This window comes from Watersipora subatra, chromosome 4 (genome assembly GCF_963576615.1).
Source record: "Watersipora subatra chromosome 4, tzWatSuba1.1, whole genome shotgun sequence".
Taxonomy (NCBI): Eukaryota; Metazoa; Bryozoa; class Gymnolaemata; order Cheilostomatida; family Watersiporidae; genus Watersipora; species Watersipora subatra.
In genome coordinates this window covers 20,887,073-21,463,788 of record NC_088711.1, presented here as the reverse complement: position 1 = coordinate 21,463,788, position 576,716 = coordinate 20,887,073, and the positions used below count along the sequence as shown (strand labels likewise).

The following is a 576,716-nucleotide window of genomic DNA, read 5'->3' as shown; positions in this document are numbered from 1 at the left end:
ACAACAGCCTAAAGAGGGGAAAATATTAAGTGTGTGTATGCTCAAACACCTATGCGCTAATCAATCTGTTAAGCACCGATGCGCTGTGGAAATGAGTTCCATTTGAACCGAAATCTGGACTTATCTCTAGAACTATTTTAATACAACCCAATGTATTGCTGTTTTTAGTTTAAAACTTTAAAAGTTCAATTTTCTTTGAAAATAGTTATTTTCAATGTGACCTTTTAAGATAACAGCTCACTACGGGAATGTGTGCCTGATACTGAGTATCAGTTGAAGGTACTTTCAGCTTTTCTATGCATACCTTGGAGGGATATGTGTGAGAAAATATTGAAAAAGTATCTTTTGTATATGAAGATGACATATACAAAAGAGTGACTGTATACATACATTCACTCTGTATGTATACAGTGTATGCAATAAACAGGTATGTTTTCGTAGGCAAATTCACAAACTTGGAGATTTCCTCTACACTCCTTTTTCAGTGAAATGAAACCGAAAAGTATTGGTTCTATCTATGACCCGCTGACGAATCCAATAAAACGTTTAGTGCGTACACTGTCGCCTTTGTTATAAGGCAACAGTTCAGCTATCATAGCTTACAAATGTTGAACTATTTATAAAGATTTCAACCATGCCGTTTACTGCTGCACCACCACCTCTGTGCTTATCCATTCTCAACAGGCGCTATGTGACTCAGTTATCGCATACCATCACATACCCGATCAAAGCTGAAACTGCTATCCTTTTTGTGAAATTATGAGAGGTACGCCAATGGACTCAAAGTGTCTCATGTGCGCTCTAGTTGCATGCCTAGTTGCATGTCATTTTACTCCTGAAAACCCGAAAACGCCCAACACTAAGTCAGTAATCCATTTAGCACATAAACAAGTTTTATGCCAAAATAGTTATAGACCATAATAATATAACAAGTTTTATGAAGGTGTTATAGAATTTGTTTCATCAACTGTCATGTCAGTGAGTACTTTGGTTGACCTTTAGTGTATACTACAATGTCACCAAAAGGCAAGATATGCACCCCGTAAATTCTCATCCTTTGAGCTGGGTTAGCAGCCGTCTGTGACGTTTTTATGTATGCTTGTATCCATAGTTATTTTTGTGTCTTCTTTTGAATTATTTTACTTATAAGATATTAGCTCTTAAAATACCATCATTCAGAGAGCACCCAAATGGAATCTTGCCAATGTGCTCAATTTATGTGGTCATTTTATTAAGGTCGTAAGATATGAGATGAATAGGTCAAATGCTGTGAAAATTAAACTCAAAACTGGTGTTTCTGAATTTTCAAGCATTGTTATTTTTCCAATCACCTTTCTTTCCTTTTGCTTTCAGAGAGTAAATCGCATATTTTTACTACCCTGCCACTCGAAATTCAGTTCCTACAGTTTTAAAAAAACATCGTTCTGTTTTATTAAATAACAAAAAACATTTATAAAATTATTTAGTGTGTTGTAGTTTTTGAATTTATAAATTTTTGTGTTTGTCCGTCTGTCGTTCGTCTGTCCAGCTCTAGCGATAAAACTTTAAGAACGAAAAATCTGTCATACACTAGATTTGACCTTGGAACCTTCAGCTCTGCAAACCAGTAAGCTAACCCAATACACTATGCTCTCTATTTGCCATACTGTGGAATAATAGAGCACATACTTGATCACTTGCGAACATACTAGCAGCTTCAAGTTCATGATTGCATTAGAGATCATTACTCGTAACGCAAGCTGGCTTCAGCTGAAGAATACACTCTTATTATAGTTTACTAGCTTAAGTTACTAGCTTGAGTCACTCAAATTCATTGGGTAATTATTTCCTGCCACCTCAAGCATTCAGCTAGTATATTTATAAATTTTGTGAACTTATTATTTATCATCATAGATGTCAAATCGTATACCAACAATTTTGTTGAAAAGCGTATCTCACCTTCGCGAGTAATATATGAAAACAGCTTTAACGCAAGTGTGTTGTACCTTTGATAATCATGTTGAAGGCGGTAAAAAAATTTTATTAACTGTTCACACACAACTGTGTTGTGATTGTAGGTGTCTTGATCAAATGTAAGCCCAGAAAAAAATCATTACCTTATTTAATTAGTTTTTATTAAACGGAAATGCTTTTTGTTCTATTAACAGTTGACAAAAATTCAAAATAAAAGTCTGTCATTTACTCTGTACAAGGATTCTGAACATTCGAGCTGTTTCTTGACTTTATAATGTTAGCTGTAAGCAAAGGTTGACATAAGATTCACTTTCTTTTTTTAGCTAATAAGGCTGATAAAAAAATTTTCTTGCTCAAAAATCATGTTTTATATAAAAAAAACATCACAAACCCCATAATACTTGTTAAGCTCTAGGTTTTTTTTCAAGGGAAATGCTGGTTCATAATTTTAATGCTGACCGTTGTAAAACCCTTATAAAAAATTGCTTGCCTATATATTTGGCAAAACACTGATGAATGGTATGCCAACACGTGCATACTTGTATATTCCGAAATGGGCTTTAGGGATGTTCATAAAAATTTATCACAAACTTGGACTTACTAAACGTATCATAGCACCACAGCTAAAATCAAATGTTGAAAAGCTCATGCGATTTCTTTTTACGTGTTGTCTCTGACTTGGACTACCTTCTTGAAGCATTGGCCGGAAATTTTAGCAACAAGCAAGCTAAGCGTCTTCAATAAGAAAAAAAAACATTCACTTGTTGTTCTTATTGTTTGTATATTCATTGGAAATATTTGAAACTATCTCATCTACTTAAATTTTTTTCGTAAAAAGTTATCTGTGCTATACTCTAAAACCTTGGCTTTTCAGGGAGAGATAACTCATTTAAAAAATCATTTGCCTTTATATACTATTACATTTATGCACTATCATGTTTATGCGCTATCATATTTATGCGCTATCATGTTTATGCGCTATAATATATTACACTAGTACATTCTCTAGTACATACCATAATGAATAGTATGACACCCAAACTCCAAATATCAGATTTAAATGGATCATATGGTGTCCCTGTCAAGACTTCAGGCGCTGCATAGGAATAACTACCACAGTAGGTTCTGCTCAGCACCCGAGTGCCATCTGGCTTGGTCAAATTAGCTCTAGCAAATCCAAAGTCTGTGATCTTGACATTATTGTGTTTGTCTAGAAGAACATTTTCGCACTTCAAATCTCGATGAACTACGCCCTTGCTGTGACAATATCCGATTCCGTCAACCATCTGATGAAACCAGAGACCTGTTCATAGGCGCAAAGCGATGTTTAATTAGCGTATCATTTAACAAAATATAAGACATGAAGCTATGAGCCCGCTGAGCCCGTGGTCCTCTACCTACAATATGAACTAAGACATAAAGCTATGAGCCCGCTGAGCCCGTGGGTCCTCTACCTACAATATGAACTAAGACATAAAGCTATGAGCCCGCTGAGCCCGTGGGTCCTCTACCTACAATATGAACTAAGACATAAAGCTATGAGCCCGCTGAGCCCGTGGGTCCTCTACCTACAATATGAACTAAGACATAAAGCTATGAGCCCGCTGGTCCTCTACCTACAATATGAACTAAGACATGAAGCTATGAGCCCGCTGGTCCTCTACCTACAATATGAACTAAGACATGAAGCTATGAGCCCGCTGAGCCCGTGGGTCCTCTACCTACAATATGAACTAAGAAGTATTTTAAATGCTCACGCAGTAGAACTTTTACGTACGATTCCCTTAACATACAAGTTTGTCCGAAACAATGAAAATACAAGAAATCTATGATTACACCCAAAGTAGTTTTTAATATTTTTCTTTCGCAGTTTTTTTTGTGTAACAGAAAATAGAAAGCAAATGTTAAAAAACAATGTCGAAAAATTAATCAAAGCAATAATAAATGTGAGAATGCTAAGTTAGTAAATAAGGCTTAGCTAGTCTAAGTTAGAGTAAGTTGTGCTGCATATCTGTATCACCACTTCTACATCTGTACCATCTGCCTCTTGCATTTACCAACCATGTGTTTCCCTTTAGTTGTCTCCTGGTAAACTAGACACAAAAACCTTTTTATGATTAGTCTTTTTTCATTAGTTATTTATTTTGTTACGTTTCTTGTACACTGCATTTTATATACATATGTAGTTCCACTGTTTTATTGTATTTGTTCTTACCTGCAGCATTTAATAGGAATATTCGGGCTAGACAACGAAGTAAAGGAATTACAGTGTATTCGTATGGAAAAATTTGATCCAGCATATAATAGTTTTAACATGTGAACTAAGACCCGATACGAATTAAGTTCATTTGGTAAGGTTTCGCTGGATGTATTTTTTCATATTCACATGTTTATTGCTGTTTTATATTAAAAAAAAACCTAAACATTTTTAAAGTATCATGGGCTTAAAGAATGTATCACAGTGATGATCTCCAAAAAATAGCTACACATCTTCAATTGGTAAAAGTAACATTGTAATATATATTAACATTTATAATTAAAAGATTTGACTGTCAACAATATAATATACATAATTTAGAACATTTTAGCTGCCAGTTTTCGAATAATGGTTCAAATCGGATAAATTGGTACTACTATGCTATTGTTTTGTGCTAATAAATTTTTTTACTCGGTGCTAGAAATACATTATATAGGATATTAGAGTATGCTTATTGTTTGCATAATTTTACATATACTGCGCTTATATTTAATTTTTCAACCATACCTGCTTGGGGTTCTTTTACATAACGCTGTCTATTCATCACATCTAAGAGATCACCGCCCTCAGCCAATTCCATGACTAGGTACACACGATTGGTTGTTTCGATGGATTGCAGAAAGCACACCAAGTTTGGATGTCGTAAAACCTTTATAAGCTCAATTTCTCGAGGCAAAAACTTGTCGATATAATCTCTTGGTGCCTTGTTTTTTTGAACAATTTTCACAGCTATTTTGCTTTTGTGTTTTGTCGAGTATGCAGCTTTGACGACGGCGTAAGAACCATTACCAACTGTATGACTGACTTGGTAGCCATATGCTTCTAAAACCGACTGCTTGTCCGATCCTGGTACCGGTGGTGGGTTACCTGATGCATCCTTGTCTTTACCATCCTTCTCACCTTTGCCGTCCTTATCACCTGGTGGCATTATATACCACTGCTGTTTCTATTTACTCAATCATTCCTACTAGGCATCTTTTGAGATAAATTCCAAAGATTCCATGATGTCACTAACAATGCTGCATTTGAGTTTCCTTTTTTCTTTCAGTTATCTAGTATTTTGTTAACTATTCATAATTTAATTTGTAAAATGGCCCAGTCCTTCTCATGATCTAAGTTAGTATGGCCAATGTTGTCATGACTGCCAGCAAAGCGCTATTTTGCCGGGTGTTTATTTTAGTTGTTTTTTCTATGAAAACTGAACAAGCCTTAAATATATTGGCAGTGACAAGCAAGAAGCTGATATTCATTTTGGAATTTCAGTTTCTTGCTGATATTCCAAAACAAATCCATCGTTTTTTTGACGTCATAAATCCATTTGCACATGCGCTCGTTCACGAAAAAGCTGCCATATTTGTAGAAAACGATCGTCATTCTCTTATTTAATAGTATTTTTTTGTGTTGTTTTGATATATAATAAAGAAATTGTAAACAAAAGCATCATTCGCAAAAATTAATTGCAAAAGCTTCCTTTTTCAACGATTAAAGATGTCTACAAAAATGGCGGCCAACAATAGAATGGCGTCACGAAACAATGAAGGATACTGATGAAATAATTCCTGTAGACATGATATCAATGTAAATAGAATTTATCAAATTGGAAGCACAAGGTATCACATAGTTTATCAACCTTATCAACAATACCTGAATAGCAACGCAATATGAAATTGTAGATGTGTGTATTACAATAGCTATTTTTTGAAATACAATTTTCTAGATTCAAATTTCGACTGTTTTCTGTCCAAATAAGAACTTGAAGCATCGTTGTAGTGCCAATGCAGGAAGTTACGCTATGCATTTTTGCAAGTGGTTTTATAGATTCAAATCACATCCTTCACAATGTGTTTTTTAAAAATGTGAAATTGGCAAGTGTGCCCACTGCCCTTTTGCCAATCTAAAGTATTTCTTCTATGCTTGGTTAAAGTAATTGTTCACGACCAAATGTCTAAGAGCCATTTTACAGGATTGACCCATTTTCACTTGACATCGTTAGCAATTTTAACGCTACAGAAAAATAAATCATGCACTGTATGTTGCACTACACTTTCTTACTGTTATAGTCCTTACTTACTACTAACTTATGTTTATCAATAAAAATCAGACACACATAGCGAAGCCCAGGTTAAAAATACAGCCTGAATTTATCATTTTTAATTTATTTTTAGTAATCTTCAAATGAATGCAATGAACAAATAAACAAAACAAAGAAATGGATAAGATAAACAAAAAGATTTTCTAGTCTACCAACATTTTGTAATAAAACTAAACAAAATTAAGAATTATAAATACTTTGTTATTCATGCATCAAATATTCAGGATAAAACTTCTTTGTATACTAATAAAAAGAAAAGTGTATGGACGGTGTGTGACTCCCCATTGCATAGAAATATTTAGGCGTAATCAATTTTTGTCAAATTAAATTCTTGCTCAGCGAATATACAGTATGTATAAATATACTTTTTGTCTATTCTCAGCAGTCCATACCATTACAAAATCGTATTTAGTGTCATCTTTATTCACAAAAATATATTTTTCTGCCCTAACGCCTCATACGGGCAGCAACCCCAAAATCTTTCTATGGCCTAAAACCTGACGGAGTATCAAAGGAAACCAACCACATGCAAAATTTCCAAGCATTCTGTTATCAGAAAGTTGGTTTTTTTGGTCTAACTCTTTGGGAGTATCAAGGAAAACCACATGCAAATTTTATGACAGATTGTTTAATTAGAAGTTAGTTTCTATAGAGGGCATACTCACGGACTAAAGAAGTCGAATATATACACCTACATAGTTACATCAATAATAGAATAGCTTCATGGCCCATAACGATGCCTTGAAGGTACAAATTCAATTGATGCATATTAAGCTTGGCCCCCCTCAAGGTACGTAAATAGTGTTGAATGATAGCACGCTATAAATCATTTGTCGCCCTAGATAGTAGTATGCTATGCAATGAATCGTATCGCGAGTGAATGCCAACTAGTTAGTAAGGCACTATCGGAGCGCATTGAAGAACATGGTGAGTATAAACTGGTTTATCCTTTTCAGCCTAGAGCTCAGAACCATTTAACGTGAAAACAGCAAATAGAGCGTCAATTACCAATATTTCAGATAGTTTTCTTTATCTCCGCATCTTGATTAACAAAATGCAGGGTCATATAGCATTAGTCCTGCTCAGCTGAATGCAATATTACATTGCTCTGCCTGGTTGGCTGACACATATAGTCATAGTATATACTCATATACATGTATTTCTGTTTCATAGTAGCCCTTTATAGCAAAGCTTTGTGTAAGGTTTCCTCAGATAGTTTTATTGATCTTGTTGTTGGGTTGTATAACCTTTTTGTCCTGTACACAAGGGTCATAGAGTCTGGTTCAGTTATTTTTTAATCAGGTAGTTTTCATCAATTTAGTACAAAGGTGCATGTGTTCTTGTTTTGCTAGTTGAAAGTTCCAAAGCCACACCACCCTGTCAAACTAGTTTGATTGCTATGGTGCAGTATATATATATATTACTCCAATGAGAGTGTCTTTGTTGGAACAGAGTTGTATGTAATGTGTTCCTCAACCTTATACAAGCAAACTGGCAGCACAAGTCCCACTTAGAGTCACACACGTACAAGTGTATCTATAAATACATTTAAAATTAGTTGAATATCTTTTCTCATTCAAATTTATGACTGATGGTGAAAGGAACTCTAGGTGGTGTCTTATGTATTTTGCAAGACAGTTGTGACTACACTCAAATGTTTTAAAAGATGTGATTGATTACATTGAAACCCTTACTTGTGAACTCTGTGAGCCTATGCGTCGCAGAGCCTACACTTCCTCTCACATGTCTTAAAAGATCTACGACAAGTTGGAAGTAAGTGAGCAAATTGATGGCGGCCACCACCATTAATATCGCACCGCCCAAAGGAGAGTGCAAAATATAGGTGACATTCAATTAATCCGTGAATGGAAAAAATACAATGCCACTCTTTATTTGAAAGCCACCTCTAATAAAGCGCCACTCGAAGGGAAGGGTTGAAAAATAGAGTGCTATGGCGTTCAAATAAAGGTTTGCAATATATATGTACATATAAACGTATATATATTCCTGCGGGAGGTGCGACACTGTTAGTCTTCGTGCCCAGCTTATCATTTTTGTGATTTGAACACTCTTGTGTCAGGCCATTGACTTTCTTACTCTATGATCAACCTGGTTGTTTTACGACAGGAATTCAATTCTCATTGGCAATGAGATTTATCTTCCTTGCCTGCTCTGAGCTGTACTGATGAGGCTTCAATAGCCTAAACAGTACTGTCTGTAGCATGAGTATATATATATACATATATATATATATTATATAGAGTTTATTAAAAGCTACAAAGCTACGGGTTAAAATCATTACTACTAATAGTTTCATGCCACCATGCCAGAATGATTTTAACCTGTAGTTTTTAATAAACATCATACACAGCTCTAGTTGACTCGAATATTGAGCACTTTACAGTGTAAACTACATATACTAGATATCTATAAATATATTTCTCAAAGTTTGTCATCTGTTTTCTACCATCTGTATGTCCGGCTACAGCTATTAGTAGAATCTTGGAATTAAAAAATTCGTATCGAAGAAGATTTGATCATGGACCCTCCAGTTCACCAGCTCGACGCCGTACCAATAGACCTTTTTCCTCACATAAATTTCCCCCATTGCTATATTGGAGTTGTCTTCTTTAAAAGGGTAAACTTTGTTAGCAATGAATTGAAGAATATGATATAACAGCTTGTAAACCATCAGTCTAGTATTCAGATGATCTTAATGCTGCAACAGACCGTATAGCTTTTGGTTGTGGAAAATATGCACAAATAATATTGAACGCTAGATTTTGCATTGTTAGAATATTCAACAAAATATTTGCAAAAATGCCCTGGCCTAGCTGCACATATCAACTGAAAGAAAATCAACAACTTAGCCATCAAAGAAAACACATCAGGCTCACAAGTTCTTCTAGTATCGATAGTTCGTCAATGGGTGCGCTGCACTGGGTAACCAACTAAGAAATAACCACTATGTGGTATCTGGTACTATCGTTCAGACATCCAACATCGTCAGCACTTGCTAATTCAGCCTGTTATGTGATTATTGTCTCTTGATGTACCACATACCAATTGAAAGAAAAGTTGAAAAATTAACTTTTGGCCGAAATGCACCAATTCTATGGCGCCTTACAGTGCCTCGCGTTGCGCGTTCACAACTCGAGTTGATCAACTCGAGTTGCACAACTCGAGTTGTGAACACGCAACGCGACTTTTCAAAAGTAAGGTGCAATATACTGGTATTACGGTAGCATAACCGTAGATCTGGTTATATTAACAATGGTATATTATTAGGCACCCGTTAGCTAATAGAAATTAAACTATGTATGTACTGTAAAACTAAAACTAATAGCGAATTATTAGAATTATACTGTGCCGAGTTTGCAACTCGAGTTGTACAACTCGAGTTGCACAACTCGAGTTGTACAACTCGAGTTTGTAAATATAACTCGAGTTGTTCAACTCGAGTTGCACAACTCGAGTTCATCAAAACCCAAGCCGAGTTCTTTCAACAGCAACTCGAGTTCAACAACTTGGCTTGAGAACATCTCATCATTTTATTTTCTCTAGCTATATGGAATTTTTTTGTGCATCATTAAACGCCGTTGAAATAATTTCTATGTTCATTTTCGGTGTTCATTCAGTTTCTTGTCAGATTCTAGAGAGATGACTCTTTTTTCATTTGAAAAAGAAGTTGCCCGGCTGGCTGCGAATCTCTTTTTCCCAAACAGGTTTACATACGGCAGTAAAATTCTGGCTCATGATTGGCTTTAGTAATTGAGTTTTAGTAACCAAAACTTACATCATTAAAATAGAAATCAATAGTTATAATTAGAAAGAAACACAAAATTCTAAATGACGTAGCAAAACTGATGTTATCATTCAAAAAGTGCTGTTTAAACGTAAGAGACGCTCACTTAAAACTCATTAATTTAAGCCATTTTGAATAATATTTTGGAATTTTGTGTTCCTCTCTAATTATAACTATTGACTTTCAATGTAATGATGTAGGTTTTGATTACTAAAACTCGATTTCTAAAGCCAATCATGAGCCAAAATTTTACTGCCGTATGTAAACCTGTTTGGGAAAAAAATTAGCTGCTCGGTTCTCATATAGATTGTTTCTAGTTTGCTTTTTACATTCTACAATTGTTTTTGTCTCTTTATATTTATAGAAATGAATATGCGCAAATCTCGCCAATATATAATTTAAATATGTATACATATTTAAATCATTATTATTATTATTAAATTTCTGTAAATGAGACACCCCAATTACTCACTTTGCTTTCTTTACGAACCCGTGTTAGTTTTGCGTATAGGTAACACAACTCGAGGTCATAAACCCAGGCCGAGTTGTACAATTCGGCAACTCGAGTTGGACAACACGGCAACTCGAGTTGTACAACTCGAGTTGTGAACGCGCAACGCGAGGCACTGTAAGGCGCCATACCAATTCACTATCTCTTTCAGTACTAGTTTACCTTGTTTATATGTGGTTAATGAGGTAAACTTAGCCATTAGCTGTAGAAAACTTGAAACTACTGCTACTGCAAGAAGGGCACAAAAATGTAAAAATTAATTCTTGTGGTCTTTTTATTCATAAAAAACTGCAATTTATCGGAGCTAGTCCAGATGGCAGTTGTTCCTGCGATTGCTGTGAGACTAGACTTGTGGAAATAAAATGTGCAGCTAGAGACGTTGATTGCCTCCCTTACCTGCACATAGTTAATGGAGCTGCAAGGCTAAACACAAAAGTGCATAATATGGCCAGGTTCAGGGACAAATGATGGTGACAGACATAAAAAAATCACACTTTTTTGTTTTTAAAGAAGATGGCTCAAGTATGTTTGAAACCATAGATTTTGATGAAAAGTTTTGTTTGGATATGCTTTCGAATATTCAGCTGTTTTTTGAACATTACATGGCACCTCAGATGATCATTAGCTCAGCAAAAAAACGAAAACATTCCGATTAGAAACTTTGTGCTATGTGAATAGCCATTGGACTATTGAAGACAGTTGGAACATTAAACACAGTAACTATTTATATTCTAGGTATACATTGTATATATTAGTATATTTTCATCTAATGCATATACGATGTGTACTGCATGGTTTCGTATACCGTACATGTCTGACACATGTTTCAAATACAAAATGCTTGAAAGAAAACTATTTCCCAAGATACTTCTAATATATATATATATATATATATATATATATATATATATATATATATGCATGTACGTATGTATGTGTATATAATTTTACTTGTGACAGCAAATGATCAGTAAAACAGGGATAAATCATGGCTAGTTAACAGCTTCCCATACTGATGTTTCTCTCAGCAGCAACTTTATTCCAAGACTTAACAATGGGGCCGGTCATGTTAGTGATTTTACAACACACAGTTACAGTGTCATTACACATTGGAAGAAGATTTATGGGTATAGTTTGAGCAAGGATTCGAAGTTGTTTCACCTTCCTTATCACTCGCTCTACATGTATGCGTACATTTGCAATCTTTTTTGTCTTTGCAACATTATCAAATGACATCTGTGATTTTCCTCGTGCACCAGGTGGCATCACCAACTCCGCTCCACGCATCATCAGCAACTCCTTAATGGTAAACCCTCTATCAGCCTTAATGGTAAACTCTCTATCAGCCATGACCTGATCTCCTGGCACAAGGTATTGTAAAAATGAGCTACTTGCTACCACATGCCGGTCACTTGCTCTCTCACCCCACCCCAAAGTTCTGAAATGTACATGATTGATCCTTGTGGAGCAATAGCAATCAGCAGTTATATAGTATTGCGGTGCTTGTAACTACTCCATGTGGCCAGCTGGCACCGCAAATCTGATGGAGTTTGTATAAACATTTCTGTGCCGTCTACTATACAACGTAAATGTTTGAAATGACCGTATTCATTAGGTAGAGTCATGCCAATCTCTTGCCTACTGTAGAAAACTATTAGAGGCCTGAGAATTGCTGCCAATAGACCTACCATGCTGCCAAATGTGCGAGTAACTTCCTTTGGTGAGATTTCAAACCTAAAAGTATAAAGAGGAGTAACTTCCTTTGGTGAGATTTCAAACCTAAAAGTATAAAGAGGTGGAGCTAGGTATATACTAAATATATATTAAAACAGTTAGGTTAGAATAGTTTTGGCAGCTCCACTGTGGCCATTTAGCTATAATGAAACAGGTCATTGTTGACATTGGCAAATCACACCCACCCTCTCTCTTCCCGTACACCAAAGGAAACTGCCAGAGATATATCTACCTGTCAACTAGGTCCTTATGTAGGAGGCCCAGTCGTAGTTTCATTAATGTGAGCAGAATGTCATCAGCAATACACAACTTTGTTTGGTGACAGCGCATGGAAGTAAAAGTAGTAAAGCCTTTATACTTTGCCCTCAACAGTGCAGCTACAGCATTTCTAGATGGAGTGTTTGAACCTTTTTTTCTCGTTTTTGCAGCACATTCACATAAGCTATGAAAAAGTTCCAATTTTGGAATCCCAGTATCGAAAACACTGTCCTTACCATATTTCAGAATTTGTTTATATTTGGGCTGGGTGTAAAGTTTTAGCTGATTCATCTATCTTCTTAACTCATTCGCACCCAGGCGCGAGTTAACTCGCATATTTGTAACGTTGCTATGCACCCAACGCGAGTTAACTCGCGTCTGAAATTTGCCAACTCCTTGCATCGTTATTTTTCAACTATTAAAGAATATTTTAGATTAGTTAGAAAGAAAAATTTCTGGCCAATCAGACAAACTTTAAAATATGCCTCTATGACGTCTCCGGCGACAGTTATAACCAAATTAGTACACCCATCTCAGTTTCTACCCAAACCGGAAATCATCATGCCGACTTGAAATTTTATCGTTCGTGATAATTTTTTTTCAATTCAAGAAGTAAATATGCAGATTCAGAAGAGGTAAGACATTGAAAGACTGCGCAAATCAAATCAAAACATTATTTTTAGTGTTTCAAAGTTTTTATTAGCTTTTACTTTTGCCAATTTGAATCGTTATGCTCGAATAAAAATGCACTCTTCACGCTGCCAGCCGTAGTCGGACTAACGTTATCTTTCAGTTTCGATAGGATCATATTGATTCTTAGAGCTGTCTATAAAGTCTGAAAGTCAAGAACAGAGTTATTGAACATGTTTTTATTATTTGAAACATTTTCATGATGTTTTATTTGAGTTATATTGGCATATAGATTTGCTATGATTTTGTTTGAAGGATGATGCTCGAGAGGAAAAGTTCGAAGTTAGAGGTTCATGATTTTCATGTTCATGACTAACTGCATATGTACAAATAATAATCATAAAAATGTATTGTCTGTAATAAATGAGTAATTTCAGTCGAACTTTGTATATTTTGTAATTTTTATGGTGCAAATCTAACTTTGTTTCAGCAAATGACAATTTTTTCAAAATTGGAAATGTCCTGAAACTACGTTCTTTGAGGCACGGATCTACATAAAAGGGATACAAGGTGTCTATATGAATGTAATATATTTAGAAAAAGGAGACTTGGTTGGTTCTTTTGAAATTTGATTGAATAAATTATCTCAAGTCTGTCTCCTGTAGTAGTAATTTGAATTACGACAATTTTCTGAAAAATTAGCGGTATCTGGGGCTAATCGCCTAGAAATTCGTCGGGTGCGAATGAGTTAAAGCAAGTGTTTGATTAAAGTATCGCCCTTGCAGAGATTTCAACTTTTTACTCAAACATCTTGAGATGAAAGGTGTCGTAAATTCAGGTTCAGCTGGTGCTATTTCAATCGGCGAGTCTTGTCTATCACAATGGGAAGCGCTTCCAGTTACTTCTAGCCAGTCTTCACCAGAGGCATCCGACTTATTGCCATCATCAATTATAGGAAAATGTTTATCTGTAGCCACTAATGCATTTTGGACTCTGCCTTGCGGTGGAATACTGCACAGAGAATAGCCCATGTGTAACGTAGGTAATGGATTCATTATTGTTGGGGCACCATCAATGAAATGTTTGCTGCAGATAACAGAATATTTTGAAGGAGACCAGACTTTTTAGAAGATGTATTTCGATTGACTAAGGATTTCCATTGTGCTCGTCTTTTACAGTCGACAGGAAATTTAAAATGAGTAAATGGTAAAGGGCACCCACATGAACCTGTATAAAAGAAAAAGAAAAATATATGATAAACATAAAGTACAGAGTAAGCAAAATATGCACAATATGCAATAAGTACTGACTTATACAGCATATGCGAACCTAATATCAGAGAAGAATTTTTACTTACTGCACAACAAGCATCCCAAAACACTCAAAACTTATCAGTTTAATTTTAAATGTTTTTTCAAATAATTATATGTCAACCTATTTTATTTCATTGTTTCGGTGACCAAAAAGGTAAACTAACTCTAACGAATTAAAAATATAGACCGTTTTCATAACATCGTTAGTTAATATCATAACTGCAAATGCTAAAGAGATAAATTATTATGAAGACTTGACAGTGAGCGAGATTTAAACTTTTACTGAAGATGAAACTATACAAATTATCTGTTATGCATAACTTTTGGCTAGGTCCCGCAGCATTAGGTATAAGAATTAACAAGGTTAAGTACATTCACCTATTCTAGTTCTTTTAAAAGAGCTTTTCGCCACAACAACTTGTCAAACAATGATGACATCCGCTGCCAAAAGGTTTGAAGTAGTTATTTTTTATTATAGTTGTTTCGTTTGATACTCTAAATAAAAAAGGTCAACCATATGCTATGTGTCGAAATTCCATGCTAGTCATGACAATGCTACATCGATGGAATGTAAAAAATACACATATATTAACTCTAAAGGCTGAACAGCTTAATGACAAAAAGGCTTAACATGCTAGAATGGCACCTTTACAGGGCACTGTCACACTCTCATATGCACTAACTAATCAACAAAAGATAAGGAATATTTCATAACTCTGGCACTATCTATTTATCGAAATTAAATTTAAAATTAAGCTAAAAAGTTGACAATTAATAATATAGAAATATAAAAATATATAGCATATTATGTAAACGATTTCTAGACAATATTGAAATTTTGATTACAAGTAGAATATTAAAAAATAGCTGGAAATACTACATACACACCTTGCAATGTTTGATGAACTCTACAGATTTCTTTCTTGTGTTGCAATAGCTTCGTCGTGTTGTTTGTACATTTGTGCACAGCACAAGATTCTTTTGGCATTATTTTTGTTGTTGCACTAATGGTACATGGAGTGACAATGATCACAAACAAACTAACTAGCAAGTGCTAATAATTTTGGATGACTGGCAGATAACAAAATACTATAGCAGCTGCCAAACATAGATTGCACTGTACAAAATTGAATCGATATTATAGCCAAGTTTCAACGAGAAATTGGTTTAGGTTTATTAGTGCACTTATGTAATAAATGTTTACCTCATTAACCACATATAAACAAGGTAAACTAGTACTGAAAGAAATAGTGAATTGGTGCATCTCGGCCAGAAGTTAATTTTTCAACTTTTCTTTCAATTGGTATGTGGTACATCAAGAGACAATAATCACATAACAGGCTGAATTAGCAAGTGCTAACAATACTGAACGATAGTACCAGATACCACATAGTGGTTATTTCTTAATTAGTTACCCAGTGCAGCGTGCCCATTGATGAACTATTTATACTAGAAGAACTTGTGAGCCTGATGTGTTTTCTTTGATGGCTAAGTTGTTGATTTTTCTTTCAGCTGATATATGCAGCTAGGCCAGGGCATTTTTGCAAATATTTTGCTGAATATTTTAACGATGCAAAATCTAGCGTTCAATATTATGTGTGCATATTTTCCACAACCAAAAGCTCTATGGTCTGCTGCAGCATTAAGAGCATCTGAATACTAGACTGATGGTTACAAGCTGTTATATCATATTCTTCAATTCATTGCTAACAAAGTTTACCCTTTTAAAGAAGACAACTCCAATATAGCAATGGGGGAAATTTATGTGAGGAAAAAGGTCTATTAGGCCACAAAGATTGATTTGTTTGTTAGCCAATATACATGTATACATATACATGTATGTTACTATATGGGAGCAAATACCCAACGGCTTTGCGTACTACGCAGGGTGAATGCGTAACATCACAGAAATGAATAGCTCTCATTAGTAAGCTTACTCAGAATTTCTAGTGGCAATATGCCAGGCTATTAGCAAGTGGTAAGTAACTCTTATTACTTCTCATTGTTTATAAGCTGATTTTTAATACCCGGGCAACGCCGAGAAACACAGCTAGTATCTATAACTCTCTCTCTTAACTGGGACCATGCAGCGTCTTCGTAAATGAAGAAAGCTGTCTGTGCTCAGTGAGCCTTTAGGTTGCTGGCCTTTAGATTGCCAGTGACCTATGCTTAATGGGCCTCTTGGTTGCTGGGTTTTTGATTGCTGGTGGCCATGAGGGGACTAGAAGCATAGGCCTTAACCTCGCTTCATCGCGCAGAGAGACTCGTACGGATCCGTTTGCTTGGGGAGCACTGTTCGCCACCCGGTTGAGGGAATGGCCCGTACTACCAATGCAAACCCATCTACCCTGAAGTGTAGACGTTTAACTTGCATGGCCTTTGTTAAGATTCCTCATGAGATGGCTGACATCTATCTTATGATGCCCAATCCCACTTGTTCCAAATCCTAATGTAGCATTAAGTCACCGGTCAACTGGCGGTGCCCAGTCAGCGCTGCTAGGAACAAGCATAGTTGGTGCAGGGCTCGGCCACCTGGGCCGGTGTGATGAGTGCGATACTGTGGCTGAAGGGGCCGGCTCCTCTACAGGTGTGGCTGTCCAGGCATTCCCTGGCATTTTCTCTTTGCCGGGTGTGACCAGCAGTTTGGCACTCAGGGTGGGTGCTCGGGACATCAGCGACGTGTCCATGATGCCCGGTACCACGAAACTGTCGGGCACGAGTATGACAGAGAACAGGCGGCCAAGAACCGCACCTACTGGGATCGTAGTGAACTTGTTTTGCTCGCCTGTGACTGGGCTGCTCTAGAGGGAAACTTTACGCGGAAGGTTGACCTCTATGATGGGCTGGCCAAGGGGTATCCTGGAAGGAGTGCTGAGTCGATCCGTGGCGTAATCGAACATGCTCAACGACATCGGGGTACTGAGGCTGCGAGTGTGAGCGCAGCAAAAGGAGAGGAATTGTTGGCCGACCCTACGGAAAGTAGGTTGAAGAGTGAGAGGCTCGGGTCGTTAGACCTCCAATTTCTAGCCCAGTGGTCAAATAGAGTGCTTGATGCCGATGCGGTCAGGCGGGGCCTAAAAGATAATTCACAGACAACTGTGGACAGGGTACAGGAAGTGTTGTTTCCTGCTAAGGCAACATCATGCAGTTCCAGAGTAAGGAAAATGGTGCGACTGGCGGGGATAAAGGAAAAGCTGCTTAAACGCAAGCTGTACTGGAAACTCCAAAAGGAGTACCATAAGAACAGCAGCACGGCTGCTAGATCCATGTTAGAGGACACCTGGAGGAACGACGCAAGTGATGCACCATCTCTTGAAGAAGTGCTTCCTTTCTGGCGGGATCAACTGGGCAAAGAAAGCATTCAGGATACCAGGGAGTACCCTCCCCTTGAGTGCAGTCATTGAGGTCTACTCGAGGGTATAACATCGGATGATGTGACTCGAGCTCTCTGCGGTGTTATAGGGGTAGCTGGGCCGGATGGCCTGACTTTGAGGGTTTTGAGAAGGGCGAATCTTGAGCGGATTGGGAGGCTGATAAGTGTGTGGCAGGCAGTTGCTAGGTGCCCTTCTTCTTGTAAGGAGTGTATCACCACTCTCATCCTCAAAGTATTGGGGACGCGTGACCTTTCTAAGTTCAGACCTATCAGGGTGACTAGCTGCCTGGTGAGACTCTTCCACCACATCTTGGTGAGAAGGTTTGACGCGATCATTCCTATCTCTGAGATGCAGCGAGGCTTCAGACCAGGGAACGGCTTGGGTAACAACATTTCTCTCCTCCAAGCAATTGCTAAAGAGCGTACATTTCCAGAATCAGTGTGTCCCCTGAGCATTTGCTATGTGGAAGTTAAAAAGGCCTTTGACTCGGTGAGTCATAGTTCCAACTTGAAGGTCTTGCCTAGTGTCGGCGTTCCTGCTCCCCTGTGCGACTACGAGGTGGACCTCTATGCAGGTTCGACCGCAAGGCTCCAAATTCCTAACCATCTAAGGGACCGGCTGCCTATCAAATAGGGGGTAAAGCAAGAGAATCCTACGAGCTGCTTCTAATTTCTAGTTTAATCTGGTCAACGACTAGTGCGTCAAGAAGTTTGACGGATCTTTCGGAGTAGCGCTCTCCGATGAGTCAACTACACAGCCTTTGCAGATGACGTGGTTCTCCTTGTGGAGAGCCCTGAGAATCTAGAAAGGCTATTCATTTGGTATGCAGGGGAATCAGGAAAAGTTGGCCTGAAGGAGAACCCAGCCAAATGCGCCTCTGTGAACATAAGAGTTCAAAAGCGGAAAGCCGGTAGGAGATGGGTTATCAATCATGACCCCATCGTGCAATACGGAGGTTCGCATATTCCACCTTTAACTGCGGGCAAAACACATAAATATTTCGGTGTGCATATTGATGTGTCTCCTCGGGCTGAAAGAGAGCATTTGTACACCCAGACCATCGGCTCTCCTACTGAGCAGGTGCAAATGGTAACCGATGCACCACTCAAACCTCAGCAGCGAATGCAGATTCTCCATGTTCACCTACTGTTTAAGCTCCATCACAGCTTAATGCTGGGTGATCATGCGAAGGGCTTCCTTGTGAGATTGGATGTTCTGCTGCGCCATACTGTATCTATGTAGTTACACCTACCCCATAGTACTGCCACAGGGTGCTTTCATGCCCGAATTAGAAAAGGAGGTTTGGGGGTGGCCTCATTCAGTGAATCACGAGAGGCGGGAGAGAAGAGGCTCTCTAAGCTTCTTGGATTTGAGGCCCGGGTATCTCACTGGCTCCTCGATGAAAGCCGGTGGGAGAAAAGCATTTGCGTTTCCTGCGCCCAGTTCTATCTATACCTCCCAGACTCTCCCTTCCGACAGTCAAGCACAGGTGTCTCAGAGGGGCCGTTCTTCAGTTGGCCCCAATACTGGGATGCCTCGCAGGCCTATGCAGCCTGTCAAAGGCTTCAAGGAAAAGCTATATTAGTCAGCGGATGGTAGTGGGTTGCATTACCACGATTTAATACCACAGGCTCACCAATGGCTGACGTTAAACAGTGTGGTTAGCCGGAGTGGTGCACAATTTATTAGGGGAATCCTTTTGAGGATGAACCTAGTGCCCACTCCGGCCAGGCGGTGTCGCATTGGCCTTCTTCCTTCTGACACCTGCCCACACTGCGGCCCCAGTCATCGGGCCACTTTAGGTCATGTAATGCAAAGCTGCGCTCTCACACATGGGTTATGAGTGAAAAGACACAATCTCGAGACTAAGTGCCTTGCTTGGAGATTTTGCTATTTGGGCTACCTGTGCAGAAAGGAGCCCATCATCCCCTTTGCCTAAACTTTCTGTAAACCTGACTTAGTAGCCTGGCAGGATGGACAGGCATTTGTGTTGGATACAGCCGTCACAGGGGATGGATCGGATTCTGATAAGGCTCATGAGGCAAAGGTCGGGAAGTATGACTGCCCGGAGGTCACCCGATGGACAAGGAGTGAAAACGAGGAGGCCACTATCTCTTTTGGCAGTGCAACCCTCAACTGGATAAAGGTAAAGGTGGTTATTCCAGCTAGCGCAGGCTTTCTGCGCGCTATGGGATTCACCAATCATGATTTCAAGATCTTATCATGCTGCACGCTTGATGGTGGTTTGCCAATATGGCGCATGTTCTGAGACTATGGTGGGTGCAATTCGGTCGGTCCACCTGTGCGAGGCGATGTCGGAGGGGGCCTCGGGGGTGCTCCTGTGGTGGGGCTTGGCGCGAGTTAGGCGTTACCTTTCCCTAAGGTGAGTTGCAAAACTCTCATACCGCGCACCCAACGTTCAATGACGGGTGTATTAACTGTCCACCCTGACTGCGCCTGCCGAGCATCGAGAAGCCTACTGCCAAGCAGAAGCGGGAGATGCGCAATTGTTGTGGGTCCACTCTGCCCATCCAGCTAGATCGGGTAGTGGGAACGTGCATCCGGCACACCGTTCAACCCCGGTGCAAGCACCTGCTAGGTGATGACTGGGTCTTACCATCCGGGCTCAAGAGTGCCGTGGAACAAGGAGCTTGTGGTAGTGACACCTTTTACCACAACTTAAGGTCGTTAATCCATAATATCTGCAAATAAGCGCGCTGCAAAAAAATCTCTCAATGTTGGTCGTATGTCTGTAGGTGCGCCCAGCTATAGTTATTGAAGTCTTGGATTAATGAATCCGTATCGCAGAAGATTTGATCTCTAACCCTCCTGTTAGTTAGTCCAATGCCTTACTAACTAAGCCACAGAGCTTGATTGATTAGGGAGTCGGTACATGTCAGAAAATAGACTAGCATTTTTGGTCATGACTTAAAGTAATGACGTAGCTCTGTAGAAGCCGCACCTCTTATTAGCAAGCTTACTCAAATTTTCTCTTGACATTGTGCCAGGCTAATAGCAAGTGGCAGGCAACTCTGATTACCTCTCAATGTTTATAAGCTTAATTTAATACCCAGGCAACGCTGGGTAGCACAGCAAGTATATATATATATTGGAAGCTTTTTACCAAAATTTGTTTTTCTGAGCAGACTATTTTGGTGAAATTACCAAATAGATCTTCTACATTATATGGCAGGATACTACGAACATGCAAATGTCAGGAAAAGCTCAGCAAGCTTAAAACTAGTAGAGCTTTGAAATCAGTAGTTCTCCTCTCCTGGCTTTAGGACCAGTTAATGCAGCCATCAGAAAAAGCGTTAGCGCGAGTTGAGAGATGCCTGTGCCAAAATTACTCAACATCATAGGGAAGTTAGTTACACGGAGGAGTGCCAATTTACACTTGCTGCCACATTTTTGAGTTATTCAAATGAAATTTGTATTATTGTTTTACTTTTATATAGAATTTATAAAGTATTCTAGCGTTAATGATATTTTTTTAGTCTGTGCTGTTGTTCATCGATTTGGTTATTCATTTGCACTAACTCAAATACAAATAGATCATTATTGTTATGCTCCCATTGCAAAGTCAACAGCCACAACCTAGAGTTTCTCGTGGACACACTAAGCTGAAGTTAATGGTTCAGTATGCTTGGTCTGACCAGTGGCTATAAACAAGTTGAATTTGACCAGAATATCAAAGAGAAAACATTGTAGTCACCTTAGAACTATAGATGGAGATTGATATGAAATATTTCTCATTTGTGACAGTATATTATTCCCATTTGGGTTTGAGAGTTTCCGCAAGCTTTTAGAAAAATGTTTTATCGATATAGACAAGACAAAGCAAGCTGGAAAAAGTCAACTATTCACGTAGAAAGTGAATTACATTGGCCACCCTGCGACGGTTAGGGAGCAAAGATGAACACCACAGAGGTAAAAGCCGTCAAAATGTGGCTGCTTGAAACAAAAGACTAATATTTATATTAATATAATTCTGATCAATTAAAAGGTGTATATTGTCATTGCACTTAATTAGGAAGCTGATACATTAGGAAGCTGATACATGTCTCTACTAGTTGCTATCTGTTGTTTGTGATTAGCCTATAATAGCCTGCACTGCAATTTGTTGAAGCTTTCAAGTTTTTTATTTCAATCTCAATTTAAAGGCACATTTTCATTTTATAACTGTATTTAATAAAGTTGCATAAAAGCTCATTTCACTAACAGAAATGTTTGCTGCGGTTTGCAGCCAAAACTGGCTTTTTATGTGCAATGGAAGAGGAGTTACGAGTGTTGATCAATTGTAACCCTAGTTCATATTACCGCAATGAAGCTATCAAATAATATGCTATAAATCTGCAAATTTGTAAGTTATATAATAATCATCTATCAAATGCTATAAATGTATATTCAAAAACAAGTGACATAAACAAACTACATTCATAGTACATTCAGAAACTAACATTAACATTTTAAAACCAAAATTAACCTTTTTACTACAAAAATGTTAGCATCGTTTGCTCAACCAGTTGCATTCTGATTGCTGTTTTTACTTGGAACTATTCTATATTACTCTGGCTGTTCAATACTCCCACAGTGTCTTTTCATCTCAATTCCTCTTCTGCACAGCTGAGCTAGTCGATATTAGCGTACTAACAATTTTTAACAGAGCAAAACCTTTACACGATGCGCTTCATAATATATTTATACGCTTCTCTTGCGAGTAAAGAGAAACCGTGTGTAGTCAAAATAGCCTCAGTTTGTAGTCTCAAAGTACGTCGTAGCACATATTTCATCGTAAATGTGCAGAGCTTTGTTTAAATACATCGAAGTATATAAACCGTGTTAAAACCCGGAACTACTATTAACCTGATACAGTTACTAATTCTTTCTGTGGTGTTGCATTCAAAGTTTTAACAAAAAAATTGGAAGGACTTGAAAACAGTTTAAAACCAGACTTCGATATGAACAGAAACAAGGAAAGAATTAATTGTTATTGATGTATTCGAGTCATTATTAGTACGAAACTTTTCTACTGATCACTTGCTATTGTGGGTTCGTAAAGGTCATGAAGGTCAAATAGAAGGGGCATTCAAATAGAAGTGACATTCAATTAAAGGGAGGTGATCTACCTTTCAACCCTTTTCCCCATGGTGGCGCTCAAATAGAGGTGGTGTTCAAATAAAGGTGGCGTTCAAATAAGGGTGGTGTTCAAACACAGGGTTTACGGTATATATATATACTGTATATATATACTGTATATATATACTATATATATACTATATATATACTGTATATATATATACTGTATATATACTGTATATATATATATTAACCCACTCTATGATTTACAGGCAGAAAACGCAGAAGGTCCACAGGCTGCTGCAAAGGTTAGCACATACATGTCTGGCTCACTTGATCCATTTGCTGATGACATGAAGGATATGGTAAACAACAGCAACTTCAGGTACCTAAAAGCAAAGCAATCATTGTCGCTGCATGAAAAAAGTTATGCTTTCCTTTATTTTTTGATCGAAAAATAGATCAATCTTGTATTTTTCTTCTTGACTGTATTTAACCCATACAGCTTGGACTTGTTGACTTGCAACAAAATTCACATTACAGTTATTTGGTATCAAAATACAGCTTAATGCATATACTTACTTATATGCAGTGGTAATCGAATTTATAAAATGTGTTATGATAATGTTGGTAGCAGTTAACATGTCAGAAGTATGACATTGAATAGCAGTTGAGGTGATTTCATTCCATATCTAGTGAGAGTTATCTTTTCATATCTAGTGGGAGTTATCTTTCCATATCTAGTGGGAGTTATCTTTTGGTATACGGGTATCTTGTGTAATGGGAATGAGTTCATTTTACAAATTTGATCAAGTAGGGAAGTTCATCACTTGTTTGTCAATCTTAAACCTGAAGAGCGGGTAAATTATTGGTTTTAAGCACAAGTTCACTGTAAGTTTGGTGAATAGCAAACCCCTTTGTTCTAGTCCAGTGTCAATAAGTAAAAATCAAAAGCCAGGTGCAGGTTTATAGTTTATCTTAGCATCAAGGCTACAGCAACTGATGAGAGGGTGCAAGTTGTTAATGAAGTCAATCAGATTTCTGTGTAGTATTAAATTCACATTTAAAATAGGTTTTAAAATTTTAAATTGAGAATTTGTAAGAAGCAACTCTGGCCCGTTGTCTCTCTTACTAGCAACCCTCTTACTAGAGCCATAGTCAGAAGGAAAGGTTTGCAAATTGTAGGTGTTAATAGCGAATTAAGCCACTGTAAGTTTAATAAGCAGCAATAAATTCAACTGATCTATTATACTAAGAGTTTTCTGCTCTTCACCTAATGCTTGAAATAAAAATCAAACTAATTCATGGTTTCGTATTTCATAGCCTATCTTTTAGATGAAGGAGCTGTTAGGTTCTCTACATGGATGGTTTACCCATCCTTTGACATCATTGACTGTGTGTAGACACATGTGCACCAATGCATCATTAAAGGCCGCGGTACCGAGGTTTCTATAAATAGTTTAATGATTGTAGACTCTGATAAGTCTGGTTTCCATATGATAGCGCAATGATCGTGCGCGGCCAGTGATCGTGCGCAATACATTTCTTGGGCTGCGACGCGGTGTTTCCATAGCGTGCGTAGGTACCATGCTTGCATTGGACAGGGTGGGTAATTTCCTTACTTTTTCGTACCGGAGACAGATTTTCTTCGGAAAACAGCTTTCCGTTGCTACCTTGCGCTGTCATATGGAAACCAGGCTATAACCAATTCATTCACTAATGCTCATAATTTTTCTATTGGGTTCATTTATGATGATCGATGGAGTGATTGTGTTGAGCACATATCTCTGATCACGGCAACGGCATAAAACTAAGCAAGTGCTTGTTATGTGCTCCATTCATTGATACATAATGTGTCTGCGTTTAAATCAGTACCTCTGAATAAACTGGCCATGGTCTTTGCAGTAATATTGTCCAAGCCAAAACAAACTGTAAAGTAGCGAGCACCTATATTTGATACGGGCTTTTCGGTAAAATCCCGAAGTGTTTATCATAAACTAGCGCTACAAGAAGTTTTATATTGAGCCTTTTGTTGGCCTTTCAATTCACGTGAGAATTAGAACGAGAATTCACGGTGCCATAGATCAACATTACATTATTTCTACAATTTATTTGCTATCTCAGGGCCTCAGAGAATTGAAAGCAGTGCACATTCACAGTTTTAGTTTGTTTGGAGTAAACTAATGTTTCCTGTCCACTTGAAGCCGGTAACTTTTGCTCTTGAACTGGCGTCAAAGGCACCTCCAGTCGTTTTGTTCGTCACCATCAAATATGGTCAGCACAATCTTACTCTTTTCACTCTCTTGGTCGTTCTGCCTGGTTATTTCAATCTCCGTGTAGACTTGGTCATCATTCTGATTCATCATGTTTGATCTTCATCTTTGATTTTATTTCACAGGCCAATGTCTATCAAATCAGTAATAACATTAAAAAGAATAATAACATGTAAAATCGATGCTATGTGAAAAATAAATTCTTGTGATATAGGGATGCTCTAGATAAAGGACGAGCAAGATGTTCATGTTGGGCGTGCTTATTATGTAGGTCGTTGTGCTTATTATGTGAGTCGTTGTGATTATTATGTGGGTCATTGTGCTTATTACGTGGGTCGTCGTGCTTATTATGTGGGTCGATGTGCTTATTATGTGGGTCGTTGTGATTATTATGTGGGTCATTGTGCTTATTATGTGGGTCATTGTGCTTATTATGTGGGTCATTGTGCTTATTATGTGGGTCGTCGTGCTTATTATGTGGGTCGTCGTGCTTATTATGTGGGTCGTTGTGATTATTATGGGGGTCATTGTGCTTATTATGTGGGTCGTTGTGCTTATTATGTGGGTCATTGTGCTTATTATGTGGGTCATTGTGCTTATTACGTGGGTCGTCGTGCTTATTATGTGGGTCGTTGTGCTTATTATGTGGGTTGTTGTGCTTATTATGTGGGTTGTCGTGCTTATTATGTGGGTTGTCGTGCTTATTATGTGGGTCGTTGTGCTTATTATGTATGTCATTGTGCCTATTATGTGGGTTGTCGTTAGAGGTGGAACGAGACAGGTTTTTTAAGTTCGAGACGAGACTCGAGACACTGTCTTGTGAAAATTCGAGACTCGAGACACGAGACAGTAAAATAATGAGCATTTGGTGATGATTTCACTACACAAGTACTAGCTACTCGGTATATATAAATTAATAAATCTATTTTTAAATTGAATTTTCACCTGGTGTAAACGATTTAAATACAACATTTTAATTATTATAGTGATATGCATGTAGTTTTTGTAAACAAAAGTGACACAAACAGCTCTAAAATACCGAAGTTATATATTCTAAGAATTTTGAGCTTGATTGATCATAATTATTATAAACATATTGCTTTGTACATGTATATTTTTACCATCTATTGAATAGTTCTTACTTTTTAATGTAATGTGTAATGAAACCGATAGCCGTCGCTCTACAAAGAAATACCGCAACTAAAAGAACACACGATAACACTTTCATTCTTATCGTTTCATTTATGTTAAGTTTTGTTTATGTATTAACTGTAGTATGTGAATTATATTTAAACTGTACTCATGAAATTATATTAATTACTGTATACATGAACATGTATATTCTTATATTGAGTTAACAAAACGTCATTGTTAACCGAACACGGACTATGGTCGACACGGCCTTTCGTTCGTTTCTCCGTGTCCGGGCAAGTTTTACCCGCGATTGGTAGTATATACGTAAAAGAGGCCCGAATTTTATGAAGGGCAGTTGGTGTTTAGACACGTTACGATAAAATACAGACATTTTACCCGCAAAAGTTATCCAATTTATTAAATTGGATTATCCGAAGAGTAATTAGATACGACCCGGTATCTGTTTTAAGAACACAGAACCGAACCAAAATATAACAGGGCCGTTGTCCGGGGTCAGATCTAAAAAAGATAACGATTTGTGAGTTTCTAGCCGCAATTCCTAAATCGGTTGCGGAATGTACACGTAAATTAATTTCGGCGCCTACAATATAACTGCGCGTTAATAAGGTCGTTTCTACCCCGTTTCTACGCAACTACAAAACTGCTAATGCTAGTTGCACTGAGTAGTTGTAGTAGGCTGTTGTTGTAAATGGTTTTTAGTATACTTTTGAATAGAGCTTGTACATTGATAATATTATTACGAACTATTACGTATGTACTACATTGCAAAACGGTTATTTTGTATGACTACAGCAGGTTTTGGCTTGCCCACAAAACCGTTTTACTTTTTCTTCTAATTACGATACAAATTTGAACCTGACTTTTCAGCAATCATTAGCCTAGCTACAAAACAGTTATATTTCTATTAAATACATATTGAAACCTGACTTTTCAGCAAATATTAGTCTAGCTACAAAACAGTTATATTTCTATTAAATAAATCCATTACGTCCATGGTACTACTGATTACATATAATCGCCAACACAGTTACACAGTTTTCAAACCGAGTTAGGAACTGCGGGCTAGAAACTCACAAATCGTTATCTTTTTTAGATCTGACCGTTGTCCGGACTACATGATTGGACTCAGTGGCCAACATAATCAATAGCAACAGGTAGTAACGGACCGGGTATACCTTTAAAGGCAGCTGCCCGCAATCCGTTACAATATATGGAGTTGTTGCTACCGCAAGAAGCCATGTTTTAACGACCGTGCGCAGGCGCTTTAGTTCCATTTCCTGTCTCGAGTTTGGCAATAGTTAACTCGAGACGAGACCGATACGAGACGAGACAGGTCGATACTCGAGACGTCTCGTGTCTCGTTCCACCTCTAGTTGTCGTGCTTATTATGTGGGTTGTTGTGCTTATTATGTGAGTCGTTGTGCTTATTATGTGGGTAGTCGTGCTTATTATGTGGGTTGTTGTGCTTATTATGTGGGTAGTCATGCTTATTATGTGGGTCGCTTTGCTTATTATGTGGGTAGTCATGCTTATTATGTGGGTCGTTGTGCTTATTATGTGGGTCGTTGTGCTTATTATGTGGGTTGTCGTGCTTATTATGTGGGTCGTTGTGCTTATTATGTGGGTAGTCATGCTTATTATGTGGGTCGCTTTGCTTATTATGTGGGTAGTCATGCTTATTATGTGGGTCGTTGTGCTTATTATGTGGGTCGTTGTGCTTATTATGTGGGTAGTCGTGCTTATTATGTGGGTTGTTGTGCTTATTATGTGAGTCGTTGTGCTTATTATGCGGATCATTGTGCCTATTATGTGGGTCGTCGTGCTTATTGTGTGGGTCGTTGTGCTTATTATGTGGGTTGTCGTGCTTATTATGTGGGTCGTTGTGCTTATTATGCGGATCATTGTGCCTATTATGTGGGTCGTCGTGCTCATTGTGTGGGTCGTTGTGCTTATTATTATTGTGCATAGCGGATCGTCTGTTGAAGTTCTTTAGACAGCAGAGAGTCCGAAATACCACAAGCTCATCAAGCTGAAGGCTTCCCCCCCCCCCCCCCCCCCCCGCCATCATTAGCTTTATATATCTCTGTAAAGCATCATTACTCTAAGACAAAGTTCTATAGTCTTGCTAGTTTCTCTATATCTTTGTTGATAAATAAGTAAACTAGCAAGGAGCTGCATACGACCAGGTTGATAGTTTATTATTGCGGGAATTTGCAAAGCGTCAAAAATACCTTTTGGTGTGCATCTTTAGAAATTATTTGGGAAACTTTGTTTATTTTATGCAGCTTTGCAATTAATATGCAGCTTTGCCAATTAAATCACTATTCACGGTGAATATCACATTGTCGCTTAAAGTAAACACCATATTTGTTTTAACTTTTTTGCTCATTTTGTCATGGGCTTCAAACAAGTAATAATTATGTTGATAGCACCCTGAAAGGTCTTATCCACATAATTATTACTTGTGGTCAACTATTATAGCAACAGAATTATAATTAAAGCATCTGCTTCAATTACTAAGCTATTTCATTAGTAATTGAAGCAGATTCTGTTAGCAAATGACCAGCCTCTCAATAGTTATCCCATTATTACATCATTCCTACTCATTATTAGTAATGAATTGGGCAGTGCAAAATAATTGGTGAACTTGCTAAAAACGTTCATGAGAAACTTCATAGGAAACAGTCAACAAAATGTATGTCTTGACTCACTAAAAATATATCAGCTAAAGCTATTTGACCTTGCAAATAAAAATAGCAAAATGGCGCACTGTCGGTCCAAACCCGGCCTGTTGTGAACAGAAAAGATTGGGCTGATAACTCCCATAAAGTCATTCAGAGATCGGGCACAAAAACTTGGTTTGCAAATTGGCTGATGTAAACACAGCTATAGGTGCACAGTAGATGCTCCTACAACATAAATAATCCATTCCAGGAAAGTTTACGTTATGGTGGTTTTACATTATACGAACAGTAAAATACATGTAAATCGCCTAATCCATTCCAAGATCTTTCCAAACTCACCCCTTTTGCCATACGAAAAGAAAAAACTAGACTTCACTTTTTAATTTGTGTGCTCTACGTAACTGTAATATTTTTAGTTTGCATCGACAACTTCTCTCATTTGTCTGATTAATTTCATTGATTTTATAGACTATGATTGCGGTAATTATGCAATAAGTTGATGGGAAACGCACATCCACGACGTCTATTTACAGCGATTTGTTTATTTTTTCTGACAGCAAAGTCTATTCTGCAAAGTAAAACTAATAATAAATATTTTCTATGTTTACAATAAAGTGAAAAAAACCAAAATATTTTTACTATGAAAAGAGCAGTGTCTACCTGTTCGTCATCTATCTGAATCCAGGGGTCAAGGTTAAGATAAAAAATAAGTTTCGACTATACTCCAGCTAAAGACATTCAAAATAAATCAAGCGCTAATCGATCTGTTTGCGCCAAAGCGATCAAAGCGCCCAGCTAACTGTTTTTAGTTTCGTCGACACATCTGATGATCTATCATGGCAAACAAAAAGTTCCATGGATAAAATGCTAAACGCGCGTTGTTTTTTCTCTGACTAGTGTGGCAGAATATGTTACCATTCAACTTGAATTTGAGAACTTGCCCTGGCTTATCAAGTTCTCAAATTCAAGAACTAATCAAGCCGAATTTTTGACAATATAATGCTTGACATATAACATAAAAAAACTTTACGCTGTATGGAGTTTTTTACATTTATGCAAAGTTTTTGCGAAGCAAAAACTTTGCATAAATGTAAAGTTTGGCTGATGTAAAGCTGATGTAAAGTTTGGCTGATGTAAACGCACCTATTATAGCTGTGTTTACATCAGCCAATTTGCAAACCGAGTGTTTATGCCCGATCTCTGAATGACTTTATGGGAGTTATCAGCCCAATCTTTTCTGTTCACAACGGGCCGAGTTTGCACCGACAGTGCGCCATTTTGCCATTTTTATTTGCAAGGTCAAATAGCTTTAGCTGATATATTTTTAGTGAGTCAAGACATACATTTTGTTGACTGTTTCCTATGAAGTTTCTCATGAACGTTTTTAGCAAGTTTACCAATTATTTTGCACTGCCCAATTCATTACTAATAATGGGTAGGATGATGTAATTATAGAATAACTATTGAGAGGCCCAGTCATTTGTTAACAGAATCTGCTTCAATTACTATAGAAACAGCTTAAATTTTACGTTATCCGGAATTTACGTTATAGTAGGTATACATTATAGGAGCATCTACTGTACAGTATACTGAGTGCTCTATTTGATGTATACTGTACATCTTACTTGGCCGCTTTTAATAAGCTGCAGTATATTTCACCTGCTCTCATTGGCTTTTTGTTTCACTATCTGCTCTATTACAGCGATTTGACTTTTGGAGTCGGAAAGTCTCGTGAAGTTATGTATGGACACAAAGTCATCATATCACCAAGGTGTAATGTTTTACTCAATTCTCAGAGGAGTGAAGAAAGCTCAACGATCTGTCTGCCCGATACTTCAAAGCAATCGTTCTACGCTCTTTTAGAATTCATATACACCAATCGCGTTCTTTTGGCCGATGCAACGGTAAGTGTTTGCACCATAGTCTTCGATTTGGGATTGTGGATATTACAACCTATTATTCACTAGCATGTAGCTCAAAAGAGTACCTTTGAAAAATCGCCGATGGTGTAAGGATGAATACCATCTTGTATCTAATCATTAATCTCATTGCCTTATACAGCTGAAGCCAAGCTAGAATTATGTTCAACATAGTGTTATCTGGCTCTTTTCAGCAAACACGCTGCTCTTAAAACTGAAAGAGGTGACAAACTCAAATCGGTCACACTTGGATTGGATGAATGCTAGAATTCATAGCTACAGACCTTAAGACATTTATTAATGCAGTGGTAGGCCAATATGCAGCATGTTATTATAGAAGGTCTTGAGGCTATAGGATTGAGTTGGAGGCATTTTAATCTTCCCTCCTATGTGCAGCAGTGCACCTTTTTTGTTCGTATGAATTTGTGCACGCTTGCATTTGTGTGAGCATGTGTATTTGGGTTTGTGAGCACGCGTGTGTGATAATTATTTTACAATCTTTTTGAGTTTGTTGTATTTCACGTGTTTTGCTCAAAAAGATGCCACAAGAACGATATTGCCTTTTTACTGTAGCTTTCATGAAGCTTATTCATAAAATGAAAAATATCCAGAAGGCTTGAAAAATTTGTAAAAACAGTTGTAAAAATTGTAAAAAAAACTTAGTTGAACATTAGTCATTGTATAGGTATATAGTGTCTGAAAATACCAACTAGCACCTTTGTTCACATATGCTAATAGTTTATGTCAATATGTGTAAAGATATTAAAATGGTTTTCTGCTGTTCATCTTATGGGTTTTTCTGTTGCTGTTGCAGCATGCGATAGAAGTCTTGGAACTCTCCACTAAATACAAGCTAGCGGAGCTCCATCAGGTTTGAACGATCATTTGTGTATAAGAAGTTCTCCAGGATTATTAAATTAGCTATATATGGATACTCAAATTGTCTTTTTTAACATTCTAGTCATAAAGTATGAGCCTATTATTGGCCATGCTGCCGGTAATAACACCTGATGCCAGTCTATGGCCCGTAAAGATGGCAGCAAATTGCAACTAGTTTATGGATAGCTTTAGTGTGTAAACGGCTTAGGCAGAATTCAGTCTACCAAGTCTACCAGCAGTAAAAGTTGGTTTATGTCGTGTGGCTGTATGAAGATGGGCACATTATTCATGTGACAACATACATGTAGAGCTAAAGAAGAAAAGCCCTGGTTTTGCTTGTAATTTTTTAGTACGCTATATTTTCCATGCGACATATGACCTTTATATGACTTTTCATGCATATTATTGCATTGTGCATATTTTATTAACTCTTGTTAAATATCAGATGTGTATGTCGATCAGACATTCTTATGAGATAGGTAATAAAAAACATACACTTGTGAACTTTTATATTTATATTACTAATTATTTATCATTAAGTCTCCATTTTTCTAGTTTCTCCTACATACTGTTCCTATCAATTCAATGCAATTTTAATCCAATTAGAATTTAAAACTGAAATTGCAAAACACTTTTATCAGTCAACTGCCAGTAATTAAATATATATATGTATATATATATATTATCACTAAAACACTAGTTTTGTAAAGAATAATAAAAAAGCACTTGATACACTTTGTGCAAAGTGAATTATAGTATAACTTATAATTATACATTATACTATATACATATACCGTAAAACCTGTATTTGAACACCACCTCTAATTGAATGCCACTTTTATTTGAACGCTACTTCTGTTTGACCGCCTTCAGAAGGCGGTCAAACAGAAGTAGCGTTCTGTTTGACATGTGAACATTCTTGATATTTATGAACCCATAATAGCAAGTGATCAGTAGAAAACTGGCCACAAAATTGCACTAATGATTACTCATTTACATCAATAACAATTGATTCATTTGTTGTTTCTGTTCGTATCGAAATCCCTTTTCCACATTTAAGTCATTATGACTTCTTTTTTTTAAACTTTGAATGCAACTACACAGAAATAGTTAGTAACTGTATCAGGCTAATAGCGGTTTCTTGTTTAACTCGGTCTTGATTCTTCGATGTATGTGAAAAAATTGTTGTACCTTTTTTGATCGAATGTGTGCTACTATGCAATCTGAGGCTAAAGTTTGGAGGTTATTTTGATTAAACGTGGTTTTTCTTTATTTGCGCAAAAATAGTAAATTGCACCATTTCCAATAAACAAGTTTTTTTTGCTAAAAATTCTAAGTCATTGCTCTGCTAAAAATTGTTGGATGCTAATATCAACTAGCTCAGCTGTGCAGAAAAGAAGTTGAGGTCAGAATACACTGTAAAAGGTCTTGAACAGCCAGAACAACTGCTTGTAAATGGTTTCAAACCAAGGCAACAATCAGAACTCAACTGGCCGAGCAATATTTGTGCTTTAAAAATGTTAACTTTTGTTTCTGAATGGCTTATAAATATGGTTTGTTTTTGTCGCTTGTTCTTGAATATATATTTGTAGCATTTAATAGATTATTATTATGCAACTTATAAACTTGTAAGTTTATAGCATATTATTTGATAGCATCATTGCGGCTATATAAACTCAACTTACAATGGATCGTCGCTCATAACTTCTCTTCTATTGTGCATAAAAAAACAATTTCCTTTGCAAACTGTAGCAAACATATCAATGAGATTTTATGCAACCTTGTTAGCTTTAGTTATAAAATGAAAATTTACCTTCAAATTTAGAATAAAATAAAAAACTTGAGAGCTTCAACAAATTGCAATGCAGGCTATAAGATCATCATAGGTAAATTGCAAGCAAAAGATATCAACTGGTAGAGACATGTATCAGGTTTCCTGTGCATTTTTATTTAGAGATCTACGACAAATTAGAAGTAAGTTAGCAAATTTGCATCCAAAATGATTAATGCCACTCTGCCTGAAGGATACTGCTAAATATAAACGACATTCATTTCATCATTGAAAAGGCTGAATTTATCTTCCGAAAATTCTGACAAGGTGTTTTAAGAATACTACGCCACCCTTTATTTGAACGTCACCTCTAATAAATCGCCACTATAAGGAGGGGTTGAAAAATAGAGAGTCATGGTTTTCAAATAAAAGTTTTACAGTATATATCTAACATGAACGTTTAGTAATGACTCATGAATTTTTATAACGTCATGTTCCACTGGTTTACTGGAACTAAAAGACGAACATAGCTCATCTCGGGCATCAGCTTCTCAAGGTTTCACAAATATTTGTAAATCACTGTTTAATTATTTTTTAGTCTAGTTACACGCAACATGTGGGTGCTTCAATGATGCCTAAAGACTACACAATTATTGACTTTCAATGTCATGCACTATTTTGCTGTAATTCACCATTTTATGCATAGAACGTGCTTTTTGTAACAAACCTATCAATTTCACCTTTTCTATTTACAGCTATGTGTTGAGTACCTACTTGTTAACATGAATGTTACTACTGCCGCTGATATTATGCATGCAGCTGTTAAACAATCAGAAAAAGAACTGAAAGCTGCTGCATTAGCATATATAGAAGAAAACACAATCGTGAGTTTGAAAAATATTCAATTAGAAGTTCAAATCAATTGTAGCTATCAATTTAATGGCTGCCAGCTCTATATCTACCAGCTCTATATCTACCAGCTCTATATCTACCAGCTCTGTATCTACCAGCTCTATATCTACCAGCTCCATATCTACCAGCTCTATATCTACCAGCTCTATATCTACCAGCTCTATATCTACCAGTTCTATATCTACCAGCTCTATATCTACCAGCTCTATATCTACCAGTTCTATATCTACCAGCTCTATATCTACCAGCTCTATATCTATCAGCTTCATATCTACCAGCTCCATATCTACCAGCTCTATATCTACCAGCTCTATATCTACCAGTTCTATATCTACCAGCTCTATATCTACCAGCTCCATATCTACCAGCTCTATATCTACTAGCTCTATATCTACCAGCTCTATATCTACCAGCTCTATATCTGCCAGCTCTATATCTACCAGCTCTATATCTACCAGCTCCATATCTACCAGCTCTATATCTACCAGCTCCATATCTACCAGCTCTATATCTACTAGCTCTATATCTACCAGCTCTATATCTACCAGCTCTATATCTGCCAGCTCTATATCTACCAGCTCTATATCTACCAGCTCCATATCTACCAGCTCTATATCTACCAGCTCTATATCTACCAGCTCTATATCTACCAGCTCTATATCTACCAGCTCTGTATCTACCAGCTCTATATCTACCAGCTCCATATCTACCAGCTCTATATCTACCAGCTCTATATCTACCAGCTCTATATCTACCAGCTCTATATCTACCAGCTCTATATCTACCAGCTCTATATCTACCAGTTCTATATCTACCAGCTCTATATCTACCAGCTCTATATCTATCAGCTCCATATCTACCAGCTCCATATCTACCAGCTCTATATCTACCAGCTCTATATCTACCAGCTCTATATCTACTAGCTCTATATCTACCAGCTTTATATCTACCAGCTCTATATCTACCAGCTCTATATCTACCAGCTTTATATCTACCAGCTCTATATCTACCAGCTCTATATCTACCAGCTCTATATCTACCAGCTCTATATCTACTAGCTCTATATCTACCAGCTTTATATCTACCAGCTCTATATCTACCAGCTCCATATCTACCAGCTCTATATCTACTAGCTCTATATCTACCAGCTCTATATCTACCAGCTCTATATCTGCCAGCTCTATATCTACCAGCTCTATATCTACCAGCTCCATATCTACCAGCTCTATATCTACCAGCTCTATATCTACCAGCTCTATATCTACCAGCTCTATATCTACCAGCTCTGTATCTACCAGCTCTATATCTACCAGCTCCATATCTACCAGCTCTATATCTACCAGCTCTATATCTACCAGCTCTATATCTACCAGCTCTATATCTACCAGCTCTATATCTACCAGCTCTATATCTACCAGTTCTATATCTACCAGCTCTATATCTACCAGCTCTATATCTATCAGCTCCATATCTACCAGCTCCATATCTACCAGCTCTATATCTACCAGCTCTATATCTACCAGCTCTATATCTACTAGCTCTATATCTACCAGCTTTATATCTACCAGCTCTATATCTACCAGCTCTATATCTACCAGCTTTATATCTACCAGCTCTATATCTACCAGCTCTATATCTACCAGCTCTATATCTACCAGCTCTATATCTACTAGCTCTATATCTACCAGCTTTATATCTACCAGCTCTATATCTATCAGCTCTCTATCTGCCAGCTCTATATCTACCAGCTCTGTATCTACCAGCTCCATATCTACCAGCTCTATATCTACTAGCTCTACATCTACCAGCTCTATATCTACCAGCTCTGTATCTGCCAGTTCTATATCTACCTATGATATATTTAGTTTTTGTAGATGATACAATTACTTCAAGTGTTACCTGGTACATCTGTAGGTGTGTTATGTAAATAAAGAAATTTTCAAGGAAAGCTTGTGAATCTACTAGTTTTAACTATTGCTTATATTGCCACTTGATAGTCAGACTGCTGGCATGTGATTGACCAGAATCTTCACCAGCATTAATTTTATGTAATGTTGAAACCCATTGTAATAGCAATACAGATTTGTAAACTATTTTATTTGTTCTAAAATAAATAAGAGGGAATTTTTGCTATGGATAGCAGGCAAGAAGCCTATTTGTATAATGGAAATGTTTCTATTAGACATACAATTGTAGTACTATATTATTATTTCATGAGCATAAATTGGGCTGTTTGTAATTTCATGTTGCAAGTTGGTGTTAAACCTTTGATGGTCTGTGCTCTATCTGCTATTCACTTGACCAAACAGCTACTTGAAAGTGTTGTTGACACACATACACGTTACCTGGCTCAGCAGCCGAATTCTTAAAGGATGCACTATTTGACCATCAAATTTCGACTCAAAACGTTATCTGAGGTGATAATTTCATCACTTATAGCCTGTTTACCATCACCTCCCAGCCCATTCACCCTCATGTCTCAGCCCATCCACCCTCATGTCTCAGCCTATCCACCCTCATGTCTCAGCCCATCCACCCTCATGTCTCAGCCCAACACCCTCGCCCACTCTTCCCACCTCCCATTGCTTGTACTATGCAACTTGTCATGCAATATACATGCATTTTACTGCATACCCGACGCTTTACCACTGTTTACTTTGCATAAATTGCTATGCATCTTTTTTAGACCTACATACTTTGTCACTCATTTTCAGAAAATTTTCGAAACCAGTCAATTTCACTTGTGGACAGAAGAAACAATGTGTGAGGTGTTAAAAAGTGATGCTTTAGATATTGATGAGTTGGTTTTAATTGACAAAGTTGGAGAATGGGCTGATATGTCCATTTTGGTGAGTAGTCTTACATGGTAGCGTTTGCTATGTCACTGTATGGGCATGTAAAGCTGATTTGCTATATATCTTTCATCAACAAGTTGAAGGTTGAACAATAAAAGATATTGTCAAGTCCAGTAGCTTATATAGAATTGCTTGTGCGTCAATATGTTCAATTCTCAGTCAGCTTGATAGTTTGATGTTGGGCTTTCATCCTTTTTGCTTACCCTTGTTTCTCACCATACCTCTCATTGTCTTGGCCTAGTTGTACTGCTTTCATCTAAGAGAATTAGATGATTATGAGTTCACCCACCTTAAACCATGATATGGCTATTGGCCAACCTCAAGTTGACCAGTAGCAATAGTTATTGGCCATTAAGAACACCCAGCGATGTAAAAATAAAATAGGACAACATAAAAGTAATATTGTTATTGATGGGGAGGGAGGGTGAGAGAGAGGGGCGAGAGAGAGAGAGAGGGAGGGCGAGAGAAAGAGGGAGAGCGAGAGAAAGAGGGAGGGCGAGAGAAAGAGGGAGGGCGAGAGAAAGAGGGAGGGCGAGAGAAAGAGTTAGGGCGAGAGAGAGTTAGGGCGAGAGAGAGAGAGGGAGGGCGAGAGAGGGAGAGGGAGGGCGAGAGAGAGGGAGGGCGAGAGAGAGAGAGAGAGGGAGGGCGAGAGAGAGAGAGGGAGGGCGAGAGAGAGGGAGGGCGAGAGAGAGAGAGAGAGAGAGGGAGGGCGAGAGAGAGGGAGAGAGAGAGAGATGTGGGGAGAAAGATGTGGGGAGAAAGATGTGGGGAGAAAGATGTAGAGAGACTGAGATGTGGAGATTTATGAATGTTTATTCATAGTCCACTTAATTTACTTTATACGCTTATATTCTCAGAGTTCTCATTTCACATAGAAAAGCATTGTATCAAAACCTTGTTTTGCTTCATGGTTGCCCATTTGTTTAATTGCATTAGTTTTATTGCTATGACATGTATTTCTGAGGTTAAAAGGCGTTTTTGTCAAGCTTTATTTAAGTTTTTCCCCTGTTCCAGCAGAACTCCACACCTTTGCCGTTAAACAGCCGTTGATTTCTGCCTATTTATTATTACAAACTGTAGGATGTGCCTGTCTGCCTCTTCGTGCCCATCTTTGTTCAATGACTCTTTTTAGGGTTGTGCTCCTTTTAGTCCCATGTATTCTGGGACATCCAGTTTTAAACTACTTTGAAAAATATATTTCATTTCTAGATACTGGTTATTCCAAAACTTAACTGTTTGATAAGATTAATTGTATCGCAGCAGTGTTTGCCAGCTTAATTGTTAAGTCTTTTTGCGTGATTTTTATGTACAGTTGAGTCGATATTTTTTTTAACCATATGCAGTCAAATCTCGATACGTAAAGTTAATCTCTTCCAATACCTGTTTTGTATGTCGAAATGTTCTTATAAGAATACGCTGTACTGGATTTAATTCGTTTCAAAACACAAACACTACAGTAAATACTTCATTTAATTTTATATAGCAAATAATTTTAATTTTATAAAACAAATACATTATATAAAACTACTAGGTGAATGCTTGACATTGCATGGGTAATAACAAAGTTATTACACAGAAAAGTTATTTTTAATCAACATATACAACATTTACATGTACCATTCTAACTTTTAAATGAAAATGTTTGTTTTATTTCTCTGCTATAAGTTTGACTAAGTTTATGCTATATACACATATGTTAACGGCGTTTTGTGCAAGTCTGGGCACATATTCTTTTAGTACATTGGCAGTCATGTGTACCTTTAGGTATTGGCTGGTGTAATAAGTATGTCCACATTTATGCCATTATATGGCAATGTGTTCGCGGGGCGTAGTGGTTACAATACCAACGTTTGTGAGTTCAAGTCCTATGCCAAGTAGTTTTTTTTTCCTAACGCTAGCAAGCGCCGCAAGCATGTGTAATTTATCGTTATTACTGGACATACCACAGACCAACAAACCAGCACTTAGATTTTTATAAGTAGAAGTGAAACACTAAATATAAAAACTTAAATTACATGTATATGTACAAACTGAATTATTAGGCTTTCATTATTTACGGGTAGCTCAGTACTGCATAAGTCTGGCAATAGAATGAGTGATAAAAATGCGTTGTGTAACTTTTATAACTTAAACTAAATATAATTTAACCTAATTCAAATTGGTTTTAGTATTTTTACATATTATTTTTATTTTTTATCAGCCATTTTACTTTTACTCAAAAAGATGTCTTGAAAATTTCTGTAATCTAGAAAATTGCTTCGTGTGTTGAGACAAATAGTTACTCAAATTTTACATAGTATGCCAAAAGATTTCTAGAAGTAATTGTAAGTCAAGGTTCGACTGTATCTAATTCTTATCAGTTTTTTTTTGTACTTAATCCAAAGGGAAATCTTATCTTAAATGACAATACAGACCTTACAAACCTGCCAAACTAGTATCATGTTAATAGCAGACTCGTCATACATTGGAGAGTTGCACTACAGTGGGGCTCTACATATTGTTTACTTCATAATGCCAGCTAATCATTCCAGCGCTGATGTTTTTTCAGGTTCAAAACCAAGCTCAGCAGGTACAGCATATTAAGCTGAAATAATAACCTAGTTACGTCTGGTATTTATAGGTCATACCAGGCAAAACAAAAGTAGATTTTGCTGGACTAGCGGTTAGACACATTCGACTGCCTCTACTTACCAAGGAAGAGCTTGCCGCTGTAGATGATGAAAATGAGAAAAACAGACTTTTTTCGGTAGGTTGAAATAAACCTGCTCACATTTTGTAAACTTTTGTTTTAAAGGTTGGCTTGCAACAATATTCGCATTATAGTTATTTGGTATCAAAAGATTTACCATGTCGTACTCTGCTGTGTTGCAGGTGCAAAATATGTGGAAATGTGATTACAAGCTCCTAAAGCTCAAAAACGAACAGTTAACCGCCGTCATCACGAGACCACCGTAGGTTAGAATCTCTTTCCAAAACGGCTCAAATGGGACGTAGTTGTACAAAATGGCTTCTGTTTACGCTTTCACGCAACCTCATTCGTCGAAATGTTTTCACAAATAATTATATTTCACGCATTCAATAAAACCATGTCTATTGTTCTTACGGGTCTATTTCATCATCATTGTTTGCTGTCATTTTGAGCACTGATATCTCAAACCCCACTGTAAAAATTCGTTTAATTTTTTAACCTTAGCTCGAAGGAGTGCAAATCATCCTCTGATAAACATGACGTGCATGTTGGTCACCTGTGCTAAACGAAAAATGCTGTAGAAATTGTTCACGACATTTGGCGGGAACTGTAAGTCACCTGATCAGATTTTTTGTCTCAACAACTACCCCTATCGTTTTCAATTGCACTGTCATAATTTAGAGTGGTTGCCAGAGTCGATCACAAAATTAAAATCGCTGGCACAGTAAGTCCCTCAGAGTGACACTCCTACTTAGCCTACTAATATTATATGTATAAATAACATAATTAACATCATTAAAAGCATATATATATATATATAATGATATTCGTTCTAACACTCTCTAGCTCTAACTATTACTACTAGTTAGCTTGGCACATATGAGCTGGTTTGTGGCGGTGCTTACTTGCTAGGAAATTTGATTCTGTTGAGGAGCTTCTTCAGAAAGAGTGTCAGGCTTGAAACATCAGGGTCTTAACTCTTCAGAATTTGACATTTTTTATGATCGCAAGTCGGACATGTACATGTACTTCGAATTGTCGGACGGAATGGCCAAACTAAAACTAAACTGTAAACTGGTGAGCATCTATATTTGGTAAGGGCTTTTCGGTAAAACCTGAAGTGTTTGTCATAAACTAGTGTTACGAGACGTTTTATATTGAGCCTTTTATTGGCTTTTCAATTTACGTGAGAACATCACGTGACAAGACAATAACCAACTGTAATGACTACGTCAGAGAAATAAACTGATTTCAATCTACGGCGGTTTTGTGGTAGCGGCGATTGACTGTTCGTTTTTTAGCTTTTAAGTGCTTGTAATCACATTTCCACATATTTTGCACCTACAACACAGCAGAGTAAGACATGGTGAATCTTTTAATACCAAATAACTGTAACGTGAATTTTGTTGCAAGTCAACCTTTAACATTACATATTCAATGTCAAATTCTAGGCCGACCCTTATGATATATCGTAAGTTAATTCTTTGAACATATTTCAATAGTGAATACTTAAATTGTAATGATGTAAGTTCCGTGTCTTGTTCTGTATTTATGTATGTACTTTATGATTCAGAAACTTGGAGCATCAGTGAGTCCCTGATGACTTTGTTATGTTCGGCATACATCTCAAAGCATTAAGCACATGCTCACAGGCTTACCAAAATATCTGTTACATGTATTACTTCTGATAGTGTAATGGGATAACCAGGAACATGATAATTTGTGTGTCACATTGTACATTTATGATTTATGATTAATCATCATGATGGTGTTGCAGCAGAATAATTAATAGACTATTAATAAGTCATTGAATTATTCTTTTCAGTGTTGTACTGTAGGTCATTTTATGCTTACCAGATTGACATTTTCCGAGCTGCATATAGAACTATGTTGGAGCAAAAAGCAGGACCATATAACCCACAGACCAAACCAAGAAAAGGTACAAAGGAAAGACCACATCATAAGAATTTTCAGTAGAGTCATTTTCTTATGCTTTAGCAAGTTACGAATTCATGGCTGTTCAGTTTGGGAATCAATTGGATTTGTTTAAACATCTGTATTCAACTATTTCCTTAGTTCTGTATAATATTTCCTTAGTTCTGTATAATGTTTCCTTAGTTCTGTATAATGTTTCCTTAGTTCTGTATAATGTTTCCTTAGTTCTGTATAATGTTTCCTTAGTCGTATAATGTTTCCTTAGTCGTATAATTTTTCCTTAGTCGTATAATTTTTCCTTAGTGTATAATGTTTCCTTAGTGCATAATGTTTGCTTAGTTCTGTATGATGTTTTCTTAGTTCTGTATAATGCCAGTTGTAGTTATACAGCTGATGCATGCTTATATATATTTGCTTCACATACGCTCTGTCCTACATATATCTCATGATATTAGCCAAGCTAATAACCGCTCATCTGTTTATCTTTCTTCCTTTAACAGATTGAATATTCCTATTTTTTTATGTTTCTATATATTTTTATAATCCAAAGCTCAGGCTATAGCTTCAAGGACCTATTGCTGATTCGGGCCTAGTTTAATAGTGCTTGATTAAATACTATAAAGTGTATGTTGCAAGCATTGTTTCAGGATTTAGCTAAAATTGTTTTATAAAAGAATACAGTAATAGCCAATGAAACCTTATTCTTTGATGAGACTGAATGTGTTTTTAAAAACTGTCTCTAAAATTCTTAGACTAGAATTTCAGGCTTTGCTTCGCTCAGATTAAATTCGTTTTATTCTTTCGACCATGAAACTTTAGATTCTAATATATTGTTTTTTATTCTTCAAGCTCTTTTGTTTATTTACTAACATATCTTTCGATGTTTCTTTGATGCTGCTCCTGTAAGTTTTCACAAATCTCATCTGTTTGCAAGCTTTCAGACAAAGAATGGGTGTGAAACCTGAGTGTACTATCAAAAACTACATGCTGGACCTCTAAACATTCTTCAAGTTTCTGATCTTCAGCTCCTACCTCATCTTTCGGTGATACCTTATTGCCAGCCCTTGATGTAAATATAGTTTCAGTAGTCTGTAATCGCATGCGGTGGTAGCAAACTTCACCGACAGGATGTTAGCAGATGAACCTGTATCTAGTTAAAATTTTATGTGCTTGTGATTGTCAAGTATAGATACAGCAGCGTAAATCTTTCCATTCATCTTTGTTGTTATCTGTTTGACTGACTCGGCCGCACTTCTGCTGTTCACTTGATGTGTTGTCTCAGATTTAGATTTGCAAATGAATGCAATGTAGTTTAGGCAACTGCATTTATTACATCTTTTACCAAACGCGGAGTATTATTTCTTTGCTCTTTCACGGCTGCCACTGTAATACTGGCACTTTTGTCCTCACCTCCTCATGATACTGAAAGCTTTTATCCAGTTTTTACCTCAATCTCCTAACTTTTACAGATTTTCAATGCCTCATTTAGTGTAGCGTATTTCTGTCAGCAATCAGCTTGTAGCACGTGCCACTTGATCTAATACGCCACACAGTCTATTCCTGAGCAATTGATCTTTTAAATAAGTGTAGTCACACCATCTGTCTCAATTTCGCCAGGGATGTATCAAAATACTTGTCTGCTAACGAGTTTTTAGTGTGGAACGAATAATGCTTGTAAATAACATTAGTGTCACAAACACTATACCTTTTCAGTGTTTCAAATATCTTCCGCAGTGATCTTGTCTTCCATGCAGGTATCATCAATGACTTTAGCGCATTCATCTCCCACGGCATACTGAACTAATGCCACTTTGTTGTGAACAGGCTCATTAGCTAGCTTAGGTAACACAGAATAAGTCTCTCACCTACTCGGGAACTTCTGAAAGTTCTCCTTTCCGTCGGTTGAAACATGAAACGCGCAAGGTTGGTCAATTATAAGTAGCTGTCCACTTCTAGCAGCTCCATTCTGATCATCTCCAGGCATTATGATATTGCTTGTATGACACACTTTACTCACCAGCACTGAGGGTCCATTTTTGTGCACTGAAATAACTGCTAAAATATGCAGTTGAAAAAAGACTTCGTACTCAGTTACATGTGAATGCACGGGCATTTTTGTTTTTTATTAAATATTATGCTGAGTATTTATCTGTTGTATTTTGTTAAATGTAGTAAATTGCACAAAACAAATAGGGTAAAAGTTGGCCTTCATCAGTAAATTGTGTTCGGTTTTCCTTTAATATATGACATAGGTAACGATTTTCTTGTTGTTTTTATTCATGTTATGCTTAGGAGAACACTCAGCATTCATCTATAAGATAAATTTGTGACAGAGAGTAGCAATAGTAACTTCACTATCTCGAACATTTCAAGTGAGTGGACACTTTTAACACGCTTGGTCGCGAAATGGTTTAGCCGTAATGCAATCTATGACCTTAGCTGTCAAATAATAGATAATATCTCCATTGAGATAGTGTCATTTATGGGCTTTTCTCTTCACTAGTTTTCGTTAGCTACTTCCTTGTAGAGGCTGCCAACCAGCTAGTAATCATTGTTATAGAAAGGCTATCAGTTTGCATGGCAATGGTAAGTAGACTTCTGCTTACCTACTATTAGCAGATGTCTCTATTGTTATTGTTTGCTAGCAATACAAGAAAACTTAATTGAGCTTAGTGCGAAAGGCAACACATTTCCTATTTTCGATGATTAACGCCGTAAAGCGCATGAGCATCAATAATCCTGTAATCCTTGTATAGAGTACTCATTGCACGTCTTAGCAAAGGTTTCAATGTATCAAACTGCTAACAAAGATATTATTATATGAATGTCGATAAGTTGCTAACTTCTCGACCTCTTTATCTTTGAACGTGTACATGAACGTATCACTAGAATCAATTTGCATTGCTCTTCTTTGAAAAAACACTCAAAATTAAAGGTTTTTAAAGTTGTGTTTACAAGCTACACACATTCTCAGGAGTAGAAACTACGGTGGCAGAAATGTCAGTTGAAATGTCTGGTAGGCTTAGTTCTAATACATTCAAGCAAAACTCAATGTAGGTATTCTGATTAGCTTACATTGTAGCGCTTGGTGTGTGGCCTCTTGTAGTCATAAACTAAAATGCATACGTATCAGCTATTAGATGGCTCAAAATGCAAATCAAACTGTGCAAAAAGTTGGTTCTTCCCAACAAAGCAGCCTTTTAGCTCACAAGCGAAGACTCTGACTGGTGATGTTAAATTGATCAACAAAAGTAATTATTTACAAGTTTAAATAATGAGAAATCACTCCTTTGTGACTAATTGATAAATTATGGGAAAACCTGTGTATTCGGTATTACAAGCTTTTACTGCATTTACGTATGAAATATTTGCAGAGTGACTCTGAGCAGCCAGAACTTTTACCAGAAGAACTTGACACCAAGATTATACTAAGAGGTCCAATAGATCCATTTGCTCATGACATGCTAAGGATGATGGACGACTGTGAGAGCAGGTATCCTGGTTTGATTACATTTAGCATTTGGCATTTTTAACAAGTGAGGAGATTGACTATCTCATCCTTTAGATGACAACTAGCTGGATGACAACTAGCTGGATGACAACTAGCTGGAAGACAACTAGCTGGATGACAACTAGCTGGAAGACAACTAGCTGGAAGACAACTAGCTGGATGACAACTAGCTGGAAGACAACTAGCTGGATGACAACTAGCTGGATGACAACTAGCTGAAAGACAACTAGCTGAAAGACAACTAGCTGGAAGACAACTAGCTGGATGACAACTAGCTGGAAGACAACTAGCTGGATGACAACTAGCTGGATGACAACTAGCTGAAAGACAACTAGCTGGAAGACAACTAGCTGGATGACAACTAGCTGGAAGACAACTAGCTGGATGACAACTAGCTGGATGACAGCTAGCTGAAAGACAACTAGCTGGAAGACAACTAGCTGGAAGACAACTAGCTGGAAGACAACTAGCTGGATGACAACTAGCTGGAAGACAACTAGCTGGATGACAACTAGCTGGATGACAACTAGCTGGATGACAACTAGCTGGATGACAACTAGCTGGATGACTACTAGCTGGATGACAACTAGCTGGATGACAACTAGCTGGATGACAACTAGCTGGATGACAACTAGCTGGATGACAACTAGCTGGATGACAACTAGCTGAAAGACAACTAGCTGGAAGACAACTAGCTGGATGACAACTAGCTGGAAGACAACTAGCTGGAAGACAACTAGCTGGATGACAACTAGCTGGATGACAACTAGCTGGATGACAACTAGCTGGATGACAACTAGCTGGATGACAACTAGCTGGAAGACAACTAGCTGGATGACAACTAGCTGGATGACAACTAGCTGGATGACAACTAGCTGGATGACTACTAGCTGGATGACAACTAGCTAGATGACAACTAGCTGAAAGACAACTAGCTGGAAGACAACTAGCTGGATGACAACTAGCTGGAAGACAACTAGCTGGAAGACAACTAGCTGGATGACAACTAGCTGGATGACAACTAGCTGGATGACAACTAGCTAGAAGACAACTAGCTGGATGACAACTAGCTGGATGACAACTAGCTGGAAGACAACTAGCTGGAAGACAACTAGCTGGATGACAACTAGCTGGAAGACAACTAGCTGGAAGACAACTAGCTGGATGACAACTAGCTGGAAGACAACTAGCTGGAAGACAACTAGCTGGCTGACAACTAGCTGGATGACAACTAGCTGAAAGACAACTAGCTGGAAGACAACTAGCTGGATGAATACTAGCTGGATGACAACTAGCTGGAAGACAACTAGCTGGATGACAACTAGCTGGATGACAACTAGCTGAAAGACAACTAGCTGGAAGACAACTAGCTGGATGACAACTAGCTGGAAGACAACTAGCTGGAAGACAACTAGCTGGAAGACAACTAGCTGGAAGACAACTAGCTGGATGACAACTAGCTGGATGACAACTAGCTGGAAGACAACTAGCTGGAAGACAACTAGCTGGATGACAACTAGCTGGATGACAACTAGCTGGATGACAACTAGCTGGATGACAACTAGCTGGATGACTACTAGCTGGATGACAACTAGCTGGATGACAACTAGCTGGATGACAACTAGCTGGATGACAACTAGCTGGATGACAACTAGCTGGATGACAACTAGCTGAAAGACAACTAGCTGGAAGACAACTAGCTGGATGACAACTAGCTGGAAGACAACTAGCTGGAAGACAACTAGCTGGATGACAACTAGCTGGATGACAACTAGCTGGATGACAACTAGCTGGATGACAACTAGCTGGATGACAACTAGCTGGATGACAACTAGCTGGAAGACAACTAGCTGGATGACAACTAGCTGGATGACAACTAGCTGGATGACAACTAGCTGGATGACTACTAGCTGGATGACAACTAGCTGGATGACAACTAGCTGAAAGACAACTAGCTGGAAGACAACTAGCTGGATGACAACTAGCTGGAAGACAACTAGCTGGAAGACAACTAGCTGGATGACAACTAGCTGGATGACAACTAGCTGGATGACAACTAGCTGGAAGACAACTAGCTGGATGACAACTAGCTGGAAGACAACTAGCTGGAAGACAACTAGCTGGATGACAACTAGCTGGAAGACAACTAGCTGGAAGACAACTAGCTGGATGACAACTAGCTGGAAGACAACTAGCTGGAAGACAACTAGCTGGCTGACAACTAGCTGGATGACAACTAGCTGAAAGACAACTAGCTGGAAGACAACTAGCTGGATGACAACTAGCTGGATGACAACTAGCTGGAAGACAACTAGCTGGATGACAACTAGCTGGATGACAACTAGCTGAAAGACAACTAGCTGGAAGACAACTAGCTGGATGACAACTAGCTGGAAGACAACTAGCTGGAAGACAACTAGCTGGAAGACAACTAGCTGGAAGACAACTAGCTGGATGACAACTAGCTGGATGACAACTAGCTGGAAGACAACTAGCTGGAAGACAACTAGCTGGATGACAACTAGCTGGATGACAACTAGCTGGATGACAACTAGCTGGATGACAACTAGCTGGAAGACAACTAGCTGGATGACAACTAGCTGGATGACAACTAGCTGAAAGACAACTAGCTGGAAGACAACTAGCTGGATGACAACTAGCTGGATGACAACTAGCTGAAAGACAACTAGCTGGAAGACAACTAGCTGGATGACAACTAGCTGGATGACAACTAGCTGGAAGACAACTAGCTGGAAGACAACTAGCTGGAAGACAACTAGCTGGATGACAACTAGCTGGATGACAACTAGCTGGAAGACAACTAGCTGGAAGACAACTAGCTGGATGACAACTAGCTGGATGACAACTAGCTGGAAGACAACTAGCTGGATGACAACTAGCTGGATGACAACTAGCTGAAAGACAACTAGCTGGAAGACAACTAGCTAGATGACAACTAGCTGGAAGACAACTAGCTGGAAGACAACTAGCTGGAAGACAACTAGCTGGAAGACAACTAGCTGGATGACAACTAGCTGGATGACAACTAGCTGGAAGACAACTAGCTGGAAGACAACTAGCTGGAAGACAACTAGCTGGAAGACAACTAGCTGGATGACAACTAGCTGGATGACAACTAGCTGAAAGACAACTAGCTGGAAGACAACTAGCTGGATGACAACTAGCTGGATGACAACTAGCTGGAAGACAACTAGCTGGAAGACAACTAGCTGGATGACAACTAGCTGGAAGACAACTAGCTGGAAGACAACTAGCTGGAAGACAACTAGCTGGAAGACAACTAGCTGGATGACAACTAGCTGGAAGACAACTAGCTGGATGACAACTAGCTGGATGACTACTAGCTGGATGACAACTAGCTGGATGACAACTAGCTGGAAGACTACTAGCTGGATGACAACTAGCTGGATGACAACTAGCTGGAAGACAACTAGCTGGATGACAACTAGCTGGATGACAACTAGCTGGATGACAACTAGCTGGATGACAACTAGCTGGATGACAACTAGCTGGATGACAACTAGCCGGAAGACAACTAGCCGGATGACAACTAGCCGGATGACTACTAGCCGGATGACAACTAGCTGGATGACAACTAGCTGGATGACTACTAGCTGGATGACAACTAGCTGGATGACAACTAGCTGGATGACAACTAGCTGGATGACAACTAGCTGGATGACTACTAGCTGGATGACAACTAGCTGGATGACAACTAGCTGGATGACAACTAGCTGGATGACAACTAGCTGGATGACAACTAGCTGGATGACAACTAGCTGAAAGACAACTAGCTGGAAGACAACTAGCTGGATGACAACTAGCTGGAAGACAACTAGCTGGAAGACAACTAGCTGGAAGACAACTAGCTGGAAGACAACTAGCTGGATGACAACTAGCTGGATGACAACTAGCTGGAAGACAACTAGCTGGAAGACAACTAGCTGGATGACAACTAGCTGGATGACAACTAGCTGGATGACAACTAGCTGGATGACAACTAGCTGGATGACAACTAGCTGGAAGACAACTAGCTGGATGACAACTAGCTGGATGACAACTAGCTGAAAGACAACTAGCTGGAAGACAACTAGCTGGATGACAACTAGCTGGATGACAACTAGCTGAAAGACAACTAGCTGGAAGACAACTAGCTGGATGACAACTAGCTGGAAGACAACTAGCTGGAAGACAACTAGCTGGAAGACAACTAGCTGGAAGACAACTAGCTGGATGACAACTAGCTGGATGACAACTAGCTGGAAGACAACTAGCTGGAAGACAACTAGCTGGATGACAACTAGCTGGATGACAACTAGCTGGATGACAACTAGCTGGAAGACAACTAGCTGGATGACAACTAGCTGGATGACAACTAGCTGAAAGACAACTAGCTGGAAGAAAACTAGCTAGATGACAACTAGCTGGAAGACAACTAGCTGGAAGACAACTAGCTGGAAGACAACTAGCTGGAAGACAACTAGCTGGATGACAACTAGCTGGATGACAACTAGCTGGAAGACAACTAGCTGGAAGACAACTAGCTGGAAGACAACTAGCTGGAAGACAACTAGCTGGATGACAACTAGCTGGATGACAACTAGCTGAAAGACAACTAGCTGGAAGACAACTAGCTGGATGACAACTAGCTGGATGACAACTAGCTGGAAGACAACTAGCTGGATGACAACTAGCTGGATGACAACTAGCTGGAAGACAACTAGCTGGAAGACAACTAGCTGGAAGACAACTAGCTGGAAGACAACTAGCTGGATGACAACTAGCTGGAAGACAACTAGCTGGATGACAACTAGCTGGATGACTACTAGCTGGATGACAACTAGCTGGATGACAACTAGCTGGAAGACTACTAGCTGGATGACAACTAGCTGGATGACAACTAGCTGGATGACAACTAGCTGGATGACAACTAGCTGGATGACAACTAGCTGGAAGACTACTAGCTGGATGACAACTAGCTGGATGACAACTAGCTGGATGACAACTAGCTGGATGACAACTAGCTGGATGACAACTAGCTGGAAGACAACTAGCTGGATGACAACTAGCTGGATGACTACTAGCTGGATGACAACTAGCTGGATGACTACTAGCTGGATGACTACTAGCTGGATGACAACTAGCTGGATGACAACTAGCTGGATGACAACTAACTGGATGACAACTAGCTGGAAGACAACTAGCTGGCTGACAAGTAGCTGGATGACAACTAGCCGGATGACTACTAGCCGGATGACAACTAGCCGGATGACAACTAGCCGGATGACAACTAGCCGGATGACAACTAGCCGGATGACAACTAGCCGGATGACAACTAGCTGGATGACAACTAGCTGGAAGACTGGCGTTGCCCAGGATTCCCTTCATTTTCAATCAAATAGCCTGCAACATGCGTGTAGATTTTTCTCATGAATGTTTTCTCTCATAAAAGTGTGAATTTGTGTGTCGAAGGTTTTTACCCATTAATAACAGATTTTGTTTCGATTGATAAGAATATAATTAGGATAAACTTATTTATGAGTCGCAGATCATAGTTTCATTTAGAAATCGAACGAATCCGTTTGAGCTGTAAGCAGAAAAATAGTAAGTAATATGCATTCATAAATCTAGAATTGCCCCACATAACAAATAACTAGCTACTACAGGGTAAATGCGTAACAGATAGGATAACAGAGTCTAGATGAGCGACTGTGAACCTCTTATTTCTCTTATTATTGCTATTATTATTCTAACCAGACATTGTTTGAATAAATCGGCTACGATTTTTAGGCTCTAGTTATCTCTCTTCATCCTGATGATATGGGTGTGCAACTCGTTATTTTTTCCTGTTTTTATCACAGCTCGCTAATTGTACTTTTGGTGTTCACCATTTTGCAAAGATGCTCTTTCCATTTTCAACCTTTGCTGGAAGTAATGCCATATCATATGACATGATATGATATGGCAATATGACATAATGACATATCAAACATGAAATATTGGAAAAATGGCACGTCACTGTGCTTGGCAAGTGTTGGCTGGCTTTTTATCGCAAAATGTTTATGCGTGTCAACTGTAACTGTACTGTGTGGAAGACCAAGCTGTAGGCCCAGAGGTCAGAGTAAGGATTCCAGGTTGAATATTGCATTGTGAGAGAGAGTAACAACATTAACTTTACTTTCCAGAGAATTTCTAGCGAGTTAACACTCGCAACGAGTTATCTCGGAAAATGTTTAAGCCATCATGCAATCTACGACCTTTGCTATAAACTTGGTGAATAGAAACAGTTACAAACAAATCATTTCTAGCATCAGCCTAAAATCGAAGGAGCTCTGAACTCTGGATATAGCACAACGGCATAGCGCAAGGTCATGAAAAAAATAACTTACAAGCACAACAAAAACCCTCATGTATCACAATACCACAGTAATGGAATGTCGGTTCAATACATGCTCAGTTTATAGAGGTAAAGCTGTTTGCTATCTTTAGCAGGTTCAAACCTCTTGTATGCACTAAGATAAAAGCCTACAAGCCTTCAAGCCTACACATTTTGTGACTCATTCTGCCAATATTGTTTTTTATTGCCATCACAATGGCCTTCAACAAAGTTTTTTCTAACTAAAGGCTGGTTCCCGCTATATCGTTGTATGTCAGAGTTTTTCTTTCGGCGCTCATCGTCGATTATGTGAACCGTAAACCGATGGCATCGACGAAACAGCGTCGACACATCGGAAAAGTCTGCAGCTGTCAAACGTTCCTGATTTTTTGCTGAGCACCGACGACAGCCTTTCGCGGTCGCCGATAGCGTGATTCATTTATTTTTGTTTATGATAGTTGCTGTGGGACTAGTATTTGATTCAACAGTATTTGAAAACGAAGAGGTTTCTTCGCAAAAATTTAAAAAGAAAAATGAGAACATTACGTCACGCAGTATTTGCTGATGCAAACACGGATGGGTTTGTGATAGTGTAAACATTGTTATCATCGACGATCGCCGAAGTATTGTGGCATCAACTCTGAGATACGGCGATATAGTGTGAACTAGCCTTAAGGAGCTTTCACAGTTGCGGACGAAAGGCAGCTGTATGAAATAGACTCCTCTAGACATATAAGCTTTTCACTTTCCAGGAAAGGCTTCATTGGATCATGTTTACAAGGCCTGATAAGAGACTAATTTGTAGGTCACACTCACAAGGATGAAGCTTGATAAGGGGCTAAGCTGGAAAATAATAGCTAGATAATGCAGCACCTAGCAAACAACTCTATACACAACTCCCTTGTTTATCTTCTTGTCAGCCTTAAGTAGTATATAGTTATATACATTTATCAAAGTTTGTCGTCTGTTTGTCATCGTCTGTTTGGATGTCTGTTGGTTTTTCACAAAGTTTTTTTTTCAAATTTCACATTCTGCTGGACTTGAACTCACAAAGATTGCAACCCCAGGTTTTCAATCCAATTCTCTATTCACGAGACTACACAAGCTCTTACGCTCTTACATACAATTATATTATTTCGAGTAGGAATAGCCTCTGCATTCTCTCGCCGTTCGGTCAGACAAAGACAGCTTGATATCTCATTTTTACATTTGTACCAGTATCGAAAGGTACCAGTATCGTCGTATTCAAATGTTTGCTGGATAGCTTCTGCTGGAACAGTAACATTTCTATGCAACGAGTTGTTATTAATATTTCAACATATTCAGGATTTTTATTGTTTTCTCATTTTTTTCATTACCAAATCATCTCTTATTGTAATCGTAGCAAAACAGACTTAATTGAACTGTTACTTGTTAATTATTTTACGTTTACATCTAAACCCTTTCATAATTGTTTTATTTTTTAATTTAGTTGTCCTGCGCAAAAGATTTTCCTCATGATATGAAGTTTGAACGTTACAGTTGTTCGACAAAGTTTCAAAACCTTTACAGTTGTTTTTATTTTTTCTCTTAATTTAGTTAAACTGCACAAAACACTTTGCTCATGATACGAAGTTTGAAAATTAGAATGTTAACTGCTGTTATATGTTAAATAAAAATAAATTTTCTGTGCAAAGACTTTTACTACCTGGGCATCGCCGGGCATTCACCTAGTAGTTATGTGTAGTTTTATGTATATATACTGTAAAACCTTTAATTGAACGCCATGGTGCTCTATTTTTCAACCATTCATCTATAGTAGCAGTCAATTAGAGGTGGCGTTCAAATAAATGCTGGTGTTTTATTTTTCAAATGGCTCGTTAGAATTATGAGAAAATAAATTTAGCCCTTTTACGGACGAAGTGAATGTCGCCTATATTTTGCCCTTTTTTTCGATGGAGCGATATTAAACCTTTTGGATGCAATAAATCTGCTAACTTGCCTCCAACTTCAAAGATCTCTTAATAAATATGCATCGAAAAACTGAGAAATATCTCTACCAGTTGATATCTGTTGTTTGCAATTAACCTGATGATATTATAGCCTGTGTACTGCTTTGCAACTTGTTGGAGCTTTCAATTTTTATTTCATTATAAATTTGAAGACATCTTTTTATTTTATATCTACGTTTACCAATGTAGCATAAAAGCTCTTTGCACTCATTGTTATGTTGGCTGCAGTTTGCAGCCAAAACTAGCTTTTTATGTGCAATAGAAGAGGAGTTACGAGCGTCGATCAATTGTAAGATCAGACTACCGCAATGATGCTATCAAATAATATGCTATAAATCTGCAAATTTATAAGTTATATAATGATAATTTATCCAATGCTACAAAGATATATTCATGAACAAGTGACATGAATGAACCATACTTATATTACATGCAGAAACATAAATTAACGTTTTTAAAACAAAAATATTTGCATCGTTTGCTTGGAAAGCTGCGTTCTGATTGTTGCTTTCGATCAAATGAACATCTGCTGGTTGTTCAGTACCTTCTACAACGTCTTTTGACCTCAAATTTTTTCCTGCACTGCTGAACTACCTACTTGGTAGTCGATATTAGCATCTGAACAACTTTTTTGCTTGGTAAATCTTTCAAGCGTTGCATTTAGCACGAATGCAACACGTAAACGTTTTGCTCACTAAATGTAACCTTGGGCCTAAAACCTTACCATCATAAATGTAAACCGTTTTTTATATACATATATCCTGAAGTATCAAGACCACGTTAACTCTTTGGCTGGGGAAATGACCAAAATGTCGTTTATCAGTGTCGTAAGGAAACAAATTTTTTGTCGCTTTCGGTAGACGTTTATAAAGCTGTCGCCTAGTAACAATAAATAAAAGATATAAACGCTAGTAAGACTTAAAAATTATTGACAAGATGTTAGTCGATGAATTACAATATAAAACAATCATCTGAGAGGTGTTGCTTTGTGCTAAAAGCTAAAGAAATCGCGACTCCTTTGAAAAAAGGGAAGTTGGAAAAACCAGTCAACATACGGCTCGACTTTCAAAACGAAAAATTAGTAATTTATTGGATCCTGCGATCGTTAGTAATCTTTTGTCTCATCAGTATGATAATAATTCAGATGATGGTAGTGATGTAAACTCTGAAAACTTTGAATAATTATACTGAGAAAAGTGATCATTGTGGTAGCTCGGACAATGACGATGCTGCTGGCGTTGGCTACGCTGTTGCATTGGACTTTGCCGAAAGGAATGCTTCCAAACACTTCCTACATAGACAACTGTACATAGTCGTAGCTCTTTTGTAGTAGTACACATGTAAATGTATGTTTATGTACAAAAAGTTTATATTAACAGAAATAAATTTCAGTTTGGGCAATGTATGTTCATAGAATACTGATTTAATTGAATTTTCAAAAATATATTATGCGATTTGCGGTTGTTTTGCGTTGCTTTTAGCCAGCCAAAGGGTTAAGCAAAAAACTGCTATTAGCCTGAGACAGTTATTAATTGTTTCTATGGTGATGCTTTCAAAGTTTTAACGAGAAAAAAGCGAAAAGCTTTGTAGTAGGAATACGAGAGAATTGATTGTTATTGATGTAAACAATTCATTATTAATACGACTTTGTGGACACTTTTCTACAGATCACTTGATATTATGGGTTCATCAAGATCAAAGATTGTCAGAGTGGCAGTCAAATGGAGGTGGCGTTTAAATAGAGGGTGGTGCTCTATTTTTCAATCCTTCTCATAGCGTCAGTCGAATAGAGGTGGCGCTGAAATAGAAGTGGCGTTCAAATGGAGGTGGCGTTCAATTAGAGGAATTTATATAAGTTCTATATATAATATATATAGAACGTATATATATATAGAACGTATATATATATAGAATATATATATGTATAAATAATGTCTCTATATGCAGACCACCGTTACTCACAACAAAGGTAAAAACTGTTAAAACTCCATACAGTAGTGTACATAGTGATCTTACATTTTATTGATGATCATAACAACTAAGTAGGTAGTTATTACTTTGTTAGCATAGGTACTGAATCGCAACAATTAAAAACCCATTGTTCTATCACAATATTTTGTTTAGGTGCTGTTTTTATAGTAAGATAATGGATTAATTTGTTCTTAGTAATTTTATATAGGAAATAACGCATTGAGACTCAAGTAAATTAATTTATGAGCTCAGTCCTATAACATATTTTTTTCAGTGATTTGCATTACTACTCCAAACCATATTACTCAGCGTTTCATTCCCCAGAGTAATGTCCATCAACTCTTTCTATTCATCTCTCTTTATCTGATTCGTCGGGACATCTGTGTTCAACTTATCTATATTTGTTTATCTATATATAAATATAGATACATATATGCATACATTATATATATATTCACATTAAGATTTGAAAGTACTGCTTAACACATAGGCTCTAATACTTTTGCGTTAAAATTCAACAACTGATTTATACTGTTGCATCATGCTAAAACATTAATTGTAGTGATGTGCATTTTCTTGTTGGAAAGAATCGGAAAACGATATACGGTCACAAAGTGTTGATATCTAAAAGGTGTCAGATTTTGAAGACCCTGTTTTTGAATGCAACTACAACTGATGGCATAGCATCTGTGGTCCTCCCAGAGACTGATCCTGAAATACTCCTTTCAGTTCTGGAGTTTATATACACCAATCGTGTCTCCATTTCAAATCCAGAGGTATATGTAATGTAATTGTTGATTAATATCCAGTTCTAAACTGTAAACACAAGTTATGTTACAGCGTTTTGTATCTAAACGTTATAAACAATTTCAACATATCATATGAACCAACTAATTCTGCAGCTCAAATACCTGTGATAACCCTCTAACATAAAACCACTTCAGATTATTAACTACACACAACAATGACACGAATACATTAAATCATTCGTAACTGTAAAAAATTAACAATAAAAGTAAAAAAAAATTGTAATCACATAAATGTAAAAAGGTAAAGTAATAATAATGTAATAATCAATAAAATGAGATTTTTGTGGTTTGGCAGAATCAAAGATCTGCATAAATTTTACATTGCATTTTAGAAAAATTCATAAATGAATGTTTTACTGTATTATATTTATATTCTAATGTAAACAAAATATCATTTTTATGCCAAACGCTCATGTTCATGATAATATTAGTGATGCACAGCTACTTTTATGTCACTTTACGCGCTGAAAAATAGCAAGACTGATGTTGAATGATTGATGTCTAATACTTTTCAGCAAGGAATACAAGTTCTGCATCTTGCACTTGAGTATGGGTTGGAAGAGCTGAGCTATGTAAGTAGATAACTGTAAATCTAGTTTTATGCATCTACCTCATACAGTCGGTTATTTCAACTATGACTGTCTAATGGCTTCTGGGTTTGTACTGACTTTCATACACCTCTGTTTATGGCCATTTTTTGTTGTTCACCTGTATCTACCTGTATTCACCTGTATTTACCTGTATCTACTTGCATTTACTTTAACCTGTTTGGCCCAAACTAGGTTCTATTTTGGTTTCATTTGCTATCAGAGAATTGTGAATATATTACCTGTCTCGAGAATCCATCCTGTCCACGTGTCCCAACCGCTCGAAGCTTTTTATCAGAGTATCGTTCATAGATGGGAGGCCTGTCCATCTTAAGATTTCTTGTTATCAATTTTATCTATTAATCTTTTTAGGTGAGGATTCATAGCATTGCCCATTTGCCCGTTGTCTGATTGTGAATGCATATTTTATATATATAAAGTATATATATAAGGTATATATATAAAGTATATATAAAGGATATATATAAAATATATATATAAAGTATATATATAAAGTATATATATATAAATCTTTTTTTTATAAAAAGATTTTTGTCTGTTGTTCGGTGTCTGTTCAGTTATAGTGATTAAAATCTATAAAAAAAATTGTGAATCACGTGTGAACGGGGTTGAACTCACGTAGATAACAACCACATACGTGTAAACAAGCACACTTAACCACAAGGCTACACCCTTCTTTCTATTCCTGATGCTCTTTCCATATACTGTATACCCTTTTCGGGGTTGCATACACTAAATTAATAATTAATACGGTGCTCCCAGAGGTTATGATGACCCTGTTATAAAATTTCTTCGCCTTAGTCTATAAAATGAGATGCTTTTTTGTGTTAGGGCGAGTTTGTCTTCCATCATACGATATCAACCAAAAATTTCTTCCGCAATTAAAATTTGGCAGTTGGTGTACTGATTATGACGAAATTACAAAAATGTTGATATGCTATTCGCCGAAATTCGTCTCACAACACCTGAAAGAGACACTTTTCTCATAATATGAAGTTTGAAAGTTAAAATGGTAACTGTTGTTATATGTTGAATAAAAATTAATTTCCTGTGCAAAGACTTTTTTATTACTTGGGCAACACTGGGTATTTATTTAGTTTATATATATACACGTATATATCCGAATATGTAACTGTATACATATGTATATATATATTTATATATCTATATACAGCTGAATGCCCAGCGTTGCACGTATAATAAAAATGTTTGGACAACAAATTAATTTTAATTTAATATATAGAACATTGACCATTATAACTTTTAAACTGTACATTAAGAAAAAAGTGTTTTGTACAGTTTAAATAAATTAAGAGAAAATTCAAACAACTGTAAAGGTGTTTAAATGTGAAATAATTAGCAAGTAATAGTAGATGGTCTGTTTTGTTACAATTACTACTATGAAAAAACAAAATTAATACTGATACAATTATTACGAACTCATAAAACAAAATAAAAATCCTTAATATGTTGAGCTAATAATAGCAATGACTGCATAGAAGTGTGTGTATAAAAAAGGTTACTATTCCAGCAGAAGCTATCCATCAAAGCTTTGAATGCGACAATACTGGTACTTTTCGATACAAATGGAAAAATGAGATATCGGACTGTTTTTGTCTGATACTTGGTCTGACTGAACGAAAAGAAAATGTAAATGCAATTCCTACTTAAAATAATGCAACAGTCCATGTATGAAAGTTTTAAATTTTGTAGTTTTTAGCGATAGTTTTTTTTTAGAAAGAACCAAAAATTGAAGCTTGTAATAAGACATTTGAAATTGAAACGCTGTATTTGATATTTACCAATTAAAAAATTAGGTAATCAATTTTAAAATAGTTTTTGAAAAATTTTCAAAATCAAAACAATTGCGAAAAGTTATATTAATTCATAATAGAAAGTACATCCCCATTTAGGGATAAAGATACCGTAGATAAAATTGCTAAGAATGATAAGAACAGCCTCGTGGGTTAGGTGCGGGTTTTTCATTGTTAGATTTTAATGACTATACCTAGAAAATATACCTGTACAGCATACGGGTGTACGAGGAGATAAATGTAAAATGTGAGTAAATGTACACATAAACAGGCATCCCAAACTTGTAAAGAAAAATTAAATTATATAACTAGAAATTCCACTGTCATACAGCCCACGACCAAAGTGATATTGGAAAAAAGAAAGGGTACTGATGGTTGAGAAATGCAATATTAGCAGTCAAATAGGATAACTGCAATGGTAGCTGTAATGTACTGGGTGTGGGTGTTATTATATACAACAAATAGCAATAATGAAAGGAAAATATTATATGTTTATATCTCTCCTCCTGCAAAAAGAGAAATGCAATATTGGCCAATATTAGAAGTAAAATGCACTGATATTATTAGAATAACCAATATTATTAATATAGCATTTTCACCAATGCACATTTTTGTTTACATTTCAAAACGTCATAGCTAACAATATTATGAAGTTGTGATATTTAAATAGATTTTTAGAAAATTTGTACTACGTAATCATTGTTCTGTAGTCATCCAAACTTACAATTGATTATTGTAATAATCTCATTAGAACCGTTAGAAAAAATATCATCGTCATTCCCTTTACTTAAACTGCGTTAGATTTTTAGAAAATCTGTACTACGTAGTCATTGTTCTGTATTCATCCAAACTTATAATTAATTATTGTAATAATCTCATAAGAACCGTTAAAAACATCATCGTCATTTCCTTTGCGTTGGACATCAGTTAGAATACGAAACTACTCAAATGTTTCGGCAAATGAAAATGAAAAAATTGAAATCGGCAAAAATGAAACGATTTCTGTACTCCTATGTTAATTGCCGATACTTTCGGCAATTCGACAATGCTATAGGCTGGTGAAAAGTGCACGTTATTTTTTCTTGAAATGCGCAAGACTTCATCGTTCTATTCTCTGTCGCTCGGCGTTTCAATTTTTGGTCTAACTTTTATTAAACCAAGCTTTTCAAGCGTTTTGTGGCGATTTTCGTCCAACTTAATCTGCCTATTTGTGTATAATCCGATCAGATGGGTTAGTTTTAAGAATTTGCAGTAACCTTTCAAAGGCTTGGTAACATATTTAAATAGGTTTATATGCGTTTTGTATCATTATTATACTTAAACGACTTTACTGAAAAATAGTTAAATTGGTTGATAGGATTTCGTTCCAAGGGTTTGGTGACGGCCGTTAACGGATAATTTTTCGGGAGTTGTGTGCACATGTGCATTTATCATAAATCTCCCAATCAATCGCTTCGTTCTTGTTTGGTCGTGGGAAAACCTCCAATAGAGTTAATGTACATTTTCAGTTGTGCAACAAGTACCTCGCAGACCACTTGGGTGTTGCTACAGCCTCTGACATCATGCAAGCTGCTGTTAGCCTGGCACAAGGAGACCTCAAAGAAACTGCGCTAAAATATATAGAGGTCAACACAGTCGTGAGTTTATCTTAGAGCTTGTGTTAGCTTATATTTAAGTTATGTTTCTCTATCAAGAAAAATGTTATACCTCTTGTAATTATCTTTTCGTTTGTTATGCTGTTATTATTATGAATGAGATAACACAGCGAAAAGTAGATATTACACTTTCTCTCTTTCTACGTAATTTAATAAAAGTAAAGATAATAGCAAAGCTAATTTTTTTTGTATTAAGTTTGCAATTACAACATTATTTTGTGTTAATATTAAAAAATAATGATGCCAATACAGAGTCAGTGAAATAAAAGTCCGTAAAAAGAATGATTACTAAATTTAACTTTTCAAGTTTACTTCGTTAGGTCTGATTCATCAGACTTTATCATCTGATTCATCAAACTTCGTCATCTGGTTCGTCAGGACATTTTTGTTATCTTTATCTGATTGGTCAGGACATCTGTGTTCAAAGTTCATGGTAGTCTCATACCGGTTCTGTTTTGTGCTAGTCTTTAAGTTGGTCATCAGCTAAGATTTTAACAACATATGGCATTTTTCACAGTATGCTCCTCTCATCCCTCTTATATCCATCTCCTCTACACCTCTATGTCTAGCAATGACAGAATTCAACAAGCATCATTGTTTAGATTCTGGATGCATCAATATATACCTTTGTGCATCTCCTTGCGCTTGAAAAGGGCATCGGCTATCATAAGGTTGTACTTGGAAGAGAAAGCCAGGAGGGAGCGATGTTCTGTTAGCTCGACGCTTTTTTTTCCATGCTTGCAAGTACATATTTGCACTTTTCAGCTGTCGAGTCTAGCATCCAAATCACTAATCAGAATATATTTATCATTAGCTGATGCTCATTTGATAGTATCTTTCAGATAATCGTAGAACCATAGAACTGTTCCTTTGTCTCGTGGTTGGTCGTATTGTGTTTATGCATGCTAAGGAAAGTAGGGCAAAACTTAAACTAGAGTGGGAGGTGCATTGCCATGGTGCTCTAGTTGACGGGTGTTGGTTTGTCATCCAAGGTAGTTGCTATCCCACTTTTGATGGCAAAAGCTACAGTAGGCAACTGTAGCTTTTGTCAACAAAAAAGCTGTCAACTTCTTGTCAACTGAAAAAAAGCTATCCTAGCAATGGATGATTTGGATGCTAGCACTCTACTCCAAAGAGATATATGATCTTCTAAGTTGCTACACTGTGGTTGTTTAGTTACACTAAAGTACCACAACATCTGCTATATCATATCCAACCATTTTCACACCAATAAGTTTAACAAACTTGACTATCTGCATGTGGACAGTCCATTCTTTAATACATGGCGCTACTTCTTTCTGCCTTTTAATATACTGTTTGTTGTCTGTTAGACTGGGAACAAATCAGCTTGAGCCTTATGTTTTCAGGTGACACCCAAGCCCACATTCAATGTACTTTTTGGTTGTTCACATTACGAATACTCCTTGCAGTAAAGTTAAGGTATTACTAGCTTCTATGATTACTAGCAGCACCCTTAATAGATAAAGGATTGGTGACAAGGGCAGGTCAAGGCAGACTGCATCTCCTTCCTGCCTATCGAATTCCTTGTGTTGATTATATGCTGATTATTTCCTGCAGGAAGTTTTCAAGGATCATGGCTTCCACAATCTGACAGTGGAGGCCATGTGTGAAATATTGGAAAGCGATGCCTTAAATATTGATGAACTAGACATCATTGGAAAAGTTGAAGAGTGGGTAGCGCAGAAACACAAAGTATGTCTCCCATTAATTCACAATTACAATAGACGCTTCTACAATAGGCGTGGGTGCGTATCTCACTTCTGACACCATCTAACATACTTGGCTCTTAGTTCCTGGTTATTGCTTCCCTTCCTTCCGGTCACTCGCATTCAAGATGCCGTAATCCTCTCCCAGCTGTCGTAAACCGGACATCCGGTCTCCCGCATCACACATGTAATATGTAAACCTCCTTTCACGTAAAATCTACTTAACGTGAAGAATTTATGTAAAGTTTTTGCTTCGTATTATATAAGAAATTCCTGGTAACATAAAGCATCAAGTCAGTGAAAGTTCTCAAATTTGATCGGAATAATGAGAGTATTCTAGTTAGCCTTAAAAATATCCCTTACTCTCTCGTCACACTGAGGCTTCGGAAAAATGAATGGACAAACAGACACTCCTCTTACTATAGTAAATATATATATTTGTTTTATTTTAGACATAAACTATTCTCTTTGCAGCATAGACCTTGCTATCAAGATAAAACAAGAAAAATTGATTTTAATTGAAGGCATGCGTTCCCCTTACCTTAAAGTAAAATTACCATAATCATGAGCTCCAAATAAGGTTGAGTGATAAAAGATGGAGATAAGTTGTCAATTCAAACCATTAACACTACAGTTACTGTCCTGTCATCAAATTAAAATATTAAATTTAATGTTTTTCTATGTGAATGGTCAGAGGAGTGAGTTTGGAAAAATCTTGAATTGGATTAGGTAATTTACATGTATTTTATGGTGCATATAACGTAAAATCCCTATCACGTAAAAGTTCTCATAAGGTATAGGAGTGCCTACAGTAAAACAAAAGGAAGAACACAACTCATGCTTATATCTATGCAATTAGCACAGTAATTCAGACTTTTTTATATGTTTTATTGCGTTTGACATGCAAGTATTAACTCATGCAGTTTAAAATAGGCAGGCAAATTTACAATTAAAATGTTTTGCTTGTGTGGTAGAAATCAAATAATTTATCATCTTAACAAGCAGATGTTTTTATACTTCATTTTTCATAACGATACAGGCGAGCTTAGATAAACTTTGTTTACCCAATCGATATGTTCAACTAGAATGCTTTCTGCAACACTGTCTATGTCTATGTAGCTATTATTCAGCTTGTGACATATTATTTAGACTTTGTTAGTGTACATAAACTCTGGCTGCTGAGAGCGCTGTTCTTATAAGCCGAATGGGATGGGTCCGAGCCTCACATAAAGCAATTTTTCTTCTGATTTGTTCAATTATTCTAAGGCTTTGGAAGATGTCAGCGTAAAAGCTTAGTGTCATTGGATAGAAATTGAAAACATTTTAGTCATTTCATTAATTATATGGACACAATTTGGTTATTGTATGATAGTTGGCGCATTTAAAACAACTGCTATTGTAAAACAAATAAAAATAAGGCTTTGACATTCGTACTGCACGCTATCATTCTGTCAATTCAGCATTGATTCAAAAGTCACCTTTTATTAACGGCGAATCTGTTTTTCTGTTTTTCCTCTCAAAGGAATATATAATATACAGTACAGTAATGGTATGCATCTGTCATGTAGTGACAATGCTTGGTAGTGATCTCATGTTCTCTAATAGGGAAACTCTAAACTAGTTTTTTATATGCTACCTTGGATGGTCCTAATACTTATTAAGGGCTTCATCTGGAACTGTTAGATTAATCTGAAGAGATGCATTTTTGTAACACGTTCAGTCTGATAGAGCCAGGTAGCCATTTCACTTGCCCAATGTGCAAAGGACAGACGTGGATCTTTAATGTGCCAGTGTGGTACACGGGCCTCCCAAGTTATGGTATAGATCTGAAAGACCCAGTAATTTATTATTGAAAGCTCAGTGAGAGCTTTTTGCCAGATCGGCATTAAGCAGGACTCGAACCACCAACTCCATGGTTGATAGTCAAAGACACTACCACTAGGCCACCCTGATACCCTCAATATATATATATATAAGTAATTCTTAAAGTTTGTGTGTGTGTACTTCAGTTTGACCAGCTATAGCTATTTAAATATTGGAATACAGAATCCGTATCGCAGAAGATTTGATCTCGGAACCTCCTATTCACCAAGCAAATATCTTACCAATTAAGCAACACGAGATTGATGGATTCGCTGGGCGATATGTGGCTATGTGGGTGAAAATACGCGCATCATTCCGCGTATGGTGTAACATCATTTTATGCTTGCTCTGACGGCTCTTATTAGTAAGTTTAACAATACGGATAGTACCGTACTCAAATTGATAGCAAGTGGTAGGGGCAACTACATTACCTGTCACTGTTTATAAGCTGATTTTTAACACCCGTGCAACACGGATAATTCCGCTAATCTTATAAAAAGCTCATTTCAGATAGAAGGAATTACAATAAAAATTGTAATTCGCCCAATGTGGGCCACTCATTTCAATGAATTAAATATACATAAATTATTTGTTATTCGTCAATTATTAAGGCATATGAATAGAGAGAGCAGTAGCTAGCATTTAAAATGGCCTATTATAATAAAGAAAAATACTTGAGATAATCCTTTTTGTTTCAATTTTATTAATTAAGCTAAATGATGGTGGTTCAGCTTGTATCATATCATTTTGGAAGTTTGTGCTCACCTGTGATTTGTTGTTTATTTGGTTGGTTTATATTCATGTGAATTAAAGCAGTGAAATTTATTGGTTTGAGTAACTTGTTTTATTACTTTATTATTTATTACTTCAATGGATATAATTTCATTTCAAACAGAATTTCAGTTCTTTTTTCAAATTGCGGCATACCAAAATCATAAAACAGACAGGGTAACTAAAATCAGTAATATCTCTAATCACTAATCAGTAATAATCACTAATCAGTAATAATCACTAATCAGTAATAATCACTAATATCATATGAATGGTTTAAAATACATTTTTCTGCTAATACTTAATTTCTATTTAATATTTTGAGATGACGCCTGGCAATAGCAAAGTTGACATAGCTCGACCAGTTGTAAAACATCTCCGGCTGCCACTACTGACGACAGCTGAGCTCAAGACTGTGGATGAGGCAAACAAGAAAAACCGAATTATTTCTGTAAGAATATATCAATTAAGTATTATATACGTAATTATCTATGTAACATTAAGTATTGTATACGTAATTATGTATATAACATTAAGTATTATATATGTAATTATGTATATAACATTAAGTATTATACATGCAATTATCTATGTAACATTAAGTATTATATACGTAATTATGTATGTAACATTAAGTATTATATACGCAATTATGTATATAACATTAGGTATTATACATGCAATTATCTATGTAACATTAAGTATTATTTTTATAAATATGTTTGTAACATTAAGTACTATATACATAGTTATGTATGTGGCATTAAGCATTATAGGCCTATATGTAATTATGTATGTAACATTTTATATATAATTATTTACATAACTCAACACTATATTCAGAATTCAAAAACAAAATTACTAACATTTTTGTTGTTTATAGCTTGTAATAGAAGCACCATGGTATTAAATGTTGCTGAATAGTCTTGTACATTGAAACAACAGATTACATTTTTAACAAATCAAAATCATTAGTCGAGTGCTTAGCGCCTTTCAGTAGTTTGGTCACTTTTTATCGCTCGATTAATCCACCATTGATTAATTAAACTGTCAAAAGGCATAAAACCTAAAGGTTGACACATACAATAAAATTATAACAATAAATAGATGCAGTTATTGATCCATTTTATCCTGATATCACTAAGCATGTACTAGTGAAATAGGAGGCAATGACATTGGGTTCCATAGATAGTTTTAATGTATCATGAAAACCCACAGAATTTAATATACAAATATATCTAATTGTATTTCTTGCACAAAATGTTGTTTTAGAGTTAAAATAATCCCTTAAATAAAATGTAATCTGTAGGACAAAGTGTTCTCTTCTGCTTGGAGAACCCTGTCGTTGAAAGAAGCTGAGGAACCTAAAAGTCCGCTGGTGAAACCAAGGGCTGGTACAAAAGAAAGAGATCATCATAAAGATTTTCAATAAATGATGATTGATGTCACTCAGGCTATAGCCCTTTTGAAAGTCAAGTGTTTGACCCTGGCACTCTCTCTTGTGTAAAGATATGAGAGTTTATAGACAGACTTGGTCTTGTTATTATTGTATGACCTCTTCACTATCCCTTACGAAATTATTGACACTTGACCCCAAAGGATCCCAAATAAATAGTTTAACCATTTATATGCGGTAACACGTTGTTACAGAGATTCTAAAAGCATGTATCAAAATTTGTTTTTTGATAAAAGTTTGATTGTTTGGAAAAAAGTTGTAGTATGTTTATGTTATATTTGCTTGTAATTTGCAATAAATAAATTATCATTAGAGTTTGGCGTAGTCTACAGACAACAACAATCATTACTCTTTTTATAGCCTTCTGTAAATCAGGAAGTGTAGAATCATCCATCTAAAAGACGCCTTATCTGTAAACAGCAAGTTGGGTTCCAATTATCAAAAAAGGCCATTGGTGGTAAAAAGAATTACCTCCAACTTTAAATATTGCTTTTTTGCAACTGGGCATATCTCCAGTCGTCGAAGTTGCCTTACCACTGGACTCAGACATGTCTCTAGTCATCGAGGTTCCCTTACCACTAGACTCAGACATGTCTCTAGTCATCGAGGTTCCCTTACCACTAGACTCAGACATGTCTCCAGTCATCGAGGTTCCCTTACCACTAGACTCAGACATGTCTCCAGTCATCGAGGTTCCCTTACCACTGGACTCAGACATATCTCCAGTCATTGAGGTTCCCTTACCACTAGACTCAGACATGTCTCCAGTCATCGAGGTTCCCTTACCACTAGACTCAGACATGTCTCCAGTCATCGAGGTTCCCTTACCACTGGACTCAGACATATCTCCAGTCATTGAGGTTCCCTTACCACTGGACTCAGACATGTCTCCAGTCATTGAGGTTCCCTTACCACTGGACTCAGACATGTCTCCAGTCATTGAGGTTCCCTTACCACTGGACTCAGACATGTCTCCAGTCATTGAGGTTCCCTTACCACTGGACTCAGACATGTCTCCAGTCATTGAGGTTCCCTTACCACTGGACTCAGACATGTCTCCAGTCATCGAGGTTCCCTTACCACTGAACTCAGACGTGTCCATCTAAGATTACAGAGCCATTGTTTGTTCAGCAGCCATTCTTAAAAACACTCACAGCTTCTGCTTAGAATAAGCTAAGCAAACGTCACACTTAATCTTGGAGGGATTGTTTCCACATACCAGTAGACTAAAAATACCTTTTTAAAATGGCTGAAATTCAATATAGTGCTACCATTTCACATTCAATCATGATGTTCAGTAAGGAATTTGACAAGCCATCAGTAACTGTTAAGGCGTGGTCACACGGGCACCGAACCAAACTAAATGACGCAAAACGACGTCGCTCTCAGCTGTAAAAAGTTCGGCCGAGGAAATTTCTGGCCGAAACGAACCATTTTGGTCCTCGAAATTTTGTAGCTGAACCCTTGCTCTTATTGGCTGGTTAAAATTCTAGAATTCTAGCGAGCACGCATCACATTTCTCCTTACGTGCGTGTGAGTAAAGTTAAAGATTGACTTGCAATAAAATTCACATTACAGTTATTTGATATGAAAAGATTCACCATGTCTTACTCTGTTGTGTTGTAGGTGTAAAATATGTGGGAATGTGATTACAAGCCCTTAAAAGCTAAACAACGAACAGTTAATCGCAGCCACACGAGACCGCTGTAGTTTGGATTCTCTTTCCAAAACGGCTCAAATGGGACGTACTTGTTACGGGATGGTTTCGGTTTACACTTTCATGCAATCTCATTCGTCAAAATATTTTCACAAATATACTTCACGCATGCAATAAAACCATGTCTATTGTTATTACGCGTCTGTTTTATCGTCATTGTAATGCTGCCACTTTTAGCACTGATATCTTATAACTTACCGTACAAAATCATTAAACTTTTCAACCTTAGCTCGAATGAGTACATATCATTGTCTGATAATCATGATGAGCCTGTTGGTTACCTGTGATAATCGAAAAGTGCTGCAAAAATTATTTTCGAAGTATTGGGTCACATGATCAGATTACGACTTGACGATTAGTCCAAGCCGAAACAAACTGTAAAGTAGCGAGCATCTATATTTGATACGGGTCTTCGGTAAAACCCAAAGTGTTTGTCATAAACTAGTGCTACGATAAGTTTTATATTGAGCTTTTTATTGGCCTTTCAATTGACGTGAGGACATCACGTGACAAGACGATAACCAAACTGTAATGAGTACGTCAAATAAATAAAGAGATTCCAATCTATGGCGGCTTTTCGTTTTTGAGCTTTTAAGAGCTTGTAATCCCATTTCCCTGTATTTGGCACCTACAACACAACAGAATAAGACATGGTGAATCTTTTGATACCAAATAACTGTAATGTGAATTTTGTTGCAAGTCAACCTTTAAAAAAGAAATAGGACGATACTTTTATTTCGTTAAATAAACAACATGAAGCAATTTACAACAAGGTTCACCCGGACTTGTGATTGGGTTGCATAAATGTAAAATGTTGCACTTAAGTTTTGCATAAATGTAAGAGAATGGTTGTGATTTTTTTTCGTGTAGAATATAAGTAATGTGTCATATTCATCCTGATGAAGTATCGTTGACTGAATTATTTATGTAAAACCACAGTACTATGATCAAGACTTTTTTTGTTTGTTATGTACTCAGCATAGAAAAACATTCAAACGTTAATAAAAAAATATAATTATGTTGATGGGAAGGGTTAGCAAAATCTTTGTATTGAGCGATTTATTTTGAGCAGCTAAACGATCTTCTGATAAATCTGCTGTGTAATTATAATTTATAATTGTTCCTCAAAGTTTTTTGTGTACAGTAGAAATATTTAACTCAAATACATAAAAACTACTAATGAAACCGTGTCCTGTCTCTATACATATGGTATCTAGGAAGCGAAGCGACTTCGGATGCCGTGTGACATGTGCCACAAACCGAACCAGCCTCCGAACCGATCCTACGTCGGTTCGGTGCTCGTGTGACTACGTCTTTAGGCGGGCGCTTCCTTGATTGCTACAATATTATGCAATATCAATTAGCTACGCTCTTTACCAGAGTATAGAGTCAAACGGGCCTTTTTTCATTAAACATTATCTGATTTAAGGGGTTTAAGTATTTTATACATCTAAGAAGCTACAAATTAGCCCATTATACACTGATTCTGTGCAGCGTGGCTGCCTATGCATCACCTATTATACACGAGTCTGTGCAGCACAACAGCTGCCTACGCCTCATATAAGATAAGTTAATAGATCAGCGCATAGAAAGGAAAAAAGATACAGAGACAATCTATTAAACGCAAAACTCACTTTTTCGTTGCCGAGTATTTCAGCTGGTGCTTTCTAAGTTTTATACATAGCACTTTGTTGTTTTTAAAACATATTAAAATTAGCAAATCAGTCCTAAATCTCCTTGCACGAAACTTGGTGTGTGAATAGATGCCAGCTGAATAAATAAAGACGAAAAATTTGCTCTGCTTTTTGTTATATGACAACAACAAATCTAATGATGATATTCTATCTTAAGTAGGTAAATCAGAATTAGCAAATTAACATATATACCTATATATGGACATCTGATCCCTCCAATAAATGCATATGCAAACTATTTTTGTTGTAAAATTAACTATCAAGTCAATTTTACAATCAGTATGATATCATATCTACTTAGCTTAACACCATCATAATTGTAATCATAAATATTTTAATATTTATTAAATAATTTTATTAGTGAAACATTGCTTTCATCTAATATATTACACAAGGTTATGCTCACCTTTAACTATTTACCAATTTATTGTGCTAATTCTTACACAATAATTAAACTATTTAATTACAGCACATGCTATAGTGTTACAGCGTAATTCATTGACTAAGTATAGTCTAAAAACCTACAATTATTTTGATTAGTTTACGCCTTAGTTTATAATTAAGAGTTGTTTGCTACCTTGTTAGAATACTAGTACACTAACCAGCCAATAGGGCATTACGCGTATTTACTGCGCGTCTATTGTTTCCATGTTAGCAACTAGACAACTACCGTGACCGCGAGCGTCTCTGGAATTAATTGTGGTCAACATTGATTTATCTGCTTAGTAACATCTTATCAAGAGACATTCTTATCATCACAAAAGCATGTCCGGTGGAGGAGGTGAAACTGTTATGAAAGGGCCAATTGAGCCGTTTGCCTTTGATATGAAGAAGATGATCAATAACAAAGATATGAAGTAAGGCACCTTGTTTCATTACGCCATAGAAAACTGGGCTTATAGGATATTGCAGCGTTCGTCTTTAACGTTGTTTTAACCTGCAGTTTCTAAAATTGTATATAAACTACTTTTCAAATACTAATTATCAATTATTATTGTCATTTTTACTTTACTATTAAGAAAACCAATCATATTTAATAACAATTTGTTTTATTCCTACGTTTGTTTTTGTCGGTACGATGTTGTTAAACTAAGCATAGCTACTTTATTAAGTTATTACTCATATTGCAACAAAGATTATGCAGATAAGCTTAACTGTTTTATTAAATTTGTTTTAAAACTTTTTATCGTAAAGATAATTTGAAATACTTTATCTGACTTGAATCCAATTAACTTATTGTAAGTTGTGTTGTTTTGTTTATTTGCTAGCGACATAAAATTTTTGATTGGACCAAACCGCAAAGCAATTTACGGCCACAGGATATTGCTCTCAGCAAGATGTGATGTATTCAGAGCAATGTTCTTAGACCAGGGTAGTATGCAGCATGCCGACAAGGAAGTGCCATTTGTTCTTTCTGATATAACACCGGATATATTTCTAGCCGTACTGGAATTTATCTACACTAACTGTGTTACCCTCAGCAGCAAAAACGTGAGTTAGAAAACAACAGAAACTCTTTAATGAAAATCTGTTGTACAAAGGAGCTTAATTGTACCATCAGTTTAGATGTATTGTTTCTTTGCTTTTCACAACCAATAGCAGTGCTAAAATTAATTTATTCCAAGCTTGCATGCTTCAAGTTTTAAACAGTTTCAATGTTATGGTTTTAAAACCTATCGTCAATAGTACATGTATATTTTATACAATTAGTTTTTTCAAAATTATTTTTAAAAGTGCAGAAACTAGGTTGCAAGTTTACAAGTTTGAATAGCCTGAAATATTTTTTAAAAATGCAAACAGATTTGAACACCAAACAGTTCTCAACAAATTCACACTGTTTTTGGTAGTCATGTTCATTTTATAACAATATAATACTTCTAAAATATTAGCCTAGTGAATTATAAATAAAATTTTGTTTTATCTGGCTTAAAAATTGACATGCTACACAGCTTTTACTTCAAGTTTATCTTCTTTTGTTCTGCCAGGCAGTTTATTATAGCACAAAATTTTCATCGTGCTACTAATGACAACATTCAAAGCAGTTCAATAGAATACTACAAAAACATCTTTTTGCATGTACATGCGATTAGCAAGCAAAACTGCTGCGCTGGGTCTGGCTTATTTTTGGCATGATGGCATGGTGAGCTGTATGGCATGTTTTAACCTGTCTTTTAGTATATGATAGCGTATAGCACAGTGTGTGTTAACATGTAGTATAGTGTGTGTGTTAACATTCGGTATATTATAAGTTAACCTGTTATATGGCATATGGTAATGTATAGTGTATTGTATGTTATCATGTAGAATAGGGATAGTTAATATATAGTAAAGTGTATGTTTTAAAGTTTACATAATGTATGTGAACGTATACTGTAATATAGTGTATGTTAACATGTAGTATAATACATGTTAATGTGTAGCATATTGTGTGTGTTAAAGTCTGTATAGCATATGTTAAGCTATTATACTGTAGTATAGTGTATGTTAACGTATACTGTAGTATAGCATATGTTATCATGCAGTATAGTGTATGTTAATGTGTGGTATACTTGTATAACTCTTAACTGTTTCACTGAGCTGTTAGCTCAGAGGCAGATACATAAGAAAATGGTGTAGCTCACATAATCCATAAACCCAAGCAAAATCAGTTTCAAATAGATCTATCAACATTGAAAGAGTCAGCGAACTCTCCTACTATTGTAGGCAATTGATGTTCTTGGCAGCTCTATCGAGTTTGGACTTGAGGAACTGCGAAAGGTTTGTATAATTTTTTAATTTATACACTTATGCTTTCACTGACAAAACTGCTACAGTTTTCTGTGAGACTGTTTAGTGGATGCTTACGTGATAACATTAACTTCAAAACATCAAAATAAACTTGATTTAAATGGTGAGTTGTTATCAGTTAATAGCAAAAAGTAGACAGGTTGATAGATAGGTTTACCAATAGATAGACAGATAGATTGGTAGATAAATAGATAGATGATGAAATAGAAGGATAAGTTAATAGGTAGATAGATAAATATATAGATGGATAGACAGAAGGATAGATAAATAGACAGATAGATATTGATATATAGATGAATAAATATATAGATACTGTGTCTAGATAATACACTATAATAGATATAGATAAATGGACTGATATATAAATAAATAGATAGACAGAAGAATAGATATATAGATAGATGGATAGATAGACAGATACATAAGTAGACAGATAGACAAATAGCTAGATCTAATTTGTTTTTTCGTTAAAGAGTTCTTTTTATACTTCAACCCACCAACTAGTCAACAAAACTCTAATTATGGTCAGTGCTCCTGCCAGTGAGAAAGAACTCAGTATACTTGAATAGTCTTTATTAAAGTGGATAGAGCTTTAGATATACTATACAGCTCTCAGCCTACATGGTCTGTAGCCTTTACTTACAGCTATGCAATCAATACCTGATAGACAACATGAGCATAAACAATGCCTGCGATGTCATGCAAGCAGCTGTCACTTTCCAGCAGGAAGACTTGAAAGAGACGGCCATGAGATATATTCAAGAAAATACAGCGGTGAGATTTCTTTGTTTACCGTTGCTAAGTAACAAGTGCTTATTGTCAATAAATATGTTTTCAATAAGATTACCTTGAGAACGGATTTGTACAATAGAGGAGCATGCTAATTCAAATAGACTAAAAAATAGTTATCAAATCAAAGTTTTATTCATACACTCTTTGGTGAGAAGCTGTGATAGAAATATGTTTGTATGATTGTTACTGTTACTTCAGTTCATGTATACTTGTACTTGAGATTTGTCTTGTTCTTTAGAAGATAATGGACTGATAACTTCATTCTAAAAAACTTCTTATTTATTGATTTGTGATGATGACTTTCAATTGTTCAGAGAGGTGGGAAAGATGGGCGGGTAACTATTAATTAACTACATTCATTCAGCACTAATCATATCACTGTTTAACAGCACTAACCCGACAAGTTGGCTACCTATTAGCTCTTCACCACAACCAACTGTTAAACCAGCTACCTGTTTGTGTGTTCACTGTTTCTCTTTGCGCACACCTGCCTACTGCTGCCTAAATTAGAAATTCTTTGAAGCATTGTATTACTATATTGTCATCTATATAGCCTCCTATATTACTATTATACTATACTAGCTGAATGCTTTTATATTGCTCTCAATACTACTATACTAGCTGGATGCCCGGCGTTGCTCGAGTATTAAAAATCAGCCTATAAACAATGAGGGGTAATGTAGTGGCCTGCCACTTGCTCTTAGCCTGGCACATTGTCAATGCATAATTTGAGTAAGCTTACTAATAAGAGCTAACTACTTGCTCTCACGATTGAGCTAAAAGTAAAATTGTGCTATCGCCCTTTATGACGTTGCGCGCTATCATGTTGCGCCGTCCATCCATTCATCTTTGCGCTATCCATGCGTCGTAACAGAGAGCGGTAGTGTATTTGCACCCATATAATGACATATATTGCCTAATGAATCCATCAAGCTCATGTGGCTGAATTGGTGTGGCTTAATTGGTAAAGCTATGGACTGGCAATTGGGAGGGTCCAAGATCAAATCTTCTGCGATACGGATTCTTTATTCCAAGATTTTATTAGCTATATCTAGACATACACAGAGACAGATACACTAATACACAGAAACGCAGACCAACTTTGAGAAACATATATATAGATTATTATTATACTATACTAGGTGAATGCCCAGTGTTGCACGGGTAATAAAACAAATTTTTGCATAAAAAATTTATTTTCAATTGGCTAAGTTTTTTTACCCAATGAATTTGAGTAGCTTGAGCTAGTTAATCTTACTATAATATGAGTCATTATTATAACGTAAGCCAGCATAAGGAAAAAAGATTGTGTCATGCTCTTCAAGCGTGCTAGCTGAAGCCTTAGTATTTTAACCAATCGGTATCAAAGATTGGCAGGTGTAGTAAGTATGATGTGCACAATTATTCCATTGTATAGCAATGTAGCCTTAGGTCCTAGTGGTTTAGCATGCTTACCTTTTAGACCTGTAGGTTTCAGGTTCAAATCCCATGCTTTTGTCGTTCCTAAAACTTAATCACTATAACTGAACACAGGAATGACCATCAGACAAACGAACGACAGACAAACAATGAGATTTATATATACATGTATATAGATCATCATCTGGCGAATATGTCCGATAGTGTATACAATTTAGTCATACATACATAAGCTCGAAAGTACAATATAATCGTAGACACACCAATTCTAAAGTACAATTTAATCATAGATATACATGTATCAACTCTGAAATACAATTTAGTCATAAATAGATCAACTCTGGTGTATGTTTTACTTATAGATGCAAAGGTATATAAACTCTAAAATGCAAATCAATCAAAGATACATTGTTCAGTGTTTTAAAATTTTTGGCAATTAACATTGGCTACTCCGCAATACTTATTCATTTATTGTTTATGCAGGAGGTACTCGCATTCATTGAAAAGTTGATTGCAAAAGAAAGATTTTGCAAGAGTTGCGAAAGATTTAGTAGACTGATTGATTGCTTTGCAGGGTATTTTTAAAACAAAGGGTTTCCATGAGATGACAGATGAGGCCATGTCTGTCGTACTACAGAGCAACCACCTGAATATCGATGAAATAGAAATAATAGAGGCTGTGAGAGAGTGGGCAACAGTCAACTCAGTAAGTACTTATTATACTGTATGTATGTAGTAACTAACTAATTCAAGGCTCATTCAATCTCACTATGTTACTTGCCCCTTTGTAATCTTATATCGCAAACTGTCAGGAAGTATGATTCCAGCTCGAGAAGGTCTGGTCATTTCAAAGGTAAACTCAAAAAGTTTTACCTTTGGAATGTCACACTTGTTGTTTGTTTCAGCTACATGCGTGACTGCCATGCCTAATTTATATGTAAATATCACTGAAATAATCATCTGTCTCCAAAACTTGTATTGACTATAAATCTGTTTGCAGTTATCATCTGGCATCAATCATAATTAAAATTGCAAAATGTAAAATTTTACAAAATAGGTTTGCAGCAAATTTGTTTTAAGTTGTAGTTTCAGGTAGAGTAATTTCTATATTAAACTTTATAAAATACAATGTTGAACCATGTACGTAGAATACAATGTTGAACCATGTACGTAGAATACAATATGAACCATGCACATAGAATACAATGTTGAGCCATGCAGGTAGAATACAATGTGAACCATGCGCGTAAAATACAATGTTGAACCATGCACGTAGAATACAATGTTGAACCATGCACGTAGAATACAATGTTGAACCATGCACGTAGAATACAATGTTGAACCATGCACGTAGAATACAATGTTGAACCATACAAGTAGAATACAATGTTGAACCATACAGGTAGAATACAATGTTGAACCATGCAGGTAAAATACAATATTGAATCATGCAGGTAGAATACAATGTTGAACCATGCAGGTAAAATACAATATTGAACCATGCAGGTAAAATACAAACTTAAATGAATTAATTTTTTCAAGCAGACATTTTATGTCTGTCTAGGCAACACCTTTAACTTATGCAATCCATGGATTATTTAACAGGTCGTACTAGGAAAGCCAATTTCAGAAATAGCAAAAAGGGTTGTGGAACATATTCGGCTACCACTGTTAGCTCCTGATGAGCTCAAGGAAGTAGACGAAGAGTGTCAGCGAGACAGGCTCATTGCAGTAAGTACAACGACCCAGTAAAACCAAACAATGCATGAGGAGACAAATCTAAAAAATACTATACTGACTGGCTCTACGAGATCCTGGCTCCTTATGTATAAGTCTGAGAAATTTGATTATTTTTCTTTTTACTTTTTATATTGTTCTTTTGTATTTTCTTATTCAATATGACAAAATTAAAAAATGCATTATTTTTACAGTTTTATGTTATGGTTTCAGGTGGACCACATCTCCTATGCTTGGAGGTGTCATGCGCTAAAGAAGTCTTCTCCAGACAATTCACTAACATGGCCACGAAAAGGAACAAAGCCGCGCGAGCATCACAAAAATTTCCGCTAAATAGAATCAGTGGAGACACTTTCTAGTAGTTGTATGCGTGGTGACTTTTACTTTTTCTGATGTAACATTTCTTGTTGACGATGGCTGCAAACAGGTCTATTTCAAGTGTTTTTATATAGCAAGTTTGAGTTATTCCTAAGCGCAAATTGTTTTAATAATTAAATAACTTTAGATATACTATTATTTATTTAGCCTAGTAATATTTTCCAGACATTTTCAATATTTTTGTTTCACCGATCTCTCAATATAAGACAGTGGATTAAAATTTGACTTTGTAAACATTGTATTGAGCAATCAAAGAAAAGTGGGTAAGATTGTGCATGACATGGTGAGATGCGATCGAGAAGAAAATATCTCTAAAACAATAATAAAAAATGGGTATAGTACTGCACAGTCTTTGTAAGGTCTAGTAAGCTATTGCAACTAGAAGGTCACATCTAAAACAGTGCTTGAGCGAGTGTGTATTGCCTTGAAAACACAGAGTGAGCATCTTATTGCTACTATCATCTAAACACTGCAAAACTATTTTACTATTTCCTATACTTAGAGATTTATCTCCATCCTTCCACAGCGGCATCAACTGAATATTGAGGATGAGTGTCTCTGTACCTTGCACTGCAATAAAAGAATGACTATTTGTAAGAGAATGTCTTAAGTTGAGTGGCATCTTTAAAAATGACCAGTAGCATGTTCTAAAACACGTTTTAAAAATGCAAATTTTCATGTTTCGCTACAAAGTGCAGTTTTTCAAAATCTTTTTGCATGTCTCATTTTTAGACTCATTTCAGCTTGTTTTTTCAAGCATTCAATTTACTGATACAAGTCTTGCATTTTTGCCATATATATTCCAAAGGTACACAAAACAAGAACAGGGGCTAGTAAAGCTATTACAAACAAAGCATATTACTGAAACATTCGTTTATGAGCGGCCAGCTTACTACCAGTATGCTAAAAATCAGTAGAAAATGTTTTATGTCTGAGACAAACTCCTGATTGGTATGTGCAATCCCTCAAAGAGCGATTGTAATGTCTGTTTAGTTTACTGCAAGCAGAAGCTGTGCATGTTTTTAAAAGCATTGTAGAACAAAAATTGGCTCAGCGATCTTGGCTAGACATGTCGGAGTCCAGTGGCAAGAAAACCTCGAAAGCTAAAAACATGACTAGTTGCAGAGAGCAATTAAAGGATGGAGGTTATTCCTGTCACCACTGGCGGCCTCTTGATTCCCAAGCTGCTGTTTGGAGGTCAGGCGTTCTAAACCACACAGCCTCTCAGATTACTAATTGCTGAGCTCCTGATTACTTACAAAATGTTAGCTGGAACTGGTCTTTGTCCATGCTGGTCAAGTCTGGGCTTCTGTTGTAAGGTGTACTGCCAAGAAGAAGTGATTTCTGGCCTCAAGTATCTAACAGCGTATCCGGTAAATGTAGGACCTTTAGAAGGAACATAAGTTTGTTTTACTTGTTTAGTGTAATGACCATTAACCCTTTCTTGCATGACGTCCTCATATGAGGACAAAATACTACATCCAATTTTTAAACTTAAAAATTAGAAGTTGTTTTTCCTTGTATCATTCAATCAATATTCTACAAATTGTTCTCTCCTGTTGTACTGTTATTGAGGTCATAAGAAGTAGGTCAAGGTCTGGAGGGAAATCTGAAGTCAGGCAGCTGTGCAAAAGGTGAGTTTGCTAATTATCAGTGATTCTTTTGCTATTTCTTCAGTTCCTCTTCTTATTAGAAAAGTGTCTTTTTTTTCTGAGCTTGATCAGTCTTTCAAGTAAATGATTGAAACATAACAATGTTGTTCACAAGCTTGTAAAACTTTCAAAGTGGCTTAAATGAATTGTCCTCATTTGAGGACATCATGCAATAACTGAATGAAAATTCCATTATGCATAAAGTCTTCACTAGAAATTTTGTTGATAATAACACTGTCTACATTGTTTTAGTCTTGCTGAAGTTTCTGCATCTCTCAACTATGAGTAGTCAGCGCTCCAGAAAAGCAGCCTCTGAGGCACTGCAGGCTATTTTATGCTCAGACTCTGAAGATGGCTACATTTCATCATCAGGTGACTGCAGTGATTTTGACGCAGACTACAATGTGAATGCTCCAGAGGAACAGGTTAGTGATGACTCTGACTGGGAATACTCCGCAAACACTTTTAGTTTGAGCAGTGAAAAATTCTATGGCAACAGCAGTTTGAGTTCTGTCTGTTCTCCGCCTTCTCAACCTTCTACTTCAGCCGTCGCAACAACTCCTTTGCCACAGAAGAGAAGAAAAGTGGCCGTTGGGTCGACTTCTGGTTCTTCAGCATCTACTTCAGCTGCAGCTTCACAGGAGCAAATGTGTAAGACACCACCAGTTGCTAACTCTACACCTTCAACATTTGGTCGAAACGAAGCAATACCATCAACCATTATCAAAGCATCAACTAGTTGGACAATCAACAATGACAACGACTATGCGTATAACGAACCTGTCTTTACTGGTAAACGTCAAGTAAACCTTGCAAATACTGAAACACCAGTCAATATATTCAAGCATTTTTTTGACAATGACTTGCTAGATGACATTGTGTATAACACAAATCTGTACGCCTCGCAAGTAAACATCAACTCTGCATTCAATCTTACAAGAGGGGAACTTATGGTTTTTTTGGGGATAAACATTGTGATCACCTACATAAGATATCCAAGATTACGGATGTATTGGTCCAGCAACCAAGGAACTCGATGTGGATTGATTGCTGATGCAATGAGTGTCAATAGATTTGAAGCCATACGCCGTCACCTTCACTTTGTAGATAATGAAAAGCATGATGCAAACTCTACTGATAAAGTATGGAAGCTGCGCCCTGTGATGGAAGCTCTTCGGAAAAGGTTTCTTACAAGTGTAGATGCTGAAGAATGTCATAGTATTGATGAGCAGATGGTTCCTTTCACTGGCCAGAGTGGTCTAAAGCAATATATCAAGAGTAAACCAAAGAAATGGGGTTACAAAATATGGGTGAGATCAGGTGTGTCAGGCTACGTTTATGACTTTGAATTGTATCAAGGAGCAAGCGGTAATAGACCTGAAAAAGTCCTAGGACTGAGCCCAGATGTTGTGATGCGGTTATCAGACCGTTTGGCTGGCAAGAACCATAAGGTTTACTTTGACAACTTGTTTACAACGCTGGAGCTGTTGACCGAGCTAAAGAAGAAGAAGATATATGCTGTTGGTACTCTCCGCAAAAACCGGCTATGCGGCGCAGATGAGGTTTTGATTTGTGATAAAGGTATGAGAACAAGAGGAAGTGCTACCTATGCTACCAACAAAGACAACATCACCATTGTGAAGTGGAATGATAACAATTTTGTCTACACTGCAAGCACATTTGTTGGCATGCAACCAACCAGCGTAGTACAACGATGGGACAAAAAAGCAAAGAAGCATGTAGATGTTATCAGGCCTCGTGCTATTGAAGTCTATAACAAACATATGGGAGGAGTAGATTTAACAGATTTTCTGATTTCATGTTACAGGCACAGCCTGAAGCACAAGCGTTGGTATTTACGTCTGTTTTTTCACTTTGTAAATGTCACAATTGTGAATGGATGGCTGATCCATCGCTGGGAACATGGAGACAGTGTTGACTTGCTTGAGTTCCGCAGCTCTGTGGCACAAGCGCTAATTACACAAGGCTGGACAATGTCAAATCAAAGAAAAGGGAGGCCATCAAGCTCATATGTACACCCTCCTTGTCTAACAAACATCAGAACAAGGGTACCAGATGAGATCAGGTAAGCAAAGTGATCATTATGAAATTTTCAATTACTGAATAGTTTTGAGTTTACTAATAATTTTGGTAAAAGTTTACTCATTTATTTTAAAATTTTTGCTTGTAAAATGTTTATTTAGTCAACATGTGCATATTGCTACCCTGCAACTTAAAAGCTCACAATTTTCACATCACTGGTTGAATCACTTTAGATACAACCTTGATGCTGGACACTGGCCAGAAAAGTCAGTTATGAAATATGCAAGCCGATGTGTTGCTCCAACCTGCCACAGCAAAACAAGATACTTGTGCAGAATTTGCAAAAAAGCTCTCTGCCCAGAATGCTTTGGAGCATATCATACCAAATGACTTTGTCTGATTACAGCCTATAATGCAACCAACCAACTGTTGTTTGTCCTCATATGAGGACAAAGCGCATTGTTTCATAAATGCATGGCGTCCCCATATGAGGACATTAATTTTTACATATGTATAAGATGGGGTGGAAGTAAAATAATAAATGTTCTGTGTATTTTGTGTGTAAATGTGCAGTTTTTGCTTGCTTATTCTCCTCTAGCTCAATGGCAACTATATTCATGCAAGAAAGGGTTAATAACAACAAATATAAACGCGTTTTAATCTAAAGGTGCTCACCACTAGATGGCTGGCTCTCTCGCATTTCTACTGTGAACTTGCTTGGAGTTCTCACCACATCCTCTTGCCATTGCTCTCTCTGACGACTAATTTAACAAAATATAACAATGCGTAAATCACAAAATAATACATAAAAATCAATGCTTGTAGTCTTAGAATCTCTTTGACTTGTAAACATTTCCCAATAAACTTGATTTATCTGCGAATGCTCTGAAGCCTACAACTTCTTAAATGTAAAGCTATCACCAGACGACATACTAAAACATTGTAATATGTATATACTATATTTATGTATTATATTAGTATATACAGTATACACTATATTTACTGCTAACTCTCAACTTACTCTAAAGATGTTTTTGAGCGCTCAGTTCTCTGGTCTGGACCATATTTTAGTAGAGCCCTTCCCTGCGCTGTGATTGGCTACAAGTTGATGGTCATAGTATTAATCATATTAGTTATATATTATTCATTAATTACATTAACATTTTAACTAAACATAAAACTTAATATGCAATCGAATTTTGTACTTTCAGGGTTTGCTTCGCTTTGACAAACTTATGCGAAGCTATGAAAATGGCAATCATGCTATCAGCAGTTAAATATATATCAGTTTGTAAAATATACATACATTTACAGTAAAATAGTTGTCAATCTATTCTTGTTTGTATAGTATAAAACAAATCTCTTTGGGTTTGCAATTTTGTGTGTGTTTATTTAGTTCAATGAAACAAAAGCTAACAGTTATCTTATGAAGCCAGTTTAAAATAGCAAATATGAACAAACTATGGAAGATGTGTTCATATAGATGTGCCAATAATAGCATATGACTAAGTTCTTACCAGATGATGAAGTTTTATTGCTCCAGGACGAAACACAGAACTGTTGGCTCTCAAAAAGTCATCTAAAATTGATCATCAATATTGATGAGTATTAAAATTTCAATGGTTTTCAAACTAAAAAAAATAACTACATTTTGTTGAGCAGTTTTATAAGTATTCCTCTGCATATAGCCAACGGAAAACTTTATCTAAAAACTAATGCGTAAGTTTAATGAATTAGATGATAATGCCCCAGGGCTGATACTCCCTCCTAAAAGGCCCATTAGGTTCGGCCCAAAATCACGTTTTAGGGGGGGGGGGGGTTTCAGACCATGGGGCACTGTCAGTGAATTTGCTACTTTAGGGGGGGTTTCCACAGCCAAGCCAGTAAAAGGGCCCATGATCATTAAGGTTTTATTCAGTCAAAGTAATACCGAGAAATTGCACCGAAAATCCAGTCTTAATTTTAATGCAGATTGCTGTTGCTTGCTTGCTGACGGGAAAGGAAGGTAAAGAGACAGTCGACACTGCATTATCTTAGCAACCCTTTAGCAAAATACTCAGAATGGATGATAAACTTATTTCATTGTTATTCATTCTGTTTTCCTTTGTAAATGAAAATGATATTCTGATGGTTGATGCTTGGAATAAGTTTTATTAACCCTTTTGCAGGCATAGCGACATTTTGCCGTTTTGCGATTACTGGCGTTAGTGGGCAGAGCGACTATTATGCCGCCACACGAACGGTTTTTATAAATACATGTAGATTTATGGTTAGCTAATTGCCTTTTTTGTTTAATTTTTTTACCAATAGTAAATTAAAATATATTGGTCTCTGTTAGCAACAAAAAAGTAATCCGTTCGCAGAAGAAAAAAAAAACGATCGTTTTTGCAACACTGAACAAACGAAAAATCCGAAATAAAAACGTATTTAAATAAAATTGGGAATTTGGTTTGTAGCTTTTTTCTGCTTTATTAATGCATGAATCATATTGGATGTTTAGTGAGGCGTGAAACCTGGGTGCCCTCTAGGGAACTCCCAGTGTTTAGGGGGTGTATTTCAAATTGGCCAACCAGGTGATTGGGGGTACAATATCCAAATTCAAATTGGCCAACAAGGTGATTGGGGGTACAATATCCAAGTCTGGGCCTATCCAGGTGGGTGTTTCTTTCAGAGTATCAGCCCTGGGGATAATGCTGTAAGCAAAACAAAAATGTCCTTGGCAAAACTGAAGAGCTCATTGAATGAGTAAACACGAGAGTAACAGTCTTAAGCTGCACAAGGTTTTGGCAAAACGACCTTTATTTTAGCCACACCATACCAATAATTAAAATTAACTTTTTCATTAGTTTTTTTTGGTATTAATGTACGTGAATAAAGTTTAGTTACTCATTCTAGTTCTACTCACTTTCACCCAGTGTAGTTGAAGTGCGGCAATGCTCATCTGGCAAACGATGCATGTTTGTATCTCTGTCCATCTGACGTATTTTGGGAAGTCGAGGGTTAAATATGCCATTTTTTACAGAAGCAAGTCTTAAACTCCGTGAAGAGTAGTCGATGGCATATCCGGGCGTTGCCCCAGTGCCTTGCATTGCCAAAGACATCTTGATTTCTTTACTTGTAGCACAAGAATTTGATTTGTGCCAAGGAGCAGCCAAATTATTCGTAAGATGTCGCTAGGTATAGTTATAATTCTACAGTATTGCTTGTTAAGTTTTGAAAATCATATACGTTGATGGTCTTGCGCTCTTCAATCTGGTGTATCTTTATATTTATCTAACCAAACAAAAAGGCAAAATGCTCGCGCTGAACGGTGTTTCCGTAACTATGGATACAATAGGATATTACCACGACATAATGTAACTTAGTTTCGTAGCCATACATTTTTTATGAAATGTATAGAAAATTTAAGTTATATTAATTATTGCTAATAAAATAATAAATTTTAAAGTTTTAAATTTATTTACAAAAATGCAAACAAAAACCTATTCCATTAAAAAAGTGTTATACAATAAAGCTCAGTTACGCATTTCACAATATTTGAACGCGAGCTAACCAATAGCAGCACTGTCCAGCACTCGATAAAAATGAATTCAACTGTTATACTAATTGCGTTAATCTTGAGCATGAAGCTGGAACTGGTAGAATAAAAACTTTTTACTTAACGGACGATTTAGCACTATGCTGCTCAACCTGTAGATTATCTCGGATAAATATAATAGTTACAATGAGGAGGAATGGACTGACAACATTACTAATATCAATCCTTCAGCTTTGGAATATTATCAGCATTCTTTCGGTGTCCTCGGAAAGGCTACCAGCAATCCACAGCACAAACACGTTAGCACCAAATTCCGAGGATTTGTATCCAAAGCCACTGGGTAATGTTTTAAAACATCAACTATTCCATTTATTCGATAGTTAGCTTGTACAAAGCATGGTTAGAATGCGCTGCTGCTAGTTCTAGATGGATGCATGGTATTGTAGAAGCAGCTTAGGGTTTGACGACTATGTAGTTTTAGTAAATGACATTCTACCAGGTATGCACTCGCTGATGTCTCTTCTAACCTATAACTTTTTCCGTAAAGCCAGGCAGGCAGTGAGTTATTAGGTTAGTTTGGAGAATATTGTATGAGAAAACATTTATCGCTCACGTCACTTCAAAATTTGATGTAGGGCTTAATTGAATTTATAAGATTATCTGTTACATCAATACTCATGACATGCTAGAAGTGAAATGAAAGAATGACCATGAATGATAACTGAATTGGGCGTAAGGTAAAGCAAACACTAGCTTTAACAACACTCTGCTGTGCCGTTAAAGGGCTAAACTTCTAGATATAGTAAACCCTACTATGGTTTACTATATCTATGGCTAGACCTTAAAAATAATATAACGTGTCATGCTGTCTGACGTTATGCTCCGGCTGTAACAACAGGTCTACATTTTTATGGAATGGTATAAAGAAGTACCCAACACACAACTGATAGTAGGCTGCATGCTGGGCCCGCTGTCAGTGAGCCCCTAATCTTGACATATGATCTTCATCTTTTGTTTCTGCCAATTTACTACGATGCAAGCATCCTGTAAAAGGCTGCAGATGGTCTTGCAGCCTTCACAGGTGTTTATATACATCGTAAAGCATTCAAGGCCAGATACTGAAGGATTTGATGGGCAGTGAACCTGTCTGTCCGCCTATCCCTAGTTGTTCCATGACCTTAAAGAATTTGGCAAGAGGTTTCCTAGCCTTCTTCTAGTAATGTGGACATGACCTCCCTTTTGGTGACTAATTAAAAGAAATATCAATGGAAATTAGAAAAAAATTACTAGATGTGTAACTGAAGGCATCGTAAATTGCTCAATTGATGTCATGAATGGCAGACTAGAAAACCAACTCGCCTCTTGCTTATGAAATCAAGATACTTGAGAGTAGCTCTAACAAAGTCTTTTTGTTCTCGCTCCACTTGCCCTCTGATAGCCACAACTAGTTAATCCCCTTTGCTGCTCTATGTTCTGTTGCAGTTATTGCGGTTATTATAGTTATTATATATAAAAGTTGAGTCATGATCATAAGTATTATTCTTATACCAAACCATATTTGGTTGTCAACCCTTGTGCCTATTGAATACCTTCCACCCATTAGCCGATCACAGACCTACTTCTTGAGGATTTAGACGTGTATTGCTAAGGAATTTATTGTTCGTTTATTCAGGCTCGTGAACTTTCATGCACGAGATAAAAATTATTACATAACTATTTGATCATAAACTCATCCTGTCTCAGAGCTAAGTTTAAGCAGATGTTCATGTTGAAAGCGTTGCTTGAGTCCCTTTGACCGTCTCCATGGCTGTCCTTGCTTTGATAGCGTCTCTCCATTGATCTGTGTTGTGCTCAGTCCTTTGTTACTGAGAACAAACTGGCAAAGCTATTGTATGTACCTATTCTGATATGTATTTATTTGTTATTGAATCGTCTTCCCTCGTCATTGATCACTCCGGTGACAAGCCATATTCACGCAGGTGCTAATCTAACATTCATCTAGCTACATAGGGCAAGCCAACCGTCCCATCCATTGATCCAAAATATGATTATTCACAATAATACTGTAGGTTGTCCGGTAAAATTTATTATGAATTGTTTTACAACCTGATTAGTTTTTATTTTAAAAGGTTTCTTTAGAATTTTAAAGCAAAACCAAAGATCTTCGTAGAGTGTGCCTGGCTGTGTGCCTAGGGAGTTGAGAAACTTGTGTAATTTTTATCAAGAATCAGTAGAAATTATCAAATGGTATCGTTAGTTAAACTAGTCAAAAGAAAAGGCCAAGGAATGTGGCAATTTGCCTCTTTTTAATAATGTTTTGTTGTTAATAATATGATTTGAATAATATGTTGTTGTGTCTCATGAACTGTGAGGTTATAGATATTCATTTGGTCTCTTCAGATAAAATGGCCGACCTTAGTCTCTCCGAGTGTGAGAATATGGAGTTTACAGGGGAGTTGGAGGAAGGTGTAGATGTTATCTACCCAATGATGTCTCGAAGGGAACGACTCGGCTCCATAAAGACATTCAGTACAGAGACCCAGGTGGGTAGATCTATGTTCTAATATAATGCTTTCTGCTAAAAATATTCATACAAGTCATAAAGAATCACACCTTTTCTTTCATATGTCAAGCCTCTATACCACTGTCTGTTACCGTGATTTGTCATTTGTATTGTCATAGCAACTTGACAGTCTGTTTCTTGTCTCGCAGATGCACAGGCGACGCATTGGCATACGATTCTCTTACAAAGGCCAGAAGCACAGGCTGAAGCTAGAACACAACAGGTAGATAGACTCAATATGATTGATTTTGTGACTGTCACGCGCATTTACTGATTACTCGGGCCTCACTAAGTCTGTCTATATTCTCTGCTTCCTTTCCTTCAACAACCACTTCCCATTTATAGCCTCGCGATCGCTTCAAAGGAACACTCGCATGCGTGTAATCTCTCTGAATTGGAACGAGCTACATCTCTGACGATTAAAAGTGGCTCGTGAACATTCCTAAAATTTGAAAGAAATCAAAGATAATTTTATTCATATTCAACGCTGCTGGCTGACTGACTAGAGAGGAACAGTTAGGAATAATTTTAACTACTCCATTAGTAACATATTCAACTTCAATCTAGTTCATGTATGAGTGAAACATTCTCAGACGCTGTTTGATCATTCAGATACAATAGAGTTGCAGTGCATTTGCTTTCTTTTTATGTTAAACATACAATTTTTTCAATTGTCTTGTAGGATTTGTTATGGAAGTAAAACTGTGAATAGAGCTTATGAAAAAAACTAAAGCGTTGGGTAGAGTTGATGAAAGAATATAATAGCATTGATTAAACACACAGCGCTAATAGATGCTGTGGGTTTAGTACATTTACACACATTAATTTCAATAACGTGTTTAACAGGTAAGTCAATGTTATGTATTGTTGGGCCTCGTAAGAAATTACATTCATGCTGTTTATTGCTTCTCTTTTCTGCACCTAAAAGATTGAAGTTGATGAGATATCAACAGGAGTCGGATTGTAGTAGCCACTATCTCCCCACCTGTGGCCTGGCTCCGCATACCTGCTCTGTTTTCACTAATTCTATGTCTGTGTTTCCGCTCAGACACACGGTTGCATGCGGTTTATGAGACTAGATCGCTAGTGGCAGGTCGTGTAATTACGTGTATTGCTGGTCGGGCAAGACTGGAGAATGTATTGTTTGGCTTTCATTTTAGAAACCTGATGCTCTTTAGAAATACAAATGCTGGAAAAGATTTTGAACAGGTATGTTTTGATCTGGGAGTGGAGAGGGGAGTTTAGGCAAAGAGAAGTGGGGAGTGGTTGTGTCGCTGTATACGCAATTTCAATCACTGACTATACCCTGATTTTGGTAGTTACGTTCGGGTCTTGCTAATAGCTATATATCCTATTCCGTTTCTCATGATCCTCTGTTTGCTGAACATGTCATGACCGTCAAAGTTAGTCACGCCGTTTGCTCTTGCTATTACATAAAATGTCTTCTCAATGCTTTCAGCTCTTCTCATTGATAGTAGCATTCTGGTCTTGTTAATAGCTTTACTGGGGTTTTGAAAATATCCCTAGTTTTTTACCACATTCTGTTATATAAGGTGAGTTTATCATTGAGATGCAGTTAACGAGCGGAGGTTCCTTTCATTTCCACATGCTCAAATTGTCAGCAGCCTTTTCTGTTGGCTTCTTATTTGTTTCCAAAACTAATAACAATGGTTAAATGTGGGGAATCATACTCCACCTGCGCTAGTCAAATATGAGCTCTGATGTCTCTACAGTGATGAACACTGCTAATGCTTCTTTTGTAATGTTTTGTATAAAATCACAGTTTTCTTGCGAGACCAACATGATTTGTATACTGTTGATGATTTGTATATAAGTATATGCAAATCATGATGCTTTGTATATACTTATATACAAATCATATATACCTATATAATCGTATATATAATCATGATTTGTATAGAAGTTGATGATATTATTTGGTCCAAGCCTTTTTTTAGAGGTGGTTTCAAAGTTTTAGGTGATATTTCACTTTATCGTAAAGGTGACAACAGCAATCTCACGCATTTTCACCCCGAACTCAAGCTAAACCATTAATTAGTAGAGTTTAGTCAATCTAACCGAATACCAACGGCTTCTAGTTCCAGTCCTACAGAAAATTCCTGTCTGTCACATTACTGATTTGCATTAGAATGAGAGAGAGACCTTCCCCTTCGTTCCACCTTTGGGCCTTTGCACGAGTTCTCAGTTACTAATTATTATGCTGTTTACTACCACCAGGGCTGTGTGGTTTGTAAGCTTTCAGGAGGTGGCTCTCTGGTTTGTAAGTTGGTCAGCCAGCGGTATAGATTGTGGGAGAGACTCGTCGTTCCTTTCGATGAGCCGTCTATTATTCTGAGTATTATATTGGGTCAATTTAGATCGTAGATAAAGTGATGCAGAGCTGAAAGTCTAGACTATCATTTAGACTGCGGCTCTAGTTCAATTTGCGTTGTCATGACTTCCCTTGTGGAAAGTATTGTTCATGTTTAACTACAAGGCCCCAGTAATTGCAAATTCTCGTTATTTCATCCTCCATTTGCTTTTTCTTTCATTACTGTTACTCTGCTATAGTTACTAAACCAACTCCTTTCTAGCGCGGCTGTCGGCTTTTTAACAGCGATTGATTTTCTATATGTTTAATATTTTAGTTCAATTCTAATTACTAGTTATGCATTCGGCCATGTTTAGTCGCAGTCATTGTGGACATTAATAGATACTATGAATGTGGGACGGTTTCAGACAGTTCCATTGTTCTCACTACAGCAATGATCTTTTATAATATGTTCTTACTGCTGTCTTATTTCGATGTAACATAGTCTGAGGTCCTAGGAAGAACCCTGAGTAGGGCAATGCCTGAAACACCTCTGTGTATATACTCGAATGTCCTGTTGTGCTTAATTCTCAGAACCAATAGGCTTTGTTGGAAACCTCATATTTGCGACTATCTTTTCACTAGATACAGCTCCCAACCACAACCAGAGAAAAGTACTTTAATAGATGTTACAGTAGCTCTATTGTGATCATGTGGCATCACATTATGTAATCACGTTGCATCACATATTGTGATCATGTGGCATAACATGTTATGTCCATGTGGCATCACACATTGTGATCATGTGGCATCACATATTGTGATCATGTGGCATCACATATTGTGATCGTGCGGCATCACATATTGTGATCGTGCGGCATAACGCTTGCCACTGACAAGTTAACGTTGTCAATTGGTTACTTTTCAGTAACTTTTCATATCTTGTTACCAGTATTAACTTCACTCAGTCACTTTCAGAGTTGAAGATTTTACTATTTGGTATAAGACCCAACTTTGCGTTGTAGATAGACTCCAGTAGGAATTACTGTATATGCTCTGTATAATGGCATTGTGTGCTGCCTTATCTGCATTATCCATGAGTGCTGCCGTTATCCATGAGTGCTGTCGTTATCCATGAGTGCTGTCGGTGCACTGATACCAGTAGAAGCTATCACTGGTAGGTCACTTCACTCTCCTCGCTTTCTTCTTACAGGCAGATGACTGTTACTATCAGGGCTACTGCTCCAAACGAAATCACACCCTCAAGGAGAATCTTATCTCTCTTTCCACTTGTGATGGCCTGAGGTAGGCTATCTTACCACGCTTCTTAGAACTAAGGCTATGTTAGTTTGACAGTAGGACTTTGTCATTTGTAGTAGGACTTGTAGCACAGTAGGACTTGAGCTATTTGTCAGTTTGAGAAGTTTCAGTATATAAAAACACAAAAAAGGCCTTTATTTAGTTCGTTCTCCCAGAGCTTTTACGAGATGGATTCTGGAGCCAAAACTCAGTGTTGGCTACAGAATCCATGTTGCTCTCTGACAAGAACACTGGTGTGTTTAGCATGGGCTTTGGTAGCAACGGCATGTCCGGTGCGTTGCTTTTTCCTTAAATAGCTTTTGTAATGCTTACGTATTGGTTAACTTGGTTGACATTAAGTATACATGCATTTTGCACAATTAAGAGTTTGGGGGAAATTATATTCTTGTATTTAGAATTAATTTATTAGCATGAAACTCGTAAAATTGTAAACTATATTATAAAATGGAAAGGATTATTGAGAATACTTGAGAATATCCTTTGGCATATGCATTAACATCGCTGTTTAATACTTAATGATTATTAATGTTTAATAATGGGGTGTTATAAAAATAGCGATTCCGATTCCGTACTACACATTGTGATGAGAACATCAAGGTGTTCAATTATGTAGCCTTGATTCATAGCATTAGCTCTTTGTTATTGAAGGTAATAAATAGGATCAATAGGTACAACTATAAATAAACAAACAGAACTTTCAAACTTTCTGTTATATTTAAAATATTTATTAGAGGTTTATCGTAGCCTGCAATCTAATAAACAAGAAATAATACTCGTAATAGTCGAAGGTTGATCCGCAGGGGTTGGAAAGTGAACTGGGATGTTTTAGAATTCATGTGAGCCGTAAGCAGTGAATATATTATTATTAAAATGGCCTTGTGCTCTTCAGTCAATCCATTGCTGTTAGAATACTGCTCAAACTGTAAAAAAAGTTAATTATATATACCTATTATTAGGAGATTTGATAAAGTTTCAAGTGCATCAAAACTGTTACTCACAAGGCATGACTCTGAATAGGCCTGTGAACTTACCGACCTTAATACACACCCTTACACTTGATATAGTTTATAAAACTGGTCACGCGGCTTGCAGGGAAAGACTGGCTGCTCTGAAGAGTACACAAGAAACAACAGCTCATAAAATATTCAATTTCGCAGTAATTATTAATATTTTGCAAGTAAACAGTTTTTAGAGGAAGAAATATTTGCCAATCGAGGTTGCTTCTTTTATACTCAAGCTGGTCTAATTCACACTCCTGCAAGACGAAGTTAGACTGTTATTATTTAGACTGTGTATGTTAAATAAATAAACGCTTGGCTGCCTAGAACGCTGTCTTTTGTGTAACGCAGACAGCGGGTTGAGTACAGGTACAGACCTACGTAACTCGAATACACACTGATCTAATCCCTTCTCTTAAAGTACAGCCTCAGTTTGTGAGCTCATCAGACGTCTAGCGTTTATATGTAAATTCTCTTTGAACACGAACACGCTTCGATGGATCGATACGCCCTGACACACTCTCATATTTACTGTTTGTAATCCAATGCAGTTATTTTAAACAGAATTATATCAGTATAATGTCCCTTTCATGGCTAGTCTTGCATTATAGATCAAATATTTGCCTTTGATAAGTTTCTCTGATGATACGGATAGAAAGAGAGACCTTAGCAGAACAGTTTGATCTCATCCTCACAGTCGTAGTAGCGCCTCCTTCTCAACACTAATTTCCTCTTTGGTATTTCTCAGTCGAAAATAGGCTGCCTAATCGCTGTTTTTAAGACAGGGAAAACATGTCTAATGGCCTTTTAGTTAGCTTTCTCTGCTCATTTGGTCCTGGAAGGGTTTCTGCTTATTGCCCCTAGTCTCCAGCTGACAGCTTTGATGACTTGCTGGGATGAATGAGCTTCCCATCCTTATCAAACTAAGTTTAACTAGTGCACTGAGTGAACCAGGTCGACGTGAAACATAGCGATATTCCTGAGCGTACACTGCTGATAAATAAAGGATGACGCGAGTCTCTATAGGCTTTAGTAATAGTATAGCTTTGTTTATCTCTCTATTAATTGCTTTGAGTGCCATTTCTTATCATGTTTGATAGTAACTCCGTCAGTAAGTTGACCAGTAAGGTACGCTCATCAGCCCTCATCTCATTTTCTTACCAAAGAGTGTCAATAAATTGTCTGAATTAAATATATTTTTTGCTCGGAGTGTCTATCATATGATGTAACAGTTGGTAAAACATAAAAAGTGGCATTTTATAATGTCAAAGTTTTTTTTGTAAGTTTTATGTTTTTAGATATTCACTGTTTTAAACACTCAAATTGTATCTCCAATTTGCCATTTGAGATAGGACCATTCATTTATTACATCCCAACTTCACCAAAAAAGCCCACTATACCTTATACCAGACAACTACACCTTACCAATCTCTATATATATATATATATATATATATATATATATATATATATATATATATATATATAGATTGGTGCATTCAATGGTTATGATCTGCAATAAAATGTAACATTACAATGTACTACGTGCAGTACGTACCGTAGGGAGTTCTTACTTTCGAGGCAGACTCATAAGTTTTAGTATGTATTTTACTAAACTTCAACTTTGTCATTCGATAAAATTTTATCACTTATCTGTTTTCGGTTTCATTTTGACTATAATTTAGACCGAATAACGCTGAAATGGAGAGCGAGCATCGTATCTTTTTCAGGCATTGTGGGAGGGATTTTGGTGAATAGCATATGTGTATATATATGTATATATATATATATATATAAATCTCCATTTTTGTCTGTCGTCTGTCTGTCTAGTTATAGCGATAGAGTTTTAACAATGAAAAATCACTTTCATACCGGATTTGAACTCGCAACATTCAAATCAAAATTTTGCTAACAAGTGCATTCGCAATCACAAGGCTAAGCAGTGCTTATCGCAACCATCACTTTTACCATATACTCTATATCCTTTTCGTGATAGAACCCAATGTTTTTTCATGCTCCTCTTTCGAGTACAAAATATTTTTGACTTTTTCAGCCATGCAATATTAACAAACAATGTTCTCAAAGTTAAAATTTGGCAGTCGGTGTACTGATTCTGACGAAATAACGAAAATACGCATATGCTATTCACCAAAATCCCTCCCACAATGCCTGAAAAAGATACGATGCTCGCTCTCCATTTCAGCGTTATTCGTTCTAAATTATAGTCAAAATGAAACCGAAAACAGATAAGTGATAAAATTTTACCCATGACAAAGTTGAAGTTTAGTAAAATACATACTAAAACTTATGAGTCTGCCTCGAAAGTAAGAACTCCCTACGGTATGTACTGCACGTAGTACATTGTAATGTTAAATTTTATTGCAGATCATAACCATTGAATGGTAACTATAGTTACTAAGGCTAACATATTATTAACTAACTTTTAATATGTACAGCGTGTATATAAAATTTTGATGGTTTTTACTAGGAGTGTTTGCATTAGATAGTTACTATGGGTTTCTATATCCCTCTATACGACATTTTCGCCTTTCGATGCCAATACTGGAACGAATTAAAATCGTCCACTGTACTTTACTGTTGTTGTTTGTCTCGTATGGTCTAATTTGTTATAAAAGGCATCGACTGGTGTAAGTGAAGTTAATATCTATCTACATTTATAGATAGATATACATCTATCTATGTATTTGCTAGATATACATTTATCTAGTCTAGCATTTTGATTGTCATTCAAATCTAACTGTACAGTTTTCTGTTATTCATAGAATGCTACAACTTGCCTTTACATTGTGAACTTAGTTGAATATAATTTTTTAAACCTAAAGCAACACACAAAGCTTTGGATTAACCTTTATTTACGTTGTTCGAGCACACTGTATAGCAAGTACATTGTGTAGCAAGTACATTGTGTAGCAAGTACACTGTATAGCAAGTACACTGTATAGTAAGTACATTGTGTAGCAAGTGCATTGTATAGCAAGTACACTGTATAGCAAGTACACTATATAGCAAGTCAACTGTATAGCAAGTACATTGTGTAGCCAGTACACCGTATAGCAAGTACACCGTATAGCAAGTACATTGTATAGCAAGTACACTGTATAGCAAGTACACTATATAGCAAGTCAACTGTATAGCAGGTACATTGTGTAGCAAGTACACAATGTACCTGCTATACAATGTACATATGCTACACAATGTACTTGCTATACAATGTACGTATAGCAAGTACATTGTATAGCAAGTACACCATATAGCAAGTACACTGTATAGCAAGTACATCGTATAGCCAGTACATCGTATAGCAAGTACATCGTATAGCAAGTACATTGTATAGCAAGTACACCATATAGCAAGCACACTGTATAGCAAGTCAACTGTATAGCCAGTACATTGTATAGCAAGTACACCGTGTAGCAAGTACATTGTATAGCAAGTACACCATATAGCAAGTACACCATATAGCAAGTACACTATATAGCAAGTACACTGTATAGCAAGTACACTGTATAGCAAGTACACCGTATAGCAAGTACACCATATAGCAAGTACACCATATAGCAAGTACACTGTATAGCAAGTGCATTGTATAGCAAGTACACCATATAGCAAGTACACCATATAGCAAGTACACTGTATAGCAAGTACACTGTATAGCAAGTACACTGTATAGCAAGTACACCGTATAGCAAGTACACCATATAGCAAGTACACCGTATAGCAAGTACACCATATAGCAAGTACACCATATAGCAAGTACACTGTATAGCAAGTACATTGTATAGCAAGTACATCATATAGCAAGTACACCATATAGCAAGTAGACTGTATAGCAAGTAAACTGTATAGCAAGTATACAAAGAGAAGAATCACGATTTAAATGTGATTAATTGAGTCTGAACACGATATATTCCTGAACTTGTAAAACTCCTAAACTATACCCCTAAACAAACATTCAATAGGTAGGTTTACATCAGAAAACACAAACACAGCTTTTAAAGCAATTCCAATCTGCAAACAAAAGAAACACCACTTAATAAATAGGGGTTCTTTTATTTTCATGTTACATGTAGGTGAAAATTGCCCTAACCAGACAGTTTTAACATGACAGCTCTAACAGTTGCTGTTCTTGTTATGCAGGGGTGTGATTGAGATAGAGGGTGAGCCCTATGCCATCTACCCATACAAGGACAGTCATGAAGGAATGGTTTGTATACGCTAGTTAATCAAGTACTTGCCTACATCTCATATGAGTGTTTGCCCCTCCTGCTTTGAGTAGCCATAATGGAGCCTTTATCCTTGACTTAAATGGGCAGCTAGCTATGGCTATTGTTTCAATTCTATGGCATTCGGGCACTCATCGAGTATTGTTCTAGATTCTATAGAGCTTTCCTATCTCTAATTGAGTCTTATGGAATTATTTTATCCATGATTTGATGCAGCGCTGTCGCCCTCACCTTATCTATAAATTGGCCCCAGCTAAAGACAGGCCTTGCGGAAACCAGAGTGGTCAGTGGACATCCTTTGAAAAGCTCCACCAAACTGCCTATGTTGAGCAACTGCACAAACACCCAACAGTTCGTCACAGAGTGAGTTGAACATCTTTTTTGTGGAATTTATGCATCGACTATGGCAGCACTCAAAGTGACTCTTTAGCATCTTCACGGCAATAGATATAACTCGCTGTCCGGAGTGATCAGTATATATATTCTGAGAGCCAAGTATATATCAAGTACCTTAGTTCGATTGTCACACGATATGATGTGTCAGTTCCAATTAATATTATTTGCCCAAATAGGATGAGAAGCCAAGCTCCGAGGTAAGGAATTGCATCTTCTGCTATCATTTCTACTCCTTGCTAGGGATGTAAGCATTTCGCTGAGTCGGGGTGGCGTGTCTCAGCGGCAACTTTGCATAACATTTTGCTGCACAAATAGAATGCATATATTTCAGCACATCAGGTCATTCTAAATGTGTCACAGAATGAGTGTGTAAATATAGATTCTGCATGTGCAGGTTTGTAATATTGGGACATGTTTGTTGAACATGGAAAAAATGTTTACCAAATTTACCCGATTTTTTACCAAAAAATTGCAATATATAATATTGTTTGTATGATAGAAAATAGCGCTCGATATTCTTAAATTCCTTAGCGACACGCTCCAAAAATTTGCCATATTTGAAGAAAATAACATTATGCTGAGATTATTTTTGGGATGAATAATAAGCCATCTTAAACAAAATTTTATAAAAAAATTTAATTAAGATTTTTTTGTTAGCCAAGTACGTAATCGTCTACATAACTTTAACACAAAACTGTGTGTTTGCCATTGACCTGCACGCCGTTAGTGCGCAGTCATGCTGAATGGTTATAAATGGTTACGTTAGGAGATTACTCCGAACAACCAAAGTTGTCTTTGTTCTTATTTTCATTACCAAAGACTGGAACTATACCGCTTGCATTCCTAATTTAAATGCAAAAATCGATTTGACCTTCAAATCAGTTATTTTCTCACGTTTGTTGAGAAAAAACAACAATATCTCAAATAAGAATACTGGTTGATGCGACTGCACTCTGGAAATATTAGCTTGGGAATTAGTTCATGCCCGGTAATTGATTAGCTCTTCCCATACCTTCCTATCCTTCCGTAAGACGCATATCCTGCTCAAAGTCGTGTCTAAACCGGTATAACCTCAAATTAATCAGTCTTTCTACAGAAACTAGTCCTGAGTCAAGAGAACAATCCATCTAACTTTACAATATGCTACTTGAAATGTCTGCTGATCTGTTAGCAGTGGAACCAACCCGGTGTTATTCACCAAGTTTGTCCGTGTTCGTGCATCTCTGTGATGTCCCGTCATAACTGCATGTATGTAAGCTGAGCTCAGTTTATTTTGCAAGTTTTTGTTTAAAATACCCGTGCATGTTCAACGCATGTTTAAATTGTCTATGCGAATGCTGAAGAACTGTACTGTTGCGAAGGATGGACAGGGAAGACATTGACAGTAGTTACTGGTCATTAAACCTTCGCTAATGCGCTTGCCTATGCCTTTAGACTGCCTATAATTATTAAATCTATAATGCCCTTTTGCCATTTCTGTTTGCGTTAGATCCGTGATTGATGCGGGCTGTTTGTTCTCTTATCAGATGAGAAGGAGCGCAGAAACCAAGTACCTGGCGCTGGCTGTTGTGGTTGATACAGCACTGGTAAGCTATGAATGAGTGATAAAGGCCAGTTACTTGACCTATTCCCTTTTCATTATTATTCTAATTAGTAAATGTCTTCTCCTATAATAGGCAATCATATCTAGCGACAACAGATATTAATAATCCTTGCTATTTACTTTTTATTAACTCTAACCTATTCATAGTTGTAGCTTTTCTTCTGCAACTGGAACGCTGCCAATGGTGCTGACTATGTTTAAGTTGACTCTGAGTAGAGCCCATATCGTTATGCCAAGAAATATTTATTTCGCTGTAATCATTGTGTTGTTAACATTATTGTATTACCAAATGCAAGCAAAGTTTTTGCTTTTGTAATAACTCAGGAGCTGAAAATAAACCTTTTTGCATTTGAGCTTTCATTATGTTATAAACTGCTGATTTCAGTACGAGATATTTGGCAACAGTGAGGATGAGATGCTCAAGTTTGTCTTACAAGTTACCAACATAATAGACATGGTAAGTTATGGTATGAAATGTTATAAAGTTGAATAGATATACCAACATAATAGACATGGTAAGTGTTGGTATGAAATGGTATTTAGCAACATTTTTTCAGGTACAGTAGTCTGGTTTGTAATTAATTTTGCAATGCCACAAACGATCATAATCCAACCTAGATGAATTTTAATGGCCTGCTCTACAGATACTGGAAGTTTGTAATTGTTCAACTTCTAACCAGAAGCGAAACTGATGTAAAGAGCTGTCAGCGTTTGTGAATCCTTGTTGTTTGTAAGAGGCTGGATAATCATGTATTCATCATTGCCGGGCCAGGGATCATTTATTACTCGCTGCCAATTCAAGTATACTGAAAATCTCTCTCTCGGCCGACAGGCGCGTGTTTATAACTGGCAAACTTTTGATGGCTCCAGTGGAAATTTGTTTCTATAATTATATAGTATCGTTATATTATTAGATTCGCTATTTTGTTCAAGAAAAAGAAACCTCTGATATTAGAAAGGGGTATGTTAATAGCGCACATCAATCGCATAGTTTGTCAGCCTTGTTGATAAATGACTCCATAGCAATAACAGTCCTAATATTTACTATAATAATAGTCACGTCCGTCTAAAGTCAGACTCGGAGCGTTAGGAAAAAGAATTCCTTTCATCAGGACTCGAACTTATGACTTTCAGTTTCATAGCTTTGTACTCTACCATCTGAACCAATCAATCACTTTAATGCATTTGGAAATAGTTGTGCAGTTATTATTATCTCACGATCTCTCATGGACACCGGACTGCTAGGGTACTAGTAATAATAATAATACACAATTCTATCTTCATCTTATGTTAGGATTTGTTTTTATTCTAAACAAAGTTCTACATTTCTAAATGTATTAAACCTTCAGCTCTCTTAGCTAATTGTTTGGTTACATAGCACTGACAATATGTCATTCATCTGAGCTGGATCTCTGAATTACAAATAAAGTGCCTGTACCATAGCTGTTTTCACAAAATGTATAGACTTTACTAAACGCACACCTGTGTATGGAAGACCTCACAAGGATTGAAACTAAATGATACGGTTCCTTACTTTTCTTCTTCAGTTCTATCAAAGCCTCAGCATAAGAGTTGGTCTGGTTAATACCGAGTTCTGGACAGCTGATAAATCTGTTATCTCTCGCAATGAGAAGGAGACTTTGCAGAACTTTCTCGTCTACACAGAGTCAAATCTTAATGACGTTCAGTACGACCTTGTGCACCTCATTACGTAAGTGATACACCTTGCAGATGCTCTAGTTCGGGCTGCATTGCACACCGGGTAAAATTCTTAAATTTGGTCCACACTGGGCATCACTTAAGGCAGCATAGACAGAGAACAGGGGTCTGTTTTGTGTTGCAAATGAGAATATTTGGTTCGGTCAAGATCTTCTACCCTATGTGGTATGTAGCCAGAATAAACATTGACAGCATGCTACCAGCAACTCTCTGAGCAAAGTTATATTGTATTCGCTTTATTGAAATGTGTGTTAAACATTCTAAGTAGTTTATATTATGTGTTAATAATAGTTACAGTTAACAGTTACCGATATGTTAGCAATTTCATCTGTTTTACATTTTATAATCTAGCAGGCTATGTAAACAGTGTAACAGGTTTGATATTTATGTAGATGTCACAAGTCCACATGAAAACGTTTCCTGCCATTAAATCTAACAGCTGAGTACACCTATGTAACAATATTGTTCCTGGAGCTGTCTGTATTTTACTACCAAAGCTGCACTCACCATCTATACAAGGTACATGTATAGATGGTGGATGATTAACATGTTAACATTTTTGTTAACTTGTTAATGTTAACAAAAATGTTAGTTGTAAAAATAAGTCGCAATGATCCTCAAACATATGAATTTTGCTTTAAACCTACAGGCATAGTCTAGATTATTAATTAAACAGCCATAAACTACACCCTAAACATGGCTATGGGAAGATAACTTTTCAAAGGAAGAGATACAATTTGAATGGCATGTAGTGTGAAACAGGCTTTACCATACAAAGTGATTCTTTTTATTAAAACAAATAGTAATATTTTCAGAATTATAATCAAATTTTAGTTGTTTTCCAAAAAGCCTTGGATATGTTTGAATGATATGTTACGCTAGCGCAGAATAATTATGTCCCCCTACATGAAAATGATCAGCTTGGTGCCCTTGATCGCTTTTAATAGACGCACCATTTATTACTCGTCTCTACTGTAGTCGCGTGACACGGTTCACCGATACATTCTAGATGCTATCTATCCTGTACTGTATCCTAGTGTCTTGTACCCACGCGCAGTTAAATCTTATTGGCTTGATTGAGTTTATGTCAAGCACTTGAACTTGATGTCTATTAAACATATTACATTTTATATGCGTATATTAAGTATATTGTTATAGGCTTGGTTTATGAGGGAAGCTAGATTTTAAAGGTTTGAACAGGCATTACATTAGACAAATAAGATAAATGGGTGGTTAAAACCACACGAGGGGCTTGTGTTGTGGTGCTCTGGGAGGGACCTACTACCAGCTCGGTATTTATAGCTGCGAGACATAAATTCCTAAGTGTTTACTAATCTCTATGGACTATTCTAGGGGTCAGTTATTTGAGGAGAATTCAACTGGGATCGCTATACCAGATTCGATATGTACGGGACGAGGCATATCCGTCGTTTCAAGTCAGTCGCGGGACAACTCCAGACACTTGGCCAGTGTTATGTCTCATATGATTGGCCATTCTATTGGCTTACTCCATGACACACCAGGTAAACTTAATATTGCTTGTGTTTCACACTTCTGCTGCCACCAAGATTTTAACGTGGCAGCAGATGTAACCATCACCGAAAATCTTTTCTACTTCTAAATGTCTGATATCTGTAGATTCATTCAGCTTATTCTGCTCACACCACTCTATCAGCAACAATAGTAGTCCTCAGACTACCCTCGGACACTTATTTATTTGCCTCATCTAACTTTCACGTTTTCGCGAAGTCATCTCTCGCGAAAATTTCATGTGCGAAACTAAACTATCATAACGAACGAGCGAAAACGCGAAATTGAATAGCTTAATTCATTGATAGTCAAAGAAGCAAATGGCAGCAAGCGATCAAATTGCATTATCGATCTCACCCACACCATTCTACCTGCGGTTCACAATTACAAACTAGTCCCAAATTGAAATTTTTTCCTTATTGGTGAACTGAACCTGAAGAATCTAATTATGTTTGTTCCACTGCATTTATTTTCACATCGCTATATTTTCATACTCATCAGAGCTGCGAAATTAAGTTGCAGTGAAATTTTACTCTGTGTGCTACTCACGAAACTAAATACTAGCGAAATATAAGTGTCCTAGGGTAACTGTCAAATTGAATGACATCACACCGATTCAACTATATTAAATATATCAAATATAGTAGCGTAATGAAATAATTCTTATAAATAAGAACTTTAGGTATTTTCTGACCCACTCTTTCTTTCATAATTGCTTGTTTTAACAAACCAACTTTAGATTTTCGAGAAATTAAACTTTGGTACATATTGCAGAAATTTTCAACCTAGCTTTCATTTACAAAGCCATTAATTTAGCAATTCTTTTCATGAATGTTAATATGTGTCGGGCTGATGTGTAACAAAAGTAATGTCCTGATCAGGGAGAGCAATAGGCACTACCATTCAAAAACTACCAGCTGTCACTTTTAAACAGTTCAACTATTGTGTAAGTCACACATTTTTTGTAGACTGTGAATGTGAAGATAAGAACTTTGGATGCATCATGGATCGTAGCATGTGAGTATGTGAAGGTGTATGGATGACAAGACTGTGAAATTAAAATCAGTCTTGTTGATAGCATACAATTGCCATTGGTTACTAGCTCCTTGCAACGTGTTTTGAAATTTTGGTTGTCAAGGGCAATCAGATCCTTTGTTAGAATGTTGACAGTGAATGGTTAGGCTACAGGAAATGTACAATTACCAAACTATAAATCACAAAGTACCGCGTTAAACTGCTGTTGCCTGATATATCTTATGTCTTGCAGAAGCAGCAATTCTCCCACAAAGTTTTCAAGTTGCAGCCGATCTCGCTTGGAAATGCTGACGCAAGTCGGATTAGGAGCCTGCCTGTTAGACGAACCAGCTCTCAACCCATTCCCACAGTTCTGTGGCAACGGCTTCGTAGAACGGGGGGAACAGTGTGACTGCGGACCAGCAGCGGTTAGTCCCCATTCTTCGCTTTTTATTGTGTTTAGTAACTTAATTTCTGATGACAAGCTTGGCTTCATCGGTCATGTAGATGTATGCGATACCATGAATGTTTCCTGGAAGGCAAACAATTTCAAAGTGAAAGAGTTGAAGATTTTGTGATTGCACTACAAAATCTTATTCATTAGCGCAATAAGTAAATATTATTTATTGCTGCCGCATGCTTCTATGGTCTTAATTTAGCTTTCCATTTATCAACAAGAAATAATTTGCTAAATAAACAATTATTATACTTTTAAAATTCTAATTTTAATCACTAATAGGTTTTCAAATTAAAAGTGCTATTAATCTATGATGGCCATCATGAGACACGTTTCATATGTATTACTCAGGCCTGACAGATTATTTGCACACTATTGGAGGTCTTACTATCGGAGGTCTGTAATACAATTATAGACTTTTAACGGTTGTTTAGGATATTTTATTCTAGAAGTTCCACTTGCAAGGACCTTTTTGAAGCTTTCAAGATAAAAAGCACGATAGAAATGCAACTGTGAACTCTTTGATTCATCTGGTAAATTAGTTCTGCCGTCTCACTAAACCTTTTCAATTAGCGTTTTAGTCTTTGCATGACATCTTACCTTCCATTTCGCCGGTAGCCTCGTCATTTTTACTTACGGTTTAATGAGTAATTTCCATATACATTGTCTAGAGAACTTTGCAAATTTAGAGAACAATCAGTCATTACCACACGATATCGTAACTAGCAACTGGTCGCTATGACAACCCGACACTCATTTACCCAGATACAAGTCCGTAATAGCGCAACCACTAGAACTTACTAATGTGAAATATGAGCATATTTTAATACTCACTGCAACACAGCATTTGATTTTAAATAGAAATAAAATTTGCACAGAAACGCCATACATGGAAACACTCTTACTGTAGGCTGTTCAAAGTAAATCACTTTATATGATCATATTGCGTTAAGTGCAGTATAGTGGTCACTTTGAAACTATGTGTTGTAGCTAACCTGTGTGTTGTAGAACTGCGAGAAGGTTGACCCTTGTTGCGACCCCAATACTTGTCTGCTGAAATTCTGGGCTAAATGTAGTAGTGGGCCCTGCTGCCATCAGTGTCTCCCCAAACAATCTAATGACGTCTGCAGAGAAGCTAAAGGGGAGTGCGATGCTGCGGAATACTGTGATGGAGTTATTGGAGAGGTTAGTAGTTTTAAAGTGATGTATTTCAAATAGGGACTGGCTTAAAATGCTGCAACTTTTGATGCATGGCTTCTCAAAACATTCAATAGATTGTCGTGTGAACTCAGCGGAATTCATGCCAATGGCTGACAGCAATAACGATCGCCTAGATGTCAGTATCGAGAGATTCTATCAATTTGCTGTGACTGGTAAGAGCTCTGACAGCCAATCAGTACATGGATAAGAACTATTGCAGCCAATCACCACACTGGTTTTAGCTATTGCATTTCATGTTCAATTGTCACAAATGTTAGGCTTTCTTTTTATCAAACCTGTTTTCTTGGGAATTGTTGTCATGAATATCAACCCACCCAGTAATTGGTGTAATGTAAAGCTATACATAGAATTTTTTTACCATTAACAACGTTTTAAAATATACATTTATAAAGCTGTTTTGCTAGGTTTTATTGGTAGACTGATATTTACAAAGAAGTGATAAACTACTACCTGTAGCTGAATTTAATGAGATGTTGAATGATCTGGTTTTCTTACCTTCCAACAACGTGGATGATTTGTTACTACCAAAGTATTGTTTGTAGGCAGTATGAAAAAAATCTATTGCAATATTTCGCATACGAAGCATCACTTTGGTATAGCAGGCGTGTTGCCAGATTTCTATAAGCCAAAGATTACATGAACTTCCGTTTCAGCGCACTGCTCAAAAAGGCTGCATTAGCAGAGTGTAAACACCTACATCTAATTCATTTATTGGCACTTATCGTATATGTATATATCCCTTGGACCAGACACCTCATTCATTTGGTGAGGAGCTTTCAACCCGCTTACCTGGTTGTGAGGTGTTAAGTAGCCTATAGTTATGAAACTGCAGAGGTGCACACTTAGCTGCTGTCTACTCCTGTTTAATAAAAGTCTTGATGCTCTGTAAACTAGGAAAACTAGAATGTTCATCACTGCACACTACTGAACGGCCGAGGCATGATACAAGCAGTCAAATGGTACTTACAATTTGTAAACGTAATGCTAATAATAACAGTATAAATCTCTTATATACTTGATGGTACCGACCGAAGCCCTAATTTATTGTAAACCAGGTAATTCTTATTAGGGAGAAGTGTAAAACCTGGTCTGCAAATCAGCATCGTTAAATGCCACAGCTCACTAGCATTGTAATGTGTGGCCAGAGCATGATTAGTGACATAAAAAGGTATAGACAACTCCTACTCGATCACACTTGGTCAACCAACTCTGAATAGTCAGCTGATGAATGAACTACTAGTCAAAAGCAGCTGCTAATATTCTCTGAAATTTTCTGGTAGTGTACTAGTATGTGCGACAATAAAGTATGCTGTATCTAGTAGACAAATAAACATAGTGTCTAATGCATACTGCACTGACAGTGTGTACATGCTGCTCTGACAGTGGGTACATGCTGCACTGACAGTGTGTACATGCTGCACTGACAATGTGTACATGCGGCATTTGAAATGGAAATTTATGGACTATATATTAGTTTCTGATCACGGCAGTAAACTTATAAAGACCTGTTTGCACTTACCAGAATCCCCGTTATTTAAGAATTATAATGCCGTGGTGGGTTTCTGATTTTAAAAATGGGTTTTTAAAGTTGACAAAACTACAGAGTAAGGAGTGCGAGAGTGTAAGAGGGGGGAATCTCGGGGTGAGTGAGATCCTGGGTGGGTGTAAGATTATGCACATTGTTTGTGTAAACAAAAATCTGTAGAATTTTTTATGTCTCTGATTTTTTATTTGTTTAAAGCTGGTAATTTTTAAGTTTAATGCGAAATACAAATGCATGTTTCACCAATAATATTTGTGACTGGACTGGTAATTAACAACAGGATTATATCAGAAATAAACACCACAATGTGTCAGAAGTTTAACTTTATGTACTTGACCTTTTGGAAATGGCAACAGATACTTCGACTTTAGCTTTTGACTATTCAACTTTAGACAATTACAATACTGGCTACAGTTGAATAGGAGTATAGTTGGATTTTTAATCTTGGTAACGATTGTGTTAGTGAAGTTGTAAAGTTCTTATAGCATCTTTTTTGTTATGATTCACTCGCAACATCTGAGAAGCTACAATAATAGTTGCTATAATGATACACAGAATAACATGATCACTGATGTTTCTAGACCTAAAGTTTACCCCTTAAAAGCTGGAAGTTATAGTCTTTGTGAATCTTTGTAGACTCAGTGCTGATGCATTTTTGCAACTATTCTGTATACATGGGAATATGGCGAATGATGAGGTTATTATGTTTTAGTGCCCTGCAGACGCATTTATAGCAGACGGCGAGCCATGTCCTGAGGGCTATTGCTATCAGGGATACTGTCCCTCTCATGAGTCACTGTGTCAGCAGTATTGGGGTGACAGCGCCTCTGTTGCTGACAGGCAATGCTATGAGAAAAACAATGTAGATGGCACAATGTTTGGGCACTGCGGCCTTGACCCAAATGATTCACCTATCAAGTGTGACATTCAGTGAGTTCTTATTAAATATGTCAAGGATTTTGTTTCATGCAGACTAAATTTTACCCTGACTAAAATATCATTCTCAGAGTCAATGTCACATAATATCGCAGTGAACAGTGAAATGTCTTTATTATGATTGTTTTCATTGGTAACACATCGGCAGCTTACACTGTTATTTCAGAAATAACAATAACAGAAACAAAAAACAAATAAATATGGGTAAACAATTTTTAATCTCATCCACAATTTTAGTGTTTTATATATAGTCAAACATGGATAACTCGAACTTCATGGGACCGGCGAAAGTGTTTGAGTTATCAGAGCGTTCAAGTTATCAGAGCACTGTCACAAGTCCATGTATTTATTTATTAGTAGATGCATGTACATATACAAACTATAATATAAATCAAAAGCATAAATTCAAATTAAATGCTTCTAATGTAAAGTTTAAAACTTATCAAAAAGTATAGAGATTTTTCTATCATTTGAGATTGGTTTGTTGTTTGAGGTGATGTTATTGCCAGGACGTTTTTTAGATTAAAATTGGCAAAACTTGATCGTTGTTGAAATGCTCAGAAAAAAAGACATCTTTTTCTTTTGAGCGTTTTAACCAAGATCAACTTTGCCGATTTTTCTTGAAGTTTATGCGAAGGTTACCTCACTTTTTCTTGCTTCCGAAGGGCGATCCTAAGCGGATGTTTGGTAAAAATCAAATTTCACCAAACCTTTAGAAAAGTCGTTGACAAAAATATTTTGTCGATGGTGGTAATAACGACGCCTATGAATTACGAAAAGTTGAGGTTTACCTCTATGGCTTGGAAAAAAGTGATTTTTTAAAGCGATAAACAACCTTCTTGGTAGCCGTTGGGCAAAAAACTGTTCGAGTTAACAGAGTTGAGGTCGAGTTATTTAAAGCAATTTATCATTACTTGGGAACGGACCAAAGAAACCGTTCGAGTTAACCATGTGTTCGAGCTATCCGAGGGCTAGTTATTCATGTTTGACTGTACTGAGCTAAAAAGCCATTTCACCTGAAGAGTTGTCTTCACATATATTTTCATGCCATGAATGCTAGCAGAGCGTACTTTAGCCTTGTATTCAATTGACTTGCATCACTTTAATTGATTTGCGTTATATAATGTTAGATATCAAAATGCGTTTATCCGGATGTAGTTTTTGTAAGCATGTCTTCTTTTGCTCGCTGGTCATTTGAAAATTTAGGATGTGATTGAATTCAACTAAGTTTGGTATTTGTAAGCTTACAAAAGTCAGCGAGTACGCTCAAAATGATGAAAAAGTATTGAATCTATAAAGGCTGTCACTAATTCAACATATTTCGAGACTCTGGAATTAACCTGTACCTTCTGTTGATTGGCCAACTTTATTTAACATTGCGTTTAATGCTTGCAGAGATGCATTCTGTGGGCTGCTTCAATGCGAAGGGGGTGCCTCACGACCAATTCACTCAGAGTTAGGATACTCGTCTACCATGGCTGGTGGCAATGGAAATGCTGAACTCACATGCAAGTGAGTCGGAGTATAATACTTTGTACACATTAACTGTTCTCATGTCTCACAGACCAGGAAGAGTGGGATTGGTCCAATTTACTCTCTGTCAATCAGTCGAGCTAGTGTGATGCTGTGTAACGAGTGTGATGCTCGCAAACTAGAGGCAGTGCTATATATTTCACTTTCTTAAATTGTTCTTTAAAAACACACGTCACGCTTTATGTTGAGATGCTATTGTGTTTACATTATGTTACATATACATATTTACATTTACATATCTACATAAATATATCATCTGCGTCCCCTCTTGTAAGGTCTATCACTACTCCAAATGAAGGGGACTTAACCAGTTTGGGAATGGCAGCGGATGGGACAAAGTGTGGGGATCGGAAAATATGCCTCGCCCACAAGTGTGTCGATTCTCCACCATTGACTAATGATTGTCCGCTGGGTAATGACAACAGGACCTGCTCAGGCTACGGGGTAGGTGACTTATCCACACCTTTAAGAGTTGTGTTTCCATGGCACGGCTAATCCGCAAGTTTGTCATCTGCAAGATGGAATGACAAGATGAATTTTTCTGAATGTTTTATACCTACGAAAGATACAAACGGCACCTGTGAATGATGCGCAGGAAAATGCTGTGCAAGCTATTCCATTTTAAACACTTTCCACACTTTAGTTGGTCTTATTTTAAACAATTTCCATGCATCATTCGTTCTTATTTCGATTTGAGCAGTTCCTCTGGCATAGAAATCTATATCTTTTTTAACAAAGAGCTTCATTGAATGTTCATTGAAACACCTATCGCACAGCAACTCAACATGTGCACACAACTCAGTGATTACCGACGACTTAGCAATTCTGGCACTATACGCTTTGCTAACATTGCACAACAAAGTATATCCATGCAATCTGTTGCAGCTGCGAGTAGTCTAAAGGCGTAGTCTAAGTAGTTTAAAGGTGTTTATTTTGAGTGACACGAGTCAAAACTCTCTATTACGGAGAGGGATTACAAATAGGTAGTGGATTATATTTAGGTAATACACAATTCTGTTGCGAGGAGGTAAAAGGCTCTGATGTGATCTATGGTTGGTTGTGGTCAGCATAAGTACGTATGATGCAATGCCTACTTGTCAGTTGTCAGAGACAGTCTAGTCATGATTGATGTTCAGTTGGATTCCAGCTGATTATTCTGGATAATCGGATCTATTGACAATAGGGGACAATGTCTAGCCTGGTATACTCTGTTTTTTTACTTGATTCTCAGCTTATATCAATCCTGTGTCACCTTCGTTCATTGTTCATAAGATTTGTGGCAAATAATCTCATTTTCATACCACGCGCGCTCATACCTTATCCATAGCGCTGCAGACTCATACCTTATCCATAGCGCTGCAGACTCAACCTATTGTATAACCAACACTGAAGTATTTTTCAAATTATAAATTTTTTAAACCGTTCAAAACAAAACAATTTGTATTTGGTAACCACATTCTCAAATCATCAGTAACAACGGATGTAATCCGATTTCAGCGCTGTACAACCATCCAAACCTGTTCATGTTACGATGGCTACCGGGGAAGGGTATGCGATGAGATTGTTCCTACCTCCTCCTCCAAAGATATTACAGATGTTGATTCAGCCACCACGAAAGCCAGTGCTACTTTAAGTACACTCTGGCTTATCGTCATCATATGTCTGGTGGCTGCATCTGTTGTACTTACTCTTGTTCTAACCTGCCTTTGCTGTAGGTAAGTTGACCTAATTATTAAAAAAAGGTTATCGCATTCTGACATGTTTTTAGTATTTTACATTCTTATCAACGCATATTTCAAATTACGATAGCTTGTTTCATTCAAATAGTTATTTTAAAGATACCATGCGCTCAAGATTGTCGAGAAAAAGCTCCTGAAATACTGCAAAAATAGTATTTCTGTTTCATGCTTTTGTCTTAACTTTTGATGCCACGTATTTGCCTAGACTGGTATTTTCACAGCATGTAAAAATACCTGATTAAATGGTTAGATTGAATGATTTTTAATGGGTGTTCTGTGAGAACCTCTGGTGCAAGCATGGCCTACCAAGAACATAACATAGAGTTAAAGCTATAGATGATATCCAGCGATATGCATGCTGCTCTGATTAAACCTTGCTAAACCACCAATATGACTGTTGAAGCAAAGTGGAGGTCATATTTTTGTCAAAGTTGTGATTACAAATTTCAATTATTCTTCGAAAATATGAACTAGTTTTCTGTTTTGTTGTTAAAATACTTTGGTAAATATTTTTTCAAAGAATAGGAAAGTAGAGTTCTCAGTAATCAGTGATGTTCCAAGGCTGTAATATTTTTCTTAAAACTTCTCAGTTGTTAAAGCTTCCTCCATATTTTCTTATTTCAATTGTTTTTTTTCATGCCATAAATTTAGACTATAATCAATATACAATAAAATCCCAGTATTTAAGGACTAAATATGGAACACATTTGTTTGAATTCGAAGGCAAAATTAAATCTATTGAGAAAGACTTAGGTAAAACTGAGAAACGTTTAATCACTTGAATGTGTGGTCACAGATTGACAATCTATGCTTCTTTAAAGATGAACATGCACAAAACTCGTAGTAAATTTAATCAAATGTATCGGTATTTTTCTATCATTTGCGGTGATCTGATTCCCAAGATGTTTCAATATGAAAACGATAAAACTTATCGCGATTAAAACGCAAAAATTCGTTTTGAAGCTTGAAGTGACCTGACTTCCATGATGTTAATAGATGAAAATCGACAAAACCTGATCGCAGTTCAAACACTCAGATCAAACAAAAGTGTGATTATGATGTTTATAATTGCAAAGAGACAGAAAGAATAGAGACGCGTAACACTGCCACTTGAACGCAATACCTGATATGTGCCAACACCAATACGCAATACCTGGTACCATGGTGTGTGAACGCAATACCTAGTATCAACTATCGCAACGATAACAACTAATGATGTCGCACGTATTTTTATTCTGAATGTTTTAATTGTGATTAAGCTTTATCACTTTTAATCTTGAAACACCCTGACAGTCAGATCTCCTCAAACAAAAAAGCGATCGCAAATGATAAGAAAACACCGATATTTTCTGGTAAAATCTACTAAAATTTTGTGTAATTTGATCTTTAAAAATGGCAGTTTTAATTTGAAGCACATAAATTACATAATTTTTTTAATCATATATTTCAATATATCAGAGTCTTGGCTTTCGAATGAACCATTGTTTGACATGGTGAGACAGATGTTGGTTGGTGTTTATAGGATTTCCCCAGAGCTCTACCTCAGAAATGTTCAATGGTATAGACTCGAAAATTGTGATGTCACAATTTTTATATTCGATGTTGTATGCTCTTACTGCTTATTTTGTTGCTTACCGCTTTTATTTATCAACTACGATAATGACGCCAGTGGCAGACGAAGGTAGGACAACTCTAGAGAACCAATGAAGATGGCAAAGGAATCAGTGTCATTAGCTCTCCATGTACAGTACAGATTATTTCTATGATAAATAACTCAGATTCCAAGCACCATACTACGTTTTCCGATGATATTATGTACTAGCCCTCTCTTTTTATTGTGATGTTGAGGGGCACGACTGAGACTAATTAATTTCAAGCATTGCATGATCTCTCGAAAGTGCGATTAACATATAGTCCTATGGCCACGCAACCGCAGGTCACAATTTAATTGATTTGATTTCATTACCTGTATCAACGACAGTATATTTATTGAAGCATAATTAATTAACCCAGAACATGTGTTTGTATTGGTCGGCGTTAGCACGATCCCGGGCATTGTTGATTATCTAGAATCCTAGTTTATTATTAGCTCTCTCTAGGTTGGTGAAATTTATAAACAATCTATTTCGGCATAAATGACGCTTGGACCGCCTATTGTTAAACCAAAAACAGTCATGTTTTGAGCTTGTTACTGGTGGTAACGGGTCCCAATATGATTTTCTGATTTAATTGCTTCTCATTCCTTTGGTGTTGTGAAATAAAAAAGTTACAGAAAGGATAATACAATTGCAATAATGAAAAACAGTGTTGATTTTTGTAGCAAGTAATACTAAAATTAAAGTTGCCCCGATTTTGGTATCGGAATCGGTATCGGTGCTGATATGAGTGTCAAGTATCTGAATCGGTATCGGCCGATCTTTTCTTAAAAAATCTGAACCTTCCGATACTTTTTACAGATCAACCATTTAGCAGAAAACTGTATTTTAGCCTGCTATACTAATAAAAAATCATCAGCTGTAAGCTTCTTACTTTTACTTAATGAATTTCAGGCCTGCCACACAATTTATTTCATGTCTATAGCCTGATCAACACAGCGAAGGAAACTTTTTAGCCAGCACGTAAACAAAAAGTGTGGTATTTCCCAATTACAACGATAGGTTTTATTGCAAGCAATCACGAACAAGATAACAAAAATGGGAAACAAGAACGCAGTGTAATATTTCTATTTACTAGCATTACGAAAGTAATTTAAACAGTCGACGCATAAAGTTATTTATCACTCTCTTGATCCGGACGATACAATCGATCGTTTGTATTGTACAAAAAACGGTAACCCCAGTGGCGTATCGGTATGTAGCCTGTCCTCCAACATCTGTTGCAAGGGAATCCCCCTTCAGTACGCTCGGCTACATTGATAATGATGGAAGAAAAGAGACGTCTTACTGAGATAATTGAATCACTAACGGTTTTTAAAAAAAACATTGATTTGCTCTAAACTTGTACAGGCACAGCAGTTCATCCAACAATAGAAGAGGGACTTCGTTATCACAGATAGAACTGTACCACTAACAGTAATTACCTTTATTTACAAATTACAAGAAACATGGACTGTTTTGTTACTACATGCACGGTATGTCAGTATGTGAATATGTATATATTTTTTTCCATAAATGCAAACAAATAAATACAATAATAATCATGTTTTCTTTGCATTATGTTTGTATTTGCATAATAAAATGAGCTACTATCTATGCAACACAAAAGATCTGAATCGGTATCTGAATCGGATTATTTTTCAATTAGGATCGGTATATCGGATCGGTATCTGAATCGGCTGGTGAATTTAGAATCGGGGCATCTCTAACTCTAATGCAATATTATAAATTGAATGTTTGATCATGTTTACTGATTAATCCACATATTATTATATATTATGTTACCATATTATTGATTATCAGTTGTAACAGTGATGTCAGACTTTTGGCCCTACATCCCATGAGATCGGGTCGTTTGTTGTTAGGATGACAAATGACATTGACTAAAGTTGTGGTAATCTGAAATTGGCTGCGAAATTGATAACACCCTGTGATTGGCTGCTGAAATAGATTGTTTATAAAGTTCACCCTCTGGGTTTAACAGCACCGATTGTCACAAAAAAGCGCAGCCTCAATGGCAGTGAAAGGGATCGACTACGTAAGGCTAAATAATAATTATGACATCACATTGAGGGAACCGCAACCAAGTGTTTTTTTTATTGCAGGACATACTTTTGACACCCTGTTTTTCATAGTTCTATTATTCTTTGTGTATTGAATATAGGCTCATTCGACAGCCAAGACTCTGATGTATTGAACTATATAATAAAATAAATTATATAATTTATGAGCTTTAACTAGTGAACCACAAATTTTCCAACAGTGTTTGCATCACCTGTAGTTGTTGGGCTGTAGTTGTTGTTATATATAATTAAGGAATATAAGTATTTAACACAATAACAACTAAGCGCAGGGGTGTTATTCGACTTCAAGAAAAGGCTTGAAAACTGTTAATATTACTTGTATTGTATGCAAATATTACATCATTTTTGCAAGAGCTATGTCTTATATTCAGGAGGCAGATAGTCTCACCCTCCCGAAAGCGAATAAAAAAGAAGACCTCCCACCTGAACGAAAGTATGCGCACTGACAAAGACACAACAATCAGCTTTGGACAAACTCCATCTTACAGGTAGATCATTCATCCTTCATAGATGTAAATGTTGTCATTTAATAATTACAACTCTGTATTATCAATAATAATGTTATACTAGGAGTGAGAAAGATGGCAAAAGGAAGAAAAGACGAAAGCGAAGGCCATCTTCTTCTAGCGGTGAAGATGACACAGACAGTGATGAGAGGAACTTGGGACATCTAAGATCGGAGATAACTATTCCTGAAGAGCTATCGAGGCAACCAGAAAGAGGTATGGCTAATGCACATACTATAACTTGTTTATCTTTTGGACACAAATCTACTATTGGACTATTATATGATAGAACAACTGTAATAAAATGGTAATTTCTGAGGTGAGACATTGGGCTAGGTTTTGAGCCTTTCAAAATTGGATATCTTAATATAACGATTCACATTTGTCACCAACAAGCAAGTGTTGCTTACAGTTTTATTCAACAATTAATAATAAATTAACACTAGTGAACTTAGAATCTACCATAAGGATGTCTCTATAATGTTAGTACTAACATTACGTAGGTACTTACATTACGTAAGTACTTACATTATGTAAGTACTTACATAATATAAGTACTTATATTATGTAAGTACTAACATAATTTAAAGAATAGAGAAAGCATAATATTATTATGCTTTATTATTCATCTTGAGGTGTTGACTGATGTTCTAAAAAAAGAATCAAGGAGATTGACCAACCAGAAGCTGAGATATAGCCAGCCAAACACAGGTCTACCAAAAAACAAAAGTGTTTTGGTAATCATCAATATATGACGTATGAAATCGACTTGTGTGTCATTGGTCAATTAAGCCAACTAATGCGCTCTCCTATAACAATCACGGCGTTTTAATTGGTTTAATCCCTGGAAGTATAGAACAATCAAATTGGGCCTAACAATCATCGCTCCTAGAATTCCGAACCAGTCCCTCTGACGTGTAGATTAGTTTTAGCATAAAATAATTACACGCATCTATTATTTCGCAACATTTCGCTTTCTTGCTAGTTCAGCTCAGTTTTGTTGTTCTCCTACTTAGCTTCCCTATTCAGACTCATCTTTAGCGTTGTTCAGATTTTTTAACTATAGCTAATAAATAGAATCAATTAAATCAATCATCAATCTCGGTTATCATTTGGAATTTTCTACAAATTATATTAGTTACATCATTTATTCTATATGCAGTTATATTATTATTTTGTATAATATGCATTATGAATATTATATAAATCATAAAAAATAATCATAGATAATAGATCAATAGAAAAATCAAAGCAAAAGTTATCGTTTTCTTTTCTTGTAGCAAGAGCAGCACGGTCAAGTTAGTCTTTTTAAGATTATGGCTGTAGTGAACTTCCAGTCTGTTAATAGTGACGATAATCATGAAAATCAACTGAATGCTGCAGTAGATACACAGTAGAAAAATGATGAAGGAACAAAAAGTCCCATTCCTATTTCGTATTCTAAACAAACTGCAATCGCGGATATCGCATATAGACTATACACGCGCCGTTCGTTGAACAGATGATCTTCGGAGCATATCCGTGGAGATCGAGTTAAAATTTGAAGCACAATAGTCAAAATCTGCTCTTCTGCTTTAAAAAATCATGGCGAGGGGTTGTGGGCAAATGCCTTTACCACACAATGTTTGGATGATTTTCCTGAGAAACCAGAGCTAGTATGTAAATTATTTACTATCGCGAGAAGCGTTTCACATCTCGTAGCCAAAACAATCATTATAAGTAACGGCGGTAAGGGTGCGCAACTCCGGCACATGACCATTAAGTCGATTTTATACGTCATAGTTTTCGGGATTTTCGAAGGGTTTTCCTCTGATTCTTTATTAGGTAGACCTGTGTTTGGCTGTCTATATCTCAGCTTCTAGGGGGTCAATCTCCTTGATTCTTTTTTTAGAACATCAGTCAACACCTCAAGATAACTAATAAAGCATAATAATATTATGCTTTCTCTATTCTTTAAGTACTAACATAATTTAAGTACTTATATTATGTTAGTACTTATATTATGTTAGTACTTATGTTAGTACTTATATTATGTTAGTACTTATATTGTGAAAAAGTGCCATAGTTCTTAGTAAAATTAGTGCCTGCTTTCAGCAATGTGAAATCTATGCAATTATAACACATGATACGGCTTCTGTTTGTTTGTAGCATTGCTAGTTTCATATGCTCCAACTTGCTGGGTTAATTTATGATGTTGTTTACGTAAAAGTAAATTTGTGTGACTACCTGACTACAGACTATACCGTGTACCATTTCATAACGTGTCATATTTAGCATAGCCTATTTAGCTTATGTTCCAGAACCTTCTTGAAGATAATGTGCAAACCTACATAGGACGATGCAATATACTGTTGATATGCTTGTAAATACTGTAAGCTTCCCTGCAACACAATTAGCTATACATCTACAGAATGCTAAGATTAACTCAGAAACATACCGTATGGTTTCACCAATGTTAAGGCTGTCATCGACTTGATGATGCCAGGTATATGCATATCAACGACATACGTAGGCCACACCTGCAGTTTTTCATGCATTTGATACAATTAATTTACCCTAACTACATGTGTCTTTCGCCAAGTCTACCATCTCTGTCGGTCGTAGTTCATGTCGGCTGGTGAGGTGGCAATCGACCAATGAGTGCTCTCACCTTTGGGGGAAGTGTTATGCCTTCGAACCACAGGAAACGTGTATTGAATCAGTGTGCATGTTATCGAGAAGGCTAAATATGACGCCGCTTTCAAATTGAAAGTGGTGGATGTAGCTTGAAAACTACCAACCGAAATGCTGCTGCATTTTTTTGGCATCAACAAAAAGCAACCCGCCAACTGGAATCAAACGCTGGAAATGTTGCATGACATTAACCACGACTAATGACCTCATTACGCGAGTGCAAGTACTGGATATTTCCTTGCGTCTTATTGTTGAATAAATTATTTTTAGCATTTGCGCATCCTGAAAGGTATCTGAACATGGCGAACAGTTTACAGATATAATTTTTAGACAGCATATGTAAGCCACACCCAAAACCTTTATACAGCATTTTAGGTTTACAGGTGCGGCTTATACTCAAGGATTTACGGTATTTAATAATTCCATGAGTGAAATTACTCCAAACAAAACATAGTTTTCATCAATGCACACCATTCGCTGCTGAGACATCTTTAATGCGTTCATAATGTTGACAATGTGGTTAAACTTGTCCTATTTGGTGTAATTTTCAGTCGTTCAGGACCTGTTAATAAAATTTGTCAGACTAAGAAAGCAAGTTGTATTGCAGGTATCCTCAAGAAGTCAACATCATCAGCGTTTGAGGGAATTGAGGAGGATGAAAACTGTTGCAACTCACAGTGCTCCTGCTCAGACTCAGGTTCTTGTAGCTGTAGTGACCACGAGCAGGAATCACCTACAAACAGCATTCCTGCATCTACGGGCCAAGAGATGCAAGAAATACCACCACCGGTAGAGTTTGACACAAACAAATACGCAACAAGATTTCAGACTAATGTGACTGTCGAAGTAAATCCGGGACAGGAAGTATCGCCTACTAACTCTGAAGACATGAAATATTGCGCAACAGAAGTTGACCAATTTTATAACAACTTTGCACAGCAGTACGACAGGCCAAACATAGTACAACCGCAGCATCTGGGAGGCGGTGACTCGGCAACAGACAGCGCCATAGATATGCCAGCAGACGGCAGCGTCAGCACAATCAACGAAATCCCGCCACACCACAGCACTGCAATACTCACTAGTAGCTATTATAAGCCAACAGTTGCTGACTACTCTGACATGCAGCTAGACATAACTCCAAATGACCGGCGTTTTTATGATGCCAAAATAAATAAGCATCACAGACCTCCAGCACCCAATTACTTAAAAAAGGATGCTAAACGGTTGACGAGTCCAATACTACACGAGTATAGCCAAACTCTTATGCAGGCTACACAAGGTTCTTTAGCGGAGAGGACAGATGGAATGAGTCTAGACACATTCAAGGTTGACCGAAGTAAGTTGTCACCTCAGCACAAACACGAGGCCAGTAGAAACAGTGACGAGTCCATCACAGTATAATCCATAAGTCTGCTGCTATCAGCTTCTTAATGATCTCATGAGTTTAATCAAGTCTATAGATTGATACAATGATATTGTTTTTGTATGTAAATACTTTATTATTTATATTATTTTTAAAATCTCTCAAGAAGTAGAATGTAGTTAATTGTTAATGAATGCGCTTAGCTTCAATTGGAGAGCTGCCGTGATATTTTTGACGTTTTGTCTGCCTAACAATTAGGTTTGTACATAGTGTACAAGTTTTATTTTTAATTGAGGCTCTTAGTTTTGAAATTTGGATGACTGTTTTAAAGTCTATATAGTTAGTTGTACATGTATGAAGCATACATTTGTAAATATCAAATGAATGAGATTGATTTCTACACAGAATTGCTGTATGCCAATATTTTTAGTGGTTTGAAAACAAATGGCACAGAAAAAGAAAAAAATCACTTCTCCATCACATGAAAAGATTCAACACAAATCTATAACTTTCACATGATCTACTCTTACTTTCTCTCTAATGTCTTCTCTTCTCTCTAGCATTTGATTATATCAATTCTCTTGCTGTCAGACGGTCGCTAGCAGCTTCTGCTACATCGCCGCAATAGCTTTTGGTTTTCGCAATACAAAAAAGTATTGTTGGTTCAAGTTTCATAGCAAACAAATTACTGTTTCAATATTTTGACTATCAAATAGGAAATTTAATAATTGCTCTTCACACACTCTTGCTGATTTGGCCAATGACCGAGCAAATTCCAAAGCCTACAGTATGTCATAAGTTATCGATAATGGTAACAAGAATGTTAATAATGAATGACATGGCAGATTCATTGCAAAATAATTTAAAAAATCAATGAGAATGAAGCACTTGATTGCATGATATTAAAAATGACATCAAATAATTTATGCCAAAGACATCTAAATTTTTAACAATAAATGAGAATACGTTTTATCGGAGTTGCATTTCCTAATAGAGAAACGACTCCGAGTTCTTTACAAAACATCTATCGCCGCATACACCTCTTTGACCATATCTTTTGCAATAACATGCTTGTCATTACACACATTCTAGTTTATATACCTGTCAGCTGTTGGTATGACACCTGATGCCATCCATGTATTTGACCACGCTTGTTTTCTTTTGGAGACGGAATCACTATAGCAACTCTTGGAGGTCATCAGGGCAAATATGATTAATTATGAGTCGTTATAAAATTTCTATTCAGCCAATGAAAAGAGCTTTATTCACCCAATGAAAGAAGCAGAATTTGAAAGTCATACGCATCTTTAGATGCGCCTCACCATTAAAGTGCAGATGCATATTCTTTGGCGATAAAAACATTTGATAACATACCTAGCTTATATAAAAAACTAATTGATTTACTTAAGCGTAAGAGATTGTCTTCTTGTGACTCCACTAACAATAGTAGACTGCACTTAACTAACCACTGTTACTATTTGAGTCAACAGTGCTTGAGATGAATAAATTAAAAGCATACATTCATTGTCTCTTATCTTCAGCAAATATTCACGCAGTCAGACATTCACTAGCTCTTATCACCTCTTTGTGTCACGAGGTGCGTCTAGTTATCTTTTCTTCCCGCTCTCACTGGTTTTCTCCCTGTGTAGACAAAAGCACATTATGACTTTTAGTGATTCCATTTACTCACTTTATGAATTTTAAAAATTCGCAGCCAGTGCTTGAGATGTCCAAATAGTTGAAGGTTTTTAAAGAAATTTTGCAGGGTGAAGCGTCTTATGCATGGACATCTTTAAGCATTCGTCTCAGCAGTTCACTACGCTTGTGTGTGTCACTGCTACATGGCTGCTAGATTCCAGTGTTTACACGAAAGGTGTGTATGCTAAAATATAGCTATGCAAAATTTGAGACACTGGCAAGACTTGTTAGTAAGATCTTAAAACCTTTCAACAAAATTAATTGAATAAACTTTTACAAATCTAAAAGTTTGCAAAATGTGAAATGAGAATGATGGTTGAAACTCACCCCATATTTTATTAGTAAGAGCTTCTCCCGCCTTGTAGACAATAACAAAGAGAACCCAGTTTGCGAGGAAAAAGGCAATTTTTGCCGGCCAGTCAAGAACAGCGAGTACTGGGTATACCCAAACTTGATGTTGCAGGGCGAGATACATTACCCTGCAAACAGCGAGCTTAATCAAGAGAAACCTTAAAAAACTCAACTCATAGAATTGACTCTGTGTGTGCTTAGAGCAATGATACGCTGTGTTATTACTCTAAGCACACATCATTATAATCATGTTTAACAAATTTTTTGTCAATATAAAATGTGTTCGAACCAACAACACCAACAAAGGAAGTCTTACCACAATTTGAAAAAGGCTGTGATTAAGTATAAATGTTGAGGTGATGAAAGCACAAGCTATTAATTAAACCAAGACTGAATGACGAAACACATTAACTTCTAATAAATACTATGGTCAACAGATACACAAGCATCTACTTATGATAGCCACAGCAGCCAACATGCTGTTTAATAGATGCATCACAACTTGAACTGTAACAGGTATATATTTCGTTGAAACATCTAATTCACAAAATAATATATTTAAATTTATGTTATAGCTCCAGATATAATAGGAGCTGTCAAATATGTACAAACACCACATATAACAAACAACTTGGTGCGGAAAGTAGCTGGACTCACCAAACTTGATAAAAAAAGGGAATGACCAAACATAGGAGGAGACCATCAGAAGACTTGGGATATCTGTGTAAGACCAAGTACTTATCCAGCGCCAAACAGGGCACATATATAGTGTGCTACAAATATTTTAGCATGAATATCTCCTCAGTAAGTGGATTAGTCAGACGACTCTGTATGGTTACACCTAACACCTACACACTTACACTGTTTCATATTGTAACACAGCTTAACACCTGCAGCTCCGCACAAGTTTACACATTTTGCACTAAAAGCAACAAGACTTTGTAATGAAAAGATACTTATCAAGTACATCAAATAAATATAACAGAAAAATGAGAATATTAAAAAGCAGAAAAGTATGGCTCACCATAACATGATTGAGCCAGGTAGGAATAATAGCATCGAGTCTTTTAGGATACACCAGCTCTCTGTCAATACCATAGAGTGTCCAGAACATAATACACACCATCTGTTAATCATAAAACAGGGTCAGCTGGCCCGCTTTTATATCCTGGACAGTTGGGTCTGATATGATAAAACAAAACGTATGCAAAGTAGGCTACTAGAACTGACATAACTTAGCAATAAATGATAGATTATAAACAGCTGCAAGTGAGGAATATTGTTAGGGAAAAGCTATCGATTTAAAGATAACAAAACGGAAGAGCAGCCAATAAGGTATAACACAATGTACTTTGCATTGTTTGCATAAAAGCATAAACATTTGGACTAAATAGGTATATTTCAGCATTTAATAATTATGGCCTGCCTACTTTTGGAGTTCGTGCCAAAATAACAAGACATTTTGATGAAGATCATTTGTGACAAATTTCAAGAGAGATCTGGCTTGCTGTCTGTTGAAAATCGACAATGACTTTGTATCTTAGCGATGCATGCTTGGATTAAGCAGTATGGTAGAGAAGAGGTGACCCAGTTCTCAGTAGCTACCACTTCCGGAACTGTCAGATTACTGTCAGGAACTGTCGGGATGCCTTTGCAACACGTCCAGTCTGACAGAGCTAGGTAGCCATTTCAATTGCCCAATGTAAGAGAAATCAAAGACCTTGTAAACTGAAGTACTGAGTGAAGGCAGCCCTGACTGGATCTCTTTATATTAGCAACTATTAAAATTCTCAGGTTAAACCTTGAATGCTACTCTATTTTGCACAATAAAAAGTATAAATTAAGTGCTATGAAAACAAATTAACAAATACGTACAAAGAGATAACCACTTACATTATGCCCTCTAACTAAATAATGTAATGTACTTCATTAAGCAAGATCCTATATTTAGTGACCAGAAAATATATGCCATAAACCAAGTGATATCAACCAGCATAAAAGTCTAATATATCAGGCCTGAAATATGTAAACATCAGCAATAAAATGAGCAAAAATGTAATAGTTATATATAACTTTGTTAGCAATTGAAATAAGACTATAACGCGCATCACCCATTAGCCTATTAGCGGTCGACTATCACTGCATAGAACCTTTTAGTTTTTGATTGTAACTGAATGTGAAAATAAAATAAGGACATACTTTGAGCAGCAGCTGACAAAGCTCTGCTCGAAATTTTATGTATTACAACAGGATGTGCATTCTTTGCACATCCTAACAGCATGTTGCTTGAACAAAATGAATCTTTTAAAATTGGATTCGTGCAAAAAACTTTAGTGCCTTGTTTGAATCTAATTTTTCCTACCGTTTTGCTGCTCTAATAACAAGCCTCTGGTCCAAGAGTTTTAACCTCCGTGTTAACGTCAATATACACTTAGCCATATATAATTGAAGGCTCCATGAGAACAAACTGTATCAATATAATATTAGGATTATTATAGATGGATAATTAAAAAAATTATACAAGGGCCATTCAATAACTAATGTGAATTGATTATAAAGAGTTCTATCATAAGTAAGAGCTTACAAATTTTGTTATTTTGCAACATAATCTCCATGCAATGACACTCATTTTTGCCATCAAGGTACTACCTTTTGAACATGTTCAGCATAAAGGTCTATCTGACCTTTCTTCATCATCAAATCTTGTTCTGCCTTGCCTTAACAATTTTGCACATTTTTTGGCTAAAATTATGTTTTGCGTAAACCTTCACCATTCTACTGTAAACCTCACTAGGTTTACACCCTTCACCTACCAAAAATGGTATCTGTACAATTCTGGAGCCTGCGTGTTACTTGGCCAATAAATCTCAATCTCCAAGAAAAGTTTTGCGAGTCATCAGTAGAGATTATATAAACTTTCAAAAAGATAATTAGGCTTCTCCTTATAATAGAACTCTTTTTATAAATAAATTCACCTTATTTATTGAGTGGCCCATGCAGAATGATTAATGGAAAATAAATTGCGTGAAATCAACTCACCATCCCAATAGGAAAAGCAACTGATGCATGCAGGTAATCTACGATTCGATGGAGAAGTCCATTTCTTTGAACATAACAGCGATTTGATAATCCCGCTAGGACGACAGTCCACCAATAGAATGCTTCTATATACTGCAATGTAAAAAGCAATATCCTAATTCAACATGGTCCTGATCAGTTGGTGTGATCTTGGTAGCTTCAAAAAAGCCAATTAGAAGTAGAAGCAATACATTGGTTGGTTGAGTGACGTAAAAGAAGCTTACCAGAGTCCAATGGGTTAGAAATTGCCACTTGCCGGCAAAGGTATATTTCTTTTCTGTGTCATGAATGTATAGCTCATCGTACACAATACTACAGGTGATCACTACAGCAGTGACTAGATAAACTAAGAAAGTAGGAATGAATTTGGAGAGGGGGCTCGTCATTACGCCAGAAATCTGTAATTGAACATATGTGATCATCTGGCAACAGTGCCGTTTAATGCTGTGAACAGTACTAACCTTAGAACCTATGTACTGACCGTGGTGTAACAAATTTTAGCAACATGAAAAGCTAACATTTAGGTTGCAATACTCTCCACTATCAATTTTCCTGTATTGCTGTCTCTTTGTCTTGTGGTTGTGCGTAATGTCATCACATTATCTCTATTTACATATATGTTCTGATAATATAGGTTTATCTTTAAGAGCAGCTGTCATTTGCAGTCAGCACAATATAGGGAGTGAAACTGAGCAAATGTAAACAAAACCTCAAAAGAATAAAGATGTTTTTCTGTACACTAACTGTAGGCTTTCTCTACAGAAGCTTGAAAGATTATTAAAAAACTTCAGTTATCATTAAGTTTGGCTTGACCATTAGTATGACACTGCCAGAAACACTGACCAGTAATTAACAATCTTTATCAAAAATCTGATATTTAGTGCGCAGTCATCATTAGTTCGGCTTAATGTCAAATGATGATTATCTGCGCATGGAATGACAGCAGGGCCAATTTTGGTTAGCTCTGTTCTTATATTATTACAAGCTATTTAGAAACCATAAAGCATCATGAACTTTATTAGAAAAAAACGCCTACAATAGTGTAACGTAAATACTACTTTATCGTGTGCGTGGATGTTGCACGTCTCGTTAGCAATAAACTGCTTAGTTTTGTAAAACCGTTTTTCGCAAAAGATTCAATATTTAGCAATAGTTGGCAACATAAAAATTGCATTCGTTGGTACAGAATAATCCACAATTAAACTGGAGTGTTCGTGTCGACAACCGATCTCATTGTTTGCAAAAGACAAGAAACAAAATCTAATTGATGCCGCATATAAATCGCAACAATTCGGGCTATAGTAAAACTGCCTCAACTTCACTAAGACAAGTTCAATTAAAACTAATGTAATAACTATTATCCGATAATGATCTAAGCATACCTGAAACTACCTGCTTGTATATAGGAGGCAAAGTAAACTCAATTCGAACCGGCAGAATTACAAAAAGTTGATTCACTAATAAAAAATTTGTTTTGGAAACGCCCCTTTTTCTCAAGTATGGGGTCACGTCAATGAACTGTCGATCGTCAGGCTATTAATTACGGTAACCTTGTCGTTATTAACCCTGCCATTTACCTTGGTAATACGGTGCATACTGTATCAATGTCTGCGAATAATTGTTGCGACATGGATCAGAAGTTACAGTCATGTGCAAGAGTATAGAGCCCGCCATGTGAATTTGCGTGAACTCAAAGTTCAATTTCAAATAGAATAAAGAGAACAATTTCAAATATAATAAAGCAAGGTAGCATTTTAATCCTCACAGCCTCCTCTACAAGATGGTGCTACTTAAAGCATAATTATAAAATTTACTTCATTTGTGTAATCTCCTAAAAGACATGACACTCTCACTCGAATAAGTTTTGTATTTAATAATAATAGGAAGCGAGTACAAGTAATTATCATAATTCAATCTCTTGAAGCCGTGGTTTCAAAATCTTTGAAGTTTTGCAATTTATGTGTACCTCAGGATATAAAAGTAAGAATTTTTACCATTCTGTGCATTCTCTGTACAATATTTTCATTAGTAACATCTTCACTATGAAAACTACCGCAGAACAGCGAGCAACCATTATTTGCCATCATAAAGAAGGAATTTCTATGCGAGAAATTGCCAAAAGAGTTGGTTGTTGAAAAAAAAGGCTGGTATCTTCCAGAGATTCAACGAGACTGGCAGTACTGAAAATAAACCACGATGTGGTCGCCAAAGAAAGCACTTGTAAAAAGGACAGAACTCCAGTGCGGATTTCCTTGACAGACCGTAAAAGGTCTAGCAGAGAACTAATCAGTGACTGGCAGGACACAAGCAATATTAAAGTGCAACCATCTACCGTTAGAAAACGCTTAATTGCTGCAAGGTTGAAGGGGTGCAAAGCAAGAAAGAAGCCACTGGTGACAGAGAAACAATGGCGCAATTGATTAAAGTGGGCACGCCAGCACAAGACGTGGAATGTGGACCAGTGAATGAGAGTGCTTCTCTCTGATGAATCTATCTTTTCTGTTACTAACCACTCTGGTTTGCAGTATATTAGAAGAAAACCAGGAAAAGCTTTCAAGCCATGGTGTGTTACACCCACGGTAAAGCATTCTGCATCAGTGATGGTTTGGGGCTGTACGACGGCAACAGGGGTTGGGCGACTAGACTTTGTACTTGGCATGATGAACGGAGAAAAATATATCAAAACCATGCAAAGTAAGGTGTTATCAAGTTCTGCGGCGTTGTTTGGTGAAGGTTCAACTGACTGGTGGTTCCAAGATGACAATGCCACCGTGCCAAGAAAGTCAAAAAATGAATGCAACAAGAGAGAGTCGGCTCAGTACCATGGCCAGCTCAGATTGGAATCTCTTGGAAACTGTGTGGCAGCATATAACAGCTATATACTAAACAAGACTTAGCCTAAGACTAAAAAAGAGCTGATGGAGGGCCTTGTGAGAGCTTGGCACAGAGAAATTGAGCCAAAAGAACCTGAAAAGTTGGCTGCATCAATGCCCAACCGCTGTCGTCTTGTCATAGAGAACAATGGCTGACCAATCAAGTACTGAGACTACCAGACTTCAGAAATCACTCTCCAATCAATCTTCCACTCTCTGATAGAGAATATTTATACAAGCAACGGCCTTTTCAGGGCAACCAACTTGTTCAAAAAGTTGTTCCCCTTCAAAAATAATTTAGTAGATTGCATAAATGCATGCATTAAACATTAAAGGGCAGTCTGTTGTTTTAATTATTAATTTAGCAAGTTAATAATTAAAATAATCAGCTAGAGGACACTCTCAGCATTAAAATAATACTAATATATTTGCTGTAGCCACAATGTAAGCTGTATAACAGCAGCTTGAAGTTTGAAATTGTAAATACTTTAGGGGCGGCTCCATACTTTTGCGCATGACCGTATGTAGAGGAGACAACTCTTCAAATGAAAATCCAACACTTGAAGAATAACAGCTCTTGAGGAAGGTTTTTATCAACCAAATTGCGCATGGCATCTGTCCACGGAAGCGTAGAGCATCGGTCTATTCAGTTTCAGCTCTCTTCTAATAAACTAATTTAAAATTCTGACTGAAGAACGTTTTGCTGAAGTTTTAAACTGTAATATACATGTAGATCCAAGCAAACTAAGCAAGCTGAAATGATAATGTACTAATAAACTAACCCAAAGAAAATTCTTTTTTAGCGACTGCTTCCTAAACGTCACCATCTATAATTGACACTAAGTTGAAATAAAATTAAAACAAGGTTTTACTATTTCAAAACTTTCAGCAAGCATATTTTGTACGATATTTAAATTTTTTTCAGTTAACAAGTATTCTAAGCTTCTGAATGTCAACTAAGTGTCACTTCATACTATTTGAGGCTACAACTTAACATTAATTACACGTGATGTTTGCTGAAGAAAATCAACATAAGGTTTTGAAATTACTTGACCTTGTATTATTAGCAAATACTTTAGTTATCACGGATATTATACCGGTAACAATTCCAACATTTACCATAGATTTATGGTGTATATATTTATTGATTATTTACATATATTCGATATACAAGATAAATGTACAAAGTAGAGAGTTTGGTATCCCAACATCAACGTCTTCTTCTCCTGAAAAAAAAAGAATATTCAATATTATAAGTTGAAATGTTAAATACAAAATAATTCTCGCAAAAATAATTCACCAATGTTTTAAAAATGTGGACAAATTATTTGGAACTGACAAAATATTTTACTCCATCAAACTCCTCTTAATGTGCAAAGGCAATATTTGGAATAATGCCTATTGCATAGCTATAACATGCAGTAATTTTATGTGAATGCTCTGCAGATTAGACAGAAGAGAGGTGCAGATCATTCAGGTTTGTAAACAAAAATCAAAAGTGTCAGGTCAATGGAGCTAATCAGACCAAGGACTGAATGACTTGAGCCATGTAAGCACAATTGTAAGCACATTGCTACATGTATAAGGCAGGTTCACTGGCACTTTCTGATACATAATCATACTGAAAAAGAAAATTCCTCTTTCGGCAAAATGTAATAACATCACCAATTTACGGACTTTGGATCCTCTGGTCATACCACAAAACCAACTAAAGATTGTCAATGACATCATTCGAATACTGTGTTTTTAAAAGCAACAATTGTTTAAAACATTCTCAAGCCAAAAGGTGGCACTAAAGACATCATCACACCATGTGATTATTAAAATAGTACTAGTTGGTAGGAGATCCGTAAAGTGCATGTAACAACTATTATCGCTGCCACTAGAATTACCAGCTTATACACAGCCACAAAATCTAATTGCTCTTCAAACAAAAGTCATCAGCAGATCTCGCCCTCTTAAATCAAGTATGTGCTTATATTGTTAACTCCATGGTATGACGTGCTTATATTGTCAACTCTATGGTATGATGTGCTCATATTGTTAACTCTATGGCATGATGTGCTTATATTTTTAACTCCATGGTATGATGTGCTTATATTTTTAACTCTATGGTATGATGTGCTTATATCGTTAACTCTATTTTATGATGTGCTTATATTGTTAACTCTATGGTATGATGTTTTAGCTTTTCTGCAAATGCTCATTTTAGTGCCTCTAATGCCGTATTGACATGCTGTAAGTATTTACTAAGCAAGTTTTCTCTCAAGTATGTTTTATAAAACCACTAATACTGTAATCGTGTCACGAGTGGAAAATACATAACTGCATCCCAATCATTGTGATATCACGCCTGCTCATATGACGTAAGCCGTACTACATGCAGAGGCCAATAGGGAAGCTGTAATAATCCTTTATTCCGATAGAGGACAAGCTCAAGCATATCGGTTGCAATGTGTGACATTTATAGTAAAAATATTTATTTTGAATGTCATTTGCGAAGGCCACTTAAAAGTTAAAGGTTGCTTACATCGCATTAATTTTTCTCATAAATGGCTCAGCAAAGGATCAACTAGTTGACCCCGGAGCTTTTCATGTAACAATGATATATTCAACATCTTCTCTTTGCTTTTCACACTCTTCAACGTATTGGTACAACAATGTCTGGTGCAGAGTGAATAAATTAACAACTTATGGCTTCGTTCCTCAGTTGATAGAGGGTAAATGTAAAACAAGTAAAAATTGTATTATTAGCTGGTTAGTGTATGTCCCTCAATAAGAGCAGGACTTTTACAACACTTAAAAACAGTAGCAGAAGGCGTCAAAAGATCTACTAGCGATTATGAAGTTCACCTTTTTGGCTCACTTCCCATTGACAGCAGTACTTGGTTATCATATTTGGTTATATACAACATCACACTTATGGATAAATTTCTCACAAACAATAACATTCCAAGCCAGTTTAAAAGATTAACTTTATCTCTCTTACGATTGCTGTAACCTGAATTCAGCTTTATCAGGCTTGCAAGAGCAGATGTACCATACCTGCTAGTCTTTCCTGTAGCTGCACCCCTCACAAAAGCCCAGTCTACATGGATGGCCTGTCCGAGCAGGTCTGTTCCATTTAAGTTTTTCATGGCAGCTTCTGCTTCCTTGAAGGTTTCATATTCGACGAGAGCATAACCCTGTAGACAGGACACCTTAGGTTATTTACAGTGACATAGAAACTGCATATGATGTCTTACTACATGTAAGTGACAGCCAGAAGATGACTGTATGAAAGGTATGAGAGTTCATGCAATTTGTGGAACCGCTTACCGCAAAAACAACTTCCTTTTAATTCAAATAATCTGACTATCGAGCAGTTTTTAACCATTCAAGCAGTAGTGCAGGTCAAAAACAAACACAGAGTATGCTGTAATAGCTGGATCAGTGTTATGAATGAAGCAGTATTACTGTGGTGTCATTTTTTATTCATAGTCCTTGCAGAACTGTATTAAAAGTAGCCCAACATTAGTCAAGGAACTAAGTTCATTACATCAGCATTGAACCTTATAGTTTTATGTATGGATTAGTAAATAATTTGAGTCAATTAAGCACCACCATCTATCATTATAAGTCATATTATACCACTATTGCAATATTGTAAGTCAACAAATTAATTGGCAGTATTAAAATTGGAGTACTGTCTCGCAAGGTTAGGAGGGAAGTTTAAATTTGCCTTTGATAGAAATTAAAACCTAAATGGCATTACTACATACTATTAAACATGGATGTCCGATCTCCTGTGGATCGTGAATAGATTTAAGCCATTAAGTTCACAAAACTTTTTTTTACAGAAAGTATCCAGCTCTGCATGTAGAATACACACCAACAACTCAACCCCTTCTTTGAATAAAGGTAATGGTTTCTGTAACTATAGTCAGCCCTAATGTATTGCTTAAAACTTCAAAGTTCTGTCTGGAGCAAATTTAATGCTTGGAAATGTTTGAAGTCATTACTGCCCTATTACAAGTTGTAAATTAAAAACACAAAACCATCTATAATAACCATATTACCGACAACATTCTCGATAAATTTTATGGAATTTGCATTCTCCTTACAGCAAGAAAATTCATTATCAAGTTACTTATGCAAAACTACACCTATGTTGAGAAATCACAAGTCTAAAGGCTTAAGAATCGGGTTACATTATGCTAAAATCATACAAAAAAAATTCAATTTTGACGTTATAAATCTATCTCACTATTCACAAACTGTTTTAATGGCAAAAATTCATGCAACTAACAGCCGTAGTGACCTACCTACACGTAGTACGACTAACAGCCGTAGTGGCCCACCTACATGTAGTACAACTAACAACTGTAGTGACCTTCCTACACGTAGTACAACTAACAGCTGTAGTGACCTTCCTACATGTAGTACAACTAACAACTGTAGTGACCTTCCTACATGTAGTACAACTAACAGCTGTAGTGACGTTCCTACATGTAGTACAACTAACAGCTGTAGTGACCAACTTACATGTAGTACAACTAACAGCTGTAGTGACATACCTACACATAATAAAACTAACAGGCGTAGTGACCTACCTACATGCAGTACAACTAACAGCCGTAGTGACCTACATACACGTAGTACAATTAAAAAATACAAAAGATGACAAATCTGAACTATAATATAATAAGAATATAATAAGTATTCAAGGTTTGTACAATTTGGCAATAACTATAGGTGATCATTGATTTTTTGATTTACCAACACCCACCAAGGTGATCAATAATTGAAATACTTTATCTCAGACAATGTTTTAGTAGGTTCACTACAATCATTAACACCGACTACAGTCAAACCTCGATTCACAATCAACTTCGTACATCAAGCTTCGACTGTATTGATTTGACAACTAAATACTGTGCGAATTCAAAGTTACATGAATTTGCACCAAAAATATTTTTCTGGGCTTAATTTTGCAAAAAACTCTGATGACAAAATACATTTTCGACCATTCCATTTACTGTGTTGTTTACTTTTCATAAAATTAATCATTTATTTGTCTGAAAATCGGAGAAGCTGCTTAAACATTCTAGAGCCTTCAGAACAGAATGTAGAACACGCGTAGATAATAGACGGTACCTTGATAAACCCTGTGCGTCGGTCGAGATTGAGATGCAGATTTTTTATCTCTCCATACTCAGCAAAGGCATCATAAACATTGTCTTCTTGAGCTTCCTCGTGCACCCCAGTCACAAACAGAATCCATCCTTCTACCGCTGCATTATATCATATAAGGTTATATATCCTTCTACTGCTGCATCATATCATATAAAGCTATATAACACCAAGTAGGGGAAAGCAGGCAAGTTGGGCCAGGCCAAGCATGTGAAGTTGCCTGTTGTGTTTGTTTTCTTTAGTCGGGTAACTGAAAACATATTAGGCCCAGGTCATTTCCACTGTTACTTAGTAAGAAACGTTTAACAGGTGAGCGTTTTATTAGACAGTTACTGCTATTTTATATAAAATGTAAACTTTCCCAGCTATATTGTACCTTGACTTTGTTAAAAAAACAGCGGTATATTCAAGTAATTTAGAATGACAAAGGGTTAGAATATCACCTTCAATTTAGTAAATAAATATTTGCAGCCGCTAGAACCAATATTGAGAATAAGTTCATTTTGTGAAAAAAAGACAGTTTAGGCAAACTGGGTCAACCTTGGCAGGGCAAGATGGGTCACTGGCCCGACTTGCCCGAAAAGCTTTTATTGATCTTGTAATTTTGATGACATCTCTAAAAGGTAGTCTTAACAAATATCAGCTAAATAGACAAAAAGTTTTAATACAGTCAATATAGGCTTTACATTCAGCAGTTGAGGTCTTTGAAACCACTACCAAAGGCGCCACAGAAAAGCTACTGTAAAAATAAGAAAGAAAACTAGGATTGTGATACCAACTGATACTCCAGAAAAACAGCAACTGACAAAATCCCGAGTAAATAGAAAAAATTGTATTGTTTCATCTTCAAGCTCAGGTGAAAAAAACCATCTTGATGGACAACTTGATTGGTTCAGACTAGTGATTTATCAGCGGCAGAGACTGATAATGAAGGTGAGAAATCGGTTCAGACAGAAAAGTTTTTTTTAGTAAAGTTTCCTAGAAAATGGATAGTTTTTGTTTATGCTGAAATGGTAACAGGATGTGAGGGATTGGATTGGCTGGTAGATTTTTTTACAAAAGGATCCCTCAAGGAGTGTGCAACAAAAATGAATCGGAAGAAGTGTGACCAGTATATCCCAACTAGATGATTAAAGTACTAGGTGTCCCACTATCAATTGTAACAACTACCAGAATGCTAGGAAGTGTCAGCTCTGGTAACAAGATACATGTAGATATGAAGGACATTTGTGTAGAATTACGCTAATAATGCTTTTTACACTTACTAACGATACGCTATAATGTTTCATGTTAATAACAGTACTATTACTATATTACATATTTATGTACATGCACATAATAATTATAAGTGTGAAATAAATTTACGTGTAAATCCAAAATACACAGTAGTCGTAAAGCTTTGGGTAATAAAACTATTCTACTGAATAAATTCTACATTGACCCAACTTGCTCCTCCGACTGACCCAACTTGCCTAAAAGTGAAGTAAGTTAGGTTACACAACAAGTTTTCAAACAAGTAATTTGTCAGTTTGCCCAAGGATTCACCATCGTGCAGTTTCAGCTGAATAGAACACACACCGGCTTATTTATCGCAAGATTTACAATCTTAGAGCTACTTTGGTCAGTGTCCCTATATTTTCCCCTACACTACATATAACACCATGTACCCTACATACTGTAACACCATGTACACTACATAACACCTTGTACACTACATAACACCATGTAAACTACATAACACCATGTACATTACATAACACCATGTACACTACATAACACCATGTACATTACATAACACCATGTACACTACATAACACCATGTACACTACATAACACCATGTACATTACATAACACCATGTACACTACATAACACCATGTACACTACAAACACCATGTACATTACATAACACCATGTACACTACATAACACCATGTACACTACATAACACCATGTACATTACATAACACCATGTACACTACATAACACCATGTACATTACATAACACCATGTACACTACATAACACCATGTACACTACATAACACCATGTACATTACATAACACCATGTACACTACATAACACCATGTACACTACATAACACCATGTACACTACATAACACACCATGTACACTACATAACACCATGTACACTACATAACACACCATGTACATTACATAACACCATGTACACTACATAAGCAGACCATGTACACTATATAAGAACACCATGTACAACTTATACACAAAAACATACACAGATTATCAGGGAAGTTACACAAACTTAGCAAGAAAAATGAAACATACATCTCTGTGGTCCTGTAGCTGATGTGAGCTGATCTGATTCATCTTCTTCCATTACCTCAAACTTTTCCACATCGATCTTCGTCACACCCTCTGCACATAACATATTTTTATTACACAAAAAATTGAACTGTTAGACATTTATGAGAAAATAGCATATTTTGGTTAGTAAATTAATTTACTAGTCTTTTAATAAAGTAGGAGAATTATGAAACATGGTACAGTGTGATGAAATACATATCACATTTTGACTTACCAATTCAAATAGCCATATTCAGATCATTGTAACGTTTAGCAAGTATTTGAAAACTACCGCCTATACCTTGTAGGTATAAGTACAACTATCCTCCTCATGGCTCTATACATGCTGCACATGTCATAGATGTCTTAAGAAAATGTAGCAATACCAATGGTTAACTAATATATGTTTATACAACACGTCAAATGCATGTAAGTTTACATGATTTACTAAATTTTGTAAGTAGAGCAAGTGTGAAATAGCCCAGATGTGAAATGCTTACCAAAGCGCGCAATGTACATTATCAGTATGTTAGCAAGGAACGTGATTTGTGAAAAACATAAAAAACCCTTCATAGTGAGCGTGCATGCTAAGAAATATCGAAATTGTAAAGCTGTGTATATACAGCAACAAAGCTCTGTTATTTTTTGTTTTGTGATTAAGTGATACAACCAATCAAAGATAGAGTCCGTATTTGACAATCACAGACTAAGCCTAATGATAATTAGGAAATAAAAATGAGCAAAACATTTCTTCTTAAACAAAAATAATTAAAAGAACTTTCATTCAAAAGAAACATAAGCCTAATATAAAATTGAACGAAACATCAACTGATAATAAAGTAGCATATGTTACCATTTATATCATACCATGTGATCTATTTGATGCTGTTATAAAAGATCTCATTTACCAAGAATAGTAATAAACAGGTGCCTTTTTGTGAAAATTCCAATCTTGATCCTATTTTGCTCCATTGTCATTAGTTAAAAATTTTAATTTGTTAAAAAATATCTCTGAAAAATATTGAACGCAGTGAATAACAATAGCAACATGAGAACCTTCGACGAAGCACCATTTGCTTGTAAGTTTACTAACGTAACAGACAAGAATATTAAAGTTCAACTTTTGTCCTTTTCTAAAAAACAAAGGATTTTAGGATATCTTTGACTCTAACATGCTAATGACTTGATGACGGAAGATGTTGAATTGGTATTACATCAAATCTTGATTTAGTTTACACAAACCTTGGATAACTAAAGTATTTAATACCATAATTCAATCTTTGATGATATAATCGTATGTGAAGCAGCAATTAACTATAATCTCATGTAAACATATCAATGATTATCAATTTTGTAAAATAGGTTATACTTGAGTGAGCGCATGTGTGATGTTTTACATGTAGGTGATCTTCCTACTAGTACTTCTATAATATAGCTCGAGACATTGTTGCTACCCTTGAATTTATTAGCTGTATAGATCATAACACAAGACATGCATGAAGTTGTGTAGTTTGTAATTTCTAAATGAGATAATATATTTTAGACAACAACTTTGGACTTGAAACTCATCACAATAACTAAACAGACAACTGCTATGTATTACTGTCTGTTGCAACCAATAAATAGAATTCTCTCAACAGCGTGTCACAGTACAAAAGCTTTATATGACAAGTATGTCTAAAAACTACACAATTGAGATGAGACACAAATATTTAAATATGGGAAAATATTTTTTAACATGTAGGCTATAATGTTCCCTGTATCATCTATCACTGTTTAAAATTGACACTTGAGGCAATGAGATCATTGACAACTAGCAAAACATAACACCGATTGAAAATCTAAACCAATCTTTTTATGTATTAGGCTACTTATCACGTAAAACTTGCAGAATTGAGATAATTAGACCTACAATTCTTTAACTGAGTGTTACTATATTATAATTGTATTTATTTTCTTCAATTAGTTTTATTTACAAAAAATGACAACAACTTCATGAAGGCTGCTAAAAATTTCTTGATTTTCATTTGCAAACCAGGAATAGTATTTACATCTATTTCCGCAGCTATGACAACAACTAATCAATGATGGAGTCCAAATGTTATAATATGACTGAGTGTGTTCTTGAATGAGCCACAGTTAATACAAATATGGTATACTGTATATGGAATTGTTATTCCGGCTCACTTCATTAAAATAGTTATAAGATAAGACAACTCAAAAGTATGAAATACTTGGTAACAAATCAATGTTTATCTTACCTGCACCGAAACCACGGCCTTTTCTTTTTTGAGCACTGCTTTTAAGTTTCAGTAAACTATCTGTAAAAAAAGTGTAGCAGCTTAAGACAAAATTACAATAAGAAACTTGGCATATATACCGTAAAACCTCTAATTGAACGCCATGGCGCTCTATTTTTCAACCCTTTCTTGAGAGTGGCGCTTTATTAGAGGCGACTTTCAAACAAAGGGCGACGTTGTATTTTTCAAACGCCTCGTCAGAATATTGAGAAGACAAATTTAACCCTATAATGGGCGAATCAAACATCACCTATACTTTGCACTCTCCTTCGGGCGGTGCGACATTAACGCTTTTGGACGCAAGAAATTTCTAATTTACTTCCGACTTATCATAAATGTTAAAATAAATATGCATGGAGAAGCTGATACATGTCTCTATCAGTTGATATTTATTGCTTGCAATTCACTTACAATGATCTTATAGCCTGCGTTGCAATTTGTTGGAGCTTTTAGGATTTTATTTCACTTTAACTTTGAAGGCATATTTTTATTTTATAATTATATATTTAACAAAATTGTATTAAATATCATTGCACTTATTGATATTTTGCTACAGTTTGTAGCCAAAACTGGCTTTTCATGTGTAATAGAAGAGGAGTTACGAGCGTCGATACATTGTAAAACAAGTTGATATTACGGCAATGAAGCTATCAAATATTACGCTATAAATCTGAAAATTTATAAGTTATATAACAATATTATAATGATCATCAAATGCTACAGACATATAGTCAAGAACAAGTGACATAAACAAACCACATTTATCATATGTTCAAAAACAAAAATAAATATTTTTTAAAACCAAAATATCAGCATCATTTGCTCAGCCGGTTGTGTTCTGATTGTCATTTTCATTTGGAACAATTCCACTTTGTTCTGCTTGTTCAATACCTCCCTCAGTGCCTTCTCGTCAGCGAATCCGTTATGGTAAAAACGGATTCGCAAATAAAAAAGTGATAAAATCTTAGTTATAAGTTTGAAGTTTACCAAAATACATAGTAAAACTCCCTCTAAGTATGCGTTTAGTAAGCTAAATTCATTCACTGCAAGTTAGATTTAGCGTTTATGTTACACATCTGTCTCGAAGGTAAAAACTCTCCATAGTGCATTCTGTGAGTAGTACATCGTAATGTTACATTTTCTTACAAAACATAACCACAAAATGCACTAAAGTTATTGCAGGTAACTATAGTTATTAAGGTTAACATACTGTTTTGTTAATATTGTTTAATGATGACGATTCTGATGATTTTTACCAGGTGTTTGCATTAGATAATTACTAGGGGTTTCTATAATACTATTCTATATGATACTTTCGCCTTGTGATGCCAACACTAGAACAAACTAAAATCATATAATTGTATACCAAATAATTTTTCACTGTAATCGTAGCAAAACAGACTACATTTAGCCATTACTTGATAATGATTTTACATGTACATTTAAACACCTTTACGGTTTCATTTTTCCTCCTAATTCATTTCACCAAAACACTTCTTTCATTATTTGAAAGTCAAAGTTTGAAATAGTTTAAAAACCTTTACAGCTGTTTCAATTTTTCTCTTAATTCACTTGAACTGCACAAAAACACTTTTCTCAAGACACTTTTCTCACTTTCCTCGACTAGCTACGCTATTGTGCACGTGGGCCCTCATCATTAAATATAGATTGATTTTTCTATTATGTTTTTTTTATTATTCTTTGATGAAAATACAAACAAAGATATGATGGTTAAAAGTCAGAATGGTAAATGTTGTGTATATTAAATGAAAACAAATGTTCTGTCCAAAAACTTGTTTATTACCAGGACAACGCCAGGCATTGATCTAGTATATATATATCTATATCCTATTTCTCAAAATATGTCCGTATGTCTGTCTGCATTCCAGCTATAAATATTATTAGAATAACTGTAGCTGGACAACAATGCTCACGCAACGTCATGGAGTACTGTCATTAGAAGCCCAGCAGCTTACTGGAATTTTCCATTGGCAATGTGCCGGGCTAATAGCTTGAAAGTTACAGTTGTTTGACAAAGTTTTAAAACCTTTACAGTTGTTTTTATTTTTCTCTTAAATTATTTCAACTACACAAAACACTTCTCTCTCTTCCAGCAGCTTACTGGAATTTTCCATTGGCAATGTGCCGGGCTAATAGCTTGAAAGTTACAGTTTGACAAAGTCTTAAAACCTTTACAGTTGTTTTTATTTTTCTCTTAAATTATTTCAACTACACAAAACACTTCTCTCATGATATGTAGTTTGAAAGTTATAATGGAAATGTTCTTATATGTTAAATACAAATCAATTTTTTGTCCAGACTTTTATATTACTCGGGCAACGCCGGGTAGCACAGCTAGTATAGTATATATGTATATACAGTCAAACATGGATAACTCGCCCTCGGATAGCTCGAAAATATGGTTAACTCGAACGGTTTCTTTGGTCCGTTCCCACGTAATGGTAAATCGCTTTAGATAACTCGACCTCAACTTTGTTAACTCGAACAGTTTTTTGCCCAATGGCAACCGAAACGGTTATCGCTTTAGAAAATCACTTTATTCCAAGCCATAGAGGTAAACCGCAATTTTTCGTAGTTTATAGGCGTCGTTATTACGACTATCGGCAAAGTAATTTTGTCAATTTTAATCTAAAAAACATCCTGGCAATAACATCATCTCAAACAACAAACCAATCTCAAGTGATAGAAAAATCTTTATACTTTTTATTGAAAAAGTTTTTAAATTTTACATTAGAAGCATTTAATTTGAAACAAGCCATTTATGCTTTTGATTTATATTATAGTTTGTATATGTACATGTATCTACTAATAAATAAATAAATGGACTTGTGACAGTGCTCTGATAACTTGAACACTCTGATAACTCGAATACTTTCGCTCGGTTCCGTGAAGTTTGAGTTATCCATGTTTGACTGTTTATACATGTATGTATACGAGATCTTCCAAAAGTAATTTCTACTCAATAAAACATTGTCATTTGAATGTATTTATTCAGTACTCAACAGAACTAAATATGCTAGTAAACTTATAAATATGTTGGTAAAATATGCCCATTTAATGGTCCTGAGGATGGTAGTCCAACGGCTATTATAAAGAAGAAATAGTTTGATTTGAAAAATCAAAGCATCCTTTAGGACTATTAAATACTCGATATTTATAAATTACATGTTGAGATAGCTTAGAACTATAAATAAGGCATTTAAATTAAATAATTCGAGGTTGACCCGACAAATAATTTTTCTTCTGAAATCTTTGTTGTTCCTGACTTGACTAAGATAAAAATTTTCTACCAAGACCACACAATGTGCATTGGAAAGCATGGAAGTACAATTTCAACTTGAAAATTTATTTATTTTATATTTTTCTGTTATTTAGTCGTCTAAAGTAAGTATATTCCTAATATCTCAGTTCTTTTATAGTTCTAGGCCAAAAGAACTGATAGAATTGACAAGTTTTAATAAAAGGAATACAATGTATAAGTGCCTTTTATCTGTCGCGTGTCGAGAGTTTTATTAATATCTACAACGAATGATGGTTCAATTTATTCAGTACAACATTTGACATATAGTTTGTTTTTAGCAATTCTTTCCTCTCTATTAAAAATTGAAAACCAATGTTTTCTCTCATTTTTGTAAAGCTAACATGACCCTTCAATTTGAATATAAAATGTAAAACTTGATTTTGAACTTTCTCTAGTTTGTAACATGCTCTTGACATGCTCTTTTGATCCTATGATTGAGAAGCCAATTCAATACAAGATCTAACAATAGAGAAACACACTACATTCCTTGTTTGCGTATTTGCATCTTTTAAAACTCTGCGATGCATAGCCAACTGTCTGGTGGCTTTACTAACAATAGCATCAACATGGAGTCCCATTTCATATCCTCTTGCAGAGTAATTCCAAATAAGGGTGAACGGTAACTTTCTTAACTTGAACATTTAGCATAAGAAAAATTGAGGATCTGCCAGATTTTCACCACCGACTTTAATAAAAAATAATATAATGATGACATTAAAGTTCACTTGTCATTAATCAACCCATTCACTAAGCTCTTTAAAATATTACTGCAATTTATTACTATCTATCTATCTATCTATCTCTGTAAAATATCTCAAGTGGCCGCTAGGCCTGTAGAAATAAAATGGTGCATTAGGCATAAAAATAAGATCACAAATAAGCATAGACTTATTTATCTAAGTCTGAAGGATAAAAGTATAAGATCGCTTGGTCTAGTTATAAGAGAATCAGATGTTAAAATTTCATCGCACGGTTAAAAAAAGAGTGTTTCATTGCACTTGTATTGATTGTGTGTCTGATATTGGAGCCTCGAGTAAAATAGGATGAGTTCTTAATTACAAATCTATTAAAATCGACCATTAGGTCTTGGCTTAAACTATCCTTGCTATAAACGAAAGCATTATCAGCAAACAGACGATACTGCGAAGAAACTCGTGATGGTGACTCTTCAATGTGTAAAACTTTGTTTTATTAGAGTTTTTCAGCTATTATGCAAAACAGTATAATAGCTAATATATAAAACCGACAATTAGGCCTACAATTCGAGCGTAAAACCGTGTTTTTATCGTACGTTTGATCAAGTGTGGGCATTTCTACCAACGCGAGATCAGAATAAGTTCATCAATGTTTATGAACTCACTCTGATGTTTATGATACAAACGAATTGTCGTCAACCAATGACCAGTTACATAAATCTAAGATAACGCCAGTACATTGTCACATCAATTTTGGTTTTCTGTTTTGTTTTCTTCAGAAAAGAGGCATTTTGTTTCTCAACACAAAACGCTAAATGTCTACGTACAATATATTAATTAACTTACTATCTCCTTCTTCGTCCGCTTGAAACTCGTCATCGCCCTCATGAATATCTAATATGTCGTCCATTGCAAGCAGTTTTTTATTCAATGTGTGATGAATCAAATACTGGTGGATGCGCAAAGCGGAAATTGCGCAGTGGTTAAAATCAGAAACGGAGTCGATACAAAGCTCAACTGATATGCTCTCGAGGTCGTTGTTAAATAGCGATAACAGTTTTGTAATATCGACGTCAATTTAGTCACAATCCTCACAGCAGCAAATAAGCGTAGCGTATAAACCGTTCTGCACTTAGGACTTGGGTAACTTCTGGTTGTCGCAAATCGCAAAGGTCCGTTCGGAGGCAAACAAATTGATTGGGAACCCGCGCCCGCTGTACATGTACCGTAGGCTCGTCAACATGGTTAATGTTATTATTGATACCCAAGTAAGATAATATATTTTGTACTTAAGTTTTATTAAGTTATTATTTTGTTTATTTTTCTGCCAAAGTACAAACTATTTCGTAAAACTTCTGAATGTTTAATGAAACTTGCTTCCATTATGCTAGAAAATAGAAACAAAAATCCACTTGTTTCCTAAATATGTGTGGCTGGATTGCACTGTTCAAAGTTTTTTTTGCAAATGAAAATTACTACATTTAACGTTTATATAATTGTTAAATAAATTTGAATTGTTATTTATATTATATGCAAGTGCGTATATCAGTTCTTTGTATCAGTACTGAAGTTTTACTTCACTATAGTACCTAGCCCAAGCTTTTTTTGGTATATTTTTGCTTATAAGCTGTTTTAAATTTTGGTTATTGCTTATAAATACGTAGTATAGTGCTTATTTATTTCTAGTGTGTTACCTGCTTATGTTCTTAACACACAAACTGGTTTTATTGTTTAGACTTCTAAAAATTGCTTGAAACCAGTTTGCATTCATATTCCATTTTAAATGATGTAGGTGAACAATCAATGAACTAGAATATAATGTAAGTGATAATGAAAGTAATCTATTTTATATTTATGTGTAATCATTGCATTCTAGCAAATTCTGCTGATCAATACTGTGTAGGTTTTAACATTGATTTCGTTCTAAAATTGTTCTCAATCAATTTTCTATAAATCTTACAAATATTACGAAAGCTTTTTTGTAAAAATCTTAAAACATGTTTTATTAATTGAGAAACATTTCCATCATGTGAGAATCTTTTGCTTTACGTTCAAATTGTTCACATTTTTTATCTTTACATCACATAGCCCAATGCACAAAACTTGCTAACACATAATATTTTTTTAGAGTGATGTATAACCTTTAGTAAATCGCTGCCATGCCCAGAGAGAAAATGCGTCAATACATGCAATGGCCAGAAAAACACGGATTCAGTATTGGAGGCATGGGACCATCCTATGTACTGAAAGTGGTGAAAGGTTCGGCAGCAGACAAACAAGGTCTAAAAGTTGGAGATCAAATTTTGGAACTCGACAACCATAAAGTTGGAACAACGTCTGCACCAGCACTTGAAACCTTTGCCAAGCGTCTTAACCATAGGATGCCAATTATAAAAGTAACCAATGAGATCCAATATGTTAAATTAACTGCAACAAGATTGCACCGCTTTGGGCTGATGCTGCAATATTCACAGAGAAATGGATTTCTTGTTGACAGTATTCAACATAGAGGACCAGCTGACCGGGCTGGGCTGAAACAAGGTTAGTTGCTATGCTAGTTGAGGTATGACTTTGAGAGTCGCCTTTGAATGGTATGCAATCATTCATATGATTTTTAGGTGATTTAGTGACGGAGGTCAATGGAGAGCTTATATATGAGAAGTCAAACTCTTTGGCGATTGTGAAAAAAGTCTTGGAGGCCCATAAGGGAAGTGTTAATCTCGGCGTGTTGCCTTGTCGAAGACGTCCATCAGTCGTAAATTCCCACTCAGATGGCCACTATCGTCAGCACTCTAAAACTGCTCGAGATTTGTATAGCAAGGTAATATATATATTAAGTTGGTCTATTTAAACGTTACATGCTCAAAATCATTTCTTTGTTGGTCTTATCTAGACTGGTTATGTTCGGCTATCAGTCATCACACATTAAATAAAAAAGTGCTTTGGGTGAGTTAAGTTTGTTCACCATAATCTACTAAGCGACTTAAAATAACTGCTAGTTGTGAGTGTTATTAGTGACTGGATGCCTGGTGGTTAGCAATCAATATTGAATCGTATTGATCAACAATTGAGCTATTGTCATTAAGACAAAAACTAGCATCATTACACATGCGGACATTGATTCCTTCTAACAGGTTCTAATTCACCACACAGGATAAGTTTAGCTGACCCTCAGCTCTCTGTGAACTAGTGACAGTTTCTAATAATATCAAAGACTATATATTATGTATATCTGTCACAGATAAACAACACATTCGTTGAAAACTATGAGAAAAAGCAGGCCCTTATTGGAGTCCTCAAGTCTTACAGCAAAAATGAAAATGTTGAAAAACTCTCTAGAGCCCTAGTCCTGGTTCTACAGACTCCTGCTCAACGCAAAATCTTACCCTACATCAGGTGTGTCTTGCCCCCTTACTTCAAGTTATATTAATATTTTATCTCTACACTTACCATTGCATTACTATGACTTACTTCTGTAGATTTAGTGGATTTATAGCCTTTTACTCGATTTCAGCCATCAAGTGCTTGTGATGAATAGGGGTACTGATAATTAGAACTGTAAGGGTGCCGTCTGATCTTGTAGCAATATTATTAGCTACACGGAGGTCTGTGAGGTGAATCTTTTTGAAGATTTTGATGTTTGGAAAGTTCCATGACTTTAGCATCTATCTCTCTCATTTGCTAATATACTTGTCAGGCATCAAGCATTGCCTCATTCTCATGATTCTAAGACATGACATTGCAAGTGTCACCAGGTGACACGGCATTTACAAGTGTCACTAGGTGACATGGTATTTGCAAGTGCCACCAGGTGGCATAGCAGTTGCAAGTGTTACCAGGTGACATGATATTTGCAACTGTCACTGGGTGACATGGCATTTGCAAATGTCACTAATTGACACTAAACGATATCTTTGTAGCTGTCACCAGGTGACATGGTATTTGCAAGTGTCATGATATTTGTTAGTCATTAGTAAAGTATTTTTGTAATGTAACTTAGTGTATGCTTATAGAGTGAATAGTTAGGTTTGACATGCATTATTCCCAAAAGTTTCACTCTATGATTTGGCTGCTGTAGGTTGCACATACCCACACATGACCGAGCTGCCTTTGATGAGATCATACAGCGGAGTCTAGGGAAGAGCTACTCTGACGATAGAGTTATACAACCTGCGCATACATCTCTTTATGACTACACGTCTCAGAGTATTAACCCTAGTACCTCCAATCTCCAGCCTTCAACATCAGGCTCTCAGTCTAGGTCAGACTTGGTTTAAAATTTGTTCTATTCTATATTTCTATTTTTTCCTAAAATACTTTTCCATTGCAATGTTAAATGTTAGCTATATTGTATGGTCTATTTTTGGTGTGCCATGATTAGGTACTTAGTGGACTCAGTTGTAAATAGAGTTAATGAATACGTGATTTGTCAATCAGTTGAGTGCAGTCCCCCGCCGCTTATTTTAACACATGGCTAAACTCATCAAGGCAGCTATTTGCTTTTTCTATTGTGTTTACCAGAACACATCTCAAATTTAACGCTTGACTGTGTGTCTGCATACCAAAACACCGGATAAGGCTACTTGAATGGTACTGTTTTAAATTTCTTTATATTGCAATTGGGTATTCACGTGGAAACAACTCCAGCATTTAACTGTACAGTTTTTGTTTAGAGTCAATAACTTTTAATTTGATTGATAGCTTGCTTGTTTTTCACATTCTTTGAGAGGCAATGAGAACAACTTGCGCAATAATATCAAGAATAAGGTAGCAGGCAATCTAGTAATTGTTACCATGAGCTGATATCTCTTCTAGTTGTAGTCTAAAATGTCGACTGTATATCAGCAATGGAATGCTCTCATTTGATTGATCCAATTTGTCTATTTTTAAGATAATGCTGATTGTGGTCATTGTTGCATGTTGTACGCTTCTGGTTCCCTACATGTATGTTCTTATGATTTTTCAGTCTACTCTACCTGCGGTCACTTTCAATTCTAAAAGGGGATGGTGACCTTGGAGTTGTAATGAAAGGTCGAAGTCCTGTCGTCATAGCAACAGTGTTAGCCAACTCGGCGGCAGACAAAGGGGGTGTGCTTAAAGGGGATTGTGTTCTGAGGATAAACCAGCAATCTGTTGTGTGAGTAAGGATAGGCTGGTGCCTCCGCCCTCAAATACTAGGCCCTTACTAGGCTTTTGAGTACATCTATCGCATGCATCAAAGATTTACATACATGTTCGATTGTATTATCTGCATGCATCTATGATTCACAGGCATGTTCTATGTAATGAGTCATGAAGTCTTATCTATCATAGTTATCTGAGTCATAGATATATTGTTATAGTCATAGGTATACCAAACTGTTCATTTGTATATACAAAACAAAATGCTTAGCTCGAGATCTAAGATGTCATGCTTGCTTTAGGGATGCGTCCCACTATGAGATTCAGCAGTTGATGAAGAATGCTGGGCCTCTGGTTGAGCTTGAGGTCATGCAGCAGGTGCACATGTCTCAGCAGTCTGAATTCCGGCCGTCCAATGGTAATAAATTTTATAAAACCCCCACCCAATCATATTTTAATTTTATTTCTTCATTACAAATCATTATTTAATGCATGTTAAACTTTCTTGTGATACACTGGTGTCCTTATAAATGTGTGTCATGTTTCTTGTGTCAAGCCTATTTTTCAAGTTGACACTGTAATCTGTTTGACTTCAGATATAGTATAACTCCTGTGGCTATACCCAGCGTTATTCACTTCTATTTTTCCCGCGTCTAGCCTCAAATAGTTTTTGTACTAAATTGTTTTACTAGTTTATGGCCTGCATTTACTATTGCTGGATAGTTTGTGTAGCTGAATGCAGTTATTTGCCACAACAGCAGGTACTCACGATTGGAGCTTTGTACGTTTATGAATATAGATTTCATAAGTCTAGATTTCATAGCCGCAGTGCTAGGTTTTTCTTATATAAAATTAGCTGTATTTTTCTACAACAGGTTACACTAATCCTCAAGGATTACATCCGCTGCCCAACTCACGAATATCTGATAGTTATGATGACTCAACCCTTGATAGTCAGCGCAGTAGTTCTTCCTCCACGGAGTGGGCTTTTAAGAACAGCCTCCGACCTCAAGATAGCGACCCGGGCTCCTTCAAGACACAGGTGGCTGTGACTATATAGAATAGCATTATATTATATGTGATAACATATATATGTTATATTATATAGGACAGCATGCAAAAGATTGTTCTTTTGTCTATTTCACTAGAGTAATAGCTTACAGGCTGGTCAACTGTGTAGTTTGTAGTTTTTCGTAATTCTTTCGCTACAGAATTTTTTGCTCATTCCGATGGAATTAATTCATGCCAAAAAATACTTGCTGACGTACTTTCGGTATTTCTGCTGTAAAGCTAGAGTTTCTATTATTTCCGTTTCAATCTAAAGTTTTTTGAATCAACAGAAAACCCTGTGCAAGAATCAATACATTTGACAAATAAAAATTTGTTTTATATATTTTTTAGTTTAGTAAAACCAGCTGCAAAAATAGAACGCTATCCTTTTCACAGTTTTACCAAAATTCAGAACCCAAAACTCATTTTTATTGGATATAAAAATATGGTTATATATTTATTATATTATATTATATTATTATATTATTATTTATTATAATATGGTTAGTTTAGCAATACGGATACTACCTTACTCAAATTAGCTAGTGGCATTGTGCCAGGCTAATGGCGAGTGGCAGGCAACTACACTATCTGCCACCGTTTATAAGCTGTTTTTTAATACCCGTGCAACGCTGATCATTCAGCTTACTATTTAATAAAGTGAGAAGAATGTTTAGAATGCTTGTCTTCCTTGGGTCACTCAGAATAGTCAGTTGCTTTTGTACCTGATTGACTCTCATCATTCCTTTCACTCACTGTTATAAGCTATTGTCTTTTTGTCTCTTTGTCTTTTTCCACTGAGCTAACCGTTCTCTTTCAGGTGAATTATTTATTAGAACAAAGAGGCAAGCGCGCATTGAAGCAGCTTCTTTATGACTACAACAGGGACCAGTGAGTAGAACAATTCTATGCTTCTCTCAGTGATGCTGTCTACCTGACACAAATATTTAAATATGGGAAAATCTTTTTTAACATGTCTAGTGTTCCATGTATCATCTATAACTGTTTAAAATTGACACTTGAGGCAATGAAATCATTGACAATGACTAAAATCTTTCACAGATTGCAAATCTAAACCAGCCGTTTCACATATTACTTAACATGCATAACTTGCAGAACTCGGGTAATTATAATTATTTAACTCAGAGTTACTAATTGCATTACATAATTGTATTTATTTTACTGATTGGTTTTAGTTGCAATACAAAAATAACTAACTTTATAGAGGAGACGAAACATTCTTTGATCTTCATCTGCCAGCCGTAAAGAGTATTTACTTAGTATAATATGTCTGCAGCTATAACAACAACTAATAGATTATGCAACCCAAATATTATGATACTACTGAGTGCGCACTTGAATTAGTAGTTGATTGTACTTTAGTGATGTAATTATATTTTACCTGATTATAGGTTACTAGGTAATCTCCAAAAACTTAGTGATGTAATTGCACTTTACCTGATTACAGGTTACTAGGTGATCTCCAAAAACTTAGTGATATAACTGTACTTTACCTGATTATAGGTTACTAGGTGATCTCTAAAAACTTAGTGATGTGATTGTACTTTACCTGATTATAGGTTACTAGGTGATCTCCAAAAACTTAGTGATGTTATTGTACTTTACCTGATTATAGGTTACTAAGTAATCTCCAAAAACTTAGTGATTCGAGAATAGTTTGCTAAATCTTGAAATAGCTTTCAAGCAGGCAAATGTTCATCTCGGCTGTCTGTTCATGTTCTAGAGATATAACAAAGTTTATAAGCCAAACTGCAGCGCTACTAGATACACCAGCCAAAATGACTCTTTGGAGCTTCATTCTTCCTCTCTTGTCTCCTGCCCACAAAGAGTACACACTTCAAAGAGTTCAGCTGTCTGACAGCATCGTTAGCAGTAGCCTAAACCGTCCCAGCGCTAATCTTCTTCATGCTGGTAAGCTTAGGAACGCTTGTTGATTGTTTGTGATTGCTTAAAATGCTGCAAGATGTTCGATTGATGCAGGAAGTAAAGTTCTGGTTTATGAAGCTGAATATTATGAGTTTGAGTCCCATTATAAGCGATCGTTTATACTAACCTCAAACCCTGTCGTTGACGGACAGGCGCAGCTCTTATCATAGTAAATTTTGGAAGCTTTTTCAGTTAGAAGATTATTTTTGGAAATCAACTGAAAAGTTTTTATTTAACACAGAAAATGGCTCTTTTGATAATGGTGTGAAGTTCTAGATACAGCTAGTCGGTCCATGATTAGGAAGCTAAAATTGCTCTCTGCACTTTAGAAGTACAAAAATAGACTGACAAACAACTTTGTGACGTTTTGATTCATTTCATAGATTTTAAAACAGTTGGTACGCTAACATGCACTCAGTTGTGTAGCTGACTTTTCACTCTTTAGCTTCGGAGGGAGAAATGATCGATCTCACTATTGACACTCAGGAGCCCGATTCGTCCTCAATGGCAGCATTCAAGAGTCAGCTAGAGTATCTTCTTACTTCTCAGGAACGGAAAGGTGTCAAGCGCTGTCTCCGGCAGTACAGAGAAGACAAGTACGCTCCATTCATGTTTATGGTGTTACATGTGGTTTCACATCTGTTGAATTTGGGCATAGGTTATTTTGAGATATTGCATAGGTTGAATCTTGTGTTCTGTACCCAGTGTACACTGCTCGCCGTCCACTCCTAGATTACTCTAGACGGAGTATGCAAGCACTTTTTTGTTTTTCAAATATATCTCTCCGAGCAACGTCATCAATTTCTAACCTCAACTCTTTGCATACCATAAGCTGTGTAGTGCGGTTCAGCACTGTGTTTGCGTATGGCCAAGAGCCACGTGTGGCTTTAGTAGGCTTTGTACAAAACGTTTCTGATTGGTGTGTAGTTAATCAATTAGCATGCTGTGTTTGTATTGAAACGAAAGGAAACAAACATCTGCCTATGATGAGCCAATAGAAAATATGTTTACAGCCCTCCCTGAGCTTAGTTTCGCTTTGCATAGACTTCATGTTTTATCGAAATTTCTTCACAACAACAACCAGTCGCATCAGACACGGAGATAAGTGAAATGGAGATTATTGTGTTGTCACTATTGTTTAATTAGTGAGATGGAGGTCTCACTAATTGAACAATAATACTAGTGATAGCGATTATTATATTTGTAGCAGTAACAATAGTACTATAACCAATAATAATATTGATAACTCGTCCGACTCGGAACGCGCTTACAGTAGTAGCCAAATTGGCTGGAAAGGTTCCGTACTCGTTCTGCAACATATTTGTAGTCTTTTTATGGCATCAGCTGATGTCCAATTTTATGTGATTAATTTATTATCTAAATAATTTTTATAGACTGTGGTTTAAAATTTATGACATTTTAAATGCGCCTTCATCAAATTTCAGGTTTTACAAAATATTTAATTATGTCCCGGTAAAAAAATTGATATTGTAGCGAATGAGTTAAACTATTTAATAAAACCTTTAGATACAATGTAGTGCTTTATAGCTATGGTCGATCGATGAGCATGCATATGGCTGTTTGTTAGTTAGAGATCTCTGACTGACAATTGTTTTCTAGAAACATTGAAAAGCTGGTAGAGGAGTTGGGATCAATTCTTGACACCCAGTCTAAGAAGTCTCTGTGGATTCATATCTTAGCCTTGCTTCCAAACAGTCACCAAAATTATGCTAGGAGAAAGATAAGTCTACCAAATGGATTCGTAAGAGGTCCGAGCAGTTTATTAATTTATCTGATTATATTTTTGTTATTAAAGCCTGCCTGATGATATCACATGTTGAATGAGTCTAGCTTGTCATTGGTCGTACAGCGTTGTATGCGTTGAGTACAGCTGAAAAATATATAGCTCTGAATTGCTACTCAAAGAGTAGCGTGTAACGATATAATTCATCTACAACAACACGCCGGACGATATTATGCAAAGTTAACTAAGTGGATTTTTTTACAACTAGTTTTTTGAGCTTTATATTACTACTAGGGAGAAGTGCACTTACTGAATAGCAACTTTAATTAGCAGTAAAAGGTGAAAATGGCTTCAAGCCCGGGTTAAGGTGACAGCTATTAGATTATGAACCTTATAGGTGGTTCAATGACTGTTTCACTTGAGTTTGATAACTCTTCCATAAAATCATCTTATTAGCTTGCATTCTCCGGAATAGTACAGTTGTAATGGAAAAATTCATCCAATTCCCACTTGTTATGTACCTCAACTTACGACATTCATCCATTTTTAAGATGCGATGTAACTTGAATTTCGGTGTAATTCGGAACATCCTGAATAAATTACTCTGTACTCATATTAATATCTAGTTTTACTAAATGGTGATGGCCTTTCCTTTTGTTGATGCATTGCCATAAGAAAAAACTGTCTTGCCCTTTTGAGTCATACAAGAGAACAAAGATTTTTAAAAAAATCAAAGAGGGAGAGAGGGAAAACCTGAAGGCTCAACAGAAACGGTGTATCACTAACACTCAGTGATGTACTGATGTCATTTTCCTCTCCCACAAGTGCAATAAACAAATTCATTTCCTGCGCGCTGAAAACCAGTTTGTAATTGTTTGCGTCGCTTGATATTTGCGTCGTAAATGATGTTAAGACGGAACTACATTGAATATTATTTTAAATTTTTCGTTGGCCCCTTTCGTAACAAAACAGCTTACGTAAAGATCGTCACAATGGAGGACTCCCTGTACAACTTGTTCAGCATTGACCAAAGTATTATCGAAAATATGCGTTTTGACTCAGGTCTAAAGTTAGGTGGTAATATTTTTGTGACGCATCTATTGCACATATTTCTCTTATTACGCAGATAACCGTAGCAAAGATCCTGTCCAGCCACTTAGCGCTAGGTCTCGCAGAAATCGAATTGTCTCAACCTCGGAAGATGAGTTCTTTGTTGGTGAGTTTTATCTTTCAGCTTCATCTTCAAGTGGGCTGGTAGTGTTACTAGCAGTGGGCTAGTAGTGGACTAGTAATGTTACTAGTAATAGCTAGTAGTGCTACTACTAGTAATAGCTAGTAGTGTTACTATTAGTAGCTAGTTGTGTTACTAGTAGTAGCTAGTCATGTTACTAGTAGTATCTAATTGTGTTACTAGTCGTACTGTCGTAGCTAGTCGTGTTACTATTAATAGCTAGTTGCGTTGCCAATAGTAGCTAGTAGTGTTACTACTAGGTAATAATATTATTATTAGTGAATAATAGCGTTACTCATCTTAAGGTTCGACTTAGCAGTAGAATTTCTTATCTATTCCACTTATGTTGATCTGAGTAAGCCTTTGCTGTTTCAGTTAAATATATGTCTCTCTGTAAAAGGCTTTTGCTAACCGTTTTTTTTTGTAACTGACACACAGATACTTATGGTAACTTAGTCAAAATTATAGAAACATGATGGCTTGTTCCGCATTTGCTGTGTACAATTGATCCTAATAAATTACTGTTAACTATCACTATTAAATTCATGGCACTCGATGTGAGATGCCTTTTAAAGTTCTACCAAAACATCATTTACTGTCACCACTTTACAGTTTCCATTTAAAGTAACTATGAGGCACTTCCGTTTACAATCACCATTATATCTTGCTATTTACTGTCACTATTAAACACTTTCACATCTACAGTCACCAATAAACACTTGTCTTTTGCTGTCATCATTACATACCCGCTTCTCATTAGAATTATTTTAAAACATAATTCATCTAACGATCTTTTTAAAGACTTCTCTAAATAGAAAACAGATGTACACTAGTTAGACATGTGTGTTTAACTAGTTAACTTAAAGTACTGTAAGTAGTGGGATCAGTGTAGTCAGAAATAGATGACAATCGCATCTTTGATTATGGGTTTGCTTCAAGTTGAGAAGAGGCTTCATCCAGCACACACAGTAAACTGTTAGAAGCAGCTGATGCAAACAACAGAGTTGTGATTGGAGTTAGACATTCTAGACAAGAATTGACAGTCATTCAACTGGAGAGCGCTGTTCTCTTACTAATACCTTACCAACACTTCAAGTTAATTATAATAGGAATGAATGTCTCTACAAATATAATATTATGTAAGCCATATTGAGCTGACCAGTATGTATACTAAATACATATGTAATCAGTACTCAAAAGCCTAGTAAGATGAAAACAAGAAACTTCAAACAGAACTAGTTGAGGGAGGAGGCACAAGCCCATCCTCACCCACTCAACAGATTGCTGGCTGATCCTTAGAGTACAATCCCCTTTAAGTGCATCACCTTTGTCTGCAGCTGATATGTAAAGTGGAGCAGCGTATCTATCTCATCTTGTTACTCTGAATATTTGTTAACTTTTGGTTCAATTTTAATCTGCATTCTCTTAACTTTTCATGTCTGATTTTTATTTACAAGCACTAGTATCTATAATCCCGGTTTTTACAAATCATGCATTTTGACACAATAATTTTCCTTGCGGGAGAACTAGATGTCCTTTTTCTCATTTGGTCTATGGGTAATTTTATTATCCTTTATGTAAATTCATGACTGAGATGGTTTTGTGTGTCCAGTGCCGCAGGAACAGGATGTAACTGACAACGGCGCACGAGACGAAGAGGATGAAGCAACAAGTGTAGAGATTCTCAAATACATGCGAAAGGGAAGCTACTCACGGCAGCCCAAGCTGCCAGGAGCTGAACACTTTATGGAAAATCCGTTATATGGTATGTACCAGGATGACAGCGGATTCTTTTTCAACCTCATTGATAGTTGAAGTTAATTTGTGTCTTCATTGCCAACAGTGCATGATATTTGTAAGAGTATGACTGTTTTCACGTCTTGGTATGGTTTTACTCTATTTATTATCAAATTACATATCAATGTTTATTGAACTATAAGTTGAACTATTATATTAATTTGTTTGTAATTTAGTTGCGGTATTTGTGTTATAGTATTGCTGCTATACTAATCATATTAATTATATTTAAATATTTATTTTCACTTTAATTTGTTTCGCTGATTACTCACTCATTTTTTGAACACCGTAGATCATTGTTACTTACGTGACTATGTGTAAGTCATTGTTCCATCATCTCGTGTTTTGTCAAATGATTATGCAGAAATGTGTTATATAACAAAAAATTGCGTGCAATAAATTATTTGGCATGTTTGCAACCCTGTGAAGCAATTACATTTTTATTCTGCTTTGATTCGAGATGGGGTCTATCCCCTTACCTACAAAACATATAAGGTAAAGTCTATTGGCTTTTTGCTATCATTCAAATTTTTCTTCGCTGCAGGAACCAGTCACTATTTTATAATTCACAGAGTTGCAACGCATGCTTATATTTATTCACGCTTCTCTCTGCGGGGATGATGCAACATTTTTCTTTTGGTGATTTCGGTAACTCCAAAATTTAAATTTTGGAGCTACCGAAAATTTAAAATTAGCTCCAACCCTTTAAATTTTATAGCTCTACAGAAGTAGATGTTGCCTCCTCTCCTGTTAAATTTGCTAAATTTTTTGCATAGTGATTTGGTTTTTTTTAATTTAATACGTTATAATTTGAATCTATTTTAATAGTTAGCTTACTTTGTGTTTATTTTGTTGATACATAATTGCTTAAATGTTGTTTTATGTTTAGACTGCGATCCTACGATAGTTAGACGGCGTTTTTACTGTTATAGGTAAGTATGATTCCATATCAATCTCACAAGAAGTTGACTATCCATTGGATGGAGCGTTAGAAGATCCTGGAATATATGGCTATGATGCCATTTCATTTCCTCTTGATAAAAGTGGCAGCTATAGGAGAGGTCGATCAAACACCGCTTTTGTTGCTCAACTGAATTCAAGACCTGATCTGGACAATCGTGTATTACCTATGGCAAATGGTGGTAGTCGTACCAACGATTACGATCACGAACAACGTTCTGTATCATCTAGCCATAGGCATCGCTACAATGGTCTACGTAATGGCCATGCGCGTATAGATTTCAATGGAGACAGGTCGGATAGTGACAGTTTGGGAAGTTCCAGGGGAAGCAGCCAGTTGCATGTGTCACAAGGGTGAGATAACTTCTATAAAATGTTATAACTTTTTATGAATCACTGTTAATATTATGAAAAAAATGCCAAATTGGTGAATTGAAGTCAATATTTGTTTTTTTTTGGCATAAAACATGTTTGCATTTTATTTATTTTCATATCAAATATCCAGTTGTATCAATTTGAAGTTGTCCTCTCTAGATCTGACAACTCTTACAAGCGTCAAGTGAAGCAAGCTTTACAGACAATGGATGATGCTGTCGCTGGCTTTAGTGGAGGAGAAACTCAAAGATCTGAACAGTCAGATGCAGGAAAAATTCTTTTTGCATCGCAAAACCACACGTCATCTATTCCTCCTCTAACGACAGCTGTCGCTAAAGCGTCTGTAGCAACATTTGAACCCGCTAATCTGAGAGAGCCTGAAGCAGTCCTTTCAGCAGGACCTGTTGCGTCATCAGTTCCTGTTGTACAAGAAGCCACAGTGGCTCACGAGATTCTTCCCCAAGTGGCCAATGCTGCTGACTTGGCCTCACCTCCTCCACCACCACCTCCTCCTCTCCCACCTCCTCCCAAAGGTGAGAGCTTGCAATATGCTTCTTGGGTCGCTGCCAGCTGGTAACAACGCAAAAATATTATTCAGAACTTAGTTGAGTATCTCAGCTCGGCCATCTGCAGATTGTTTAGATGGGCTGCTCTCATGAATTGTCTGATGAGCGACTGCTGATTTCCTACAATATTGATACAACAAACCTTGCGAACATAGCATGCATTAATTTTCACATGAAATGGTTTACAGTTTTAACAGTATGTTTTCACAGTATACCAAATGGTTTCAGCTAGCCTCACTAGTCTTATGCTAGCTGAAACTATTAACTATAATATTTATACGCTATTCTAACTAGTCATTGTTTTTGTTCTTCATGGTAATAAATATGGAGAGAGTGCAATTTGAATAGACGCCTTCTCAAACATACTATAGTACAGTAGATGTTCTTACAACATAAATAAACCGCTCTGGAAACATTTATAAGGATTTTATGTTATACGAACAGTAGATTACATGTAAATTGTCTAATCCGATCCGAGATCTTTTCAAACTCACCCCTTTGGCCTTTGAAAAAGGTAAAAAACCAGACCCAACTTCTTAATTTAATGGCTGTACCTTAACCGTAGTATTATTGATTTGTATTGGCAACTTTTCTCCTTTCTCTGATCTTTTTCACTTGTTTTATGGTCCATGATTACGGTAATTTTACAATAAGTTAAAGAAGCACACACATCCAATGTCAATTCATAATGATTTATCTATTTTTCTTTTCTAGACAGCAAGGTCTATTCTGCGAAAGAAAAATAAAAGATATTTTATACGTCTACAATAAAGCAAAACAAAAATATATTTTTGCCATAGTAAAAGCGGTATCTATGTGCCCCTCCGTCTATTCACCTCCAGAGTTCAAGGTTATTATAAAATTTAGCTTTCAACGATGCTCCAACTCGTGACGTTCATATTAGTAGACCAATACTCTAACACCTGCATCAATCGATGGTCTTTTAAGTATTTTTGAATAATTGCGTGGCTACAGATCCTCTGTGCTTTATCGACACATCTGACAATCTCTCACAACGAACTAGACTGCTAGGGTACGAGCGTATATAGTAGAGTAATCGTAAACGTCGTTTTCTCTCTCAAGTTCAGCAAGAGATAAAATGATATTTTTAAGGCTATTTACGAGATTCTTGTTATTCAAATAGAATTCGAGAACCTGCACTGGCTTGACGCTTTATGTTACATAGAATTTTGTACGTAGCACGACGCAAAGACTTTACATAAAGTCTTGGGTCGTGCTACGTACAAAATTCTACGTAACGTAAAGCGTCAAGCAAAGACTTTACATAAGTCTTTATGCAAATACTTTACATAAAGTCTTTTCATTATGTGGAATTCACATTTTAGGAGGTATATATTTTAGGAGTGTCTACTGTACCTACTTTGAAAGTATTCAAATTAGAAAAAATTATGACCTATTGTTATGTTTCTGCACAGAAGCAATTAAATAGAGTATTAAATTAGAGAAATGGTTTATTGCACACTCCAGAGACAACTGATTTGATAACAGAAAACCCAAGTATTTATATGTTTGGTCATAGAAAAGCTTTGTAAAAAGCTACAAGCATTATTAATAGCTATAATGAGACAGTACTATATAATATTAGCTTGTATAAAGCTTTAGCTAAAAAGCATAATGTTTGTTGGCAAAGTACCAATAATACTTGGCACTTGCATGACACCTCCTCACTAAGCTAAAGGTTCTTTCTGGTTCTCTTAGACCTTCGGGGTTTGTCTCTGCTATACTCATCTCCATCAGGTAGACGAGGGTTGCGTGGTCTTCTTCTAGACGGAGGTTGCTCTGTTACAGTTGTAGGGGCTGGTAGTTGCAGTTTTGTCTCCTCTGTTATATCAGGTTTATCTCCAGGGTCTTGATCTTCTTCTGTTGAGTATCTTGGTCTGAGTTGTTCAACATGTCTTCTCCAAGTAGGTCCCTTTGGTACCACTTTGACATTGAGACTACGAGTTCCATATATCTTAGTAACAATGGCTGGAACCCATCTAGGTTGTCTGTTGCGTCTAGGTCCATGATACAAGGCATAGCATGGTGCTCCAAGATTGTAGCTGTGTATCTTGCTAACTGTCTTTTCTGCCGATCGGTTGACTTCTCTGGATTGATGAAACTGTGATTTAGTACCAGTGCCCATCTTGCTAGTCTGTTGGCTGCTAGAGCTGGAACTCCTTTGGTAGGTCCTAGAAGTGTGAGAAGAGGTCTGTGGTCAGTTACCAAGATAAACCGTCGACCATACAGGTACTGGTGATACTTCTTTAGAGCAAATATGATTGAGAGAGCTTCTTTTTGTATTTGTCCATATTTCCTCTGTGTGCTGGTCAGTGTTTTTGAAACATTGGCTATTGGTCTCTCACTTCCATCAGGGTAACGATGAAATAGTACAGCTCCCAGTCCAGTTTCTGAAGCATCACATGAGATTCCAATGTCAAGATCTGGGTTGAAGTGTGCTAAGACACTATCAGTTGATAGCATATCTTTCAGTTTGTTGAAGCTCTTTTCTTGTTCAGTGCCCCACTTCCAGGTCTCTCCTTTGCGTGTCAGTTTGTGCAATGGTCCTGTGAGTTGTGACAGATTGGGTATGAACTTGCTGTAGAATTGTGTAGCTCCTAAGAAAGATCTTAGCTGAGTTAAGTCTGTTGGGACTGGCATCTGTTGTACTGCATCTGCCTTCTTTCCTTTAGTGATTCCCTTTGAAGTGAGTTTGTGTCCCAGATACTCTACTGTAGGTTGAGCAAAACAGCACTTGTCTTTTCTACATCTGAGCCCTCTTTCTTCTAATCTTTGAAGAAGTCGACGTAAGTTTTGTAGATGTCTCTCTGCATTGGCTCCACTCACTAGTATATCATCTAGGTATACTGCTACTCCTGGGAGGTCTTGTGTCAGTTGCTCCATGATTTCTTGAAAATACCCTGGTGCTGAGCTTATGCCAAAGGGCAACCTCTTCTGTAGCAGTACTCCTCGGTGTGTTGATAGTGCTAGTCGTCGTTGACTTTCTGGTGCCAACAATATTTGATTGTAGGCATCTGCTAAATCAATCTTTGTGTAGCAATAGCCTCCACCTAGTTTTCTGATTAGATCTTCTGGTAGTGGGATAGGTTTCCTATGTGTTTCTAGCTGATTATTGATAGTCTTGGAGTAGTCTCCACATACTCTGATCTTCCCTGCAGCTTGACCTGTTGTAGATTTGCGTACAGGTACAACTGGTGTTCCATACTGGTTGAATTGAGTTGGTTCCCATATGCCTTTAGCTACACCTGCTTCGTATGCTTGGTTGAGCTCTTCTGTCAAGGCAATAGGAACTGGTCTGGGTCGGCAGAAGACTGGCTTTGTTGAAGGTTTGAAGTTTATCTCTAGTTCAAAGTTCTTGAGACTTCCTAGCTCGTCTTTGAATATTTCTGGAAATTCTTTGCACATCTCCTTACACTTGATTTGTAACCTCCCATCTGGCTGGTTCTCTGTGATTGTTGATACAAGGTTCTGTTGTAGCTTGTCATCAATAGAGATGCCTAGTTGCTGTATAGCAGTTCTTCCTAGTAGGTTGAGATCTTGTACAGCACTAATCACAAATGGTAGTCTGACTTCTTTCTGTGCATCCAATTGGGCAGTTAGCTCACATCTGCCAAGCGTCTCTATGAGATGTCCTGAGGCTGATTTGTAGTTAACTGTAGTAGGTTTTAGGTTTGGCTTTCCTAGCTTCTCCCATATTGATTTACAGATGAAGTTGTCACATGCTCCAGTGTCCAGTTCAAGTGTGAAGTTGTCTCCCTCCAGTTTGATGTTTTCAGCAAGTTTCACCATCTTGGTTGATGTGCATTCTATCATCTTTACTGGTTTTTCTGCTGCAGATGATTTCTTTTTCTTACATACTCTTTCTATGTGACCTTGTTTAGAACAAAAGTTGCAGGTGGCTGCCTTGAATCTGCAGTCATCCGCTGTATGGTTAGTTCGGTCACATCTGTAGCATAGCTGTCCTTCCTTCTGCTTGTCAGGTGTAGAGTTGTTTTTCTGGATTGGTTTGTATCTTGATTTCTGTTGAGCAACCTTGTTGACTTTAGACGAGTTTCCATAAACTGTCTCTTTGGCAACTTTAGCTGCTTCTTCTGTTTCCTGTGCTACCTGTATAGCTTTGTTGAAGTTGAGTTCATTGTCCTTGACCTTGAAGAGAGATTTGAGAACTGCTTCATTGTTTACAGAGCAGATAAATCTGGTTCTGAGAGCCTCATCTAATGGATCTGTAATGTCTATGAAGGCACATGTAGTTGCATCTTGACGAATTCTGGCAGCTAACTCTTGAATAGTTTCTCCAGGTTTCCTCTGCATGTCACTCCAATACTTGTCTCAATACTCCAATACTCCAATACTTGTCCAATACTTAGGGTCATACTGGTCTTTGAGAAATTCCAGTATTTCATCCATGTTGAGGTCGTTGATCTGCTTGGGTGTTGAAAGCTGAGCTGCCCTATTACTAAGCTGCTTGTAGAGTGTAGGCTGTTGGTTGGTGAGAAAAGTGCCAGCAATCTTGTCTTGATGAATAGAATTTGCTGCAATGAATGTGTTGAATCTGTCTATGTAATCTGTTAGTAGCTCTGCTGTTGGGTCAAAACCTGGGAAGGCTGGAACAGCGGTTGCAGCTGTTTCTTGTTTCCGTTGTAGGTTTTGTAGTAGTAGCTCCATCAGTTTCTTGAAGTTTCTCCATCCCATCCTTGTCGCCAATTAGCTTCTGTTATGTTTCTGCACAGAAGCAATTAAATAGAGTATTAAATTAGAGAAATGGTTTATTGCACACTCCAGAGACAACTGATTTGATAACAGAAAACCCAAGTATTTATATGTTTGGTCATAGAAAAGCTTTGTAAAAAGCTACAAGCATTATTAATAGCTATAATGAGACAGTACTATATAATATTAGCTTGTATAAAGCTTTAGCTAAAAAGCATAATGTTTGTTGGCAAAGTACCAATAATACTTGGCACTTGCATGACACCTATTTATATCATTTATTTTTAGATACAATGATTCAAATATTACTGCCTTGAATAGTGTGTTGGAGTTATGCCAAAGCCTCTTTCTGGCAATGAAAACCACATAATTATTTTACATCCAGTTCTGTATCAAATCATGTTAAATAAAAGGTTTTAGCTATTTCGTGCTTCTTTGTTTTCTTCTTACCATATTTTCTTACATAGCATATTATATATAATATTTAAATAAGATTTTATATTATTAAAATGATATATGGTGATGCTTTTTTGTTTTGATTTTCTTGATCTATTAAGTCTGTGGCTTCAAACTATAAAAAGTCCATATAGTCTTCTTTTCCTTGAGTCAGATTTGAACTGAGCTGCTAGGTTAGTTGTTGATTACCATGGTTACTGTTTAGCTCCACCTCTTCCTGATTGGTCAGCTCCATTGTTGGTCAAGCGTCTCAACTGGGAGACTCATCATCCCGAGCAGATAGACCAGACGGTATGGGGTCAAGTCAATTCAGATGACACGCTGGACATTGGCGTCATGGTGGAGTACCTCGAACTTCCGCAACAGTTCTCAACCACGAAGAAAAAATCTCGTATGTTTTTTTTGAAACCTATTGAGGCTGTTATGGTTAGAGGCTGTGCAATTTCTTTCTTTTGTAGTGGGTTTGCATAAGCCAGTTTTTTCCTAGCATAAAAAGAAATGAAAGCGCATGGCTTATCTTGAATATATACATTATTCTAATAGAGTTTCCACTTCTCTAGTTTGGTCCATCCAAAGGAATATTATTTTTAAATTTGAAAGGTTTTGGAAAGGTTCAATTTGAAATGTTATTCCAAATTAAATTGGTACATATAGAGGATATTTAACAATTAGGCTATTCTATATGATACTCATGTTAAGTTTTCTTAGATTGCCGGAGTTTGTTGACATTGTACATTTCATTTAATAGAGTCGTGTTGTGACCCACCAGATTAATCGCATTGACGCTGTAGCATTAGGTGGGGCAGAAAACTCCAATTCTGTCAACATTGAGGTATTACTATTCCTATTTGTATGGAAACAAGCCGATGTCAAAAACTCATGTAACGCTACAAGACGTTTTAGCTCGTGGAAACTTGGTGTTAAAGGGTGTTCTTCCAAACTTTATGGTGCTATTGCAGTCGAACTTCCCCAGCTGATCTCAAAATATTTATGTCACTGATGATAGCCTAATTTTGACAGACAATGTGATTAAGTCCTTAATTTTAGAGCCATTTTTGTTTACTAACTTTGAAAGGTTTTTTGAATGTACAAAGGATATATCAAATGCCATATCGTCTTTTGTCTGCAAATCATCACCACCTATACGATTTCAAATTATTCTGTTGGCTCGAAAGGCCATTTTTCTATTATCCATCTTTTAAAATTTTAAATAATAGCTTATGCTTTATTTGCAGCTTCATCAAAACGTGAGAAAAAAATTTCTAAAAGAAAAATTTTACATGAGAAAAAAGCTTTTAACATTTCCATAATACTCGCATCTGTGAACATACCTGAAGTAAAATCAAGGGCTGAGCGAGATGAGCACATAGAACAGGCGCTGCTGCGGGTGGAGATGCATTCAGAGGAGGGAGGAGGAGTCCTTACTCATCACCTCATGAGACAGCTTCTTCAGTACGCTCCGAGTAAAGAGGAGGTCTGTGAACAACACTATTTATTATTTTATTTACCCGAGACTATTATTAGTCCTTGAAACCAAACTACGGTCAAACCTCTGCTTATCTCTCCTACTGGCCTCAAATAAATTTTTCAAGATACAACGAAAATTACAGCAAACATTTGACTCTAAATTCAACTTAATTTTCACCATGTATAACAATATTATACATGGTGAAAATTAAGTTGAGTTTAGAGTCAAATGTTAGCTGTAATTTTCGTTGTATCTTGAAAATTAATATTATATATATAGTGATATATATATATATAATATCATATCATAACAATCATATTAGTATAATATTGTATAACAATATTATATAACATGTACAACTACTGTATAATATTCATAGTTTCCCAAGTATCAGTTTTGTAAGTAGCAGTTAAAAAGTAAAATTGAAAATATGCACTGTGTAAACATATTACCAATTTTTTTGCGGTACAGGCTAATTTGTGCATTATTACACTTTTATGGTGTATGCACCAACTGGTTAAAACTGCACTGCATAAGGAGTTGTGTTGTTACATGTATCATCATCAAGAGATACATACAGCATGTTATATTGTTTTATCATGTCTTCTAATCAATCCATAACTTCCTTACGTTTGTGTACAACCAAAATTGCTATTGTGCAGATCGTATGTACTTAGCGACTGCCGCTATTTTTTCACTAGCATGTAGAGAGAACTTCTCTCAGTACACAGGCTCTGGATATATTATAATCTCAACTGTTAGGACTGTTGCATAGGTCATCCAGTACAAAGAGTTCAGCGGAGATCTTAGCGAACTGAGTGAAGTTGACAGATTCTGCTATAGAATGGTTAGGATTCCAGGCTATGAGAATAGATTAAAATCTATGCTCTTCAAAGCAACATTTGATGAAAAGTGTACAGACGTGAATGAGGTAATAGATGCAATATTATACTGCTTTCCCACATCTATCCTGAAGCCTGCCTGTTATAAGTTATTAACGGATATACCGAGAGAAACACCTGGGTTATGTTGCTAAAGATTAGATGCTAGTTTTGATGCTTCAAGATTAGATGCTGCCTTAAAGCACATAAATTACATAATTCTTTTTTTATATATTTCAATACATCAGAGTCTTGGCTTTCGAATGAGCTTATATTCAATACACAAAGAATAATAGAACTATGAAAAACGGGGTGTCAAAAGTACGTCCTGCAAAAAAAAACACTTGGTTCAGGTACTCAAAATGTGACGTCTTAATTCTCATTTAGCCTTAGGTCGTCGATCCTTTTCGCTGCCATTGAGGCTGCGTTTTTCTGTGACAATCGGTGCTGTTAAACTCGGGAAAGCGCTAATAATAAACTAAGATTCTAGATAATCAACAATGCCCACGATCATGCTAATGCCCGACCAATACAAACACATGTTCTGGGTTAATTAATTATGCTTCAATAAATGTACTGCCGTTGATAAAGGTAATGAAATCACATCGATTAAATTATGACCTGCGGTTGCGTGGCCCTAGGACTAAATGTCAATCGCACTTTCGCGAGATCACGCAATGCTTGAAATTAATTAGTCTCAGTCGTCACCCTCAATATCACTTTAAAAATAAAGAGCTAGTGCATAATATCATCGGGAAAATATAGTATGGTTCTTGGAGTCTGCGGTACTTATCATAGAAATAATATGTACTTGGAGAACTAATGACACTGATTCCTTTGTAATCTTCATTCGTTCTCTGGAGTTGTCCTACCTTCGCCTGCCACTAGCATCATTATCATCATTATCGTAGTTGATAAATAAGCGGTAAGAGCACACAACAACGAATATGAGAATTGTGACGTCACAATTTTCGAGATTATGCCAGTAAACTTTTTCGTAGTAGAGCTCTGGGGAAATCTTATAAACCCCAACCAATGTCTGTCTCACCATGGCAAACAATAGCTCATTCGAAAGCCAAGACTCTGATGTATTAAAATATACAATAAAAAATTATGTAATTTATGTGCTTTAAGGATCTTACTCTCTTACTGTGGTTAGTTTCCATCAATTATGTGTATAACAGGGGGGCGGGCTATCTCTAGTGACTCAAATATTGATATCTGTACATAAAACTAAATTCACAACTATATCATTGCTAACTACTTGCATTCCGTTAACCTATGGAGAAATAAACTCTATCTACTTATTGCCAGCAGAAGTCTTGTGTTTGTGAAAGGCTCAATTACCATGTCTTATGAACTTGTTCAGGTGTCTTCGAGCCCAATGGCTAATGAGCCTTGATGTTGTAGAACAAAAAAAAATGCTACTGAGTTTAAACCTTGAATCGTCTGCATGAGAGCTTGATGTTTTATCTAAAACTTCGCATAATGCCTGCTTTTCTCTATAGCTGTGGTTCTTAACCTTGTTGAAAGTGCTAAACACCACCAGTTTCATACGGGCTTCCACCAAAGCCTTCTCAAGCTCTCATGCTGACGATTCAAGGTTTAAACTCAGTAGCATTTTTTTTTGTTCTACAACATCAAGGCTCATTAGCCATTGGCTCGAAGACACCTGAACAAGTTCATAAGACATGGTAATTGAGCCTTTCACAAACACGAGACTTCTGCTGGCAATGAGTAGATAGAGTTTATTTCTCCATAGGTTAGGGTGTCAGGTTGGCCTAGTGGTAGCGCCTTTGATTATCAACCATGGGGTTGGTGGTTTGAGTCCTACTTAATACCAGTCTGACAAAAAGCTCTCAGCAAGCTTTCAACCCTAAATTGCTGGGTCTTTTGGATCTAGACCATAACTTGGAGGCCCCGTGTACCACATTGACAATGTCGGCACGTTAAAGATCCACCTCTGTCCTTCACACATTGGGCAAGTGAAATGGCTACCTGGCTCTGTCAGACTGGACGTGTTGCAAAAAGGCATCCCTTTGGGTTAATCTGACAGTTTCAGAAGAAGCCCTTGATTAGTGTTAGGACCACCCAAGGTAGCTTATAAAAAAACTAGTCCTGGTGATGTGTTTCTCTGCTTCATGAGAACACTACCAAGCATTATCACTACATGACAGAAGCATGCCATTATTTTTTTATTTTTCCACCAAATCCTTCTATATTGAAAAATGAAATATGATTTTTCACATTCAAGACGTAAAGTACTTATATGTTTTACTGGTGTGCAAAATGAACTATGCATTAACATCACTGTTTATAGAACGAAACTAATACAATGCATGAACTCACAGCAAATTTTCATAAAGACAGGACCTTACAAATCAGCGTAACTTCTGCTGTTGCCTTTGAGAGGCCAGTTCTGTATCTTGAACTGGAAACTGACTCACCGAACCCCTAGGGTTCGGTGAGTCAGAACTGGGTGGACGAGTGAGTGAACTGAGTCAGGTGACTGAGTCACCTGACCCTATAGTCAGGTGACTCATAGGGTGATTGAGTCAGTCACCGAACACCGGTTAAAAGCTACTGCTCTAGAATCACTCTCTGCATTTTATAAACAGAGCAATCACAGCGTCGGTTGACTCATTTTTATGAGTTTATCTCATTTGCTGATGATGAAAATGCATGTCACTGAGCTGTGCATGAGATTACTCTCCTCTTCTATAGAGACTACATGTTATCAAAGAGGCATCTGAGCAAATTCGTCAAAGTAAATCCTTTGCGAAAATACTCGAGCTGGTGTTGGCCATGGGAAATCAGCTAAACAAGGCAACAAATGCTCCACCTGCTGCAGCCTTCAAGGTTTCCTCTCTTGCGCAGGTGAGAGCTGTCATAGCTTTTTTTGTTATGTTACCTTGCTTGTAATGTTGTACCTGTTATGAGTTTAGACTATTTTTTGCTACGAAAAACCTGATAATATAGGTACTGCAAAACTTCTATTTGAGCGTCAGCCTTATTTGAATGTCACCTCTAATAAAATGCAACTACAGGGGAGAGGTTAAAAAATACAGCGCCGCCCTTTTATAGAATGCCACCTCTATGACACCGTCACTTTCACATTCATTATGCTTGATCTTTATGAACCTATAATAGAAAGTGATCAGTGAACAGCCCACAAAATCTTAATAAAAATGACTCAGTTACATCAATAACAATTAGTTCTTTTGTTGTTGCTGTAGTGGTTGCCATGGTTTTAGTGATGGTGTACCTGAGAAGATCGATCGTCACAATCATCAGAACTGCACTGCGATTTGAAGACACTATGGTCTAAATCCGATTCACTGTTTTCAGATTCATTCATAAGTTGGTTTACAATCTGAGGACTTGAAAACATTTTGATGAATGATGAGAATAGTGCTCTTCAGTAACACTGTATAACATAATAGCCGCCATTGTTACGGTGTATTGAAGTTCGTTTTTAACTCCAAAGCTTTTTAGTGTTCTCCTTAAAACTTACAAGCGACATCTTCGAAATACTAATAGCTGTATCCATCTAATGTTTTACTCAAAGTAGCTCCTTTTTAATTTGGTCTTATACTTTGACGTATGTGAAAAAATGTTTAGCAAAAATTCGAAAAGGCCGGCAGCATTAATGTCACTCTTCCTGAAGTAAAGTGCAAAATATAGGCGACATTAGTATTGTTTTACCCATAAGTGGGTTAAATTTCGCTTGACAAAATTCTGACCAGCTAGTCGAAATCCTTAGACCAGTTAAATCCTAGTCGACCAGCTAGCTCTCCTATCCTTAGAGCTCACCAACTAGTTCAACTTTATAGACTTATAAGGTGAATTACCATGCTATGAGTATGCCTAGTTTAACTGGTGTAATGACTATGTGCGCTATTATTAACCGCTATGGCAAGTTGGACACGCAGCCTAATGGGTTGGTTCGCCTGTCTGCAGACCTACAGGTTTCGAGTTCAAATCCACTCTGTAGTAGATTTTTTGTACCTAAAACTATCGCACACGAATCACAGATGACAGACAATCACTGAGATTTATATATATACTGGCTGTGCTACCCGGCGTTGCCCGGGTATTAAAAATCAGCTTATAAACAATGAGAGGTAATTAGAGCTGCCTGCCACTTGCTATTACCTTGGCACATGGCCAATGGATAATTTGAGTAAGCTTACTAATAAGAGTTACCTCATGACATTAGGCCATGACTTTGCGTCGTGACCGAAAGCTGCAGCCTATTTGCTCCCATATAGCGACATATATTGCCTAGCGAACTTATCAAGCTCCTGTGGTTTAGCTAGTAAGGTGTTGGACTGGCGAATGGGAGTTATAGAGATCAAATTTTCTGCTTTACAGATTCTTTATTTCAAGATTTCAATAGCTATAGCTGGACATATACAACAATGGATGGACAACCAGCTTTGAGAAATATATACGTGTATATATATATATATATATAAGATCTAAGGCAGCGATATGTGGACAAGCACAAGATTAGCATCAATAACCTTGATGCGCTTATAGACATCACAGTGTATTTATCGCTTGGTGAACTTATACTCAGTGATTCTTGTGAGAAAAAAACCAGTTATTGTGAAAGCCTAGAGATATCTTGACTTGTCTTTAAGTTAGTGATCAAATAGGCTAAATAAAGATTATCTCCTTGGTAAAGATTCACAGCTGGCCAGCCATAATGTTGCAGGTTCAATCATAGTTTTAATCTGTCTGTCTGTAAAGGTGAACTCTTCACACTTGCACCAGCTCTTGATGCTTATATGAACAGTACTTCAGACATCATTCCAACTGGATTCGAACAGGAAACAGCGAATCCAATCAATAACAGAATATAGAGCTCACTGCATCAACTATTATAATAGTTGGGGAATTGATAATTGCAGCTGGACTCTACAAAGACTATGGATAAAAAGAAGAGTTTCCTGGATGTTCTGGTTCAGGCAGTATATGAGAAGTTTCCTCATCTTTTCTCCACCTCAGAAGAGCTTTCTCAAGTTTTACTCGCTGAAAAAGGTGAGACAGTTATTCTAGTTCCATGAGACAATCATTAGTCCTTCAAACCAAACTATGGTCATACCTCTGCGTACCTTTGCCTTAAATAGATTTTTTAAGATACAACAAAAAAGTTCAGCAAATGTTTGACTCTAAACTCCAAGTAAATTCCAACATACAACGTTCCAACATACAATGTTTCAACATACAACGTTCGAAGTTTTTCTAAGCATCACGGTTTTGTAGGTAAACATGAAAAGGCTGATTGTTTAAAACGTAAAGAAAACTTTGAAAATATAAACAATAAAACATAACAACATGTTTAAGCGAACTTAGTTTAAACTTTAAGTTAAAGTAAGTTACCTTCAGCTCTGAACCTACACATTGTTGAGCCTCCATTCACTTTACTACTTTCAAAGTACAGTCAAACATGGATAACTCGAACTTCACGGGACCGAGCAAAAGTGTTCGAATTATCAGAGCATTCAAGTTATCAGAGCGCTGTCACAAGTCCATGTATTTACTTATTTATTAGTAGATACATGTACATATACAAACTATAATATAAATCAAAAGCACAAATGGCTTGTTTCAAATTAAATGCTTCTAATGTAAAGTTTAAAAAATATCTACCAAAAGTATAGAGATTTTTCTATCACTTGAGATTGGTTTGTTGTTTGAGGTGATGTTATTGCCAGGACGTTTTTTAGATTGACATTGGCAAAACTTGATCGTTGTTGAAATGCTCAAAAGAAAAGACATCTTACTCTTTTGAGCGTTTTTCCCACGATCAATTTTGCCGATTTTTCTTGAAGTTTATGCAAAGATTACCTCACTTTACCTTGCTTCCGAAGGGCGATCGAGCGGATGTTTGGTATAAATCAAATTTCACCAAACCTTTAGAAAAGTCGTTGACAAAAATATTTTGCCGATGGTGGTAATAACGACGCTTATGAATTACGAAAAGTTGAGGTTTACCTCTATGGCTTGGAATAAAGTGATTTTCTAAAGCGATAACAACCGTCTTGGTAGCCGTTGGGCAAAAAACAGTTCGAGTTAACAGTGTTGAGTTCGAGTTATCTATAGCAATTTATCATTACGTGGGAACGGACCAAAGAAACCGTTCGAGTTAACCATGTGTTCGAGCTATCCGTGGGCGAGTTATCCATGTTTGACTGTAGTTGCAATAGAAGTCTTTTTGTTGGTTATCACATTATTGATTTATTTTTTACATATAATTTAGATTGTTGTTTCCTTTTGGAGTAGTTTTATATAATGGCATTTAACGGCATGTCTAATCACCTCTAGTGTTTATTAAGCAGTTATAGTAGGTTCTTGAGCTATGGAATAAATTGCAGTCTATTATGAAATATCAGATCCGTAGTTGAACAGCTGTAACAAACGAAACAGATCTCAGAACAGATTAACTGTATGTAGAAGCTTGACAGTAGTCAATATTTTAAACATGACATCATGCGTAGATCTCTTAAGGCTGGTACACACTTTATCGTCATATAATGGAGTTGTCCTCTCGGCAATTATTCGTCAACTATGTGCACTGTAAACCGAAGGCATCGTCGAGGCAATGTGGATATTTTGAGAAAGGTTGCAGATGTCAAACTTTTCCTATGGTTTGCTAAGCATCCACACCAGCTTGTGCACCACTTCAATGATGCTGATTGGCTGAAATAGATTGTTCCATTCATATTTTATTTTATGATAGTTGCTGCGGGACTAGTATTTTGTTGTTTCCGCGAACACATTATAAACAGAAAGCACTATGTCGTTTCATTTCGCTGTGTAAACGCGGATGGGTTTAAATGAATTTACAGATGATTACGATGAAATATGTCCTTAAGTTAACAAGCATCGTGCCATTAGTAGGTATGAAGCGCTGTATAATCTATAGACTTATGTAAGGCCGGTTATTATACAAGATGAGTAGAGATAATAAAGCATTATTCAGTTAAGGCTGGTTGACACTGTCTCCATACGTTGAAGTTGTCCTCTCGGCAACTATTTGTCAACTATCCGCACTGTAAACCGAAGGCATCGTCGAGGCAATGTGGATATTTTGAGAAAGGTTGCAGCTGTCAAACTTTCCTAATAGTTCGCCAAACATACACAACAGCCTGTGCAATGTGCACCACTTCGGTGATGGTGATTAGCCGTTGTAGATTTCATGATTATATTTGTTTTAATGACAGTTACTGCAGGACTAGTATGACCTCATTTCCTCGAGCGCATTGTATAATGAGAACACCATGCTGCGGACTACTGGCTGATGTAAACGCAGATAGGTTTGTGAGGGTGTGATCAATGTTATCGCAGACGATCACCAAAGTATTGTGGAATTAACGCCTACATACGGCGATATAGTGTGAACCAGCTTTCAGCCTATTGCAAGGTGTAATCCTGGTATCAGTTCTGAACTACGTCATCAATCTTGTTTTAGCCGCCCATTATATATATATATATATATATATATATATATATATATATATATATATATATATATATATATATATATATATATATATATATATATATATATATATATATATACTACTACTACTACTATGACAGTGTTATATAATATATAATACCATGACAGTGTTATATAATATTGATGATTTGTGTTTCAGTCTTTCTATCAGGTCAGCTGGTATGAGTGAGCCTGACTAGCTTAGTTCTAATCTCTTTGCTGTCTGCACTGTCCCATGAGGGCATCAACTGTTGTGACTAATATTTGCACATACCCTAGGACACTTATATTTCGCTAGTATTTAGTTTCGTGAGTAGCATACAGAGTAAAATTTCGCTGCAACTTAATTTCGCAGCTCTGATGAGTGCGAAAATATAGTGATGTGAAAATAAATGCAGTGGAACAAACATAATTAGATTCCTCAGGTCCAGTTCACTGGTACGAGTTTCTTCTCAATTTGGGACTAGTTTGTATTTGTAAACCGCAGGTAGAAATGTGTGGGCGAGATCGATAATGCAATTTGATCGCTTGCTGCCATTTGTTTCTTGGACTATCAATGGCGTCAAGGTCCCTCCTGCCATGACTGATGCGGTACCAATATGAGATCTCAAGTATTTATAGCACGCGGTGGCCATGGCTCCGGGTTGTTATTGATTTTGGTTGGTAATAAAATTCATCACTACAATAATTATTATTCATTTTTATGACTTTCCCTACCAGACTTTCATCCTCATCAGTTACAAATTCAGTGACTAAACTAATATCATCATCTTCCTCATTTGTCTTGGCTTTTCCAACAAAACCTGTTGTCTTAATTCGCTTTGCCATGCTGCTCAGTCGGTGTATTAGCTATAATGAGTTTAGCAGAAATTGCCCAATGAGCCAACCACACACGAAAATTGCCTGCAATTCTAATATAGCGATTTTATTGTGAATATCAATGACCAAAGCTATTTAATTTCGCATTTTCGCTCGTTCGTTATGATAGTTTAGTTTCGCTCATGAATTTTTCGCGAGTGGATGACTCCGCGAAAACGTGAAAGTTAGATGACGCGAATACATAAGTGTCCTAAGGTAGCCATAAATTTTTGTAGTGCTTTAATAACTAGTTGTTGTGTGATTGAGTAGTTGTGTTCTCATTAGCACATGCCTATTGGTGGACTAGCATTGCTGAAATGTTATACTCATCAGTTTCACTTTGCTAATGATAATCCAATGATCGCTCAATATCTTGTAGTAACTTTTGATGACCTCTCAAGGGAGATCTCCAGCCTACAGGAGGTTTTACAGGTAAATGATCTTTGATTTCTTCTAAAATTGAAATGTTTATTCTCTTAAGGCTGTTTAAAGTTGCGCAGAATTCCGTTTGCATAAACCCAGTTTGTCTAAATAGATAAGCAGAACTTGTTCACTTTGTCTCATTTAGACATTTAATCAGAGCTTGCAATTTATACTTGCTCGTTCTGAAGCTCTTTTTACAAAGTAAATATCTTGGTTGCAAAGATTGAGGCTGGTAGTTGTCTGCTTCCAGCTTACTTGGCTAGACAGCAAACTGAACTATGTAAAATCGCTTATGCGATCATGCAATTTGGTCTAGGCGTAGCTTTGTTTTAATTGGCTGTTTGGATTAAACCTGCCAAAAATCTCAAATGAGTTTTTCACTGACCCATCAATCTACCTCTGCACTGTAGAGTCTACAGTCATACCTCAACAAGCGAGTACCTGTTTTTATCCTGTGTATGTGGTTTTTCCAGAAGGCGGGAATGGAATAATTTGTATTCAGCCATTTTATATAGAACATATTTGCTTTAAGATACAAGAAAATTGACATATAAGCCATGGAATGCATTAAGCTCGTATGTTGAGGCATGATTGTAATTAATTAAAATGTGTCAACAAGTCATTAGTTGGTAAATTGACCCGTTAAATCATCTCAAAGTAGTTGGACGTCAAAATGCAAATGTTCTTGTCTACCTGCAAACAATCCCATTTTAGCAAATAACTGAGACGATGAGTCACCTGTCTACAGATGCCAAGCATTACACAGCGGAAGATCAGTTTCAGGAGGTGATGGAACATTTTGTGGGCTCAGCCGAAGATCGAGTGCAGCGTCTAGTTCGACTGCAGAGTGATACCATGGAGGAGTTTGAGAAAATGCTTGTGTATTTGGGAGAGAAACCAAGTAGTCCGGAGAGCAAAACCGTATTTAGCACAATTACTCACTTTCTCAACAAGTTTGACAACTGTCGCAGGTTGTTTGTGCAAAGAGCTGAACCCAATTCCAAGTCACCCAGGGTTTCTTATAGTGAGACCAGTCAAGTTATCGGTACACTCTAGATACAAGCAAACACACAAGATCTGAATCAGAGTATCTGGTGAGCTTGCTTAACCTTTGAAAATGATAACCTATGCACATTTCTATCAGCCACAAAACTCACATTTTATTTTTGCTATTTCTTTTTTTAAAATTTTAATTCAACTTGGCAATTTTCCAAGTCTAGTCACCAAGTTTTTATATACATATATATCCGTCCTTTTGCCTCTCAATTTTAAGCTTTATCTTGTGAATGCTGTTTCCATTTACTGCATGCCTAACTTTTCCTTTTAATGTGCATGACTATAATTATAGCTTGCTGTCATTTTATTGGAAATATTTGAATGCCTTATGAAAGTTCGACCAACTGAAGACAACTAAATTGCCTTAATATACAGACAATGTTTTTTATTTCTTTGATTAAGACCTTTTGCCATCAACCTTTTCATACTGTTTGTTTTTTTCTACCCGGCTTATTACGAGTATTTAACATCACAGAATCTCTCTACTTCACAGGCTTCAACCTCTCATCGCATAATAAAGATAAACAAATACTATTCCTATAGTACTGCCCCTTTTATTAAACATGGATACTCACACAAATGACATACACAAACAGCAGAGGAATACCTGTTTTTCTACAAAAATAGTGGAAATGAAGCCCAAATAACCTATTAAATAAAAAAGTTGGTCATCACAAGGCCACACAACTCCACAAACAGCTGATGAGTGTAGAGAGCTTGTCAGCCTTCACAACTTGCCGGCTGCTTTCATCGCCTGCAATATTAAAGGCAGCCTGTTAAGGTTCAGACCAAGATCAGCCATAATACATCCTCATCAAGTGCAAGCTGAGAATTAGCTCGAGCAGCTTTTACAATACAAGCTCATAGCCACACATCTCTTTTCCAAAATGATATTCACACGGAAATAGAATTGGCAAAATATTTATAAAAATGGACGGCAAATTTTACCAGTAGTCAAATATATATTTTAATACGACCAAAATAATCTGTGCAGCAGCTATGGGTATCGTTAGTTTTCAAACAGATTTTTGAAAAAGGTTATCATCAAGTTTTCATTAAATTACAAGTTTATATAATATTTGTTTTTAAATTCGCTGCTTCTTTTATTACAATTTTAAGCGTATGAACCATCAGCTATCTTTATGGTATTTTCGCACCTGAAGCATGGTTGTGCCCATCTCAGCGGGATTTCTCGTTACATGCACTCCAGCACTCTCCAGTGATTCTATCTTTTCCGTAGCACCTCCTTTGCCACCCGCAATGATGGCTCCAGCATGGCCCATCCTCCTGCCAGGCGGAGCTGTTATACCTGCTATGAAGGCTGCTACGGGTTTAGCATTTGGTCCCTAAAAAATGCACATCCACCGGTTCAGGTAAAAAGACGTGTAAACTGCTAGAGCAACCAGTAAACGAACCCTCCATAACAGCCATTACAATTCTTTACAATACTGAAGGAGGGAAGATAAATCTGAAGGTCTAAGCCTTGTTGAAAATATTTTGTATATAGCATGTATATCACACTTATGTATATTGTAATATATTGTAATACATTAGATACAATATAATGCTGAAAGTTTTACATCACCAATTAGTTCATCACGAAAGAGAAAAATAGGCAAACACATGTATTTCGTCTCTCTTAGGACAGCAATTCAGAAAATTCTTGAAAAGACTGCTGGAGTAGCCATTGCAGCTCGTTACCGTCAATATTACAATTGTTTTCTTGTTTCAGAAAATAAATTGTCAACACACTAGAACCTAGATTATGAGCCAATAGTCAATGCATGCACCACAACAAGATATATATTAGCTAGATCCACTAATATATATAATGTATTAAGTCAGCTAATTTGACTTACAGAATTATGTTTAATGAGATACTCAGCTGCCCGTTCCTCGGCCTGCCCACCAATCTCTCCGATAAGCACGATTCCTTCAACAAACATCAAAGCACTATAGAGACAAGCAAATGTTGGCTCAAGTCTCAACTAAACTTCTCTTTCCAGCAGCAGACACTGAAAACTTAAAACTAAAAATAATGCGAGAGGCAACATCAAAGGTAAAACAAGAGGTGATACCAGAGATAACATAATATTTGTAATACTAAAGACTCCACAAAGGCTATGTACTCCAAAAAATAAATGGGAGGTACAAGAGAGGAATTATATGGGATTAAAATAGAAATTAAACATAATTAAATGGGCGTACTAAAAGCACTCCAAAGGAAAAAGGTAAGATTTGAGGAACTCCACGGAGATGTGAGACTAGCAGTACTCCAAAGGGGAACTAGTCATAGTACCAATGGTAGTGCAGAGGTGAGAGAGGACACGGAACTAAAGGTGATACAGAAGGAGCATCCTCGATATAATGTGCAGTGCTCTGGAAGAAAAGTAAAAGATCTTGCAAAAAAACATCTCTCACCTTCTGTCTGAGAATCAGCGAGGAACACCTCCAAACAGTCAATAAAGTTGGTGCCATTAAATGGGTCTCCACCGATTCCTACACACAATGTCTGCCCTAAATTTGCTCGCGTAGTTTGAAAAACTGCCTCGTAGGTAAGAGTGCCTGACCTTGAAACTATGCCAATTCTACCAGGCTGATGGATATGTCCGGGCATGATACCAATCTTGCATGCTCCAGGCTAAAAAATCGGACAAGCTAGTTTAACAGCAAAAACCACACATTACACTCAGTTGAGTGAAATATTTCCGCCCAAATTTTGCTCATAGCAACTTGAAATTGATAAAAACGAGATGAGAAAATGCAAGAGAGTACAAACCCTGATGATTCCTGGGCAGTTTGGACCGACCAGTCTTGTCTTGTTCTGGCGTAAAAGTTTATGTTTTACTCTAACCATATCTTGTTGAGGAATTCCTTCAGTAATGGCCACGACTAATCCTATCTCTGCCTCGATTGCTTCTATTATTGCAGCAGCTGCAAATCTTGGAGGTACGTATATAACAGAAGCATCACACCCTGTAGAATCTTTAGCCTGAAAACAATTGATTACAATAAATTATCAAGTAGTTTGAATCAGGAACATACTCTACCGATACATAGAGTTATTTGTATAGATACATAGAGTTATCTGTATAGATACATAGAGTTATCTGTATAGATACACAGAGTTATCTGTATAGATACATAGAATTATCTGTATAGATACATAGAGTTATCTGTATAGATACACAGAGTTATCTGTATAGATACATAGAGTTATCTGTATAGATACATAATGTTATCTGTATAGATACATAGAGTTATCTGTATAGATACACAGAGTTATCTGTATAGATACATAGAGTTATCTGTATAGATACATAGAGTTATCTGTATAGATACATAGAGTTATCTGTATAGATACATAGAGTTATCTGTATAGATACATAGAGTTATCTGTATAGATACACAAAGTTATCTGTATAGATACATAGAGTTATCTGTATAGATACATAGAGTTATCTGTATAGATACATAGAGTTATCTGTATAGATACACAGAGTTATCTGTATAGATACATAGAGTTATCTGTATAGATACATAGAGTTATCTGTATAGATACACAGAGTTATCTGTATAGATACATAGAGTTATCTGTATAGATACATAAAGTTATGCCTTAAATACTTGTGTTATTATTACCGATGCAAATTGATAGCTACTCCACACTCCAGTTTATAAGTAAACATTAGACGATAAAAAAGATTTGCAATATAATCGACCGATCAGCCATTTAGTGGCGAGTGTTAAAAGTGACTTTATAAAAATGATTTCAGCCTGATCTATGAGTTACCAACACAAATATCGGTAGTAAAAGGTTGGCACGTAAAAAACAAATGATTTACATCGTTGATTTAAATCACGATTTTTTTACGAAGAATGAAATCATGATTAGTTTCATTTTTAACAAATTTATAAAAATCAGTGTTTCTTGACAAACAATCTGGTTTAGATGTCTGTATAACAAAACTTCAAGTACGCCTCTATCATGATGTTTCAAGTTTGATGAAGATAATTAACTGCATCTGTAGTACTGTGCTCTAGAAAGACTTGAAATTCGAACCTATGAGCTTATTTAACAAACCTAAAAGAAAGATTAATTGTGAAGTATGAACTGTGACTGGCACAGTTCTCCCTCACTACCTCACACTGCCTGTTTGTCTGATACTCTCATTTAGGTGAAACTGATAGCAGCTCTACTCCACTAACTTATATGTAGTTTGCACATTATAACTTTATAAGACTGTTGAATGTGAAAAATATAAGAATTTGTTAAATTATAGCATTTAAGTTACAAATTCTAAAAAGTGGGTGCACCAGCATTCTAATGTGCAATGCACTAAATAGACAAACTAAATGCGCCAAAATAAGCGAAAAAATCAAATTATATCAACAGCAAAAAAGCAGATCCGAAAAAAATCATAATTTTTCCCAACCCTATATAGTACATAATTCTACAATGAATTTCATTAACTGGACAATCCAGTCTGTGAGTGTAGAAACATTAATCTTATATTTTTTAAATAATTTATAGAGGTTTTCATTCAATTACAAATAATAAATGAAATACGATACGCAATAAAAAATATGTGAGTAAACAATGTTCAAATCTACTGAGACAACCGGAAAGATTTTAGATAAATTAGATACATCGACATACCGACAACTGCCAAAATTAGCAAAAAGGTGTTCCACAGAACGACAGTAACCTCTTTCATAAAAATGACCCACGCAAAACAAGGAAAGTTCATAAGTGCATAAACTGTACATTATTGGTGTTTATTATGACATTACAGTTTGCAAGACCAAGACCGGTTGAGAAATACTGAAAGTCATATTTCAACACGATAGGCTAATATTTAAAAGACATCACCTCCTGAACTGTGTCGAAAACAGGTAGTCCCAGATGAGATGTACCGCCTTTTCCTGGAGTTGTTCCTCCCACCATGTTTGTACCATATAACATGGCTTGTTCGCTGTGAAAAGTGCCTTGTTTCCCTGTGAAGCCCTGGCATATCACCTTTGTTTCTTTTGTAATGTTAAGGTTGGACCTGCTATCCGTGTACATAGTTCGTAGGCATGTCTGCATAGACTTACCTGAAAAACACCGTTACATCGATAGTAAGCATAATACGAGTGAATATTATTCAACGTTATCCTCTTCGCTACAACTGCAGACTGTAAGTCAAGTTACAAAATAGTTTAGTTCTCTTTGTAGGCCTACGCTTATTGTGTCTTATAGCCCGCATGGCACGGTACAAAGCAGATTTTTTTAAATCCTGCAACTGCCCTCTCTGTATTATACTGATTGATAAAATACCACAAACATACCAAGAAAATTTATTACAAACTTCAATTTTCCCTTATGCTGACGTTAATTTACAAGTAGGCCTATAATACTCCCCCAACCTTAAGGGTTGAAATTTGGGAGAGAAAGGGAGCATCATACTTGGGTTATTACGGTAATTGCCTTATTTCTGATTGTAATATAAAATTCAGTGTGATGGCCTTGTGAAGATGTAGCTTATGTCAACTAACCAGGATCTACAATTAATTTATAAAGTCTCAGCAGCTTCACCCAAGCAACTTCCAAGTCTCTTACTAGGGAATGTATAACTTTCATTTCTAACGTCCAACGTAAAGCTTCAAAAACAAAATATCTATATGCAATAAAAACTATTAAATACGCTTAGTAAAATTCGCTAAAATTTATTGAAGCTTTGAAAACCCCCAAGATCATAGAACCCTATAAAACATCAGCAATGTAAAATGGAGTGGGTATACGAGTTATGATTGAGACAAAATGTAAAACATATATTCAGCATATTGCTGTAGTAATCATCCTTGTTACATGGTCCAATTCTCATATCACATACAATACGTGGAAGAAAACTGTCAAAATAATATGGGGCTACTTGCACACATTGTGGGTGGTTCGTCACTCACATCAGAGCAAGTGATCATACTTGTGTTGCTTCGATCAATTAAAAGATTTTTACAAGTAGATGAAAAGGTAAAAAGTAGATCTTTTTCGAAGAGTAGTCAATAGCGTTCGCTGTCATCAGAGGCTTGCAGACTATGATTAGTCTTCATAAGATTGCCATTTGTAGCGAAGTTGAAAAATTAACGACATAATAATATATGTGTCTAAAATAAGTTATCTTCTATTTATTTTGAGCTCCATCATTCATGTGTACCAGTTAGGTTTGCAAGTTGTAATGATTTATTTGTTCATTTACCTGAATACCGAAAAGCCGACCGGATAGCTGCCATGTTGCTCTTAGAGTGGTTATATTTGTCCAATGAGATGAGTATATTACATCGGGGTCAAGGTAGCAACGCAATGTTAGACCGTGATTCAACTTTCTTTTGCAGTGGTTGGGCTGTTTTATATGGTATCAAATAATAGATCGAGTGCCGATATAACTGTCGGTTTAAATCTCAGGCGCATCTTCCATCTTCGATGTTTCCTGTGTTTTTGTGGTAGAAACCAAAGGTGATAACTATATAATATAATAGATTCATTTATTGAATACGATTACAATCAATGGGGATAGGTTACGTCAAAGCAGCTATTTAGTGTTTTATTTGGTTTAGTTCATGTAATATTATACTTCGATAACACAAATACAAACAAGCTCTGTTTATGAATAATTACTGAAGTTATTGACGTTTGTTATTTGTTAGAATCAGTGGGAGTTACAGCTCAACCTTTTTCAGATGTTGGTAATTAGCTGACTTGGTGTAAAAGAAGGAAAAATTGAAACACTTTTATTCCTTCGTACATACATGTATTTTGTAGATATAGCATCACCATTGATATAGCGCCATAATGACTGCACATGTCTTAGTTTTTCCACGTTGGCTATGTTCATTATTTCGATTAAGCTTTTCATTGTAAAGATGAGACATATGCTAATATGTAAGAATTTAACTATGTGTTATACTTTTAATGCTTCAAAACACTTCACTGCTTTCTAAAGTTTTGAAATTTGAAAGTTTGAAATTACAACTCATCATATATGGGCTTGTTATAACTATTATACATGTAACTTTGAATTAATAGTGAGTAATACATTTATGTTCTTTTTTTACCAGGCATTCAACGGATTAGCCTGCACAGTGATAATTAACCTAGGAGCAACCATTCTGATTACTTTATTCTTGTGCTAGTATTGATAAGATGGATGGGATACCAGCTGGCTCCATCAAGGCATTTGTGCAGAGAGACTATAGCGATGGCATGGCTGTAAAATTTGAAAAGATCTTCCCGAGAGAGCTTGAGGGAAAAGTATGTGAAATAGCCTAGGGTTCCCCACCCTGATAACCGGTTTTTTATTTTATCAGATATTGTTATTTTTTATTAAACTTATTATGATAGCTCAAGCCACTGTTGGTCAGCAGGCAGCAATTGTTATGGTCAAGAGTCTCCACTGAGTTTTAATTCTTTCATTACAAAATTCATTTTTACTATCTAGGCATTATTACATGCTCAGGAAAACCTAATACAGTGGACGCTCTTTTAGTGTACACTTCCTATAACGTAAATTTCACATAACGCAAATAATTGATGTAAAGTTTTTGTTTTGTGCTACATAAAAATTACATATAACGTAAAGGGTGAGGTTGATGCAAGTTCTCAAATTTGATTTGAATAACGCCCATATTGTGGTTATCCTTAAAAAGGTCGCTTTTTCTTTTGCCACCCTTGAGAGATGTCGTGTGGAGTTACCTCAATTATATATACTATTATACACCCTGGCAGTGTAGTTCGCCATCAGAAATCGTCAGTTGTGTTGATAAAGCACAGGTAATAAGTAGCTGCGCAATAATTCGGTGAAGTGTTAGACTATCGGTTTACCGATGTGAATATCACGAGATGGAGTATCGTCAAAAGCTATACAGTCATACGTCGACATACGAGCTTGATGCGTTCTGGGACTGAGCTCGTATGTCCATGCGTTTGTATGTCAAAGCAATGTAAATACAAATTAATCCGTTCTCACACTATGAAAACCCGCCTAAAAACAGGACATTACAATGCAAAAATCCTTTTTTAATTGTTGTAATTCAGTACCTACACTCACAAAATGAAACAATTACCTATTCAGTGGCTATGATCTGCTATAAAATGTAACATTACTATGTACTATTATTATGTATAAAGTGTATTATTACTATGTACAGTACTGTATGAAGTTCTTACCTTTGTAACAGACGTAGTGACTAATGGTGGTGTTAGAGACTCCAGCAGCGCGTTCGGTACACTCAATTTTTGTGACACTACGTAACATAACATAAACTTTGAATTTAAAGATGTGGTTGCGTCAAATTTAAGTTGATCTTAAAAGAAAGCATTTTTTTTCTCTATCAGTTAATATGTTGTTTGTTGTGTTACGCGATTGCATTGCCAAGATATTTGAAGATTAAAACCAAAAAAATCTGATTGCCGTAAAAACGCTCAGGCCACAAAAACGTGCCCAGACTTGCCCAAAATGATGTCACGCGTTAGGCAACCTGTCTCTATCTCTCGTATTCACATCGGCTATTTGCGATAAAAGTCTAGTCTTACGCGGCTCTATTGGCATATATCTTATTTTGTATTTGCTCATGTTGGCTAGAATAAAATTTTAAATCCTGCTACAGATGCATTATTATGAATGTTTCAAAGGCCTCAAATAACGAAAATTGAAAATTTGTTCTACTCACTTTCTCCAAATGTTGTGTAAACACTTGGGTACCGACTACCAATTCTACCGGTCTACGGTAATTCTGTCAAGTCAACTATGTAGAACGCTGTCTTTGTATCAGCACAGTTCTGCAGCTACCCATACTAACGATATACAGCTTCCCATAAACCCCGCCCACATTATGTCTGTCGCCTATCCTTGGGGCGGGGCTGTATATCATTGCCTACACCGTCTACGTACTAGTTTCTTACTATTAGTATTCTTACCGAATACTACCAAAGTGAAATAAGCAAGCCACGTCTTTGGAAAGAATATAGACAGGGATAAAGTTTTAAGGATGAGAAGTCTGCTGCAAACTGGATTTGAACTCACATTCTCCAGTTCTGCGGACATCCATATCCAATTCACTACAATATTCTGCAAATCATGTTTTGCATTATCTTCAACAATATTATTTTATTATATAATTTTTACAAGCAAAAATATTTTCATCTCGGCATAAAGCTTTTATTAAAAATATTCATCAAGTCGTGGCCACTCACATAGTATTAGCCGATACAATAAGACAAATTCATCTACTGCAACAAACTCAAACAAAACATCATGGCTTATGCAGCACGCATTCAAGTCTCTCTTTCCCCTTTATGGCAGTTTCCACACTGACAAAGCTTCTTCGGCTGGTGGGACGACATAAACATTCTGTAATCAGTAAAACAAATGCAATAAATATATGTCATTCATACATATGTCATTCTAAAGCGTATCTATTGACAGCTTCCAAATTGGGAGTTAAATAGATTGCGAGTGTAATTTTAAAAACGAATAAACATTTAATAAAGGCACAAGTACGCCAAGCCAACGATTCGAAGCTTTGGTTCTGGAAATTAAAGATTTGCAATGATCAATCGATTTTACCCACTTCCTAGGAGTGAAAATAATTTGTAATCATGACTCTAATTTACCAAAGAAAGTTCGAAAAAAATATTATAGCTAGGTAAAACGGCAGATAAGCTATGAAACGATGATTGGAGATAGCAAAGAATTATCATTTTATTAATTAGTATATGTATTTATGACTATAAAAATATTACATTTACTAAAGTATAGAAGACTCTAAGTTAATTTACCTCCATTCTGTCTTCCTCTGCAGCAAAACGCTGCTGACGCCTGTCAGCTTTGACCATAGGCTGTCTACTCCAATCTTTTACTAAAAGTTGCTCAGATAACTCTGAGTTGCAGTCGCTCGAACTTGAAGCCATTTTAAAACTATGTATAACTTAGTAATTGTTGAAACGCGTTGAATCAGTAACGATGAGAATTCTCTAACGGATGAGAATCTTCGAGATCACAGACAACGCGTTTTACGAGTAATAACATTTATTACGGCCTATATAAAAATTTCGCGCTCATGATTGGCTAACGAAGCGACCTCATATTTATCGCTCGTGGTTTCGTTTCAGATATCTTGCTTGTGACGTCACGAAAGAAGCACCCGCTGGAACGTGAGCTTTTTAAAAGAGGGCCTCATTCAAACGCATATATCTCTGGACAGGTCTACAAAGACAAAAATGGCATCAAATTGTAGCTGATGTTTTAGCCTTTTATGGGTCTTAATTTCATTAAATTGAATTTTTTGACGCAACCACATCTTTAACTTATACTAATTTAACTTACTAAACACGCACTTAAAACTAAGTTTTAATATTTTACAAAACTTGATTTCAATTTTATCATTGTCTTAATTTTTTATCCGTTTCTGGCTTGAGGCTTTTTGCCTCACTTTCACTATAACTTTTAGCCGACATTGTGAAAACTTTTTTAAACTGATGCGACGGAAAGACCAATCGATGCTGCTCTTGGAAGCAGCTTCCCGCACACTTGGCCATATAGTGGCATTCGAGAACTGGCTCATTTGCTCGCATCTCAAAGATTTCCCGTATCTCAAGGCAGTGACTTGCTCAAAATTCTGCTCCTGTCTTGGTTTTCTCATATGTTGGGGCACTCGTATGTCAAGGTATAACTGCATTTCATCATAACCTGGAACCTTTTTGACTGATAGACAGACAGACACCGCGCTTATCATAGTAAAGTTATTTGTTTTACTCTCTATTAGACGTATGAAGCATTTTATTGTTTTCCTTTTGCAAAATAGACCGTGCTGTCTAGAATAAATGAATAACTCAAGGTAAATTGACATTGAAGGTGGGCGTTCTCCTTACTTCATTGTAGAATCACCGCAATCGTGACAGTGATGAAAAAAAGAGAAAGATTGTCAATATAAACCAATATTACCACAGTTATCAGACTGCCTTCAAATTAAAAAGTTAAGTCTCGTCTTTTTTTCTGGTGGACCAAAGGGGTGGGTTTGAAAAGACCTTGGAAAAGATTAAACAATTTACTTACTGTTCGTATAACTTAAATTCCCTATAACGTAAACGTACCTGGAATGGATTGTTTACATTGTAGTAGCATATGCTGTATTTGACAATGGCGCATAGAACTTGTCATTACTTTTGAATCACACAGTCTATGGAAAATATTTTGATACCAAGTTAATAAGCATAAAATTTTACATCGGCTGATGCCATCGAAAAGGCTGGAAATGTTTTGCAGAATAAGCTCGGACACTTTTTCAGCTATTTTCGCTGCTGCTGCCGTGAGCATGTTCGGATCAGATGAGTTATCAATATTATTACAGCTTAGGGAATTATTATTGGGCCCAATGTTAAAAATGAAATAATCACTCTCAATAATACTATCGTTCACTAAAAAATCACCCAAAGTCCTTTGATCTAGATTTAGTGAAACCTGTGTAGCAGTAATACGTTTGATGCGACTGGTCATTATGAAGAAGAAATTGTGATGGAAAAATTAAGTTTTCGCAAAGCAAAACTAAGCTCAAGTTGGGTTGTAAACATATTTTCTATTGACTCAACACATGCAGAAAATTGTTTCCTTTTGTTAAGTACATATATGATAGGCTAATTAATTAATTACTAACTAATCAAAAATGTTTTAGACGGAGCCTACTAAAGCCACACGACGTGACTCTTGGCCATACGCAAACGTTATGTGGTGTCGTAAATGCGCAATAAGCTAATAAACGCAGATGCACCATTCACAGCTGAGGTCCAACATTTTTATAAATAGTTTAATAATTGTTGGGTAGTAAAACCGAGTGTTCACTTTGTAATAGAGACGTTCAGTGTATCTAAAAATATTGTATTAGATTCATTCGCGAGTCATCAACAGGTTACATATTACTGACGGTGGCATGTGACAAAAACTCCGTCTTTCTGGATATATATATTACTAAACTAAGTCATATCTCATTGCTCATTTAATGATAAATATTTTTCAATATTTTGTTGCTCTCTGTAGTGTATACATCAGGCACTTGAAAGTTTCCTTAACATTTTGAAGCCCGAGATTGTGGGAGTTGTTCTCTCATCAGATCCTGTGCCCAAATAAACTTAATTGCATAGTTTCCCTTTGTTTTCTTCTACATCTGGTTTAGCTAGGATTACAAAATTTTGGTCGCTTTGTGCGTGAAAATTTTTCGGCATTAAGTAGATTGGACGACTAATTCTCGAGACATCATCGAAATACTGAGGGTATTTCAAACTGACCGAGAAATGAAAAATGGCTGTCGACAGGACATAGTTTCTAGTGACAGACTGGTAATGAAGGATCAGAAATAGACAAAACTAGAACGCTACTCATCAGCAACAAGAGCATGACAATAAAACTAGTTGCTTTTATGTTCATAAAAACATGCGCCAACTCTCAGATCTGTTTGCTGCAATAATGGTGTTTCTTCAGCTATTTTTAAAACATCATTTTTGTGAAATAGTGAAATAAAAACTGTTCGATTTATTTGATTTCCATTTCTTTCTACATGCTTGAAGCTTCAAAATGATACTCAGTTCTCCTCCTCAAAACCAAAAGCTTTACAATAAAACTATTTGTTCTTGTATTCATAACAAATATAAACTCAGACTGTGTAGTGCAATCATTGCCCTGTAGTTACGTCTAAAACATCACTTATTTAATTGAGTGGGAAAAAACTATTTACTTTATTTTATTTATGTTTTATTTCATAGAGTCCACAAGCATAGAGCTTCAAAATGATACTCAGTTAAAAAGGAGTTGTGCTATTCTATGCACCTTATAGTCGATAGAAAGTTGTTAATCTTATCTGGGATCAGGGGACCTGCTTGTGTATACAATACTAGGCCTTATAGTGTTAAAGTTTATGTGGAGAAAAATGCATTCTCATGGATTATGGATATGTTTCTCTCAGATCTGTTCAGCGGTATTGCAACACGCAATAAATCTGCAGGTAAAACTGGTCCTTGTGGTCTATAATACGTAAAGCTTCAAGCTTTTTCTAAGCTCTTAAATTATCCTGCAAATCTCACCTATATCCCTAATGATTACTCTTTATAGGCTTTTAATACGCAGAAAAAGCATGATATTATTTAAGTACTGTTTTAAGTATGTAGTTTTTGCGTACTATTTCAGCTAGTACTGTCATTGGCCAGCCATATTGAGGAAGTTTTTTTTTCAGAACTGTACACAGACATTACAGTGATATGTTTTATGTTTGTCACTTATAGGTTAGCCGAGAGAACTTTGAGCAGACGGTTGATTACATTAACCGTTTGTACGCTGAAGCAGAGAAGCTCAGTTGTGCATCATGCTGTGAGGGTTGCGTTGCATGCCTGACTTCCTATCTATTTCTCTGCTGTGTGACCACTGGCTATGAAAAGGTAATCTCTGAAATAAATTTTTGTCTTATGCTGTTTTAATGTATAAGCAAAGATCTATGTTATCACAGACCACTATCTATGCCACACAAAAAATTTTTGTTGCCCAACTCCATTAAAACATTGGAAAAATGTGTTGTTTTTGCATGGAAAGTGATAGGCTTGTATGAGTTTCTGAATATTTTTAGCCTGTGGTACTAGCGAATAGTTTGGTGTTGAAGATGAACTTGGACAAAATTCTAGTAGATTTTATCTGGAAGTATCGGCATTTTTCTATCATTTGTAATTGTTTTTGACTGCCAAAATGTTTCAGGATTAATATCCCCAAAACGTGATCGCGGTTAAAATGGTCAGAAAAAAATACATGCCGAAACGACTCACTAGTTTCTATCGTTGCTATGATAATCACACTTTCGCTTGATCTGAGCGTTTAATTACGATGAAGCTATGTAGATTTTAATCTTAAAACATTCTGGCAGTCAGATCACCTCAAACATCAACAACAATCACAGATGATAGAAAAATACCAATACTTCCTGATAAAATCTACTAGAATTTTGTGTAAGCTCATCTTTAATACAAAAATGTTTAATAAACTCGACTGGTTTCAAGATGGTGCCGACCTTTCACAACACGGACACACCAGCATCCCAATTGTTCACATTAGCAAAAGTATAACCGCTAGATCAATATCTCTGCATGCAGATATCTTATATCTGATTATTTGCTTCCATTTTTATAGAAAGTTGCAGATGCGGCTGCATTTATCGCTGAGCAGAACAGAAGTATATATATACCCAAGGGTGTTTACGTCGTGGATCCCATGCTACGTGGACTCAGAGTCTTGGAGTTCATTCTAATAGACTCAGTTAGCGAATCAGCTCAGTTAACTTTATGAGACAACCGTCGCTATTGTGATGCATATTTATTTGCTTGACTCGTCTGCGAAAGATAGTTGATTATTTTTCAGCGTAGAACATTTAGATTATCTCTAGGCACGTTTCTGACATGGTCCTTGTCTGTTTGAAAGTTACGAGTTCTAGCATGGATTTGATATTACTGTTGGGCCTGATCAATGTTTCTAAATAAGTCTCTCAATGTATTTGCTCAGCACAACTTTTCGTATATACCAACGTTATGCTGGATTGCTTCTATATCTCTAGTGTCAGGTGTGATAAAACACAAGTTTTGGAAGGTCTAGTGGTGGTAAATACAAGCCTCATCACATAAGTTGACTTGGTCGTCTTAATACAATTTGATCAAAAATGATATGTTCACTCGAGCATTTGTGTATAGTTCATTCTGAAATTTTTTTCCTTAGTCTATTTCCTGCTAAACATCTGTGTAAAACTAGTTATGAGCTGACTATTTTTTTGTTATTATTATATAAGTATAATTGTATGTGTATATATTAGAAAAGATTATCAAACATTTTATCATAATAAAATACAATGAATGTAACATCTACAAATGTAGCAGAGATCTATGGAGATAAAATGGTAATCCAAAAATACAGCAAACTGAATGCACACTCTGATGTCAATGACCAAAATTAACCCGTGGCATCAACTTCAGACCTGGAAAATGTAAAAATGAGACAATGTGAAACCGATTGTCGGAGTGGATAATAGTTCACTAAGTTCTAAGCTTCCAGTATCCCATGTAAGGCACAGCACGCATGTTTCTTCCCAATGAGCCTTCATCGTCATCCTGCACAGCCGTTGGCACTCTGGCATATTTCAAGTCTTTCCTGTGGTGTTTTGTGCGCCGAGAGTCATGTGATCTAGAACCGGCTGACCGATTGCTATCTTTGCGCGAAGAACTTTGCCGTCTGCTACCACTCACTTCTGGTAAAATCAATTGTTCAGTCCATAGATGTTTTGCAGATGCTTCTTCCACATTCTGAGTTTTATGTCGACCACTTTTGTTAATGCGATTGCTTTGGTTACTAAGGGCAGTGTGGGTGCTATGGTCGCTTCGTCTGGTATGGCCACGTTCTTTGCTATGGTCACTTCGTCTGGTATGGCTATGTTCTTTACTATGGTCACTTCGTCTGGTATGTCCACGTTCTTTGCTGTGGCCACGTTCTTTGCTGTGGCCACGTTCTTTGCTGTGGCCACGTTCTTTGCTGTGGCCACGTTCTTTGCTGTGGCCACGTTCTTTGCTGTGGCCACGTTCTTTGCTGTGGCCACGTTCTTTGCTGTGGCCACGTTCTTTGCTGTGGCCACGTTCTTTGCTGTGGCCACGTTCTTTGCTGTGGCCACGTTCTTTGCTATGGCTACTCCAGTTGTTATGGCCACTTCGTTTATTATGGCAACTCTCATTGCTATGACGACTGTGGTTGCTATGGGCACTATGGTCGCTATGGGCACTGTGGCTGCTATGGGCACTTTCTTTGCTATGGCCACTGTGATTGCAATGGGCATTGTGGTTGCTATGCAAATTGCCTTCGGCTTCATTTGATTGCGTTGTAGTATCATCTGAGTGTGTCTTTGAAGACTCATGCTAAAATGAAATTTCTGAACCTTGCATCATAGGAACCAAAAAGCAATTCATTTACTTTAATAAGTTACAAATAAATTTAAAACTGACGCGTTCCGGCAGACTGCAAAAGAGAAAATACCAACATTTGAGCCAGCCACAATAATGGTAGACTTTGAATTGGCCATACTTGAAGCGATAGAGCATGAATTGCCAAGGACAGAATGTTATGGCTGTTTTTTGCATTTTAGTAAAATTATTAGGCGAATGCCAGACGTTGAACGAGTCATGTCCGTCCTTTCATACAATTCAGCATTAAGGTTACCGCAGCTTGAAATAATTGTATTTATAATCATGATCTTTCACACAATCATGATTTTCAAGCATGCTAGGCTATTAGCATGCTTAGATAAGCACCATTATTCCATAGGATCACAAGTAGGCTGTGTAGCTGAGTAGATACTGTCTGAAGAACTTGGGTGTTTTTAAGTACAATTCTAGTGCGAAGCAATTTTTTTTCATTTCTAAAACTTTACTGGATAACTGGGCATATGTATGACAAACAAATGACAAACATTAACACTGAGATTTATATACGTAAATTTATCAAAATATTCAAGAAAATGGTATCAACGTGTAGCGCCACGGTGTAGCACTGAATTAGCTATTAAGGTTAACCTGTTATCTGCTTTAGCATTGTTACCAGTTTTCAAGGTCGAAGAAAAGTTTTAAATTTAATTGAAAGTGACGCGTTTGCTGTTGAAATGCATCATGTGGTTGAATTTTTTGTAAATACATTTTTACCATTAGTGTTGTCAACCCATAAAGATATATTTTTCCTTAAAACACATGAAAATTTTCCAATCAGTTTTATTGCCAAACTAGATACCGGATTCGAAAAATTATAGTTTGAGGAAATGGTTTTTAAGCAATCGAGTTGAAGAATTTGACATTCAAAAAACTGCATTCGAGAAATTTACCGAAAGTTGTGTGATCTACATCATCAGCAACTTCAAGAAGATACAAATAAACAATACAAACTACGGATGAGCCCTATCCTTGCTGCCCTGTACAAAACAAACATGTCGATCCACAATACTGTAGCTGTTTTGGATTAAACTACTATGGGTACGTTCTGTATCTTTTTTTACTAAACTTTACTACAATAAAAGCCGTGTGTGTCCGACTGCCGAAGCCAAGCTAAGAGTGTTAAAAAAAGTATTCCAACACATGGGAATCAAACCCTTATATTCAGATTCCCAGCCAATCGCACTATCATCTTTGCCACTCCACCACCTAAGAATAACTGTGCACATAGTTATTACACATGATGATCCCTCACAGAGTACGGGTCTGCCAGTATCCCTGGGTCTGCCAGTATCCCTAGGTCTGCCAGTGTACTAGTCTTAGTAAACTGCACCTCAACAACAGATCTGTTGCGCTACTCTCCTTTATTGCGCAAGCACTTCTAGCTCACTGACTCAAGCTAAACAAGCTTACTATCATGACAAGCAAGAACACCGTATTATGAAAACTAAAGCATAATTTCTTTATAATAACAAACCTGAGAACGGAACAAGTTATAAAACATATCATGATTACAGATTGACAGATGAACGAATATGAGTGAGCGCTAAAACTTACAGATGACATGCATCTATGAGAGGCATAATTCTAAAAAGGTGATAAGATATAATTCAAGGGATCACTATGGTTCAAACAAAGCTAGAAAACCAGCTTTTTAATGTGATGGCATAATGGCATATTACGCTGCATATGCAGTAAATATAGGAACAGTAGCCTGAGTACACTTTGCATTTGATGTGGTGGCCAGTAGGGAAGCTAGCCTAGCGACTCTAACTTTATTATTACCGCACACAAGCAATGCAGGAACATCAGTCTAACAAAAAATCTTTAATGTCTCACAAAAACTCTGTAATGATTTTCTTGAGTACGATTGGGCGTGAAAAGAATAAGAGAATTAGAATAAAAAGAGAAAAAGTAAGTTATGTACAGCATACAGAAAAACCGATAGCAGAAAAACCAATGCACTTTCTGAAGTTACTAAGGCTATTAATAAGTATGAAGTTCTAATCCCGCTATTGTTTGTTAGATCGCCATCCACGCTGACACAAAAACTGAAAATGCCTTGTAAGTATACATTATTTGAATTAAACTTAGAAATAAACTGATTGCTCTAGTTATATAGTATATAGTTATATAACTATATAGTCGGTATATGTAGGCCCTATTTGACTAGTTACAATAGAAACTGGTGCCATTATATAGAAGGTGAGTTAAGTACAAACCTGGGCAAAAATGGTTTTATGGTTAATAAGGCTCGGTGATGAGACTTTCCTACCATTCAAGTCAGAATTCGTCGGAATCTCGCCTTCACCGGGACTGACAGCTACACTATGGCGATTCCAACATTCACTCCTTTTTTTCTTTCGGCGTGAACCTTGTGACATTGAGAAGCCACTGAACTCTGACAGAGTATCACTAAAGTCGCTGTCTCCACATAACGTCTGCCAAAGATTATACGCATCACCGTTAGATAAAACTCATAGATGTTGAAAGCTTTTTATAATAAAATACATTTAACAATCAAAATAGCGTACGCTGACAGCAGAAAATGGCACATTTTATATAGCCACTCTACAATAATTAGTGATAGAATTGGAATTGTCAGTAAGAAATACAGAGATCGAACTGAAGCTATCAAAGTGGGTATATCTCAACTGAAGTAACAAAAGTTTGCACACACAGATCAGAAGGTAAATCAGAGACTTAACATCATTCCTGCTACTTCCTGTCCTATGGTGGCACAATGTCATTTGTTGCATTCTGAATCATAAATGACTCAAGTGTTGTGAAAAAAAAAACAAATATTGCATTCGCTATAAAAACCTGTCCAATCAAACGCGAGCTCCAGTTGCGCATGAGCAAACCAGGTTGAGCCGCCAAAGCCATTTAGTTGCAAACTTTTAAGCATTGAATAATATAGTTACTTCTTTTCTATCAAAACTTCCAACATCGGAACTTTGCTTCGAATTACGTTTGTCGACCCCCTTACCAGTCATGACTTCATCAAACATACTGCTACTAAAACATACTTGCAGGATGCTTTCATCAAAGGCTAATAGATCATCTGCACTACAAATGCTGTCCTCGTGCTGCTGCAAGGTAATAGGTACAGTCAGCAGATCGCTTTCATCCACAGGTATCGAACATTGCGCTAAGAGCTCATCCTCCGCTGATTCAAACCTTGTTATCTTTAGATACTTTTCAAATATGGAAAAGGGCTGTGGGCTTTCAGCGTTTCTGTTTTCATGAGCCCAAATATCAGTAGAAGCAGCCATGGTCTGAAGAAGGAAATGATAGTCTTATTATTACTTGGATGTCAACAAGAAAACAGTCGATGATAGACTGAACAGCTGGGAGCATAACAGTCCGCATAATTTTGTTAGCGAGCAATCAACTTTATACTAGTACAGATTGATCAGAAGAACCCCATTGCCAAGCTGCTCCAAAAACCTCGGCTGTATTCTCAAACTCGTTATCCTTTAAAAATCTACATAAAGTGTTATTGAAGCAAGAAGTTAGCTCTGTACCTCACATTCTCATGTTTAATAAATTATATATGAATTAAAACTCCAAAAGGTAAACTTTTTCTTTAAACAAAATACAAATATAAACACCTATTCACAAAGTTAAATGTCACAAATCTAGCAATTCAGAGGAACGACGACTCTAGAAACAGTGGAACAGACTTAACATGGGCTAACAAATAACAAAAGAGCACAAATCAATACAATATATGCCGCTATATGGGAGCAAATATGCCACCGCTTTCGGTAACGACGCAAAGTGATGGTTTAACGGAGAGAGGTAGCTTTTATTAATAAGCTTACACAAATTATCCATTGACAAAGTGCCAGGCTAATAGCAAGTGGCAGGCAACTTTTCATACCTCTCATTGTTTATAAGCTGATTATTAATACCCGTGCAACGCTGGTTAGCACAGCTAGCCTATCTATATGTTTCAGTGTTTTTCGTTTGTCTGTGTGTTGGTCTGTCGTTTGTGTGTCCAGGTATAGCAATGAAGTTTTAGGAATAAAAAATTCACTTGGCTAGCTTTACGGCTCATATTATAGTAAAGATTTAGGCAAGCATAAACTTATTAGCTCAAGTTTCTCAAATTAGCCAATTTGCTATTTTTGCCATTGTCTAATTAGTCAACTTAGTCAATGGCAATTACATTGCCTGTCACTGTTTATGAGCTCTTATTTATTACCCATGCAACGCTGGACATTCTGTAGTAACAGATATAGAGAAGGCATTTACAAAGCGCCACCAACGTACATGCAGAAATGAACTTTGATTAGTGTATTAGTCAGCTAGATAGTTTTATGAGCTGCTGCACACTTCAACTAATGCTTATATAAAAGTTGTCTACAAAACAAAACGTAACAGAGAGTCAGCGATTGACACCATTATCTCTTGATTCACTTTGATTATATATAAAATTTATCTCACATAAAGTAAACTTGCGTGTAAATCTGGCTTTATACATGGTACACCAAAGGTGTAGGAATGAGATATCGAGATATCTCATTCCTCAAGATATTCCTCGAGATATGTCAAGATATAGAGATAAAATTTAACAGTCTGTTGATGTTTTCCAACAAAACTTAGTGATGAAACTGTATAACTGAATGGTATTACATTTGCGATATGTGATCTGCAATACTTGAAGCAGAAGCTAAGGTGAAACATTTCACATACATTCGCACAAGCACTTCAATAAAAAAGTGAATTTGAAAAAACTCCAACGTACAATGAAATCTGTTTGACAAGGATGTCTGTGAATAAAATCAAGCGATAGCACACAAATATGAACAAGCAAATTTATCGATAAACCTGCAAGTGGAGGATTTTCTGACAAAAGTCAAGGTCCTATTTTGAAAATTTCTAATAACTTCCTCTGGCAATGGTTACCTCAGTCTACAATTGTGATCCAAAAAGCTTGGACAACCATGTCCCATCGACTAGTAGAGATCAGTTGATAACATGGCACACTCGCCAATAAAATTCCATGCGAGTTTCATCGGCGAGGGTGCCAATAAAACTCGCCATGTACTGGATTTTGTTCACATCCTCACTTCAAACTGTAAAGTCAGTGAGTGAGTTTTTAAATGATGAATTTCAAATCGCTCTTATGATCAGATTCTAAATAAAGTTTTAATAAAATTTTGTAATTAATCCTAGTCCTAATTATTTTGATACTAAATCTGGCTCCTGTTTAGGAAAGCATCCAGTTTCCTGGATTAAAAAACATCTATATGACTAGTATAATACAAGCAATAGCTAAAAATTTATATGGCTAGTATAAAACCTGCAATATGATATAGCAGGTTTTATTTCAGGATTTAAAATTTTAGATATTACCAATATTTTAAAATACGAGTGTAGCCACAAATTCAACACTAATATTGTACTACATTTGAGGTTGAGTTGCCTCAAATTTAACAACCTACTTTGGGTAGGTCAAGGTAGGTGGACGCCTTTTTGAATTCAGGTTTGACAAAATCACTTCTACATTTATGAGTAAAAATTACAACGCCTTCATTACCTACGGTAAGTTTATTGAGCATTTGATCAGCTTTAAATGACTACGCCCGTATGTGCTTAAAAATACTAAGTGCTCCTCGAGGACTGTCATAGAGGTGCAAGAATTTTTAATAAACTATGCATAAAGTAACTTGTACTGCTATGCCATGACAAACTCCAGCAATACGCAAGGTACGAGTTATATGATTCATATCAGCATAGGCCCCAGGTGCCCAAATGGAGGCCCGCGGGCCTGATCAGGCCCTCTAGCTGTTTTTATCAGGCCCCCAGTTTTTGTCATTTTTTTAAATGTTTTGCAAATTTTAAAGAGTTTGTTTGGCAATGCATTATCGTTATTGTATCAGTAGTAATTGTTACCATACTTTTCGGACTATTAACCGCACCGCTATATAGGCCGCATCTGCTTTATTTTCAAAAAACGGTAATAAAACAATACATAGGCCCCACCTTTTGTATATGCCGCAGAACTCATGACGGTGCTTTTAACACGGCAGCAACTTTGCTAGTTAAAACGGAACAGTGCCGTTAGGCACTGTTTCGTATTAACCGACGCTTTTTAACCCAGTACCTAACGAAACAGTACCGCAGTAGGCATTGTTTCGTTTTTTATTTCACTGCTAGAGCCGCACTAACCGCAGATTCCAGTTAATGCGCTCTAGCGGTAAAAGGAAATACTGAAAAATAGGCGCAGCCTCTAAATCAGTCGCATGGCTCATGAAACATCGGAAAAAGTAGCGGCTAATAGTCCAAAATGCATGGTAGTTATCTGAAATCGCCTGACCAGCATTATTGACAATACTAGAGTTTAGTTTAGAGTTAGTGTGGGGGATTTCTCAGCATAAATTGTTTTATTGTATGCCTAATGACTTAAAAAAAAATTCGTAAGCAATCATGGCTCAGAGATTGGTAGATAGAGAAAACTGACGTTTTAATCCAGACTGGACTACAACATTTTTTTTTCATGAAGTAAAAGGGAAACCTGTATGTTTGATATGCAATAATTCAGTTGCTATAAACAAGGTGGAAAATGTCAAAAGGCATTACACTCAAAACCATCCTGACCATGACAGAAGATTTCCTCCAGGTACAGCTAGGAGGCAGGAACAGCTTGATAGATTAGCAAGGTAGGCTAATGAACAAATGTCTATGATGACGGGAGCTACAAGCTTGCAACAAAGAGCTGCTACTGTTGATTACGAGGTTTGTTATAAAATTGCCAAAGCGATGGCTCCATACAGCCACAGTGAACTGTTCAAAGAATGCATGGTTTCAGCCGTTCAAGTGCTCTACCCTGAAAAGCTAGATATTCAGCAAACTTTTCAGTCAGTACTGCTATCTATGAATACGTGGGCACGAGGGATAGAAGCTACTGTCAATCATGTGACTGAAGGTGTCATATATAACTTGAACAGTTTTGAATCATTTTCAGTTGCAGTAGATGAAAGTACTGACATAAACAATGTTGCCCAGCTGAGTGTGTTTGTTCGGTATTATCTCAACAAGTTTAGTGAGGACCTTGCAGCAGTTATTCTACTGACAGAACGTACGACTGGAGAAAATATACATCAGGCATTCAAGGCTTACAATAGAGTCCCATAAAGTGTAAATGCATAAGATAATTTCTGTAGCAACAAATGGCGCCCCAGCTATGGTGGGTGTATATTCTGGTTTTGTTAATCGCCTGAAAGATAACAATCCTCAGATGATTCCATTTCATTGTATCATACACGAAAGCGTTCTCTGTGCACAACTGAAAGATGAATATGGAAGTCTTATGCTGGACATAATGAAACTAATAAACTTTCTCAGATCAAAATCATCTCTACGACACCGCCAGCTTAGAAAATTTCTACCGGAGTCTGATTCTCAGTATGATGAATTGTTAGAACACAACAATGTTAGGTTAGTACCATGTTGCTATCTTTGAATTATATTTGACATACGTATTTTCATTATATTATGATGAGGTAAAAAAGCACAGCAATATTGTGAATATTGTCAATTATTTTTAACATACAATGTACTTTAACGCATGACTTTATGTATAGCAGTTTCTTAGTGAAATTGGAGGAGATACAGCAGAACGATTTTAGAGATTCTCAGATTGGAGCATTCACTGAGAGACATGGCTTTTCTGACAGACATTTTGGCTCATCTGAAAGACCTAAATTTGAAATTGCAGGGTGAAGGTCGTAACGTGGTAGAACACAGGCAGGCAGTAACATCTTTTAAACACAAACTCCACTGCTTCTAAGAGGACATAAACAGTGATATGAACCACTTTCCAATCATCAGGGAATTTGTGAATGGTTGTGATGATGTCGTGGACCTTACAGCAGCACGTGCTTTTCTCATTGATATTTCTTCAGAGATGGAGCGTCGCTTTGCTGCCTTCGATAGTATCAATGGCATTATTGAGCTGGTTGCGTGCCCATTTCAGGTACATCAGCTTTGGAAAGCCCAAGCTGATAACGTTCCTCATGTTCAGACAGGTGAGGCATGTTCAGACAGGTTCAGACAGGTGAGGCATGTTCAGACAGGTGAGTCATGTTCAGACAGGTGAGGCAGAATTAGAGCTGTATGATTTAAAGGAAGATATACTGGCTAAAGCTCAATTTGCTGAGCAAACTATTGTAGGGTTCTGAACGCAACCTGCCGTACAGGAGAAGTATCCTATGCTATGCAATATGACAGTGCACTTACTTACTTTCTTTGGAACAACCTACTTGTGTGAATCAATGTTTTCAAAGCTAACATTTATAAAAAGTAGGTATCAGAGTGTACTGACAGAGGAACATACTCAACAGTTCTTAGCCGTAGCAGTAACCAAAGATAAACCAGACATTGCAGCAATAGCTGCAAAGCAAACTCGCTTTTATGTGTCTCATTAACATTACAGATACTTTTTCTGCACAGTATACATGTATTTTGTTGAAAATAAACTTACATATTTTGTTATGTTACACCTTGTTACTTTCATGTTTATGTTCATGTATATATGTTTATTTACACATTACTTAAAAATACACATACATTTACATATATACAGCTGTATTCATGCCTGGCCCTCCTGATAAGGCCTGGTTACCTGTTTGGCCCTCCAGCAAAAGTATTTGGGCACCCCTGGCATAGGCTCTACTAATACGTCTAATCTTTTATTAGGCTAGAAAACAGAATACAAACTCAGTTATGACATAGGAGTCCCACTTTAGCATGATTCAGACTGAACTAGTCTCTTTGAATATTCAAGTCTGTACTGCAAGATATTCTATTGTAAAAAAAATCAGGGAAGGATATTTTTACTACGTTCGACATCTTCGTTACGAGGCCAGAACATGAAAGACACAATTTTTTTTTCATTCAAATATGCATCTATGATCCAATAACACAGCTACAAACTTGCGTACTAAAACAGGATTGATCGTAAAAAATAAAAACCTTTTTATTGTATTGCATAGCGCGTAGTTATGTTATATTACTAAAGCATGAATAACTTAAATCGTTTCCTGGGTTTGTCACGAAAACTTGGCTAATTCGTCCAAAAATCGAGTTGCAATAATTTTTGCACTTTTTTCATAGATTGCATAATTTTATGAATAATGCAAAACGATAAACGTGACTATAGACGATAGACGTGATAAACGCTAACAATTTAACACTCGCACTTTTATATTCACAGTTTAAATATGGTTTAATCGTCGTCTATTACTTCCTAATAATTGCTCTCTTACCTTGGATGTTTTATACCTTTATAAGCAAAGTAAATGAGTTTATCGTGGTTTACAATTTTAGCAACCAGTCAAGTCGCTGGAATGAACAAGGGATATTATTTAATCCACCATGACGGCCACAGCGTGTAAGGAAGAAGCCTGTTGCTCCGCAACCACAGCGAGCCCAACTAAAATATCAAAAGTACATTATGTGTAACCTATAGCGTTAATTGGAGGCAGAGCCATCGAGTGTACTGTGATGGATTTACTAAGCTGAGTTGTTTTAATTGCCATAAGCATTCAGCTATTCTCAGATTAGCCCTATAATTTAAAAGCCAGCTTGCGTGGAAAGCCCGTTGATTAACACTCAGCCCTTGCTATATAAGCAATGGTGCTTCAGTGTTAAGACGGGAAAACAAAGAGCACAGAGCTAGTGATACGGACTCCAAACAACGGAACTAAAGACTGAGAGTTACGTCCTTAACCTGCATTAAGAACAGTGTGGTAACATTAACCTACCTTTGTGCAGCTTTGTATATCTTTGGTAACATATATATTGCTTAACATTCTTACATTTACAAGTGTAACTGTTTTGGGTATTTATTATTGTAACTCATTTCAGCATTACGCTTGATTGTAGTGAATTGTTCTAATTGTTCTATCTTCTCATGTTTATAGAGCTTGTGTGAATAAAAGCCATTATTCACCAGACACTTTGTTGCAACAATTACAGTTGTGCATGAGAGCTATTACTCGTTCAGTATAAAACAACTTGTACGCAGAACCCACTTGCTAGTGGTTAGTCAGCGCTGACTTCCACAACATTGGTGGCAGCAGTGGGATATCTGTAATCCTGTTGCTACTGAAAGTTTAGCTGTACGCACAACCTAGTGATTGTTGAACAGCTCTCTGGAAAGAGATGGCTCAAGGCGGAGACTCCAGAATGTTTACTAATCCATTTCTGCCGATAAGTAAGCCATTCTTGGACGCGACTAATCCATTTACTGATGAGAAACAGCCCAAGCAAGTCATGCACTCCGATACATCAGTACACGTCGATGGGATGACCTTCATTGACGATATGTACCGGAAATATGTGTTGGAACTGCAGGACAGACAGGCTGCCAGCAGTCGCATATCTTCTTCAGCAGCAGAAGGACTCCACAATTTGGCACATCTTCCTGTTTCCACTCCCCGACCAACGGAGCAGCTACAGTCAACCAGGTTGGTCGAGCCTACTTCAAAGAAGGATGAGGTTCCTAACTCTACACTCAGTGGTCGAGTGGATCTCAGGTTACCACACTTTGATGGGCATGGAGATGTAAACTTATTTATACAACAATTTACTGAAATTTGTGACGTAAGCCGATGGGATGACCGAGTCGCACTAATACAACTAAGATCCTGCTTAGAGCAAACAGCCAAAGACTGTGGAAGAGCTGAAACGGTTGCTGAGGTAAATAGGAAGCTGCTACAGATGTTCGGACTGTCTGCATCCGAAGCAAGAGAACAGCTGCACTATTTACACCTGCGAGCAGGAGAAGATTACCTATCATTGGGTAACAGAGTAGAGAGGCTGTCAAAGTTAGCCTATGGTGGTCTTGGGTGTGCTGTCGAGAATGAGATGGCCTTAGAACACTTCCAGCGAGCCGTGAATGACCCTGCACTTCGGCGGCACCTGCTGCTGGTCAAGGCTTCAAATCTGGAGGAAGCCATTACCGCAGCAAAACATTATGAAATAGCTGGACGTCAACCCGTACCCTCAAGAACTAGAAATCCTCCAAGAGTTACCCAAATAGATAATCCAAGCGGTACTAGTGGCAAAGCTGCAGAAGACAACTCTGAAACGGATCTGGCTGAGGTTCTGTTCTCCATGTCATTAGAACTGGAAAAACAGACAAAGCTGATAAAAGATCAGTCTGCCCGGATTGCCGCTCTAGAGCAAAGAAGTGTTGACACAACCAATGTCAAGTCTCATAGAGCCAGACGTTGCTTCATATGTGGAGACTCTTCCCATCTGATGCGGAGTTGTACAGTACGGAAGAAAAGACCACCACCATCCACAAATCCTAATCAGGAAAACTAGCAAGGTTCACTCCTAAGATTACGGGTAAAGTGGGTGGACCGGTGACAGATACCCGTTACAGAAAGCCAAATAGGCAGGGCAGGAGAGAAACAAGGGTGAGCCAAGCAGACAGTCCTGGTGAGTTGTCACAATTAAAACCAATCATTAGGAAACCTGATTTGCTTCCCTTGCCTCTTCAATGCTCTGGAGATGCTGCGAACCCTCCGGTAGGTCAATCTAATTGCAGTACTAGGGTTGATGCAGAGCATCCTTGTATAAATTTTGCAGCCACTGCTTCTGCACTCTATATTCCAGGAAAAGTTGAGGGCTGTTCAGTACACTATTTAGTAGACAGTGGATGTACCCTCAACTTGCTGGCAAGGAGAATGTTTGATAGGCTGCCATGGAAGTTTCTTGGTGGATTGCTAGCATTTGAACACACTACAGGCACTCTGGCAGATGGATCTGGTTTGAAATTTTATGGACAGATAAAATTAGCTGGCAGATTAAGGTCAGAACCAATCGAATTAGACTTTGTTGTTGCAGATATTGAACCAGATGCTATACTTGGAATGCCCTTTCTAGTAAGCCATAATTGCTTAGTTAGTTGTTTAGACTCTACTGTTGTGATGAATGGTAAACACCTTAGATGCACCAACCAGCTTGGTATAGATTTTGTTAGTAGGGTACAGGTAATCGCTAATGAATCTATTCCCGCTAGATCTGAACAGTTGGTCCGGTGTCGGTTGTTAAATAACATTTGTACCCCTGTTGGCATAGTAGAAGACACAGGGGTTGCGGCTAAGCATGGCATAGCTATTGCTGCTAGTGTGAGTACATGGAGTGAAGAAAGGAAATTTTTTGTTAGATGCATTAATCCTGCAATGCAAGTATGTCACCTTAATGCTGGATCTATTATAGGGCAGTGTGTCAGCTTGGAGAAGGGACAGATTGTCAATTCATCTGTTCATATGATGGATGGGAACCACAGGAAGCGTGTCTCAGATGAAAATATCCCTGCTATTCCATCTCACTTGGAGAGCCTATATGAAGAGGCAACTGAGGCATGTTCTCAGCTTTCGCAACGCAAAGCGATTGCCAAGTTGTTGCATAGCTTCCGTGATGTCTTTTCAAAAGGTGACTCTGATCAAGGACTGACTTCTTTGATGAAACATTCTATCCCTGTTAAGGCGATGTCACAGCCAATTAAACAGGCTCCAAGACGTTTAGGGGTGGAAAAAGAAGCCGAGGTCAGCAAGCAAGTTCACGAGTTGTCAAAGCAAGGTCTTATTGAGCCTGCAAATGGAGCATGGAGCTCTCCTGTTGTACTCGTGAAAAAGAAAGATGGCAGCTGGAGGTTTTGCATTGACTATCGCAGATTAAATGCTATTACAGTCCATGATGCTCACCCCCTGCCTCGTATAGATGAAAGTCTGGAGGCCTTGGCTGGCAGCAAACTTTTCTCCACACTGGATCTCATGAGCGGCTATTGGCAAATTCCACTAGATGAAGATGCTAAAGATAAGTCGGCATTTTGCACTAGAGAAGGCCTGTGGAGATGGAAAGTCTTGCCATTTGGTTTGACGGCAGCTCCGGCAACATTTCAACGAATGATGGAGCAAGTGCTACATGGACTGCATTGGAAGACTTTGCTGCTATATCTAGACGATGTTATAGTCATGGGTAACAGCTTCGAAGAACATTACCTCAACCTTGAAGATGTCCTATCTCGGTTTCGATCGGCCAAGCTCAAGCTTAAGCCCTCCAAATGCCATCTCTTTCAAGAAGAAGTGGCATATTTGGGACATATAGTTAGTAGTAATGGTGTAGCAACTGATCCAAAGAAAATATCTGCTGTTGCTACTTGGCCATCTCCGAAGAATGTGACCGAGCTACAATCTTTTCTTGGGACTGTTGGTTACTATCGTCAGTATGTCCAGGACTTTGCCAACAAAGCCCGACCACTGACAAAGCTAACCAGTAAAACAGCCAAGTTCGAATGGACTGAGGAGTGCCATGCAGCTTTTAACATACTGAAGCAGTCGCTACTGACGGCCCCAGTTCTGGGTTATCCAAACCCGACCCTTGACTATATCCTGGACACAGATGCTTCTCTTAATGGGGTTGGTGCAGTTTTGTCTCAAATCCAAGATGGCCAGGAACGGGTAATATCCTATTATAGTCGTGCTTTGTCACGTGCTCAGCAAAACTATTGTGTGACTAGAAGAGAACTGTTAGCTGTTGTTAAAGCTGTTGCTCATTTTCGTCCATATTTGTATGGTAAAGAGTTCAAAATTCGTACTGATCATGCTTCACTTTTATGGTTATGCAGGAGGACTACGCCTTCTGCCCAAGTTGCAAGATGGTTAGAGATCTTGAGCGAATTCACCTTTGCCATAGAGCATCGACCAGGGAGCAAACATGGGAACGCTGATGGGTTATCAAGGAGGCCATGCCACGACTGCACCAAATGCGACAGAGTCACGAAACAATGTGGAGGACCAAGCATGGGCCAAATTCGACATGAACTATCAATGCGGGCACAAAATGAAGACCCTGTGTGTACTAGGATTGCTGGAGAGAAGTTGATGGCACAAGAGTGTGCTGATGACTTATTGGATGAAAACCACATTCATGAAGTGATTGGTACAGACTGTAAAGCATCAGCTAGGAGTGGACCAGAGTCCTCACAAACTGCCAGCTTAATCGTAACTAACGGTGATGGTTGTTGCATGGTAGAAGATTCCAGCACTAGTGATGACTGCCAGAATGATGAGGAGCAGACAACTTTAGATTATTCTCCTAATCAACAAGGGGGTCGCAACCAACCTTCACCAACCCCACAGTCGGATACACCCAGCTCTGATGAACTGTGTCAGGCTCAGTTGCTCCCAAGTGATATTGCGACTATCTACAATGCTATCAAGAATCAACAATCTCTGGATCCAGCTATAGTCAACCTTGGCAGTACAGAATTACGAAAGCTTAGCACCATGCTCTCTTTAATGCGAATAAGAGAGGATCAAGTGCTGGTAACTCGTATACTTGTTGGGAAAAGATCTCGGGAGGTGATACTTTGTCCTATGAACATGCGGAAGCAGGTGGTGTGGAACACACATACCCTTTCTCATGCCGGGATAATGAGGACCCTCCGGAGACTTAGACTAACATGGTACTGGCCTGGAATGACGTCTGATGTTCGACGTATAGTGAACAGCTGCGAAATATGCCAGCGAGCAAAGTCTGGAGGTTTGCATCATTCTTCAAGTCATAGACCTCTCTGGGTTGGCCGTCCTTGGCAAAAGGTTGCGATTGACTTAGTTGGACCGCTGCCTTTGACACCTCGAGGAAAACGATGGATTTTAGTGCTGACAGATCATTTCACCCGTTGGCAGGATGCTGTACCTCTACCTGATGCCACAGCTCCTATAATTGCTGAAGCTTTAGATAGCCGCATCTTTTGCTATTTCGGATTACCCGAAGAGCTCCATAGTGACCGAGGAACACAGTTCGAAGGTGACCTTATGGCAGAACTTTGCGCCATGTGGAGAATCACTAAAACTCGGACAACTGCCTATCATCCCCAATCTAACGGGGTGGTGGAACGTGGAAATAGAACCTTGGGCGATTCCCTTCGCTGTCTTCTACTTAGTCAGATGGAAGCGCAAGAAAACTGGGACATTGTGCTACCACAGATCATGAGGGCCTTTAGGGCAACCCCACATGCAGCAACAGAGGAAACTGCAAACTATTTGATGCTAGGACGGGAATGTAGGCTACCTGACCAGCTAATAGGCGGGACACATGATGTCAATGAGACTACACGAAGTGAATACGCCTCCCATATGCAAGACCAGTTAGATACTGCTTACCAGTTGATTCGCACTCAACAAATGCTACCTCCTAGATTACCTGAACAGAAAGTTGCAATCTTCAAAGAAGGAGATCTGGTGTTAGTGCAAAACAAACGGAGACGTAAAGGAATTCACCCAAAATTACTACCAAAGTTTAATGGGCCATTCATTATAAAGAAGGTCTTTGACAACGGCACTTATAAAGTTGCTGGTCAAGGAACCATCAATGAATGCCGTCTCAAACTGTTCACGCCGGCATCTGATCTAGCTGGACAACTGAGAAGCCCAAGGACCAGCTCGGATGTTGACCAGTCAAGAAATGATTCTCCCAGTGATATAGAAGAGCATGTCGGGCTTGAAGAGAATCCAGCATCACCAGATGCTGCACTCGATCAGCATTTTGATGATCTCAACATGTCCTGGGAAGAACAAGTTCCGCTTCCTGAACGGCCAAGGCGAGCCTTGAGAAAACCTCCCTGGTTGAAGGATCATGTGTTATATTGAGCTTCGAGGCCTTAAAAGAAGATATTGGTATGTCCGATGACACTAAGTTTGGAAACTCACTTGGGGAGTCTCGGATGCCTTTATCTACGGTCTCGAGCCTTGCTATAGCATCAACCATCACTCAAAACATTCAACTCACTCGAACCAGCTGTATTATTAGGATAACTAAGCATTGTAACCTAAGGTTACAACACGGTTGTCAACATTATAGCTGGATCCCTAATCCATCCTTTATCGACGCTTGTGAGCCAATATTAAAATACCGGCACTGCATCTAGGGGTGGAGAATGTGATGGATTTACTAAGCTGAGTTGTTTTAATTGCCATAAGCATTCAGCTATTCTCAGATTAGCCCTATAATTTAAAAGCCAGCTTGCGTGGAAAGCCCGTTGATTAACACTCAGCCCTTGCTATATAAGCAATGGTGCTTCAGTGTTAAGACGGGAAAACAAAGAGCACAGAGCTAGTGATACGGACTCCAAACAACGGAACTAAAGACTGAGAGTTACGTCCTTAACCTGCATTAAGAACAGTGTGGTAACATTAACCTACCTTTGTGCAGCTTTGTATATCTTTGGTAACATATATATTGCTTAACATTCTTACATTTACAAGTGTAACTGTTTTGGGTATTTATTATTGTAACTCATTTCAGCATTACGCTTGATTGTAGTGAATTGTTCTAATTGTTCTATCTTCTCATGTTTATAGAGCTTGTGTGAATAAAAGCCATTATTCACCAGACACTTTGTTGCAACAATTACAGTTGTGCATGAGAGCTATTACTCGTTCAGTATAAAACAACTTGTACGCAGAACCCACTTGCTAGTGGTTAGTCAGCGCTGACTTCCACAACAGTACACTCGATGGCTCTGATTGGAGGTCCATAAGTATGGGTACTAAGCACATAGTACCGCAGTAGCCACGCAAAGATGTTATACATATACATATTACGACTGTATGTTAGAGAAACATTGAAAAATTTTCCTTATCAGTTCGAGAAGTCTTGTTGAACGAACAGAAAGTTTTCTTTCAGCGACGTTATGAACTTATGCATCATCGATTGAGGACAACGATTGTTATAGGCCGTGGGCCAAGGCAGTTTTTCTTGCATTTTCGTTGGCACCTTTTTCAGTGGCAATTTCTGCAGTGATTCAGACTAATTTTGGTATGAAGAATTCAAAACTGAAGAGTTACCGCAGCTGCCATTCCCATTTCTATGAGAAATATAATAAAAATGATATTTTAGGATTTATCTCCCCTGTAAATAAGATCCCTTCCATAGAAGCATCCGATTTGTAACTTTTAGCATAATTATTTTAAAACGATTTAGAATGTCAGTGGTGAAGTCAAAATTCATCTTTCATATATACTTTCGAACATTCCATATCCTACGATTGTTACACGCACATGTAAACTATAATTTATACATGTATATACGTACAAGTACATGCGTATATAAATATATGGCTTGATAGCTTTATTTTACAAAACAATTCAAAATAATATAATCATGTTTTTAACCTGACACTGATGAGTCATAGAAAATAGAAAGAACGATGCAAGCACTGTGAACCTGGTGATTATTATTACCATTACCATTAGTAGTATTATTAGTAGCTAATATCAACAGTCTTACAAATCGAGCTGGGATGTTTCAAAATATCGCGTATCCTAACTATTAGTTCAATATTTTGAGTTCTTAGTCATTGTCCTCACCATCGGCATCTGCTACTCTCGCTTCAGTTTTGTCTTAGTGCAAAGCTCTGTGTAAGGCAGCTTTGCTATGATACTGGCACATCAGTTCACTCAGCACCTGGATTTTTGACACTGCAATAGAACTGCTTGTAGAATATTAAGTGGGGCGATGATTCTGGTATGACACTTGACTGCATACTTATCGTTTTTCTTGCCCTGAATTTACCGATGTAAAGAAGGAAATAGTGCATTGGCGAGTTGTGTTGCTGCCTTTTTCCATATACACGTATGTAGCTGCTACATAATTGCCACAATGCACATGTTTTTTCATCGATTGAAGAGAGGGAACGACTGACCGCCTAGACTTAACCACAAAAAGCCTGTCCCGTAGTCAGTTTGAGTCTGAGCCTTTTTCCTGGGTGCTATCTTCTTGGCCATAGTCTGCATGAGGAAGTGTCATAGAGAGAATAAAGTTGTCCCAAAACTTAAATGATTTTGAGAGTCTTTTGATTGCCTGCTGAAAGTCAACTTCTAGCTTGATGAGTTTCCTATGACTCTTTTCTCCCTTTGCCTGCAAAGGATGAAACTGCAACGCAGCTCGAAAAACCGTGCACGCCTATGAGATTTCCACATTGGAAGTTTATCTCCGAGCTTAGTAGCCTTAGTAGCTCTGTTCTTGCAATAGTGTTCGATCACAAAATCCACACAAGCAGCGTTGTACTCTTTAGTATGAGCGATAAGCACATCAAGAATTGTATCAGTAAGTTGACGAAATGTTGAAGAAATGGCACTGGCAGGCAAGCTTTGGATAACCGCCAAGGCATCCACAAGGATGGCCCCTCATCCTCAATAGCTTGGAGTCACTGCATTTATGGTAGTTTGATCATATCCGCTATAGATATGAACTAGTCTTCTGAGAAGGTTTCTAACTCAGTTGCCCTCTGGGAACCTGGGCTGTAATATCCACAAACTGCAGTTAGAGGCACAGCTCTCTGCTTGTCCTCTTACATAGAAACTCTAAGATACCATAGGTAAGTAGTGAACAATTTTAATTTATTCTGTTGAGCCAAGATTAATCAACATTTTCATCAATTACGCAGTTGTGTATCGAGCATTACACACATATACTCGTCATAACAATTGTTATGAGAGGTCATCTCTAAAGCAACCATATTTTGATCAAAGTTCTATAAACTATGCGTTCTTCCTGTTTGATGGTAGCAGCATTCTTCAATCCATCTGCATATGTAGACAGGTGCACCGCTCCTACAATTAGTAAAATGTTTACACAAAACCATGCTTGAAGATGTCAATAGGAGTTCAAATCCGTTGTGAGGGCCATAGTTGCTTGTAGGGTGATATGATGCCAATCATTGGTGCCATACCCATACAAGTTGGTCTGCAAAACAATACAATGCACTGCTTATCAATTACTTAGCATAGTCAAAGCAGCGGAAAAAAATCATATCTTAGTTAATTTACAGGGTAGATGGACATACCAGCAGACACAGTTTTGGCCATATGAAGGACAGCTTTGCGAGTAGTTGATTTGTGTGAGTAGTGCCGCACCTTTTTTCACAAATCATGCATATGTTTAAATGTAGGTCTTGATGCATATAAGTGGACAGCAGAATTGGATCTTGTGATTTTCTTTGTTGGCTTGTCTTCATCTTCACAAGGCGTATCATGAGTAGTAGGTTTCCGGCTCATTTTCAGGTTGCTAAATGAATGTCAGCCAACATTGACTGAGGAAATCACAGCCACTTAGTCAGCTTACACCAATAAACTGGACTGAATACATGCATGATTTGTCCATTTGATTAATGAGAGCAAGACTAATGGTTGATGTCTGGCTGGATTGAAATTAAGTTATTTTTCAAACTGAATACAAGCATCTTGATCAGTAGCCACCACTACTGGTTTGTACAGATTACAATGTTAGCATTCCTTCCATCTTAATAATGATTATTAATTATGTAATTAAATTACATAATAATTATTATGTAATTAAATTACATAATAATTATTTTATAGAATAATTATAAGTCCCGTTATCTCACCTTAAAGGTTTGAGTGGTAAAGTATCACAAATCTAAAAAATATTCATTCACCTCACTGTGTTTTTTTTTAACAAGCTCCATTTTGCTGCCGTTAGTCAGTATCTGATAGCATGTTCTGTGAATCTGGAAGTCTTGCAGACAAATTGAAGGCATACACCATTGGAAACAGACTTTTCAGGCTTTTTACAAAGTGTTTTTCCAGCTTTCTAAACAGTGACTAAGCGTTTGACCTGTGTGCTTAGTGAATGTTTATTAAATTAATTTCTTGAGAGCCATGTATGTGGTCTACACAAGTCATGTCAAAGCTCTGAATGTACTTATCTTGTATCTTATTATTTTTTTTGATTCATCAGTTTCAGGTTCTAAATCATAATTATGGTGTTTTGAATTTTTTTGTAAAATAAAGCTATTAAACCATACAATTATATACCCATGTACAAATATGTATATACATGTATGTAGCTTACATGTGGGGGTAATGATCGTAGGATATGGAATGTTCGAAAATAGATAGAAGAGGAATTTTGACTCTACCACTGACATTATAAATCACTGCAAAATAATTATGATAAAAAGTTGCAAATCTGATGCTTCTATAGAAGGAATCTTATTTACAGAGGGGATAAATCCTAAAATACCATTTTTATTAAATTTCATATAGAAGTGGGAATGGCAGCTGCAGCAACTCTTCAGTTTTGAATTCTTCATACTGAAATTAGTCTGAATCACTGCAGAAGTTGCCACTGAAAGGGGGTGCCGACGAAACATCATTTCTAAAGCTCTTTTGCCTGCTTGGCCCACACCCTATTATATGAATGGTTTTGCACATGCTAGCAATAGATCCTTACATCGTACCACATCTACAGGTATGTAAAATTATGACAGGGTTCAGGGTTGTAATGCAGGAGAACTGCCCTGCATCTTCGTGATGCAATACGCCCGCAGTATATACGGTAAGAATTATGCAGTAGCGCAGAACTTTCTAATGCACAATAGACATTTACTGCAACTGCCTCCTACTGAAAATTGCCCTTTGTGATCTACTACGCATTTCCTTTCATGAGCATTACCTGAAGCCCAGCAATTCATGCATACTGTGAAGGCACCTTCTTCAAAGGGAAACTTGTGTGTGTACTGCAACTGTGCAATGATATGAAGTTGGTACTGTGGACGGACTGTGGACCAACTAACAGTGCTGACTTTCCAAACATCTATACTGAATTGCATAAAATTGTTGGATATTATGTTAAGCAAGTTGATGAACTTATGCTCTAACTCAGATATCATTTCAAAATAGAGAGTCAGGCATTATCACGCTTAGGGTTTTGTCATATGTTATATTGTCATTGTTATTATTTATTAAAACCATAGTAGATTTTCATTTTAACATATACAGCACACTAATTATGATCAATTCGTTTGCCCGCTAATTATGACCAATTCGTTTGCCCACTCGTACTCAAGCTTGAGCAACATTGTCATCTTACCGTTGTATTGGGTCAAAGTCATATCAAGTCAAAAATGGGCTGTGCATGTATGTACAGCGTAATGAAAATCTTTCTACTGCATTTAGCACTGCAAAATGTATAGTAGCAACATTCCTACTGTTTTTTTGTAATGGTCACAACTTCAAATTATGTGCATCATTTGAACTCAGTGCTTTTACCCGATGCTTCAAAATATGCAAACTGGTCTATAACCTTTAGCATAATCTTCTGCACTGATATCTGCTGTCTGACGGTGGATATCAGTCTAACACTGCTGCGCCCACTGGTATAACACCAGCTCATCAACCATTTATGAAATCTTTTCAGCGTTGGCCATGCTTCAAATTGATCATTTTACGAGGTAGTAGTAAAATGATCAAATAATTTTTTTAAAGATGAGAGCCATGTCCATCTGAAGCCACGCTAAAAGCGTTCGAATAAAAAATATCAGTACCGGAATTGAGCCTGGATAATCAGATTCCCAGCCAACTACGCTACTACTACTAAATTTCACATTTAAGAATAATTGTGGACATGGTTACACATGCAAATCTCTCACGGAGCAGGGCACTGTTAGTGTGTTAGTATATAAAAGTGAGGGGTGCGAATAAAGTGATAGGAAATTGCTAATAGAAGTGGCTGAATCATTACAAACTATAAATTTGTAAAACAGGATAGGGAGAAAAGGCAGTTAAACTGGACAAATGATGCAAGGATGTCATTTGTGAGAGAAACATGTTAAAGAATAAGCATCTCAGCTCATATCCCATGTCAGTGATCTGCCACATTTGTAAGATGGCTGCCATGTAGGGTTTGTAGGTATTGGGGGAACGCAGTTCCTTTCACAGCACTTGTATGAATAATGACTAGCTAAGACAAATATTTGCTTGCTTTTTGTAGAAGTATACAGCATAACTGAGGCAGTCTCAAAATACATTTGCATTTTGATGTCCAAGCTTATGATGTAGGCAAGCAATTCTATGCACTCCAGTATTGGGGGACAATTCCGTAATGCATATCACAATGCTTTAGAATCAAGATAGCTGTCCAAGATACAAAGTTTGAGCATTGCAGAAGGTTGTAACAGGCAGACTACCGCCTTGACAGATCCTCTGTTAGTACTTGCAACAACATCTCACATTGTGACTGTCAACAAAATGAACACTGTCTTGTTCGGGTATGTTTACCGGGTGTCAAATGCAGTAGACAATTATAGCATATCCACAAATTAGTTTCGCTACTAGCATAGATTAACCAAATTTGGCTAATGAACACATAATTGAGGAAAAAATTTAAGAAAAGATAAAAGATTTTCAGTAACAGGTATGCCTAGCTCAGCGCGTATACCTGCCAAGATGGTTATTAACGTATCCATAACTCTTCATGTGGCGTGGACCTTCTGAAACGGATTAAATACTGAATGTATTTACTTTCATTTTGTAAGTAAATCATTTCAAATAAATCACATCAAACAAATAAGTCTGGTACAGTTGGCTTTAGAACTTGACTCAGAGCAATTCTATAACTTGAGTGATATTTTGATAGAGATCAACTTATTATTTGGGGAATTATGCATAACCATCTAAATAAAATACAGAAATAAATCTTAAAACTGAACCATTGAAAATCAAAATATTTCAACTATGATATCAACAAGAAATGAATCTATAAAGCCAAAAATAATTACTGCAAATCAACATTACATCTGGAAGAACAATAAGAGTGGAATAGGTATAACGTATGGCAACAAGAAACAGATACCTAACTGCTTTCTGCCAACGAAATGACTAAAAAAATTGATAATGTACTGACATTAAACGCTGCTAAATATAAAAAATAGAAAGAAAAGGTAGTTACTGTTACTGGTAAAGTAGAGATTAATTCAAAGGTAAATCTTGACTTCTCTATTACTAACAATGGATAACCCAAGTTGAGTTAGACCAACCAAGCTGAAGAAACAATTAATTTTAAAAGGGATATTGAATAAATATTATGTCCGTGCTGTAGACCTATGAGGCATCCCATGCATTCTAATTAGTACATACAAAAATATATTCATGCGAGTTAAATTCATTGAGCACATAAGACAGCCTGTTGGGAGATGCCAATGAGATTTCTTCTAGTTGTCAGTAGAATAGGAGTATTGCTAGAATATTATAGACAGGTGTTTTTATGATTTTATACGCTGGTAATAAGAATAGCAGGGCCTTGAGGTGGTTGAGATGGTTCAAAAAGATATCGAGGCATGTCACTCTTATTGTAAACAGCAGTGAATATGAAGTAGCAAGAGATTGTCGACAATATGGCTGCCGTGACTAGGTACATAGATGCGCTGCCTGTGAGGTGCACGATATAGCCCATGAAGGTAAGCAACAGAACCTGGGAGCAGAAATACGAAGTGTCCAAAGTGGCCATATCCATGCCCAACCCTCGGAATGACTGGGAATCTGGGAAAAATACCTGTAAACAAAAGAAAACATTGAAATGAAAAGTTTCCAGACTCAAGAGTTATTTTTTTGTTCAGAGTATCAGTGAACTTATATGCTTTTAAAATTATTAAGGGAGATTCCCCTTGGTGGCCATCCACCTCTAAAACTGATAAATGTGCATGTGAGCATTGGCATAAAAACTTAGAAGGTATAGAAATGTTTGACTTTAAATCTTTTTTGCACTACCTAAAGGCTGGTTCACACTATATCTGCGCTTTGCTTTCGGCAGGCGTTGCCGATTACGTGAATCGTAAACCAATGGCATTGACGGAGCAACGCGGACACGTCGGGAAAGTTTGCAGCCGTCAAACTTTCCTGATATTTCTTCGAGCATCGACGACCGCCTTGGCGAATGAGAACCATTTCGGCGATAGTAATTTGCGGTCGCGGATAACGTGATTGATATATTGCCGCTTACGATAGTTACTGCAGGACTAGTATTTGATTCATGTATGCCAAAAGTTAAAAAAAAACACTGCCTCACGGAGTATTTGCTGATGCAAACGCGGATGGGTTTGTGATAATGTAAACATTGTTATTATCAATGATCATCAAAAATTGTGGCTTCAACACCGAGATATGGCGATATAGGGTGAACCAGCCTCAATCAACATGAATGATCACTGAGCGTAGGTTGAGCTAGAGATCGATTAAAACAACGTTCGGGATTTTGCATACGCAAATAAACATATAACAACAATATCAACAGAATAAAATTATTAATCTATCCTGGTTACCCTGAATGAAGACACTATACGAAAGCAATTTTAGTATGAAAGAATGTTACAAAAGTCGATGGCAAAGAAGTATTCATATAACACAGAATTTAGAATGCTTTTGGATTTACTAGACAAATTCCTCTCTGGTATGAATGAAAATATAACTAGCGGTGATAGAGGACACAAGATGAGCGATTATAATTATAAACCTAAAGTTCTGCTTTACATACTACGGCCAGCAACGCTCAATTAGAAGACAATCGTTTTTAAACTCACTGAACAGTTATTACACAGCAAATAATAGTCAGCTAATAATATTGGCCCGATCTCAGGCCAAATGTTTAATAACTTACATACTAGCTGAATGCCTGGCGTTGCCAGAGTAATAAGTTTGCACAGAAATTAAATTTTTATTTAACATATAACAACAGTTACCATTCTAACTTTCAAACTTCATATCATGAGAAAAGTGTTTTGTGCGGGTCAAATAAATTAAAAAACAAAATAAAACAACTATATAAGGGTTTAGATGTAAATGTGAAATAATTAGCAAGTAATAGCTAAATTAAGTCTGTTTCGCTATAATTACAATAAAGATGATTTGGTAATGATACAACTAATACGAACTGAGAAGACAAAATAAACATCCTGAATACGTTGAATTAATAATGAAAATTCGTGCATATAATAAGTGTGTGTATGAAATAGGTTACTGTTCCAGCAGAAGGCTATCCATCAAAACTTTGAATACGACGATATGGTGCCTCTCGATTCTGGTACAAATGTAAAAATGAGATATCGGTCTGTCTTTGTCTGACCGAACGGAGAGAATGTAGATGCTTTTCCTACTCGATAATACAATTGTTAAAAGTATTGACCTTGACGTTATTCTTACTCGAGATAATACAATTGTCCGCTTGAAAATATTAGCCTTTACTAATAATCGAAGCTTACGAAAAACCAGAAATAGAAGTGTAATGCACAATTGAAAAGACACATTTAAAAATTAAAAAAATAGGTACAATTAGCAAAAAGTTAGTTTCTAAACAATTTCAAAAAATAACAAATTGACGAGATAATATTAGTTAATAATCATAAGTGTACATTTAGCGTGCACTTTTGCACCATATGCGTATAGGATAAGAGCAATTGGATGCTAAAGACTGTATAGCTCAGTAGTTAAACGAGTGGTTTGAAACTTGCGGTTGCAATCTTGTGAGTTTGAACCCAGCACCTTGCGAGCTTTCAATTCCAAGATATTAATTGCTATAGCTGGAAAGTCGAAACTACAGACTTTCAGATATACAGTCAAACATGGATAACTCGCCCACGGATAGCTCGAACACATGGTTAACTCGAACGGTTTCTTTGGTTTGTTCCCACGTAATGATAAATTGCTATAGATAACTCGACCTCAACTCTGTTAACTCGAACAGTTTTTTGCCCAACGGCTACCGAGACGGTTGTTATCGCTTTAGAAAATCACTTTATTCCAAGTCATAGAGGTAAACCTCAGCTTTTCGTAAATCATAGGCGTCGTTATTACCACCGTCGGCAAAATATTTTTGTCAACGACTTTTCTAAAGGTTTGGTGAATTTTGATTTTTTACCAAACATCCGCTTAGCGATTGCCTTCCGGAAGCATGGAAAAGTGAGGTGACCTTTGCATGAACTTCAAGAAAAATCGGCAAAATTGATCTCGGTTAAAACGCTCAAAAGAAAAAGATGTCTTTTCTTCTGAGCATTTCAACAACGATCAAGTTTTGCCAATTTTAATCTAAAAAACGTCCTGGCAATAACATCACCTCAAACAACAAAACAATCTCAAGTGATAGAAAAATCTATACTTTTTGATTAAAAAGTTTTAAACTTTACATTAGAAGCATTTAATTTGAAACAAGCCATTTATGCTTTTGATTTCTATTATAGTTTGTATATGTGCATGTATCTACTAAGAAATAAATAAATACATGGACTTGTGACAGTGCTCTGATAACTTGAACGCTCTGATAACTTGAACACTTTTGCTCGGTCCCGTGAAGTTCAAGTTATCCATGTTTGACTGTATATATCTACATGTATATGATAGACATCTTCGATGCTTCAGATATAGTGAGAAATTTAAATGGTTTCAATGACTTTGAGATTTTAAACATCAAAATCAGAATGAAATTTTCTTCGTTACCGATATGCACTGTACCAGTTTCTAATTTTCTTGTGGCAGTTGCACCACAAATGACTTGCAGATGCTGTTTATGTACATTTGACAAAATCTAACACAAAGCATTTTTATGATAACATAGTAACATATGCTGGTGATAGCGCTTGATTATCAGACGCTGACTGTGAGGTCAGCAAAATTAGATGCATTACTTTTCCAACACACCACCAGATGAGCATATGCTCAATGAACACACAGAATTTTTCAGATGTGCTCAGTGACTACCCATGACCCGCAAACTACATGCATACCTAATTCCACATAACATGCTTAACCTTGCTCTGAAGTCTAAACCAACCACATGAAACTTTGAGTACACTAAAATGCCGTTAAATAAGGAGTCTAATTTCTTAAAGGTGAGATAAATGTTTCTTTTGCTGCCCTCAGCTACCATTCGCAACTTGCTATGCATATCTGCCTATAATCTCCATATTATTATTCCCTCCTGTTTGCTAAGGATTATGCAAATCAAAGCAGTGCAAACAATATCACATGATCGATCGAATGGGTGGGTCAGCATGATACTATTGGTCAAACCCCAAACATTGCCAGCGGAGAGTTTGATTTATGACAGATCAAGCCCTATATTTATCAACAAGTTGGAAACCCTTAAGTTTTATCTAGCCGCATAAGGGCACTTCTGTTAGAGATGTTTGGGATGGTCAACTACCATAGTTAGCGGCTGTTTTATTTGATAGCATACCTCTTGTAGACACAAATGTTGAAATGAGAGGTGATAACACCAACACGCCTTATGGTAGAATTCCTAGAGACATTCCTCTTTTACGAACAGTAAGGATGATACCAATTACTAACAGAAATAGCAATTTAAATGTACATATCGAGTAGCCTTAGCAGACTCACCTCTTTGTCTTCGTGATACATTCCAACAAGCGAAAAAGGAATTGTGGTCATAGAAGCGAAGGCTATTCCAGTAGCCATGGAAAGTGTGTGCATAACAACGAGGTTGCTTGTCAGTAGAATGAGGATGATGCTAAAGGTGAATATCAGAAGGCTCGTGAAGTGAATGGCTTTCATGCCGTAAATATTTTGTAGCTTCTCAATGGCAGTCGCTGTTATTGATGACATAACAGCATGGAGAAACAGTCCAAAGCTGCCCATTCTCACGCCATCATCATACTGATGACGAAGAACGGTTCCGACTGCTGCGCTAGGTTTGCCTCCATAAACCACCTCACCCATGTAGTCTGTGTAGAACAACAGGAAGGCCATAACTGCGGCCCATGAAAAAAAATTAGCGTATACAAGACGACGCAGTGCATATGGTATAGTGAAAAGGGAGACAATTCCCTGTGGTATGATAGATAGAACGAAACGAGAGAGGCAACTGCAGTTATTGTTGCGCTTCAATTCAGCCAGCGAATGATCAGAGAGTTTAGGAACGGCCTGCAGCATCTGCATATCAGCAAAACTCTTATTGTTGCGAATATTCTGCCTGTTGCGGATCTTGGAAGCAGTTTGCAGATTGACGACCATGAGAACGAGAAAAATGACAAACAGAAGAGAAAAAACACAATATTCCTGGTCACCAAAGATAGTGCCAAGAATAGTTTTTTCCCAGTTGATAGCTAGGATGAGATAACCGGCACAACTGCCGACACTACACATGAGAGAGTAGAGGCTGAACGCTCGATCCCGTATTGGAAGACCTTTGGTGATGTCCTGCAGAAAGACCTCGCACGGAGTGAGACCAGCTTGAGTGCTGAAGTCTATGAGGACAACGGTCATGGCTAGTAGATAGACATGGACGGAATAGCCAGACGTAGACTCTGTGCGTTCTGGTAGCATATGGTCAGCATAGGGAATGAGGACAAGGGCGAGTAGCACCATGAGACTTAGTATAAACATAAACGGAATCCTTCGGCCAAACCTGCTAGTGCAAGTGTCCATCCAGCGGCCTAGCACTGGCACGATGAACAGACAGAGACCTGGTCCTAATCCGAGGACCCAACTCATGTACTTGTCTTCGACCCCTGCCTCGAGCAGCATGGGTGGGAGATATACTAGCGCTGCGCTGGCTACAAGCTCGAGGCCACACACTATGCAGTTGAGAAGGATGAGGTTGCATACTGTAAGGGTGTGTGCTTGGCTTATACCCTCTCCCTTATCACCCATTTAGTGCCTACAACCACGCAATTAGCATAATAGTCTTGTCATTTCAGAGTCTCGTAGTTAGGTGCCTCATATAACTTCTTTTAGGGCGTTACCAAAAATCAATACTAAACAGTAGTGATAAATATTTATAGTAAACCAAAACATTTGCTCTAACCCAACAACAATTTCAGCATTGGTCTGTTACATCAGTCAACAAATATACATGTACAAGTATTCCGATTTCTAAGTGCTTAAAACTTATGTTGGGGTATTTTAACATATATGCCAACAACAAGGAAACAGTAATCTACCACTGTATAAAAATCACAGCATACACTGTATTGTGTTAAAATACTTAATTCATCACCGTGAGAAAATTATTAAGACGATTTCAGCACAAAAAAGGCTGCATGTAACACTCTTATAGAAATCATTCGGAGAATACTTGAACGTAATTTAATGGTTATCGCAGATGATATGACTAACTGTGAGGTCAGGAAAAAAATGTAATCCATTTCAAATGGCTTTCAGCAAATGTGATCTGCTTATAACGGCTATAACGGTTGCTAAGGAAGCAGGAAATGGTCTCTGTAAAATTCCCTCTACCGACAGATATCTCTTGACTGATTCTTGTCCGTACGTAATTGTAGCCCAAACTGAACGTCTGTTATAAAAAAGCAAGTTCTGTTTTTTGTTTAAAAAAAATATGGTTTCGCTAGTTTTTATCATAACAACAAAGCATTACTTGTAGTATTTACTTCAGTTAACAAAAATGGCAATTAAAAATTAAAATGTTGATCATTCGTCAAAAATACACTGCCTATATAAACTTAAATGTAACGACGCAGCACTATCATTTTCTCACTAGCAGTAGACCGGTTCTGGCATGAACTAGATAGCTTGCATGCTATGAGATCATTTTAGAAAAAATGTATTTTCAACGCCACATACGGCAGGCTGGCTTGCTACTGAGTTGTTCAGATAACAATGGTTAGCGAACAATTGGCTTCAGCTTATAGGATGAGAGGATCGTAAAGAACACACTGTTAACAAATGCTACTCAAAAATTTACAAACTATTGACTGTTTTAATAACTTATTACACCAGCTACGTAGTGACAAAGTTTACCTAACAATTTCAATATATAGGTTCAAAGGAAGGCTTTGCATATATACCGGATCGGGTTAACGTGGCTTTGAGAACCTAGGGAAGGTAATATACAGCTATTTTCAAATAACTCAATCGATTGTTCATTTGAAAATGTAGCTGATCGAAAGTCTAGCTGCATAAATCATTTTAAGAGAATAATTTATACCAGTATAATAGTTTAGAAGATAATTCACGAATACAAATCCCTTTTGCCTATTAAAGCGATGGGAACCCATGTGTCCTTCAAAATAACACTTGAAGCTAATCCAAATAATGTTGGAGAACTGGCATTTTAAGCTGATGATACTCCATGCTTGTTGTTGCAGTGAGTTTGATGGCCAAGTTTGGTATTACGAATTCTCAATTTTTCAATGACTTCACAATGGATATTTTTGTGAACATTTGATCAATTGAGTGTTAGGAAAAGGATCTGATCATAGTGGACGGTGCCTAAAGGCTGGCTCACACTATATTGTCAAATATCGAAGTTGTCCTCTCAGCAATTATGCGTTGACTATGTTCACTGTAAATGATATCATCGTCGAGGCAATGCGGATACATCATGAAAGTTCGCAGCTGTCAAACTACCGATATTTCGCTGAGAATCCACGACGGCCTGTGCAATGTACACCACTTCGGCGATGATGATTAGCCATTGTAAATTGCTCGATCTAGATTTTCTTTCATGACAGTTGCTGCGGGACTAGTATTTTATTGTTTCCATGATTGCATTGTATAAGACTGCTATGCCATAGACAATTCGCTAATGTAAACGCGGATTGGTTTGTGATAGTGTGTACAATGTTACTACAAACGATCACTAAGGTATTTTGTGATTAACATCGACATATATGGCAACATAGTGCGAACCAGTCTTTAGGATTCCCTATGAGCAATTCTCTGGTTTAAGTATGAAAAATATCCATTTTGGATACAGGAGTATACATAACCAGCGATCACTAAGGTCTACTCATACTCGTAAACTTGGGAGTTATCTACATCTTGATCAAAGCAATGATCGAGCAACATGGAAATCACTTTATCAAGAAACATTTTTAACAATCGCCGAACATGTTTGTTATATAGCGATTAGCCGGGCAAGCACTTACTTACAAACATGTGTCAATATGTAGGTTCATCTTGACAGGCAGTAGTTATATAGACAAATATACACCCCTTTAATACTCACTCTATGAAATGTAGGAATGTGGGGCTGTACTAGCTTCTGTTCATCCCAAATACATTAAGTCCTTCTACAATCAATAGAATACTAGTTAGCTTTCACAAGCAGCGTGTCAAATCATTTTAACAAATAGACAAAACCCGGCAAATGTAGGTAATCACCCATTACAATCAGAGTGAATATAGACTGCCTAATGCTTTTGTGTTGTAATACGCAAATAAGCACATCAATATTAGTGACATTGCCGGATTTTATGGATATACGTCATAATCTAAAAGTAACACCCATAGAATGAGAAAAAAGTTAGCAACATAATTATTAGACAGTTTTATGCCTACCTTTTCTCATAGAACTGCACAATGTTACAGAAGTTTCAGTTATGAGGTTTTGCAAGAATGATATACAAACACTACAAATTTTATAAAAATTTATTCGGACTAATAAATCCAATGATAAACATGAGCAAATAATTATACTTAACAGTTTATTATTTTTTCTACATTTATCCTAAATGCATATCCATAGAATATACTAAAAAATTTGAGTTGCAAACTCAAGACTCTAAACTCAAATGATCTCAGTAATTTGGTTGAGTTCTGTTAAAATTTAGAACATGTTCAGGTGAAACGGTGAGGTGAAACTGCGTTGCTAGGGAAAGTGATATACATATGTCAAATCTCCAAATTTCAGATTATTTGAAGCATAAGTTTTCTTGCAATAAGGTAAAATGCAAATGCATATTTGGCCACAATTGAAAAACTCACTACAGTATTAACAATTGTTTGATGGTATATAAAAATAATTGAGCATTATTGTTTACAAAATGTTAGCCCCAGTTCTTAATTGACCCAACTAATAACAATTGATTTCCAGAGTAAAGATCTCTTGCTAGCAGAGTGTGCTAGTTTAGTGAAACAGAGTTTCACTAAACAGTGAAACTCTGTTTCACTATTTAGTGAAACTAGCGCTAAATTTGACCTTTAACGACATCACTAGAAAATATTTTACTTTTTGGAGGTCTACAAACTCATTGAAAGGTCTTAAAACTCATTGATATTATTAAAAATAATCAAAAAAGATGCATTTGAAAATTGTCTTTTAATGGCCTTGATAATGGGTTAGCTTTTTCAATAGAATAACTGAGGAATTCGACTATAAGTCATTCTTCTTTAATATCTAACCTTGGGTATAACGTCATTCTTTCATTGGTCAGCTGCCCTAGACAAGTCTTTTTACAAATCAAATCACCAATGGAAACTGTAATTGTTTTTTTTAGTTGTAGTCAAATATATACGAAGCCTAAACTTGAGCTAGTTACAAAGAAATTGAAGTTTCAATGACATAAATTTGGTGATCACACATAAAAGACTCAGCTTAGCAACATAGAATTAACAGACTTTTTCACCTACAAAACAACAGGACCTTTAAAAGTTAACAGTAGTTATGAACTAACAGCGCAATCCCAAAAATCTAGCAGTAGATTTAGCAGCAGATCTAACTTGAACTAAATGCCTTTTTCCCTACAATGAATGTTTTAGGTGTGTTTTGCTCATACCCTTTGATAACCAAAATACTTATGCATCTATATTCAAAGCAAGCTACTTCACATATTTATGTTAAAAATATACCTCAAACGGTTGATATGTGGTAAAACCCAAATTAACTTTAGTACAAATTGTTAGCAAATATAGGCTACTATTTGCACAAGACGTTATTTAGAAGTAAAACATTCAAAAGACGTCAAGATTAATGCCACAGCATTTTTAGATATACCGTAGCTAATTCGTAAATTTTCGCACAATTTAGAATGCTATTTTCTGAGATGCATCTGCATAATCAAAATGACAACGTAAATAGGTAGCCAAGCCTTGGTAAGGTTCATGGAGTCAAGAATGACTACATCTAGTAAGAGCATAATCCTAAACTTAATTTTTTCTATGTAACCAAATTCAGACTGAAAACAAACAAACGTGCAACATTCTCTATTATCTCAACATTTGTAGTCAGTAGGCCCTGTGTATATTTAAAACATGTATATATCTTATTAATTGGTCTGGCAGGTGAACTACAAATTAGAAATTTTGGTAGTTCCTACTTGTGTAAGGAATCTTCTCACAAGTTTAAAACCTCTTCTCAACCATGAACCCACAAAATTCCACACAACCAGCATTTCGCAAATCTTGAGAATAAAATAATGTTGTGAACAATATTTTACCTAATGTTAAAGTCAGGAAAAAAATATATTTATGTGTCGCATTAAGCTAAACACATTTAAATTTTAGACACACTAAAATTTAGACATCACTGCTTTTACAAAAACCTAAACTATGAAATTTGAATAAAAATGAGAGTTACACTCACCGGTGAATTCATATGAAGTACCGCCATACTAGCTTTCAATGGGCTTTCAATAACCTATCGAGGAGAAATGGTTTCGTACATGGTTTTGTTATAAAACGGGATGGCGATAACCTGCGAGCAGCAATTAAGCCTGGTAACCACACATGTAATATCAAAACCGTGATGAGCACTATTTGGTTGAAAAAGAGCGCTAACAAATTATTGCTTACGTTTGGATCGAAGTCTTAAACAAACAACCAACCTTGTAACTGATTGGCTAATTCTAAACAAATGTTCTAGTACCGCCAGCTCAACTCTGACGGCAATTTTTTCATACGGTCAGGTGAAGATCTAAATTGTCAGTAAAATGGTGTATACAGGGTTTAAGCGTCGGATAACGCATCATAATATAGAGCGTGTGCTATTACAAAAAAGAATTTAAGCATGGTAATACATCGTGCTCAAATAGAAATAATATTTCTAATTAGAAACTGCAAAAATGGGTTTATAGTCCGAACCTCTACTGGTTTGAAACTCGACGAGTTTGTATATCGACAACGGTTGGCCCAATCTCGACAGCAGTTTTACTATTTTACCATCTACTATTTTCATAGTAAATGAGCGATTTATATGTAAAAGATTTATTTGCGCAAAAATATCTTGTGATCCATTTGATGCAGCACTCCCCAGCTTATGTAGGCCTAACAATATTTTGCCCAATCTAACTATAGAACGAATGCTAAAACAAGTAGATTGCTTGTTTTAAAGTTTATTACTTGTTTTAAACAAAACTCGGCAGATTGCTTATTTTTCTTTGGTGAGGCCACTTTTAGAGTACGGTTGCACGGTATGGGACCCGTTTATGAAAAAGATATCAAAATATTTGAGAAAATACAGAACACCGCTTTAAGGTTCATTTTTAAACTAAAGGGGCAAGTCAGTTTTACAGAAATAAGAGCAAATACAGGGATCGAGAGTTTAGCTAAACGGCGAAAAGATATTAGGTGTGCATTTTATTTAAAAGCAGTGGAAAGGAACTTTACGGTCCCTGATTTTAAAAAATACTATCAAGCACCACAACACTCGACAGAAAGCAGGTTCGTTTGTGCCACAGGTGTCCTTTAGCGAAGATATTGCCGAGACCGGGCCGTAGTCTACACACACAAAAAACAACAAAGGTCCACGTAGTTATGAGCCAAACAAAAGTATCTACCCAAATATCTCACCAATCCGATGAGCAGCACACACAAAAACTAAACCAATCGACTGAGCCACCCATCAGCTCAAAATATTCCAAGTTTCAAGTCATGTCTTGCACACTCATCTTATGGTTTGTCAAAACTTGTCCCAAAGTCCCTATTAATTTGATACTGTCCAATATCTGTTTTAGAAATGATCGCCCCTAGCCTAACGTCCTGATTCGACATCTTAGTAACTATCGGGGCATTGCTGAGTGCTCCCGATCCTTTTGAGTCTCTCTTGAGCATGCAAGAACCTATCAAAATCGGGTTAACACTATTGTAAACAAAACTTAAGAGGGATTCAAAAGGATCGGGAGCACTCAGCAATGCCCCGATAGTTACTAAGATGTTGAATCAGGACGTTAGGCTAGGCTAGCGGCGACCATTTGTAAACAGATATTGGACAGTCTCAAATTAATAGGGACTTTGGGACAAGTTTTGACAAACCATAAGATGAGTTGTGCAAGACATGACTTGAAACTTGGAATATTTTGACATGATGGGTGGCTCAGTCGAATGGTTTAGTTTTTGTGTGTGCTGCTCATCGGATTGGTGAGATATTTGGGTGGATACTTTTGTTTTGCTCATAACTACCTGGACCTTTGTTGTTTTTTGTGTGTAAAGACTAAGGCCCGGTCTCGGCTTCGGCAATATCTCCGCTAAAGGACACCTGTGGTTTGTGCCAACAATCCGGACAAATGCGTTTTTTAATTCTTTTTGGCCGAGAACAACTCGAGACCTGAGAGGTTTTTAGTAAAGAATTTTTGTAATAAAAGAGTTCCCACACCTTTCCTTCATTCTAGAAGGGTGTAGTGGGAAAATTTTAGATTAGATTAGAAGTAACAATCATAAATATGGTTGACTGTTATGCTAGCAAAATGTTTTATTTGAAATCTAAACTTCAGTGAGTAGCTTTGATTTTTATTCTTTGAAGTGAGGATATAACTGCAAAAAGACATTTATTATTTGTTGAAGATTAAATTATTGTAAAACTGCATCAGCCTTTGTCGATGTTCGGACCAACCTTTGTCTAGATTTGGACCAACCTCTGTCGAGATTGGGACTTGTCTAGGTTCGGACTTGTCGATGTTGGGACTGTTTCCCAAATAGACAGCTATCACAAAGTAATCATTAAAAGTGCTCAATGTCATAGAATCTGGTTGTTGCAAATAGGTTTTCACGCTTTAATAATTTTTATGCTTCAACTTAGTTTACATGTGTTGTGGAATTTACATGGAAATACAGTATTTTTCATTTTAGAAAATAATGTGATTATACATATATACACCAAGCATACAAAGCGACAAAGTTTGTGTGTTTTTACCATCATTCTACAAATTTTTGACACAAAATATATTCTAGTATTCACCGCTAAGGCATCGAGTTATATGTATAAACTTGCAGTTAATGAGGAATGCACTTTGCCAATGAAAGATTGGAGCTTAGGATCACAGTAAGCAATCAATGTTACACACACGCTAGCTAAGGGACTTGATTGAAGAGTTACAAGCCCATCACTATAAATCGGGCATAAAATAGAAGAAATTTGGCTAAGGATTTTGTCATTGATATGTCGTAATAAAATTATTGGAAAATTTTACCACTACTGCTGCTACCTTTTTCGGGTCTCATATGTGCCATTATTTATAAGGCTGCTGGATCCAGCCCTTTGTTGCAAATGAGAATCAGTGAGAAAAGTGTGGCACTAGAACTGTATACCTTTAAACCATAACGCTGAATGTATTTTTCTTGTTCAACATACTCACATATACATCGATCTCATATTTAAGCCAAAAGGTATTTTAAGACAAATTATTACATAGTTGAAAGTTTTTTTTTCGGGAATAAGTCAATTTCGATATTCTGGAATATTTATATCAAATCTGAATTTATTATGCTTTCACGTAATAAAAACAACTTTCAAAACTTTATTTTTTTTACTCTATACAATAATTAGAGCTCTTCAACATGTTTAAATCAATATCTGGAAGACACGCTTTTGGCATTATTTGTGCAATGACTGCACACTACACAGTTAAGCATTGCCTGTTTTCAATCACATGATTCTGGTGCATGACAAGTGAAGTCATAATGTAATAAGAACCGCACAATATTAATGAATGCCGGAATGAAAGTTTACAAAGCATTTTATATACGCAGTATAAATTTACATGCATAATACTTAATTCGAAATTTAAAACCGACTGTAGCAGTGCATCACAACAATGGTGGCTGCCATGTTATAACTGAGCGGTAATAAGCTTATTTACTGGAATATAAACCAATAATAATATATAAATTATAATATGCTGTAAAACCTGTAATTGAACGCCACCTCTATTTGAATGCCACCTCTATTTGAACGCTACCTCTATTTGAACGCTGCCTTTATTTGACAGCCACTATGAAAAAAGGGTTGAAAAATAGAGTGCCACTCTCTATTTGAACGCCATTTCTATCATGCCGCCACTTTGATTATCTTTGGTCATTATGAACCCATAATACCAAGTGATCAGGAGAGAAGTGTCCACAAAATTCTATTAATAATGAATCGTTTACATTAACCACCAATTTTATTGTTGTCCAACTCGAAAGCTGTTCGCTTTTTTTTTGTTAAAACTTTATAAGCAACACTATAGAAACAATCAATAATGGTCTCAGGCTAATAGTAGTTTCTGTACTGGTACATCCAGAAAACCATATAGTAATAGATCAACTGGTCCTCTCATAAAGTGTGCTACCTCTTTTATTATTAAGAGAACCGTGCTGTAAGAAAGCAGTATTGAATTGTTATACAAACGGAAACAAACTTTTTACATTATGGATTGCAGCAAATAAATGAATTATGGTTTTACTTTATGACTCAAGTTAAAAGTTCACAAATTAAAACATTAATCTTACTTACAAAAAATTACTGGTCTTTTGGAGTGTTTACACAAAACAAGTGCCCACTGACACAGTTGGAATAAAGAGGTTCTAAAATAAAAGTATTAAAAGTAATGAAAGTTGAGCTAACATTTCACAGCAATCTTATCAGAATTGTATACAAAGAGCAATTACACAGTATACTAAAGCATTTATCAAGAAAAAGACAAATTACTGATAGAATTTGACATTATTTCAGTACTTACAGCTTTTGATGCTACATAATTGTATATGATTCTTTGCAATCCAAGTTAAGATAGGTATTAGAAAAATGGCTGACTTATTGGTTCAGTTACAGCTGAAAAACTGAGGAAGAAACAAACAACCACTTGGCATAATAAAAACTGGCTGTTTGTGGTCACACAAAAAATGCATTAGTAGCGATGACACATATATGATACACACTACGCTACCTACGTGTATACTAACTATGTTTTCTTATGTTTGGCCAACTCAAACTGTACCCATTAATTACTTCCAATACATCGGAGGGGTAGGGGTTGGTCAAACACGGGTTAACATATATTGTATAATGAGATAAAATGGTTGAAGACTAAATGTACTTGGTGCTACACAATACTAGTACTTGATTAATTGTACTATCTAAGAGATGCCTCAGCGATATACAAGCTCGATTTACGTTGTAACAAAATAGTTCGCCTACAAATGGTTTTGTAGATAGAGTGTTAGATATAATGCATATATATGTCAGAGAAAGGGTGTATGCTGAGTGATAGAAGTGAGTATGTGAAGACTAAATGTAAGTAGCTGATGGCTATATATGATAGTGATGAGATATAATAAGATGTATATATGTCACTTACTGTTCCTCAACTGGAACAACCAAAGCCAGCCTATGCACACTTCTTGTGATAACTACCGACGCACCACCTGTATATGTTTTCATAGACTTACCTGTACTATAACTGCGGTACCGAAGGTCTGCACGGCGTACTAGCCCCTTTTTGTCAGGGTATGTTTTGATTACTTCTGCAAGATGATATTGGGATCGCAAGGCATTTGAGTCGCTCACTAATACAATATCCCCTACCTGTAGGTTCCTTTGGTTTTTCAGCCACTTGGTATGAACTGCCATTGTTGGTGCAAGAAGTTGTAGCCAGTGCTTCCAGAATCTATCACTTACCTGTTCTACTAGATCTGCTCTCATAGAACTGGAGTCTGCCAGTTGAGTGGCATGACCCAGACTGTTTGAAAAACATCTTCCGAGTAGAAGACTGTTGGGTGTGAGCATGTTTATTTCTCCATCATCTGATGGGATTCGACCAAGAGGTCTCTCGTTCATCACGTTCGCCGCTTCTGTGCAGACTGTCAGAAACTCTGCGGCTGAAAGTCTCTGACCGCTCATACAAAAGCGGAGGCACTTTTTGATTGATTTGATTAGCGCTTCTGCGCCACCTTGATACCAAGGAGCATCAGCGGGTCCAAAGATCCACTCCATGCCACTATCGGTGCCAGCCTTGTACAGAGCATCTCTGTCAATGTTACGCCAAATAGACTTGAGTTCTTTGTCTGCATGTGTCAACTGTGACCCAGGGTCTGAATACAACACTTTAGGCCATCCTCTGATGTTGGTGAAACGTCGCAGGGCCATAAGGAATGAGCTGGTATCATATGAAAACACAGGTTCGATATGTACCGCCCTTGAGTAAAGATCCATGAAGATCACACCCCATGCTTTGCCAGTAGATCGCTTTTGAACCTCTCCTCTGATGGGGAAAGGTCCAAACAAATCTAGAACTGTGTTGGTGAATGGGGCTGATTGCTGCAACTTGCCCAGTGGAAGACATCCCATCTGTTGGCTGAGCAGTTTGGGTTCCCGGATGCGACACATCCTGCAACTGTTCTTTACCCACTTGGCCAAGCTGGTTCCTTGTGGTACCCAGTAGTCATGACGAAACCGTGCAAGCGTTGCATCTCGGCCCCTGTGTCCTCCTTGTCTATGAGACTCTTCCATCAAAAGCCTGGATAGTGGGTGCATACTAGGCAGTAGTCTTTGAGGAGGGTCTGTTGGTGTGTGTTTCAGAGGATTACTCTCCACCATTCTTTCACCTATCACCCATATCCCTTCACTGTCCTTAGTCGGTTTAAGCCGGGCATACCTACCACGTTTTGATTTAGTAAGTTCATCTGTCATAGTTAGTTGCACATCTTTTATGAGTAGCTTTTTGCTTTGCTCGATGTGTCTTGGGGTGATGTTACTGGTTCTTCCTGCCTTGAATGATTTGGCTTCAGCCATGGCGACTAGGCGTGCAACTGTCCATATCAGTTTCTTAGCTGACCCGAAGCGTCCATAATTCAGGTCTAATGTTGGTGCTTTTGTTGCCCTCGAGTGGTGGGTTGAGACAGACTTTTCACCAGGCAGTGGCCCTTTTTGACCAACGTCAGCTACGGTTTTCGTGGGCCACTCGCCCTCCGCTAGATAGAGAAATGAAGGACCTCTCCACCACTCCGTCTTGGGGCCGATCTCACAAGGTTTGCAACCACGCGAGACCCAGTCTGCTGTATTGCTGTTACCATCTACCCACTTCCACTCATCGCTGTTGGTGCCAGCTTGTACTTCACCCACTCGGACACCCTCATAAAGCTTGAATCGAGTGGAAGTCTTTGCCAGCATACACAGCACAGTCTCTGAATCTGTGAGATGGACAACTTTATCAAAGTTGTACCTCATCTCTTTCAGAATTGTTTCACGACCTCTCTTGGCGAGGACTGCACCATTCAACTCAAGTTGAGGCGTTGATAGTTTCTTGAGTGGAGCGATTCGAGACTTTGCCAAGATCAGGCGACAGAAGTAGCTGTTGTCCTCCAACTTCCAGCGGACATAGGCTGCAAAGCCATATGCTTTATCGCTAGCATCACAAAGGATGATCAGAGTAGGTTTTCCCTTTGCTTTAAGAGGCATGAGACACCTGTCATATTTCATTTGTTCCAGGTCTCCCATCTGAAGCAGGAACTCGACCCACTTTTGTTTCATGCGAGGAGGTAGGGGGTCATCCCATCCCAATCCCAAATCCCAGGTTTCCCTGAGATAGATTTTACCAACTATGATGAATGGGGATAAGATCCCGAGTGGGTCATAGAGCCTCATAATTTGGCACAAAACAATGCGCTTGGTCAGCGGAGGCTCCAGTGTTACTGGGATATCTTTAGGTCGGATATCTGGTCCAGAGTGTTTACCTCTTCTCTTGGTTGAGAAATTGAGGCGGGGTGTGAACCGAATCTCATCTTGAGACTGGCTCCATTCTACACCTAAGACGTGAGTTGTCTCCATATTTTCTCCATTTCCCTTGAAAACCCAACCTTTGATGTTAAATCCTCCTTCCTTTAGCACTTGGGTAGCATCATCTGCGAGTGATTTAGCTTCTGCCTCACTGTCTACTGACTCAACAATATCATCCACATACATGGATTGTTGAAACAGTTGATTGACTCGAGGGTATTTGTCTTTCATAAGTTCCCCTGTTTTAAGAATAGCCTCCGCACTTATGGCAGGGGCCGGTCGATCCCCCATGTTGACCCTTGTGATGACATATATCTCTGGGTCCCTGTTGGCATCCATATCTCGCCACAAAAACCTGTGGCAGTGCTGTTCTTCTTTAGTGATTTTGATTGAGTTGAACATCTTTCTAACATCACCAATCATAACAGCGGGCTTCTCTCGCCAGCGTAGTAAGATGCCCATGAGATTTGTCAGATAACAATCTGGACCTTTCGCCAGTGCATCATTCAAGGACTGACCCTGGAATTTCTGGCTGCTGTTAAAGACGATTCTCACTGGTGTGGATAAAGATTTCTGATTCTCAACTGCAAGGTGGCTGATGTAGAATTTTGGTCCAGCCCACTTCTCTATCTCATCCGCTGTAAGCTTACGTGCCACATCTCTGCATATCATATCTTCAATCTGTTCTTGATACACTTTGACCCATTGTTCCCCCCTTTTACGTAGGTTTTGTTCCGTGCTTCTCATTGTGGCAAAGACAGCATTGTAGTTGTCCGGGAGTGTGCTCGGTTCTTTGATCCAAGGGTATGCCGTTACCCACACTTTCTGTTGACTGTCATAGGACAGATTGTTTCGTATCAGTTCCAGCTCTTGCTGTTCCTGAAAAGAAAAGTCATGGCCCCTGATGGGGCATTTACCACATTTACATCCACCACAACGGGGGTGCACCTCTGTGGCCATTTCCTCAGCCTCGATGAACATTTCAACCTTTTTTATGTCAGCTTTTGTCAGAAATGAGTCAACAGATGATTTTTCATCTTCTTCTGTGCAAGAAGACCCTATCAGATTACTCATTACACCTTGCTTGAGGGACGGATGACTACCTTGAAGGCACCTTCCAAAGGCTCCACTCATAAGACTTAAGTGGGTTCCTGCAGTGTCTATTTCCACTTTGGGATGAAATCCATAGTAGTCGTTGCCCAAAAGGATATCTACCCGACACCTTTGCCGCACCAAGTCAGACAAGTCATTCCTATGTGGAAAGAGTGTCTTGAGGACATCAATGTCGAGACCCGGTACTTCTGTGGTGATCTCCTCCATTCCATATGCGATAACCGGTACTACTTTACCAGTGGTGGTCACTAATCTGATTCGGTATACATTAGCCCGTTGTTCTGATGTGGTATTGCCGACCCGAGTAATTCGGAGTAGGGTGGTTCCCATCTTTTTCCCATTGAGCTTTCTCACTGAACTGGTGGCGACGTATGTAGCATTGGAACCCCCATCAGAGAACACTACAGCCTTGTGTGTAGATCCTGCAACAGGAACAAGTTGAATCGGGAACACTGAGTCTGTCATGTCCCGCTTTGCATGGTTCGTTGTTTTGTCATCTTGGGTTTGAGGGGCTTGGTGATCAGAAGATGGTTTGGGGCATTTTGCTCCTTGGCCGTCTCCACCATTGCCTTTGCAAAGTAGAGTGTGGTGGTCCTCTTTGCGGCATATTGAGCACTTGTCAGTACTCTTACAGTTCTCCCTCTTGTGCAATCCAGCACAGCGGAAGCAGGCCTTGTGCTTGATTAACAAGCCTACCCTCTCCTTCCTTCCCATCTTTCTGAATTGACGACACTCCATTGTATTGTGTATGACTTTTGGATTAGTATGTACCAAGCATGATGAAGTTTGTCTGTTTGGTGCATCTGCAGTGGAGGCAGCATGTGTCCTCACTGCTGAAGCTTTCTTGTCTTTCTCTGGATGCTTGGTTGATTTTAAAACATCCTCTGACAATTCTCGTATGCAAAAGTCTCGCTCACTTTCCAAGAATTTCATGAAACTTGTAAAAGGATGTATCTTCTCCTCTGTGGGGAGTGTGGAGTAAACTCTCATCCATTCGCGTCTGATTATCGGTGGCAGCTTCGACCTCAGCACATCAACCTGTGTTGGTGTGACTGCTAGGAGTTGTCGTACCTCACCCAATTGACTGTAACACAGCTCAATTGTGTTGACAAAACTCACAAGACCTTTGTTATCTCCTTCAGTGAGCTGTTTAAGCCTTTCAAGCTCCAGGAACGTACTTTTAACCGCTACACTGGCATCAGAGTAAAGATCTTCCAGGCGCTTCCACATCCTCTCATGTGCATTTGGCTGATTGGCCAAAATCGCTCTGACATGCGATAGAGCTTCTCCTTTAAGACACTGTTTCAGTGCCCAAGCTCGTTCTTCTTCAGAGTCTATTTCATGGTATGCATAAGATAACCACACAGCCCTGAATTCTGCCCACTCTCTTCTGTTTCCCCCGAACGTTGGAAGGGGGGCTTTTTGGAATCGACTATTTTCTCTCCTTGTGGAGGTATTGTTCGACACAATCCCTGTCCCTGTCCTCAAACTACTATCATATGCGGCAGTAATACTGAGATTTAGAGGTCTTACCTGTGACTCACTGTTTAGTGGAGTGCTAGTTAGGTAACGAGAGTTACGATTTGTCAGCCTAAAACTTGAAACATCTTGGGCTTCTGGGATGGTGGCTAATCCACTATTTACTAATGGGCTTGGTGTTCTCGAAGAAAAGACTACCCGATCTGCCTTCATATTTTGTCTTACCTGACTAGTACTCGGTGCACATGCACCTGGTAGCATTTGTGTGTTGCTCAATGATGCTGACACACTTGTGTCAGTCACTGACACACTTGTGTCAGTCATCACGGGCGTACTTAGACTGCTTACCTGAATTGTACTAGGTGCACTTGCACCGATCTGTGTTTGAGTGTCGCTCAATGACGCTGACACACCTGTGTCAGTCACTGACACACTTGTGTCAGTCATCACGGGCGTACTTAGACTGCTTACCTGAATTGTACTAGGTGCACTTGCACCGATCTGTGTTTGAGTGTCGCTCAATGACGCTGACACACCTGTGTCAGTTACTGACACACTGGTGTCAGTTGTCAATAGCATACTGTTAGCAGAGGTAACATTGACAGAATCAGAAGGGCTGGTGAGAGTATTTGAGTTGTCTCCACTGAGACCAGAAGTGCTAGGATTGAAGGCAGATGATTGATGTGTTTGAGGGCTGGTAATGATATTCTCTACAAGTTTGTTTACTGCTTTAGTTTGATGCTGATTTGCCTGTGGCGTCACTGCCTGTTTTTGGCTTGCAAGAAGATGAGGCATCTGCTTAGATACTACTACTTTGTGTTCTAAGTTAGTAATGCACTTATCTACACTAGAAAATAAATCACTATTATCTCCGCTTGCATCAGCAGCCTTTAGGCTTCGTACACTATTGCGTAGCTTGTTTAGAAAAATATCCACTTCCCCAAAAACAACAGCTGCCTGTGATTGGCTAGCACTATTACTTGAGATGCCATCTAATTGCCCTAGCATAAAATCATTACTATAAAGCAATGACTCAATCTCTTGCTTCAAGTTGGTCGCCGACTGACATTTGATTGACATCTCATAATCTACTATTAAAGTCACAGTACTGTCATACACTGTCTGGGCACTATGCAAAAATTCAGAAACGGATTTCCCTGCAGTCAGTTTATAGGCAGAAAAATTTCCCTCTACATCATGATTCAGCAATGCATCATAAAGAGTGTTTGCAGATGTTAAATCAGCCATCATCTCGGTCAGACTTTCTAAGAAGCTGTCCAGGACATCAACTGGTTTGTGTCTCTTTATTGCCAAAGCAATCTTGTTTGAAATAGAGTTCACCTGAGTGATGCCGTTGACACGTTGCTCCCTGAGCTTCTGCAACTGTTTCTCCATGATGTGCTAAGTGTGTCGGTCTCCGGTTATGCGGTAGTAATTTTTTCACTGTACTGGTACATCCAGAAAACCATATAGTAATAGATCAACTGGTCCTCTCATAAAGTGTGCTACCTCTTTTATTATTAAGAGAACCGTGCTGTAAGAAAGCAGTATTGAATTGTTATACAAACGGAAACAAACTTTTTACATTATGGATTGCAGCAAATAAATGAATTATGGTTTTACTTTATGACTCAAGTTAAAAGTTCACAAATTAAAACATTAATCTTACTTACAAAAAATTACTGGTCTTTTGGAGTGTTTACACAAAACAAGTGCCCACTGACACAGTTGGAATAAAGAGGTTCTAAAATAAAAGTATTAAAGTAATGAAAGTTGAGCTAACATTTCACAGCAATCTTATCAGAATTGTATACAAAGAGCAATTACACAGTATACTAAAGCATTTATCAAGAAAAAGACAAATTACTGATAGAATTTGACATTATTTCAGTACTTACAGCTTTTGATGCTACATAATTGTATATGATTCTTTGCAATCCAAGTTAAGATAGGTATTAGAAAAATGGCTGACTTATTGGTTCAGTTACAGCTGAAAAACTGAGGAAGAAACAAACAACCACTTGGCATAATAAAAACTGGCTGTTTGTGGTCACACAAAAAATGCATTAGTAGCGATGACACATATATGATACACACTACGCTACCTACGTGTATACTAACTATGTTTTCTTATGTTTGGCCAACTCAAACTGTACCCATTAATTACTTCCAATACAGTTTCCTGTTTTACAGTCTTGATACTTCGAAACACGTGTACATATATACAAACAGTTTAAATTTACGATGGTAGATGAACTTTGAAAGCAACACCAAAGAAATAATTACTAAATGTCTCACGCTAATATTAGTTTTTTGTTTAACGCGTTCTTAATACTTTTAAGAACAGGCGTATAAAAAACTTTTTGCAAGTTTTGGGTCAAAGGTGACGTCTAGCGAGCCAACCTTTACGCGCTGATTTTGTGCTAAATGCAGCGCGTCAAAGTTTTGCTCTGCCAAAAAATTGTTTGACCGCTAATGTCGACTAGTTTACCAGGTATTGGAAAATGTTCGTTCCATCGAAAGCAACAATCAAAACGCAGCTATCCGAGCAAACGATAGAAATATTTTTGTTTTATAAACGTTAATTTTTGTTTCTGCATGTAATATAAGTATGGTTCGTTTATGTCACTTGTTCATAAATATATATTTGTAGCATTCGGTAGATAACCATATAATTTTTAAATTTTCAAATTTATAACATATTATTTGAACCCGTATCTCCTCTTTTATTGCACATAAAAAGCTAGTTTTTGTGGCAAACTGTAGCAAACATATCAATGAGTGCAATAAGCTTTTATGCAACATTGGTAAATATAGATATAAAATAAAAATATGTCTTCAAATTTAGAATGACATAAAAATTGAAAGTGCCAACAAATTGCCTCTATAATATCTTCGCAGGTCAATTTCAAGCAATAGATATCAACTGGTAAAGATATTTCTCGGTTTCTAGATGCGTATTTTTTAAGAGATCTTTGACAAGTTAGAGGTAAGTTAGCAGATTTATTGCATCTAAAAGGTTGAAGGTTGACTATCAAAAGTCACATTACAGTTATTTGGTATCAAAACATTCACCATGTCTTACTCTGTTGTGTTGTAGGTGCAAAATATGTGAGAATATGATTACAAGCACTTGAAAGCTCAAAAACAAACATTTGATTGCAGCCACACGAGACCGCCATAGTTTGGATTTTCTTCCGAAACGGCTCAAATGGGACGTAGTTGTTACAAGATGGTTTCTGTTTACACTTTCATGCAACCTCATTCGTCGAAATATTCTCACAAATATACTTCACGCATTCAATAAAACCATGTCTATTGTTCTTACGCGTCTGTTTTATCGTCATTGTAATGCTGTCACTTTTAGCACTGATATCTTATAACTTACCGTAAAAATTCGTTTAATTTTTTAACCTTGGATCGAAGGAGTACATATTATTGTCTGATAATCATGACGAGCCTGATGGTCACCTGTGATAATCGAAAAGTGCTGCAGAAATTATTTGCAAAGTATTGGGTCACATGATCAGATTACGACTTGACGATTAGATCAAGCCAAAACAAAACTGTAAAGTAGCGAGCATCTATATTTGATGTGGGGGTCTTCAGTAAAACCCGAAGTGTTTGTCGTAAACTAGTGCTACGATAAGTTTTATATTGAGCTTTTTATTGGCCTTTCAATTCACGTGAGAACCTCACGTGACAAGACAATAACCAACTGTAATGATTACGTCGGAGAAATAAACTGATTCCATTCTATGGCGGCTTTTCGTTTTTTAGCTTTTAAAAGCTTGTAATCACATTTCCACATATTTTGCACCTACAACACAACAGAGTAAGACATGGTGAATCTTTTGATACCAAATAACTGTAATGTGAATTTTGTTGCAAGTCAACATTTAAATATCGCTCCACCGGAAAAAGAGCAAAATATAGGCAACATTCGCTTCGCCCGTAATAGAGCTAAATTTATCTTCTAAAAATTCTGATGAGCCATTTGAAAATACACATCCAGCCTCTATCTGAACGTCGCCTCCAATTGACCGCCACTATAGAGGAAGGCTTGGAAAATAGAGCTCCATGACGTTCGATTAGAGGTTTTACGGTATGCCATATTTTTAACGTTTATATGATGAAGCATTATTATTATGAGTATTTTTTAAGGCTTCGTATCATGGTGTATAAATCGCTTATATAATAACGGAAATTTTTCATATTAAATTCTATTCGACTTATCAGCAGCATGACCATAAACATTACTTGTGTATAAGTCAACCCCAAAATTTTATTAACACCTTAAAATCATCTTTAAAATTCTACTTGTATATGACTATATGCGGTGTTTTACAAATTTTGTGTGACTATTAATTTTCTCAATCCCGTGTTATATAATTCTAAATAAAGGATAACTAGATACAGAAATTATCAGACTAGTCAGGTAAAAATTGAAACATTTTAGAAAGAAACCTAATTTAGCAGTGTTATGTGAATAGATACCTGATTATTTTATTGTATCTTTGTAAAAGTGTTCTTCTTCGTAGATTGTGACTATTATTTTAGATTCAGGATGGACCATCTTGCAAAAGATTAGTTTGTCAAGGCAAGCAAAAGCTTCTTCCTTTTAAAGATGCTTTGCACTAGGGTTCTTTCAGTTCGCTGTCTGAAGCTACAACATTTCCGCACAGTGACAAATTCCGTTTTCCTGCATCAAGTTGGTCTTCAGCGATTGACAGCACTAGCAGCTGTCCAGAAACATGGTGCTCAAGTATTTTCTACCAGGGTTGGCAGCAATGCTGCTGATCAGCAAGATTCTGTCATGGTCAGAGTTTTTGAACAAGGCAGAACTCTGCCCCATCAACAATGGGTTAGTTTGAAATTTATTGGTATTACATGTATATAAGTCTACATAATGTCATTATTATATTTATATTCCTTGAAATGTTTCCATCTTATTCTACCCTGAAATTTGTAAGTTTAAAGGTTGACTTGCAACAAAATTCACATTACAGTTATTTGATATCAAAAGATTCACCATGTCTTACTCTGTTGTGTTGTAGGTGCAAAATATGTGGGAATGTGATTACAAGCTCTTAAAAGCTAAAAAACGAACAGTTAATCGCAGCCACACGAGACCACCGTAGTTTGGATTCTCTTTCCAAAACGGCTCAAATGTGATGTAGTTGTGGGAGATGGTTTCTGTTTACACTTTCATGCAACCTTATTCGTTGAAATACTTTCACAAATATACTTCACGCGTTCAATAAAACCATGTCTATTGTTCTTGCGCGTCGGATTTATCGTCATGGTAATGCTGTCACTTTTAGCAGTGATATCTTATAATTTGCCATAAAAATTCATTTAATTTTTTAACCTTAGCTCGAAGAAGTACATATCATTGTCTAATAATCAAGACGAGCCTGTTGGTCATCTGTGATCATTGAAAAGTGCTGCAAAAATTATTTGCGAAGTATTGGGGTCACATGATCAGATTACGACTTGACGATTAGATCAAGCCGAAACAAAACTGTAAAGTAGCGAGCATCTATATTTGATTCGGGGTCTTTGGTAAAACCCGAAGTGTTTGTCATGAACTAGTGCTACGATAAGTTTTACATTGAGCTTTTTATTGGCCTTTCAATTCACACGAGAACATCACGTGACAAGACAATAACCAAACTGTAATGACAATGTCAGAGAAATAAACGGATTCCAATCTACAGCTTTTCGTTTTTGAGCTTTTAAGAGCTTGTAATCACATTTCCACATATTTTGCCCTTACAACACAACAGAGTAAGACATGGTGAATCTTTTGATACCAAATAAACTGTAATGTGAATTTTGTTGCAAGTCAACCTTTAAGTAATTGTAGCTGGTCTGTTTAGAAATCTTGCATCATCTTCCATACTTGCAGAACTTGAAATGTCATACTGCTTTTTTATATTCATTTAAAAGACCAGGTCTAGCAGTAAAATATTCAAGCCTACAGCGGTTTAGGATCATGTGTGTGGCCAGTAACATTTTCTTTTTTATTTCATGAATTACAAAACAATTTGATAGTTTTATTTTATATCATTGAGCCAGATTGATCTATTATACCAGCCTGTGGACCTAAGTGTATGTTTGTTGACTAGCCCTTAGGCTTACTTGATTGTAGGTTATGAGAATGAACTTGCAGAATGGTGAGTGCGATAGCTTCAACTAATAGCAGCCAAACCTCTACATACCAACCTGATGTGTTTCGTTCATCTCGTCCCTTTTATATGTTAAAACCATCATATGTTACATCAAACATTTCCCTTGGATTACGCTATAATTGTTTTTAAATTTGCTCCACAGTTCTATAAGCTTACTATAGCTAGTCAAGAAATGCTGCACATGCTTATACACAGCATTCAAAGAACTGCACTTTAAAAATTAAAGATAAAAAGCTGAATTAACAAACTAATAATTAATTTAAAGAAGTTTTCATTGTCATTTATCTGAAAGATGGGGACCGTGTTGTATAAGCTGCGCTATCTCAGAGCATGGCCAACATGTCAATTTATCTAAAATGTTAAAATACAGTATATATATTTATTGAGTGTCCTAAATAGACTATATAAATTAAGGACGAAAGAAATAGAGGATTGAAGGTGTAGCCTTGGTAATGCAGAAAATAGGCAGTGCTAAGGTAGAAGTGGTGATAGAGAGCTGTCTAATTTATTCTCTAACTTAGAATTCATGAAATGTATATTATTATAGCTGACATATTTAACTTTTACTGTTGAGATTTTTTGTGTTGTCTGTTGATTTTTAACATCACTATCTTCATTTTCACTTACAAAAGCTGTGATGTTTCAATAAACTTTGTGCAGTGAAAATTGTTTTAGGCGTAAGGTCAACTATCTGCTCAAATTTCACATGGTACATGTATGATGGAATATTTGTATGTTGAGGCATACATAAGTAGAGATTTGTCTGTCATTCAAGTAAACCACTGGCACTGAAGCCGTTCTTCTCGCCCTTTGTCAAGGTCAATTCCTTTATCCATGCTGTTCAAGTACTTTAAAAATCGAATGAACACGAAACTACAGCGGTTCATAAATCTTTCTCTGTGTAATTATGCATGATAGACGAGGGTGAAAAATATCTGTTGTTGATCTCACCAAAAGTTATAAAGTTCATCCCATCAAATCAGTGTACGCTTTTTGTTAATTCGGTCAGCTATAGCACTAAAATATTTGATCTGTCTTGAGTTTATTTTTAAAATATTTTTAGACTCTAGCTTTAGCCACATTCTTTGCTGCACTCTTTCAAATGCTCATGAATTTTAATATTATCCTATTTGTGCTTTACTAGTCTCCTGTGAGAATCCTTCGATTTGTTAAGATTTGTTGTCGATTCAAGTCTATCTTTTTAGTGACCATAGCATTGTCTTGTTACATAGTCATGCTGCATCCCCAATCACCAAGGCTGTCGGCTAAAGTGCTATACAGTCATACCTTGACATATATGAGGGCCCAACATTCGAGATAAGAGCAGAGTTTCAAACAAGCTTCCCTAAGATATGAATAATCTTTGAGACAAGAGCCGGATCTCCATGGCCACTATATGGTCAAGTAGGCATCAGGCCGCTTTCAAAAACTGCATCAATAGGTCTTGTTCCTCGACTCAGTTTGGAAAAGGTTTTTTTAAAAATGGCTGAAAGTTATAGCGAACGTGAGTCAAAGACCATCAAACCGTAAACAGATAATAAAAAATTAAGACGATTAAACTAAAGTAATCTTTGTAAAATATTTAAGCAGCTTCAGGTGTGTGTTTAGTAAGCTGAATTCAAGTAACTAAGTTAAATTCAAAGTTTCTGTTACATAACATCACAAAAGTTGTGAACCGAATGTGTTGCTGTCAAGTCTCTCACCATCGTTAGCTACTGCATTTGTCTCAAAGGTAGAAACTCAGTAGTGTATGTAATAATGCTACATTTTATAGCAGATTTTAACAACTAAATAGGTATTTGTTACTTTATTAAGGTAGGTACTGAATTAGAACAATTAAAAACACCTTTTCTACCGTAACATCCTGTTTTAAGCAGTTTTTTCATAATATGGTAATGGATTAATTTGTAGTTAATTATTTTATGTAGGAAATACTGCCCTGAGACACTAGTAAATCGACATAGGAGCTCAGTCCCAGACCGCATTAAGCTCGCATGTCGAGGTATGACTGTATTGAGAAGTCTGGTTGCCCTTGTAGTACTCAACGTATTTGTTTTATAGAAATACTGTAATTCCTTCCTGTACGGAAGCTAAAACATCTATTTTGCTATCAGGATATCTATCCTGGTGCAGGAACTCATACCTCTGCCTGAGTGTGGCCATAGCCGTCTCAGTAGCTCCCTTGTTTCTCACAAGTGTTGGCTCAAGTAACTTAGCGGAAGTCGGAGATGAACTTTCATACGTTTTCAATGGTGGGTGCTGCTTTTTCGTTTCTATTTAGGTTCTAGTCTTGTGGTCAGTATGTCAGCATCAATGTTTAAGTTATTTCAATATACTCGACATACCAGTACGTGTGAATATTTTGTATGGTTACTACACTGAGCATACTAGTGGTGTGTCTCGTGTAAATAGATCAGATTTGTATGATTAACAGAGATCTAATTCTTTGCTATAAGACACAACAAATGAAGAGACTAGTTCATTTCTTAACTAATTCTATTTAGTCATTGTGAATGGTCAGTAAAAACAGCAATTATTATAGATAAACACACTTGATAACTTTATTGTAAAAGATTGTTGACACAAGAAGAATACTAATCTGCCTTTATTGGGAATATTAAACAATTAACAATAACTTTACATTCTATAATCTGACCTATAAAAATTATGAGTTTCCGTTCTGCAAATGTTACTGTGAATTGTAGCTCGTCACAACTCTGTTTTTGTGTATACCAATAGCCTTCTCCAGTCATACAATGCTATATCTTCATATACCCGCTCACATGGCATTATAAAGCTGTTAACAAAACCTACTTTCGCTGTATGAATACTCTTCAAACAATATACAGTATATTAGTATATATGATCATATTCTAGTGTCACGTCACAAAATCACAGCGCAGAAGTATATAATGATGCACTATATAATTGCCCCTGCAGAACAATTATAATTATTTCATTCAGCGTTTCGTCAATCCTCAAATTACATGTATGATCAGTTCAGCATACGACTTCTTCGACATACATGTAGATGTAAAATTTGAGCAGTCGTTATGTTGCTAGTGATGAATCGCGATAGGACGTTATTTTAAAGCTCAACCAGCATATCGATATCTACATAAATTTGCAGATATAATAAACTTGTTGATTTAAGTAGAATACTGTACACTCTTACCAATGGAATGCTCTAGTGGTTAGAATTGTTATAAAAACCATCGCAGCAAACCATCGTGAGATGATTGTGGTAGGGTCAAAGAGTTCTTTGGTTGCTCATCAATGCACTATAGTATACAATTACCTATATTGTCTTCACAGGACTTGGAGCATTGAGTATATGTAATATGGTCTTCGGTTCCTGTGAGTTTCTCTATCAACTCTTCAAGACCAGGTCACTGACTCAGGTATTGGTTGGTAATTGCCGTGTGCAGTTTTGATTGATTCATGTTGTGAGTCACTCAGCCATTCATGTTCTGAGTGGCTTTATTGCAGTACTGAGTGACTCATGTTGAGTCATGTCTTCATGAGTTATGTCACTTCATTCAGGTCTATAGCCCATTTTGCACATTAGAAGGGAGAAAATTTGATTTGTTACAAAGCTGTTTTAATAGCTGTCTAGTTTTAATTTTGTAGTCAAACAAAATGACTTCTTTCAGTAGGATTCTAATTATGTTTTATGTAATTAATTCATTATGTAATTCTTTTAACTCATTCGCACTCGACTAATTTTCAGGCGATTAGCCCCAAATACCGCTCATTTTTCAGAAAGTTGCCATAATTCAAATTAATACTGCAAGAGACAGACTTGAGATAATATACTCATTTTAGTTTCACAAGAGCCAGCCAAGTCTCCTCTTTCAAATGATATTACATTTATATGGACAACTCATATCTCTTTCATGTAGATCTGCCTCTCAAAGAAGGTAGTTTCAAGAAATTTCTGATTTTGAAAAACTTGTTATTTGCTGAAACAAAGTTAGACTTGCACCATAAAAATTGCAAAATATACAAAGTTTGACTTAAGTTACTTATTTATTACATACAATACACAGTTATGAATATTATTTATACAAATACAGTTAGTCATGAACATGAAAATCATAAAACTCTAATTTCGAACTTTTCCTCACGAGTATCATCCTTCAAACCAAAACATAGCTATTCTACATGCCAATATAACTCAAACTCATAAATATGTTTCAAATAATAAAAATACGTTCAATAAATCTGTTCTTGACTTTTTCAGATTTCATATACAGTTCTAAGAATCAATATGATCCTATCCAAAGTGAATAATAACTTTAGGCTGACTATGACTGACTGCCTAAAGAGTGCATTTTTATTCAAGCATACGATTCAAATTGGCAAAATTAAAAAATAATAAAAACTTTGAAACGCTATCAATAGTGTTTTAATTTAATTTATGCAATTTTTCAATGTCTTATTACTTCTGAATTTGCATATTTCTGGAGTAGAAAAAATTGATCGTGAACGATAAAAGTCACCGCGATGATTTCCGGTTTAGGCAGATGTTGATATGGGTCTAGTATTTTGGTTATAACTTTTGTCAGAGATATAAATGAGGCATATTTGTAAATTTTTCTGATTGGTCAGAAATTTTTCTTCTTAACTATTCAAAATTGACTTATAATTTAAAAATAACGATACAAGGAGTAGGTAAAGTTCAGATATGAGATAACTCGCGTTGTGTTCCTAGCAACATTATAAATACACGAGTTAACTCGCGTCGGGTCTGAATGGGTTAGTGCGTAGTATTGGTACACAGATACAGTGCACCCTCCAGATATGATTACCCTGATAAACAATTTTTTCACCTCGCTAACTGGAACATGATTTTTTCACCTCACCGTGTGAATCTTATTTTACCATACGAATTTAACAAAACTTTTGCTCGAGTTCAAATTTGGCAGTCTGTATGCTTATTATGTTTGTCAAACTAACAAAGACACCAAAATTCTGTTCGCCAAAAATATTTTTACAACGCCTGAAAGAAACAATGGCCGATTTCTCTCAGTTCAGCAATTCTCATGTGCAAAACGTTAATTATTTCCTTTTAAAACCGGGTCGCAAAGTTTAAGTTGCAATCCCTTCTAACAGAAGGTCAGTGGTCAGACAACTTCCCTTAACTTACTAGCAAAAGTCCACTTCATTATAAAAACAGGATCGTTCAAGTTTTTTGCCGAATTAGGTTGAAAGAGGTTTTAAACAGGTCCGCTGAAAGTTATAATGACGGCAAAGACAGAGACAGATAAATGATAAATTTTAATGATAAAAATTTGAAATTCAGTTAAGTAGTTAGAAATACATACTAAACTTAGCTTTAAAGGTTTCTTTGCAACAAAATTCACATTACAGTTATTTGGTATTAAAAGGTTCACCATGTCTTACTCTGCTGTCTTGTAGGTGCAAAATATGTAGAAATGTGATTACAAGCTCTTAAAAGCTCCAAAACGAACAGCTAATCGCAGCCATCACGAAGACGCCGTTTGGAATCAATTTATTTCGATGACGTACTCAAACAATGTGGTTATTGTTTTGACACGTGATGTCATCTTGTGAAATGGAAGGCCAGTAAAAGGCTCAATATAAAGCTTCTTGCAGCACTAGTTTATGACAAACACTTCGGGTTCTACCGTAAAGCCTGTATTAAATATAGATGCTCGCTACTTTACAGTTTTGTTTCAGCTTGGTCTAATCATCAAATCGTAATCTGATCATGTGACCCATGTTTCCTGCCAAATGGTGAGAACAATTTCTGCAGCATTTTGCGACTATCACAGGTGACCAACAGGCTCCTCATGTTTATCAAAGAATTATATGCACTTCTTCGAGCTAAGGTTAAAAAATTAAACAAACTTTTACGGTAGGTTTTGAGGTATCAGTGCTCAAAGTGACAGCATTACAATGATGATAAAAAAGACGCGTAAGGACAATAGACATGGTTTTATTGAATGTGTGAAGTATATTTGTGAAAATATTTCGATGAATTAGTAGGTTGCATGAAATAGTAAACAAGAGCCATCATGCTCAACTACATCCCATTTGAGCCGCTTTGGAAAGGGATTCTAATCTACTGCGTTTTCGTGATGGCTGCGATTAACTGTTGATTTTTGAGCTTTTAAGAGCTTGTAATCACATTTCCACATATTTTGCACTTACAACACAGCAGAGTAAGACATGGTGACCCTTTTGATGCCAAATAGCTGTAATGTGAACCTTGTTGCAAGTCAGCCGTCAAGTGTGTGTTTAGTTAGCTAAACTTATTTGAGGTTAATCCAAAGTTTATGCTATATGTACGCCTGTTTTGAAGGTAAGAACTCCCTACGGTATGTAATGCACATGGTGCATTATAATGTTACATTTTATTGCAGATCATAACCACTAAATACAATAGAGTTGCTATAGGTAACTATAGTTATTAAGGTTAACAACTATTTTGTTACTAATTTTTAATATTTAGGGCACTTGTATAAAATTTTGACTACTTTTACCAGGAAATGTTTGCATTATATAATTACTATGGTTACTATACTCCTACATGCGATTTTTTCACCATACGGTGTCAATCCTGGAACTGATCAAAATCGTATCCTGAGGGTGCACTGTATATTGCTTATCGACGTATCTGGGCAAAACAATTCGCATCGGGTTTCGTATTTAGTATGCTTTGATTTTAGTTAATCCTTATCTTGAAGTTGAATTCATTCAGTCTAGCTGACCTCATCAATAAAAACTTGTTTCGATTCGAATATTTTTGAGATTAGAAAAAGGTGAATATTACAATTAGCTGTAAACATGCATGTTTTATTGTTAGCAGTTGGGGGTGATGACTGCGACAAAGCCTTTAAATTTTGTAAAAAAATTTACATGATTTGGAATAATCTCCAATCGTTTGGCACACTCGCACCTGTCACGAGTCAATGACAAATATAAGTTATTCTTATTGATACGTAGGTTACCATCGATCAAGCAGGCTAAATCAAGTTGATTCAATTGCCAGTTTACTATTACTAGACTCTCTCCCTTTTTTAATATCGGATGTTCGGGGAGAATCTTTTCAAGATATACGTTATACCGGTTTAAAAATATTAGCTCATGCTGTTGATACATTGTAAGAGCTTTGATTTCACCGAATACTCTTAGGTACACTGTATGTGCTGCTTAGAAATCTCATGTCATACTTGTCCATCATTGTGAACTACATATTATCGCCACTGCAGAAAGTCAGCAAAGTGTTTCGCTGCTCAAGTTTTAAGTTTTATTAAACTCTCATAAATATAATAAAAATTAGAATCGAAAAAGATCTCTCGTAGCTGCTTTGGTCATGGGGAAGCTGCTGGATTTTAGCCAGACTAAGTGATGACAATGCAAAGTTAGCAGCATTTTAATGTACCATCATGGAGATAGCAAACCAAGAGGCGAATAAAAATTTAGTTGTAACAATCACAAAATATAATACAAGTTATTACTGCTTGAAGTTCCTTGAAATGATTTCTCTGTTATCTTTTAGATTAGTTTGGATGGAAAAACATGGTAATAGTGATGTTTGGTTGCTCCTCAATAAACTAGTTACCGTTAACGGTAAACTTTTCTCATGAAACCTTTGTGTCTACGTCTATGTTCATTATTTATTACAGATATCGATGCTGGCGGCTGCCATCTATTCTATATTTGTTATACTTCATGCTATCCTTTTCTGCGATGTTTCTCGCTCATTCATACAATGTTACTCGAATGATGATGCTGACTGAATGAGAAGATACAATCATGCGTTTAACCTTTATTGGTGCTCCTCAGGTCCTTGTCTGCCAACTTGTCAGCACTCCCTTTCTCATTTCTACCGGACGTTGTGTAATACCGCAACAATTGGTAGCTGAGCTATGCTTTTTTACTCACCTGTTTTCTGGCAGCTCGAGCAACACAACTATTTGTCTGTCCTAGCGTTGTCTATTTAGATGGAACTATATCATGAGATATAAATAGTTTTATTAATCACTGTATAATAAATCTGTTACTTATTTGAGTTGTCCTATTTCTGTTTGCTGCCTGACAGTGCATGGTGTTTAACTTGTTACTGTAATTCGTAAACAACCGGTTGATCCTCAATATATATATCATTTCAGTACATTCAGCTGCGAGTTACCAGGCTTGTACTGTCAAAGCATAGTTCACTGGTATATTCTCAAAATGTCTGTAGAAATATGTTGTGACAGCTGGAGAGTTAGCATAGCATTGATAGGGACACTTGGTAGATGGTAAGTTATCAAGTACATGAGATAAACAAGTAAATTTAATGTGCATAAAAATAGAAATTATTGCCGACTTTTTCTTTATCACTGATGTAATTGTTCCCTAGGCCATGTGTACGCATATCACAGATCCGTGCATTGCAAGACTGTCAACAACATAGCAATGGTTTTAACGATGCATCATAAATGCAGAGTGTACTCCATTTCTTCTGGTTTCATTGAAGAGATCTAGCTCCGGCGGTCAATCGCTCCTAAAGGTGAAAAAGTTTGATAATAATCCGCTGAGATAGCATGTTTGATATGTTTGGTTACATGCCGCCTATCCAATGCACCTAATTGAGTAGTGGCCTATGTAGATAGATCATTGGCCCAAAGTGTTACTGTTCACCAAACCACCATAAAATTGTACAAAAAACATCCTAGAAACAATTACTAGTATTCGTATTGTGATTTCTGGAAAGCTTGCTGTGTGTAACAAACAAGAAGCAGTAGCAAGTGAACAGAAATGTCCGCCATCTCGTCTGAGAGCCTCCTTTAAAACACTCAAATAATTTTCTTTTTGTCAAATGCTTAGTTTTTTTCGCAATGAGCAATTATGCTGCTTGATTGGCTAAACCTACTTATGTTTTCAAACCTTCAGTTCTACAACTAAGATTTTACAAATCTAATCAAAAAACTTGTTTATAGGCAACCTAGTTTTCCAGTTCTCAGCTGCACTTCTTGTGATGTCATCTAGCCAGAATAATTTTTGGTTTTTTAGAAACAACTCACTTGAATGTGTCAATATTATTTTTATGTTCGATTATTCATCCATGAATCTGAGAATAGATTAAGGTAGCAATGCCATAGACGTCAAATGCCACAAACCTTAAATGCCACAGGTGTTAAAGTCCAAAGATGTTAAATGCCACAGACGTCAAACACCACATACAACAATTGCCACATACGTTAAATGCCACAGACGTTAAATGCCACAGATGTCAAACACCACATACGACAAATGCCACATACGTTAAATGCTCGGAATGTTAAATGCCACAGATGTTAAATGTCACAGACGTCAAATGCCACAAACATCAAATGCCACCAAAATGTTTTTTACTGTAATTTTGTTTGTTAGATCCTTGCAAGCTAACTCCTAAAATTCGTGTCTTCAGCATCAAACTATTCGGTTCTTAGAAAGAAGCTGACCTCTTTCTTTGACTGATGTTACTAACAATGCCTTTCATATGCAGAATTAAATGAAATGTTCTGGAATCATTTGCATGCACGTTTTTATTCTAATTTATTTAATAAGGCCAAATTTCTCTGCAAACATGGCTATCTTTGAACACCGCCGCCATAAAATCTTATTATACTGGCTACCCAATCACAGAAATCTTTGTTTCTTTGCAGTTGTCGGACGACCAGCAAAGTATTTTGAACATTTTAGCAAATAGATAATTCAATGTAAGACACTACTTCATACTTTTTAATAAAATAGTATTATCTTATATACTCATGAAAGGCAATGGTGTACTTACCAGAGGCGTTAACTGGGCTAGAGCCTTCCTTTTAGCTTTAGGAGCTTCTGCACGAGCCACCCTTACCACTGGCTCTTCTGGTATGTCTATCTCTTCAATATCATTATCTGACGCTTCCACAGGATTTGGAGGTTGTTTGCTTGAGGTCTCTGGTGCTTGAGTTTGTATAGGTGTTGGCTCATGAACTTGTATGGGAGGTGGCGACACTTGATGTTTTTTATCAATTGGGCTATACGGTGGTGGACTAGGAGTCGTAGGTTTACGGGCTAAGGTTTGGTCTCTTGATATTGGTCGCCCTTGGGTAGGCAAATTTGTTGCTACCAAAAGTGCAGCAGGTTTAGCAATTTCCCTAGACCGCAGGCTACGAGGTCGACTGGTTTCTCGAATTATAGTTTCTTTTATTACAACTGGTGTCTTTCTAGTACTTGGCCTTGGCGTTACTATGGTTACTTGCGGGCTCGAAAGTAACTCTTTGCGTACAATTTGGGATGTAGCTGGTTGTAACGGTTCCTCGATAAATGTGGGCGTCAGTGATTTACTCGAATGCGCAACAACTGCAGGAGTAGGAGTATTTCTTAACTCAGGTGTAACTGAAAGCTGTGAAGAAGCCATTGGCTCTTCAACAGCTTTAGGTGTCTGTTTGTTGGGTGTTGGTGGCTGATGTTGCTGGAGGATGGGCATTAGGACAGGTGTAGGAGACGCAGGGATTGGTGAGGTTGCCATGTCTACTAGAATTGGGCGTTCTTCCTTTGACTGGAAGTCGATAGATTGAACAGTTCTAGCAGGGCTTATATTGTTCTGTTCTTTAGAGTTTGGAAGTTTTCCTGTCCATGATATTCCTGCAATCGCGATGCCTCCTGCCGTTCGTAAGGCTTCGCCTACGGTGTACTCTTTTATCTGGTTATGCTGACTTGCCACCTTTGACGATTCCCGGGCAGCACGGCTCACTTTATTCGGGTTATTTTGTGGTACCCATAAACTTGAGGCAATAGTAACACCACCAGCAATGCGTAATCCTTCCGCAACTGAATACTGTTTTGCTTTCTTTGTTTGTTTGTTCTCTGCTGAGATAGAGCTTTGTAAACTTTGGTATGGTTCGCTGTTGTTCTGTACAGTAGATATTTTTTTGAGTTTAATTGTGGGAGTCCAAGCAGCGGCTGCAATAGCTATCCCACCAGCTATTTCTAGAGCCATCGCTACAGTCTTTTTTTTCCCTCGTTTACTAGCTTTGGTTTTGGAACCTGTAGTCTCGAAACCATTCTCAGATTTAGTTCTCTCTGAAACTTTTGCAGGCTCCCAGGCTGTACCCGCGATAGCTACTCCTCCGAATGATTTTAGAGCATAAGCTAAATTATATTCATGTTTATTATTTGTCCGCTGCTGCTTGTCAGAACTAGTGCGTCCCAAAGATTGTTTGGGTGGTCGGTGCTGCCCGATTTTATTTTCTTTCCTCCTACGCTCTTTCTCCAAATCAATTTCTTCCTCGTCTAAAGAAGAATGGGTCGAGAGCTGACTCTCGCTGGTTACTCGTCTCAACTCGGCCATTTTGCGACAGCTCCCGTGGGCGCTGCCTGCTGACGATAAATGTCGTGCCTTCAAAAACTTTTCTCTTTCCCTCTATTGAGTTCATACCAAGCGAAATAACATTCAACTGAACTGCTGCAATAGCTTTATTGTGTTTTGTTGTAGCGTGTTTACATTTCTATTATTCTATTATTCATTTCAATTGAAAAGTTCAGATGCTATTGGTGAGATTTAAGTCAGCTAATACTAGTCATCACTCGCGCGACATGTAAATATTTGTAAGCTGATTACATAACGTGATTGGCTGTAACTACGGGCGGATCAATGACTCTGTATGGTGAAGTATTGAGTTACAGATAGAATAATAAGAATGGGTCAGCAGTTTACACCTGTTGCGTCATGCTGTCAGTCAGAATGTTCCGCCCAGCAATAAATTACGCCAATAGAATTAGAACAAAAAAGTTAAAAAGATCTAAACTCTCCTTGTATAATAGAATCCCGACTAACCCAGATCTAAATGTTCGTGCTTATTTATTAAATGCTGACTGGCATCTAAGCTTCAAATGGCACCTATATTGCAATAGATCTTGCTCAATAAATGAACACCCCTGATTAGAACCCAACAGGTTTTACAAGTTGTTTCAAATTTGATTACAAAAAAGAGATACTATTTTGGAAGTTATGTTCCTATTCCACTATCTACATCGTTTTGTATCTTCACAGGCCCATCGTCAAATACCCAGAGCAATGCAAGCGATCTCTCAAGGAGCAAGTCTGATGTCTCCTATCGAAGACCGGTGCGCCATTTGCCATTTGTGATTTGCCAGTGACAAGGGAGATGATGGCAATGATGTTACAAAGGATTAATGCTGATGTTAAAAATGATAAATCCCATAAAGTTCAACCTTGATGTGTAAACCTTTCGATATACAAAAAACATTTGAACGAGCATTTGTTTCAACATAAGAAGTAATTTTCAACGTATGACGTCCAAAATTTATTGAAACATTAAAACTAAAAACAGAAAAGCTAGTAGCAATTAAAATAAGGCATAAAACTTATATCTTAAGTTAATATAAACTATATCACGAGTAAAAAATGGAGTAATTTGTAGCACATATTTCTTTCACTCATTTGAAAGACTGGTGCGCAAATGGCAAATGGTGCACCGGTCTTCGATAGTCTGTTTAACTTCTAGCAAGAAGAGGCTGTGCATGTTTTTAAAAGCATTGTTGAACAAACAATGGCTCTCTGATCTTGGCTAGTCATGTCGGAGTCCAATGGCAAGGGAGACATACCCAGTTGTCTGAGAGCAATTCAAGGTTGGATGTCATTCCTGGCACCACTAGCGAACTTTTGTGGGATTTGAACTCCAACCTGTTGTTTGTAAGTTAACAACACGCATACAACACATGCGCAACGTATATATAAGGCACTTGCAACGCACAAACATTGTGGATACAACGCGCATACACTATCATCACAACGCACATACAACGGTCAATAGAAAATAAATAGAATACTTTGTGTAATGTTTTAGACCTGTTTTATTAACAGGCTATAAATATAAATAGAATATTGAATAATAATATAATATTATTACTACTATTATTATTATACATTAATGTTATTAATAATATTAATGTGTTAACAGTGTCACATTGTGGCGCATGCATTGTTAATTACTTGTGGCGGCGTTGTATCCACAATTTTTGTGCCTTGTATGTGTATTGTGCATGCGTTAGCCTATATGCGCGTTGTACCGACCTAAGATGCACCGTTACCGTTAGGGGCTCTAGCGAACTAGACTATTCCTGAGCAATATCATAGGAATGACTAGGTTGCAGCTAAGTAGTACGCATAATCCAGGTGTGTTCGTTCACATGTTTGATGCAGGATCAATGCATTAAATGTACAAAACTCAAAGTTCATCGAAATTACACTGGTCTTTTAGTACAATATGCCTAGTTGGGTACCTTTGATTAAAGGTTGACTTGCAACAAAATTCACATTACAGTTATTTGGTATCGAAAGATTCACCATGTCTTACTCTGTTGTGTTGTAGGTGCAAAATATGTCTTGAAAGCTAAAAAACGAACAGTTAATTGCAGCCACACGAGACCGCCGTAGTTTGGATTCTCTTTCCAAAAACGGCTCAAATATGACGTAGTTGTAGGAGATGGCTTCTGTTTACACATGCAAGCAACCTCATTCGTCGAAATATTTTGACAAATATACTTCACGCATTCGATAAAACCATGTCTATTGTTCTTACGCGTCTATTTTATCGTCATTGTAATGCTGTCACTTTTAGCACTGATATCTTATAACTTACCGTAAAAATTCGTTTAACTTTTTAACCTTAGCTCGAAGGAGTACATATCATTGTCTGATAATCATGACGAGCCTGTTGGTCACCTGTGGTAATCAAAAAGTGCTGCAGAAATTATTTGCGAAGTATTGGGTCACATGATCAGATTACGACTTGACGATTAGTTCAAGCCAAAATAAAACTGTAAAGTAGCGAGCATCTATATTTGATACGGGGTCTTAGGTAAAACCCGAAGTGTTTGTCATAAACTAGTGCTACAATAAGTTTTATGTTGAGCTTTTTATTGGCTTTTCAATTCACGTGAGAACATCACGTGACAAGACAATAACCAAATCTAATGACTACGTCAGAGAAATAAAGAGATTCCAATCTACGGCGGCTTTTCGCTTTTGAGCTTTTAAGAGCTTGTAATCACATTTCCACATATTTTGCACCTACAGCACAACAGAGTTAAGACATTGTGAATCTTTTGATACCAAATAACTGTAATGTGAATTTTGTTGCAAGTCAACCTTTAATAATTAGCGTGGTGAATGCCAAGTGTCGCTCAAATAAAGGTGGCCTTCAAATAAAGGGTGGCGCCCTATTTTTCAACCATTTTCTTAGAGTGGCTTCAATAGAGGCGGCCTTCAAATAAAGGTAGGGTTCAAATACAGGTTTTACAGTAGTTTTTTTGTGTTTTTAAGCTATAGAAGAAATGGAGATACAAAGTATATGTATTGCCTAATGAATGATTTGGTGATGTTTGATGAATCAAGGCAGTTAGTTTGGTGAATAATACGTATGTAAAAGGTTCTGTTGAAGTTGCACAAAGACTTTCATTTAATACCTTATTCGAAATTTAACTTTTTTATTGCTACTTCAGATTGTCGAAAACGTGCAATAGGAAGGGTCAAAACACTGCTAGAATTCTTTGATGCTCAAATCTATCATACAGTAGCTCAAATACAAATTACAAAGTAACACTGCAAAATTATTAGTAAAACATAATTAGCAATACACATAAATACTTTTTAGTCTCTAGTATCTGTGCAGCATGTAAGCAGTTTCTTTTGCTGACGGTAACAAAAATAATGTTTTACTAATACATAATTTGCTCAAATATGGGTGTCAACTCTAAAATCTAAAACAAATGTAGTGTTAGAAGTTTCAGAATATACTACAAACAAAGCAGTGAGATTTTTATGGCATATGACTTGCATTAAAAGTTCTTTGAAAATGCGACTGATATAGAACATAGGTTACATTTCTTAAAGTCTAGTCATAGATATAATAAACTTCTTTTTTATATCTATGGTTCTAGTCAAGGTTTTGAAGCCGCCCAGGCCATTGCTTTTCAAGATGTCTGCGACATTTTTATTAATTATTTTGACTTTGGTGTTTGTAGCAAAAATCTTTGTAGTACCGCTTACATACATCAGTAAAGTTATTATTACTAGTTACAGAAGGCATCTGGAGTAAAATAATGATTTATGTGCAAACAAACATTTTTTTGCTGAATGCTTACCGAAAACAGAATAAAATTTTTTTATAGTTTACATTTTAATTAAACACTACATTCTGTTCTGTTATTGCTGTCAGCGCTCTTAGTGTATTCATGGTTTGTTAAACATTCAATGCATTGACTCTCTAAAAAATTAAACCAGCCAAGTAAGGTTGCATAACAAGAAATTTTGCTACTGGTTAGTTTGTACAGATCTCTTGCAGTCTGGTTGCAAAAAATTGGTCATTTTTTATATAAAACTCAGAGCTTGGCAGGTGGTTTTGTAAGGTGAACAAGTTGAGCAAGTTGTAAGGTGCAGTGAGCAAGGTGCCATCTGGCAGCGTAAATACAAGTACCAGTCGCCAGTTTCTAGACAACTTTCTGGCAGCTTTGTACATTGATCAAATCGCAACAGCAGTTGATACCAAGATAATGAAGCATGACCTTACAAATCATCAGCGAATTGTTTGGACAGCGAATTCCAGTCTACTCTAAATGCTCTGTAATCTGGAGCATAAGTATTTTTTGTGCTTGACACTCATTAGTCCTTTATTTATGCATAATTAAACCATCAATTGCTGCTGTAGTAGATACTGGATGCATGTTTGATGCTGTGCGCAATATTGTGACGCTACAATAATGTATACGGGTGTATACTCGTTGTAAATCAGTGTGTATATCATAACCAGCTTTCTTGAATAAATTTAATCAGACACTGTCCTCGACAGTTTAAAAACTTCTCTATGGAATTAAAAAATTTGCATTTTGGAAGTGCAACTGTGTAATACGGAAAAAACACAATAGATCTGTTCTTCGGCAGATCGCCTTCAATTGTCCTGGAGGATATGATCTACGATGGATGATACAATATCTCAGCAGTGATCTGTGATTAAATCAAAAACTATAACGTAGTGCATATTATTTATTTTAGCCAGCAGAAAACGGTGCAGCCTAAAATAAATTGGAGACTTCGAAAAGCACTGATCAGAAGATTTAGGCAAACTACCACCAAGATCTGAGTTGGATGCCATTCAACAAATGCTGCTTAATAAAATTATAATAGTAGTTTGCATCCGAGCCAACAACTTGCTCAAGGAAGCTGCGAGAAAGACTGGCAGCAAACTTTTCATGTTTTTGATGTTTTTGTAATATCTCATCATACTTGATGTCTGAATAAATATACTCTGCTTGGTGATTAAGCAACACCAATTCTATGGTACTTGACTATAATTTAATTCTTTAGTATCAAGCATAGTCATAGTTATTGTTTTATGTGCACATTCTTTGAACTTATCTATTGTACAATTTAACATATTATACAATAGATAGTTTTAACAACAATTAAAACATTTTGGAAAAAAAACAAAAATACCCGAAAATGTGCAGTAGAGGCCGATCTGCCCACAACTTATGATCGTACCGATAGGCAAAAAATATATAGTACCTTGTATTGTATTGCAAAATATAGTACCTTGTATTGTATTGTAAAATATAGTACATTGTATTGTAAAATATAGTACTTTGTATTGTAAAATATAGTACCTTGTATTGTAAAATATAGTACCTTGTATTGTATTGTAAAATATAGTACTTTGTATTGTATTGTAAAATATAGTACTTTGTATTGTAAAATATAGTACTTTGTATTGTATTGTAAAATATAATACTTTGTATTGCAAAATATAATACCTTGTATTGTAAAATATAGTATATTGTATTGTAAAATATAGTACCTTGTATTGTATTGCAAAATATAGTACTTTGTATTGTATTGTAAAATGTTATAACTGCTTTTAGATGATTTTGTTACTTTTCTGACAAACCTGTAAGAATAGCAAAGCTATCTGAACTGCTAATTGCATGTAGGAATCAGTCTACAATGTACCGCTGTAAACTATAGTATTAATAATATGAATAGTTTTATGGCTAATTGTAAGGACAACTCTTATTATAAATGAGGGACACTCTAAGTAATAGTTTACTAAATTGGTAGATAGACTGAAGTCTACTTAAGATTGAATAATACATGTAGCAATGGAATATGCTATACTTTTCAGTTGATTTATAACGATTGCTTTTCTTGACAATCAGATGGATTTCATTAGCATATTTATAAAACTTGTAATTTAGGGCTAGTATGTAGTAGGTATGCCTCATGTCTGTCATGGTAAAGTAGGGCTAGTATACAAGAAAGCATAAACTTTCTACTTTTAGGTGTCAAGAGTGAATAACTCCAACTATATAAACAATCTTTACTACGATCTAGCACACCTGTATCAAATTCCTTTATCCAATTCTATTAATAGGTTTATGCATTCCATCACAGGGCTACCAAACCTTCTTTCATCATTACCAACATCTAAATTGTTTCACCGCCCGTCACATTGAGCAACGTTGTTAATGTAAAGATATGGTGGAATAACGGGGATTAGACCCCATCGACTATGTCACTGTAGTGAGTTCAAGACAGATATTTTGTGGGCCAAGGTCACCACAATCAGTCATGTTTTGAAATCAATTTTGCTTGCAATTAGAACTTCATTCTCGTCGTGTATACAGTAGGAAAAACCTTCAAAACTGAACAGACAGCTGAATGGACAGTAGTATTTGATTATCTAATTTGGGGATTGAAAGAAAACGATTCTGGTATATTAGTAACACCAACAGGCTTATTAATTTTTTAAGCGCACTACTTTATGGATAGTATTCTGGATTTTACCTGCTTGCATACTCAGTTAACTTTCAATGAACAATGAAATGCAAAATGACTCAAGTATTGTGAAATATCACTTCTTTTAACATGTACATGTATATTGAAATGTGTAAAAGAAATTTAAAACTAGCAAAAATAATGCAGCTTTGCCTATGGACAGGTTATTAGAAGTTATTAATCGTTCAACAAAACAGAGTCGTTAGACCAAGCTAAATGTTTTCTGTTGCTACGCTTGTCAAAACACTACAGGTGTATGTCCACTGCATCAATGCTTACATCAAAGCCCATCATTTTACTGACAGTGAAGCACTCCAACGGCATCGAGAATGAATCGGACCTAAAGATGCTCAGGTACATAAAGACATTCCACATTCAAATTCCTGTATAGAGAGGCTACTGAAAGGGGATAACATACATTGCTCCAATACTCCTCAATGCTTCCTAATACTGTACCTGATGACAAGATGTAGTGATTGCCTAATGTATAAAGGAACCGCCATTGACAAATATTTATACTAAAAGTGCATTGTGGGAAAAGTAAACGGGCCTTGCATAAACTGAATATGTTCTTTTGTGAAATTTAAGATGGATAGCTTTTTATCAGATTAAGTTGTTAATTAAGAACTATGCATTGAACAATATGTTCAAGGTGAAAATAGGGTGAGCTAGTGACAACTGCAGCAGGTACTCGCTAATACATATGAGATCAATCAACGACATGGTAGGTAACAAACTTTCAACCATAATCGCTTACACAATAATATTTATGGTATTACCATAGACTGTAAATTCATGTATGTAACAAAAACTACAAGTATAAAATAGCTTTTACTGTGGTATGTAATAGCATTATGATATGGCTATATGCTGAGATTTTAAGTGGGCACAAAGTTCAAAAGTTTTTGAGTAAATACGTTCTACAAAATTATATTGGTTAATTTTCAAAATTAAAGATTATCTTCTTATTCAAGTCTTCACTCCCTTCTTTATATACTTCTTCAAATTGATAGCACTAATGTTCTATATATAGCCTTTTCTGTTTGATAGTACTAATGTTCTATATATAGCCTTTTCTGTTTGGTAGTGCTAATGTTCTATATCTATTCCTTTCCCTTTTATAGTACTAATGTTCAATATACATGTATATCCTTTTCTGTTTGATAGAGCAAATGTTTTGTTTCATATTTTTCCTTTGATTTTGCAACTGCTCCAGTCTTCACTTTTGCTTAGCAGCAGAAAGCACTTCCTCAATTGTCTAGTCAACCTGAGAAGACAACTACACGCAGACTTTTCAACCTTAATTTATACTCTGTAGTAGTTTGTAGTTTATACTCTTTACTCCTCACTAACATCAGGTCCATTGTCTCATATAGCCTCTAAACCTTTGAGTTCACGCAAGTGCTTTATTATGGGCAGTTTTGGTTTGTTATACTCCTATATAGTGTTAGCTTACTAACAGTTTGTATAGCAAGCGACTGACAAGATGACAGCTTTATTATTATGGAAAATCTTTAAGATGATAAGAAAGGTTTGCTTTTGTTTCTAAACGACTTGCGATTATATTTTATTTATCAGTTTTCATATTTCATCAACGTCTATAAACTTTCACAAAAACACGGCTTACCAAGTTGCACTATAAAGTTTAGTAATGTGACACATAACAAACCATAATACTATTTTATTGATAATAATAATATATTCGGATGAATTGTCTAGACCACTCACCCTTCGTAATAGAAATGTGAAGATGCAGCATAAAACTGCCCATAAATACAATGCCCAGACTCTCTTAGTAAATAATCAGTGATACCCCACAAGTAGTTTAGTCTACATTAGCTAAAACACTGCAGTTATCGCATTTTAGGCTTTTTAGGCATGTTATAACTTATTCTTGATGTTTCACAGGTAGAAGGTTCAAGTTTTTTAACTATTTAAAAAAGAAAAGACAATAGGTCACTTAGACTGTCTGCAATTTTGCTATTTTAATTTCTCTGAAACTTAGCTAAAGATATAGAGATTGTAATTTATTGTATAATTACCAATAAAATTGCACTGGAAGTTTAATTCTTAATATTTGATATTTAATCTATTGATACATTAGAACCAAAATTGTCAGATAGTGTGGGTTAACCTAGCAGTGTGTCTAAGAATACATTATATAGCTACGTCAATCTCTGTTACAGCTCATTACAATACGGACAACTACTTCTTTGTCAATTGTACTGGAGGTTGCTCTACACTTGAGACAACTCCATACAACATTAGTAACATTATTATAATACAAAGTGTAGCTGTCTTCATCCCATTATATTAATTTAAACATGATTTTCATTGACATGTTCACACAAACTTCTTCAAACTTGCATTTTAGGAGTTTTATGTCCGTTTTATACATAGAGACAGCTGATCACTCTTTTTATTTTCAGATGGTAGTTCTTGTTGTTCTGCTGATATCTTCAATCCTTGCTCTCTGTCAAGGACAACTAGAGCCCCTGATTCTCTGCCCATCCAGCCCATACATTCAAAGAATTCAGGCAAAGAATACTGGAATCATCCAACACACAATGGTTGAAGGAGGTGACGATGTAGACTGTGAACTGAGACTTGAGAGTTCTAGCTCCGATATGTTACTCGCGTTTAGCAACATCGTGAGGAACCAAAGCTGCTACAGTTATGAGACAGCCAGAATATATGTGAATGATGAAGAATATTGCATTAGAGAATCAAACATTTCTCTTGAAGTGGTCTCATTCAATGTATCACGGCAGATTGATATATCTATAATCAAACAAGAGCGTGAATTTACAATACAATACTACATCGGTAAGTAGGATATTAGAGCGAACACTACCTGGTGAGTAACTACTAGCAAAAATTACAGTGTGACCAACTGTAAAGGACCTTAGGCTACTTTTTTCTCAGCCACACTAAAAACACCAGCACTTGTAGAGATTTATTATATATTTTATACCCAAAATATTGTGTTATAACTTATAATAAACAGTAGTAGTACAATTAAAAGCACTGATGGTTAGCTGTATTTCTCTGTCACTGTTTTCTCTCTCTTATGTCTCCCTGAGCCAAGGTGCAGCTGCCTTTTATACCTTGCTTGCTGCGCCCCTTCTTAGGGCTAGCTGCAATTTGCTCCACGGCTTGGCAGTGTTCCAGTAGCTACTGGAACACGGCCAAGCCATGGAGCCGTGGCCCTGGAACACGGCCACGGCCAACCAGTTGACCAACAGGAGCCAACTGGTTGGCCGTCTACAAGAGCAGTATGTCAACTGGTTCCTCTGTGGGCTACCTGGCTTCCTCTTCACAACAGCATTATTTGAAAGTGAAAACTCACAGTTTTTCATAGTGTGAGACCCTGTATTGCATTTCACTCTGTTGACATGCAGAGTTGTAATGAGATATATGTTGATACGGTAACTAGCTAAGAAGTGCTCACTCTGAGATACAGCCTTGTTCGAGCTAAAAGCTGCAAGTATCTTTTACAATCTTGCAGCTTATTATTTGGAGTAAATGCTAAAACATTGCAAACAAAAATCAATGAACATTGCGATAGCATATTGATTTGTGCTTAGCAAAGATTTAAAGCAAAATCAGTTAAATGAATTTATATAGAATCTACTAGGAGCAGAATTATTAGCAGAATTTCTTCTATGTAACAAAATCTGCCGATATTCTTCAAATTAATCCAACGTACATACAATTGTTACAATAAAGTTGCTTGCAAGAACAAAAAAAACTGAAACTTACAAAACAAGTCTGTTTGACTTGAGCTAATAAACATTTTTATTCAAGAATATTTAAAAGCTCATTCAGAAATATTTATTTGAAAAACAATACAAAATATCCATTTAGCTGTAGAGTCGAGAAAATCCTTATTGACATAACAAATTTAAATAGCACTGAAAGCTGATATTATTGCTATGTGATTGTGAAATGCTCTTTGGCTCAACAGTCGGACACATGAAACTGAAAATTCTTATGTTCATCAAAATCTCTAGTTTTACTAAAAATCTGCTAAGCAATGCAGCAATTAGAATGTTCTAAGAAGAATGAATAAGAGAAGATTTTTATCTTGTTCTTAAATGGAAACTTAACAGCCTTTTTCTGCTTTAATTTGATGAATTTATATTTCAAATTAAATGGCATATTAGAGCTTTTTCATATCCATGTTTATTGATAGCTTTTACATGACTCCTTAATTAGTCAATATAATTGTATAGTACTAAATCATCTCCATGTGTATCTTCATGAATTTAAATACTTTGATCTATAGACATTTGGTGCCATTTTTGGACATTTCGTTTAATTTCATATCACATAACCATGCTTGGAGTTGTCTCACCTTTTTCTTTCTTTGTTATATGAAAAACAATTAGCTTCTCTAATTTATGTATCTCATCAATATCAATCATTCTAAAATGACAATTATTGTAGCTAATGTGATGTGCCAAAACAACAGTCAAGAAAAAATAGATTTCAGGACAGACTCAGCAGAAAACCTGACCAGCCTTTACGTCTCACCAGGATATCTTTCGGTTCTAACTTCTCATTCTCCTGTGTGTAGCTTGCAGATTTATTACTCACCTTATTATGCTATACTCAGTGAGTTAGTGTTAATAGACTGGAAGTATTGGAAAAATGAGACAATGATTCATCAACATTTATATCCGCCTATTCAAGAATATAATAACATCATCTCAATGGCAAAAAAAACGCATATTGACTTTAATATGTGGAAACGGGACTACCAAAGAAGAATTTTCTTTAGACACACAGGTAAGTGTTTTCTATTTGAATGTTTGTTATTCGTCAGTATTATCATAAAAACTCAGTGAACTGAGCTGGATTTATTTTTGCGACTAATCCTTCTATCAAACCCTATAAAGGTTGCTGAACTCTATTTATAGAATACAGAGTTACTGTGTTATACTAGAACAGGCTGCGGTTAGACTTATACTTGCATGAACAAATGGAACTTATTAAAGAAATCAGATAATCATCAATGGATAGCACAAACCTTTTTTAGAGTCACAAAAGGTACACGTTTAAATTGTTTGTTACAAGTAAATAAGTTTTTTACATCTTTCTTCTTGTTTTAAAAGGATTTATTTTTAACTCATTCATTGTTGGGATAAAATCAAATCTACCAAATCAATTTTTAATATTCTTTAGTTATTCAAAACTTAATTTTGTTTCTTACAATGCTTCTGGATTTATCTAAGACATTTTGAACAGGCGAAGTGAATGCGAAGTAACTGAGATAATTTTTTAATATGCTTACTTTACTTTTGCACAGAATAGTTAAATAATTAAAATAATTAATAATTAATAGTTAAAATAATTAAATAAGTTACTATTAGCCACAAAAATCTTTGATATCCCCTGGCTAGTTTTACAAACAGTTTATTGACTCCAAAAAATCTTAAGCAGCCTTCAGAAATGAAATGAGACTAGCTTGGTGTGTTGAGAGAGATTTAAGTGTGTCTCTATTTTTTTCTTGGTGGTTACTTTAAAAACTTTGTTTCTATGTATATGTTATAACTTAACAACTTTACCTGCCTTAACCAAAAAGTTTATTTTGGTTAATAATAAACTAGAGTTAATACATAAAAATTCTCTGTAAAGTATTTAAAAATCAAAATACATGTATAAAAAACCTTTAAAAACCCCATTTACAAGCAGCTATGACAATTTATAGGTTTGCAGAATGAGTATTGTCTGAAACTATGACAAACTTAAATAAAATATTGATTAAAATATTTATTATCTTGCTACTGCTGGGTCCACATTTTATTAGTCTAAGTTTTCCTATCATTTAAGAAATTCATATCAAATTTAATTTTTCTCATGTAAGAAAGGCCAAAGCCCAAAATCAAAAATAGTCTGGCTCATTGATAAATAATGTGAAACACTAATTTATTATCAATTGGTCAATTATTAAAAACTAACATTATAGATATGAAAATACTTTTAAAGCATTTTACTTGCAAACAGATAACTCTTGTTACAAAACACGTTCAAGGCTTTTACCTTTAAAAGTGCATTTCCTGTTCACCTGTAGCAAGGTAATGCCTACTGTTGTACCTGTGCCATCAATTAGCTCAAACTAATAAGCAAAAATAAAGCCAAAGTTGTGACATAACTTTGACCTAATTATTATGATATTGAAGAACACACATTCAACCCTCTCCACCATGAACTGCTTAGCTAACTGGCTATGCAAGCTTTGTACTTCATTGCACAATGCTTTACAATTGTATGAGTTTTTTTTTGTTTTTTTTTTCATGTGGTTATTGACTTATAGTAAAGTAACCATATAAATAGAGGGTTCAGATGTGTAGTTGTCAATCTGCACTGGTGGCTCTAAAATAAAGACTTCTACACCACACCACGCTTTATTTCTACAACTTATATGAACACAGCAGCAATTATATATAGAGTGAAGCTTCCTTACTCAATAACCTGCGTATTGACAGATTGATAAGTAGAGACTGAATTGCTTAATACTTAACTGGTTAACAAGAGCAGGAAACTTCTTGCACCCGATGTAAGAACCAGAGCTAAAGCGGCTACAAGCATTAAACTAAACGAGTTCTTATCTGCCTTGTTTCTGGTCAGAGTGCTAACTATTTACTCCCACTATTTTGCATACGGTATTGCAAGATAATAAGGTCCATTTAGCCAGTAAATATAAATTATTTAAGATTAAAAATGGCACTAGTATAGCTACCCTCCAATCAACCTCCTTACTAACTCCCATCACTGATTGGGTAGTTTGAGCTCTAGCAGAACAAGGTTTTCATCACTCTTTTGGCTTCGTGATGCTCTTCAGTTATTGTATTTCACAATGGCTCTTGGTGACTGTCCACCATACTCTCCTATACTAACCTTTCATATCAAACTTATCTATACACCTGACATCTAATGACATACGAATGGGTCCTCAAAGTTGGTAACACGCTAGGAAAATGCAATACGTATTACTTCTCCATCTACCTCTCACAGGTAGATGGAGGTAGTCTTCTAGTGTATATCGGAATATCACTACTTTTCTCGACTTTTGTTCAGTACTTGAACTCAAAAAATTTCTAGATTTTGTGGATTCTGATGCGGTACACGAGATTTTCAAGGACATTCTTTAGTAAGCGCTTTCCAGTAGTTCTTAACACTTTCGCTGCCTTAGCAACCTTTCCCATCCTATCTTTTACTTCTTCGTGAGGTGGTTTTATTTGCCCCTACAATGGTTATAGACTCATTATTGGGCACTCAGGCTTAGCTAGCTAGCTAGCTGTCTAGCATTTACCAATTTTTTAAAGATTTTATTTGTCCTTTTTCTAATTCTTTTCCTGTAGGGGGTTTAAGTGGCTTCCTTCATGGTGTTTAGTGGCCATTACTGGAGCATCTTGTTTGGTACATACATGTATATAGAATGTGGTCTAAGTGTATGAGATAATGTGAAACGCGAAACGCAATCTTCAAAGCCTCTGAGCTAAAGCACAAGAGAATTGGCCTCTCTCATTGCTTGACTTACTCAGGCTTTGATTACTTGTAATTTGAAGTTACTTTTGTCAGAAAAGGGATCACTCAGCGTACTGACATAACCTAGCCTAACTTGCTTTAGTTATCAATTGGAAAATTTTGAGTTAACAGCTTGGTGAGTAATGAACCCTATTGCTTCGTTTGCTAATAAAGTCGCAACAGAGGTAACAGAGGTAACAGAGGTTTGTTTGAACTTTTTTAATTGGTCAAAAGTTGTAGAGCTGCTCCAAAAGCCTGTTTTCAAATTAAACTTTAGTCATCTCAAGTGAGAAAACACTTTTTGATCGGTTTGACCAAGGTAGGACTTGAGGTATCAAATAAGGGCAACTATTATTTGACTACTATGTATACTCGATGTGTTTCTGTTTTGATTTGGCTGACATAAAAAATCAAGATAGAGCTTTTCCAACTCACCCCAATTTTTGACAACTCAATGTATCTCCATATCCTTAGACAACGCCATCAAAACAGTGTTGTTATGCTTTTCCTATAAAGCTAACCAATGATTGATAGTCCTGACAAGCTACAGTGCTTGAAAATTATATAATATTTGAGAATTATACAAAAAGTTCTAATTTATGAAATACTAAACAGGAAAACAATTCTACACTGTACTTTTATCTCTAGGGTGGTATAAAGTAACTAATTGATTGCTTTTCTCCTTTAACTTGTTTCTTAAATTTCTCTACAACCTGAATTGTTTTTGGTTGTTGAATAGTTATGTGGTTTTTTACAGTTGCTTTTAGGAAACCGTTTAGAAGAGCTGCAACAAACACAAAAAAGTATTCTCATAAAAATCCATCATGGAATCATTTTGTTTATAAATGAAAACTTACTAAAGCTTTTCTCTTAATGAATTATTTTCTCTCCTTAAGCTCAAGATAAAATGAAGTATTCAATAGACATGACTGCTTTAAAGAAAGTGATTCTACAATTATTATGTACTACGTAAGTTGGCAAGTATGGCCCTTGATTTCAGGTCTTTTATAAATCACTGTTAGAAGTCTAACAAGAGAAGACTAACGCAGACCTACTGTTTCTATATATAACTTATATAATATTGCAGTTCTGTCGTGCGAGCATCCAACAAAAGTAAGAAATGGATACTATGTAGATATGCCAGATTATCCATGGCCTACAGGTACAGTAGTTGAGATAGCGTGTAATGACGGATATGAGTTCCTAAATATTGACCAATCAAATACTACGGAGTGCGTATTAATTGGAGAAGCAGTTGACTGGAGTTTGGATGCTGAGAACTTAGTCTGTGTTCCAGGTAGGTGTGTTGTAAGAAAGTAGCTTAGCCGATCAAATTGAGAAAATTAACACAAATTATTGTTAATACTACGCTTAAGACTATGAACAATAGCCCGTAGCTATACTTATTAACGGCTACCGGTTTTAACACAAGTTTTAACAAGTTAACACAGTTTTTAACGCAGTTTGGTCCGATGTTAAAAGAGGTGTGGCTTTAGAAGTTTTATAACTTTAAACAGTAATGATTTTTATATCGCATTTGCACATAAATGTAAGTATATATAGATGCAAGCTCTGACAGCTACCCACTTACTGCTGACTATGCCATACTTTATATGAGTGCATGCTGTGAAGATTTAAACCTTTTGTTGCTTCCATATTTTTATTCCACTTGAAGATGGAATTATTTGCAATTTATTTGTCTTAAAATTAAAAATTAAAAAAAAAATCGAAATTAAAAATCAAGTAGTACAGCCATGGTAATACTAATATAATGCAGGTTGATACACAGCAGCACACAAACATCCTTACCATTTTCATCCGATGTTGTTTTTAATAATATTGTAGTGCCTGACTGTTTTTGTATATATTTATGTATTTAACAGCTGTTTTTGTTAGACAAATTTTTATGACTACTGTCCAGGATTTTAGTTAGTAATAACTTTTAATGTTTTTTTGAGCTTCTTATTTGTTAATTAATGTTCAGTAAGTGCTATGACTCATATGTATTTGGAATCCTAATATCTGTTGAATCATACGTATCAGCCGAATTAGCCGGCATCAGCTGATATCGGCAGCATTGGCTGATGCTGGTTTTATCACATGCAAGGAGCCTCCAAATTTAGAAAAAGATGGGATTGATAGTAGAGTCAGTCAGAGATGCAAAGTCTGATTTATATAATGGTACTCCCAGTTTGGAGACTGTTTTATTTTAAATTATCAATAAATGAACTTGTTCAAGCGCACAGTTGAATAGTAGAAGACAAGCAGTGCCAACTTCAGTATTGATATGAACAAATGCCAGTACCTTTTCACTGTAACACAAGTTTGATAACAAAGCAACAAAAATTATATGATTGTAAAAGTTTTGCTTTTTGACTAGCCCAAAGATTATTCTTAAAACAGATAAAGCAAATATTGAGTAAGGATACAATAACAGGTAAAAACTTTTAGCTGTTTGAACTGATTGTCCTTTCAATAGCTACAGTCACACTTTGTTGGATTGTATTAAACAATTCCTAAGTAAGTGTCTTTCAGTTAAAATAAAATGTCTCCTTTTATAAATAAAGAGTATTTGCTGCTGTCACACACTCTTAATAACAAGAATGTGATTGATACTTCAACTGTCAGCATTGCTTGTAACTGCTTTGAATCTGACTCAAACGTACTATTTTACTCTAGTAAGGAAATGTTTGGACCCTCTACCCAGAATTCCTAAAACATCACACTTGCTGAGTAATGACAGCTTCACAGTGACTTATCTTTGCGTTGCTGGCACAATTAGTTCTACTGGAAAGGAGAGTGAACAGTGGGAATGCAACTCTTCGGATGTTATGGATATTCCTTGGAGCTGGAAGAGAATAGGAAAAGAGCTCAATTGTTCAGGTTTGAAAAAGAACAAGTATTTATATAAACTTGAGCAATTACCTAAAGCGGGCAATAGTGAAATTTTGAACATAATACATAATAAAGTTTATTTCTACTAGTTATGGTTTAATACATGTTGCAAATGAATTAAAGTTCTGATCCTTTCAATTTGCTTAAATTAAGGGTGGCTCTATTAGTACTGCAGTCAAAGAAAATCTGACATTATTAATAACATTGATAATTGACATATTCAGGATGAAATATAATAGATAGTCTGACAACAGGATGTCCTGTTGCCTGTTGAAGCAACCTTCCGGTAGCTTTCAGTCTTTGGACTGAGTAAAAATGATGAACAATTAGCAAGATTTTGTTAATTAAAGTTTATCAGCACTTGACAAACACTTTCCATAAACATCTTCATTTTGATAGCAGATATGGGTTATCCACATGTAGTTTTGTATTAATGGGAGTAGTCTTTCCTAATCAACAAATTCATGTGTAAAGCTGCTTTATGGACTAATAAAAACTGACCTAGGTAATTAATTACAAGTACTTCTACTAATCCTGAAATCTGATGAATGGCCAGACAAATAAGCTAATTGTGATAACTGAGGGTGGAAACACTTTAAGATAAAAGATGTCTTATTAAAAAATGTTTTATATTTTACAGTAGTTACATGCCATCTTCCTCCAAAAATCAACAATGGATATGTCCTCTTTCACAACAAGAATAAAACCTATTTTTATCTCGACACACTCAACTACAAATGTGATGATGGATTCACTATATTTAGAGAGACGATAACTTGTCAAACTGATGGTCAATGGTCAGCTGCTCCTTTCTGTCTTTCATCAGGTACTACATTCTCCGGGTATAAGCTTTCACATAATCAGCTTGAAATTCTCCAACAGATGTAAGGTTCATTGGATAGTACCATCTGAGTTTCACCTACGATGTTTGATACGAGATTAGTCATTAGATACTGTTATGTATGCATACATTCAAAAAGTTCAAACTAGTGCGGAATCATTGTGGTTCCCATTTGACTTGTTTAAACTAACTTGCACCATGGTAATTTATTCCTTATGTATTGTGATTACTGCTGGCAGTCCAGTAATTCAAGTCGATCGCACTCATAACATATCTATGACTATTCTTGGCAGTCAGTAAATGTTGTAATAATACTTTATATCACTTTCATAACTACTGCTTACAAGGGAATTATTACTCTTATAACTACTGGTTATTAGGGATATATTACTCACGTAACTACCGGCTAGTAGCAATATCTTGCTCTTGTAACTACTGCTTCCTAGGGATTTGTTTTTTATTGTTATCACTAATATAATTCTTTTGTATTTGAGTGGTCAGCGATTAGTTTTAGCTAGCTGACTATTTATTTGAACACAAAAGAAGAAGACATGTTAGCAAAACTGAAGAAAGGCTCTGACCGTTTCCACTTAAAGCTTTGGAGACAAAACAAGCACCTGTTTTTAAATATCTAAATAATGCCTAAAAGACTAACAAGTATATTGAGACTATCTACTTCAGTGACTCTATCACTATTAACTTGCTCAGTGAGTTCAGCGATATCTGGATCGCAATTAGATGATGAACATCAAGTGTTAAATTTACTAGTCATGTTTCTAGTGACTCACTGTTAATGTGTTCAGTTACTCTCTACTCACGTTTTCAGTGATTTCCTAAATATCCAGAAGATGATCACATGATGAAAATCAAGTGTTAAACAGGCTTAGAATAAACATTGAGTTGGCATAGAGTGATAATTAGTGTGAAAGAGCTATAGAAACTCAACATATTACTGTCTAATTAGCCAAATAAAATGTGTTCAACTGTTCAATCGTAGCTATAACTTTTAACATGTAGTTCTAAATATGAGAAGGCCCAGCTTCTTCTTTAAATATGTTTATGCATTTACAGATAAACTGTCTCAAACATCATATATGGAAGTGAAGAGTTCTGCTGTGGCTGGCTTGTCTGGATTTCTCAGCTGTATACTATTAGCTTTGGTTGGAGCTACTGTGGCCATCTTGATTACATGGAAAAGAAAGATGTGGACATGGTATGATACTAGAAATTCCACTGTCATACAGCCCACGACCAAAGTGATAATGGAAAAAAGAAAGGGTACTGTTGGTTGTTGAAAAAGTAGTTCTCAGCAGGAATTGACAGAGTATAGGGTAAATGAGACTTGTCTGAAATAGAAATATAAATGTTCTAGAAATAGCTTGAAAAGCTTGGTTTAATACAATAATAAATCACACCTAATCACACAACAAATCACACCTAATCTACTACTATCTCAAACCTGTTTTACAACGATAAAAAAATATTAATTTAAGCTGTAGGCTTTACCTACTGTAATGTATGTATTTTACCAACAACGATAAGGAAATATGTTTATTATAACTCACGTGTCTGGAAGATTTCTGCAAACTGCAGCAAAATAAAAGCTGTTATAAAAGTGTTATAAATCTGTAAGCCTAATCTACTCTAATGTATGTAATTCAACAACAATAAGGAAATATGTTTATTATAACTCTGACATGCAAAAGTAGAAGTAAAATGGCAAGCTACTGTGTACTATACACAGTTTGAAAGTTGGTTGTGTTGAATGTAGAATGGTATTGATAGCCATCTTTAACAGAAAGCAAGTATGAGCGTTCACGCGTCTGTAAAAATTTCTGCAAACTGCAGCAAAATAAAAAATGTTCTCGTCATAAAGGGGCGTTGTAGTTCATTTTCTTCATTTTATCATTTAGTATAGTTTTTTTTGTTATTTTCTACATGCAAGAAATTCAACAGCCACCTTAAACTTTAGCTGATTGGATGTTACCGCTTATCAAATACTATGAATTCTATCTCTGTGTTTCATTCCTTAGGAACCAACACAATGGTAACTCACCTGAAATTCAGCTGTCAGATGTTGGCTCAAGTAGCCAGGATGGAGAAATCAGACAAATAGAAACTTGCAAACAGTCATCAAGCCAAGGAGCCATTTATGAAAATACGAACACCTTAATGGGGTAAGAACACATGTGGCACTTCATGTTATCTATTAATGTACAAGAGATAATTAGTAGATTCATAATATAATAGTACACATGCAACTGACTCTCAATGTAGTTTTATACATTGTATTGTTTAGTCTAATCATACAAGCAGCTGTACAGTATTGTTTAGTCTAAACATACAAGCAGCTGTACAGTATTGTTTAGTCTAAACATACATGTAACTGTACAGTATTGTTTAATCTAAACATACAGGCAGCTGTACAGTATTGTTTAGTCTAAACATACAAGCAGCTGTACAGTATTGTTTAGTCTAAACATACAAGTAGCTGTACAGTATTGTTTAGTCTAAACATACAAGTAGCTGTACAGTATTGTTTAGTCTAAACATACATGTAGCTGTACAGTATTGTTTAGTCTAAACATACAAGTAGCTGTACAGTATTGTTTAGTCTAAACATACAAGTAACTGTACAGTATTGTTTAGTCTAAACATGGAAGTAGCTACACGGTATCACTTGGTCAAAGCAGCAGTATTTAAGAGCGTTCTAGCTTTTTCAGAACAATTAAAAACTAAAAAATTAGAATGAAAATTAATCTTTGGTTAAAATTCTTTGTAAAATATTAGTGATGCTCTTTGACTTTGCCATGGGACAATTCTATAAATGGGGCAATTCTAATAAGAAGACATTTTAAAACTGAAATAAAACATTTGGGATTATTTTGTATGTTAGTTATGCTCGTCATAGATGCCTTACTGTTCATCAGTTATACTGGTAAATAGAATATCTGCCACTTTGAACAGCGTTCATTGTTTTCTCATAGGTTAATCAGGCACGCTGATTCCGATTTTGTACTCAAAACAAAGATTGGTTCATTAACTTTCAAAATCATTTTTGTTTTTGAAGGCTTTGTCACAGCGATTCAATATCTGTATCGCAAACGACAATCAACGCAACAAGCCCCGCCCATAAATATGTGACGTAGCTTAGCTTTTTAGGGACAGAAGTTGGGGATGTTTAGTTCGATCTAGAATTTTAGAGATGGGTATCTTAAAACCCATTATTCTCTAAATTCAGCCTTCAAAATAATCTCAGTCTTTTCTGAAAGGTAGATAAGCTATTTAACATTGCTTGTAGCTTGTTACAGGATGTTTAATAGGATGAACGCCGAGAAAAATGAGCTCTAAAAAGCGCGATAACAGCACTAGCTTGTGATAAAATCGTGCTTTTTTGAGCTCATTTTTCAAATGAGATCAAAAAAGCAAATGTTGTCTCAAATGTTGTCAATGATTTTGAAAGCAAAATCAGAGACAGTTTATTATTTTAATGACCTTTTTATTATATCTTTGTGATTGCTTGATCGAATACTTGCAGCCAATCATATGCAATATTTGAAGACAAGTAGCAACACTTTGATACCAGGTAACTGATGAGTTGATATAATCACGCAGAGCGTGAATTAGCTAAAACAACTAAAATAGAACAACCTGTACTCCAATGAAAGATATGGAGTGCATTTGTTGATTATAAAGTAGATTTTTAACTCACCAACACAAAATATCTATTAAAAGCTATTAAATGTTGTAGTTTAAAGTTTATTAAAGTTTATTAAAGTTGTAACAATGGTAGCAATTGTAACAACAGTAGAGATAGCTAGTAACGGATGATGTGTAAACATATTGGTGAGTGAATACTGAGCAATTTTTGGTGCATGATTCTGACCGACTGTGGCAGAAGCTTGATGAAAGGAATCAGCACATCCTTGCTGACCAACCCAACCAAACACCAACCCTGTGTTTTATTGCTTTAGATACATCCGGTATTTACGCACCATCCAAGCTTGGCAGTGCACCTTCTGAACTCAAGTCATCAACACATAGCTTACGATTGATAAACAATTTTTGTGATCAGAACATCTTGGCATTTACTGTGTTATTTGATTTCACTGGACTATTTGAACAAACTCTGCAAGCGGTTTTAATAAAATGGCAAAATGTTTGGATCAGTACTGTTTCATGAAAGTGTTATTTTTATAATGTAATGGACACAGATATTGTAAACCTGTCGATCACATCGCAGGGTTAATGATTTTTATGATAAAATACAAGAGTGGCAATCGTTCTTATGATACTGATTTCATTCCATCCTTTGAAACTTACAAACTTCAAACCTAGTCAAAGGTGCTATAATATTATTTATACGAAAACTTATTGAATTCCAAATAAATCAAACCGGAAAATGTGTAACATCCGCAAACAAAAATCTGTTTCAAAATATCAATGTTGATTGAGGCTACATTTTCTCATGACTGGAACATTAACTGGTAACATTTCATTAACTGGTAACATAACACTTACTTTATGTAAGTTACTTACATAAAGTAACTTACAGTTACTTTATGTAAGTAACTGTTAAGTAATCTTAACCTACTTAGATTTCTGTTTAAGTTACTTACAGTTACATAAACAGAAATCTTTACAACGATAAAAGTCGTGACTGTCTGTCTGTTCGAAGCCATAGTTGGAGGTTAGAGACAAAAGGTCACATCATGCAGGATTCAAACCCATGATTTTCAGCATTGTAAAAACAACACCCTAGTAGCCACTCCAATTGACTGCCATATGGATTTAAAGAGCAATTGTACGTATAGTTATTACACCTGATGATCTCTCATGGCACACTAGGCTGTCAGGGTACTAGTATCCTTACAGTGGTAGGGTGAAATGAAACTTTGTGTGTTACCTGAAGGTACAGTTTATAGTTGTCTACTCATACAGGCACAGTGTAGCTCAAGAGAATCCTTATGAAGCAATTACCAGAGCACAGGAGGAGCATATGTATCAGAGTATGCCAGCTAAGTGACTAAGGCTAAGTGACTCAACTTCAGACCACCAGCTAGTAGGGCGCAATTTCCATCTATTCTTCTCACAAGTCTTCCTACCAGAACAAGAGCCTGTTTGTAATTCTGCTAAAAACTGGACAGAGCCTATATCTTGCTTTACATTTCCTCTATATCTGTCTTTTGTATTAGCATTCATTATAAGTGGCGCTTGTCTCAGGTCACATAAATGTGTTTACAAAGCAATGTTTTAGCAGTTAACATGCTAACAAGCTAATATGATGTTACATAATGCTATGTACAATAATCTGCTTTTTATTGTTCCTGAGATTACAAAATTTTTTTTTAACTGAAATTAATATGAAAGAACTGCATGGACTTTTACGTATAACAGCTAATTAGTAATACTGGTTTCTATCGCGTTGCTGCTTTACAATGTGATGCTGCTTTACCAGCTTGCATTTATCAACAAATATACACTCATACAACATTCACATGCGCAGAGTATGTGTGTAGGGTAAGTGTATGGAGTACGTGTCTGTGGTATGTGTGTAGGGTAGGTATATGGAGTATGTGTCACCTTTGCGTGCGGATACGGGTAGAGGCATGCGCATGAATTGTGCATAAAGCTTTCAGATTTTCAATTGTGTCTGCCCGCTGGTCAGCAAGGCGAGTGACCTTTTGTGGATCACAATGTTGGCTATTTTGCAATTACAGTTAAGTGCTACTCGAGATTCGTAATCGGTGGCTATCTGTCACTCCTAGTTGGCAGCTCTCTGAAGCTCAAAAAATATGGCAAACTGCAAAACTATTGTCAGCGATCTATGAATGCGTATATGGAATTTTTTTCGTAGTTTGTTTACCTGGAAAGTTTAAAACATATTTCAATAGAAAGACGCTCACAATAGCTGCCCTCTATTTTAACAATATTACACCTGTGTTAACAAAAGCAAATAACTTTGTCTTGCGTAGAAGCCAACTGTTGTAGATGCTATGGTCAAACAGCAATTATGTAATTGTTTATCAGTTATAAAAGAGCTTAAAGACAATAATTAAGGTTATATCACTAAATAACAAAGTATAATTGAGGCAGAGTATTCTTTGAACAAAAAATAAATAAGGAAAAGAAGGAGTTCAGAGAGAAAGCTTAAAAAGTTTAGACAGGTTTGCGCAGCTTCGAGGTGAGTTAAAGATGAACTTACACAGAATATTAGTAGATTTTATCAGGAAGTATCAGTATTTTTCTATTATTTGTGATTGTTTTTGATGTTTGAGGTGATCTGACTGCCAGGATGTTTTAAGATTAAAATTGAAAAAACTTGATTTTTGTTAAAACGCTCAGAAGAAAAATACTTATCGAAATGACATCACTAGTTGTTATCATTACTATAGTTGATATCGGCTATTGCATTCAAGTTGCAGCATTACGTGTCTCTATTCTGTCAGTCTCTTTGCCATAGTGCAACTATAGACATTAAATTCGCACTTTCACTTGAATCTAAGCGTTTTAACTTTAATCAAGTTAACACATCAAATAAAAGTGAAAAAAATACATAAACATAAGTCAAAAATAGAGTAAACAACAAAAGTAATCGCAAATAGTAAAAAATAAAATATTCTTTGATGGAATTGATGAGAATTTCGTGTAAGTTCATTTTTAATACTCATAAACGATATGAAAAGCAAAAAATGCAAAACGTCACTTTTAGGTAAACAACGATTTAACGGGTCTCACAAGTAAATCAATCTTTAAAACAAATGAAGCTATTATATTTCGTTTTAAAACCAAAAAGAAGGATTAGTTACAAGTCAATAAATAAATAAAAATAAATCCAATAGACACACTGTGACAGAATGCAAAAGATAACATAGAAGAGTCTATTGAGTGAAAAATGGGAGAGTTCAACTTGTATTATAAAGGAACATAAAGTCAAGGTCATGGATTATGGGCTGATAAACATGTATTATAAAGGGAACATAAAGTCAAGGTCATGGATTATGGGCTGATAAACATGTATTATAAAGGAAACATAAAGTCATAGTCATGGATTATGGGCTGATAAACAGGAAGCTAAACTTGAGGGTAATGAGGAACCTGACTGGCACACCAAACCTGTTTATGGTGCCTAGCACCAATAAGCATCTCAGGTTGAAGACCTCCACCAGACATATAAGTATAAAGTGACTAAGCAGAGTTGATGAAATACAGAGTTGCTAATCCAGGCAGCACAAAAGCAAGTGCTACACCTAAGCAATCTAGACCTAAGCAAACACAGATCTATCAAACTTGAAATGATCCGAGATGAAGACTACAAGGATGCGCCAGAGACCATCCCACACAGCAGTGGATGCAAGCAGCTAGCTGAACATGCATACACTGAGCGGCATAATCATGTGGCAGAAGTAGTGTGCAGAAGTCTGTGCAATGAGTACGGCCTCAATAAACCACAAATTTAGTGGGAAGCTCTTGATAAGGTCAAAAAGACCGACTGTGTTAAGCTCTTCTGAGACTTCTTCATTCAGACTGATTAGCATGTTCTGGCATATCAGCCAGATATTGTAGCGGCAACCAAGGTGAGCAAGAGAGCTACTATAATAGATACAGCAGTACTAAATGACTACAGCATGGCCAGCAAATAAAAGGAATAAGTTGAAGGATATTTCCATTTTCCTCTTCAGAGAGGAGATTGAAAAGTGCTGCATGTAAGACCAACTGTAATTACAGTAGCCATTGGAGCATCGGGTGCAATAACACCTGCACATCTGATGTGGCTTGGCCAAATACTGGCAACAATCAACACAAGTGAGTTGCAGAAAATTGTGTTATCGGAGCTGCTGAGATCTTGAGACAAGTGCTCTTACTCTCAGGTTGTTTTGTAGAAGAGCCCGGCTTAAGTAGATAGCACCGAATATTATATATATATATATATATATATATACGTATATATATTTATACGTATATATATTTATACGTATATATATTTATATGCATGTATTTATATTTATATATATTATATATATAAATAAATAAAAAATTTTGTAATATCTACTTAAGGCTGATAAATAGATGTAGATATTATATAGATATAAATATATATACACATATATCTACATATATAAGTCTCCAAGTCTGTTGTTGGGTGTGTCCAGTTATAGCTATTAATAACTAGAATAAAAGACACAGTTCGTATTGGATTTGGTCGTGGAACTTCCTGCTAACCTCCTGACTAGGCGATGACCTGGTCATCGCTTCATCGCCTGGTTGTAACTAACTATAAGCTATATGGCCTACACAAAGCTACACACAAATTTATGCAAAAATCCTCTTCCGATGCAAGCCCACCATTTACATAATAGTCAGTACAATAGTCAATTGATTAAACGCAAGCCTCAAAGCAGATGGCAAGCTGCTATAAAAAGATGTCTTTATTTAAGGGTGAACATTAATACATTATTATGAAAATTTGCTTTGCGTGCTTAAACAATACTGAGCAAGCTAGTTCCAAAAGCAGTATTTGTTAGTATATTATTAAAAATCTTGTGCGAAATGAATAATCAAAGACTCAAACATCTAGAAACCTCAGGGTTGATACTCTGAAACAAACACCCACCTGGCTAGGCCCAGACTTGGATATTGTACCCCCAATCACCTGGTTGGTCAATTTGAAATACATCTCCAAACACTGGGAGTTTCCTATAGGGCGCCCAGGTTCCATGCTCCGCTAAACATCCAATATGATTCAGAAGCTACAGTGTGAATAAAGCTTTGAGAAACAAGGGCATCTTTCACTGGCTTGGCTGTGGAAACTCTCCCTAAAGTAGCAAATTCACTGGCAGTGTCCCATGGTCTATAAACCCTCCTAAAATGTGATTTTGGGACAAGCCTAATGGGCCTTTTTGGGAGAGTATCAACCCTGGGCTATAAACATTGCTTTATTTGTAAGAAAATCAGCATCGATTTATACTGGAAGCAGGAAATTGCTCCCAAACTAAAATCTATGAAGTTAACTGCAGCAAACTAACAATTAAACTGATTAGTGTATCGTTGTCATTCATTAATTGTGGGCACGGAATTGGTATATTGTTGTTGCCCTAAAGGGTGCATACTTGTCCTCACCCCGTTCTCACAACCATACTACATGTAGTTAAAAGTTGAGTAAAAATTTATTCTTAAAGTTAATGGCTGTGCTTAAAACAGCAGCAAGACCAACTACTCCAACGCTGGGTATTTTTAACCATTTTTTGACCTACCAGTGAGTTAGTAACACAAGTACATGTAATGTAGACTGTTCACCAGAAACCTTTGTGTAGTTATCTTCTCTATTTTTAGTAACGCATGGAGCGGCTTTCTATCGGTTAAGTTACTAGCGGTTTAGATTGAATTCGTTATTTTTTCTAGAACGCTTAGGCTATTATATTTGGCCAAACATGTTATTTGCACGTACTCGATTGCCGTAACGGGGCGCTATGTATTTCCCGTTTTCGTGGTGCAAATACCGTAATTAATCTTATATTAGGGTTATTGGAAAGTAAGCAATGGCCGGTGTTTCACGGAAAATTTACTCTAAAAAACCTACAGGTTTTGTACTTCGGCGTTTGTTAACTCAACAAACCAATATTCGACCAGACTGCTTTTACTTTATTACGGTATCTATATATTTGTTTTTATGTAAACAGGGTTAGCTCTGTAACTTTGGTAGTTCTCTTGAGAAGTTGCTAGGTTAAAGCAAAGGTTTGAAAACAATTAACATCGATCACAAGCTTACATAAATACTTATCTGTTTTGTTGCTGGTTTTTAAAGCAAACCGCTAATTTTTTGGGTTGGACCGAATGTTTAGCTCAATTGAAATTCAAATAAGATTGACACACGGCCTAGACTAAACACGTTTATATCAAAGCTATTGTTTTAGACTCCAAGATTTTGCTCCACTAGATTTTACAATGACAGCCATGACGTGATACCTGTAAAACCTACAGAAAACCGCAATTTAGTAAAACAGACAGATAAGCTGTATCGGTATGTATAAATTGACTTCAATCCTTTAATCTTGTTATTTATTGCACGTAGGCCTACTTTTGTGTTTGTGTAGGCATGCAGTTCACCTAAACTTAAAACAGGATGTGACATGAAAGAATAGTGTTTTGGACATTCTGCTTTTATTGTTTTTAGGGAGCGATTTATTCCTCTGACGAGACGGACAACTGTTGCTTATCTGCTTCAAGATGAACAAAAATTAACTGCGTCAGAAAAAAAAGAGTTTGAAAGGTTTGCGCTGCAGTTAGATGCAGTTATCACTAACAAGTATGCATCCACCCTGGAAGAGGTTAAGGTAAGATGACTCCGTTTATATTTTACATTTTATATTATTCAGCATTTCAAGTGTAGTTAGATATTTACATATTTGTTATTATTTTTAAATTGTATTTTTTCAATCGCCCATTTAATTTTCACCTAAAAAGCTTCAACACTTCGACAAATTTATGAATTCAAATGTTTTAAGTTACTTCGTATGTCAAAACAAATATTTGCACAAATTTTTTTATTGTTCATCAAGAGATTTTATGTAGAGTTGATCAAAAGTTACTGTTTAATTATAATAGCATGATAAAAGTGTGATTATATGATGAATCTTTTACTGATGTTCACCGATATAATAACCCTGCATAACATGCTGATGTAATAACCCTGCATAACATGCTGATGTAATAACCCTGCATAACATACTGAGTCATTATTTCGTACTTTCAGCAACTTTTTGACCCATTGAGTCCTGACAAAGACACAGTGAGCACACGAATGTTGACCAATCAGGAGAGGCTTGACAATGAGTTTTGGTTACTGCAGCGGCTGAGCCAAATAATGGAGAAAGCAAATTTTTATGAGCTGACAGAAGCTGAGATTAATAATAAGATGTCGGAGCACGAACATCATGAGGGGGTCAAGGTGAGACTTTGGTGATTTGAAAGAAGTGAGTGGACAGTCCCTGTCGTTTGGCGACATTTGTCTATTGTAATTCCTCAGCTTTGCCTCGCGTTACCTTTGAAAGTGAGTTGCGTTAACATTGACGGAGCCTCAGATCAGGGCAAACCTTTTAACAGGAAAGTGTTTTGCTTTAGCGCCAGATTTTCTTTTTAGATACAGAATGGGCTTTAGGGCAGGGTCTACTCCTAAAGTTTTTAGATACAGAATGGGCTTTAGGGCGGCGTCTACTCATAGAGATTTTAGAAAACAGAATGGGCTTTAGGGCAGGGTCTACTCGTAGCGTTTTTGGATATAGAATGGGCTTTAGGGCAGGGTCTACTCGTAGAGTTTTTGGATACAGAATGGGCTTTAGGGCAGGTCTACTCGTAGAGTTCTTAGATGAAGAAAATGTTTTTAAGAACTAGTTTGATTTTTAGATGCAGTGCCTCCTCCGAGGCGGCGACTTTACTATGAGAAAGGTTTGCTATTTATCAAATAGCATATAAATTCCAAAATATATAAATAGCATATATAATTGTTTAGACATGGTAGTATGTGGTATTGAATAGCCTTGATTGTGCTCATGTAAAAAGCTCGTGACATCATTCTTAGTTGGCTGTTTGCTGCCACTTGACAGTCTGATCTGGATTACTTCAAAGATGCATGGTAGTTCTGGAGAAAAATGAGTTAGTTATGCATGTGACGACTATTATAAAATATGGTCTTTATAACATTCAAGCAACTATTCTAACTGAATCTGAAAAGTGTACTGATCTCTTATTTTTATTGTACTGTCCCTCTTCTTCTATTGTACTGTCCCTCTCCTTCTATTGTCCTGCCCCTTTCCTTCTATCATATTGCCCCTTTCCTTCTATCGTACTGCCCCTTTCCTTCTATCGTACTGTCACTTTCCTTCTATTGTACTGTCCCTTTCCTTCTATCGTACTGCCCCTTTCCTTCTATCGTAATGCCCCGTTCCTTCTATTGTACTGTCCTTTTCCTTCTATCGTACTGTCCCTTTCCTTTTATTGCATTGTCCCGCTCCTTCTATTGTACTGTCCTTTTCCTTCTATCGTACTGTCCCTTTCCTTCTATCGTACTGCCCCTTTCCTTCTATTGTACTGTCCTTTTCCTTCTATCGTACTGTCCCTTTCCTTTTATTGCATTGTCCAGCTCCTTCTATTGTACGATCCCATTTTTTCTTCATATCAACCCCATGAAATAAGGAAATGCTGTTCTTCGTACCACAATCAGTAGCCCTTTATACTCATGAAAATACAAACATTGCTGAATGATACTTGTCATGGCCTGATGTGCAACATTCTATATCTGGCACCATTTTAATACTAATTTATCAGTGAACTTGTAGTACATGTACTTGCAGGTGTCAGTAGATGTTGACAACTACAGTATTCTCAAATTTTGGGTGCTCGGCAAAGAAGCAGTGAAGTTAGATCAGAGTCTGTATAGCAGATTAGTTAGGTTATTGCGTCGCCAGTCTGCCAACCAATCAGAGAGCATGTATAAGAGAGTCATCTCGGCCGCACGACTTAAGAAAGAAGATAAACTAACGCTGAAGGCCTTCAAAGATATCTCCGTAGATGACCTTGAGAAAGTTCTTCCACTCGGTTCTATAAAGATAGGAAAATTTGACAGATACATGATAATAACGGCGATTGGGCTCACGGGTTTAGCGTTTTTGTCAAAACTTGTAACAGTTCTCGCTAAGATATCTGTGAGTTGGCCTCTTGTAATGGCTGGTTTTACTAGCTTACTCGGTGTGAAAGGCTACTGGGCGTACCGCTCCCGTTGTAACAATTACATGGCAGCCTTGAATAAGACACTTTACTATAAAAATATAGCCAATAACAGGGGTCTCCTCACCCTTGTCATCGATCGAGCTCAAGATGAAACATTTAAAGAAACACTTCTTACCTACACCTTTGTGCAGGCACTTAGCAGGGGAGATAACCACGGTTACTTGCCTTCAGGTATTTGATGCTTACTTATTCTGTTTTCTGCGTGGGTGATTTAGGAGGTCAAATAAATTACTATAGCTACCTGTTCGCTGAGCCTATAAAGATTAATGAAAAGCAAGTTAGAATTTGATATCATTTTGTTGATTTATGATAAATTCACGTCTCATGTGGTAATTTTAAAACATTTAAAAAAATTGAAAAAGTGCTGTCTTGGAGCTGCCAAGTTGGGTAGATTTGTTATCTTACATTTACTCACATCTGTTTAGGAAGTCAAAAGTTAGCTTAGTTTCTTGTGACTTAATATTTCTAATGCCTACTTACCAATTCTTTATATACATGTATATATAGTTTTGAAATTTTAGTTGTTAGTTGTCTTTTCTTGGATGCCCATATCAGAGTATGAACAGACAATTCCGGTATTTTATGACGAGTTTTGTAACAGTTCAACCTTCATGATAATAACAGATATTTTGAAACAATCACTGCATGGTATTTCTTATTAGAAGTGACTAGCATCTCCTTGGAGAATGCCATTGAACAGTGGGTTCACGATCGTACTGGAGCTGCCATAGAATTTGACTCCGCTGAGGCCATCTCTATCCTAGAGAAGGTCTGTGTATCTTTACATATAAATTTGCCATATAGGCTATAAGTTATTTGATGAACAAATATTTGGTGACTGGTTTTTAACTATATACTGAAAACATGTAGAAACTAGTGAAATGTAAGGGGAGACAATCTCTAGTTTATATTGTTTGATTATTTGGTCATTTTCTACCTAGTAATATGATTAGGCTTGAAGATACTGTTTAGTGCTGATGGATGTTTGACAGGAAATCACATTAGCCAATCACACGAGTGTTTTATTCAACTATTTTAGCTCAGTTGATTTTAAAGAGAATTTGTAGATGTGTAATAATATAAACTTTTTAAAAACACTTTCTGTGTATTTTCAATTTTCTGTAAAAATGCAGTAATGCATTTTTGCATTACTTAGTTATACGTGGTGAAAACGAAACTGGAACCAGATTGGTGATAAAATTTTGGTCGATGAAAAAGTTGAAGCTCAGCAAAATGTATTAAAACTTAGTTTCAAGTAGGTGTTTAACAAACAGTCGTATAACAGATGTGTTTAACAAACATCTGTGTGTTTAACAAACAGATGTTTGTTAAACACATAACAAACATTTGTTTAAGAAAACATTTGGTTAAAACAAATAAAGCTTATGATGTGGTAAATTACGATATGCCATTACGTAATGCCTCCGACAAAAAGTAAAATTTGAAGCTCAGTAAAGTATACTAAAACTTAGTTTCAAGTATGTGTTTAACAAGCGAAATTCATTTAAAGGTTTACTTGCAACAAAATTCACATTACAGTTATTTGAAATCAAAAGATTCACCATGTCTTACTCTGTCCTGTTGAAGGTGCCAAATATGTGGAAATGTGATTACAAACTCTTGAAAGCTCAAAAACGAACAGTTAATCGCAGCCACAGGAGACTGCCGTAGTTTGGATTCTCTCTATTTCGATGATGTACTCAAACATTGTGGTTATTGTTTTGTCACATGATGTTTTTATGTGAATTGAAAGGCCAATAAACGGCTCAATATAAAACTTTTCGTAGCACTAGTTTATTACAAACACTTCGGGTTTTATGGAAGAGCCTTTACCAAATATAGATACTTGCTAGCTTACAGTTTTGTTTCGGCTTGGTCTAATCATCTAGTCGTAATCTGATCATGTGACCCATACTTCCTGCCAAACAGCGCAAATAATTTCTGCAGCATTTTTCTACTATCATAGGTGACAAACGGGCGCATCATGTTTATCAGAGGATGAAATGCATTCCTTCGAGCTAAGGTTTAAAAACTAAACAAATTTGCACGGTAGGTTTTGATATATCACTGCTCAAAATGACAGCATTACAATGATGATTAAATAGATGCTTAAGAACAATAGACATGGTTTTATTGAATGCTTGAAGTATTTTTGTGAAAATGTTTAGATGAATTTGGATGGATAAACAGAAGCAATCTTGTTCAGTTACGTCCCATTTGAGCCGTTTTGGAAAGAGATTCTAATCTACGACAGTTTCGTGATTGCGGCGATTAATTGATCGTTTTTGAGCTTTTAAGAGCTTGTTATCACATTTCCATATATTTTGCACCTACTACACAGCAGAGTAAGACATGGTGAATCTTTTGATACCAAATAACTGTAATGTGAATTTTGTTGCAAGTAAACCTTTAATATATTGTTTTGTTACTAATTTTGAATATGTACAGTACATATATATAATTTTGATGATTTTTGCTTGGGGGTGTTTGCATTAGATAATTAGTAAGGGTTTCTATACACATCTATATAAGATTTTTGCCTTAGGATGCTTTCACTAAAAAAGATCCACTGTAATGGAGGTCCACTGTACATGACGATCTGTGCTTAAGACTGCTTATTGCTAATAATGTTGGTATTAGTCAGGTGGCACTTCACGTCTCGTACAAATGCTCAGAAGCGTATGAAACACAGGCTATAACCTCACCGCACTAACATGTGGCTTGCAATTTTACTTGTTCGCTGAGGAGTCAGAGTTTGCTTTTTCTGATATCCACTAGTAACAATATTTACTAATAAACAACCTTATGACTAGACTAAAATTTCATTGGAATGACATAGTGTTACCACACATGTTACAGGTTGGAATTCTCTCCCTGACGAACACTGGTGTCTCTCAGACATTGTCCGTGCTGCCTCTAGAGCAAGCTCATAGGTTGCTGCCGCAGACTCCTCTCTCTGTGCTAACTAGAGTTGATGATGCCGATGTCACTGAAGGATATGATAGGTTTAGATACGAGGCATCTAGTGATTCAAAGACTAATAATTCCTTTATGAAGATCTTCTCATCTTCTAAATAGCTGACTGTTGTTTCTATTGGTGTCTATAAGTTGTGTATATACTTTGTAGAAGTGGATAGAAAATAAGCACTTTTATATTGTTCTATTTCTCCCCATTTGCCTCAGTATGACATTTATATAATAGCATGTTATCGTGCTATTATTTGTACATATATACAATATTCATTATAATTGACAAATGTTTATCCCACGACCAAACGAGCGGAGCAAGTGTGGGAGTTTTTATGATAAATGCATGTGCACACAACTTACGAAAATTATTCATCAACAATGAGACGAACCCTCGTCAAGAAATTTCATCAACAAATTTAAGCATCGTTATGTAAAGTCGTTAAAGTATAATAACGTTACAAAACACATTTAAACCTATTTAAATATGTTACCAAGTCTTTGTAAACCTTCGATAATATCTTAAAACTTACCCATCTGATCGGATTATACACAAATAGACAGATTAATTTCAACGAAAATCGCCACAAAACACTTGAAAAGCTTGATTTAATGAAAGTTAAGACTGAAAATTGAAACGCCGAGGGACAGATAATAGAACGATGAAGTCTTGCGCAGTTCACGAAAAAATAACGTGCACTTTTCACCAGTCTATAGCATTGTCGAACTACCGAAGGTTTTGGCAATTAACATAGGAGTACAGAAATCGTTTCATTTTTGCCGATTTCAATTTTTTCATTTTCATTTGCCGACACATTTGAATACTTTCCCATTCTAACTGATGTCCAACGCAGTATTAGTAAAGCAAATGACGATGATATTTTTAACGTTTCTTATGAGATTATTACAATAAGTAATTATAAGTTTGGATGACTACAGAACAATGACTACGTAGTACAGACTTTCTAAAAATCTAACGCACTGTAAGTAAAGGCATGATGATGATATTTTTGCTAACGGTTCTAATGAGACTATTGCAATAATTAATTATAAGTTTGGATGACTACAGGACAATGACGACGTAGTACAGATTTTCTAAAAATCTATATAAATATCGCAACTTCGTGATATTGTTAGCTATGCCGCTTTGAAATGTAAACAAAAATGTGCATTGGTTTTTTATTATTACGATATAAATAATATTGGTTATTCTAATAATATCAGTGCATTTTACTTCTAATATTGGCCAATATTGCATTTCTTTTTTTTGCAGGAGAAGAGATATAAACATATAATCTTTTCCTTTCATTATTGCTATTTGTTGTATATAATAACAGCCAGTACATTACAGCTACCATTGCAGTTATCCTATTTGACTGCTAATATTGCATTTCTCAACCATCAGTACCCTTTCTTTTTTCCAATATCACTTTGGTCGTGGGCTGTATGACAGTGGAATTTCTAGTAAATATAAAAAGAAATACAACCTTATTCACATGATGAGTATTTAAAATGATATATTATAAAGCGAACCACAGTTCTGTAGTCTACAGAGAGTGATTGAGTTATTAACAGAAGTCTGTTAGTAAGGAAGCAGTTATAGTTCATAAACAAGTATTAAATATCACACCTGATGCAGTAGACAGCTATTATATGCCTATGCTAACACACTCATTAACTGTATTCATGCAAGTGATATTATATTACTTGCATGAATACAGTGAATGAGAGAGTCTGTCTCATTCACTCCGCCTTTCTATACAAATGCTATATTAGACATTTGTATATAGAGTCGGAGTTAGCTGTAAAGGCGGGGCTTATATACAGCTGATGTCTCTTGGTAGCTAGCTACAATATCTAGTTGATATCAAATATCCAAGTGAGAGACACTCATATACAGTGTGCAATCTAGCTTATGGAGTAGCTATGTATGTGGCCTGGACTATTGTTTACTGTCTGGGTTTGACTCTCATTGACAAAACGTTGAAAAAGACAGGTTTGGAGATAAGATTTCTGTAGCCAAATCTGATAAAATTGCGATGGAAGCTGGCACGTGACTCACTTGTCTACAACCTGTTTATTTGTGTCATGAACCTACAAATTTCTAATACCTTAGCCAATAGTAATAATAAATGCTTCTTTGAAATATTCATATGATTACAGAAAAGACATGGAGACAAGATACTTTCATAATAGTGTTTTTGTATTCAGGGTTTTCTGAACTGCCTTCATATGAATATCTTCCTATCGCATATTTAGATGCCTATAATTATATGACACTGATGTATATTATACACTGGCACATCAACATCTGCCTCAAGTTATACAGCAGTTATCATTCCTTGAACAAGTCCTCACCTTATCACTGCATGCTTTAGTCAAATGTGGAGTTATCTCTCATCTCATTTCCATACCGTATTAGTAGAGTAGTATTAGTATTAGTAGTCCTCCCATGTTTTGTGACGATTCTGACGACCCGACGACAGGGATATTTAAAAAGTGACAGACGAGACGACCATTTATCAATGTAGGTGACGATAATTGCTTAAGTAGGAATACTAAAGGTACGGCTACACGAAACGAATTTTTCGTTGATTCTGTGTTCTGGCCGAAATCACGAAAAACGCAGAATTAATCGGTCAAAATTCACAGAATTTTTTGAGCTGTGCATGCCCACCGAGTTCGTCGACGAAACGCTTTTAACAGATTAAACAAATCATTAGCGAGCACGATTCTAGCAGCTTTAGCAATTAGTATAGTCCAGGACATGTATCGCGACACACAATAAATGTACGAAAGCAATTCAACATAGAACACACGATGTAACCGTTTAAAGTTGCGCTATTGTTGGTTAGCGAGCACGACTCTAGCAATTTTTAAGATATATGTAGTCCGAGAACATAATGCGACGCGCAAGAAAAATATTAGGAAAATTCACCATAGTAAATACGATGCAACCGACTTGATTGCGCTAAAGATGGCAACATTTTTTACCACAAAACGGTTGCTGATAAAAAGGAAATATAATCAAAAAATAAACAATTTGTAGCTATAGCGTCCAAACAATAAATACATACAATAACGCAATCTAAGCAGTTGCATCGTGTGTACTATGTTGAATTGCACTTATATACTTTTATTGTGTGTAATTATACGTCTCTTGGACTATACTAATTGCAAAAGCTGCTAGAATCGTGCTCGCTAGCACGATTCTAGCAGCGAGTATAATTCTGTGTGTATCAATCAGTTCGTGATTTCAGTTAGAACCAGCGAAAAATGTGCTACGTGTAGCATAAATCAACACGTTCAACCGAAATTTCACTAGTTTTGGTTTGAAGCATCTGGCCCAGCATTTATAGACTGCCAAATATTTAAAGTAAACAGCAATGTAATGCCACGACATTGACAGCAAATCCGTTTCCAAGTCTGTAACTGAAGTGATTGTTAAAGACAATCTCGGTCTATTTTCAGTACAAGAAATGTAGCCCTAAAAACCTAAGACGGCTGTCACTTTTCGCGGAGTAATCAGCAACGCTCCCAAAAATCACTAATAAGTTTGTGAAGGTCGCTGGTTGAGCCAAGTTTTTGGTTAGCAAAAGTTCGAACTGAGCAAGTTTCAGGTTTTTAACGCAACCCAGTACCACCAGAATAGATATTTGTATTAAAATAACGAATGTGAAGAAAGAGGTTGTTTTGGTTACCAACTTGAAAAAGGTGACAGTGATTTTAAAAGTGACGACAGTGATTTTAAAAGTGACTATTCTGACGACGACTTTGTGTGGTAGGACCCCCAGTAGACAGGAGTACTGGAGATAATGAGCTCATGAAGGACAACATGAGGATGATAACGGAAATAGTACCTCTATTAATAGCAATAGTATTTCTATGTTTTCTATTTATACTAATATACTTTACCTGACATTAACTGTACGGAGTGTTTACATCTACTACTACTTCTTATATATAATAACATATAATAATCGTGTAGATAAGGATGAGTTACTAAAGGATCAAAGGCTCTATTGAAACAATTATTGACACTCGTACAAATCAGTGTGCCAGTCAATCAAATCACACATCAATTTAACAGCCTCATTATTAAGAGAGGTTATTACTGCGTTAATATGATTGGTTGGCTCTATTGTATTTTCTTAGCTAGTGCTTTGTTTTAGCGCCCGTTACAACCAACATGTCATTTACTTTTTCCCACATCTATCGAAGTATCTATGTTCTTGCATTCAAAGTTTTTAAGGAAAAATCTTAAAGAGTTAGAAAACGGACTACGATACGAACAGAAACAACAACGAAATAATTGTTATTGATGTAATCGACTCATTGTTAGTACGGGTTTGTAGACACTTTTCTATTGATCACTTGTTATTATTGGTTCATAAATATCAAGAATGTCCAACAGTCAAATAAAAGTGGCGTTTAGATCAAAGTGGCGTTTAATTAATGGGTGGCATTCATATAAAGACTGTGTTCAAATATGACCTTGACATTTCTTATTAATCTGCTCATAAACACATCCAAGGCGATCTTTTGTTGAATTTTTGTTGATCAAAGAGCTTTAAACTTTCTATATTAAGAAAACATATCTAGAGTTCCACACTCTCAATATGGCTCGTGTAACAAACTTTAAGTTATGTACATGAAGTAGAAATAAAAATGTGGGACTCTCTATATTGATATGCTTCAGTTGTCTTTCTATCACATTAAAATAACATCATTATATCTATTATTCATCTTATGAAACTCATAAGGAATCATGTCTCTCCAAACTTTATATGCACTTTTTTAAAGATAAAACTAGTTCAGTACTAATTGTCAGAATGCTTTCTATACTTAGTAATAAAGTTGTGATATGCCATTACACAATCCCTACTTGTTATGCTACTCCAACATGCTACCTGATAATGTGCATGGCTATACAAAACATCTCCGATGATGTATACAGCTGGTTCAATGGAAAATTCCAAACATCTAATAATGAATGGTGTTCCCATCTGAGTTTGCTATTTAAAACAGGCCAAACTCCACCTACAGACCCTTGACATTGGTGACACTTGTGTGACACTGTAACTAAAAAAACTTTTCCAGGGTAAATTATGATATGCCATTACGCAATGCCTCCTCGCAGCCTTTTAAGGTTCTATTAATCATATTGTTAGATAACACATATATCTTCAGGAAAGGTACGCGTGTTATCTAACGAATCAATGTGTCTCGATCAATGACTTCCAGCAACCAACAATTATTGATATAAAAAGCATTATTATGTGGTGTCCCCGACAGTTTTTGTTGCAAAAAGTGTGACTTGTACTAGATGTCTACAAATGCGATGACCAGCAGCTGCTAGTTATACATTGGCTACGGTACATATTGGCAGCTTGCCATAGTAGGCCTACCCATTCATTACGCTCGCTGGTGGCCTGCTGTCAAGTATCTAGAATATTTTGGATTAACCAGTTATTTTTGGGAACTGTCAGATACAAGACAGCTCCTCTCCTCAGACTGAATAGCCAAGTAAATACTGCATACAAAGCCTTATTAACTCTCCATTTTATTTACTTGGTACGATAGTTCTACTGAACTAGTCGGTACTCTCTAACATGTGATGCTTGTATTTAGATTTAAGCCAATCGAGCTTTCAACTAATACTATTTAGAGAAAACCAATGAGAAGGTTGTCATAGAAGAGCTTAAACAAGGAACAGTATACCCAGCTTCTGTACTATGGTTCAATTAACCAGGAAATCAAATGTGTAGTATAATATTGAAATGTAGACATAAATGCTTAAATAGTTGTTAGAAATGAGATCAGACAAGATGAAGTAAGATAGAGACATAGATACCAAAGAATCAGGGTGGATGTATGGAAGGGTTGACAATACAGGCCCATGTGTCGGAGTAAACATTGTGAAACTAAAGCTATATTATTACCTTATATGGCTATGCTGAATAATAAATTTTGCAGAAGTCTTTTTCCTGATTTTCTGAAGCAAAACTACTATTTTATGTAACAATTTTAATCGAGTTAATACTTGCAAATAAAGTTCATTTGTTGATTACCCTGAGACATTTTTTCTTTTTTATGTTAACATATAAAAGGATCATCACAATATTTGTTGTACTGTTTATTATAACTTTTCAAAACACAACAAGTTGACGTGTCTCTAATTAATTTAACAATTGAAATAAGATCAATATGAAAAATTTACAAAAAATAACAACACACTAGTCTCATGCCATCAGAACCAGACGAAACAAAACAGTAGCTAAGTCTTAGTCTGACATTCCATTCTATCATCTACTGAGGTAGATGATAGAGTGGGATGTCAGACTAAGACTGAGGTAATTGACTCAATGGAAAAACCAAAAACTCTTATCAATCAATATATATGCCTGCCAAGGCGCGCTGTTCCACCCGTGCTAGCTCTGCCTGCTAAGACACCAGTAACACTTTACAATTTTAGTCTTGTGGCCAAAGGGCATTATTTCACGTGCGTTGGGAACTCAGAATTTAGCTGAGCTACTCGCTTTTCCTTTGAGTCTTATTATGGAAACGTGTGCTAGAGACAGGCAGTACTAGCTCTACCATACAACACTGAACAAACTGACTTTATTTCTACAGTCAGCAGTTGACTATTACCTATAGCCTGTGGAACTTCAACCAGTCTCTACATACTAATAAAGGATCCTAGTAGAGGATAGCAAACACTAGAGGCATGCCAGAGAGTGACAGAATACAGCAAGCATGCGATGACTCTAGCAGTGATGAAGAAACAACCGAGGTAGGTAATACCACACACAGGAGAAATCAAATACATGTAAGTTATGTTATATCTATGAATAGAGTTATCATGATAGTGAAGTTATCAGCTACTGGTTTAGTATTAGTTACTTGTTGGTTTAACTAGATCTCTATATATCCAGTTAAAATGTCCAGCATTAAGTCTAATAGAACTATATAGACTTAATGAATATAATTTACATGTAAAACTAAAGTATATCATGCATCTTACATGTATAGCCATAGTAGGAACTTACAACTAATAACTCATACAACTTTCTGAAGTCACCTGAATGTGTCTCTTTAACTTTTTCTACCAATGCAGGTACAGGATTTACACCGATATAACAACAACCAACAGCATCCTACAGATTACGACAGCGATGAGGATGATTGACTTCCATAAAGTATTCTCCGTCACAGCATTGCAGACGGCAATAATACTAGGTAACACTGCAGAAAACCATGGCAGACAATCAAAACTGAAGCAAAATGATGATACCAGTATATACAGACAAGGGAGATGGGCAAATCATGGTAGTTCAAACATTAGGAACAAGTACATGTAAGCAGCAGTTATTTATAATTACAAACATTTATTTCTGAGAGGAGACAATTTCAAAAAAAGAAAGCATTGCCAATGAAAAGACACAACTCCAATAAAGAAGACACAACTCCAATAAAGAAGACAACCTTGAAAAAATAAAAACTTGGTAAAGTGCCAACTCCTAATAAAAGCCGTCATCAGAATAACTACTAATAAAATGTTCTGAAATTCTACATATGAACAGACCTTCAGACAACTTAATCAGGTCCCCTTAAGCTAATGATGGTCACAAACAGTATAAAGTCATTTCAGTATTCCAATAATGAAATATATTCCAGTATTTCTCATAATCATAAGGGCTGCTTTTACCTGTCATCTACTGCGATTGAACTTATCAAATTCCACTCGCTGTATTTTATTATCATTCTTAATTGATACAATCAACACAATCTTACAAGTATTCACTGCATATTGTTTTATTTTTGTTATTAACATTTTATGAATCTATTTTTATACACGACTGAATAAAACTAAAAAATTGTCATATTTCTTTCTGCCTGGTTTGCATACATCTCTTGAGCCAATGCTTGACAGGTTGAGGAGCATGAAAAACACAAAAAAATATGTGACAATGAGGAGGAAACCCTAAACACAACTTATGACATAATGCTATAAGATTGTGTCACTTCTGTCTGTGTTAGTATGAGTGCTATAATAGGCTATGTTCATATAAAGAGATGCACATATCATACACTTATAATTTGTTTCTACCTCTACCTATAAATTCAATAAAGTATTTATTAACATTCTTCATAGAATTTCATCATTTCATAAAATAACAACAAGCTTGTTCAAGACTCATCACTAAAGACAGCTATTATGTTTAGAAAGTAAGATATTGTAAAATTACATATCACCTAGGACAGCCAACAGCGCCTTATCATTAATACTGATATTAGCTAATGATCTGAGGACATTCACTAATCATATGGAAAATTTAACCATCTTTTGACCTAAAACAAACCTATGTGATATGATAGATAAACTATAATAGTTTGTTCCTTGATTAGGGTATAGGAAGCTACAGAGTTGTAGTAAGGTCTGTTGCTAGTAGCTGACTGCATGAGTGTTGGAGGTTGGTTTTAGGTACTAGAGAAACCTGTTGTTAGTAGTATGTACCTTGGTTCATGTTTGGTCAAACATTTCTGTTTGTATCATATGTATTTTACATGTGAACTACTACTGGTGTGACTCAGGCTTTGAAAAAATTAGGGAACTTGGCTAATATTAAATCAAAAAATTCAACTAGTTTCTTTGCATATAACGGCAATGCTGTCAGCTGTCACTAGAACTGGTACTTTGGGAGTTCTGTGCACCGTGAAAGATTGTTATGTGTAACTAGCTGAAAAATTATCCTTAGATGTGAGAAAATTATACAAAATCTAATGAATTGAACAATAGTTTATACTTACTAAAGAGTTGTAGTGCATATCCATACCTTAACATTCCAAAACTTTTATATGTTCAACGATGTACACAAAGTTGTGCAATGTGTTTGATTAGAAGGTTTGTGTTTTTTAACGAATGTTAACAACAGAAACAGCTTCAAGGTGAGTATCAATTGTTAAACCAAACTTTATAGCTGTATCATTATATGTCAACATTGAAATTTATTTTAGTTATAACATAGCTAGCCATAACAGTTGTATTTCAGACGTACCAACTCTGTGCCCACACTTGTAGATTTAATGTATCAGGCTGTACAGTGCATATCAATATATCTTCTGACAATGATAACATAAGTTCCTTGATGGGGCTCACTTTTCTTTGTGATCAACTGATAAACCGTTGAAGTTACACCTTCAAGCTTGACTGACTCACTCACAGTGTGAGTATGTTAGATGCGCAAACGCATACGATAACTGAGTTTTACCCATAGAACAAGCGCGCATATGCACAATCTTCAATCAATATGAGTGACGATCTTATTTTTAATAGAAATGAAATTTTATCGCTGCATCTCCATATTGTTCAAACAATCACATCTCTTATGAATGTGAAGGACCAATCGCTATCAACCACTTGCTTTGCACTGAGCCAAAGACAACTAATCATACAGACAGACCTCACATGCACTTACAGTTAAACTGAGCAACTGACAAGACCTGTGAATAGGAGTCCTGCTCTGTGATAAACTCAACTATAGTTAAACTGTATCTACCTCAAGAGGTTCAACATATCAGCTGCCTGTGGAACACTAACTGCTGCCAGTCATGTCAGGAGACGAAACAAATGAGGTAAGAACTAGGATTTATTTTTTTATTTCTTCTTCTGTTCTTCGAACATCATATTTTAGACAGTTTTAATTTTCAACAGTTTCTCCATTTTTGGTCAAGCTTGTCTACCTGACACCATCAGAATTTTCTTCTATGATAGCAATATTGGCAGCAGTACTCTATATCAATGCATGAAACACAGCAGCAATTTCACAGACAGTTACTCTTTCCAGCAGCACAAACACAATCATTACTGACATTAGCTGACCTAAATAGGTTTAGTTAGATGATGAGGCAGGAAGGTACTGACACCACTCAAAGATCTCTGTACCTTCCAGAATCATCCTCTCTTGTAGATCCTTTCACCCTGACACAACTTTCTTTTTACCACCTTGAACTCTCCGCTCTCACTCTCTGGGTCATTTCATGTCTACCACCTGATCAACTCTCATCTGCTCCATATAGTAGAGCAGGAGGGCATCAAAAAGCTGTCAAAAAAAGTGATTTATTCCTTTTGGAGGTGGGCTATGTGATAAGAGTGGCATCTAGATCAGAATTTTGAGCTGATTTCAAATATCTGGTTTCTACACCTCTCAGATTGTTCATTTTTGAGCAATTTAATTAATATATTATTTAAATTAAATAAATATCTGTAATGTTTCATGTGCTTCTACCAACAATGTAATAATGAAAATGGCATATAAATACTAAATAATTAGCAATAACCTAAGTTGGAATCAATTCTGATAACATTAAAATATTTATTCTTCAAATATTATAATATTAGAATTGTATTATATAATATTATGTGTTCTCAATTTGGTTGATATTGTGGCAGCTTTACAGTTTGTCCTTGTTATTCCGCAACTCATATATCATTACAGATCTGCAAAACAAAATTAAAAGTATTTTTAAAGACTCAGACCATGTATATATAACATTTTAGTATACATATATTCATCATTAATGCTTATTATGTTGAACCGTTTACTTTATCATGCAAGTGAAATCGCAATAAGTCAGTCTTTTATACGGTGTGACACATATGTATTCTAATCAAACATGAAGCGCACCTTTGGTTACAATACCACTCAAATACTAACCTTCTAATTCACAGTCATCTGAGTCTTCTGCATCACTACTTTCATCTTCATCCTCTTTATTTCTATTGCTACAGCAGCTGCTTCTGCACATGTCCGTACATTTGAGATCTGTATTGTTGCACTGACAGCGACGAGACTGGCACCCAGTTTTGCACCGACAAAACATGCCCACGAGCACATCAGGAGGTGCTGGTTGTTGTGTTATCTATCTAGCTTTAAGCTCTCCATCTTCCATAAACCATCCATGTTGCTGGGGGATGGGACATTGATGATGATTTGCTTGGCTCTTCTCCATATCGCGGCCTGATAGGCAGCCTTAGATATATGGAGATTTAACTCATCTAGTGTGGGTGGTAGGTTTGGTTGTGATGTGCGAGACGGTGAGCAGAAGATCTTATACCTTGCTTCATTGATGGAATTTGTCTCCTCACCGTATAATCTGCATATGAATGTCTCAATAGATTATCTTATTGCACCATCAACTTCAAAACCTGTTCCCAATGATTTCAGTGTGTTACAGAATTCAAGGTTGTTCTTTAGCAGCTTGAAGAAAGTTATCTTCCCGTTGAAATAGAATGCGCTTACACTGTCATATCCACTTAGAGCATGGAGCCTGAGCAGTGCTTTGCATCGTTCGGATGTGAGGACAGTAGACAGACAGCCTGTTTACATACATTATCTCAACTGCTTCTTACCACAGCAGTAAATGAGTTTTTGTGATGGCAGCACATTCACTAGAAATAGACAGCTTAGGAAAACATCTGTGTCCTGGCACTTGACTAGAACTTTTGAGCTGGGTTTGTCTTTCATTATCTTTGCAATATGTGATAACATGCGCGTATCTGCTTCCTCGTGGTTTGGTGTCAAACTATTTATTTGGTTTACAGCGATTGATCCATCAAGGTCATAGCTGATCATGTGCCATTCTTGAGAAAAAGCTGTTACAAGATCTAGTTTCTGCTTCACAGTTGACTTCCTCCATGTATCCTTTAAAAATTTCACTAAAGCAGTCTTGTTTGAGCCATCTGCTGAAAATTCAGAAGTTTGGACTAAACACAGCAACCTTCTGCCTTCCTTCCACACTTCTATGACTTCTCTCACCTCCTTTAATGCTGATATCAGGGTATGTGTCACAAACAAAATCCACACGACATGTGTGATATACGTTTGCAATACTAACTATCCGTTGCAAAAGCTGACTTGCAACCATGCCAAAAGTTGGAGGAGCTTTCAGGGTCTGAATTTTGGCCATAGCATCAACCACAACAGCGTCAAAGACTGGTAGCTGATCCTGGTTAACATAGATTGATGGTTGATCATCAGCATCTTCCTCAACAGCAGCCATCAGAGCCGACTTGGCAGTCTTCAATATAGAGCCATCAGAGTTAGCCAGGGACCAGCTGATGTTGCCAAGAGAGAATGATAACACTTTTCTCAAATCCAAGTTACGCTGTTGGCTGATCACTAACAAATTCTCAAACAGTCTGTGCGAACACGCTAGGACTTTTTCTTTTGATTTTTTCTCAGCTGATGGTAATGTGGGGAAGGTTTTGACCTTGTTTGACTTGATGGATGCATTGAAATCAATCTCTTGGGTGCTTAACCTCCTCTAGACAAATTCTGAAAGCTGTTTCTCTCCTATCACATTTGTCATTTCAAGATCCTGCTTCACTTCAATGGAGACTTTTGCACCACTGGTAATATGTACGAGCTTGGTGGTTTGAAACGCAAACGGATTTATTCTTGCTGTTATGAGTCTTTCATGACTTCCCTCATTTCCTCATCAGCCTTCCATGCCTTTTCACGCATCTCATAACTTGCTGCTTCCGAATCACCAGGTACTAGCATCTTCTTCATGTCTGTATGTACAGCTTTTCGTTCTGGGTGATATAGAGTCCAGCATTGAGAGGCCGATGATTCTTGTTAAACCCTATGATTCTACTGTGAGACTTTGAGTCTCTTTTAACTGTTTGCTCAATAGATTGATCACAAGCGATAGAGCTGAACGGACAGTGATGTCGTGATTAATTAATAAGTAAAATACCCCTTTTTCATAAGAGCCTCATACACCTTGCTACGCCATACTTTCAGATTAGTCATCTCTGCATAGTACAGCATGCAATATCTAGCGTAGTTTGTGTGGTCATATGCAAAAAACCAAGAAAGGATCATACATGTAATTTATCTATAAATTTATGTCCAAATTGTAGACTATAACAAGTCATGTAAACTGCAAAGAGTTAGTTTTGCTGCTCACAAAATGTGCAGACAAAATGAACATGTTTTCTTTTTCTCCCACCAAAGTACCATCATCATGAAGTAATCATCATGAATTTGTAAAGCTATAAATATCTGATCTCACCTCTTCTGCTGTATCACATTCTTTCTGTCTCTTCTCATGTCTTTTCTCAGCTCTTTCCATAACGAGTTTGTTACAATACTTTTTATAACAGGCATAATGACAAGAAGTCTGAACTCTCATCGAAGTTCTCAATGATTAGCAATTTTTGAGCAATTTCACATTGAATGCTCTCTTCTTCCAATATCAACCATCTGTTTGAATACTGTTTGGCTGTCTCATATTGAAGTTTAGTCACTCTGACTAGGGTTTCATTCACAGACTAATCAAGACAGTGAAACAAGCGGTCTTGCTGCATCCTTGGCATGGGTTAAGGAATGCTGAGAATTGACTCACTTAATCTCAAATAAAAGCATTTATTAATTTTTGAGATTATAAAATAGTTTTCTTTGTCTGATATGTAAGGTTTTCCAACCAAACTTGGAGTTGCCCCCTCCCATTTCGAAAATGCTCTCTAGCTCAGAAATGTGCAAACGCATAGGTGTAGAAACATTATAATTGAATTCAGCATAAATTTCTGATTATAAAACATCTTAGTTTGAGTAGCCCACCCTCCGAAGGAAAAGGCTGAAAGATAAGCTTATGTTCCTGCTCTACTAATATAAGTGTATGACCATTAATTGTAAGACAATCAAGGTCTGCTTATGGCTACTGTGTATGAGTTCTAATATTTTTAACAAGTAAAAAGTTGTTTCGCTATTGAAAACTGCTACTCTTCCCTCAATAGTTTTTCCAAACAAACAATATACTGTAAAACCTCTATTGAAACACCACCTCTATTTGAACGCCCCTTCTATTTGACCGCTTCTATTTAACATTCTTGATATTTACGAACTCATAATATCAAGCGATCAGTAGAATGGTGTCTACAAAACTGTACTAACAAAGACTTGATTACACCAAGAACGATTCATGTGTTTGTTGTTTCTGTTTGTAGCGAAAACTGTTTTCAAACTCAAAGTCTTCATGGTTTCTGTTAAAACTTTTAATGCAAGAAGCTAGAAATAATTAATAACTATATCAGGCTAATAGCAGTTCTTTTTTTAATGCCGTGTTGATACTTCAATGTATGCGAAAACATTTTAGCAATTACGATGTTTTGGACAATTTGTGCTTAGCGTGCATTTAGTTGAATTAAGATTTATCATTAGTTTCGCGAAGTATTTTTCAAATAGCAACGTATAAAACGCTTGCTCTGCTAAAAATTTGTTTGAATGCTAATATCAACTCGTTCAGCAGTGCAGAACAAAATTTGATGCCAGCAGATCCTTTGGAAGGTATGGAACAGCTAGAAGATGATGAAATGGTTCCATATGAAAGCAACAATCATAATGCAACCTGCCGAGCAAACGATGCAAATAATTTTGTTTCAAAAATACTAATTTTTGTTTCTGCATGATTATAATTATAGTTTACTTATGTTACTTTTTATTAAATACATATTTGCAGCATTTAATAAATTATTATTATTATTATAAAACTTATAAGTTTGCAGATTTATACCATAATATTTGATAGCCCCATAGCGGTTATCTAAATTCGGCTTATACAATGGATCAACGCTCATAATTTTTCATTTGCACATGAAATGCCAGTTTTGGCTGCAAACTGTAGCAAACATGTCAATGAGTGCAATGAGCTTATATGCAACATTTTTAAATATAGTTATAAAGTAAAAATAATCCTACAAATGTGGAATAAAATAAAAAATTGAAAACACCAGCAAATTGAAATTTAGGCTACAAGATCATCATAAGTTAATTGCAGCAGTAAACATCAACTGGTAAAGATATCACTCTGCTTCCTAATGTATATTTATTTAGAAATCGTTGTCATGATAGTTACTACAAGTTAGAGGTGAGGTATAATAGGTCTATTGCATTCATAAGGGTTAATGTCGCTCACCCGAAGGAGAATACAATGTAAAGGTGAAATTTGCTTAAGCCATAAAAACTTTAAATTTATCTTCTCAAAATGCTTGCAAAATATTTGAAAAATACAACGCCACCCTTTATTTAAACATCACCTGTAATAGAGCTCCATTTTAAGAAGAGGGTTAAACAATAGAGTGCCTTGATGTTCAACTAGGGATTTTATGGTTTATTTAATATGTCAACATTGTAATTATAACAATCTAACTATCTAATCTTGTAACTATACAATCTCTAACTACAGACTTTGTGGCTAATCTTTTACAAATATATATTTTGGAGAAAGTTGAGTTTTCTTTAGTCATTGTTCCCTGTGAAAATCAGCATAAAGATGAAGTTCCTCTATCAATAGCCTGTGTACCCAAACTTTTAAAATCATTTGACGAATAATAACATCATGATAAGCCCTAAAACTGTATCAGCTCTATAGTGGAATAATATCAGATAGTGGTTTTTACGTATACAGGTAGAAGCCCTGGAAAGATACGATGCTTGTCAACAACACCCTGCTGACCTCTCCAGTGATGAGGATGAAGAACTTGACAGAAATGACAGTCGAGAAAGTGATGTGAACAATAGCCTTAGTGTGAGTGATGCTGAGTCAGCCATTAGAAAAGATAGTGTAGATGCTGCCAGAGCTGATGTCAGAGAAGAAATGTCAGAAGTAGATGATACATATGAACAGATTAATGAGTTATAAGTATGACTAGATGTCAAACATTATCATCCATATACCCCTCTCTTTTATATTACATTAGGTTTTATATAGAACTTCTCTCACTATTATATATTTATACTGACTATTTTGCCTTGTACAGTTCAGTACAACTATTCCAGAACTTCCTCCAAGAATCAACTGATTGGTGAGAAAAGATATAACTACTTCATATATAATGTATATATGATTAACATATAGATACAATTTATTTTGTAAGGTTAACTGGTGAAAGAGTACACATACATGTGTAACTTGATATTTATATATATAATACTAGCTGCATTACCCACCTACAGTAACAGATTCACGTGCAGCATAAGGTTTATTGAGAGTTGGCTTTCATACTGTAAAACAACTCCAAATATGCAGTCTACTGAAATTGTTGCCCTGAATATGCACACACATATTATGATGTCAATAATGATTGGGGAAAACAATAAAAATCTACAATGTGTTTTACAGCTAGATGCGTGTAAAATCTAGTAAATATTCTAGATTCATGTGTCTAGATTCATGCATCCGTTCATACCCGTCTATGGCCTGGCCCGTCATACCCGTCCATGGTCCATCTAACCGCCTTGGCTGACCAGTCTATACCCGCCTCGCAGTTGACTATCGTGCTTTTGCATTCGCCTCGCCATCAATCGCCTCGCAATCATCCGGCCCGCATCCGCCTCGCAATCAATAGCCTCGCACTCAATCGCTTTGCAGTCAATCGCTTCGCACTCAATCGCTTCGCAATTAATCGCCTCGCACTCGCAACTAATCGCCTCGCAATCAATCGCCTCGCGCTCGCAATCAATCGCCTCGCAATCAATCACCTCGCAATCAATTGCCTAGCACTCAATCGCTTCGCAATCAATCGCTTCGCAATCAATCGCTTCGCAATCAATCGCTTCGCAATCAATCGCCTCGCACTCGCCAACTCATCTGGAAAGCCACGCCTGGATACACTCGCTGCACTCGGGGCGAAAAAGGTCTCCCGCGCATCCCCGAGTGACGCCACGGCCCCAAACCGCTAGCTGCATAACCCATCCACGGGAACAGATTCATGTACAGCAAGAGGTTTATTGAGAGTTGTCTTTTATACTGTAAAACAACTCCAAATATGCAGTTTACTGAACTTTTTTGCCCTGATAACACTATGCATACACCTATGCAGTCATATAGGTCAATAATGTAGGGGAGAACAATGTAAATCTGCTGTTTTACAGCTAGTCTACAATGCATCAGTCTCAAACCACTCAAATCGGAGTTGCCCTATTTGTGTACAGAGAACTGATAATGAAATTGACATTGCTAGGCAAACTGAAGTTCTTCAAACTGGCAGTATTGAAAAGTTTTGCTTCTTTTAAAAAATTATACAAAATATTTTGCTATCGCCAGCATTTATTGAATGGAGACTTCTACATTCTTAAAACACTAATCATAGCTCACCAGTTTTTTGTCTATAGCCTGTGTTTTGACATGGTATATACAAACAGTAATGAGGTTGTGTCAATAAAACTTATAAGTATAACAGCACAGACAGTATGATGTCAAGGCAGATACAGCATTAGCACCTTACAATAATAAAACAAAGCGCCAACATGATAGCCTTTGTATGAGATACAATAAGGAAAACAAATGCATGAAAAGATATATATATATACTGAAAAATATGTTAGAAAATGCTGCATGTGGTATAGCAGAACATGAAGAACATAAAACAATAACACAATGTTAGTTCAACGCAACACTTGCGGATAGACAACATTTTTGGTTTTTCTGTCGGGCGTATGAAGAAACAGTTTTCGGAGTGTGCCTACTTTTGAGCAGGCGAGGTATAGCTGGTCATGGCTGATGCAGGGTGACAGTAAGTCGATAGCAGCTGCTCTCTTTCTTTTCACAATAGCGTATCGCAACCCTCGGAGTACTCGTGCAAGTTCTGTAATAGTAAGTTACAGTAGGCCTACTCGTAGCTAGAAAAAAATTAGTAACTCGGCTGTTGAAGGAAATGAACATGACCCACTATCACGAACAGCGGCAAATTCAATGTTATTAAGTAGTGGAGATGTGGCAATTCATAGACAATACAACATCGTATAAGAAACACTTACCTTTTTGATGTGGAAATTTAGTAGGTGAGAAATGCGTTTTTCCAGTGGCTCCAAGAAACAAATGTTTACGTGACCTTCTCGGTACACGTTGGCAGTAAATATTAATTGCATGTAAATAACTACTCATTAATTTATTTAATTTAATGAATAGTACATTTGTATAGCTGTATAGACACCTTTGTATGCCGCAGGCATACAAAGGTATGCCTTGGTATGCCGCAGGCATACCTTTGTAGGCCGCAGTACTCAGGAAGGTGCTTTTTAACACGGCAGAAAATTTGCTGTTTAAAAAGCGTGCTAACCGGGGAGTTCGGTTAATGCGCCCGAGCGGTGAAAGAAAGACAACAGAATCGCCACACCTTTATATAAGCCGCTTGGCTCAAATCGTCAGAGAAAAGTAGCGGCTAATAGTCCATATTACGATATTTAGTACTCATATTAATTCGGTTGGCTTCGTTCGACCGAATGGAAAAAGAAAGACCGCTCTATAATTTATTTACCGTTACTACACATATTAATTCAGTTTGCTTCGTACGACCGAAATTCGTACGACGATAAAAGAAAAGACCGCTCTATAAGGCGGACAATCAATCACACAGATACACAGACAACGACTGCCATTTATATATAATATAAACCGATAAAGTTAGAGAGCTCACTATCAAGAACATATTGTAGTCGTATCAGGAAGTGAGTTCTTCATCAGATCAATTGATGAGATTCACCAGACTAACATCAAGGTAGATAGAGTGTTAGACTGACCACATATCAGTGTATAACATCAATAAGTACAGTGTGTATTTAGTTGTAAATAAACATAGGCTATTAGATACACATTTTTACTATTCAACTTGATTTAGTATGAAGAGCCACCAATATAAAGACCAGCTGTTTCTCTGCCAATATGATTAGTTGGAGATAAACATTCTACTTGTGCCATATTCCTATAATTACTGTTGTACCTATAAATTATCTAACAACAAATACATTTATTCATTATCAACATGATTGTTGGAATTGTTGATTGGAAAGTAAAGACTTAGGATCCTAGAAGTCTGCATTCATGGGACAGGCCTATATTCCTTTACAACATAGCTTGAGTGCAAGCTCTACTAAATAGAGACAAGCAAGCAAGATTGCTCCAATCAATGTTGAAAAAATGTGATCTGACTTGTAATAATTATACTATATAGTGTGATGCGACAATTATGCTATAGTGTGATAAATTCAATAATGAACCATAGTGTTGCTAACTCCAGTATATATCAGAGTATGCGAAGAACTTTCCTGAATGTTGCCTTATAAGCAGCAAATTGATTTCAGAGTGTATGGAACACACTTTTTAATTATTACAAGTAGCGAGTACTTTGGTATTCATCAGACACCATTGTGCAGTAGTTATTTATTTTAGTCAACCAGATATTTGTTAAAGCATTTATTATATGTATTATAGCATATATTTTTATTTTTATAAGCTTATATCATGAAAATATTTATTTGAACCTTTGTTTTAAAACTTTTTCTTTTCATTTGCTCTTCATCCATTAATATTCAGTGTGCTATTTCATGTGCCACCTTCTACATGAAGGCTTTGCTGGTTGTAAACCATTACTTATTACCTACTTATATCAGTATTCCATTATTACTAACATTTGAACTCACAACTGTCAGTAAAATAATCCAACACACTAACAAGTGCACCAATCAACCGGCTTCAGAATAACTGTACACATTGGTGTTACACCAGACAATCTCTTACGGTGCACAAAAAAGTGCTAATTAAATAATCAAACTTAAAATTTGGTTTAAAGACCGTTTCAATTTACTTAGTTTTAATTTCAATTTTATATTTCTCACCTTTACACTCAGCCTTATCAATGCTTTTGATCTGAATAATTTCCTTGACCTCTTCAATCTTTTCGACATCTTCTATTGGAGATAATAAAGATGCTTGATGACACTAATGATAATAATAATACTTGATGATAAAATAATACTTGATGCAAGCGGAGTTGTCTGTAGTAAATTCTAACCTTCCTTTTCTTATCATAGTTGTATCTAAATAACACAATAAAATACTAAGTCATTGTCACAACTATACAAGCTGTATTAGCTATGTGAGAGCAACAAGGAGTTATCCTCACTTTGTTGTAATCAGTTAATTTTACCAGTTCGTTAAAAACCATCATTTCATTGTTACTTAACCAAAATACTATTATTTGCTTAATCCAACAATAAAGATTTTTTCTCTCGTGTAACATATATTAATATTGCACAGCATGGTGTTCCTTTGATATGATGTAGTGGCAATGATGTCATAGAGAAGGTCAGCCTACACTGGCTACTGATATGTAGGCAGCTGCTCTTTTTGATTTTTGTGCAAGCGTTACATTTTCAGTAAGTTTAGACATTTAATTTAATGTAATTTAAATTACACAGAACAAGCTTAAGAAACTTATGATCCTTGTCAGCATCACATCCTGCAAAACATAACTAGTGTTACACCCAAACCACTGACATATTTAATCAGATAATTGTAAGCTAATATTAACTTCCTGTTTGATGACATCGTCAATGTAGTGAATGGTAGATCTATACAGCAACATGCCCTATTCTATCACAGCTGTTACAGGAGTGTTCAATGTTTTAGAAAGTTTTTTGCTTTTGAATAGTACGTTGCGTAATAATTGTTTTTGGAAAAAACAACAAGAATGAAATATTAGCCTCATTCCTACTAGATACACACAGTGTATCTAGTAGGTGTATTTTAGTACCTAGACCACTATAAAATAACTTTTTATCTAAGAACTCAGGCTATCACATAAATATCTACGAACATATTCAAACAGTGGAAGCCTAAGTAATGCTCTACTCACCTCAATATGAATATTATGAGAGAGCAGACAACTCCGAATAGAATAAGTTGCCTTATCATCCTGAGAGCAATAGTGAAGATAGAGAAAGGCATGAATAATGCAAAGAGAGGAGAGAAATACAGATGATAATGTCTGCCAGAGCTATGAATGAGCACATCTTGCTTATCGCCTGCTAGAATCTCGAGTGAGTTTGATTATTGGAGAAAAGTCATTATGTCAGAGTCGATTGTTGAACAATTCAAGTTCATGTTTTATGTACTCCAGCTTTCAGTGTTGTAGCTGGTGATATGTTTTACTGTATACTACTAATATATAGTTTTTAATGTTGGTTAGAGCATTCAGTATTAAAAACAAACGAAAACAGTTATTCAAATTTGGATATGGTGTACAGGAACATGCAGTGTCACATAGACTGATTTACACTATTTGATATTTGTTAAAAAATGGAACACAAGTAAATGGTTTGGTAATAATTTTATGTATGTTTTGCATGAGCCAAATTTTATTCTATGTCTTAACAATAAACAAGAAAAAAGTCCACTCCATTTTTCAGTAACCAAAATGGCTAATTATACCTGTAAGTACATGTTGACATCTGTCATTCTAAATCTAGTGAGACATCTATTCTTTCCTCTGGCACCCATGCTGCTGAACCTTAAGTCTATTAAGAAATGCCAGCTATAATGAGAGTTGATACTCAATATGTCCTTGATTAGTCTATCATGGTCTTATATATACTTAGTACAGGTCTGTTCGGCATTTAATATATTCTTTAAAATTATTTAAATTAATTCTTTAGTTTCTTATAAATCATCTATAAAATATTATTTATACTTCATAATATAAATCACGTACATTGCATATTATGTACATGTAATAGATAGTTATTTTTATTACAGTAATATTCATCTATTGTTATTAGGTAGCATCTACAACCACTTATGACATTAAATATCTCAATATATTCAAAGTATCCCTAATGTTCATACATACAATCTTTCCTCTATGTTTTATACCTACTAATCTACAAAGTCTATGAAACCTTCTTTAGCTGTTTTTATAAACTCTTGTCAAACCTCTTACCTTAAAGGTCTCTCTAGTTCTTGAATAACTGAAGACATTAATGTTGAGAGGACTTCAACTCCCTTGTACAAACCGCAATCAGCACTAAGAATTGAGAACAATTGTGTGAACAAGGCAAATAAATAACACATTTTTGTTTTATGAACAATTATAAGCTATTATAAAACTTGCCACAGTAACATAGAATAAGCAAGTGCATAGTACATATACATTAGTACATATGTACATTAGTACATATACACATTATTTAGTATTATATACTAATTTCTTTCAGTATCAAAAAATTGGGATAAAATTGTCTTCCAAGCGTTCATTTTATACCTCAAGTGATATAAACGAAAAGGCTTATTTCAATCATGAGCAGACAACTTCTTAATTTCAATGCAAGATTAAATATAACCTGAAACCTAATTTTCAAGGATAAGTAGTTTTTATGAACTAATGTATTCTATCACTTGTCTTAACACAGACATTTGTGGGGAGTCCTTAAAAGCATTCATTGGTAGGTAAAATTCTGCGCCACAGCATAATTACAGTTTCAATCCAATCTTAGTGAAAGCACTGTGTAAAGAAGATGACTCCAAGTTTATGAGTACACGCAGGCTTTAATGGTTCTTCATCACAAACCACTGCCAGTGACAGATAGTTTTCATGTACCCTTCAATCTTCATTCACCAAATGACAAATTATTAATCAAAGAAGAAAAAGATTTAAAAATATTTTTGAAAAACTAGCTATGAAATGATGAAATGCTCAGAAGTCATTAAAGAATGTTGGAAATCACAAATTTTATCAATGAAATATTGGTTTGCTGCCTGAAATCAGTAAGAGAATTCAATAAAATCTGAATAGTTTTACAGTAATACTTATCAACTCTAGCATAATATTTATAATTTAAAACTGAGTTAACCATTCACTTTTCTAGACTATATTAGTAGAATTACTCCAATTGTAGTAGAGTGCTCTGATTTGCAGAAGCCATAACCTGCATAACCTGTAATAGTTCCTGATTAGGAACTAGGAGTTGGTCCCCCTATAAAAGAACCTGAACTCATAGAATTATCTTGAGTTTACTAATCCTTGTAAAGAGCTAACACACCCACAGAACTACTCAGTCAAACTGGTTCAAATGGCAATTTAATAGTGTCTAATTTGTTTTATAACATTTACAATACATTCTTGTTTTAGCTATTATAAGTAAGAAACACTTTTATTTGATTTAAATTTCAGAAAACATCATGCAATTACCTGACATATTTGATACATTTTTGCATCAATAAATAAAAAGTACACCAACTATATCATAAATAGAAATGTTACTATGAACTCAAATTATCTTTTTAACTGAAATAAAAATGTTATTCACTGAAAAATGCTACAAACTGAAAGTAAACTTATCAACATGTTGTAAAGGTTTCCCATTGAAGAAGATAACTCCAAAACTTTACATTAATGCCAAGAGTATTGTTCCTTGATCCATGTGATTCACTTAAAGGGAAAGTAAACACAATTTACTGATGAAGACCAACTTTTACCCTAATTGTTTTGTGTAATTTACAACGTTTAGCAAAATATAAATTAATTTTTGCAACAGATAAATACTCAGAATAATATTTTAAAAACAAAAAATGTCCATGCCTTCACATATAACTGAGTATGGAGTCTTTTTACAATTGCACATTTTGCAAAAATCGGATAGATAACGTCATTGCGAAAATGAGTATGAAACGGACTCGCCACTAGGAACACTGACACTTTATCAATCATCCAATCACGAAACACGTAGCGTTTGACTTGGATCGTGATCTAATGTGAGGAATATTGCATGTCTCTCGTAATTGTGACAATCCGGAAACAAATGCACATTTAGAACATGTCTTGGATAGTCGTTGCTCATACGTGTATCGCTAAAATCTTTCAGCTTTAATTTATTTCTGTCCTTGTTCTATTACGTTCACAATACAATGGCTAAAAGACTCACAACTAAAACAACCACTCCTTATAGAAGCTACCCAATTGATGACGAAGTTGAAGATGGGCAAAGATATAAATATATCAGGGGTGAACTATTCAATCAGGGCAAGCGAAACAGACAGTCAGATCATCATAGTCATGTTCAACAACGATTAGTATAGCAACGACCACGAGCACTTCTATTACTACCACTACTTCAACTACAATTGCTTCGCCTACAACTACCTCCACTGACGTCTTACCAATTCCAGATAAATTTTACAAGTGTGGCAATTGTTCTGACTTGCCGACAGCTATTGAAAAAGTATGTTGCTACACTGAAAATTTGGCTAATACAAACTTTCAGGATGATCAGTATATTCCCGGTATAAATAGCTGCATCCTGCAGTCTAATTTACTAATACATCAGATATTGGGGAAAGTTGCCATACAACTCTCATGGTTCAAGCATCAAAAGTATCTTGGCTTCAGAGGGGATGCTCTTCTGTTTACTAACATGACTAATTTAAACTACAGACACCATGCTTATAGAAACTATATAAATTTTGTCTATGGTACCTTGGATTAAGTTATTAATCCAAGGTAGGATTAATATTAATCCTACCTTGGATTAAGTTATTAATCCAAGGTAGGATTAATAACTTCCAAACAATGCATGAAGGAAAGATATTCCTTCATGCGTTGTTTCCTACATAATTTTGCCTGATCCAAATGGGAGTTATGTAGGCTTCAAAAATGTAGAATCAGAAGATGATGATCCGAACGACGCAGATGAAGTAGAGCTTTTTATTATGGATGAAAGAAATTAACATAAGTTCAGTTGTGAGTTGAGAAAAATATAGTTTTCAGAAATATTTTAACTGAATCTGAATCTTTACTTAGCTGAGGTTCATGTTTTGTACAGCGAATAGGTGATTTTAACAAAATAATACAATCATAATGTATGGTTTGATGAATAATTATATTACAATCATTTAACTTGTGCCATGACATAAACATACTACATTTAACAGCTTACGTTACATAAATCTAAATCATGTTATACAAAGAACAGCATAATATTTATAATTTGAATAGCTGTTATATTAGTTTTATCAAAACGATACCTCATATAAAACTACTAAGGATTGGGTATAACTTTCATGTGAATCTTGGCCTGTGCATTTTTATTGCTGTTCTACTATCTGGTATTGTAAGATGTTTTGAAAGTGGAGCTGCTCTGTCCTGCAATTCTTATATTTATATTTATTCACAATATAACTATTATCTACATGTAGAGCAATTAAAAGTATAACAAACTGGTTGAAATTTTTTGTGTGTTACACCCTCATCGTACTAATTTCAGAATGTCGCACAGTACAGTGTTAGGAAAATTTAAGACTGCATGGTGACTGTATGTTCATGCATTATTCTGCAGACTGTGTGACAGTGACTAATTGAACCAATATCTTGGCTCAAAAATGTGCTTTTAATACATTGCAGTTTAGGTATGACTTACTGCGGGTACTTTTGGAGTTGGTCCCATAGATTTTTTACAGATAATCTTTAAAAGCTCTCTTTGAAATTCAAACGACTTTCCAACATATACATGTACATTTCTTGTGCGAAAGCTTTTAGCTTCTTTAGAGTAATATACTGTCATCTTCAGTTCCCCATCGCTATCTTTAATTGATAATTTATAATAATTAAAATTTAATGCCAGTTATCAATTGTGTTAATAAAATTTTTGCATAAAATTATCTTTAATGTTGTTCAAGCTGTAAAAGTGGTATCCCTGCTGAAGAGTAGTATAATCCATATATATATAATTTTATTGTAGATACAGCTTACCAGTCAGAACTTCTCTTCCCACATTCGCGTTGTGATCTGTCACTGCTAGTTTGATTCTCGTAATATATCCTGGGGGATCCAAGTCCATTCGCTTTAGCGCATAACTTAATATGAGGCTGTGGAGGTTTTCTAAAGCACCAGTGTGTTGACCATGGTTCAACAAACGCAATGTGTTTAGCAGTCTCGCTTGTCCTAATGCATCACAAAGGACTTTGTACTCTGCACTTCCTGGAATTAACCATTTCACCTTTCTTTCCATTTCTCTGTAAACGTATCAAATTATTCGTTGTTATTTTTCAATATATTATAAATCTGCAAAGTATTTGTTTATTCAAATGTCAACCAGCTGCAGAATATTTACCATTTGTACAACCTCGGTTTAGTATTATGCAACAAATGACTACATCTTCTTATATCACAAACCAAAGGCATTGTAAGTGATATATAAAATATTATATCACATACCCATTTACCCGAGCTTTGTTCTTTCTGAATATATTATTAGATTCAACATACAGCTTTCATCCCAACATTGGGTGCAAATAATATATTTTTTCATCACTCACGGATCAATTGGTTCATGAGAGCAGTGGATGAACTTGTCGTGTCCTGAAAAGTTTCTATGAATATTAACGACATGGTATCTTATGCTAAGTACTATCTTAACCAATAGCTCAACATCGCCTTTACATTGAACCGCGGAATACCAGACATGGCTCTTTATTTCCTTTATCCAAGGGAGCAACTCTTTTTGATCTTTGCGCACACATGCTCTAGTCAGATTTTTGGCCAGATTCTTGGTCCAATACCATACATCCTATCAAAAAATTACAAATAAATACCACTAAAGTTAATACGTTTGAATTGCTTCTAAACCATTACCTACCGTGTCACCACCACTACCACAAATACTATTACCATAACCGCTATCTACCACCATCACCAACACACACTAACACTACACATAGTTAAATAGTTATACCTGATTGTAAGTATTGTCTAATCACTTCAAGCGATCTGTAAAGCCTATATTAGTGATGGTAGCATGAATATAAAAATAGTAATGCAATCCAAATTTTATGATTATATTAGTCATATACTTTATGAACAATTAAGGCTTTCTGACAATCCAGATCAAACAAAAAATTTAAATTCCCTGACTAACTTTTACTCAGTTAACCAAGTTAATTCAAGTGAATCAGGTTAAAATCAAACGTGTGAAACTCAGCCTGAGTCTCATTGTCACCCAGTCATATTAAATCATTGCTTTATACTTGTGTTGGTTCCCGTGACCAACACATAGAGGCGACTAGGTCGGCTTACTCTACCGGTCAAACATTAACCACTTCACAGGAGGTTGTGTACTGGTTCCTCGTGACCAACACGTAGAGGCGACTAGGTCGGCTTACTATACCGGTCAACATTAACCACTTCACACAAGGGATTGCACAAAAAGGTTTGCACTAGGTCGACAGGGTCGACAGGGGTCGACAGGGGTCGACAGTGTTTTTAAGAGTTTTTTCCAACAGCACAGTCCTTAGACCAAGTCTTTGGAGATAGCTATATGCCGTGGTGATCCTTATGTTGCTAAGATAGCAGAAGGAGTGTGATTCAATCGCAATGACTGTATTGAATGAACAAAAAGGGCCGAGACCCTATCTTATATACACGAAGTTATGCAAATTAGGTATAATAAGCCAGACTCCCTTAGGGCGTGGCTAACAATTATAAAAGAAAGAGAGCATAACCATTTTAGAAAAGTATCACAACTATTCAAGAGAGGTGGAAGTTACGTTTTCCACCACACACGCCGCCCCTATAGACGGCAAACGGCTATAAATAAAAGATAAACAAGCCGGACTATTACTGTGATGCAAGACAACAAGGTGAATAAATAATATGTTTATATGAATAGTCAATGTTTAGCAGCATCCTTGGTGTAATCCTTTTACTTGGTTAGCATCTGGTTGGCCAATTCTTCCAGGTGGCCGGCCGTTCTTCTGAGGTTGGAGGGCGTAGGTGTGCGTGTGCGTCAAGTTGATAGCAAACGGAAAGATGGCTCCCTCTATTTTCCAATATGGCCGAACTTTAGCCTTGACTCTTTTTAACCTTTCCTGATTGGACTATATTCGTGTCGTAATCCGCTAGATACGAGGGGGGCTTTTTAATTCGCGGGAGCCGAGCTGAGGGTCCCCTATCTGTAGTACTTGTCTCTGGCTCCTCCGGAAGGGAAGTACTCATTTTTTTTCCACCACCTGGATTAAGGTCGGGAGTGTGCTCAAGGTCAAGTTGGCTACGGGTTTGGGGTGTAGTTATATTTCCTTCGGGACTGGTATGCCGATGACTTTCTGGATGATTGTAGCGAGGCTGTGTATCCACTTTCGACCTTGTCATAGGTGGGACAAGAGGTAGTGACCCCATATATACATCTGGGAGTGCTGGCGACTGGTTGTTTATGTGTCTTCTCCGAGGGTACCCTCTCATGTTTGGCCTTCTGGTCGGCTCGATCTGAGCTGGGGCCCTCCCTTGTTGTACTTCGCTCGGTCGGCAAAATCTCAACCTTCCTTCTGCTTGCACTGACCTTTGCCCATACCTTTCAACTTCGTAAGTGTGGTTGTCATGACTCTTTAGTACTCGGTAGGGGCCAACGTATTTTGCGGCTAGTTTTGGATTCTCTCCTTTTAGACGTCGCTTGCTGACTAACCACACCAAGTCACCTTCGTTAAAGAGAGGAGGTTCTGTGGCATCCGTAGTCACAATTTCTCTCTGTTTTTCTCGCAAGAGGGTGTGTGCTTGCACGAGTCTTTCATGCATGATTTGTACATACTCATGTGTACTGGTAAATGAATCCACCAATCTTCCATAGTACAATTGATCGGGGAGGCGTAGCTCTCGCCCAAGCATTAGGAAATTCGGAGTTTCCCTGGTGGCTGAGTGGGGCAACCCTCAAAGCATACGCATGAGCTGTGGTAACAGGAGGTCCCAATCTTCTTGCTCTCGGCCGAGCAGCAATGCTCGCAATGAGTCCCCTAGCACCCGGTTGTTCCTCTCGACAACTCCATTTCCTTCTGGGTGGTATGGGGTTGTCCTCATTTTGTCTACCCCCCAGAGCCCGCACAGTTCCTGAAACAAGGTAGACTTGAACTGAGCTCCTTGATCCGTGTGTATTATTTCTGGCAATCCAAAATAACAAAACACACGCTCATCTAAAGTATTGGCGACTGTGGGGGCGGTAGCATCAGGAATGGCGAGGGCGTCTGACCATAGGGTGAAGTGGTCCGTCAACACCAAGGCCCAGCTATTTCCTCGCGCTGTCTGTGGAAGGGGGCCCACCAGGTCCACTGCCAGCCGCTGCCAGGGCCTCCCAGCATACAACCGTTGGCGGTTACCAGAGTGTCGAGAGGCGCCGGGTTTAGCTCGCTGGCAGATTTCGCAGGACAACACAGCCCGCCTTACATCGCCGGCCATTCCCGGCCAATACCAGTCCATCTGCACCCTCTTCAGGGTTCGTTCCACTCCACTGTGGGCTTGTTCATGGGTCCTCCATGAAATCTCTTGGCGTAGGCTCTGGGGGCACACAATTACAACCTTTTCCCGTCCATTCTGTACTAGGTAGAGAGTCAGGACCCCAGAATCGTCGATCTGTAGCTGATGGTACATTTGAGCGAGTCTACGTAGCTCGGGGCTCCCCAGGCATACCACCGCTTTCTCGACTTTTCGTCGCTCTCTTATAGCTTGATAGATCTGTCCCAGATTGGTTCTAGACTTCTGCTGGAGAGCCCGGATCTCGTCCAGGGGTGTCTGGATGGCGGCCAGAGATGACTGTTGCACAGGCAGGGGTCCCGCTTCCTCCGTGCTTAGTGATGGCCACACTGTAATTTGGCCATCCTCCACGAGAAGACCAGGCTCCATTGCTGCCAGAGGACCATCGGGTCCAGTCCTTGCCCTAGAGGGTTGGAGAGGTTTCTCTGACACTCGAGGGACCTCAACACCGCATGGCGGCCGTACTGAGACTTGGCCGGCTGGTGTAGGGTTTTGGAGACCGGGTCCTGGTGGGTGACTGCTGTGATTTAGTTGGAGCCAATCATCCTCATTTAATTCAAGGGGTCTGGACGTAGGGGGAGTAGTGCGAACCTCGTCGGGAGTCCCTGTACCTTGTGGCAGCCATACTGAAAGTTGGCCGGCTAGCACAGGGCTCCATGGCCTTGGTTCCTATCCACTCCTTCCAGACAACCGTAGGCCCGGCTCCTCTTTTCCTACAGCAAGCAATCTTGAGAGTGAGGGTGGGGTGACTGGCTGAGAAAGATTCAGCGAGTCATAGACCTCAGACCTTGTGGGCCCACCATCACGCTTTTCTATCGTGGCACACTGGCGACAGTCTGTGCATTGCTGCCGGCTCAGTCCATCCGCATTGCCATGTCGAGCCCCCTTCCGATAGATAATCTTGTACTTGTATTCTGCCAGGCCCTCTAACCAACGGGCTATCTGGCAGGACGTTTCCTTGCGCCGGTGCAACCATACCAGGGAGGCATGGTCCGTGCGGATCGTAAACTCACTTCCATACAAATAAGGTCGGAAGTGTTTCACTGCAAGGACCACTGCTAAGAGCTCCCTCCTGGTCACACAATAATTTTGCTCGGGTGGGGAGAGTGTCTTGCTTTGATAGGCGATGGGTTGCTCCTTTCCCTGTTGGATCTGTGATAGTACCGCCCCCATTCCCACGTTACTCGCATCCGTGTCGAGTATGTACGGCAGGGTAGGGTCTGGGTATGCCAACACGGGGGCGTGAGTCAGTGCCCATTTCAACATCTCAAAGGCTTCTCGTTCCACGTCTCCCCAGCTCCAGTTGGTCCCTTCTCCGGTCAACAGGGTCAAGGGTTTAGCAATAGATGCGTAGTCGGGGACATACCGATGGTAGTACCCGGTAGTCCCAAGGTATGCCCTCAACTGAGTGACATCCCGTGGCTCTGCCCACTCGCCAATAGCCTTAATTTTTTCTGGATCCGTGGCAACCCCTGCCTCAGTGACTATGTGTCCCAAATATTTGACTTGGGTCTGTAGCAGGCTGCACTTAGAGGGCTTTAGCTTAAGTCCAGCCTCTCAGAGCCTCTCCAAAACTTCGCCGAGTCGTGAAAGGTGACTAGGGAGGTAAGCAGACATAACAATAATGTCATTCAAGTACAAAAGTAGGGTCTTCCAATGAAGTCCTTGGAGTACCCGCTCCATCAGGCGTTGGAAGGTGGCTGGGGCGGAGGTCAGCCCAAAGGGTAGCACTTTTCATCGCCACAGCTTGCTACGAGTGGCAAAGGCGGATTTTTCTTGTGCCTCGGCTGACAGTGATACTTGCCAATAGCCACTCATCATATCGAGAGCGCTGAAGAATTTGCTGCCTGACAGGGCATCTAGGCTGTCGTCGATCCGGGGTAAGGGGTAAGCATCCTGCTTAGTGATTGCATTCAACTTCCGGTAGTCGACGCACAACCGCCAGGCCCCATCCTTCTTTCTCACTAGCACTACCGGCGAACTCCAAGCCCCATGGGCAGGCTCTATCATTCCTTGCTTGGCTAAGGCCGCCACTTGGCGTTCTATTTCAGCCTCTTTTTTAGGGCCCACTCTGTACGGTGGCTGGCGAATAGGCTGGGCATCAGTGGAGACTGGAATCTCATGTCGCACTAGGGTGGTGCGTCCCATGTCTTTGCTCCCACGGCTAAAAACATCTGCAAACCGACAGAGGAGTACTTCCACTTTCTGACGTTCCATCTGGCCTGAACAGTACGTCACAGCTTGTTGGTACAAGTCATGTAAGTGGGTAGGTAACCTGGGGCCTTCTGTGACTTTTGGTGGATGGGGACTCCCTACGGGGTCAGTGTCCGTCCAGGGAGTCCCGATATCATCCTGCTTTACCCCGGTGTAATGGCCTAGGATAGATCCAGCTGTCACGTCCACAGGGTGATCCGTAGAGTTCATACAGCATACTGCCACCCTTCCCCGCTCATCCGGCTGGAGCAGGCTGGCTGCCACCATGTATTTCTGGTTGGCACCTTCTATGAGTCCTACGGGTTGGTAGGATGTGGTGGTCAACCGTCCTTCCACCAAGATCTCTGATTGTGGGAGAAGTGTTGTAGTTCTTAGTATCTGCACTTTGCTCACTAAGGGTTGACCCTCTCGGTCAGTGCATACTAGGCGTTGGCCATTCACCACCAGGGTTGGCTGCTGAAAGTCCATCTCGCAGTGATGGTCTACAAGGAAAGGCATGCCCAAAATAGCATCTTCTTTCAGTGCACATACCACCAAGGATGTGGTGACCTGTACCCTCCGGACTCGCAGGGGGAGGGTGATTAATCCATGGAAGCAGAGTCTTGTTCCATCGGCCATCCGTCCATAATCTTCCCTTGTTTCCAGCCTTGCTCTGACTTCCTTGGGGAGGCGGTCAAATACATGATGGCTCAAGAGGTTTGATGTGCACCCGGTGTCTATTAAGAACTGGACTGGCTGTCCACTTATACGGCCAGGCGAAAAATAGCTGCTGTTATGTGGCTTCCAGAGGTTGTCTACCTCGATCTCATCCGTCACTTTTGGCTTGACTAGCGTTCTCCGGTTGTGCCTTCGTCTTTTTGGCCAAGTATACAACTTCCCATTTTCCTCTAGTTCTGGGGTTGTGATTGGGTCAGTTAATGTCTCAAAGGCATTCTGCAAGGGGACTGGAGTCGACCAGGGGGGGCCTGGGTCGACCGGTCCGTCGTGGCTGTCGCCAAACATCTTGCTTGAACGCTTGTGATCCACAGTCAGTACCTTCTTCTACTGCTGTGGATGATGGCCGTTTCTCGGCATCTGCTGCCGAGGATTGGCTCGTCTAGAAGGAAGAGGCTGGGTGCATTGGCGGTGAGTATGTCCACTTTGTCTACACCCCCAGCAACTGAGTTCCTTCGCTAGAAGTGTGTGGGTGGCTCGTCTGCCTTCTACCTTAGAGGTGCCTTGCAGCTCTTCTGCCAGCCCTTTTATGGCGGCTAGGACATCGTTTAATGTGACGGATGGAGGTTCAAGAGTCACTGGAGCGGCTGTGTGATCGAGTTTTGGTTCCTCCTCCAGGGTCATGATCAGAGGTCGAAGGTTAGACTGTTGGAAAGTAGGCTGAATTTGAAGGAATTCATTTCCCGCCTGGACAGCCTCTTCCAATGTCTGTGCCTTGACGGCTAATAGATGCCTCTGCAAATAGGTGTTTCCCAATGTCATAGAAAATGCATCCATAGCCATGGTAGCCTGGTAATTCTCCGGTAGTTCTCTGTAGGCAATCTTCACCAACCGCTGAATTTCGGTGGCATGGTCTTGTAAACTGACCTTGCCATCACGTTTAGCGTTGAGTCGAGCCTTCGCCTCCCTAGGGGACAGCCCATATTTGGTCCTTAGTGACAAGAATATGGCTTCAGGGGAGTCTCCTTGGCTACATGTTTTCACTCTATCCTTCAGTATTTCACGAAGGTGTAAGAGTGTAGCCTTTTGATTCTATTCGTTAGCATCAGCAACTTCTGGGAATTGGGTAATGAAAAGTTCGACATCTTCTCCTCCGTCGAACTTTGGGGGCTTAAAATTCTCTTCTCGATGAGGTATTCGTAGTGCCTGTGTAATGGCCTCGATCAGTCGACTCATTTGGTCAACTTGCTGCAGTTCAGCTCCTGCCAGCTCTCTGGTAGCTGATCACCGACTGCCAAGCATAGTCGCGTAATTGTCCGAGTGGCGCCCCTTTTTCGGCAGATCCCACCGCTGCCACCAATGTGTTGGTTCCCGTGACCAACACGTAGAGGCGACTAGGTCGGCTTACTCTACCGGTCAACATTAACCACTTCACACAAGGGATTGCACAAAAGGGTTTGCACTAGGTCGACAGGGTCGACAGGGGTCGACAGGGGTCGACAGGGGTCGACAGGGGTCGACAGGGGTCGACAGGGGTCGACAGGGGTCGACAGGGGTCGACAGGGGTCGACCGTGTTTTTAAGAGTCTTTTCCAACAGCACAGTCCATAGACCAAGTCTTTGGAGATAGCTATATGCCGTGGTGATTCTTATGTTGCTAAGATAGCAGGAGTGTGATTCAATCGCAATGACTGTATTGAATGAACAAAAAGGGCCGAGACCCTATCTTATATACACGAAGTTATGCGAATTAGGTATAATAAGCCAGCCTCCCTCAGGGCGTGGCTAACAATTATAAAAGAAAGAGAGCATAACCCTTTTAGAAAAGTATCACAACTATTCAAGAGAGGTGGAAGTTGCGTTTTCCACCACATACTCATGTACAGTACTAAATATTTCTAATTATTATATTTATTAATTTATATCATAAAATAACTATATATTTGTGATTAATATTTATTTAAAATTTTTCATAAATTACTTACAGTTGAGGTTTTCCTGTTTGACGATGCTCTCTTGCTGTATGGTACAACACTATTAAGGAAGGAACTTCTCCCTCTTAATCTTGTAGTTGTCCCAAATTGCTCCGAATAAAGCTGGCTTTTATGGAAGTGCCTAATGCACACGACCACACTAGCAGGTAGTCTGCAAAAAGTTAAGTCGGAACGCTTGGCCTTAGACAGCCATAGTTTTGCTAAATTTGGCGACTGAGAGACAGGAACTCTAGAAAAAGGTTATGCTACAACTTCTAGTGTCAGATTCACACGTAACAAAGAGACATCTACCCATCGTAATTAACTGACTGTGGTTAAAAGAAAATAAAATGCGTTGAGTTACTAACGAATAAGTAATGAACTCGTTACTGGAAACGGCTTTATTAGGATTCAGCGGTGGTCCGTCGTAAATGCACCAAAATATATTTTCAACTTTGAACTTGCTAAACTAGTAGAAATATCTGCTAAAATTTTGTTTTCTCGTTCAATTAACATAGTATCATGCATTACCAATCACATAAAACAATGTTAAAATTATGTGTTTATTTTCACTTTAGTACCAAATACAACTGTAATGTGAATTTTGTTGCAAGTAAACCTTTAACATATTGTTTTGCTACTAATTTTTAATATGTACAGTACATATATATAATTTTGATGATTTTTACTTGGGGGTGTTTGCATTAGATAATTAGTAAGGGTTTCTATTAGTGCTGGGCACGAGTACTTCTTGGTCAACGGGTTTAGACCCGCCCCTTTCTGTTCGGGTTTTTCGAGTATCGGGTAGCTAGTAGTGCTAGGCTCGGGTATTTCTTTGCCTACGGGTTTTTCGGGTATCGGGTTTGTTGATATGGATTTTATGTTTAAATTTTCTAAACAGATATATCTTCAAATTTACAAAGCAATTAGATTTCTTTTCAATTTATTTATTATTTTTCAGTTTTTATCGACCGACATTCGTACTCGCAGCGTTAACAGGTGGATTGTTAAACAGTCACGATAGTCTGGGGCTACAGGGCATTTTCATGTCAACAGGGGGCAGAAGATAGGGTCTATGGTAGCTTAATACTTAAGCATGTTCTATGTACCTCCCTGACTTTCTGTAGACGGTGCTCTAAATCTCATAAAAAACTTTACATTATCGGCTTTTTCCGTTAGTAAGGCTTGGTGGCTTAGTAAAACTTGGTTATAATGAATTTTGTAATCCATAATAGCTAGCTGTGGTAATCAATTTAAACAGAGTTATTAAATTTTCACTGCTACTACGAACGCTGATGGCTGTTTCTAACAAGGCGATAGCGGAAACAGACTAAAGACCTATGTGTTATCGGTGATAGCGAACACGCGCCGTATTAAAAAAGGCATAGACTTGTTTACGAAGCCGATTTGGCTAATTGCGCAAATAAAATTTGACGTAAGTATTTCTTCTCACTTTTTAATGACATGTAATCACTGCTTGACTACAATATTTCTAGTAGGTATAGTAAATAAGGTATGATATGTTTTATTCTATCTATTAAATTAAAGACTCGTTAAACCCCATTGTCATGCCTCCTTAGCAAAAATGACACAGAAATGCCCTGTGGTCCCAGACTAAGAGCACAGGGTGCAATAGACCGAGTTTTTGTTAACACTACCCGACGGATCCGTGTATCAAAACCCGAACTTGAAAGTCAAAACCCGAACCCGAAGGACCGGAATACTCGCAATCTCTATTACCTGATACTCGAGAGAAGATAAACCCGCGAGTTCAACGAGTATTACTACCCGTGCCCAGCACTAGTTTCTATACACCTCTATATGAAGTTTTTGCCTTAGAATGGTTTCACTAAAACGAATGAAAGTCGTTTTAGTGAAAGTGAACTCTATTACGACAAGGGTTCGCTGTAATAGGGTCCACTGTACATGATGATCTGTGCTTAACACTGCTCATTACTAATAATGCTGTTATTAGCCAGGTGGCACTTCATGTCTTGTACAAGTGCTCAGAGGCATATGAAACACAGGCTATAACCTCACAGCACTAACATGTGGCTTGCAAATTTACTTGTTGGCTGAGAAGTCAGAGTTTGTTTTTTCTGATTTCTACTAGTAACAATATTTACTAATAAACAACTTTATGACTAGACTAGAATTTCATTAGAATGACATAGTGTTACCACACATGTTACAGGTTGGAATTCTCTCCCTTACGAACACTGGTGTCTCTCAGACATTGTCCGTGCTGCCTCTAGAGCAAGCTCATAGGTTGCTGCCACAGACTCCTCTCTCTGTGCTAACTAGAGTTGATGATGCCGATGTCACTGAGAGATATGATAGGTTTAGATACGAGGCATCTAGTGATTCAAAGACTAATAATTCCTTTATGAAGATCTTCTCCTCTTCTAAATAGCCGACTGTTGTTTCTATTGGTGTCTAAAAGTTGTGTATATACTTTGTAGAAGTGGATAGAAAATAAGCACTTTTATATTGTTCTATTTCTCCCCATTTGCCTCAGTGTGACCTTTATATAATAGCATGTTATCATGCTATTACTTTGTACAGATATACAATATTCATTATAATTGAAGAGTATTTATAAATATAATTAGAAATACAACCTTATTCACATGATGAGTATTTAGAGTGATATATTATAAATTGAGCCACATTTCTGTAGTCTATAGAGAGTTGAGTTAATAACATAAATCTACTAGTACGGAAGCATTTATACTACTTAGACAAGTAATTTATACCTGATGTAATACCAAGTAATATATCACACCTGATGCAATAGACAGCCATTATATGCCTATGTTAACACACTCATTCACTGTATTCATGCAAGCGATATTATATCACTTGCATGAATACAGTGAATGAGAAAGTCTGTCTCATTCACTCTGCCTTTCTATACAAATGTCTATAATAGACATTTGTATAAAGAGGCGGAGTTAGCTGTAAAGGCGGAGCTTATATACAGCTGATGTCTCTTGATAGCTAGCTACAATATCTAGTTGATATCAAATATCCAATTGAGAGGCGCTCAAATACATGTACAATGTGCAATCTAGCTTATGGAGTAGCTAGATGTGTGTTGCCTGGACCTTTGTTTATCACTCTGCATTTGACCCTCATTGACAAAACATTGGTAAAGGCAGGTTTGGAGATGAAATTTCTGTAGCCAAATCTCCTGATAAAATTGTGTTGGAAGCTGGCATGTGACTCACTTGTCTACAACCTGTTTATTTGTGTCATGAACCTACCAATTTCTAAAACCTGAGCCAATATTAATAATATTTGCTTCCTTGAAATATTCATATGATTACATAAAAAACATGGAGACAAGATATTCCTATAGTAGCATTTTTGTATTCAGGGTCTTCTGAACTGCCTTCATATGAATATCTTCCTATCGCATATGTAGATACCTATAATTATATAATGACACTGATGTCTATTATACACTGGCACATCAATATCTGCCTCAAGTTATACAGCAGTTATCATTCCTTGAACAAGTCTTCACCTTTTCACTGCATGCCTTAGTCAAACGTGGAGTTATCTCTCATCTCATTCCCAAACCGTATTGGTAGACAGAAGTACTGGAGATAATGAGCTCATGAAGGACAACATAAGGTCAATAATGAGAATAATGGCTCTATTATTAGCAATAGTATTTCTATGTTTTTTATTCATACTAATATACTTTGCCTGTCATTAACTGTAAGGAGAGTTTACATCTACTACTACTTCTTATATATAATAACATACCGTATAATAATCGTGTAGATAAGGATGAGTCACTAAAGAATCAAAGGCTCTATTGAAACAATTATTGACACTCCTACAAATCATCGTGCCAGTCAATCACACATCAATTTAACAGCCTCATTATTAAGAGAGATTATTACTGCCTTAATATGATTGGTTGGCTCTATTGTATTTCCTTAGCCAGTGCTTTGTTTTAGCGCCCGTTACAACTGACATGTCATTTACTTTTTCCCACATCTATCAAAGTATCTATGTTCTTGCATTCAAAGTTTTTAAAGAAAAATTTTAAAAAGTTGGAAAGCGGACTACGATACGAACAGAAACAACAACGAAATAATTGTTATTGATGTAATCGACTCATTATTAGTACGGCTTTGTAGACACTTTTCTATTGATCACTTGTTATTGGGTTCATAAATATCAAGAATGTCAAACAGTATCAGTCAAATAAAAGTGGCGTTTAGATCAAAGTGGCGTTTAATTAATGGGTGGCATTCATATAAAGGCTGTGTTCAAGTATGACCTTGACATTTCTTATTAATCTGCTCATAAACACATCCAAGGCGATCTTTTGTTGAATTTTTGTTGATCAAAGAGCTTTAAACTTCCTATATTGCGGAAACATATCTAGAGTTCCACAACTCTCAATATAGCTCGTGTAACAAACTTTAAGTTATGTAAATGAAGTAGAAATGAAAATGTGGGACTCTCTATATTGATATGCTTCAGTTTGCTTTCTATCACAATAAAATGACATCATAATTTCTATTATTAATTTTATCAAACTCATAAAGAATCGCATCTCTCCAAACTTTATATGCACTTTTTTAAAGATGGAACTAGTTCAGTATTAATTGTCAGAATGCTTTCTATACTTAGTAATAAAGTTGTGATATGCCATTACACAATCCCTACTTGTTATGCCACTCCAACATGCTACCTGATAATGTGCATGGCTATACAAAACATCTCTGATGAGGTATACAGCTGGTTCAATGGAAAATTCCAAACATCTAATAATGAATGGTGTGCCCGTCTGAGTGTGCTGTTTAGAACAGACCAAACTTTACCTACAGACCCTTGACATTGGAGACACTTGTGTGACACTGTAGCTAAAAAACCTATGATGTGGTAAATCATGATATGCCATTATGTAATGCCTCCTCACAGCCTTTGAAGTTTCCATTGGTTATATCGTTGTATAACACACCTATTTTCAGGAAGATTTGGTGTGTTATCTAACGAATGAATGGGTAGAAAAGTAAACACAAATCTAGATACTTGCACAAGTGTGAAGGCTGTCTAAACAATGGTTGAAGTTTACTAATTTGAGAAATATATATATATATATATATATATATATATATATATATATATATACATACAGATGAGTTCATGTCGCCAAGCAACAGTAGCCTTTGTTCCTAGCTTGGTCTTTCAGTTAACTAATCAAATCTAGATACTTGTTCAAGTGTTAATGCTGTCTAAACAATGCGATTTCATGGCTAAAAATCCTGAATGCATATATGCAGGCTCTTGTACAAGAAAATCAACAGATTCCATAAATACTATATGCTTACAATTCAATGACCAGTTAGTTATACATTGGCTAGGTAAACATTGGCAGTTTGCCATAGTAGGCTTACCCACTCCTTACGCTCACTGGCTGCCTATATTTTTGGATTAACCAATTATTCTTTAGAATTGTCAGATACAAGACAACTCCTCTCCTCAGACTGAATAGCCAAGTAAATACTGACTACAAAGCCTTTTTAACTCTCCATTTTATTAACTTGGTACGATAGTTCTACTGAACTAGTCGGTACTCTTTAACATGTGATGCTTGCGTTTAGATTTAAGCCAATCCAGCTTTTAACTAATACTATTTAGAGAAAACCAATGAGAAGGTTGTCATGGAAGAGCTTAAACAAGGAACAGTATATTCAGCTTCTGTAATATGGTTCAATTACCAGGAAATCAAATGTGTAGTATAATATTGAAATGTAGACATAAATGCTTAAATAGTTGTTAGAAATGAGATCAGACAAGATGAAGTAAGATAGAGACATAGATACCAGAGAATCAGGATGGATGTATGGAAGGGTTGACAATACAGGCCCAAGTGTCAGAGTAAACATTGTTAAATCAACGCTATATTATTTCCTTATATGGCTATGCTAAATAAATAATTTTGCAAAAGTCTTTTTCCTGATTTTTTGAGACAAAACTACTATTTTATGCAACAATTTTAACCGAGTTAATACTTGCTAATAAAGTTCATCTGTTGATTACCCTGAGACATTTTTTCTTTTTTATATTAACATATAAAAGGATCATCACAATATTTGTTGTACTGTTTTTCATAACTTTTCAAAACACAACAAGTTGACGTGTTTCTAATTAATTTAACAATTGAAATAAGATCAATATGAAAAATCTACAAAAAATAACAACACACCAGTCTCATGCCATCGGAACCAGATGAAACAATATACATGTAGTAGCTAAGTCTTAGCTAAGGTCAGGCCACACGTATCGTGTATTTTCAACTAATCTGGGAAATTCCATTCGTACGAAATTTCTGACCTGCCACACGGAGTTTCCCCACCACGGATTCGTACGAAACTAACTTTCAACTAGCCAATCATAACGCGGTGATAAATTGAAGCCGATTCCGTTTCAATCATTTGCTTCAGTACAAACATGCGGGTCAGATCTAAAAAAGATAACGATTTGTGAGTTTCTAGTCGCAATTCCTAATTCCTAAAATCGGTTGCGGAATGTACACGTAAATTAATTTCGGCGCCTACAATATAACTGCGCGTTAATAAGGTCGTTTCTATGCAACTACAAAACTGCTAATGCTAGATGCACTGAGTAGTTGTAGCATTGAACTTAAAACCAAGAATGGCAAGAGGTCATTCGCGAGTACGGAAATCCGGTCGACGCCATTATCAGTTAATGTTCAAGTCAATTTCATTGTGTTCAATGTGAGAAAGAAATCTAATTTCAGATTTAACAGCTATGGAAGGTCACGAATACACCGCTCAATCAAAGGAACAGACTACTGAGATTGCTACTAATAATTTATGTACGAGAGATAAGGGTGTAGGTGCACAGTGCTATTGCTATTCCATGAACTGCAAAAACCGCAAGAATGGACTTTTAAAGGAAAAGGCATGACATTTCACAAGTGAGTCACTTCTACTACTAGTTCTGTTACTATTGCTCAAGTCTACGACTACTAATAGTTGTGCTACTACTAGTTAGTACTGCCACTAGTTAGTTCTACTACACTAGTCACTGGGTGAGTGAGAGTTGATCAGTGTCACTACTGAGTGTACGAGTTTGACTGCATTTTGTCGGTGATTAGATAAATTTATAAGCTAGTGAGTGAAATGTTCTTCCTTCAGAACGAAGGTTTTTTATTATTTAAATTTTGAATTTTTTTTATAATAATATTTTGGAACTACAACCCATTAGGTTATTTCTAAATATTTATATTTGAAGGAAGTGTTTGTCGTGCTTATAATGTTATTTATTGTTGTACCTGGATCTAGCTAGCAGTAAGGAGATAAGAGTAATAATACTATTGTTATTACTACTGTTGCTAACTAACTACTACAGTTTCATTTTAATTTTTAGATTTCCAAACAAAGCAACTGAGAACTCTCGTTATTTACAATGGTATCGCAACCGCAGAAGAGTGAATAAGCCTGATCCTTGAGCACTTATCTGCAACGAACATTTCAATGATCCATGTTTTAACAGCAGGTTAAAACGTTCGACTGAAGCCATTTAAAGGTAATATTTTTCAATGTTGAATGATACTTTTCAATGATTAAATTTAAAACCATATTGTCAAGCACAGTGCTGCAAGGTTGCTCAACTTAAAGTAGCTATTATCTAAAAAAAATTTAGAAACCTCAAACAGCACCCAAAACAGTGACAGCTGCCACAGCAAGTGCCTATGAATATGTCTGCAGCTTAGCAGTTGTGTGATCTGTTCTCTGTGATTCTTCATCTTCGTTTCTGGGATTTAATGTCCAACGCATAAATTATGCTGTCCTTTTTATCAAATGTTAACTGTGTAAATGTTTTTTTCATTTCCTAGTTGTTGTAATAAAACTACATAATACTCCTGCAAATCATAAATTCCAAATTGATAGCAATAACTTGCAATTTAGAACATAAAACATCTTTTTGGAACAAAAAAATTCGATTTAAATAAAAAAAAAATCAAATAAAACAATAGAAATCAATTTTTTGATTTAAAAAAAATTATCAATTTTTAACAACCCTGCCTACAACACAACAGGGTAAGACGTGGTGAATCTTTTCATATCAAATAACGGTAATGTGAATTTTGTTGCAAGTCAACCATTAAGCTTTATGCCTAAGATGGGTGTGAATGACTTCCAGTGAAAATTGCTACATTTTCATTTTATATAGCGATATGGTAGCATTTTGAGCTGTTTTATTTTCATTTATTTTATTACTTGTATGGTTGTTTATTAAGGGTACTATGTTTATGTGAATAAGACATTCATTTTTGTTGATTTTATGTAATTGTTATAATTGATGCTTTTGTTTAGGGGGTTGGAATAATAATCCTACTGTTACTCAGTTTAAGGCTACCTTCGCAGACTTATCATCAAATGTGGTGCAGAATCAGATGCTAGTAAGACAGGTAATGTTACTGCTCAAAACGAGATTCTCATCATACAGGCTACTCCAGAAGTTGATCAGTTTGTCGAACTCAATGATTTCAGATGTCAAATTTCTGTTATAGGTAACAGTATAGTCTATATAGCTGACTACATTGTGCAAAAGCTAACTAAAGTGCTGTCGTGACATTGGCCGTCAGTTGCTGGTTACCACTAAGTCAAATATCCAGTACCGACATCTCTATACTCTACTCAAGCTACAAAACAATGGAGGATTGGTGCGTCCATCAGACGATGTCATCAGGATCCTGCTAGTTGCAGATCAATACTTTCGTATTCATACAAAGCCAGATCCACTCCATTGTGTGGTGTATTTTATCAGTAGTGTAAGGTCTAGTGATGTGTTATGCTTTGGGAAACACCTTACGGATACGGCAGATGGCATATCCAACCACTGTGTCATTGATGAAAAACTTAATTCAGTCGTTTTATGATCTCTGACAGCATCATTATGCTAAAATCCTACACTCAAACTGCAAGGTGCATCTTTGTGGCATACAATACTAAAGTAGTACTTTTTAAAGGCCAGTAACAATATAATCACTGTAATATTCATCTGCAGCTGTTGTTGTGCTATTATTCCTAATCTAATTTAGTTCTAAGAAACTGATGCACCTTGGCTCAATATTCAGTGGTATACAAATCTCCTTTTACACAGTTTCTGTAATGTGTATGTATAAGTTTAATCATCTGATTACACTAATTCCTGCATTTCCTTGTTTGCATTATTTTGATTATTCTCTATTACAACGGTTTTTAATTTCCGTTTAGTTGTTGCAGTAGTTCATTCCATCTTTTACAGATACTGTATTATACATATACATTCATAAGCTATTATCACTTAAATCTTGAAAACAGTTTCTGTTTTGGCAGCATACCTATGTGTTGTTTTTATCGAAATACTTCATGTGCTAAGTTTTTCCATATGCATTTATGCATATGTAATATAAATTTTAATATAATGGAACAGTTGTTATTTGCCTGAATATATCATTTGCTGGGTTTATGCATTTGTAATACAACAGTTTGTATGAGTAACATGGTCGACGAAAATTTATTATACATCTACTTATCATTTGATATATCCCACTCCATATGTTATAAATAGGTTTTCTTCTATCAGGGCACTCTAAACGTTGTGTAGGAGTAGCTTTCATTAACACCCAGCTGGAAAATAACTATTCAATATGTACATTTCTGTCATTTTTCACCGTTTGTTTACAAACGGAACTAGCATTCGATTAGCTCTCCAATATGGCGCATACGTTTACGTATTATTATCAACGTAAAAGTCACGTGATTGCCATTCCAGGGGTTTTAAGTTCAATGAGTTGTAGTAGGCTGTTGTTGTAAATGGTTTTAGTATACTTTTGAATAGAGCTTGTACATTGATAATATTATTACAAACTATTACGTATGTACTACATTGCAAAACGGTTCTTTTGTATGACTACAGCAGGTTTTGGCTTGTCCACAAAACCGTTTTACTTTTTCTTCTAATTACAATACAAATTTGAACCTGACTTTTCAGCAATTATTAGCCTAGCTACAAAGCAGTTATATTTCTATTAAATACATATTGGAACCTGACTTTTCAGCAAATATTAGTCTAGCTACAAAACAGTTATGTTTCTATTAAATAAATCCTTTACGTCCATGGTGCTACTGATTACATATAATCGCCAACACAGTACACAGTTTTCAATCCGAATTAAGAACTGCGGGCTAGAAACTCGCAAATCGTTATCTTTTTTAGATCTGACCAAACAATGCGCAAAAGAAAACGGCCTTCAACATTCAACTAACCTTTTCAACGGACCAATCAAACAACGAGTCGTAGGAATTTCAGACCTTTCGTCCAATTCAGGATTCGTTCATCGTGCGCAACCAACGATGGACGAATTCGTCCAAATTTCAATTCGTACGAATCGTTTCGTCCAAATTTCGCCGATTTCGTGAGAATTTTGTCTCGTGTGGCCTTACCTTTTTAGGTAAGGCCTTACCTTTTTGTCTGACACCCCACTCTAACATCTACGGAAAACTGAGGTAATTGACTCAATGGAAAAACCAAAACTCATATCAATCAATATATATGCCTGCCAAGGCGCGCTGTTCCACCCATGTTAGCTCCGCCTACTAAAGACACTGCAAATTCACAAGCATGGTGAACTCGGTTATCAGTTAAATAAGTTGCTATTCGCACTCTTCCTTTGAGTCTTATTATGGAATTGTGTGCTGGAGACAGGCAGTACTAGCTCTACCATACAACACTGAACAAACTGACTTTATTTCTACAGTCAGCAATTGACTATTACCTATAGCCTGTGGAACTGTTACCTATAGACTGTGGAACTTCATGTAGTCTCCATACTAATAGAGGATAGTAAAAACTAGAGCCATGCCAGAGAGAGACAGAATACAGCAACCATATGATGACTCTAGTAGTGATGAAGAGATAACAGAGGTAGCTAATACCACACACAGGAGAAATCAAATACATGTAAGTTATGTTATATCTATTAATAGAGTTATCATGATAGTGAAGTTATCAGCTACTGGTTTAGTGCTAGTTACTTGTTGGTTCAACGAGATCTCCATATATCCAGTTAAAATGTCCAGCATTAAATCTAATAGAACTATATAGACTTAATCAATATAATTAACATGTAAAACTAAAATATATCATGCATCTTACATGTATAGACATAGTAGGAACTTGCAACTAATAACTCATACAGCTTCCTGAAGTCACCTGAATGTGTCTCTTTAACTTTTTCTACCAATGCAGGTACAGGATTTACACCGATATAACAACAACCAGCAGCTTCCTACAGACTACGACACTAATGAGGATGATTGACTTCCATAAAGTATTCTCTGTCATAGCATTGCAGACAGCAATAATACTAGGTAACACTACAGAAAACCATGGCAGACAATCAAAACTGAAGCAAAATGATGATACCAGTATATACAGACAAGGGAGATAGAGTAGAATACTGAAATGACTCTATACAAACAGTATAGAGTCATTTCAGTATTCTAATATTGAACTATATTCCAGTGTTTCTTACAATCATAAGGCCTGCTTTTACTTGTCAACTACTGTGATAAAACTTATCAAATTTCCCTCGCTTGTTTTGTATTTTATTATCATTCTTAATTGACATAATCAACACAATCCTACAAGTATTCATTGCATATTGTTGTATTTTATTTTATTTTTAATATTTTACGAATCTATTTTTACATACGACAGATTAAAACAAAACATTTCCACAATCCTTTTGCCTGGTTTTCATACATCTTTTGATTCAACGCATGGCATGTGGAGGAGCATGAAAAACACACAAACTGTGACAATGAGGTGGAAATTGTAAACATAGCTTATGACATCATGCTATAAGATTGTGTCACTTCTGCCTGGGTTGGTATAGGTGGTATAATCACTTGTATCCATGAAAAGAAATACACATATCATACGCTTATAATTTATTTCTATTTATAAATTCAATTGTTGTATTTACTAACACTTTCCATAGATATCCATACATCACCACAAGTGTGACCAAGACTCATCACCGAGGACAGCTATTATGTTTAGAAAGTAAGATACTGTGAAATTGCATATCGTTTATTGTTTTATTGTTGATATTGTTTTAGTTTTCAACTGTTTCTCAGTTTTGCTATAGCTTGTCTACATGACCACAGCCGACATTTTTGGTATGATAGCAAATTGGCAGCAGTGTTCTATGTCAAGGCATGAAACACAGCAGCAGTTCCACAGACAGTTACTCTCTCCGGCAGCACAAACACAGTCATTACTAACACTCGCTGGCCTACATCAGTTACAGCTTTAGATAGATGATGAGGCAGCAAGGTACGGATACCACCTACACAACTGTGTACCCTTCAGAGTTGTATTCTCATACGAATCCTCTCAGCCTGACAAAACTTTATTTTACCACACTGGACTCTCTTTTCTCACTCTCTCGGTTATTTTATGTCTACCACCTGATCTACCGTGATCTATTCTATGTTCGTGTATAGCCATTATTGAAAGACAATCAAGGTCTGGTTATGGCTACTGTGTATGAATTCTAATATTTTTAACAAGTTAAAGTAGACTCGCTATTGAAAACTGCACTTTTGACTCAATAGTTTTTCCAAACAAATAACATGCTGTAAAACCTCTATTAGAACGCCACCTCTATTCGAATTCCACTTCTATTTGAATGCCACCTCTATTTGAACGCCACCTCTATTTGATTGTCTCTATTTGAGATTTTTGATATTTATGAACCGTATAGCAAGTGATGAGTAGAAATGTATCTACAAAACAGGACTAATAATGAGCCGATTACATCAATAACAATTAACTCATTTTCTGTTTCTGTTTGTAATAAAGACCGCTTTGAAGCTCAGTCTTAACAGTTTTTTTGTTTAAACTTTGAATGCAAGACCATAGAAATAATGAATAACTGTATCAGGCTAATAATAGTTTCCTATTTTAATGCAATATTGATAACTTGATGTATGTGAAAATCATTTTAACAATTACAAAGTTTTGAACGACGTGTGCTAGGCGCTCATCCGGCTTAAAGTTTTTCATCATTTTCACGAAACGCTTTTCAAATAGCAACGCCTAAAGTTTGCTCTGCTAAAAAACTGATATCGACTAGTTGAGCAATGCAAAAGAAGATTTGATGTCAACAGATGCCGAGGAAGGTAATGAACAGCTAAAAGATCATGAATACCTACTTTATTTACTGTATTATGACTTACACTAGATAAAGTTTAAATTAACTAAATTTACATACTTATTATTATTTTTAAATTGTATTTTTTCAATTGCTTATTTAATTTTTACCTAAAAAGTTTCAATACTTTGACAAATTTCTTAGTTCAAATGTTTTAAGTTACTTCGTATGTCAAAACAAATATTTGCACAGATTTTTTTATTGTCCATCAAGAGATTTTATGTAGAGTTGATCAAAAGTTACTGTTTAATTATAATAGCATGATAAAAGTGTGATTATATGATGAATCTTTGACTGATGTTCACCGATATAATAATCCTCTGTTTAATTATAATAGCATGATAAAAGTGTGATTATATGATGAATCTTGTACTGATGTTCACCGATATAATAATCCTCTGTTTAATTATAATAGCATGATAAAAGTGTGATTATATGATGAATCTTTGACTGATGTTCACCAATATAATAACCCTGCATAACATGCTGATGTAATAACCCTGCATAACATGCTGATGTAATAACCCTGCATAACATACTGAGTCATTATCTCGTACTTTCAACAAATTTTTGACCCATTGAGTCCTGACAAAGACACAGTGAGTACACGGATGCTGACCAATCAGGAGAGACTTGACAATGAGTTTTGGTTACTGCAGTGGCTGAGCCAAATCATGGAGAAAGCAAATTTTTATGAGTTGACAGAAGCTGAGATTAGGAACAAGATGTCAGAGCACGAACATCATGAGGGGGTCAAGGTGAGACTTTGATAATTTGAAGGAAGCGAGTGGACAGTCCCTGTCATATGGCGACGTTCTTTTATAGTAATTCCTCAGCTTTGCCTCGCAGTACCTTTGAAAATGAGTTGCATTAACATTGACAGAGCCCCAGATCAGGGCATACCTTTTAACAAGAAAGTGTTTTGCTTTTAGCACCAGATTTTCTTTTTAGATACAGAATGGGCTTTAGGGCAGCGTCTACTCATAGAGTTTTTAGATACAGAATGGGCTTTAGGGCAGGGTCTACTTGTAGAGTTTTTGGATACAGAATGGGCTTTAGGGCAGGGTCTACTCGTAGAGATTTTTGGATACAGAATGGGCTTTAGGACAGGGTCTACTCGTACAGTTTTTAGATTCAGAATGGGCTTTAGGGCAGGGTCTACTCTTAGAGTTTTTGGATACGGAATGGGCTTTAGGACAGGGTCTACTCGTACAGTTTTTAGATTCAGAATGGGCTTTAGTGCAGGGTCTACTCTTAGAGTTTTTGGATACAGAATGGGCTTTAGGGCAGGGACTACTCCTAGAGTTTTGGGATACAGAATAGGCTTTAGGGCAGGGTCTACTCGTAGAGTTTTTTGATACAGAATGGGCTTTAGGGCAGGGTCAACTCGTAAAGTTTTTAGGTACAGAATGGGCTTTAGGGCAGGGTCTACTCATCGAGTTTATGAATACAGAATGGGTTTTAGGGCAGAGTCTACTTGTAGATTTTTTGGATACAGAATGGGCTTTAGGGCAGGGGCTACTCATAACATTTTTGGGCTTTAGGGCAGGGTCTACTCGTAGAGTTCTTAGATAAAGAAAATGTTTTTAATAACTAATTTGATTTTTTGATGCTGTGCCTGGTCCGAGGTACCGACCTTACTATGAGGAAGGTTTGCTATTTATTAAATAGCACATAAATTCCTTCAGAAATGTGTAGACACGATAGTATGTGGTATTGAATAGCCTTAATTGTGCTCATTTAAAAAGCTCATGACGTCATTCTTAGTTGGCTGTTTGCTGCCACTTGACTGTCTGATCTAGGTTACTTCAAATTGCATAGTAGTTTTTGAGAAAAATGAGTTTGTTATGCATGTGATGACTATTATAAAATAGCAACTATTCTAACTGAAATGGAAAAGTGTACTGCTCTCTTTTTTTATTGTACTGTCCCTTTCCTTCTATTGTACTGTCCCTTTCCTTCTATTGTACTGTCCCTTTCTTTCTATTATACTGCCCCTTTCCTTCTATTGTACTGTCTCATTCCTTTTATTGTACTGTCCCTTTCCTTTTATTGTACTGTCCCTTTCCTTCTATCGTACTGCCCCTTTCCTTCTATCGTACTGCCCCTTTCCTTCTATTGTACTGTCCCTTTCCTTCTATTGTACTGCCCCTTTCCTTCTATTGTACTGTCCCTTTCCTTCTATTGTACTGTCCCTTTCTTTCTATTATACTGCCCCTTTCCTTCTATTGTACTGTCTCATTCCTTTTATTGTACTGTCCCTTTCCTTTTATTGTACTGTCCCTTTCCTTCTATCGTACTGCCCCTTTCCTTCTATCGTACTGCCCCTTTCCTTCTATTGTACTGTCCCTTTCCTTCTATTGTACTGCCCCTTTCCTTCTATTGTACTGTCCCTTTCCTTCTATTGTACTGTCCCTTTCTTTCTATTATACTGCCCCTTTCCTTCTATCGTACTGCCCCTTTCCTTCTATTGTGCCACCCTTTCCTTCTATTGTACTGTCCCTCTCCTTCTCTTGTGCTGTCTCTTCCCTTCTACTGTACTGTTCCTTTTCTTCTATTGTACTGCCCCTTTTCTTTTATCGTACTGTCCCTTTCCTTCTATCGTACTGTCCCTTTCCTTCTATTATACTGTCCCTTTCCTTCTATTGTACTGTCCCTTTCCTTCTATTGTACTGTCCCTTTTTTTCTATTATACTGCCCCTTTCCTTCTATTGTACTGTCCCATTCCTTTTATTGTACTGTCCCTTTCCTTTTATTGTACTGTCCCTTTCCTTCTATCCTACTGCCCCTTTCCCTCTATCGTACTGCCCCTTTCCTTCTATTGTACTGTCCCTTTTCTTCAATTGTACTGCCCCTTTCCTTCTATTGTGCCAGCCTTTCCTTCTATTGTACTGTCCCTCTCCCTCTCTTGTACTGTCCCTTCCCTTCTACTGTACTGTTCCTTTCCTTCTATTGTACTGCCCCTTTTCTTTTATCGTACTGTCCCTTTTCTTCTATCGTACTGCCCCTTTCCTTCTATCGTACTGCCCCTTTCCTTCTATTGTGCCACCCTTTCCTTCTATTGTACTGTCCCTCTCCTTCTCTTGTACTGTCTCTTCCCTTCTACTGTACTGTTCCTTTCCTTCTATTGTACTGCCCCTTTTCTTTTATCATACTGTCCCTTTCCTTCTATTGTACTGCCCCTTTCCTTCTATTGTACTGCCCCATTCCTTTTATTGTACTGTCCCTTTCCTTTTATCGTACTGTCCCTTTCCTTCTATCGTACTGCCCCTTTCCCTCTATCGTACTGCCCCCGGTCCTTCTATTGTACTGTCCCTTTTCTTCTATTGTACTGCCCCTTTCCTTCTATTGTACTGTCCCATTCCTTTTATTGTACTGTCCCTTTCCTTCTATCGTACTGCCCTTTCCTTCTATCGTACTGCCCCTTTCCTTCTATTGTGCCACCCTTTCCTTCTATTGTACTGTCCCTCTCCCTCTCTTGTACTGTCTCTTCCCTTCTACTGTACTGTTCCTTTCCTTCTATTGTACTGCCCCTTTTCCTTTATCGTACTGTCCCTTTCCTTCTATCGTACTGTCCCTTTTCTTCTATTGTACTGTCCCTTTCCTTCTATTGTACTGTCCCTTTTCTTTTATTGTACTGTCCCTTTCCTTCTATTGTACTGTCCCTTTCCTTCTTTTGTTCCGCCTCTTTCCTTCTATTGTACTGTCCCTTTCCTTCTATTGTACTGTCCCTTTCCTTCTATTGTACTGTCCCTTTCCTTCTATTGTACTGTCCCTTTCCTTCTATTGTACTGTCCCTTTCCTTCTATTGTACTGCCCTTTCCTTTTATTGTACTGTCCTTTTCCTTCTATTGTACTGTCCCTTTCCTTTTATCATACTTCCCCTTTTCTTCTATCGTACTGCCCCTTTCCTTCTATTGTACTGCCCCTTTCATTTTATCATACTGCTCCTTTTATTGTATTGTTCTCCCTCCTATTGTATGATCCTAATGTTTCTTCATATCAACCTCATGAAATAAAGGAAATGCTCTTCTTACCACAAGCAATAGCCCTTTGTACTCATGAAAATACAAACATTACTGAATGATACTTGTGATGGCCTGATGTGCAACATTCCATATCTGGCACTACTTTAATACTAATTTATCAGTGAACTTGTGGTGCATGTACTTGCAGGTGTCAGTAGATGTTGACAACTACAGTATTATCAAATTTTGGGTGCTCGGCAAAGAAGTAGTGAAGTTAGATCAGAGTTTGTATAGCAGATTAGTTAGGTTATTGCGTCGCCAGTCTGCCAACCAATCAGAGAGCATGTATAAGAAAGTCATCTCGGCCGCACGACTTAAGAAAGAAGATAAACTAACACTGAAGGCCTTCAAAGATATCTCTGTAGATGACCTTGAGAAAGTTCTTCCACTCGGTTCTATTAAGATAGGAAAATTTGACAGATACATGATAATAACGGCGATTGGGCTCACAGGTTTAGCGTTTCTGTCAAAACTTGTAATAGTTCTTGCTAAGATATCTGCGAGTTGGCCTCTTGTAATGGCTGGTTTTACTAGCTTACTCGGTGTGAAAGGCTACTGGGCGTACCGCTCCCGCTGTAACAATTACATGGCGGCCTTGAATAAGACACTTTACTATAAAAATATAGCCAATAACAGGGGTCTCCTCACCCTTGTCATCGATCGAGCTTAAGATGAAACATTTAAGGAAACACTTCTTACCTACACCTTTGTGCAGGTACTTAGCAGGGGAGATAACCACGGTTACTCGCCTTCAGGTATTTGATGCTTACTTATTCCGTTTTCTGCGTGGGTGATTTAGGAGGTCAAATAACTCACTATAGCTACCTGTTCGCTGAGTCTATAGAGATTAGTAAAAAGCAAGTTAGAATTTGATATTATTTTGTTGACTTATGATGAGTTCACGTCTCATGTGGTAATTTTAAAACATTTTAAAAAAGTGCTGTCTTGTAGCTGCCAAGTTGGGTAGATTTGTTATCTTATATTTACTCACATCTATTAGGAAATCAAAAGTTAGCCTAGTTTCTTGTGAACTTAATATTTCTAATTCCTACTTACCAATTCTTTATGTATATATACAGTGCACCCTCGAGATACGATGTTAATTCGTTCCAGAGTTGGCATCGTATGGTGAAAAAAATCGTATATCGGGGTATAAAGACCATTGTAATTACTAAAACGCAAAATTATAATGTGTGTACCAAATGTAGTACGTACGGCAAGGAGTTCTTGCCTTCAAAAGGTACGAAATACAGAAACTTTGAATTCACTTCAAGTAAGTTTAGCTTGCTAAGCCTACACTTAAAACTAAGTTTTAGTATGTATTTTGAACTATTTTACTGAATTTCAACTTTTTATTACGAAATTTTATCCTTCAGCAGTTCCTATCTTCACTTTCTCTATAAACTTTAGCCTCTCTGGTTGAAATCTTTTTCGACCTAAATCGATAAGGCCGAGCGATGCAGTTTTAGAAAGTGGCTTCTCGCACACATGACCATTTAATGACTATCGAAAAGAAAAATAAAATTATATTTTCTATACTGGACGTACATACCTTTGGAGTAACGTAGCCGGTACATGTAGCGGGTAAAGCAGAGAGGAGGCAAAAACGTATCAATGTTAATTATGGTGCTGTAAACTTGAAATTAATTTTAAAACGTAATGGATTGGAATTTTTTAGCACACTAAAAGAAGTTGTCCATTCCTGTCCAATTTTTCTACGAAAAAATTGATGGTGCAATGCAGAAAATTGCTAGCTAGCGCTTGTAAAAGGATCCAGAGAATGTGGTACAGTAGTTTGTCTTGTATGAAATGTGCACAAGAATCAATGTAACCATACATACAAAGTTTGTACGTATTTATACCCTATGGGGGGGGGGACAGGGCTTTAGCAAGTTTCAGAAAGTCATGTGGATGCGTCAACTATCTTGAGTAGCTAGTTATATGAGTTACATACATACGATGAATTGTATTCACGTAGAAGATAACAAGCCCATATGCAAAGACATGGTTGAACAAGAAAATATAACATAAAATCAAAAGGAAACAAATAAAATGAATAAAATATGAAAAACATGCCACACAAGAGATAAATAATATATATTATACATGCATTGTTTTAATGTACTAGTCCACATCAGTAAATTAAACACTTGAAACATTTCTGCAAATGTGGGATTTTCTGTATTTTCTAAATCCTCGCCTTTACAAAATGGTTGCTCCTTTTGAATGCTGATCGCTTGCATGACCTAGCTCATTCAAATCTTCAGTTGGAAGCTCTTTCTTGTGCTTGCTTTAATGGAGTTTTTGTTTTAATAATAATTGCAAATGCAGATTGGTTGCGATCATATTCCTTGACAATGTTAATAATACGGGTCCCTTCTTATTTACGACATCCAACTTTGTTGACATAGAAATCATTTTTCCTTCGTTTTGTAACGTTTGTATCGGTCTCAGATTCCATAGATAACAAATTAAATGTAGATATTTGTAGTTATATACGTATGCTGACTTGAATGTTTATAGTAAAAGCTATAATAACGCTACAAATGAATATTTGCTCTCGCTTGTGTATTTACACGAAATTTTCCACGCGGACATGAGAGAAGTCCGTCATCGTGTCTCTTCTAAACGTTCTAAGAATGTTTTTTCGGCAAACTATATTTCGGTGTCTTTTTGATTTCGGCGTGTGTTATGAGCACACCGACGGCCAAATTTTAACTTGGGCGAAACTTTTTTCAAATTCGTATGGTGAAATAAAATTCGTATAGCGAGGTGAAGATATCGCAATATTTGACTTCGTAAAGTGAAAAAATCGTATATCAGGGTAATCGTATCTCGAGGGTGCACTGTATATAGTTTTAAAATTTTAGTTGTGAGTTGTCTTATCTTGGATGCCCATATTATTACTGTAGTCTAAGAAACCGAGCTGTATGTAATGTTGTGGCTAAGATAGTTCAAGAAACAGAGCTGTATGTAATGCTATGATTACTATAGCTTGAAAACAGAGCTGTGTGTAATAATATGACTACTATAGCCTAAGAAACAGAGCGTTGTGTATTTTTATGACTACTATAGCTTAAAAACAGAGCTGTATGTAATGCTGTGAGTACTATAGTCTAAGAAACAGAGCTGTAAGTAATGCTGTGACTACTATAGTCTAAGAAACAGAGCTACAGGAATGTAATGCTGTGACTACTATAGTCGAAAAACATAGCTGTATGTAATGTTGTGACTACTATAGCCTAAGAAACATAGCTGTAAGTAATGCTTTGACTACTATTATAGATCTAGTAGGAACTTACAATAATAACTCATACATCCTCCTGAAATTACCTGAATGTTTGTCTCTCTAACTTCCTCTACCAATGCAGGTACAAAAGAGATACCCATATGATAACAACCAGCTGCATCCTACAGACTACAATGACGATGGAAAGAAAACGTAAAACTGAGACATCGCAACCCGAGGGTACACCGCATTGAGGAAAAAAAACATAAAATACAGAATGGCATCACTATTTATATAGGTAAACAGCTAAGCGTTTACACAAGGTTCACTTTTGTAACCTGGTTTCCTAACTAGATAAGGCTGTAGTAACGCTAATAGAGTTATCTTTTTTGTACAAAACAAACATACAACATTCTATAGCCTATATCACCTGACCGTAGATACGATTGGATTGTATTTGATTGGACTGAGGAAAACAAATGTGTTTAATTGGTCAATTATACCTGAAAGAAGCATTTGATTGGTCAGAATGTAAGAGATGTGTCTGATTGCGTTAGAAAAAAGTAAATGGAGTGCCTTAAGTATTGCTTTTATAAAATGGCAAAGTGCTTCAAGAAGAGGTTCTTTATAGGTCCCTACCAAAAAAATTTATTGTACTGTATGTCCTACATAATAACTGAGATGGTGCTGTAATAAAACTAAAAACAACATGACCTAGTAAACTACTAAGCCATTATGTCTAGTCTATGCCATGACTAGGTGTAGACATATTTTACCTCAATGGAGATAGTTACACCCTTTTACTCAATTGTACACATTTTCTACCACGTGTTCATCACCCCTTAATAGCATAAAGTACAAACCAATAGAAGCTATTTCATATGTACAATAATTGTTCATAATGTTCATAATTACACTGATGAATACATAACTTCCTTAGAATTAGTGATTACTTGTAGGCTCTCCCCAATGATAACCTTAGCTGCCAACATTTAAAAAGCGCCAAGATTAAACTTTAATATGAATAAATGCGTTTTATAAAAGCATGAGCTGTGGTTTTAAAAGGAACCGTTACATGCAGTGACAAAACAAAATGGTTTGGTTGAGAGCTAAGGTTACTCGGCCTACTTGTAATGACTTTCTATAGAAACATTGATATGTTAAAGATAAGATTGAAGCAGGCTAATATGTTATATAATAAATTGAAATATTTTTGTTTGCAAATAAACTTCGTTCAAACTGCCTTTCTCTCTCTTAAAGCCTCTGTTTTCTATGTCTGATTCATTGTGCAGAGCGCTAAGAGGCTATCATAAAGAAATTTGATGCTACTGATTTTCTACTGATTTTCTACAGGCTTTACTTCCTACTGTGTTTCTACAGGCTGCTAATTTGATACTACTGATTTTCTACTGATTTTCTACAGGCTTTACTTCCTACTGTGTTTCTACAGGCTGCTAATTTGATGCTACTGATTTTCTACTGATTTTCTACAGGCTTTACTTCCTACTGTGTTTCTACAGGCTGCTAATTTGATGCTACTGATTTTCTACTGATTTTCTACAGGCTTTACTTCCTACTGTGTTTCTACAGGCTGCTAATTTGATGCTACTGATTTTCTACTGATTTTCTACAGGCTTTACTTCCTACTGTGTTTCTACAGGCTGCTAATTTGATGCTACTGATTTTTTACTGATTTTCTACAGGCTTTACTTCCTACTGTGTTTCTACAGGCTGCTAATTTGATACTACTGATTTTCTACTGATTTTCTACAGGCTTTACTTCCTACTGTGTTTCTACAGGCTGCTAATTTGATGCTACTGATTTTCTACTGATTTTCTACAGGCTTTACTTCCTACTGTGTTTCTACAGGCTGCTAATTTGATGCTACTGATTTTCTACTGATTTTCTACAGGCTTTACTTCCTACTGTGTTTCTACAGGCTGCTAATTTGATGCTACTGATTTTCTACTGATTTTCTACAGGCTTTACTTGACACTGAGTTATAGCGTATCAGTTGTGACAAAAAGTTTACTGAGAGCAAACCTTTCTCTGACAGCTTTGTAGATACAACTGGATGTTCAGTGCAAGAAAAAGCTTCAACCAAGTGATTAACTTACAAATTTGTTTCTACACTCAGCAGTTGACTTCTACCTATTGCCTGTGGAACTGTTACCTATAGCCTGTGGAACTGTTACCTATAGCCTGTGGAACTTCAACTTGTCAACATACTAATAGAGAATAGTAAAAACTAGAGACATGCCAGAGAGAGACAGAATACAGCAAGCATATGATGACTCTAGCAGTGATGAAGAAACAACCGAGGTAGGTAATACCACACACAGGAGAAATCAAATACATGTAAGTTATGTTATATCTATGAATAGAGTTATCATGATAGTGAAGTTATCAGCTACTGGTTTAGTACTAGTTACTTGTTGGTTCAACTATATCTCTATATATCCAGTTAAAATGTCCAGCATTAAATCTAATAGAACTATATAGACTTGATGAATATAATTAACATGTAAAACTAAAGTATATCATGCATCTTACATGTATAGCCATAGTAGGAACTTACAACTAATAACTCATGCAACTTCCTAAAGTCACCTGAATGTGTCTCTTTAACTTTTTCTACCAATGCAGGTACAGGATTTACACCGATATGACAGGAATCAGCAGCAGCCTACAGACTACGACGATGAGGATAACTGATTTCCGTAATATATTCTCCGACATAGCAGCGCAGATGATGTTAACTCGGAGAAGGGAAGAACAACGCTAGCAACAACCACAGCAAACGAGTAATACCAAAGAATAATGATGGTACAGGTATAGTGGCACACTGTGTCATGTCAACAAGTAGAGGACAGAAAAGCAATAGAAGTACCTATTACATTGATAATACTTGGCAATTTATGTGCGTGAGAAGACAAGCCCGAAAAAGACAGCCATTTCTGATAAAAAAGATCAAGGAGCTTCTAATAAGAGCTAATGCCCTTCAGAATGACCTAAGAACAAAATGTACTCAAATTCTACGTAAGAACAGCCCTTCAGACAACCTAGAAAAGTCCACTAAGTTGATGGTCACAAGCAGTCTAAAGTCAGTCCCATGCTCCAATATTGAACTATATTCCAGTGTTTCTCATAAACATACGGCTGCTTTACATATCACCCACTATTATAACTAAACTTATAAAACTCTACTAACTTGTTATGTATTTTATTATCATTCCTAATTAATATGGTCAACACAATCATACAAGTATTCGCTGCATATTGTCATGTTGTATTTGTGTGATCAATCAATTGTGTTTCATTAATCATCTATGAATGGGTTTTGCACAGGACAAAAGTGTTTTGCGAACAACAAATGCTATTCAAAGTATTATGATAACTGACATACACCTTATCATAAAGCTGAATAGACAGCCTTGATAGTGTTTCACCCTATTCATAAACTTTATATTGCCATTGTTTACAGCAATTCATGAATACATCACCAGAAGCATGTTCAAAGCTCCTTACCTAACTCTACTATTATGTTTACAATGAGAGAAATCGTGACAGTTAATTAGGACAGTTAATAGTGCGTAATCAATAACCAATAATATTGATATTAGAGTGATGTTTTGGTAATATTGACAGCATAAATATGTGAACCTAACACAGGGGTTGGCAACCTGCGGCTCCGGAGCCGCATGCGACTCTTTCATCCCCTCGCTGCGGCTCCCTCTGACTTTGGATTTTTTCTTTTTTCACCATATGCCAAGTAATTCATAATACTATAGAAGTTTTGTCACTAAATTTTGTAAGATAATTTTTTTTAAAATGACGTTATGGTGATAAATCAAACATTGTCGCTTGTTACACGCCATTATTCACATTCTAGTATTATTAGTACCTTATCACATGATCGTCACGTGACTTTAACTTTAACATAAAAGTACAAAAAAACAGGATTTGCGCAAGAGGGCCAGATCACTACGAGATACCTTATAATATTATGTCAACAAACGGGTTAAACAAATTATTGAACTTACAACTAATAACTCATGCAGCTTCCTAAAGTCACCTGAATGTGTCTCTTTAACTTTTTCTACCAATGCAGGTACAGGATTTACATCGATATAACAACAACCAAAAGCATCCTACAGACTACGATAGCAATGAGGATAATTGATTTCCATAAAGTATTCTCCGTCATAGCATTGCAGACGGCAATAATACTAGGTAACACTACAGACAACTATGGCAGACAATCAAAACTGAAGCAAAATGATGATACCGGTATATACAGACAAGGGAGACGGGCAAATCATGGTAGTTCAAACATTAGGAACAAGTACATGTAAGCGCCAGTTATTTATAATTACAAACATTTACTGCCGAGAGGAGACAACTTCAAAAAAGGAAAACATTTCTAATGAAAAGACACAACTCCAATAAAGAAGACAACCTTGAAAAGAAAAACACTTGGTAAAGTGCCAACTCCTAATAAAAGCCGTCATCAGAATAACTACTAATAAAATGTACTGAAATTCTACATATGAACAGCCCTTCAGACAACTTAATCAGGTCCCCTTAAGCTAATGATGGCCACAAACAGTATAAAGTCATTTCAGTATTCCAATAATGAAATATATTCCAGTGTTTCTCATAATCATAAGGGCTGCTTTTACCTGTCACCTACTGTGATTAAACTTATCAAATTCCACTCGCTGTATTTTATTATCATTCTTAATTGATACAGTCAACACAATCATACAAGTATTCACTGCATATTGTTTTATTTTATTTTTGTTATTAACATTTTATTAATCTATTTTTACATATGACAGAATAAAACTAAACATTTCCGCAATCCTTCAGACTGGGTTGCATACATCTCTTGAATCAACGCTTGGCAGGTTGAGGAGCATGAAAAACACAAAATATGTGACAATGAGGAGGAAATCTTAAACACAGCTCATGACATCATTCTATAAGATTGTGTCACTTCTGTTTGGGTTCGTATGAGTGCTATAGTCACTTGTATTCATGTAAAGAGATACGCATATCATACACTTATAATTTGTTTCTACCTTTACCTATAAATTCAATAAAGGTATTTATTAACATTCTTCATAAAATTTCATCCATATGTCACCACAAGCATGTTCAAAACTCATCACTGAGGAGAACCATTATGTTTAGGAAGTAAGATATTGTGAAATTGCATATATGCCAGGACAGTCAACAGCACATAATCAATAATACCGATATTAGCTAATGATCTGAGGAAACTCACTAATCATATGGAAAATTTAACCGTCTTTTGACCTAAAACAAACCTATGTGATATGATAGATAAACTATAATAGTTTGTTCCTTGATTAGGGTATAAGAAGGTACAGAGTTGGGTGGTTTATATATAGTAGAGTCTGTTGCTAGTAGTTGACTGCATGTGTGTTGGAGGTTGGTGTTAGGTACTAGAGAAGCCTGTTGTTAGTAACATGTACCTTGATTCATGTTTGGTTAAATATTTCTGTTTGTATCATATGTATCATACATGTGAACTACTACTGGTGTGACTCAGGCTTTGCAAAAATTAGGGAACTTGGCTACTATTAAACCAAAAAAATGAACTAGTTTCTCTGCATATAACGGCAATGCTGTCAGCTGTCACTAGAACTGGTACTCTGGGAGTTCTGTGCACCGTGAAAGATCGTTATGTGTAACTAACTGCAAAATTATTCTTAGATGTGAGAAAATTATACAAAATCTAATGAATTGAACAATAGTTTATAATTACTAAAGAGTTGTAGTGCATATCCATACCTTAACGTTCCAAAACTTTTATAGGTTTAAAGATGTACACAAAGTTATGCACAAAGTCACACAAAGTTACACAAAGTCTTTGATTAGAGGTTTGTGTTTTATACGAATGTTAACAACAGAAACAGCTTCAAAGTATCAACTGGTAAACCAAACTTTATAGCTGTATATATGACAACATTGAAATTTATTTTAGTTATAACATAGCCAGCCATATCAGTTGTATTTCAGATGTACCAACTTTGTCCCACACTTGTAGATTTAATGTATCAGGTCGCACAGTGCATATTAATATATCTTCTGACAATAATAACATACATTCCTTGATGGGGGCTCACTTTTTTGTGATCATCAACTGATAAACCATTGAAGTTTGACCTTCAAGCTTGACTGACTCACTCACAGTTAGAGTATGTTAGATGCGCAAACCAAACGCATACCATTAACTGAATTTTACCCACAGAACAAGTGGTGCGACCTGCAACCAATATGAGTAGAGATGTTATGTTTAATAGATCTGAAGTTTTATGGCTTTGTCATTTGCATATTATTGCGAAAGACCCATTACACCTCAATGTCAATGTAAAGGACCAATTACTATCAACACTTGCTTTGCACTGAGCCAAAGACAACTAATCATACAGACCTCACACTTACATTTAAACTGAGCAACTGAGAAGACCTGTGAACAGGAGTCCTGCTCTGTGATAAACTCAACTATAGTTAAACTGTATCTACATTCAGAGGTTCAATATATCAGCTGCCTGTGTAACACTAACTGCTGCCAGTCATGTCAGGAGAAGAAACAGATGAGGTAAAAACTAGGATGATGAATATAATATATTTTAATTAGACAGTAGGATTGTCTCGTTGGGGTTTATGTTTTATTTTCAACTCTATGTTAAATATCCTTTTATGAGATTTTTATTTCTTCTTCTGTTCTTTGAACATCATATTTTAGACAGTTTTAATTTTCAACTGTTTCTCCATTTTTGGTCAAGCTTGTCTACCTGACACCAACACGTTTTTTTTATGATAGCAATACTGGCAGCAGTACACTGCATGAAACCCAGCAGCAATTTCACAGAAAGTTACTTTTTCCAGCAGCACAAACACAATCATTACTAACACTAGCTGATCTAAGTAGGTTTAGTTAGATGATGAGGCAGCAAGGTACTGACCCCACCGAAAGATCTCTGCACCTTTCAGAGTCATCCTCTCTGGTGGATCAATTCACCCTGACACAACTTTCTTTTTACCACCCTGAACTCTCCGCTCTCACTCTCTGGGTCATTTCACGTCTACCACCTGATCAACTCTCATCTGTTCCATATAAGTGTATGACCATTAATTGTAAGACAATCAAGGTCTGGCTATGGCTACTGTGTATGAGCTTTAATATTTTTAACAAATGATAAGTTGATTCGCTATTGGAAACCGCTAATTTTCACTCAACAGTTTTTTCAAACAAACAATATACTGTAAAACATTTATTGAAACACCACCTCTATTTGAACGGCCCTTCTATTTGACCGCTTCTATTTAACATTCTTGATATTTACAAACCCATAATATCAAGCGATCAGTAGAAAGGTTTCTACAAAACCGTACTAACAATGACTTGATTACACCAAGAACAATTCATGTGGTCGTTGTTTCTGTTCGTAGCGAAGACCGTTTTCAAACTCAGTCTTCGTGGTCTTTTTAGTTAAAACTTTTAATGCAAGAACATTAGAAATAATTAATAACTATATTAGGATAATAGCAGTTCTTTTTTTAATGCCGTGTTGATACTTCGATGTATGCGGAAAACATGTTAGCAATTACGATGTTTTGGACAATTTGTGCTAAGCGTGCATTTGGTTGAATTAAGATTTATTATTAGTTTCGCGAAGCATTTTTCAAATAGCAACGTGTAAAATGCTTGCTCTGCTAAAAATTTGTCTGATTGCTAATATTGACTAGTTCAGCAGTGCAGAAAAAAATTTGATGTCAGCAGATCCTTTGGAAGGTATTGAACAGCTAGAAGATGATGAAATGGTTCCATATGAAAGCAACAATCATAATGCAACCTGCCGAGCAAACGATGCAAATAATTTTGTTTCAAAAATACTAATTTTTGTTTCTGCATGATTATAATTATAGTTTGTTTATGTTACTTGTTATTGAATACATATTTGCAGCATTTAATAAATTATTATTATTATAAAACTTATAAGTTTGCAAATTTATACCATAATATTTGATAGCCCCATAGCAGTTATCTAAATTCTGCTTATACAATGGATCAACGCTCATAATTTTTTATTTGCACATGAAATGCCAGTTTTGGCTGCAAACTGTAGCAAACATGTCAATGAGTGCAATGAGCTTATATGCAACATTTTTAAATATAGTTATAAAGTAAAAATAGGCCTACAAATGTGGAATAAAATAAAAAATTGAAAACACCAGCAAATTGAAATTTAGGCTACAAGATCATCATAAGTTAATTGCAGCAGTAAACATCAACTGGTAGAGATATCACTCTGCTTCCTAATGTATATTTATTTAGAAATCGTTGTCATGATAGTTAATGCAAGTTAGAGGTGAGGTATAATAGAGCTATTGCATTCATAAGGGTTAATGTCGCTTGCCCAAACGAGAATACAAAGTGTAGGTGAAATTTGCTAAAGCCATAAAAACTTTAAATTTATCTTCTCAAAATGCTTGCAAGATATTTTAAAAATACAACGCCACCCTCTATTTAAACATCACCTGTAATAGAGCTCCATTATAAGAAGAGGGTTAAACAATAGAGTGCCTTGATGTTCAACTAGTGGTTTTATGGTTTATTTAATATGTCAATATTGTAATTATAACAATCTAACTATCTAATCTTGTAACTATACAATCTCTAACTACAGACTTCATAGCTAATATTTTACAAATATATATTTTAGAGAAAGTTGAGTTTTCTTTAGTCCTTGTTTCCTGTGAAAATCAGCATAAAGATGAAGTTCCTCTATCAATAGCCTGTGTACCCAAGTTTTTAAAATCATTTGACGAATAATAACATCATGATAAGCCCTAAAACTGTATCAGCTCTATAGTGGAATAATATCAGATAGTGGTTTTTACATATACAGGTAGAAGTCCTGGAAAGATATGATGCTTGTCAACAACACCCTGCTGACCTCTCCAGTGATGAGGATGAAGAACTTGACAGAAATAGTCACCATGACAGTCGAGAAAGTGATGTGAACAATAGCCTTAGTGTGAGTGATGCTGGGTCAGCCATTAGAGAGGATAGTATAGATGCTGCCAGAGCTGATGTCAGAGAAAAAATGTCAGAAGTAGATGATACATATGAACAGATTAATGAGTTATAGATATGACTAGATGGCAAAAATTATCATTCATATACCCCACTCTTTTATATTACGTTATATTTTATATAGAATTTCTCTCACTATTATATACTTATTTTGATTATTTTTCCTTGTACAGTGCAGTACAACTATTCCAGAACTTCCTCCAAGAATCAACTGATTGGTGAGAAAAGATATAACTAATTCATATATAATGTATAAATGATTAACATATAGATAAAATTTATTTTATAAAGTAAACTGGTGAAAGTCTATATAAATGTGTAACTTGATGATATATATAATATAAACCAATAAAGTTAGAGAGCTCACTATCAAGAACATATTGTAGTCGTATCAGGAAGTGAGTTCTTCATCAGATCAATTGATGTGATTCACCAGACTTACATCAGGGTAGATGGACTGTTAGACTGACTACATATCAGTGTATAATATCAATAAAAATAGGGTATATTTAGTTGTAAATAGACTTGCTATTATATACATATTTTACTATTCAACTTGATTTAGTGTGAAGAATCACCAATATAAAGACCAGCTGTTTCTCTGCCAGTATTATTAGTTGGAGATAGACATGCTACTTGTTCCATACTCTTGTAATTTATGTTGTATCTTTAAATTACTTGACAACAAATACATTTCATTATTATCAACATGAGTGTTGGAATTGTTGATTGGAAAGTAAAGACTTAGAATCCTAGAAGTCTGCATTCATGGGACAGGCCTATATTCCTTTACAACATACATTAGCTTGAGTGCAAGCTCTACTAAATAGAGACAAGCAAGCAAGATTGCTCCAATCAATGTTGAAAAAATGTGATCTGACTTGTGACCATTATACTATAGTGTGATGTGACACTTATACTATAGTGTGATAAATTTAATAATGAACCATAGTGCTGCTAACTTCAGTATATATCAGAGTATGCATAGAACTTTCCTGAATGTTGCCTTATAAGCAGCAAATTGATTCCAGAGTGTATGGAACACACTTTTTAATTATTACAAGTAGCAAGTACTTTGGTATTCATCAGACACCATTGTGCAGTAGTTATTTATTTTAGTCAACCAGATATTTTTTAAAGCATTTATTATATGTATTATAGCATATATTTTTATTTTTATAAGCCTTTATCATGAAAATGTTTCTTTGAACCTTTATTTTAAAACTTTTTTTTTTTCATTTGCTCTTCATCCATTAATATTCAGTGTGCTATTTCATGTGCCACCCTTTACATGGAGACTACTAATTGAAAACCATTACTTATTACCAACTTATATCAGTTATCCAATATTACTAACACTCGAACTCACAACTGTCAGTAAAATAATCCGACACACTAACAAGTGCATCAGTCAACCAGCTTATGCTGCTCCAGAATAACTGTACGCATTGGTGTTACACCAGACAATCTCTTACGGTGCACGAGAATAGCGCTAATTAAATAATCAAACTTAAAATTTGGTTTAAAGACTGTTTCAATTTACTCTGTTTTAATTTCAATTTTATATTTCTCACCTTTACACTCAGCCTTGTCAATCCTTTCGATCTAATTAATTTCCTTGACCTCTTCAATCTCACCAACATCTTCAATTGGAGATAATAAAGATGCTTGATGATAAAATAATACTTGATGCAAGCGGAGTTGTCTTTTGAAAAGCCTAGTCTCCTTTTTTATCATAGTTGTATCTAAATAACATAATAAAATACTAAGTCATTGTCACAACTATACAAGCTGTATTAGCTATGTGAGAGCAACAAGGAGTTATCCTCACTTTGTTGTAATAAGTTAATTTTACTAGTTCGTTAAAAACTATCATTTCATTGTTACTTAACCAAAATACTATCATTTGCTTCACCCAACAATAAAGATTTGTTTCTCTCGTGTAACAGATATTAATATTGTACAACATGGTGTTCCTTTGATATGATGTCGTGGAAATGATGTCATAGAGAAGGTCAGCCTACACTGGCTACTGATATGTAGGCAGCTGCTTTTTTTGATTTTTGTGCAAGCATTACATTTTCAGTAAGTTTAGACATTTAATTTAATGTAATTTAAATTACACAGAACAAGCTTAAGGAACTTATAATCCTTGTCAGCATCACATCCTGCAGAACATAACTAGTGTTACACCCAAACCACTGACATATTTAATCAGATAATTATAAGCTAATATTAACTTCCTGTTTGATGATATCGTCAATGTAGTGAATGTAGTGAATGGTAGATCTGTACAGCAACATGCCCTATTCTATCACAGCTGTTACAGGAGTGTTCAATGTTTTAAAAAGTTTTTTGCTTTTGAATAGTAGGTTGCGTAATAATTGTTTTTGGAAAAAACAACAAGAATGAAATATTAGCCTCATTCCTATAAGATACACACAGTGTATCTAGTAGGTGTATTTTAGTAGCTAGACCACTATAAAATAACTTTTTATCTAAGAACTCAGGCTATCACGTAAATATCTACGAACATATTCAAACAGTGGAAGCCTAAGTAATGCTCTACTCACCTCAATACCATTATGAGTATTATGAGAGAGCAGACAACTCCGAATAGAATAAGTTGCCTTATCATCCTGAGAGCAATAGTGATGATAGAGAAAGGCATGAATAATGCAAAGAGAGAAATACAGATGATAATGTCTGTCTGAGCATTGAATGAGCACATCTTGCTTGTCGCCTGCTAGAATCTCAAGTGAGTTTGATTGTTGACACAAAGTCATTATGTCAGAGTCGATTGTTGAACAATTCAAGTTCATGTTTTATGTACTCCAGCTTTCAGTGTTGTAGCTAGTAATATGTTTTACTGTATACTACTAATATATAGTTTTTAATGTTGGTTAGAGCATTCAGTATTTAAAAAAAACGAAAAAAGTTATTCAAATTTGGATATGGTGTACAGGAACATGCAGTGTCACATAGACTGATTTACACTATTTGATATTTGTTAAAAAATGGAACACAAGTAAATGGTTTGGTAATAATTTTATGTATGTTTTGCATGAGCCAAATTATATTCTATGTCTTAACAATAAACAAGAAAAAAGTCCACTCCATTTTTCAGTAACCAAAATGGCTAATTATACCTGTAAGTACATGTTGACATCTGTCATTCTAAATCTAGTGAGACATCTATTCTTTCCTCTGGCACCCATGCTGCTCAACCCAAAGTCTATTAAGAAACGCCAGCTATAATGAGAGTTGATACTCAATATGTCCTTGATTAGTCTATCATGGTCTTATATATACTTACTACAGGTCTGTTCGGCGTTTAATATATTCTTTAAAATTATTTAAATTAATTCTTTAGTTTCTCATAAATCATCTATAAAATATTATTTATACTTCATAATATAAATCATGTACATTGTATATTATGTACATGTAATAGATAGTTATTTTTATTACAGTAATATTCATCTATTGTTATTAGGTAGCATCTACAACCACTTATGACATTGAATATCTCAATATATTCAAAGTATCCCTAATGTTCATACATACAATCTTTCTTCTATGTTTTATACCTACTAATCTACAAAGTCTATGAAACCTTCTTTAGCTGTTTTTATAAACTCTTGTCAAACCTCTTACCTTAAAGGTCTCTCTAGTTCTTGAATAACTGAAGACATTAATGTTGAGAGGACTTCAACTCCCTTGTACAAACCGCAATCAGCACTAAGAATTGAGAACAATTGTGTGAACAAGGCAAATAAATAACACATTTTTGTTTTATGAACAATTATAAGCTATTATAAAGCTTGCCACAGTAACATAGAATAAGCACGTGCATAGTACATATACATTAGTACATATGTACATTAGTACATATACACATTATTTAGTATTATATACTAATTTCTTTCAGTATCAAAAAATTGGGATAAAATTGTCTTCCAAGCGTTCATTTTATACCTCAAGTGATATAAACGAAAAGGCTTATTTCAATCATGAGCAGACAACTTCTTAATTTCAATGCAAGATTAAATATAACCTGAAACCTAATTTTCAAGGATAAGTAGTTTTTATGAACTAAGGTATTCTATCACTTGTCTTAACACAGACATTTGTGGGGAGTCCTTAAAAGCATTCATTGGTAGGTAAAATTCTGCGCCACAGCATAATTACAGTTTCAATCCAATCTTAGTGAAAGCACTGTGTAAAGAAGATGACTCCAAGTTTATGAGTACACGCAGGCTTTAATGGTTCTTCATCACAAACCACTGCCAGTGACAGATAGTTTTCATGTACCCTTCAATCTTCATTCACCAAATGACAAATTATTAATCAAAGAAGAAAAAGATTTAAAAATATTTTTTAAAAATTAGCTATGAAATGATGAAATGCTCAGAAGTCATTAAAGAATGTTGGAAGTCACAAATTTTATCAATGAAATATTGGTTTGCTACCTGAAATCAGTAAGAGAATTCAATAAAATCTGAATAGTTTTACAGTAATACTTATCAACTCTAGCATAATATGTATAATTTATAACTGAGTTAATCATTCACTGTTCTAGACTATATTAGTAGAATTACTCCAATTGTAGTAGGGTGCTCTGATTTGCAGAAGCCATAACCTGCATAACCTTTAATAGCCATAGTTCCTGATTAGGAACTAGGAGTTGGTCCCTCTATAAAAGAACCTGAACTCATAGAATTATCTTGAGTTTACTAATCCTTGTAAAGAGCTAACACACCCACAGAACTACTCAGTCAAACTGGTTCAAATAGCAATTTAATAGTGTCTAACTTGTTTTATAACATTTACAATACAGTTTTATTGTAGCTATTATAAGTAAGAAACACTTTTATTTGATTTAAATTTCAGAAAACATCATGCAATTACCTGACATATTTGATACATTTTTGCATCAATAAATAAAAAGTACACCAACTATATCATAAATAGAAATGTTACTATGAACTCAAATTATCTTTTTAACTGAAATAAAAATGTTATTCACTCAAAAATGTTACAAACTGAAAGTAAACTTATCAACATGTTGTAAAGGTTTCCCATTGTAAAAGACAACTCCAAAACTTTACATTAATGCCAAGAGTATTGTTCCTTGATGCATGTGATTCACTTAAAGGGAAAGTAAACACAATTTACTGATGAAGACCAACTTTTACCCTAATTGTTTTGTGTAATTTACTACGTTTAGCAAAATATAAATTAATTTTTGCAACAGATAAATACTCAGAATAATATTTTAAAAACAAAAAATGTCTATGCCTTCACATATAACTGAGTATGGAGTCTTTTTACAATTGCACATTTTGCAAAAATCGGATAGATAACATCATTGCGAAAATGAGTATGAAACGGACTCGCCACTGGGAACACTGACACTTTATCAATCATCCAATCACGAAACACGTAGCGTTTGACTTGAATCGTGATCTAATGTGAGGAATATTGCATGTCTCTCGCAATTGTGACAATCCGGAAACAAATGCACATTTAGAACATGTCTTGGATAGTCGTTGCTAATACGTGTATCGCTAAAATCTTTCAGCTTTAATTTATTTCTGTCCTTGTTCTATTACGTTCACAATACAATGGCTAAAAGACTCACAGCTAAAACAACCACTCCTTATAGAAGCTACCCAATTGATGACGAAGTTCAAGATGGACAAAGATAGAAATATATCAGTGGTGAACTATTCAATGAGCGCAAGCGAAACAGACAGTCAGATCATCATAGTCATGTTCAACAACGATTAGTATAGCAACGACCACGAGCACTACTATTACTACCACTGCTTCAAGTACAATTGCTTCGCCTACAACTACCTCCACTGACGTCTTACCAACTCCAGATAAATTTTACAAGTGTGGCAATTGTTCTGACTTGCCAACAGCTATTGAAAAAGTATGTTGCTACACTGAAAATTTGGCTAATACAAACTTTCAGGATGATCAGTATATTCCCGGTATAAATAGCTGCATCCTGAAGTCTAATTTACTAATACATCAGATATTGGGAAAAGTTGCGATACAACTCTCATGGTTCAAGCATCAAAAGTATCTTGGCTTCAGAGGGGATGCTCTTCTGTTTACTAACATGACTAATTTAAACTACAGACACCATGCTTATAGAAACTATATAAATTTTGTCTATGGTACCTTGGATTAAGTTATTAATCCAAGGTAGGATTAATAACTTCCAAACAATGCATGAAGGAAAGATATTCCTTCATGCGTTGTTTCCTACATAATTTTGCCTGATCCAAATGGGAGTTATGTAGGCTTCAAAAATGTAGAATCAGAAGATGATGATCCGAATGACGCAGATGAAGTGGAGCTTTTTATTATGGATGAAGGAAATTAACATAAGTTCAGTTGTGAGTTGAGAAAAATATAGTTTTCAGAAATATTTTAACTGAATCTGAATCTTTACTTAGCTGAGGTTCATGTTTTGTACAGCAAATAAGTGATTTTAACAAAATAATACAATCATAATGTATGGTTTGATGAATAATTATATTACAATCATTTAACTTGTGCCATGACATAAAAACACTACATTTAACAGCTTACGTTACATAAATCTAAATCATGTTATACAAAGAACAGCATAATATTTATAATTTGAATAGCTGTTATATTAATTTTATCAAATCGATACCTCATATAAAACTATTAAGGATTGGGCATAACTTTCATGTGAATCTTGACCTGTGCATTTTTATTGCTGTTCTACCATCTGGTTTTGTAAGACGTTTTGAAAGTGGAGCTGCTCTGTCCTGCAATTCATATAGTTTATTTATATTTATTCACAATATAACTATTATCTACATGTAGAGCAATTAAAAGTATAACAAACTGGTTGAAATTTTTTGTGTGTTACACCATCATCGTACTAATTTCAGAATGTCGCACAGTACAGTGTTAGGGTAATTTAAAACTGCATGGTGACTGTATGTTCATGCATTATTCAGCAGACTGTGTGACAGTGACTAATTGAACCAATATCTTGGCTCAAAAATGTGCTTTTAATACATTGCAGTTTAGGTATGACTTACTGCGGGTACTTTTGGAGTTGGTCCCATAGATTTTTTACAGATAATCTTTAAAAGCTCTCTTTGAAATTCAAACGACTTTCCAACATATACATGTACATTTCTTGTGCGAAAGCTTTTAGCTTCTTTAGAGTAATATACTGTCATCTTCAGTTCCCCATCGCTATCTTTAATTAATAATTTATAATAATTAAAATTTAATGCCAGTTATCAATTGTGTTAATACAATTTCTGCATAAATTTATCTTTAATGTTGTTCAAGCTGTAAAAGTAGTATCCTTGCTGAAGAGTAGTATAACCCATATATATAATTTTATTGTAGATACAGCTTACCAGTCAGAACTTCTCTTCCCACATTCGTATTGTGATCTGTCACTGCTAGTTTGATTCTCGTAATATATCCTGGGAGATCAAAGTCTATTCGCTTTAGTGCATAACTTAATATGAGGCTGTGGAGGTTTTCTAAAGCACCAGTGTGTTGACCATGGTTCAACAGACGCAATGTGTTTAGCAGTCTCGCTTGCCCTAATGCATCACAAAGGACTTTGTACTCTGCACTTATTGGAATTAACCATTTCACCTTTCTTTACATTTCTCTGTAAACATCAAATTATTCGTTGTTATTTTTCAATATATTATAAATCTGCAAAGTTTTTGTTTATTCAAATGTCAACCAGCTGCAGAATATTTACCATTTGTACAATTTCTGTTTAGTACTATGCAATAAATGATTACATCTTCTTATATCACAAACCAAAGGCAATGTAAGTGATATATAAAATATTATATTACATACACATTTGCCTGAGCTTTGTTCTTTCTGAATATATTATTAGATTCAACATACAGCTTTCATGCCAACATCGGGTGCAAATAATATATTTTTTCATCACTCACGGATCAATTGGTTCATGAGAGCACTGGATGAACTTGACGTGTCCTGGAAAGCTCCTATGAATATTAGCAACATGGTATCTTATGCTAAGTACCATCTCAACCAATAGCTCAGCATCGCCTTCACATTGAACGGCAGAATACCACACATGGTTCTTTATTTCATCTATCCAAGGGAGCAACTCTTTTTGATCTTTGCGCACAAGTCAGATTTTTGGCCAGATTCTTGGTCCAATACCATACATCATATCAAAAAATTACAAATAAATACCACTAAAGTTAATATGTTTGAATTACTTTTAAGCCATTACCTACAGTGTCACTACCACTACCACAAATACTATCACCATAACCGCTATCTACCACCATCACCAACACACACTAACACTACACATAGTTAAATAGTTATACCTGATTGTAAGTATAGGCTAATCACTTCAAGCGGTCTGTAAAGCCTATATTAGTAATGGTAGCATGAATATAAAAATAGTAATGCAATCCAAATTTTATGATTATATTAGTCATATACTTTATGAACAATTAGGGCATTTCTGACAATCCAGATCAAACAGAAAATTTAAATTCCCTGACTAACTTTTACTCAGTTAGCCAAGTTAATTCAAGTGAATCAGGTTAAAATCAAACGTGTGAAACTCAGCCTGAGTCTCATCGTCACCCGGTCATATTAAATCATTGCTTTGTACTCATGTACAGTACTAAATATTTCTAATTATTATATTTATTAATTTATATTATAAAATAACTATATATTTGTGACTAATATTTATCTAAAATTTTTCATAAATTACTTACAGTTGAGGTTTTCCTGTTTGACGATGCTCTCTTGCTGTATGGTACAACACCATTAAGGAATGGAACCTCTCCCTCTTAATCTTGTAGTTGTCCCAAATTGCTCCGAATAAAGCTGGCTCTTATGGAAGTGCCTAATGCACACGACCGCACTAGCAGGTAGTCTGCAAAAAGTTAAGTCGGCACGCTTGGCCTTAGACAGCCACAGTTTTGCTAAATTTGGCGACTGAGAGACAGGAACTCTAGAAAAAGGTTATGCTACAACTTCTAGTGTCAAATTCACAACTAGCAAAGAGACATCTACCCATCGTAATTAAATGACTGTGGTTAAAAGAAAATAAAAAAGCGTTGAATTACTAATGAATAAGTAATGAACTCGTTACTGGAAACGGCTTTATTAGGATTCAGCGGTGGTCCGACGTAAATGCACCAAAATATATGTTCAACTTTAAACTTGCTAAACTAGTAGAAATATCTGCTAAAATTTTGTTTTCTTGTTCAATTAACATAATATCATGCATTACCAATCACATAAAACAATGTTAAAACTATGTGTTTATTTTCACTTTAATACCAAATATAACTGTAATGTGAATTTTGTTGCAAGTAAACCTTTAACATATTATTTTGCTACTAATTTTTAATATGTACAGTACATATATATAATTTTGATGATTTTTACTTGGTGGTGTTTGCATTAGATAATTAGTAAGGGTTTCTATACACCTCTATATGAAATTTTTGCCTTAGAATGCTTTCACTAAAACGAATGAAAATCGTTTTAGTGAAAGTGAACTCTATTACGGTGAGGGTTCGCTGTAATAGGGTCCACTGTACATGACGATCTGTGCTCAAGACTGCTTATTACTAATAATGTTGGTATTAGTCAGGTGGCACTTCACGTCTCGTACAAATGCTCAGAAGCACATGAAACACAGGCTATAACGTGACAGCACTAACATGTGGCTTGCAATTCTACTTGTTGGCTGAGAAGTCAGAGTTTGCTTTTTCTGATTTCTACTAGTAACAATATTTACTAATAAACAACTTTATGACTAGACTAGAATTTCATTAGAATGACATATAATAGTGTTACCACACATGTTACAGGTTGGAATTCTCTCCCTGACGAACACTGGGGTCTCTCAGACATTGTCCGTGCTGCCTCTAGAGCAAGCTCATAGGTTGCTGCCACAGACTCCTCTCTCTGTGCTAACTAGATTTGATGATGCCGATGTCACTGAGGGATACGATAGGTTTAGATACGAGGCATCTAGTGATTTAAAGACTAATAATTCCTTTATGAAGATCTTCTCCTCTTCTAAATAGCCGGCTGTTGTTTCTATTGGTGTCTAAAAGTTGTGTATATACTTTGTAGAAGTGGATAGCAAATAAGCACTTTTATATTGTTCTATTTCTCCCCATTTGCCTCAGTGTGACCTTTATATAATAGCATGTTATCGTGCTATTACTTTGTACAGATATACAATATTAATTATAGCTGATGAATATTTATAAATATAAAAATAAATAAAACCTTTTTCACATGAGTATTTAGAGTGATATGTTATAAAGTGAACCACAGTTCTGTAGTCCATAGAGAGTCGAGTCAATCACAGAAGTTTGCTAATAATGAAGCAGTTATACTTCCTAAACAAGTACTAAATATCACACCTGATACAATAGACAGTCATTATATGCCTATGTTAACTCTCTCCTACCCAGTATCCAAACGAGTGATATAGACACTTGTATAGCGAAGTGAAGGGCGCGAGTTGTAAGGGCGGAGCTTATATACAGCTGCCGTCTCTTGTTGCCTAGCTACAATAATTATCTAGTTGATATCAAATAACTGAAAGCCACTCATACACGATGTGCTATCTACGCTCGCAGAGTAGCTATGTGTGTGGCTTAGACCTTTGCTTATTAGTCTGTGTTGAACTCTCATTGACAAAACGTTGACAAAGGCAAGTTTGGAGATGAGATTTCTGTAGCCAAGTCTCCTGTTAAAATTGCGATAAAAACTGGCACATGACTCACTTGTCTACAACCTGTTTATTTGTGTCGTGAACCTACAAATTTTTAATACCTTAGCCAATGGTAATAATAAATGCTTCCTTGAAATATTCATATGATTACATAAAAGACATGGAGACAAGATACTTTCGTAGTAGTGTTTCCATATTCAGGGTCTTCTGAACTGCCTTCATATGAATATCTTCCTATCGCATATTTAGATGCCTATAATTATATAATGACACTGATGTCTATTATACACTGGCACATCAACATTTACCTCAAGTTATACAGCAGTTATCATTCCTTGAACAAGTCTTCACCTTTTCACTGCATACTTTAGTCAAACGTGGAGTTATCTCTCATCTCATTCCCATACTAGTGGACAGAAGTACTGAAAATAATGAGCTCATGAAGGACAACATAAGGTCAATAAGGAGAATAGTGGCTCTATTTATAGCAATAGTATTTCTATTTTTTCTACTTATACTAATGTACTTTACCTGACATTAACTGTACGGAGGGTTTACACCTACTACTACTTCTTATATATAATAACATATAATAATCATTTAGATACGGATGAGTCAATAAATGATCTTCTAGGATTCTATTGAAACAATTATTGACACTTGTACACTAATACAAATTAGTGAGCCAGTCAATCACAACACACCCTATCAGTTTAAAAACCTTGTTATCAAGAAAGCGCACATGTTCGACTGTGATTGGTTGGCTCTATTGTATTTCCGTTCATCAGCTTTTAGCCAATGATTTGTTTTAATGCCTGCTACAACGGACATGTCATTTACATTTTTCAACGTCTATCGAAGTATTTATGTTCTTGCATTCAAAGTTTTTAAGGAAAAAATCTAAGGACTTGAAGTTGGAAAACAGAAACAACAATGCATTAATTGTCATTGATGTAATCGATTCATTATTAGTACGGTTTTGTAAAAACTTTTCAACTGATCGCTTGCTATTACAGTTTCGTAAGAGTTAAGAATGTCAAACAGTATCATTCAAATAAAAGGGGCATTTAGATAGAAGTAGTGTTCAATTAATGGATGGCATTCAAATAAAGGCGGCGTTCAAATACAGGTTTTACGGATTACCCTACAGGATGAAATTATTCGCAGAGTTAAATTTCATGAAATTTCATGAAAAACTACTACACATCATGTCTTTTCAAGCATATTCATAGATCAAATTATTTGCGGATGAACACATTCGCAAATAAATTAATCTGTGAAAGCTGCTAGCAGTAGAGTCAAACCTTCATTGTCGTATACCACGTGTTTAGGTTTCTGTTTAGTTAAGAATTTTATGTCCGATCTAAGCTATAAATTTTTGGCTTCATCCAAAGGTTTTCATGAATGTTCATCGATTTGAAGGTCTTTGGTGAACCAACAAATTGTAGTAAGTTATGAGTTTTTTAAAATGCAAAGAACTGCAGGAGACTTTTTTGATGATGATGCCGTGCCGAATTCCTAATAACTTGTGACTACCTTGAAAAATTTAGTAAAAAAGTGTGATGTGTTGGCAATGGGCTTAATTCAAAGCCCCGGCAAAGATTTTAAAAGAGTTTTGGAACTCAGCTACGTTAACTAACTCTGCCTAGTGGCTAGTTTTAATTTGAGGTAGTAGTTATTCTCTCACGTGTTAAAAATAAAGCTAATTATTCACGGATTTTAATAATTCGCAGATTTGACTGTACGCCGACTCGCGAATTATTAAATCCATCAAATATTTTCATCCTGTAGGGTATTACATACCATTGAATATGATCTTGGCACTTCTAATTAATCAGTTCATTAACCCATCCAAGGCGATATTTTGTTGAATTGTTGCAATCGACGAGCTTTAAACTTCCTATATTGAGGAAACATATCTAGAGTCCCACAACTCTCAATATAGCTAGTGTAACAAACTTGAAGTTATGTATATGAAACAAAGCTGAAAAGGTGGGACTCTGTATATTGATATGCTTCAGTTGTCTTTCTATCACAATAAAATGACATCATAATTTCTATTATTGATTTTATCAAACTCATAAAGAATCGCATCTCTCCAAACTTTATATGCGCTTTTTTTAAAGAAGGAAATAGTTCAGTACTAATAGTCAGAATGCTTTCTATACTGTGTAATAAAGTTGTGATATGCCATTACACAACACCTACTTGTTATGCTAGTCTAACATGTTACTTGATAATGTGCATTGCTATACAAAACATCTCTGATGAGGTATACAGCTGGTTCAATGGAAAATTCTAAACATCTAATAATGAATGGTGTTCCCGTCTAAGTGTGCTATTTAAAACAGGCCAAACTCCACCTACAGACCCTTGACATTGGTGACACTTGTGTGACACTGTAACTAAAAAAACTTTTCCAGGGTAAATTATGATATGCCATTACGCAATGCCTCCTCGCAGCCTTTTAAGGTTCTATTAATCATATTGTTAGATAACACATACATCTTCAGGAAAGGTACGCGTGTTATCTAACGAATCAATGTGTCGATCAATGACTTCCAGCAACCAACAATTATTGAAATAAAAAGCATTATTATGTGGTGTCCCCGACAGTTTTTGTTGCAAAAAGTGTGACTTGTACTATATGTCTACAAATGCGATGACCAGCAGCTGCTAGTTATACATTGGCTACGGTACATATTGGCAGCTTGCCATAGTAGGCCTACCCATTCATTACGCTCGCTGGTGGCCTGCTGTCAAGTATCTAGAATATTTTGGATTAACCAATTATTTTTGGGAACTGTCAGATACAAGACAGCTCCTCTCCTCAGACTGAATAGCTTGGGCAATGGCTCTCTTCTTTTTGAGTCTTATTATGGAAAGGTGTGCTGGAAACAGGCAGTATTAGCTCTACCATACAACACTAAACAAACTGACTTTATTTCTACAGTCGGCAGTTGACTATTACCTATAGCCTGTGAAACTGTTACCTATAGCCTGTGGAACTTAATCTAGTCTTCATACTAATAGAGGATCCTAGTAGAGGATAGGAAAAACTAGAGGCATGCCAGAGAGTGACAGAATACAGCAAGCATATGATGACTCTAGCAGTGATAAAGAGATAACTGAGGTAGGTAATACCACATACAGGAGAAATCAAATACATGTAAGTTATGTTATATCTATTAATAGAGTTATCATGATAGTGAAGTTACTAGCACTTATAGGTTCAACTAGACCTCTATATATCCATTTAAAACGTGCAGCATTAAGTCTAATAGAACTATATAGACTTAATGAATATAATTTACATGTAAAACTAAAGTATATCATGCATCTTACATGTACGAGCATCTCAGCACCGGACTTTCCAAGTTTTACACAAAATTTTACACAAACGCATTGCTCTTCTACTTCACTCATTTTCGAAAAATCCGACGAACAATAAAAAATGACCTTGACATTGCCTACTATAACTTCATTGCGGGTGCTCTGACAAGCGTAAAACTTTGGCTATGGGGAAATCCCGTGTTGCTTAGCAACATGGAACAATCAAAACAACTGTACATGGTCTTATATTTGACCAGGAAAACGATTCGATTCCGGGAATTTTATGATCACCCCTCGTATAGCCATAGTAGAACTTACAACTAATAATTCATACAACTTCCTGTGGATCACCTGAATGTGTGTCTCTCTAACTTACTCTATCAATGCAGGTACAGGATTTACACCAATATAACAACAACCAACAGCATCCTACAGACTACGACAGCAATGAGGATGGTTGATTTCCATAAAGTATTCTCCATCATAGCATTGCAGACGGCAATAATACTAGGTAACACTACAGACAATCATGGTAGACAACCAAAACTGAAGCAAAATGATGATACCAGTATATACAGACAAGGGAGATGGGCAAATCATGGTAGTTCAAACATTAGAAATAAGTAAATGTAAGCGACAGCTATTTATAATTACAAACATTTATTTCCGAGAGGAGACAACTTCAATGAAGGCAAACATTTCCAATGAAAAGACACAACTCCAATAAAGAAGACAACCTTAAAAATAAAAACTTGGTAAAGTGCCAACTCCTAATAAAAGCCACCATCAGAACAACTACTAATAAAATGTTCTGAAATTCTACATACGAACAGTCCTTCAGACAACCTAAACAGGTCCCCCTAAACTGATGATGGCCACAAACAGTATAAAGTCATCTCAGTATTGTAATAAAGAAATATATTCTGGTGTTTCTCATAATCATACGGGCTGCTTTTACTTGTCAACCACTGTGATAAAACTTATCAAATTCTACTCGCTTGTCTGTATTTTATTATCATTCCTAATTGATACGGTCAACACAATTATACAAGTATTCATTGCATATTGTTTTATTTTATTATTAACATTTTATTAATCTATTTTTACATACGACAGAATAAATATAAAATAAACTAATAAATCTAAACATTTCCACAATCCTTTTGACTGGCTTGCATACATCTCTTGAGTCAACGCATGGCATGTGAAGGAGCAGGACAAACACAACAATTGTGACAATGAGGAAGAAATCTTAAACACAGCTCATGACATCATACTATAAGATTGTGTCACTTCTGTTTGTGTTGGTATGAGTGCTATAATCACTTGTACTCATGTAAAGAGATACACATATCATACACTTGTAATTTGTTTCTACCTTTACCTATAAATTCAATAAAGGTATTTATTCACACTCTTCATTGAATTTCATCCATATATTACCACAAGCTTGTTCAAGACTCATCACCAAGGACAATTATTATAATTAGAAAGTAAGATATTGTGAATTACATATCACCTATGACAGCCAACAGCGCTTAATCAGTATTACTGATATTAGCTAATGCTTTAAGGACATTCACTGATCATATAGAAAATTGAACCATCTCTGGACCCGAAACAAGCCTATGTGATACAATAGTTGAACTACGGCAGTTTGTACCTTGATTAGGGTATACGAAGGTACAGAGTTGTAGTAGGGTTTGTTGCTAGTAGCTGACTGCGTGTGAGTTGGAGGTTGGTGTTAGGCACTAGGGAAGTATATTGTCAGTACCATGTGTTGATCCATGTTTGGTTAAACATTTCTACTTGCATCATATGTATTTTACATGTGAACTACTATCTGTGTGAACCAGGCTTTACAAAAATTAGGGAACTTGGCCAATATTAAACTAAAAATATTCATCTAGTTTCTCTGCATATAACGACGATGCTGACAGTTGTCACTAGTACTAGTACTCTGGGAGTTCCATGCACCGTGAAAGATCGTTATGTGTAACTAGCTGCAAAATTATTCTTAGATGTAAGAAATGTATACAAAATCTAATGGATTGAACTATAGTTTGTACTTACTAAAGAGTTGTAGAATATATCCATACTTGACATTCCAAAACTTTTATATGCTTAAAGATGTACACAAAGTTATACAATGTCTTTGATTGGAAGGTTTGTGTTTTTAATGAATATAAACAACAGAAACAGCTTCAAGGTGGGTATCAATTGGTAAACCAAACTTTATAGCTATAACATTATATGTCAACATTGAAGTTAATTTTAGGTATAACATAGCTAATTATATACATTGTATTTCAGACATACCTTATCTGTCCCACACTTTTTACAAATCAAGGTATCAGGCTGCACAGTGCATATTGATATAACATATTATATAATGACATGAGCTCCTTGCTGGAAGCTCACTTTTCATTGTGGTTATTACCTGATTAGTCGTTGAAGTCCTTGTTTGACCTTCAAATTTGACCTTGAATGACTCACTCACATTTTTGAGTTGTTAGATGATAGCAATAGTCTAACATACTAATAACTGGGTTTTACCCATAGAACAAGCGAGCATATGCATTATCTGGATCCAATTTCTCATATTATTGCAAAGGACCAATCACATCTCATATCAATGCGAAGGACCAATCACAATCAAAACTTGCTTCGCACTGAACCAAGGACAACTAATAATACTGACCTCACACTTGCACTGAACTGAACAACTGACAAAACCTATGAGTAGCAGTCCTGCTCTGTGATAAACTCAACTATTGTTAAACTGTATCTACATGTATATTCAGAGGTTCAACATACCAGCTGCTTGTGTAACACTAACTGCTGCCAGTCATGTCAGGAGAAGAAACAAATGAGGTATGAGCTAAGATGATGGATATAATATATTTTAATTAGACAGTAGGATTGTCTCGTTGGGGTTTATGTTTTATTTTTAACTCTATGTTAAATATCCTTTATGAGACTTTTGTTTCTTCTTCTGTCTTTGAACATCTTATTTTAGACAGTTTTAGTTTTCAACTGTGTCTCCGTATTGCACTAGCTTATCTACATGATAACAGCAGACATTTCTGGTATGATAGCAAAATTAGCAGCAGTGTTCTATATCAAGGCAGGAAACACAGCAGGAGTTTCACAGACAGTTACTCTCTCCGGGAGCACAAACACAGTCATTACTAACACTAGCTGACCATCAGTAGCTTTGGGTAGATGATGAGGCAGCAAGGTACGGACACCACCTACACAACTATGTACCCTTCAGAGTCATAATCTCATATGAATCCTTTCAGTCTGACACAACTTCCTTTTTACTACCCTGGACTCTCTTTTCTCACTCTCTCGGTTATTTCATGTCTACCACCTGATCTACCGTAACCTATTCCATATTCGTGTATAGCCATTATTGAAAGACAATCAAGGTCTGGTTATGGCTACTGTGTATGAATTCTAATATTTTTAACAAGTGAAAAATAGACTCACTATTGAAAACTGCACTTTTGACTCAATAGTTTTTTCAAACAAACAACATGCTGCAAAACCTCTATTGGAACGCCATCTCTATTCGAATGCCACTTCTATTTGAATGCCACCTCTATTTGACCGTCTCTATTTAAGATTTTTGATATTTATGAACCGAATAGCAAGTGATCAGTAGAAATGTGTCTACAAAACCGGACCAATAATGAGTCAATTACATCAATAACAATTAACTCATTTGCTGTTTCTGTTTGTAACTAAGACAGTTTTGAAGCTCAGTCTTAATGGGTTTTTTGTTAAAACTTTGAATGCGAGACCATAGAAATAATTAAGAACTGTATCAGGCTAATAGTAGTTTCTTTTTTAATGCAGTATGATTGATATCTTGATGTATGTGAAAGTCATTTTAGCAATTGCGATGTTTTGGATGACGTGTGCTAGGCGCGCATCCGGCTAAAAGTTTATCATCATTTTCACGAAACGTTTTTCAAATAACAATGCCTAAAGTTTGCTCTGCTAAAAAACTGATATCGACTAGTTGAGCAATGCAGAAGAAGAGTTGATGTCAGCAGACACCGAGGAAGGTAATGAACAGCTAAAAGATAATGAATACTTTATTTACTGTATTATGGCTTACCCAAGATATAGTTTAAATTAACTGAATTTACATATTTGTTATTATTTTTAAATTGTATTTTTTCAATTGCTTATTTAATTTTTACCTAAAAAGTTTCAATACTTTGACAAATTTCTTAGTTCAAATGTTTTAAGTTACTTCGTATGTCAAAACAAATATTTGCACAGATTTTTTTATTGTTCATCAAGAGATTTTATGTAGAGTTGATCAAAAGTTACTGTTTAATTATAATAGCATGATAAAAGTGTGATTATATGATGAATCTTTGACTGATGTTCACCGATATAATAATCCTCTGTTTAATTATAATAGCATGATAAAAGTGTGATTATATGATGAATCTTTGACTGATGTTCACCAATATAATAATCCTCTGTTTAATTATAATAGCATAATAAAAGTGTGATTATATGATGAATCTTTTACTGATGTTCACCGATATAATAATCCTCTGTTTAATTATAATAGCATGATAAAAGTGTGATTATATGATGAATCTTTTACTGATGTTCACCGATATAATAATCCTCTGTTTAATTATAATAGCATAATAAAAGTGTGATTATATGATGAATCTTTTACTGATGTTCACCGATATAATAATCCTCTGTTTAATTATAATAGCATGATAAAAGTGTGATTATATGATGAATCTTTGACTGATGTTCACCGATATAATAATCCTCTGTTTAATTATAATAGCATGATAAAAGTGTGATTATATGATGAATCTTTGACTGATGTTCACCAATATAATAATCCTCTGTTTAATTATAATAGCATAATAAAAGTGTGATTATATGATGAATCTTTTACTGATGTTCACCGATATAATAATCCTCTGTTTAATTATAATAGCATGATAAAAGTGTGATTATATGATGAATCTTTTACTGATGTTCACCGATATAATAATCCTCTGTTTAATTATAATAGCATGATAAAAGTGTGATTATATGATGAATCTTTTACTGATGTTCACCGATATAATAATCCTCTGTTTAATTATAATAGCATGATAAAAGTGTGATTATATGATGAATCTTTGACTGATGTTCACCGATATAATAATCCTCTGTTTAATTATAATAGCATGATAAAAGTGTGATTATATGATGAATCTTTGACTGATGTTCACCGATATAATAATCCTCTGTTTAATTATAATAGCATGATAAAAGTGTGATTATATGATGAATCTTGTACTGATGTTCACCGATATAATAATCCTCTGTTTAATTATAAAAGCATGATAAAAGTGTGATTATATGATGAATCTTTTACTGATGTTCACCGATATAATAATCCTCTGTTTAATTATAATAGCATGATAAAAGTGTGATTATATGATGAATCTTTTACTGATGTTCACCGATATAATAATCCTCTGTTTAATTATAATAGCATGATAAAAGTGTGATTATATGATGAATCTTTGACTGATGTTCACCGATATAATAATCCTCTGTTTAATTATAATAGCATGATAAAAGTGTGATTATATGATGAATCTTTGACTGATGTTCACCGATATAATAATCCTCTGTTTAATTATAATAGCATGATAAAAGTGTGATTATATGATGAATCTTTTACTGATGTTCACCGATATAATAATCCTCTGTTTAATTATAATAGCATGATAAAAGTGTGATTATATGATGAATCTTGTACTGATGTTCACCGATATACTGTAATAATCCTCTGTTTAATTATAAAAGCATGATAAAAGTGTGATTATATGATGAATCTTTTACTGATGTTCACCGATATAATAATCCTCTGTTTAATTATAATAGCATGATAAAAGTGTGATTATATGATGAATCTTTTACTGATGTTCACCGATATAATAATCCTCTGTTTAATTATAATAGCATGATAAAAGTGTGATTATATGATGAATCTTTTACTGATGTTCACCGATATAATAATCCTCTGTTTAATTATAATAGCATGATAAAAGTGTGATTATATGATGAATCTTTTACTGATGTTCACCGATATAATAATCCTCTGTTTAATTATAATAGCGTGATAGAAATGTGATTATATGATGAATCTTTTACTGATGTTCACGGATATAATAATCCTGCATAGCATGCAGGATGTAATAACCCTGCATAAAATGCTGATGTAATAACCCTGCATAACATGCTGATGTAATAACCCTGCATAGCATGTTGATGTAATAATCCTGCATAACATGCTGTTGTGATAACCCTGCATAACATACTGAGTCATTATTTCGTACTTTCAGCAACTTTTTGACCCATTGAGTCCTGACAAAGACACAGTGAGCACACGAATGTTGACCAATCAGGAGAGGCTTGACAATGAGTTTTGGTTACTGCAGCGGCTGAGTCAAATAATGGAGAAAGCAAATTTTTATGAGCTGACAGAAGCTGAGATTAAGAATAAGATGTCTGAGCACGAACATCATGAGGGAGTCAAGGTGAGACTTTGGTGATTTGAAGGAAGTGAGTGGACAGTCCCTGTCATTTGGCGACATTTGTCTATTGTAATTCCTCAGCTTTGCCTCGTGTTACCTTTGAAAGTGAGTTGCGCTAACATTGACGGAGCCTCAGATCAGGGCAAACCTTTTAACAGGAAAGTGTCTTGCTTTAGCGCCAGATTTTCTTTTTAGATACAGAATGTGCTTTAGGGCAGGGTCTACTCCTAGATTTTTTAGATACAGAATGGGCTTTAGGGCGGCGTCTACTCATAGAGATTTTAGAAAACAGAATGGGCTTTAGGGCAGGGACTACTCGTAGAGTTTTTGGATACAGAATAGGCTTTAGGGTAGGGTCTACTCGTACAGTTTTTAGATACAGAATGGGCTTTAGGGCAGGGTCTACTCATAGAATTGTTGGGCTTTCGGGCAGGGTCTACTTGTAGAGTTTTTGGATACAGAATGGGCTTTAGGGCAGGGTCTACTCGTACAGTTTTTAGATACAGAATGGGCTTTAGGGCAGGGTCTAGTCATAGAGTTTTTAGATACAGAATGGGCTTTAGGGCAAGCTCTACTCGTAGAGTTTTTGGATACAGAATGGGCTTTAGGGCAGGGTCTACTCATAGAGTTGTTGGGCTTTAGGGCAGGGTCTACTCGTAGAGTTCTTAAATGAAGAAAATGTTTTTAAGAACTAGTTTGATTTTTAGATGCAGTGCCTCCTCCGAGGCGACGACTTTACTATGAGAAAGGTTTGCTATTTATCAAATAGCATATAAATTCCTTCAGAAATGTTTAGACATGGTAGTATGTGGTATTGAATAGCCTTGATTGTGCTCATTTAAAAAGCTCGTGACATCATTCTTAGTTGGCTGTTTGCTGCCACTTGACAGTATGATCTAGGTTACTTCAAAGATGCATGGTAGTTCTGGAGAAAAATGAGTTAGTTATGCATGTGACGACTATTATAAAATATGGTCTTTATAACATTCAAGCAACTATTGTACTATCCCTTTCCTTCTATCATATTGCCCCTTTTCTTCTATCGTACTGTCCCTTTCCTTCTATCGTACTGCCCCTTTCCTTCTATCGTACTGTCCATTTCCTTCTATCATACTGTCCCTTTCCTTCTATCGTAATGCCCATTTTCTTCTATCGTACTGTCCATTTCCTTCTATCATACTGTCCCTTTCCTTCTATCGTACTGCCCCTTTTCTTCTATCGTACTGTCCCTTTCCTTCTATCATACTGCCCCTTTTCTTCTATTGCCCTGTCCCTTTCCTTCTATCGTACTGACCCTTCATTCTATTGTACTGTCCCTTTTCTTCTATCGTACTGTCTCTTTCCTTCTATCGTACTGTCCCTTTCCTTCTATCGTACTGCCCCTTTCCTTCTATCGTACTGTCCATTTCCTTCTATCATACTGTCCCTTTCCTTCTATCGTAATGCCCATTTTCTTCTATCGTACTGTCCATTTCCTTCTATCATACTGTCCCTTTCCTTCTATCGTACTGCCCCTTTTCTTCTATCGTACTGTCCCTTTCCTTCTATCGTACTGCCCCTTTTCTTCTATTGTCCTGTCCCTTTCCTTCTATCGTACTGTCTTTTTCCTTCTATCGTAATGCCTCTTTCCTTCTATTGTACTGCCCTTTTTCTTTTATTGTATTGTCCCTTTCCTTCTATCGTACTGACCCTTCATTCTATTGTACTGTCCCTTTCCTTCTATCGTACTGTCTCTTTCCTTCTATCGTACTGTCCCTTTCCTTCTATCATAATGCCCATTTTCTTCTATTGTACTGTCCCTTTCCTTCTATTGTACTGTCCTTTTCCTTCTATCGTACTGTCCCTTTCCTTTTATTGTATTGTCCCGCTCCTTCTATTGTACGATCCCATTTTTTCTTCATATCAACCTCATGAAATAAAGGAAATGCTGTTTTTCTTACCATAAGCATTAGCCCTTTATACTCATGAAAATACAAACATTGCTGAATGATACTTGTGATGGCCTGATGTGCAATATTCCATATCTGGCACTACTTTAATACTAATTTACCAGTGAACTTGTAGTGCATGTACTTGCAGGTGTCAGTAGATGTTGACAACTACAGCATTCTCAAATTTTGGGTGCTCGGCAAAGAAGCAGTGAAGTTAGATCAGAGTCTGTATAGCAGATTAGTTAGGTTATTTCGTCGCCAGTCTGCCAACCAATCAGAGAGCATGTATAAGAGAGTCATCTCGGCCGCACGACTTAAGAAAGAAGATAAACTAACGCTGAAGGCCTTTAAAGATATCTCCGTAGATGACCTTGAGAAAGTTCTTCCACTAGGTTCCATTAAGATAGGAAAATTTGACAGATACATGATAATAACGGCGATTGGGCTCACGGGTTTAGCGTTTCTGTCAAAACTTGTAACAGTTCTTGCTAAGATATCTGTGAGTTGGCCTCTTGTAATGGCTGGATTCACTAGCTTACTCGGTGTGAAAGGCTACTGGGCGTACCGCTCCCGCTGCAACAATTACATGGCAGCCTTGAATAAGACACTTTACTATAAAAATATAGCCAATAACAGGGGTCTCCTCACCCTTGTCATCGATCGAGCTCAAGATGAAACATTTAAGGAAACACTTCTTACCTACACCTTTGTGCAGGCACTTAGCAGGGGAGATAACCATGGTTACTTGCCTTCAGGTATTTGATGCTTACTTATTCTGTTTTCTGCGTGGGTGATTTAGGAGGTCAAATAACTTACTATAGCTACCTGTTCGCTGAGTCTATAAAGATTAATGAAAAGCAAGTTAGAATTTGATATCATTTTGTTGACTTATGACGAATTCACATCTCATGTGGTAATTTTAAAACATTTAAAAAAATTGAAAAAGTGCTGTCTTGGAGCTGCCAAGTTGGGTAGATTTGTTATCTTATATTTACTCACATCTGTTTAGGAAGTCAAAAGTTAGCCTAGTTTCTTGTGACTTAATATTTCTAATGCCTACATACCAATTCCTTAAATACACTGTAGTTTTAAAATTTTAGTTGTTAGTTGTCTTTTCTTGGGTGCCCATATCAGAGTATGAACAGACAATTCCGATATTTTATGACGGGTTCTGTACCAGTTCAACCTTCATGATAATAACAGATATTTTGAAACAATCACTGCATGATATTTCTTATTAGAAGTGACTAGTATCTCCTTGGAGAATGCCATTGAACAGTGGGTTCACGATCGTACTGGAGCTGCTATAGAATTCGACTCCGCTGAGGCTATCTCCATCCTGGAGAAGGTCTGTATCTTTACATATAAATTTGCCATATAGGCTATCAGTTATTTGATAAACAAATACAGTCAAACATGGATAACTCGCCACGGATAGCTCAGACACATGGTTAATTCGAACGGTTTCTTTGGTCCATTCCCACGTAATGATAAATTGCTATAGATAACTCGAACTCAATACTGTTAACTCGAACTGTTTTTTCCCAACGGCTACCGAAACGGTTGTTATCGCTTTAGAAAATCACTTTATTCCAAGCCATAGAGGTAAACTTCAACTTTTCGTAATTCATAAGCGTCGTTATTACCACCCTCGGCAAAATATTTTTGTCAACGACTTTTCTAAAGGTTTGGTGAAATTTGATTTATACCAAACATCCGCTTAGCGATCGCCCTTCGGAAGCAAGGTAAAGTTTGTTTGTTTGTGAATATTACTTATTGAGGTTTTCATGAGAAAATAGTGTTCTGTTGACTTCAGAGTTAAAAGTGAGGTAATCTGCATAAATTTCAAGAAAAATCGGCAAAATTGATCGTGGGTAAAACGCTCAAAAGAAAAAGATGTCTTTTCTTTTGAGCATTTCAACAACGATCAAGTTTTGCCAATGTCAATCTAAAAAACGTCCTGGCATAACATCACCTCAAACAACAAACCAATCTCAAGTGATAGGAAAATCTCTATATTTTTTGATAAAAAACGTTTTAAACTTTACATTAGAAGCATTTAATTTGAAACAAGCCATTTGTGCTTTTGATTTATGTTATAGTTTGTATATGTACATGTATCTACTAATAAATAAGTAAATACATGGACAGTGGACAATTGTGACAGTGCTTTGATAACTTGAACGCTCTGATAATTCGAACACTTTCGCTCGGTCCCGTGAAGTTCGAGTTATCCATGTTTGACTGTATCTGGTGACTGGTTCCTAACTATATACTGAAAACAGGTAGAAACTAATGAAATGTAAGGGTAGACAATCTCTAGTATATATTTTTTGATTAAGTGGTTATTTTCTACCTAGTATTATCATTAGGCTTGAAGACACTGCTCAGTGATATTGATAAGATACTGATGCGTGATATCAAATCACATTATTATTTATCACAGATTTATTAATCGATTTTAGCTCAGTTGATTTTGAAGAGTGTCTGTAGATGTGTAATAATATAAACTTTTTGAAAACACAATTCTGCGTATTTTCAATTTTCTGTAAAAATGCAGCAATGCATTTTTGCATTACTCAGTTATAGTGAAAACGGAACCGGAAACAGATAGGTAATAAAATTTTGACCGATGAAAAAGTTGAAATTAAGTTGAACAGTTAAAAATACTTACTAAAACTTAGCTTCAAGTGTGTGTTTAGTAAACTAAACTTAAATAAACTAAGTTAAAATCAATGTTTAGTTTATACGACTGCCTCGAAGGTAAGAACTTTCTATGGTACGTACTGCACATAGTACATTGTAATGTTATATTTTATTGCAGATCATAACCACTAAATACACTAAAGTTACTGTACGTAACTATAGTAACTGAGGTTAACATATTGTTTTGTTACTGATTTTTAATATGTACAGTACATGTATATAATTTTGATGATTTTTACCAGGGGGTGTTTGCATTAGATAATTAGCAAGGGTTTCTATACCTCTCTATATGACATTTTCCCCTCACGATGCCTTCACTAAAACGAATTAAAATCGTATGGCGAGGGTCTACTGTAATAGGGTCCACTGTACATGATGATCTGTGCTTAAGACTGCTTATTACTACTAATGTTTGTATTAGTCGGGTGGCACTTTACGTCTCGTACAAATGCTCAGAAGCATATGAAACACAGGCTATATCCTCATCGCACTAACATGTGGCTTGCAATTTTACTTGTTGGCTGAGGAGTCACAGAGTTTGCCTTTTCTGATTTCTACTAGTAACAATATTTACTAATAAACAACTTTATGACTAGACTAGAATTTCATTGGAATGACATAGTGTTACCACACATGTTACAGGTTGGAATTCTTTCCCTGACGAACACTGGGGTCTCTCAGACATTGTCCGTGCTGCCTCTAGAGCAAGCTCATAGGTTGCTGCCGCAGACTCCTCTCTCTGTGCTAACTAGAGTTGATGATGCCGATGTCACTGAGGGATATGATAGGTTTAGATACGAGGCATCTAATGATTCAAAGACTAATAATTCCTTTATGAAGATCTTCTCCTCTTCTAAATAGTCGGCTGATGTTTCTATTGGTGTCTAAAAGTTGTGTATATAATTTGTAGAAGTGGATAGCAAATAAGCACTTTTATATTGTTCTATTTCTCGCCATTTGCCTCAGTATGACCTTTATATAATAGCATGTTATCATGATATTACTTTGTACATATATACAATATTCATTATAATTGACGAATATTTATAAATATAAAAATAAATACAACCTTATTCACATGATGAGTATTTAGAGTGATATGTTATAAAGCGAACCACAGTTCTGTAGGGAGTTGAGTTAATAACAGAAATCTACTAGTTCGGAAACATTTATACTTCCTAGACAAGTACCGAATACCCGTATCACACCTGATGCAGTAGACAGCCATTATATGCCTATGTTAACTCTCTCATTCACTGTATTCATGCGAGTGATATTATATCACTTGCATGAATACAGTGAATGAAAGAGTCTGTCTCATTCACTCCGCCTTTTTATACAAATGCTATATTAGACATTTGTATAGAGAGGCGGAGCTAGTTGTAAGGGCGGGGCTTATAAACAGCTGATGTCTCTTGTTGGCTAGCTACAATATCTAGTTGATATCAAATATCCAATTGAGAGGCGCTCATATACAATGTGCAATCTAGCTTATAGAGAAGCTATGTGTGTTGCCTGAACCTTTGTTTATCTCTCTGGGTTTGACTCTCATTGACAAAACGTTGACAAAGACAGGTTTGGAGATAAGATTTCTGTAGCCAAATCTCCTGATAAAATTGCGATGGAAGCTGGCACATGACTCACTTGTTTACAACCTGTTTATTTGTGCCATGAACCTACAAATCTCTAATACCTGAGCCATTAGTGACAATAAATACTCCCTTGAAATATTCATATGATTACATAAAAGACATGGAGACAAGATACTTCCATAGTAGCGTTTTTGTATTCAGGGTCTTCTGAACTGCCTTCATATGAATATCTTCCTAACGCATATGTAGATACCTATAATTATATAATGACACTGATGTCTATTATACACTGGCACATCAACATCTGCCTCAAGTTATACAGCAGTTATCATTCCTTGAACAAGTCTTCACCTTATCACTGCATGCTTTAGTCAAACGTGGAGTTATCTCTCATCTCATTTCCACACTAATGGACAGAAGTACTGGAGATAATGAGCTCATGAAGGACAAAATTAGGTCAATAATGAAAATAGTACCTCTATTAATAGCAATAGTATTTCTATGTTTTCTATTTATACTAATATAATTTACTTGTCATTAACTGTACGGAGGGTTTACATCTACTACTACTTCTTATATATAATGACATACCGTATAATAATCGTGTAGATACGGATGACTCAATAAAAGATCTTCTAGAATTCTATTAAAACATTTATTGACACTAGTACAAATCAGTGTGCAAGTCAATAATAACATACTCTATCAATTTAATAGCCTCATTATTATGAGAGGTTATTACTGCCTATCATGATTGGTTGGCTCTATTGTATTTCCTTAGCCAGTGCTTTGTTTTAGCGCCTGCTACAACCGACATGCAATTTACTTTTTCCCACATCTATCGAAGTATCTATGCTCTTGCATTCAAAGTTTTTAAGGAAAAATCTTAGAGTTAGAAAACGGACTACGATACGAACAGAAACAACAACAAAATAATTGTTATTGATGTAATCGACTCATTGTTAGTATGGGTTTGTAGACACTTTTCTATTGATCACTTGTTATTATTGGTTCATAAATATCAAGAATGTCAAACAGTATCAGTCAAATAAAAGTGGCATTTAGATCAAAGTGTCGTTTAATTAATGGGTGGCATTCATATAAAGACTGTTCAAATATGACCTTGACATTTCTTATTAATCAGTTCATAAACCCATCCAAGGCGATCTTTTGTTGAATTTTTGTTGATCAAAGAGCTTTAAACTTCCTATATTGAGGAAACATATCTAGAGTTCCACAACTCTCAATATAGCTCGTGTAACAAACTTGAAGTTATGTATATGAAGTAGAGGTGAAAATGTGGGACTCTCTATATTGATATGCTTCAGTTTGCTTTCTATCACAATAATCACAAAATGACACCATAATTTCTATTATTTATCTTATGAAAGTCATAAGGAATAACATCTCTCCAAACTTTATATGCATTTCTTTGAAGATGGATCTAGTTCAGTACTAATTGTCAGAATGCTTTTGATACTTTGTAATAAAGTTGTGATATGCCATTACACAACACCTACATGTTATGCTACTTTAACATGCTACCTGATAATGTGTATTGCTATACAAAACATCTCTGATGAGGTATACAGCTGGTTCAATGGAAAATTCCAAACATCTAATAATGAATGGTGTGCCCACCTGAGTGTGCTGTTTAAAACAGGCCAAACTCTATCTACAGACCCTTGACATTGGAGACACTTGTGTGACAGTGTAGCTAAAAAAACTTATGATGTGGTAAATCATGATATGCCATTACGTAATGCCTCCTTACAGCCTTTGAAGGTTCCATTGGTTATATTATTGTATAACACACCTATCTTCAGGAAGAATTGGTGGGTAATCTAACGAATGATTGGGTAGAAAGATAAACACAAATATAGATACTTGCATAAGTGTGAAGGCTGTCTAAACAATGGTTGAAGTTTACTAATTTGAGAAATATATATATACAGATGAGTTCATGTCGCCAAGCAACAATAGCCTTTGTTCCTAGCTTGGTCTTTCAGTTAACTAATCAAATCTAGATACATACTTGTTCAAGTGTTAATGCTGTCTAAACAATGCGATTTCATGGCTAAAAACCCTGAATGCATATATGCAGGCTCTTGTACAAGAAAATCAACAGATTCCATAAATACTATATGCTTACAATTCAATGACCAGTTAGTTATACATTGGCTAGGTAAACATTGGCAGTTTGCCATAGTAGACTTACCCACTCCTTACGCTCACTGGCTGCCTATATTTTTGGATTAACCAATTATTCTTTAGAACTGTCAGATACAAGACAACTCCTCTCCTCAGACTGAATAGCCAAGTAAATACTGACTACAAAGCCTTTTTAACTCTCCATTTTATTAACTTGGTACGATAGTTCTACTGAACAAGTCGGTACTCTTTAACATGTGATGCTTGTGTTTAGATTTAAGCCAATCCAGCTTTTAACTAATACTATTTAGAGAAAACCAATGAGAAGGTTGTCATGGAAGAGCTTATACAAAGAACAGTATACCCAGCTTCTGTACTATGGTTCAATTAACCAGGAAATCAAATGTATAGTATAATATTGAAATGTAGACATAAATGCTTAGGTAGTTGTTAGAAATGAGATCAGACAAGATGAAGTATGATAGAGACATGGATACCAGAGAATCAGGATGAATATACTGAAGGGTTGACAATACAGGCCCATGTGTCAGAGTAAACATTGTTAAACTAAAGCTATATTATTACCTTATAGGGCTATGCTGATTAATAAATTTTGCAGAAGTATTTTTCCTGATTTTTTTGAAGCAAAACTACTATTTTATGTAACAATTTTAATCAAGTTAATACTTGCTAATAAAGTTCATTTGTTGATTACCCTGAAACATTTTTTCTTTTTATATTAACATATAAAAGGATCATCACAATATTTGTTGTACTGTTTATCATAACTTTTCAAAACACAACAAGTTGAAGTGTCTCTAATTAATTTAACAATTGAAATAAGATCAATATGAAAAATCTACAAAAAAACAACACACCAGTCTCATGCCATCGGAACCAGATGAAACAAAATACATGTAGTAGCTAAGTCTCAGTCTGACATTCCATTCAACATCTAATTGACTCAATGGAAAAACCAAAACTCTTATCAAACAATACAATAATTATATGCCTGCCAAGGCTCGCTGTTTTACTCGCTGCTAGCTCCGCCTACTAAGACACGAGTAACACCATACCTGTTCCTTTGAGTCTTATTATGGAATTGTGTGCTGGAGACAGGCAGTACTAGCTCTACCATACAACACTGAACAACCTGACTTTATTTCTACAGCCAGCAGTTGACTATTACCTATAGTCTGTGGAACTGTTACCTATAGTCTGTGGAACTGTTACCTATAGCCTGTGGAACTTCAACCAGTCTCTACATACTAATTAAGGATCCTAGTAAAGGATAGTAAAAACTAGAGACATGCCAGAGAGTGACAGAATACAGTAAGCATATGATGACTCTAGTAGTGATGAAGACATAACAGAGGTAGCTAACATCACACACAGGAGAAATCAAATACATGTAAGTTATGTTATATCTATTAATAGAGTTATCATGATAGTGAAGTTATCAGCTACTGGTTTAGTATTAGTTACTTGTTAGTTCAACTAGATCTCTATATATCCAGTTAAAATGTCCAGCATTACATCTAATACAACTACATACACTTGATGAATATAATTTACATGTAAAACTAAAGTATATCATGCATCTTACATGTATAGCCTTAGTAGGAACTTACAACTAATAACTCATACAACTTCCTAAAGTCACCTGAATGTGTCTCTTTAACTTTTTCTACCAATGCAGGTACAAGTTTCACACCGGCATGACAGGAATCAGCAGCAGCCTACAGACTACGACAGCGATGAGGATAATTGATTTTCATAAAGTATTCTCGGTCATAGCAGCACAGATGCTACTAATACTGGGTAACACTACAGACAATCATGGCAGACAATCAAAACTGAAGCAAAATGATGATACCAGTATATACAGACAAGGGAGATGGACAAATCATGGTAGTTCAAACATTAGGAACAAGTACATGTAAGCGGCGGTTATTTATAATTACAAACATTTATTTCCGAGAGGAGACAACTTCAAAAAAGGAAAACATTTCCAATGAAAAGACACAACTCCAATAAAGAAGACAACCTTGAAAATAAAAAACTTGGTAAAGTGCCAACTCCTAATAAAAGCCGTCATCAGAATAATTACTAATAAAATGTATTGAAATTCTACATATGAACAGTCCTTCAGACAACTTAATCAGGTCCCCTTAAGCTAATGATGGTCACAAACAGTATAAAGTCATTTCAGTATTCCAATAATGAAATATATTCCAGTGTTTCTCATAATCATAAGGGCTGCTTTTACCTGTCACCTACTGTGATTGAACTTATCAAATTCTACTCGCTGTTCTGTATTTTATTATCATTCCTAATTGATATAATCAACACAATCATACAAGTATTCACTGCACATTGTTTTATTTTATTTTTGTTATTAACATTTTATTAATCTATTTTTACATACGACAGAATAAAACTAAACATTTCCGCAATCCTTCAGACTGGTTTGCATACATCTCTTGAGTCAACGCTTGGCAGGTTGAGGAGCATGAAAAACACAAAATATGTGACAATGAGGAGGAAATCCTAAACACAACTTATGGCATCATGCTATAAGATTGTGTCACTTCTGTTTGTGTTGGTATGAGTGCTATAATCACTTGTACTCATGTAAAGAGATATACATATCATACACTTATAATTTGTTTCTACCTTTACCTATAAATTCAATAAAAGTATTTATTAACATTCTTCATAATATTTCATCCATATATCACCACAAGCTTGTTCAAGACACATCGCTGAGGAGAACCATTATGTTTAGGAAGTAAGATATTGTGAAATTGCATATCAGCCAGGACAGTCAACAGCACCTAATCAATAATACCGATATTAGCTAATGATCTGAGGAAACTCACTAATCATATGGAAAATTTAACCGTCTTTTGACCTAAAACAAACCTATGTGATATGATAGATAAACTATAATAGTTTGTTCCTTGATTAGGGTATAAGAAGGTACAGAGTTGGGTGGTTTATAGTAGAGTATGTTGCTAGTAGCTGACTGCACACGTGTTGGAGGTTGGTGTTAGGTACTAGAGAAGCCTGCTGTTAGTATCATGTACCTTGATTCATGTTTGGTTAAATATTTCTGTTTGTATCATATGTATCTTACATGTGAACTACTACTGGTGTGAATCAGGCTTTGCAAAAATTAGGGAACTTGACTACTATTAAACCAGAAGAATGAACTAGTTTCTCTGCATATAACGGCAATGCTGTCAGCTGTCACTAGAACTGGTACTCTGGGAGTTCCGTGCACCGTGAAAGATCGTTATGTGTAACTAGCTAAAAAATTATTCTTAGATGTGAGAAAATTATACAAAATCTAATGAATTGAACAATAGTTTATAATTACTAAAGAGTTGTAGAATATATCCATACCTTAACGTTCCACAACTTTTATAGGTTTAAAGATGTACACAAAGTTATGCAATGTGTTTGATTAGAAGGTTTGTGTTTTTCACGAATGTTAACAACAGAAACGTCTTCAAGGTGAGTATCAACTGGTAAACCAAACTTTATAGCTGTATATATGACAACATTGAAATTTATTTTAGTTATAACATAGCTAGCCATATCAGTTGTATTTCAGACGTACCAACTCTGTCCAACGCTTGTAGGTTTAATGTATCAGGCCGTACAGTGCATATTAATATATCTTCTGACGATAATAACATGAGTTCCTTGATGGGGGCTCACTTTTCATTGTGTTCATCAACTGATAAACCATTGAAGTTTGACCTTCAAGCTTGAATGACTCACTCACAGTTTGAGCTTGTTACATACACAAACGCATACGATGGTGGGTTTTACCCATAGAACAAACATAGAACGGCATATGCACAATCTCAATCTATATATATATATATATATATATATATATATATATATATATATATATATATATATATATATATATATATATATATATATATATGAGTGGCGACTCATATCAATGTGAAGGACCAATCACTATCAACACTTGCTTTGCACTGAGCCAAAGACAACTAATCATACAGACCTCACACTTACGCTTAAACTGAGCAACTGACAAGACCTGTGAACAGGAGTCCTGCTCTGTGATAAACTCAACTATAGTTAAACTGTATCTACCTCCAGAGGTTCAACATATCAGTTGCCTGTATAACACTAACTGCTGCCAGTCATGTCAGGAGACGGAACAAATGAGGTAAGAACTAGGATGATGGATATAATTGAGTTTAATTAGACAGTAGGATTGTCTCGTTGTGGTTTATGTTTTATTTTCAACTCTATGTTAAATATCCTTTCATGAGACTTTTATTTTTTCTTCTGTTCTTTGAACACCTTATTTTAGACTGTTTTAATTTTCAACAGTTTTTCCATTTTTGGTCAAGCTTGTCTACCGGACACCATCAGAATTTTCTTCTATGATAGCAATATTGGCAGCAGTACTCTATATTAATGCATGAAACACAGTAGCAATTTCACAGACTGTTACTCTTTCCAGCAGCACAAACACGATCTTTACTAACACTAGCTGACTTAAGTAGGTTTGGTTAGATGATGACGCAGCAAGGTACTGACACCACCCAAAGATCTCTGTACCTTCAAGAGTCATCCTCTCTTGTGGATCCTTTCACCTTGACACAATTTTCTATTACTTCCCTGAACTCTCCGCCCTCACTCTCTTGGTCATTTTATGTCTACCACTTGATCAACTCTAATCTGTTCCATATAAGTGTATGACCATTAATTGTAAGACAATCAAGGTCTGGTTATGGCTACTGTGTATGAGCTCTAATATTTTAAACAAGTGAAAAGTTGATTCGCTATTAAAAACTGCTCTTTTTCACTCAACAGTTGTTCCAAACAAACACTATATCGTAAAACCTCTATTGAAACACCACCTCTGTTTGAACACCCCTTCTATTTGACCGCTTCTATTTAACATTCTTGATATTTACGAACCCAAAATATCAAGGATCAGTAGACAGGTGTCTACTGATCGCTTTTCTTGTTAAAACCTTTAATGCAAGACCATAGAAATAATTAATAACTACAGTATATCAGGCTAATAGCAGTTCTTTTTTTAATGCAGTATTGATACTTTGATGTATTTGAAATTTTTTTAGCAATTACGATGTTTTGGACGATTTGTGCTAAGCATGCATTTGGTTGAATTAAGGTTTATCATTAGTTTCGCGAAGCATTTTTCAAATTGCAACGTGTAAAATGCTTGCTCTGCTAAAAAAATTGTTTCAGTGCTAATATCAACTAGTTCAGCAGTGCAGAACAAGAGTTGATGTCAGCAGATGCTGTAGAAGGCATTGGGTATTTAGAAGATGATGAAAGGGTTTCATATGAAAGCAGCAATCATAATGCAACCTGCCGAGCAAACGATGCAAATACTTTTGTTCCAAAAATGTTAATTGTTGTTTCTGCATGTATTATAATTTGCTTATGTTACTTGTTATTGAATACATATTTGCATCATTCAATAAAATATTATTATTATTATAAGACTTATAAGTTTGCAGATTTATAGCATATTATTTGATAGCCCCATAGCGGTTATCTAACTTCGGCTTACAATGGATCAACACTCATTACTCTTCTATTGCACAAGAAACACCAGTTTTGGCTGCAAACTGTAGCAAACATATCAATGAGTGCAATGAGCTTATATGCAACATTCTTAAATATAGTTATAAAATAAAAATAATCCTACAAAAGAGGAATAAAATAAAAAATTGAAAGCACCAACAAATTGAAATGCGGGCTACAAGATCATCATAAGTTAATTGCAAGCAATAAACATCAACTGGTAGAGACATTACTCAGCTTCCTAATGTACATGTATATTTATTTAGAGATTGTTGTCGTGATAGTTACTACAAGTTGGAGGTAAGTTATAGTAGATCTATTACATCCAAAAGGGTTAATGTCGCTCACCCAAAGGAGAATACAAAATACAGGTGAAATTTGCTTAAGCCATAAAAACTTTAAATTTATCTTCTCAAAATGCTTGCAAAATATTTTAAAAATACAACGCCACCCTCTATTTAAACATCACTTGTAATAGAGCTCCATTATAAGAAAAGGGTTAAAAAATAGAGTGCCTTGACGCTGAACTAGGGGTTTTATGGTTTATTTAAAATGTTAATATTGAGCTATAACAATCTAACTATCTAATCTTGTAACTATACAATCTGTAACTACAGACTTTGTGGCTAATCTTTTACAAATATATATTTTGGAGAAAGTTGAGTTTTCTTTAGTCCTTATTTCCTGTGAACATCAACATGAAGATGAAGTTCCTTTATCAATAGCCTGTGTACCCAAATCTTTAAACTCAGTGGAGAAGTAATAACATCGTGATAAACCCTAGAACTGTGTCTGGTCTATAGTAGAATGATATCAGATAATGGTCATTACATATACAGGTAGAAGTTTTGCAACGATATAATCCTTGTCAGCAACACCCTGCTGACCTCTCCAGTGATGAGGAGGAGGATTTTGACAGAAGTAGTCACCAGGACAATCAAGATAGTGATATGAACAATAGCCTTAGTGTGGCTGGTGCTGGATCAGTCATTAGAGAAGAAAGTATAGATGCTGCCAGAGCTGCTGTGAGTGGAGATATGACAGAATTAGGGAATACACATGGACAGGTTACTGAGTTATAGATATGACTAGATGTCAAATATTATCATCCATATACACTGCTTTTTTATATTATGTTATATTTTATACAGAACTTCTCTCACTATTATATATTTATACTGACTATTTTGCCTTGTACAGTGCAGTACAACTATTCCATAACTTCCTCCAAGAATCAACTGATTAGTGAGATTACAATATATATATTATACAATATATTATATTTATATGTTATTCATCCCACGACCACACGAGCGGAGCGGAAGTGTGGGAGTTTTATGATAAATGCATGCGCACACAACTTACGAAAATTATTAATCAAAAATGAGACGAACCCTCGTTAAGAAATTTCATCAAAAAATTTAAGCATCGGAATTTAAAGTCGTTAAAGTATAATAACGATACAAAACACATTTAAAACTATTTAAATATGTTACCAAGTCTTTGTAAACCTATGATAATATCTTAAAACTTACCCATCCGATCGGATTATACACAAATAGACAGATTAATTTCAACGAAAATCGCCACAAAACGCTTGAAAAGCTTGGTTTAATAAAAGTTAAGACCGGAAATTAAAACGCCGAGGGACAGATAATAGAACGATGAAGTATGGAGATGTCTTGCGCATTTCACGAAAAAATAACATGCACTTTTCACCAGTCTATAGCATTGTCGAATTGCCGAAGGTTTTGGCCATTAACATAGGAGTACAGAAATCGTTTCATTTTTGCTGATTTCAATTTTTTCATTTTCATTTGCCAACGCATTTAAATACTTTCCCATTCTAACTGATGTCCAACGCAGTATAAGTAAAGGCAAGCAAATGACGATGATATTTTTTAACGTTTCTTATTACAATAATTAACTATAAGTTTGGACGACTACAGAACAATGACTACGTAGTACAGACTTTCTAAAAATCTAACGCAGTGTAAGTAAAGGCATGACGATGATATTTTTTCTAACGGTTCTAATGAGATTATTGCAATAATTAATTATAAGTTTGGATGACTACAGGACAATGATTACGTAGTACAGATTTTCTAAAAATCTATATAAATATCACAACTTCGTGATATTGTTATCTATGCCGTTTTGAAATGTAAACAAAATTGTGCATTGGTTTTTTATTATTACTATATAAATAATATTGGTTATTCTAATAATATCAATGCATTTTACTTCTAATATTGGCCAATATTGCATTTCTTTTTTTGCAGGAGGAGAGATATAAACATATAATCTTTTCCTTTCATTATTACTATTTGTTGTATGTAATAACACCCAGTACATTACAGCTACCATTGCAGTTATCCTATTTGACTGCTAATATTGCATTTCTCAACCATCAGTACCCTTTCTTTTTTCCAATATCACTTTGGTCGTGGGCTGTATGACAGTGGAATTTCTAGAATTCTAGAATTTCTGTTAAAGATCGCTTATCAAAACCATTCTACATTCAACGCAACCAACTTTCAAACTGTGTATAGTACACAGTAGCTTGCCATTTTACTTCTAATTTTGCATTTCAGAGTTATAATAAACATATTTCTTTATTGTTGTTGAATTACATACATTACAGTAAATTAGGCCTACAGCTTTATAACACTTTAATAACAGCTTTTATTTTGCTGCAGTTTGCAGAAATCTTCGAGACGCATGAACGCTCATAGGTTTTCTATTATTGCTGTATTACTATATTAACAATATTGGTTATTTTAATATCAGTGCATTTTACTTATAATATTGGCCAACATTGCATTTCTCCTATTGCAAGGGAGAGATATAAACGTGTAATATTTTCCTTTCATTGTTGTTGTTTGTCATGACCAAACACTTTTTAAATAAATTTTCTAAAAACCTATATAAAAATACCACTTCTCGATATTGCTACCTATTACGTTTTGAAATGTAATCAAAATTGTGTATTGTTTTTCTATTATTACTATATTAATAAAATTGATTATTCTAAGAATATCAGTGCATTTTACTTCTAATATTGGCCAATATTGCATTTCTCCTATTGCAGGGGGAAAATATAAACATCTTTTCCATTCATTATTGCTTATTGTTGTATATAATAACACGCACACCCAGTACATTACAGCTACCATTGCAGTTATCCTATTGCACTGCAGAGCCATTTGATTGCTAATATTGCATTTCTCAACCATCAGTACCCTTTATTTTTTTGCCAGTATCTCTGGCCATCTCTTTGGTCGTGGGCTGTATGACAGTGGAATTTCTAGTATATATAATATATATATGAATAACGTATAGAGATAATATATTTTGTAAGTTAAACTAGTAATGGAATACACATACATGTTTAACTTGATAATATATATAATATAAACCAATAAAGTTAGAGAACTATCAACTTACATATTGTAGTCGTATCAGGAAGAGAGTTCTTTATCAGATCAGTTGATGTGATTTACCAGACTAACATCAGGATAGATGGAGAGTAAGACTGTCTACATATCAGTGTATAACATAAATAAAAACAGTGTGTATTCAGTTGTAAATAAACATATGCTATTATATACACATTCTTACTATTTGATTTGAATTAGTTGGAAGAGCCACCAATTTAAAGACCCGCTGTTTCTCTGCCAGTATGATTAGTTAGAGATAGACATTCTACTCATGCCATATTCCTATAATTACTGTTGTACCTATAAACTATTTAACAACAAATACATGTATTCATTATCGACATGAGTGTTGGAATTGTTGATTGGAAAGTAAAGACTTAGGGTCCTAAAAGTCTGCATTCATGGGACAGGCTTAAATTCCTTTACAACATAGCCTGAGTGCAAGCTCTGTTAAATGGAGACAATCAAGCAAGATTGTTCCAATCAATATTAGAAAAATGTAATCTGACTTGTGACAATTATAGTATAGTGTGATAAACTTGATAATATTGAGTTGTCCTCTCTTTGAGTGATAGTGTTGCTAACTCCAGTATCCATCAGAGTATGCGTAGAACTTTCCTGAATGTTGCCTTATAGGCAAAAAATTGATTCCAGAATGTATGGAACACACTTTTTAATTGTTACAAGTAGCAAGTACTTTGGTATTCATCAGTAACCATTGTGCAGTGGTTATTTGTTTTAGTCAACCAGATATTTTTATAACATTTATTATATGTATTATAACATATATTTAGCATAAACATGCTCATTTTAACGTTTATTTTAAAAATTTCTTTTTTTTATTTGCTCTTCATCCTTCAACATTCAGTGTGCTATTTCATGTGCTACCTTCTACATAAAGACTTTACTGATTGTAAACCATTACTTATTACCAACTTATATTAGTTATCCATTATTACTAACACTCGAACTCACAACTGTCAGTAAAGTGAACCGACACACTAACAAGTGCACCAATCAACCAGCTCATACTGCTCCAGAATAACTGTATGCATTGTTGTTACACCAGACAATCTCTCACGGTGCACGAGAATAGCGCTAATTAAATAACCAAACTTAAATTTTAGTTTAAAGACTGTTTCAATTTACTCTGTTTTAATTTCAATTTTATATTTCTCACCTTTACACTCAGCCTTGTCAATCCTTTCGATCTGATTAATTTCCTTGACCTCTTCAATCTGTTCGACATCTTCAATTGGAGATAATGAAGGCACAAACTTGTAGTTTGTTAAGAAGATAGAAACTCTACTCGATGCAAGCGGAGTTGTCTTTTGAAAAATCTAGTCTCCTTTTTCTTATCATGATTGTATCTAATTAACTTAATAAAATACAAAGTCATTGTCACAACTAGACCAGTTGTATTAGCTATGTGAGAGCAAAAAAGAGTTATCCTCACTCTTTTGTAATAAGTTAACTTTACTAGTTAGTTAAAAACTCTCATTTCATTGTTACTTGACCAAAACACTATCATTTGCTTAACCCAACAATAAAGATTTTTTCTTTCGTATAACATATATTAATACTGTACAGCATGGTGTTCCTTTGATATGATGTCGTGGAAATGATGTCATGGAGAAGGTCAGCTTACACTGGCTACTGATATGTAGGCAGCTGCTGCTTTTGATTTTTGTGCAAGCGTTACATATTCAGTAAGTTTTTTGCAGTTACACAAAACAAGCCTAAGAAACCTATGATCATTGTCAGCATCACATCCCGCAGAACATAACTAGTGTTACGCCCAAACCGCTGACATATTTAATCAGATAATTATTAGCTAATATAAACTTCCTGTTTGATGAAATCATCAATGTAGTGAATGATAGGATCTATACAGCAACATGCCTTATTCTATCACGGCTGTTACAGGAGTGTTCAATGTTTTAGAAAGTTCTTTATTGTTCTCTTTGCTTCTGAATAGTAGGTTGCATACGAATTGTTTTTGGAAAAAACAGGAAGAATGAAATATTAGCCTCATTCCTATAAGATAAACACAATGTATCTAGTAGGTGTATCTTAGTAGCTAGACCATTATGAAATAAAGTCTTATCTAAGAACACAGGCTATCTCATAAATATCTACTAACATATTCAAACAGAATAAGCCCAAGTAATACTCTACTCACCTCAGTATGAATTTTATGGGAGAGCAGACAACTCCGAATAGAATAAGTTGCCCTACCATACCGGCAACCATAGTGCTAACAGAGGAAGGCATGAATAATGCAAAGAGGAAAATACAGAAGAGAATGCCTGTCTGAGCTTTGAATGAGCACATCTTGCTTGTTGCATAGTAGAATCTCGAGTGAGTTTGATTGTTGGCACAAAGTCATTATGTCAGAGTCGATTGTTGAACAATTCAAGTTCATGTTTTATGTACTCCATATTTCAGTGTTGTAGCTAGTAATATGTTTTACTGTATACTACTAACATATAGTTCTTAATGTTGGTTAGAACATCAGTATTTAAAATAATGAAAGCAGTTATTCAAATCTGAATATAGTGTACAGTAGTGGTTCCCAACTACCTTGGAGTCTAGGGCCCCCCTGAGCTCCTTATCTAAAAGTCACGGACCTCTTTATAAACATCATAATATATGGTGTTTATAACAATGTATTGTAAATTGGCGTACATTATAAATTAGATTAATATAAGAGTCAGTAGATTTGACATGTTTCTATTTATTTACTTATATAAAGCAATGCTATACTAAACTGCTTTTGACTTTTAATTTTCAGTAGTCAGTTTGTTAGTGGGATGGATTGTACTGTTGGCTAAAGCACTCAGTATTTAAAATTATAAAAGCAGTTATTCAAATTTGGATATGGTGTACAGGAATATGCCATATTATATAGACTGATTTACACTATCTATTATTTGTTTAAAAGAACACAAGTATATGGTTTTATAGTTATTTTATGTCAGTCTTGCATGAGCAAAAGTATATTTCATGTCATAAAGCACATCAATTTCATCAGTGCTTTTATTATATATTTCAGTACTTCAGAGTCTTCGCTTTCGAATGTGCCTATATTCAATACACAAAGAATAATAGAGCTATGAAAAACAGGGTGTCAAAAGCATGTACTGCAATAAAAAAACACTTGGTTGTAGTTCCCACAATGTGATGTCATAATTAGCATTTAACCTTTTGCTGCTATTGAGACTGCGCTTTTCTGTGACAATCGGTGCTCTTAAACCCAGATAGCGTTAATAATAAACTAGGATTCTAAATAATCAACAATGCTTAAGGATCGTGCTAACGCCTGACAAATATAAACAAATGTTCAGAGTTAATAGATTTCGGGTGAATGTTAGAGTTTGCTTTTTTCATCCTTAATTGTAGTATGTAGTATTATTATCTGAACAATTCGTATAGCTTTCCATGTTGCTTTCTAAATATGATTATGCTTCAATGAATATACTGTCGTTGATAAAGGTAATGAAACCACATCTATTAAATTGTGACCTGCATTGACGTGGCCCTAGGACTATATGTTAATTGCGCTCTCACAAGATTACGCAATGCTTGAAATTAATTTGCCTCAGTCATGCCCCTCAACATCACAATAAAAAGAGAAGACTAGTGCATAATATCATCGGAAAAACATAGCATGGTGCTTGGAATCTGAGCTATTTATGATAGAAATAATCTGTACATGGAGAGCTAATGACACTGATTCCTTTGTCATCATAATTGGTTCTCTGGAGTTGTCCTACCTTTGCCCGCCACTAGTGCCATTCTCGTAGTTGATAAATATAAGCGGTGAGTGATAAAAATAAGCCATAATAGCACACAACACCGAATATGACAATTGTGACGCCATAATTTGGGAGCCTATACTATTGAACACTTTCGTGGTAGAGCTCTGGAGAAATCTTATAAACACTAACTATAAACTTCCTTGTACAAACTGTAATGAGCACTAAAAATTTGAACAATTGTGTGAACGAGAGAAATACACAACACATTTTGGTCTTATGAACAATTGTAAACTATTATAAAGCCTGCAACAGTAACAGAGCATTAGCAAGTACAGATGCACATTATCTAGTATTATATACTAATTTACCTCAGTGCCAAAATATTGGAATAAAATTGTCTTTCAAGCATTCATTTTATACTTGAATGATACCAGCGAGGCTCATTTCAATCATGAGCAGACAACTTCTTAATTTCAATGCAAGATTAAATACAGCCTGAAACCTAATTTTTAAAAGTAGGTAGTTTTTATGAACTAAGATATTCTATCACTTGTTTTAAGACAAACATGTTTGGTGAACCCTAAAAAGCAGTCATTAGTAGGTACAATTATGCACCAAAGAGTAATTACAGTATCAATCAGATCTTTCTGGAAGCACTGAGTAGAGGGGAAAACTCCAAGTTTATGAGTACTGGTAGGCTTCAATGGTTCTTCATCACAGACCACTGCTAGTGACAGATATTTCTCATGCACATTTAATCTCCATTAGAAAAATGACAAATTTTTAATTAAAAAAGAAAAAGCAGCCAAATGTTTTTGAAAAACTAGTTATAAAATGTTGAAATGCTCAGAAGTCATCAAAGAATGTTGAAAATCACATTTTTTTATGAAATACTGGTGTGCTACCTGAAACCAATAAAAAAATGCAACAAAATCTGAATAATTTTACAGAAATTCTTCTCAAATTTAACAAAATATGTATAATTTAAAACTGAGTTAACCAATCACTTCCCTTTACTATGTTGATAGAATTACTTTAACTGTAGTGGAGTGTTGTAACTTGCAGAAGCCATGCTTTAGCTGGCCAAAGTCAGAAACTAGGAGTTGCTCTATCTATGAAGGAACAAGAACTCATAGAACTATCCTGAGTTTACTAATACTTGTAAAGAGCTAACTCACCCACAGGACAACTCAATCAAACTGGTTCACATAGTGATTCAATAGGGTCCAACTTGTTTTATTACCTTTAAAATATATTCTTGTAGTTATTAGAAGTGACAAACACTTTGATTACATTTCAGAAAACATCTAATTACTTGACTTATTTGATACATTTTGCATCACGGAATCAAAATTACACAGTTTCTTGTCTAAATAAAATAAATAGAAATGTTACTATGATCGCAAATTATCTTTTTAACTGAAATACAAAATGTTATTCGCTCAGAAATGGTATAAGCTGAATGTAAACTTATCAACATGTTGTGAGGGTTTCCCATTGAAACAGACAACTCCAAAACTTTACATTACTACTGAGAGTATTATTATTCCTTGATCCATATGATGCACTTGAACATGTCTTTTTACATCAAACTTCAATATTCTTGAGACATAAAAGTCATTAGAATCTGTGAAGACATGTAAAGGTAATAAAAGATAAACAGAACTTGATGAAATTTTTATAAAGCAAAGTTCCTGCAGATTTATTTTTAATAATATGGAGAAATAAACAACCTTTTTATTGTAAGATAATACTTATTAACGAGAAGAGAATATAATCCTGCATAGATTACTGCTAAATGTAGCTCAAAGACAACAGTTAGATAAATACTAATGCACATTTGTAAAAGACATCCCCAGTTGTGAACAGATGTTACTGACGTAGCAGTTCACGTTCTTCTCAGCATATTACCTTATATAATGTTATCAACTCTATAACAGAAAGTATATTTCGCTGAATTCAAAAAAATGATAGAGTAATTCAGCTCTTCCTATTACATGAAAGACTTTATAGTTCAGTCAAGCATGGAGTTGTCTCTCATCTCATTTCCATATTAGTAGACAGAAGTACTTAAGATAATCAACTTGTGAAGGGCATCATAATGCCTATTATAGTTAGGGTAGTAGTTGTATTAACATTAATAATATTTCTATGTTTACTACATATACTGATACACTCTACCTTTCACTAACTGTAATTGAGGATTTACAGCTCAATAAAGATATTACAGTAGTGGAAAGTGAACTCTACACATCCAACACTAGATAAGAATGCCACAGAAAGATCCAGGATTCTCTTGCAACCACCATTGCTGCTACTTTACACTTGACTGCTCTTAATGTACAACCATTGTTCTGGGTTTATGTCTTATGTTTGCTGTTTAGGCTCTAGTGAGTTAAGGTTACTTCATCTACGAGTCTGCAACCAGAAACTGAGTTTAAAGCTGGTTAAGAATGTGGTTAAAGCTCTATATTATGACTTGACCAAACTGTAGCTGCTTGGCCTTATATACCTTCTGAGCTGAAATTAGATTTTTCAGGGCCACCCACTATATCGAAGAGTTGTCCTCTCCATTAATCAGTCTTGTTTATTTTGTTTTTTTTTTCAAAATAAACAAGACTTAAATATACATTTGTATATTTTTACATTTGTATATTGTATATTTATACATTTGTACATTTGTATAAATGCACAAATTTAAGCAATTTGTGCAATTCAACTTGTAGACAATAGAGTGCATATTGATATACCATTTGACAATAACATAATACTGTAAGTTCCTGAATAGCTGAGGATTTACAGCTCAATAAAGATATTACAGTAGTGGAAAGTAAACTCTACACATCCACCACTAGATAAGAATGGTACAGAAAGATCCAGGATTCTCTTGCAACTACCATTGCTGCTACACTTGACTGCTCTCAATGTGCAACCATTGTTTTGGTTGTACATTGAGAGCAGAGGAGCAGAGTTCCTTTGATATGATGTCGTGGAAATGACATCATTTCCACGACATCATATCAAAGGAACACCATGCTGTACAATATTAATATATGTTATACGAAAGAAAAAAGGTTTACTGTTGGGTTAAGCAATTGATAGTATTTTGGTCAAATAACAATGAAATGATAGGTTTTAATTAACCAGTAAAAGTTACCTTATTACAACAAAGTGAGGATAACTCCTTTTTACTCTCACATAGCTAATACAGCTTGTACAGTTGTGACAATGACTTAGTATTTTTATGGTATTTAAATACAGTTATGATAAGAAAAAAGAAATTAGAATTTTCACAAGACAACTTCTCTTGCATCAAGAAAACTCCTCTTGCAACTACCATTGCATTTTTACACTTGACTGCTCTCAATGTACAACCATTGTTTTGGGTTTATGTCTTATGTTTGCTGTTTAGGCTCTAGTCACGTGAGTTAAATTACATGTGATTGGGTGAGCGATCAGCCAAGCGGGAAATATGAAGTAACTGGGTCACGGAAATCGAAGTAAGCGCATTGAATGGAATTACCCTCTAGCAAGCGTGCATAAGCACAAACTTCTTATCACATCTCAGAATAAAACACACACATCCTTGCACAAGTTTCCTCGACTGGCAAATTTCCAACTACACTAGCATTTGATTGGCTACAGTTAAGTATGATATTATAATGAGATTGTCTCATAGCATTTACACTCCAACTGAGCAACTGACAAAACCTGTTAACAGGAGTCCTGCTCTGTAATAAACTCAACTACAGTTAAACTGTATCTACGTTCAGAGGTTCAACATATCAACTGTCTGTATAACACTAACTGCTGCCAGTCATGTCAGGAGAAGAAACAGATGAGGTAAGTACAAGGATGATGGATATATTATATTTCAATTAGACTGTAGGATTGTCTCATTGTGGTTCATGTTGTATTGTTAACTCTATGTTAAATATCCTTTCATGAGACTTATATATCTTACTTTGTTCTTTGAACATCTTACCCTACAGGATGAATTTATTCACGGAGTTATATTTCGCGAAAATTGTCTTTTCATGCATATTCGCGGATGAATTTATTCGCGGCTGAAAACTGCCACTCTCTAGGAAAAGTTAACTCTATTGCGGCTAGTAATAGATATTCCTACGCATGCGCACACCGCGTGTTCCGGTTTATATTTAGCTTACAACTTCGAGGTGATCATGCTATTCTACGGTAAACAATTTTTGCTGCGTCCAGAGGTTTTCACGAATATTCGTCGCTTTGGAGGCCTTTGTTAAGCCAGCAACTTGTGGTAAGTAATGAGTTTTTTACATTTACTAAATTAGTTAAATTTTACTTTGGTTCTTCGGTAAAACGCAATACTAATTTTTTCCATCCATACTGCTTCATTATTTGTTTTAGTGTGAGAAAGAGATTTTTCATCATGCACCGAAGAACAATGATTGCAAGGGTGGTAGATGTCATTCTTAGAAGATCACCAATCATTCAGGGAAGTCGGGAAATTGAGGTTGAAGTGACCGCAGCTACTTACGAGAAGAATATGTTTTTAAAAAAGGAACGAAAACGCCTTTACGAGCACAAATCTTTGGCCAACCGGCAAAACTTTGCAATAGTAAGCCACGAGGAGAGTTCTGATGATAACTTCCTTACCAGCCATGTAGTAGCGAGAGAATCGCCTTCAACACATACCCAAGACAGTGACAGCGACAGAGCGGCTATTACCAAAATAACTAGTCAGAAAGCACCATGACACGCTAGTATTCACATATCAAGAGTACCAGTTTAATTTTATTGCTAGACAACCGCCATATGAACTAAACTGTTTATATTTACTCCATTCATCGTTTGTAAAATTTTATTTGTATTTGAAATATTTTATTTGTACATTCAAATTCGTAATAAATTATAATACATCTATACATGAAATAAAATATATAATTTAATCATGTTTGCTACAGCGATATCAAGGAGTTGCTGTCGATGAAGGGGTCTAGGTTGACTGGTTGCCTCTGCCAATATTCCTGCCTTGACGAATATTATTACTACTTGTCTCTAGTTTTCGTAGTCAATCTGCAGTAAACACAAAAAAGAAAAAACGTTAACGAGTGTTGAGGAAATACAAAAACAATAGCTGAAGTATTTGATGAAAGCGATCAGTTTTTAAACAAAAGAATTAACTAATGCAGTTGATTATGAAAAAAACGTATCTGCACTGCAAATCAAATACATACCATAATGTCCAGATCGGAATCATGATCGTCCTTGACTTCGGTATTAGAGATTGATGGAGTTGATTCTAATGTAAAAAGACTAGAAGAGCTTTTTTGCTATGCTTAAGCCATGCCGAATAACTTGTAAAAACTTTGAATAATTTTGCAAAGTTTGACGCAATGGCAATAAAGCTGGAAGCCTGGCGATGATTTTAATGAAGTTTTGGAACTCGGCTACGTTTAGTACTTCTGCCTCGCGGCTATTTTCGCGATGACGCCATTCTGCATATCTTGTGACAACCTCGAATAATTTTGTAAATAAATGTGATGCATTGCCAATGGTGTTAGCTCAAAGCTCAGGCAATGATTTTAAAAATGTTTTGTAACTCAATTACATTTAGTATTTACATTAAAAACTAGGTTAGCGACTAGTTTTAAATTTGATGCAGTAGTTATTCTCTCTTGTGATTAAAAATAGAACTAATTATTCACTGAATTTAATAATTCGCGGATTGACTGTTCGCGAAATCGCGAATTTTTATGACCAACGAATATTTTCATCCTGTAGGGTATTTTAGACAGTTTTATTTTTCAACGGTGTCTCCGTATTGCACTAGCTTGTCTACACGACAACAGCAGACTGTTATAGGTATGATAGCAATATTGGCAGCAATATTTATATCGATACATGAAACGCAGCAACAATTCTTCGGCAGTTACTCTCTCCTGCAGCACAAACACAATCATTACTAACTACTGCTAACCTAAATAGGTTTATATAGATAGTGAAGCAGCAAGGTACTGACACCATCTACACATCTCTGTACTTTTTAAAGTCATCCTTTCTTGTACATCCTCTCAGCCTGACACAACTTCCTTATTACCACTCTGCACTCTCCTCTCACACGCTCTTGGTCATTTCATGTCTGTCACCTGATCTATTGTAAAACCTCTATTTGAACACCATGACATTTTATCCTTTAACCTTTCTCCTATGGTGGCACTTTACTAGAAGTCTCATTCAAATGAAAAGTGGCGTTGCATTTTTCAAATAGCTCGTCAAATAAATTTAGCCCTTTTATCGTGAAATGGATTTGCCTATATTTTGCACTTTCCTTCGGTTGGAGCAACATTCATCCTTTTGGATGCAACAAATCTGCTAATTTACCTCCAACTTGTTGCAGATCTACAAATATGCAGTGGGAAGCTGAGAAATTTCTCTACCATTTGAAGTCTATTGCTTGCAATAAACCTGTGATAATAGGTTTATTATCACAGGTTATCGAATAATACGCTATAAATCTGAAAATTTATAAGTTATACAAATAAGCTGCATAAATAAAATACAGTAAGTCCTTGACTTAAGACTCATGCGAAATACGTCTACCCAACTTTACTACCACATCCATGAGAAGGTCAGGCAGCTTAGTGCGAGGCATATAGCAAAAGCCATTCTTCGTTATTTTCGTTAAGAATTTTTGTTATTTCTTCGTTAGGGCAAAATTTTTCTGCTACTTGATGTCAACAACAATTTCTTTCAAAATTATAATTTGGTGATTTGTGCGCTGATTTTATACGTTATTAAAATATATACGTTGTTCGCCATGGCAAGTTCAGCGTTATCCGCTCTGGTAAAACTGGATTTTATCATTTATACATTCGCAACTCTGGTATAGTAAAAATGGATTCGCAAACAGATAAATGATAAAATTTTAGTTACAAGTTTGAAATTTACTAAAATAGATACTAAAACTTTCTTCAAGAGTTAAATTCATTTAAGCAACACGTAGATCAAAATATACAGAATATACAGAATCAACTGACATTCAAATCGTTTTACGACCAGCCGGCCGTAACCAAACGAGGTCGTAAGTTGACGACTTACTGTAATTGATTAAATGCTACAAATACATGTTCAAAAACAAGTGACATAAACAAGCCATACTTATTGTACATACAGAAACAAAAAATTACCGTTTTTGAAACAAAAGCATTTGCACCGTTTCTATAGACAGGTTGTGTTCTGATTGTTGCTTTCGTAAGAAATAATCTAATGTTTTTCTGACTATTCAATACCTTCCACAGTATCTGTTAGCCTCAAGTTTTCCTCCGCATGACTGAACTAGTCATAATTAGTGTCCAAAAATTGTTTTAGCAAAGCAAAACTTTTACGCGTTGCTTTTCGCACAAATAATGATAAACCTTTAGCCGCATGCGCTCAGCATAACTTTTAGCCTAAAACTGGTTGCATGTATACCATCACTAGGGAATGAGCGGCTTTTTCTGGGTAATAAAGAAGTCTTTTGAAAAAAAACTTGTTTTGTAATTCAACATACAACATTTACCAGGCTAAATTCTAAACTTCATATCATAAAAAAATTACTTTTGTGCAGTTCAAATGAGTTAAGAGAAAAATAAAACAATTGTAAAGGTTTTCAAAATTTTTCAAACAACTGTAACTTTTAAATTTCATATCATGAATGAAGTGTCTCTTTGAAATTAATTAGGAAGAAAAATAAAGATGTAATTGTGTTTAAATGTGAAATCATTAGCAAGTGATGGCTAAACATAGTCTGTTTTGCTCCAATTGCAATGAAAAGTTATTTGGTATACAATTATATTATTTTGGTTCGTTTCAGTGAGGGCATGCAAACATTGGCATGCGAATTTTCGCATGTCAATGTTGACAGTCAAAAAAATCGTAGGCTATAGACGTACATAGAATGGTATAGAAGTTCATAGTAATTATCTAATGCAATCAATTGCTAGTAAAAATCATCACCATTAAAAATAGTAACAAAGCAATATGTTAACCTTAGTAACTATAGATACCTACAATGACTTTAGTGCATTTTGTAGTTATGATCTGCAAGATAATATAACATTACAATGTACTACGTAGAGAGTTCTTACTTTCGAGACAGACACGTAAAATAAACCCTGAATCTAAGTTAAATGAATTTAGCTTACTAGAAACTTGAAGGAAGTTTTAGTATGTATTTTAGTAAACTTTAAACTTTTAACTAAAACTTCATTATTTATTTGTTTGCGAATTTGTTGTTACCATAATGGATACCGCTGAACTCGCCATGGTGCCATAGTGAGCAAAGTATATTTCTTGATAACCTACACAATCAGTACACAAATCGCCAAATTTTAATTTTGAGATAAACTATAGGTGATATCGTGCGGCAGAAAAAATTCGCCTTAAATAAAAAGCATCTTGTTTCATAGAGTTAAGGGAAAAATATTTTATAAAAGGGAATCGTAAAGTGTTGGCACAATACTCAAATAATAGGCCAATTAGTGTATATATTATAAGATAATGGATAGATTATTAAGAGATGTGTAACCCAGTCGTTAAACTCATGGTTTGAAACTTGGGGTTGTAATTTTTGTGAATTAAACTCCAGTACCCAGCGAGCTTTTGATTCCAGAATTGTTAAAGCTGTAGCTGGACAAAACAAAGTACAAACTTTAAAACTTACATATATAGATAAAAGGTAAAGGACAAATGTATACTGTTTTTCCACACAAGCAATAGAGTATATTAATGTATATAGCAATATAAAGACCGCGTTAATAAGGGAAGTACTATTAGCCTGATACAATTATTAATTACTGTATTTCTATGAAATTGCTTTCAGAGTGTTAATGAAGAAACTGATAAGCTTTAGAGCTGGGACATGAACTTTAATACGAATAGAAACAACAAAATAGTTAATGGTTATTGATTTAACCGAGTCATTATTCATAAAACTTTATTGACACATTTTTACTGATCCCTTGTTACTATGGGTTTGTAACGATCAAATAATATTAAAGTGGTGGTCAAATAGAAGAATCGTTCAATCAAAGGGTGGCAACTTATTTTTGAACTTTTCTCCTATAGTGGCTGCCCAATACAGGTGGCATTCAAATAAAGGTGGCGTATAAACAAAGGTTTTGCAGTAATCATTTTCATATTTACATATAACCATTTATTGTAAGACAATCACAGTCTAGTTACGTCTAGTGTACGGCTACTGTGTATAAATTCTAATATTCTTAAAAAGGTGAAAAGCAACTTTGACTCTTAAATATTTTACTCTTGGTTCACCAACTATCTAAACAACTACCAACATACTTATATTTAGTATGTTAATTTTGTAGCTATACAATTAATCTGTTACAAATAATATATTTTAGAGAAAGTTGAGCTTTTTTCATTCATCGTTTCCTGTAAACATGAACAGCCAGATATATACTGACAAATTCCTTTATTAGTAGCCTGTGTAACCAAATCTTTAAACTCAGTAGAGGAGTTATAACTTCATAACAAACCTTGAAAATGTATCTACTCTATAGTGGAATGATATTAGATAGTGATCATTATTTATACAGGTAGAAGTCTTGCAGAGATATAATCCATGTCAACAACACCCAGCTGACCTCTCCAGTGATGAGGAGGATGAGGAAGATGAAGACGAACTTGACAGAGCCAGTCACCATGACAATCAAGATGCTGATGTAAACAAGAGCATGTTTGACTGGTGCTGGATCAGCCATAAGAGAGGACAATATAGATGCTGCCAGAGGTGCTGTCAGCAGAGAAATCACAGAAGTAAAAAATACATATGAATATTCTACCAAGTTGTAGGTGTGACCAGATGTCAAACATTATCATTCACTTACTCTTTGTATTATGTTATATTTTATATATGTTTTATCTCACTTTTATATATTTGGACAATTTTGCCATGCTCAGTGCAGTACAACTATTCAATGCTACATACTTCCGAGAGCTGTATGATCATTAAGAAAAGATATAATTCTTTTATACTATTCTATCTTTTTTTTATTTTTATATAAACAATAAAATTAATATATAAATAACGTATAGAGATAATATATTTTGTAAGGTAAACTGGTAATGGAATACACATACATGTGTAACTTGATATTTATATATATAATCTAAACCAATAAAGTTAGAGAACTATCAACTTACATATTGTAGTCGTATCAGGAAGAGAGTTCTTCATCAGATCAATTGATGTGATTTACCAAACTAACATCAGGGTAGATGGAGTGTTAGACTGTGTACATATCAGTGTATAACATCAATAAAAACAGTGTATATCCAGTTGTAAATAAACATGCTATTAAATACACATTTTTACTATTAGTTTGGAACTAGTATGAAGAGTCACCAATATAAAGACCCGCTGTTTCTCTACCAGTATGATTAGTTGGAGACAGACATTCTAATTGTGCCATATTCCTATAATTATTGTTGTACTTTTAAATTATTTAACAACAAATAAATTTATTCATTATCAACATGAGCATTGGAATTGTTGATTGGAAAGTAAAGACTTAGGGTCCTAGTAGCCTGCATCCATAGGACAGGCCTAAATTGCTTTACAACATAGCCTGAGTGCAAGCTCTACTAACATGGACCTGCCTTACCATAGTGTGCCAGCAAGATTACTCCAATCAATATTGGAGATTTGAGGAAGGCTTAATTGATTTACTAATAGGGAGTGGTTCCCTGTTTGAAAGAAAGTGATGCTGCCCCTGATATTCTTTAGAACATCATGGAACCTTTATCAGCGTCAACTTATTTTTATAAGCAGCCAACTGATTATAAAGCACCCTAAACACATTTTGTAGTTATTATAAGGTGGCAAACTCTTTGATATTCATTACAGACACTACTGTGCAGTAGTTATACATTTTAGTCAACCAGATATTTTTATAGCATTTATTATACATATTATATTATAGCATATAATTTTAAAAGGCCTTCAGCATAAAAATGTTTATTTGAACCTTTATTGATTTTATTTTAAAACTTATTTTTCATTTGCTTTTTGCCCTTGAACATTCAGTGTATTATTTCATGTGCCACCTTCTACATGAAGGCTTTACTGATTGTAAAGCATTACTTATTTCCAACTTATATCAGTATTCTAATAGTTGTGTTCTTTATCGTCAGAGTTTAGTATTGTAAGTATAGCTTGTAATCATTATTTTAGAAAATCATCAATTTCTGTTAAAAGGTTTTAATACCTAATACTTGACAAGTAACAGCGATCATGACTCAGACTGAAAAATGTGTGTTTGTGAGGTTGCAGCGGCAGTGCTGTCAGGAGCAATACTAACTCTTGCTAGTAACATATTTGACTAAGTCACAAAAAACAACTACATGTCTATCGCAGCTGTTAGTTATGAATAAACTAGTAATTCTTCTAACGAAATAAGATAATACCTATTATTTAGACATTAACTAAAATAATATTGAAGTTATTTTGAACCAAAAAAGAAGTGATTGAAGGAATTCCAGGGCGTCTTTCATTCAACTTTGGCTTCTTCACAGCAGAGTGAGTAGTTGAAATATCAAGGGAGCCACTCCCTAAAGTTTTCCTTTGTCTGGACTCTTCTTAGTTGATGTCCACTAATCCTCTCCTTATCAAGCAGCATCTTATTACTCATTTCATGTGGTTCTTTGGAGTTGTCTTCTTCCATAAGGTCAATAGTTATCACCAGTACAGGAAGCTGTAATGCAATAGTACTTTAGTATAATAGTAATAATATTATGCTATTATTAATAAATCCTAGTTAATAATTTTACTAAAACCAGTACAAACTATGATATTATTTGATAAAATAATTCAAATGAATTAGTTATTACCGACTTGGAAATTGATATGGACTTGGGCATAGACACAGTCATTGGCATTTGCAAACAGGGTCGGTATGGGTATGAGTATAAGCATAGGCATGAGCATGGGAACTGGGCTGTGGATTTTGACAGGGAAGTGGACATGGCCATCGACATGCCTGTGAACGTGAATGTAAGATGAGATTGCATGAAAAGTAAAAGTGAATGTAGATCTGGACTTAGACAAAGTAAAGACGGAGACATGGACAAAAACATGGACAATGACATGCAAACTAAGGGACACCAACTATAATGAGAGTTGATATTCAATATCTCCCTGATTAGTCTACCTTAGTATTATATATACTTACTACAGGTCTGTTTGGTGTTTAATATATTCTTTATTATTATATAAACTAAACCTCATAGTAGTATGTAGAGAGCAGATCTACACACGTTTGCACTTAAAGTGAGATTTTGGGTACATTTTAGCCCGAGAACCTCGGAGAATGGTGTTGTCTGATGGAAAGTTTGGGGGGGTAGGTGTGTGAGTGTTGGGAGCTAAGGTTATGAAGTTTGAGAGGAATTGTGGAAAGGATGCGGTGCTGGTCGAGAGGAATTGTGGGAAGGATGACGTGAAGAGGGCGATGGTTTCGGGTTTCGATGCGATGGGTTTGGGGTTCGGGTGTCGACGAGTTGAGCGATCGATCGTCGAATGGTTGGGGTTGGGTTGGCGACCGGTGGGGTGAACGGTGTTATGTCGTTTCGGTTGAATGAACGCTGATGTTGGACGAGTTCGGGGGTGTCTATTCGTAGAATCGGTTAAGTCTCCCTTCGTTATAAAACTCTTTAAAGATGAGTAACAAGAAAGGGGAAAGTCGAATGATTTATTCATTATGAAAAATTTCGTTCAACTAGAAGGAATATAAAAATATATAAAATTATGGAAACTATTCATAAGGATAATTCTAAAGTTTACAAATCTTGTGAAGAAGAAAAAGATAATACAGATGGATTAGTTGAAGAGGCTGTATTATTACATAAACATTTTGATAACATCACTAAATCTACATCAAAACCGCTTCGACAAAATTTGCTTCAATTTTTTGGAGGGGTTTTAATATTACTTGCAATAACTGTAGCTTCATCTTTGATTGAATATTTTTTTATTCGGATTACAGGAGAAAAGATGAATGCTACTGTGAACTATGTAGAAGTATTTTTTCAAAATCTTATGAATAATGAAAGTGTGATTTTTGAAAACATCTCCTCATCATTATAATTAGTTGAAATGAAAACTTCAATGTTAGTAATTATCAAAACAGGGAGAAAGATGGACTACAATCAATTGATGTGAGGTTACATTCTCCTTTCACATCTATGATAACAGGACCAACAGGATCAGGAAAAACTCAACTCGTTAAACGGTTGATTGAACAATCTCAATTAATATCTACCCCTTCTCCAATCGAAATTATATATTGCTATGGAATATGGCAGGAAGCTTTTGAGGATATGAAAGGAGTGGAATTTCATGAAGGATTGAAAGATCTGAGTACTTTTCCCAAAGATGGAGAAAATAGATGGATGATCATTGATGATCTAATGGAGGAATTATCATCAAATATCAAGATGGCTAACAATTTGTATACTCGAGAAAGTCACCATCTAAATATTAGTATTTTTACTATTACACAAAACTTATTCTTTGGTAAACTTAGAACAATTTCGTTGAATAGTCACTATTTTTTTATAGGAAAAAACCCCAGGGATTTTACATCAATCACATTTTTAGGAAAACAAGTTTTTCCTGGACAAGTTAAATATTTTCAGGAATCCTACCGAGATGCAACATCTTCACCATATTCCTTCATGAGACTGGACCTCCGACAAGAAACCGATGATACAATGAGAATTATGGGAAATTTCCCTCCTGTTGACTCTACGCCTATGATTATTTATAAGCCTAATTAAGCAAACGATTTTGATTGGTATTCCATAATTAAATAAAACAAGTATATATTCCAAGTTCTCTTTAAATAATTACCATACTACTTCTGTATCTTCCTCTGAGTGATTACTATAACATCACTAAAATTATCACATAGATATGGCTGAAACAAAAAGAATTCAACGAAATTTACTAACTTTATTATCTCTAGTTGGAGATTCTATTTCTTCTCAACAATCAATTATTAAAAATGCTAAAACGGATTTAATTTTAGCAATTATTGATTGTGTGAAATTACTCATTAAAAGAAAAGAACGACTAACTGATGCTCAGTATAAAGCTTTGAGTCGACAAAGTACGAACATCGCTCGACTGATTAGTCCTAGAACATCGAATTTGGAAAAGAAACAACTTTTGCAAAAAGGAGGGTTTTTATCGGCTTTACTAGGTCCGATCGCGGGTGCTATACTTCCAGGATTAATTGAACCATTGCTCGGAGGATTGTTTAAACCACGGAAAATAAGATAATTAAGTTATCATGGATAATTCTCCACTTTCTAAGAGAATGAAAAAAAACAGAGTAATTCTGCAAATACTGAACAGTCTTACAGATGAACTTGCAAGTTCTGCTTTACCTCATATGAAAGAAGAAGTAATTAGAACATTACTTGAAATTGTTAAAAATATTATATATGGGAATGTGCCTTTAACGGAAAATCAATACCATTCTCTGAGTCAACATAAAAAGGAGTTGATGAATATTATCGATGAAAACAAACCGCTTAAATATAAACGAAAGATTTTGCAAAACGGAAGAGGATTATTGAAACGGATTATAAAGCCATCCCTCAACTTGTATTAATCATTCAGCAGGAAGATGAGCTTTCCTAAGTACACAAAAAAATTTTTTTTGGTTTCTGAAGACGAGTACAAAAGGAACCAATTTAAAAGTCAACAGGATTCAAAAATTATCAATGATGGCTATAGTTCGTCACTTCGTTTTAATCCATTAGAAAATCCAAGAGTAAGTAAGGTTAAGGAGACCAGAGATAGGATGCGTCAAATTAATAACGATAACACTATTTCAGACTATAACAAAGTTAATTTGTATGCAGCTGAACTTCAAAATTTTTTAGATGAAATGAATTCAATTCGGAGTTATCCAATTCAACAGTCTCCGACTATTCGAAAACCGATTTCAATGATGTCACAAACACCTTCAGCTTCACAAAATTCAAAAGAAACTCTAAAGAAAGATACACCTGAATTACCTGAAGATAATTTGTCTCAAGACTCTACAGTTTTAAAAGATTCACCAAAAAAAGAAGACACAGTATTACAACCGAAGTTAAACGAAGAAGAACCATCGTCAAATTCTTCTAGATCTTATTCCATTTCTTCAATAGTTGAAGACTTCGGTTCGAAACAAGATCAAACTAAAGCGAAAAAACTTCTGGAAAAATTGGAAAAGTTTGGAAATTATGATTCTTTAACCGGGAAAATAACAGGATCTACAGGAGAGATTAAACCTGAGAACTTACGAAATCTTCTTGAAAGAAAGATTCGTGTTAAAGATAGTTCAATTGTATCTTCTCCCTTTTCTCCAAGTTCATTTGAGAAACAATATAACCTATTTGAAAAAAATTATCAAGGAGTCGAACTCGAATTTATCAAATAAATCAAAATCCAATTCGAATAGATCGTCTTCACGAAAACCTTATGTAGGAACAAGAGGAAAATGGACGACTTACTAAATGAATTCTATTATACCCCGGATCTACCATCTTCATTAGGTGGAGCACGAAAACTGATTGAAGCACTTCGGAGAAAAGAAAGCGAACAAGAAGTTAGAGATTGGTTAAGTGGTGAAGATGCTTATACGTTACACAAACAAATAAAAACGAAATTTAGAAGAAGACCTACAATTGTTGCAGGAGTTGGTGAACAATTACAGGCTGATTTAATGGATGTTAGATCTCATCGAGCTGAAAATGATGGAATTACATTTTTACTTACAATGATTGATGTTTTTTCAAGAAAAGCATGGGTAGAGCCTCTTGTTAACAAATCAGGTATATTGGTAGCAAAAGCCTTAAAAAAAGTATTGGATGGAACTAATTATAGAGTTTTTCAAACAGACAAAGGAAAAGAGTTTAATAATCGAGATGTCAAAAAAGTTTTGAAAGAAAATAAAGTAAAATGGTTTACATCTGAGAATGAGACAATTAAAGCTTCCATCATAGAACGATTCAACAAAACATTACGGATGAAGATGTATAGATTCATGACATATTCGGATGAACGTAGATATATTGATGTTTTACCACAAATGGTAAAAGCATATAACAATACTATTCACACAACATTAGGAATAAAACTGAATGATGTAAATTATGAAAATCAAGAAAGAATCTGGAATAGGATTTATGAAAATGGAGAATATAGTTCTGACAGTACTCCCAAATTCAATATTGATGATTACGTTTGTATTAGTAAAGCTAGAACAGCTTTCGAAAGAGGTTTCACAATAAATTGGACGGTTGAAGTTTTTCAAATTACAGAAGTACTTGATTTTGAAAGACCGATTATCTATAAATTACGTGATTTGGCAAACGAACCGGTTGATGGAACTTTTTATGAAGATGAACTACAGAAAGTAAAAAAACCCGCATTTTTTCGAATCGAGAAAATTCTCAAATCTCGGAAACGAGGAAGAACAAAGGAAATACTTGTTAAATGGATGGGATATCCTGATTCATTCAATAGCTGGATCAATGAAAGAGATTTTGTTAAATAAAAGAGGATGATAAGGAATTGAACTTCATTGAAAGAATTGAAAATGTCGGAGTTCGTAACTCTTCCTTCTGATGCTAGTTTTAGTGACTTTCCTAAAAATACTAATTCAAACTTTACAGTTAGACTAGCCAGATATGAAGATTTTACAGAAGAACAATGGGAAGTTGCTCTAAAAGATATATCGTTTTTAAATAATTGGCCAAATGTAGTAGAAGGGATAATAAGCATCACAAAAGCGGAACTTAATGGGAGATTTCGTCGTTTCGACATAAAAATTGGAAATGGAAGATACGAAGATATAGATGAAGTAATTCAACGAGCTCATGATGTTCTAAAATCCTTCAATTTCCATCCAACTATAGAAATCGAATACGACAAAATATCCAACAAATCTATGTTGTATGTAAGAGATTCGAGTGTTCAGGTTTCGTTTTCACAAGATTTCGCAAATATCTTAGGATTAGATCCGAAGATAACTTATAATGTGGGAAAACACGGAAACATCACATCTCCGGATATCAACTATGGATTTACATCATTATACGTATATTCATCAATTGTAAGTAACAGACTCGTTGGAGATGTAAATGTACGATTGTTACGAGTTGTCCCAGTAAGTGGAAAGAAGTTCTCTCGAGTTTATACAGAATTCAGTCAAGCGCATTACGTTGAAGTAGATAAAATTTCTACTGATGTGATAGAGACCCTTATAACAAGTGATGATGGAGAAAAAGGACCAATTGATGGAGGGAAGGTTATACTAACGGTTCATTTCAGAAAGAAACAATGAATTCCATATTAATTCCATATACTCCAGAAGACTCAAAAAACTTTTACATTCAATATTACACGTCTAATCAAACAGGAAATGGCGGATTGACACCATATAAAGGAAAAAGAGTGATGGGAAATGGACGACTATCAGGAATATTTAAAAAATTAGCAAAAGCTGTTGCGCCTCTAGCAAAAAAAACGGCTATCTCATTAGGGAAAAAAGGGTTAGATGCTGCATCCAATTATCTTAATAACATGGTAGAGAGACCAAAAGAAGAAGAAGAAGAAGAAACAGATGAAGTAGTAATTCCAAGAGTTAGAAAACCTGGGAAAAGAAAATTAAATAACGGTAGCAAACCTGCAAAGCGATGGAGAAAAGCCACTCCAAATATTTTTTAAAATTTGAAATGTTTTATATATTATTATCTCAATATTTTTTAGTTCATTTCATTGACATACATCAATAGTGAAAGATGAGTTCTGGAGAGATTGGTTCAACAGGTTTAAAAATATCGGGTTCTCCTTTTACGATAAACGAAAGTTTGGGTATATTTGATGTTCCGGGCACACATAGTTCGGTGGAGCACGGATATTATAGTGAATTAGGTCCGTCACGACTCAGTGAATATGGACCAATTGAAATTGAAATACCTGGAGATGTAGATCACTATATCGATTTAAGTAATTCATATTTGCAAATCGAAGGAAAAGTAGTCAAGGACGATGGTTCCAATTTAGACAATGCTGTTGCTAACGTAAATGTTGTACCAGGGGATGCGTTTTTTCATTCGCTAATCAAAACAGCAACATTCAAAATTAATGGATCCGTTGTTGAACATTCAAGTGATTATCCTATGAGATCGTTCATAGAAACCCTTCTCAATAATAGCAGAGAAGCAAAACAATACCAATTAAAAGCAGAAGGATGGTTTCAAGATGATAATCTTGCAAAAGATGGTGCGGATTTCGATAATACTGCGACTACAGCAAGAAAGAATCTTATTAGAGGATCAAACACATTTGAGTTTTTTGGACGACTCCATCTTAGCATTTTTCAACAGGAAAGATATCTCATTCCAGGATTGAATTGTAAATTAGAACTAGACCGAAGTAAATCAAGTTATTGTTTGATGGCAGCAGGAGTTGCTCCTGGAGGAGGAGGAAAAGTAAAGTTGACGAAATGTGTACTTCATCTTCGAAAATTAAAAATCAACCAAACAATTCAGCTTTTACATAACGAAAAACTACTTAATGGTGTTAATGCAAAGTATCCTCTTTCTCGGGTATACACCAGATCTTATAATGTGAATACTGGATTAACCCATACTCAAATTAAAATTGCTGATAACACACTTAGACCAAATTTAATACTTGTTTCACTTTCATCACACGATGGAGAAAATGGATCATACAATCGTAATCCTTTCAAATTTGGTCATTACGATGTGAGTCATGTAGAACTACAAATTCATGGACTACCTTTTGGAAAACGATATACTCCAAATTTTGAAAATAGAATGTATACTCGACCATATGTACAACTTCTAAATGCAATGGGAAAAGATCTTTCTTCTGAAGGAAGTGGAATTGGACTGACTGAATATGAAACTGGACTTGCATTATACGCTTTCGATTTGACAGGAGATCTCTCATCCGAAGGTTTTCATTTAATGAGACATGTTTCACTAACAATCGATATCGGTTTTCGGGCTGCAACTCCAGAAAATGTCTATCTTAATACATATATACAAAAAGATGGAATGATGGAAATCGCTTCTGACTTTAGCGTTCGACTCAGTGGTGGAAGCATATTCTAAGGATGAATACAGCAAATATTTTCGATGTTCTTTCACAAGATCACATGACTAATAATCATTTTTTTGCTGTCTGTGCAAGAAATGAATTTAAAGAACAATTTTTATCGAATGAAGGAATATATATTTTTAACACACACTATTCTTATCAACCAGGAGAACACTGGATAGGAGTTATTCGAACAAAATCCGAAATTAATTATTTCGATTCAACAGGACGAGATCCTTCAACATATCCAGATGTCGCTCAAATCTTAAAACTTTCTGGAATAAAGTTAATTAAATGGAATGATGTTCTACTCCAAGGATTTCTTTCAACAACATGTGGAGATTACTGTCTTCTCTTTGCAATATTTTGGAGCAGAGGATGTTCAATAGAAGATTTTCTAACAGTTATGCTAAAAATTTCTGAAACAGATACACGAGATCATGTAGTTCGAAAAACTATACTAGATAGATATGATTGGAATGGAAAAATTAGTAAAAGTCTTAATAACGAAGAAAATGAAGGTGTTGACAATGTACATATTCAAGGAACTTCCCAAATTGTTAAATTACTAGAAGAACTGACATAAATTTTTTTCTATATTTTACAATTGAATATACATATATACTTTATATCGAAATAAACTTGGTAACAAATACAACCGAATATTATTTACTTTTTTGATATAAGTTTTATATATTGATATACTCACGCTGAGTTGGAGCTATCCTCAAAATAATCCACATATTAATCTATGTATGCCCCTTTACTAGTTCATCATCTTCATCTATTTACTGGTCGAGAGACTGTTATGGAATGGTTAAGCCAAACCAAACAGGAGAATTCCATAGGTAAACCTAGGAAAACAATCAGGTCAAATGCCAAGGCGCTTGTCCACACAACAGCCTGAACACAGCGACACTCAACGAACTTAATCGCGAGTAGCCGGCTAACAGAATTCTAGCTGAAGCATACAAGCCTTATGGTATCAACGCTCGATCGACCCAAATTCTCAAGTCTGTATATAAGTAGGCATCAAGAGATGGTTAAGGAGGCAGAATATTCCATCAGATCATGCAACGCTTATATAATGAATTGAAGAATGATGGGTGTGTCCAAAGGAATTAATGAGGAGAAAATAGTAAACAGATTTTCGCGAAATTGAATTTCGCGAAAGTTGACTATATAATATATAATGTGACGTATAATCGCGATATTATCGCGATAATATCGCGATATATCGCGATAATTATTTCGCGAAATCCAATTTCGCGAAATTCACTTTCGCGAAATTCAATTTCGCGAAAGTTGACCATATAATATATATATGTGTAATTTCGCGAAATTCATTTTCGCGAAATTGTAAGCATAGAGGAATGTTTTGTAATCTATTTATAAATTTTCATTAAACTCACTCAAGCGTTTTACAGACGTTCAACTATATAAAGCAATCGAGAACGAATCATTATTATCATAACACTATTCATAAGCTAACAGAATTCTGAGAAGGGTAAAATGTCAGAATGGAAATGTACAGATAGTTGTCTTCAAATTTGGGCTACACCATGGGAATATTGTACACACGGACTACTTTCCTGTACATGTGGACATGTATATGATGGATTAGCACAATGTGTACATTGGTAAGTACATTTTGAAATTTTAAATTCTAAAGTTTTATATGAATATATAATTATTCATTTTATATACATCATCTTTTCTCAATTTTCAATGGTTTTTCAAAAAATTAAACAGGTATCAAGAAGATGGTAAGGAAACTGATGAAAAAAACAACTCGAAAGAAACAAACTCTCAAAATAGTGAAACGGAGTTGCAATTGGAGTTACCATTGGATTATCCTATAGATGGATTACCTTCCTGTACATGTGGACAAGACGTATATGATGGCTTAGCTCAATGTATATTTTGGTAAGTAGATTTTGAGAATTTTAAAACCAAAGATATATAGTTATCCATTTATTTCATCCTTTCTCAATCCTCAATGTTTTATATATTTAAACAGTGATGATGCAAAACAAAAAGAAGTTGATGAGAAAAGTGAGTCAAGCAACACATACTTCTATCTCGATAAGAAAGAATTACAATATTCTGAAGTGACAAGCTCTTCAACTCCACAGAAAACTGGCAATTAGTATTTATAAGAAAGAATTTTTTTTTGAATGAATATATATGCAAATCAATAGAACCTTTAGAAATAAAATCTTCATCTCCAAAGATGGAGAATTTATATTTTATTGTATATTTTAAGATACTATTATTAAAATAAAATCAATACAATATTCACATATCATTTTCATTGTGGAATAAAAATTTAGGAAAGCATGGAAATTAGATTACAACTTTAGCAGCAGCATGTGATTATGATAAAAAATTTCGACATCCTGTAATTTGTCTACAGAAAAACTTTCATTACCATAGTCTCTTTCTTTATTACTTGGATTATATAATCTTAAGGCTCTTGGTATGAATAAGATATCAGTTATGTTTTCCTTAAGATTTTCAGATGTTGTCTGAGTTGTCATTCTGCTCATTGGAATAGTGGTAACGTCCGTAGTTGCAATGTTGGTAGGAATTGTGGAAATGTGTGTAGTTCTGATGGTGGATCTTTCTACAGAAAAACTTTCATTTCCATATTCTCTTTCTTCATTATTCGGATTATATAATCTTGAGGCTATTGGTACAAGTGGGATATTAGTTATATTTTCCTTAAGATTTTCAGATGATGGAAGAGTTGTGATTCCACTTGCTAGAATGATGGTTGCGAGTGTAGTTGTGGTGGTAGTAGGAATTGTACTAGCGAGTGTAGTTGTGGTGGTGGTAGGAATTCTGGATGTGTGTGTAGTTCTGATGGTGGATCGAGTAGTGGAAGTATTAATTGGTGCTGTAAATCTACCATTATTTTCTTCGAATTGTGGATGATGACAAACAAACTTAATAGGCAATGCTCTCCTTCCACAAAACCTTGAACGAGCTGAGTTGCCTACACAATATCTCGCTAACCGTGAAGATGGATTAGCCCATTGAACAAGTCGTTCAGTAATTCCCAACCTTTGAATAATTTCATAACTAGCTATACCATAAGTACAATCTGAGGGGTTATGATCTAATTGAATTATATTTCGTAAAAATTCACCGTTAACCGAAAAAAATCCAAAACTAATAAATAGTATTGGAGAAATTTGAATTATATCATCTAGTTTTCTATAAAGACTCTTCATGTCTTCTCAAAAGAAATTTTTCATAATGAATAAATCATTCGACTTTCCCCTTTCTTATTACTCATCTTTAAAGAGTTTTATAACGAAGGGAGACTTAACCGATTCCACGAATAGACACGCCCGAACTCGTCCAACATCAGCGTTCATTCAACCGAAACGACATAACACCGTTCACCCCACCGGTCGCCAACCCAACCCCAACCATTCGACGATCGATCGCTCAACTCGTCGACACCCGAACCCCAAACCCATCGCATCGAAACCCGAAACCATCGCCCTCTTCACGTCATCCTTCCCACAATTCCTCTCGACCAGCACCGCATCCTTCCCACAATTCCTCTCAAACTTCATAACCTTAGCTCCCCACACTCACACACCTACCCCCCCAAACTTTCCATCAGACAACACCATTCTCCGAGGTTCTCGGGCTAAAATGTACCCAAAATCTCACTTTAAGTGCAAACGTGTGTAGATCTGCTCTCTACATACTACTCCTCATTTATCTATAAAATTGTTACTTCATAATATAAATCATTTATATTATATACATGTAATTGATAGTTTTTTATTACAGTAATATTCATCTATTATTGTTATTAGGTAGCATCTACAACCACTTATGACATTGAATATCTCAATATATCCAAAGTCTCCCTAATGTTTATATATACAATCTTTCCTCTATATTTTATACCTACTAATCTACAAAGTCTATGAAACCTTCTTTAGCTGTTTTTATAAACTCCTGCCAAACCTATTGATTATATTATTGGATATATTGATTATTGCAAACCTACATATTGGTTATAATAAATGTAATATATCTGAAGAATAAAGGTCTACTAACAATAACTCTCAACATACTGCAGGTAAATTGACATTCTCAAAATGTTTACAAAGGAAAGTTATCCATATGATGGTAAGACTACATGTCATGAAGTGAAACCAGGTTAACTTCCAAACCCGGTCTGGTCAGACTGCTGAACTGAGGTAACTGTCTATTAAATGTTACTTCATATAACAGCTGACTGCTGTCAGAGTTATACAATAGAGTAAACCAACAGCACGGTCTAAGATTCATCATGATTTCCTCCAATCACAAAATATATCAGTACTATCAGTATAGAAAAAACAGAGATTGTTAAATGGGTGCACCTTCAGTCATAAAATATATTATCTACAGCATGGTTGGTTTGAATGTTCTTGTACTCAAGTGTAAGTTACATGATTGCAAGAGACAAAGGATGTCTGCGTGAGCTCATTTAATCTAGTTTAATTATATTGATTAGTATTAAATTATTATTAAATTCCTTGGGTAAAAGACATCATCTCCTAGACTTTTAGAATAGCACAATAAATTTAGGTGTAGAACTTACCTATGGAGCCAATTACAGCCAGCGTGTATAAATAGTATAATTAATCACATGATTGATCACATGACTGCTATGAGACTTCTCACTGGTTGATAAAACTCTGGAAGTTAAATATAAATATATTGGCTTCAACTTGCTTTTATTTAGTTACTTAATTACAGAGACTCAGCTATCATTTGTCTTATTCAACCCACTTTGGTGTAAACAACTCCATTTATCTAAACATTAAAAGTCCACTATTTTAAAGTCACTTTTAGTCGTTGATTTTATGGATGGAAAAACTAAACAACATTTAATACTACAAGAGAGTGGTGGGTTTATGTCCATTCCATCTTTCTGAAGTTCTCCCCAATTATACAAGACTTTGTCTCTATCTATGGAGTCAGTAAACCTAAAAAAACTGTTTCATCTTAAAAGGGAAATGCAGAGTGGAAATTTGCCAAACTGTTGAGAACATATGTACTTACTAACCACAAAAACACTCATTGTGTTGATGCAGCAGTTTTTGAAATATGGCCATTTTTAGAAATTTGCAGAACTCTCAAATTTTTAATTTTATGAATCCCTGTACAGATGAATATTGAATGAATTAATTACAATACGCTTTGTGCAAGTACACATTGCTGTACACCTAATCGTGCAAAGAGTGCTGTAACTGTTTAGTACACAATATCTAGAAGAGTATATATCAACAATAGTCTTTGGCAGAAGTCCAAGATTGTACCAGTTGTTAACTATTTTAATAGCCTGACTTTTAAGCAGGTCAGATGGTCACATGACGGGGGTCGTGAACAAGTATATAAACAAACCTATTTATTATCAATGTAAGTTTTTACAGTTTGAGTTTTATCGACCATCAGCAGATACACTTCATTTCACTTCTTTGTAAATAGCATAGTTTATTTTCTGCCTAAGTGTTTACAATTTCTATTCGCTGGTTGAACCAGAGGATTTGATCTAATATTACTCCTAATGCCGTGGTATTTGTTAAAATGTTTATTTCATTTTTTATTCTTTAGGCTCTGAAATATTTGATTCAATGGGCCATATTTCGTTGCTGACTATTTTGAACTATTTGGTCGTTTCATTAGATCCCTTGAGCAACGGTGAGGCTGCTGCCAGACCCATACCATTTAATACCAAACTATTTGTTGGTTCACCTGCACCAAATGATTTATGATTTCACTAATGACGCGGAGATGCATTCTCTCTTTGCTATAGACCTAATACATTGAACACCGTTTCACCTTGCTAGCTGGAAAACTATTAAAGTCTTCCTTTCCTATAGTCATGACAATGTCTGTTCTTGGCTTGCAAACTGGTAGTTGTCCTATGGATACCTTGAGCTAAGAAATTGCATTTCACCTTGTGTAAACATCGTAGGGCCGGCTCCTGAACTAACTACTAATGGTATCCTCCTTATCAGGTAGTTTAGGAGGTGCGAATCCTCTCGTAAGCAAAGTTTAATTGATTTTATATATGTGAAGTATAGCCACTTTGTATTATCATCTGTATCATGTGTACCAACTATTAACTGATCAGGTCGCTGATGCTTCTGCCCCAACACCAACTAGTTTTTATTCCTTCTGCTGCTGTGTGTGGGGATGTTATAATGGCTCTCATGATCTGTGGTAGTAAAATGTACCACTTCTCACAAGCTTCCATCTGACTAAGTAGGGGTCAGTGAAGGGAATTGGTCAAAGTCTTCATGCTTCGCTCCGCCACACTATAAGATTAATAATGATATACTGTTGCAGGCTATGTTATGGCAGAACACGGGCTAGGAGCAAAACTATACATCTGATGCGTAAAACAACTGTTTTTATAGCATCAGCTCTGCCGTCTACAGTTTGGGTTTGAATGGGAAAATGAACAGTTTGTTACAGACTTACAACGGATGTAATAAACATGACAAACCCAGCTAAGACACAGTTATACAGGTGCTTGTGTGATAACTGTTTTGTTTGAAAGAAGGAATTGCATTGTAAATAGCCAATCAGCTGAACGCGGAATTAGTCGAAGTGTGAACAAGTGTTACTGGATGGAATAACCCCTTAGTAAAAGCGGTCATATGCGCAACTTTTTAATCCCTCTTAATTCTTCAATCCCAATAACACTATTAGCAGTTTTACTGAGATTATGACACTGAGAAGACCTGTTAATAGGAGTCCTGCTCCGTGATAAACTCAACAACAGTTAAACTGTATCTACATTCAGAGGTTCAACATATCAGCTGCCTGTGTAACACTAACTGCTGCCAGTCATGTCAGAAGAAGAAACAGATGAGGTAGGAACTAGGATGATAGATATAATGTACTTTAATTAGACAGTCAGATTGTTGAGCTGTGGTTCATGTTTTTTAACTGTATGTTAAATATTTTTTCTGACACGATTATATCTGACTCTATACTTTGGACATCATATTTTAGACAGTTTTAATTTTCAACTGTTTCTTTGTTTTGCTTTAACTTGTCTGCATAACAATATCAGATTTTTCTGGCAGCACCTATTTAAGATGAAATAAATGTAGAGAAATGGGGGCTACCTGGGACAAAATTAATTATTTTAGCTTTCTCTGGCATGTTTTCAAGTTTATTGAGTAAAACTTGCGATTGACTCACACTATAATATGTTTCCAACTTATATCAAAAGCAAAAAAATTGTATGGAGTAAATGATAGTAAAGTTTTATAAGCGCATTTTATAGCTTTGTCAGCTGTCCCCTGGTGCCCCATACCCGAGCTCAAATGGGACAGTGGTGGGGCATTCTGGGAATATATAATATACTAACACAAAGAATAACTACATATTGTGATAAATAACTTATATTTTAAATAGTTTTAAAATGTTTATTTGACACTCTCACAGCCATTTACAGATAAAAGGACTTTATTACATAGGTTGAAATACAGTGAAACACATATTACTTGCAACAAATGTTTTGCTTCGGTGATCACAAGTTTTCTGACATATCTAACGGAAATATTATTATTTAAGCTAGCCGACTAGTCCCACCAGTTTGACAGTGAGGTGGTAAATGGAGCACAATGCCACTTCCAGCCACTTTCTATATATCTTCTGGTTTAGGCTTAACAAATGTCGAGTATTTGTTAGACACAGTTTTAAAGAATGAGACCATCCAGGGTAAACCAACTCGATCCATCTCCACCACAACTACAAAATGCTTTACCAGTTTCTTCTTGCAAGTGTGTTTCACTAGCGCATAATCACCTCCAGTTGTACGTTTGTTATCAGTAACATCTTTATGGACCAATTGCAAACTACTCATATGTTTTCTCTTTCTAACTGCATGGCCAAGTCTTTCTCATCTTTTCCATCGTTATTCCTTGCCAAGTCTGGCATGTTCAGATGTAGCTGTCTCTTGGAATTCTCTTTCTTTGTCATCTCCTATAGAAGTTGGTTTTTCCCCAGCGCATTTGTTAGGATAACTGATTGTATTTATCTTCCTGTGTTATTATCATTCCTTCCGACATAGTCATATCTGTAGAGAAGTGGTATTTGGTGTTACTCTGGTCTGAGTTTGTATCTAAGATAAAACATAGCAGGAAGTAATCACGTCTTCTAAACTTGACTTAGCAGCTAGTGTTGATGGTAAAGTTGGAGGAATTGGCACCAAATTGCCGTTGACCAAGGAAAAGGCATCGTCGAATGCTGGTTCAGCTTGGTCAGTGGCAGCACATGGTAAGAACTCGCTATCACAAAAAATATTTGGATTGCATGGGGCAAGTCCTGATACACAAGAGCCTGACAAGTTGTTTGTAGGAAAGCTTTGTGAAAGCTTATGCCAAGTAGTGCTATAATTTCATGAACAGATATCGCCCTACCAGAAATGAAGCATGTACTCGTGCTTGTTGTTCAGCATCCACTCATGCATGCATCATTATAATAGTTCTTTTGTGGCCCATACATTGCACTGTCGAGTGGATGTTGTTCTTGGCTACGATATGTGGAAAATGTCAATAATGTACATGTAATTCTATAGTTTTTGGCATAATCGATAGCAGGAATAAAAATATGGTGGAAATGGTTATTCAATGACAGCAAGGCTGAATATCTTTTAGAACATTTTCCATATTTTACAAAATGCTTCAACTATCTATGAAATATGTTTTAATTAATCCATCTAGAGGGATGCAAAGCCAGAATGTTCAAGTGTCTCCTGTGTTCTTTAAAATTAATTCTAGGCATCGTCAGGTATATAGAAATATATCCTCTTTGGGTGTTTATGCATCCATCCATTGTTACCAATGTCCTCCCTTTCGAAAGATGTTTCCCTTCCTACTTGTTTGATGTTCTTCTCAGCTAGTACCTTGGGGGTTCATGTACGGTGGTTGGGGCAGTTTCGTCACCATTCCAGATGTCTACCGCTGAAAACTTGGTCTTCGCTAACACACTCTCAAGATTGGTAAACAGGTGGTTACATTTTTTAACACTGGTCGTTCGGCTTAAACTGGTTGCTTCCGGGCCTCCTTACAGTTTGCACCAGGTTCGTAAATTCAGTATAGTGGATGGAACACATGCTTTCCTGTTGAAGTTCCAACTCGGAAATTATGAAAAGGAAGAACAATTCCAAAATTTTACACAGCCCCCACTTTATCCCTGTTCCAGCTGTCTCTCATTTACCTACCTGTATTTTATTAAATAATGCATGGATATAAGTTCAACTATATTTAATAATAAATAAAGTTTATCAAGGTTAATCACTATAGAATCACACTAAAGTCAGTCTAATTAAATACACTCTATTTGAGATGAACTCTGGGTAATCCTGCCATGTGTTTGTATGTATGTAGAACATGTGATGTGTATGTAAGGTGTGCTCTGGGTAGGCCTGCTATGTGTTTGTATGTGTGTAAAACATGTAATGTGTATCTAAGTGAAGACATATGACATCTTATTGTTGATAATTACAACTCATATGTAATACAGCCACTAGCTTAAGGCTGCTCTGTATGAGTTCTAATATTTTTAGAAAGGAAAAAGTAGACTAAAAAGATTCTACACTTGGTGTTCCACTTTTCTTAACAAACAACAACATACTTATATTCACAATGTTAATCTTGTAACTGTACAATTAATCTGTTACAACAATATATTTTAGAGAAAGTTGAATTTCCTCAGTTTTGGTTTCCTGTGAAAATGAAAATGAGCAGCCAGAAAAATACCGACAATCTCCTCTATCTATATCTTGTATACCCAAATCCTCAAACTCAGTGGAGGAGTAATAACATTATAACAAACCTTGAAGATGTATCTACTTTATAGTGGAATAATTTCAGATAGTAATATTTATGTCTAAAGGTAGAAGTCCGCCAAAAATATAATTGCTGTCAGCAGCACCCTGCTGACCTCTCTAGCGATGAGGAGGAGGAACCTGACAGAAGTAGTCACTATGACAGTCAAGAAGGTGATGTGAATAATAGCCTTAGTGCGAGTGATGCTGGATCAGCCATTAGAGAGGGAAGTATAGATGCTGCCAGAGCTGCTGTCAGAGGAGATATTACAGAAGTAGAGAATACATATGAACAGGTTACTGAGCTATAGGTATGATTAGATGTCAAATATTATTATCCATTTACACTACTCTTTGTATTACGTTACATTTTATATAGAATTTATCTCACTTTTATATATTTATGCTGACTATTTTGCCATGTAAAGCGCAATACAGCTATTCCTAAACTATTTAAAAGATATATGATTAGTAAAAGAGAATACAATTATTTTATATATATAAGAAATATATAAAAAACATAGAGAGATAATGTGTTTTTCAAGATAAAATGGTGAAAGTCTTCTCATACATGTATAATTTGATATTTAGATATACAATAAAAACCAATGAAGTTAGAGAGCTCGCTATTAAGAAATTTTTGTAGTCGTATCAGGAAGTCATTTCTTCAGTTGCTCAATTGATGTGATTCACCAGACTAACATCAGAATAGATGGAGTGTTGCACTGACTACATATCAATATATAACATCAATAAATACAGTGTATATTAAGTTGTAAATAGACATACGCTAATATATACACCCAGTTTACTATTTGATTGTTACTATTTGGTTTTAATAAAAGATATGTAGTTAAATAACACATCTTTAGTAAGAATAAATCTAAAGGTAAGTTGATAGTCTCAAAATGTTTGCAATAGAAACTTATCTCGATCACAGTAAGGCTACATGTCATAAAGTAAGGGCCGGTTAATTTTCAACTCTAGTTCAGTCTGCTGACTGAGAAGATGAGGTTGCTGAATATTTAGTACTTTTTTCTGTAACAGCTGATGCTGTCAGCGTTATACAATAGAGTGAACAAACAGCATAGTGTAAGAGTCATCATGACTTCCTCTACTCACAGAATATATCAGTACTATCAGTATAGATTAGACTGAGATTGTTAAATGTGTGTACTTTCAGTGATCATATACATTATCTACATTAGGGTGGGTTCCAATACACTTGTACTCAAGTCCAACTTGTTTATTTTCATTAGGTACGGAGAGTCTGTGCAACTGTACTACAGGGAGTCTGTACAACTGTACAACAGAGAGTCTGTACAACTGTACAACAGAGAGACTGTACAACTGTACAACAGAGAGTCTGTGCAACTGTACAACAGAGAGTCTGTACAACTGTACAACAGAGAGTCTGTACAACTGTACAACAGAGAGACTGTACAACTGTACAACAGAGAGTCTGTGCAACTGTACAACAGAGAGACTGTACAACTGTACAACAGAGAGTCTGTACAACTGTACAACAGAGAGTCTGTACAACTGTACAACAGAGAGTCTGTGCAACTGTACAACAGAGAGACTGTACAACTGTACAACAGAGAGTCTGTACAACTGTACAACAGAGAGTCTGTACAACTGTACAACAGAAAGTCTCAACTCCAACAATAATAGTTTGAGAGGGAAAAAATATCAATGCCTTCCTTTTAACCAACTTAGTGCACATTTTTAAAGGTCTTACAAACATAGAAGTAAATATCGCAATAAATCACGTAACTAGTTCTGTGTGTATGTAGACTCGGTGAGTGAATATTGTTTGAATTTGTGACGTCTCTCTAGCTAAGTGAATAAAAAGCCTTGATTAAAATGGATTGTTATTAAACGTTTAAAGGTATATAATAGTCTTTAAAACACACGTGTCACACACATGGCCTGCAGGCCACGTGTCACACACATGGCCTGCAGGCCACGTGTCACACACATGGCCTGCAGGCCACATGTGGCCTGTCATGTCATTTTATGTGGCCTGTGAGAGCTTAATTACTCATTCCCACGCGACAGAGTTAGCCGCCGTATGTATAACGTTGCTAGGCACCCAATGTGAATTATGTTGCCTCCGAAATTTATCTATTCCATGTATCGTTTATTTTAAATTACATAAGAATAATTTTGATTAGTCAGAAATAAAATTTTCTGGCTAATCAAACAAACGTACAAATGGGCCTCAATGATTTCTCTGGCAAAAGTTATAACTAAAATACTACACCCATTTCGACATCTAGCTAAACCGAAAATCATCAATTTTTTTCAACTCCAGAAATAAATATGCAGATTCAAAAGGGGTAAGACAGTAAAAGACTGCATAAATCAAATCGAAACATTATTTTTAATGTTTCAAAGTTTTTACTAACTTTTAATTTTGTCAATTTGAATCATTATGCTCGAGTAATAAGGCCTTTTTTAGGCTGTCAGCCCTAGTCAGACTAAAGTTGTCATTCTATCTCGATAGGACCATATTGATTCTTAGAGCTGCCCATGAAGTCTGAAAAGTCAAGAACAGAGTTACTGAACATATTGTTATTATTTGAAACACGTTTATGACAGTTTGTTTATTTGAGTTATACTGGGATGTAGCTTTGCTATGCTTTGAAGGATATGCTCGCAAAGAAAAATTCTAAATTAGACTTTCGTTATTTTCATGTTCATGACTAACTGTACATGTATAAATAATATTCATAACTTTGTATTGTATGTAATAAATAAGTAATTTTAGTCAAACACTGTATATTTTGCAATTTTTTTGGTGCAAGTCGTTTGTTTCAGCAAATAGCAAATAATTTTTGGTTTTTTGCTGCTTACATATTGATTTTGTGTAGCTGCTGTTGCAGTTATTTAGTGTTTGCAGGTTTAAGGTGTGTATGCAAACAAATTCATGTTCTTAGCAGCTCATAATTTTTGATTTTACTAAAAGTATGACCATTTTAATGGATATTGTGTAATTTTTCTGATTTTTTTTCGAAAACAAGTGTTCTGCATGTTTTGCTGTGCAACTGTTCTGTTTGCAACTTTAAGTAAAAAAGTCAGAGTTATTTAATATCAAAGACTAGTTTAAGTTATTTTACATTATTCGATTACATTTCACTACAATTATAAGTTGCATCTGGCCCTTTGAGGACAGCCATTACGCTGATGTGGCCCTCGATGAAAATGAGTTTGACACCCCTGCTTGAGAACATACACATGATTGACTGATAAAATTGAATTAACTAATTGTATCTAAGACTAACATGTTTTCAGATATAAAAGCACATCAGCTGATTACAAACAATGAATAATTGAACTGACATATGTCTACCAACCACAAACATCGAGTAGTATGAAGTTACTTTTTACAAATATACAATATTCATTATATTTGAAGAGTATTTATGAATATAAAAAGAAATACAACCTTATTCACATGATGAGTATTTAGAGTGATATTTTATAAAGTGAACTACAGTTATGTAGTCTATAGAGAGTTGAGTTAATAACGAAAGTCTACCAGTAAGGAAGCTGTTATACTTCCTAAACAAGTACTAATTATCGCACCTGGTGCAATAGACAGCCATTATATGCCTATGTTAACTCTCTCATTCACTGTTTTCATGCTAATGATATAGACACTTGTATAGAGAGGCGGGTTTAGTTGTAAGGGCGGAGCTTATAAACAGTTGATGTCTTTTGTTGGCTAGCTACGATATCTAGTTGATATCAAATAACCAAGTGAGAGGGGCTCATATACAGTGTGCAATCTAGCTTATGGAGTAGCTATGTGTGTGGCCTGGACTATGGTTTATCTGTCTGTGTTTGACCCTCATTGACAAACAAACATAACCAAGGCAGGTTTGGAGATGCAATTTCTGTAGCCGCGTCTCATGATAAAATTGCTATGGAAGCTGTTGAACCTACCAATTCCTAATATCTGATCCAATAGTTATAGTAAATGCTCCCTTGAAATATTCATATGATTACATAAAAGACATGGAGACAGGATACTTTTATAATAATGTTTTTGTATTCAGGGTCTTCTGAACTGCCTCCATATGAATATCTTCCTATCGCATATTTAGATGCTTATAATTATATAATGACACTGATGTCTATTATACACTGGCACATCAACATTTACCTCAAGCGCTGACCAAGCAGGAATACAGCAGCTATCATTCCTTGAACAAGTCTTCACCTTTTCACTGCACGCTTTATTCAAACATGGAGTTATCTCATTTCCATACTAGTGGACAGATGTACTGGAGATAATGAGCTCATGAAGGACAACATAAGGTCAATAATGAGAATAGTGGCTCTATTATTAGCAATAGTATTTCTATGTTTTCTATTTATACTAATGTACTTTACCTGTCATTAACTGTACGGAGGGTTTACACCTACTACTACTTCTTATATATAATGACATACCATATAATAATCGTGTAGATAAGGATGAGTCACTAAAGAATCAAGGGCTCTATTGAAACAATTATTGACACTCCTACAAATCAGTGAGTCAGTCAATCGCAACTGCAATATCGCAATATCAACAACCTGGTGATTTAACAACCTGGTTATCAAGAGAGCGCATATGCGCGACTGCCTTAATGTATTTGGTTGGCTCTATTGTAGTATTTCCTTTATCAGCCCTTAGCCAGTATTTTGTCCTTGCACCTGGTACAACGGGCATGTCATCTACGCCCCGTTCATTCTGTTTATAAGGGGTTCTGTGGCCCTGTCGTGAGTCTACAACATTTTTTCCTAGCTACTAGAAATTTCCTAGCTCACAAGTTTCATTTAATAAGCAGATGACAGAGCAAGTGAACAGAAGTCTAGCCGTGAGACCATCTTAACTTCTGCTCCACAATATCTACACTCAACACATTAGCTGTCTGAGTAACATTAACTGCTGTCAGTGATGTCAGAGGTTGGCAGCACACAGTATCCAATAAATGACTCTAGAAGTGAGGAAAGTTTTGAGGTAAGGAGCAGCATGAGGATTCAAGGTAATAGAATTATCATCAAGTTCACCCTATGTTAGTATTATTCTTCTTTCTTACTCTTTCTCTTATTGATATATTTTGTGACAGATTTAGAGTAAGTATGCATTTCCTATGAGTAGGAGGTGTGTTATGGCTACAGATTCAGTGCCGAAAGTCTAATAATCTTAAACCTCCAAAGTAGTTGGTGAACTATAATAGTCTGTACCTTGATTAGGGTAAAGGAAGGTACAGAGTTGGGTGGTTTGTAGTAGGCCCCGTTGCTAGTAGCTGACTGCATCTGTGTCGAAGGTTGGTATTAGGTGCTAAGATAGCATGTTGGTTGTATCGTGTGTGTTGGTTCATGTTTGCTTAAATACATGTATTTTTCTTTGTATCCTATGCATCTTACATGTGAACAGCTACCAATGTAAACCAGGCTCTGTGTAAATTAGGGAACTTAGCAAAAATTAAACAAAAAAAAATCAGTTAATTTCTTTGCGTCTAACAGCGATGCTGACAGTTGTTGTTAATTATATATAGTAGTACGCACTACGCTGGTAGTTTCGTGTGGCCGTGAGGGATAATCCGTGTGTATTAACTAGCTGCATACCTGTCCTTAGATGTGTGAAGGTGGTTGAAAGTTTAGGAACGGTAGCATGCTTGGCTGAGAAGTTGAATATGTGGCTTTGCTTTTCGTATGAGGTATAATCTCTTACTAATGCTCTATGTGTGGCGGCAAACAGATGAACACTGATCTTATCATAGTAAAGATTTGCAATATGGAGTTACGTCTCTTTGTGTAATACCTGTGCAATGCACATGATGTCTTTAGCATTATTGATACCAATACAGAAAAAGTGAGTTACATTCTTGGACTTACTGTAATGCCTAATCAGTATAAAACTTAGGAGTAATCCACTCTTCAAATACTGTTGTTATTGCATAATACATAAGTCTTTACAACAAACTGGTAAATGTTTGGATACTGCTGCTAGAGCATGCTCATAACTATGCAACTATGTTCTCTATTGATAAATAGTGAGTACATGCAGCAGTCAGCAAGTGGCCAATGAAATTGTTTGATCAAGACCACTCAAGCAGATCAAACAATCAAGCATGGTTGGTTTGTTTTTATAGAAAGACAATAGATTCATTGGTATGGTTTTAGTTATACCTGTCTAAAAGTTTCAAAAAGGTAAAAACTAGACTCGACTTTAAAAGATCCTACAATTGGTTCATCAACTCTCTAAACCAGCACCAACATACTTATCTTTAGTATGGTAATCTTGTAGCCATACAGCTAATCTGTTACAAAATATATTTTAGAAAAGGTTGAATTTTTCTCAGTCCTTGTTTCCTGTGCACACGAACAGCTAGAGATCTACTGAGAAATTCCTTTTTTGATATCCTGTGTGCACAAATTTTAAAAACCAGTGAAAGAGTAAGCCTACTAACATCACGATAAGCCTTAGAAATGTATCGATTCTATAGTGGAATGATATCAGATAGGGGTTTTTATGTATACAGGTAGACGACTTGCAAAGGTATAATCCTTGTCAGCAACACCCGGCTGAACTTTCTAGTGATGAGGATGAGGAACTTGACAGAAACAGTACCCACGACAGTCTAGAAGGAGATATGAACAGTAGCCATAGTGTGGCTGGTGCTGGATCAGCCATTATAGAAGGCAGTAGAGATGCTGCCCAAGCTGCTGTCAGCAGAGATATGACAGAATTAGACAATACATAAGAAAGTCTACACATACATGTGTAACTTGATATTTATCCCACGAGCAAACGAGCGGAGCGAAGTGTGGGAGTTTTTATGATAAAAGCGTGTGCACACAACTTACGAAAATTATTCATCAACAATGAGACGAACCCTTGGCTAGAAATTTCATCAACAAGTTTAAGCATCGGAATTTAAAGTCGTTAACGTATATTAACGATACAAAACACATTTAAACCTATTTGAATATGTTACCAAGTCTTTGTAAACCGTCGGTATTATCTTTAAACTTACCCATCTAATCGGATTATACCTAAATAGACAGATTAATTTGGACGAAAATTACTACAAAATGCTTGAAAAGCTCGGTTTAATAAAAGTTAAGACCGAAAATTGAAACGCCAATAAAGCCGTGCGACAGATAGTAGAACTATTTAGCAGTGTGCATTTCACGAGAAAACCGTGCTCATTTCATCAGTCTATGGCATTTTGTACGTGTAATCGAATTTATTCGAAGGTTTCTGTAATAAACGTAAACCGTTTGAGGCGTAGACCGATTTACAGGTACGAAATTGTGGTACACAGTTTATCAGCCTGTGTTTTTTGTCCAATCACCGAAGGTTTCATTATTTAAAACGTTAGCCGACATTCTTTACAACTTATGTACTAGCTAGGGCCGAACTACAACGCCCCTTCATGACGAGAACATTTTTTATTTTGCTACAGTTTTAGACGCGTGAATGCTCCAACTGGCTTTCTGTTAAAGATCGCTTATCAAAACCATTATACATTCAACGCAACCAACTTTCAAACTGTGTATAGTACACAGTAGCTTGCCATTTTACTTCTAATTTTGCATTTCAGAGTTATAATAAACATATTTCTTTCTTGTTGTTGAATTACATACATTACAGTAAATTAGGCCTACAGCTTTATTACACTTTTATAACAGCTTTTATTTTGCTGCAGTTTGCAGAAATCTTCCAGACGCGTGAACGCTCATAGGTTTTCTATTATTGCTGTATTACTATATTAACAATATTGGTTATTTTAATAATATCAGTGCATTTTACTTATAATATTGGCCAACATTGCATTTCTCCTATTGCAAGGGAGATATATAAACGTGTAATATTTTCCTTTCATTGTTGTTGTTTGTCATGACCAAACAATTTTTAAATAAATTTCCTAAAAACCTATATAAATACCACAACTTCTCGATATTGCTACCTATGTCGTTTTGAAATGTAAACAAAATTGTGTATTGGTTTTCTATTATTACTATATTAATAAAATTGATTATTCTAAGAATATCAGTGCATTTTACTTCTAATATTGGCCAATATTGCATTTCTCCTGTTGCAGGGGGAAAATATAAACATCTTTTCCATTCATTATTGCTTATTGTTGTATGTAATAACACCCACACCCAGTACATTACAGCTACCATTGCAGTTATCCTATTGCACTGCAGAGCCATTTGATTGCTAATATTGCATTTCTCAACCATTAGTACCCTTTATTTTTTGCCAATATCTCTGGCCATCTCTTTGGTCGTGGGCTGTATGACAGTGGAATTTCTAGTATATAGAATGTATACCAATAAAGTTAGAGAGCTATCAAGAACATATTGTAGCCGTATCAGGAAGTGAGTTCTTCATCAGATCAATTGATGTGATTCACCAGACTAATATCAGGGTAGATGGAGTGTCTGACTGACTACGTATCAGTGTATAATATCAATAAACAAAGAGTGTATTCAGTTATAATTCGACATATGCTAATATATACACATTTTTACTATTGGATTTGTACACATTGTGTATAATAAATATTATATCCTTGAAGGATACTTGTCTAGCTACAAAAAATATCAACATACTGCAGGTAAATTGTCATTCTCAAATGTTTACAAGAGAAATTATCCCTGTGTTGGTAAGACTACATGTCATGAAGTGAAACCTGGCTAATTTATAATTCTGTCTGGTCAGTCTGCTGACTGAGGAGATGAGGTACTTGCCAATTGAATGCTACTTCCTGTAACCGCTGACTGCTGTCAGAGTTATACAATAGAGTCAACCAATAGCACAATATAAGAGTCATCATGACTTTCTCTACTCACAGAATATACCAGTACAATCAGCACCGTAAGTCCTCATGCTCAAGCCGCGCGGCTTGTCGTTGGGTGTGGCTTCTAGTTCAAGGCCATAGACCACGGCTTAAGGTCATTCTTTTGAAACTTACATGAGGCTCAGGGCTGCTTCTCAATAAATGCGGTCTTTGCTCATCTCCTGCGCTATAACCATAGAACCGCATTTATGATACACTTTCATGTACGGGGGTTTTGGCGACCTAGTCGTTTATTTTCAAGGTCATGTTTATGGAACACTTTAGACTAAAAAAGAAATTATCGCTCTAAGACGAGATGAATTTGTGATACACGAGTGAGAGACAGTGGTTGGGAGTGTGTTAATACCTGCTGACATCAAAGCAGAAACTATGGACAAAACTGAGTGCAAAACAGTTTTTCTTTTTCAAGAGGACGGGGGTATAGCAAAACCCGTCTCAACACTCACGTTCCCGAAGGGGTCAAGGACGACAAAACCTCAGTCGTTAGCCATGGTTTGTGGGCATATGTGGCTTGTTGGTAAGGGCGGCTAGATACCACAGACGGCTTGTTGGAGGGTTATTTTTTCCTTTGTGAGTCATCTGTTTGTGAGCACAAGCCGCGCGGCTTGAGCATGAGGACTTACAGTATAGGTTAGACTGAAATTGTTAAATGTGTGTACCTTTAGTGATAAAATATATTATCTATAGTATGGTGGGGTTGAATATCCTTGTACTCAAGTCTAACTTGTTTATCTTCATGAGGTACAGAGAGTGTTAGGGCTTCTCCGCTCTAAAATCTAACAGAACTTAAGCTATTGTATTCAAGAATCACCATGACTTGCTCTTTTCACAGATTGTAGCAATACTAACAGTGCTACTACTCCTAAAGAACCTCTCCAGTTTAAGCTTCAACAAATACAAAAGAGCATTGATCACACAACTTCTACAATCCTACTCATAACTTTTCATAACTCTCCATGGTACTTGATAGATAAATGTCCTCTGTAGTGCAAAGTAATAAAGCTACTATGGTGAACGGTTTTAGTGCTCACTATGATGTACATAACTAACATAAAAGGTTTCAAAACGTGTATAACATTATTTTTGGTTCCTATAGCCATAATCTCTCGCATTTTAAGAGCAATTTAGAAATTATTTCTCTAAACCATTTTTCTCATTAATATGGAATGGAAAAATTTAGTATAGGTAACTATTTTATATATCATTAGAAAGGAGACTTTATGCTGAATAAGATACAATTTTTAGTTTAAAAAACTATCAATTACTTCTCAAGCTATGAAAGATTATATATGGCCATGTTAACTTTTAAAATTGCTTTTAAAATTAATTCCAACTTTCAAGAGTTAACATAATATAACACTAATATGTTTAACGACTTAAAAAGTAGTACGATGTCTTTGATTGGACGGTTTGTGCTTTTAAAGATCTTAACAACAGATTTTCAAAAAGTATACTGACTGGTAACCAAACTTTATTACTGCATACATGTCAACATATGTAATCCTTTAGATATCGCACAGCTATTAAATATACATTTTGCTTTAGACATTAAATGTCTGCCCTAGAAATTCTACAATTCTATTTCTAGACTATACAGTGCATATTGATATACCACCTGCCAATAACATCTTACTGTAAGTTCCTCATTAGAGACTCTCCATTCATAGTGATGATTAATGTCTTAGCCTTTCACACCGTGACCGATCACTCACTAAATTAACAGACACCGTGCAACAAAGTAGCTCACACGTCACTTGCCATGGAATAACCCATAGAACAAACGCGCATAAGCGCATAAGCGCATAAGCGCATAAGTGCAAACTGCATTCATGATTAGTATGTTTATATATCATGTATTTTCGTTTCACTCTGACTGTTTAGGATTGATTTGCATTTAGGTTATGTGGTTCGCATGTTGCTTGTCTCATGTGAAATACCAATCACAATAGATGCTCGCATTTGCTCGGAGCGACTGACAACTGTGATAATAAAGCCCTCACATTGGCACTCGGACTGAGCAACTGACAAGACCTGTTAATAGGAGTCCTGCTCTGTGATAAACTCAACTACAGTTAAACTGTATCTACATTCAGAGGTTTAACATATCAGCAGCCTGTGTAACACTAACTGCTGCCAGTCATGTCAGGAGAAGAAACAAATGAGGTAAGAACTAGGATGATGGATATAGCGTATTTTAATTAGACAGTCAGATTGCCTTGTTGCGGTTTATGTGTTATTATAACTAAAATATACTTTTATGAAACTTTTTTTCCTCTGTTCATTGAAAATCTTATTTTAGACTGTTTTAGTTTTCAACTGTGTCTCCGTATTGCACTAGCTTGTCTACATGATAACAGCAGACTTTTCTGGTATGATAACAATATTGACAGCGATACTTTATATCACTGCATGAAGTACAGCAACAATTCTTCAGCAGTTGCTCTCTCTGGCAGCATAAATACAGTCATTACTAACTCTAGCTGACCTAGGTAGATTTAGGTAAGTGGTGAGGCAGCAAGGAACTGACACCACCTACACATCTCTGTAACCATCAGAACCATCCTCTATTGTGGATCCTCTCGACCTGACATAACTTCCTTTTTATCATCTTGAACTCTCTGCTCTCACTCTCTTGGTTAACTCATTTCTACCCCCTGATCTACCAATGTCTGTTCCATATTTGTGTATAACCATTAATTGTAAGACAATCAACGTCTGGTTATGGCTACTGTGTATGAGTCCTAATATTTTTAACAAATGAAAAGTTGATTCGCTATTGAAAACTGCTGTTTTGGTTCAATAGTTGTCCAAATAAACAATATACTGTAAAACCTTTATTGGAACGCCACCTCTATTTGAACACTGCTTCTATTTAAACTTGAACGCCACTTCTATTTGACTGCCTCTATTTGACATTCTTGGTACATGTATTTATGAACCCATAAAAGCAAGTGATTGGTAGAAAAGTGTTTACAAAACCGTACTAATAATGATTCGATTACATCAATAACAATTAATTTTCTCGGTGTTTCTGTTCGTAGCGAAGACCGTTTTCCAACTCCAAGTCTTCATGGTTTTTTTATTAAAACTCTGAAAGCAAGACCATAGAAAAAATTAATCATTGTTTCAGGCTAATAGTAGTTTCTTTTTTAACGCAGTCTTGATACTTCGATGTATGTAAAAAGCATTTTTGCGGTTATGATGTTTTGGATGACTTGTGCTCATCCTTGGAGTGCTCATCCTGCTGAAAGTTTATCATTATTTTCGTGAAATGTATTTCAAATGTGTGTAGCGACACGTAAAAGTTGTGCTCTGCTAAAAAAATCGTTTAAACATTAATATTAATTAGTTCAGAAATGTAGAAAAAAAAAGTTCAGGTCAGCAGACACTGCGGAAGGTATTGAGCAGCTAAAAGATGCTAAAATGGTTTTATATGAAAGCAACAATCATAATGCAACCTGCCGAGCAAACGATGCAAATATTTTTGTTTTAAAAGAGTTAATTTTTGTTTCTGTGTGTATTATAATTATTGTTTGTTTATGTCACTTGTTCTTGAATACATGTTTGTAGCATTTGCTAAATTATTATTATTATTAAACTTATAAATTTGCAAATTTATAGGATACTAACTATACTATCCGGTGTTGCCAGGGTAATAAAAGGTCTTTGGTCAGAAAATTGATTTTTATTCAACATATAAAAACATTTGCCATTGTAACTTTTAAACTACATATCATGAGAAAAGTGTTAGTTGAAATAAGTTAATAGAAAATAAAAACAGCTGTAAAGGTTTTCGAACTTTGTTAAGCAACTTTTAAACTCATTTCCTCATATCATGAGGAATATGCTTCGTGCAGGTCAAATAAATTACAAAAAAATAAAACACCTTTAAAAAGGTTTAGATGTAAATGTAAAATAATTAGCAAGTACTAGCTAAATCAAGTCGGTTTTGCTACGGTAATGATACAATTAATGCGAACTGTGAAAACAAAATTAAAATCCTGAATATGCAGAATTAATAATAACAATTCTTGCATAGAAGTCCGTGTGTATAACAAAGGTTACTGTGCCATCACAAGCTATCCATTAAAATTTTGAATACGGAGACACTCGTATTCTATGGCGACTCTTCTCACGAAAGCAATGTAAGTGTCCGCATGGAAAAAATTGGCCTTAACCCTAGATATAATTTTGAACCTTACGAAAAATATTTTTCTAACGGGGGCAACGTAATGCGTGATCGCATCGGTAAAATAATCAGCGGGTTATAGCGGTATCTATAGCCAGAATGTTAGACGGACTTTTAGAAATATATAAATAAATATATATATATATATATATATATATATATATATATATATATATATATATATATATATATATATATATATATAAGTGTGTCTGCTATTCTGTGATCTGTGATTCTGTACATCGGCATGCCCACCTACAGCTATTAAAATGTTAGAGTGAAAAGCTCTTTTTGTGCTGGATTTTAACTCGCAGAGATTACAACCGTGAGTTCCTGACCATGCGTTTAATCACTGAACTACACAGTCCTTAATATTCTATTGCCCTTATCATATATGGCATAGCTTTTTCTCGATTGCACACACTAAATGACGTATTAATTGATACATTGCGTCTATGGAATGCTACATTGTCTACGGCGTTTATTTATTTTTCGCAGTTTTTATTAATGGTATCGTTACCAAATCATGTTTTTAGGTTACATACTTGCTATTTATTTCACATTTACATTTATTTCGTGTCCTAATTTAATTAATTTGCTCAGAACACTTTTTTTCCAGCTACACTACGTTTTTCCTTAATTCTGAATATAGCACACTAATTTATAGGAATTTCTTGACGCTCACCTTGCGTTCCATAATCATTAAATACGAACAAAATCTGCTTCTTTTCTTTATATAAATTTCCTTTTGCATGTTTTTACAAGTTTTTTAGTTGCAGACATTACCTTTTTTAATTAATAATTTTCAACGGTGCTGTTTCAATTTGAAATGTGTGACTATAACGGCGCATATTCAAACATCAATATTGGAATTTTTCAAAGGACATTCGTTAGAATTACAAAACTAAAGACTGTTTACATAGAAACACTTAAGTAGGAATTGCTTTTGCATTCTATCTCTATTCAGTCAAACAAAGTAACTTTGTGCGCTTCACCTGTCTATTTAATTTGACATCTTATTTTGCGTTTATACCTTGATCAAGAAGAACTAGTATCATCGTATTCAAAGCCTTTATGAATAACTTTTGCTACAACAGTAAGCTTTTTTACACGCACACTTCTATGTAATAATACTAATTGTTATTTTCAGTTCAACATATTCATGACTTTTATTTTGTTTTTTTTTAGTTTGTTTTTTGTAGCAATCATTGCAGCAAAACAGATTATCTAACCATAACTTTTTAATTATTGAACATCCAAACACCTTTACAGATGTTTAATTTTTTCTTTCAATTAATTTTTTCTTTCAATTTATTTTAACTGAACTTTTACTAATAATATAAAATTTAAAAGTTAGAAGGTAAATTTTGTATAAGTTAAATAAAAACAAATATTTTGTGCAAGTGTTTTTTATTATACGAGCAACGCAAGGCTGTCATCTAGTCCATTCATCCAATAGCTGATGTGCTTTGTTTCATCACTCGCTATGATGCACATGTCAAGCGCCCATGGGTTACGATGCCCCTGTTATATAATATTTTGCGTCTGACTCTAAGAAACACGTGATTTTTCATCCTTGCCATACTTGGGTGAATTTGTTTGCCGCCATATGATATCAATAATAAGTTCTCTCGAAATTATACTTTTGCAATTGTTATGTATTATCTGTTTGCTATTTCATTATGGTATTCATTTCATTCCGTTATGGTACAAAGGATTCGTGAATTTGTTTTCCGCCATATGATATCAATAATAAGTTCACTCGAAATTAAAATTTGGCAATTGTTGTACTGATTAAAATAAGATAACAAAAATGCCGATGTGATATTTTGCCGCCATCTCAGTTCAGCATTATTCGTTACGGTAAAAACGAATTCGCAAACAGATGAGTGATAAATGTTTTGTTTAAAGTTTGAAGTTTACTAAAATACATAATAAAACTTCCTTCAAGTATATTTCAGTAAGTTAAGTTTATATAAATTAGTTTCAGTGTTTATGTTACACGTTTGTCTTGAAAGTAAAAACTCTGCACGTAGTAAATTGTAATGTTAAATTTTTTTGCAGATCATAACCACAAAATGCACTAAAATTATTGTAGGTACCTATAATTACTATAGTTACTGGTATCAACATAGTGTTTTGTTACTAATTTTGATAATCACAAAATTGATGATTTTTACCTGGAGGTGATGGCAGTAGATAATTACTATGGGTTTTTATACCACTCTATACATCTATACATATTTTTCCCTTAAGATGCCGACACTGAAACGAACCAAAATCATATAATTGCGTACCAAATAATTTTTCATTGTTATCATAGCAAAACAGACTATAGATAGTCATTATTTGCCACAAATTTGGTTACAAATTTACATTTATACACCTTTACGGCTTTAATTTTCCTCTAATTTACTTCAGCAAAACACTTCTTTCGGGATATGAAAATACAAATTACATCTATTTAAAAGAGTTTAAAAACTGTTTAAGCAGTTTTTTTTTCAAATTCATTTGCACTGCCCAAGAAAAACTTTTCTCATGATATGAAACTTAAAAGTTAGAATTTTGAAGGTTGTATATGTTAAATAATATATATTTTTTGTCCAAAGACTTTTTTATTGCCCAAGCAATGCCGGGTATTCACCTAGTATTTCATATAATCATTGTAAGACAATCGAGGTCTGGTTATAATTAATGCGTATGAGATCTAACATTTTCAAAAAAGTGAAAAGTAAACTCGACTTTAAAAGATCCTACTACTGGTTCACCAACTCTCTAAACAAGTACCAACATATTTATCTTTAGTGTGTTAATCTTGTAACTATACAGAATCTGAACTAAATACTAAACTATAATCTGTTACAAAAATATAGTCTTTGTCTTAGTCTTTGTTTTTTGTGAACATAAACAGCCAGAAATATACTGAGAAGTTACCTTATCAATAGCCTGTGTACCCAAATCTTTAAACTCAGTGAAAAAGTAATGAGTTCAAGATACACACTATAAATGTATCAACTTGATATCAGATAGTGGTCTTTACGTATATAGGTTGAAGTCCTTCAAAAATATAATCCTTGTCAGTAGAGGTGGAACGAGACAGGTTTTTTAAGTTCGAGACGAGACTCGAGACACTGTCTTGTGAAAATTCGAGACTCGAGACACGAGACAGTAAAATAATGAGCATTTGGTGATGATTTCACTACACAAGTACTAGCTACTCGGTATATATAAATTAATAAATCTATTTTTATATTGAATTTTCACCTGGTGTAAACGATTTAAATACAACATTTTAATTATTATAGTGATATGCATGTAGTTTTTGTAAACAAAAGTGACACAAACAGCTCTAAAATACCGAAGTTATATATTCTAAGAATTTTGAGCTTGATTGATCATAATAATTATAAACATATTGCTTTGTACATGTATATTTTTACCATCTATTGAATAGTTCTTACTTTTAATGTAATGTGTAATAAAACCGATAGCAGTCGCTCTACAAAGAAATACCGCAACTAAAAGAACACACGATAAAACTTTCATTCTTATCGTTTCATTAATGTTAAATTTTGTTTATGTATTAACTGTAGTATGTGAATTATATTTAAATTGTACTCATGAAATTATATTAATTACTGTATACATGCACATGTATATTCTTATATTGAGTTAACAAAACGTCATTGTTAACCGAACACGGACTATGGTCGACACGGCCTTTCGTTTGTTTCTCCGTGTCCGGGCAAGTTTTACCCGCGATTGGTAGTATATATGTAAAAGAGGCCCAAATTTTATGAAGGTCAGTTGGTGTTTAGACACGATACGATAAAATACAGACATTTTACCCGCAAAAGTTATCCAATTTATTAAATTGGATTATCCGAAGAGTAATTAAATACGACCCGGTATCTGTTTTAAGAACACAGAACCGAACTAAAATATAACAGGGCCGTTGTCCGGACTACATGATTAGACTCAGTGGCCAACATAATCAATAGCAACAGGTAGTAACGGACCGGGTATAACTTTAAAGGCAGCTGCCCGCAATCCGTTATAATATATGGAGTTGTTGCTACCGCAAGAAGCCATGTTTTAACGACCGTGCGCAGGCGCTTTAGTTCTATTTCCTGTCTCGAGTTTGGCAATAGTTAACTCGAGACGAGACCGATACGAGACAGGTCGATACTCGAGACGTCTCGTGTTTCGTTCCACCTCTACTTGTCAGCAACGCCCTGCTGACCTCTCCAGTAATGAAAAGGAGGAACTTGACAGAAGTAGTTACCAGGACAGTCAAGAAGGTGATGTGAACAATAGCCTTAGTGTGTCTGGTGCTGGATCAGCCATCAGAGAGGATAATATAGATGCTGTCAGAGCTGCTGTCAGAGGAGATATTACAGAAGTAGAGAATACAAGTAGTATAGTGAGAGCAGATCTACACATAATAGGCGGAGCTTAGGGAGCAGGAAGTGACATCACATCAGGATCTGTTTGATTGACAGTTGGGGGGCGGAGCTAGGCGGTGTTGAGTCATGGTGTGAGTCATGGCGATCTGTGTGATTCGTGGTGCGAGTAATGGTGTGAGTTGGTTGGTGACGTCGCGGTGGTGGTGTCGGTGGCCGAGTGGTGAGTCGGGCCGCGAGACGATTCGCGGTTGTATTTGGGATTATCGGATTTCGTTGGCGTCCGGTAGAGGTCGCTCTTCCGTGCCGTTTCGGGGATTGACGGAGAGCTCGGTGGCGACGGGTTGACGGACGGTGGCGGATGGATTTCGAGATCGTCGGAGCTTGTATGTATTTTCTTTTTTCCGATCCCGAATGAGAATGATGTGTCTGCGAACGAATATTCATTTTGATTGTAAACTTCATAAATTCTGAAATTATCCATCGCTGTTATGGTTCCACTACTTTTTTAAAGATAATGTATAAATTGATGAAGTATTATTAGTTAGTGTTGATTGTTACTGGAGCTTCTGAGGAGTCAACTTCCAATAGTATGAATATCGACATTATTTCTGAAAGAACTTCCCAATTGAATATGAAACAAAGAGAGTATAGAAGACCAACCAAGTCTAGATTGAACAGAACTACGTCATTACGAAGATCATCAAGAAAAAGTTCGGTAGTAAAGCGGTTATTCGAATCCAAGGAAAATTATATGGAAGGAGATGAGAAAATTACGTCACCTATTGCAACAGTTTTTAAAACCGAGGAAATGCAAGAACCATGGAAATGGATTGATCTAAAAGTTTTGGATATTCCAGCTTCGTTAGAAGTAATACAAGCAAATAAGTCTGAAGAAAATGACAATTGTGAGATTGCGTTGCAATTCTTCGTTGAACGTAAGGGAGAGCGTGTGGTATTATGTTCGATCATCGATCCTCAAAAGTATAACATTCCCTCATCATTTCAATGGTTGACACCAGCTCTCATGATATTGGATCGAAGTGAGATTTACATGAACTCTAAGTCTTCATCAGGATTAAAACTTTTCAGAATTGACGGAGCATGCAATCTGAAGGAATTCAGAGAGAAATTAAACAAAGATTATAAACTCTGTATATCAAGACAGTAATGAGTTAAGGAAATGATATTATGATTAAATTTTATATAGTTTATTTGATGATATATCATAGGGATTTAAACTTACTATCAATGGATATGTTATTGAATAAAAGTTTTGTATATAAAAATGCTAAAACATAATATAAAAAAGACTATTGAATTTCATTCAATCCCAATTTTCTTCTTCTTCTTTCATTGTCGAATGAGAATGAACTGTCTACAATCAAAACATACATTATTTTTAGTGAGATATAGTAAAAGTAAGACATACAATCAGATTAGATCATTCATTCAAACTAAAAATCAAATATAATGTAATACTTACTGAAGAAGAAGAAGATCCATCCTTTTTCTGAATGGAATCTTCCTGTTGAGATACGAGAGCCTGCAATTGCAATGATTACAGTCAGGATGGATTACTATAACCTTGCTGAGATAGTAGACTCTACATTCACAATGGACTCCAACTTAAATTGTAAATTTCAATTGCATTACTCATCGAATCATAGAATGATATGCAAGATGTAATGCAGACAGAATAGGATATGCAATCAGCTAGAGTAGGACATACAGACAATAAGAAAAACAAATATGTTACATCACATAGTCAGACTAGGACACACAGACAGAGGAGGATATTCAGTTAAAATAAAGAAATAAATATAATGTACTACTTACTGAAGATTCAAATTCATAAAGCCTTCTCCGAAAAGGACTATATTTAGTTCGGTGATGCCCAGGATCCTACAATTGCATTGATTATAGTCAGAGTAGAACATGCAGACAAATTAAAACACAGTCAGGTCTTACTTTGAATTTCAATTCCAACTCCTTTTGTTTTAAAGTGGAGTTATACAAAATATTAATTACTGTTTTCACAGATTGATACTCATTTTAACATTCCTACATACCAATTGGAGTGAATTTTGTTGAATGTATTTGATCTTTAGTTACATGTTTTATCATTATACAACGATATTAGACGAAATAAATATAATGTAATACTTACTTTTAAAGTCAATGTAACATCGAAGTTACGAAAGAACTCCTCTCTTTGCTGCTGCATGACCAATGATTTCTACAATAATTTCCAAAATTACTTCGTATAATTTAATTGTTTCATTAAAGCAAACCCTATAATTCGAAATATATTTAATATGTAGTTTATATTCTCATGTTTCCTTTAATCAAAAATATAATTTAGTAAAATATTATAATGTAGTACTTACTTTCTTTTGAAGCTTGATCTTGAATCGAAAAGCCTTCTGTTTTTCAGGATCTACCTCTCTACCCCAAGGGCAGTAGCCCCATATCTCAACACACGTGTCGATGCATTTTGTCTGAGTTAGGAGTCTATCCACGTTTTTGTCTCGAGCACACATTGTAAACTATTATAAATAAAATGAGATGAAAAACTTATTCTTTCTCGTTGCTTATATAGTAAGCAGAATCAATATTATGGTTGATTAAACTTGTGTAATTTATGATCACGAAATTGTAAAATCAGCTAAACAGATTTCGCGAAATTCAATTTCGCGAAAGTTGACTATATAATATATGATGTGAAATTTCGCGAAATCCAATTTCGCGAAATTCACTTTCGCGAAATTCAATTTCGCGAAAGTTGACTATATAATATATATGATGTGAAATTTCGCGAAATCCAATTTCGCGAAATTCACTTTTCGCGAAACTGAATTTCGCGAAAGTTGACTATATAATATATATGATGTGAAATTTCGCGAAATCCATATTCGCGAAATTCACTTTCGCGAAATTCAATTTCGCGAAAGTTGACTATATAATATATATGATGTGAAATTTCGCGAAATCCAATTTAGCGAAATTCACTTTCGCGTTGATGTACAAGTGAGCCGTGATTTATAAATGTATATATAATAATAAAATGTGAGTAAGATAAAAGCTACTGAAGATACAATAAACATCGCTAGGATTGTGCTAGTCTATGTTAATATACAAGTGAGCAGTGATTATAATTGTATATAATAATAAAATGTGAGTAAGATAAAAGCTAGGGTTGTGCTAGTCCATGTTAATGTACAAGTGAGCAGTGATTATAAATGTATATATAATAATAAAATGTGAGTAAGATAAAAAGCTACTGAAGATAGAATAAACAAAGCTAGGATTGTGCTAGTCCATGTTAATATACAAGTGAGCAGTGATTATAAATGTATATATAATAATAAAATGTGAGTAAGATAAAAGTTACTGAAGATACAATAAACAGAGCTAGGATTGAGCTAGTCTATGTTAATATACAAGTGAGCAGCGAATATAAATGAATATATAATAATAAAACGTGAGTAAGATAAAAAGCTACTGAAGATACAATAAACAAAGCTAGGATTGTGCTAGGCCGTGTTAATATACAAGTGAGCAGTGATTATAAATGTATATATAATATTAAAATGTGAGTAAGATAAAAACTACTAAAGATACAATAAGCAAAACTAGGATTGTGCTAGGCCATGTTGATATACAAGTGAGCAATGATTATAAATGTATATATAATAATAAAATGTGAGTAAGATAAAAGCTAGGGATGTGCTAGTCCATGTTAATATACAAGTGAGCAGTGATTATAAATGTATATATAATAATAAAATGTGAGTGAGATAAAAGCTACTGAAGATACAATAAACAAAGCTAGGATTGTGCTAGGCCGTGTTAATATACAAGTGAGCAGTGATTATAAATGTATATATAATATTAAAATGTGAGTAAGATAAAAGTTACTGAAGATACAATAAATAAAGCTAGGATTGAGCTAGTCTATGTTAATATACAAGTGAGCAGCGAATATAAATGAATATATAATAATAAAACGTGAGTAAGATAAAAAGCTACTGAAGATACAATAAACAAAGCTAGGATTGTGCTAGGCCGTGTTAATATACAAGTGAGCAGTGATTATAAATGTATATATAATATTAAAATGTGAGTAAGATAAAAACTACTAAAGATACAATAAGCAAAACTAGGATTGTGCTAGGCCATGTTGATATACAAGTGAGCAATGATTATAAATGTATATATAATAATAAAATGTGAGTAAGATAAAAGCTAGGGTTGTGCTAGTCCATGTTAATATACAAGTGAGCAGTGATTATAAATATATATAATAATAAAATGAGAGTAAGTAATGTGAGTATATATAATAATACATTTTATTATTATATAAAAAAAATATGATAGAAAAATATTTTTCTATTTTTTTTTTATTATATAGTCAACTTTCGCGAAATTGAATTTCGCGAAATTACACATTATATATATTATATAGTCAACTTTCGCGAAATTGAATTTCGCGAAATTACACATTATATATAATTATTATATAGTCAACTTTCGCGAAAGTGAATTTCGCGAAATTCAATTTCGCGAAATTACACATTATAGTAGAGAGTAAGTAATGTGAGTATATATAATAATACATTTTATTATTATATATATATTTATAATCACTGCTCACTTGTATATTAACATGGACTAGCACAGTCCTAGCTTTGTTTATTGTATCTTCAGTAGCTTTTATCTTACTCTCATTTTATTATTATATATACATTTATAATCATTGCCCACTTGTACATCAACATAGACTAGTACAATCCTGCTTTGATTATTGTATCTTCAGTAGCTTTTATCTTACTCACGATTTATTATATATATATATATATATATATATATATATATATATTTATAATCACTGCTCACTTGTATATTAACTCTTTCGCTACCACGTTAATTGTTGACCAAACGATTATTCTGCCCAAGTTAATTCAAACGGATTTTCTTAAAAATCCGATATACCGTTAGTATTTAAGCAATATCTCAAAAAATGAAAACATATATCGTTTTACTTTTAAATGTATCTTATTCAGAACAAAATTCTCCACAAGATAGGTGTAAAATTGTTTAGCAACTCTTACTCTCACAAAATTCCTGACGCTTTTCTTTGCGTTGAACAAACTCGTTATGTTTCTTATTGTCATGACGATAACGGTCTGGTTTTACCGTTTTTTGAAAAAATAATTAGAAATAGAATTGTTGAACCAAAAATTTAGTTGCACGTCATTGGCAACAAGGTTGTTTCATTGGAAACAAAATTTGATTGGCCTAGCTGATGTGTGGGATTTGTAATTAAAAGAAAAAGTGAAACCCTATTGATGAGTCGATACACCGTCTGATTGTCTGTATTTATATTACCGCGAATTGATGGAAATGTTCAACAAAAAAACAAAAAAAAATTTTTTTTTTATTGGTTACACCTGATTGGCAAAAAGGTTGTTTTATTGGAAACAATTCTTTCAACAACATGTGGAGATTACTGTCTTCTCTTTGCAATATTTTGGAGCAGAGGATGTTCAATAGAAGATTTTCTAACAGTTATGCTAAAAATTTCTGAAAAAGATACACGAGATCATGTAGTTCGAAAAACTATACTAGATAGATATGATTGGAATGAAAAAAATATTAGTAAAAGTCTTAATAACGAAGAAAATGAAGGTATTGACAATGTACATATTCAAGGAACTTCCCAAATTGTTAAATTACTAGAAGAACTGACATAAATTTTTTTTTCTATATTTTACAATTGAATATACATATATACTTTATATCGAAATAAACTTGGTAAAAAATACAACCGAATGTTATTTACTTTTTTGATATAAGTTTTATATATTGATATACTCACACTGAGTTGGAGCTATCCTCAAAATAATCCACATATTAATCCATGTATGCCCCTTTACTAGTTCATCATCTTCATCTATTTACTGGTCGAGAGGCTGTTATGGAATGGTTAAGCCAAACCAAACAGGAGAATTCCATAGGTAAACCTAGGAAAACAATCAGGTCGAATGCCAAGGCGCTTGTCCACACAACAGCCCCTGAAAACAGCGACACTCAACGAACTTAATCGCGAGTAGCCGGCTAACAGAATTCTAGCTGAAGCATACAAGCCTTATGGTATCAACGCTCGATCGACCCAAATTCTCAAATATAAGTAGGCATCAAGAGATGGTTAATGAGGCAGAATATTCCATCAGATTATGCAACGCTTATATAGTGAATTGAAGAATGATGGGTGTGTCCAAAGGAATTAATGAAGCGAAAATAGTAAACAGATTTTCGCGAAATTGAATTTCGCGAAATTACACATTATATATATTATATAGTCAACTTTCAGGAAAGTGAATTTCGCGAAATTCAATTTCGCGAAATTACACATTATATATATTATATAGTCAACTTTCGCGAAATTACACATTATATATATTATATAGTCAACTTTCGCGAAATTGAATTTCGCGAAATTACACATTATATATATTATATAGTCAACTTTCGCGAAATTGAATTTCGCGAAATTACACATTATATATAATTATTATATAGTCAACTTTCGCGAAAGTGAATTTCGCGAAATTCAATTTCGCGAAATTCAATTTCGCGAAATTACACATTATATATATTATATAGTCAACTTTCGCGAAATTGAATTTCGCGAAAGTGAATTTCGCGAAATTCAATTTCGCGAACTTACACATATATATTATATAGTCTACTTTCGCGAAATTGAATTTCGCGAAAGTGAATTTCGCGAAATTACACATTATATATTATATAGTCAACAAAATTACACATTATATATATTAAATAGTCAATTTTCGCGAAATTGAATTTCGCGAAAGTGAATTTCGCGAAATTGAATTTCGCGAAAACTGTTTATATATATCATTAGATCACAAAACTATTGAACCGCGACAACACTTCTACTTGTTATAAAACCTTCGAGCGAATATGCCTTTTCAATTCAGTTCATAACTTCACAATGAGTACCAGAGACAACAGAAAAAGGAAATTTCAAGAACGATTACAATGTGTAGATAAATGTGTGAAGCGATGGGGTTACTGCTCTCATGGAATGGAAATAAGCGATCGGAAGCGAAAAGCTTGTCGATTTCTCTTACGTGAAAAGTTCTATCAAGATCTCAACGAAAGATTACGGTTTACAGTAAGTACTACAAATTCAATCTAGATGTTATGTAGGAATGATACAATGAATCTTCTCTTCTGAGTAGTAACTATGTGTTCTAGGCTGATTGTAATCATTGCAATTGCAAACTCCAATATCTTAGCAAAGTGTATGTTATATCCCTACTCAGATTAAAACAGATTATTTTAACTGAATATCCTCCTCTGTCTGTGTGTCCTAGTCTGACTATGTGATGTAACATATTTGTTTTTCTTATTGTCTGTATGTCCTACTCTAGCTGATTGCATATCCTATTCTGTCTGCATTACATCTTGCATATCATTCTATGATTCGATGACTAATGCAATTGAAATTTACAATTTAAGTTGGAGTCCATTGTGAATGTAGAGTCTACTATCTCAGCAAGGATATAGTAAACCATCCTGACTGTAATCATTGCAATTGCAGGCTCCCGTATCTCAACAGGAAGATTCCATTCAGAAAAAGGATGGATCTTCTTCTTCTTCAGTAAGTATTACATTATATTTGATTTTTAGTTTGAATGAATGATCTAATCTGATTGTATGTCTTACTTTTACTATATCTCACTAAAAATAATGTATGTTTTGATTGTAGACAGTTCATTCTCATTCGACAATGAAAGAAGAAGAAGAAAATTGGGATTGAATGAAATTCAATAGTCTTTTTTATATTATGTTTTAGCATTTTTATATACAAAACTTTTATTCAATAACATATCCATTGGTAGTAAGTTTAAATCCCTATGATATATCATCAAATAAACTATATAAAATTTAATCATAATAACATTTCCTTAACTCATTACTGTCTTGATATACAGAGTTTATAATCTTTGTTTTAATTTCTCTCTGAATTCCTTCAGATTGCATGCTCCGTCAATTCTGAAAAGTTTTAATCCTGATGAAGACTTAGAGGTGATAGATAATTTCAGAATTTATGAAGTTTACAATCAAAATGAATATTCGTTCGCAGACACATCATTCTCATTCGGGATCGGAAAAAAGAAAATACATACAAGCTCCGACGATCTCGAAATCCATCCGCCACCGTCCGTCAACCCGTCGCCACCGAGCTCTCCGTCAATCCCCGAAACGGCACGGAAGAGCGACCTCTACCGGACGCCAACGAAATCCGATAATCCAAATACAACCGCGAATCGTCTCGCGGCCCGACTCACCACTCGGCCACCGACACCACCACCGCGACGTCACCAACCAACTCACACCATTACTCGCACCACGAATCACACAGATCGCCATGACTCACACCATGACTCAACACCGCCTAGCTCCGCCCCCCAACTGTCAATCAAACAGATCCTGATGTGATGTCACTTCCTGCTCCCTAAGCTCCGCCTATTATGTGTAGATCTGCTCTCACTATACTACTAATACATATGAGCAATGATATACAGCCCAAAAGGATAGCCGACGGCTATCATATGGGCGTGGTTTAATGATGGAGCTCTAATAGGATTGTGCTAGCCTGGGTTTCAAAGCAAACACAACACTCGCGGGGCGGTCGCGTTGCCTTGTTAGGTTTTAGAAAACACGAATCGCTGTTATCGTTTCATTAGCTTATTCAGCCAGTAGACCCCGCGGGTCACAATAGCAAACATTGAATTTCTGCAATGTAGGGGTAATACCTAACCAAAATAATGTATCTAATCAAAATAAAACATTTCAAATTACCTACTTTTAGTAATTTTAAAATTAGTAAAGGTCGTAGTATATGTGTTATATATTCATATTGTAACACATTCAGGAATAAAGAACCACAGGCTAAATAGACTACTAGAAGTTATAACTACTGGAAGCTACGGCTTAGACGGCTATTAGGCTACGGCTTAGACGTCTAGGAGACACGTGACCCCCCATCGCTATATAGTGACTGGAGACCAAGCTGACGGCCTCTTGTGATCAGGAGTGCATGGTGAGTGCTTTATTGCTCCCCAGCAATATAACATGGCGTCGTAGGCAGGATTGTTCGGGGAGAATTGTGAGCGGTGATACGTTATTATATTGTGGTGTAGTGGTGAATAACTGGTGATATCGGCCATCGATAGTGGTGATACAGTGGTTAATGATTTTCCGTGGTGTATTTTCTGTGATAAGTGGGAGACACTCTACAAGGTGAGTGGTGATTACATTGTTATAGAGGTTTCGAAGGGTGTTCGGAGGTAAGTTTAAGCTATTTTTGAATATGGCTAGAAATTTGAATTTTAATGACTTTCCGAAACTAGTAATTAATAGCTACGATGTTGGTGGATCATGGAAAAATTGGTTAAATGAGTTTGACCTAAGCGTTGAAATGATCACACTGAGATTAGGGGAAAAAAAAGTTACAATAGATGGCGAGGAAGAAACTGTTGATGTATTTAGAGGTAGAATGAAATTAGTATCTTTGTTGAATGCTGTGGGTAAGGCAGGTAGAGCAGCTTTGACATCTTTAGGTTTTGATCAAAAAAGTGCAACTTCTACATATGAGGGAGCCATGGAACTTTTGAAAACTGTTTATGAATCTGAAGCAACTGTTTATGTTAAAACAATGAGATTTGTAACCGCTAGTCAGGCTATAGGAGAAAATGAAAATGACTATTTATTACGAATTGAAGATTTAAGTAGAAAAATGACTTTTGGAACTGAACATGATGCTTTGAGACAAGAATTTGCTTTAGCTATTGCAGTTAATGGGTTGAGAGAATCTTCTCTTTGATCTCAGCTGATGCAACAAAATGACTTGAATTGGACTAAGTTTTCAGGTATCTTGAGAGCTAAAAAAATAGCTAGAGATTCAGAAAGAGCTATGGAAACTGTTAAAGCAGGCAATTTTAATGTGAAATTGGAAGTAGATGCAGTAGAAAACAAATCAGAGGGCAAAGATAGTCAATTTAAATTTGACTCTGATTTTGATAATGAGAAAGAAATGAATAGAGTATCTTCTAGAGACAAATATAAATCTAGAGGGTATGGTAAGGATAGGAAGTCAAGTAAATACGATAAAGACTATAGTAAAGTTAGAAGCTCTAGAGACTATAGTAGTTCATCTAGGGATTCTGTTAGAGAGAGACCATTTGAATGGCGTAGGAGAAGTAGAGACAGGTATTCCCCGAGGAGATATGATGATAGATCTAGCAAAAATTCTAGACGGTATCAATTCCCAGGGGCAGATAAATGCTATGGTTGTGGGGTGAGAGGACATGAAATCAGATTTTGTCCAGAGGTAAGATGCTTTTTTTGTGCTCCCAAAGGGCACACAATTAAGGACTGCAAGGTACGTAGGAGTCAAAGGAGAGATAGGTACGAAAGTAGTGGAAGTAGTGAAGGTAGAAGAAGTCCTACTCCCAGAGTAAGGTTTTCTGAGTCTAGTCATAGCAGCTGACTAGACGAGAAATTTGTCAGAAATTTATCTGTAAATGGTAAGGATATGGAATTTAGTTTTGACGCAGGAGCTGATGTGTCCACTATGACTGAGAAAGCTAGTAGAAAGCTTGGTTTGAATTTAAAAGAACCCGAGCAAATTTTGAATGGAGCTGATGGAAATAGATTGAATGTTTTAGGAGTAGCTGATGTAGCTATTAAAAGTACTTACAGAGCTATTGATACTTCTGTTTACATACTTAAAGGTTCTAGAAGAAATCTTTTAGGTATGCCCGAGATTAAGAAGTTGAATTTGTTAGCAGTTATTAATGCTTTGTGTGCTAATGAATTTGACCCTTTGAAGGAATTTCCTAAGACATTCGAGGGACTAGGAACAATGCCTGGTATTTTTAGTATTGACATAAATAGGAATGCTGAACCCGTTAGATTGTACGCGCCTAGGCCTATTGCAGCAGGCTTGCGTGAAAAAGCTAAAAAAGAAATTGATAAAATGTTGGAAAGTAAGGTTATAGAACCTATAGAAAAAGCAACTGATTGGTGTTCTGGTCTTACCATCGCTCCAAAACAAGGTGGTAAGATTAGAATGTGTGTAGATTTGACCAATTTGAATAAATGTGTTAGAAGGGAAGTATATCCTTTACCTAGGATATCAGACATGTTGAGTAAACTGGCAAAAGGAGTTATGTTTTCCAAACTTGATGCTAACTCTGGATTTTGGCAAGTTAGACTTGATAAGAAATGCAAAGAATTGACAACTTTTGTAACCCCATGGGGTAGATTTTGCTTTAAGAGAATGCCTTTTGGGATATCTTCAGCCCCTGAATTTTTTCAGAGGGAAATGGAAAAGATATTGAAAGGCTTAGACGGAATTGTATGTTTGATGGACGACATTTTAGTTTACGGTAAAACTGTAACCGAACATTGGCAACGTTTACATAAAGTTTTAAATAGAATTGAGAAGTCTGGGATGACTTTGAGGAAAGAAAAATGTGAATTTGGATGTACCGAGGTGAAGTTTTTAGGACATTTGGTTAGCAGTGCTGGTATTAAACCAGACCCAGGTAAAATAAAAGCTATAGTTGAAATGAAGCCTCCGAGGAGCAAAAAGGAGACCAGGAGATTTACCGGAATGGTTAATTATTTGATGAAGTTTAATAAAAGGTTAGCTGGTTTATGTACTGCGGTTTATGGAGTAACGGGTAGTAAATCGAAATGGTATTGGGGTCCTGACCAATAAGAAGCTTTTGAAACTGTTAAGAAAGAAATTTCTAATAGTCCAGTATTATGTACTTTCGAGATAAATGCTAAACATAGAGTTTCTGCTGATGCTAGTAAAAATGCACTAGGTGCAGTTTTGCTGCAGTATAACGAGAAAGGTGCGTGGCAACCTGTAGAATACGCTTCTAGAAAAATGACTGAAACTGAAGGTAGATATGCCATGGTCGAAAAGGAAGCTTTAGCTACGACATGGGCATGTGAGAAGTTTGATTACTATTTAGTTGGTAGAAAATTTGAAATAGAGACGGACCATAAGCCTTTAATTGCGATTTTAGGTGAAAAGGATTTGTCTAAACTACCTGTAAGAGTACCACGTTTTAAGTTAAGACTAATGAGATATGATTATGATGTTTTCCACACTCCTGGGAAAGATATGTTCATTGCTGATTTGCTTAGCCGTCCGAACAGTGGTGCTGTTTGTGATGAGGTAAGTAAAGCTGTTTGTAATAAGGTAGAAGCTTATGTTAACTCGATAGTTTCCTCTTCTGCATATGGGGACGTTAAAGAAGAGAAACTAAGAGAAGAGGTTAGTAAAGATTCAGATGCTCTCAAGTGTATAGAGTATTTATATTTTGGTTGGCCATCTAAAATGGATGGTTCTAGTAAAGAACTGATAGGTTTATATGGATCTAGAGAGAGATTAAGTATTTATAGTAATATATTGTTATATGACTCTAGGCTGTATATTCCCAAGTCATTAAGACTGCAGTATTTGGAAATTTGTCATGAAGGTCATCAAGGCATAACGAAATGTCGCAGACGAGCTCAGCGTCATTTTTGGTGGCCTGATTATAGTAAGGAGATTGCAGATTATATAAGTAGATGTAATGTTTGCATTATGCATGGTCAAGTTAAACATCAGCCTATGTATGAAGCAGAAATGCCTTCTAAATCATGGGAGGTGATAGGCTCGGATATACTTGTGTTTGATAACGAATATTATCTGATAGTTATAGACTATTATTCGAAGTGGATAGAATGTCTGCATATAGAATCTCAAACTGCAAGAGAGATAATTCGAGTACTCAAGTATCTGTTTTCTCGATTTGGTATACCCAACGTTATCAGGTCTGATAATGGAACTTGTTATGCTAGTAAAGAATTTAGAAACTTTGGAGAGAAAATGGGCTTCATTCTAACTACTAGTAGCCCCCGGTATCCTTGTTCTAATGGTTTAGCAGAAAGCGCTGTAAAAATTGTTAAAGGATTATGGGAGAAAAGCCGAGATAAAGATGTGGCTTTGTCTGCGTATAGGACTACACCTTTGGCTTCAGGATATACGCCAAGTGATCTGATTTTTGGTCGAGCTATTAGATCAAACTTGGGCTTCCCATATGAAAGTGATGTAGACTATGAACTGTTTGAAGAAAATGAAATTAGACGTAAAAAGAAAATTAAGAAACGGTGGGATAAAAAGTATAGAGTTTCAAAGTTAGACGAGTTAAAACCTGGTCAAATGGTTTATGTAAAAGCTCCTACTGATGTAGGTTCAAGAGGTATAGTTTTGAGAAAGGATAAATCCCCTGAAAGTTACTGGGTCAATGTAGGCATGACTGAAATACGCAGAAATAGAAAACATTTGTTTTTGTTGAATTCTGATGACGGGAACACATTGTCTGACCCTTCTGAGGAAAATTGTCTTTCCTTGGATAGCTACTCCTCAAAAGAGGGCAACTCTGAAATAGTAAAAAATGCCAACGGTTTATCTGAAAGTCAGGAGAACATGATCCCTGATTTAGAGATCCTTGAACAAGGGGCGGAAACTCCTGGTGTGGCTGAGTACGTGGAGGAAACTTCTGGCATCAGTGAACACGAGGAGGAAACCTCTGTTGTTGAGAATAGACTCGTTCCAGGAAATAGTAATGATTTGCCTAGAAGAAATTCTAGAAGTAAATTTGTGCCTCTTAGTAGAGAACCTGTTGTCACTAGCTCAGGTCGAGTTAGTAAACCACCTAAGAAATATGGTATGGAATATTATAAATGACCTTGTTTATAGTTTCAGATTGATATCAGACCAATCTTACTTCTCTATCACTTATGAAGAGTGCTGGCGATTCGCCGGGAGGTGGTGGTGCCGAGAGCGGCGGTGCAGGTAGAAGCAGGGGTGGAGGTGTGAAGGTGACAAGGGATTCAGAAGGTAACACAGTGTTTAGTAAGCAGAAGGGGAGTGAGTCGGGTAAGAACGAGAGCGAAGGTAAGAAAGAAGTGTACGGTAAGCCAGGTAACATTAAGTGTGTTGTCTGCAAAAGCTTTAGAGACCATTATGCTGCTCAGTGTCCTGGATTTATTTGTTATAATTGTAAAGTGCAAGGACATTTTGCGGTAGATTGCAAGAAGACATTGTGTAGGTTTTGTGGGAAATTAGACCATGGACTTGCAGGATGTACTCTTGGTGGGTCTTCCTATAGAGATATTGCAGCGGGTATTAAGCGTAGGGTAGAGGAGAGTAACAATAGGGGACCGGATTCTAAGTTGAAGAAGCCTAGTTTAAGTTTACCCTTTGTTGCTAAGATGGATAGTTTTGTAGAAGAGATGGAGTCGGAGTCTGTTTCGACCGAGGCTGCCATCGAGCAGAGGAAAGCTATGCTCTTGCATAGGAGGAGACAAGTAGAGGAGCAGTACAAGCGCGCATTGTCTGCTATAGAGAAGGACGAGAGAGAGTTGGAGGAGGAGATTGAGAGTGAGAAGGAGTATAGAGAGGCTCTGTTGCACTTGGCTGCTGTAAAGCAAAAGAGGGCTCAGAGGAGGGGTGCAAAGAGCGCGCGTTCCGTAACGACTACTAGAAAGGAGAGTAAGGTTGAGGAATCCAAAGAGGAGATCCAACCTGAAACCTGTGAGAGTAGTCCCTAGCAGAGATGCTAATTGTGAGGAGAGTAAGGTTGAGGAACCCAAAGAGGAGGTCCAACCTGAAAGCTCCGAAAAGAGTGGCAATGACGACCAGCTTGCTGGTTCTGAGCCAAAAGTTCATAGTGGCAACGACGACCAGCTTGCTGGTTCTGAGCCAAAAGTTCAGAGTGGCAGTGACGACCAGCTTGCTGGTTCTGAGCCAAAGGTTCAGAGTGGCAATGACGACCAGCTTGCTGGTTCTGAGCCAAAAGTTTCAGATAACCTGGTGGCAATGGAGGAGGAACATGAGAAGGCCGATTGGTATGGGGATACTGCCAGTATGGAGGAAGGTGATTTGCTAAATGGAGATGAGGTAGATTGAGATGGATTGGGGTGCGATTAAAACTGTTAAATTTGCGCTAACTGATGACTGAAGGAAAGACGAGTAAGTAAACAGACTATTGGGTGAGTAGAGAGTTATTTATCTCATCTTCGAAACGGTAACTATGATTTGAAGCTTTTGTGATTATCTAACCTGCTTGGCTTGATAACCCTGCTTCATTGAATTTAACGCTCCTCTTGTGAGATTATGTGTTCTGCTAATAGTGGTTGCACTTGGGTAAATTTGAGTATATTAGAATTAGAGTTCGTATTTGGATTTTAGATTAAGCGGTGTAGTCTTAAAAAAAAGGGCATGTTATATATTCATATTGTAACACGTTCAGGAATAAAGAACCACAGGCTAAATAGACTACTAGAAGTTATAGCTACTGGAAGCTACGGCTTAGACGGCTATTAGGCTACGGCTTAGACGTCTAGGAGACACGTGACCCCCCATCGCTATATAGTGACTGGAAACCAAGCTGACGGCCTCTTGTGATCAGGAGTTCACGGTGAGTGCTTTATTGCTCCCCAGCAATATAACAATATGCCTAAAGTTGAATATAATTACCCGAACAACGGCATTTCTTTTCTAGTTTTTGATTAATATTTTGCCACTCCTAATATAAAATGACAAAGTCTTTCATCGGTTTTACATTGTTTTACCTTGCCAATAAGATGGGACAGCAGGCAAAGCTGTGCAGTGTAGTTTTCATACTCAAAATCTAATGCAAAACCGAATTTGAGCTATTTTACGATTGTGACTATTAATATAACGAATGCTTGTGAATGGCAACTGACTGATCATAACGGTGACAATATTGGGATACTATATTTATTTGACAACAAAATGAATTCAACAGATAAGTAAAATAACCACTATAGTTCATAATATTCGTAAATTTACAAGGTGCTTTATTCAGCATATTTGTTTGTTCGGGTGCCGTGTTCGGGTTAATCCCAACGGAGCTTCATCATTAAACCCCGGCCATATGAGCGCCGTCGGCTATCCTTTGGGGCTGAATATCATTGATATGAGCAGGTGGCTGAGTTATAGATATGACTAGATGTCAAACATAACCATCCATATACCCCACTCTTTTATATTACATTATACTTTATATAGTACTTCTCTCACTTTTATATTATATATTTATACTGACTATTTTGCCATCCACAGTGCAGTATAGTTATTCCAATTTTCTTCCAAGATTTAAATGATTGGTAAGAAAAGATAGAACTAGTTTATATATAACGTATACAGTAATAACATGTAGAGATAATATACTTTGTAAGGTAAGCTGGTGAAAGTCTACACATACATTTGTAACTTGATATTTCTATTTAGAATACAACCCATCAAAATTAGATAGCTCACTGTTAATAACTTAATACAAAGTATATATTGTGATCAATAGGTATGCATTGGTTATAATAAATCTTATATCTTTGAAGGATACTTGTCTAGTAACAATAAATCTCAACATACTGCAGATAAATTGACATTCTCATAATGTTTACAAGGAAAATTATCCCTAAGATTGTAAGACTACATGACATAAGGTGAAACCTGGTTAATTTCCATCTCTATCTGGTCAGCCCGCTGACTGTGGAACTGAGAAAACTATCAATTAAATGCTACTTCCTGTAACTGCTGACTGCTGTCAGAGTTATACAATAGAGTGAACCAACAGCATAGTGTAAGAGTCATCATGACTTCTTCTACTCACAGAATACATCAGTACTATCAGTATAGAATAGACTGAGATTGTTAAATGTGTGCACCTTCAATGATAAGACACAATATCTACAGCACAGGTGTTGTACAGCACATAATAGTTGCTCTGCCGACTAGCGTCAGTATCGCAAAACAACAAAATGTCATTAAGCCTGCAAAAAGGGATAATAAAACTGATTCCAAACATCAACCATCAGATCATCATTTTAATTTACAAAGGAAAACATAGTAAATATCAATGAAAGAAATAGCATATCATTCGTTCTGAGTATATGGCTAAAGAGTTGCTAAGATGATTCAGTGTCGACTGTCTCTTTTCTATTTGTTTCCCGTCAGCAAGCATGCAGATTCTAATGCGATTTGTATTAAAATGAAGACTGGAATTTCGGTGCAAATTTTTGGTATTACTTTGGCTGAATAAAACCTTAATGAGCATGGGCCCTTTTACTGGTTTGGCTGTGGAAACCACCCCTAAAGTAGCAAATTCACTGACAGTGCCTCATGGTCTGAAAACCCCCCCCCCTAAAACGTGATTTTGGGCCGAACCTAATGGGCCTTTTAGGGAGGAGTATCAGCCCTGGGAAACACATGGCCCGCGGGCCACATGTGGCCCGTCACCTCATTTTATGTGGCTCGCGAGGGCTTAATTACCCATTCGCACGAGACTCATTCTCTCGTATTTATAACGTTGCTAGGCACACACCAACGCGAGTTATCTTGCCTCTGAAATTTATCTATTCCTTGTGTTGTTATTTTTACATTACGTAAGAATAATTTTGATTAGTCAGAAAAAAAGTTTCTGGCCAATCAAACAAACGTACATTAATGTCTCAATGATCTCTCTGGCAAAAGTTATAACTAAATTACTACGCCCATTGCGACATCTTACTGAACCGAAAATCATCGCTGTCACTTTCAAATTTATCGTTCGCGATCTTTTTTTTCAACTCCAGAAGTAAATATGCAGATTCAGAAGGGGTAAGACAGTGAGAGACTGCATAAATCAAATTTAAACATTATTTTTAATGTTTCAAAGTTTCTACTAACTTTTAATTTTGTCAATTTTAATCGTTACACTCGAATAAAAATGCCCTTTTTAGGCTGTCAACCGTAGTCAGACTAAAGTTATCATTCAATCTCGATAGGATCATATTCATTCTTAGAGCTGCCCTGAAGTCTGAAAAGTCAAGAACAGAGTTACTGAACATATTGTTATTGTTTGAAACATGTTTATGACAGTTTATTTGAGTTATATTTGGATGTAGATTTGCTATGCTTTGAAGATAATACTCACGAGGAAAAATTCGAAATTATAGTTTCGTGATTTTCATGTTCATGACCATACCTGCCAACTCTCACGCATTGGGCGTGAGACTCACGCAATCGCCCTAAAGAAAAAATGAAAATGCGAGAGATTTTTGCCCCAATTTCCACAATTTTATATATACTATCATTGATACATCAATTGCCCCAAAACCAAATCTCACGCATTGCCCCACTCTTGGGTTGGCAGGTCTGTTCATGACCATACCTGCCAACTCTCACGCATTGGGCGTGAGACTCACGCAATCACCCCAAAGAAAAAATGGAAATGCGTGAGATTTTTGCCCCAATTTCTAAAATTTTATATATGCTGTCATTGATACATCAATTGCCCCAAAATTAAATCTCACGCATTGCCCCACTCTTGGGTTGGCAAGTCTGTTCATGACTAACTGTACATGTATAAATAATATTCATAACTTTGTATTGTATGTAATAAATTACTAATTTTAGTCAAACATTGTATATTTTGTAATTTCGTTGGTGCAAGTCTAACTTTGTTTCAGCAAACAAATTTTTGATTTTTTGCTGCTTACATATTGATATTGTGTTGCTGCTGTTGCAATTATTTAGTGTTTGCAGATTTAATGTGTGTATGCCAACAAATTCATGTTCTTAGCAGCTCACAATTTTTGATTTTACTGAAAGTATGCCCATGTTGATGGGTATTGTGTAACTTTTCTGATTTTTTTCGAAAACAAGTGTTCTGCATGTTTTGCTGTGCAACTGTTCTGTTTGCAACTTTAAGTAATAAAGTCAGAGTTATTTAATATCAAAGACTAGTTTAAGTTATTTTACATGATTCTTTACAATTATAAGTTACATCTGGCCCTTTGAGGACAGCCATTACGCTGATGTGGCCCTCGGTGAAAATGAGTTTGACACCCATGTAATCTAGATGACTTGTGCTACGTGCTCATCCTGCTAAAAGACTATCATTATTTTTGCGAAACATTTCTCAAATTCATGTAGCAACGCGTAAAAATGTGCTCTGCTAAAAAAAATGGTTTGGATGCTAATATCAACTGGTTCAGCAGTGTAGAAAAATAGTTCAGGTCAGCAGGCACGGTGGAAGGTATTGAGCAGCTAGAAGATGATGAAATGGTTCCATACGAAAGCAACAATCATAATGCAACCTGCCAAGCAAAGGATGCAAGTATTTTTGTTTCAAAAATGTTAACTTTTGTTCTACATATTTGTAGCAATTGATACATTTATATTATTATTATCAAACATATCAACGAGTGCAATGAGCTTTAATGCAACATTCTTAAATATAGTTATAAACTGAAAATAAGCCTATGCATGTAGAGAAAAATAAAAAAATTGAAAGCACCAACAAATTGCAACGCAGTTTACAAGATCATCATATGTTAATTTCAAGCAATAAACATCAACTGGTATAGAGATATTACTCAGTTTCTCAATGCATGTTTATTCACAGACTATGGTTGAAATAAGTACAATCAGTTGAAGGTGATAGTGATAGTTACTACAAGTTGAAGGTAAGGTGTAGTAGAACTATTGCATCCAAAAGGGTTAACGTCGCTCACCCAAAGGAAACTACAAAATATAGGTGACATTCGCTTCGGCCGTAAAACTGTTAAAATTATTTTCCCAAAATTCTGACAAGATATTTGAAAAATACAGCGATGCCCTCTATTTGAACAACACCTTTAATATAGCTCCACTTTAAAGAAAGGGTTAAAAAATAGTGCACCATGGCGCTCAACTATGGGTTTTACAGTATATTTAATATGTCAATCTTATAACTATACTATCTGTAACTACAGATTTGATGGTAAATCTTTTACAAATAGATATTTTGGAGAAAGCTGAGTTTTCCTTAGTCTTTATTTTCTGTGAACCTGATCAGCTAGAAATATACTGACAAGCTTCCCTATCAATAGCCTGTGTAACCAAATCTTTAAACTCAGTGGACGAGTAATAACATCATGATAAACACTAGAACTCTATCTACTCTAATAGTGGAATGATATCAGATAGTGTTTTTTATGTATACAGGTAGAAGTCTTGCAAAGATATAATCCTTGTCAGCAACACCCTGCTGACCTCTCCAGCGATGAGGAAGAGGAACTTGACAGAAGTAGCCACCAAGACAGTCAAGAACGTGATGTGAACAATAGCCTTAGTGCGAGTGGTGCTAGACCAACCATTAGAGAGGACAGTATAGATGCTGCCAGAGCTGCTGTCAGGGGAGATATGTCAGAATTAGAGAATACATATTAACAGGTTTCTGAGTTATAGGTATGACTAGATGTCAAAAATCATCCATATACACTACTATTTTATATTAGGCTATATTTTATACAGACATTCTCTCACTTTTATATGTTTGAACTATCTACTATACCTCATGCTGTACAACTATTCCAAAACTTCTTCTAAAAATTAAATGATTAGTAAAAAAAGATATAACCAATTTATATATAATATATATATATATATGAATAACATATAGATATAAAATATTTGTATGGTAAACTGGTAAAATCTACACATACATGTGTAACTTGATATTTATTTATATAATATAAATTTATAAAAAACTTTTTATGAAATATATAAAATTTATATATAGAATATACATGTATACCAATAAAATTGAAGAGCTCTCTATCAAGAACATATTGTAATCGTATCAAAAAGTGAGTTCTTCATCAGATCAATTGATGTAATTTATCAGACTAACATCAAGATAGACGGAGTGTTAGACTGACTACATATCAGTATATAACCTCAAGAAGTACAGTGTGTATTCAGTTGTAAATAAACATGGGCTATTATATATACACTATTACTATTAGTTTGGAACTAGTTGGAAAAGCCACCCACCAATATAAAGACTCGCTGTTTCACTGCCAGTATGATTAGTTGGAGACAGACATTATATTTGTGACAATGTATAATTACTGTTGTATCTATAAATAGTTTAACTACAAATACATTTATACATATTAACTTGAGTGTTGGAATTGTTACTGTGGAAAGTAAAAACTTAGGAACCTAAAAGTCTTCATTCATGGGACAGGCCCAAATTCCTTTACAACATAGCCTGAGTGCAAGCTTTATCAACTGGAGGTCTCCTACTGTGCCAGCAAGATTGCTCCAATCAATTTTGAAGAAATGTACTATGACTTGTGAGTAGTATAGTGAGAGCAGATCTACACATAATAGGCGGAGCTTAGGGAGCAGGAAGTGACATCACATCAGGATCTGTTTGATTGACAGTTGGGGGGCGGAGCTAGGCGGTGTTGAGTCATGGTGTGAGTCATGGCGATCTGTGTGATTCGTGGTGCGAGTAATGGTGTGAGTTGGTTGGTGACGTCGCGGTGGTGGTGTCGGTGGCCGAGTGGTGAGTCGGGCCGCGAGACGATTCGCGGTTGTATTTGGGATTATCGGATTTCGTTGGCGTCCGGTAGAGGTCGCTCTTCCGTGCCGTTTCGGGGATTGACGGAGAGCTCGGCGGCGACGGGTTGACGGACGGTGGCGGATGGATTTCGAGATCGTCGGAGCTTGTATGTATTTTCTTTTTTCCGATCCCGAATGAGAATGATGTGTCTGCGAACGAATATTCATTTTGATTGTAAACTTCATAAATTCTGAAATTATCCATCGCTGTTATGGTTCCACTACTTTTTTAAAGATAATGTATAAATTGATGAAGTATTATTAGTTAGTGTTGATTGTTACTGGAGCTTCTGAGGAGTCAACTTCCAATAGTATGAATATCGACATTATTTCTGAAAGAACTTCCCAATTGAATATGAAACAAAAAGAGTATAGAAGACCAACCAAGTCTAGATTGAACAGAACTACGTCATTACGAAGATCATCAAGAAAAAGTTCGGTAGTAAAGCGGTTATTCGAATCCAAGGAAAATTATATGGAAGGAGATGAGAAAATTACGTCACCTATTGCAACAGTTTTTAAAACCGAGGAAATGCAAGAACCATGGAAATGGATTGATCTAAAAGTTTTGGATATTCCAGCTTCGTTAGAAGTAATACAAGCAAATAAGTCTGAAGAAAATGACAATTGTGAGATTGCGTTGCAATTCTTCGTTGAACGTAAGGGAGAGCGTGTGGTATTATGTTCGATCATCGAACCTCAAAAGTATAACATTCCCTCATCATTTCAATGGTTGACACCAGCTCTCATGATATTGGATCGAAGTGAGATTTACATGAACTCTAAGTCGTCATCAGGATTAAAACTTTTCAGAATTGACGGAGCATGCAATCTGAAGGAATTCAGAGAGAAATTAAACAAAGATTATAAACTCTGTATATCAAGACAGTAATGAGTTAAGGAAATGATATTATGATTAAATTTTATATAGTTTATTTGATGATATATCATAGGGATTTAAACTTACTATCAATGGATATGTTATTGAATAAAAGTTTTGTATATAAAAATGCTAAAACATAATATAAAAAAGACTATTGAATTTCATTCAATCCCAATTTTCTTCTTCTTCTTTCATTGTCGAATGAGAATGAACTGTCTACAATCAAAACATACATTATTTTTAGTGAGATATAGTAAAAGTAAGACATACAATCAGATTAGATCATTCATTCAAACTAAAAATCAAATATAATGTAATACTTACTGAAGAAGAAGATCCATCCTTTTTCTGAATGGAATCTTCCTGTTGAGATACGGGAGCCTGCAATTGCAATGATTACAGTCAGGATGGATTACTATAACCTTGCTGAGATAGTAGACTCCACATTCACAATGGACTCCAACTTAAATTGTAAATTTCAATTGCATTAGTCATCGAATCATAGAATGATATGCAAGATGTAATACAGACAGAATAGGATATGCAATCAGCTAGAGTAGGACATACAGACAATAAGAAAAACAAATATGTTACATCACATAGTCAGACTAGGACACACAGACAGAGGAGGATATTCAGTTAAAATAAAGAAATAAATATAATGTACTACTTACTGAAGATTCAAATTCATAAAGCCTTCTCCGAAAAGGACTATATTTAGTTCGGTGATGCCCAGGATCCTACAATTGCATTGATTATAGTCAGAGTAGAACATGCAGACAAATTAAAACACAGTCAGGTCTTACTTTGAATTTCAATTCCAACTCCTTTTGTTTTAAAGTGGAGTTATACAAAATATTAATTACTGTTTTCACAGATTGATACTCATTTTAACATTCCTACATACCAATTGGAGTGAATTTTGTTGAATGTATTTGATCTTTAGTTACATGTTTTATTATTATACAACGATATTAGACGAAATAAATATAATGTAATACTTACTTTTAAAGTCAATGTAACATCGAAGTTACGAAAGAACTCCTCTCTTTGCTGCTGCATGACCAATGATTTCTACAATAATTTCCAAAATTACTTTGTATAATTTAATTGTTTCATTTAAGCAAACCCTATAATTCGAAATATATTTAATATGTAGTTTATATTCTCAAGTTTCCTTTAATCAAAAATATAATTTAGTAAAATATTATAATGTAGTACTTACTTTCTTTTGAAGCTTGATCTTGAATCGAAAAGCCTTCTGTTTTTCAGGATCTACCTCTCTACCCCAAGGGCAGTAGCCCCATATCTCAACACACGTGTCGATGCATTTTGTCTGAGTTAGGAGTCTATCCACGTTTTTGTCTCGAGCACACATTGTAAACTATTATAAATAAAATGAGATGAAAAACTTATTCTTTCTCGTTGCTTATATAGTAAGCAGAATCAATATTATGGTCGATTAAACTTGTGTAATTTATGATCACGAAATTGTAAAATCAGCTAAACAGATTTCGCGAAATTCAATTTCGCGAAAGTTGACTATATAATATATGATGTGAAATTTCGCGAAATCCAATTTCGCGAAATTCACTTTCGCGAAATTCAATTTCGCGAAAGTTGACTATATAATATATATGATGTGAAATTTCGCGAAATCCAATTTCGCGAAATTCACTTTTCGCGAAACTGAATTTCGCGAAAGTTGACTATATAATATATATGATGTGAAATTTCGCGAAATCCATATTCGCGAAATTCACTTTCGCGAAATTCAATTTCGCGAAAGTTGACTATATAATATATATGATGTGAAATTTCGCGAAATCCAATTTAGCGAAATTCACTTTCGCGTTGATGTACAAGTGAGCCGTGATTTATAAATGTATATATAATAATAAAATGTGAGTAAGATAAAAGCTACTGAAGATACAATAAACATCGCTAGGATTGTGCTAGTCTATGTTAATATACAAGTGAGCAGTGATTATAAATGTATATATAATATTAAAATGTGAGTAAGATAAAAACTACTAAAGATACAATAAGCAAAACTAGGATTGTGCTAGGCCATGTTGATATACAAGTGAGCAATGATTATAAATGTATATATAATAATAAAATGTGAGTAAGATAAAAGCTAGGGATGTGCTAGTCCATGTTAATATACAAGTGAGCAGTGATTATAAATGTATATATAATAATAAAGTGTGAGTGAGATAAAAGCTACTGAAGATACAATAAACAAAGCTAGGATTGTGCTAGGCCGTGTTAATATACAAGTGAGCAGTGATTATAAATGTATATATAATATTAAAATGTGAGTAAGATAAAAGTTACTGAAGATACAATAAACAAAGCTAGGATTGAGCTAGTCTATGTTAATATACAAGTGAGCAGCGAATATAAATGAATATATAATAATAAAACGTGAGTAAGATAAAAAGCTATTGAAGATACAATAAACAAAGCTAGGATTGTGCTAGGCCGTGTTAATATACAAGTGAGCAGTGATTATAAATGTATATATAATATTAAAATGTGAGTAAGATAAAAACTACTAAAGATACAATAAGCAAAACTAGGATTGTGCTAGGCCATGTTGATATACAAGTGAGCAATGATTATAAATGTATATATAATAATAAAATGTGAGTAAGATAAAAGCTAGGGTTGTGCTAGTCCATGTTAATATACAAGTGAGCAGTGATTATAAATGTATATATAATAATAAAATGTGAGTAAGATAAAAGTTACTGAAGATACAATAAACAGAGCTAGGATTGAGCTAGTCTATGTTAATATACAAGTGAGCAGCGAATATAAATGAATATATAATAATAAAACGTGAGTAAGATAAAAGCTACTGAAGATACAATAAACAAAGCTAGGATTGTGCTAGACCATGTTGATGTACAAGTGAGCAATGATTATAAATGTATATATAATAATAAAATGTGAGTGAGATAAAAGCTACTGAAGATACAATAAACAAAGCTAGGATTGTGCTAGTCCATGTTGATATACAAGTGAGCAGTGATTATAAATGTATATATAATATTAAAATGTGAGTAAGATAAAAACTACTAAAGATACAATAAGCAAAACTAGGATTGTGCTAGGCCATGTTAATATACAAGTGAGCAGTGATTATAAATGTATATATAATAATAAAATGTGAGTGAGATAAAAGCTACTGAAGATACAATAAACAAAGCTAGGATTGTGCTAGTCCATGTTGATATACAAGTGAGCAGTGATTATAAATGTATATATAATATTAAAATGTGAGTAAGATAAAAACTACTAAAGATACAATAAGCAAAACTAGGATTGTGCTAGGCCATGTTGATATACAAGTGAGCAATGATTATAAATGTATATATAATAATAAAATGTGAGTAAGATAAAAGCTAGGGTTGTGCTAGTCCATGTTAATGTACAAGTGAGCAGTGATTATAAATGTATATATAATAATAAAATGTGAGTAAGATAAAAGCTACTCAAGATAGAATAAACAAAGCTAGGATTGTGCTAGTCCGTGTTAATATACAAGTGAGCAGTGATTATAAATGTATATATAATAATAAAATGTGAGTAAGATAAAAGTTACTGAAGATACAATAAGCAGAGCTAGGATTGTGCTAGTCTATGTTAATATACAAGTGAGCAGCGAATATAAATGAATATATAATAATAAAACGTGAGTAAGATAAAAGATACTGAAGATACAATAAACAAAGCTAGGATTGTGCTAGACCCTGTTGATGTACAAGTGAGCAATGATTATAAATGTATATATAATAAAATGTGAGTAAGATAAAAGCTACTGAAGATACAATAAACAAAGTTAGGATTGTGCTAGGCCATGTTAATATACAAGTGAGCAGTGATTATAAATGTATATATAATAATAAAATGTGAGTAAGATAAAATCTACTAAAGATACAATAAGCAAAACTAGGATTGTGCTAGGCCATGCTGATATACAAGTGAGCAATGATTATAAATGTATATATAATAATAAAATGTGAGTAAGATAAAAGTTACTGAAGATACAATAAACAGAGCTAGGATTGAGCTAGTCTATGTTAATATACAAGTGAGCAGCGAATATAAATGAATATATAATAATAAAACGTGAGTAAGATAAAAGCTACTGAAGATACAATAAACAAAGCAAGGATTGTGCTAGACCATGTTGATGTACAAGTGAGCAATGATTATAAATGTATATATAATAATAAAATGTGAGTGAGATAAAAGCTACTGAAGATACAATAAACAAAGCTAGGATTGTGCTAGTCCATGTTGATATACAAGTGAGCAGTGATTATAAATGTATATATAATATTAAAATGTGAGTAAGATAAAAACTACTAAAGATACAATAAGCAAAACTAGGATTGTGCTAGGCCATGTTAATATACAAGTGAGCAGTGATTATAAATGTATATATAATAATAAAATGTGAGTAAGATAAAATCTACTAAAAATACAATAAGCAAAACTAGGATTGTGCTAGGCCATGCTGATATACAAGTGAGCAATGATTATAAATGTATATATAATAATAAAATGTGAGTAAGATAAAAGCTACTGAAGATACAATCAAAGCTAGGATTGTACTAGTCCATGATGATATACAAGGGAGCAGTGATTATAAATATATATAATAATAAAATGTGAGTAAGATAAAAGCTACTGAAGATACAATAAACAAAAACTAGGATTGTACTAGTCTATGTTGGTGTACAAGTGAGCAATGATTATAAATGTATATATAATAATAAAATGTGAGTAAGATAAAAGCTACTGAAGATACAATAAACAAAGCTAGGACTGTGCTAGTCCATGTTAATATACAAGTGAGCAGTGATTATAAATATATATAATAATAAAATGTATTATTATATATACTCACATTACTTACTCTCATTTTATTATTATATATATATTTATAATCACTGCTCACTTGTATATTAACATGGACTAGCACAGTCCTAGCTTTGTTTATTGTATCTTCAGTAGCTTTTATCTTACTCTCATTTTATTATTATATATACATTTATAATCATTGCCCACTTGTACATCAACATAGACTAGTACAATCCTGCTTTGATTATTGTATCTTCAGTAGCTTTTATCTTACTCACGATTTATTATATATATATATTTATAATCACTGCTCCCTTGTATATCAACATGGACTAGCACAATCCTAGCTTTGTTTATTGTATCTTCAGTAGCTTTTATCTTACTCACATTTTATTATTATATATACATTTATAATCACTGCTCACTTGTATATTAACTCTTTCGCTACCACGTTAATTGTTGACCAAACGATTATTCTGCCCAAGTTAATTCAAACGGAATTTCTAAAAAATCCGATATACCGTTAGTATTTAAGCAATATCTCAAAAAATGAAAACATATATCGTTTTACTTTTAAATGTATCTTATTCAGAACAAAATTCTCCACAAGATAGGTGTAAAATTGTTTAGCAACTCTTACTCTCACAAAATTCCTGACGCTTTTCTTTGCGTTGAACAAACTTGGTGTGTTTCTTATTGTCATGACGATAACGGTCTGGTTTTACCGTTTTTGAAAAAATAATTAGAAATGGAATTGTTGAACCAAAAATTTAGTTGCACGTCATTGGCAACAAGGTTGTTTCATTGGAAACAATTCTTTCAACAACATGTGGAGATTACTGTCTTCTCTTTGCAATATTTTGGAGCAGAGGATGTTCAATAGAAGATTTTCTAACAGTTATGCTAAAAATTTCTGAAACAGATACACGAGATCATGTAGTTCGAAAAACTATACTAGATAGATATGATTGGAATGAAAAAAAAAAATTAGTAAAAGTCTTAATAACGAAGAAAATTAAGGTGTTGACAATGTACATATTCAAGGAACTTCCCAAATTGTTAAATTACTAGAAGATCTGACATAAATTTTTTTCTATATTTTACAATTGAATATACATATATACTTTATATCGAAATAAAGTTGGTAACAAATACAACCGAATATTATTTACTTTTTGATATAAGTTTTATATATTGATATACTCACACTGAGTTGGAGCTATCCTCAAAATAATCCACATATTAATCCATGTATGCCCCTTTACTAGTTCATCATCTTCATCTATTTACTGGTCGAGAAACTGTTATGGAATGGTTAAGCCAAACCAAACAGGAGAATTCCATAGGTAAACCTAGGAAAACAATCAAGTCGAATGCCAAGGCGCTTGTCCACACAACAGCCCCTGAAAACAGCGACACTCAACGAACTTAATCGCGAGTAGCCGGCTAACAGAATTCTAGCTGAAGCATACAAGCCTTATGGTATCAACACTCGATCGACCCAAATTCTCAAATATAAGTAGGTATCAAGAGATGGTTAATGAGGCAGAATATTCCATCAGATTATGCAACGCTTATATAGTGAATTGAAGAATGATGGGTGTGTCCAAAGGAATTAATGAAGCGAAAATAGTAAACAGATTTTCGCGAAATTGAATTTCGCGAAAGTGAATTTCGCGAAATTACACATTATATATATTATATAGTCAACTTTCGCGAAAGTGAATTTCGCGAAAGTGAATTTCGCGAAATTGGATTTCGCGAAATTACACATATATATTATATAGTCAACTTTCGCGAAATTGAATTTCGCGAAAGTGGATTTCGCGAAATTGGATTTCGCGAAATTGGATTTCGCGAAATTACACATATATATTATATAGTCAACTTTCGCGAAAGTGAATTTCGCAAAAGTGAATTTCGCGAAATTGGATTTCGCGAAATTGGATTTCGCGAAATTACACATATATATTATATAGTCAACTTTCGCGAAATTGAATTTCGCGAAAGTGAATTTCGCGAAATTGGATTTCGCGAAATTGGATTTCGCGAAATTACACATATATATTATATAGTCAACTTTCGCGAAATTGAATTTCGCGAAAGTGAATTTCGCGAAAACTGTTTATATATATATCATTAGATCACAAAATTATTGATCCGCGACAACACTTCTACTTGTTATAAAACCTTCGAGCGAATATGCCTTTTCAATTCAGTTCATAACTTCACAATGAGTACCAGAGACAACAGAAAAAGGAAATTTCAAGAACGATTACAATGTGTAGATAAATGTGTGAAGCGATGGGGTTACTGCTCTCATGGAATGGAAATAAGCGATCGGAAGCGAAAAGCTTGTCGATTTCTCTTACGTGAAAAGTTCTATCAAGATCTCAACGAAAGATTACGGTTTACAGTAAGTACTACAAATTCAATCTAGATGTTATGTAGGAATGATACAATGAATCTTCTCTTCTGAGTAGTAACTATGTGTTCTAGGCTGATTGTATTCATTGCAAATGCAAACTCCAATATCTTAGCAAAGTGTATGTTATATCCCTACTCAGATTAAAACATATTATTTTAACTGAATATCCTCCTCTGTCTGTGTGTCCTAGTCTGACTATGTGATGTAACATATTTGTTTTTCTTATTGTCTGTATGTCCTACTCTAGCTGATTGCATATCCTATTCTGTCTGCATTACATCTTGCATATCATTCTATGATTCGATGACTAATGCAATTGAAATTTACAATTTAAGTTGGAGTCCATTGTGAATGTAGAGTCTACTATCTCAGCAAGGATATAGTAAACCATCCTGACTGTAATCATTGCAATTGCAGGCTCCCGTATCTCAACAGGAAGATTCCATTCAGAAAAAGGATGGATCTTCTTCTTCTTCAGTAAGTATTACATTATATTTGATTTTTAGTTTGAATGAATGATCTAATCTGATTGTATGTCTTACTTTTACTATATCTCACTAAAAATAATGTATGTTTTGATTGTAGACAGTTCATTCTCATTCGACAATGAAAGAAGAAGAAGAAAATTGGGATTGAATGAAATTCAATAGTCTTTTTTATATTATGTTTTAGCATTTTTATATACAAAACTTTTATTCAATAACATATCCATTGATAGTAAGTTTAAATCCCTATGATATATCATCAAATAAACTATATAAAATTTAATCATAATATCATTTCCTTAACTCATTACTGTCTTGATATACAGAGTTTATAATCTTTGTTTTAATTTCTCTCTGAATTCCTTCAGATTGCATGCTCCGTCAATTCTGAAAAGTTTTAATCCTGATGAAGACTTAGAGGCGATAGATAATTTCAGAATTTATGAAGTTTACAATCAAAATGAATATTCGTTCGCAGACACATCATTCTCATTCGGGATCGGAAAAAAGAAAATACATACAAGCTCCGACGATCTCGAAATCCATCCGCCACCGTCCGTCAACCCGTCGCCACCGAGCTCTCCGTCAATCCCCGAAACGGCACGGAAGAGCGACCTCTACCGGACGCCAACGAAATCCGATAATCCCAAATACAACCGCGAATCGTCTCGCGGCCCGACTCACCACTCGGCCACCGACACCACCACCGCGACGTCACCAACCAACTCACACCATTACTCGCACCACGAATCACACAGATCGCCATGACTCACACCATGACTCAACACCGCCTAGCTCCGCCCCCCAACTGTCAATCAAACAGATCCTGATGTGATGTCACTTCCTGCTCCCTAAGCTCCGCCTATTATGTGTAGATCTGCTCTCACTATACTACTCTTGTGACCATACTATAGCATGATAGATTTAATAATATTGAGTTGTCTTTTCTTTGAATGATAGTTCTGCTTACTCCAGTATCCATCAGAGTATGTGTATAACTTTTCTGAATGTTGCCTTATAGGCAACAAATTGATTCCAGAGTGTATGGAACAAACTATGCTATTATTTCAAGTAGCAAACACTTTGGTAATTATCAGACAATTAACTATTTAATGTCTTTTGTTTAACTTTGGCTTCTCAGCAAAGTTATTAGTTGAAATACCAAGGAGGTAACTATTTAGGTCAGCGATAAAATTAAAGCTAGCTGCACTGTCCTCAACTGTGTTAACTGTTATACTGTTAAAGACTTTTTCCTGGTGATTAAGATGTTCCTTTGTCTGGAATCGTGGCAGTTGATGTCCACTAATCCTCTTCTCACTGAACAGCATATTTAGTACAGTAGGAACATACACTTATCTTTCAGCTTTATCCTTCAGAGGGTGGGCTACCCAAACAGAGATGTTTCATAGTCAGAAATTCATGCTGAATTCAATTATGATGTTTCTACACTTATGCGTTTTGACATTTCTGAGCTAGAGAGCAATTTCGAAATGGGAGGGGCCAACTCCAAGTTTGCTTGGAAAACCTTACATATCAGACAAAGAAAACTATTTTATAAATTCCTTTACAACATAGCCTGAGTGAAAGCTCTGCAAAATAGAGAAGCAAGCAAGATTGTTCCAATCAATATTAGAAAAATGTAATCTGACTTGTGACAATAGTATAGTGTGATAAACTTGATAATATTGAGTTGTCCTCTCTTTGAGTGATAGTGTTGCTAACTCCAGTATCCATCAGAGTATGCATACAACTTTCCTGAATGTTGCCTTATAAGCAACAAATTGATTCCAGAGCGTGTGGAACACACTGTTATCATTACAAGTAGCAAACACTTTGGTATTCATCAGACACCATTGTGCAGTAGTTATATATTTTAGTCAGCCAGATATTTTATGACATTTATTATATGTATTATAGCATATATTTTTATAGGCCCTTAGCATAAACATGCTAAAGGCCTATTAAATCCATGTTCTTTCCATTTGCTTCTTGACCTTGAACATTCAGTGTGCTGTTTCATATGCCACCTTCTACATGAAGACTACTGATTGTAAATCATTACTCATTACCAACTTATATCAGTAATTCAATAAGATTAACGAAGTTAATATTAAGATTAAAGAAATAAATCTTTATTATTTAAACAAAAAAAAAGACGACATTAAAATTATTTGAAACCAAAGCAGGAAATAAATATATTGTTCGTCAATAAACATCTATTGTTCAACTTTGGTTTCTTCACAGCAGAGTGAGTAGTTGAAATATCAAGGAAGCCACTCCCTGGATCAGCGATAAGATTAAAGCTAGCAGCATTGTTTTCAATAGGGTTAATTGTTATGCTGTTAGAGTCAGCGTACTGGTGATTAAAATGTTCCGTTTTCTGGACTCTTTTCAGTTGTCCACTAATCCTCTCTTTATCAAGCAGGATATTACTACTCCTTTCATTTGTTTTCTTCCACATGTTTTCTCGGAGTTGTCTTCTTCCATAAGGTCAATAGTATCACCAGCGCAGGAAGTTGCAATGCAATAGTACTTTAGTATAATAGTAATAAAACCATGTTATTATTATTAAATCCTAGTTATTCATTTTACTAAAACTAATACAGACTATGATATTACTTGATAAAACAATTCAAATGAATTAGTAATTATGAACATGGAAATTCACATGGATGTAGGCATGAACACAGTCATTGGCATTTGCAAAGCATGGGTATAGGTATTGGCATGAGCATGAAGAATGGGCATGGATGAGGACATGGAAACAAACATGAACGTTGACTTCGACATGAATGTGGACATGAGAGTGAATGTATGCTGGCATGTGGACATGGAGGTAGACTTTGACATGGATTTGGGCATGGAACTATACATTTACATAGATACTGACATGGACATGAATGTGAATATGAACTTGGACTCAAACATAGACATAGAAAAACACATAGACATAGACGGACATAGACATGAATGTAGACACAGATGTAAGCATATTTATGGATGTGGAGATATGTAGATTTTAGCATGGACATAGAAATAGATGTAGACTTGGATGAATGAGAGTGTAGAAATAGACTAGTTTAAAATGAAGTTATCTTTTGAAAATTATAATTTTTTTTACTATAACTGTACCTAAATAACCTAATAAAATACAAAGTCATGTCACAAAGATATTTGTAAGTTAATATAAACTTCCTGTTTGATGACATCATCAATGTAGTGAATAATAGATCTATACAATAACACGCTCTATTTTACCACAACTATTACAGAAGTGTTTGGTATTCTAGAATATTCTTTATTGTTGTTTACACTGATAAGAACTGTAGGCTGCATACTAATTGATTTTAGCAAAGATAAGAAGAATGACATTTTAGCTCTACTCCTATAAAACACAGACACATTGCTACACACACAGCTAGACCATTCTAAAATAAATTCATATCTACGAGCTAAGGCTATCTCATGAATATCTACTAACATATTCTAACAGCTTAAGCTGAAGTAATGCTCCACTCACCTCAGCATGAGCATTATGAGAGAGCAGACAACTCCAAATAGAATAAGATGCCTTATCATACTGACAACCATACTAATGATAGAGGAAAGCATGAATAATTCAAAGAGAGAAATGCAGAAGAGAATGTCTGTCAGAGCTCTGAATGAGAACATCTTGCTTGTCATATCTCAAGTGAGTTTGATTGTTAGTACAATGTCATTACGCCATAGTCGATTTTTGAACAATCTAAGTTTCATGCTTTATGTACTCCACATTTCACTGTTGTATCTAGTAATATAATTTACTCTGAACTACTAACATAAAATTTTTAATATCGGTTGGAACATTCATATTTTAAAATAATGAAAGCAATTGTTCAAAGCTGAATGTGGTGTACCAGAATATGCCATGTTACATGGACTGATTTACACTATTTATTATTTGTTAAAAAGAACACAAATAAATGGTTTTGTAGTTGTTTTATGTCTGTCTTGCATGAGCAAAATTATATTTCATGTTCTAATAATAAACAAGAAAAGAACCTGAGAAAACAAAAAAAACAAGAAAAAACCAATTAGAAGGTTGTCACGAAAGAGGTTAATGCATTTTTGAACAAATAAGTTCAAAACGTTGCCAACATCCCGTGCTTTTGCTATATTTTGCTTTAGCAGTATGATATTGAAAAGGAGGTATAAAATGCTGAGATAGTTGTTAGAAATGAGATCAGACAAGATGAAGTAAGATAGAGACATAGATTACAGAGAATCAGGATGAATATACTGAAGGGTTGACAATACAGGCCCATGTGTCAGAGTAAACATTGGTAAACTAAAGCTATATTATTACCTTATATGGCTATGTTGAAGAATAAATTTTGCAAAAGCAGTCTTCGCCACCTTTTTAAACAAAACTGATATTTTTGTAACAATTTTGATCATGTTAAACATGGATAATGAAGTGTATTTGTTTATCGTTATAAAACAATCTTTCCGTTTATATTAACATAAAAGAATCATCGCAAAACTGGTTGTACTTTTTTCGTAACTTTTCAAAACTTGACAAGTTTACACGCCTTTAATGAAATTAACGAGTAAAATAAAAGCGATATGAACAATATAAACAAATAACAACATGTCAGTCTTGTACCATTGGAACCAGATGTGAAATGAGACCATAATTATAATATAAACCAATAAAGTTAGAGAGCTCACTATCTATGACGTACATAACTTATCAAACATATCAAAATGGTTTAGAGAAATCACTATTAAAATGCGAGAGATCATGGCTATAGGAAAAATAATGTTATACATGTTTTGAAACATTTTATGTTAGTTATGTACATCATAGCAAGCACTAACACCTGTGATCATAGTAGCTTTATTACTTTGCACTACAGAGGACATTTATCTATCAAGTACCATGGAGAGTTATGAAAAGTTATGAGTAGGATTGTAGAAGTTGTGTGATCAATGCTCTTTTGTATTTGTTGAAGCTTAAACTGGAGAGGTTCTTTAGGAGTAGTAGCACTGTTAGTATTGCTATAATCTGTGAAAAGAGCAAGTCATGGTGATTCTTCAATACAATAGCTTAAGTTCTGTTAGATTTTAGAGCGGAGAAGCCCTAACACTCTCTGTACCTCATGAAGATAAACAAGTTAGACTTGAGTACAAGGATATTCAAACCCACCATACTATAGATAATATATTTTATCACTAAAGGTTCACACATTTAACAATCTCAGTCTAACCTATACCGTAAGTCCTCATGCTCAAGCCGCGCGGCTTGTGCTCACAAACATATGACTGACAAACTAAAAAAATAACCCTCCAACAAGCCATCTGTGGTATCTATCCGCCCTTACCAACAAGCCACACATGCCCACAAACCATGGCTAACGACTGAGGTTTTGTCGTCCTTGACCCCTTCGGGAACGTGAGTGTTGAGACGGGTTTTGCTATACCCCCGTCCTCTTGAATAAGAAAAACTGTTTTGCACTAAGTTTGGTCCATAGTTTCTGCTTCTGATGTCAGCAGGGATTAACACACTTCCAACCACTTGTCTCTCACTCGTGTATCACAAATTCATCTTGACTTAGAGCGATAAATTCTTCTTTAGTCTAAAGTACTCCATAAACATGACCTTGAAAATAAACGATTAAGTCGCCAAAACCCCGTACATAAAAGTATATCATAAATGCGGTTCTATGGTTATAGTGCGGGAGCTGAGCAGAGACCGCATTTATTGAGAAGCAGCCCTGAGCCTCACGTAAATTTCAAAAGAATGACCTTAAGCCGTGGTCTATGGCCTTGAACTAGAAGCCACACCCAACGACAAGCCGCGCGGCTTGAGCATGAGGACTTACGGTACTGATTGTACTGGTATATTCTGTGAGTAGAGAAAGTCATGATGACTCTTATATTGTGCTGTTGGTTGACTCTATTGTATAACTCTGACAGCAGTCAGCGGTTACAGGAAGTAGCATTTAATAAGCAGTTACCTCAGCTCCTCAGTCAGCAGGCTGACCAGACAGAATTAGAACTTAGACCAGTTTCACTTCATGACATGTAGTCTTACCAACACAGGGATAATTTCTCTTGTAAACATTTGAGAATGACAATTTACCTGCAGTATGTTGAGAATTTTTGTAGCTAGACGAGTATCCTTCAAACATATAACATTTATTATACTCAATGTGAACAAATCAAATAGTAAAAATGTGTATATATTAGCATATGTCTAATTGTAACTGAATACACTCTTTGTTTAGTGATGTTATACACTGATATGTAGTCAGTATAATACTTCATCTACCCTGATGTTAGTCTGGTAAATCTCATCAATTGATCTGATAAAAAGATTTCTTTCTGATACGACTACTATATGTTCTTGATAGTTCTCTAACTTTATTGGTTTGTATTCTATATGAATATTGAACAAATACAAATGGTACAAATGTAGACATACCATGTTTAAAATACGATGTATATGGCTAGTTATGCTATGTCTAAAGGAATATACATGTTGACATATACATGTATATAGTAATAAAGCTTAGTGAGCTCTCTAACTTTGTTGGTTTATATTATATATAAAAATATCAAATTACACGTGTATGTGTAGACTTGCTTATGTATCATGTATGTTTCTTATGAAGTAGCATTAAATATACAGTTACTCAGCTCCTCAGTCAGCAGTCACCACAAAGCAATATAAATTACCAGCATTTATTCTTTAACATCATTGGAATTAAGCAGTTGTGTTTTTGTTATGTGCTTCTTGTATTGTATAACTCTGTCAGCAGTCAGCTGTTACAAGAAGTAGCAATTGATAAACAGTTACCTCAGCTTTTCACTCAGTAATCTGACTAGACAGAATTAGAAATTAGCCCGCATTCAGCTCTATGACATGTAGTGTTACCAACACAGAGATAATTTCCCTTGTAAACATTTTGAGAATGACAATTTATATGCAGTATGTTGAGAGTTATTGTTACTAGACCAGTATTTTTCAGTATACAACATTATTGATATTACACACTGGTATGTAGTCAGTCTAACACTCCATCTACTCTGATGTTAGTCTGAGTGAATCACATCAATTGATCTGATGAAAAAAATACTTCCTGATACGACTACAATATGTTCTTAATAGTGAGCTCTCTAATTATATTAGTATATATTATATATATATAAATATCAAGTTACACATGTATGTGTAGACTTTCTTAAGTATTCTCTAATTCTGACATATCTCTGCTGACATCAGCTTGGGCAGCATCTATACTGCCTTCTATAATGGCTGATTCTGCACCAGCCACACTATGGCTACTGTTCATATCTCTTTCTTGACTGTCATGGTGACTGTTTCTGTCAAGTTCCTCCTCCTCAACACTAGAAAGGTCGGCCGGGTGTTGCTGACAAGGATTATACTTTTGCAAGTATTCTACCTGTATACATAAAAACCCCTATCTGATATCATTCCACTATAGAATAGATACATTTCTAAGGCTTATCGTGATGTTAGTAGGCTTACTCTTTCACTGGTTTTTAAAATTTGTGTACACAGTATATCAAAAAAGGAATTTCTCAGTAGATTTCTGGCTGTTCGTGTGCACAGGAAACAAGGACTGAGAAAAATTCAACCTTTTCTAAAATATCTTTTGTAACAGATTAGCTGTATGGCTACAAGATTACCATACTAAAAATAAATATGTTGGTACTTGTTTAGAGAGTTGGTGAACCAATTGTAGGATCTTTTAAAGTCGAGTCTAGTTTTTACCTTTTTGAAACTTTTAGACAGGTATAACTAAAACCATACCAATGTATCTATTGTCTTTCGATAAAAACAAACCGACCATGCTTGATTGTTTGATTTGCTTGAGTGGCCTTGACCAAACAATTTTATTGGCCACTTGCTGACTGCTGCATGCACTCACTATTTATCAATAGAGAACATAGTTGCATAGTTATGAGCATGCTCTAGCAGCAATATCCAAACATTTATCAGTTTGCTCTAAATACTTATGTATTATGTAATACCAACAGTATTTGAAGAGCGGATTACTCCAAAGTTTTATACTGATTAGGCATTACAGCAAGTCCAAGTATGTAACTCACTTTTACTATATTGGTATCAATAATGCTAAAGACATTGTGTGCATTGTACAAGTATTACACAAGGTGAGGTAACTCCATACTGCTAGTTAATACACATGGATTATCCCTCACGGCGAACGGAACTACCAGTGTACTACTATATATTATTAACAACAACTGTCAGCATCGCTGTTAGACGCAAAGAAATTAGCTGAATTCTTTTTTGTTTAATTTTTGCTAAGTTCACTAATTTACACAGAGCCTGGTTCACATTGATAGCTGTTCACATGTAAGATGAGTATGATACAAAGAGAAATATTTAACCAAACATGAACCAACACACACGATACTACCAACATGCTATATTAGCACCTAATGCCAACCTCCAACACACATGCAGTCAGCTACTAGCAACTGGCCCTACTAAAAACCACCCAACTCTATACCTTCATTTACCCTAATCAAGGTACAAACTATCATAGTTCATTAACAACTTTAGAGATTTAAGATTATTAGACTTCAGACACTGAATCTGTACCCATAACACACCTCCTACTAGTAGGAAATGCAGAATTACTCTAAATCTGTCACAAAAGGTATCAATAAGAGAAATATTAAGAAAGAAGAATAATATTAACACAGGGTGAACTTGGTGATAATTATATTACCCTGAATCCTAATGCTGCTCCTTACCTCAAAACTTTCCTCACTTCTAGAGTCATTTTTGGATACTGTGTGCTGCCAAACTGTGACATCACTGACCACAGTTAATGTTACTCAGACAGCTAATGTGTGTAGATATTGTGGAGCAGAAGTTAAGATGGTCTCACGGCTAGACTTCTGTTCAATTGCTCTGTCATCTGCTTATTAAATAAGACTTTGGAGCTAGGAAACTTACTGATAATTGTGATGATCGTTGTAGATTCATGACAGGGCCACAGAACCCCTTATAAACAGAATGAACGGGGTGTAGATGACATGTCCGTTGTAACAGGCGCTAGAACAAAGCACTGGCTATGTGATGAAAGGAAATACTACAATAGTTGTGATTGGCTGGCTTACTGATTTATAAAAGTGTCAATAATTGTTTCAATAGAGCTCTTGATTCTTTAGTGACTCATCTTTATCTACACTAGAATATCCACTGTCATACAGCCCACAACCAAAGTGATAATGGAAAAAATAAAGGGTACTGATAGTTGAGAAATGCAATATTAGCAGTCAAATGGTACTGCAGTGCAATAGGATAACTGCAATGGTAGCTGTAATGTACTGGGTGTTATTATGTACAACAAATAGCAATAATGAAAGGAAAAGATTATATGCTTATAGCTCTCCCCTGCAATAGGAGAAATGCAATATTAGAAGTAAAATGCAGTGATATTATTATAATAGCCAGTACTATTAATATAGTAATACAGTAATAATAGAAAACCAATGCACAATTTTGTTTACATTTCAAAATGTCATAGCAACCAATATCAAGAAGTTGAATTATTATTATTGTCACTATTATTACTATTACTATTTAGAAAAAATAATAACAGTAACATATTGCACAACATTGGTCACTATATACTTCAATCTTGCAAATTCGAATGACTATTCTTATAATTAAATCGTATAAAATCGAATAATTATTCTTATAATTAAACATCGTAATAATCTTATAAGAAAAGTATCAACATCATTTCTTTTACTTTCACTGCTTTGGACATCAGTTGGAATACCAAAGTACTCATTATAAGTGTCTAAAATGTCAGTTACTTTGAAATCGGCAAAAAAGAAACGATTGCCTTTCAGTACTTCTATGTTAATTACAGAAACCTTCGGCAATTGGGCAATGCTATAGACTGGTAAAATGTGCGCGTTTTCTTTTCGTGAAATGCGCACGACTTAATGGTTCTATTCTCTGTCGCTCGGCGTTTGGTTTGCCGGTCTTAATTTTGATAAAAAAGGCTTGTCAAGTTTTATTAACGATTTCAGGCCGAATTAATCTATCTATTTATGTATAATCCGATCAGATGGGTAAGGTTTAGAAAATTTTCTACAAATTATAATAAAGATTTGGTAACATATTTAAATAGGTTTCGATGTGTTTTGTATCGTTATTATACTTAGACGACTTCATTGAAAAATGGTTAAATTTGTTGATGAGATTGCGGTACAAAGGTTTGCGACAGCTGTTGATGAAAAATTTTCGTGAGTTGTGTGCACATATGCATTTATCATAAATTTCCGAAACAATCGCTTCTCTCGTGTTTGCTCATGGTACGATTATTATATGTTCTTATATATAAGAAGTAGTAGTAGATGTAAACCCTCCTTACAGTTAATGGCAGGTAAAGTATATTGGTATAAGTAAAGAACATAGAAATACTATTGCTATTAATAGAGGTACTATTCTCATTATTGACCTTATGTTGTCCTTCATGAGCTCATTATTTTCAGTACTTTTGTCCACTAGTATGGAAATGAGATGAGAGATAACTCCACGTTTGAATAAAGTATGCAGTGAAAAGTGAAGACATGTTCAAGGAATGATGTACTGCTGGAACTGCTGGAAGGAACTGGAAGGAAGGAACTGCTGTATAACCTGAGGCAGATGTTGATGTGCCAGTGTATAGGAGACATCAGTGTCAGTAAATTATAGACATCTACATATGCAATAGGAAGATATTCATATGAAGGCAGTTCAGAAGACCCTGAATACAAAAGCACTATTATGAAAGTATCTTGCCTCCATGTCTTCTATGTAATCATATGGATATTTCAAGGAAGCAAATATTATTACTATTGACTCAGATATTAGGAATTTGTAGGTTCAACAGCTTCCATTGCATTTTCATCAGGAGATTTGGCTATAGAAATCTCATTTCCAAACCTGCCTTTGTCAACGTTTTGTCAATAAGGGTCAAACGTAGACAAATAAGCAAAGGTCTAAGCCAGACACATAGCTACTCTTTAAGCGTAGATTGCACTTTGTGCATTGATATCAACTAGAATGATATGAACTGATATGAATGGTTCTCAATTAGGTATTTGATATCAACTAGATAATGTAGCTAGCCAACAAGAGACATCCGCTGTATATAAGCCCCGCCCTTACAACTAACTCCGCCTCTCTATACAAGTGTCTATATCACTCGCGTGGATACAGTGAATGAGAGAGATGATATAATGACTGTCTATTGCACCAGGTGTGATAATTATTACTTGTTTAGGAAGTATAACTGCTTCCTTACTAGCAAACTTCTGTTATTAACTCAACTCTCTATAGACTACAGAACTGTGGTTTATTTTATAACATACTAATACTAACAATCCATTTTAATCAGAGCTCTTGATTCACTCAGCTAGAGAGGTTTTACAACTTCAAACAATATTTACTCATCAAGTCTACATACACACAGAGCTGGTTGCATGATTTATGGAAATATTTACTTTGATGTTTGTAAAACCTCTAAAAATTTACACTAAGTTGGTTTACAGAGTGGCATTGAAGTTTTTCTCCACTCAAACTATTATTGTTGGAGTCGCCTAGCCCCAAATCACAGCAGCTGGCAGGAGAAGACAACTGATAATTGAGTCATCAGCTTAAGTAACAGTAGCAATATGATTAGCATCACTTCCTATGAATTTGAGTAAACCTTTAAGGATGTACATGTATATAGAAACAGCAAGTGACATGGTGACTGTGTGACTAATCATATAACGATTACACTGCTCACTATTGGCTGTCTAGTGGTTTCACATACTGCATACCGTAAAACCTCTAATTGAACGTCATGGCGGTCTATTTTTCAACTCTTCCTCTATAGTGGTGGTCAATTGGAGGTGGCATTCAAATAGAGGCTGGCGTTGTATTTTTCAAATGGCTTGTCAGATTTCCAAGAAGATAAGTTTAGTCCTTTTATGGGCATGGCAAATGTCGCCTATATTTTGCCCTCTTTTTCCGGTGGAGTGATATTAAATCTTATGGATGCAATAAATACGCTAACTTACCTCTAACGTGTCAAAAATTTCTTAATAAATTTGCATTAAAAAACTGTGAAATATTTCTTTTCGTTATATCTATTGCTTGGAATTAAGCTGTTGATGATATTATAGCCTATGTTCTGCTTTACAATTTGTTCGAGCTTAAAATTTTTATTTGATTTTAATCTTGAAAACATGTTTTTATTTTATATCTATATTTAAAAATGTTACATAAAAGCTTGATGCACTCATTAATATTTTTGCTACAGTTTGCAGCCAAAACTAGTTTTTTACGTGCAATAGAAAAAGGAGTTATGAGCGTCGATCTATTGTAAGATCAGACTAATGTAATGATGCTGTCAAATAGTATGCTATAATTCTGCAAATTTATAAGTTATATAATGATAATCCACCAAATGCTACAAATATGTGTTTATGAACAAGTGACATAAACAAACCATACTTACTGTATATTACAGGGGGTCCTCCCATGTTTTGTGACGATTCTGACGACAGGTATATTTAAAAAGTGACAGACAAGATGACCATTTATCAATCTAGGTGACGAGGTGAGGATGATTGTGAAGAATGATTACTAAAAGAACGGCTACACGTAACAAGTTTTTCGTTGGTTCTGAGTTCTGACCAAAATAGCGAAAAACACAGAGTTATTCGGTTGAAATTCACAGAATTATTTGAGCTGTGCATGCCCACCGAATTCGTCGATGAAATGCTTTATCAGACTAAACAAATTGTTAGCGAGCACGATTCTAGCAGCTTAAGCAATTACTATAGTCTAAGACGCGTATTCCAACACACAATAAAAGTACGAAGGCAATGCAACATAGTACACACGATGTAACTGTTTAGATTGCACTATTGTTGATTAGTGAGGAATATTCTAGCAAACTTTAAAATATATGTAGTCCGAGAACATAATGCGACATGCAAAAAAATATCACGGCAATTCACCATAGTAAATACGATGCAACCCACTTGATTACGCTAAGGATAGAAACATTTTCTACCACAAAACTTTTGCTGGTAAAAAGGAAACTTTTATTTAAAAAAAATAAACAGTTTGTAACCATAGTGTCCAAACGATAAATACATACAATAGCACAATCTAAGCAGTTGCATCGTGTGTACTATGTTGAATTGCACTTATATTTTTAGTGTGTGTCATTGTACGTGTCTTGGACTATACTAATTGCAAAAGCTGCTAAAATCGTACTCGCTAGCATGATTCTAGCAGCACAGAATAATTCTGTGTGTTTCATTCATTTCGTGATTTCGATCAGAACCAACGAAAAATTCGTTACGTGTGGCCATACCTTTACTAACATATTATTTGTCCATAAATATACACGATCAAACGAAACTTCGCTAGTTTTGGTTTGAAGCATCTGGTTCAGCATTTATAGACAGCCAGGTAATTGAAGTAAACAGCAATGAAATGCCACGACACCAGGCCCGTATTCCCTGGGGCGGCTGGCCGGCTGAGCCGCCCCAACTTTTTAGGAATTTTTGGCGGCTAAGTACAGTCAAACTCGGATAACTCGCCCTCGGATAAAATGTAAAATTTTATCACGAACACTTGGTTAACTCGAACGGATTTGTTTGGTCCATTCCCATGCAATGATAAATTGCTTTAGATAACTCGACTTCAACATCATTAACTCGAACAGTTATTTGTCCAACGGCTACGGGAACGGTTTTTATCGCTGTAGAGTATCACTTTATTCCAAGCCATATAGATAAACGTCAACTATTAAAGGGAAAGTAAACACAATTTACTGATGAAGGCCAACTTTTACCCTATTTGTTTTGTGTAATTTACTGCTTTTAGCAAAATATAAATTATTTCTTACAACAGATAAATAATCAAAATAATATTTTAAAAACAAAAAATGCCCATGCATTCACATATAACTGAGTACAGAGTTTTTTCAATTGCATATTTTGCAAAAAATCGAATCGATAACGCTATTGCGAAAATGAGTGGGAAACGGACTCGCCACTGGGAACACTGATTCTTAAGCACTCATCCAATCATGAGACACATAGTGTTTGACTCGAATCATGATCTGGTGTGAGGGGACATCGCACGTCTCCCGCAATTGTGACAATCTGGAAACAAGTGCACATTTAGCGCACGTCTATGATCATACCCTAGGACACTTATGTATTCGCGTAATCTAACTTTCACATTTTCGCGCAGTCATCCTCTCGCAAAAATTTCATGAGCGAAACTAAACTATCATAACGAACGAGTGAAAACGCGAAATTAAATAGCTTTGTTCATTGGTATTCACAATAAAATTGTCATATTAGAAATGCAGGTAACCTTTGTGTGTGGTCGGGCTCATTGGGCAATTTCTGCTAAACTCATTATAGCTAATACGCCGACTGAGCAGCATGGCAAAGCAAATTGAGATAACAAGTTCTTTTGGAAACGCAGGCCTGTTATTCCCTGGTTGCAAATTGGGGCAGCTAATATTAGGCGACTAGCTATGAGCATCTGGAGGTTTGGAGGGGCAGTATCAGCTCCCTTAACAGGTTTATTTCATGTAGGGCTTCAACTGGGCATCTCACGTAAAGTTTTAAAAGATTTTATCAGAAAGTATAAACATTTTTTCTATTATTTGAGATGTGTTTGTTTTAGGTGATGTGACTGCCAGGACGTTTTCAGATTAAAATAGGCTAAACTTGACCGCAGTTTAAACGCTAAGAAAAAAAGACATATTTTTTCTATTGAGCGTTTTAACACAGATCAATTTGGCTGATTTTATTTTAAGTTCATCCGAAGGTTTTTACTCTTTCACTGGGCCATTGCCAAACAAATGTTTGGTGAAACTTGACCTTTTGTAAACCTTTATAAAAGTCGTTAACAAAAATATTTTGCAGTTCATGATAATAATGAGGCCCAAGAACTATTAAAAGTTAACGTTTATCTCTATGGCTTGGAATAAAGTGATATTCTACAGCGATAAAAACCGTTCTCGTAGCCTTTGGGCAAATAAATGTTCGAGTTAATAATGTTGAGGTCGAGTTATCTAAAGCAGTTTATCATAGCGTGGGAACGGACCAAACAAGTCCGTTCGAGTTAACCAAGTTCGTGATAAAATTTTACATTTTATCTGAGGGCGAGTTATCCGAGTTTGACTATACTTAATCGCCAAAAATTCCTAAAAAGTTGGAAGCCGCCCCAGGGAATACGGGCCTGTGGAAAAGCCAAGACAAATGAGGAAGATGATGATATTAGTTTAGTCACTGAATTTGTAACTGATGAGGATGAAAGTCTGGTAGGGAAAGTCATAAAATTAAATAATAATTATTGTAGCGATAAATTTTATTACCAACCAAAAACAATAACAACCTTGAGCCATGGCCACCGCGTGCTATAAATACTTGAGATATAATATTGGTGCCACATCAGTCACGGCGGCAAGGGCAAGGACCTAGACATCATTGATAGTCCAAGAAACAAATAGCAGCAAGCGATCAAGTTGCATTGTCGATCTCGCCCACACATTTCTATCTGCGGTTCACAAATACAAACTAGTCCCAAATTGAATTTTTTTTTACTAGTGAACTGGAGGAATCTAATTATGTTTGTTTTACTGCATTTATTTTCACATCACTATATTTTCGCACTCATCAGACCCGCGAAATTAAGTTGCAGCTAAATTTTACTCTGTGTGCTACTCTCGAAACTAAATACTAGCAAAATATAAGTGTCCTAGGGTAGTTGCTAATACACAAATTGCTAAAATATTTCAACTTAAATTTAATTCTGTCATTGTTCTATTACGTTCACAATACAATGGCTAAAGGACTCACAGCTAAAACAACCACTCCTTATAGAAGCTACCCAATTGATGACGAAGTTGAAGATGGGGAAAGATATAAATATATCAGTGGTGAACTATTCGATGAGTGCAAGCGAAAAAGACAGTCAGATTCATCATCGTCATGTTCAACAACGATTAGTATAGCAACGACCCTGAGCACTTCTATTACTACCACTGCTTCAACTACGATTGCTTCGACTACAACTACCTCCACTGACGTCTTACCATCTCCAGATAAATTTTGCGAGTGTGGCAATTGTTCTGACTTGCCGACAGCTATTGCAAAAGTATGTTGCTACACTGAAAATTTGGCTAATACAAACTTTTCAGGAATTTATTTCCGGTATAAATAGCTGCATCCTGAAGTCTAATTTACTAATACATCAGATATTGGAGAAAGTTGCCATACAACTCTCATGGTTCAAGCATCAAAGGTATCTTGGCTTCAGAGGGGATGCTCTTCTGCTTACTAACATGACTAATTTAAACTACAGACACCATGCTTATAGAAACTATATAGACTTCGTCTATGGGTACCTTGGAAGAAGAAACCGGAAAGTTATTCCTTCATGCATTGTTGCCTACATACGCACAATTTAGCCTGATCCAAATGGGAGTTATGTAGGCTTCAAAAATGTGGAATCAGAAGATGAAGATCAGAATGACGTAGATGAAGTGGGGCTTTTTATTATGGATGAAGGAAATTAATGTAAGTTCAGTTGTGAGTTGAGCAAAATATGGTTTTTATAAATCTTTTAACTGAATCTGACAGCAACGTTACTTAGCTGATCTTCATGACTTGTACAGTGAATAAGTGAATAATGTATGGTTTGAGAAATAATTATAATTCAATCATTTGACCTGCGCCATGACATAAAAACACCACATTTAACAGCTTACATTACATAAATCTAAATCATGTTATACAAAGAACTGCATAAAATTTATGATTTGAATAGCCTGTTATATTAATTTTATCAAAATATATCTCACATAAAACTAATGACACAATAATTTTATAATAATTAAAATTTAAGGCCAGTAATCAATTGTGTTATTACAATCTCTGCATAAATTTATCTTTAATGTTGTACAAGCTGTAAAATTTGTATCCTTGCTGAAGTGTAGTATAATCCATGTATAATTTTATTGCAGATACAGCTTCCCAGTCAAAACTTCTCTTCCCACCTTTGCGTTGTGATCTATCGCTGCTAGTTTAATTCTTGTAAAATATCCTGGGGGATCAAAGTCTATTTGCTTTGGTCCATAACTTAATATGAGGCTGTAGAGGTTTTCTAAAGCACCCGTGTGTTGACCATGGTTCAACAGACGCAATGTGTTTAGCAGTCTCGCTTGCCCTAATGCATCGCAAAGGACTTTGTGCCCTGCACTTCCTGGAATTAACGATTTCACCTTTCTTTCCATTTCTCTGTAAACATCAAATTATTCATTGTTATTTTTCAAGATATTGTAAATCTGCAATGTTTTTGTCTATTCAAATGTCAACCAGCTGCAGAATATTTAACCATTTGTACAATTTCTGTTTACTATTATGCAACAAATGACTACATATTCTTATATCACAAACCAAAGGCATTCTAAGTGATATATAAAGTATTATTTTACAAATCTCCCTGTGCTTTGATAATTCTGAATATATTATTAGATTCAACATACAGCTTTCATGTCAACATTGGGTATAAATAATATACTTTTTCATCACTCACGGATCAATTGGTTCATGAGAGCACTGGATGAACTTGTTTCCTGGAAAGCTCCTGTGAATGTTAGCGATATGGTTTGTATACTTGTATGGGATGATTGCTAAAATTATAGGGAAAAAAATAAATGCCAACACAAACAATAACAAACTGAGGCCTAACTTAAATTTGCAATTTATTATATATAATTAGATTGTAATTTAGGTTTTTTTTTGAAGAAACAGCGTTAGAAAACAACGCAAATACTACAAATATAATCATGTGGGCTAATCGCTTCAAGTGATCTGTAAAGCCTATATTAATAATGGTAGCATGAATACAACAATAATAATGCAATCCAAATTTTATGATAATATTAGTCATATATTTTATGAACAATTAAAGCATTTCTGGCAATTTAAACCGAACAGAAAAGTTAAATTCTCTTACTAACTTTTACTCAGTTAACCAAGCTAATTCAAGTGAATCAGGTTAACATCAAACGAAGCCTATGCAACTCAGCCTGAGTCTCATTATCACCCAGTCATATCAAAGCATTTCTTTGTACTAATGTACAGTACTACATATTTTGACTTATTAAATTCATTAACTTATATTATAAAATAACTATATTTGTTAGTAATATTTAATGAAAATTCTTCATAAATTACTTACGGTTGAAGTTTTCTTGTTTGACGATGCTCTCTTGCTGTATGGTACACCATTAGAGAATGGACCCTCTCCCTCTTTCACTCTTAATCTTGTAGTTGTCCCAAGTTGCTCCAAATAAAGCTGGCTCTCAGGAAAGTGCCTAACGCACACGACCGTACTATCTGGTATTCTGCGAAAAGTTAAGTCGGCACGCTTTGCCTTAGAGAGCCATAGTTTTGCTAAATTTGGCGACTGAAAGACAGGAACTCTAAACAAGGTTATGCTACGACTTCTAGTGTAAGATTCACAACTAGCAAAGAGACATCTACCCATCGTAACTAACTGACTGTGGGTAGAAAAAAATTAAAATGCATTGAATTACTAACGAATAAGTAAAGAAAGCGTTACTAGAAACGGCTTTATTACGAATCAGCGGTGGTCCGACGTGAATGCACCAAAATATATTTTCAACTTTGAACTTGATAAACTAATAGAAATATCTGCTAGAATTTTGTTTTCTCGTTCAATTAACATAGTATGATGCATTACCAATCATATAAAACAATGTTCAAACTATGTGTTTACTTTCACTTTAAAGTGAAAGGAGCGGGACAGAGCAGAATAGGAGCATAATAGGAGCAGATGATTAGTTGGAGAGATGATTAGATGGATTAGTTGAAGAGGCTGTATTATTACATAATCATTTTGATAACATCACTAAATCTACATCAAAACCGCTTCGACAAAGTTTGCTTCAATTTTTTGGAGTGGTTTTAATATTACTTGCAATAACTGTAGCTTCATCTTTGATTGAATATTTTTTTATTCGGATTACAGGAGAAAAGATGAATGCTACTGTGAACTATGTAGAAGTATTTTTTCAAAATTTTGTGAATAATGAAAGTATGATTTTTGAAACATCTCCTCATCATTATAATTAGTTTAAATGAAAACTTCAAATGTTAGTAATTATCAAAACATGGAGAAAGACGGACTACAATCAATTGATGTGAGGTTACATTCTCCTTTCACATCTATGATAACAGGACCAACAGGATCAGGAAAAACTCATCTCATTAAACGGTTGATTGAACAATCTCAATTAATATCTACTCCTCCTCCAATCGAAATTATATATTGCTATGGAATATGGCAGGAAGCTTTTGAGGATATGAAAGGAGTGGAATTTCATGAAGGATTGAAAGATCCGAGTACTTTTCCCAAAGATGGAGAAAATAGATGGATGATCATCGATGATCTAATGGAGGAATTATCATCAAATATCAAGATGGCTAACAATTTGTATACTCGAGAAAGTCACCATCTAAATATTAGTATTTTTACTATTACACAAAACTTATTCTTTGGTAAACTTAGAACAATTTCGCTGAATAGTCACTATTTTTTTATAGGAAAAAACCCCAGGGATTCTACATCAATCACATTTTTAGGAAAACAAGTTTTTCCTGGACAAGTTAAATATTTTCAGGAATCCTACCGAGATGCAACATCTTCACCATATTCCTTCATGAGACTGGACCTCCGACAAGAAACCGATGATACAATGAGAATTATGGGAAATTTCCCTCCTGTTGACTCTACGCCTATGATTATTTATAAGCCTAATTAAGCAAACGATTTTGATTTGTATTCCATAATTAAATAAAACAAGTATATATTCCAAGTTCTCTTTAAATATTCACCATACCACTTCTGTATCTTCCTCTGAGTGATTACTATAACATCACTAAAATTATCACATAGATATGGCTGAAACAAAAAGAATTCAACGAAATTTACTAACTTTATTATCTCTAGTTGGAGATTCTATTTCTTCTCAACAATCGATTATTAAAAATGCTAAAACGGATTTAATTTTAGCAATTATTGATTGTGTGAAATTACTCATTAAAAGAAAAGAACGACTAACTGATGCTCAGTATAAAGCTTTGAGTCGACAAAGTAAAAACATCGCTCGACTGATTAGTCCTAGAACATCGAATTTGGAAAAGAAACAACTTTTGCAAAAAGGAGGGTTTTTATCGGCTTTACTAGGTCCGATCGCGGGTGCTATACTCCCAGGATTAGTTGAACCATTGCTCGGAGGATTGTTTAAAACACGAAGAAGAAAATAATTAAGTTATCATGGATAATTCTCCACTTTCTAAGAGAATGAAAAAAAACAGAGTAATTCTGCAAATACTGAACAGTCTTACCGATGAACTTGCAAGTTCTGCTTTACCTCATATGAAAGAAGAAGTAATTAGAACATTACTTGAAATTGTTAAAAATATTATATATGGGAATGTACCTTTAACGAAAAATCAATACCATTCTCTGAGTCAACATAAAAAGGAGTTGATGAATATTATCGATGAAAACAAACCTCTTAAATATAAACGAAAGATTTTGCAAAACGGAAAAGGATTATTGAAACGGATTATAAAGCCATCCCTCAACTTGTATTAATCATTCAGCAGGAAGATGAGCTTTCCTAAGTATACAAAAAAATTTTTTTTGGTTTCTGAAGACGAGTACAAAAGGAACCAATTTAAAAGTCAACAGGATTCAAAAATTATCAATGATGGCTATAGTTCGTCACTTCGTTTCAATCCATTAGAAAATCCAAGAGTAAGTAAGGTTAAGAAGACCAGAGATAGGATGCGTCAAATTAATAACGATAACACTATTTCAGACTATAACAAAGTTAATTTGTATGCAGCTGAACTTCAAAAATTTTTAGATGAAATGAATTCAATTCGGAGTTATCCAATTCAACAGTCTCCGACTATTCGAAATCCGATTTCAATGATGTCACAAACACCTTCAGCTCCACAAAATTCAAAAAAAAACTCTAAAGAAAGATACACCTGAATTACCCGAAGATAATTCGTCTCAAGACTCTACAGTTTTAAAAGAATCGCCAAAAAAAGAAGACACATTATTACCACCGAAGTTAAACGAAGAAGAACCATCATCAAATTCTTCTAGATCTTATTCCATTTCTTCAATAGTTGAAGACTTCGGTTCGATTCAGGATCGAACTAAAGCGAAAAATCTTCTGGAAAAATTGAAAAAGTCTGGAAATTAAGATTCTTTAACCGGGAAAATAACAGGATCTACAGGAGAGATTAAACCTGAGAACTTACGAAATCTTCTTGAAAGAAAGATTCGAGTTAAAGATAGTTCAATTGTATCTTCTCCCTTTTCTCCAAGTTCATTTGAGAAACAATATAACTTATTTGAAAAAATTATCAAGGAGTCGAACTTGAATTTATCAAATAAATCAAAATCCAATTCGAATAGATCGTCTTCACGAAAACCTTATGTAGGAACAAGAGGAAAATGGACGACTTACTAAATGAATTCTATTATACCCCGGATCTACCATCTTCATTAGGTGGAGCACGAAAACTGAATGAAGCACTTCGGAGAAAAGAAAGCGAACAAGAAGTTAGAGATTGGTTAAGTGGTGAAGATGCTTATACGTTACACAAACAAATAAAAACGAAATTTAGAAAAAGACCTACAATTGTTGCAGGAGTTGGTGAACAATTACAGGCTGATTTAATGGATGTTAGATCTCATCGAGCTGAAAATGATGGAATTACATTTTTACTTACAATGATTGATGTTTTTTCAAGAAAAGCATGGGTAGAGCCTCTTGTTAACAAATCAGGTATATTGGTAGCAAAAGCCTTAAAAAAAGTATTGGATGGAACTAATTATAGAGTTTTTCAAACAGACAAAGGAAAAGAGTTTAATAATCGAGATTTCAAAAAAGTTTTGAAAGAAAATAAAGTAAAATGGTTTACATCTGAGAATGAGACAATTAAAGCTTCCATCATAGAACGATTCAACAAAACATTACGGGTGAAGATGTATAGATTCATGACATATTCGGATGATCGTAGATATATTGATGTTTTACCACAAATGGTAAAAGCATATAACAATACTATTCACACAACATTAGGAATAAAACCGAATGATGTAAATTATGAAAATCAAGAAAGAATCTGGAATAGGATTTATGAAAATGGAGAATATAGTTCTGACAGTACTCCCAAATTCAATATTGATGATTACGTTCGTATTAGTAAAGCTAGAACAGTTTTCGAAAGAGGTTTCACAATAAATTGGACAGTTGAAGTTTTTCAAATTACAGAAGTGCTTGATTTTGAAAGACCGATTATCTATAAATTACGTGATTTAGCAAACGAACCGGTTGATGGAACTTTTTATGAAGATGAACTACAGAAAGTAAAAAAACCCGCATTTTTTCGAATTGAGAAAATTCTCAAATCTCGGAAACGAGGAAGAACAAAGGAAATACTCGTTAAATGGATGGGATATCCTGATTCATTCAATAGCTGGGTCAATGAAAGAGATTTTGTTAAATAAAAGAGGATGATAAGCAATTGAACTTCATTGAAAGAATTGAAAATGTCGGAGTTCGTAACTCTTCCTTCTGATGCTAGTTTTAGTGACTTTCCTAAAAATACTAATTCAAACTTTACAGTTAGACTAGCCAGATATGTAGATTTTACAGAAGGACAATGGGAAGTTGCTCTAAAAGATATATCGTTTTTAAATAAGTGGCCAAATGTAGTAGAAGGAATAATAAGCATCACAAAAGCGGAACTTAATGGGAGATTTCGTCGTTTCGACATAAAAATTGGAAATGGAAGATACGAAGATATAGATGAAGTAATTCAACGAACTCATGATGTTCTAAAACCCTTCAATCTCCATCCAACTATAGAATTCGAATACGACAAAGTATCCAACAAATCTATGTTGTATGTAAGAGATTCGAGTGTTCAGGTTTCGTTTTCACAAGATTTCGCAAATATCTTAGGATTAGATCCGAAGATAACTTATAATGTGGGAAAACACGGAAACATCACATCTCCGGATATCAACTATGGATTTACATCATTATACGTATATTCATCAATTGTAAGTAACAGACTCGTTGGAGATGCAAATGTACGATTGCTACGAGTTGTCCCAGTAAGTGGAAAGAAGTTCTCTCGAGTTTATACAGAATTCAGTCAAGCGCATTACGTTGAAGTGGATAAAATTTCTACTGATGTGATAGAGACCCTTATAACAAGTGATGATGGAGAAAAAGTACCATTTGATGGAGGGAAGGTTATACTAACGGTTCATTTCAGAAAGAAACAATGAATTCCATATTAATTCCATATACTCCAGAAGACTCAAAAAACTTTTACATTCAATATTACACGTCTAATCAATCAGGAAATGGCGGATTGACACCATATAAAGGAAAGAGAGTGATGGGAAATGGACGACTATCAGGAATATTTAAAAAATTAGCAAAAGCTGTTGCGCCTCTAGCAAAAAAAACGGCTATCTCATTAGGGAAAAAAGGGTTAGATGCTGCATCCAATTATCTTAATAACATGGTAGAGAGACCAAAAGAAGAAGAAGAAGAAGAAACAGATGAAGTAATAATTCCAAGAGTTAGAAAACCTGGGAAAAGAAAATTAAATAACCGTAGCAAACCTGCAAAGCGACGGAGAAAAGCCACTCCAAATATTTTTTTAAATTTGAAAATGCTTTATATATTATTATCTCAATATTTTTTAGTTCATTTAATTGACATACATCAATAGTGAAAGATGAGTTCTGGAGAGATTGGTTCAACAGGTTTAAAAATATCGGGTTCTCCTTTTACGATAAACGAAAGTTTGGGTATATTTGATGTTCCAGGCACACATAGTTCGGTGGAGCGCGGATATTATAGTGAATTAGCTCCGTCACGTCTCAGTGAATATGGGCCAATTGAAATTGAAATACCTGGAGATGTAGATCACTATATCGATTTAAGTAATTCATATTTGCAAATCGAAGGAAAAGTAGTCAAGGACGATGGTTCCAATTTAGACAATACTGCTGCTAATGTAAATGTTGTACCAGGGGATGCGTTTTTTCATTCGCTAATCAAAACAGCAACATTCAAAATTAATGGATCTGTTGTTGAACATTCAAGTGATTATCCTATGAGATCGTTCATAGAAACCCTTCTCAATAATAGCAGAGAAGCAAAACAATACCAATTAAAAGCAGAAGGATGGTTTCAAGATGATAATCTTGCAAAAGATGGTGCGGAATTCGATAATAGTGCGGCTACAGCAAGAAAGAATCTTATTAGAGGTTCAAACTCATTTGAGTTTTTTGGACGACTCCATCTTAGCATTTTTCAACAGGAAAGATATCTCATTCCCGGATTGAATTGTAAATTAGAACTAGACCGAAGTAAACCAAGTTATTGTTTGATGGCAGCAACAGCTACTCCTGGAGGAGGGGGAAAAGTAAAGTTGACGAAATGTGTACTTCATCTTCGAAAATTAAAAATCAACCAAACAATTCAGCTTTTACATAACGAAAAACTACTTAATGGTGTTAATGCAAAGTATCCTCTTTCTCGGGTATACACCAGATCTTATAATGTGAATACTGGATTAACCCATACTCAAATAAAAATTGCTGATAACACACTTAGACCAAATTTAATACTTGTTTCACTTTCATCACACGATGGAGAAAATGGATCATACAATCGTAATCCTTTCAAATTTGGTCATTACGATGTGAGTCATGTAGAACTACAAATTGATGGACTACCTTTTGGAAAACGATATACTCCAAATTTTGTAAATAGAATGTATACTCGACCATATGTACAACTTCTAAACGCAATGGGAAAAGATCTTTCTTCTGAAGGAAGTGGAATTGGACTGAGTGAATATGAAACTGGACTTGCAATATACGCTTTCGATTTGACAGGAGATCTCTCATCCGAAGGATTTCATTTAATGAGACATGTTTCACTAACAATCGATATCGGTTTTCGGGTTGCAACACCAGAGAATGTCTATCTTAATACATATATACAAAAAGATGGAATGATGGAAATCGCTTCTGACTTTAGTGTTCGACTCAGTGGTGGAAGCATATTCTAAGGATGAATACAGCAAATATTTTCGATGTTCTTTCCCAAGATCACATGACTAATAATCATTTTTTTGCTGTCTGTGCAAGAAATGAATTGATAGAACAATTTTTATCGAATGAAGGAATATATATTTTTAACACACACTATTCTTATCAACCAGGAGAACACTGGATAGGAGTTATTCGAACAAAATCCGAAATTAATTATTTCGATTCAACAGGACGAGATCCTTCAACATATCCAGATGTCGCTCAAATCTTAAAACTTTCTGGAATAAAGTTAATTAAATGGAATGATGTTCTACTCCAAGGTTTTCTTTCAACAACATGTGGAGATTACTGTCTTCTCTTTGCAATATTTTGGAGCAGAGGATGTTCAATAGAAGATTTTCTAACAGTTATGCTAAAAATTTCTGAAAAAGATACACGAGATCATGTAGTTCGAAAAACTATACTAGATAGATATGATTGGAATGGAAAAATTAGTAAAAGTCTTAATAACGAAGAAAATGAAGGTATTGACAATGTACATATTCAAGGAACTTCCCAAATTGTTAAATTACTAGAAGAACTGACATAAAATTTTTTTCTATATTTTACAATTGAATATACATATATACTTTATATCGAAATAAACTTGGTAAAAAATACAACCGAATGTTATTTACTTTTTTTGTTGAATATGTGTGTAGTTAATGCTGTAGAACGTATATTATGAATAACGAACAATAGTACATGTGAATAAGGAATACAATACAAGAGCATTAGAAAAACGTGTAACGCATCCTCGAGGATAAAAACAGAACTGCGTGTGCATGCACTAACCGGAAACGGCAAAGCCAATGATTCAATAACGTAACATTTTTGATATAAGTTTTATATATTGATATACTCACGCTGAGTTGGAGTTATCCTCAAAATAATCCACATATTAATCCATGTATGCCTCTTTACTAGTTCATCATCTTCATCTATTTACTGGTCGAGAGGCTGTTATGGAATGGTTAAGCCAAACCAAACAGGAGAATTCCATAGGTAAACCTAGGAAAACAATCAGGTCGAATGCCAAGGCGCTTGTCCACACAACAGCCCCTGAAAACAGCGACACTCAACGAACTTAATCGCGAGTAGCCGACTAACCGAATTCTAGCTGAAGCATACAAGCCTTATGGTATCAACGCTCGATCGACCCAAATTCTCAAATATAAGTAGGCATCAAGAGATGGTTAATGAGGCAGAATATTCCATCAGATCATGCAATGCTTATATAGTGAATTGAAGAATGATGGGTGTGTCCAAAGGAATTAATGAGGCGAAAATAGCAAACAGATTTTTGCGAAATTGAATTTCGCGAAAGTTGATTATATAATATATGATGTGAAATTTCGCGAAATCCAATTTCGCGAAATTCACTTTTCGCGAAATTCAATTTCGCGAAAGTTGACTATATAATATATATGATGTGAAATTTCGCGAAATCCAATTTCGCAAAATTCAATTTCGCGAAAGTTGACTATATAATATATATGATGTGAAATTTCGCGAAATCCAATTTCGCGAAAGTTGACTATATAATATATATGATGTGAAATTTCGCGAAATCCAATTTCGCGAAATTCACTTTTCGCGAAATTCAATTTCGCGAAAGTTGACTATATAATATATATAATGTGAAATTTCGCGAAATCCAATTTCGCGAAAGTTGACTATATAATATATATGTGTAATTTCGCGAAATTCATTTTCGCGAAATTGTAAGCATAGAGAAATGTTTTGTAATCTATTTATAAATTTTCATTAAACTCACTCAAGCGTTTTACAGATGCTCAACTTTATAAAAGCAATCGAGAACAAATCATTATTATCATAACACTCTTCATAAGCTAACAGAATTCTGAGAAGGGTAAAATGTCAGAAGGGAAATGTACAGATAGTTGTGTTCAAATTTGGGCTACACCATGGGAATATTGTACACACGGACTACTTTCCTGTACATGTGGACATGTATATGATGGATTAGCACAATGTGTACATTGGTAAGTACATTTTGAAATTTTAAATTCTAAAGTTTTATATGAATATATAATTATTCATTTTATATACATCATCTTTTCTCAATTTTCAATGGATTTTCAAAAAATTAAACAGGTATCAAGAAGATGGTGAGGAAAGTGATGAAAAAAACATCTCGAAAGAAACAAACTCTCAAAATAGTGAAACGGAGTTGCAATTGGATTTACCATTGGATTATCCTATAGACAGATTACCTTCCTGCACATGTGGACAAGACGTATACGATGGCTTAGCTCAATGTATATTTTGGTAAGTAGATTTGAGAATTTTAAAACCAAAGATATATAGTTATCCATTTATTTCATCCTTTCTCATTCCTCAATGTTTTGTATATTTAAACAATGATGATGCAAAACAAAAAGAAGATGATGAGAAAAGCGAGTCAAGCAGCACATACTTCTTTCTCGATAAGAAAGAATTACAATATTCTGAAGTGACAAGCTCTTCATCTCCACAGAAAACTGACAATTAGTATTTATAAAAAAAGATTTTTTTTTTTTTGAATGAATATATATGCAAATCAATAGAACCTTTAGAAATAAAATCTTCATCTCCAAAGATTGAGAATTTATATTTTATTGTATATTTTAAGATACTATTATTAAAATAAATCAATACAATATTCACTTATCATTTTCATTGTGGAATAAAAATTTAGGAAAGCATGAAAATTAGATTACAACTTTAGCAGCAGCATGTGATTATGATAAAAAATTTCGACATCCTGTAATTTGTCTACAGAAAAACTTTCATTTCCATAGCCTCTTTCTTTATTACTTGGAGGGGTATTAGTTATATTTTCCTTAAGATTTTCAGATGATGGAAGAGTTGTGATTCCACTTGCTAGAATGATGGTAGCGAGTGTAGTTGTGGTGGTAGTAGGAATTGTACTAGCGAGTGTAGTTGTGGTGGTGGTAGGAATTCTGGATGTATGTGTAGTTCTGATGGTGGATCGAGTAGTGGAAGAATTAATTGGAGCTGTAAATCTACCATTATTTTCTTCGAATTGTGGATGGTAACAAACAAACTTAATAGGCATTGATCTCCATCCACAAAAGTTTGAACGAGCTGAGTTGCCTACACAATATCTCGCTGATCGTGAAGATGGATTAGCCCATTGAACAAGTCGTTCAGTAATTCCCAACCTTTGAATAATTTCATAACTAGCTATACCATAAGTACAATCCGAGGGGTTATGTTCAAATTGAATTAAATTTCGTAAAAATTCACCGTTAACCGGAAAAAATCCAAAACTAATAAATAGTATTGGAGAAATTTGAATTATATCTTCTAGTTTTCTATAAAGACTCTTCATGTCTTCTCAAAAGAAATTTTTCCTAATGAATAATTCATTCGACTTTCCCCTTTTTTATTACTCATCTTTAAAGAGTTTTATAACGAAGGGAGACTTAACCGATTCCACGAATAGACACGCCCGAACTCGTCCAACATCAGCGTTCATTCAACCGAAACGACATAACACCGTTCACCCCACCGGTCGCCAACCCGACCCCAACCATTCGACGATCGATCGCTCAACTCGTCGACACCCGAACCCCAAACCCATCGCATCGAAACCCGAAACCATCGCCCTCTTCACCTCATCCTTCCCACAATTCCTCTCGACCAGCACCGCATCCTTCCCACAATTCCTCTCAAACTTCATAACCTTAGCTCCCAACACTCACACACCTACCCCCCCAAACTTTCCATCAGACAACACCATTCTCCGAGGTTCTCGGGCTAAAATGTACCCAAAATCCAACTTTAAGTGCATAGGTGTGTAGATCTGCTCTCACTATACTACTGGTATAACTAAAACCATACCAATGTATCTATTGTCTTTCGATAAAAACAAACCGACCATGCTTGATTGTTTGATCTGCTTGAGTGGCCTTGACCAAACAATTTCATTGGCCACTTGCTGACTGCTGCATGCACTCACTATTTATCAATAGAGAACATAGTTGCATAGTTATGAGCATGCTCTAGCAGCAATATCCAAACATTTATCAGTTTGCTCTAAATACTTATGTATTATGTATTATGTAATAACAACAGTATTTGAAGAGCGGATTACTCCAAAGTTTTATACTGATTAGGCATTACAGCAAGTCCAAGTATGTAACTCACTTTTACTATTTTGGTATCAATAATGCTAAAGACATCGTGTGCATTGTACAAGTATTACACAAGGTGAGGTAACTCCATACTGCTAGTTAATACACATGGATTATCCCTCACGGCGAACGGAACTACCAGTGTACTACTATATATAATTAACAACAACTGTCAGCATCGCTGTTAGACGCAAAGAAATTAGCTGAATTCTTTTTTGTTTAATTTTTGCTAAGTTCACTAATTTACACAGAGCCTGGTTCACATTGATAGCTGTTCACATGTAAGATGCGTATGATACAAAGAGAAATATTTAACCAAACATGAACCAACACACACAATACTACCAACATGCTATATTAGCACCTAATGCCAACCTCCAACACACATGCAGTCAGCTACTAGCAACTGGCCCTACTAAAAACCACCCAACTCTGTACCTTCATTTACCCTAATCAAGGTACAAACTATCATAGTTCATTAACAACTTTAGAGATTTAAGATTATTAGACTTCAGACACTGAATCTGTACCCATAACACACCTCCTACTAGTAGGAAATGCAGAATTACTCTAAATCTGTCACAAAAGGTATCAATAAGAGAAATGGTAAGAAAGAAGAATAATATTAACACAGGGTGAACTTGATGATAATTATATTACCCTGAATCCTAATGCTGCTCCTTACCTCAAAACTTTCCTCACTTCTAGAGTCATTTTTGGATACTGTGTGCTGCCAAACTCTGACATCACTGACCACAGTTAATGTTACTCAGACAGCTAATGTGTGTAGATATTGTGGAGCAGAAGTTAAGATGGTCTCACGGCTAGACTTCTGTTCAATTGCTCTGTCATCTGCTTATTAAATAAGACTTTGGAGCTAGGAAACTTACTGATAATTGTGATGATCATTGTAGACTCACGACCGGGCCACAGAACCCCTTATAAACAGAATGAACGGGGTGTAGATGACATGTCCGTTGTAACAGGCGCTAGAACAAAGCACTGGCTATGTGATGAAAGGAAATACTACAATAGTTGTGATTGGCTGGCTTACTGATTTATAAAAGTGTCAATAATTGTTTCAATAGAGCTCTTGATTCTTTAGTGACTCATCTTTATCTACACTAGAATATCCACTGTCATACAGCCCACAACCAAAGTGATAATGGAAAAAATAAAGGGTACTGATAGTTGAGAAATGCAATATTAGCAGTCAAATGGTACTGCAGTGCAATAGGATAACTGCAATGGTAGCTGTAATGTACTGGGTGTTATTATGTACAACAAATAGCAATAATGAAAGGAAAAGATTATATGCTTATAGCTCTCCCCTGCAATAGGAGAAATGCAATATTAGAAGTAAAATGCAGTGATATTATTATAATAGCCAGTACTATTAATATAGTAATACAGTAATAATAGAAAACCAATGCACAATTTTGTTTACATTTCAAAATGTCATAGCAACCAATATCAAGAAGTTGAATTATTATTATTGTCACTATCATTGCTATTACTATTTAGAAAAAATAATAACAGTAACATATTGCACAACATTGGTCACTATATACTTCGATCTTGCAAATTCGAATGACTATTCTTATAATTAAATCATATAAAATCGAATAATTATTCTTATAATTAAACATCGTAATAATCTTATAAGAAAAGTATCAACATCATTTCTTTTACTTTCACTGCTTTGGACATCAGTTGGAATACCAAAGTACTCATTATAAGTGTCTAAAATGTCAGTTACTTTGAAATCGGCAAAAAAGAAACGATTGCCTTTCAGTACTTCTATGTTAATTACAGAAACCTTCGGCAATTGGGCAATGCTATAGACTGGTAAAATGTGCGCGTTTTCTTTTCGTGAAATGCGCACAACTTAATAATTCTATTCTCTGTCGCTTGGCGTTTTGTTTGCCGGTCTTAATTTTGATAAAAAAGGCTTGTCAAGTTTTATTAACGATTTCAGGCCGAATTAATCTATCTATTTATGTATAATCCGATCAGATGGGTAAGGTTTAGAAAATTTTCTACAAATTATAATAAAGATTTGGTAACATATTTAAATAGGTTTCGATGTGTTTTGTATTGTTATTATACTTAAACGACTTCATTGAAAAATGGTTAAATTTGTTGATGAAATTGCGGTACAAAGGTTTGCGACAGCTGTTGATGAAAAATTTTCGTGAGTTGTGTGCACATATGCATTTATCATAAATTTCCGAAACAATCGCTTCTCTCGTGTTTGCTCATGGTACGATTATTATATGTTCTTATATATAAGAAGTAGTAGTAGATGTAAACCCTCCTTACAGTTAATGGCAGGTAAAGTATATTAGTATAAGTAAAGAACATAGAAATACTATTGCTATTAATAGAGGTACTATTCTCATTATTGACCTTATGTTGTCCTTCATGAGCTCATTATTTTCAGTACTTTTGTCCACTAGTATGGAAATGAGATGAGAGATAACTCCACGTTTGAATAAAGTATGCAGTGAAAAGTGAAGACATGTTCAAGGAATGATGTACTGCTGGAACTGCTGGAAGGAACTGGAAGGAAGGAACTGCTGTATAACCTGAGGCAGATGTTGATGTGCCAGTGTATAGGAGACATCAGTGTCAGTAAATTATAGACATCTACATATGCAATAGGAAGATATTCATATGAAGGCAGTTCAGAAGACCCTGAATACAAAAGCACTATTATGAAAGTATCTTGCCTCCATGTCTTCTATGTAATCATATGGATATTTCAAGGAAGCAAGTATTATTACTATTGACTCAGATATTAGGAATTTGTAGGTTCAACAGCTTCCATTGCATTTTCATCAGAAGATTTGGCTATAGAAATCTCATTTCCAAACCTGCCTTTGTCAACGTTTTGTCAATAAGGGTCAAACGTAGACAAATAAGCAAAGGTCTAAGCCAGACACATAGCTACTCTTTAAGCGTAGATTGCACTTTGTGCATTGATATCAACTAGAATGATATGAACTGATATGAATGGTTCTCAATTAGGTATTTGATATCAACTAGATAATGTAGCTAGCCAACAAGAGACATCCGCTGTATATAAGCCCCGCCCTTACAACTAACTCCGCCTCTCTATACAAGTGTCTATATCACTCGCGTGGATACAGTGTATGAGAGAGTTAACATGGGCGCATAATGACTATCTATTGTATCAGGTGTGATAATCGATACTTGTTTAGGAAGTATAACTGCTTCCTTACTAGCAAACTTCTGTTATTAACTCAACTCTCTATAGACTACAGAACTGTGGTTCATTTTATAACATACTAATACTAACAATCCATTTTAATCAGAGCTCTTGATTCACTCAGCTAGAGAGGTTTTACAACTTCAAACAATATTTACTCATCAAGTCTACATACACACAGAGCTGGTTGCATGATTTATGGAAATATTTACTTTGATGTTTGTAAAACCTCTAAAAATTTACACTAAGTTGGTTTACAGAGTGGCATTGAAGTTTTTCTCCACTCAAACTATTATTGTTGGAGTCGCCTAGCCCCAAATCACAGCAGCTGGCAGGAGAAGACAACTGATAATTGAGTCATCAGCTTAAGTAACAGTAGCAATATGATTAGCATCACTTCCTATGAATTTGAGTAAACCTTTAAGGATGTACATGTATATAGAAACAGCAAGTGACATGGTGACTGTGTGACTAATCATATAACGATTACACTGCTCACTATTGGCTGTCTAGTGGTTTCACATACTGCATACCGTAAAACCTCTAATTGAACGTCATGGCGGTCTATTTTTCAACTCTTCCTCTATAGTGGTGGTCAATTGGAGGTGGCATTCAAATAGAGGCTGGCGTTGTATTTTTCAAATGGCTTGTCGGATTTCCAAGAAGATAAGTTTAGTCCTTTTATGGGCATGGCAAATGTTGCCTATATTTTGCCCTCTTTTTCCGGTGGAGTGATATTAAATCTTATGGATGCAATAAATACGCTAACTTACCTCTAACGTGTCAAAAATTTCTTAATAAATTTGCATTAAAAAACTGTGAAATATTTCTTTTCGTTATATCTATTGCTTGGAATTAAGCTGTTGATGATATTATAGCCTATGTTCTGCTTTACAATTTGTTCGAGCTTAAAATTTTTATTTGATTTTAATCTTGAAAACATGTTTTTATTTTATATCTATATTTAAAAATGTTACATAAAAGCTTGATGCACTCATTAATATTTTTGCTACAGTTTGCAGCCAAAACTAGTTTTTTACGTGCAATAGAAAAAGGAGTTATGAGCGTCGATCTATTGTAAGATCAGACTAATGTAATGATGCTGTCAAATAATATGCTATAATTCTGCAAATTTATAAGTTATATAATGATAATCCACCAAATGCTACAAATATGTGTTTATGAACAAGTGACATAAACAAACCATACTTACTGTATATTACAGGGGGTCCTCCCATGTTTTGTGACGATTCTGACGACAGGTATATTTAAAAAGTGACAGACAAGATGACCATTTATCAATCTAGGTGACGAGGTGAGGATGATTGTGAAGAATGATTACTAAAAGAACGGCTACACGTAACAAGTTTTTCGTTGGTTCTGAGTTCTGACCAAAATAGCGAAAAACACAGAGTTATTCGGTTGAAATTCACAGAATTATTTGAGCTGTGCATGCCCACCGAATTCGTCGATGAATCGCTTTATCAGACTAAACAAATTGTTAGCGAGCACGATTCTAGCAGCTTAAGCAATTACTATAGTCTAAGACGCGTATTCCAACACACAATAAAAGTACGAAGGCAATGCAACATAGTACACACGATGTAACTGTTTAGATTGCACTATTGTTGATTAGTGAGGAATATTCTAGCAAACTTTAAAATATATGTAGTCCGAGAACATAATGCGACATGCAAAAAAATATCACGGCAATTCACCATAGTAAATACGATGCAACCCACTTGATTACGCTAAGGATAGAAACATTTTCTACCACAAAACTTTTGCTGCTAAAAAGGAAACTTTTATTTAAAAAAAATAAACAGTTTGTAACCATAGTGTCCAAACGATAAATACATACAATAGCACAATCTAAGCAGTTGCATCGTGTGTACTATGTTGAATTGCACTTATATTTTTAGTGTGTGTCATTGTACGTGTCTTGGACTATACTAATTGCAAAAGCTGCTAGAATCGTACTCGCTAGCATGATTCTAGCAGCACAGAATAATTCTGTGTGTTTCATTCATTTCGTGATTTCGATCAGAACCAACGAAAAATTTGTTACGTGTGGCCATACCTTTACTAACATATTATTTGTCCATAAATATACACGATCAAACGAAACTTCACTAGTTTTGGTTTGAAGCATCTGGTCCAGCATTTATAGACAGCCAGGTAATTGAAGTAAACAGCAATGAAATGCCACGACACCAGGCCTGTATTCCCTGGGGCGGCTGGCCGGCTGAGCCGCCCCAACTTTTTAGGAATTTTTGGCGGCTAAGTACAGTCAAACTCGGATAACTCGCCCTCGGATAAAATGTAAAATTTTATCACGAACAGATTTGTTTGGTCCATTCCCATGCAATGATAAATTGCTTTAGATAACTCGACTTCAACATCATTAACTCGAACAGTTATTTGTCCAACGGCTACGGGAACGGTTTTTATCGCTGTAGAGTATCACTTTATTCCAAGCCATATAGATAAACGTCAACTATTAAAGGGAAAGTAAACACAATTTACTGATGAAGGCCAACTTTTACCCTATTTGTTTTGTGTAATTTACTGCTTTTAGCAAAATATAAATTATTTCTTACAACAGATAAATAATCAAAATAATATTTTAAAAACAAAAAATGCCCATGCATTCACATATAACTGAGTACAGAGTTTTTTCAATTGCATATTTTGCAAAAAATCGAATCGATAACGCTATTGCGAAAATGAGTGGGAAACGGACTCGCCACTGGGGACACTGATTCTTAAGCACTCATCCAATCATGAGACACATAGTGTTTGACTCGAATCATGATCTGGTGTGAGGGGACATCGCACGTCTCCCGCAATTGTGACAATCCGGAAACAAGTGCACATTTAGAGCACGTCTTTGATCATACCCTAGGACACTTATGTATTCGCGTAATCTAACTTTCGCATTTTCGAGCAGTCATCCTCTCGCAAAAATTTCATGAGCGAAACTAAACTATCATAACGAACGAGTGAAAACGCGAAATTAAATAGCTTTGTTCATTGGTATTCACAATAAAATTGTCATATTAGAAATGCAGGTAACCTTTGTGTGTGGTCGGGCTCATTGGGCAATTTCTGCTAAACTCATTATAGCTAATACGCCGACTGAGCAGCATGGCAAAGCAAATTGAGATAACAAGTTCTTTTGGAAACGCAGGCCTGTTATTCCCTGGTTGCAAATTGAGGCAGCTAATATTAGGCGACTAGTTATGAGCATCTGGGGGTTTGGAGGGGCAGTATCAGCTCCCTTAACAGGTTTATTTCATGTAGGGCCTCAACTGGGCATCTCACGTAAAGTTTTAAAAGATTTTATCAGAAAGTATAAACATCTTTTTTATTATTTGAGATGTGTTTGTTTTAGGTGATGTGACTGCCAGGACGTTTTCAGATTAAAATAGGCTAAACTTGACCGCAGTTGAAATGCTCAGAAAAAAAGACATATTTTTTCTTTTGAGCGTTTTAACACAGATCAATTTGGCTGATTTTATTTTAAGTTCATCCGAAGGTTTTTACTCTTTCACTGGGCCATTGCCAAACAAATGTTTGGTGAAACTTGACCTTTTGTAAACCTTTATAAAAGTCGTTAACAAAAATATTTTGCAGTTCATGATAATAATGACGCCCAAGAACTATTAAAAGTTAACGTTTATCTCTATGGCTTGGAATAAAGTGATATTCTACAGCGATAAAAACCGTTCTCGTAGCCGTTGGGCAAATAAATGTTCGAGTTAATGATGTTGAGGTCGAGTTATCTAAAGCAGTTTATCATAGCGTGGGAACGGACCAAACAAGTCCGTTCGAGTTAACCAAGTTCGTGATAAAATTTTACATTTTATCTTAGGGCGAGTTATCCGAGTTTGACTATACTTAATCGCCAAAAATTCCTAAAAAGTTGGAAGCCGCCCCAGGGAATACGGGCCTGTGGAAAAGCCAAGACAAATGAGGAAGATGATGATATTAGTTTAGTCACTGAATTTGTAACTGATGAGGATGAAAGTCTGGTAGGGAAAGTCATAAAATTAAATAATAATTATTGTAGCGATGAATTTTATTACCAACCAAAAACAATAACAACCTTGAGCCATGGCCACCGCGTGCTATAAATACTTGAGATATAATATTGGTGCCACATCAGTCACGGCGGCAAGGGCAAGGACCTAGACATCATTGATAGTCCAAGAAACAAATAGCAGCAAGCGATCAAGTTGCATTGTCGATCTCGCCCACACACTTCTACCTGCGGTTCACAAATACAAACTAGTCCCAAATTGATTTTTTTTTACTAGTGAACTTGAGGAATCTAATTATGTTTGTTTTACTGCATTTATTTTCACATCACTATATTTTCGCACTCATCAGATCCGCGAAATTAAGTTGCAGCTAAATTTTACTCTGTGTGCTACTCACGAAACTAAATACTAGCAAAATATAAGTGTCCTAGGGTAGTTGCTAATACACAAATTGCTAAAATATTTCAACTTAAATTTAATTCTGTCATTGTTCTATTACGTTCACAATACAATGGCTAAAGGACTCACAGCTAAAACAACCACTCCTTATAGAAGCTACCCAATTGATGACGAAGTTGAAGATGGGGAAAGATATAAATATATCAGTGGTGAACTATTCGATGAGCGCAAGCGAAAAAGACAGTCAGATTCATCATCGTCATGCTCAACAACGATTAGTATAGCAACGACCCTGAGCACTTCTATTACTACCACTGCTTCAACTACAATTGCTTTGCCTACCACTACCTTCACTGACGTCTTACCATCTCCAGATAAATTTTGCAAGTGTGGCAATTGTTCTGACTTGCCGACAGCTATTGAAAAAGTATGTTGCTACACTGAAAATTTGGCTAATACAAACTTTTCAGGAATTTATTTCCGGTATAAATAGCTGCATCCTGCAGTCTAATTTACTAATACATCAGATATTGGAGAAAGTTGCCATACAACTCTCATGGTTCAAGCATCAAAGGTATCTTGGCTTCAGAGGGGATGCTCTTCTGCTTACTAACATGACTAATTTAAACTACAGACACCATGCTTATAGAAACTATATAGACTTCGTCTATGGGTACCTTGGAAGAAGAAACCGGAAAGTTATTCCTTCATGCATTGTTGCCTACATACGCACAATGTAGCCTGATCCAAATGGGAGTTATGTAGGCTTCAAAAATGTGGAATCAGAAGATGAAGATCAGAATGACGTAGATGAAGTGGGGCTTTTTATTATGGATGAAGGAAATTAATGTAAGTTCAGTTGTGAGTTGAGCAAAATATGGTTTTTATAAATCTTTTAACTGAATCTGACAGCAACGTTACTTAGCTGATCTTCATGACTTGTACAGTGAATAAGTGAATAATGTATGGTTTGAGAAATAATTATAATTCAATCATTTGACCTGCGCCATGACATAAAAACACCACATTTAACTGCTTACATTACATAAATCTAAATCATGTTATACAAAGAACTGCATAAAATTTATGATTTGAATAGCCTGTTATATTAATTTTATCAAAATATATCTCACATAAAACTAATGACAATAATTTTATAATAATTAAAATTTAAGGCCAGTAATCAATTGTGTTATGACAATCTCTGCATAAATTTATCTTTAATGTTGTACAAGCTGTAAAAGTTGTATCCTTGCTGAAGTGTAGTATAATCCATTTATAATTTTATTGCAGATACAGCTTCCCAGTCAAAACTTCTCTTCCCACATTTGCGTTGTGATCTATCGCTGCTAGTTTAATTCTTGTAAAATATCCTGGGGGATCAAAGTCTATTTGCTTTGGTCCATAACTTAATATGAGGCTGTAGAGGTTTTCTAAAGCACCCGTGTGTTGACCATGGTTCAACAGACGCAATGTGTTTAGCAGTCTCGCTTGCCCTAATGCATCGCAAAGGACTTTGTGCCCTGCACTTCCTGGAATTAACGATTTCACCTTTCTTTCCATTTCTCTGTAAACATCAAATTATTCATTGTTATTTTTCAAGATATTATAAATCTGCAAAGTTTTTGTTTATTCAAATGTCAACCAGCTGCAGAATATTTAACCATTTGTACAATTTCTGTTTACTATTATGCAACAAATGACTACATATTCTTATATCACAAACCAAAGGCATTCTAAGTGATATATAAAGTATTATTTTACAAATCTCCCTGTGCTTTGATAATTCTGAATATATTATTAGATTCAACATACAGCTTTCATGTCAACATTGGGTATAAATAATATACTTTTTCATCACTCACGGATCAATTGGTTCATGAGAGCACTGGATGAACTTGTTTCCTGGAAAGCTCCTGTGAATGTTAGCGATATGGTTTGTATACTTGTATGGGATGATTGCTAAAATTATAGGGAAAAAAATAAATGCCAACACAAACAATAACAAACTGAGGCCTAACTTAAATTTGCAATTTATTATATATAATTAGATTGTAATTTAGGTTTTTTTTGAAGAAACAGCGTTAGAAAACAACGCAAATACTACAAATATAATCATGTGGGCTAATCGCTTCAAGTGATCTGTAAAGCCTATATTAATAATGGTAGCATGAATATAACAATAATAATGCAATCCAAATTTTATGATAATATTAGTCATATATTTTATGAACAATTAAAGCATTTCTGACAATTTAAACCGAACAGAAAATTTAAATTCTCTTACTAACTTTTACTCAGTTAACCAAGTTAATTCAAGTGAATCAGGTTAACATCAAACGAAGCCTATGCAACTCAGCCTGAGTCTCATTATCACCCAGTCATATCAAAGCATTTCTTTGTACTAATGTACAGTACTACATATTTTGACTTATTAAATTCATTAACTTATATTATAAAATAACTATATTTGTTAGTAATATTTATTGAAAATTCTTCATAAATTACTTACGGTTGAAGTTTTCTTGTTTGACGATGCTCTCTTGCTGTATGGTACAACACCATTAGAGAATGGACCCTCTCCCTCTTTTACTCTTAATCTTGTAGTTGTCCCAAATTGCTCCAAATAAAGCTGGCTCTCAGGAAAGTGCCTAACGCACACGACCGTACTATCTGGTATTCTGCGGTAAAAGTTAAGTCGGCACGCTTTGCCTTAGAGAGCCATAGTTTTGCTAAATTTGGCGACTGAGAGACAGGAACTCTAAACAAGGTTATGCTACGACTTCTAGTGTAAGATTCACAACTAGCAAAGCGACATCTACCCATCGTAACTAACTGACTGTGGGTAGAAAAAAATTAAAATGCATTGAATTACTAACGAATAAGTAAAGAAAGCGTTACTAGAAACGGCTTTATTACGAATCAGCGGTGGTCCAACGTGAATGCACCAAAATATATTTTCAACTTTGAACTTGATAAACTAATAGAAATATATGCTAGAATTTTGTTTTTTCGTTCAATTAACATAGTATGATGCATTACCAATCATATAAAACAATGTTCAAACTATGTGTTTACTTTCACTTTAAAGTGAAAGGAGTGGGACAGAGCAGAATAGGAGCATAATAGGAGCATATTAGGAGAAGAATAAGAGCAGAATAGGAGCAGAGAAGGAGAAGAATAGGATCAGAATACGAGCAAAATCGGAGCGGAATAGGAGCGGAATAGGAGCGGAATAGAGCGGATTAGGAGCGGAATATGAGCAGAATAGGAGCAGAATAGGAGCAGAATAGGAGCAAAATAAGAGCAGATTACGAGCATAATAGGATCGGAATACGAGCAGAATAGGATCGGAATAGGAGCGGAATAGGATCGGAATGAGAGCGGAATCAAAGCAGAATAGGAGCAGAATAGGGGCAGAATAGGAGCAAAATAAGAGCAGAATACGAGCATAATAGGATCGGAATACGAGCAGAATAGGATCAGAATAGGAGCGGAATAGGAGCGGAATAGGAGCGGAATAGGATCGGAATGAGAGCGGAATCAAAGCAGAATAGGAGCAGAATAGGGGCAGAATAGGAGCAAAATAAGAGCAGAATACGAGCATAATAGGATCGGAATACGAGCAGAATAGGATCAGAATAGGAGCGGAATAGGAGCGGAATAGGAGCGGAATAGGATCGGAATAGGAGCAGAATAGGATCGGAATAGGAGCGGAATGACAGCGGAATCAAAGCAGAATAGGAGCAGAATAGGGGCAGAATAGGAGCAAAATAAGAGCAGAATACGAGCATAATTGGATCGGAATACGAGCAGAATAGGATCGGAATAGGAGCGGAATAGGAGCGGAATAGGAGCGGAATAGGAGCGGATTAAGAGCGGATTAAGAGCGGATTAGGAGCAGAGCCCAGCCGAGTGAGAGAGGGAGAGAGAGGGAGGGAGAGAGAGGGAGGGAGGCAGAGAGGGAGGTGGGCAGATGAGAGCGGAATAGGAGCGGAATAGGAGCGGAATAGGAGCAGAGAAGGAGAAGAATAGGAGCGGAATATGAGCAGAATAGTGTCAGGATAGGAGCAAAATAAGAGCAGAATATGAGCAAAATTGGAGCGGAATAGGATCGGAATAGGAGCGGAATAGGATCAGAATAGGATCGGAATAGGAACAGAATAGTAGCAGATTAGGAGCAGAATAGGAGCAGAATAGGAGCAGAGAAGGAGAAGAATAGGAGCTGAATACGAGCAAAATCGGAGCGGAATAGGAGCGGAATAGGAACAGAATAGTAGCAGAGTAGGAGCGGAATAGGAGCAGAATAGGAGCGGAATAGGAGCGGAATAGGAGCGAAATATGAGCAGAATAGTGTCAGAATAGGAGCAAAATAAGAGCAGAATACGAGCAAAATTGGAGCGGAATAGGATCGGAATAGGAGCGGAATAGATCGGATTAGGAGCGGAATATGAGCAGAATAGGAGCAGAATAGGGGCAGAATAGGAGCAAAATAAGAGCAGAATACGAGCATAATAGGATCGGAATTTGAGCAGAATAAGATCAGAATAGGAGCGGAATAGGAGCGGAAAAGGAGCGGAATAGGATCGGAATAGGAACGGAATAGTAGCAGATTAGGAGCAGAATAGGAGCAGAATAAGAGCAGAGAAGGAGAAGAATAGGAGCAGAATATGAGCAAAATCGGAGCGGAATAGGATCGGAATAGGAACAGAATAGTAGCAGATCAGGAGCAGAATAGGAGCAGAATAGGAGCAGAGGAGAAGAATAGGAGCTGAATACGAGCAAAATCGGAGCGGAATTGGAGCTGAATAGGAGCGGAATAGGATCGGAATAGGAACAGAATAGTAGCAGATTAGGAGCAGAATAGGAGCAGAAAAGGAGCAGAATAGGAGCAGAGAAGGAGAAGAATAGGAGCTGAATACGAGCAAAATCGGAGCGGAATAGGAGCGGAATAGGAGCGGAATATGAGCAGAATAGTGGCGGAATAGGAGCAAAATAAGAGCAGAATACGAGAAAAATAGGAGCGGAATAGGATCGGAATAGGAGCTGAATAGGATCAGAATAGTAGCAGAGTAGGAGCGGAATAGGAGCAGAATAGGAGCGGAATAGGAGCGGAATAGGAGCGAAATATGAGCAGAATAGTGTCAGAATAGGAGCAAAATAAGAGCAGAATACGAGCAAAATTGGAGCGGAATAGGATCGGAATAGGAGCGGAATAGATCGGATTAGGAGCGGAATATGAGCAGAATAGGAGCAGAATAGGGGCAGAATAGGAGCAAAATAAGAGCAGAATACGAGCATAATAGGATCGGAATTTGAGCAGAATAGGATCAGAATAGGAGCGGAATAGGAGCGGAATAGGAGCGGAATAGGATCGGAATAGGAACGGAATAGTAGCAGATTAGGAGCAGAATAGGAGCAGAATAGGAGCAGAGAAGGAGAAGAATAGGAGCAGAATATGAGCAAAATCGGAGCGGAATAGGATCGGAATAGGAACAGAATAGTAGCAGATCAGGAGCAGAATAGGAGCAGAATAGGAGCAGAGGAGAAGAATAGGAGCTGAATACGAGCAAAATCGGAGCGGAATAGGAGCTGAATAGGAGCGGAATAGGATCGGAATAGGAACAGAATAGTAGCAGATTAGGAGCAGAATAGGAGCAGAAAAGGAGCAGAATAGGAGCAGAGAAGGAGAAGAATAGGAGCTGAATACGAGCAAAATCGGAGCGGAATAGGAGCGGAATAGGAACAGAATAGTAGCAGAGTAGGAGCGGAATAGGAGCAGAATAGGAGCGGAATAGGAGCGGAATAGGAGCGGAATAGAGCGGATTAGGAGCGGAATATGAGCAGAATAGTGTCAGAATAGGAGCAAAATAAGAGCAGAATACGAGCAAAATTGGAGCGGAATAGGATCGGAATAGGAGCGGAATAGGAGCGGAATAAGATCGGAATAGGAACGGAATAGTAGCAGATTAGGAGCAGAATAGGAGCAGAATAGGAGCAGAGAAGGAGAAGAATAGAAGCAGAATATGAGCAAAATCGGAGCGGAATAGGATCGGAATAGGAACAGAATAGTAGCAGATCAGGAGCAGAATAGGAGCAGAATAGGAGCAGAGAAGGAGAAGACTAGGAGCTGAATACGAGCAAAATCGGAGCGGAATAGGAGCGGAATAGGAGTGGAATATGAGCAGAATAGTGGCGGAATAGGAGCAAAATAAGAGCAGAATACGAGAAAAATAGGAGCGGAATAGGATCGGAATAGGAGCTGAATAGGATCAGAATAGGAGCGGAATGAGAGCGGAATCAAAGCAGAATAGGAGCAGAATAGGAGAAGAATAGGGGCAGAATAGGAGCAGAATAGGAGAAGAATAGGATCAGAATAGGAGCGGAATGAGAGTGGAATCAAAGCAGAATAGGAGCAGAATAGGAGAAGAATAGGAGCAGAATAGGAGCAGAATAGGAGAAGAATAGGATCAGAATAGGAGCGGAATGAGAGTGGAATCAAAGCAGAATAGGAGCAGAATAGGAGAAGAATAGGAGCGGAATAGGAGCGGAATAGTAGAAGAATAGGAACAGAATAGGATCAGAATAGGAGCGGAATGAGAGCGGAATCAAAGCAGAATAGGAGCAGAATAGGAGAAGAATAGGAGCAGAATAGGAGCAGAATAGGAGAAGAATAGGATCAGAATAGGAGCGGAATGAGAGTGGAATCAAAGCAGAATAGGAGCAGAATAGGAGAAGAATAGGAGCGGAATAGGAGCGGAATAGTAGAAGAATAGGAACAGAATAGGATCAGAATAGGAGCGGAATGAGAGCGGAATCAAAGCAGAATAGGAGCAGAATAGGAGAAGAATAGGAGCGGAATGAGAGCGGAATCAAAGCAGAATAGGAGCAGAATAGGAGAAGAATAGGAGCAGAATAGGAGCAGAATAGGATAAGAATAGGATCAGAATAGGAGCGGAATGAGAGCGGAATCAAAGCAGAATAGGAGCAGAATAGGAGAAGAATAGGAGCAGAATAGGAGCAGAATAGGAGAAGAATAGGATCAGAATAGGAGCGGAATGAGAGCGGAATCAAAGCAGAATAGGAGCAGAATAGGAGCAGAATAGGAGCAGAATAGGAGCAGAATAGTAGAAGAATAGGAGCAGAACACGAGCAAAATAGGAGCAAAATAGGATTGGAATAGGAGCTGAATTGGATCGGAATAGGAGCGGAATAGGACCGGAATACGAGCGGAATAGGAACGGAATAGGAACGGAATAGGAGCGGAATAGGAGCGGAATACGAGCGGAATAGGAGCGGATTAAGAGCGGATTAAGAGCGGATTAGGAGCAGAGCCCAGCCGAGTGAGAGAGAGGAAGAGAGAGGGAGGGAGGGAGGCAGAGAGGGAGGCAGAGAGGGAGGCAGAGAGAAAGAGAGAGGGGAGAGAGAGAGAGGGGGAGAGAGAGAGGCGGAGAGAGAGAAGGGGAGAGTGAGAGGGGGAGAGAGAAAGGGGGAGAGAGAGAGGGGGAGAGAGAGAGGGAGAGAGAAAGAGTCGGAGAGAGAGAGAGGGGGAGAGAGATAGGGGGGGGGAGAGAGAGAGAGAGAGAGAGAGAGAGAGAAAGGCCTTGTTGAAGGGTTTTTGACAATTTGCTTTTCATCATCTTCGTATTCTTATGCGCTCGTCACACCGAACGCCAAATTTGAAATTCGAGGGACATTTTGTTGGTGCCGTGTGGCAAAGGAGTTGCCATAACGAGAAGACAAAAATACCTCGTGTTCCACGACATAAAGCGAAAGAAAACGTCAAACTAGGACATCGTAACCTAGGGGTCCACCGTATTAAGGAAAAAACATAAAATACAGAATAGCATCACTTATTATATAAGTAAACAGCTAATCGTTTAAAGGCAAGGATCCAGTTCGTAACCTAGTTTCCTAACTAGATAAGGCTGCAGTATTGCTAATAGAGTTATCTCTTTAGGACAAAAAAGGACATACCACATTTTATGGCCTTATAGTCACCTGACCATAAATATTATCCAATTGTATCTGATTAATTTGTAGCAAACAATTGTGCTTTATTGCCCATTACCTGAGAAAATCGTCTGATAGGTCAGAATGTCAGAGAAATGTAAATGGAGAGCAGTACTTGGTAGCTACACTCTCTGACTCAACTGCACAAATCATCGCACTCCTTCCCTACTGCACTGTTCATCACATAATGTACAAACAAATAGAATTTATCTGTACAACTATAACTGGTGAACGCTTGACTTCCTTAAAACTAGTGGTTACTTTTAGGCTTTCACAAATGATGAACTTAGCCATTTTCATTAAAACAGCAGCAAGAATGAATTTTAATCTGAATACAGTGGTTTTTAAAAATGCGAGCTGTTATTTTTTCAAAGGGAAACTGTAACACTGACAAACCAAAGAGATTTGGTGAGAGCAGAGGCTACTTGGCCTACGTATAGAGATATATTATGTAAACATTGACCTGTGAATAACTCTAGGAAAAATGAGATTGAAACATTCCAGCATGCTATAAAAGTGAAAAAATATTTAAATGGCTAGAGTCACAGTTGCACTGCCTCCTTTTACCCCTTGTTGATAATGCTTAATCAATCAGCTACAAGGATGCTGCAGCAGCCGGGTCGTAATAAATACTGATTTGGAAAATCCCGACTGCATTACAACGACAATGAAGTTTGCTGAATGCTAATTTGTGCGTACTGTGCCCGCTTGTGCGCACAGTATTTACTATGCACCATGTGGGTGACTCCTTGTATACGGATACATAGTTTATTATGAAAAGCTCATACAAGTAGCGAATACTTCCATAAGTGCACAAGCAGTCACTAGGAGCACACCTTCGACTCACATATTTGTAGGTGCAACTGGATTTATCAGTGCAAGAACAAACTTCAATCAAGTGAGTAACTTACAAATTTGTTTCTACACTCAGCAGCTAGAACACTTTGCCTCAGCCTCAGCCTCTGCCTCTGCCTCAGCCTCAGCCTCAGCCTCAGCCTCTGCCTCTGCCTCAGCCTCTGCCTCAGCCTCAGCCTCAGCCTCAGCCTCAGCCTCTGCCTCTGCCTCTGCCTCTGCCTCAGCCTCAGCCTCAGCCTCAGCCTCAGCCTCAGCCTCTGCCTCTGCCTCTGCCTCTGCCTCTACCTCTGCCTCTGCCTCTGCCTCAGCCTCAGCCTCTGCCTCTGCCTCTGCCTCAGCCTCAGCCTCAGCCTCAGCCTCAGCCTCTGCCTCAGCCTCTGCCTCTGCCTCTGCCTCAGCCTCAGCCTCTGCCTCTGCCTCTGCCTCTGCCTCTGCCTCAGCCTTTGCCTCTGCCTCTGCCTCTGCCTCTGCCTCAGCCTCTGCCTCTGCCTCTGCCTCAGCCTCAGCCTCTGCCTCAGCCTCAGCCTCAGCCTCTGCCTCTGCCTCTGCCTCTGCCTCTGCCTCTGCCTCAGCCTCAGCCTCAACCTCTGCCTCAGCCTCTACCTCTGCCTCTGCCTCAGCCTCAGCCTCAGCCTCTGTCTCTGCCTCTGCCTCTGCCTCAGCCTCAGCCTCAGCCTCAGCCTCAGCCTCTGCCTCAGCCTCTGCCTCTGCCTCTGCCTCAGCCTCAGCCTCTGCCTCTGCCTCTGCCTCTGCCTCTGCCTCAGCCTTTGCCTCTGCCTCTGCCTCTGCCTCTGCCTCAGCCTCTGCCTCTGCCTCTGCCTCAGCCTCAGCCTCTGCCTCAGCCTCAGCCTCAGCCTCTGCCTCTGCCTCAGCCTCTGCCTCTGCCTCTGCCTCTGCCTCAGCCTCAGCCTCTGCCTCTGCCTCTGCCTCAGCCTCAGCCTCTGCCTCTGCCTCTGCCTCTGCCTCAGCCTCAACCTCAGCCTCAGCCTCTGCCTCAGCCTCAGCTTCAGCCTCAGCCTCAGCCTCAGCCTCAGCCTCAGCCTCTGCCTCTGCCTAGGCCTCAGCCTCTGCCTCTGCCTCTGCCTCTGCCTCTGCCTCAGCCTCAGCCTCTGCCTCTGCCTCTGCCTCTGCCTCTGCCTCAGCCTCAACCTCTGCCTCAGCCTCAGCCTCAGCCTCAGCCTCAGCCTCTGCCTCTGCCTCTGCCTCTGCCTCTGCCTCTGCCTCTGCCTCTGCCTCTGCCTCTGCCTCTGCCTCTGCTTCTGCCTCTGCCTCTGCCTCAGCCTTTGCCTCTGCCTCTGCCTTTGCCTCAGCCTCTGCCTCTGCCTCAGCCTCTGCCTCAGCCTCAGCCTCTGCCTCAGCCTCAGCCTCTGCCTCTGCCTCTGCCTCTGCCTCTGCCTCAGCCTCAGCCTCAGCCTCTGCTTCTGCTTCTGCTTCTGCCTCTGCCTCTGCCTCGGCCTCTGCCTCTGCCTCTGCCTCTGCTTCTGCCTCTGCCTCTGCCTCAGCCTTTGCCTCTGCCTCTGCCTTTGCCTCAGCCTCTGCCTCTGCCTCAGCCTCTGCCTCAGCCTCAGCCTCAGCCTCTGCCTCTGCCTCAGCCTCAGCCTCTGCCTCTGCCTCAGCCTCAGCCTCTGCCTCTGCCTCTGCCTCTGCCTCAGCCTCAGCCTCAGCCTCTGCTTCTGCTTCTGCTTCTGCCTCTGCCTCTGCCTCGGCCTCTGCCTCAGCCTCAGCCTCTGCCTCAGCCTCAGCCTCAGCCTCAGCCTCTGCCTCAGCCTCAGCCTCTGCTTCTGCCTCTGCCTCAGCCTCTGCCTCTGCCTCAGCCTCAGCCTCAGCCTCTGCCTCTGCCTCAGTATCAGCCTCAGCCTCAGCCTCAGCCTCAGCCTCAGCCTCTGCCTCTGCCTCTGCCTCTGCCTCAGTCTCTGCCTCTGCCGGAGCCTCAGCCTCAGCCTCAGCCTCTGCTTCTGCCTCTGCCTCAGCCTCAGCCTCCGCCTCAGCCTCAGCCTCTGCCTCTGCCTCTGCCTCAGCCTCTGCCTCTGCCTCTGCCTCAGCCTCAGCCTCAGCCTCTGCTTCTGCTTCTGCCTCTGCCTCTGCCTCGGCCTCTGCCTCAGCTTCAGCCTCTGCCTCAGCCTCAGCCTCTGCCTCAGTCTCAGCCTCTGCTTCTGCCTCTGCCTCAGCCTCAGCCTCCGCCTCAGCCTCAGCCTCTGCCTCTGCCTCAGCCTCTGCCTCTGCCTCAGCCTCGGCCTCGGCCTCGGCCTCTGCCTCTGCCTCTGCCTCTGCCTCTGCCTCAGCCTCTGCCTCAGCCTCTGCCTCTGCCTCTGCCTCTGCCTCTGCCTCTGCCTCTGCCTCTGCCTCTGCCTCTGCCTCTGCCTCTGCCTCTGCCTCTGCCTCTGCCGGAGCCTCAGCCTCAGCCTCAGCCTCTGCTTCTGCCTCTGCCTCAGCCTCAGCCTCCGCCTCAGCCTCAGCCTCTGCCTCTGCCTCAGCCTCTGCCTCAGCCTCTGCCTCTGCCTCTGCCTCTGCCTCTGCCTCTGCCTCAGCCTCTGCCTCAGCCTCTGCCTCTGCCTCAGCCTCAGCCTCTGCCTCTGCCTCTGCCTCAGTCTCTGCCTCTGCCGGAGCCTCAGCCTCAGCCTCAGCCTCTGCTTCTGCCTCTGCCTCAGCCTCAGCCTCCGCCTCAGCCTCAGCCTCTGCCTCTGCCTCTGCCTCTGCCTCTGCCTCTGCCTCAGCCTCAGCCTCAGCCTCTGCTTCTGCTTCTGCCTCTGCCTCTGCCTCGGCCTCTGCCTCAGCTTCAGCCTCTGCCTCAGCCTCAGCCTCTGCCTCAGTCTCAGCCTCTGCTTCTGCCTCTGCCTCAGCCTCAGCCTCCGCCTCAGCCTCAGCCTCTGCCTCTGCCTCAGCCTCTGCCTCTGCCTCGGCCTCGGCCTCTGCCTCTGCCTCTGCCTCTGCCTCAGCCTCTGCCTCAGCCTCAGCCTCTGCCTCTGCCTCAGCCTCAGCCTCTGCCTCTGCCTCTGCCTCAGTTTCTGCCTCTGCCGGAGCCTCAGCCTCAGCCTCAGCCTCTGCTTCTGCCTCTGCCTCAGCCTCAGCCTCCGCCTCAGCCTCAGCCTCTGCCTCTGCCTCAGCCTCTGCCTCTGCCTCTGCCTCAGCCTCAGCCTCAGCCTCAGCCTCTGCTTCTGCTTCTGCCTCTGCCTCTGCCTCGGCCTCTGCCTCAGCTTCAGCCTCTGCCTCAGCCTCAGCCTCTGCCTCAGTCTCAGCCTCTGCTTCTGCCTCTGCCTCAGCCTCAGCCTCAGCCTCCGCCTCAGCCTCAGCCTCTGCCTCTGCCTCTGCCTCAGCCTCTGCCTCTGCCTCGGCCTCGGCCTCGGCCTCGGCCTCTGCCTCTGCCTCTGCCTCTGCCTCAGCCTCTGCCTCAGCCTCTGCCTCTGCCTCTGCCTCTGCCTCTGCCTCTGCCTCAGCCTCAGCCTCAGCCTCTGCCTCAGCCTCTGCCTCTGCCTCTGCCTCTGCCTCTGCCTCTGCCTCTGCCTCAGCCTCAGCCTGAGCCTGAGCCTCTGCCTCTGCCTCTGCCTCTGCCTCTGCCTCTGCCTCTGCCTCAGCCTCTGCCTCTGCCTCTGCCTCTGCCTCTGCCTCTGCCTCAGCCTCTGCCTCAGCCTCAGCCTCAGCCTCTGCCTCTGCCTCTGCCTCTGCCTCTGCCTCTGCCTCTGCCTCTGCCTCTGCCTCTGCCTCTGCCTCTGCCTCTGCCTCTGCCTCTGCCTCTGCCTCTGCCTCTGCCTCTGCCTCTGCCTCTGCCTCTGCCTCTGCCTCTGCCTCTGCCTCTGCCTCTGCCTCTGCCTCTGCCTCTGCCTCTGCCTCTGCCTCTGCCTCTGCCTCTGCCTCTGCCTCTGCCTCTGCCTCTGCCTTTGCCTCTGCCTCTGCCTCTGCCTCTGCCTCTGCCTCTGCCTCTGCCTCTGCCTCTGCCTCTGCCTCTGCCTCTGCCTCTGCCTCTGCCTCTGCCTCTGCCTCTGCCTCTGCCTCTGCCTCTGCCTCTGCCTCTGCCTCTGCCTCTGCCTCTGCCTCTGCCTCTGCCTCTGCCTCTGCCTCTGCCTCTGCCTCTGCCTCTGCCTCTGCCTCTGCCTCTGCCTCTGCCTCTGCCTCTGCCTCTGCCTCTGCCTCTGCCTCTGCCTCTGCCTCTGCCTCTGCCTCTGCCTCTGCCTCTGCCTCTGCCTCTGCCTCAGCCTCAGCCTCAGCCTTTGCATCTGCCTCTGCCTCTGCCTCTGCCTCAGCCTCAGCCTCTGCCTCAGCCTCAGCCTCAGCCTCAGCCTCAGCCTCAGCCTCTGCCTCTGCCTCTGCCTCTGCCTGAGGTTCAGAGATTAAATCTTCTGCTTTATGAATTCTCTATTCTATGATTTTGATAGCTATAGCTGGACAAGCATACTCACATATACACATACATACATACACACAAACTTTGAAAACTATGAAAAATGAGGTTGCAACATTCCACAAATGTAGCATGATATAAAAGCGAGAAAAATATTTAAAAGGCTAAAGAGTGACAGCTGCACTGCCTTCTTTTACCCGTCAATTATGCTTAATCAACGAGCTTCTAGGATGCTGCAGCAGCCGGGTCAGAATACATACTGATTTGGAAAATCCCGACTGCATTACACCGACAATGAAGTTTGCTGAATGCTAATTTGTGCGTACTGTGCCCGCTTGTGCGCACAGTATTTACTATGCACCATGTGGGTGACTCCTAGTATACGCATACATAGTTTATTATGAAAAGCTCATACAAGTAGCGAATACTTCCATAAGTGCAAAAGCGTCCACTAGGAGCACACCTTCGACTCACATATTTGTAGGTGCAACTGGATGATCAGTGCAAGAACAAACTTCAACCAAGTGAGTAACTTTCAAATTTTTTTCTCCACTCCGCAGTTGACCTCTACCTATGGCCTGTGGAACTGTTACCTATAGCCTGTGGAACTTCAGCTTGGCTCCATACTAATAGAGGATAATAAAAACTAGAGACATGCCAGAGAGTGACAGAATACAGCAAGTGTGTGACGACTCTAACAGTGATGAAGAGATAACTGAGGTAGTTAATACCACACACAGGAGAAATCAAATACATGTAAGTTATGTTATATCTATTATTAGAGTTATCATGATAGTGGAGTTATTAGCACTTATTGGTTCAGTTAGACCTCCATATATCCAGTTAAAGAGACTAGTATTATTTCTGCTAGAACTATATACACGTAATTAATATGATTAACATGTAAAACTAAAGTATATCATGCATCTTACATGTATAGCCGTAGTAGGAACTTGCAACTAATAACTCATACAGCTTTCTGAAGTCACCTGAATGCTTGTCTCTCTAACTTACTCTATCAATGCAGGTACAAGTCACTCACCGACATGACGACAACCAGCAGCAACCTACAGACTACGATAGCGATGAAGATGATCGATTGCAATAAAGTACTCTCATTCTTTGCAGCGCAGATGATACTAATATTGGATAACACTACAGACAACCATGGCAGACAACCAAGACTAAAGTGAAAGCATGACACCCATATATACAGACAAGGAAGAAGGGCAATTCATTGAAGTTTAACATCACGACTCGCAAAATATAAGTGATGGATATTTATAAGAATGAACATTTATTCTTGAAGAGACAACTCCAAAAATGAAAACATTTCAATGAAAAACACAACTCCAAATAAAAACGGGACTTTAAAAAAACTTGGTAAAGAGCCAACTCCTAATAATAGCCGTCATCAGAATAACTAATAATAAAATATACTGAAATTTTACATAAGAACAGCCCTTTAGACAACCTAAACAGGTTCTCTTAAGGCTTAAGAGAACCTGTTTAGGTTGTCTAAAGGGCCATCATTAGCTTAAGACTTAAGCTAATGATGGCCACAAACAGTATGAAGTCATCTCAGTATTCCAACAATGAAATATATTCCAGTGTTTCTCATAATCATAAGGGCTGCTTTTACTTGTCACCTACTGTGATAAAACTTATCAAATTCTATTTACTTGTTCTATATTTTATTATCATTCTTAGTTAATTATCAACACAATCATACAAGTATTCACTGCATTTTATTTTATTTTAGTTATTAAAATTTCATGAATCTATTTTTACACATGACAGACTAAAATTTATAATTTCAGCAATCTTTCTGCCTGGTTTGCATACATCTCTTGAGACAAAGCATGACATGCTGAGGATCATGAAAAAACACATAAATTGTGACAATGAGGAGAAAATCCTAAACACAGCTTACGACATCATGCTATAAGATTGTGTCACTTCTGTTTGTGTTGGCATGAGTGCTATAATCACTTGTACTCATGTAAAGAGATACACAAATCATACACTTATAATTTGTTTCTACCTCTACTTATGAATTCAATAAAGGTATTTATTAACACTCTTCATAGAATTTCATTTATGTATCACCACAAGCACGTTCAAAACTCATCACTAAGGACAACTATTATAATTAGAAAGTAAGATATTGTGAAATTTCATATAACCTAGGACAGCCAACAGCGCTTAATCAATAATACTGATATTAGCTAATGATTAGAGTAAATCCATTAAATATGAAAAATTTAACCATCTCTGGACACAAGCCAAACCTATGTGATATGATAAACTTCAGAGAGGTAGATAAATATCAGATGCTTTCACTGTGAAAGACAGGAGAATACTGGTGAGGTGACTGCAGTTGTTTTGTTTCAATTAACTTACAGTATATTAACTGTTAATATACAGTAGAATTACTAGCGTTAGTTCATCTCATGTTCAATATATCAATAATAAAATTCAATGAGCATCATAAACTAGAACTATATGCATTATATATACTATTGCATGCAGGAAAACACATATAATGGAGCTATAGAAACTATTTATAGCCGTAGATTTACAGCGACAACAATTAGTCATTCGTAAATACTTACATTAACTATTCGCTGCTGATCATTAATTTAAACGTTCCGATTACAATCAATACTATAATTATATAATAAATTGATATGAATAGAAATTACAACATAATTGAATAGGATTTGTAAAGTGTTCTATATCAACATATATCTTTCAATAACTCATTCATTCAAGGACCCCTCCAAGGATTCATCCTCCAATTGTTTTAGGGTAGCCTTGCACCAGTGTTTAGCAATGACTATGTTAAAAAATGATGCTTCTTTAAAAAAACAGAAATATTAAAAAATAAAAATAAAAATCATTAATTATAAGCTATAGTGGACCCTGCTATACAACATTAATTTATTCCAGTGTTGGCATCTCAAGGCAAAAATGTCATGTAGAGGGGTATAGAAACCCATAGTAATTATCTAATGCAAACACCCTTTTGTAAAAAGACATCAAAATCTTTTTCATACATACTGTACATAATTATTAAATATTAGTAACAAGACGGTATAGTAACCTTAGTAACTATTGTTAAGTTCTAATTAACTTGGTAACTCTAGCTAGGTTGCCATGGGAACCATTTTCTTACTTCTTCCTTTAACACCGTTATCAATCTTAGGACCAATGGCTAATTAAAGTTATATATATAGTTTTAAAGTTATATACTTATTATGAACATCAGTTGATACTAAATATAGTATTAAATGCTAAAATACACAATAAATTTTCACTTTCGCTTAATTTTCTCTAATTTTTGTTTCACTCCTGCAATATCAAGCACTTACGAAACGAAAAGAATGATGAACTGAGAGGGAGAAAGAGCAAGCATCATATCTATTTCAGGCATTGTGGGAGGGATTTCGGCGGCTAGCATATTGTCATCTTTGTGATTCCAACGTATTCAGCACACCAACCTCAAAATTTGAATTTCGAGAGGCACTTTGTTAAGAAATGCCGTGACGAAGGGACAAAAATACATTGTGTTCTACATCATAAGGCAAAAGAAAACATAAAACTGGGACATCGCAACTCGAGGGTACACTGTATTGAGGAAAAAACATAAAATGCAGAATAACATCACCATTTATATAGGTAAACAGCTAATCATTTACACAAGGTTCATTTTGTAACCTGGTTTCCTAACTAGATAAGGCTGTAGTATCAGAGCTAATAGAGTTATCTCTGTTGAACAAACAAACAACATTCTAGGGCCTATGTCACCTGACCATAGATACAATTCAATTGTAGCTGTTTGGACAAAAGAGAACAAATGTATTTGATTGGTCAATACCTGAGAGACGAATTTGATTGGCCAGAATTTCAGAGAAATGTAAACGGAGAGCTGTTATGCATTTAAAAAAGTACAAGTAGACTGCTTCAAAAATATGTTCTTTATGAGTCCATACCAGAGAAGTTTATTGTACTGTATTTAATAACTGTGATGATGCTGTCACAAAACTAAATGCAGCATGGAGTAAACTACTAAGTGACTATATATGTTTAGTCTGTGCAAAGATATAACGTGTAGACAGGTTTTAACTTAGGGGAGATAGTTACACCCTTTTACTCAACTCCACTCTTTTCCGTGATGTTTACTTTTAAGTAAGATATTGTGATATTACATATTACCTATGACAGCCAAGGGAGCCTAATCAATAGTAATGATGTTAGCTAATGGTCTGAGTAAACTTATGTAATATGGAAACTTGAACCATCTCTAGACATGGGAAACCAATAGAGAGGTAGCAATGGAATAAACATTTATAGGGTTGCTTACCTTAGTATGTAGTATCAGGAATAAATAGCCTAAAGCCTGTGCTTTATAGTAAGATCTCTGTAATAGGTCCATTCACACCCTTTCTGGCTTACGAGGGGTTACCAAGGCTTTGTCAAAATCAATTTACAAGTTTAAGTCCCACCAGATGTTCTTTAATAAGCAGATGACAGAGCAAGTAAACAGAAGTCTTGCTCTGAGACTTTCTTAACTTTTGCTAAACAGTAACTGCAGTCAACATATTAGTTACCTGAGTAACCGTAACTGCTGTCTGTAATATCAGAGGTTGGCAGCACACAGTATCCAATGTGATGGCTTTAGAAATGAGAAAATAATTGAGGTAAGGAACAGCATGATGATTCAAGGTAATAGAATTATCAGTATGTTTACCTTATTTTAGCATTTTTCTTCTTTCTTACTATTTCTCTTATTGATATATTTTGTGACAGATTTAGAGTAATTATGTATTTCTGTATTTATGTACTTGAGGGGGAAGAGGAACTTGACAGAAGTAGTCACCATGACAGTCAAGATGGTGATGTGAACAATAGCCTTAGTGTGGCTGGTGCAGGATCAGCAGAGAGGACAGTATAGATGCTGTCAGAGAAGAAATGTCAGAAGTAGAGAATACATATGAACAGGTTACTGAGTTGTAGGTATGACTAGATGTCAAACATTATCATCCATTTACAATGTTCTTTTATATTATGTTATATTTTATATAGAGTTTCTCTCACCTTCATATGCATATTTATATAAACGATTTTGCTATGCACAGTGCAATACAACTATTCCAAAACTAGTTTAACAAATTATAAGATCAGTAAGAAATGATAAAAAAATTTATATATAGGGTATATATAAATAAAATATAAAGATAATATATTTTGTAAGGTAAACTGGTGAAATTACACATACATTGTAATTTTGTAATTTAATATTTTTATGTATAGTACAAACCAATAAAGTTAGAGAGTTCACTATCCATAACATAATATGTTTACCATGTGACATGGCCACTATGTGACTTGTCACATGACAAGTCCCATGTTGGTCATGTCTCTTGTTATTTTTATATAGGTTTTTTTTAAGTTTATTTAAACTCATAAGAAGTGATGTTAATTTTACTGTCTTCTTACTTGAGTGAATTGCTAAATTATTAGTTGCCTCCTCTTTTCAGCTGTGCTGGTTTCAGGTTAGACAACTTTCACATTAATAGCTTGTGAGGAGAAAAACTTCAATGTCTCGCTTTTAATGAACTAATCGGGACAAAAAGTCATTAAGCTCGTATGTCGAGGTATGCCTGTATCTGTCATCTCATTTCTAACTCATTTTATAGTTTAGTCAAACATGGACTTATCTTTCATCTCATTTCCGCATAAGTGGGCGAAACTACTGAAGATAATGAGCTCATAAAAAACTACATAATGCCTATAATGAGAATGGTAGCTCTATTAATAGCACTAGTATTTTTAGGTTTGTACTTATACAGACACACTTGATCTGCCACAGACTGTAAACAGTTGTTACGCTTCACTAATGAAAATAGGTAATCACATACCTAGATAGGCATGAGTCATTGGAAAATCCAGGATTCCATTCAAACTATTATTAGCTTGACCGCTTGATGCTTGACTGCTTTTGATGTTTGACCATTGCTTGAGCCCTTTATTTTTTGCTTACTGTTTAGGCTTTAGTGACCCAAGGTTACTTCCTCTATTAGTCTGCAGCCAGAAACTGACTGAGTTTAGAGTCAACTAAGAGTTTGGCTATGGTTGTATATCATGACTTGAGCAAATTGTAAATATACCTTTTGAGCTTAAATTAAATTCTTCAGGACTACCCACTCTATTGAAGAGTTGTCCATTAATCAGTATTGTTTTCTTTACAATACATAAAATGATACAATTGTTGTCTAAAATATGTAAATAGAACTTACGACAATGTCAAACTATCAGATTATCGTTGGCTAATGAATAGATGTCATATATATAAATATTCAAATTATATAAGCCCATGATATGTACCAATACACATTCTAATATTGATGATGAGTAAAGTACCAATATAAAATGTCATGTGACCAACAGCGACAGCATGAGCAGCACTGGATGAGTCAAAAGAGAGAACGCTATAAATTGTACCAGTGTATCTATAATATTTATTATATTCAATAAGACTTCCTTTCACAATACACAATTACAGAACTCTAAAAGATAATATTCTACTATACAGCAGCAGGTAAACATCTGAATATACAAATAAGTTTGTCTGATTGAATGTCAGCAGTTGTTCACCTCTATAGTTTGTGCTGAGCTTTGAAATCTCTTGTAAATTCTGATACTTTCCCGAACGATTTATGTGCACACTGTATGTTGATTTTACACTTAGATTAAAGTTTATCAGGCGATTTGAAATGGTAACATCAATTAAAAGTTTAATTCCATTGTTTGTCCGTGTCTACTAAAGACTTGCAGGGTTATTTATCTCTGAAACTTCATAGAGTGAATTGCAGTTAATCCTTAGAGAAGGTCCTGTCTTCTATCTCTGAGTACTGATTAAAAATGGAAACTAACTAGTAGTATACAGCCATTATATATTACAAGTTTGTCACTGGTTGCTATAACAGAAGCCAGACTTTGATGGAAGCAGAAAAGAAACAACTTAAAGTCAAAATACTCTGGTACGACTCAATCAATCAACATTCAATCAGAACAGACACAACAACTGATTATCATAAGAATGTATATGCTCAGTCGCCTAAATATGTTGATTGGTTATGTCATGGAATTTCCCTTATGATAAGCCTGTGCTTTGTTCTAGAACCTTTTTACATAGGACACGTCATTCAGGCCCCCTAATTCATTAAGGATTTTAAGGCTATGATGTCATTGTAGTCTGTTCTTTTTGTTAGGATCCATAACGATGGACATGCCATCAACCCTCTCTTCCCTGCGGTTTATGAGGAATTGTATGGCTATATGATAGTCTCCACTACAACTATGAATTAGAGAAAGTACTCTGAAAGCTACAGCGCAAGTGAACCAACTTAATTTAATCGCTACCTGTGTAACTTTAACTGTTGTCAGTAATACCAGAGGTTGGCAGCGCACAGTATCCAATAGATGACTCTAATATTGAGGAAAGATTGGAGGTAAGGAGCAGCCTCAGGATTTAAGGTAATAGAATTAACATCAAGTTCACCCTATGTTAGTATTACTCTTCTTTCTTACTCTTTCTCTTATTAATATCTTTTGTGACAGATTTAGAGTAGTTCTGTATTTCCTATGAGTAGGAGGTATTTTATGGGTACAAATTCGGTGTCTGAATTCTATAATTAAATGATAATCAGAATTATATGATACTATTGGTACAATAGTATCATACAATACAATATATTAGTATGTAAGTATTATAGTCATGGGTTGTCTATGGAGTACGTACTAGCACATAGCAAAAAACACTGGTTAATCCCAACGATATTATATAGTAAATGCTAGTTAATTTCTAATACTACCCTACAGGATGAATTCATTCGTGGAGTTATATTTCGCGAAAGTTGTCTTTTCATGCATATTCGCGGATGAATTTATTCGCGGCAGAAAATTGCCACTCTCTAGGAAAAGTTAACTCTATTGCGGCCAGTAATAAATATTCCTACGCATGCGCACACCGCGTGTTCCGGTTTATATTTAGCTTACAACTTCTAGGCGATCATGCTATTCTACGGTAAACAATTTTTGCTGCGTCCAGAGGTTTTCACGAATATTTATCGCTTTGGAGGCCTTTGATAAGCCAACAACTTGTGGTAAGTAATGAGTTTTTTACATGTACTAAATTAGTTGAATTTTATTTTGGTTCTTCGGTAAAACGCAATACTAATTTTTTCCATCCATACTGCTTCATTATTTGTTTTAGTGTGAGAGAGATTTTTCATCATACACCGAAGAACAATGATTGCAAGGGTGGTAGATGTCATTCTTAGAAGATCACCAATCATTCAGGGAGGTCTGGAAATTGAGGTTGAAGTGACCGCAGCTACTTACGAGAAGAATATATCTTTTTTTTTAAAGGAACAAAAACGCCTTTACGAGCACAAATCTTTGGCCAACCGGCAGAACTTTGCAATAGTAAGCCACGAGGAGAGTTCTGATGATAACTTCCTTTCCAGCCATGTAGTAGCGAAAGAATCTCCTTCAACACCTACCCAAGACGGTGACAGCGACAAAGCTGCTATTGCCAAAATAACTAGACAGAAAGCATCATTACACGCTAGTATTCACATATCAAGAGTACCAGTTTAATGTTATTGCTAGACAACCGCCATATGGACTAAACTGTTTATATTTATTCCATTCATCGTTTGTAAAATTTTATTTGTATTTGAAACATTTTATTTGTACACTCAAGTTTGTAATAAATTATAATACATCTATACATGAAATAAAATATATAATTTAATCATGTTTGCTACAGCGATATCAAGGAGTTGTTGTCGATGAAGGGGGTCTAGGTTGACTGGTTGCCTCTCTGCAAAAATATTCCTGCCTTGATGAATATTATTACTACTTGTCTCTAGTTTTCGTAGTCAACCTGCAGTAAACACAAAAAAGAAAAAAATATTAACGAGTGTTGAGGAAGTACAAAAACAATAGCTGAAGTATTTGATGAAAGCGATCAGTTTTTAAACAAAAGAATTAACTAATGCAGTTGATTATGGAAAAACGTATCTGCACTGCAAATCAAATACATACCATAATGTCCAGATCAGAATCATGATCGTCCTTGACTTCGGTATTAGAGATTGATGGAGTTGATTCTAATGTAAAAAGACTAGGAGAGCTTTTTTGCTATGCTGAAGCCATGCCGAATAACTTGTAAAAACTTTGAATAATTTTGTATAAAGTTTGACGCAATGGCAATAAAGCTCGAAGCCTGGCGATGATTTTAATGAAGTTTTGGAACTCGGCTACGTTTAGTACTTCTGCCTCGCGGCTATTTTCGCGATGACGCCATTCTGCATATCTTGTGACAACCTCGAATAATTTTGTAAATCAATGTGATGCATTGCCAATGGTGTTAGCTCAAAGCTCAGACAATGATTTTAAAAATGTTTTGGAACTCAATTACGTTTAGTATTTACATTAAAAACTAGGCTAGCGACTAGTTTTCAGTTTGATGCAGTAGTTATTCTCTCTTGTGATTAAAAATGGAACTAATTATTCACTGAATTTAATAATTCGTGGGATTGACTGTTCGCGAAATCGCGAATTTTTATGACCAACGAATATTTTCATCCTGTAGGGTATCTGGTCAGATTGCTGACTGAGGAACTAAGGTAACCATCTATTAGATGTTGTTTCCTGTAACAGCTCACTGCTGTCAGAGTTATACAATAGAGTCAACCACTAGCACGGTATAAGAGTCATCATGACTTCATCTACTCACAGAATATATCAGTACTATCAGTATAGGTTAGACTGAGATGGTTAAATGTGTGCACCTTCAGTGATAAAACACACTATCTACAGTATGTTGGGTTTAAATATCCTTGTACTAAAGTCTAAATTTCATGATTACCAGAGGAAAAGGATGTCTGCGTGAGCTCATTTAATGTAATAATCTAATTTTATTGATTAGTATTAGATTCCTTGGATAAAAGAAATCATCTTCTATAAGTTTAAAATAGTACAATAACTTTTGGCATGTAACTTATGGAGCCAATAGACATCGAGTATAAATATTATAAATAATCACATGATTGATCACCTGACTGCTATGAAACTTGTTACTGGTTGATTAACTCTGGAGGCTATTTGGAATTCACAAAAATATGTTAGTTTTAACATGTTTGTATCTTCTTCCTAGACTCAGCTATCATTTGTCTTATCTCATTCAATTTTGGCACAGACAACTCCCATTTATGAAAAAATTGAGAGTACAGTAAATACCTTTGTTCATTGAGTTTATAGATGAAACAACTAAAACAATCTAGTTGAGTATTTATGATCATTCTATATTTATGAAGTTTTCCCAATTATGTAAGACTCAGTCTCACTCTGCATATAAGCCTGGGCCTACCTCACGAGAGGTAACAGTAACTGGTTAGAAAGTGGAAAACAACTCCAGATATGGAAGAATATATCAGCCAAGATTAAAAGAGACAAAATATATTCTGTAGACATATATCACAAAGTGAACATGTCTCATTGTCTCAAAATTTTTAAACTATTTGTCGGACTGACAAAGATTGACCAATCACTGTTCAAAGACTTTGAGATATAAAAGAAATCATTTTACCTCAAACAAACATTATTATTTCATTCAAACCATACCAGATTGTTGCCTCAATAATCTTATGATTTATGGAAAAGATTTATGGCAAAAATCCTACTTAAGAATTTTACACAAAACTATAATTGTTGACATTTAATCTCTGCTGTATTAAAAAACAACAGATCTGCGACATCTGAACTGTATGATAACTTAAGCTGATAAACAATATCTCTAATAGATCACTGATAAATCTTTGAAAAGACGATTAACAGGAGAGACAACCACAGTTTCTCTTTTCAGGTACTATCGTAAATGTTATATTAGCTTTATTTGAGATGGTTATTTTTTATTGCGGAGTTGAGGAGTTGAATAGCTTACCTCATTTACTCTCTGAATGCAGGAATAGACAGTCCCAGATAAAAAGTTTCACAGTAAGAATTATAAATATTTTAAAGCTAATAACATAATCTTGACATATTTGAGTCTAACCGTACTCTGATCTTTAATTATCAAGTTTACTAGTTCCTGAGTATTTGATAAGAGAACTTGTGTTGGCTGAGGTGATTGTGAATCCATTATTTCATTTATTTGTACATCAGATTTTCAATCAATAATACATTCCTACATGTATGTATGTATAACTTTTTATAGGCATCGGTAATCATCATCAATATTATGTTATTCCATTACATGCCAGAAAAGTAAAAAGATGAGGGATAGTTGTTAGCATGAGAAAGGTTGGCTCTCTTATATATACAGCCAAACATGGATAACTCGAACTTCACGGGACCGAGCGAAAGTGTTCAAGTTATCAGAGCGTTCAAGTTATCAGAGCACTGTCACAAGTCCATGTATTTATTTATTTATTAGAAGATACATGCACATATACAAACTATAATAGAAATCAAAAGCATAAATGGCTTGTTTCAAATTAAATGCTTCCAATGTAAAGTTTAAAACTTTTTTATCAAAAAGTATAAAAGATTTTTCTATCACTTGATATTGTTTTGTTGTTTGAGGTGATGTTATTGCCAGAATGTTTTTTAGATTAAATTTGGCAAAACTTGATCGTTGTTGCAATGCTCAGAAGAAAAGACATATTTTTCTTTTGAGCGTTTTAGCCGAGATCAATTTTGCCGATTTTTCTTGAAGTTTATGCGAAGGTCACCTCACTTTTCCATGCTTCCGAAAGGTGATCGCTAAGCGGATGTAAAAATCAAAATTCATCAAACCTTTAGAAAAGTCGTTGACAAAAATATTTTGCCGATGGTGGTAATAACGACGCTTATGATTTACGAAAAGTTGAAGTTTACCTCTATGACTTGGAATAAAGTGATTTTCTAAAGCGATAAACAACCGTCTCGGTAGCCGTTGGGCAAAAAACTGTTTGAGTTAACAGAGTTGAGGTCGAGTTATCTATAGCAATTTATCATTACATGGGAATGGACCAAAGAAACCGTTCGAGTTAACCATGTGTTTGAGCTATCCGAGGGCGAGTTATCCATGTTTGACTGTATTTGAGTGTTGACAATTCCGTACGCTGTGAGAGATCATCGGGTGTATTAACTATGTGTACAAATATTCTCTAACTTGGCAAGGTGGCTGGGTGGTGTAGTTGTTAGTGTGCTCAGGTACAAAACAGAATATCTAAGATGAATCCTTGTGTGAGGTATTTTCTGTTTTAGCACGTGACATTGGACGGGTGAACATGGCTCTTATTGTACCCATAGTAATGATTTTCAGTAACAAAAGTGGTTTTGGATTTTAGTAAAGATTCACTGATAAAAGTTGAGTAGAAGAAAAAGTTTATTAAATTATTTCTAATGATGCTATTGGCTTTATTTGCAAAAACAGATTTGATTAAAGTACTGTTTGATATTTCCAACTCAAAAATTTAAAACTGTACAATAAGTTTAGATTCAAAAATGGCAAAGTTCCACTTCATGTTAACATCATAGTTAAAATGAAAGGGTGGTACATTTAGGATATACAGCATCGCTGGTAATTTAGAATGATAAACAGTATGTAGAAACATTTAGTATGACATTTGACCTTTACATTCAGTTTTGTCCATCATTTCAATTTGAATAGTTTCCTTGACCTATTCAACATCTTCGAACTCTTTAATTGGAGGTAATGAAGGCACAAACCTTTCAGCTTGTGGAAAAGATGGAAACTCTACTTGATGCAAGAGAAGTTGTCTTGTGAAAATTCTAATCTCCTTTTTCTTATCATAACTGTATTTAAATACCATAAAAATACTAAGTCATTGTCACAACTGTACAAGCTGTATTAGCTATGTGAAAGTAAAAAGGAGTTATCCTCACTTTGTTGTAATAAGGTAACTTTTACTGGTTAATTAAAACCTATCATTTCGTTGTTATTTGACCAAAATACTATCAATTGCTTCACCCAACAGTAAACATTTTTTCTTTCATATAACAGATATTAATATTGTACAGCATGGTGTTCCTTTGATATGATGTCGTGGAAATGATGTCATAGAGAAGGTCAGCCTACACTGGCTACTGATATGTATGCAGCTGCTTTTTCTGATTTTTGTGTAATAGTTACATTTTCAGTAAGTTTAGACATTTAGTTTAATGTAATTTAAGTTACACAGAACAAGCCTAAGTAAACTACGATCATTTTCAGCATCACATTCAGCAGAACATAACTAGTGTTACGCCCAAACCGCTGACATATTTAATCAGATAATTATAAGCTAATATAAACTTTCTGTTTGATGACATCATCAATGTAGTGAATGATAGATCTATAAAGCAACATGCCTTATTCTATCACAGCTGTTACATGAGTGTTTAATGTTATAGAAAGTTATTTATTGTTCTTTGCTTCTGAGTAGTAAGTTGCAAACTAATTGTTTTTGAAAAAAAACAAAAAGAAATATTTCAATATTAGCCTCATTCCTATAAGATACACACAGTGTATCTAGTAGGTGTATCTTGGTAGCTAGACCATTATGAAATAAAGTCTTATCAAAGAACTCAGGCTATCTCAGAAATATCTACTAACATATTCAAACAGTGGAAGCCCCATGTAATGCTCTACTCACCTCAGTACGAGTATTATGGGAGAGCAGACAACTCTGAATAGAATAAGTTGCCTCATACTGGCAACCATAGTGTTAACAGAGGAAGGCATGAATAATGCAAAAAGGAAAATACAGAAGAAAATGTTTGCCAGAGCTATGAATGAGCACATTTTGCTTGTCGCCTGCTAGAATCTCAAGTGAGTTTGATTGTTGGCACAAAGTCATTTTGTCAGATTCGATTGTTGAACAATTCAAGTTCGTGTTTTATGTACTCCAGCTTTCGGTGTTGTAGCTAATAATATGTTTTACTGTATACTACTAATATATAGTTTTTAATGTTGGTTAGGACATCAGTATCTAAAATAATGAAAGCAGTTATTCAAATCTGGATATAGTGTACAGCAGTGGTTCCCAATTACCTTGGAGCCATGGACCCCCCTGAGCTCCTTATCTAAAAGTCACGGACCTCTTTATAAACATCAAAATATATGGTGTTTATAACAATGTATTGTAAATTGGTGTACATTATAAATTAGAATAATATAAGAGTCAATAGATTTGACATGTTTCTATTTATTTACTTATATAAAGCAATGCTATACTAAATTGCTTTGACTTTTAATTTTCAGTAGTCAGGTTGTTAGTGGGATGGATTGTACTGTTGGCTAAAGCACTCAGTATTTAAAATTATAAAAGCAGTTATTCAAATTTGGATATGGTGTACAGGAATATGCCATGTTACATAGACTGATTTACACTATCTATTAATTGTTTAAAAGAACACAAGTAAATGGTTTTATAGCTATTTTATGTCAGTCTTGCATGAGCAAAAGTATATTTCATGTCTTTAAGCACATCAATTTCATCAGTGATTTTATCATATGTTTCAGTACTTCAGAGTCTTCGCTTTCGAATGAGCCTATATTCAATACACAAAGAATAATAGAGCTATGAAAAACAGGGTGTCAAAAGCATGTACTGCAATAAAAAACACTTGGTTGTAGTTCCCACAATGTGATGTCATAATTAGCATTTAGCCTTTCGCTGCTATTGAGACTGCACTTTTCTGTGACAATCGGTTCTCTTAAACCAAGAGAGTGCTAATAATAAACTAGGATTCTAAATAATCAACAATGCCTAGGGATCGTGCTAACGCCTGACCAATATAAACACATGTTCTGGGTTAATAGATTTCGGGTGACTGTTAGAGTTTGCTTTTTTCATCCTTAATTGTAGTATGTAGTATTATTATCTGAACAATTCGTATAGCTTTCCATGTTGCTTTCTAAATATGATTATGCTACAATGAATATACTGTCGTTGATAAAGGTAATGAAACCACATCTACTAAATTGTGACCTGCAGTGGCATGGCCCTAGGACTATATGTTAATTGCACTCTCGCAAGATCACGCAATGCTTGAAATTAATTCGCCTCAGTCATGCCCCTCAACATCACAATAAAAAGAGAAGGCTAGTGCATAGTATCGTTGGGAAAACATAGCATGGTGCTTGGAATCTGAGCTATTTATGATAGAAATAATCTGTACATGGAGAGCTAATGACACTGATTCCTTTGTCATCATAATTGGTTCTCTGGATTTGTCCCACCTTTGCCTGCCATTAGCGTCATTCTCGTAGTTGATAAATATAAGCGGTGAGCGATAAACATAAGCGATAATAGCACACAACACCGAATATGACAATTGTGACGCCATAATTTGGGAGCCTATACTATTGAACACTTTTGTGGTAGAGCTCTGGAGAAATCTTATAAACACCAACTATAAACTCCCTTGTACGAACTGTAATGAGCACTAAAAATTAGAACAACTGTGTGAACAAGAAAAATACACAACACATTTTGGTCTTATGAACAATTACAAACTTTTATAAAGCCCGCCACAGTAATAGAGCAGTAGCAAGTACAGATACACGTAATCTAGTATTATATGCTAACTTGCCTCAGTACCAAAAAATGAAATAAAATTGTCTTTCAAGCATTCATTTTATACTTTAAATGATATCAGCAAGGCTCATTTCAATCATGAGCAGACAACTTCTTAATTTCAATGCAAGATTAAATACAGCCTGAAACCTAATTTTTAAGAGTAGGTAGTTTTTATGAACTAAGATATTCTATTGCTTGCTTTAAGACAAACATGTTTGGTGAACCTTAAAAAATATTCATTAGTATGTACAATTATGCACCAAAGAGTAATTACAGTGTCAATCAAATCTTACTGGAAACACTGAAAGAGAGGATAACTCCAAGTTTATGAGTACAGGTAGGCTTCAATGGTTCTTCATCACAGGCCACTGCTAGTGACAGATATTTCTCATGCACACTTTAATCTTCATTGGCAGGAGGACAAATTTTTAATTAAAGAAGAAAAAGCTGCCAAATGTTGTTGAAAAACTAGTTATAAAAATTTTATTTCCACATTTAATGTTGAAATGCGCAGAAGTCATCAAAGAATGTTGGAAATCACGTTTTTTTATGAAATACTGGTGTGCTACCTGAAACCAATAAAAAAATCCAACAAATTCTGAATCATTTTATAAACATTCTTATCAACTTTAACAAAATATGTATAATTTAAAACTGAGTTAATCAATCACTTCCCTTTGCTATGTTGATAGAATTACTTTAACCGTAGTGGAGTGTTGTGACTTGCAGAAGCCATGCTTTAGCTGGCTAAAGTCAGAAACTAGGAGTTGCTCTATCTATGAAGGAACAAGAACTCATAGAACTATACTGAGTTTACTAATGCTTGTAAAGAGCTAACTCACCCACAGGACAACTCAATCAAACTGGTTCACATAGCGATTCAATAGTGTCCAACTTGCTTTATTACCTTTAAAATATATTCTTGTAGTTATTATAAGTGACAAACACTTTTATTACATTTCAGAAAACATCTAATTGCCTGATTTATTTGATACATTTGACATCTCTGAATCAAAATTACACTGTTTCTTTTATAAATAAAAATAAATAGAATATGTTACTATGATCGCAAATTATCTTTTTAACTGAAATACAAAATTTTATTCGCTCAGAAATGGTACAAGCTGAATGTAAACTTATGAACATGTTGTAAGGGTTTCCCATTGAAGCAGACACCTCCAAAACTTTACACTACCACTGAGAGTATTATTATTCCTTGATCCATATGATGCACTTAAACATGTCTTTTTACATCAACCTTCAATATTCTGGAGACATAAAAGTCATTAGAATCTGTAGAGACATGTAGAAGTCATAAAAGATAAACAGAACTTGATGAGATTTTTACAAAGCAAAGTTCCTCCAGATTTATTTTTAATAATATGGAGAAATAAACAACCTTTTTATTGTAAGATAATACTTATTAAGGAGAATAGAATATAATCCTGCATAGATTTCTGCTAAATGTAGCTCACGGACAACAGTTAGATAAATACTAATGCACATTTGTAAAAGATATCCCCAGTTGTGAACAGATGTTACTGACATATGTAGCAGTTCACGTTCCTCTCAGCATATTACCTTGTATAATGTTATCAACTCTATAACAGAAAGTATATTTTGCTGAACTCAAAAAATTGATAGAGTAATTCAGCTCTTTCTATTACATGAAATACTTTAGCAAGACTTTATAGTTTAGTCAAACATGGAGTTATCTCTCATCTCATTTCCATATTAGTAGACAGAAGTACTTAAGATAATCAGCTTGTGAAGGGCATCATAATGCCTATAATTAGGGTAGTAGTTCTATTAACAGCAATAGTATTTCTATGTTTATTACATAGGCCTATACTGATACACTCTACCTATCACTAACTGTAACTGAGGATTTACAGCTCAATAAAGATATTACAGTAGTGGAAAGTAAACTCTACACATCCAACACTAGATAAGAATGGGACAGAAAGATCCAGGATTCTCTTGCAACCACCATTGCTGCTACTTTACACTTGACTGCTCTTAATGTACAACCAATGTTCTGGGTTTATGTCTTATGTTTGCTGTTTAGGCTCTAATGAGTTAAGGTTACTTCCTCTACGAGTCTGCAACCAGAAACTGAGTTTAAAGCTGGTTAAGAGTGTGGTTAAAGCTGTCCATTATGACTTAACCAAACTGTAGCTGTTTGGCCTTATATACCTTCTGAGCTGAAATTAGATTCTTCAGGGCCACCCACTCTATCGAAGAGTTGTCCCCTCCATTAATCAGTCTTGTTTATTTTGTTTTTCTAAATAAACAAGACTTAAATTTGTACAATTCAATAAAATTGTACATTTGTACGTGTGTACAAATGTACAAACTTAAGCAATCTGACACCATCTCCACATCTCTGTACTTTTTAGAATCATCATTTCTTGTACATCCTCTCAGATTGACGTAACTTCCTAAATAAAAAGCATCTTGTTTCATAGAGTTAAGGGAAAAATATTTTATAAAAAGGAATCGTAAAGTGTGGGCACAATACTCAAATAATAGGCCAATTAGTTTGATTAGTTTGGCCAAGCTTTTGATTCCAGAATTGTTACAGCTGTAGCTTGACAAACCAAAGTACAAACTTTGAAATTTGCATATATAGAAAAAAGGTAAAGGACTAATGTATACTGTTTTTCCACATAAACAATAAAATATATTAATATATATAGCAATATAAAGACCGTGTTAATAAAAGAAGTACTATTTGCCTGATACAATTATTAATTACTGTATTTCTATGAAGTTGCTTTCAGAGTATTAATGAAGAAACTGATAAGCTTTAGAGCTGGGACATGAACTTTAATATGAATAGAAACAACAAAATAATTATTGGTTATTGATTTAACTGAGTCATTTTTCATACAACTTTATGGACACTCTACTACTGATCCCTTGATACAATGGGTTCGTAACGATCAAATAATATTAAAGTGGTGGTCAAATAGAGGCATCGTTCAATTAAAGGGTGGCAATTTATTTTTGAACTCTTGTCCTATAGCGGCTGCCCGATTCAGGTGGCATTAAATAAAGGCAGCGTACAAACAAAGGTTTTGCAGTAATCATTTTCATATTTACATATAATCATTTATTGTAAGACAATCACAGTCTAGTTACGTCTAGTGTACGGCTACTGGGTATAAATTCTAATATTCTTAACAAGATGAAAGCAAATACGACTCTTAAGTATTCTACACTTGGTTCACCAACTATCTAAACAACTACCAACATACTTATATTTACTATGGTAATCCTGTAGCTATACAATTAATCTGTTACAAAAATATATTTTAGAGAAAGTTGAACTTTCTTCAGTCATTGTTTCCTGTAAACATGAACAGCCAGAAATATACTGACAAGTTCCTTTATTAGTAGCCTCTGTAACCAAATCTTTAAACTCAGTGGAAGAGTAATAACTTCATAACAAACCTTGAAAATGTATCTACTCTATAGTGGAATGATATTAGATAGTGATCATTATTTATACAGGCAGAAGTCTTGCAAAGATATAATCCATGTCAACAACACCCAGCTGACCTCTCCAGTAATGAGGAGGATGAGGAAGATGAAGACGAACTTGACAGAACCAGTCACCAAGACAGTCAAGATGGTGATGTGAACAATAGCATAGGTGTGACTGGTGCCGGATCAGCCATTAGAGAGGACAATATAGATGCTGCCAGAGCTGCTGTCAGCAGAGAAATCACAGAAATGGAAAATACATATGAATATTCTACCAAGTTATAGGTGTGACCAGATGTCAAACATTATCATCCATTTATTCTTTGTATTATGTTATATTTTATATATGTTTTATCTCACTTTTATATATTTGCACGATTTTGCCATGCACAGTGCAGTACAACTATTCCATGCTACTTCCGAGAGCTATATGATCATTAAGAAAAGATATATTTCTTTTATATTATTCTATCTTTTTTTTATATTTTTATATAAATAATAAAATTAATACATAAATAACGTATAGAGATAATATATTTTGTAGAGGAGGAGAGGGGGAGAGAGAGAGGGAGAAAGAGGGAGAGGGGGAGAGAGAGAGGGGAGAGGGGAGAGGGGGGAGAGGGAGAGAGAGAGAGAGGGAGAGAAGGGGAGAGAGAGGGAGAGAAAGGGAGAGGGGGAGAGAGGGAGAGAGAGAGGGAGGGAGAGAAGGGGAGAGAGAGGGAGAGCGAGGAGGAGAGGGGGGGAGAGAGAGAGGGAGAGAAAGAGGGAGAGAAAGAGGGAGAGAGAGGGGGAGAGAGAGGGGGAGAGGGAGAGAGGAAGAGGGAGGGAGAGAGAGGGGAGAGAGGGAGAGGGGAGAGAGAGAGGGGAGAGACGGAGAGAGGGGAAAGAGGGAGAGATGGAGAGAGGGAGATGTAACTGCATATTTGGAGTTGTTTTACAGTATGAAAGCCAACTCTCAATAAACCTTATGCTGCCCGTGAATCTGTTACTGTAGGCGGGTAATGCAGCTAGTTAATATATAAATAACGTATAGAGATAATATATTTTGTAAGGTAAACTGGTAATGGAATACACATACACGTTTAACTTGATATTTATATATATAATCTAAACCAATAAAGTTAGAGAACTATCAACTTACATATTGTAGTCATATCAGGAAGAGAGTTCTTCATCAGATCAATTGATGTGATTTACCAGACTAACATCAGAGTAGATGGAGTGTTAGACTGTGTACATATCAGTGTATAACATCAATAGATACAATGTGTATTCAGTTATAATTAGACATGCTATTAAATACTCATTTTTACTATTAGTTTGGAACTAGTATGATGAGCCACCAATATAAAGACCCGCTGTTTCTCTACCAGTATGATTAGTTGGAGACAGACATTCTAATTGTGCCATATTCCTATAATTATTGTTGTACCTTTAAATTGTTTAACAACAAATACATTTATTCATTATCAACATGATTGTTAGAGATGTTGCTGTGAAAAGTAAAGACTTAGGATCGTATAAACCTGCATCTTTGAGACAGGTCTAACATCCTTTACAACATAGCCTGAATGCAAGCTCTACTAACATGGACCTGCCTTTACATAGTGTGCCAGCAAGATTGCTTCAATTAATATTGAAGATCGGAGGAAGGCATAATTGATTTACTAATAGGGAGTTGTTCCCTGTTTGAAAGAAAGTGATGCTGCCCCTATTATTCTTTAGAACATCAGGGAACGTTTATCAGCGTCAACTTATTTTTATAAGCAGCCAACTGATTATAAAGCACCCTAAACACATTTTGTAGTTATTACAAGTGGCAAACACTTTGATATTCATTACAGAAACTACTGTGTAGTAGTTACACATTTTAGTCAACCAGATATTTTTATAGCATTTATTATACATATTATATTATAGCATATATTTTTAAAGGCCTTCAGCATAAACATGTTTATTTGAACCTCTATTGCCTTAATTTTAAAACTTTTTATTTATTTGCTTTTTGTCCTTGAACATTCAGTGTGCTATTTTATGTGCCGCCTTCTACATAAAGACTTTACTGATAGTAAACCATTACTTATTACCAACTTATATTAGTATTCTAATAGTTGTGTTTTTATCGTCTGAGTTTAGTATTGTAAGTATAGCTTGTAATTATTATTTTAGAAAATCATCAATTTCCGTTAAAAGGTTTTAACACCTAATATTTGACAAGTAACAGTGATCATGACTCAGACTCGAAAATGTGTGTTTTTGAGGTTTCAGCAGCAGTGCTGTCAGCAGCAATACTAACTCTTGCTAGTTACACATTTGACCAAGGGATGAAAGATAACTATATGTCTATAGCAGCTGTTAGTTACGGATAAACTAGTAATTCTTGTAACAAAATAAAATAATACCTATTATTTAGACGTAACTAAAATAATATTGAAGTTATTTTGAACCAAAAAAGAAGTAAATAAAAGAATTCCACGGCGTCTTTCATTCAACTTTGGCTTCTTCACAGCGGAGTGAGTAGTTGAAATATCAAGGGAGCCACTCCCTAAAATGTTCCTTTGTCTGGACTCTTCTTAGTTGATGTCCACTAATCCTCTCCTTATCAAGCAGCATCTTATTAAGCATTTCATGTGTTTCTTTGGAGTTGTCTTCTTCCATAAGGTCAATAGTTATCACCAGTACAGGAAGCTGTAATGCAATAGTACTTTCGTATAATAGTAATAATATCATGCTATTATTAATAAATCCTAGTTAATAATTTTACTAAAACTAGTACAGACTATGATATTATTTGATGAAATAATTCAAATTAATTAGTTATTACCGACTTGGAAATTGACATAGACTTGGGCATGGACATGATAGTCGTTGGCATTTGCAAGGGGGGTCGGTATGGGTATGAGTATTATAAGCATAGGCATGAGCATGGGAACTGGGCTGTGGATTTTGACAGGGAAGTGGACATGGCCATCGACATGCATGTGGGCATGAAAGTGAATGTAGATCTGGACTTAGACAAAGACGGGGACATGGACAAAAACATGGATAATGACATGCAAACTAAGGGACACCAACTATAATGAGAGTTGATATTCAATATCTCCCTGATTAGTCTACCTTAGTGTTATATATACTTACTACAGGTCTGTTTGGTGTTTAATATATTTTCTTTCAATTATAGAAACTAAACTTTATTTATCTATAAAATTGTTATTTCATAATATGAACCATTTACCTATAGCCTATTATATATTTGATATTTTCCATTACAGTAATATTCATCTATTGTTATTAGGTAGCATCTACAACCACTTATGACATTAAATATCTCAATATATTCAAAGTCTCCCTAATGTTTATACATACAATCTTTCCTCTATGTTTTATACCTACTAATCTACAAAGTCTATGAAACCTTCTTTAGCTGTTTTATAAACTCCTGGCGAACCTATTGGTTACATTATTGGATATATTGGTTATTGCAAACCTACATATTGGTTATAATAAATGTAATATACCTGAATACTGCTGGTCTAGTAACAATAAATCTAAACATACTGCAGGTAAATTGACATTCTCAAAATGTTTACAAAGCAAAGTTATCTATACGATAGCAAGACTACATGTCATAAAGTGAAACCTGAATAATTTCCACCCTTATCTAGTCAGTCGGCTGACTGAGGTACTGAGGTACCTGTCTATTAAATGCTACTTCCTAAAACCGCTGACTGCTGTCAGAGTTATACAATAGAATCAACCAACAGCACAGCACAGAGTAAAAGTCATCATGAACTCATCTACTCACCGAATATATCAGTACTATCAGCATAGGTTAGACTGAGATTGTTAAATGTGTGTACCTTCAGTGATAAAATACATTATCTACAAAATGCTGAGTTTAAATATCCTTGTACTCAAGTCTAAGTCTCATGATTACAAGAGGCAAAGTATGTCTGTGTGAGTTCATTTAATTTAATAATATACCTAAATTCTTTTGATTAGTATTAAATATTTTGGGTAAAACCCATCATCTCCTATAAGTTTAAAATCGTCCAATAACTTTAAGTATATAACTTATTGAGCCAATAGACAGCAAGTATAACTAGCATGATTAGTCACATGATTGATCACTTGACTGCTATGAGACTTCTTACTGGTTGATAAAACTCTGGAGGTGAGTTGAAATTTATACAAATTGGCTTTATCTTGTTTGTATCTTGTTCCTAGTTACAGAGACTCAGCTATCATTTGTCTTATCTCGTTCAATGTTGGTGTAGACAACCCCCATTTATGTAAATATTGAAAGTTCACTATTTCAAAGTCAATTTTTCTCGTTGATTTTATGAATGGAAAAACTAAACAACCTTTAATTCTACAAGAGAGTTGTGAGTTTATATTCATTTCATCTTTCTGAAGTTCTCCCCAATTATAGAAAACTCAATTATAGAGTTGAAATTTGGCAAACTTTTGAGGACATATGTACTTACTAACCACAAAAACACTCATTGTGTTGATGCTGCAGTTTTTTAAATATGGCCATTTTTAGAAATTTGCAGAACTTCCAAATTTTTAATTTTACGAATCCCCTGTACAAATGAATATTGAGTGAATTAATTACAATACGCTTTGTGCAATTACACATTGTTGTACACCTAATTGTTCAAAGAGTATTGTAACTGTTTAGTACACAATTTCTAGAAGAGTGTATATCAACAATAGTCTTTGGCAAAAGTCCAAGATTGTACCAGTTGTTAACTATTTTAATAGCCTGACTTTTAAGCAGTTCAGATGGTCAAATGACGGGGGTCGTGTACAAGTATATAAACAAACCTATTTATTATCAGTGTAAGTTCTTACACTTTGAGTTTTATCGATCATCAGCAGATACACTTCATTTCACTTCTTTGTAAATAGCATAGTTTATTTTCTGCCAAAGTGTTTACAATTTTTATTTGCTGGCTAAACCAGAGAATTTGATCTGATATTACTCCTAAAGCCGTGATATTTGTCACAATGTTTATTTCTTTTTTTATTCTTTGGGCTCTGAAATATTTTATTCAATGGGACATATTTCCTTGCTGACTATTTTGAACTATTTTGTCGTTTCATTAGATCTCTTCAGCAACAGTGGGGCTGCTGCCAGAGCCATACAATTTAATAACAAACTATTTGTTGATTCACTTACACCACATGATTTATGATTTCACTAATGACGCGGAGTTGCATTCTCTCTCTGCTATAGACCTAAAATATTGAACAAAGTTTCACCTTGCTAGCTGGAAAAGTATTAAGGTCTTCCTTTCCTATAGTCATGACAATGTCTGTTCTTGGCTTGCAAACTGGTAGTGGTCCTATGGATATCTTGAGCTAAGAAATTGCATTTCACGCTGTGTAAACATCGTAGGGCCGGCTCCTGAACTAACTACCAATGGTATCCTCCTTATCAGGCAATTTAGGAGGTGCGAATCAACTCGCAAGCAGAGTCTGATTTCATATATATGAGGTTTAGTCACTTTGTTATATCATCTATATCATGTGTACCAACTATTAACTGGTCAGGTCGCCTATGCTCTTGCCCCAACACCAAATAGTTTTTATTCCTTCTGCTGCTGTGTGTGGGGATGTTATGAAGGCTCTCATGATCTGTGGTAGTAAAATTTACCACTTATCACAAGCTTCCATCTGACTAAGTAGAGGTCAGTGAAGGAAATTGCTCAAAGTCCTCCTACCCCACTCTGCCACACTATAAGATTAATAATGATATACTGTTGTTGGCTATGTTATGGTAGAACACAGGCTAGGAGCAAAACTATACACCTGATGCGTAAAACAACTGTTTTTATAGCATCAGTTCTGCCGTTTTACAGTTTGGGTTTGGATGGCAAAACGAACAGTTTATTACAGACTTAAACGGATGTAATAAACATGACAAACTCAGCTAAGACACGATTATGCAGGTGCATGTGTGATGACTGTTTTGTTTAAGAGAAGGATTTTAATTGTGAATGACCAATCAGCTGAATGCGGAACACTGAACGCGGAATCAGTCGAAGTTTGTACAAGCGTTAGCGGACAGAATTTCTCCTTAGTAAAAGCGTAAAAGCGTAAAAAATCCTTTAAAAAAAATCCATAAAAAAGTAATCCTTCTTGATAACCCTGATAATACTATTAGCAGTTGTACTGAGACTAAGCAGCTGACAAGACCTGTTAATAGGAGTCCTGCTCCGTGATAAACTCAACTACAGTTAAACTGTATCTACGCTCAGAGGTGCAACATATCAGCTGCCTGTGTAACACTAACTTCTGCCAGTCATGTTAGAAGAGGAAACAGATGAGGTAGGAACTAGGATGATGGATATAATGCATTTTAATTAGACAGTCAGATTGTCCAGTTGTGATTCATGCTTTTTAATTGTATGCTAAACATTTTTTTGACACCGTTATATCTGACTCTACACTTTGAGCATCTTATTTTAGACAGTTTTAGTTTTCAACTGTTTCTTTGTTTTGCTTTAACTTGTCTGCATAACAATATCAGATTTTTCTGGCAGCACCTTTTAAAGATGAAATAAATGTAGAGAAAGGGGGGCTATCTGGGACAAAATTAATTCTTTTAGTTCTCCCTGGCATGTTTTTAAATTTACTGAGTAAAACTTGCGATTGACTCACACTAATATATGTTTCCAACTTATATCAAAAGCAAAAAATGTATGGAGTAAATGATAGTAAAGTCTTATAAGCGCATTTTATAGCTTTGTCAGCTGTCCCCTGGTGCCCCATACCCGAGCTCAAATGGGACAGTGGTGGGGCATTCTGAGAATATATAATATACTAACACAAAGAATAACTATTATTGTGATAAATAACTTATATTTTAAATAGTTTTAAAATGTTTATTTGACACTCTCACAACCATTTACAGATAAAATGACTTTATTACATAGGTTGAAATACAGTGAAACATATTATTTGCAACAAATGTTTTGCGTCGGTGATCACAAGTTTTCTGACATATCTACGGAAATATTATTATTTAAGCTAGCCGACTAGTACGACCAGTTTGACACTGAAGTGGTAAATGGAGCACAATGCCACTTCCAGCCACTTCCTATATATCTTTTGGTTTAGGCTTAACAATTTAATGTCGAGTGTTTGTTAGACACAGTTTTAAAGGATGAAACCATCCAGAGTAAACCAACTCGATTCATCTCCACCACAACTACAAAATGCTTTACCAGTTTCTTCTTGCAAGTGTAATTCACTAGCGCGCAATCACCTACAGTTGTACGTTGGTTATCAGTAACATCTTTATGGATTAATTGCGAACTACTCATATGTTTTTCTCTTTCTAACTGCGTGGCCAAGTCTTTCTAATTTTTTCCATCGTTATTCCTTGCCAAGTTCGGCATGTTCAGATGTAGCTGTCTCTTGGAATTCTCTTTCTTTGTCATCTCCTATAGAAGTTGGTTTTTCACTAGTGCATTTGTTAGGATAACTGATTGTATTTATCTTCCTATCATTCCTTCTCCGAGCTGCCTTCCGACATAGTCATATCTGTGGAGAAGTAGTATTTGGTGTTACTCTGCTCTGAGTTTGTATCTAAGATAAGACATAGCAGGAAGTAATCACATCTTCTAAACTTGACTTAGCAGCTAGTGTTGATGGTAAAGTTGGAGGAATTGGCACCAAATTGCCGTTGACCAAGGAAAATTAAGGCATCATCGAATGCTGGTTCAGCTTGGTCAGTGGCAGCACATGGTAAGAACTCGCTATCACAAAAAATATTTGGATTGCATGGGGCAAGTCCTGATACACAAGAGCCTGACAAGTTGTTTGCAGGAAAGCTTTGTGAAAGCTTGTGCGGAGTAGTGCTATGCTATAATTTCATGAACAAATATCGCCCTACCAGAAATGAAGCATGCACTCGTGCTTGTTGTTCAGCATCCACTCATGCATGCATCATTATAATAGTTCTTTTGTGTCCCATACATTGCACTGTCGAGTGGATGTTGTTCTTGGCTACGATATGTGGAAAATGTCAATAATGTACATGTAATTCCATATTTTTTGGCATAATCGATAGCAGGAATAAAAATATGGTGGAAATGGTTATTCAATGACAGCAAGGCTGAATATCTTTTGGAACATTTTCCATATTTTACAAAATGCTTCAACTATTTATGAAATATGTTTTAATTAATCCATCTAAAGGGATGCAAAGCCAGAATGTTCAAGTGTCTCCTGTGTTCTTTAAAATTAATTCTAGGCATCGTCAGGTATATAGAAATATATCCTCCTTGGGTGTTTATGCATCCATCCATTGTTACCAATGTCCTTCCTTTCGAAAGATGTTTCCCTTCCTACTTGTTTGATGTTCTTCTCAGCTAGTATCTTGGGGGTTCATGTACGGTGGTTGGGGCAGTTTCGTCACCATTCCAGATGTCTACCGCTGAAAACTTGGTCTTCGCTAACACACTCTCAAGATTGGTAAACAGGTGGTTACATTTTTTAACACTGGTCGTTCGGCTTAAACTGGTTGCTTCTGGGCCTCCTTACAGTTTGCACCAGATTCGTAAATTCAGTTTAGTGGATGGAACACATGCTTTCCTGTTGAAGTTCCAACTCGGAAATTATGAAAAAGAAGAACAATTCCAAAATTTTACACAGCCCCCACTTTATCCCTGTTCCAGCTGTCTCTCATTTACCTACCTGTATTTTATTAAATGATGCATGGATATAAATTCAACTATATTTAATAATAAATAAAGTTTATCAAGGTTAATCACTATAGAATCACACTAAAGTCAGTCTAATTAAATACACTCTATTTGAGGTGAACTCTGGGTAATCCTGCCATGTGTTTGTATGTATGTAGAACATGTAATGTGTATGTAAGGTGTGCTCTGGGTAGGCCTGCTATGTGTTTGTACGTGTGTTAAACATGTAATGTGTATCTAAGTGAAGACATATGACATCTTATTGTTGATAATTACAACTCATATGTAATACAGCCACTAGCTTAAGGCTGCTCTGTATGAGTTCTAATATTTTTAGAAGGGAAAAAGTAGACTAAAAAGATTCTACACTTGGTGTTCCACTTTTCTTAACAAACAACAACATACTTATATTCACAATGTTAATCTTGTAACTGTACAATTAATCTGTTACAACAATATATTTTAGAGAAAGTTGAATTTCCTCAGTTTTGGTTTCCTGTGAAAATGAAAATGAGCAGCCAGAAAAATACCGACAATCTCCTCTATCTATATCTTGTATACCCAAATCCTCAAACTCAGTGGAGGAGTAATAACATTATAACAAACCTTGAAGATGTATCTACTTTATAGTGGAATAATTTCAGATAGTAATATTTATGTCTAAAGGTAGAAGTTCGCCAAAAATATAATTGCTGTCAGCAGCACCCTGCTGACCTCTCTAGCGATGAGGAGGAGGAACCTGACAGAAGTAGTCACTATGATAGTCAAGAAGGTGATGTGAACAATAGCCTTAGTGCGAGTGATGCTGGATCAGCCAATAGAGAGGGAAGTATAGATGCTGCCAGAGCTGCTGTCAGAGGAGATATTACAGAAGTAGAGAATACATATTAACAGGTTTTTGAGCTATAGGTATGATTAGATGTTAAATATTATTATCCATTTACTCTTTGTATTACGCTACATTTTATATAGAATTTATCTCACTTTTATATATTTATGCTGACTATTTTGCCATGTACAGCGCAATACAGCTATTCCTAAACTATTTTAAAGGTATATGATTAGTAAAAGAGAATATAATTATTTTATATATATAAGAAATATATAAAAAACATAGAGAGATAATGTGTTTTTCAAGATAAAATGGTGAAAGTCTTCTCATACATGTATAACTTGATATTTAGATATACAATAAAAACCAATGAAGTTAGAGAGCTCGCTATTAAGAAGTTTTTGTAGTCGTATCAGGAAGTCATTTCTTCAGTTTCTCAATTGATGTGATTCACCAGACTAACATCAGGGTAGATGGAGTGTTGCACTGACTACATATCAGTATATAACATCAATAAATACAGTGTATATTCAGTTGTAAATAAACATATGCTAATATATACACCCAGTTTACTATTTGATTTTTACTATTTGGTTTTAATAAAATATATGTAGTTAAATAACACATCTTTAGTAAAAATAAATCTAAAGGTAAGTTGATAGTCTCAAAATGTTTGCAATAAAAACTTATCTCGATCACAGTAAGGCTACATGTCATAAAGTAAGGGTCGGTTAATTTTCAACTCTAGTTCAGTCTGCTGACTGCTGACTGCTGACTGAGAAGATGAGGTTGCTGAATATTTAATACTTTTTTCTATAACAACTGACTGCTGTCACCGTTATACAATAGAGTGAACCAACAGCATAGTGTATGAGTCACCATGCTTTCCCCTCTCCACAAAGTATATCAGTACTATGAGTATAGATTAGACTGAGATTGTTAAATGTGTGTACCTTCAATGATCATATACATTATCTACATTAGGGTGGGTTCCAATACACTTGTACTCAAGTCTAACTTGTCTAGTTTCATTAGGTACAGAGAGACTGTACAACTGTCCAACAGAGAGTCTGTACAACTGTACAACAGAGAGTCTGTACAACTGTACAACAGAAAGTCTCGACTCCAACAATAATAGTTTGAGAGGGAAAAAATATCAATGCTTTCCTGTTAACCAACTTAGTGCACATTGCTAGCCACTCATTTGTAACTGACTGGCTAGAAATGTGCACTAAGTTGGTTAACAGGAAAGCAGGGTGTGTTGTGATTGACTGGCTCACTGATTTGTATTAGTGTACAATTGTCAATAATTGTTTCAATAGAATCTTAGAATATCCTTTATGCAGTTACAAATACTTATCAAGTTAAAAACGTCTTATTAAAAGAGCGCATATGCGCGACTGCCTTAATGTATTTGGTTGGCTCTATTGTAGTATTTCCTTTATCAGCCCTTAGCCAGTATTTTGTCCTTGCACCTGGTACAACGGGCATGTCATCTACGCCCCGTTCATTCTGTTTATAAGGGGTTCTGTGGCCCTGTCGTGAGTCTACAACATTTTTTCCTAGCTACTAGAAATTTCCTAGCTCACAAGTTTCATTTAATAAGCAGATGACAGAGCAAGTGAACAGAAGTCTAGCCGTGAGACCATCTTAACTTCTGCTCCACAATATCTACACTCAACACATTAGCTGTCTGAGTAACATTAACTGCTGTCAGTGATGTCAGAGGTTGGCAGCACACAGTATCCAATAAATGACTCTAGAAGTGAGGAAAGTTTTGAGGTAAGGAACAGCATGAGGATTCAAGGTAATAGAATTATCATCAAGTTCACCCTATGTTAGTATTATTCTTCTTTCTCACTCTTTCTCTTATTGATATATTTTGTGACAGATTTAGAGTAAGTATGTATTTCCTATGAGTAGGAGGTGTGTTATGGCTACAGATTCAGTGCCGAAAGTCTAATAATCTTAAACCTCCAAAGTAGTTGGTGAACTATAATAGTCTGTACCTTGATTAGGGTAAAGGAAGGTACAGAGTTGGGTGGTTTGTAGTAGGCCCCGTTGCTAGTAGCTGACTGCATCTGTGTCGAAGGTTGGTATTAGGTGCTAAGATAGCATGTTGGTTGTATCGTGTGTGTTGGTTCATGTTTGCTTAGATACATGTATTTTTCTTTGTATCCTATGCATCTTACATGTGAACAGCTACCAATGTAAACCAGGCTCTGTGTAAATTTGGGAACTTAGCAAAAATTAAACAAAAAAACTCAGTTAATTTCGTTGCGTCTAACAGCGATGCTGACAGTTGTTGTTAATTATATATAGTAGTACGCACTACGCTGGTAGTTCCATGTGGCCGTGAGGGATAATCCGTGTGTATTAACTAGCTGCATACCTGTCCTTAGATGTGTGAAGGTGGTTGAATGGTGGGAATGGTAGCATGCTTGGCTGAGAAGTTGAATATCTGGCTTTGCTTTTCGTATGAGGTATAATCTCTTACTAATGCTCTATGTGCGGCGGCAAACAGATGAAGACTGATCTTATCATAGTAAAGATTTGCAATATGGAGTTACGTCTTTTTGTGTAATACTTGTGCAATGCACATGATGTCTTTAGCATTATTGATACCAATATAGAAAAAGTGAATTACATACTTGGCCTTACTGTTATGCCTAATCAGTATAAAACTTTGGAGTAATCCGCACTTCAAATACTGTTGTTATTACATAATACATAAGTCTTTAGAACAAACTGGTAAATGTTTGGATACTGCTGCTAGAGCATGCTCATAACTATGCAACTATGTTCTCTATTGATAAATAGTAAGTACATGCAGCAGTCAGCAAGTGGCCAATGAAATTGTTTGGTCAAGGCAACTCAAGCAGATCAAACAATCAAGCATGGTTGGTTTGTTTTTATAGAAAGACAATAGATTCATTGGTATGGTTTTAGTTATACCTGTCTAAAAGTTTCAAAAAGGTAAAAACTAGACTCGACTTTAAAAGATCCTACAATTGGTTCACCAACTCTCTAAACCAGCACCAACATACTTGTCTTTAGTATGGTAATCTTGTAGCCATACAGCTAATCTGTTACAAAATATATTTTAGAAAAGGTTGAATTTTTCTGAGTCCTTGTTTCCTGTGCACACGAACAGCTAGAGATCTACTGAGAAATTCCTTTTTTGATATCCTGTGTGCACAAATTTTAAAAACCAGTGAAAGAGTAAGCCTACTAACATCACGATAAGCCTTAGAAATGTATCTATTCTATAGTGGAATGATATCAGATAGGGGTTTTTATGTATACAGGTAGACGACTTGCAAAGGTATAATCCTTGTCAGCAACACCCGGCTGAACTTTCTAGTGATGAGGATGAAGAACTTGACAGAAACAGTACCCACGACAGTCTAGAAGGAGATATGAACAGTAGCCATAGTGTGGCTGGTGCTGGATCAGCCATTATAGAAGGCAGTAGAGATGCTGCCCAAGCTGCTGTCAGCAGAGATATGACAGAATTAGACAATACATAAGAAAGTCTACACATACATGTGTAACTTGATATTTATCCCACGAGCAAACGAGCGGAGCGAAGTGTGGGAGTTTTTATGATAAATGCGTGTGCACACAACTTACGAAAATTATTCATCAACAATGAGACGAACCCTTGGCTAGAAATTTCATCAACAAGTTTAAGCATCGGAATTTAAAGTCGTTAACGTATATTAACGATACAAAACACATTTAAACCTATTTGAATATGTTACCAAGTCTTTGTAAACCGTCGGTATTATCTTTGAACTTACCCATCTAATCGGATTATACCTAAATAGACAGATTAATTTGGACGAAAATTACTACAAAATGCTTGAAAAGCTCGGTTTAATAAAAGTTAAGACCGAAAATTGAAACGCCAATAAAGCCGTGCGACAGATAGTAGAACTATTTAGCAGTGTGCATTTCACGAGAAAACCGTGCTCATTTCATCAGTCTATGGCATTTTGTACGTGTAATCGAATTTATTCGAAGGTTTCTGTAATAAACGTAAACCGTTTGAGGCGTAGACCGATTTACAGGTACGAAATTGTGGTACACAGTTTATCAGCCTGTGTTTTTTGTCCAATCACCGAAGGTTTCATTATTTAAAACGTTAGCCGACATTCTTTACAACTTATGTACTAGCTAGGGCCGAACTACAACGCCCCTTCATGACGAGAAAATTTTTTATTTTGCTACAGTTTTAGACGCGTGAATGCTCCAACTGGCTTTCTGTTAAAGATCGCTTATCAAAACCATTATACATTCAACGCAACCAACTTTCAAACTGTGTATAGTACACAGTAGCTTGCCATTTTACTTCTAATTTTGCATTTCAGAGTTATAATAAACATATTTTTTTCTTGTTGTTGAATTACATACATTACAGTAAATTAGGCCTACAGCTTTATAACACTTTTATAACAGCTTTTATTTTGCTGCAGTTTGCAGAAATCTTCCAGACGCGTGAACGCTCATAGGTTTTCTATTATTGCTGTATTACTATATTAACAATATTGGTTATTTTAATAATATCAGTGCATTTTACTTATAATATTGGCCAACATTGCATTTCTCCTATTGCAAGGGAGATATATAAACGTGTAATATTTTCCTTTCATTGTTGTTGTTTGTCATGACCAAACAATTTTTAAATAAATTTCCTAAAAACCTATATAAATACCACAACTTCTCGATATTGCTACCTATGTCGTTTTGAAATGTAAACAAAATTGTGTATTGGTTTTCTATTATTACTATATTAATAAAATTGATTATTCTAAGAATATCAGTGCATTTTACTTCTAATATTGGCCAATATTGCATTTCTCCTGTTGCAGGGGGAAAATATAAACATCTTTTCCATTCATTATTGCTTATTGTTGTATGTAATAACACCCACACCCAGTACATTACAGCTACCATTGCAGTTATCCTATTGCACTGCAGAGCCATTTGATTGCTAATATTGCATTTCTCAACCATTAGTACCCTTTATTTTTTGCCAATATCTCTGGCCATCTCTTTGGTCGTGGGCTGTATGACAGTGGAATTTCTAGTATATAGAATGTATACCAATAAAGTTAGAGAGCTATCAAGAACATATTGTAGCCGTATCAGGAAGTGAGTTCTTCATCAGATCAATTGATGTGATTCACCAGACTAATATCAGGGTAGATGGAGTGTCTGACTGACTACGTATCAGTGTATAATATCAATAAACAAAGAGTGTATTCAGTTATAATTCGACATATGCTAATATATACACATTTTTACTATTGGATTTGTACACATTGTGTATAATAAATATTATATCCTTGAAGGATACTTGTCTAGCTACAAAAAATATCAACATACTGCAGGTAAATTGTCATTCTCAAATGTTTACAAGAGAAATTATCCCTGTGTTGGTAAGACTACATGTCATGAAGTGAAACCTGGCTAATTTATAATTCTGTCTGGTCAGTCTGCTGACTGAGGAGATGAGGTACTTGCCAATTGAATGCTACTTCCTGTAACCGCTGACTGCTGTCAGAGTTATACAATAGAGTCAACCAATAGCACAATATAAGAGTCATCATGACTTTCTCTACTCACAGAATATACCAGTACAATCAGTACCGTAAGTCCTCATGCTCAAGCCGCGCGGCTTGTCGTTGGGTGTGGCTTCTAGTTCAAGGCCATAGACCACGGCTTAAGGTCATTCTTTTGAAACTTACATGAGGCTCAGGGCTGCTTCTCAATAAATGCGGTCTTTGCTCATCTCCTGCGCTATAACCATAGAACCGCATTTATGATACACTTTCATGTACGGGGGTTTTGGCGACCTAATCGTTTATTTTCAAGGTCATGTTTATGGAACACTTTAGACTAAAAAAGAAATTATCGCTCTAAGACGAGATGAATTTGTGATACACGAGTGAGAGACAGTGGTTGGGAGTGTGTTAATACCTGCTGACATCAAAGCAGAAACTATGGACAAAACTGAGTGCAAAACAGTTTTTCTTTTTCAAGAGGACGGGGGTATAGCAAAACCCGTCTCAACACTCACGTTCCCGAAGGGGTCAAGGACGACAAAACCTCAGTCGTTAGCCATGGTTTGTGGGCATATGTGGCTTGTTGGTAAGGGCGGCTAGATACCACAGACGGCTTGTTGGAGGGTTATTTTTTCCTTTGTGAGTCATCTGTTTGTGAGCACAAGCCACGCGGCTTGAGCATGAGGACTTACAGTATAGGTTAGACTGAAATTGTTAAATGTGTGTACCTTTAGTGATAAAATATATTATCTATAGTATGGTGGGGTTGAATATCCTTGTACTCAAGTCTAACTTGTTTATCTTCATGAGGTACAGAGAGTGTTAGGGCTTCTCCGCTCTAAAATCTAACAGAACTTAAGCTATTGTATTCAAGAATCACCATGACTTGCTCTTTTCACAGATTGTAGCAATACTAACAGTGCTACTACTCCTAAAGAACCTCTCCAGTTTAAGCTTCAACAAATACAAAAGAGCATTGATCACACAACTTCTACAATCCTACTCATAACTTTTCATAACTCTCCATGGTACTTGATAGATAAATGTTTTCTGTAGTGCAAAGTAATAAAGCTACTATGGTGAACGGTTTTAGTGCTCACTATGATGTACATAACTAACATAAAAGGTTTCAAAACGTGTATAACATTATTTTTGGTTCCTATAGCCATAATCTCTTGCATTTTAAGAGCAATTTAGAAATTATTTCTCTAAACCATTTTTCTCATTAATATGGAATAGAAAAATTTAGTATAGGTAACTATTTTATATATCATTAGAAAGGAGACTTTATGCTGAATAAGATACAATTTTTAGTTTAAAAAACTATCAATTACTTCTCAAGCTATGAAAGATTATATATGGCCATGTTAACTTTTAAAATTGCTTTTAAAATTAATTCCAACTTTCAAGAGTTAACATAATATAACACTAATATGTTTAACGACTTAAAAAGTAGTACGATGTCTTTGATTGGACGGTTTGTGCTTTTAAAGATCTTAACAACAGATTTTCAAAAAGTAAACTGACTGGTAACCAAACTTTATTACTGTATACATGTCAACATTTGTAATCTTTAAGATATCGCACAGCTATTAAATATACATTTTGCTTTAGACATTAAATGTCTGTCCTAGAAATTCTACAATTCAATTTCTAGACTATACAGTGCATATTGATATACCACCTGCCAATAACATCATACTGTAAGTTCCTCATTAGAGACTCTCCATTCATAGTGATGATTAATGTCTTAGCCTTTCACACCGTGACCGATCACTCACTAAATTAACAGACACCGTGCAACAAAGTAGCTCACACGTCACTTGATGGAATAACCCATAGAACAAACGCGCATAAGCGCATAAGTGCAAACTGCATTCATGATTAGTATGTTTATATATCATGTATTTTCGTTTCACTCTGACTGTTTAGGATTGATTTGCATTTAGGTTATGTGGTTCGCATGTTGCTTGTCTCATGTGAAATACCAATCACAATAGATGCTCAGCTTTGCTCGGAGCGACTGACAACTGTGATAATAAAGCCCTCACATTGACACTCGAACTGAGCAACTGACAAGACCTGTTAATAGGAGTCCTAATCTGTGATAAACTCAACTACAGTTAAACTGTATCTACATCCAGAGGTTCAACATATGAGCAGCCTGTGTAACACTAACTGCTGCCAGTCATGTCAGGAGAAGAAACAAATGAGGTAAGAACTAGGATGATGGATATAGCGTATTTTAATTAGACAGTCAGATTGCCTTGTTGCGGTTTATGTGTTATTATAACTAAAATATACTTTTATGAAACTTTTTTTTCTTCTGTTCATTGAAAATCTTATTTTAGACTGTTTTAGTTTTCAACTGTGTCTCCGTATCGCACTAGCTTGTCTACATGATAACAGCAGACTTTTCTGGTATGATAACAATATTGACAGCGATACTTTATATCACTGCATGAAGTACAGCAACAATTCTTCAGCAGTTGCTCTCTCTGACAGCATAAATACAGTCATTACTAACTCTAGCTGACCTAGGTAGATTTAGGTAAGTGGTGAGGCAGCAAGGAACTGACACCACCTACACATCTCTGTAACCATCAGAACCATCCTCTATTGTGGATCCTCTCGACCTGACATAACTTCCTTTTTATCATCTTGAACTCTCTGCTCTCACTCTCTTGGTTAACTCATTTCTACCCCCTGATCTACCAATGTCTGTTCCATATTTGTGTATAAGCATTAATTGTAAGACAATCAACGTCTGGTTATGGCTACTGTGTATGAGTCCTAATATTTTTAACAAATGAAAAGTTGATTCGCTATTGAAAACTGCTGTTTTGGTTCAATAGTTGTCCAAATAAACAATATACTGTAAAACCTTTATTGGAACGCCACCTCTATTTGAACACTGCTTCTATTTAAACTTGAACGCCACTTCTATTTGACTGCCTCTATTTGACATTCTTGGTACATGTATTTATGAACCCATAAAAGCAAGTGATCGGTAGAAAAGTGTTTACAAAACCGTAGTAATAATGATTCGATTACATCAATCACAATTAATTTTCTCGGTGTTTCTGTTCGTAGCGAAGACCGTTTTCCAACTCCAAGTTTTCATGGTTTTTTTATTAAAACTCTGAAAGCAAGACCATAGAAATAATTAATCATTGTTTCAGGCTAATAGTAGTTTCTTTTTTAACGCAGTCTTGATACTTCGATGTATGTAAAAAGCATTTTTGCGGTTATGATGTTTTGGATGACTTGTGCTCATCCTTGGAGTGCTCATCCTGCTGAAAGTTTATCATTATTTTCGTGAAATGTATTTCAAATGTGTGTAGCGATGCGTAAAAGTTGTGCTCTGCTAAAAAAATCGTTTAAACATTAATATTAATTAGTTCAGAAATGTAGAAAAAAAAAGTTCAGGTCAGCAGACACTGCGGAAGGTATTGAGCAGCTAAAAGATGCTAAAATGGTTTTATATGAAAGCAACAATCATAATGCAACCTGCCGAGCAAATGATGCAAATATTTTTGTTTTAAAAGCGTTAATTTTTGTTTCTGTGTGTATTATAATTATTGTTTGTTCATGTCACTTGTTCTTGAATACATGTTTGTAGCATTTGCTAAATTATTATTATTATTAAACTTATAAATTTGCAAATTTATAGGATACTAACTATACTATCCGGTGTTGCCAGGGTAATAAAAGGTCTTTGGTCAGAAAATTGATTTTTATTCAACATATAAAAACATTTGCCATTGTAACTTTTAAACTACATATCATGAGAAAATTGTTAGTTGAAATAAGTTAATAGAAAATAAAAACAGCTGTAAAGGTTTTCAAACTTTGTTAAGCAACTTTTAAACTCATTTCCTCATATCATGAGGAATATGCTTCGTGCAGGTCAAATAAATTACAAAAAAATAAAACACCTTTAAAGAGGTTTAGATGTAAACGTAAAATAATTAGCAAGTACTAGCTGAATCAAGTCGGTTTTGCTACGGTAATGATACAATCAATGCGAACTGTGAAAACAAAATTAAAATCCTGAATATGCAGAATTAATAATAACAGTTCTTGCATAGAAGTCCGTGTGTATAACAAAGGTTACTGTGCCATCACAAGCTATCCATTAAAATTTTGAATACGGAGACACTCGTATTCTATGGCGACTCTTCTCACGAAAGCAATGTAAGTGTCCGCATGGAAAGAATTGGCCTTAACCCTAGATATAATTTTGAACCTTACGAAAAATATTTTTCTAACAGGGGCAACGTAATGCGTGATCGCATCGGTAAAATAATCAGCGGGTTATAGCGGTATCTATAGCCAGAATGTCAGACGGACTTTGAGAAATATATATATATATATATATATATATATATATATATATATATATATATATATAAGTGTGTCTGCTATTCTGTGATCTGTGATTCTGTACATCGGCATGCCCACCTACAGCTATTAAAATGTTAGAGTGAAAAGCTCTTTTTGTGCTGGATTTTAACTCGCAGAGATTACAACCATGAGTTCCTGACCATGCGTTTAATCACTGAACTACACAGTCCTTAATATTCTATTGCCCTTATCATATATCGCATAGCTTTTTCTCGATTGCACACACTAAATGACGTATTAATTGATACATTGCGTCTATGGAATGTTACATTGTCTACGGCGTTTATTTATTTTTTGCAGTTTTTATTAATGGTATCGTTACCAAATCATGTTTTTAGGTTACATACTTGCTATTTATTTCACATTTACATTTATTTCGTGTCCTAATTTAATTCATTTGCTCAGAACACTTTTTTCCAGCTACACTACGTTTTTCCTTAATTCTGAGTATAGCACATTAATTTATAGGAATTTCTTGACGCTCACCTTGCGAAATGTGTGACTATAACGGCGCATATTCAAACATCAATATTGGAATTTTTCAAAGGACATTTGTTAGAATTACAAAACTAAAGACTGTTTACATAGAAACACTTAAGTAGGAATTGCTTCTGCATTCTATCTCTATTCAGTCAAACAAAGTAACTTTGTGCGCTTCACCGGTCTATTTAATTTGACATCTTATTTTGCGTTTATACCTGGATCAAGAAGAACTAGTATCATCGTATTCAAAGCCTTTATGAATAACTTTTGCTACAACAGTAAGCTTTTTTACACGCACACTTCTATGTAATAATACTAATTGTTATTTTCAATTCAACATATTCATGACTTTCATTTTGTTTTTTTTTTAGTTTGTTTTTTGTAGCAATCATTGCAGCAAAACAGATTATCTAACCATAACTTTTTAATTATTCAACATCCAAACACCTTTACAGATGTTTAATTTTTTCTTTCAATTAATTTTTTCTTTCAATTTATTATAACTGAACTTTTACTAATAATATAAAGTTTAAAAGTTAGAAGTTAAATTTTGTATAAGTTAAATAAAAACAAATATTTTGTGCAAGTGTTTTTTATTATACGAGCAACGCAAGGCTGTCATCTAGTCCATTCATCCAATAGCTGATGCGCTTTGTTTCATCACTCGCTATGATGCACATGTCAAGCGCCCATGGGTTACGATGCCCCTGTTATATAATATTTTGCGTCTGACTCTAAGAAACACGTGCTTTTTCATCCTTGCCATACTTAGGTGAATTTGTTTGCCGCCATATGATATCAATAATAATTTCTCTCGAAATTAAAATTTGGCAATTGTTGTACTGATTAAAATAAGATAACAAAAATGCCAATGTGATATTTTGCCGCCATCTCAGTTCAGCATTATTTGTTACGGCAAAAACGAATTCGCAAACAGATGAGTAATAAATGTTTAGTTTAAAGTTTGAAGTTTACTAAAATACATACTAAAACTTCCTTCAAGTATATTTTAGTAAGTCAAGTTTATATAAATTAGTTTCAGTGTTTATGTTACACGTTTGTCTTGAAAGTAAAAACTCTGCACGTAGTAAATTGTAATGTTAACTATTTTTGCAGATCATAACCACAAAATGCACTAAAGTTATTGTAGGTACCTATAATTACTATAGTTACTGGTATCAACATAGTGTTTTGTTACTATTTTTGATAATCACAAAATTGATGATTTTTACCTGGAGGTGATGGCAGTAGATAATTACTATGGGTTTCTATACCACTCTATACATCTATACATATTTTTCCCTTATGATGCCGACACTGAAACAAACCAAAATCATATAATTGCGTACCAAATAATTTTTCATTGTAATCATAGCAAAACAGACTATAGATAGTCATTATTTGCCACAAATTTGGTTACAAATTTACATTTATACACCTTTAAGGCTTTAATTCTCCTCTAACTTACTTCAACAAAACACTTCTTTTGGGATATGAAAATACAAATTACATCTATTTAAAAGAGTTTAAAAACTGTTTAAGTAGTTTTTTTTTTTCAAATTCATTTGCACTGCACAAGAAAAACTTTTCTCATGATATGAAACTTAAAAGTTAGAATTTTAAAGGTTGTATATGTTAAATAATATAGTGTATATATTTTTTGTCCAAAGACTTTTTTATTACCCAGGCAATGCCGGGTATTCACCTGGTATTTTATATAATCATTGTAAGACAATCGAGGTCTGGTTATAATTAATGTGTATGAGATCTAACATTTTCAAAAAAGTGAAAAGTAAACTCGACTTTAAAATATCCTACTACTGGATCACCAACAACTCTTTAAACAAACACTAACATACTTATATTTAGTATGTTAATCTTGTAACTATACAGAATCTGAACTAAATACTAAACTATAATCTGTTACAAAAATATAGTCTTTGTCTTAGTCTTTGTTTTTTGTGAACATAAACAGCCAGAAATATACTGAGAAGTTACCTTATCAATAGCCTGTGTACCCAAATCTTTAAACTAAGTGAACAAGTAATGAGTTCAAGATACACACTATAAATGTATCAACTTGATATCAGATAGTGGTCTTTACATATATAGGTTGAAGTCCTTCAAAAATATAATCCTTGTCAGCAACACCCTGCTGACCTCTCCAGTAATGAACAGGAGGAACTTGACAGAAGTAGTTACCAAGACAGTCAAGAAGGTGATGTGAACAATAGCCTTAGTGTGTCTGGTGCTGGATCAGCCATCAGAGAGGACAATATAGATGCTGCCAGAGCTGCTGTCAGAGGAGATATTACAGAAGTAGAGAATACATATGAGCAGGTGGCTGAGCTATAGATATGACTAGATGTCAAACATTATCATCCATATACCCCACTCTTTTATATTACGTTATATTTTATATAGAACTTCTCTCACTTTTATATATTTATACTGACTATTTTACCATCCACAGTGCAGTATAGTTATTCCAATTTTTTTCCAAGAATTAAATGATTGGTAAGAAAAGATAAAACTAGTTTATATATAGCATGTATATAAATACCGTGTAGAGATTATATACTTTGTAAGGTAAGCTGGTGAAAGTCTACACATACATTTGTAACTTGATATTTCTATTTAGAATACAAACCATCAAAATTAGATAGCTCACTGTTAATAACTTAATACAAAGTATATATTGTGATCAATAGACCAATGTTATTATACACACAATTTACTGTTTGGTTTGTATGCATTGGTTAAAATAAATCTTATATCTTTGAAGGATACTTGTCTAGTAACAATAAATCTCAACATACTGCAGATAAATTGACATTCTCAAAATGTTTACAAGGAAAATTATTCCTAAGATTGTAAGACTACATGACATAAAGTGAAACCTGACTAATTTCCACCCTTATCTGGTCAGCCCGCTGACTGAGGAACTGAGGTAACTGTCTATTAAATGCTACTTCCTGAAATTGCTGACTGCTGTCAGAGTTATTCAATAGAGTCAACCAACAGCATAGTGTAAGAGTCATCATGTCTTCCTCTATTCACAGAGTATATCAGTACTATTAGTATAGAATAGACTGAGATTGTTAAATGTGTGCACCTTCAATGATAAGACACATTATCTACAGTATGGTGGGTTTAATACCAAACCTATACTTCTCAAAAAAGCACAGTAAATTCCGGCGTAGAAGTCGAGGTCTAGAGTTTAGTTTAAAAGCCCTGGCTTTAACATGTACCTGCTATATAAGTCAACCACCTTCTCTGGTTCAGATCTTTTGATAGCTAATAGTTCAGTCAGCATCAGATGTGGGTAATGCGTAGCTGAAGAAATGACATTTAAAAAATGTCATCAGAAATAAGGTCCATGTTTTTTCAGTGCCTTCGGCCAGTCGTACAGTTATTAACAAAAAACGAGAGACGACAGTTCTAGTGAAGATCACAGGGCACAAAAAGCGATACATCACTAACATGCCATTTAAATTGTTTTAACTATCGTCACCACTGTCATCTTTGAAAATATGTACATTTTTAACAGAAAATCCATGCCGTAAGACAGATTTCTGTCAGAAATCGTGATTCATGTACAAGAAGAAGAATGGATGGATGATAGTGGATGTGTCAAGTGGATTACCACAGTTTGGTAATTACCACAGGTAGACAGATACTATGGAAAATGCATTAAAAAAATTTTTTTAAACGCGTTATTTCAGAAGGGATTCTTAGCGATGGCAGTTTGAATGGTTGAAGAATGAAACTTTGTGTCTAATCCATTTCATGCTGAGTAGGTTTAACTAGTATTTCACTATTTTATAAACACATCTCGATATGACATATAATGTGATTTTGAATCGCTATGGGTTTTTGAAGATGAACCTGACTGCCGTTCAAGTCAAGGATAGGTTTTTATTCTTGAAATTTGGTGTCAAATCTTTGACTTTTTTCGCCGGAATTTATGAAACCAAATATCACACCTGTGACAATAGACAGCAAATATACGACTTAAACAGAAGCACTACAGTTCTGATGTGAAATATATAAAAATTGATTCCTTTAAGTTAAGTATAAGTCTAACAATAGCAATAAGTAGACTACATTCACTAATAAATATCTATGTATTTTATGACTGTTGACTATATTGTACAGCCTAAATCTGACTTGTTATGGTCGATAGTTGATACTATTGATTGATTATTAATATGGTTGTTGATTATAAAGTACTTTCACTGCCCATAACTGGTTTGTTATTGTTTATGATTAACAATATCGATTGATTATTGATTGATTATTGACTATGGCTGTTAACTGTACTTCTACTGTTCGCAACTGGCTTGTTATTGTCTTTGATTGGCATTATTGACTATGAGCTGATTTCTCTGTAATCTCCGTACCAATGTTTCCATCAGTCACTCATTCATCTTCTACTTTAGATACGTCTACAGCTGTTGCTTCAACGCATCCCTGCTTTTGACTACATTTCACTGTCCAAATCTGACTTGCTACGGTCTAGAAGTAATAGCGTAAAGCATGCTTAGCCGCTATTGTGAACAATGGAATTACCGCACGATTGAACATTCTGATGGCCTGGGTCACTAAATTTCCCTAACAGACGCTCACAAAGTAGGACAACAGTCCATTGATGGAATAACCCATATTATAGAACAATCGTGCAAACAAGTGAAAACTGAATTCTATAGCATTCAGTTTTCACTTGTTTGCGTTATAGCCAAAGCATGTTTACATCTCATTATGTTCCCTACATTCCGACTGTAGGATCATTTTTGCATGTTTTCTGCTTGTCTCATGCTTCTCTCCACTCAATGGATTGCTCTGAGCAACTAACAACTGTGATAATAACGCCTTCCTTCACATTGGCACTCGGACTGAGCACTTGACAAGACCTGTTAATAGGAGTCCTGTTCTGTGATAAACTCAACTACAGTTAAACTGTATCTACATTCAGAAGTTCAACATATCAGCAGCCTGTGTAACACTAACTGCTGCCAGTCATGTCAGGAGAAGAAACAAATGAGGTAAGAACTAGGATGATGGATATAACGTATTTTAATTAGACATTCAGTTAGTCTCGTTGTGATTTATGTTTTATTTTTATTTCCACGTTAAATATCATTTGAGACTTTTATTTCTTACTCTATTCTAAGATAACCATGATAAACACTAGAGCTGTTTCTACTCTATAGTGGAATGATATCAAATAGTGGTCATTATGTATACAGGTAGTAGTCTTGCAAAGATATAATCCTTGTCAGCAACACCCTGCTGACTTCTCCAGTGATGAGGAAGAGGAACTTGACAGAAATAGCAACCATGACAGTCAAGAAGGTGATGTGAACAATAGCCTTAATGTGACTGGTGCTGGACCTGCCATTAGAGAGGATAGCATAGATGCTGCCAGAACTGATGTCAGAGGAGATATGACAGAAGTAGAGTACACATAAACAGGTTACTGAGTTGTAGATATGACTAGATGTCAAACATTATCATCCATATACAACCACTCTTTTATAATGCGTTATATTTTATATAGAACTTCTCTCACTTTTATATATTTATACTGACTATTTTACCATGCACAGTGCAGTACAACTATTCCAAAACTTCTTCCAAGATTTAGATTTTTAGTAGGAAAAGATATAACTAATTTATATATCAGGTATATATAAATCACATATTGAGAAGTATATTTTGCAAGGTAAACTGGTAAACAACTTAAAATACTACAAGAGATTTGTATGTTTATGTTCATTCCATCTTTTTGAAGTTCTCCCTAATTATAGAAGACTCTGTCTCTATTCATGAGTCACTAAACCCACAAAAACTATTTCTATACTAGAGTATTGTTACTGCTTAATAGGCTACACAGTATCTAGAAGATTATATATCAACAATAGCCTTTGGCAGAAATCCAAGATTGTACAAGATGTTAACCATTTCAATAGCCTCATTTAGAAGCAGTTCAGATGGTCACTTAACGGGTTATGTGACTATGATAATGATCACGTCACTTCTTTATCACTGTAAGTTCTTAAACTATGAGTTATATTGATCATCAGCAAATACAATTCATTGAGTAAGGTCTTACTATAATAATGAATAATACAACATGTGTGTTATATAGCTGTAAACATGTCAGCATTTAGACTCTTTTGACACGGATCATCAGTGTCTAAATCTAATCAATTGAACAATAGTTTATACTTACTAGAGAGTTGTGATTAATGAAGAATATAGCTAGAGTATATCCATACCTTAACATACCATAACCATTATATGTTTAAAGATGTACACAAAGTTATACAATGTCTTTGATTGAAAGGTTTGTGGTTCATACTGATCTTAACAACAGAAACAGCTTCAAATAGGGTATCGACTGGTAAACTGAACTTTGTAGCTGTATATATGGCATCATTGGAACTCATTTTAGATATAGCATAGCTAGCTATATACCCTACAATGTAGGGTATATAGCTAGCCTGATTGTATCTCATACATGCCATATTGGTCCCACACTTTTACAAAGAAAAATACAAAATAAAAATCAAGGTATCAGGTTGTGCAGTGCATGTCGATATATCACCTGCCAATAAAGACTTAAGCTCCTTGCTGGAGGCTCACCTTCCATTGCGATTATTTACTGATTAGCTAATATATGGTGTGAGATATGATAATATGATGTGACAAAAGTAATGTGAGAATCTTTTGTGACTGGAAGACAATGTGAAACGGAATGAATGTAATAACCACGGGCAGTGTCGAATAGGGAGAGTTACGTCACCAACGGAGCCTATACAAATGCATCGAAAGTTCCAAACAAACATCGGCCACGCCTACTTTTATATAGAGTTACAATGGACTGCGCTTACCTGTCTTTGTTTATCAGTTAATAAAACTACTTTGGGTAACCTTAGAGCACTATCAAATATACCACAAGAAAGCTCAGGTTTTGCTCTAACTCACATAGCAGTTGTAAAAGTGAGAACTCCATATTTACAGGTTTTCTGCTACTTCATAGTAAATACCTTCTATTATCTGCACTAGAATGTCTCAGCTAAATTGTGTTTACTTGCAATTTCACAACTTTGGGCGTCCAAACAAACAATTAAATGTATTCACAATGCTAATTATATTTATAATACTATCACTTGCCAATTCTTTTGTTCATAAAAATTATAAACTGGTTTGTTTTAAGCAAATTAATGGACAACCGCAAATTTATTACGTACAATGATTTCAACTAAACGTGCAAGAAGTATGAGGTACAACATAAAAATTTAACAACTTTCCATAATAAAAACGGAATACTAAAAGGGCATATTATACTACATAGAAAATCTTTCATAGTAAAGTTACAATAAAAATTATTAACTTCGAATAAACAAGTCAAAGAAGCTAAGCTGTATTAGTACTATAGTAAGGTATACGCCAACGTAGTATTTTGTGTGCAATGGCTGACTTACACATGTTTATAACATATATAAATATAATACTAGTCAACAAGAATAAGTACAGTAAAAATACAGAAAGCATCAAATTTCAACAACACTTAATGATGAATATTCTGAGCTAGCGTTTGCATGGCCATGCTTTTGCTACCAAACTGCACCGACTGTGAGGTGGAGGTATGTTTTTTACATAAAATATGAAGTCTAACATTCACAAACTTTCTCACTAGTTTCTGCAATATACCATGACAAGTGGGTAGCTCACGTGGCATATCAATATTCTCCATGCATTTAGAAGCTATCAAAGTACCTATATGGTTGTTCTTAAGAGGAGGTTCAAAGCTTCTCACGACAGACTCCCACTTTTTGAACAGAGCAAATGTGTCACCAGAAACTTCACACAAAGCACCTTCTTTAAAGTTTTTAAATTGTAAAAAACCAGTGCGGAATACCAGACGTGTTAGATAGGCTGGTGCAACAACCTTCACATACTTGCTTCAACTTTAGCAAACTCTGTAGACAATAGCCAGCAAGATAGTATAATGACTTGCTGGCTGCTTCTTCTGCTGCGCTGATTTCCTCACGTGAAGCTAGAGGTACATCTTTGAGCAAAGGCGTGGCAGTTGGTACTTCTATGGTACGTAGATGGCAATAAATCTCTGAAGTACTCTCGCTCATCTTCTACATAGTTAGAAGCTTTGGTCGGTTTGAGATACTGTGCCACAGTGATCAGTTTTAGAGCATATTTAAATTCTCTAGCTGTTGGCACAGAACTCCTACATCTTACCGAGCTGAAAAGGTTCTCGATACAGTCTTGTATTAACCTGGAGGTGAGTAAGAACTCCATGTTGTCAAGCATGTCATCACAAATGTTGAGTACGGATTGTGTAGATAGGTGAATACCAGCTTGGACTGGCTTCCATGCCATACTTGACTCCTATCCGCATTGACTGAATTATTTGTATGAAATCATCAAGAAATGAACGAGCATAAGCATCAAGTTTGTGTTTGGATGAAGCCATTAGAGAATGTCAAGAAGACATCAAATCAAACCAATGATCGACTGTGTCAATAAACCAAGCCTTTGTCAAATACTCCTCAGATCTACCTTCCTTACTAATGAGGTACCTCAGAGCAGCACTAACAGACTTACTAAAGAGATGCATGGCATTCGCCACATTCATCTTGCTGAAGTGTCCTGTAGATTAGACAGTTTGATCAGACAGATTAGGTGCTAATTCTAAGTCTTTACCAGACTGGAATTCAAGAAGATTCAAAACATGGGATAGTTTTATGCAGTTAAAATGAAGATTATGTTTTCTACAAATATCGTCAGCTATTGTAAAAACTTTATGAGTAGCAGACGTATTTCTTAAATTTTTAATAACGTGAGGAACGTCAGCTAAGAAATGAAATACATCACCAGACACAGGATGTAGAATACAGCTCACTAGTGAGTCCCTTTTGCTTTCAATACCAAACGTCTTCCACATCACTTGGTTGCTTGACCTCATGTCTGAAGTAACAGCAACAACTTTCAGACCAATACTGCTTGCATGTGTTATGACATCAATAATAAGAGAAGCTAGACTGTCCCCGGAAATAGATTTACCAGTGAGATGGAATGCGACAATTTGTTTCCATATTTCATTATTCCTGCAAAGATACAGCCAACACTTGGATTCGAAGTACATGTGATATTAGTGGTAAAACTGCAGACACAAAAAGGAAAGTAATAAATGAAATAAATAAGAAATTAACGTCACCAACCTCCAAGCATAACCACTAAACCATGACTAGCAAGGCCACTATGGCCAGGAGCTGTTGCTAGCATCATACTCAAGGGCTTCAGTAATCTCCATCTCATCCAACACAAGGCAATGCTGTCGATCCCTCTCATCCATACTCGTAGCCTAAATCAAAGAAGCTTGTAAATGCAGTACAATCCGCAAAGACATCAGAATATAAAAAGAGCGATTAGCAAAACAAATGAGAAACATAAAATTAAAAATAAACATAAGATAACTCTTTATTACACAAGCTTACCTTTTCTAACAACTAGCAGCAATAATTACAGTGACAATAAGAATACCAATATGGTTTAAAAACCGATATTTATGTACGCATATATGTATAACAAGATAATTCTAAATAATATTTTGACTAACCTCACAAAGTTTAGAAGGGGCAGTTGGCTGCAAAAGTTTTAGATTCCTTTTGCTACTTCCAGAATCCAATCTGTAATTTTCACATTGACACTGTTTAAATAAATAAAATAATAAAAAATGACTCCGTTCACATAGGCCTGACACGGCTGTGAATAACAGTTTACAACTATCTTTAGCTTTCCTACTAATCAGTTCAACATTAAGCTTATAGTAATATCTAAATCTATACAATTGCAAACACTAAAAACAACATGAATCTTACCTGCCCACTTTAACAATCCATGCATTCCTTCTTTCAGGATCTTTTGGGAATTGAAAAACCGTAGGCCTAACTCTGATCTGCCTGAGCATCCCACAATCCAACAATTAACTATTATGATAAAGATGCTGTTTAAATCACAATTAAACTTGCAATTATAAAAAATAAAAGGAAAAGTGTTGACAAAAAGATCGAAATAACTCCATGCTGGGAGAAAAACGGAATTTTGATTTTAGCCTCGTGTAAATCTAACTAACCACAGATAAGATGCTCGTGTTATACATGAAAAGAATCAGAAAATTCTGACGATATTTGTGGTATATAAAAAGGCAAAGAAAATTGTGATTTCGACTGTGTATAAGTCGTATTTCTGATTCAATACCTTAATTTTCAACAGAACTTTATATAGCAAAGCGAGTTTGTTTGGAACTATCGAAAATGACGTAACTCTAGTTGGCGTAACTCTCCCTATACGACACTGACCACGGGTACTCCGAGCGTTGCGATAGGTGACGGTGAGAAAAAAGAGAGAAGGGTATATTACAAAAAATCACACCATCTCATTCACTGTTAGAAATGCTCTCAATTGAAAATATACATCAAATAGCCTAAAAACTCAAAATTTTATCAATTAAAACACTCACCTTTACTAACAATATACAACTTACAAAAGACACTTGCGGGCGGAAACGAGCGTCTAATGTAGACCTTTGAATATCGGGATTCGATATATAACGGCTACAAGAAAAGCTTACGAAATGAACTTTTGACCTCGTCGTTGGATTGGTCACAAACGCGTATTTACTAACATGTAAAGGCTTGGGGTTTTTCCTTCAGTTCATTGACTCGTCTCATTCCACTCGTCGCCGGCGTTACCGTTCAAAGACAAGGCGTTTGATCAACGAGAGTTCTGTTGAACTATTTGTAACCTGGAGAAAAAGCATATAAACGTGTGAGGGTTTTCCTAGCCGCAACAATATTCATCATAAAGTAAGTTCAATAACAACAAAAGACACCGTTACTTAATTTAGTGTGTTTTCACTTGGCCTAGCAGCTTTCTTCTTACACAATTCATTTGAAACTCACTGTATGGAGTGTAAGGTATAACATTATTAAAATCTATCAAATTTAATTATCATTTTTTATGCAAGAATTGCTACATGCTAAAGATTGGAAGGCTTCTGATACAGTTACTATAAAGCAATATATGTAAATATATTTTGTGGTCCGCATAATTTCACTGGTGCATGTATAGCAACTTTGAGATTATGACATTACATTTTGCCAATATAACATTTTGCAGTATGAATGCCCAACAATGTCGAGCCATCAAATTAGCCATGCAGGGACAAAGTTTTCTGCTAACCGGGAGTGCAGGTGGGTTCAGAATGTACACTAACGAACTATCATTTATGGTCGTGGTCAACTTTTTATTAACACCCCTCTGTTTGTCTTTTAGCTGTGAAACGCCAAATTAGCTCAACTTCAATTAGTCATTACTTATCCGATTATCAGCTTAAAACATGAAAAGGCAAAAGTACAGCAAAGTAAAGATGGGTTAAAATATTGTTGATTGGATAAAGATTCACGCTGTGCAAACCTTTGGAGACGGGCCCTACATTTTCATTCAAATTTTTACTCTTATTTCTGAATTCAATCCCCAGACAAGGGCACTATGCTGTACACAAAGCAATAACGCAATGCATTACATAAATCTCTAGATTAGATGTATTGACGTTGATGCTAATTAAAACTTGTGCAGTAGCGCTGACACTAGGTTGATTCAGTATATCAGAATAAATAATGTTGTTGATGTGCGCTTATGTGTATGTGCGTGTTTTATTTCATGATGAGTAACTAAAAGAACATATACAATGTAGACGGAAATGTTAACACACAGTTGTAAGAATACGCACCATGAACAGTATTTTAAAATGTCCAGTGTTCCATAGCACAGCAGCAATTTTTGCAGAGCGTGTACTCGTCATTGATGGATGTATTTGCAGGTATCTAGGAAAATTGTAAATTTCAAGTTTGGTTTATTTTTATATTTAAATGTTCATGCCAAAAATCTTGCATTATAAAACACCAAACTCAGTGGCTCAGCTTTAAAACCTGACGAGGTTTCTTATTTGCCAGGTTTGTCATGAACTTTGAATTGGCACTTTAGCTTGTAAACAGATAATTTTATAATAATTTAAACAGATAATGCCTTCTCCTTATTTTCAAAATTTCAATGTTAAACCGAAGTTTGTTGCGTTGTTACTTTTTAGTGTTACCTTCGACTATTTTTATGGGGTTTGACTTCTACAAATCTTCCAAAATCTATGAATGGATCCATGGTAGCTTTTAACTTGACCCTAACTGTAGTTAATATGTTCTTCTAGGCTCAACATTTAGTACCAAGTATTTATAATTTCTTTATATATATAAATCTCAAAGTGCTTGTGCTCGCGCACACGCTTGCAAATGTTCATGACCATGATCTCACTGATAATATTTTGCCAATGTCCCCAAACTAATGGTTAAAGCATCATACGCACCTGTGATAATAATTTTACCATCAAATTGAAGACATTGGCATTTTGTTGACATTGTATATGACTGAGCGTGTCCTTTTGTTATAATTGGTGATAATATTTCCACAACCACAATGGGGCTATCTTATAGTAATAGTTGGTTAAAGGTTGACTTGCAACAAAATTCACATTACAGTTATTTGGTATCAAAAGGTTCACCATGTCTTACTCTGTTGTGTTGTAGGTGCCAAATATGTGGAAATGTGATTACAAGCTCTTAAAAGCTCAAATACGAACAGTTAATTGCAGTTAATCGCCGCTATCCATAAAACCGCCGTTGATTAAAATCAGTTTATTTCCCTGACATATCAATTCATTTAGTTATTGTTTTGACACGTGATGTTCTCACGTGAATTGAAAAACCAATAAAGGCTCAATATAAAACTTGTCGTAGCACTAGTTTATAACAAACACTTCGGGTTTTACCGAAGAGCCCGTATCAAATATAGATGCTCGCTACTTTACAGTTTTGTTTCGGCTTGGTCTAATCATCAAGTCGTAATCTGATCATGTGACCCATACTTCCTGCCAAATAGCGCAAATAATTTTTGCAGCATTTTTCGATTATCACAGTGTACCAACAGGCTTGTCATGTTTATCAGACAATGAATATGTACTCCTTCGAGCTAAGGTTAAAAAATTAAACGAATTTTCACGGTAGTTTATAAGATATTAGTGCTGAAAGTGACAGCATTACAATGATGATGAAATAGACGCGTAGGGACAATAGACAGGGTCTTATTGAATGCGTGAAGTATATTTGTGAAAATATTTCCACGAATGAGGTTGCATGAAAGTGTAAACAGAAGCCATCTTGTTCAGCTACGTCCCATTTGAGCCGTTTTGGAAAGAGATTCTAATTTATGGCAGTTTCGTGATGGCTGCGATTAACTGTTCGTTTTTGAGCTTTTAAGAGCTTGTAATCACATTTCCACATATTTTGCACTTAAAACACGGAGTAAAACATGGTGAATCTTTTGATACCAAATAGCTGTAATTTGAATTTTGTTGCAAGTCAACCTTCAAGGTTTCCCAACCAATGGCTATACTAACAAATACTCTTGCTCTTATATTTTTACCATTATCTTGGCAGCATTTTATTACAATCGCTTTTAGATTGTTGTTGACTAATTGTGCTCTTATAATAGTTGTGTAATGTTCCGAACTAATGGTTCGAGTATAATAAGCATTTGCAGGAATATTATGGGTTTCCAAATTTTTGATATTTCGTATTTTCTCATCAATTGTAACAACAAGTTGAAGAAAACTTTTTATAGCAGCTTTAATATGATTTATTACTGTGCCTGCCCACAAAATTGATAAATGTTCCCAAACCAATGGTTAAGAGATCATACACACCTGTGGTTATATTTCAACCTGCAAACTAGCAACAACAAATCTCATTGGCCTTGAGATGCTTTCTGACTGCTATTGCATTTGTAATGCAGTAATTGCTGGATGTTCTCAAACTAATGGTTCAATTATCATGGACACCTACAGGTGATGGTAGAGCCAGCGTTAGGCATCTTCTACTTTATATTTGGATATAATTATGTCATGTTAAAACAATACTTATGTTTACACACGTGCGCCGTTCCCACACATTAATTTAATTTTAGGGACAGGAAAGTCGTACAATCTAACTAAAGAAAAGCTGTCTTTCATGAAGAAATCAGTAATGGTTTGCTGTACCACAGGAATGGCATGCAATGTGCTATCAAAGCTTGGTACAAAAGCCCGAACTGTACATTATGTTTTTGGGCTCAAGGACGGAAGGTTGGTAGGCTCATCCAAACACATCCATGACTTTTACAAAAGTTGATCTGTTCATAGAATATTAGTAATAACAAAAAGTTAAATGTTGTTTTTGTTACAAAAAGTAAATATAAAATTTGTTTTGCGATAATCTATCGTTATTGCCTGCGAGTGGGCCTCTATTTACTTGTTACTTTTTAACGAATTCTCGATGTTGCAATGTATGGCAAAATGTTTCTGTTTAGATATTCAGTATCACAGTTGCTGTCACTGTTCAAGGACCAGCATGATGAATACTAGAGAGCATTAGGAAGTTAAGGTTTGTATTTACGTAAATATATAAAGTGATATCACACTGTGCGTGTTTATACAAACTTCATGTTGACATACCATAAAATAGTAGGCTATGAGTAGAATGGCTTGATATTTGTCATATGTGACAAGTCAAACCAAATCAACTCTCATTCCGTGATCATTCCTGTGTTCAGCATGTGCAAATATCTTTTTGTTTCGCTCAGTCTAGGATATTGTTACATCCTAACAAATAAAACTTTGTCTTTTGCAACTTCTAATCAGACTTTTTAGCATATTTTATAGTTATGATAAAATAGACTGGACATCATTGAAAATTTGTTGAGCGATTTTGTAAAAACTATTCCTGCTGACAATGTATTTTTATCAGAGGTCATAGTTCCTTTTGATATACTAAAGGAAACTAAAACGCTACAGATAGCCATTTTGGGTGCGTGTGCCGGTCTAGCCGCTTCGAGAGCATTTCAAGTTCATGAGCCGGTATTTGGGCATAGTGTAATCAATGATATACAGCCTCCCCTGGGGCTGTATATCATTGGTGTAATAGCGTTACTCATCAATCTATATTCAGAGATTGCCTGCAAACATTTGGTTGGTCAAACAGGTGTGGTCTATTAATAAAAAAATTCTGAGTAATCCTTGTTCAAAGTTCAACATCGGGCGGCCAGTTGATAATTACAATTAGTAGGTATTAATAGACACTCATAGGAAGTAACGCAGCCATCTAAATGTTGGACTTGGAGTGGAGTGATGATGAGGAAATCACACCAATTACGGAAGAAGAGTTTCTAGATCAGGGTCCTGGTGATTTTGGGGATCTTACGGACTTTGACTAGAATTTAGATTTAGCTCCAACTTTAGCAGTTCATTTGAGAAAATTATTGCCAAATCACATTTTGGTGACTACCACTCAAAGACCCTATACTAGGAGTAGGGCAATTTTATTTCATTGTATACCATACAAAGAACACGACTTTAATTGCTGATTAGTGTTTCAACATGCGTTTAAATGCTACCCTTAGTAGTTGAATATATTGGTAAAACACTAATTTTATTCAAACCACACTTTCGTGCTACTTTTCCACATTTACAATTTGAAAATTTTAGCAACAACAATAGCATCATCAGATGCAAAAGATTTTCTCAGCTTCGCAAAAAATGTATGTGTTCTATATCAAAATGTGAGTGCTTTTATGGTTAAAATGAGATTTCGTGGATCCATGTCCTAATCTGTAGATGATGTTGATTTAATTGCACCTGAACGCAAAATTGGGTTATGTAATTGTACATGAAGTAGCTAGGCTTACAACTTGCATGAACGGCCCTATCCTTTGTTTTTTTCGTGACGTCATTCTATCGTTGTCGGCCATCTTCATAGACAACTTTTATCGTTAAAAACACCAAGCTTGTGCAATGAATTTTTGAAAACAGTTATTTTGTTTGCAATTTTTTATTATAGTGTCAAAACAACACAAACAACAAAAATACTATTAAATAAGAGAATGACGATCGTTTTCTACAAATGTGGCGGCTTTTTCATGAACGTGTAGAAACGGCCCTTTCAAGCCCTGTTCATGAGGTATGGCTATTTGAACAACACAAAGTTAATAGTTGGCCCTCAGTTTTTAGCAGAGAAATTTTTGATTGTTTTATTCTAAGCAGCATTTTATTATTTAGTATTGCTTACATAATATATTACATAATATTACATACGTAATATATTTCTCTGTTTAATTGTTGTTCTGTATTGCTTGTAGTGAGTTATCTTGCTTGGCTATGACACGTTATTACTACACTCATCACGCACTTAGCTAGGCTGAAGAAATTGCACATTTTATTTCCGACAGGCACTACTCATTGCAGCAGCCACTTACTCAATATCAATGCATGTATTAATAACAGGGTTGGAAAAACCAGATTTTTGGTTTAAATCGGTTTTAATGGTTTTTATAATTTTATCAAGGTTTTTAAAATTTTAAGTCTAATTAACATCACTTACTATAGCTGCATGATTGAGTATTGGACATACATATGTGGAATCATTTGTTAAAGACGATACTGTGGGAGTTGTTATGGGAAAAAAGAGAGAAAACATATGGAAATGTCGGAATGAGTCTTTAATCAAACATGATCGATGAAATGCAGGGCAGAAATCTTATCACATAAAGTGAATATTTTACATACAGCTCTATGTATAAGTAAGAATTTTAATCCAAGTGATTAGTCATGTGGTAGTGTAGAGCAGAGCATAATGCAGATGCATTGCTAGTGTTTGGAGCTGTGGCAGATGACTCAACTGCTATCACCTGAATACTAGCAACACTGTCTAAATTGGTATTTTCAGCTTGAAATTTTGCTACGTGAACTTTAAGCCTATCTGCGTGACCTCGCGCTATGACAGCACAGCTATTACATTTTGCCTTAAAACCTTTGCCTTTTGCAGTTCCAGTGAAAAACTGCCAAATGGGATGCTGTTTGCGAAGCATGTTGGAAATTTGAGGCACAACTTTAACTGTTCAAAACACAAAAAACTTGATAAACTGAATTCTAAAAATCCAACTACTTTGGCTTGCGCTCAACAAATGAAATATTAGTTTGCAAACTTAAAGCTTTTGCCCAAAAGGATTTTATTGTTTTAATTTCTAATTATAAGTAATCCTTTCTCACTGGCCAGACTTGAGAAAGTATTTATTCATTATTAGAGACGATGATTGGATTAATATATTTCACATGGTTTTTATATTTCAACAGTAAAGAGATCAACATATCACTTGATAAAACCAATTGAAAATGAAATTCACTAATTCATTGTTGTGCTAGGATTTTATGTAGTTTCAACTTGAGCTCTGCCATTACTTTACTAGTGCATCCTAAATAAACTTCCACAGCTGATAATTACATATAAATGCATTTCTACCGCACATGAACCACTAGGAGCTTAAAATATTATGTTTTTCACAAATAAATAATGAAAAAACCGTTTTTTTCGGCTGATTTAAACCGGGTTTAAACTACTCGGTTTAAACCATTGGTTTACACCAAGCCAACCCTGATTAATAATCTGCCCTTCAATTACTGGTATGTATTCATTTTGATTTGGTTTATTATATGCCCATGCTGTTGCATTGCACAATAACAATGTATGGATTTATGGCACTATATAGTTCTATATATACATTTTAGATTCTTCTTCTCAAAGAGGGAGTGCCAGTTCTTCTTCTCATCAACTTGACAGAGTCGTTGGTAAATGGCTCCCGTGGAGAGATTGTTGCCAAGCAGGATACTTGTGTTGAGGTCAAGTTTGAATGTCAAGATGATCCCATTGTTATCAAACCTCACAAGTTTATCTAGTAAGTTTTTAAACAACTTCGGGATGGCTGCGCTTCATATCAGTAGTGAGTTATGTAAGGCAGTGTTATTTGGGTAAACGACAGTTGTGTTGCTAAATATAGACCATGCTGAAGATCTGTAATGGTACCCCATGACTCAGTTGTTAAGCTTTTTTAGTTTATAATTACATTGTTTTGTTCGTAGCTTCAACCCCTCACGTCAGATGACTAGCGGCTGCAGATCACAGTTGCCTCTGTCATTAGCTTTTGCATTGACAGTCCACAAAGCCCAAGGAATTACGCTTGATAATGTTGAAGTATGCTGCAATAATATGTTCAAGCCTGGACAATTGGCTGTAGCTATAAGGCATGCTAGAACTGCAAACGGGCTATGCATCAGGAACTTCCATCCTGAGCACATTGTACCACCCTCTGCAGAAAATGTAAGCCTGCTATCCAGCATGAGCTGTAAAAGCATAGTGGATGACTGTAAATGCTGCAACATGGTCATCTCTTCTTCCGCTTCATTGATCACTTATGACTCATTGGATGCGCTGGAAGAGTCTGACAGTTTGCTATCAAACAGCTCGAATGAAGAAATGGATGCAGTACCCGTTGCTCGTCCTTCCAACCACAATTGTGCGCAGTTAATCTTGCATGAGGATGTTATGAGCATCTTATTTGTGGCACCAGTCACTGAGGAACAGAAGATCTATAATGACAAAGTTAAAGTGCTATGTTCCAATTCTCGCTTAGGAAACACACGCTTATAAAGCAAAAGCTGTCAGACTTGTGGCAACAACTTGTTATAACAAAAACTAGTTCCCAGTTCACAGACTTTATAGCTGCTAGCCATGCTTACTCAATCGGGGAGTTGCAAATAGAGCTAAAACATTACAATGATATTTATCTTGACATTCTGGTTTGTCTGTTTAGAAAAACTCAAGAAAAATTTCTATGTGAAATTGTGAATAACAACAGGTCGGTAGTCCGCCTTCCATCTCTATAGAAATTGGTGAGGATCAACCATGGTCAGCTGCTGGACAGGGTACGCTAAGGAGGCTAGCTGGGCGCACCGTCGTACAAGTTGAAAGACACTTTCAACGAAAAATGAGAACTGAAGTTTTTCAAGGGCGCGACATCTCACAGCTAGATTCTATTTTGAACCACGTGCGCTATTTAAAGACCTCATCTACAGCAGTTCTTGCAGGTCGCTATCCAAATACTGCTGAAGAAACAGAACGCCGTCAAAATTATACTCGAGGCTTAGTCAGCGTAAAGGATGAGCTTTTTGAGTTTATTCTTGAACTCGAGAAGGAGCAGCTCAAATTACACACTACCGCTAATGCCTCCAAATATGGGTCCGATGTTATCGCTGTAGCATATAAAACACTACAAGAAAATGATATTCTGCTAGGCGTTTTTTTTCATATTTACCATCAACTAGAAAACAACAATCTTGAAGTCATGCAGCAAATTTACAAGAAGTTTCTAGAAAAATACATACCTATGGCTAATAATACGTTTCGGAAATGGCTGATGATAGACTTGGGAGCAGAACGCAAGCAGGCTCTTCGTCCAACCATCACTGCTCAGGCAAAAAAGGTTACTATTTACTATAAATAATAAATGTGGTTGGTAAAATAATTCCAGTTTTATCACCTTTCTACATGTTGCGTCTAGTATTAAATTGATAAAAATTCTGTTTACTATGATCATTTTTAGAAGAAAAAAAGCTCAAGCTGTGAAAGCGCAATTGCGGAAGGAAGCAAACGACCTGTTCACCAAGATGACCATGTATGTAGCAAGTAATATAGACATGAAATATACTTGCTGATTGGTAATATCAATAATACACTTTAATAAAATAGATATCAACTGCGTTATTAAATCTTATTGATTAAACAGTTTGTCACGAAGACATCAAAAACATTCGTTTCACTGCTTTTAATGCAATCTAAACAGCTATGAAATAATAAATATACCTGCCAACTTGCAAATATGTAAAATGTGCATTAATAACATAATAATAACATTTTTAGCAATGAAACTATTTGCTCTGTCATTTTAAGAATAGTAGACGTTGTTTATAATTATGTAACAAATTCAAGGACACCGCGAGATGCAAAATGGCTGCATCCACGCAAGATGCCGGTGCAGAGCAGCTGCAGTGGATTCAGTGTGATGCATGCCAAGGGTGGTATCATAAGGCTTGTTTGAAGATGACCAATGCTGAATGGAAAGCAGCTACAACTGACCAGAATATACCATGGCGTTGCGACTCATGTTTAATTATTACAGATGATGAACTGACGATTAGGTAATTATCTTACCATTATTTGTTGCGAAATGTTGCATTTGTCAAAACCTTTACTGGATGTGCTCCACCTACGACAGCTAAACTTGTCCCTCCATTTCATTTTTTGGATAGGATGTTTTGTCCTATGACTATGCTGTTTAGATTCCTTCCATACGCCAGGATAGTAGGGTTTGTGTTGCAACCATTAAGAACACCTCGTTGCGATGAGAATAAGTTTTCAATAAGGTCCGAGTTTAACCGATGGAAATATACTGCTGGAGATAAATTCTGAGTCAATCGTACATGTATCTTTACATATGAAAGCGTAGCTTTAATCATTGAGGTTAAATCTTCAAACGCTTGAGGGGATATAAAGGCTTTTGGATGAATCTTAGTTTCGTTCCAGCTGGCAAACCATTGTAGAACATGTTCGTTTGGTTGGAGTCTTGGGTCAAGCATGCTTGTCATGGGCGAACTACTGGTATAGGTTTCTACCAACTGACTGGTATAAGTTAAAAATTCTATCGTGCCATTCAGATCGGTACGAGCAGCTGCATCTTTATATACCTAAAAATACAATGCAAAAGTTAGTACAAAAATTAGCATATTAATTCACATTGTAGGTCCAATTACTACTGCTTTGACCAGTTATAGTAATGACTAAAATGTTTGGGATATGAAGACAAATATGTGACAATTCACTTGTTTGATTCTTTTCGAGTATTAATGTAACTGCATCATTTCTAATTTCTCATTCTGTTCACTACCTTATACATAAAATTTCAAAGGTCTTTTCAATTCCTGAATTTTATCCACTTGTAGGCCTAGTCACTATTAGTGAATGCTCACTAGGTATACTACTTGAGAAGTGGAAGTAGCTGGCCAAGACTCGCACTTCCAGAGAAAATGAATGTCCTTGCTCATCAATTCATATGACACTTAAAGATGTGGTTGCGTCAAATTTGAGTTGATCTTAAAAGAAAGTATTTTTCTTTGTCCATCAGTTGATATGTTGTTTGTTGTGTTAGGCAATCTAATTGCCAAGATATTCGAAGGTTAAAATCGAAAAAATCTGATCGCGGTAAAAACGCTCAGGCCAAAAAAACATGCCCAGACTTGCCCAAAATGATGTAACGCGTGATACAACCTGTCAATATATATATTGACTATATATATATATAGTCCTGCGCGGTTCTATTGGCATATATTTTATTTTGTATTTGCTCATGTTGGCTAGAATAAAATTTTAAATCCAGCTACAGATACATTATTACGAATGTTTTCAAAGGCCTCAAATAACGAAAATTGAAAATTTGTCTTACTCCTTCCTCCAAATGCTGTGTAAAGATTTAAGTACCAATTCTACTGGTCTACGGTAATTAGGCCAAGCAAACTAAATTGAATAAGGTCTTTGTGTCGGCGCAGTTCTCAATTGCTACTCGTACGTGAAACTACTAGCTGTCCAAGCTAGTATCGGTATATTGCGAAAATATGAATAACTTTTTCTCATAATATCCAACTTTCGTTGTGTTTGACAGAGACTAAAGTGAAACGGCAAATAATTATTTAGTAAGTCAATTAGTATTTTCATTTGTTTTGATCTGTTGCTCTATAAATTAAAACAACATTAGCCCTACTACTTTAGTTCATAGTTGCAGCACGCTGTGTTAGTTCATTCAACTGGTTTGCTAGTCAATCTGTCATTTAAATTGACGAAAATATTTTAATTATAAAATATTAATTGTAGTCATACAGTAGTTATTCAACTTCGTTCACTTTTACGTGCTTTAAACTTTTTCGTTTTAAGATAAGATAGACACACCATGTATTTATATGAACATTATATGCTATAAAACTAATCTTGACCATATTATGGATACTAAACATTTTCTTCAAATTTACAATAGGTTGCGCACTTAAATAATTTGATATTTTTCTATTTGTTAAGAATAGTCTGCATAACCAGTTTCGTTGTAGCAGTGAAATGTCTTCAAGTCGACGTGGTGTTGTCTCCTGTGCCGCAGCTAATTGTGAAGAGACCAAACATCTATTTGCTTGGCCTCTGGGGAAGGACATCAACAGATGTACAGCGAGCCAAATGGACAGCACTTGTGAAGAAGCATGTAGCAAATTTTCAATATAATAGCACATCTAGAATTTGCTTCCAGCATTTTACTGAGGAATGCTTCAGCAACTACCACCAGTACAAGTACCAGCAAGAAGAAAGTATCCTGCTCATGTTAAAGAAACACTCAGATATAATTCCTACACAAAACATTCACATTAAAGCTGATTCTGTTGCTACCCCAAGGAAGCAAAAGCCAACTACCCATTTGCCCACAAGAGAGCGGAGAGCAGTGGCGCAAGGCTTACTTTCTGATGCATAAGTGGTGTTGTAAGACGTGATAAAGCACAGTAGGAATCCTACTAGGAATACCTGAATTTCACAAGTTATGTTATGAGCTTCCAATTTGAAAATATAGAACAACTCGTGTTTAACGGAAAAACAATTTTTGTCTATAAATTGCAGTGTTTCTGCAGTACCTAGGACAGCAACCCTTTTTCCTCATTCACGATCTAAAATACCAGTTCGTAATCCTCAGCCTGCCGAGTCCTTTGGACCTGGAAAGTCCTCTAAGGTTGACAAAGGAGTACAGCTACGGATATGTTTTCACCGTCCTAAGTATTAGTCGATTTCAATCCAGACCGATGCTAAACAGTGAGTACAGTTTACTTGTTTCATATGATTGGAAGTGATTCTTTTTTTACAAATATATTGATACTCTATAA

The 576,716-nt window shown here is 36.0% G+C and overlaps 22 protein-coding genes and 1 long non-coding RNA gene across 31 annotated transcripts in view; 12 read left to right on the top strand and 11 right to left on the bottom strand.

Annotated features, from left to right (window-relative positions):
- The window catches only part of LOC137392943 (testis-specific serine/threonine-protein kinase 4-like), a 7,190-nt gene extending 2,023 nt beyond the window's left edge, over nucleotides 1-5,167 (bottom strand). Inside the window, exons 1-2 of the mRNA XM_068079305.1 lie at nucleotides 4,718-5,167; nucleotides 2,970-3,256 (exon numbers count right to left, since the gene is read on the bottom strand). Coding sequence (XP_067935406.1) covers nucleotides 2,970-3,256; nucleotides 4,718-5,138 — 708 coding nt within the window. The 5' untranslated portion in view covers nucleotides 5,139-5,167. The remainder of the gene's footprint in view (nucleotides 1-2,969; nucleotides 3,257-4,717) is intronic.
- A 2,015-nt stretch (nucleotides 5,168-7,182) lies between these two features.
- LOC137392944 (BTB/POZ domain-containing protein 19-like) lies at nucleotides 7,183-42,926 on the top strand. 2 transcript variants are annotated; one of them, XM_068079306.1, is made up of 8 exons: nucleotides 7,183-7,229; nucleotides 23,279-23,391; nucleotides 30,821-31,022; nucleotides 31,852-31,908; nucleotides 34,443-34,571; nucleotides 37,314-37,448; nucleotides 40,075-40,200; nucleotides 42,001-42,926. In XM_068079306.1, the coding sequence occupies exons 1-8, from the start codon at nucleotides 7,227-7,229 to the stop codon at nucleotides 42,118-42,120; spliced, it is 885 nt and encodes a 294-aa protein (XP_067935407.1). In that variant the 5' UTR covers nucleotides 7,183-7,226; the 3' UTR covers nucleotides 42,121-42,926. The 2 variants fall into 2 exon arrangements, with proteins under 2 accessions (XP_067935407.1, XP_067935408.1); XM_068079307.1 differs by lacking the exon at nucleotides 37,314-37,448.
- Nucleotides 42,927-43,876: 950 nt separating this feature from the next.
- Nucleotides 43,877-66,975, top strand: LOC137394432 (BTB/POZ domain-containing protein 19-like). Of its 3 annotated transcripts, none has more exons than XM_068081153.1 (8): nucleotides 43,877-44,001; nucleotides 45,453-45,571; nucleotides 56,511-56,724; nucleotides 57,273-57,329; nucleotides 60,688-60,816; nucleotides 62,413-62,547; nucleotides 65,521-65,646; nucleotides 66,505-66,975. In XM_068081153.1, the coding sequence occupies exons 2-8, from the start codon at nucleotides 45,540-45,542 to the stop codon at nucleotides 66,625-66,627; spliced, it is 816 nt and encodes a 271-aa protein (XP_067937254.1). In that variant the 5' UTR covers nucleotides 43,877-44,001; nucleotides 45,453-45,539; the 3' UTR covers nucleotides 66,628-66,975. The 3 variants fall into 3 exon arrangements, with proteins under 3 accessions (XP_067937254.1, XP_067937253.1, XP_067937251.1); XM_068081152.1 differs by lacking the exon at nucleotides 43,877-44,001 and adding an exon at nucleotides 44,531-44,664 and having other exon boundaries at nucleotides 56,580-56,724; XM_068081150.1 differs by lacking the exon at nucleotides 43,877-44,001 and adding an exon at nucleotides 44,531-44,664.
- Nucleotides 66,976-67,057: 82 nt separating this feature from the next.
- On the bottom strand, nucleotides 67,058-67,549 carry LOC137394036 (autotransporter adhesin BpaC-like). The gene has a single exon (XM_068080752.1). The coding sequence runs from the start codon at nucleotides 67,547-67,549 to the stop codon at nucleotides 67,058-67,060; it is 492 nt and encodes a 163-aa protein (XP_067936853.1).
- Nucleotides 67,550-70,723: 3,174 nt separating this feature from the next.
- Nucleotides 70,724-77,389, top strand: LOC137393160 (BTB/POZ domain-containing protein 19-like). Of its 2 annotated transcripts, XM_068079588.1 has the most exons (8): nucleotides 70,724-70,919; nucleotides 71,331-71,553; nucleotides 72,766-72,819; nucleotides 73,495-73,623; nucleotides 73,956-73,976; nucleotides 75,635-75,766; nucleotides 76,666-76,791; nucleotides 77,011-77,389. In XM_068079588.1, exons 1-8 carry the CDS (start codon nucleotides 70,828-70,830, stop codon nucleotides 77,128-77,130), a joined length of 897 nt encoding a protein of 298 aa, XP_067935689.1. In that variant the 5' UTR covers nucleotides 70,724-70,827; the 3' UTR covers nucleotides 77,131-77,389. The 2 variants fall into 2 exon arrangements, with proteins under 2 accessions (XP_067935689.1, XP_067935690.1); XM_068079589.1 differs by lacking the exon at nucleotides 73,956-73,976.
- A 292-nt stretch (nucleotides 77,390-77,681) lies between these two features.
- On the bottom strand, nucleotides 77,682-83,997 carry LOC137393161 (sperm microtubule inner protein 8-like). The gene is made up of 6 exons (XM_068079590.1): nucleotides 83,776-83,997; nucleotides 82,388-82,449; nucleotides 81,892-81,968; nucleotides 81,546-81,631; nucleotides 78,435-78,561; nucleotides 77,682-77,745 (listed from the first exon to the last, which is right to left on the bottom strand). Exons 1-6 carry the CDS (start codon nucleotides 83,969-83,971, stop codon nucleotides 77,682-77,684), a joined length of 612 nt encoding a protein of 203 aa, XP_067935691.1. The 5' UTR covers nucleotides 83,972-83,997.
- A 2,885-nt stretch (nucleotides 83,998-86,882) lies between these two features.
- LOC137393552 (zinc metalloproteinase-disintegrin-like EoVMP2) lies at nucleotides 86,883-118,219 on the top strand. The gene is made up of 20 exons (XM_068080149.1): nucleotides 86,883-86,951; nucleotides 87,121-87,194; nucleotides 88,132-88,180; nucleotides 90,496-90,587; nucleotides 95,759-95,825; nucleotides 96,061-96,207; nucleotides 97,767-97,826; nucleotides 98,229-98,300; nucleotides 99,391-99,554; nucleotides 100,916-101,085; nucleotides 102,061-102,109; nucleotides 102,360-102,534; nucleotides 103,572-103,748; nucleotides 106,040-106,257; nucleotides 107,659-107,775; nucleotides 108,072-108,240; nucleotides 109,294-109,511; nucleotides 113,646-113,762; nucleotides 113,845-113,996; nucleotides 117,061-118,219. The coding sequence occupies exons 1-20, from the start codon at nucleotides 86,895-86,897 to the stop codon at nucleotides 117,855-117,857; spliced, it is 3,141 nt and encodes a 1,046-aa protein (XP_067936250.1). The 5' UTR covers nucleotides 86,883-86,894; the 3' UTR covers nucleotides 117,858-118,219.
- Nucleotides 118,220-118,988: 769 nt separating this feature from the next.
- LOC137394608 (androgen-induced gene 1 protein-like) lies at nucleotides 118,989-124,374 on the bottom strand. The gene is made up of 7 exons (XM_068081345.1): nucleotides 124,329-124,374; nucleotides 123,171-123,344; nucleotides 122,908-123,039; nucleotides 120,893-120,994; nucleotides 120,526-120,641; nucleotides 119,845-119,996; nucleotides 118,989-119,460 (listed from the first exon to the last, which is right to left on the bottom strand). The coding sequence occupies exons 2-7, from the start codon at nucleotides 123,330-123,332 to the stop codon at nucleotides 119,423-119,425; spliced, it is 702 nt and encodes a 233-aa protein (XP_067937446.1). The 5' UTR covers nucleotides 123,333-123,344; nucleotides 124,329-124,374; the 3' UTR covers nucleotides 118,989-119,422.
- Nucleotides 124,375-126,897: 2,523 nt separating this feature from the next.
- On the bottom strand, nucleotides 126,898-140,596 carry LOC137393821 (RNA-binding protein 8A-A-like). Its single transcript, XM_068080530.1, has 6 exons — nucleotides 140,476-140,596; nucleotides 135,574-135,633; nucleotides 133,295-133,384; nucleotides 130,956-131,092; nucleotides 128,865-129,004; nucleotides 126,898-127,045 (listed from the first exon to the last, which is right to left on the bottom strand). Exons 1-6 carry the CDS (start codon nucleotides 140,537-140,539, stop codon nucleotides 127,030-127,032), a joined length of 507 nt encoding a protein of 168 aa, XP_067936631.1. The 5' UTR covers nucleotides 140,540-140,596; the 3' UTR covers nucleotides 126,898-127,029.
- Nucleotides 140,597-141,803: 1,207 nt separating this feature from the next.
- On the top strand, nucleotides 141,804-172,335 carry LOC137394035 (delphilin-like). Its single transcript, XM_068080751.1, has 22 exons — nucleotides 141,804-142,170; nucleotides 142,248-142,450; nucleotides 142,871-143,025; nucleotides 143,708-143,890; nucleotides 144,596-144,766; nucleotides 145,053-145,168; nucleotides 145,626-145,792; nucleotides 146,621-146,691; nucleotides 147,545-147,732; nucleotides 148,193-148,343; nucleotides 149,368-149,516; nucleotides 150,618-150,707; nucleotides 152,335-152,487; nucleotides 153,452-153,833; nucleotides 154,014-154,387; nucleotides 159,813-159,998; nucleotides 160,843-161,081; nucleotides 161,851-162,006; nucleotides 164,681-164,833; nucleotides 166,873-167,002; nucleotides 170,704-170,756; nucleotides 171,462-172,335. The coding sequence occupies exons 1-22, from the start codon at nucleotides 141,804-141,806 to the stop codon at nucleotides 171,801-171,803; spliced, it is 4,179 nt and encodes a 1,392-aa protein (XP_067936852.1). The 3' UTR covers nucleotides 171,804-172,335.
- A 6-nt stretch (nucleotides 172,336-172,341) lies between these two features.
- Nucleotides 172,342-178,083, bottom strand: LOC137394999 (succinate--CoA ligase [ADP/GDP-forming] subunit alpha, mitochondrial-like). Its single transcript, XM_068081782.1, has 7 exons — nucleotides 178,043-178,083; nucleotides 176,677-176,900; nucleotides 174,583-174,795; nucleotides 174,225-174,444; nucleotides 173,663-173,736; nucleotides 172,961-173,149; nucleotides 172,342-172,557 (listed from the first exon to the last, which is right to left on the bottom strand). Exons 1-7 carry the CDS (start codon nucleotides 178,074-178,076, stop codon nucleotides 172,531-172,533), a joined length of 981 nt encoding a protein of 326 aa, XP_067937883.1. The 5' UTR covers nucleotides 178,077-178,083; the 3' UTR covers nucleotides 172,342-172,530.
- A 132-nt stretch (nucleotides 178,084-178,215) lies between these two features.
- LOC137395001 (golgin subfamily A member 7-like) lies at nucleotides 178,216-186,723 on the top strand. Of its 2 annotated transcripts, none has more exons than XM_068081783.1 (4): nucleotides 178,216-178,299; nucleotides 178,902-179,094; nucleotides 185,113-185,265; nucleotides 186,005-186,723. In XM_068081783.1, exons 2-4 carry the CDS (start codon nucleotides 178,987-178,989, stop codon nucleotides 186,158-186,160), a joined length of 417 nt encoding a protein of 138 aa, XP_067937884.1. In that variant the 5' UTR covers nucleotides 178,216-178,299; nucleotides 178,902-178,986; the 3' UTR covers nucleotides 186,161-186,723. The 2 variants fall into 2 exon arrangements, with proteins under 2 accessions (XP_067937884.1, XP_067937885.1); XM_068081784.1 differs by having other exon boundaries at nucleotides 178,254-178,299; nucleotides 178,977-179,094.
- On the bottom strand, nucleotides 186,654-197,239 carry LOC137394998 (serine/arginine repetitive matrix protein 5-like). The gene is made up of 4 exons (XM_068081781.1): nucleotides 197,109-197,239; nucleotides 190,860-191,108; nucleotides 190,053-190,271; nucleotides 186,654-187,767 (listed from the first exon to the last, which is right to left on the bottom strand). The coding sequence occupies exons 2-4, from the start codon at nucleotides 191,103-191,105 to the stop codon at nucleotides 186,898-186,900; spliced, it is 1,335 nt and encodes a 444-aa protein (XP_067937882.1). The 5' UTR covers nucleotides 191,106-191,108; nucleotides 197,109-197,239; the 3' UTR covers nucleotides 186,654-186,897.
- A 13,024-nt stretch (nucleotides 197,240-210,263) lies between these two features.
- LOC137393074 (solute carrier family 45 member 3-like) lies at nucleotides 210,264-221,105 on the bottom strand. The gene is made up of 4 exons (XM_068079473.1): nucleotides 220,993-221,105; nucleotides 218,638-218,701; nucleotides 215,049-216,327; nucleotides 210,264-211,215 (listed from the first exon to the last, which is right to left on the bottom strand). Exons 3-4 carry the CDS (start codon nucleotides 216,318-216,320, stop codon nucleotides 210,934-210,936), a joined length of 1,554 nt encoding a protein of 517 aa, XP_067935574.1. The 5' UTR covers nucleotides 216,321-216,327; nucleotides 218,638-218,701; nucleotides 220,993-221,105; the 3' UTR covers nucleotides 210,264-210,933.
- A 221-nt stretch (nucleotides 221,106-221,326) lies between these two features.
- On the top strand, nucleotides 221,327-550,494 carry LOC137392718 (uncharacterized). 4 transcript variants are annotated; one of them, XM_068079033.1, is made up of 6 exons: nucleotides 221,327-221,418; nucleotides 235,531-235,834; nucleotides 237,125-237,149; nucleotides 239,279-239,416; nucleotides 240,480-240,565; nucleotides 244,820-245,299. In XM_068079033.1, the coding sequence occupies exons 2-6, from the start codon at nucleotides 235,598-235,600 to the stop codon at nucleotides 244,931-244,933; spliced, it is 600 nt and encodes a 199-aa protein (XP_067935134.1). In that variant the 5' UTR covers nucleotides 221,327-221,418; nucleotides 235,531-235,597; the 3' UTR covers nucleotides 244,934-245,299. The 4 variants fall into 4 exon arrangements, 3 of the variants coding, with proteins under 3 accessions (XP_067935134.1, XP_067935133.1, XP_067935132.1); XM_068079032.1 differs by lacking the exon at nucleotides 221,327-221,418 and adding an exon at nucleotides 234,961-235,075; XR_010978233.1 differs by lacking the exon at nucleotides 221,327-221,418 and adding an exon at nucleotides 550,475-550,494 and having other exon boundaries at nucleotides 235,110-235,834; nucleotides 244,820-245,127.
- On the bottom strand, nucleotides 222,297-232,365 carry LOC137394034 (uncharacterized). Its single transcript, XM_068080750.1, has 2 exons — nucleotides 226,053-232,365; nucleotides 222,297-222,466 (listed from the first exon to the last, which is right to left on the bottom strand). The coding sequence occupies exons 1-2, from the start codon at nucleotides 232,363-232,365 to the stop codon at nucleotides 222,297-222,299; spliced, it is 6,483 nt and encodes a 2,160-aa protein (XP_067936851.1).
- LOC137392717 (transmembrane protein 143-like) lies at nucleotides 275,783-282,208 on the top strand. The gene is made up of 7 exons (XM_068079030.1): nucleotides 275,783-275,922; nucleotides 276,187-276,293; nucleotides 276,447-276,606; nucleotides 277,026-277,220; nucleotides 278,623-279,229; nucleotides 279,721-279,827; nucleotides 281,918-282,208. Exons 1-7 carry the CDS (start codon nucleotides 275,812-275,814, stop codon nucleotides 282,134-282,136), a joined length of 1,506 nt encoding a protein of 501 aa, XP_067935131.1. The 5' UTR covers nucleotides 275,783-275,811; the 3' UTR covers nucleotides 282,137-282,208.
- On the top strand, nucleotides 322,750-324,412 carry LOC137394813 (uncharacterized). Its single transcript, XR_010978377.1, has 3 exons — nucleotides 322,750-322,963; nucleotides 323,416-323,574; nucleotides 324,366-324,412. It is a non-coding gene; the product is annotated as an uncharacterized lncRNA (long non-coding RNA).
- On the top strand, nucleotides 329,204-334,048 carry LOC137394033 (transmembrane protein 143-like). The gene is given in 3 exon segments (XM_068080749.1): nucleotides 329,204-329,225; nucleotides 329,801-330,015; nucleotides 333,434-334,048. Coding segments are annotated over 3 exon segments (852 nt in total).
- LOC137394032 (transmembrane protein 143-like) lies at nucleotides 359,499-371,843 on the top strand. The gene is made up of 5 exons (XM_068080748.1): nucleotides 359,499-359,564; nucleotides 366,154-366,348; nucleotides 368,425-369,031; nucleotides 369,518-369,624; nucleotides 371,625-371,843. Exons 1-5 carry the CDS (start codon nucleotides 359,499-359,501, stop codon nucleotides 371,841-371,843), a joined length of 1,194 nt encoding a protein of 397 aa, XP_067936849.1.
- Nucleotides 444,044-444,619, top strand: LOC137394031 (uncharacterized). The gene has a single exon (XM_068080746.1). It carries the CDS (start codon nucleotides 444,044-444,046, stop codon nucleotides 444,617-444,619), a length of 576 nt encoding a protein of 191 aa, XP_067936847.1.
- On the bottom strand, nucleotides 505,947-506,705 carry LOC137394029 (uncharacterized). The gene has a single exon (XM_068080745.1). It carries the CDS (start codon nucleotides 506,703-506,705, stop codon nucleotides 505,947-505,949), a length of 759 nt encoding a protein of 252 aa, XP_067936846.1.
- On the bottom strand, nucleotides 506,735-515,656 carry LOC137394028 (serine-aspartate repeat-containing protein I-like). The gene is made up of 11 exons (XM_068080744.1): nucleotides 515,651-515,656; nucleotides 514,524-514,583; nucleotides 513,726-513,863; nucleotides 512,790-513,683; nucleotides 512,112-512,585; nucleotides 511,860-512,027; nucleotides 511,608-511,775; nucleotides 511,344-511,523; nucleotides 510,774-510,947; nucleotides 510,329-510,433; nucleotides 506,735-507,106 (listed from the first exon to the last, which is right to left on the bottom strand). Exons 1-11 carry the CDS (start codon nucleotides 515,654-515,656, stop codon nucleotides 506,735-506,737), a joined length of 2,739 nt encoding a protein of 912 aa, XP_067936845.1.
- Nucleotides 550,495-576,716: the final 26,222 nt, after the last annotated feature.

Bases quoted from the DNA above. Each gene is read 5' to 3' on its own strand.
- LOC137392718 (XM_068079033.1), top strand. From the start codon at position 235,598: ATGCTTTGCACTAGGGTTCTTTCAGTTCGCTGTCTGAAGCTACAACAT. The intron at 235,835-237,124 runs GTTAGTTTGAAA...ACTTGATTGTAG, and splicing joins CTCTGCCCCATCAACAATGG to GTTATGAGAATGAACTTGCA. The intron at 240,566-244,819 runs GTATTGGTTGGT...TATTTATTACAG, and splicing joins AGACCAGGTCACTGACTCAG to ATATCGATGCTGGCGGCTGC.
- LOC137394032 (XM_068080748.1), top strand. From the start codon at position 359,499: ATGCCAGAGAGTGACAGAATACAGCAAGCATATGATGACTCTAGCAGT. The intron at 359,565-366,153 runs GTAGGTAATACC...TCGTACTTTCAG, and splicing joins GTGATAAAGAGATAACTGAG to CAACTTTTTGACCCATTGAG. The intron at 369,625-371,624 runs GTCTGTATCTTT...CACATGTTACAG, and splicing joins CTATCTCCATCCTGGAGAAG to GTTGGAATTCTTTCCCTGAC.
- LOC137394998 (XM_068081781.1), bottom strand. From the start codon at position 191,105: ATGGCTGCTTCTACTGATATTTGGGCTCATGAAAACAGAAACGCTGAA. The intron at 190,272-190,859 runs GTATGTTTTAGT...AATCTTTGGCAG, and splicing joins TTGATGAAAGCATCCTGCAA to ACGTTATGTGGAGACAGCGA. The intron at 187,768-190,052 runs GTTTGTACTTAA...ATTTCATTTTAG, and splicing joins ATAAAACCATTTTTGCCCAG to CATGAGTCTTCAAAGACACA.
- LOC137393160 (XM_068079588.1), top strand. From the start codon at position 70,828: ATGTCCGGTGGAGGAGGTGAAACTGTTATGAAAGGGCCAATTGAGCCG. The intron at 72,820-73,494 runs GTTTGTATAATT...CTTTACTTACAG, and splicing joins GACTTGAGGAACTGCGAAAG to CTATGCAATCAATACCTGAT. The intron at 76,792-77,010 runs GTAAGTACAACG...TTATGGTTTCAG, and splicing joins AGCGAGACAGGCTCATTGCA to GTGGACCACATCTCCTATGC.
- LOC137394034 (XM_068080750.1), bottom strand. From the start codon at position 232,365: ATGGAGAAACAGTTGCAGAAGCTCAGGGAGCAACGTGTCAACGGCATC. The intron at 222,467-226,052 runs GTAAGTCTATGA...CGATTTTGATAG, and splicing joins GTACCGCAGTTATAGTACAG to GTTCTTGCATGCTCAAGAGA.
- LOC137393552 (XM_068080149.1), top strand. From the start codon at position 86,895: ATGATGTCTCGAAGGGAACGACTCGGCTCCATAAAGACATTCAGTACA. The intron at 102,535-103,571 runs GTTAGTCCCCAT...TGTGTGTTGTAG, and splicing joins GTGACTGCGGACCAGCAGCG to AACTGCGAGAAGGTTGACCC. The intron at 107,776-108,071 runs GTGAGTCGGAGT...CCCTCTTGTAAG, and splicing joins AATGCTGAACTCACATGCAA to GTCTATCACTACTCCAAATG.
- LOC137393161 (XM_068079590.1), bottom strand. From the start codon at position 83,971: ATGTCTTTGGCAATGCAAGGCACTGGGGCAACGCCCGGATATGCCATC. The intron at 78,562-81,545 runs GTGAGCACCTTT...TTCCTTCTAAAG, and splicing joins AGAGAGCCAGCCATCTAGTG to GTCCTACATTTACCGGATAC. The intron at 77,746-78,434 runs GTAAGTAATCAG...CTTTTATTGCAG, and splicing joins CCAGTTCCAGCTAACATTTT to TGCAAGGTACAGAGACACTC.
- LOC137394035 (XM_068080751.1), top strand. From the start codon at position 141,804: ATGCGTCAATACATGCAATGGCCAGAAAAACACGGATTCAGTATTGGA. The intron at 145,793-146,620 runs GTGGCTGTGACT...GTTCTCTTTCAG, and splicing joins CGGGCTCCTTCAAGACACAG to GTGAATTATTTATTAGAACA. The intron at 150,708-152,334 runs GTGAGTTTTATC...TTGTGTGTCCAG, and splicing joins GGAAGATGAGTTCTTTGTTG to TGCCGCAGGAACAGGATGTA.
- LOC137392717 (XM_068079030.1), top strand. From the start codon at position 275,812: ATGGCCGGTGTTTCACGGAAAATTTACTCTAAAAAACCTACAGGTTTT. The intron at 275,923-276,186 runs GTATCTATATAT...CTATTGTTTTAG, and splicing joins ACTGCTTTTACTTTATTACG to ACTCCAAGATTTTGCTCCAC. The intron at 279,828-281,917 runs GTCTGTGTATCT...CACATGTTACAG, and splicing joins CCATCTCTATCCTAGAGAAG to GTTGGAATTCTCTCCCTGAC.
- LOC137394608 (XM_068081345.1), bottom strand. From the start codon at position 123,332: ATGACGAGCCCCCTCTCCAAATTCATTCCTACTTTCTTAGTTTATCTA. The intron at 120,995-122,907 runs GTGAGTTGATTT...TATGATTAACAG, and splicing joins TTGCTTTTCCTATTGGGATG to ATGGTGTGTATTATGTTCTG. The intron at 119,997-120,525 runs GTGAGTCCAGCT...CGCTGTTTGCAG, and splicing joins CCCTTTTTTTATCAAGTTTG to GGTAATGTATCTCGCCCTGC.
- LOC137394999 (XM_068081782.1), bottom strand. From the start codon at position 178,076: ATGGCAGCTATCCGGTCGGCTTTTCGGTATTCAG. The intron at 174,796-176,676 runs GTGATGTCTTTT...AATTGTTTTCAG, and splicing joins TTTTCGACACAGTTCAGGAG to GCTAAAGATTCTACAGGGTG. The intron at 173,737-174,224 runs GTGAGAGATGTT...TGTTTGTTGAAG, and splicing joins CGCTGATTCTCAGACAGAAG to GAATCGTGCTTATCGGAGAG.
- LOC137394028 (XM_068080744.1), bottom strand. The intron at 512,028-512,111 runs GCAGAGGCAGAG...GCTGAGGCAGAG, and splicing joins AGGCTGAGGCTGATACTGAG to GCTGAGGCTGAGGCTGAGGC. The intron at 511,524-511,607 runs GCAGAGGCTGAG...GCAGAAGCAGAG, and splicing joins AGGCAGAGGCTGAGGCTGAG to GCAGAGGCAGAGGCAGAGGC.
- LOC137394036 (XM_068080752.1), bottom strand. From the start codon at position 67,549: ATGACTGGAGACATGTCTGAGTCCAGTGGTAAGGGAACCTCAATGACT.
- LOC137394029 (XM_068080745.1), bottom strand. From the start codon at position 506,705: ATGCTCGTATTCTGCTCTTATTTTGCTCCTATTCTGCCCCTATTCTGC.
- LOC137393821 (XM_068080530.1), bottom strand. From the start codon at position 140,539: ATGGACGACATATTAGATATTCATGAGGGCGATGACGAGTTTCAAGCG. The intron at 131,093-133,294 runs GTATGTTTCATT...GATATAATGCAG, and splicing joins AGCTACAGGACCACAGAGAT to CGGTAGAAGGATGGATTCTG. The intron at 129,005-130,955 runs GTACCGTCTATT...TCCTGTCTACAG, and splicing joins GACGCACAGGGTTTATCAAG to GGTTATGCTCTCGTCGAATA.
- LOC137394031 (XM_068080746.1), top strand. From the start codon at position 444,044: ATGGAAACTGTTAAAGCAGGCAATTTTAATGTGAAATTGGAAGTAGAT.
- LOC137395001 (XM_068081783.1), top strand. From the start codon at position 178,987: ATGGATGGGATACCAGCTGGCTCCATCAAGGCATTTGTGCAGAGAGAC. The intron at 179,095-185,112 runs GTATGTGAAATA...TGTCACTTATAG, and splicing joins CGAGAGAGCTTGAGGGAAAA to GTTAGCCGAGAGAACTTTGA. The intron at 185,266-186,004 runs GTAATCTCTGAA...CCATTTTTATAG, and splicing joins TGACCACTGGCTATGAAAAG to AAAGTTGCAGATGCGGCTGC.
- LOC137393074 (XM_068079473.1), bottom strand. From the start codon at position 216,320: ATGGGTGATAAGGGAGAGGGTATAAGCCAAGCACACACCCTTACAGTA. The intron at 211,216-215,048 runs GTGAGTCTGCTA...TTTTGTTTACAG, and splicing joins TGTATCACGAAGACAAAGAG to GTATTTTTCCCAGATTCCCA.
- LOC137394432 (XM_068081150.1), top strand. The intron at 45,572-56,510 runs GTATCCTGGTTT...CATTAATTGTAG, and splicing joins ATGGACGACTGTGAGAGCAG to TGATGTGCATTTTCTTGTTG. The intron at 56,725-57,272 runs GTATATGTAATG...AATACTTTTCAG, and splicing joins TCTCCATTTCAAATCCAGAG to CAAGGAATACAAGTTCTGCA.
- LOC137392944 (XM_068079306.1), top strand. The intron at 31,023-31,851 runs GTAAGTGTTTGC...TTGCTGTTGCAG, and splicing joins TTCTTTTGGCCGATGCAACG to CATGCGATAGAAGTCTTGGA. The intron at 31,909-34,442 runs GTTTGAACGATC...TTCTATTTACAG, and splicing joins AGCTAGCGGAGCTCCATCAG to CTATGTGTTGAGTACCTACT.